This window comes from Dermacentor albipictus, chromosome 4, assembly GCF_038994185.2.
Source record: "Dermacentor albipictus isolate Rhodes 1998 colony chromosome 4, USDA_Dalb.pri_finalv2, whole genome shotgun sequence".
Taxonomy (NCBI): domain Eukaryota; kingdom Metazoa; phylum Arthropoda; class Arachnida; order Ixodida; family Ixodidae; genus Dermacentor; species Dermacentor albipictus.
The window spans coordinates 89,597,864-90,074,736 of NC_091824.1; the positions used below are offsets into that span (position 1 = coordinate 89,597,864).

A 476,873-nucleotide genomic window follows, 5' to 3' on the forward strand; every position below is an offset into this window, starting at 1 on the left:
AGCACAACCCCGCGACCCAGCAACCCTTTCTGGCACCGACGACACTGATATTGAAGACTGGCTTCAACAATATGAGCGGGTGAGCGCCTGCAACCACTGGGACCAGACCATCATGCTCGCGAATCTGATATTTTACCTCGTGGGCACGGTATGCGTCTGGTTTCAGACCCACGAGGAGGAACTTACCAGCTGGAACATCTGTAAACAGAAACTCAAAGATTTGTTTGGCAAGCCAGTTGGACGTCAGCGCGCCGCTCAAGAAGACCTCGCTTCACGTGTCCAGACGTGCAGAGAATCCTATCTCACTTGCATCCAGAACGTGCTCGCTCTGTGCCGCAAAGCGGATCCGAAGATGTCCGAACAAGATAAGGTTGCACATGTCATTAAGGGCATAGCAGATGATGCTTTCCATCTCCTTGTCTTCAAGAATTCTTCCACTGTGCAAGCCATCATTACCGAATGCCGGTGGTTTGAAGAAGCCAAGAGTCGCCGCATTGCCCAGCCATTTCCCCGCCTTCCCAACACGGCTGCTACGTCCACCTGCGAAGACCTCCGCAGTCCGCCCACACCTAATCGCTCTGATGACATGGCCCCGACAATCGCCAGGCGACCGTCTCTTTGATACAGTCCGTCGTGCGCCAAAATTTGGCCAACGTTGGCTTGACCGACGTCTGCTCAGTTGATCGGCCTGACTACACTCCGTCCAGCACTGTCATACGCACCCGCAGCCTGAATGCCTCAATGCGGTATCGCAAGCCGGCCGAATGGAGTACTCCAGGCGACAGGCCTATATGCTTCACTTGTGGCCGCAACAGCCATATTTCACGTCAGTGCCGGTCTTCGTGGAATTCAACCCCGTGGTCCTACCACCCATCCCACGGCCCTCGTGCTGCTCCCCGGTTCGCCCCGCGAACGCAGCCAGCAAATTCTGGCGACACTTCTCGTCCTACCCGCTCTAGCCGCCCTCTTTCGCCACGTCGCCGCTTCTCCCGATCGCCCCCATCTCGCCGATCACCGTCCCCTAGTTCCTTCTGGCGCACCCTTCCGGAAAACTAACGGGTGCAGCACCTGGAGGTGATGCTGCCAAAGCGACTCAGCGCAAAAAACCTCTTTTGACCTTGCCCACACATCCGAACCTCATTAAGGTGAACGTGGATAGTGTACCTGTTACGGCTTTGATTGACACTGGCGCGCACGTGTCTGTGATGAATGCTCAGCTTCGGAATCGTCTCAAGAAAGTCCTCACTCCTGCTCCTCACTCCACTCCTGCTTCGCCTGTGGTCCAAGTCGCCGACGGTGGAACACCAGCCATTATTGGCATGTGTCCGGCTTGCGTGAGTGTCGCCGGACATCATACTTTTGTTTTATTTTATGTACTAGAGCACTGCCCTCACGACCTCACCCTGGACCTTGACTTTCTGTCTGCAGATTCCGCTTTGATAGACTGTTCTGCTGGTGTTGTGCAACTCGCTCTACCTGCCGCTATTGACCCTCCCGATAGTGCTTCGATACGGCTATGTTCCACAGAGCATATTGGCCTCCCTCACCATGCCGTTATCTACAGAGGTGTCTCCCCCGTTCCACCTGTCCCAGACGGTGACTACATCGTGTCTCCTAAACCGGATGTCCTGCTCTCGCATAACGCCGCCTTCCCTCAGACCGTCGTTACCATTTCAGACAACACATCCTGCCTTCCGCTTGTGAACTTTGGACTCTGCACACAAGTACTCCCGCGCGGAATATCCCTGGCGCAAATAATGCCAGCCAGAGACTACCACATTTCGGCTTTAACTTGTGACAGCTCCTCGTGTTCAACGCTTGCTTCGCCCCTTGTCTCTTCAGATTTGAATGCCCTAACAAAAATGATTGCTCCCGATTTTCCTCCCCAGTGTGCTCAAGAACTACGTTGCCTCCTTGCCTCATACTGGGACATATTCGACCTTGGAGAACGCCCACTAGGACAAACATCTGTCGTAAAACATCGAATAAACATTGGTGATGCGAGCCCGATCCATCGGTGACTCTACCGCGTCTCGCCTACTGAGCGACATATCATCCAACACGAAGTTGACAACATGCTTTTACGAGACATCATCGAACCTTCTTGCAGCCCTTGGGCATCCTCTGCTGTACTATTTAAAAAGAAGGACAACAGTTGGCGATTTTGCGTCGATTATCGACACCTCAACTAGGTATCAAAGAAAGACGTCTATCCACTACCACGCATTGACGATGCCCTGGATTGCCTGCATGGAGCACAATATATTTCTTCCGTCGACCTTCGCTCCGGCTATTGACAAATTGCCGTCGATGACATGGACCGCGAGAAGACAGCTTTTATTACTCCCGATGGGCTGTATCAGTTCAAAGTGATGCCTTTCGGTTTATGGAATGCCCCGACCACATTTGAAAGAATGATGGACGCCCTCCTACACGGTTTCAAGTGGTCCATCTGCCTCTGTTACCTAGACGAAGTGATCGTTTTTTCTCTGACTTTTGCGACACACCTCGAGCGCCTGTCGACGATCGTATCTGTTTTCCTTCAGGCGGGGCTACAGTTAAATTTGTCCAAGTGCCACTTCGGTCGGTGTGAAATTTCTGTGCTTGGACATCTCGTTGATTCTTCTGGTGTGTGTTCTGATCACGATAAAATACGGGCAGTCAGACTTTCCCGTGCCAACATGTGCCATGGATGTTCGCAGCTTCTTGGGCCATTGCTCCTACTTCCGTCGGTTTGTCCAAACACTATATATGACAGGAAATTAAACACCCTTGTGACACAGAGATACTCGCTAATAGCCAGCTACACGTTATCTGGTTGAAGCATAATGTAGAGGTCCCGAAGGAGAGAATAACCAGAGGGTTCAATGAAATACGTAGTTGTCAGAACGAAATTTCTCAGTATACTTCACATGAGTAAACTCTTGCTATTCTTCCACATGCTGCGGTGTACATATGTCCAAGTGGAGATATGTCAATGATGATGATTTCTTTTCAAACTGCATGAGTATCAACACAAACGAAGCCCGTAATTTTTAATTTTTTTTTGAAACTCCAATCCTTAAGCAGTACTAACCTGACTTTTTTCAGTTTTCATTTTTCTGCAGCAATTCAAGGTTCGAAATCTGTAAACCCTATAAATATATCGGCAAGCGTCCGAGTGCCCCCCCTCCTGCAAAAGAAAAAACATTTAGCATTATACTTATTGAGCCCTACGAAGAAGTTTCGGCGTCAATTATCTAGAGGTGAATGCGTATTGACGTCATGATGCATTTGCTATCTCCGTTCTTCCAGCAGGTGGCGTCCAAAGGGTGGCGCCCGCCGCCTTTGTCTCTGAGTTACAGAAGCTAATTTCGAACGCCGTACTTTTGATAACTGCACGCGCCGGAAGCGATTGCGGAGCCAGAAACACGTCATAAACGTCTTGTTTTAAACATCATTTATTGTTGCATATGTCTGAAGCTAGCGCTGTCAGAAGAAAAACGCACATTACTCTAGCTTATTCCTTATAAGCGCCATGATACCTAGCCTTATTGCCAAATAGCATCAGGAAATTGGTTCTGTGTCATGACAATACGATAAGTTGATGACATCAGGTTCGAGATTCCGGGACCAACTTTAGTATCAAGTTAAACTTTCCTATATGTCTTCTCAACTTTCGTAATTGCCAAGCGTCCCGCACTTGAAGTCCAGAGTCTGACGAAATCTCGTCTGGCAGAAAAGAATCTCGGAGAGAACAAAACAGACGTAGTCTAAACTAAAGCATTCAATAAACACTTGACGTTTCGGCCTCCCACCCTGGTGCCTTAATCGTCAAGTTTTTTAAATACTTTCTTCACCTTGGTCGGCGTGTGTTTACTTTTCTTCTTGTCATACTGCTGGGTGCGCGAAACGTGCTGTAGAATTTCCACAATTTCCAACCTACGTCTAGTTGCTTGTGCATGACGTTGCATGCCTATTGGAAGTGGCAACTTGATCGGACGGGAGCGTGAGCGCGACCCCGTGAACAACAGGCGAAAGAGCAATGGCGCCCGCACAATGAAGCACGAAGCGCTCTTTTCGCCAATGAGGTGTTACAAGATCCTAGTGCTCTGCGGAATATGCCATGCCACTCATGCCAAGAGATGTCTTAACGACAGGTCGCGAGACCATCGCACGGGTGTTCAGGCACAGATAGCAGCAGGACATTTGAAAGATCATTGAGCCGCCGGTGTCTATATGTATTAGTATATAACACATTTCGTATCCATTAAAGGGAAGCTGAAGAGTTTTTAGAACTGGAAGAGTTACCGTGGTTTCGAAGGCTGCCACAGTATAATTCAACTCCTGAAGTTATTTCCTCGATTGTAAACGTAGCAGCGCTGCAATCGCCGTTTAAATTTTCGCTGAAGCTCCTCCCCCACCTCGCGCGCCAAGCGCAGCGGCAACAGACGGGGCGCGGGGATGCCGTCAATACAGGGGCCACTTGAGCGCTCTATTCGAATCACGCACCCCGCCGATACCTAAGATGACGTCACGATCGTCCTCGCCATCAGAGTCCGTCAAGAGACGCGCGGCGTCTCCCACAGACGCTGCGGCTTGTTTTTGCTAAATAAAGCGAGTAGGGGTAATTTCAGGCCTGTTAAACAATGATATTCGTATTCAGGGGGTGATAAATTGTAATACTTCAATGAAAGTTCACTTTTTTTAAGAAAAGTGTTCAGCTGTCATTTAACTCTAGCATTCACGAGCACACATGTACTGCGCAAGGAGAAAGACCAGGCGAGCAGAGTTCTGGAAGCCCGAGCTATCCACAATAAGCACGACAAATGTGTGAGTACAGCGTCAGCGGCTTCGAAACGAGATTGAGTATTTGAATAAGAGTTTCGCACGTATGCGGTGGTGTTGTTGCTTTTTTTCATATGTTTCAGTTCACCACATTAAAAATATAATTTGTTAGCACTGTTCAGCCTTCTGCGTAGACGAGCTCGCCTTTGATGAATGTTTACGCGTGCTAGCGTGTCTGTCAACTGCGCAATAAATTTACATTATATGAAGTTTGCCATTCCTATAGCCTGGAAAGTGGGCTATGAAGTTTGATTGAGAGCTAAGGTTTAATTCTGGCCATGCGGGGCGCTTTAACGTGCACCCAAGCGTACACAAAATTTTTTTTTAATTTTTGCCCCCTCTGCATGTGACCGCCGCGGCGGGAATTGAACCCACGACCTCCGGCTCGGCAAGAGAACTCCACAGACACTGCGTTACTGCGGCGGCTGGCCCGTGAGGACGCACAGTGGATTACGTGTCGCTGCAATCGTTTCGCACTATATAGGCGAGTCCGCGTCTTTCGTTCCGTCTTTCTCAGCAGAGGGCGACACCTGTGAGCTGTTGTCATTAAGTCAGCGCAAAGATGTGGTGCTTCCGCTGGACTATAGTGAGTACGGCAGCAAGGTGTGACTTATATTTAAAATTGAGGTTGACCAGCGCGAATAAAAAAAGGACGCGAGGAAACAAATACCACAAACAAGCGCTGACTGCCAACTGGAAGTTTACTTGAAGTTATCCAGCCATTTTATACCTTTTCCAGCATGTAGGCATGAGTAAACGAGTCTCAAATACATCTGGAAAATCAGCTACATCGTGATGTTTAATGCGAAAAAAGCTATTTCTTTTTCCGAGAAGGCTTTCCCGACATTCTCAACAAAAAATTGAGGATGTCGTTGCCGACATCCTCTATTCTAAATATGAACCAGCTAGCGCTCATCAAGATACTACTAGTGTAATTTATAAGCGTAAGGTGAAGGTGCTTCTTCCCACCGTTATGAGCAGTTAGGGAACGTCAATTTCCCACAGAGCAAGATCAGTGTAAGTCTACTACGAGCTGAATCGATGTAGTTAGATGAAAGCCACTCAATACCGATGTCGCAATCCGCTCTATACATGCTAAAACAATAACGCCAACGATAAAGGGCCAAAGGTAAGGTTAAGTTAGGTTAGCTGAAGGGCTAGCTCGACAAAGTTATAGGGCCACGCGAATCAGCCCATCCCCGGCAGCAACGAGTAACCAGTGCCAGAGCGATCGACGGCCAGCCATCTTCTATTCCGTTTAACGGGGCGGTCTCCGGCTATCCTGAAACATGTTAAGTTCTCTTTTTCGGCATAAGAACGCATCGCTACGAGTACACATCACTTTGACGTGGTAAGTTATCGCGGTTTTGTGACGTCGCGTGACAGACAGGCGAAGTGGGTACCGCCCGAAAACTTTCGGCGAATAGCGGAGGGCTAATGGTGAAAAAGGCGTGGAATCGGAAATAATTATTTATCTCTTGTTCGGTCTAGTGATGCATAAGCAGTATGTACATGCAATATCAGATGGAATCATGACGTCGCGTGAGAGACAACCGAAATGGGGGTGGCCCGAAAAATGTTTGACTAATCGTGGAGAGCTGATGGCAGAAATGAACTAATGGGTTAAGGAAGTTTCGAATAGCTTTACATTACAGTGTCCCGCGTTAAGCTTTCATTTACCAATGGCGAGAAGCGTTGCCGACATCGTACGCCTGTTGTTACCCTATTACAGGCACTGTGGAACTTGTGAGATATTGTAATTTTAGCATTAGCGCGCAAGCACTTCCACGGTTAGCAGAAAAAAAAAAGAAAAAAGGAATAACCATCTAAAAATCTTTGCCATCGTGTATTTAAAGGGAATTTCAACCATAAATATGCATTTTAACTTGTATTCTTGTCATGAAGAAAGGGTCAAGACTAAACATGTAAGGTCACTGTTTCTTTCTATATATGTATCTTTTTTTTTTCGTGGTCGGTCAGGAGAAACAGGTAGGTGCGAATTAAAATTACGCTTACGGAGGAAAAAAATGCTAAAGAAATGAAAGATTTAGTCCTATAGCGCGACTTCGAAACCACTAAGCAGCTTTCATTATGAAGCCGCATAGGCAAACAGCAGGCTTGTCCCCCGAAAGAACCACCTCGTTCAGTTTCGCAAGCTAACACGGAAGCCAAATGCCAAGCAGGTTGTCGATTTAAAGATGAAAGAAAAGAACTGAACAACTAAAGAGACATTTTATGTACGTGAGTACGTGAGGGCGACTTCCTCTTTACAAGTCGTGAATCGATCCTTGTTAAAACAGGAGTCACCTATGGTAATAGAAAAACTTCCGTGTCAATATTTAACCGAAACGAAGACTTATCCCGCTGAAGGCACCAACAAGACCTTGGTCAATAGGCTTCCGGCCCGACCTGTCTCCACTCGCTATTTCCTATAAGCGAAATCGTGATTTCTATCATTACACAAATTTTCTGCGAGAAACTTGGAACATACGCTACCCTTTTCGCTGACGCAGAGTTAAAACGTTAAATATTCGCGCTGGCCTATGACACCCGTGAATTATCCCGATCCGTAGTAAGAAACGTGCCTGTAAAGCACATCGCTGCAAACGGTGGTCGCTGCTGTGTTCACCTATTTATATGTTGAAACGAAAAATCCTGTACATATTATATCTGTTTTTCTAACACCACTTTTGCTGACGACATAATGGGAAACACGCACAAAAGCAACAGGAGATGCCGGTATGTGCCCAGGGTAGCCAACTCACAAAGGCAAATTACGAGGTGCCTCCGCCTTTAGCTTGTAAGGATAGTAGCGGCACCTGTTGAGAATCAAGTGAAGCAGATGCGAAGTGCCGTGTTATCATTCTTTTTTGAAGCCTTTGTGCCTAATGTGGTGTTTAACGGTTTTGTTTCAGTCAAGAACGCGACCTATTGGGCGAATTGCTGTCGAAGAATTTCGGGTGCGTTTCTAGGGTGTCAGAATAACTGTGGGTATTTTTTTTTATTCCTTCTAAAACAAGCAGTTGCCGCGTACGAGTACGAGGAAACGCAAGACTACGTCGTCCCTCAAAACCAACTGCGCGCTTTCGTAATTTTGCATCCCTGTGAACCCTTCCACATCTGCATTTTATTTTGACTGACCACGGTTCATTATTCTTTTCCTGGCCGCATTTGAAATAAACCTCGATCCTTGAGGGGTTGCGGCATTTGTGAGATACTACCAAATGCCAATAATCTAACATTGCGATAGTTCCGCTTTTTCTGCGGCTACGCAAACTACAACTATGTGCGCAGACTAAGTAGTAGGATTGGTTATGCAATATTTCGCAGATTTTCCAATAAAGTAGGTAGCCACGTGCACATAACTTCGCAATGAATTAAAACTTCCGTTTTAAACGAACACTGAAGAGAAATATTACATAGTTGTGGACAGCATCTACTCAGTCCTCCTCAATTTTTTATCGGCAAACATGGGCTACTTGAACATGATAGGTTTCTGTGACTTTTACTTATCCGGATTGGGACTACGGAAACATAGCTTGAAATCTGCGAGCTCGAATTGACATACCGGGGGTCTGGCTTCGTCGCAAAATACAAACAAGCGGAGCTTTGGCCTGTATGTTTCCTCTATAAAGCTACAACCCGGAAATTAAATAAAGAATTTCTAGAGAATACTTGATAATCTAAAAACTGATTCAGTTTTCTTTTTGTGCCTCTTAGACAATGTCAAAATAATGCAGTAGCTATTTACCCTATTACTCTGCTAAGCCGTGCAATATTGACAGGCGTACACTATACTGTTAACTTTCACTGGAGGACTACTAATATGCAAAAAACAAAAAAGTTAAGCACCTCTTTAAATAGATAGCGCAAACCTTACCTCCCAGAACTGTAGGTAACCATAATGAGAGTCATATAATTTTCATAGCTATTCTTGCACTTCCTAATAAATATGAAGTGTTGAAGTTGGCTGTTGGTCGACTTCTCTAGCCCGCGGGCACAAAGCCCCAACTATGGTACATAAGGAGCGCTCTATCACCTTTAAATGCCTTCATTCCCTTACCCCAGCAAAGGGTAGTCAGCCCTTTCTTTTCTTCTTTAGCTCGTCTTTCTTTCTGTCGTTATTTTATGTTGGTTTGCCGAAAGACAAACAAATTCTTCCTTGTAATATATTAGTACATGACGACGTCAAGAACTTCTCAATTAAATAAATTTTCTCTTCCATTTATGTATACAAATCGAAGTGCGTTGCATTTAAAAAGGCCCTAGCCAGCACAATGTACACCACACTTTTCAACACGTGCTCGTCATTAAGTCGCAATAATCTACACTTAAAATGTGCATGAATAACAAAAGCACACAAAAGAGAAATTTCCAAGTACGTGTGTGAACGAATTATTGACAGTCACGTGACCGTCACAACAGTCTCTGCGAATGGAAACAACTCTTTTGCCATGTCGCCGTGTCTATACTCTGGTTGCGCATAATCACATTGTGTCGCAGTGAGTAGCTGGGTTCATGGCCTTGCCCGCGCCGCACTCAAACGCCTGCGCAAACTCCGGCATGTTGAGCAACGGCACGTTGCAGCGAAGGCGAGGAGGGGAGTACCGGCCGGCGTTCTGCTTCTCCTCGGTGGCGCACCACTTGAAGCAGCTGCTCACAAAGAACAGCTGCTCGTCGCTGAACCGAGAGAGTCCCGGCGGCACCTTTCCACGCTCTTTGGCACTGGCCTTGTACGCTCTGTAGGCCTTGAGCATGCCGCCGCTGTCGGCGAAGTTTTCAGACAGCGCGTGCTCTCCAAAGTTGGCGCCTCCGGACCAGGGTATCTCGTTGTACAGGCGTCGCAGGCACCTCAGTTTGCGCTCGAACATCTCCTGCGAGGCGGGCGTCCACCAATTGTGCCGTAGGCCGTCGCGGCCGTACAGTCCCAGGTCCGGGTCAAACGCGTGAGTCATCTCGTGGCCCACGACATGGCCCAGGCTGCCGTAGTTGTAGGACGCCGGGTAGCCCGCGACATAGAACGGCGGGTACAGTATGGCAGCCGGGATGACCATCACGTGATACACGGGCAGGTAGAACGCGTTGACGAGCGTCAGCGGCACGCTAACTTCGTCGGACGCCGCTGCCACTGAGGATTCGTTGACGCGCAGGAATTTTTTCGCATGGCGCAACTCCGCCGAGCGCAGCGCGAGAGCCATGTTCAGGTACGAGCCGCTCAGTTCGGGCACGTACGGGTAGAGGGTCCGCAGGGAGTCTTCTCCGGACGCCCTCTCCAGGCTGCCCACGATGGCGCTCAGGGTGGCCAACTTGTCGAGCGCGCCGCGCTTCGTCTCGGCGTCCATCCAGGACAGCGAGGCCATGGTCAAGTTGGCCACGGCCCGGATGCTGTTCAGTACGCCCCTCGCGTCGCGAACGGAATCTGCGGGCAGCCAGCGCCGGTTGAAGACGTGCACGAATGCGAACGGCATCGCCGCGTCGGCGTCCATGTAGCAGCGGCCCATCATGTAACCTAGCGTGGACGCGTCGGCGCCGGGCACGTCGGCGAACTGGGCGCGTGACAGCGGATACGACGTCACGCTCGCGAGGTGCCGCGCCACGTGCCAGGTGACGTAGGCAAGCAGACTCCTGGTGTCCTCCACGTTGCCGACGAGGAGACCCAAGAGGCGCAGCAGCCGCCGGTTCATGACAAAAATCTCGTCGCGGGTACCCAGCTCCACGGGCAAATGCCTGTTTAGGACCTACATACACGTACGGAACACACGTTCTTATTCGTATTACTTGTTTTTCCTGTATCAGCAGAACCGAGAGGCTGCAGGCATCAGTGACTACCAATAAAATTCTTCAGCACAGGCAGCTATGCGAAATATGCTTCAGAAATAAATACGCACGAGATATAAATAGCCTGTGCAAAGCGATATGAGCATCTACGCCTTCAAGAAAAAAAAGTAGAGCTACATTCGCCATGAAAGAAGTAGGAAGCAATGAAAGCGAGACTATCCACCTGGTTCACTGATTTCCGCCATTCATGTATTTGAACAGTGAATCCAAACCTGGTGCAACCTTCTACACTTCTTATGTACGACATCGGTAACCATTACGCTGGGAGGTTATGAGCTCAAAAAAGAAAAAAAAGGAAAAGAAGTGGTTACGCATTTACCATAACATTCTACTCGATCCTTGGTTAAATTACTGCGGGGTCCACACTGTCCATAAGCGAGAATGACAATGAGCATGAGTAATCTGACTCATGGCTGCAGCAGGTCCGCAGCCTGCAAAGCGGAATGCAGGACAATGTTTACATTTCATGCCAGAGTTTCGCGGATGTTTTCAGGTTCGTTCAATCTATACATTTTAGCACAGTTATGGGTGCAGAAATGTAGTTTGCTTTGTCCTACGTGGCTAATACACTTAGACTTAAGATGATCTAGTCGTTGATGGTGACAAATAAAGTTTACTTTCTTGGCGACTTTTTACAGAAAGTAAACCTTATGATACTTACCACAAATGACACGAACATTGCATGTAATAGTCTTTAATAGGTAACGCGGTCAAACTCTCGTGTCAGATATTTCGATGTGGACTAGGCCGTCAAAACTAATGCCCATTCCACTACGGCTTCTCACATCGCAGTTGCAGTTTGAGCTCGCTATCGTGTACAACGAAAATAGTTACAGCCTCAAGTTCATGGGTGTTAGGGATTGGAGAAAAGCCCGGCACTTTTAAGAGTGTATAAATATTTCCTGTGCGGCGTTACCTCACAGACGAGCGCGAATCTCAGTGGAACGGTACTTACTAGCAGCCACTCATCAGTCGACAGGTAAGGCCCTGTGATATAGTCCAGCTGCTCCATAACGATGTACACTAGGTCGGTGTCAGGTCGCGGATCCACCAGAGATGGCACCATTGTCATGAGCACGTGGTTGTCCAGTTGGAGAACCTACGGATTAGTTTCGCGTGAGACATTCGGAGATGAACGGCACCTGCAGTACGAAACTCGCTCACAACTGGCTGCATACGCAACCAGAGCAGCCATCAAGAGGTGCAGAGTATGTTCCCGTGCCAAGGCCATCAGCCCTTTAAGTATGGTATACGTAGTAGATTCATAACTTGCGTTTAAAGGAAGACTACTCAACAAAAGAGATCTCTGAATCTGTAGGCCTCGGATACAAAGTGTGGCTGACTACGACCATCTATAGCACTACCACCCACTTTCGTCATTTTAGGTGAAAGCGAAGTGCATTGAGCCTCAGTCGCAGAAAAGCTTGAAAACGTTTAGTATAGGAGAATGGAGAATATGCTACTGTCATATTTTAAGCGTCATTGGCGAGACGGAATAGTTTTCTCTCATCTAAATCAATGGGGTAGAGCTGGCGTGTCCGGCTGCTGGAACAGGAGATGAGGGTGAATCGGCTGGCGAGTGTTAGGATTCGTTCTCCGGTGCACTTTCCCATCTGGGTTCAGCATGTGGACAGGTAACAATGTCCCCTCACAGATAAAGCTCCACGAACACTTCGCGCGATTTCATCCGGCAAAGTGCCCTTGGCGTGCTGAAATGCCGCAGATATTCAAAAGCAGTAGCAAAGGAGAGTAACCAACAGCTGTTTCCTCTCAACAGTTTGAGTATTTACGATAGGAGAAAGCTGGCACCACTTGTTAAGTGCACGAAACTACACAAATTCAGTGTAGTTTTCTTAGAAGCGAACCTTTACATAGCGATTGCATATTTTTGCATATTCGTTCTGCCAACTTTGTCTTTCGCGACACCTTTAAGTTTTGCGGGTTTTCGACATGTCGACAATGTTATTTATTGTCATATCTATCTATCTATCTATCTATCTATCTATCTATCTATCTATCTATCTATCTATCTATCTATCTATCTATCTATCTATCTATCTATCTATCTATCTATCTATCTATCTATCTATCTATCTATCTATCTATCTATCTATCTATCTATCTATCTATCTATCTATCTATCTATCTATCTATCTATCTATCTATCTATCTATCTATCTATCTATCTATCTATCTATCTATCTATCTATCTATCTATCTATCTATCTATCTATCTATCTATCTATCTATCTATCTATCTATCTATCTATCTATCTATCTATCTATCTATCTATCTATCTATCTCACATTATGTAGATAGTCTCCTTTGTCCTAATCTACCCTCGCTTCCTGTCCCTTTCCATACCCGTCAATCCCTCCCCGCTGGTAACCCCCGTCCAGGTGTAAGCAGATGTAGCTAGACAGTTACAGTGCGGTCGGCGGTAATTTCCCCCCTTCTCCTTTTCCTCAACTGAGTTACAAAATGGTCAGGCGATTATTGCTACTCCATGACTTACTCAATAATACATAATGAGGCGTCGTTTGCTATCGCATAAAACGCGCACGTGTGCACACCTACCTCTTCCACGGTGCTTTTTGACGCGCTTGTGCCGTTCAGGATGACCGAAAAGCGGTCGAAGTAAGCGAGAAGGATGCCCCTCTCCTGGAGCGCATTGCGTGCCATGAACCACTCGAGCATGTACGGGTTGCCGGCGAAGTGTAGAGTGCGGTACCCAGGACGCTTGAAGTACCGGTCTACGCTCAAGTGGAAGAACACCGGCACTCCCCAATCTAGGGACAGCGACACCATGACGTCGAGGGTGTCGAGCTTGGACCTGCAAGCCACAGCACGGAACTTTCTGAAAGTACTTGGATTGTTTTATGCTGCTTTGTGGTTAACTTGGCCACGACGCTTTTTGCATGAAAGGACATTTATCAATTTACTGTAGCCCCTTCGGTAATTGTGGTACACTGGTAGACTGCTATGCAAATTGCTGTTATGCAATGAAGAGACCCGAAACGAAAGTGAGACAGGAACCTATACACCTTCCCAACCTACCCTACCATACACGACCTACCTATGACACCATGCGTGATAAGAGCCAAGGAATGCTACACCGAAAACAAAATTTAAAAAAATAAAAGGAAGGCACGGGATTGTGAAGGTTAGAGGTGCATCGCAACCGTGAAGGGGCAACACGTGGTCTGTCTTCACGAGACCTCCACGCGCGGCATCCGTACTGGTCTGCTGAATGCGGGATGTGTACGCAGGTATGCGGGATATGTACCATATGATTGAGATACCCTATTCCGGGCTATGAAGTTACCTGCAAGCGGTGCTATATGAAAACGATTTAAATCCGTCCTCCTGTCGTCAACTTTCGAGAAAGGAAAGCCTTACAGGTTTACACAATTTTTCCTTTCCTGGGTATAAACGAACCGTATTCTCATTTACGTTATGGTAAAAACTGTTTTTCTTTGCTCAGCATCAACAGCAGCGAATGCGACAACTTTTGTTCCGTTGCAACGAAAACAGCTGAAGTCTGACGACTGTAGGAAGCAGTTTTAAATAACGCCATCAACATTACAGAAAAAGGTGCTTGAAAGTGGCGCATATATATATATATATATATATATATATATATATATATATATATATATATATATATATATATATATATATATATATATATATATATATATATATATATATATATATATTACTGATGTGTCAAGCTTACAAACCCGTAACTAAATGTATATCCCAATTCTGTGCCTGTTGAGGCACTGAAAGCGGATGAAATTAATGTCATACGCTGTTCTGTGTATACACGGATCAGTAGAACTCGCAAATTAAAAAAAACATATTCTGCGGTTTTACGTCCCAAAACCACGATCTGATTATAAGGCACACTGAAGTTTGGGACTCCGGGAGCTGGGGTTCATTAACGTGTACCCAATGCACGGTAGACGGGTGCTTCTGCATTTCGCCCTTATCGAAATCGCAGCCGAGATTTGACTCCGCGACTCGCAAACTCAGAAAAGATTTCCTGTCAAGTGTAAACTCACGCATCACATTTACCCGCTTTAGATGGTTTAATGATGATTCTTACAGAACTGCGATTTTTTTTTTTGCACTGAGATATGGATTTGTAAGCATTCTGTTTAAGTTTTGGTAAGCTGCTGATGTTGGGCACATTTTGTTACAGATTGAAGGTCTTAAATTAAAATTGTGCTTCCTGCAATTCCTTCACATTTTTTCTCCTCGATGCCACAAATTTCACTCAAATAGGTTAAGCGGTTACCGAGTAAAAAGAGTGCTGCTTTTCAAATGAATTTCAATATTGTGAAAGGGAGCTCACGCAGAGATAAAACCTGCCTGTTAGAAAACCTTTTCTCTGTGTTCTTGCTTTTGCATAGCTTCTTGTCGGATAGCTTCTTCGCGTCTCCAAGTATGTACATATATATATACGTCACCTCGACATCGGCTTAGGCCAGCTCAGGTTGAAGCGGTCGAGGAAGGCGCGCAGCTCGTCAATCCTGTTCTGCTCGTTGAAGGCTACCTGGGCGCAGCGCTGGAAGAGGCGCGCCACCTGGTGCGACGGGAGGTCACCCTCGGCTTCGTCCAGCACGAGGCTCATGATCGCCGCGGTGGCGACACGCTGCTGCAGACTCTAAAATGAAAATAATAATAATAATAAGAGGCTAGCAAGTAGCAATAAAGTTTGTACTCTGCCGCTCGTGTCTGCGGAAGCTTAAAACATGGCGGTTCAGACAGCGCGGGAACGACGTAGAGTAGGCTAGAGTATTCGAGTGGCACTCTAGAATGATGGCTAGTGCACGGATTTGCCTAAAGTTTGTCCTACCAGGTTCAAAGGGCTTCGTGACTTATTAGATTGGTCGCTTTAAACGAGATATAGCGTTATATATGTGCCACAACTGCCAATGATTATGCGTGTTTGCAGTGACTTTTCGCCTTTTGCGTTTAGCAAAATAGGTTCGGAACTTAGGTTAATTAAGCAGATGCAGCGTTGTAAATAGCGCCACAAGGGCGTCTGATGCCGCAAGCACGAAGATCAGCCATATGCATGTACCAGCCATGATTACCGTGGTAGCATTACCGTGGTAGCTAGCCAGAGTTGCCTCTAGTAATTTTAGTAGATATGAAACTCTAGAGCAATAAGATGTACCCGAGTCACATGGAGCATAACGTTGCAGCTGATTCTGTTGTCAAGCTGCAATCATCGTCGCCAGGTTGCTATCAATATACTTTAGAGCAGTGCTGTTACGTGATCGGCGCCTGACTGCAACGTGCTTTGTATAGACCCGACATTGTACTTCGTTCCTCGTCCACCGGGACAACTTTCCGGCTCGGTTGCTTCGTTTGTGTTGTCAGGCCGCTTATCTCAATTCGTTTCGCTTCCTTAAGGCCACTGCGTGAACGAACTGTGGTCATTAAAGATGGGTGGGAGAGACGGCAACCTGAAGCTGTTAACGTGTTTTGCTAAAGTGGCTTTTATTCTCCTACAACGATATCGTCGTAGATAACGAAGCTCGAACGAAAACGAGAGTCTCGGTGCTGGAAGTTCTGGGTGAATATTTCCTTCGGATTAATCGTATGCAGTGATGGCAACGGTGGTAAAATTAACACACTCCGGTAGTCAGAAACGTTTCGGGGTAGAATCTCCACACATCAAACTTTGACGCCAAAAGCTCGCTATGTGAACGTCACTGGCCTCCTGTAGCATATAGTGAACTTGCATAGCCCCGGAGTGTTGAGTGTCGAACTAAAAGGCACACCTTTAAGCTTCACTCTTGACCTAGTAGTGCGTTTGTTCATAATACCGGGAAAGTCAAGGCATTTGTACATTTTGTTTCATCTTAGACCACGTGACAGGTAGCGGAAAGTGAGCCACTAATGCGGCAGCCACATATAACGCATTTCGGTTTATGTCTTAGCTGCGATGTCGGGCGTGTACACTTGACACCGCGAAACACTAACTTTTTAGCCGTGGCTGAAATGTGCCCCATTTATTTCCTCATTTGCTCAGTAGTTGCATGAAATGCAATTAGCCAGCCCTGACTTTATTCCAAAGACTAGCGCAAAATAGCAGGGACAAAGACAGAGAAGACGACAGGACGAGCGCTCGTCCTATCGTCCTCTGTCTTTGTCCCTGCTATGTTGCGCTAGTCTGCAATAATGATGACACACCAACTAGCCCAGCTTTATGCCTTGACCAGCCCTGACTGACTACCTCGCAGTCGCCACACAACTTAAAGCGTTGCTTCTGAACCTCACTATCGAAGAATGCTACTTGAAATCATAAACAATGGTCACGCACGTTTCTCACTGTTGCAGTATGAAAGAGATTCAAAGGAGACAAGATGGCTCAAGACCAAGTAACAAATCAGGTCGAATCTTTTTTATTATCTTCTGACCATGAATATGCTCTAAATAATGCTTCAATTACGAATACTTTATGACCATCATTAAAATACCCCATAAACAGTTTCACATTCAATAGAACATGCTGGTTCTTGCCTCGAAATGCACAACACGTTGTCATAGCCCACAGCGTAATGCTGAAATGTTCGATCTCCCGCTAGGCTACCTGTGATGCTGGTGATACACGTGCGTTTCAACGCAGGCGTAGTACGCAAGAAGCGCCACAAAATGTCTACGGGGAGTATCATGAAAGTTTTACAGCTGAGCGTAAAGGTGTCAGTTTCCCTAACTAACTGTGCATGGTGTACTTCACCGGTGTCTCCTCGTCAGTGCCAGTGTGCTACGGCAGGTGAAGCCTTTGCACTGATGCTCCACTCGCCTGGCTCGAGCAAATGTGTACGGTGCAAACTGCACAAATTCTTTAGGCTACAGTTGAAAAGAAAGCTCCATGGAACACAACAATTCCATATTCCGTGGCCAAAGCTGATCCTATATTTCTAGGTAACTTGCTTCGGTGAAATGCCGTTCAAACCTACAGCAACGCAGAATTATCTTCTCTGTAGATAAGGAAATCGCGCCTGACTCACTCACTAAGAAACCTTCGTCAAAGCGACTAACAAATTCCGAGCTACAACTAACACTACGCCACACAGCGTATTAAGCGACGTTAGGCAGAAAGGCTATACTCCTGCTAGCTCCGTCAACTTGTGGGGGGAAATTTGCTTAAATGTGCTTAACCGAATTACCATTTCACATTCGTGTTATACATGCCCACTTCCTTCGAAAGAGATCAGCTTTCTATAGAGTGAGTGTTTTTCCCTTCGCGGCAGTCGCGAGAGTGTCGCGGAACACGGTTTCGGACCGACCTGGAAGTGGCTGGAGACCCCCGGGTTTTCCCTCTGCCATCCTCCACAGACGAACCCGTAGAAGTCGTCGCAAGGGTTTTCCTGGGCGTCGGCTATCGAGCGCTCGAGTGCCGCGCTGGGCTCCAGGCATCCGGGGTCCGTGCAGCTCAGTGCGAACGCGCGCACCATGGCCGGCGAGCCGTAGCCCACGGCCACCATGAGCAGACTCATGACCGACACGAACAGACCGTACCGGCAGCATAGAATCCTTGCTGTGCTGGCCTCTCCGAGGTCACTGCTGTCGTACGCGTCCTGGCCGTCGCCCTTTTCGTCAGGTGACCATGGTGACGTCAGCGTGGAGCCGAGGGCGTCACCGGTGGCTTTAGGTGACACGTCGCCCTGCGGCCTCGAAACCTGTGAGCCTGTGGCGCTGTCCACCGTCATGCCGGCTGTGAAGTAGAGGTCGTTATGGAACGTGACGGAGGGCGAAGAACGAATGATTTCTTCTTTTGGGCTCGTGCGATGTTGATGGTGATGTTGATGGTGGTGGTGCCCTTTATAACGGGTTGCGGCAGTCCGAGCGGCTTGGACAAAGGACGAAACAAAAGTAATGCAGATGACAATGACGTCGATGATGATCCGCGAACCTGACACGTACCTACAATAAGGTGGGATGATGAAGGAGATGGATGGATGGAATAATTTTACGGAAAGTCCTGCGAGCTGCGGGGGCGCAAGGCCCCATAGAGTTAGCTACTCCCAGAGTGAGGCTCTATCCCAGAGTGATAGAGGGCAAACAAAACAAATATTCGCACGTACCCACAACGGAGGAGAAGCGAAAGACAAGGCGCTGGGAATGGATGGATGGATGCAAAACTTTAAAGTCCTGAGGTACACGACTTAGCGCCCTGCGGGCCGCAGAAACGCTTTTAAAGTGAACGTGAAAACGATTCAAAAATGGGCATGAAGGAAAAAAGTAGAAAAAGAAAATATATGGCGCAATTAGGTGCTCAGACTAGTTGTATAGACAACTTTTAAATTAATTATTACTCATTCGACCTTCCTGATTTTATTTAACAGGTAATTCTGCGCTATTCAATGCTATTTCAATAGCTATTAGGAAACTTATGCTCTATAATAATTTCGAATAATCTACCCATTTCTTGGCCAATCCCCCATCGTGGGTAGGCGCCACACGCATCACAGGCAACAACAACAACAACTAACAGGGATTTGGAAGACAAAGAAGCTTCATTCAGTACTTGCGACCACAAAGAATTTGGAATAAAGATAATAGCGACAGTAAAAAAGTTAAGAAACTAACATAGATAATTATGGTTTTGCAGCGAAAATAAAACCCCACTAACTATCAAAAACATCCTTATGACTAAAACGTGCCAGTCGCTCACCCACGTTCTCGAACGCAGGCACTGCTAGAAGCGAGGGTGCCGACCGCCTGACGCGTCCAGCTCTCTCTTGGCGCGTGCGAACGGGAACGCATTGACATGTACACGGGAAGCGGAGCTGCGTTTTTTAGCCCTAATTGAAACATGATCGTTTATGGCTTCATCGAGCGGAACTTCGTCTCTGCTTAGCCATGATGCATAGCTCACATGCACTGCGGCGTGTATTTGAAGGACAGGTTGACCTTCGCTGACCCTGCGTTCATGAAAAGATTCCTATTCTGTCCTTCCCTTACCACCAACAACAACCAGTCTCTGTTACAACGTTATAGTGGGAGGCTACGTCAAGTGGCACTTAAGTGCGTCATTAAGAGTATGCCAGAGAAGTTGCCTCGCATCACTGGGAAAGCTGTTATATGTTATCCACAATGAGATTGGATTACTGCTGGCTGCTATGATATCATAAATATGTCCATTGAACGGATTCTGTGGTAATTTTATGAACACCGCCTGCGGGGTAAGAAATGGAGGCCATGGAATCGTATGTAGGCGCCTGCCCTAGAAAGCCAAGACGAGGCTGACAAAATGGCGCCGCCTGTAGTAGACATTCAAATGAAAGGAAGAGATTACTCGAAGCTATTCTTAACAAGATTGGATAACGATCAGGCATCCCGGTTATACTATCATTTGTTACTTCGACATGTTGCTTCTACATAACCGGAGATGCTTGTTGCACAGCGTTCGATTTTTTTACTGATATAAAAGAACTGTCGTGCTAATTTTACTTTGAAGCATTATTCCATTTTTCTGTTCACTATGCATATCCCTGAAATCTATTCTCAAATTCGTATTAACGTGGCCTTACTTTCCTGCTTGATTATTACCCCTTCCACAACTTTCTTTCAATTAGTCTGACTGCTCACTCGCATACTATTATCGCTTTGTCGGTTCTTCCTTTAGTTTTTTTCTTTATTCGTTTATACTCTTCGAATAAGAATCTTTCCTATAAAACCTCCTGCCACCCGATTCTTGGCATATGCCCCTCAGTGGTACATGCCATAAATGTGGATCATCATCATCATCATCGTCGTCGTCGTCGTCGTCGTCGTCGTCATCATCGTCGTCATCATGTAAAAGTACAGCAAGATATATTAAGCACGCATACACACGCTATGGGATAGGCCAAGAATCAGGCATCCGTAATAATAAAACATATAACTTTTGCAGGTCCAACGCACATGTTCTAATCTGCGTCATGCGAAGCTTCAGTGACGCGGTTAATCAAATCCCGTACAAGTAACGGTGGTGCGTCAAATTGTGTTTGCTTTCATCCTATGAGCCGTGCGGCCCCTTGGAACGTTTATGTTTATCCACGGAAAACGTCGCAACTTCATATTGTGCAAGTTTCATGTTCATGCGCTACTCAGCTCGCAAGCCATGCCGAAATGACAACACTAAACCAGGCGGCGGATGCACTGTTTAACACCAGCGCCTGTGTACACACTTTTTACGTGTACGTGAACGTGCTAGATTTAAGTGTGGTGCTTCAATATGGCGCACTGTGTGAGACGTCTGCGCTGCGATGTCATGAGGATGAAAGCGATGTACGACGCTTGTCGAAGTAAGAACGGTGGTGGCAGGTGTGTGCACAGAGAATTATGGCACATATAATTGCATGTAGTCAAGGATTCGACGAAAGTGCGTTCGGTCAGGTAACACGATGATGAAGAAATTGCGGTCACTGACCAAGTCAAGGTGAAAATAACACTGAGACGTTTCAGGACCCGTACGGGTTCCTTGATCCCAGCAAAAGTGGCCAAGAGCCGCAAGTCGCTTTCATGCCAAAGTGTGACGTAAAGAACGGGTGTAGTTGGCAGGCAGATTCATGACTGCCAACTACAATCTTTTTCCTTTTCTGCCTGCCAACTACACCCGTTCTCTATACACTGTAAAATAATTTACACCCTTAAAAGCGAAAAAGGGTGTAAATGTGTCTATAACTCACGCCCTTAGGATGTGATTTGTATAACCGACACCCTCAGGGTGTGAGTTATAGACACATATACACCCCTTTTCACTTTTAATGGTGTAAATTATTTTACAGCGTACGTCACATTTTGGCATAAGAACGACTTGGGGCTCTTGCCCGCATTTAGTGTGATCAAGGAACCCGTACGGGTCCTGAAATGTCTCTGTGTTATTTTCACCTTGACTTGGTCAGTGACCCCAATTTCTTCATCATATAATGGCATATTTAAGAATTTCTGTATTTGTGTCACAGTGGGGCAAACCCACTCTCAAGCACTGCGCTAAAGCGGGCAAGCGCCCAATCACGCATAGCAAATCCATAAATTAATGAAACTCAAGTAAACCAAAGAATCCATTAAATATAATGTGCCATTCGATTAACCGGCCGCTGGGCTTTAGACATACCTGTAAGCCGACTAAATTTGTTCTAGCATTATAGCAGACATTTATTTTGCTGTTAAGCAGAACAGAAGCGGCTGACGCGTGCAGATGGGCTGATGGGCCCGTCTAAACCCCGGCCCGTCTTGGTGGAAGGTTCTGTTGTGATTGCCCTTTGCGATTCGTCTTGGAATTTGCCCACGCCGGTTGATGCGATGTGAACGCAATTTCTTTGCTTAGAGTCATGCGGAGATGCGACTGCAGCAGACGCCGGCGGTAAGGGGGGAAAGGCTTCAGCAGCAACGTCTGAGTATGAGCGCCATACTGTGCCCCCAATGGTAGGGCGCCCCCAACGCAGACAATTACGGTCACATACTTCGCTTTCGTGAGCGCGGACGCCACAATGGTCGCAGAACGCTGCGGTGCACTGTGAACGGTAGTGGTCGCTGGAGCCGCACCGACGACATACGCGTTGTAAACCGCGGTAGTCGAACGTTACTCGGTGACCAGAGACTCTCAGGTAATCGGGGACAGGGTTTGTGGTGCTCATCTCCATCCGAACAAAGCGGGTGCCCGTGAGCGCGCTACGTCGTCCGCCCGTGAGACCAGCGTTGACAGACGGAACCTTTCCCTGTAGTGACAGATCCTGGACAAGGACTTCGTACGAAACGAAGGATGGCAAGAGGAAGCAGGTCACGTTGGTGACCTGGGGGCCAACGGGAACGACAGGACGGTGCTCACCACTGATGACAAGGCAGCGAGCATCGATGATTAGAGTCACGGAAGCGATGCTCAAGACAACTTGGAACTTGAGGCATCACATGTACTGAACGTAGTAGACCTCAAAGAGGCCAAATATTAAGGCCGTCGCATCGATGACGGTCTCGGGACTATTCCCTGTAGGGACAACAACGTCGAAGATTTCGGCCTTCGAAGGAGTCCACGACACTGCAGGCGCCACGGAGTGAAAGGTGTACGTCAGCAGAACCTGTCCAAAACGCCAAATATTTGTACGTGGTTGTGACGAATTAAGACCGAGTTTCATTGTTGGTGGAGCCAAACCGATGTAAGCGCTGCTCACATACCTTATATTGCGAAAGCTCTGTGCTAGCTCTGGCTAGCGCAGATATTTTGACTGGATATCTGATTAGCACTTTAGGCAACGATCAAACTAACATACAACAGTAAAATTGTTTAAGCTTCATTTATGTCCTTTTAGCAAACATATTCGAACGCAAGTAAATATACGCTGTGTTGTACAAACACCTGCAACTAATGTATAAAGAAACAACCCCAGTTGCTAATCAACAATAAGTTTAACATTTCTTGCTCAGCAGTGTTTGCACGCGCTCTCTGCATTATTGGCAGACTGAAAACAAACTTGAGAAGGAACAATATATTAAGGCGAAAGCATATCTCCTATGAGCCGAAAAGCGGGCGTTGCCCGCAACGAGTACTACCAAAAATTATTATCAGCGGCTCGATGAAGCAAGATTCTGCATCGTCTATATAGAGGATAGCAAATAGTATAATAACGTTAATAAGTAGTAATTATAGGTAAATAACATCAATTAAAGTGAACTAAAGTGAAGTAGAGTTAAGTGAAGTGCAATACAGTTGGAAAAAGTTAGAGTAAGGTGGCTCAAGGTGGATTAAAGTGAATTAAGCTGGAATAAAATCGATTAAGGCTGATTAAACTGGATTAAGGAGGGCTACAATTGGTACAAATTAGAGCAAGGTGCATTAAGGTAGTGTTGCGAAGGACACGTGACAAATGATGACGTCACATATCATGGAGGTAGCCAGTTAAATAGAGACGTCATACTGCTTTCTTCTTCAAATCACGTAAAGATGTATGCTCAAGAGACAGTAAATTCTTTTGCCAGACTGTGGTACTTCTCGGCAGATGCTGGAAGACGAAGTTAACTAAGAGAAAAAAATAATGGCAGATTTGAAGCATTGACAGGGATAGCAAGGTCTAGCGTGCGCGTCAACTCATCGGACGGTGTTCTAACTGTACGCAGGTAAGGCTATACGCAGATGTGACACAAGCCGGCACGCCAATAATTCTGGCACCCTGAAGGGGGCCCTGAACCACTTTTTATCGAAGCGGATAAATGAATTTAAATTTACAATAGGCTATTTCAGAAATACTTTGCCGCCAAAAGTACTTCAATGCGTTCAGAAGATGCGGAGTTTTTGGCAATCAAACATGCCTTTCGCAATAATTCCGCTCTTTCTCCGATGCCTTGCACTGCGAAGGCTACGGCGGAGCGGGGTGGGCCCATAACACTCTAACTGAACGTCATCGTGGCGCGCAGTTTAAGTTTGATTTCGGATGTCAACGCAGGATGTAAACGTTTGACGCCTGCGACGCGCCAAACGTTTATGCATAGAAGGAGGTATCTTCCGAAGCCCCCGCGCGACCTTCATTCTCAAGCCTTTTTTAGGCTTTGCCTGACACTTACAAGCATTTATTAAGAAATAAGCTCAGAAGACAAAGTGCCTTACAGCCTGAACCCAACAAGGCATTCAATTAATTTCGTACGACCAGTGGTAACACTGCAAAGTAGGCCTTGTTCATGTAATCTCATATGATTTTATACTGGCGCTTCCTGACTTTACGTTTTACGTTTCGAGCTCTACACTGATGCTTCTCTACCAGAGAAGTACCAGAGAAGTTCCAGAGAAGTTCGTTACCAGAGAAATTACAAAAAGCCAGCAGCCAGACAACAAGTAATAGGCTATTTTCGTACATCCTCTACGAATCTCCAAGTAAACTACAACATCACATATAAAGGGGCATTAGCGGTGGTCATGGCTTTAAAAAATTTTCGAAGATACATGGAAGACAAATGTTTTAAATTATTTGCTGACAACCAGGCCTCGACTCGTCTGCTCCATCTCGCACAACCAAAGGGTACAGTTGCAGGATGGAGGAGCGAGATCCAGAGGTTGCTCATCAGAATCAGAATCAGAATCGGTTTTTATTGAGATCATTAGAATGATTACAAGTTGTTAATATTCAGGAGGAGGTCCCGGAGTCAAAGACTGCAATGGGACCTCCTTTACAAAGTAAACGTAATAAAACAAAAGTACAGCAGTTTTCAACATATTGATAAAAAATTACAGGATTTAGTATGAATACCATGAATGAAGAATTACATATGCATAAATGTCATGAAAAAAAGCTCTGTAACACAATCTCGTTGACAACTGATGAAGTAACTGCGTAGATGACGTGACGAACACAGTAGAATTTGTTAACTCGAATGTATATGTGATACAAGAACAGAAACCTACCGGTATGGCAATGAAAATGAAATGAAGGGACCCTGAAAGAAATGTTATGAGTATGGACTAGGCATCAGTATTCGACATAATGTAATCTTTTAGTTGTTTCTTGAATTCGTGAATTTTAAGTGTTTTTATGTAAATTGGTAGTGTGTTCCAAAATGCGATAGATGAAAAATGGACGCTCTGTTTGCCATAATTAGTATGGATTTTAGGTAAAATGAAGTTCCTATTTATTGCAAACCTGGTAATATTAGTATTTAATAGAGAAGACTGTGGTAACAAGCTATCGCGTCGTGTGTAATTGATTTGGCGGAACAAAAAGGTACCTAGATTATATTTAACGCCCCTGGAAAAAGGGATGCTGAGGTTTGTCTCGGCTTGGTGAGGTTAGATCTTAAATTGTGATCCTTGCAAGAATCTTGGAATGAACAGAAAATTTATTGTTTACAAACGGTTAGGTACATGTGCCTAAAACAGTAGTGCCAACTAATCTAAGGCAGTCCAGAAACTGGAGGCTCTGATAGATTTTGTAGGACTTACAAAGCCTCATTTTTCGATTCACTTGGACAAACACAACGGCTGATGTCATTAAATAGATCAATGGGTGATAAAAGACAACCATGCGAAGTTTGCACGATGAGGGAAAAAATAGTAATGCCTCTATATTATGATGTCCCAATCTCTCGAGGAATTTACTTATTTATTTATTTACTTCAAGTACTGTCACTTTCAGCTAAGAGCTTAGTCGGTACGGGGGCAATTCAGTATGTTGCAAAGGGACTAAACGGAATTTTTCAAGCAAAGATAAGAAACATCTCGGTTTTACTCGAATCAAAAAGAGCGGTGATGGCGTGAGAAATCTCAAGTATTTTTTGGTTGCTGCAGACGAGGGCACGGGGTATGTGGCTGTGAAGTCGGGCCGTGAAGATGCCAAGTGAATGATGTCACTCCTAGGGCGAAGCATGTTCAACAATTTCAAGGTCATCGTTGCCGATAACGGACCACTCTTCGAAGTCAGAAACTTCTATGGCGGGCAGAAAAACAATAGCACCGAAAAAACCACGATATGCTTCTGATACACGCCGCAGTGGTGGACTCCGAATTCATTTTCACCACGTGGGATTCTTTAACATGCGACATAATCTAAGCACACGGTGGTTTTTGCATTCCGTTCACATCGAAATGCAGTCACCACGGCCGGTAGTCGAACCCACTACCTCGTGCTGAGGGGCGTAACGCCATGGCAACTAAGCTACCACCTTCGACACCTTTGCGGCATGAGCGGTTCTTTGAAAACTGGTCATACATATTTACATTGGGGCACCTATTGATACGCTGGCCAGCCTTTCTGAAGCACTTTCTCTCTACTTATACAACTGCTGTACTATGGTGTGCTACTCGGTCTGTCGGTCCCCTTCCTGATTTTGGATAGCCACAGCTTCTAAGCACTCTCGCCCTTTTGGCGGGGCTACCCACCATCGTAACCCATCAAGCTCTTTCTTTCTAGCGAAAACCCATGTCCCGTAAGGCAGAAAATCCGGCGTTGTCGGCAACAAGTTTTACCAAAAATCATCAAAGTGTTGATTATCATTATTCTGTCTCATCAAGGCACGCTCTGTACCACCAATACCGAAGTCACAATTTCGCCCGCAAGGAGAAGCATCGACTGCGACAGCAAATTAGTAGACATCAGTACGAAGTAAGGATTGAAGCTTTATCGGCTGTATAAACTAGTAAAGATGAGCTTACTACTTAAATGAACAAGCACTCTGTCGCACGCGTACAGACAAATATAAACACATCTCACTCGATGAGCGCGGACACTCGCTGTCAAAACGCCGGCGTGAGGAAGAGCGGCAGAAGCATCGAGTGAATTGACTTTCGTGCTGCCTAGCGCTTCAGCGCGAACTAAGCGTCGATAACACAGTGCACACGAAGCTATGAGTCCCCGGCGCACAATGATTCCGTACTCATCGCAGATCACTTTCAAGATAGGGCCCACGCGGCTGCGCCATAGGCCGCAGCCGCCGGAGTAGAAAGCCCCCAGATGCCTTGCGCGCGACGGAAGACTTCGTCCTCGCTTTCCTCCCATACGCGCACGAGATTGAGCCGTTAATGTCGGCTCACCCTCACACGCCTTCACTCACACATTCAGCATATGACGAGCGGTGGAGATGCTATCGCCCTCGGACTTTATACTGAGCATCACGGTGACGCCGACGGCGATGACAGAAATGCACCTGGGGTGTCCATACAATTGCTATCGCAACACAAACAATGAAGCACAATAAGTAATCATAGCAAGTCGAAATAAGCACGCTGTCGGTCCGAACCAAAACATATATAGTCGAGCAAGTAATGACGGTGTTCTAAAACACAAGTGAAATTAATGTCGAAGCAATGTCTTCAGATGTATTCGTATAGCGTTTTTTTCTCTCTTGCTTTCACATTCACTGACGATGAGATGGTGGTTCAGTGTGCAGTGTACATAGTGGTACAGATACTCGGATATTCTTTTGACTCTGGCGGGTAGTTTTCTGGCCAAGAGCCCTGATATTCACTGCAAGTTCAGAGACGAAGTGGACCACTGCTTTGCCAAAAATGTAAGAGACCTCTTTAATATTAGGTAGGTGCTAGCTTCTAAGCTAACTTGTGAAGGGACCTTAGCTGATTATGCAAGAAACATCAACCCTTTAACGCAGGTGTTCTAACACAACGTTTAGACCAATCGCTTGATATATAGAATAATCGTCATTGGGTAAATAATAAAAAAAAAAACCTTTGAAATGTCACCTTCTTCGAATAATTAACAATCATACATTGAGGCTGATATAATTAGATCACTACGGATAATAGCAACCTTGGCTATCGTGGGATATTTAAAAAAAAGCAAGCGCACATTAACCCTACATTTACGCATTCAGTTCAAGCCCTAATTCTTACACAAAAAAGTGCATCTTCGTGCATGAATACAAGAGCAATTAGTAAGCCGCATCAGCTGCCTTTACATTGAAGGTCTATTAGCTCCGTTCGTGTTGTCGGGTAACTCAAACAGAAACTAGGCGAAGTCGTCTGTAATCAGCATATTTAATGCCCATTGCAATATGAAGGCATCTCGCAGCGATCTTCAGTTGCATTTTTTTGCCTAAGCCGTTATTATTTTATGCCAGCAAATTTCTCATACGACAAAGTTGATGAAGAACTTTGTCATGATCAGAATAATAGCTTCAACAGAAACACATACTTGACAGCTAATTATAAACGGCAGAGATGCTAAATTGGCCCAGGCAACCCTGTCTTGTTCGTTTCTTGACTAGCATAAATAGGCTAGACAATATTTTGCCGCAGTCTCTTTCCCTGCTTGTGGACGTGCTTATTAGTGATCAATAACACCAACACATTTAACTCGCTTTCACTACCTAACTGTTAGCTAACTCAGAGGCTCCACTTACGAAGTACCAGTGCTTTTATTTTACTCTGTAAGCCACTTAAAACGAGACGTATATTAGGGATGCGAAAACGAAACTTACAAAATGTGCTAGTAAAGGGTCATCTTAGTTCGTCCTTTTTTGCCTTCTTGGGTATCCAAATCAAGTCTTTAAGGGCGCAACAACATAACGTACTTCATGCTGCGATATGCGAAGCCTTACAGATTAATCCCCCATTACAAGGTAAGTCAGCTTGCTTGGCTGCCATTGACAATATAAATTTCCCACGATGAAGATGTTCAATAATCCAGATTGAAATCTCCGCAGACGTCAAAGATTCCTGCTGTTCCGAAGTAATAATTATTTCTCTCCACTTCCCGGGTTTCCGAGAAACTATTACGTCAAACTCTTGCCTTTGTTTCGAGTTGACAAATTCGATTTCGCCCTGTCATCTGCTATAGGCGTCTGGTTAGGTAAGGTGGTAGAGCGGCTGCCCTGGAAAGGCGGTGGTCCCGGTCTCGAGTCCCGGACCAGGACGAATTTTTCTTCAACTGTGAGGCTTTTCTTTCGAGGAACCCGTATATATGGGTTTCCTTTGTAGCGATTGCTACGATTGGGTGGATGTCTCATATTCCCTTAATTACTTCTCTTTACCTTGCGGGTTACCGCAGAAGTATTACGTCAAGTTATAGCTCACTATAGAAGCCCTAACACGGGAAACTTCATACACCGAGACAATTAAAACTGAGGACTACGTTCTACTGACGCATGCAGTCTTAGCTGACGTAACATCGAACTCTAACTCGATGTGGGTGCTGCTGCTTATGTTAACTGCTGCTTGCAGTCCCATACGTGCGTTTCTGATGATACTGTTCCAGAAGAACAGTGCTGTGACTTCGAATCGTATCCTGCTTTTCAACGAAGCGACGCCATCACACTTCGCTAAGCAATCGCAGGCCGTTTTAAAGTTTTGTTGAGGAAAGCTTGCCGCTTAATTCATGTCCAAGGCCGTGGAATCTGATGAATGGTGGAAATTGTTTGCCGAACTTTTCTGCCTCTACTCCTAATTTACACATGCCTGCGACCAAGGTAACAGTGACCAAATTTGTTTGTTTTTGGTTCATCCCGATTTCTCAAACAGTATCGAAGAAGGCCAAGTGCATCGCATGTCCTATAAATTGAGGCGATGGATCAGACGAAGACTACAATGTGAAAACCCTCCATGTGGTGCTGCAAGGCACTGAATAACCATATCCCTCAGTTTTACTCAACTCTAACCGGCCGTGAGTCAGCACACAGAACCTCCAAACACGTTACAAAGTTCGTGATCAAATAACGTGCAATAGTCACGGAACTTCGAAACAGCTAGTTAAATGAAATTTGTTGCAGCGCGCGCCAAGCAAATGACTGCGAGATGCATTCCTCATTATGCTTCCTATAAGAGAGGAAATGGCGTGGTCATTACGTCAGCTGTGAGTTGGAACGTATGGCTGAAGTCGATCAGGGCTCCTGCTTGAATAGAACTCCGATGACCGTCAGGAAACGACAGCGTCGCGATAAGTGGAAAAATGCGCCTTTTTTGACGTCGAAGAAGGTAAACAAAATAGAATTCCAAAAATATAGATTTATTTTCTTCTGCGCATCAAACGGTTCGTGAGTTTTTCAATAATTTGATAATATCAGACTGTTACTATATATTTTTCTATTTTGTTTTTTTACTTGGCAGTGCTCTAACGCGCAATGCAGTTAAGAGAAATATCTCAGATTTATTCAGGGGTGAGCGAGTGTTCGACACTTCACAATAACGAATCAAATATTACCTAATTCGATTCAGACATCGGATAATATAGCCATTATTCATAAAATACAATTATTTCTCGAATAATTTCGATATATTCAAATCATCAACTCTGCGTGATCAAACTAAATTTAAGCGAAAGTGCGATAGATTTCATCCTGGCCGCCACATAGTAAGCTTAAAGCACGAGAAGTTGCGCAGTAGAGCGTGCTCAGGGAGTGCGATGTTTTCTGCTAGACCGCTCTGATTCGCGCTCATCGAATATTCCTGAGTACTTGAGCAGATGATTATTTGCTCCTAATGCTCTATTGATCACTTTAATATAAAAACGTTTTATAATGTGCATCTTAATCAAAAACGTTTGTTGATGTTGTGAATACACTGTAAACACTGCTTCATGTTAATGGTGCAAACGGCTGCTCATTACTCGAAAAGTATTTGATCCGCACTAGATTTGGTCTAAATAAAATGCTGTAGATACCCCCTTCAGATTTCTGAAACTTAGGTAAGTCGCTCGTGCTTATCAACAACGCTCTCATCCACGCAGCGCTGAGCATGCGGCTAAAGAAAAACGAAGTGACAAAGGCTCCCCACTTTCCACACTACCCGTACATGGAATGTACACTCTGGAATGTTGAAAAGGCAAAGGAATTTAATTTTTGCTGATGCGGAGAGGTGAAGGATGTGTGTAGCTGTAGAGTGGTTTCAAACACGAGTTGCATAGAAAAGTTTCGATGAATCTAAATACCATGAGAAAAGTGCACTGTTCGTCTGACGGTGAGTCACCTGGAGGGCGAACGCCTTTTAAAATGTTCTCAGAAATATGACAATTTTGAGAAAACAATTATTTTTGAATTCTCTCATATTTCTGCTATGAACCATAACTGATGAGCCAATGATGTTTCGCTCAAAGCCTATGCTTCGTTGCCACACGATGTCATCCAGAACATAAGTACCGTTGGGCACTCAATCCCGGTGCCGCGTTCCCAATTCAATCACCGGTTTAGACACAACGAACATAGCAAGAAAAAGAAGTTGCAGTGCGTTGTCGCAGCAGGACATACACGAAGGAAACACGATCGTGGTCACCCGAAAAACGTGGATGTTCATTGTTGTGGTTGTACGGCGTCACCTAAATAGACTGCAGTATTGGCGCGCGAAAATAACGGAAGGAAGAGAGAAATAATCCAAGCTACATTGTCCCGTGCACTTGACGTATGCATCAGCACTCCACCTATTGCGTTGAGTGACAAGGAAACTTCGTTGATGAAACCTAAACAAAAGCAGTAAGGCGGTGGTGGTTATAAAAGAGCAGGCGTGCTTCACGTGTTAGTTTCTTTTAGTTATTTGTCGACATCTGTTTAAACGCTCTGCCTTCCGAAAGTGAATAAAACAGTTGTTAGGTTGCACATCATCCCGTGTGTCTTGCGTTTTCTCCAAGTGTGTCCCGTTACAAATATGCTATGGTACTGCACATCCACGACAAAGAACGAACTGACCACTGATTTCGTTGAACGCGAAGCTTATTTCAAGCGAACGAATCGACAGCCGCAATATGAACACGAACACGTGACTCCGGTGTCACGATAGCCTGTATGAGTAGCTGACGCTACTCATAAGCGTGTCTCGATCTCAGCCAGCGTTCGGTCCTCCGTCTCGGGAATGATGGCGACCAGGACACCGCACAGCACCACCAGTGCCGCAGCGGCCACGATGGCCATGTGCCCTTTGCGCGCGAACGTCACCAGCTCCTGGCCGTAGTGGAGTACGATGAAAGCGAGGAGCCAGCGCACGGCCCACACCACCGGCGCGCCAACGTAGTGCAAACGTGCGGCACCCGGGAACAGCTCGGCGGTAAGCAGGGAGGGCAGGTGGCACAGGCCGACCGAGTAGCTCAGCACCATGAGATTCACTGAGTACACGGCCTTCCAACTGGTTTGGAATTGCACTCCCTGTAGCGACCACTGGCTGCGTGTAGCGAAAATGGATATGGTCAACCATGGCTTCTTCATAAAGTAATCCACGGGCATAGTTTTTCCCATAATTCATGCGGCATTCTGTTGTCTTCGCTTTCGTTTTTCGGGCTGTGTACACGCGACATCATGCCAGCAATGTTGATCATATTGTTTCTAGGAGACAAAGGTTACACTAAGGGGAGGGGGGGGGGGGGTGTAAGGCTAGTTTAAATTCTATTGGCAGTGACATTTCAATTAGCGTGGAAGAATGGGTAGTCAATACCTCGAATTCCTCCTTGGTTCGTCACTTCAACATACGCGTATTGCTTTCTACGTGTCGCCCTGTGCGATGCATTTCACATTCAGAACATCGAGCAAGGCGTGAAGCACCATGGCATTTAAAAGTAGATGGTGTTAGTTGGAAACGCCTATTGTTCTTTTTTTTTTACTTGTGTGGTTGGTGAATTTGCAGTGACATAAACACATGGCACTGCCACCACACGATTGCGAGACTGCGGCTATGAAACTGCACTTGCCTATGGTTATCTATTTATTAGCCCCGCGTATTTGGTGCGATAGTTATGCGTGACTACTTACAAGCGCCTTCTGTAATCGAGTCACGCCATGCTCCCTATGTCTATAACGCAGGCTGAACTGAGTTGCGCACACCTGTTTTACAGGTATGCGGGCCTACCTAGATGGGTATGTCGTCACGTATTCGGTAGTCACAATGGGTAGTCACGTTACTACCTCGGTCGCAATTCAGTGTTGCAGCCATACGACGCATGCATGACGCAGCAGGCGTCACCATTTGCTGCCACAAGCTGTATGTGCTGTGCATGAGATGCAGTCCATCGCAAATGCTTCGAGTCGGCAGTTGGTTTAGCGGCGAAAATTCGCAGTACGGTTACAAGTCTGTCATGCAAGTTATTAATTGCCAGCTGTGGTGTGAGCTAAGCGTTGTCGCTGCCAATGTCGAGCTCGCCGAATCGCTTGTGGGTATTATGCTCTGCTTCCTCCATGTTATTTCAGTGTAAAGGATGTTTTATAGCGCTCTCGAATAAACTAATACGCTCCGCTCGAGTGCTCGCCTGCTTTCTACGCATGTATCGGCGCAGCCGTGTGTGCAGCAGTGCGGCGATCGAGGCACTGTCGGTGGTGCTCCCAAGATTGTGAAGTCAGACACCATCTGGTTAACGCGACGCGGTGGTTAAAGCGATGCGGCTGCAAACACCCGCGTCCCCACTGACTCTTGTAGGGAAAAGCGAGGCATGAACACGACGCGGCGAAACTTCCACGATGCTGCGGGCGCAATCAGTCGGTTTCACCGCCCGTGATGCGTAAAGCCCCTTAAACTTCGTAAAGTACTGCCACGCTTTGAAGAATGCTGCTTCGTACTCGCGCACTCTGGCCGAGGTCGACGCCGCATCGCTATTGGCCTAATGGCATCACGTGGTCCCTCGCACCGTGCATCAGCGCCATTTTTGCTCGAGAAGCGTCTACGGAGTGGCAAGGAGCGCATGTTGGCGCCATTGCTACGCTCGAGCAAAGTAGGCGGCGCAGCGGTCAAGGAGGGAACGCGAGAGAGAGGAGAAACGAGGACGAGTGAAGGCGGAGGAGGAGAGTCGTTACTTTACGAAGTTTAAGGGGCTTTAGTGATGCGTGGAGGGCAACGCCATCTGGTGGTGTTACAGGGAACCATGCTTTGCTTTACGTCACCTAACACTCCTATCTCATTGGTAAAAGAAGGTCCTGGCGCCTTTGTCGGCTTGCTCGCTGAAGATGGCGCCAACGGCACGAAACAGAGCAACGAACTAAGAACGGCCAACGCTTCAAAATGTATCGACATATAAATCCTCTCTAGTGAACCGCAGAGTCGAATATAACTACGAGCAATAGCTTGAAAAAACTTCGAGGTACCCCAGAAGCTGTCTGTAGCCAATGAGAAGATTTTGGTAACAGAACGAACAGCAGTGATTTGGGGACTGCCTGTTCTTTTGGATTTTAGCTGGCCGGGACCTCCAAGGCATTATGCTTAAGCCGAAGCCACTACTTCCTACAGCATTCATATTCTCATGTTGTCCCACTGTCACCACGGAATCTAAGATGATGCTGTTCATTCGCTTCTTTCGAGATGGTTTGTGTGAATTCCTCTTGTATTGGTACGTGATCGCACACTCACATTTGTCTTTCGCAGCTATTCTTGCATTAGCCAGGGAAAAAGAAGCACAGCGACTAAAATAATTATCATTGCTTTTACAACACACTTACTGCGATACAACAAATATAGAAAGCCCGTTCTTCCCATTATTTCCACAATGTCGCAAAGATGTTGTGCAGGTGTGCACCCACGTTTTTTGCAAAGTGGTATTTAAATACCGGGGTTTTTACGTTCCAAAACAACGATCTGATTATGAGTCACGCCGTAGTGGGGTACTCCGGAATAATTTTAGACGCAAGAAGTTCTGTAACATACACCCAAATCTAAGTACACGAGCGTTCTTGCATATCTTTCGCACAGAAACATGGCCGACGGAGCTGGTATTGAACGCACGACCTCGAGTCAAACAGCGCAATGCCATATACACCGGGCTACCGCGGCCGATTTAAATATGTTGCGAGTCAAGAAAATCTTGGGGCTAACTTTCCCCCAACTATAATGTTTTTGTTCAATTCTATGATACTAATAATTCCATTTCCTTGATATTTAAAAAAAATTGGACGTTCTCTGCGCTATGTCTCGCACTTGGTGCTTCGTGTTACTTCATGTTTCGTAACTTCATGACAAACATATGTAACACGAGCTAAATTATAAGCAAGTCACACGCTTGCCAATGATGCCCTTTTTTGAGACAACTGAAAGGTTGGGTGCGCGCGATTCTGTCTTCAAGAAGCTTGTGCACTAAGGTACAGCTACCGTCAACCTACGGACAAGCCAACGCAAACCCATTTCCTGAACCATAGGTACCGTGTCGTAGCGAGTACCGTTCCGTCCTGCCACCTTCTATCAAATGACTCAAATGTACACAAAAAGAAAAACAGGACCACACTGTCCATAAAGGTCACGCTGACAGGACAGATGGACGTCCTGTCAATATGACCTTTTGTGAATGGGGCGATTTGTTTATGTTAACAGAGTATTGTTAACAGATATGTAGTAATTAGCCCACAAAAAGGTTCTTGCCAATTAGTCTGCGTGACGCTCACCACACAGCATCGCTGATCACCTGTACGTAGTACGCACCGGAATATCAAATGATCGAAGGGTTGGAAACCGCCAAAGCAGATGGCAATCAGCGCCGTGGAAACGAACAACAGGTGTCGGCGTCCCGTAATGCGCGTCAGGGAGGCGAATACGACGACGAAAACGGCCTGCATGCCCGTCATGAGCAAGGCAGCCAATGGCGCCGCTACCTCATCCACCACGCTCGCCATGGTCTGCATCCCGCGGCACAGGAAAAGCTGCATCAACGTCGCCCCCTGCAGCAGGTGCAGCGCCAGGCACGTGCATAGACGCCTGCGAGTGCACGGGAAAGGGTGTTGGATTAGACGACCTCCGTCTTGCATACGCGTGCAGCAGTGGTGTAGCCAGGAATTTCGTTCGAGAGGGGGGTGGGGGGTTGGGGGTGGGGGCTCGCATTGGAGCTTGGCCTCCGCACAGAATTTGTCGAGGGATCACATACATGTATAATAACTGCATTGCAATTGCCAAAGGTGCTGCAAACAAATTCTTGAACGCTACGCACTGTCAAGACAAGAAATACGTATTTTTTCATAAAAGAATATTTTATGTCCTAAAAATTCTGCCAAAAATAACTGATATCAATGCCTCCACGTTGTTTGTGTATGTATAAAGAAAGAAAATATTCCAGGAACTTTAGAACTATATCAGTGCGAAACCAGCAAAGCAGTGCATGCCGCTGATACGGTAAATGTAAAGGCCGTGAAATGAACAAGTTGAGGACAAATATGTTAATGATACTTTGCCATTCGAAAGCCTTGTTTACATTTTTGTACATATGCAACGGCCAGGGAAAAATCTCAGTGACACGGTCCTTCATTCCAATGTACTGCGGAGGAGCAGCTGTCACCAGTTGCGTATTGTAATTGCACAGAAATCGTAGTCGCAACAAAGATCACATATAAAAAGCAGCAGCTCTGCAAAATATACATTAGAAATTCGAAGTACAATGGAATACACAAATGCCAAGATAAAGATTGTTAAAAAGGAAAAAAAGTGTCTCTGGAAACAAAGTTCACTGCATGTCTCCACAAAACCTCGCAACAAGATATTTAAATAGACGTATAAGTAACCAATAAATCTACGTATCTAAGCAAAAATCACTTTATGCAGGGTATTTCAGCTAATTTTAGCAAGAGTTTAAAAATATGCTGATGCACTCTAACACGACGCGACCAAGTGCATGTTGCTCACTTTTGTACGTAGTGTGTCCCGCTATATTTTGTATTTTGCTTAATTAGATTTTTAGCCAAGATTAATAAACCAACTTCTGAAAAATGGCAAAAAATTCCATTTAGAAAATTGCAGAACGGTTTGCAATGCCTCCGAATAAACAGTTTCTATCTTTCCATATATATATTAGGTATTAGTGTATTTCAGATTACTGTTGATGCCCGCGAACTACAAAACTAGTGGCATGCCCGCTTGCACGTGATGATTGCACTGCTCCCCAAGGTTCATCGCACAAACAGCCATAGGCGCACTACCACTTAAAAGGCGACAGGGAACCACGTAGCCGTCGGATGTGCCGTTTACGCCAGCGATGTGCTCCCCTCCCAAAAGTTCGTTATAGCGATAAGCAGACGCAGCGGTTATCGCTTGTGCTGCCGGAAGCAACAGGTCCGTCATTTCGCGATAGCTGTAAGCAAATTGAACATCCCTAAATAAAAAAAAAACTCAGTTTTGAGAAGGTTGAAAATGGTGGAATAAGAGTAGCATTAATTACCAGACGCAGTCTTTCACTGAATTTACGTTTATTTTTCATGCGCTTTCACAGCAAGCACTCTAAGAGGTCAACTTCTGCAGCAATACAACACTGGGACCTTCTGAGAACGCTTGCTGTCGCTGCCTTGAGCACCGTCGGTGAAATGCTGTGGCAGACTTCAATTATCTTCTCCTGTAAGGCTTCTGGAGTCGTTGTTTCCGTCGTGTATACGTGATGCTTAATATAGCCCCATAAGAAAAAGTCAAGAGGGTTGAGGTCGGATGACATTGCCGGCAACAGCACAGGCCCGTTTCTCCCTATTTATTGCTCTGGGAAAGTAACATCAAGGCTTGCTCGTCCTTGACTGTCGTGCTTGACTGGCCCCGTCGTGCTGACACCACATTGCGTAAAGCTGGGCCAGTGGCATGTTGCAGCAGGAGTCTTCAACCTGCCGTTTGAGTAACTGACATACCTCTTGCCGGTCAGAGGGTTGTTAACAACATTGGGCCAATGACTTTTCCGTCTCTTTTGAAGACCCCTTGGCTCCAGGCATTGATGCAACTGCAGGTGATGAGGGTGCAGTCCAGCTGTTTTCAATATCATGCAGGCAGTTGAGTTCGACACGCCGAGCTGTGCGCTCACGCTGCGCATGCTAGTGTGTGCATTAGCTGCCATGAAAGACAAAACGTCGGAGCGTACCTCATTATTTATGACTCAAGCTCTCTGCCTCTTTCTTGTGAGGCTGCCGGTTTGCTTCAGCGACTCATAGGTGTTGAATATTATCATCGGGCTCAATTGCGTACCCGGGTGCCAGCTTCGAAATATTCTTGCAGCCTGCCGTCTCTGTCAGCTTGCAGCTACTAGGGCAAGGATCATGTCTGATTTTTCCTCGTTGGAAAAAGGCATCGCGAAATTGCTCGCGCTTTAGCGGCCGATGCACGATAGTCTGTTTATCACTCTCTGAAATTACCACCTACCACGTCCATCAGTCGCTTTACACAGCACAGGAGATTATGGGGTTTTACGTGCCAAAACCACTTTCTGATTATGAGGCACGCCGTAGTGGACGACTCCGGAAATTTCGACTACCTGGGGTTCTTTAACGTGCACCTAAGTCTAAGTGCACGAGTGTTTTCGCATTTCGCCCCCATCGAAATGCGGCCGCCGTGGCCGGGATTCGATGCCGCGACCTCGTGCTCAGTAGCCCAACACCATATCCACTGAGCAACCACGGCGGGTACAGCACAGGAGATAACGGTTGCTAGTTAAATTGAACAGCCAACGCTTGCGTCGCTGCTCTGTCGCTTCTTAAGTGGCAGCTAGTGCACCTATGGCTGTTTGTGCGCGGAAAGATTGGGAGCAGTGCAATCACGACACGCAAGCGGGCATGTCACGTTGTGTTTTTTTTTTGTATTTCGCGGGAATCCGCAGTGAGCTGAAAAACACTAAAAAGACAGAAACTGTTCATTCGGATGCTTTGCAAAGCGCTCTGAAACTTTCTAATTGGAATTTTTTCCTAGCTTCGTTGCTTCAGAAGTTAATTAATCTTGACTAATTATCTAAATAAACAAAATACAAATATAGCTGCACAATGCATACAAAAGTGAGCAACATGAATTTGGTCGCGTCGTCTTAGAAGTGCATAGGCACATTTTTAAGCTCTGGCTAAGGTTAGCTAAAGCACCCTGTATAATGGGTCAAACAAGGCAAATAAACATGTTGCGCAATCACAGATTCACAGATCACAGAATCCTAAGGCCCGCGCCCCCCTCCCTCCACTCCCCCGACGCATCGCGCGCGACGGAAGGCGGCGCGCTTCCTTCCCGCTTTTCTCCGTTGCGCATACAGACTGACCCACCATCATCGGCTCCCCCCCCCACCTCCCCCCGCTACGCTTTCACTCGCACATACAGCAAGCACATATCATCATCATCATCATCATCATCATCATCATCATCATCATCATCATCATCATCAGCCTGGTTACGCCCACTGCAGGGCAAAGGCCTCTCCCATACTTCTCCAACAACCCCGGTCATGTACTAATTGTGGCCATGCCGTCCCTGCAAACTCCTTAATCTCATCCGCCCACCTAACTTTCTGCCGCCCCCTGCTACGCTTCCCTTCCCTTGGGATCCAGTCCGTAACCCTTAATGACCATCGGTTATCCTCCCTCCTCATTACATGTCCTGCCCATGCCCATTTCTTTTTCTTGATTTCAACTAAGATGTCATTAACTCGCGTTTGTTCCCTCACCCAATCTGCTCTTTTCTTATCCCTTAACGTTACACCTATCAATCTTCTTTCCATAGCTCGTTGTGTCGTCCTCAATTTGAGTAGAACCCTTTTCGTAAGCCTCCAGGTTTCTGCCCCGTAGGTGAGTACTGGTAAGACACAACTATTATATACCTTTCTCTTGAGGGATAATGGCAACCTGCTGTTCATGATTTGGGAATGCCTGCCAAACGCACCCCAGCCCATTCTTATTCTTCTGATTATTTCCGTCTCATGATCCGGATCCGCCGTCACTACCTGCCCTAAGTAGATGTATTCCCTTACGACTTCCAGTGCCTCGCTGCCTATTGTAAATTGCTGTTCTTTCCCGAGACTGTTAAGCATTACTTTAGTTTTCTGCAGATTAACTTTTAGACCCACTCTTCTGCTTTGCCTCTCCAGGTCAGTGAGCATGCATTGCAATTGGTCTCCTGAGTTACTAAGCAAAGCAATATCATCAGCGAATCGCAAGTTACTAAGGTATTCTCCATTAACTTTTATCCCCAATTCTTCCCAATCCTGCGCGGCAACAATGTATTTTTGTGTGTGCGTGGGGGGGAGGGGGTGGGGGGGGGGCGGGGGGGCACCGAAATGAAGAAACGCAAAGGAAATCATCTTGGCCACAATCGAATGGCTACTTGGGGCACCTAATGTAGCTACCTAAGTAATATCCAAGAAAATGTGTGACGCTTGGTCCACAGAGAACCATATGCATGCTCCTCGTTATCCTACACTGGCAAGATAAGACTTTCCGTAGACGTTGCGATAACATCGAAACGATGGTGATGCCCTCAAGCGAACGCGTTGCAATCTGTCGAGTCCCCACAATGGTGACGGCGAGCGAGCATTGCTTCTTTTTCTCGTCTGCTAGCCAGAAAGCGTCCAAAACTCTCCAAGGCCAAAATCCGCTCGGCCAGAGAAAAAGGAACACGCACCGCAGTGCGCCGCGCGGTTGTCAGGGCAACACATGAAAAACGCATGACCTCTGGCTGGCTCTGGTAGCCCGCGGGTAGCGAGGACGAAAAATTGGAGAGGCTCAATGTGTCCTCGCGAATAAAATTCAAAGTAGAAAAAATGAATAAGAACGCAGTTACCTTTGCTGGCTTTTGTGTCTTGATATGCATGTATGCTTTGGCGCAGGTGAAAAAGATGTTGATATTGTTTTCTGTGACATGATGGCAATTATGAACCATCACAACTCTTCGTCTCATCGGACCTCGCTGCGTGCTTTGCCAACTTGTCTGATAGTGTATTGATTTGGCTTGTTTCGTTGTATGGTCCGATGTACAACTTTAGAAAAGTAAATGCAGCTTTGGCATCAAATGTTACTAAGAATAATAAACCCACAAAAATCCGGAAATGAAAATATAATGCATGATTTTGGAAATGTCAATGCACCTTTCGCATCACAACATTATGTGATCTTTATACCTCTAACGTTACTTATTGAAATCCATGCGCTCTGTAGATTCTGCGGCCTCTGCGAGATGCCGCGGCGGGCCCGCTCGCCATCAAAGCGCCCTTGAAACTTTGTGCTCGGATGGGGATACTTAAGTTATGTGACTCCAGGTGCACGGGTGTCGCCACGAAATTAATCTCGAGTTCACAATCTTCGCGCCGAAATGTTTTTTTGAGTGCGAAAAATACATTTTAAAGAAAATCCGGAATCATTTCCGGCGCCGTGGGTTGTTTTGGTTGGAGGTGCATCACAGCACGAAAAAAATTCGGGGGGGGGAGGGAGCTGAAGCCCCATGAGCTCCCCCCCCCCCTTCCCGGCTACGCCCATGGCGTGCAGGCATCTTTAAGACGACTAGCACAATGAAGACGACGGTGACACGAGAACTCACGAACACAGAACACTTCTATTCTCGTGTTCTCGTCACGTATGCGCTGGCATTCCGAAATGTCATAGCAACAAGCCCACATTGCAACGCTAGTGTGTTGAGGTGGTTGTTAGCGCGCAATAAATTTATCGAGAAACTTGAAAACTTCCTACCAACTGGCATAAATAGCTTCTTCCGCGAGACAGGACACGCTCTTACCCTTGAAAACGTTCACGCGCCAGGCTAGTAGGTCTTGTTTTTCAGGGGACTTGTCGCAAGGCTTATGCTGCAGAAACATTTTTAAAGGGGACATCAAATAAACGCACGTACACCTTTGCAATACAGGTACTGCAACACTGACTTCACCGCTTTGTTGCATATCCAGCTGTTATAGTCACCTGGAACATTAGGCTTGAGTTTTCGTGCCCTGACGCTGACCCTTTCACTTGTTTTCTGTAGGGACTCTGAATAAATTTGGAAATTTGGAATAACGAACAACCAAATAAAAGCACATTTCCAATACCTTTTTGAATACTCTAAACCCTCAAGCATACGCAATCCAACATAAAACTGGAGCAAAAGCACGATAAATTACATCTTGACGGCCATGGTAGACGCGAAATGCGAGAAGTTACGTAGGGAAACACGCTACACGTTATTCAGGGAAAGGCAGGAAGAGTTTTCCTTCTAAACCACCATCAATGCGAACAATTCCGCTTAGATAAACAGACTACCTATTGTTCTGAATGTTCCAGTCGGTCTTTTAATGACAACGTTTTTTAACTTCCAACGTTATGATTCTTATGAAAGAAACTTGCCAATACTGCGAATACTAGGATATTGTCATATTTTTGTAGTAACCGAGGAAAGAACATTTCCTCGTGGAAAACTATTCGAAAAGCATTCGATATTCGATTCAATTCCCTTTCTGGCGCATTCGACTCCCATTCTACGCAATCCAAAAAAAAATTACTGCGCGCACGGCCCTTGTTTTCAGAATGCGTATACTATACTAGCCTGGCTAACGCGCGGTTCGGCACGGGAGCCTTCGCGGCGTCGCCTACGTCGGCCTTGCTGCCGCGCCTGAGCTCCGGCGGCCGGACCATGCCGTAGAGGCGAGCGGCAGCGGCGTCCGACTCGTGGTGGCGGCCCCGGGCGCGAAGCCAGAGCGGGCTCTCGACCAGGAACCTCTCGACGCCCAACAGAGACAGGGACGCCGTGGCCCACAGCGCGGCCTGCACTCGCCACGACACGCCCTCCAGCATGTACGTCGTCGCGATGCCGAAACAGGTGGCCGCCTGGCGTGCAAAAGAGGTTTGAAACGGTCATTTGCACTTCCCGGTGGCTCGCGGCTAACGGCGCTTGGCTGCTACGCACGAGGTCGCGGGTTCGTATCGCTGCAGCGGCGCCGGCCACATTTAGAATGGGGCCAAAAGAAAATGCACGAAGGCTCGTCTACTGGGTGCACTGGGGAACACGATAACGAACCCCACATTGGCCCAACATTAATCCGGAGTGCCACACTACGACGTGCTCCGTAATTAGGTCGCGGTTGTTGCGCGTAAAGCCCGAGAATTAAGTTAGACAATTATTTGCTGTAAAAGTCATGCCTCCTCCAGTCACGAATTGGGACTGAATGTTCTTGAGGCCTGAGTATATATATATAGTTTTTTGGAAACATGGGCGCAGACAGTGCCACTAAAAAATGTGGACATGTAGAATGAATATTTAAGCCAAAACAAGCCAGTTTCTATATAACTACAAAAATTTGTTGATTACGGATCTGCCTCTTTTATAAAAGACGCCTTATTTACATATCAAAAATGACAAAAGTTTGTGACAAGTAGATGCCCTCTATGTTATAAAGTAGAAGGCTTTCTCACGCCGGAAAGAGTACTAACTAACAGCAGTATTACAAAGCAACACGCTGAAATTCTCGTCAATACCGTGGTTGCATCTTTTATGATATTGCTTTACATCACTCTCCGTACGAATGACACAGTTCTTGCCTAGCATGGGCGTTTACAGTAGCAGAATTGTTTACATTTAGCTCCATAGGTAAAAAAAAACTCTTTTATCTTGACTAGTTCGAGCACTAGAAAGTAAGTTGCGTCTCAGTATAAAGACGCCGTGACAGAAAGAGTAATAGAAATTTGGCTCAGTCAAAAAATTGGGTTTTGGCTTTGATGGAGGCTGTACACTAGAGGGACCCTGATTATTCTCCATGCCAATCCCAAACACTATTACGCATGAAACAAAATTAAAAATACGTGCTCCCATTTTCTTCTAGTGGAGGAGAGTGCTTTTGTAGAAAAGTAGGAAATAAAAATTGAGTAACAGCTAACAAGGATGGTAGCTATTTAGTATTTGGTGTGCTGAACTACCCGCTGCTCCAAACTCCCTCCAGAATACTAAATACAACTAGGGACTTTCTGGGGTTAAGTTTAACGAACATAGACGGCGCGTTACTGCGAAAGGAAAAACGAGATTTGTTTTGAAGTGAGTATGTACATGACAATTTCGACTTGACCTTTTTCTCTTTGAATGAAGGGTCAATTAAGATCTAAACTTTACAAAATATACTGCGAATGATCGGAGTACAGAGACGTGAAAGGCGTTATAAACTTAAAGAGCTCTTAGTAAAGAGCTGTTACTACAAGGTCGCCCTAACGACATGTATTTAAGCGTAAGACCTCACCCTTTACTGCGTTCCTGGTGTGAATATTATCGAAAATAAAACTTCTACTGCCACGGCACGTGGAACCAACGCGGAGACATGGTGTTTGTGCACAAGCCGTTTCAGTTCTGAAGTGCACTGCAGTACAACGCAGTGATGCTGCACTTCTATCACAGAGCCTATTCTATCACAGAGCCTGTTGAAATGTTCGCCTATATATGCAGCACATTCATTTACTGATGTCTTGACGTTTTGAAACTGTGTAATCCTTCTTTGTTCAGTGAACTAGCCCCGGGCTGAGAGTATCGAAAACTATTACGTCACAGGAAGCAGTGGTGCATTGCCACCCATATTTATTTAGTTCTGGTAACAAAGCACGAACACCTCGCTCAGCGGTCACCAATTATACGGGTCTGCTGCCCACTTCATGCCAAGTTCCATCAGACTACCTCAGCCGCCTTCTACTGCGTTTGCCCTTCACTTTTAAAAATAGCAGACCTACGGAAAAGCATGGCTCACGACTCCACTAGCGTACACTAATACTAGCAAGTACCACCTCCTCGGACAAACTACACTTAGCAAATGATTGGGCGAAAGCTTCCTAAGCTATTAAATAATGTGGTAATAAATGACATTGATCTAACTTCGTGCGCGACTTTCAAGACGCGCAATTTCTTTTTATTTTGACATTTGTAGTGTGCCTGGTCTGTATATTTCAATATGTTTTGTCCTTGAAAGGTTTTTCGTTATTTATTTGCTTCCGCTCTATGACCTTTTTTTTTATGATGTAAGCGTTTTAACTTCCGTGATTGTTGTGTTCACGCAAATTGTATTTTTGCGTCTGTCTGTCTGTCTATGGTAAGACTAATATATATTTGGTATTCCACAAGTGCAGTATTATAATCTAGCTCAAAATACTTCTTTTGTGAGTCTGACGGAAGTGGCGGTCAAGGAGTTTCGTTCACACCTCAGTGAGTCCCGTGTAGAAGGCCCGCTTCTTGACGGGTGCCACCTCGGCCACGTACAGGCTCACGCCGATGGTGATGATGCCGAGCCACAGCCCGCACGATACCCTCGCTAAGAACAGCACGAACAGGTTGAAGGACGCTGCCAGCACGATCCACGAAACGGACAGCCCCACGGCGCATGCCAGTATCGTCTTCCGGCTTCCCACGCTCCAGAGTGGAAATCCTGCATACCGAAGGCCGAGAGGAATCAGAGAAAACAAGAAAGCTGGATTTCTTCGATTAAATTCATCATCACCACCAGGCGATAACATACAGGAAGAAGCGGATTCAGAGGAAGAATCAGAAGACCAGTGGGAGGCTCTGCTGGTGACGCAAGACACCGACAACCAGCTACGGTTGGTGAACAGGGCTCAGGTGGCGGCAGCGAGCCATGGCTATGGTCTGAGGAGGCCACCCACCTTTGGGCTCAAGAAGCCTGGTCTAGCAATAAAGTTTATTTCTCTCTCTCTCTCTTCGATGAAATCAAATTCAAGTTCATTTTATGAAAGCGATGATTTTTTTGCGAACCCTTCCCGACTACCCTAAAAATATCTGGGGCTTTTAGGTGCCGAAACTACGATATGATTACGAGGCAAGTTGCAGTGTGGGACTCCGGATGAATTTTGACCTTCTGAGATTTTCGACGTGCACCAAAGGCGCGGTACGCGGGCTTATCTTGAATTTTGTCCCCTACGAAATGCGGACGCCGCGGCCCGAATTTGATCCCATGCCCTCGGGCCTTGAAGCTCAACGGCATATCGCCTAAGCCGCCGCGGTGGGCACGGGACGGGACTTCCACGACCGTGGCTTCTGGGTTCTGCTGCTGTGTAGCCGAATAGTTCATACCTAAAGAAGTTTGAATTAAATCGTTGATGGTGGGATCGAACCGCACCAACGCGATATTCTAACCATAATGCGTCATTCGTACGTAAACTTCTATTGTGCCAATGCCAACTAGCTCTATGGGATTATCTTTGAGTGAGTGTTTCCTTTAAACTAAAGACGGAGAAGTAACAGGGACAAAGTTATTGATTAAACGCTTTATCAAACGTTCACTTCACATAGATTCAAAGAGGTGATTTAGATTGACCCGCCGTGGTTGCTCAGTGGCTATGGTGTTAGGCTGCTGAGCACGAGGTCGCGGGATCGAATCCCGGCCACGGCGGCCGCATTTCGATGGGGGGAAATGTGGAAACACCCGTGTACTTAGATTTAGGTGCACGTTAAAGAACCCCAGGTGGTCAAAATTTCCGGAGTCCCCCACTACGGCGTGCCTCATAATCAGAAAGTGGTTTTGGCACGTAAAACCCCATATATTATTATTATATATGATTTAGATTGGCATATCTTTGTTTAACGCAAGGGGGAAGCTGCCGCATAAACGTTTACTGTATTGAGCAACTGAAGTCGTTTACATGACCCCCATGAGAACTCCTGTACATTGTATTGCACAATGCGTTCATTCCCATAGCAATTAACATTGCACAAAATAAAATACATGTGGAACTGTGTGCAAGTGGTTGAACCATGTTTTTACCCTCGGCTTTAGAGAAAATTGACACTAATTTTGCACAGGCCCTTGTGTCGTGAAAGACCCCATGAGCACCCGTGAAGTACGTTTCGAATAGTGTGAGATATGAAAATCACAGGTTGCAGCATCACCTCATCCAATGATGCGGGTTCATATCTGTTAGAGCAATGAAAATTGGGTTTTCAATATAACAAACACGTCTACGTTCCGCCATGTACTATTATGTAGTATACATGACAATGTTGCTTTCAACGTATGCTCTGGAACTCAAGTAATAATTTAGGTTTTTAACTTCGTAACACAATAACGTGTAACCAAAATCAACTTGAAAAATGATTCTGTCCCGCAGCTGCCTTCAGGTTTGCAACCTTGAAGGTGTTTTGTGTCGATAACTCACCCACTTACACTCCTAAAACAGGGTGCTTATATAAACTAATACATCCGTATGGAAGGGTGATTTGTTGGAATTGCACCCTTTCCCCCAATAAGTGTCCTTGCCGGAATGCACATTAAGCATCTTTACTGCGGTATACGTTATTGTATCAGTACCCTAGTGTTTGTATGCCCGCCGAAGTAATCCCGTAGTGACTTCCGAGAAAGGTATCTAAAAAGAAAGAAAATAAAAAATAAGCCATGCAGCAGCGCGGCCAAATTTCAACAATGGCACTCGACGTTGTCACTCGGAAGTAGCCCTTCTCGGACACTCCAGCGACGCTACTGCAGATAATAATGCAGTGTCTTTAGAGCGCTTGGGTGCCTCTAGCTGCTATCATAGCCCTGTCTCTCCTCTTCACCACAGGGGGCGCTATATATATGAAGTTGCAGCATATCTGTAGCCTACTTTTCTCATATGATGTGCTCGAGTAGCGAAATGAAGCAAACCACTGGAAACAAAGCCCGCAAGGTTTTTTGCTTTCTTGAAATGTTGAAGTGCCAGATCACCCTTAAATTCTGAAAGGTGCATGTTGCGCGAAAAACAGCGTTTTATCACGCTGAATAAGAGGATGCGCTAAGGGTATTCTTATAACACGCACACCCCTCGTAAAATGGTGCAAAAAGGGTGTTTAGATATCCAATCCACCCACTACGGTGTATTATGTTCTTTAGTGTGTAGGAAAAGATGGAAAATAATACTCATACAGCTAACTTGCACGCACACCATAGCATATGCACACATATCCTAATACAAAAATGTGTTTAAAAGTGGGTACAAGAATTGCCACATGGCACACATAAAAGCCAAAGTGATATCATCTCATATATAGTACCTGAGCTTACAGAACCAGCAACCGGCTACACGCTCATCCGCAAAAAGGCAAAAAGAACAAACCAAGAGGTATGAGAAGAAACGTGAAGCTAGACAACATGTTAACTTAAGATGAATGACGTACTCTAATGAAGAAATGGAGGAACAAAGATGGCCAAACTAGAGCTAGGACTGAAACCCGCAATCAGAAGTACATATTGTGCTTGCAACAGCCAAAGAAGCCAACAGGCATTGGAGCCAAGTAAAGCATACGGAAATTAAGTCTGTGGTTTAACTGTACTGCAAGTATAATAATGAAAAACGAAATGAGAGTGACAGAAAAGACATAGTGGGGGAAATCGGAGATCTTCGTTCTGAACAGAATGCGTTCCGTCACTGCAACGTCACGAAGTGGGCTGTCCGCAAAAGTTGTCAGAACGGGAGGGAGGGTAGCCATTCGACAAGCGATGAATTCTCCGGATAGTTTACATGCCTCATTTGTTGTCTGATTGGGGACACTATGCTGCGAAACAAAACTTTTCTGGCCTTCTAATGGATAAAATTTTACATGACAAAAAATGTATTTTTTCTTCTCAAACACGTTCTCAAGTAGGAATACTTCTAACTACTGCAATTTATTACTGTTAGTTTCTCTGCATGGTCGCTAGGTGACATCATGCACAGCGCAAGAAAAAAAATTTCACTGACGATTACGATACTCCCTAATACAAAATCTGGGCCCAGCTGTAGTCGTGTTTTCATTTCGCGAACCTATCTCCTGCGGCACATCGCAAACGGAGCGAAATCTGGCGCGATCTGCCCCGATAATCAGGAGATCGCGAGAGGCAGCGCGCGGGTGACGCGCGGGCGTGGCTCACAGCAGCCGCCGCAGACAGACCTCCGCTCATTCAGCGTTTTGTTTCCATATATGGTATCGGTGGACGCGCTTCTCGCATGCCATCGGTGAACAGACGACGGCACGCTACTCTGGCGTTATTTGTAGCGGCCGTCACCGCGGAGCCTATCTTGCTCGTCAATACGCTGTTCTTCTCACGTTTTCGCCATACCCTCCTCCTCCGCTTTCCGCCTCATGGTTCCGCTGCATCCTCCTCCTCCGTTTTCCTCATCGCGCTCTCTTCGCTATCGCCGTCTTTCATCTGTCGCTGTGCTCGTTCACTCGGTTACGCCGAGCAACAACGCCAAGGGACGCTGACGCTAAACGCAGGAACGGGTGCCGAAGAGCTGCGCTCTAAAGAAAAAAAAAACGAAGAGAACAGTGGCGCGCTTTTAAAGAGGCAACAACATGTCGCACCGCAATGTCCGACTGGGCCTCCGAGCCTTGGAGCGACAGAGGGAGCTGTTCAACGCACTGTCCGTTTCGAGAAATGAAAGTGACGCCGGAATTCGCCTTCTGCGATTTCTTCAAATGCGTTTCGCACCTACAATCACTCTACTTCCTCCTGGAGCAACGCCAACGCAACCAACAACTGAAGCCATCATTTCAAGCTCGACTTCCTCGAATTAGGCTGTGGATTGGATCCGAACGTACGATTTCGTAGCAGCAGCCGCCGTTTTGATCCAATCCAATCCACGAGACGTGCCATGCGCAGCCTGTACCGTAGCTAGCGCGTGATCGCTCGAACGGAACACCTATCATAGCGCTCTGCTCCTAGCAGACTATATGCTCGGTTTCTAAGTCATTGACAGTAGTGGGTCGTCACTTCGGCGTCACCAGAAACGTGGCCGCACACCACGGCTGATGACTTTCGTGCGACCTAGGCCAATCGCGTAAGGCAAAACTCAACGTGTGTTCCGAACAACGATCTCCGATCGCGTCCGTTGCTTCCCGTTGGAGCCGGACATACAACTTTTATATGACGGTCGATTACGGCATTTTACCGGTTATGCTGCGGTGGTGGTAGTCCCTCCCTTCAATTTCTTGTGTATTTGTGTCTATTTCTACTGTGTTATGTCGTCCTTTATTTCTTGTGTCTAGAGAGCGCTGTTTAGTAGTGTTTTGTACGAGCTTAACTGTTATCGAGAGATAACTGTCTAGGCATGACAATGCCCAATGTCTAAGCAGTTATCTTTCGCAAAATGCCAGTACATATATGATTTACGGGTTGGCGCCAGCTGCATTCCCGTGAGCTTGTGCTGATGAATAAATGATGCCTTCCTTTTTTTCTGCCACTACGCGACCTTTCAGTTGATAGTGAGCACTTGTGTTGTTGTCGTTCGATCATACTTGTGTCCCTACACTCTAAAAAATTTTACACCCTCAAGAGTGCTGGCTTGCCCCATGGGTAACACGCGAAATTGACAGCGATGCTTGGAAGGTCTATTTCACGCACTTTTCTTGTCGTATGTTGCAGCGATCACTATTTTCATTTGCCAGAAAAAGTCGGCAAACAGTATACATTCGTTAGTCCCCACCAACGATTCGATCTCACCTCTTAAGCGTGACGGTGTTAGCCATGAGGAAACCAAGTATCCTTTATACGCACATAAATGCGTAAATGTTTAGTGTTTGGCACATCTATTTCTCAGTAAAATAATTGCAATGCGGTCTTCCTTGACCTGCCGCACCCGTCTTATTGACGGGCTTCATCTTACCCGAGAAGAGGGCGCCACCGGCGGCGCCCAGCAGCAGGGAGTCGGCGAGCCAATGGTTGCCGGGCTCGCTGCCTGCCAGGTTGTACCAGGGCTCGCGCTCGATGGAAGACATGGCGACCGACGCGAAGCCCAGCGTCGTGCCGGCGACGCACGAGCCCAGGCAGGCGGTCAGCATGGCGCACACGTGCACCCCGTGCATCTGGCTCCTGTCGAGGTCGGTGACCGGAGAGCCGCCCTTGGCCGGCGGCTGCATGGTGCGCAGCGCTTCCATGGCCCGGTTGCTCGCATTCTCGGTCAGCTCGGAGACTCGGCCGCCCGTGGACGCCACCGACGCCGACGATCGCAACTCACTCTGAAACCTGCGGGAGTGCCGCTCGCGTTACTTAGAGGTGAGTGAACCCTTTCGGCCACGAATTGACGTGGACTGTAGGAAACTGTGCAAATTGACCTCGTTTTTTTTTCTAAGGTTCTTCACATTCTATTAGAGGAAAGCAGCGGCGGCAGAAATATTCTTTCCGCATTTTCTAGTGAGTCCTTCTAAATACAAAGTAAATAAATTTCTATATAGTGTACAGTAAGTAATGCCGAATTTTTTTTTTTTGAAAGGTCATGAATCAGCGGCGCGAATCATACGTATCGGTTAAATATTGTCAGCCGGCACCAAGGTGAATGAAAAGTTGCTACTTTACCCTTTCTCACAGCACCTAGCACTTCGATCCCGTCAAATATGGTACTGCGTTAACTTATCATGTGTAGCAATACTCCATAGTCTGAAGGGAACTGTATGTAACATTGGGCAAGCCGAGGGATCAATTGACGAGCACATCAGTTTCCGTGATGTTTTCGGTGCCACTAATGAACAGAATTGGCAAAATTATTTCCTGACTGAAAGGGCTAGGTGAAACGCGAGATATTGTTAGGCTGGTTGATTATTTGCGCAAGGTCGCGATAAAGCATTCATTATAAGAAGAAAGTGTGAATTCGCAACTTTTGCTGTTTTAATTACGCACGCCGATCGCGGTGACGTTGACGTCAGTGCATGGCCCGAAGTTCATGGTATTTTTAGGATACCCGCCGTAGTGGCTTTCGCGTTGCGCTACTAAGCCGGATGGCGCAGAACCGAACCCCGGCCGCGGCAGCTGTATTTCGGCGGGACCGAAATGCAAAAATTCTCGTGTACGGTGGGTCGGGTGCACGTTAAGGGAGCCCAGGTGGTCAGAATTAATCAGGGGTCCCTACTTGCGGCATGTGTCATAATCATATCGTGCTTTCGGAACGTAAAACACCATAATTTATTTTATTGATGGGATATTTGGATGGGGGAGACGTTACGAAGATGCGTTGTGACTACCGTCGGTTTCACTGCACGCGAAGCGAAATTTCAAGGAAGTGTTGCGACATAGGGCCACTACCTTTAAACCTTGTTTTAGGCGGGTAAGATTCGAAATCTTTTTAGAAGGTCTTTGTTCAACGTGGTAAAAACCGAAGAAAGTGGGCATCAATAGATTCGTCAGTTTTGCTCGCCTCCACGCCTGTTTTGGGAATCGCCATATTGTTAGTGCTGGGCAACGGTGCTAATCCCTTTTGCTCCGCTTTAAGATTACTACAAACGCCAGGCTAATTCTGAGCGCATACTGCGGTGTTTTGGGTGGGACGAGTAAGAAAAAAAAAACGAAGTGGAGAAACAGCTACCTTCTAGTAGGCCTACAAGAACGCTGTGGAGGAAACTTGTCAGTTATCGCTATTGGTTAAGAGCTTTGATGCTTGTGGGAGCTGTGACGCTGCAGCGCCTCCAGGATCTTGCCATGCTAAAACCACATTGCAACAGTGAAGTATAGTATAGTATAGTATAGTATAGTATAGTATAGTATAGTATAGTATAGTATAGTATAGTATACAGTCTGGTGCACTTGTATCAGGATTAGCCCACAAACGCACCACTTTAATTACACTGCTTCCCGTGTCGGCCCAGCTTTGATTACACTGTCTCCGCGATCGACACAGTTTGCTCGGCCGGACAGCCATTCAAGCAAACTAAGGGGAAGAACCAAAGAAAGCATCGCTTTAAAATGGAAAGGACAGAGGTACTTGCGTACGCGTTAGATTTCTTCCGAGGCGCCATGATTGCGGTGTAAGAGGCAGCCACCGTAAGAATGGGTTCTTCGTCTTCTTCTGTCGCGAGACCTCGCTACGCCTATCGCGCTTTTCAAATCTTCTTCTTCTTGCGTCATGTATCGGGGAAGTTTAATATACCTTAACACGCATTATCTTATTTGATTTATAATCCGTTTCTTTCGAATTTTGATTTGTTTCGGTTATAACGCAACCCGGTCTCTGGCGTATCCTCCACAGCCGGTTTGTGCCATTGATTAAGGAATCATGAACGTTTACAGTGGGCAAGATGATGAGAAAGCAAATTAAGCCTTTAGATGTTTAGATGGCTACCGTGAGCTATACAGCCAAAATCATTCTTAATCACACTGCTTTGTTGAAAGCATTATTACTACAGTTTTTTCTCAATTCAACTGGATAGTAAAACGCCGCAAAAACAGCCGAAAGGCGAAAACGTAAATGTTCTGTCTTTCGCACACATTTTACGCATGGTAAGCTGTTAATATGATAATGACAGGGAAAAAGAAAGAGAGCTATATGTTCCATTTGACAGTGATTACTCGACGCTAATCCAGCATGGACGTTGCGCATAAAGTATTAATTGATACGTTTGTGGTGAAGAGGAAGACGAAGAAGGCGCTCTTGTTGCGGCTGTGCGCGTGATCAGCGTTTGTCGACTGCCAGTGCTACCAGACTGTGCCTAGTGCCTCATAATAAATCATCTTCTTACATTTGGTGGAAGGTGCTCCACTCCCCGACCTCGCCCTGGAACTTCGCAGCCGAACTTTAACATCTGCTCCAGCCGCTACTATGACCGACGCTCCCACCAATCCACTTGGCGCATCTGCCGCTCCTCTGATGTGCGGCGCCATGCAACGGCAGCGGGACCCTCCTGTTTTTAGCGGATCAGGTGAGACTGACGTAGAAGACTGGCTCTCTACCTACGAGCGCGTCAGTGAACACAACAAGTGGGATGACCCGACGAAGCTCCGTAGCGTCATCTTCTATCTTGCTGACGTTGCGAACCTCTGGTTCCACAATCACGAACGGGAACTGCAAACCTGGTCCGCTTTCAAAACTGCATTCGCGGAAGTCTTCGGTCGCCCAGCCTTGCGAAAACTCCGTGCAGAACAACGCCTCCGCCAGCGCGCTCAACAGCCCGGCGAGACATATACAAGTTACATAGAGGATGTCGTTGATATTTGCGCCCGCGTCGATTCCACCATGACTGAAGAGGACAAGGTGAAGCACATCCTCAAGGGCATCGAGGACGACGCATTTCAAATGCTCCTGGCGCGGAACCCTACTTCTGTGGCAGCTGTCGTCACTCTTTGCCAGAGCTTCGATGAGCTGCGTCGACAAAGGGTCCTTGCGCGCAGCGCTCTCGCACCTGGCGACTCTCTCTCGGGCCTCACACTTCGCTCGAACACCACGCCAGCAGCATCGCTCTCTCTTGAGATTAAGGATTTCATTCGTGAGGAGGTGGCACGCCAATTGTCTATGCTGCCTCTCAATGATGGACCTCCCCAGCCTGACACATCTCTGGCTGCTCCCATTAGGCGGGCCATTCGCGAGGAACTTGCTGGGTCTTTACCTTTCGCCCACCCCTGCCCTCCCGTGGCTGCACCTCTGACCTATGCCGAAGTCGCCGCGCGACCTGCGCCGCCGACGTTCTCGTTTCCGGCGCCAATGCGACTTCAAGCTGCACCTCCTCCCGCGTCGCCTCCCGTTCCATCTCGACGCCCAGTTCAGACCCCTTGGCGCACACGCGACAACCGACCCATATGCTTCGCTTGCGGTGTCGCCGGCCACGTTGCGCGCTTCTGCCATCGTCGCATGCCACCTGGTAACGCTACTATCGCACCGCCTGGATATGCCTATTCCCATGACACCACCGGGCATGCGGTTCTTCCCGACCACGAGTTTTCGCCGCCTCCTCGACGCCCTGTCGGCACCCATCGTTCGCCATCACCACGTCGTCGCTCACTTTCCCCCTTACGTCGCCGCCAGTCACCTAGCGAGGGAAACTAGTTGCTGCAGTTCCGCAGGCACGAACTGCAAGCTTCGCGACTTCTACAAGGCCTGCACAGTCGTCACGCAATTTATTGGACGTTTTGGTCGAAGGAACCGCCGCGATTGCGCTTATTGATACTGGGGCTGCAGTTTCTGTTATCGACGAAAAGCTTTGTCGCAGCCTCCATAAGGTCACAACGCCGTTGTCTGGTATGCTTCTAAGCACCGCGACTGCGCAGCATGTAGCCCCGCTCGCTCAATGTACTGCCAGGGTGGTCATCGACGGCATTGTCTATGTTGTTGAATTTCTCGTGTTGTCATCATGTTCACATGATATTATCCTCGGCTGGGACTTCTTGTCTCATCATCGTGCCATCATCGACTGTGCCCGGGCCGAAGTAGCGCTTTTCCCGCTTGCCGATGCCCCGCTGCCTGACCCTTCTGAACAGAAAGCCTCCAAGCTCACTATTGTGTCCGATACGGACATACCACCCGACATGTGTGTGCTTGTGCCCGTCTCTTGCTCTACCGCGCCAGACGCTACAGTACTTTTTACACCGTCGCCGATTTTTCTACGTCGCAAGGCCCTACCACTCCCATTTGCCGTCCTCACCACTGCGTCTGGATTATCCTCAATGCTTGTGTGTAACCCGTCTCACTACCATGTGACGTTACTGCGCGGCGAATCACTCGGTCGTGTTCAGCCCCTTGACCCGCTTCACATTCTCGATGTTTCCGACGACACGGCCTGTTATGAACTCGACGCCCTCACTTCTCCCGTGCCATGCACGTCATCATCATCATCGTCGTCGTCATCGTCGTCAGACGTTCTTGAATCTGTCGTAGACGCCGATCTGCCGCCTCCATATCGCCAGCAAGTCTTCGCGCTTCTTCAGAATTTTCGCTCGTCGTTTGACTGTGACCAACTATCTCTGGGGCGTACGGCAACCGTCACTCACAGCGTACACACTGGTTCCCATCCACCTTTACGCCAGCGACCATACCGCGTGTCGGCAGCCGAGCGAAAGATCATTAACGAGCAGGTCGACGACATGCTGCACCGTGGCGTCATTCGCCCTTCCCACAGCCCTTGGGCGTCTCCTGTAGTATTAGTACGCAAGAAGGACGGGTCAATACGCTTCTGTGTGGATTACCGTCGACTGAATAAGATCACTCGTAAAGATGTCTATCCGCTGCCTCGGATTGATGACGCCCTCGACTCCTTGCAAGGCGCGGAGTACTTCTCATCTTTGGATCTTCGCTCCGGCTATTGGCAAGTGCCCATGGCAGATGATGACTGTGAGAAGACAGCTTTCATCACGCCCGATGGCTTGTACGAATTTACCGTAATGCCATTCGGGCTCTGCAACGCGCCCGCTACTTTCGAGCGCATGATGGACACCATCCTTCGCAACTTCAAGTGGAAAACATGTCTGTGCTACCTTGATGACATCGTGGTATTTTCGCCAGATTTCCCGACACACCTTGTTCGCTTGCGTGAGATACTGACCTGCCTCACCTCTGCTGGCCTCCAACTTAACATCAAAAAGTGCCGTTTTGCTGCTCGCAAGTTAACAATATTGGGTCACGTTGTATCGAAGGACGGCGTGCTTCCTGACCCAGCCAAGCTTCGCGCGGTCGCAGAGTTTCCGACGCCCACTACTCTTAAGGCACTCCGCAGCTTTATAGGGCTCTGCTCTTACTTTCGGCGTTTTGTGCGCAATTTCGCGACTATCATCGCACCACTGACCAATTTGCTTACCGCTACTAACGGCATCTCCGCGTGGTCAACTTCCTGTGACGAAGCCTTCCAGCAACTACGTCGCCTACTTACTTCGCCACCGATTCTTCGACACTACGATCCCACAGCGCCTACAGAGGTACATACGGACGCCAGCGGTATCGGACTTGGTGCAGTCCTCGCACAACGGCAAGACGGCTATGACGAGTACGTCGTCGCGTACGCGAGCCGCACCTTAAAGAAGGCAGAAGCCAACTACTCAGTAACAGAAAAGGAGTGCTTGGCCATTATTTGGGCGCTCGTCAAATTTCGTCCATACCTATATGGTCGCCCTTTTGACATTGTCACCGACCACCATTCACTTTGCTGGCTGTCCTCGTTAAAAGATCCGTCAGGTCGCCTAGGGCGATGGGCACTCCGCTTACAAGAATATGATATCCGCGTTGTCTACCGATCGGGCAGAAAGCACTCTGACGCCGATGCGCTTTCTCGATCGCCGCTACCTTGTGATGTGGCTTCAGTGTCTCCGCTCTTCGCATCCATATCAGCCTTCAACGTCGCTGATATGCCGGACGAGCAGCGTAAGGATCCCCTGCTTTCAACTATGCTGAATTTCCTCCACGATCCATCCGCCACACCCTCTTCTCGAACACTTCGTCGCCACGCCGCTCACTTTACTGTCCGCGACAACGTTCTTTACCGCAGAAATTATTTGCCTGATGGTCGCAAATGGCTCCTGGTGATACCACGACACATGCGTTCTGACATATGCGCTTATTTTCATGCTGCTCCTCATAATGGTCACGCCGGTGTTCTGAAAACGTATACTCGGCTAAGGCAGCGTTTCTACTGGCACGGCATGTATCACTTCGTGCGCCAGTACGTACGCGCTTGCACGGCGTGCCAACGGCGGAAAATTCCACAGCGCCCGCATGGTGAGCTACAGCCGCTGCCCTGCCCGGCTCGGCCCTTCGATCGCGTCGGCATAGACCTGTACGGGCCACTTCCCTGCAGTTCCTCGGGTAACCGATGGATAATTGTAGGTGTCGACCACTTGACGCGCTACGCCGAGACTGCCGCACTCCCGGCAGCCTCTGCGCGCGAAGTTGCGTTCTTCATCTTGCGGAACTTCGTTCTTCGACATGGCGCACCACGCGAACTGCTCAGCGACAGGGGACGTGTCTTTTTGTCCGAAGTCATCCAAGCCCTTCTCGCTGCATGCAGCATCGTTCACCGCAAGTCTACAGCCTACCACCCGCAAACGAACGGCTTGACAGAGAGGTTCAACCGCACACTCGGTGACCTGTTGACTATGTACGTCGCCTCGGATCACAGTAACTGGGACACTGTTTTGCCGTTCGTCACGTATGCCTATAATACGGCCACACAAGCTACCACTGGCTTTTCGCCTTTCTTTCTGCTGTATGGACGAGAGCCCTCGTGTACTATGGACACAATGCTCCCATACCGACCCGACGCTTCCGAATGCACGCCTGTGTCTGAAGCCGCCAAATACGCCGAGGACTGTAGGCAGCTCGCGCGAGCCCTTACGACCGCTGCTCAAGGTCGTCAAAAGCTGCGGCGTGACAGTGACGCGCTTACACCAGTTTTCCCGACTGGTTCCCTTGTTTGGTTGTGGGTCCCGCCTCACAGCCCTGGCCTTTCGACCAAACTCCTTGCACGCTATGATGGCCCCTACCGCGTCATAGACCGTACCTCCGCTGTCACCTATGTTATAGAACCTGTGACACCTTCACCCGACCATAGGCATCGCGGGCGTGACACGGTTCATGTCAACCGACTTAAGCCGTACTATGACCCCCTCATCCTACCTACGCCGTAAGTCGCCAGGATGGCTCCTCTTCTCTCCCGGGGGCAATTGTGGTGAAGAGGAAGACGAAGAAGGCGCTCTTGTTGCGGCTGTGCGCGTGATCAGCGTTTGTCGACTGCCAGTGCTACCAGACTGTGCCTAGTGCCTCATAATAAATCATCTTCTTACACGTTTACTAATTCCAAAGCCCGGTTTGACTACGACACTTACCGTGCTGTAGTACTTCGCATTAAATTTTACCACCCAGGGTTCTTGGCATACTCAGATGTTCACATTTTGCAGAAAGCTTTGCTGGCTGCGTTGGCCACGACCGTACGTCCGAATGATAGGCTGTTTAAAAGGGGTTCCGAAACACTTTTTATCGAAGTGGAGAAATGCATTTGAAATTTAAATATACTATTTTAGCAATACTTTGCAGCAAAATGTACTTCAATGCGTTTCAGCAGAAGCGGGGGTATTGGCAGTCAAAGAACGGCTTTGGTTACCTTAGCGTTGCCTCCGCTCCTATAATGCCTTACGCTGCGAAGGCTCCGGTGGAACGGTTACAGCCGATAATGCTTTGCCTACTAAAGGTCACCTTGGCACGTAGTTAAAATTTGATTTTGGACGTTCACATAGACGCTGGCACTTCAGATATTGGCGCCTACAACGCGCCGAACTTCACCAAGCGGACTCCTCGCGGCACCCCGTGGCGGCTGCCGTAACTACGTAACTATGCTAGAAACATGTAACCCTAGTGGGTTTACTATGCAGCACATAGCAAACAGATTGATCTAAACAAAAGTACACAGATTGCCGTAAATTGGGTACACTGCGGTATCTAAAAAAAGTTCTTAGTGCAGGCCACACCAAGGCGAAAGTAGGAAAATACGTTCTCACGCTTTGTGGCAGCATCAGAGACACGAAGAATCTGAGTCGATGGTCCACGGTACACAAAATTGAAGTTTTGGCATGTTCGTCGAACCACGTGTTCATCTAGTTTTGGAGGAATACAGAACAGCTGAGTAACACTCTCAAAACTGTAATCCAACTCCCGCTTTCACGTCTCTGAAGATGGCATCTATTCTTTCACGCACTTACGAACACCAAATATTTAAAGACTGATATCAGGTGAACAGTAGCAGGCTTTCAAAATTCTGGTAAAGTGACGCCGAGTTCATCGACTCGGTGAGCCTTGCATGCCTCGTGAATGAGGGATCCTCGGTGGCCACTACCAAGAAACGTGCAGAAATATATGCAAGCCGAAGGCCAATCTGTAAGCCCTACCCCTCTCCTCAAGATATTATTGAAAAATGAAAGAAAGGAAATATTACAGTGTTCTTTGAGCAGTCAACCGAATCATAGCCAGGATAATGTAAGGATTTTATTCCAGCTTTCCACTTTTCGTACTTCGTCAGTGGTGAAAGCGATGATCCGCCTGGGTTATCACCACGGCTTCGGGCGATCGTAAGCGGTGGACGATAAAAGTGAATTAGAATCGAGCAAAAGAAATCTTGGCATTTTACCATGCCCCTATTCTTAATTTTTCATTTTTCTTTCATTTGAGCAGAACGGATGCTTGTACAAAATAAAACATTCCAGTTTTCTTTCGTCTTTTGTGTACAACCTGAGTGTCCAGATTTGTCTATTTTTTTAAGCTTTACGTAGAGTATGGCAGTACTCAAAGTTTGAAGCGCCAGGTGTAATACTGACTAAGGCAATAAAATGTCGGTATTCCCAAATTAAACGATAAGTCTTGATGTTGCCGCTTACACGGAAGAAGGAACTGACTGTAAAATGTCAACGCAACTGAGGACGACCCATATTGCCGTGCAAGCCGACAAATGGGAACAGAGATGGTCCTGGAAATGGTAACAACAAGGTCTTCGTAAGTGTTACATATGTTGCCATGCTCAGATGGTCAGCTGCCTGAAACTTCCCTAGATTTGAGAGTTGGTCGAGTTGGTGCAGGTTATAAGCAGCGCTCCTGTCACTGTGCGTCACTTCATATCGAACACTCGTGATTTTCACGTGCTTAATTTCGCAAGGATACATGGCTGACCTGCCTGGACGGGTATTCACAGCGACATCTATTCAACTCCTCCTGGCCCCACATTCGATGCCCCTGGCTCACACCACTCCTGAGATGAGGTCATCTGAAACAAGCGAGGTCGCGTAGCGGCCCTTTGAGAAAGTTAAAGTGACTACTCACAATAATGTCGCCATCAAAACCGAATAGCCTACTGAAGCGAGGAATGTGGTCAACGAAAAGATTAGGACGAACTGCCGGGAAATGGTAACCGTTACGGGAATGCTGTGGACTGCCCAATATGCTTTGCAGTATAGAACAACATAGCACGAGCCGATTTCTACTGCACTGTAGATTTTCGTTATAGACGAGTTTACAGGAGCAAAATGTACTTAATGAAGAAGTGCAGCGGTCTTCTATGCATCACTGTGAAGATTTATTACAAGCGCGCGCTACTTGAGTAATTAGGTGCCTGCGAAATTTAGTGGCACAATAAAGCGATAGCTGAAATAAGTGCCACAGAACTGCCGAATTATTTATTGCAATACATAATTAATGCGACGGGTAAGCAAGCATCATCCGTAAATTGCAACCTTCGTCCCGGCCACTTCAACCTACATTCCATGCGCAAAAGTCTTTTGAGAACATCCGGTTGGCAACAGCCAAGTGAACAAATAACCAAGCGCGTCCTTTGGGAGGCTATCGTGCCTCCCGGGTTGTGACTTCTGGGCTGCCAGATCTTGGAGGCCTGAGCCGGTGCGGTTGTGCCTTTCACTAATACACTCAGACGGCGCCACAAGGCCGGCTGGCTGCGGCGCACTCGTTCTTATAAAGACAGCGAGTTCGCAAGTCATTTGCTTTCTTTTTAAGCAAGGATGCAGTGTTAAATGATAGAAAAGACTGAAGAAATCTTTATACTTCGCCTCTAAACGTCGTAAATCACACAAAAAAACAACTGTACATGTAGCTGTCGCAGTTAGCGATGCGCTTGTGCTTTTTAACATTTCATCATAGTTTGAGGAATCTTCGCTTCGAGTCAACTCAGAATTCCTGTGAAACACACGAATGGTCTCTTTAGGTAACTGGGAAGCCTGTGTAAAAGCAATTTGTCGGTGTAAAAAAAGTTATTGCGACTTTTATATGCCTACTTTTTTTAAAAGTCGAGGCGTTCCTTCCATTCTTTTCCTCTTCGCTTTTTTACTGCCAGAAATGTGCATGTAGCGCACTATCGTTGAGGCCCGATAAAACCTGCTTGGAACTCGATAATCGGCGCTGTTGTTGCGCGATAGCTCAGATGTTAGTGCGGCTAAGTAGCCAAATGACAATTTTCTGCAGAGACGTGGGCTAGACTGCCAGTGGTGGTGGTTCGGGACGATATTTCACTTATGCTCGCCATATGGCGGTGGTGAAGCTGGCGATGAAGAAAACCCCAAGTTTCTTTGGCTTGAATTCCCTTGGAATGCCTTGCCCCATTCCTTGCCCTATTCCCGACCAGCATGTCGATTTTTAAGTATTTAGGCCAAGCCTAAGTTTCTTTGAACAAGGAAGAAAATAGGGCACGGCCGGGCCCATGACAAGAACCCCCCCCCCCCCTTCCTCCCCAAAGACCTCTACTCTTTCCGCTTGAGCAGAGCGTACAGAGGAGTGGAGGTGAGTCCCTCTTCGGCCTTTGGTGTGCAAGCCCCAATAAACATAGATTTCTCGCTGGCAGTGAAAATAGACACCCAACAACACCAATTCAAAAGGAAGAACATAAACACCAATAAGTAACCCCCGAAATTGAAGAAGAATTAATACCGAAAACACGGAACGCTACAAATATTTAACCTTTTTTTGTGCTTGACTTAAAGCCCTAAAAATGAGGACACAAGAAAAAAAAACAGGACGAGCGCTCTAGTTTTTCTTCTTGTGTCCTCATTTATTGCGTTAAAGTAAAGTATAAATTCCTACAAACTCGCCAAACTTTCAGTACTTGCGGACATAATTATTTGCGCTGAGGGTCTTGGTAGCTTTCGGAATTCTCTTGTCACAGTAAAAAAAAAAAGTTGCTTTTTTGCTCACTTAGAAGGCCAGGTTCGCGTGTACTGTCCTGCAGCCTTTCAGAACGTAATTTAGCTTTTCGTATTGCGGATGCAATGAGAAAACTGTAGATAGCTTGGAGAAACCTTCGTCCTGCAGCGGACATGAAAATGGGCTGTTTCTGCGGCTGCTGCTGATGATAATGATGACGATTGCGGATGCAGTGTATTAGCTACGTGGTGAATTACATATGATGGGTTCACTGTAGCCCGAACAAAGGTGAAATATGCGGGCGCCTTTAGACGCGCGGAATGGAGAGCGAGGGACAGCCATAAGCAGACCGCCCGCCTGAAACAATTCACAATGGTAGTATTCTTTCACCATTATTTTTAATTCTTTTTGAGAAAGTTTTGGCAACTAATTGACAAAAAATGAAGAGCAGGCTAGCTTTCTTAACTTTACAACGACGAAGAGCAAGATCTATGGGCACTTTGCTGAGCTAAACGGCGATAGGCGAAAGCCTATCTGTGGCTGCCTCTGTTGCTGTTGTCTGAATTGTTCTGCGAACGGACGCCGCCGTGGCCGCGAGCATGGGATGCAATCACAGCCACCCCCACACCCATATCCGCGCTCTCCCACGCGCCCACTCGCACAGCGTCACTGGCACGGCGCCTCCTCTCCTTGCTCCCCTCGCCGGTGATCCCCGCTTTCCTGCGTCCACCACGGACTGCGCCCGGACACTCACGAGCCACTAAAGCCTTACGCCTTATTATACGGTACCAGAGGAAGACGACACGGACGGAACAAACACGGCTAACAACTATATCAACTTTAACAACTGCAGAGCGCCTTGGTATCTGTGTGGTCAGTGGAGGAAAAAACCAGGAAAAAAAGAGGTAAAGGAGACCGAGAAATAATTATGAAGCTATAAAACTACAATGAAAAAGTGTCCCCCCATAAGTAGAAACTGCCGGAAATTACAGGGAACAAAAGTTATCATTTCTGACGACTATTCGCATCAAGCGCTGGAAAAGAGGAGGCCCCTGTGCCAATCAGCGCGAAGTGAGAAGGACGAAAGAGCCAAATTCAAGCTTGTTCACGATAAGCTTCACGTAAATTAATGCCAATGTCTATACGTGGAATTCTATTTCCAAATTGAGAGAACAAATGCACAGTCACCTAAACACCGATTCCCGTCATATTGACCGACAGGACAGCAGCAAAGAAATTCCACTACGAAATGTGAGCGCCCGAAGCGTCGTAAACAAGTGTGAACAGCGGGAAGGTCTATCCCGACTCCATGGCGCGGACATTATTAGTATTACTGAAACATGCATGCATCAAGAAAATACAAATGACGAAATCTTTCGTGGCTCGTACTCTGCATTTAAGAGCGATAGATTGACAAGAGCAGGTGGCGTGGCGTTGTTAAGAAACCACTAAAGTAGGAATTTTCTATCAGTGGAAATGAATATGTGCGGTCTATGTTGTAGACCGGTTCAGTATCTTCAGGATGTCCATACTTATTTAGCGACCCTTGCCACTGACCGAACTAAAATCATATTCAACGGACATTTAAACTTACATGGTGCAGATAGACACTCGCGGATAGCGGGCCCAATGGACAAGCAGCCCAAAAGAGTAATGTTCGAAACAACGAGAAAACAGGGTATGATACACGTGGTTAACGAAGCCACCTGTTTACAGGGACCAGTCTGCGCTGTCCTCGATTTGTGGTTTGTGAGTGACGCAACATTTCCTTATAACGCTGATCTCGACAAAAGAATATCGGATGACAAAATAGTAGTAGCAAGTCTTGCTACTGCCATTTCTTGTTAACAAGAAATGCTTGGACAGACGTAAAGCCGCGCAAGTTTACAATATCAACCGAGCTGACGACGCTTCAATTCTTCATTGCCTAGAAATCACCTTAGACATGATACCGCAGGAGAACGACGTCGATAAGCATTGGAAACATTTCAGGGACACAGTACGTGACTGTTAATCAGAGTTTGTGCGCAAAAAAGATAAGTGCCGTGGAAAACGCAGCCCGTGGATAACCTGCGGCCTTACCCACTTAAAACGAAGGCCATGTCGCACGTTACAACGAAACTACAAATCACGCAGCGAGAACTGCTGCTTTCAGTGCGCAGGTGCGATGTAGATTGAAAGATTCTAGGACGCATTTCTTTTCTACTGTGCTGAGACCGACTGCATGAGTGATTTTCCTCCAAAATTTTGGAAGTACCTACAGTAATCGATGATGTTCTTCGCGGAATGATATGCAGTGAATCCGCGGTAACTGCTGCAGCGTTCAATGACGCCGTTGCCTGAATATGTTGTCCGAAATCAAGCAATGGTCTCTCTCTCTCTCTCTCTCTCTCTCTCTCTCTCTCTCTATATATATATATATATATATATATATATATATATATATATATATATATATATATATATATATATTTATATATATATATATAAAAGTGAGTCAGAGGAGTTAAGATGGCTGACCACAAACAACACGCAGCAGCCAGCTTCCCGCGATCTTCTTCCTCTCCTCTTATATCCCTCCGTAACAATATGTAGCCTGAATGTCTATACTAACATAGTCTTTTCATTTTTGTCTTTTCAAATTTCATTTTCTTGCATTGATTTCGACCTTTCATTTTTTCCCGCTTTTCATTCCCTGAAAAAGGAACAATAAAAAAACTGTTTTCTCCAAAAATTTCAGTTTTCTTTCCGCGCCCTCGCATTTATGGGCGCGGAGAGAGCAGCAAGAGCTTCACTTGTACGCGATCAATTTTTGAAGTTTGCAGAGAAGAAAATCAGAAGGCCAAGGGCATCACATCAGACGACTTCACATCGTAATCAAACCACGTCGCCTGGCATACCGATTACCGAAAGGTGCCGTGGAAACTCTTCGCACCTGCTGACGAGAAGGCAACAGGTACTATCATGTCTAAAGTACGCGCCGCATGAGCCAGTTTAACTGCTATTTCATTGCTCAAGGTCGCTGGTTCTGGCTGCTGTTTTTTTTCTCCATCGCGCATTCCCATATATACCATCGAATCGAAGAGTAGAAGCCGTACAATGCTGCATAGAATTGTACAAGAGTACAATTCTATGCAGCAGACACTCGTTTAACTGCTTGTCGTCTGCTGCAACGTGCACGCTCTGCATGAGAAATCGTACATGCTCTTGGTGCATGCACGTGCCGTTAGCTCTTTATTGGACGAATAATGGCTCGCAGTGCTTCCCTCTTGACGCATTCCCTTGTCAATGTCTTTTTCTCTTATCGCTTGGTGGGTCCTGCTATCGACAATGTTTATTTTTATTTATCAAGTCAGGTGGTGCTCATCGTACTCGTAGGAGCAACTACTTTATCAAACGTGCAAGTGCACGGATTTTAGCCAAGTCACTAGCACTTCACAGCAGCGACTGTTTTCTTTCCTTCTGACAGCCGATATCATCCCATGTTTTGTTGGACCTTGGCCGGCGTTTTCAACATCATATATTTGATGAGAGAGAGAGAGAGAGAGACAGACCTGTGCACCTGTTCATCTCAGATTGCGTCGCTGACTCTTGAGTTTTTGAAACTCGGCGTGCCCATCTATGCAGGGGCTCAGGGTGGCTCAACTTGTTCCCGACTTTTTTCTATACATGTTCGCGTGGCTCTAAAAAAGTATCATATAATTTTTTCGACCCTACAGCATTGTTTCATCTTATCTAAAAATATTTCATTGTTACCGTAAGAAAAAGTCGCCACCAATATAGGATGGCTGCGCCTCTTTGCATTATTTTAATTTAAATAACAAGAGGTAAATAAATAAACAAATCGAGCCATCAGTCAATCAATCATAAACACTGATAGGTTATTGGGCGGACAGACAATAGTTTGCATTAGCTTAGGAAGCTTTCGATTGAAGCTAGTGGAAGTCATCAAATAGCATGACGAGTTCCAATATGGACGAGCCCGTTGAGTACATTTCGTGTTCAAGATACCCTAGCATCCCAATGCACAAACCATAGGCAGGGAATAGATGCACCCTGAAGATTCGAAGATTCTACGTTTGAGCCTAAGTATCCTGCGTCTTCACAGAAGCATTCAGTTCAAAGTTCAGCGATGTCTCCGATGCTCGGCAACGTGGAGACAACGTTCTTGAGCGGCAATTCTAGTGTAACGTTTGCTTTATTTTAACGTCAACCTAATTTTAAAGAATCACTTATGGCACATAGTCCAAAATTAACTATTGAAATGGATCAATTGAAGTGGCTGACATTGGTTTTACTGGAAATCGAGATGCATAATTTACTAATCAGCACAATTGCACTAACAATCTTTTTCTACGAAAAACAATAACGGACATGACAATTGCAATACACGAACTAAAAAAAAATAATAATCGCGGGGTGCCAAAACAACGATATGATTGAGAGACACCTCGTAGCGTTGGACTCCGGATTAATTCCGACCACCTGGTGTCCTTTAACGTGCATCCAATGAAAGGTACACGGCTGCTTTTGCATTTCGCCCTCATAGAAATATGGCCACCGCGGCCGGGATTTTGTACCGCCTTTGGGCGGTACAAAATTAATTAAAGTTGATTAACTAAAGTTAATTAAAGTTAATTATATTGACAACGCAACGCGAAAGTCACTACGCACCTCGCCGTTTATATAGACGAACTGAGGCCAATAATTTCAAAAGGCGCATCCACTTAGAACGAAGTCTGAAACTAGCACCAGTTTTGAGGTAAGCGAAGCCAAACGAGCGGCAAAAATGCACTGTACCACTTACTTTTTTAACAAAACGCATTATGATACATTGAAGCACCAATTAATTTCGTATCAAGCTTTGGGGACGCAAATTTTGAAACTGGTGTTCTACCCTGAATTTGTTCTAAGCGAACATCACTTTCGAAGTCAGTTGCTACTATTCGTAAATTAAAAAACTTTTTCGTAATGTAATTAGTTTAAAGATTACTTAGCGATGAATGGTCAATAAGTCAAATAATCATTTTGATTTCTTGTGCAAATTACGTCTGCATTTTACACTAATCTAGCTCAAGAAGTATAATTGTGCGACATGCCTCATGTAATTAATAAAAATCAAAGCAACAAAACTCCATTATACATGTTGATTTTTTACACTATAAATAATTATTTAATGCCTTCCTTGGCAGATAGCACAATTCTAATCGTTGAACTCGATAACTCGAAGAGGTGAACGTTACTTCCACGAGACATCAACATGCGTAATTAAGTAATCAACAAAATTTCTGTTTCACTAATTATTTTGTGACACATTGCATATGACGCATTATATTGCCGGTGAGGTTGCAAAACATATCGAGTTAGAACGAATTCTAAAAATGGCATCAGTTTCTAAATATGCAGCTTCACACCTGCGGTAAATATGCATCGTTGTTCCAGTTACTTTTTAAAAATATGCAGTTGTGCGCATAGCAGCACAAAGGTACCTGGAGCACTAATGTATTTTATCTCGCACTTTGGAAATGAACGTCTTGAAACTGGCGTGATCCTGAGAATGTGTTTCGATTGTATACGTCTCGCAAACTCGTGGTCCACAAGCCGTAAACTGTAATATGTGCCGCAAACATAGTAGTTAAAGACAGAAATAGCACAATTTTGTTAATTAGTTGATCATGAACTTTCAGTTTTTGTACAACCAATGTCTGCCTGTTCGAGCAGTCCAGTTGAAGGACTACAAATGTGCTCTCTGTCACAAGCGACTTTAACAACTTTTGTATATTGAAAAAAAAAAGAAAAGAAACGGTGTGCTGGCAGGCCAGCCAAGGTGAACGTGGGAAATTTGCTCAGCAGCCTACTACGTTGCTTCTCGTGTGGTGAAAGGCAAGACCAGCTGGCTGGCCTGATTTCATGAGTGGTTGCGAAAAGCCCTGTTACAATGCGTCAGTGAACTTACTGCCCATTGGAAGTCGTCAGCTCTTCGAAGGCTCTATACTGTCGCTTCTATGTGCCGACCCAAGTACTTAATTGAAATGTTTATGCAGTAGTTCACCAGTTCAAAATGTGCGTTTTCTTTAGTTTTTTTTTAATCGATACTCTGCGCATTGCCCGTACATGTGCATGGGCCTGTGCATGGCTTTTGCATGTGCGCATACTGAGAAGGACATAAATGCGGAAGAAACGAAGAAGTTCTCAAGCGAGGGCACAGACTAAAGAGATACAGCAGGCGGTCCAAAATGACTGTGCGCCCTACACGGCGCAGCGTTCCTCAAGGTCTGAAGGGCAGCCTCGACACGTAACCCTCGATCAGTCGGACATCGCACGGTACGCAATTTACTGCGCGGTTGGCAGAGCTTTCTAAAGTGCTTTGGAAAACCTGTCAGTTCTCCGTGTTATCTAAGTTTTTTTTTTTCTAACCTTTAACTCGCACACAAAATGACAGCCTCCGCAAAAGAAAGAAAGAATCGCGAAATTCGTCCGAACTCTGGCAGTCTGTTCCAATGAAAAATGACTCGCTGTTTACACGCCGGGGCCCGCGGGCCAGCTCTCAATTCGCTATACGTGACGCGCGTCTTTGTGCTCCTGAGTGGCTGTGACCTCGTCACGTGGTGCCTCCATTATCTCGGTCAGCCCTCCTTCGGGCGCGCGCGCTCTTTCTTCTTTATCGAAGGACGAGTGCAGGAAAGAGGACTGTTTACGAGCCTAGACTCTGATCGTTTCGGTCGCTGTAGCTGGCCGCCCACCATGAGCGGCGTCTACACCAGAAAGCCATTGGACGAGATCGACACATCCAAAGGGGCGCTGCCCTTCAACCTGCAACGAGTCGCCGAAGACGAGCTCGGAGAAACTCCTGCGCGGAGAAAGGAATGCCTCGAAAAGCTACTGCAGTCGTTGTCAAGTAAGCAAGCCCGAAAAAAAGAAACATTTTTGAATGGGAAAGTGAGCTCCGCATAATAGCACTGTCCATGCTGTACAAGTTAACCAAGCTGTGCAAAATGATCTAGGCGTTTGAATGAAGTATATGAAGTTTTGTAGAAAACACGGAAGCGTGCAGTCGTGCGTCGTGCGTTGCAAACTGAATACAGAGGCATATTAGGTTCTGTATTCTGCTCCTTGGCCGTCAGCCATTGTTATTTGATGTTCAGTGCTGTCATGCATTTTTCGTGTCGGTGGCATTACAGTGCGTGAAATGCTCTTGCCTATTCTTCTGTTTACCAATATCGGGGCACTGGAGTGGAAAATCCCAAGTACTTCCTGGCACTATAAACAGAGAGGGAGAGCGAGAGAGAGATAAATGAGATGCGAAACTCAGGGAGGTTAACCGCTAGATATCCAGTTTGCTACCCTCTACTGGAGAAGGGGTAAGGGGAGACAGAACGATAAAGAAAACACACAGAGAGAAAGAGATGGAGATAGTGAGTGAATAAACTTTATTTAAGAAACCAAGCTGATGGTGGGCCGCAGGTGGGTGGCTACCCTACTCCAGGCAGCTGTGGTCCTGTTAAAATAGCTTAGCCCTGTGAACTAGCCGTAGCTGGCCCTCAAAACTTGGGGTTGTCATCTGGGCTTCCCATTGGTCTTCTGTTGGTGGTCGGATACGCGCGGGCCGTAGGTTATTGCTGCAACATTTACATGAGACGGAGATAAATAAAAATATGAACACACACAGAGTAGTGTGACGCAGAATACTGTCACAGTAATTGAATTAGGTCGCCTGACCGGAGTAACTTCAGTAGTGCCTTCGTCGTCTTCTGATGTACACTCCAAGATGGCGTGATCAGAAAGCAGGCGGTCATCGAGGCGTGCTAACGACGTCACGAACGACTGTCTCTGGGAACCGTAGCGAAGACACTGACAGAGGGAATTTCGATGATTTCCTCGCTGCCGCAACTGGGAGAGGCACCACTATCAGCCATTCCGATGCGGCTGGCAAATGCATTCGGCAGAGCTACTCCAAGCCACAGTCAGCAGAGGGCAGTTGTCTCGATTTGACAGAGTAGATGGAATGCGGAATTGGATAAATGGGCTTAGGTGGTGTGCACGAGTATGACGGAAACCTAGCACTAGAAAAAGTGCATTGGATTACACCTGTGACTGAGCTCACGACACTGCGATGTTGAGCGACAAGGGACAGCATCATGACGTGCATTCTTGTGATTGCACTCCTCGTAATTTCGCACTAATTAGCGCTTCCGTACCTTGCTCAGAGAAATTTGAAAATTACAACTGGAAAACCTGGAATGATGTGTAACCTTATATGACATTAGGCTGTGCGCTACACTGCCATAAACATGCCAGGCTTGTACACATTAAATAAAAAGATACGCTACTGATTACAATTACTTCAAAAATTATCATTGATTATAGTTACCAATTACTGTCCTATGAAAATAACTGAGCAATCACTAAAATGTACTCGGCTACTTAAACGCTACTTTCCCCTTTCATTTATTAACGTTGCACACATTCATTAAATAGAACGAGTGGGCCTGGTTGTTTCGATGCGTCCTCTGCAGCCCTTCACAATTTGTTTATCTTCTCTAAGAACTGCGTTTCAAAATTTTCATCTGTAATTTTCCATAATTTTCTTGTGAAGGCATCTGGCAGCGACACTGAAAACTCGCTAGATGTGCGCGCTGGTGAGAAGGGCATGTGCTGTAACGTACGGAATCCTTGCTCACAAGATTGTGGCTATTAAATATGCGCAAGCATTTCTGTGCTTACCCAACGAGAAAACCGTACCTCCGCCGCCAATACTGTCAAATGACCCCTTTCAAGATAGCGCCCACAGCAGCGAGCGAATTCACCTTTGCGCTGCCCCTATAGCTTCAACGCCAACGCAGTGGCGGGAACATACGGTCACAGAGCTCTCAGCACACGCCTCCCTCTGCCACTTTAGCAGATAACTTCCAAGATACGGGCCCACGCGTATCTCTTCAATACTAAGTATAGCGGTGAGAACATAGCGCGCGAAGCTATCGGCATCGCAGATGGCTTTCGAGGTGCGGCCAGCACGGCTGTGTCATTTAAGAGCTCGAAGCTGCGTCGCTTTTTAAAGCTTTCTCTGTAAAAAATGCAATTGGTTTTGTGTAATTGGTTACTAATAAATGTCACTGAATTACAGTGAGTGTTACAGAGTAAATTACAATATTACCGAAACAGACAATCGGTTACAAGTAATTCCTCACATGTAATTCGGTACGTACGAGTCGGCTACACACACAGCGCTGTTATGTAACTGTTGTAGCTTTTCTTATTGTAATAGCTATAGGGAGGTCATGAAGAAGAACTCGCCCTCTCAGTAACCAGGCTACGTTGCTCTTCTGTACGCTTGCGAACGGGCAGATGCATGCTAGTTTCGCAGCAAAGCAGAGCGCCTTTAAACCAAACCGCTACGTTGACATATTTCTTTTTAGGTAGCGGGTGTATTTACAACAGCTGTAATTCTTTTTTTTTCGTAGTATGTGACGTTCTGCGACGCCCAAGGACAGATTACAGAAGCGAATGTTTCACTCTTTGCTCGCCCATAGAGAATAACTGAAGATTTGCGCCGCTAACACCATCGCCTCTGCTATGCGCAGAAGAGGAAGACCTCCATCCGAGACAAGATGCCGCCTTCCTTCTGCGGTTCCTACGCGTGCGGAAGTACAACGTGGAGGCGGCGCTGCGTACCATCCGCAACTACTACCGGAACCGCAACGCGACTCGGACCATCTTCGAGGACTTAACGCCATCCAGCATATCGGAAGCAACTCGACGGATTACGATGATAATGCCGGGAAAGGATGTTTGCGGACGCCCGATCCTTCTTTTCAAGATCGGTGGGTAACGCCAACCACGAGTGACGTGTTGTTATTTGCATGGCCAATCGGAAGCTGTGAACTAACTAACTAACTAACTAACTAACTAACTAACTAACTAACTAACTAACTAACTAACTAACTAACTAACTAACTAACTAACTAACTAACTAACTAACTAACTAACTAACTAACTAACTAACTAACTAACTAACTAACTAACTAACTAACTAACTAACTAACTAACTAACTAACTAACTAACTAACTGAGTAACTAACTAACTAACTAACTAACTAACTAACTTACTTACTTACTTACTAACTAACTCATTAATTAAATTATTAACTGCCTAACAAACAATATTTTTGCATTAAACAGGATTTAGAATCTAGTGAGTCTTGGAAGCAAACTTTTTATGTAGACCGTGAGTATTCTGGTGAAAATAGCTGAAAATTATAAAATTTGAAAAGAAAGATCCTCTAGTACGAAGTTTACAACTCTCTGCCTAAACAATAAAAATGATATCAAAAGTCCGCAAAATGCACTTTAATACACTTCAAGCGAACAAGGTAAACGTATTCTACACCACTTGGAAATATACCACTTATTTGTGAGTAGGGGTTTTGCAAAACATTCGAAACGTTGTTAAAATTTTACGTACGCTGTAAATTCATATATCCGATCCGTCCGCTTTAGATACTGTAAGAGATACGGTTGACATGACCGCGTTATCTATTTTAAAGCCGAGTTACCGATTTGTGAACTTCCTGCACCGATTGTTTAGAGACGAGTTTTCGCTAATGTGGGTAAATCATTCTAGGCCCTAAGGGCATATGCTTCCTCGGGCCACAAGAATTTTACTTTGTCTCTCATGAAGCAAATTTCATTCAAAGCAGTCACACGCTTGTTTCATCCGACCATTTCTGAGGTTCTGCGTCTATTTGAATTGAGAAATTGGAGTTTGCCCGGAGCCAAAGCTTTCCCTCAAGGCCACGACATTTGAGAGGCAAAGATGAGGCGAGATAGCTTCATGCAGAGAACTCTGACTTCACTCCTTGCAGTACATTGTCGCTTTCCAGGCTCGTGGGACATCGTGGAATCTTCTTTCGTCGAAATGCACCGGGCCGTCATGCTCTGCCTTGAGCATTTAGCGAAAGATCCTACAACGCAAACATTGGGCATGGTCATGCTGTTCGACTACGCTAACCTGACGCCACAAAAAGTGCTCTCCATCAATGTGGGCTTGATACGAAGAGGCTTCGAGTACCTTCAGGTACGTGTGCAAGCGTTGCTTTATTTTAAAACACATTATGTTGGTGATGAAAACCGAGAAATATGGATTTGCCTTAATTAGCGTCTGGAGTCACCACGTTTTTTTTACAGTCTAGCACTGTAATTCAATTCAGGGGTTATGAGAAGCTCTGTATAGGTGCGTTTTGGATTTTTTTTTTACCATCTGGGTTTTTTTCAACGTCCACCCAAAGCGCGGTGCGTTTGTAATGTTGTATTCGTTGAGACGGGCTTCAGCGAAATCGAATGAAGCGGTTGTGAATAAATGCCGCTACAGACACAGGGCGGAGGGAGACGAGGACACACTAGGCCTACAACTTTGCCTTGCTAATCGAATGATGCCAGTTTGCATATTGGCCTCACACTCTACGGCATCTCATAATTCGAACAATAGCAGCTTTCAAAAGACAATATCTCTTTAGCAACGCCCCTGCTCTATTCTCCTTTTTCACGACCTTCGTGCTGTACTTATGATATGACATGCGTTGACAGAATACGTGCCTGCCAACAAAGTAAACAGATAGCATGTGCGCGAGGCTCGGCCACTGAAGTTTACATGTCAAAGCTACATCGTTGAGTGAGCCATGTCTGACAGTACGCGTCCCGGTCACTGAGAACATTATTGTAATGTCTATCTTACTACAGACTTATTCATCGGGCGAAGGAGAAAGAGCGCGCAGCGAGCGTTTCCTCCGCTCTGTCTTGTGCGAGCCTGGAGTGCCGCTGCTTGGATGTGTTGCCGTCGTGTGCTGCGGAACGATTTGGAGATGTTGTAGCTCGTTTTTCGGAAAATTTGCACGACGTCCATTCATACAATGCCGGCGGGAGGGGGATCGCGTAGTCTTCGGTGCAGCAGTGACCACAGTCTGCGAAGATTTCGCTTTGCTCCACAAAGATGAGACGTGGATCACGAGCCGCGTGGTGTGGCTCGTGTTGAATGAACTATTTTGGCTGCATGGCATCCCGCTCGACGAATAGAAGCGGGGCCTGTCGATTTTCAGAGTAGTGAATAGCAAGATAGTCTCGTTATCTCATTGCTTTGCATTGCTTTGCATCGTTTTCGGTCAAACCATGCAGCGCAAGCCCGAAACATTTAGGCGCCACGCATTAGAATATTTGCGTTAGTAACCGGCTTCGTTCTGCACACAACTATGCTATGACTAGGTTAGCGTCCTGTATGAGACCGATCATGTAGCTAAGTAAAGCGATAACTGCGGTTGGGGAACAAGCATGATACATCAGGTTTGTGCTGCTAGGCATTGTCTCTTTGCCCTTTAAACCACTGATATTCAAAGGCGATAGAATAAAAGGAATTCGCGGGCTATTTGAGACAACACAATTTCTGTAAAAGAGTTGAGTGAGTCGTAGGGGACGGGCTGAAGACCAAACAAAATAAAACTGATTTAATCTCTTTCAGGGTTATAAAATTTAAATCCCTCTTGAGTGATCAATCAACCAATTTTTCTTCGTGGAAAAAAAACGGTAAGCGCCAAATAACACCATGCGTGCTCATTCCGAATGATTGGCCCGTGCGCTATATAGAACAAACCGACATAGAACCCAGCAGCTGTCACTGCTTTGGACTATACCGCAGTCCGCAGCCGGCCACTGGAAAAGTGTGATTCGTACTGCACGATATGCTACTATTACTAACCAAAACTATATTATTCTTGAGGGGACACCGCATTCAAGAAACTAGGTAGCGACGCAGGACGTATACATCTGGCAATTTGAACGCGTGTCAAAGTATGTATAAACAGCCGAACTTATTCCGTGGTAGAACGGGTACTCACACTTTTACGATTGTCGCTTGTGTTTCATTGCTTCTAAACCACAGCTTAGAACTACAGCGAGAATGCTGCATCAAGAATATATCCGGGAAAAAAATTTCAAAGAATGCACATCCGATCTCCGAGGCTCATGTAGGCTTAAACACGGGTGCACCAATCGCACTGAATGCTCCGTCCACCTCACCGGCAGCAGAAACTCCGGCCATGCCAAGGTTAATGACTTCGCTACATCTCACATGTTCGTTCGCAGTGCAGAAGACACCACGTCATGCCAAGTGGACCTTCGAGAGAGGAAAAACCTCCTCAAGCAACTGGCGCGCTAAGGTAGCGTACGCCTGACATATAACGCATAGCGTTCGCCTTAGCCAGAAAGCACACAGATCCTAGATGGCGCCCCTGCTTACGCAGCACGGCGCCACCATAACAAAACAGCCTTATAGAATGCGTCTCCTCTGACGTAATTCAATCACCAGCATCAGTGCCATTTCCTACGCCCTAATACTTACCGCATAAAAGTTCGCTGCGTTTCGATTTTTTGCATGTGTGTGCCAAAAGGGTCTTTAATATTTGCGCAGTGATCCGTGGCCCGTTATTTTTTTTCTCTCCAGGATTGCATGCCTATGCGCATGAAGGCCATGTACGCCGTACGAGAGGGGCTTGCATTTGACATGGTCTACGCGCTGGTTAGGCCATTCCTCAAGAAGAAGCTTGCCGACAGGGTATGTATCTGCTCTCGAAGCGTTTTGCTCTCGAAGCTTATTTTGCTATCGAAGTGAGCAGTTTTTTTGTTTTGGAACTTATACAAGCGCAAACTATGCATTGCGGTATTGTAATGAGCTGAAAGTCAGCGGTATTAACCTTATGTAGTAGTGTTCTGAGCTGGACTAGTTGGTTTAAGTTCCATATGGCGAACTGAGAATGCAGACGACGGCAAGAAAAGTGTATCTGTTCTGCTCGTACGTCTGGTGTTCCATTGTCTGCGCTGTTTGTCATGTTTAACGCATTCAGAAGACCGCTAAAGAAATGCTATGCTGTGTTGGTGCAGCCGCGCGTGCTGAATCAGCGAAGCCACATGATCGTATTTCCAGTCTTCATGTAAGAGTTTTGACATTAACACTTTTGCAACAGAGGAAGTGTTTGTAGTGGGCGGAAGTATTTTTCTCTCTGTTTTCTAGCATAGTCTGATGTCCTCTTCTGATGATATGATTGATACCACACTTCCACGGTGCTTTCTCCCTGTTGTGCAGTTTCATCCGTACGGAGAAAATTTTGAAGAACTCCACAAGCACATAGACCCTCACGTCCTACCTAAAGAGTACGGTGGAGACGCACCTCCATTAGACTTTAATGAATTCTGGAGCAAGCTTGAGGTCAACTACGATGACTATAAGGAGGACAGGAAGTATGGATACGTCACGAATGACCGCAGTTTTGCCACAGATGCGGAAATCGAAAAAGAAGTCACGTTTTTGTAATAAAAACAAAACCAACAAGAGTAAGTAGCAAACGAAACCTATCTTATTTAATTTTTTTTCTAAATGTCGTCGTCGCTACGCAGCACGATCAAAAAGTTGGTGTTTGGAAACTAAATTTAGTGATGACGACACTGCCATGGTGCAAATATACTCAGGCAAGCGAACTTCATTTCCATTTTATTTTCCATGATTTTTCCTTTCCCTTTCCTGCCTCTTCCCTCTTTCTTTTTTCCCGCTCTCCTGATTTTTTTTGTGTAGTAGAATTTTTTTCTCCATGCCTAAGTTTCAGCGTCATTATACTATTCTTCATATACCTTTTCGAATGGCTTGAGCCCATAATATCAATGTCAGATGGATGTTAAATTTAATTTACCTTCGTGCTCACTTGGTCCGATAGAGACAGCTCGACGAAACTAAGGAATAAGAAAAGTCAAACACTCTGCAAAGGTGATACTTGCATAATGGCGAAAGCACTACTGCCTTGTCATCAGTTTGCATAATAGCGTGATTTCGGAAAGCATACCGCACAATTGGCTTTATTCAATGACTTACTATAGCAATAATAGTGGCCGTAACGTATGATAACATGACTATTCAGTGTAGCAACAAAATCCCAATAAAGAAGGGCGTCAGGCAAGGAGATACGATCTCTCCAATGCTATTCACAGCGTGTTTACAGGAGGTATTCAGACACCTGGATTGGGAAGAATTGGGGATAAGTGTTAATAGAGAATACCTTAGTAACTTGCGATTCGCTGATGATAATGTCTTGCTTAGACTCAGGGGACCAATTGCAATGCATTCTCACTGACCTGTACAAGCAAAGTAGAATTGTGGGTCTAAACATTAATCTGCAGAAAACAAAAGTAATGTTTAACAGTCTCGGAAGGGAACAGCAGTTTACGACAGGTAGCGAGGCACTGAAAGTGGTAAGGGAATACATCTACTTAAGGCAGGTGGTGACCGCGGATCCGGATTATGAGGCTGAAATTATCAGAATAAAAATGGGCTGAAGTGTATTTGGCAGGCATTCTCAGATCATCAACAGCAGGTTGCCATTATCCCTAAAGAGAAAAGTGTATAGCAGCTCTGTCTTACCAGTAGTCACGTACGGGGCAGAAACGTGGAAGCTCACGAAAAGGGTTCGACTTAAATTGAGGACGACGCAACGAGCTATGGAAAGCAGGATGATGGGTGTAAACTTAAGGGATAAGCAGAGAGTAGATTGAGTGAAGGAACAAACCGTGAGTTAATGACATCTCAGTTGAAATCAAGAAAAAGAAATGGGCATGGGCAGGGCATGCGATGAGGAGGGAAGACAACCGACAGTCATTAAGGGTTACGTACTAGATTCCAAGGGAAAGCGTAGCAGGAGGCGGCAGAAAGTTAGCTGGTGTTGCGGTCTCCAGGGTAGCGTACTCCACCGCTGCCGACAGTTGTTGCGATGCCTTTTGCTCGCAGCTCGAGTGCCGTTACTATAGGGTAGCGTGACGTTGTAGGCAGGCTACAGGCGTCTGGTAGACCATGGCGTTCAGGCAGGGACCAGGCGACTTCCAGTGCAAAACGTGCACTGTTTATTCAATGGTTGGTGAAAGATAAGAAGAAGACAATGAAGTGAAAAAGTACATTGCGGGGTCCTCTAAATAGGCCCACTAAAATCGTAGAAGGGATCTTGCTCACGTTAACGTCGCGTGACATGCATTGAGTCCCAGAGTGCTTGGCGGCGGGAACCACTTTCCCAGGGCGATGTTTTTCCAAGCTTGCCTCCGCTGGTGGCCACCAGCGGGTCCTGGGGATTGTAGGCAGCCGCTCCCTTCTCTTTCACGCGTCGTTGGTTCGCGGTAAGGGCATCTGGTTGTGGATGGGCGGCTGATCCATTTTCCCAGTTGACGTCTTCACAAGCGCCTCCGCTGGCGGCAGCCCGGTGCTCTTGTCTGGTTCGCGGAAAGCGTTTTCCCCTAGAGTTTGTGTGTTTGCGTGAGAACCCTTTCCGCGAACTGTCAAAGGGGCCTGTAAACACTGCGGGGCGTCCACCAGACCGACATCCACTCGAGGCAACCATAGCAAATTAGAAATCCACCCTCCATTTCGTTGAAGGTGGTAGAGCATCCTTTTTGCCCGGGGTGTTACACGCCAACCGTAACAGCTTTTCCGGCGGGGGAGGAAGATCTCGATGAGTAGGGGCCAGCAGCCACTGGACGCGGGATCGGCGTTTCAGTAGCAGAATTCCTCTCAGTAGTGACGAACCCTTGGTTCGTAACTGGTAGATTCCTGGGCGTCGTTCATCAGTCCTTGTGGCACTCTTGTGTCCTTTCTCCTTGGTCTTGTCCGGTGAACTGGACTTGCAAACCGGTCTCGCAACTTCTTGTCACCTGCTTGGGCAAGCAATCCCCCCAGAAAAGTGCCGAACCCGCAACCACAAAGCAACGAGAACAATGCCACCCTTCCCCAAGATACACGAATCTGTAGAAAAACAAAAAAAGAAAATCCGCTACTGCTTTCCCATTCCTTTCGCGCGTCCTCCCCCCCCCCCCCCTGAACACTAAAAACAGCCATTTCTCGAAAGCGTTAGGGCGTGGTTACAGTCAACTACAACTTCGCTATAATAAAATAAACGCTTAAAAAACCAACGTAAAAATGTCACGGAAACGCGAGTGAGCATGAGGCTTTCGTTACTCTAGGGGCAACGACTCAGACCGTCGGCATTGCGGTTAAGCTTACCCTTCTTGTAGCGAATATGGAAGGTGTACTGTTGAAGAGCCAAGCTCCAGCGCGAAAGACGACCGTTTTTCGTAGACATGGACTGCAGCCATGTGAGGGGACAGTGGTAAGTCTCTATGGTGAACCTTGAACTAGCAATATACAATGCTAGCGTCTGCACAGCCCATACTACGCACAGCCATCCCATACTACGCACAGCCCTTCCTTTTCTGATGCACTGTATGCGTCCTCACGAACGGAAGGCTTTCTGCTGGCGTACAGTACAGGGTGTTCGTTTTCATCATCTCTCTTTTGACAAAGCACCAACCCCCTAGCCCGGTCGCTGGCATCACACCGAAGAATGAATGGCTTAGAGTAGTCGGGCGCGTTCAACACTCGCTGACTCGTTAGTGATTTCTTTGGCATACTAAAGACCTTTTTTTGCGTCATACCACTTGACCGCCTGCGGTTCTGTTTTTCTGGGAGCATCTGTTAAAGAGCTCGCAATCTCGGAATAACGCGGGATTTATCTTTGGTACTACCCTGCCGAACCAACGAATGACCTGATGTGCCGCTTGGTGCGTGGTTGCGGGAAGTTGTCTATTGTGATCAGTTTAACCTTGGAAAGCCGACGATGGCCTTGCCCTATTACATGACCTAGATAAGCTACCCCCGCGCGCCCTAACTGACATTTGGGAGCCTTGACAGTTAAGTTGGCCTCTCGTAGACGACAGAACACGGTTCACAAGTTTTGCATATGGTCCGTCCATGATGAAGAAAAGATTGCTATGTCATCGAGACAGAATCCCTCAAATACTTTTACTGGTCATGAAACTCCCCGGAAAGTTTGATATAGGGACAAGAGTGGCCGCTAGGGGCGCCCTCGCCATTGAGGGGGCTTCGTAGTGAATCCGGCGCTGGCGCTCTGCGACCTACGACGGAACAGAAAAATGCGAATAAAGACATCTCCGGGGTGATACTACTGTGAGAAGGCTGTGCGTCTGGGCAGATGAAGGCACAGACAAAAATGAAACTGTTTACCCGCGCACTGGCGGCCGGCGAGCCCGGTAACACTCAGCAAACGCGCACGCAACCGACTGCGCAGCAAGCTAGCGGGCCTCGCTCGCGAAATACGAGTCCCTATTACAAAAAAAATAATAATAAGACAGGCGCTAGCATGGTATGTGCTGGCTAGTATTTAAGAGACAGATGACCAGCTGCCGGTCCGATGGAGCGGGGCTGGCGCGTTGGTTCGCCGTTAAAGGTACGAGGCGCAGAGCCCATACACGCACCTGCAATGGGCGCAGGCGTCCCTGGCTATGCCTGCTCGCGTGGAGACAGGTATATGTCTGGCGGCAGTGCTTGCACTACTTGAAGGAAATCTGGGTAAACTATGAATAATGGGACTTAGTATTAAATCTAGCTTTAGAACGAGAATGTCGATGGCAATATTAGCATGTTATTTATACTATGCAATATACAATGTTGACAAAACGTTTTTTTCCTTAAGTATTCAGTGCAAATTTCAGTAGCCGATCCACGGCCCTTTTAAGACTCGGACCGGCCCTAAGGCCTCCCGAAAGTGCAAGGATTACAACTCGCGACCACGCCTGTCCGCAATTTTCCACATAGACGCTTACTTGTAAACATTTATTTTCCATTTTATCCAATGTATTTTGTTCGTAACTACAATCAGTATGAATGAAGCAGTGATGAAGCAATGAAGCAGCTGTCACCCTGGCGAGCTTCAGTTGACAGCACTGAAATCGTTGCTCCAAGCAACGGATATGGGCCTTCAATTTTTTAAGCTGCGAGAAGCTGCATACAGCTGCCTTCGTTTGACAGGCGGCGTCTACACGTACGCTTCCGTTCCCCGCAATGCCTACGAAAAAGAAACAAGCAAATATTTCACTTATTGATATCCCGTGCGCCGTGCATGCAATCAGCAAGCAAGCAACAAGGCACACGCATGTCTACTTTCATTACCTGCGCCAGCCTCCCTTGCATCTGCGCCCGTCAAACTCGAGCACATCGTCGCTGCAGCGCCGGAGCTATCCAGGTCAGCTGACGGTTCCCGGCAAGCTTGGTGGCCTTAGGCTGTCGAGGCGAGTGAGTTCTGCACTTTTTCGGATTTTACAAATACGCAATGAGGCCTTCGAAAATGCTCGGCACGGCATCAGGAGAAAGTTCTGGCACATCGCACTGCGACGTCACGACCATGCCATCAACTACCCATTGATCCGCACGCACAATGTCACTCGCATCGAAGTGCTTTTCACAGATACGCACATGCGGGGATTCGAAACTGAAGCCAGGAGGTTCTCGGCGTGGTATGGCGCGCTTCCATTTTTCACGCCGGTCGCTGTCACTGGGCAGGCGGAACATCAACACTTTGTCTGCATTTTCCCTGTACCCGGAGCGGCATCCAGGCACCCAACAAGTGCGCGGTATCCTGACCCGGCTTTCAGGCACACCTAGGGCACATTTTCATGCGACACAGCACACGGAGAAGCCGAAAACTGTCAGCTCACAAGCCAGGCTACTTCGCACTGACAGCAGCTGCCACCTTAGTTCACGCCTCCGCGATGCCCGGATGGATGGATGTTATCACCGTCCCCTTCGGAACGGGCGGTGGGTTGCGCCACCAAGCTCTTGCTATTATACTGCCCCTCCGCTTCACGCAGCGCCACACTGCGGCCTCCGCTGGCAGTGCACAGAGATCTTCCATAGCTAGACGGCGAAGGTTCATGACCAGTAAAAGTATAGAGGGACTCTGATCGAGATAAGGAAGTGTAAAGTCCTCCATTCCTCGTAGCACCTGGTCCATAAAGCTAGAGAAACAATAGGGCACTTTCTTCACTCCAAAGCTCAGCACGTTCGGCCGAAAGGTTCCCATCGGGGAAATAAACGCCGCAAGCCTGCTTGCCCTCTCGGTCAACGGAACCTGCCAGTACCCTCTGACTAAATCGAGCCTGGAGATGATATCACCACTGCCAACTCTCTCAAGCCTTTTCTCGATATGCGGATTAGGGAAGGTCTGGTCCTTCGTGATTAAGTTGAACCTGCGATAGTCGATACACGGTCGCGGCTCCTTTCGTGTGACCTCAACTAAGACGAGAGGCGAGGTATAATCACTCTCTCCGTGTTCGATTACACCTAGCTCTAACATCTTGTTTATTTTAGTGGCCATGACTTGACGTTGACGAGGTGAAACGCAATAAGCTTTCGAACGAATTGGGTCCGATGAGGTTAACTCTATATCGTGAACGATTGCAGCGGTCCTGCCAGGTATGTCTGAAAATATGTCTTTCAATTCAAACACGAGCTCCCTTAGTTCTGCCCTAAGATTTCTGCGGGACACCCTACTCGCTCGAAGATAGACAAAAACGTGTTGACGATCTCCACTGAGCTTAGTTAACACGTGACGTAGACGCCACGTGTTAACAGTCTGGGCGCTATCAGAATGACAGCGTGATATGGCCACATCTCCCCTTTAATGATGGGATGGTCTAGAAGTTTCATCTGGCAACGGGTATCGACAGGGTTCCCGACGCAATCTTGTGCTCCTGCGTAACTGCTGTTGTCCAGGCCGGAGCTCGTCTTCTGAAAGCCCCTGCGAGGTTGATTCTGGGTCCGGTTGAGGTGCTGCCTCCCGCAGGTGCTCTCTTGTGCGACGGATTTCACGACCGTCTTCAGTCTTCACAATCGTAGATCTTGGTGTTGCGGCTGGCCTTAGAACAATAGCTGGAGACCAGGTTCTCTGGAGAATGTCGTACGTCGTTACGCGTTGTCCCAGCGTCAGTGGCGAAAGGTTCCTGGCGTTGTGGATCTTTTGCCGGCGCCGGATCGCCTGGAGACAGTCGTGGACATCCTTGCTGGGTATGGCCTCTGGCTCCAGGTGAGTTGGTACCGGCAGGAGGGTCCGGGTCTGCCGCCCCTTGAGCCTCTGCACAGGAGACTTCAAAACCGGGTCCCTGGGGGTATTACGCCACTCAAGCAGAGCAATTTCAAAATCTGGTGTGCGAAAAGAGCACTTTTTGAGCAGCTTCTTGGCCTCCTGAACAGCTCTTTCCGTCATGCCATTAGAACGCGGATGATATGGACTTAACGTGACATGAACAATGTCTAGTTTTCTTAAAAAAAATCCTTGAAATCCGAGCTACTGAAGGGGGGCTCATTGTCACTATACAGCTTCTGTGGCAGCTCATGCACTGAAAAAACTTGTGCACACCAAGTCTTCAGCTCATTAGACGTGGTGTGGCGAAATTCGCGGACTTCGAAGAAAAAGGAATAGAAGTCAAACATGACGGCGAACTCCGGACCGCCATAGTGAAACAGATCCACGCCTACGGACTCCCATGGCAGGGTCGGAACATCATGGCTCAAAAGGGGCATTTTCTGGTTTCATGGCTGGTGCATTTGGCATACCTTGCAGGTCTTGCAAAACTGTTTAATATCTGCGGACATCTTTGGCCAAAACATTACACTGCTGGCCCTGGCTTTCATCTTATCTGCTCCAGCATGCGCTGTGTGAAGGAGCTGCAAAATTTCTGCCCGTTTCAATTTCGGTATAATTACCTTGTTGCTTCGGAAAACTAGCCCATCTTGTGCGTGAACTTCTTCCCTGTAGGTCCAGTATGGCCTTCCCCGCTCTGGGACGGCATCCTTGTGGTTCGGCCACGCCGTCTCTATGTATTCACGGATGATAAGTGCAGGATCCTCGTTTGTAGCATCCCGCAAGGTTTTCAAGCGGTGTTCCGACGCTGAAACATAGTCAAGCACATTCACTTGAAACTGCTCCGTTTCTTCTTGCAGTGCCATCTTACTAGGAAACCGCGATACCGCGTCCGCTAGGAATAGCTCTTTACCCGGTTTGTATTGCAAAGTTATTGGGTAGCGCTGCAAGCTGAGGCGCATTCGCTGCAAACGAAGCGGGCACTGATGCAGGGGCTTGGTGAAGATCGGTATCAAAGGCCGGTGATCCGTTTCGACGATCACATCTGCTTTGCCGAAAATATAATCATGGAACTTCGTGCACCCATGTACTAACGCAAGCGTTTCTTTTTCAATCTGCGCATAACGCTGTTGTGCTTCTGTTAGAGATCTGGACGAGAAGGCTACGGGATGGCCGTCTTGCATCAAAACAGCCCCTACGCCCGACTGGCTAGCATCGACAGAAAGCGTGACTGCCTTCTTCGGGTCGAAGTAGGAAAGAATCGGCGCCGTTATCAGTGCCTGGCGCAGCGCTTCAAAACTGGCCTGTTGCTTTTCTGCCCAGACCCATGCGTTATCTTTTCGCAGTAGTTCTATTAACGGTTCCGTCAAGACAGACATGTTGGGAATGAAACGCCGTACATAGTTCATTGTGCCGAGAAAAATTTGCAGTTGCTTACTGGTCTTAGGCTCGGGTATTTCCAGAATGTCCTGAACACGCTCCGGGTCGATGCGCAGGCCTTGCGTAGTAAGCATGTGTCCCAAGTAGCGAACCTCCGCTTGCAGGAAGGTGCATTTTTTTTAGGTTAAGTCGCAGATTGTGCTCACGGCAGCGCGTCAGTACGCGTATCAGGTTGCAGTCATGCTCATCTTTTGTCTTGCCCCAGACTAGTATATCATCCATTACAACTGCGACACCGGGTAAACCGTCTAAAAAAGGATGCATTGCAGCTTGAAAAATTTCTGGGGTTGACGATATTCCAAAGGGCATTCGGAGGAATCGATAGCGCCCGTATGGCGTACTCATAGTGCAGATATTTGAACTTTCTTCCGTTAGCTTAATCTGCCAAAATCCCGATGCTACATCAAGCGTAGAAAAAAATCTTGCCCCGGACAGCCGCGGAACTATGTCTTCTAAAGTTGGCATGACGTAATATTCTCGAAGCAACTGTTTGTTCAGGGCTGTTGGATCGAGGCAAATACGCACTTTTTCTTTTTTCACCACGGTCACCATGTGGCTAGACCATTCGGTTGGTTCATTTACCTTAGTAATTACGCCCTGCTGCTTCATGCGCTGCAGTTCTGCAAGAACATTGTCTTGCAGGGCGACGGGGACCCTCCTAGCAGGCACGACGGTTCCCGCCCTTCCGGGTTTCAGCTTCATCGAGTACTCTACGCCTTTCAGTTGTCCTAGCCCACTGAAAACATCTGCGAAAGGTTGGGCTGGGGGATATAGTTTTTCACTGGCGACTTTCTGTATGCGGTATATAAACCCCAGGCGTTCTGCGACTGCCCCGCTGAGCGTGACTGGAACATCGTGCTCGACGACAAAAAATTGTTCTTCGCATTTTTTGTCGTTAGCGCAAAGCAGAAGCTTGATTTTTGCTTGTGCCGTAGTCCTGTGACCAAAGAACGCTGTTAGAGTCACCTTGCAGGCTTCCTTTGGCTTAGCAGGTAATCTTTCCAGCTCGTTTTTAGAGATAACACAACAGTTTGCTCCTGTGTCCAGTTTGCAGGTGAAAGGTTGGCCTTCGATGTAAACTGCTGCTGTCCATTTATCAACTTCAAGCGAGTTTATCGCTAGTCCCGCAAGAAAAAAAATTGTCTGTCTCGGCCTGTACTTCCCGCAGTTCTTTTCCTTGACGTCTGGCGTTAAGCGTGGCACCGACTGATTTGCAAGCCTGGGCAAAGTGGTTCTGTGCGCCGCACTTCCTGAAATTCTTTCCTCTCGCTGGACAATTTCCACCACGATGTATCTGGTAGCCACACCTACTGCACAGCTTCCTTTGTGTTGCAACCGAGTTCACTACCGTAGTGTGCTTTCCGCCCGTTGCTGCGCTTATCCCTTGAAAGTGCTGCTTTCCTTGCTCGTCAATGCGGCATATTTCTACCGTTTTTTGGTAAGAAGGGTTTTCCGCTAACAGTTTCTGCTGCAAACGCTTGTCTCGGACGCCTAGAACGATACGGCTGCGTAGCATGCGGTCTTCTAGAAGTCCAAATTCACAATTCTTGGCTAAATTTTTCAATTCGATCAACCAGTCATTAAATGGTTCGCCTTCTTTCTGGTCCCTAGAACCAAAGCGAAATTCGTGGAGGGTTGTTTGCTGGCTTATAGTAGTCCTCGAATTTCTTAATCAAAACTTTGTGGTCATTTCTGTCCTCGTCCGCATCAAACTTGAAAGTGCTGAATGCTTTCCTGCCTTCTTCGCCTATGCTCACGAGAAATGTTGGTGCCTGCACATCGGTTGGCTGCTTAGTCAATTGGGTAGCAGTGGCAAACAGTTCGAACTCACTCTTCCATGTTCTCCAACCAAGCCAGGCGTCCTCTGACGTATCCAGGGGTTTCGGCGTCGGTAGTAGAGTCGATGGAACTGGCAGCGTCGTAGGCGGTGTCGTCGACATCTCGACTGGGCTCCGCTGCCACCATGTAGGCAGGCCGGCTGTCCGGTAACGAAAGTGCTTTATTCATGGGAGGGAGCGATATATGTTCACTTGGAAAGGGGGTGACGTAGACGTCAGGTGTTAACAGTCTGGGCGCTATCAGAATGACAGCGTGATATGGCCACATTGAGGGACACCACATCTGGGAATTTCGTACAGTGAGAATATGCCGATGTCCAGACTGCGTTGCAGGAAGTGGTCCCACTGTGTCTAATATGAGCCGGTGAAACGGCTCCGTGATAATAGGAACAAGTTTCATTGGCGCTATAGCCTTATTACCGGGCTTGCCTATGCGTTGACATGTGTCGCAGTTTCTTACGAACGCTTCCACTTCTCTAAAGCAGCCGGGCCACTAAAATTCCTTCAGTAAGCGGTTTTTTGTTTTAGTAATGCTCATATGCCCTGTCCAAAAGCCCCTGTGGACCACGCGCAGGAGCTGTTCAAGATAGAGATGCGGCACCACGAGTTGGTCGAATTGCACTCCCTTTCGACTAGTGTACTTTCTATAGAGCGCGCCTGCCCTCTTGAGGAACTTTACGTTCTGTTTTGCTACACCTTCATTCGCGTGTGGCCTTAGGATACGCAGGGTGGAATCTTTTTCCGGTACAGCAAGCAATGTGACAGGGCTTACATTCAATAACTTTTTTCTGCATTCTGCCTCTCGAGACATTTCACGCTGTGGTGCTTTCCTGACCTCTTCATTAGCTAGTGTACGTTCCACAATATCCTCTATAGGACTGTCCTGTTTGATGCTGGTTGACGAATCCTCCGTCAGAACTGTTTCCTCCACCACTGGACATTCGTACACTGCCTTGGCCGCGAGCTCCCTTGCCTTGGAACGAGTTAGTGCTTGCACTATTCCCTCACTAAACCCGATTCCCTTGCGTCGAAGCAAATCCTCAGATTTGTTAGAAAACAAATATGGATACTGTGGCGGGAGATGTGCCGAGACGGCGGCTTCAGTGTCCAGCACTCCAAAAGGGCCTTCGATACGAATCTGCCGCAGGGTGACAAACACTGGAGGCCTCTACGGCTTGCCTTATCCAAGCACATTCTCCCCTTAACTGGCCTTTCTCCACGTACGACGGATGCACCACGTCCATTGTGGCTGCCGAGTCGCGAAGCACCCGACACGGTTTGCCGTTTACCACGAAGTCTCGAGTGTACGGTTCTAGCAATTTCAGATTTTTCTCGTTACTAGTTAGTGACATCGACACTAGTTTGCGATTTTTGCATCCCACGGAGATATGTCCCGTTTGCTGGCAGTTGTAGCAAACTACTGGTTTGTTTGCCTCAAAAGCTTTTTATTTTGCCTTTCTGCCCTATGTTCGGCTGGCTCCTCCTTTCCCTCGCTGTTCTCGTCACTAATTTTCACCAAATCTGACCTTTCCTTCGATTTATACTGACTAGAATTTGACCATTGCTCTTGCTTGCCGGGTCTGCATTTATTTATCTCCTTCTTAGGAGCTTCGTTGCCTTCGAATGCATGGCGAGTTACGTACTCCTCAGCGAGGTCGGCCACTCTCGTGATAGTGTCTACGCGTGGCTTATCCTGAAGCCAATACTTGATATTTATGGCAGCCGGTGGTAGAACTGTTGTAAAGCAACGCACTGCATTGTCTTTTCGGCGTCGCCGAGTGCGCCATCTTCTCTGAGCTATTCTTTCAGGTTTACCTCCAAGGTGTATGCGAAATCTGAATATGACTCACTTATGGTCTTCTCGACCTCCGCGAATTTTTGCCGGAATGCTTCTTCTGATAATCTATGCTTTTTAAACAGACTCGCCTTTACTTCATCGAAGTCCTCTGCTTCTTCTTTCCCCATGCGGGCAATGATATCAGCTACCTCACGTGGCAGTAACGTAAGCAAGCGTTGCGGCCGCGTGTTTCTCGCAAATTTTTCCTTTTGACACCTGCGCGCAAATTGCACCAGAAAAAGACTGATATCCCGTTCTACTGCGTAGGGTACCATCAAGTCTGTAATTCTGCTCTCACTTTCTCGTGCCTCTGTGCTAGGTCTTTCAATATTTCGAGCCTTCAGAAACTCAATCTCTAGGCGCCTCATTTCGAGGTCGCGCTTTTCTTTGGCCTCACGTGCTACCCGCTCGCGCTCTTTTCTTCTAGGCGGTTACGCTGTTGTTTTTCTTTTAGGCGCTTACGCTCTTCCTCCTTATCCGCAATGCTCTCTTGGCATTTGTTTAGTTCATCGTCGTTTGCCCCGGTCGCTTCGATTGTCTCTATGATCTCTGGCTTTCTCTTTGATCCGGAAATTTCGAGGTCCAACTCCCTGGCGAAGCTAAAGAATTCCGGCTTCTTTAGTGCCTTCAAGTACATGGCTGCCCTTAGTGCTGCTATCTCTTCACTCTATAACAACCTGGACGTACTCAAAACTTCCATCAACGGTTAAAGAAAAATCACTGCTCTGTGCCCCCCCCCCCCCCAAATAAAAAAAACAAAAAAAACAAGGAAAACCAAGTGATATCTTACTGAAGAAAAACCGTGCACTCACCATATGCAGTCATGAATCCTGACACCTTCCTTCCGAACGTTGTCACCAGGACGAAGGGGAGACGATCTCTTAGATGCCGTCCAAAGTTGGGGTCTCCAGGGTAGCGTACGCGGTCCCCGCCAACCAGTTGTAGCGTTCTCCATGGTAGCGTACCCCACCGCTGCTGACAGTTGTTGCGACGCCTGTTTCTCGCAGCTCGACCGCCGTTACTATTGGGTAGCGTGACGTTGTCGGCAGGTGTCCGGTAGACCATGGCGATCAGGCAGGGACAAGACGACTTCTAGTGCGAAACTTGCACTGTTTATTCAATGGTTGGTGAAAGAGAAGAAAAAGAGAACGAACTGAAAGTACAATGCGGGGCCCTTTGGATCGGCCCACTAAGAACGTAGGCGGGATCTTGCATACGTCGACGTCACGTGACATGCAGAGTCCCACGGTGCTTGGCGGCGGCATCCACTTTCCCAGGACGATGTTTTCCCGAGCCTGCCTTACACTGGTGGCAGCCCGCGGGTCCTCGGATCGTAGGCAGCTGATCCCTTCTCTTTCGCGCGTCGTTAGTTCGCGGAAAGGGCGTCTGGTTGTGAATTGGTGGCTGATGCATTCTCCCAGTTGATTTCTTCACGAGCGTGCCTCCGCTGGCGGCAGCCCGGGGGTCCTGTCTGGTCCACTGATAGCGTGCTCCCTTAGAGTTTGGCTGTTCGCGGAAAGGGGTTTTACGCACACACACACAGAGGCCTCTGAACACTGCGGGGCATTCGCCAGACCAGCATCCACTCGAGACAACCATAGCAAAGTAGGAATTCATTCTTCGTTTCGCTTAGGTATGCAAACACAAGAGGGGGCCTGCGAGTACTGCGGCGCACCTGCCAGACCGGTAGCCACTCGAGACAAACACAGCAAACTAGGAATCCACACTCCGTTTCGATGAGGCATGGTGGTTGAACATCCCTTTTGCCCGGGGTGTTACACGCCAACCGTAAGAGTGGGCGGATGAGATTAAGAAGTTTGCAGGGACAACATGGCCACAATTAGCACATGACCGGGGTAGTTGGAGAAGTATGGGAGAGGCCTTTGCCCTGCACTGGGCGGATCCAGGCTGCTGCTGCGGATGATTTAGTGACTTACTATAGCAGTAACTGTTCCCGTAACGTGCGATAACATGGTCTAGTAGGAGTCTCATGCAAGTTGTCGCGTTCGGTCTGATCACCCTTGAGCCGACTGCCTTCTCTGCTACTGAATTTGACACAAGTTCGCTGCATGCAATGTTTTCGTCTACCGATTGTAGAATGCACATCTTGCTCCGGAACGGCTTTAGTCCCGGGTTCGCGTCGCGCACCATGAGGAAGTTTTCTTCAACTTTGAGGCTTTCCTTTCGAGGAACTCGTATGGGTTTCCTTTGTAGCAATTGCTACGAATGGGTGGATGTCTGATTTTCTCTTTATATTTGCTTCTCCCCACCTTGCGGGTGGAGAGAAGTAACTATTCGTCAAACTCTTGCCTTTGTTTCGAGTTGTTGACAAATTCAATTTCGCTCTGCCACCTGCTAGCCGCCTGGTTAGCTCAGATGGTAGAGCGGCTGCCCCGGAATGGCGGTCGTCCCGGGTTCGAGTACAGGACCAGGACGAATTTTTCTTGAACTGTCAGGCTTTCCTTTCGAGGAACTCGTATGGGTTTCCTTTGAAGCAAGTGCGGCGAACGGGTGGATGTCTGATTTTCCCTTTATAATCGTGCCCATATGTGTTCCGGTGACCCGCCGAGGTGATCTATTAGCAATATGATATCATGCCGTTCAACACCTACGATTCAGAGGAAAATACTTTCTGACGAAGCAAAATGCGTATATTACACGATTGTTTGTTTCTGGACTCAGTCGCTAAACGCGCGCTTCGTGTAACGGCCAACAATGTCTCAAGAAAGCGCTAATACCTACAGGGAAATGACAAAGATGGAACAGTGCCCTCCCTATATAGTGTTTGACGTGCGTAGCCCAAATGCTAGCCTAATACAAATGTAAGGTTAAACTAATGATAAGCAAAACAAATAATATTTTTGCGATGCCGAAACAAGTCCAAGTGCTGTCCATGACCGCAGGCATGAATACAGACGGCTCAAGTCGACATCTTAGAACATAGCTACCGAAGCGTGGCAGCTAGAACACATACTGCATCCTAATAGCCTTTGGTTAGGCCCTCATAGTCATCTTCATAGCGATCACATAAACAAGGGCTACGCAGGGACAAATATGTTAGAAGTTTACCGCGGCAATTTGTCTTAATTTCTAATAATCATGGATTATACTTTAGTTTTTTATATAGGCCACTAGTCCTACGCAATAAAGCGCTCAAATGAGAAACCAACGTAGGCGAGGCTGAGGCATGCAACCTGGCATTAACATTGCTTCCACAGGCACTGTTTGACGTATTTTCCTTCGCAAGCGTTGCACGTGTATTTCCGCGTTAGCAAGCCGCTGAGAAATCTTTCCTCTAACGCTTTGCGGCTTACAGAAACGCCGCTTTCCCCGAGCACTGTCTGCGCAGTCGAAGAACTTATCGGCCAACGCGTCTGCCGGCTTGCCGAACCTTCTCGTTCGCCACTGCCCCCACAATGTCAGGAGTCTACACCAAGAAATGTGTTGACGACGTGTGGGATGTTTCGGAAGGGGCGCTTCCTTTCAAACTGCAGCGGATAGCTGAAGTTGAGTTGGGAGAGACTTCAGTGAAGAGAAAAGAAGCCCTGGAGAGGCTTTCTCAACTCTTAGAAGGTAAGCGACCAGTATACTTCTTGTAGCGCAGAGTGCGCGCGTGCTGCCAGAATCGAAATCACACAAAATTTTCCGTGAGCACATGACCACACTCTCCTACTTGCGCTTGGTGATGCTGAAGAGAATTTCTTGATCGTCCTGGACTCGCTACGCAGCAGCTGCCTTTGGTTGAGGCAATTCAGCGTAGATGTTTGTGTCTGAGCGACGTGAGCGGTATGGTGTTTTGGCGAGGCTGGATATTCAGGAGGCGGGCTTTTCGCGGCCCCTCCTGATGCTGCTGAGTGATTTGGAATGGTAACGTTTAGCAGACCCGTGTCGGGGCGTTGTGCAAGGGGGTGGGCGGGCCGGCACGGCTTCGTGTAGTTGATGGCCCACAAGCTCAGAGCTTGCGTCGTATTTCGCCTCACTGTGCGAGACGTCTTGCTCGCGTCCCACGCACTGCGCTTCTGAATGACGAAGCACGCGACGACATCTCTCTATAAATTTCAGGCTTCTTAAACTCTGCGGGAAGGTGGCGCTGGCAAGCAGCAAAAGTACAATATGACCCTGACAACACGGCCGCGAGAATCCCTTGAAGTCGCAATAGAGCTAATCAAACAGCTGGGTCCAAAGAGCAAGGCACTGTTTACTAATGCCCTAGAGCAAGTGATTAAAACGAGGAAAATTCCATGCGGATGGCTTGAAAGCAAATCAACCTCAACTACGAAAGCAAACGTGATAAGGGCAAGACGAGCTCGTTCAGGACAGTTACAGTAATGTTGGTGATATCTCGAATGTCAATGCAAGCCATAAAATTAGAACTGCCGAAATGGGTTGAGAGAAATGATATATTGAGGCAACTACAGGATTGTTTCATAGCAGCAAGCCGCTTACAGGATACGTTTATTCTAATGCAATGCGTAGATTTCAAGAGCTCATACTAAACTTTCACTGACAAAATTTTTGTATTTTATGGCAGCCTACGACAACGTTGACAGGGAATTGTTATGGGATATTTTCAAGCAAACAGGAATAGATGACGATTATCTCTAGCTGCCGAGGAAAATAAATAGGTACAACCACGAACAAATTGTATGGGAAGGCCAGAAATCCAATGATATGGGGTGAATATTTCCCAACGACGGAAGCAAGGGTCTCCTATCTCTCTGGTATTGTTCAAACTTTATGTTAAGGGCATTGAGAGACGACTGGAGCCCAGTGAATTACGGCTTGATTTATCCTAAGTTCATAATGAGCAAAAGGTGCAGCAGAAGATCGGACAATGCAAGAAATGTACAGGCACTTGCGTAAATGCGTGGTAACGAAGCGATGAATGATGCCTTAAGTCTAGCCTTAAGAAATCTATAATTATGATCGTTAGCGAAGAGACGAGTAATCAACAGCAAATCAGAGTCATACATAAGGAATATAATAACCTCGGCGTGTACGTAAGCAAAGAAAGAGTTACTTCGAACACCCGTCAATTACCGTGAAAGCAAAGGGGAAGCAAAATGCATAAACAAGGAAACAGCTGACACTTTGGGGCTACAATAAATTTGAGGTGGTGCGTGGAATCTGAAAATATGAAAAAGAAGTAATGGTGTCAGTGCTTAACGTTCGCAAATGCCATTCTGTGCATAAAATCGAATATCTGGTTAGGGTTGGAAAGTAATGAAAGATTGGTAGGCCGGTTGGGAGACAGTGCTGGGCGACACGGCTTCGGCCTCTTTTGAATTAAACATTTGCAACAAGTATAGGAAGGTGTCTGCTGCAGTGAAAATGTGAAGGACACTCAGCAAATTTTACTGCAATGCGAAGGCATTCACCCAGCGAGACTCGTAGGCAACGTGCACGTTCCCAAAGCGCTTGGATGCAAAGTGTATGGAAGCATCAAAGAGTCAGCTGTCGAGATAAACAAGAGACGTTGAGAGTATTGCTGAAAAAAAAAAGCATGGAAGGCACTCATACGACCAGATCCATTACAGGTATAGGCAGCGGTATAAGCTAGATAAAGAAATTGTAAGGAAGCGAGTGAAGGTTATTAAGAAGATGTATACAAAATGCCACAATGAAAAGCACATATACCATACGAGATTAACTCGAGCCCGCTAGGTGACTATTTGTCACTGCCCCTTTTCCAATAAATCAATAAAGGTATATATGCCATTAAATCGTCTCCATGATGATCGCAGGCAAGTCACGCAAGGCTAGATCCGCATGTAGTAAGGTACATCGTCCCCTTTGTGTTCGATCTTGCTGTACACGGTGCATGCAGCCCAGCATCTCTCCATTATCCGTAGATCCCTGACGGAACGTAAAATACACTCGCAGTTCGAGTTCTCAGTTCCCTAGCAAAGCACTTAGAGGTTTCCTTCTTTGTACGATCGCACGTACAAATATCTTCAAGTGAAAAAAAAAATTCTGACATCGCGTGTTAAAGCTTGTTCTGTAAAAATGTTCATTGGTTTCGTGTAATTGCTCAGTAATAAATGTAACTTAATTACAGTGAGCGCTACAGAATAAACCAGGTAATCTTTAAATTACAAAATAACCGAAACAGGTAATCGATTACAAGTAATTCCACACACGTAGTTCGATAAGTATGAGTCGGCTACAGGCACAGCGCTGTTATGTAACTGCTGTTGCCTTTCTGATTGTAAGAGCTAGGGACGTCACGAAGAACTCGCCTTCTCACTAATCAGGTCACGTTGCTCTTCTGTACGCTTGAGAACAGGCAGATACCTTTGCACGCCAGTTTAGCAGCAAAGCAGAGCGACCCTTAAACCAAACCGGTACGTTGACATTTTTCTTTTTAGGAAGCGGGTAGATTTACCAGAGCGGTAATTCTCTTTTTCGTAGTATGTGGGGTTCTGCAACGCCCAAGGACAGATTACAGAAGCGAATACTTCACTCTTTGCTCGCCCATAGAGAATAAGATTTGCGCCGCTAACACCATCGCCTCTGCTATGCGCAGAAGAGGAAGGCCTCCTTCCGAGACAAGATGCCGCCTTCCTTCTGCGGTTCCTACGCGTGCGGAAGTACAACGTGGAGGCGGCGCTGCGTACCATCCGCAACTACTACCGGAACCGCAACACGAGTCAGACCGTCTTCGAGGACTTAACGCCATCCAGCATATCGGAAGCAACACGCCGGATTATGATGATAATGCCGGGAAAGGATAGTTGCGGACGCCCCATCTTTCTTTTCAAGATCGGTGGGTAACGCCAACCACGAGTGATGTGTTGTTATCTGCATGGCCGATCGTAAGCTGTCTACTAACTAACTAACTAACTAACTAACTAACTAACTAACTAACTAACTAACTAACTAACTAACTAACTAACTAACTAACTAACTAACTAACTAACTAACTAACTAACTAACTAACTAACTAACTAACTAACTAACTAACTAACTAACTAACTAACTAACTAACTAACTAACTAACTAACTAACTAACTAACTAACTAACTAACTAACTAACTAACTAACAAGCTAACTAACTAACTAACTAACTAACCAACCAACCAACCAACCAACCAACCAACCAACCAACCAACCAGCTAGCTAACTACCTAAAGAACTGGCTAACTATCGAGATTTTTGCATTGTAAAGAAATTAGAATCTAGTGAATTTTGGAAGCAAATTTTTAGCTAGACCATGAGCATTCTTGCGAAAATTGCTGAAAATTGCAAAACTGAAAAAAAAGAAGCCTTAGGCATCAAGTTTATAACTCTGTGCCTAAACAATCAAAACGATATAAAAAATTCATAAACTGCACTTAATAACACACTTAAAGCGAACAAGATTGACATGTTCTATACCACTTGGAAATATACGAGTTATTTGTGAGTTGTTTTGCGAAACACACATAAACATTGTTACAATTTTACGTACTTTGTAGATTCATATATCAAATCTGTCCGCTTTAGATAATTTAACAAATTCTCTTAACATGATTGGGATATCTTTCCTAGTGCCGAATTACCGATTTGTGAACTTCGTGCGGCTATTTTTTAGATACTTACAAGTTTCCGAAAATATGGGTAAAATATTCGAGGCCCTAAAAGCATCTGCTTGCTTGCGCCTCTGGAATTTAAATTTCTCTCTCATGTGTAAATTTCTTTCAAATAAGTCCCGCTGTTGTTTCATCCGACCGTGTCTTCGTTTTACATGCATTTTAATTGAGAAATTAGATTTTGCCCCTATCCAAAGCTTTCTCTCAAGGTCACGGCATTCTAGAAGAAAAGATAAGGCGAGATAACATCATGCAGAGAACTCTCATTTCACCCCTTGTAGTACGTTGTCGCTTTGCAGGCTCGTGGGACATCGTGGAATCTTCTTACGTCGAAATGCACCGGGCCGTCATGCTCTGCCTTGAGCATTTAGCGAAAGATGCTACAACGCAAACACTGGGCATGGTCATGCTGTTCGACTACGCTAACCTGACGCCACAAAAAGTGCTCTCCATCAATGTGGGCTTGATTCGAAGAGGCTTCGAGTACCTTCAGGTACGTGTGCAAACGTTCTCTTTAAAAAAAAAAAACCAGAAAACTCGTGAAGTTTCTGCTTAAAACCGAGAAATATGCATTTGCCTTAAATAGGGTCAGGTGTCGCCACATTGCTTCGATTGATTAATGGAGTCTAGCACTGTAATGCAAATCAGGAAATCGGGCTTTTTTAACACGCAGGAAAGCGCGATGCGTTTGTATGTGTTGTATCAGTTGTAAAGGGCTTCAGTGAAATCGAACGTAGTCAGTTCGCATGTTCGACTCACACTCCGACAATTGCTAATTGGGACTCAAGCTGCTTCGAAAGCTTGTAGTACCACCTGCACCTCTAGCAACACCCCTCCTCCCTTCTCCTTTTTCTTCTCTTTTGTGCTGTACTTGTGATATCACACGCGTTGACACAATACGTGACTGCCAAATTAAAGAGCCAGCGTGCGCGCGAGGCCCGGCCACTTAAGTTTACATGCCAAAGCTGCAGCGTTGAGTGAGCAATGTCTGACGGCACGCGTACCGATGACTGAGAACATTATCGTAATGTCTATCTCACTACAGGCTTATTCATCTGGCGAAGAACAAAGGGCGCGCCGTGAGCGCTTCCTCCGCTCTGTCTTGTTCAAGCCTGGAGTGGCACTGCTTGGCTGGGTTGCCGTCGTGTGCTGCGGAACGATTTGGATATGTTTTGACGTGACAGCGTTAAGGAACTCGTGTCGCAGAAAAGCCGGTTTCATCGGCGTTGGCCATGAGCGATAAATCCCGGGAGGCACTTTATGAATAAAAATACAACTTGCAAGATGGGCTGGGTGGGGATCGAACCAGCGTCTCCGGAGTGTGAGACGGAGACGCTACCACTCTGCCACGAGTTCGATGCTTCAAAGCGGTACAAAAGCGCCTCTAGTGAATGCGGTGTTGCCTTAGAAATGAGCCGTAGAAAGTTATACAGCAGTGTATATCAGTAATTATGAACATGTAACTTACAGCAGTCGCAGTTACACGAGTTGCAAAGCGCGTTTCCGCTACATTTCTTTTAGCTCGTTTTTCGCAAAGTTTTAGATGACGTCGACTGATGCAAGGCCGGCGGGGAACTATTGTGTAGCCTTGGATGCAGCAGTGACCCCAGTATGCGGAGATTTCTCTTTGCTCTGCAAACATGCTACGTGAATCACGAGCCGCTGTATGTGCACGTGTTGTACAAACTATTATGGCCGCATCGCATTCCCCTCGGCGTATAGCAGCGGGGCCTGTAGATTGCCAGCGTGAATGGGAAAATAATCTCGCTCTCTGATTGCTCGCATGGGGAGATAAAATATAAGAAGGCTCGTTTTCAGCCAACTCGGCCCAACCCTGAAATACTTAAGTTCCAAGCATAAGAATATTTGCATCAGCGACCGGCTTCGTTCTGCATGCAACTATGCTATGCCAACGTTAGCCTCCTGAATGAGGCCGATGATGTATCGAAATAAAGCAATCACTGCGGATGATGAATAGGCATGACACGTAAGGTTTGTGATGATAGGCATTGTCTCTTTACCCTGTAAACCACTGATATCCAAAGGCGATAGAATGAAAAGGTCCAGCTGTGCCCGAAAGGTGAAGCACGGCTTGCGACAGCAAATTAGTCAACAGCTATACAATGTAAGGATAGTAACTTTATCGGCCTTGTAAATTTGTGTACATTAGCTTACTAACTAAATTGACAGTGATATAATTTGTAAAAGCGAGTGAACTAGGACGTAGAAACAGACACACGGATACAGCGCTGTCTCTATGTGTCTGTCTTTTTACGTCCTCGCACCGTCGCGCTTACGCCTTCTATTATAGATTTCAAACAACTAGTCCACAACCTCTTTTGTCTAAATAAACAAGCACGGTGCCATGCGTGCACAGGTAAACATGAACACATCTCGCTCTATGAGCGCGGAAACTCGCTGTCAAAATGCTAGAGTAAGGAATCGCGACGGCAGCAATGCTTTAATTGACGTTTATGCATATCTCGCTTCAACTCGAACGACACGTCGACAGCACAGCGCATACGAAGCTACCGGCACTACGCGCACTTTGCAAACATCACCGATAGCTTGGAAGAATTATTAAATTATGGGGTTTCACGTGCCGAAACCACTTTCTGATTATGAGCCACGCCGTAGTGGAGGACTCCGGAAATTTCGACCACATGGGGTTCTTTAACGTGCACCTAAACCTAAGTACACGAGTGTTTTCGCATTTCGCCCCCACCGAAATGCGGCCGCCGTGGCCAGGATTCGATCCCGCGACCTAGTGCTCAGCAGCCCAACACCATAGCCACCGAGCAACCACGGCGGGTGCTAGGAAGATGGGGCCACGTCGCAGATCATCCACGTGGCAGATCGCTTTGAAGATAAGGCACTCGCACCGCGCGCCGTAAGCAGCAGCCGGCGGAGAGCTCCCGCTTGCGTCCGTCGCCTCCCCCCCGTGCTTCCGCGCGCGACACGAGAGGGCGCGCTGACGGTATGGCTTCCTTGCCCGCACACGCTAGAACGAGCTGCGTTCGCGGGCTCAATCTCGCATGCTTTCCCTCGCACATAGACTACACGGCGCCCGGCGACAATTTGATCGGTCTTGAACTTTATACTATCCTCACGGTGACGCCGACGGCAGAAATGCACTTGTTGTTCGCAATAAAAGAAATGCACGGGTTATTTGCGAAGACACTATTTCCGCAAAGCAGGGGGGTTGGTCCTAGAAGACGCGCAGAAGAGCCAACAAAAAAATTGATTCCATTCCCTTGCGGGTTGTGATTGATGTTTAAATCCCGTATGAGTGATCAATCAGCGAATCTTTCTTCGCGAAAAAAAAACGCAAAATAAGAATGGGCTAACGCTGAATAAAAACATGCGTGTTAATGCCGTATATTTGCCACATGCGGTTTAGAACTGATATAGAATCCAGCAGCTTTCAGGGCTGTGTACTATCGCACTGTTTGCTCTAGGCCACTCCAAGGCCCCACAAGTGGGATGCATACTGTACGGTATGATATTATTACTAAACAAAACTGTTTTATTCGTGGGCGTAGACCGTAATTAGCAATAGAGGTAGCCGCGCAATGTATCTACAGACCACAGTTTGAACGCTTTTCAATGTAAACGGCAGAACTTATTCCGTCGTAGAACTGGTACACATGCTTTCACGAATGTTGCTTGTTTCCTAACTACTAATTGCTGCTAACCGACAGCTTCAAATTACAGCAAGAATGTTTCAGTAAGACTATATTCGTGAAACAAATCTTTAGAAATGCGCAACTGATATCCAATGCTGATGTAGGACAAAACGCCCGTGCACACATCGTAACTGAGTGTTCTGTCGGCTTCACTGGCAGCAAAAATTACGGCCATATCAAGTTAAATCACTGCAGTGCATCTCACATTTCCTTTTCATTGTAGAAGACACTACGTCACGCCAAGTAGACGTTCGCGAGTAGAAGAAAATGTCCTCAAGCAACTGCTGCTAAGCGCACACCTGGCATGCAACACATAGCGTTTGCCCAAACCAGCATGCATACAGCTAATTGACGGAGCCAGTGCTTACTCAGTACTGCGGATACCATAAAAAAAAAAAAACAGGTCTATAGAATGCTTCGCCTATGGTGTAATTCAATCACCAGCATCAGTAGCAATTCGTGCACCGTAATATTTACCACATAAGCGTTCGCCGCGTTTGAAATTTTTTCGTGCGTGTGCCAAAATTTTATATTTGCGTAGCGATCCGTGGCACGTTATTTCAGAGCAATAGCTCTACTCCGAAGAAGCGATAAAAGACGACAGGGACAGACTGGTCACGTACCACGACATGCTGACACACTACACGAAAGAAAGAGAAGCATACCCACAACCCCATCAACAACTCGGCAGGTCTCAAGAAACAGATTGGAAAAGGTTGCAAACCACAACGTTCTGAACCCAGTACACTTAAACAGAGTAAATTCAACACAGTACCCAGAGGCGAGCTGCAAGCTCTGCAAGCACTAACACGCAGGCATGGCACACATCTTATGGAAATGCGCAGAGATCAGATCAATATATGTAGAGGACAACATAGAACAGGACCTTCTTGAAAAGCGATGGCTAAGCGCTCTGACTAGATCGGAACTAGACGATCAACAATGGGCTATCCATTGGGCCCGGGCAGCTATGGAAAGGCTATGCCTCACAGAACATAATGCCCGGGTGGCCTGAGCCTGGGCTGGCAACCTCGGAGGTCCTTTTCCCATTAAAGTTTTTTCCATCCGTCCTCCAGGTACAAATCGCAAGGTCAAACTCGGCGCGCGTTTGACCTTCAGCAGCCGGCGCGCACGCATGGAGGTATGATGTCACGTCACGTGATCCGCTGCGAAGAGTCGTCGCCGCTGCGCTCGCTCGAGCCTCGCCGCTGTGTACCACGTGACTAGGGCAGCATTTACAGGACTAAATATAGCCTGAGGAAGGGTGAGCGAGTGCACACGTTGCGTCACGTTGGCGACAACAGCGTCTATGGTTTGACCAATGGTCTATGGTGCGACGCCCCGGCGCAGCCATCGCAACCGAACGTTGTCAACGCGCTCCGACGCGCCCGACGACGAGCGACGCTCGCCCGCGCGCTGATAACGTCGGACTGTAAACGCGCATTTAGCGGCCGCTTAGCCGGCGCTTGGTCGTTCAGTCTCGCCATGGGATAAGCAGGCGCCGGTTTTAGCGCGTCAGCTCTTCGCCGCAGGCGCCAGGCTTAGACCGAGCCCCCTGCCGATATAGCTCGCCGGGAAGAAGCACTGAAGAACCGTGCCTAACCATGCTTAAGAGAGCTTTCACTCGTATAACTAGATTCAAGCCACGTTGCACCCCAGCCAATTTTAACAGCGAAGCTGTCTATGGCTACGATCTGGAACAAAAAAAAAAATGTGTCCAAGATGCTGGCAAAAACATACCATCATGTGGGTCGATCCTGGTGCTGGTCCTCAAAAGGTCCAAGCTCAATGGCATATAACCCTGTGGGCTCACTACGCTGTGACGATGCGTGTCTAAACGTGAGTGTATAGCTATAAAGCAAAATAATAATAATAATAATAATAATAATAATAATAATAATAATAATAATAATAATAATAATAATAATAATAATAATAATAATAATAATAATGTATAAATACATTAAAAGTAAAAGATTAAAAAGTGAAAAACAGGAACAGGGAAAGAAATGACGTTGTTTTTCAAGCGCTAGTCTATGACGATACGTGACGAAACATCACGGCATATGCATAAAATAAAAAAAAGAAAGAAAGTTAAAAAGTAATAAGAAACACAGAAAATGAGAAAACAAATGTAAAGAAAAGATAAGAAGACGAAACAAACAACGAAGTTATGTGTTTGCACCCTTATTCAGTCAATCCTGCACAACCACAACGCAGAACTTAATATATCTATTGAGCAATAGTGCTTCGGTGGTCTACCAGTGGAAGGGCTCTGAAGCTTTTTTTTTCTGCAGGATTGCATGCCCATGCGCCTGAAGGCCCTGTACGCCGTACGTGAGGGGTTTGCATTCGACATGATCTACGCGTTGGTGCGGCCATTCCTCAAGAACAAGCTTACCGAAAGGGTAGGTGGGTGTTCTCGAAGCCTTCCGTGGGTACTGAATGAAAGTGAAGTAACTTATTTTGCTATCAAAGCGAATAGATCTATTTTAATTTTAGAACTTACACACAAGTAAAAGATTAATTGCGATATTGCAATGAACGAGTGATATTCCTGCAATGAGCAGAAAGCCAGTGGTATTAACCGCATGTAGTAGTTTTCTGAGCTGCACTAGTAGGTTTAAGTGCAACATGGTGAGCTGAGACGACGGCAAGAAAAGTGCATCTGTTCTGCTCCTACGTCTCCTGTTCCAGTGTCTGCGCTGTTTATCATTTTTAACACATTCAGAAGACCGCTAATGAAATGCTATGCTGTGTTCGAGCAGCCGCGCGTGCTGAATCAGCAAAGCCGCATGGTCGTATTTCCAGTCTTGATGCAAGAGTTTTGACATTAACACTTTTGCAACAGAGGGAGTGCTTGTAGTGGGCGGAAATAGTCATCTCTGTTTTCTAGCATATTCTGATGTCCTGTTGTGATGATATGGTTGATGTCACAATTCTACCGTGCTTTCTCTCTGCTGTGCAGTTTCATCCGTACGGAGAAAATTTTGAGGAACTCCACAACCAAATAGACCCTCACGTCCTACCTAAGGAGTACGGTGGAGACGCACCTCCATTAGACTTTACGGAATTCTGGAGCAGGCTTGAGAGCTAGCAGGACGAGTGTAAGGAGAACAGCAAGTGTGGCTACATCACTAATAACTGCAATTTTGTCACGGATGTGGAAATTCAAAATAAAGTCACGTTTCTGTAATAAAGATACAGCAAACAGGAGTATGGAGAAAACGAAAGACGTTTCTTTTCTTTTTTTGGATGCTGTCGTCACTAAGTAGCGCTATCAAGATATTCGTGTTTGGAAACTGCATTTAGTGATGACACTGTCACGGCGCAAAAATACCAAGGTAAGCGGACTCTATTTCCCTCTTGTGCAATTTTAAGGATAAAGCCGTGGGTGTTTATGTTGGCGGGTGACGTTGGCGGTACTGTGCCGTGACGGAAAAGGGCCGACGCCGCAAAGCGTAATAACACGCCAAAAAAAGGTTATTGTAAATATTGTACGCTATTGTAAAAAAAAGAAGGAAAAACAAACAAACACACAAAACAAAAAAAACAGAATTCGTGGCTTTGAAAACGAAAATGTAGTACATTTTCAGTCTGGGTGGGAATCAGATCCGGGCCTCTAGGGTGCGAGATAAGCACATATCCCTGCAGCCACAGCTGCTCTTTCGTTTTTTTTTTCTTGCAAGTTACTCCACGTTTCTGTCTTACTACATTAGTGCCTAGTGCGTGCGTGATTGCAGACGTCATGTCGCAACCACGCGTTTATTAGTCACAGGCGTTCGGGACTGATCGTTAGAACAGGGCACGGACTCCCAGCACCAGCAGCGTTTCCCGACCGAGAGCGCTGTAGAGAATGACCCAAACACACACACACACACACACACACACACACACACACACACACACACACACACACACACACACACACACACACACACACACACACACACACACGCACACGCACACGCACACGCACACACACACATGTATTATATATATATATATATATCATCAGCCTGGTTACGCCCACTGCAGGGCAAAGGCCTCTCCCATACTCCTCCAACTACTCCGGTCATGTACTAATTCTGGCCATGTCGTCCCTGCAAACTTCATAATCTCATCCGCCCACCTAACTTTCTGCCGCCCCCTGCTACGCTTCCCTTCGTTTGGAATTCAGTCCGTAACCCTTAATGACCATCGGTTATTTTCCCTCCTCATTACATGTCCTGCCCATTCCCATTTCTTTTTCTTGATTTCAGAGCGCAGGTTTTCATTCTTCTTTCCATAGCTCGTTGCGTCGTCCTCAATTTCAGTAGAAACCTTTTCGTAAGCCTCCAGGTTTTTGGCCCGTACGTGAGTACTGGTAAGACACAGCTATTATACACTTTTCTCTTGAGAGATAATGGCAACCTGCTGTTCATGATCTGAGAATGCCTTCCAAATGCACCCCAGCCCATCCTTATTCTTCTGATTATTTCAGTCTCATGATCCGGATCCGCGGTCACTACCTGCCCTAAGTAGATGTATTCCCTTACCCCTTCCAGTGCCGCGGTACCTATTGTAAATTGGTGTTCTCTTCCGAGACTGTTAAGCATTACTTTAGTTTTCTGCAGATTAATTTTTAGCCATAACCTTCTGCTTTGCCTCTCCAGGTCAGTAAGCATGCATTGCAATTGGTCTCCTGAGTTACTAAGCAAGGCAATATCATCAGCGAATCGCAAGTTACTAAGGTATTCTCCATTAACTCTTATCCTCAATTATTCCCAACACAGGGCCGCTATTTTGTAGCGATGCCTTATGCCTTATTCTATGCTATTATTAATTAATAAGGCATGCCATTATGTATATAGCATGACTTATCTATATTATATTATTAAGGCATGCTATTATTCCTTATTCTATGCTATCAACGGGCCACCTGACCCGTTGATAATGTGGGCAAACCGTCGCTCTGACCACTGACCAGGCGCTTAAAAGCCTGAAAAAGCATATGATCGGAAAAGGCATCGCTACAAGATACCGGCCCAGGTCACTGAATACCTCCTGTAAAGACGCTGTGAATAACATTGGAGAGATCGTATCTTGCTGCCTTACGCCTTTCTTTATTGGGATTTTGTTGCTTTCTTTATGGATCGGATCGGAAAACATTTATTGGGCTCTAGAAAAGAGATCTTCGCGGCTTCAGACGGCGTCTTCCATCTGCTGATGGATTCTTCTGTCTGCAATCACAGGGTTGGTGCCCTAGTCCAAGGCTCCACTGAGTATGGCCAACCCGCGAGCTCGCTCTACTAGGCGCTTTTGGCCGTTCAAGCTTACACTGGAAAGCATACTCTCCCACTGTTCCGCGCTCGGGTTTTTAATTTTATAGATAGTTGGGGACTCAATATTTTGGAGGACTATGGTGGCTGTGGAGCCGCTATAGATATCTTTCAGTATTTCTACATACGGCTCATCTACACCCTGATTCCGTAATGCCTCCATGACTGCTGAGGTTTCGACTGAATCAAACGCATTCTCGTAATCAATGAAAGCTATATATAAGGGTTGTTTATATTCCGCACATTTCTCTATCACCTGACTGATAGTGTGAATATGGTCTATCGTTGAGTAGCCTTTACCGAATCCTGCCTGGTCCTTTGGTTGACAAAAGTCTAAGGTGTTCCTGATTCTATTTGCGATTACCTTAGTAAATGCTTTGTAGGCAAGGGAGAGTAAGCTGATCGGTGTATAATTTTTCAAGTCTTTGGCGTCCCCTTTCTTATGGATAAGGATTACGTTAGCGTTCTTCCAAGATTCCGGTACGCTCGTGGCCATGAGGCATTGCGTATACAGGGTGGCCAGCTTTTATAGAACAATCTGCCCACCATCCTTTAACAAATCTGCTGTTACCTGATCCTCCCCAGCTGCCTTCCCCCTTTGCATAGCTTCCAAGGCTTTCTTGCCTTCTTCCGGCGGTACTTGTGGCATTCAAAGTTCCTCTAGACTATATATATATATATATATATATATATATATAGCGAGTTTAATGGGGAACCATAGGAAACGCGAAGTCATCATCATAAGAGAAATCATAAGCAGCCAACAAAGACACCAAGAAGCGCGTAGGGGACATTACTTGAACTTATTCGTATAATAAAGGAAATTTATTTATTTTTATTTGTTGATTTAACAGTACTGCCAACCCTCTTGCGAGGGTCCTTACAAAAAGGGTTATGAAGAAGTATAAAAGAAAAAAAACATGTGGAATAATCACAAACACAGAATACATCGGAATCAAGCGGCGCACTCGCACACATAGTCATCCAGAGTTAATTTGAATTGAGACAGATCAGTATGTTCCACCGCACACATCGGTGAATGAATTAATGGAAATTAAAGTGGATAAAAAACAACAACTGGACGCCAGGTGGTATACGAACTCACGTCTTCGCATTACGCATGCGATATTCTACCAAGTCAGCTACCGCGGCGCCGTTTTCGAATTCACTTACTGGGGTATTATTTCTGGGTATTAAAACAATAGGAAGTAACAACACATTCGAATGAGATAGACAAGTAATTTAACGAATGTCTTGTCAGAGCGCAGGTTTTCACCTTCATCTTAAGCGTATGCTAAAGTGACTGTGAACTTTTACTTTTTATGTTCTTGCCTTTTTCTTTTTTTCCCCACTCTACTTATTTTGTTCATGTAACGGTTGTTTTCTCTAAACTTGTGTTTCAGCGTCATTATATTGCTTTTCAAATATGATTTAACTGGCTTGAGCCAGTTATACTCATCTCACACGGACGTTAAATTTCATCTATTTTTGAGCTTTCTTTCGTCCTCTAGAGAAGAAAGAGAAAATTCGGCGAAACTACGGCAAAGGAGAATGGAAGCACTTCGCAGAGGTGACATTGGGCTAATGGCCAGAGCGTACAGTCTTGTCAGTGGTCTGCAGAACAGCGTGATTTCTGAAAGTGTACTGCACAAGTGACTGTATGTATATGACTGACTATAGCAAAAAAAAAAAATGGTTGTAACGTATGATAGCATGGTACAGTAGGAGTCTCACTGGAGATGTCGTATTTGATCCGACGACCACTGATCGACTTCCCTTATTCGCCACTGAATTTGACGAAAGTTCGCTGCACGCAATGTTTTCGTCTGTCGATTGTAGAATGCACATCGTAACCACGTGTGTGCCGGTGACCCGTCGAGGTGGCTTAACGGTTATATGACGTGATACTGCGGGGCATCAGATAATGCTATTGACCAGCAGTTTGATTCCTGTCGCGGTGGCCACATTCATGTGAAGTTTGAGTATGATTGCCCTCGATGATGTGGTTAGCCGCCCGCCTTGGTACGAGAATAAGCCTTGGTACGAAGATCCGAACAGACTGCCACTGCACACGTGGTTGCGGCTGCACCACCCACAGGTTGTGACCGTAAAACAGTCAGTTAGGTTCCTTTTATCTTGCGGCCACTAAATATCGACGAATAGACACGTAGGGAAAATCCTACACTTCGGCGGGAAATACTTGTACACGACGCACAGTGCCTTTGTTACATGCTTGGGTATTCGTGCGCTCAACCGCAAAAGCGCGCTCCACGTAACAGCCAACAATAAGTCTAAAGAAAACGCTAATTCCCAAGGGCAAACTCAAAAGCAGTAACACTGCACTCGCTACTGCTTCGCGTGCGCAACCAAAATGTTAGCTTAATGAAATGGTAAGGTCCAAATAATAATAAGCAAAATAAATGACATTGTTGCGAAGCGGAAACGAGCCCAAGTGCCGTTTATGAGCGCAGGCGCGAACACAGACGGCTCACGCCGGCAGCTTAAACCATGTTGTTGTTGTTGTCCTGACTGGCCGTGGCACATACCCACAGTGGGGGATTGGCCATGAATCGGGTGGGGAAATTAGGTGTATAAGAACAAGGGAGTTAACTATTTGAACGTTCGAGTTTAAAAAGTAAACATTTTGTGTGTGGAGAACAAATAAGAAGAAAACGGGGTATCAAAAAACAGGAAGAAAACAATAAACATTTTAGTAATAGATAAGAAATAAAAGAAAGCTAAGGTGGGGAGGGAGAACGATCAGTCTAACATGGTAATCGATTGGTTTCGATTAGGTAATTTTAGATTTCCAAGCGAACATTTCTGTGACTGAATCCAATAATGGAGGCTCCAAAAGATAGGATCACACGCACTGATAAATTTAGGCCAATGTTGCGAAACGGGATTTCGAGTAGTCGTTTTCTTATAACAGAAAAAAACGCCTGCAAGAGAACAAGAAATGGTCTTTTGTCTCCGCTTCGCCACAGAATGAGCATTATGGTGAGGGGACCAGACCAGACTTGTGGAGATAGAACTTCAACGCAGGTATACGGCAGCGCAGCCTCGTGATAGACACTTCAATTTTCCGCGTTTGGCAAAATCTCTGTGCCAACGGCATAGGAGATGTCGGTAATCCACAGAGTTGGTCATTGCGGAGCCTGATACTGCCTGCATAATGACACTCCTGCGAAATCTAGCAGCAGTATCATGAGCAGTCAAAGGGCAATGAGGAAGAATGAGGTCACTTATCGATTCCTTGGCTAGAGAGTCTGCAATTCAATTTCCTATTAGTCCTTTATGGCCAGGCACCCAAATCAAACGCCAGCTTCTCAAGTACCCGGCAGTGGCGTAGCCAGAAATTTTGTTCGGGGGGGGCTACGCCACTGGCCCTACGTGTGTACATATACACACACACATATATATATATATATATATATATATATATATATATATATATATATATATATATATATATATATATATATATATATATATATATATATATATATATATATATATGTACACATACATATATACGGGGCCAGTGGCGTAGCCAGAAATTTTGTTGTTGCATTTAAAAGTTTAATTCTAGTGACTACTGCTTTCAAATTTTTTATTTAGGTGGTCAATTATTTATTAAAAATTGGCCAAATCGAAAATTTTCAGAAAACGAAGCTATCAAGTTTAAAACTCCGTGACTCAACAATGAAAAATGATATCACAATTCTGTGAATTGCATCTAATAGTACATCTACAGCGGACAAAATGGATATGTTACACATGATTCTCAAAAAAATTTAATATTGTGGAAATACGGCTTGTGCAGAACCCTTGTACACAACGTAACCAATTCACGTAAAATACAAATTGACATAGCAAACTTGCCCCCTTTGACTGTTATAATAGATGCCGTTTACAGAACCACAGTGTCTGTTATTCATGCATAGCTATTAGTTTGTAAACGTCGTGCTTCTATATTTTCAAACTTTCGAATTTTTCAAAATATTTTAAACAACATTCAGGCCCTAAATCGAAGTTGTATTTCCAACAGAACTAGGATTTAACTTTCTCTCTCAAATGCAACGAATTTCAGTAAAAGCGATTAGCAGGATTATCTAAGAAAAGGGTTTCTGCGTTTTACAAGTATTTGAATAGGTCGCGTCGGATTGGGCCCGAGCTAAAGCTTCCTCTTAAACAATTTGTCAAGGGATCAAATACATGAATAACTGCATTGTCATTGCCAAAGATGCTGCAAACGAATTCTTGAACGCTACGCACAGTCAAAACAATAAAATGTGTATTTCTTCATAAAAGAATATACTCGTATGTGCCAAAAATATTGCCCAAAATAACTGATATCAATGCTTCCATATTTTTGTCTATTTAAGTAAAGAAAATATCACACGAACTTTAGAACTATATCAGTTCGAAACCAGGAAAGCAGTGCATGCCACTGATATGAAAAATTAAAAGGCAATGAACTGAACAAGTTGAGGACAAATATGTTAATGAAACTTTGTCATGCAAGAACCGTGCTTACATTCTTGTATATATGCAATGGCCAGTGAAAAATCTCAATGACGCTGTAATTTGTTTTAATGTATTACGCAGAAGCAGCTGTCACCGGTCGTGTATCGTGAGTAATTGCACCGAAATCAGTCGTAACAGAGGGCACGTATAAAAAGCAGGAATTCTGCAAGATATACGAGGGCAAGTCAAATAAATGTGAGCCAACAACGAGGTACTTCTTTTAAAAGTAGTCTTCATGAGAATTTAGACATTTGTCCCATTGACTAACGAGTCGCGTGATTCCCGTCTTATAAAACTCCTTGGGTTGCTGCTTCAAAAAGTCTGTATCTGGTTCCCTTGAGCTGTTTTTTCCATTGCCCCAAGATGTAGAAGTCGCAAGGTGACAGGTCTGAGCTGTATGGCGGATGCTGAAGCGTTTCCCACTTGAATTTTGCCAGTTTTGTATTAACCACATAAGCGACCTGGGGACAGCCATTGTCGTGGAACAAGATGACCCCATTCGTCAATTTTCCACGTTGTTCCTTCTTGATTGCGACACACTGCCGTTCTGGCGTTTCACAATATCGGAAACAATTGATAGCCTCTCAAGATTTAGCAAATTCTATCAGTAATGGACCCTGACGACCGAAAGAAAAGTCAACAACACCTTTCCAGCGGAAATGATGGCCTTTGCGTTCTTTGGGCGTGTAAATTCGAATGTTTCCACTGTAAGCTTTGCCGTCGTGTTTCAGGCTCGTAGTAGTGGCACCAAGGTTCGTCCCCGATCACAATTGCAAACATGAATTCATCATCCTCATTGTGATAACCGATCAGATGAGTCAAGGCAGCGCGAAAGTACTCCGTCTTCTCGCTATGGATCAAAATCTTGGGGATCCATTGCGCTCCAAAGAGCCGAGAACTGAGAAGCTCATGAATTAAGGCGTGAACCGAACCGTGACTGATGTTCAGACGGTCTGCCAGTTCATCGATGCTTATTCTCCGTTCTTGTTTCATCAGCTCATGAACCTTTGAAATTGTGTGGGGGGTGATTGCACGATGGTTATGGCCCGGCCTTGGAATGTCTTTACAACGTCCTTTGAACCGTTTGCTCCAACGCTTCACAGTGGTCAATGAAATGCCGTGTTCAACGTAAACGGCAGCCATACGGCGATTAATTTCTGTTTCGGAAACACCTTTAGCTGTCAAAAACTTCGCGACACCTAGCTGTTCAACTTTTGAAGTGCCCATTATGTGACGCAACCATATTCAACCCAGTGTATGAGAGCATTAAAGAACATTTATCTTCACACCTGTGTGTCACTTTTGTAAATGAGACATGCCGTTCTCCTACGCGCATGCCTCGCAGATAATGAACCGAACCATTATTGCGTGGTTAGGGTAGGCGCACTTTCATTTGACTCGCCCTCGTACATTGGAAATGCAAAGATACAATGGGATATACAAATGTGAAAATACGGCTTGATAAAGGACAAAAAAAGTGTCACTGGAAACATAGTTCACTGCATGTATACACAGAACATCGCAACAAGATATTTAAGTATACGTATAAGTCTCCGATGAGTCTATGTATGTAAGAAAAAGTAACTGTATGTAATGCGTCAAACAAGGCAAATAAACATGTTGCACAATCATAGATACACAGAATCCTGGATTCCGCCCCGATTCCATCCACTCCCCCCGATGTATTGCGTGCGACGGAAGGCGGCGCGCTTGCTCCCCGCTTTTCTCCTTTGCGCACACAAGACTAAGCCACCATCGTCGGCTCACCCATTCCACCTCCCCCCCTACGCTTTCATTCGCACATACAGCATGCAGCGCGTGGTCACGATTTTATCCCCCTTGGACTTTATACGAAACATGAGGGCGACGGCGACGGCAGGAATGCGCCTGGAGTGTCCTTATAATTGCTTTCGCAATAATATAATAAACGTATCCGGCAACTGAAGCGTCCCGTCGCCCATTACTTTCCGCAAAAGAAGTATCAAAATCGAACTTTCACCATGCGACAATTCGCTGCGCCGCAACAATGTATTTTTTTCTGTGAGGCGGAGGCACCGAAATGGAAAAAAAAAACGCATAGGAAAGTATGTTGGTCAGAATCGAATGCCTACATCGGGCACCTAATGGGGCTACAGAATTAATACCGAAGAAAACATGAGACGATTGGCCCACTGAGATCCATACGCATATTGCTCAGTATCATACACCGGCGAAACAAGACTTTCCGGAAAGGTTCCGCTCAAGGAACGCGGTGCAATCCTTCGAGTCCCCACAGTGATGGCGGCGAGCGACCATTGTTTTTTTCTCTCGTCTGCTAGCCAGAAAGCTTTCAAAACTCTGTCAGGTGAAAATCCGCTCGGCCAGAGCAAACCGAATGCCCACCGAAGTGCACCGCGCGGTGGTCGGGGCCGTACGAGAAAAACATATGCACTCTGGCTCGCTCTGGCAGCCCGCGGGTAGGGTAGCGAGAACAAAGAAATTGAAGAGGCTCAATGTGTTCTCGGCGAATAAAAGTCAAAGTAGAAAAAATAAATAAGAACGTAGTTACTTTGGCTGGCTTTAGTGTCTTGACATGGTTGTTCTGGCGTAGGTTAAAAAGTGTTGATACTTTTTTATGTGACATGACGGCACAAATGAACCACCCCAACACATCGTCTCATTGGACCTCGCTGCGTGCTTTGTCAACTCGTCTGCTAGTGTGTTGATTTGGCTTGTCCCGTTGTATGTTCCGATGTAAGACTTTAGAAAAGTCAATGGACCTTTGGCGTCAAATGTTTATAACAACATTAAACCAACAAAGTTCCGCAATTGAAAATTTAAAGCACAACTTTGGAAATGTCAATGCACGTTTCACATCAAGAGCTTATGAGATTTATACCCATAAAGTTCCGCAATTGATATCCATGCGCTCCATAGATTCCGTGGCCTCAGTGAGATGCCGTGGCGAGCCCGCTCACCATCAAAGCGCCCTTGAAACTTTGTGTTCGTATGGGACTGCTTGGCGTTATGTGACTGCCGGTGTATAGGCATTGCCACGAAATCCAGCCCGAGTTCGCAATCTTCGCGGTTAAATGTCTTTTCGAGCGTCAAAAAGACATTCTAGACAAAATCCAGAGTGATTTCCGGCGCCGGGGGTCGCTTTGGTCAGCGGTGCATGGACAGCACGAAAAAATTTCGGGGGGGGCTGAAGCCCCATAAGCCCCCCCCCCCCTGGCTACGCCCCTGGTACCCGGTACCAATGATTGAAACGTACTCATCACGCAAGAATAACGAGAAGCAGTAAGTGAGAGCACAAAAATAACGAATAAGTGATTATTACGGCTGACGTAATTGATGGTCCTAATTTGCGTAATGCCAGCACCACTGCCATAAATTCACCTATAAAAGTTCAGTATGAAATCTGGCAGCCGAAGAGAAAATGTCCTATCAAGAATGGGGAAAAATATTCCTACACTTGACTTTTCTTCACATTGTGAAGCATCTGTCGCAATTACCATGTTTGTTTGAAGGTTCTTCAGATGATCTTGTAATATACCGTCTAGAATACAATGTGGAAGTAATTTTTCATTATTAGAAAAATTTAATCGAATTCAATGTCCGTTGTAACAGCTCAGTCGGGAATAGGAAGTATATCGCATATGCGCACGCCCAAAGAGTCAAGTAATGTTTGCACAAATGTAATTTGCGGAGTATGCAGTCGCGGCCAGTTGAGACTGAAAATCAACGCAGGTTGTGAAATGATTGTTTGGGGATGTCAGGGGTGGGGGTGGGGGCAGTGGTGATTCATAAATCCTTAAGAACGTCTGCATTGTCAAAAACCGGAACCTGCACGAAAGTGGACGAACACGGGATTCTAGATTCTAGAACACGGGATTTGCAACAAATTGATGAAGACCTAAACACAGACGTAATGCTTCTCTTTCTAAGAGGATTAGAGGGCGGGACATGTAGGCTGGAGCTCCAGAGAAGATCACGCGACGAAATTCTAACACAGGGCTAATGTACATACGATATATCATTAGGTGTGTATATCGTCAATCTCCTTCGACCACCTCTCAGCCTACGCAATATGTCAATTGCATGGGTACCTTTTCCAGTCACATGATCTATGTGTGGGCGCCAGTTGAGAGAGGCGTTATAAATAATTCCGAGGCATTTAACAGATGCTACCTGTGGTATGTTTTGAAGGTGGTAAGACAATGAGATGTACACTGTGTCATGTGTCGGAAAAACGAAAATAGAACATTTCCTGAGATTAAGTATAGAGTGATTAACAACTCACCACCTCTCCAGAGCACAAAGGTAAGTTTGCAGTAATTGGTATAGCGTGTGGATGTCGTTTGCAGATGCGCAAAACGCAATATCGTCTGCATACACTTAAATAGTTACTTCTTGATGACAAAGTAATGTGTGAATGAGAATATTAAAAACAAGCGGGGAAAGGACTGACCCTTGCGGTATGCCTCTTGTTAGTTTGTACTTAGAAGAAGAAAAGTCGCTTTTGTAGCAATAGAATTCTCTTTCACCTTAAAATTACTGAATCCACGCTACTATTGGCGGCGAGGAGTTACAAAGTCGCCATCTAGCGGAAGCGCCTCGCTGGCGTAGTATGAGGGATCAGGCGGCGCGCTCTTCATAGGTTTTGCTGTCAGCGCTCACTGAAAGCACCACGCGCGAGCTCTCCCGGACATTTCTGTAAGTACTTTCGAAACGAGAGAAGTTTTTTACTGTCTAAATAATAATCTCTTTACCGAATACGTACAGTGAACGCCACTGCGCGCGGTCACCGCGATAGAGTCTCCCGAACCGGCTTCTTGAGTGAAAGGTAGGTAAACGCTGAGAGCAAGCTATGTGAAATATGTTCTTATAGTGTTTGTATAACTAAATGGAGCGTAATAGAACGAAGCCTCAATGCAGCGATCGCGCAGATTGCCAGCGACCGGCGCGTCTGGATGCTTGTCCGCGCACTGTTTCGCTTTCTACGCGCGCGCGTGTTTTTCACCGTGCCATGAGCTTTAGGCCGCAGAATATGAGCATTTGACAGTATACAAGCAACCATTGTTGCGTGGGTGTTATCAGAGCTGTTCAAAAATAACTTCATTGTAGAGACTTTGGCGCCTACGGGGACTGTGATGTGCCGTCGCGACGATTCAATCCTTTTTTTTCTTCTAAATTCTTTGACCTTTCAATATTATTTCTTTCTTTTCTTTATTTGTTTCCATTGCTAAAATACAATGACGAGGGCTAAGATAAAAGCCGCAATGAGGCAGCTTGAGGTGCCCTTAGCCCCCGTGTTACATGGTGGCAGTGAGTAGCGCAATCAACCGTACGCAAAGAACATTACATATAAATAATACTTACAATCATCAATCAAGAGACTTTTCTATGACGGAACAAACAAACAAGTAACAAAGAAATGGGATAATACAAATAAAAGCAATGCAGATAGTAGGCACCACCACATTACATACACTTGGCAATACATAAATAAAAGTTAAAATCGCGTACACTTGACGATGCATAATTAAAGGTGAAAAGAATCGATGGTCGATTATTATTGGAATTATTAAGTGAAAGAAAAGGACGAGCAAAAATTATGTCATTACAAACATTAACAAGACACACATGTGAATATAGGTGAGAAAGGAATTACGCTTGATTCATTATTTAGGAGAAGGTTCTGATAAGTAACGACAGTTCTGACCGTGTTATGTTAATGATGTCAATACCAGCGTCATGTAATGTATTAAGCAGTCTGGGTAATTTATTTTTCGTCATTTGCAAACCGTAGTTAGTTCTTGAAGGGGGTATAGACCAATATTCTCCGCGTCGGGTAATATAGGTAGCTGTATTTCTTTGCAGACAAGCAATTTCATTAAATACGCTGTTTTCAGAGTTTGAGTTTGTGTGCCATGTACGAAGGAGAGAGCGGTTGTATAGAGAGTAGATTGTAGGTATGTTGTATTGTTTAAAAAGGTGTTCACTGTGACTGTGATATGGCACATTTGCAATTATACGTACGATCTTTTTCTGTAGTAAGTGTATTTTCCTGAGGTTAGTTTCAGTTGTTGTGCCCCACACAAGGTGTGTGTAATTAATGTGTGATGCAAATAGTGAGTGATAAATTAATATTTTTACGGATGTTGGTAGACGATATCTGTTCTTGTTTAGCATTCCTGTGATACGGCTAAGCTTTTGTACTACAGAGTCTACTTGTCGATCCCAGTTTAGCGTACTAGAGAAGTATGTACCTAATACTTTAATTTCATTTACTATTTCTATGCTCCCTTTGTTCATCTCTAAAGTGTGTCTTTGTGGAATCTTTGTGCCTTTCGCATAAAAGATTACGGCTTTTGTCTTATTTGAATTTAATTTTAGATAATTTTCTATAGACCATGAGGATATGTTCTGGAGAAACTCGTTTGCGCTGTTTATTAAACTAGTATAAGATGCTCGAGTTGCGTCGCACTGTATGTTTATCGGTGTTCTCAGCGTGATAGTTCCCGCTGCTCCTTTTTTGTAATCCAGTGCATGCATTAATTCATAACACAAACATGACCATATGCCATGCTTTTTTAAATGTGCTTCTTACCGCTGCCTTTCCACTCCACTCAACTTGCCAGTATCTATAGCATCGACAAATTCATAGAACAAACCGTCATGACATTAGTCGGGCAGCGGACTGTGGCGAGCGTCTCAGTGCGCGTTTTCAGAGTATCGCAGACCGGGCGCCGTAGCAGAAATCTTCCTCGCGTCTGTGCTTGCTGCATACCCGAGTTGTAGCCGATGTTTGCCGGTTTTATGTTTCGCGAGCCAAACTTCACGCAGCTTGTCCTGCGGCCACGTGTGAATAAGGCTGACTGCGGGCTCCGTTGCGTACATCCGGCATTGTGGCACCGAGCAGCAGCCTACCATGTTGCGCGCCTTCAAAGGCAGCCACTACCTATTGTAGTGCTTTTAAGCGTTGTAAAGGAGACACTCGAAGCGGGAAAATTTCGCCACAAAATGAGTACCGCAGCGTACGAGGGAATTGAAACTCTCGTTTTCAGCTCGCTTCGGTGCTCCCAAAGCAGCCGACGCGGCCGCTATGTCCACGTGATCCCTCCTAGCACGTCACGCCGACGGTGGCGCCAGCTTTTCCAGTGGTGGAGCTCGAGGCCAATATGCCCATTAACACCACAGGATGTTAACCGATTTATCATTACAATGTGCTCCACAGTGTCGTATGCCGTATTTGAGTCGCATCTATGTTTATGTAGCGAGTGATTTACTGTGTGTGATTCAGTAACTGCTTGCCTTTGCACATCGCGAGTGACCTATGTTATGTGCCGCTGTATTTTGTACTTACATTCTTCAATTTCACTTAGCACCCTGCTTAGGTCCTGGAAACAGGTCCGCAGTATCAATAAATAAATAAATAAATAAATAAATAAATAAATAAATAAATAAATAAATAAATAAATAAATAAATAAATAAAAATGTTTGAGCAATATCGAGCGTCACTAAGGTAGCGTATTGCTTGTGACGTCGAGCGAGTTGTATACGGCTTTCTAAGACGACATGGGCATGCCAGATGGAGCAGCTGGCCCTGAAACCAATCTGACAGTGACTAAGAATGGAATTATCATTCATAAATTTTATGACACAAAGGTGAAGAAGCCTCTCAATGAATTTTACTACGGTTGATGCAAGCGCAATAAGCCTAATGTTCTCCAATACATACTTTCCTTCTTGTTTCTTAAACATCAATATTACTTTGGCAAGCTTCCATTGCAACGGAATCCAATATATTTAATTGAATAATTTACCAGGTCTAAAAAAGTTAGGCTATTCCTGTAACAATATTTTTAACATTGCATTTGTGACACCATCAGGGCCAGGGACTGTATTCGGCAAGCATAGTGCAGTCTCATTTAGCTTAGCTAAGGCAATTGGAGTAAAGCCATCCGAAGGATCTAATGTAGAATGAATAGCCGAAAGCCGGGCCGTAAACAGATTTTTTAAGCCTTTGGCAATCTCTTCTAGGGAGACGCTCAATTTTTGCTGGGTCAAAACGATTGAGCCTGATAATAAGAGTCTTGGTAGCCCCTTCCTAGCACGAAAAAATGCAAATAAAGCACGCTTACTTTTGGAATTTGATAGATAATCGAAATGTCTAATATCATATTCATCTTTGGCTTGATTAACAGTACGCTTAAATACACCAGCGTGAAACTGATAATTTTTCCAATTTGTCGGGCACTGACTATGCAGAAGCATTTTCCAAGCAGCTTTTCTTTTTCTATAGTTCCCCGTACACTCCTCATTCCACCAACGACAAGCGGCGCCTTTAGCCGAAGGGATGACAAATTCAGCTTGCTTCTGGAAATCCTCTAAAATTGAGCAATACGTTGAAGCGATTTTCTCATCTTTGGCATTAGCAAGTTTCGAAACGGCTGAACGCAAGTAAGTCTTAAATTTCGTATGATTCACAAATGTGCATGCCGGGTGTTCTAAAGATGTTATTGGACAAATGATTTCGAATGGCACAGGAAGATGATCACTGTTGGTTGCTGAGTCAACCACTACCCACGATGAAACCTTGATGCCAGTGCTACAAAATGTTAACTCTAACACCGAACGAAAAGGAGCTCTAGCAAACGTTACTTGTCCTGTGTTCGACATGAAAGGTGACTATAATTAGTCCACTCCCATAGTCGCTTACCACACAAATCTGTTTTTAGCCCCCACGACACGTGAAGCGAATTAAAATACCCTGCAAACAAAATTTCCTTTCTACAGGCAGGCACAGCCCTTTCAAGTTGACGCATACTTTGCACACCGGTGAGGAAATAAGCATATATAATTGAAAATGTACGGTACCCTGGGAGACAAATCTATAGCCAAAATTTCGCAGTCGTAATCCATGATTTGAAAAGAAATTTTTGCATTGTGAGAAATTTTACTGGCCACAATTAGTACATGACCGAGGTTGTTGGAGAAGTATGGGAGAGGCCTTTTCCCTGCAGTGGGCGTAACCAGGCTGCTGCCGCTGATGATGATGATCATAATGGTGATGAAATTTTACTGGAAACAAGTATCAGTAATCCTCCACTTCGCGAGTGTCGAACTAATTGTAAAGACCGAAAACCTTTTAAATGAAAATTTTTCTCTGGCGAAAGCCTAGTTTCTTGAAGAAGTAAGATATTTGGATTTAGTTGAATAGATAGGCAAGATAAATCTGTTAAAGCTGAAAATATAGAGCGACAATTTCACTGCAGTACTTTCAACTGCCCAATGGTGTTGAACCCACAGCGGCGGTAACTGCCGCCTTTAGAATACTTTCTGTAATCATAGGAGATGGCTGACTCTTCTTTTATTTTGGTTTCATAATTTTTGAAATTGGTGACCCCATGCATTTGGGAGCTCGAGTGTCAAGTTTCATATCTGTGACACTAAGAGTGTCTGAATAAGAGGGCGCATCCTAGCCTGGTTGGACTAGTGTAGTAGTGTCTGTGGAATGTTCTGCAAATGTAGAAGGCATCTCTACCTCGTTGCTAGGCATTCAAGGTTGGCGTTAGATACTGGGGACTGCATCGGTGTCTTAGTGGTCTGCATTATTTGCATCATCTGACTGGAAATGATTTGTGCCAAGCAATCAGAGAGACTGGATATCAATTTATCCATAGCTTTAGTCATTGATTTTTCCACAGCAGATTTAATTGCTTCCGAGAGATTAAGGTCCATGCTTGGAGTGGTTGCGCGTTGTAACACCAGAGTATCCGAATGCCCTGTCTTTAATAACTGCAATTGCATCTCTTCGGGAGCAGCGATAGTGGTCGACTATTTGAAGAATTTGTATTCGTTGAGCACGAGCTGAGCAGGTCGAATAGTCTGCTGGGTGTGTTCCCCCATAGAGGCAGCACCTTTGAGATTGTGCGCAGCATTCATTTGAACAATGACCGTCTCCACAGGTGCGGCCACGCAAGCTAGACTTACATCCTCCTGCGCTGTGTCCGAATCTCCAATGATTCTGATACTGGATTGGATGTGACGCGGGTGGTTTTACACGGGACACAAGAGGCCAGTACTTTATTTCTGACGGACATGATGTGCCCACAAACGTTGCAATTACAGATTCCGTTGGAATCCTGTCGTTATTTACCAGTCGATTACTATGGTAAATAGCAATGACGTCTGCTGCGGAGAGTTCGTTCAGGGTTTCAGTTGGACTTAATCAGGAGTCTACGCCCCGTACAAGACCCTTAGTGCAAGCAAAATGAGGCACAATAAAAGCCCTCACCGGGATGGAGGTCTTCAACACAGGTCCGGTTGGGTGAACGACACACTATACCAACCCGTCCGAACGCTCACACGTCAGTGATGGTCTGGAAGTGGTTGGACGTAGTCTTAAGTGCCTTCTGGACAGCACGTGGATTCGTGATGCGGATGGAACCACCATCGGTAGGCGCAAGCGCAATAGGAATGGTGCTAACGCCATTGCGAAAAAATAAATCTAGAGGCGATTCATTAGGTGGCAGTGATGCTGACCAGGCGGATCGCGCCTGGTCAGGTGAATTGGTCGACATCAGCCCAAGACGGCTGACGCAAGGAATACCAATCAGCCAGGGACTAAAATGAGGTTAGTGAGACATTTCAAACCACCCGATACTCAGCCAAAACACCACAACAAGTCAACGAAACGGTTGCTCTGTCGAGGCCAGCACGGAACTCACTTGCGTTTTAGGCTCCAAAGAACAGATATGGCGATGGGCCTCTGTTGACCGTAGCTCTAGGAGCAACAACACATACTTCGTCCTTATCATCTTTTGCTTTTCCCATCTTTGCCTTATTGACCGCGGTAATATAAGCAAGGGCTGCGCAGGGCCAAATATGCTAGAAGTTAACCACGGCTGCGTGACTTGATTTCTATTAATTATGGCCTATGCCTTAGTTCTTAATATAGGTTGCTATGGCTAGGCAGAGGAGCACTCAAGTGAGATAACCAACGCAGGCGAGGCTGAGATAAACAAACGTTTTGCATCTCTATGCAGGCGCATGCATACCGGCATTAACAGTGCGTCCACGCGCAGCGTTTGACGTACTTTCCTTCGCAAGCGGTTCGCGTGTGTTTACGCACTAGCAAGCCGCTGAGAAATTTTTCCTCTAAGGCTTTGCGGCTGCCAGAAACGCCGCTTTCCCGATCGCTGTCTTTGCAGTCGAAGCACTTATCGGACAACGCGTCTGCCGGCTTGCCGAACCTTTTCATTCACCACTGTCCCCACAATGTCAGGAGTGTACACCAAGAAATGTGTCGACGACGTGTGGGATGTTTCGGAAGGGGCGCTTCCATTCAAGCTGCAGCGGATAGCTGAAGTTGAGTTGGGAGAGACTTCAGCGAAGAGAAAAGAAGCCCTGGAGAGACTTTCTCAACTCTTGGAAGGTAAGCATCCAGTACACCTCTTCTTGCAGCACACAGTGAGCGCATGCTGCCAGCATCGAAATCACGCGAAATTTTCCGTGAACACATTACCGCACTCTCGTACTTGCGCTTGGGGATGCGCAACGCTATTTCTTTTGAGTATCCTGGACTCACTACGCAGCGACTACCTTTGGGTGAGGCAATTCAGCGCTGATGTTTGTGTGTGAGGCGACGTGAGCGATATGGTATTTTGGCCAGGCTGGACATTCAGGAGGCACGCTTCTCGCGGCCTCTCCTGATTCAGCTGAGTGATTTGGAATGGTAACGTTTCGCAGACCGGTTTCCGGAAAGTTGTGAGGGGGTGGGAGGGCCGGTGCGGCATCGTGCATGTGGATGGCGCACACGCTTCTGAACGATGATGCACACGACGACATGCCTCTATAAATTTCACACTTCTTAATCTCTGCGGGAGGGTGGTGCTGGCACTGAGCAATTGCAGAATGTGACTCTCACAACGTGGCCGAATGATCCGATGAAATCGCAATAGAGCTAATGAAACAGCTTGTTCCAAAGAGCAAGGCACTGGTTACTAATGCCTTAGAACAAGTGACTAGAATGAAGAAAATTTTCATTGGATGACGCGAAAGCAAGATCAACCTCATCTACGAAACCAAAAGTGACAAGGGCAGGACGAGCTCGTTCATGCCAGTTATAGTGAAGTCGGTGATATATAGAATGTGAATGCAAGCCATAAAATTACAACTGTCGAAGTGGGTGGGGAGAAATGATATAATGGGGCAACTACAGAGTGGTTTCATAGCAGCAAGGCGCTTGAAGGATATGTTTGTTCTAACGCAATGCATACATTTCAAAAGCTCACGATAGATTTTGACTGATAACATTTTAAATTTTATGGGGGTCTACTACAACGTAGAAAGGGAATTGGTTTGGAATATTATCAAGCACATAAGTATAGACGATGACTATCTATAACTGCTGACGGAAATACATAGGGTCAACCACACACAATTTGTAGGGGAAGGCCAGAAATGCAATGTTGTAGTGAATATTTCCCAGCGACAGGAGCAAGGGTGTCCTATCTCTCTGGTATTGTTCACGTGTTATGTTAAGGGCATAGAAAGACGACTGGAACACAGTGAATTACGGCTTGATTTATGTTAAATTCACAATGTGGAAAGGGAGCAACAGAATGTCCCTGGGCCGATGTATGCCGACGGCTTGCGCATAGTCGATCGTGTAGCGGACAATGCAAGAAATTTAGATGCGCTTGCGAATATGTGTGGTAACGGAGGGACCAATCTAGGCCTTAAGTTTAGCACAGTGAAATCGGGAATTATAATCATTAATGAAGAGGCGAGTAATCAACAGAGAGTCATAGTTATGGACAAGCCTTATAAAAAACTTGGCGTATACATAAACAAAGGAAAGACTTACTCCAAACACCCGTCAAGGTAATGTGAAATCAAAGGAGAAGCAGAATGCATAAATAAGGGAACACAGGGCACTTTGGGCCTACAATATATACGATAGGGTGCGTGGAATCTGGGTTGGAAGGTAATGAAAGATCGGTAGGCCGATTCGCTTTGGGACCCCACAGTAAAGCCGCATAGGAAGCAGTGCAGGGTGACATGGTTTGGGCCTCTTTTGAAGCAAGTGTTCGCATTAAGTTGAGGAATGTGTCCGCTGCAGGACACTCATCACATTTAAATTTGAAGGCCCTCACCACATTCTAATGGAATCCGAAGGTTTTCACCCAGCGAGACCCGTAGGCAACGCGCACATTCCCGTAGCGTTTGGAAGTAATGTGGATGGAAGCATCAACCGGTCAGCTGTCGATATAAGGAGGAGATGTCTAAGGTATAGGTGGAAAAAAAGCAGGGAAGGGACTCATACGACGGGATCCATTACACGCATAGGTAGCAGTAGAAGGTCGACATAGAAATTTTAAGGAAAACAATGAATGTTAAGAAGATGTATGCAAAATTCTAGAATGAAAAGCAAGTATACCCCGCGAGATTAAGTCCAGCCCGCTACCCTCTTAAGCAAAATTACACGGGTTTGCTACACAACAATAATCGTCATCTTTCTTGTCCGCATGTCCTTTTTTTAACGCTGCGAGCCCCGTACTTCCCAGTAACGAACGGCATGCGCGTTACCAGCTTGACATAGCATTCCCGACAGAAAAGTTGTGGGCGCGGCCTTTTCAAGAAAGGAAACGCAAGCAAGGCAGATGACGATTATTGTTTTGTGACAGAGATACGCCCCAAAGGGTGTAGCTTTGCCTAAAAGTGTAGGTGATTATTTGTCACCGCCCAGTTTCCAATAAATCAATAAAGGGTATGCTATTTAAGCATGCATCTCGCAAGGTTATATCCGCATGCAGCCAGGAACATTGTCCCCTTTGTGTTCGACCTTTCTGTACTCAGGCTGTGAGGCACAACATCCCTCCATTATCCGTAGATCCCTGACTGAATGGAAGCTACACTCGCAGTTCGCGTCTTCATTTCCCTGGCAAAGCTCTTAGAGGTTTCTCTGTTTCCACGACGCCCCGTACAAATATCATCAAGAGAAATAAAACGAAAATCCTGATACCCCTAGAGCCCTAATGGATCTGCATTACTGTTTTGCATGTGTTTGGCTTTTCTCTTCGTTTACGCTTAAAGCGTGATGCGCCATTGGCATAACGTACAGCATGCATCGACTGCTGACAGTACGAAACAGAGGGTGCCGCAATGTAGTATAACTGATATTGTAACATTCAGACTCCATCTTTTGAGAGTCGGCCGTTGTTCACCTTCTGTGCATCTGCAACATCCACGGTCCTTATGAAAACTTCGCATTCTGGTCAGCTGGCTCATGAAGTGCTTACTTGTGTGCAGTCGGATCTTTTGTTACGTTAAAGCTAGTACGGAACATTTAACAGTATCAGTGTTTCTTAATCTGTACCCAAATTATAACTGACTCATAGTAAGGATGCTGCAATGTAGGAATCGATGGACGAAATTAGGAAGTGCGAAGTGTGCAGCGTATCTAACTTATGCATTGCATGCACTCTTATGCACAGCACAAAACTAGAGCTAGCAAATTGAGAATCTAAAAGCAAAAATGAAGACAAATGTATCCACGTTTGCTAGATTTTGTTTCTTGAGTTATATTCTGTTTTATATTACGAACATCTATCCAAATTCTTTGTATGTACACCTTCCGCTAGCAGCGTGCTCTAAAATAGCAATATTTGTCTCGATACAGAAAGCTATGCTTTTAATGAAATTAGCAACCCTTTATGCAGTATTGGGTTGATATCTTCGCCAACCCGATTTCGAGTGATGTTCTAAGGGGGAGCTTTAGCTCGGGCCCTCCATAGGGCATAAGAACAAAGAAATTGTTCTTCTCAGGAACAACTGCACTGATTTTGATTAAGTTTCTTCCATTTGAAAGAAAAACCCAAAATATATTCACTGAAATAAGCAGATACATAATTGTAACCGTCACATGTTTTACAATAAGTGTTTAATGTTGAAGCATTGAAAAAGAATGATGCACCAGGTTTACAACTTTGTAATTCAGTAATAAATAATGGTATCCAAATTTTGTAAATTTCATGTAATAAGACACTTAAAGTGGACTAAGTTGTTGTAACACACACCCCTCTGAAGTGCACCCCTAACTTGTCACCACAATGTTGTAACAATTTTCCGTAAACTGTGAATTCGTATATCCAGTGTTTTAAAAAAGGTAGTTTATGGAACTTCGATGTATATTTTTCGTTTAACGAGACATATTGGGAAACATCTGGCTGAAAGTTTTTTGAAGCTTACCAACATACCAATATAGGCCCTAAATAAACTTTTTGCCCTCTATAGTCGCTAGAATTTAACTCCTTTTTCTCAAATGCAACAAATTTCATTCAAATCTCTCAAGCGGTTGTCTAAGAAATACATTTCTGCGCTTTACATGTATTTAAATAGGGCAATCGGAGTTGGCCCCGCTAAAATTTTCTCTTTTAAATTTCGAGGAGAGCTGCCTCCTAAGGCTTTTGTCTTGGTTTGCTTTTCATAGGAGTAAGGGCCATCACATATCTTTTCTTGACGATTTGACGTTTTTCTGCACATCTCTTTTACTTACAGTTGAAGTATATTTGGCACGCTCCACAGTCTATACACTCTCCACATGTTGATGAGAACGACACTGTGTTTGGCACCGGGCACCGGAAATCCAGGAGGCATCTGTCGCGACTCCCCCATATAGTTCTTAACTGATGTACCAATGATCGGTGTTGGTTGGCAAATTAATTTTAGGGCGTTGTGTCGAAAGGAGGGGGAAAGGGGGGGGGGGGTCAGCGTAGCGCGACATCATGCGCCAGATGGAGCACAGGCTGTGGGTTGGAGTCATGTTCGGGCTCACTGTGCCTGTCGTCTTGTTCGCCCCATCTCGTGCTTCCCTTGTGAAAGCGACAAAATTTCCTGGAAGGAGGTGCAAGGGCGGAGTGATTGCCGAAATCTCTTGCAATGGTAGCTGCACAGGCAGCCACCATCATCACCCTTGTCTGCATATAGCTATTTACTTGACGAGCAGTTGAGTACAAAAGACTAGAAAACGTTGCGTGTCACGTTGTTGGCAAGAACGTGTTAGACGAACTGAATTACTCCGATTTCGCAAAGTCCTCAGAACCACTTATCTGCGCTCACCGCCACTTGACGAGGATAGCCTGCGTTAAAATTTTAGTGACTTCTCGTGACTCATCTGCTTCTTCATACGTGCGCTGGTTCTTGCTATCGTTTATTTTCGTTAAGGATCATCGTGGCGGAACCACCTTGAGCACTGTTGGGCTTGAACTCTGCCTTCACAGCTTGCGCTGTAATATTGTCCAACTGTAAGTGTTCCAACTTTATACATAAAAGTGTTACTGTTTCCTCGCGTCATCATTTACAGCCGAGCCGGAAGTGAACGCTCAGAAAGACACCGCCTTCCTTCTGCGTTTCCTGCGGGTGCGAAAGTTTGACGTAGAGTCGGCCTTGCAAACCATTCGAAACTACTACAGGTGCCGAGAGGCCAGTGGGTCCTCTTACCAGGAATTACTTCCAAGCAAAGTGCCGGCGGTGGCTCGCAATCTGCTCATGGTTCTGCCTGAGACGGATGTCCATGGGAGGTTGATCCTACTCGTCAGGCCAGGTAAGTACGATGCTTCAGACAAGGCATAATTATTCATGTAATCGCAAGCACACGTGGTCATTTCTGAAGAGCCACACTCCCATTGAGCGGCAATACTAGCATCACATCCGATTAGGATTCCAGCAAATGAATCCGATACGGGACGACCAATATTTGACAAAGAAGGACCCCACGTATAAATATAATATGACTATAACATAGTTCACCTATGTGACTGAAACTCCGAAGCGCAGAGCAAAACTTGAACGCATATGGTACCTTTTAAGGAGTCATGTCAAAAACAATAAGCGTGTTCTTGAAGAGAAAAGGACAGCAGCGCGCTTTTCGAATGAAATGCGAGTATATGGAATTCTGTAGACTAGAGTAAGAAGGTGCAGTGCAATTTCGCCCTTTCCTGATCGCACATATTGTCACAAGCCACCTCCGTCGACTAATGAAGAAGGTCATGGTGGCCGGAATGTTGCGGGAACGACCAGCAGTTGCTACAGTAGCCAGCAACGTGCCTGACACGGCGGCAGTTAAAACAGATAGGTCGATCATCTTCAGTTGTCCAGTCACCAGGGTACCTAGATCGTGAAGCGAACCTTTGACAATGCGGACACGATGTTGGGGTTGCAGAAGTGGTCTTACGACTGTCCACATCACACGCAGCGTGAACCCCGAGATTCACTAGTTCGTTTCACACGATGGCTTGGACGAGCGAAACCGCTGAAGCGTTCGAGTCGCCGGTGTTAGAGTTGGCAAATAGGCTAGCTGGAGCCATCGCTTCGATATCGCGGCGGACTATCCTCGTCGTTTCAGCCGTAGGCTGTGAAATCTGAGATGGCGGCCGCTCTGCACACGAGACGTCGGGATGGTGTTGAAGGCGGGTGAATGGTCGTTCAATACGATGGCTCTTGGCCTGCTCGAAGCGCTGGATCACGGGATCAACGGTATCAACTTCTGCACATGAGAAGGTTGAATGCGTCGTCCGCTATCCCCTTCAGGACGTGGCCGACCTTGTCAGACTTTCGCATATTGTTGTCCGCTTTACGGCACAGCGCCAGCGCATCCAGTATGTACGACAGGTACGACTCCGTGGATGTTTGGGCTCGAATTGACAGCTCCTTCGTCACAGCGATTTTACGACTGGGGGCCTTAACGAACACATCGCGGAGTTTTTGCTTAAATGTATCCCAGCTCCGAGCTCGGCCTTATGATTTCATACCACAACTTCGCAATTTCACTAAGACAAAATACATCATAGGCCAGCATAACCGTAAGGTCCAAGTGATCGTGGTCGCTCACCCGTTCGTATTGTGTCAGCCACTCATGAACTTCGGTGTCATCGGTCACGTTGAACGTTCCAGGGTCTCGAGGGTGGGCTAAAGCAATCGTGGTCCACGGCGCAAAAGCAGATTGTGGCTGGTCTGCCATGGTGGTCGCACTGCAAACGCCGACCGCTTCGAAGCTCCGTTGCGTGGCGAGAGTATCCCGTAAGTTCACCAATGTGGGACGGGGCGTCAAATAGATGAAAGCGAAGCACAGTTATAAGCAGAGGCTATTTATAGGGATGGCCAAAATGGCTGCACGCGCGCAACGCATCGGCCATCTTGGTCTTCTTGGTTAGTTCCAAGGAGGTGGCCCATAACAATATGAATACATGAGAAATGTTTCATTTCTATCAAAATGTGAAAAACACATGAGGAATTAGCATATTGCGTGAAAAGAAAAAAAAATATTTTGTGGAAGCTTTTTTAGCAATAGCGGGAAACATCATGGAAGTGGAGTTCTCCACAATACGCCTATGAAATCATTTGGAATGTGTATTGCCTTCATATGGGAAGCATAGGTGTACATTGCATTTGCTCTACATTACTGTGTGACAGTACTGCAGCAGGAGATCTTGCATCAGTCTATCTAGCCTGAGCGTGCTTTCAGAAGAAAGCGAGTGGCGTGCCAAACGTTTTCTGCGTCATTCTGTGTTGCGGCTCTAAACAAACAAATGACGCTCGTGACCTGTCACTCAGCAGTGGCCGAAGACATTTAGTGAAAAACTTTGTATTGAATACCGAAACTCAACAAGAAAAAAAGAAACTTCTTTTGTGTACTTTGTTGGTAGGCAACACTCATCAATACAGCATAATAAGGCTTGTAATCTAAGTACTGTAAAACTGTTAATGAATTCTAAGAAGGAAATGGGCTCCCAGTGAAGGAAATCCTTGTAGAGGGCGGCACGAAACTCAGAGGCGTTAGGAGGGTGGAAATATGCTTTTGTAAAGCGCCTTACGCTGGCGCAAGGCAAGCATGATTGGGGATATTTGGGAGAGGCTTTTGTCTTGCAGTGTGATGGTAATCAAGTCTTGGACTGTCAATGAACAATCGCACCTAGTACTGTAAATTAACGAAATATGTTAACATTGGTTCTATCTGTCCATTTTTATAAACATTCTACGTCTCAATGGTATATAAGCCTGTGAAGAAACAATGCGAAGCCACTTGGTGAGCCTATGCTTGTTATGAGCGTTGGGAATAGCACAACCTCAGTAGCAACTACCTCAAAAAGGGAAGAAAATAGAAATAAAACTGGCATAATTTTGAGGTCAAGGCAAGATCACAATTGATAATGTAATGGCTACATATCGTGACAATCTTTCTTTTTCTCGTTCTTTTCAGGCATATGGAGGCCCGAAGAACTGCCATACGCGGATTTTCATCGAGCTTGCCTGCTCTGTTTGGAACATATGGCGCCGAATCCTGTTACACAGACGTCTGGAATTGTTCTCTTGGTTGATTATGCCGAGTTCACCGCCGACAAGATATTGTGGGTGAACGTAGGGCTTGTGAGAAAAGCTCTGGGATATGTACAGGTCTGAAATTCCAATTTCGATTTTTAGGTGGTGCCAGTTGCAAATTAGCGACTTTATTGCAAAAATAATCAGCAGGCTCCAGACTTAACCTCAGTGCTTTGATGCAGTCCTTCAGTGGGCTACAGACAACGGCGTGCGAATTAAGTTTTAATGTGCATAGGTTGTCGCTCTTGACTACTTCATAGACACAATGCCTTAACAGGTGAATAAACCGCTAATACCTGTGCCATACAAGCACACTAAATGGCATTAATTCTTCAATTTCTAAAGACTTAATGCCAATCGCGCGGCTCCACATTTATACATACTTAAAGACGGTAATGTTTTCTGCCGCTTACAGCTTAATACGTTCTCACAACTCATTCAGCCGTCGAATACCTACTCCCGCACCCAGTGCTAGCCGTTACGGCTGTAAATGAAAGATAGCTTTCCGAAGTAACCCAGAATAATTCGATGTGAAGTGGGTCTATTATAGTCTTTAGTGGCATTTCTTCAACTTGTGTCACTCAAGTAACGTTTCATGATTGTGTTACGATGGCCTGACTAATTCACTGCATTCACTGCAGCTATCGTCGTCACCCCTTTTATTATCATTAGATATGCATGTGTAGCTGCACCACCAGATATAATGGTACTAACGAACTTAAGGACCTAGACTCTCACTGGCATTAAACCAAGCCGTGTGGGAATGGCGTGCACGACACAAATGGGCAGCTCGGTTCAAGATTGTGACATCAGCTATACCGTGCGATAACTACAGCGTAAATTATTTTTACTTTACATAAACTTTTGCATAACGTTTTGCTAAAGCACGCGCTTAGCTCGGTAACAAAAGCGAATAGGTTGCGACAGTTTCACAGGCGCAGCAGTTTAATATATCCACACTACATTTTTTCAGCGAACGCATCTGTCAGGGCGCTTACATGAACCCGACGAACACGGGTAAAGTCAGCTTGTAGGGCTGAGATTTGCTCGTCGCGTTCACGTAAACGCTAGCAGGTCGTGCTGCATCCGATAGATTCCACAGGCTGGGTCGACTCAGCTCGACCCAACTGTTGCATTTGCGAACGAGTACGAGTCGGGTCGGAGATTCTTAGACAGCAGCCACGGACAAGACGCACTGTGTTCGTCGTCCCTTCACCACATACTGCCACAGAAACATGGAACTGTTGTACACGTACTCACGTAAACGCTATCTCCTCCGGCTCTCTGACGCCGACTTCTCACTCGGGCCACTCTGTTCGAGTTTAGGTAAAGGTAACCTTTATGAATCGCAATCTACTTTGTTGCTGGTCTTTCAGGAAGGCATGCCAATGCGACTAAAAGCAGTACATATCGTAAGACAGTCGTATGCTTTCGACATGATTTTCGCCCTCTTCAAGCCATTCATCAAGGCCAAGATGGCCGAACGGGTAAGTAAGCAGGCCAGACGACAAATTTTCTGTTCTATGCGATATTTAGTTTCTAAAGCTTATGCCGCAGGTCATGTTCTTGGTCATGATGATCAATTTGGTGTTTTGTGGCGCAATGCCCAAGTATGATCAAAGAGCACCAGACCACAGTCAATTAATTGACAATGGAGTAATCACGTACGAGAGTTAATTGTGACATGGCTCTAAAGAGGAGTGAAAAAAGTGGCTGTAAAATCCGTAAAATGTATACGTAATAAATTTATGGCAACGACCAACAAACGTACTATAAACACCAAAGGCACATAACGAAAGAATGACAATACTTCCTACAACATGTCAGGGGTAAAAAATTAGAAAGAAGCACTATAGTATTTCCAGACCCCTTGAAACGCGACAGGCTGGATGCATGTGCGATACAAAGCAACACTATCACAGCAACAGCCTCTTGCAAGAGCACGCGCTGAAAATCTCCAGTGCTTACCATTTCCCCGCCCCAAACTCGTTTAAAAAGCTTAAAACTGATTTACTATCAGATAGGCGTTCTGGTCCAAGGAACACTACCGGAGGGCGAGGAATATGCTCCCTCTAAGTTAAGTTCTTACGTAAAAGTCCTGCTTCCTGAAATTCAAGAACATGAAGGACGGTGAGCTTCTTATCCCGTATGCCCCAGTTGGAGGTTCGTCACCAGTCAGCAGAAAATCGTGGGAGCATATGCGCGCCCTATCCTGAGTAGAGAGAATAGGGCATCAATGTGTCGGGTTTGCATTGCAGAGGTAGAAATTAAAGATTATTATTATTATTATTATTATTATTATTATTATTATTATTATTATTATTATTATTATTATTATTATTATTATTGTAATGAAGAAAGGAGGAGAATGGCATACCGATCATCATCAAGAACAGAGGGCACGAGACCGGCGTTCGAAGACCACCATCTTGCTCTCCGCGCTCACTGTTCCGAGCTACCGCCCGTTTGTTGGACTCGCTCAATAAACATCCTTACATTTGGTGGAGGTGCTGGGTACGCACATCGTCGGCACCCTGGAACTCCGATCCCGCACGTTGCACTCGACCATGCAAGCTGACGCAGCCCAACAGCCGCCACCTCTCCCGGCCGCCGTTTGTCCCGGCCCCGTTCGCCAGCGAGACCCCCCGGTATTTTCGGGTACGGAAGACCAGGACGTCGAGGACTGGCTGTCGTCCTACGAAAAAGTTAGTGGACCCAACAAGTGGGATGACGCTACTAAGTTGAGTACCGCGAACTTTTACTTGGCTGGCGTGGCGAAGCTGTGGTATACGAACCACGAATCGGAATTTGAAAACTGGTCTGCTTTCAAGGAGGCAATATCTGCCGTTTTCGGTCGCCCTGCCGTGCGGAAGTTACGCGCCGAGCAACGGCTGCGCACACGGGCACAGGAACCGAATGAAACATTTGCCGCCTATATTGAGGACGTACTCGATCTCTGCAGGCGCGCCGATGCCTCAATGAGCGAAAGTGCCAAAATACAGCACATCATGAAGGGCGTCGACGACGATGTCTTTCAGATGCTTCTTGCGAAGTCTCCTGGCACAGTGTCTGAAGTGGTAACTCTGTGCCACAGCTACGACGAGTTGAGAAGGCAGCGGGCTCTCACCCGACGTTCATCTCAGACGTACAATCAACCGCTCGCTGCACTGGACATCATGCCTGCCCAGCCATACCTTATCGCACAAATGAAAGAATTTGTGCGTGAGGAGGTGGCCCGTCAGTTGTCTCTCCTGCCGTTTGCTCAGCGTCAGGAGCTCCCACAACAGCAGCAACTGCAGCGACCAATCCCGTTGGCTCCCGTGCTTCGACACGTCATTCAAGAGCAGATTTCCGAGGCCATGCCGGTGCCCATTCAGCAGCAACCTGTCGCCGCGCCTCTTAGTTACGCTGAGGTAGTAAAGCGGCAGCAGCTTCAACAGCCCTCACCACCCCATGGTGTGTCGTATTCTGCAGCCCCGATTCAGCCGTCCGTGACATGGTCTGCTCCCATCCCTGCAAATCCCTGGCGAACGCGCGACAACCGGCCGATCTGTTTTGCGTGCGGTGGCCCTGGTCATATCGCCCGATTCTGCCGCCGTCGCGCGCCAGGATATTCAGACGCCCGTTCACCGAACTACATAGATCGTCCCCGCTCTCGTTATGAAGATCCGGGTCCCCAACCAAGCACGTCTTCACGTGACTATCCGCAACCCACGTCTCGTCGCTCACCTTCACCCCGTCGCCGCTCCTTGTCGCCCATGCGTCGTCGACCAGCCCCTGAAAATGAGGGAAACTAGCCTCCGCAGTTCGTGAGGCAAGAACTGCGCTGTCGAAATGCTCAAGTCCTCGAACTTTGCCGTCGAATATTGTCGAAGTTTTCGTAGAAGGCATCCGTGCATATGCTCTTGTCGATACCGGTGCTGCCGTTTCTGTTATAGACGCCACACTTTGCCGCAAGCTTCGGAAGGTGACCACGCCTCTTGAGATGATGCCCTTACGTACAGCGAATGGAGACCCTGTTCGGCCTATAGCTGCCTGCACTGCTCGACTTATTATAGCTAAAGAACACTACATTGTCGAGCTTATCGTCCTTTCCTCTTGCTCGCACGACATTATACTTGGCTGGGACTTTCTATCGTATAATCACGCCGTTATTGATTGTGCCAGATCTGAACTTGAGCTCTTCCCCTTGTGTGACGAGTCCTACTACCCCGCTCATCAAGCCGCACACAAAATAGTCGTCACAGAAGACACAGAAATTCCGCCGACAGCAGCTGTTTTGCTCCCCGTATTCTGCAACAGCATATGTGATGAAGCTGCATTCTTTGAACCATCATGCCTTCTTCTAAATCGGAAGCCACTTCTTTTGCCTTATTCGACCCTCTCTATTTCGAATGGAACAAGCGCTCTCTGCCTCACAAATCCTCTTCCATATCCCATCAGACTGCTTAAAGGTGAATCCCTTGGATGCGTGCAACCCATTGATGTCGGCCAAATTTTTTCCGTGCAGCAAGATTCAGTTCGACGCGACCTCGACGTCATCAGTGCTCTTACCCCTTCTGATGTTCCAGCTGCTGACCTATTCGATTCGTCCATCGCAGACGGACTGTCCCCATTTGAACGCACTGCTCTTCTCCAGCTGCTCTACCAGTTCCGCGACTCCTTCGATGTTGCCCAACGTGCCCTTGGCCGAACTTCTACCATTGTTCACAACATCGACACCGGCTCCAACTCGCCAGTGCGACAACGCCCTTACCGCGTCTCCACCGCGGAACGTCAAGTTATTACCGACCAGGTTGACGATATGCTTAAACGCGACGTTATTCGCCCTTCACAAAGCCCGTGGGCATCCCCTGTGGTTCTCGTTAAAAAAAAGGATGGATCGATTCGCTTCTGCGTGGATTACCGGCGCCTAAACAAGGTCACTCGAAAAGACGTGTACCCTTTACCCAGAATTGACGATGCCCTTGATTGCCTACAAGGTGCCGAGTTTTTTTCGTCGTTAGATTTGCGTTCCGGGTATTGGCAGGTACCTTTAGCAGAGGCCGACCGTTCAAAGACAGCCTTCGTCACGCCTGACGGTCTATATGAATTCAATGTCATGCCCTTCGGCCTCTGCAATGCGCCTGCCACCTTCGAACGCATGATGGACTCGGTTCTGCGGGGTTTGAAGTGGCACATGTGTCTCTGCTATCTCGACGACATTGTTGTCTTTGCGCCAGATTTCGCAACCCATCTAGAACGCCTCAACCATGTCCTGACGTGTCTGAAAACCGCTCAGCTGCAACTAAATCTCAAGAAGTGCCGTTTTGCTGCGCGAAAACTTACAATTCTTGGTCACGTTGTATCAAAGGACGGTGTGCTTCCGGACCCAGCTAAATTACGTGCCGTGACTGACTTCCCCAAACCGACGACTCTAAAGCAGTTACGAAGCTTCATAGGGTTATGTTCCTACTTTCGTCGGTTTGTGCGCAACTTCGCCTCTATAATTGCGCCTTTGACCCAACTACTAAGCAGCGCCTCCAATATCTCGTCATGGTCTTCTGAGTGTGACCAAGCCTTCTCCACCCTTCGCCGTCTCCTGACGTCACCACCTATACTGCGCCACTACGATCCTACGGCCGCAACTGAGGTGCACACAGACGCCAGCGGTGTCGGCCTCGGTGCTGTTCTCGCGCAACGAAAGCCTGGGTTCGCAGAGTATGTCGTCGCATACGCCAGCAGAACGCTCACCAAGGCTGAATCAAACTATAGCGTCACCGAGAAAGAATGCTTGGCAATAGTCTGGGCGCTTGTCAAGTTCCGCCCTTACTTATATGGCCGCACGTTTGATGTAGTTACGGACCATCATGCATTATGTTGGTTGTCTTCGTTGAAGGATCCGTCAGGTCGCCTTGCCCGCTGGGCTCTTCGACTTCAAGAGTTTGACATCCGCGTTATATATCGTTCCGGACGCAAGCATGCCGATGCTGATGCACTGTCGCGGTCACCACTATCCACCGAAACTGCGTCCATACCCACTATAGACCTTCCATTGTCAGCTCTTGACGTCGCCACCGTCTCCTCTGCACAGCGCCTCGATCCCTGGATCGCTTCGCTTCTTGACATTTTATCCGGGGCACCCACCCTTTCGACCACTCGAACTCTGCGACGCCAAGCTTCGCACTTCAGCATCCGTGATGGCCTCTTGTACCGGCGCAACTACTCGCCAGATGGTAGGAAGTGGCTCCTAGTTATCCCTCGAACGCTTCGCTCTACAATCTGCGCTTCCTTTCACTCCGACCCGCAGTGTGCTCACGGTGGTGTCTTCAAGACCTATGAACGCTTACGAAAAAGGTACTACTGGCGCGGAATGTTTCGCTTTGTCCGCAAGTTCATTCGCGGCTGCCACGAGTGTCAGCGACGAAAAAAACCACCGCATCCTGCCGCAGGTTCATTGCAGCCCCTTCCATGCCCAGAACGCCCATTCGACCGCGTTGGAATTGACCTTTATGGACCTTTACCTTTGACCACGGCCGGAAACCGATGGGCTATCATTGCTGTCGACCACCTTACACGATACGCCGAAACCGCTGCTCTTCCCACGGCGACAGCACAGGACGTCGCCTCTTTCATCCTGAGGCGTTTTGTGCTTCGGCATGGTCCTCCTCGCGAACTCCTCAGTGACCGTGGCCGCGTATTTCTCTCCGACGCAATTCAAGCACTTCTCCACCAGTGCAAAATTGTACATCGGACGTGTACTGCCTACCACCCTCAGACGAACGGTCTCACTGAGCGGTTTAATCGGACTCTGGGCGACATGCTTGCGACACATGTTGCATCTGATCAATCAAACTGGGACCTGGTTCTCCCATTTGCGACATACGCGTATAACACCGCTACGCAAGTCACAACCGGGTTTTCCCCCTTCTTCCTTTTGTACGGTCGCCAGCCGACGCACACTATCGACACGTTGCTGCCATACGCACCAGATACCTCAGAGTGCACGCCCGTGTCAGCAGCGGCCCGTTACGCTGAAGATTGCCGACAACTAGCCAAGCGCTTTACTACAGCCGACCAACAACGCCAGAAAAACGCCCGCGATGATGATCACTCTCCGGCCGCAACATTCGCTCCTGGAGCACTTGTGTGGCTGCTTGTACCACCCTGCGCCCCTGGCTTGTCGTCCAAACTGCTCCCAAATTATCATGGTCCCTACCGCATCGTCGAGCGTACTTCCCCCGTAAACTATGTCATTGAGCCTCTTACGCTGCAAGGCGACCGTCGTCGACGTGGACGTGATGTTGTTCACGTAAACCGCCTCAAGCCGTACTTCGACCCTCTTGTACCCACCTGTTAGATCGCCAGGATGGCTCCACCTTTCTCGACGGGGGCAATTGTAATGAAGAAAGGAGGAGAATGGCATACCGATCATCATCAAGAACAGAGGGCACGAGACCGGCGTTCGAAGACCACCATCTTGCTCTCCGCGCTCACTGTTCCGAGCTACCGCCCGTTTGTTGGACTCGCTCAATAAACATCCTTACATTATTATTATTATTATTATTATTATTATTATTATTCGGTTCAGCATCACCCTCCCCCCCCCCCCCCCCCCCGAGCGGCACCAATGGTTTCTCAGTTTCGTTTGTAAGAAAGGTTCAAGATGTTCTTATTCAGTGCAAATGGGCCAGCTTTGGACTCACAATATGCCGAAAGGCAGGCTTCTGATCTAAAAGAATGCAAGAAAGAAAGGAAAAGAAGGCGAATAGAACCCCGCAAGTTTATGAGGGCAGGAATATAGAATTGTGCTTCGGGTAGGGCTCTAGAGGCCCAGATGCTGCAGTGAGATGCGCTGATTACATTATGCCTAGAAAGAGGTTAGGGGATGGCGAATATTTGAATATGAATCAAATATTATAGACTAACTATTCGTATTCATATATGAATAGAAAATATTCGGTATTTCTGAATACTCGAAACTAACCATTTCGAAAGAACCTACTGTTGAAGTCTTGCAACTGTTCCCTGTCTGCAAAACAAAGTATCGCAAGTTATCAGAAGTGGAACAACGAGAAACATCTTCAAAGCAATGTCGACGCAAAGGGAGTGTTGAAAGCTTTGTTTTTGGCTCCACGGCAGGAGCCTAGCTGACGACCATGACGTTTGCTTGTAGTCTGGCATTTAGTGTTTTTAGAGGGCTGCTCATGTGGCAGTGTTTTTTATGCGAAGCATACTAGCCGCACAACCACGCTCTTCCTTGCTGCGCCGCGCACGGCCGCGTAGCTACCATATGACGTCATAACAGCTGCAAAAGCGGAGGCTCAACTCGTGCGCTCGCTTGCGGCCGCGTAGCTACATAGCCGGGTCTCAGCTCGTGCGCTCGCCTGCGGTCGCACAGATGGTACTGCGGCCTAACTCCCGCTCCTCCCGCTAGGGCACTGACGTCACAACAGCTGCATGCCGGGCTCAACTCTTGCAAGATGGGCTGGGTGGGAATCGAACCAGAGTCTCCGGAGTGTGAGACGGAGACGCTACCACTGAGCCACGAGTACGATGCTTCAAAGCGGTACAAAAGCGCCTCTAGTGAATGCGGTGTTGCCTTAGAAACGAGCTGTTTCTAAGGCTCAGGCGTGCGTCGCTTGCTCAGGCGCACATTTCGTTGCCGCGCCGAACGCTGCGTTGCTCGACGCTCACCGCGTCCAATGCGGGGCGCGTAGTCGCTGCGCCGTAGCCCATTGTCTTACACCCCTTGGCGGGTCGACGGGAACGCTGTCGCGTTCCACTCTTGAAGGCGAAGCAGAGTAACGCATGAGTTGTTTCTTCATCTAGCCGAACCAAATATAGCCAAGCAACAGCAGTTCACCAGGCTAAACAGTGGTTCAACAACTAAAATAAAGGCTAGTATGCTTCGCATCCTGGGCTTAACCTTAGCTAAGCCACATCCATTTTTTTTTACGCAACATACAGTGATTATCTCGTTGCAACGAGCCCGTTTACCTGTGCTTATCATACGCAAGTCTTCTTTATTTTGCTCAATTTCCGCTAGATTTGGCAACAATTTATTTAACGTTTCTACAAAGCTAGCAATACAGCCCTCGTTCATTCTTGGAAAGTTGGTTTATAACCGGGCTATGAGTAGGGCCAAGAAGCAATTCGTACACGCTTTTTCAATGACGATGGCAGATCTTGTTTGCAGAACTGATCCTTTGTCTCTGATAGCTGTCTTCCTTGAACTAGTCCGCACAGGTGTAGTACTTTATTAGGCCCAAATAATTATTCCAGCTGCAACATATGCATCTGCGTTTGACTCTTGGATAATCATTTCCATATTCGATACTTTATATTGGTATTATATTCAAGGTGCTGTTTGTCTAACTCTTTTGGATGTTTTAATGAAAAGAATACAAAGAAAATATAGGCAGAATGCTAAACTGCAACAAAGGTATAGTAAAACCTGATCAGCCCAAGTACGCTAGGAGGTAATTTGTCGCCACTACATGCACACAGACAAAAAAAAAGGAGGGGACCTCAATAGCAGCCCCAAATCTTCGTCATCGTCATCATCATCGTCGCTGATGGAAACAGTGCCGGTTAAAAAGAAACTCGTTTGCCTACCGCGAGCTGGCCGCGTAGTTTCACGGGGGGAGGTGGGGGGCTGCATTTAAGCGTCATTCGCTTGCCCCAATGACCAATGAATTTCAGTTATCCACAAAACCGTACGATTACTTCATCGGGGTCAGGCAGCTGTTTGCCTACTTGTATAATCCGCTTCAATGGTTCCTGCATAATTCTTTTTCTCTTATTCTTTGCACAAGTACCGCTTCCACGGCGACAACTTCGAGAAGCTTCACGAGGAAATACCACCCAGCGTGCTACCCATAGAATACGGTGGTCAGAGAGAGCCACTCGACTTCGAAGCCTACTGGAAGGAGGTCGACGCGCAAGAGGAGTTTTTCGCGCGTGTAAACAGCTTTGGCTACTCTACAGAGTGCAAGGATGACATGCTCACTGAGACTGAGAAGCTGGGCGAACTCACTTCGCTTTGATGAGTAGAATGCGGCTGTGGAGTTCCCAAACCCTCGTTACTTTGTATTTTTGCTATGAAATGTGCGAAATAAAGATTTTCCTCTAACAAGATTCCCACGTGAATGGAATCGGCACTATGTAGTCAGCGACAAGTGAAGAATGCAGGCGAGGCTCCTCGCAAAAGAGGAAAGAAAAAAAGGAATTGCGATGCCCCTGCCACTTACCCTCGGCGCTTTAACAAATAGTTGAGTTTCATATGCCACCGGCGCACAGAGAAAACGCCTTAACTGTTCAGCGACAGTAAGCACGCCGTGGTCCCACACACGACGCACTAAAAGCCAAAATATACAAGCATGTGGATGAAGAAGACAGTTTATCGCACAAAGAGGTCGCTTGACAAGGGGGAGGGGGATTTCGCGGACATATCTTCAGAATATGTTACGTTTAGGAGACGCTGACACCTTTAGGTGGCGCTGGCTACTCTTTTTCGCATGAGACTGCAAATAATAAAAGACACGGGTATAATAAATGTACAAGAAATACACACGAAATTAAAATCAACTCATAAATAATTTAAGCACATATAACCTAAAGCCGCAGATATCACAAACACATGCAGTCTTAAAATCTAAACGCATAAATTATTTCCTGTTGTCAGGACCCTTGATGAACAGTTCCTGACCTTGCGCACAAATGTATATTTTGGCGCGCCGCTCTCGAGGCGTTTACAAGAAAAAGCTAAGTGGACAGACTGACACATTCACTGATATTTCATTTATATCTGACGCACAAAACACTCCTAAAGCAAGACGAAGAGTCTAGTGGCAAAGAAGCGCCTTAGGCAAGCGAAGGCGAGGTCATAGATACAATGGCTAATGAGGTGATTCACTGGCGCATATTACATGTTCCCTTCGGGAGAAACTTGCCGCAGCATTCTTGACTAGTAACTGACTGTACGCATGCTGAAAGTGTAGCTGCAGTCCAACGACATTTGGCCTGACTGCTATTTAAAATGAAAGCCTGAAGTAATGAGCGTACGGATAAACCTAATAACTTGATAAAACGCGTGTGTACCGAAGTGGGATGATTGTCGGTGGCACCGAGGTCGTCCGTTGGAACGCTGTACACTGACTGAAGTTCGTCACTTCCAAAGGTAGTTGAAAGCATTTTTGATTTTTCCTCGACGAAAGCAGCGGACGACCTTTTAAACGGTTAGCTGCTACAGCAAGGTCAAAGCTACCGATATAGAAGTCATGCGCTGTAGTTCAAGGACAGCCTAGAATGTAGGCGACAGCTGTATACAACCACGGCTACAGTTGCTGGGCTTGAAACGGCATGTGGGGCACTATGTCGACGTTGTACAAAGCCTCGCGAGGGGAAAGTCGTGTTAGACGCAGATAGGGTTTTGTTCAGTGATTGCTAAATACAAGTGTACCAGAGCACGGACAGACAGGCTTGATTGCAGAAACGCTTATACTGATGTTCTGGATTATTCTGATTTCCTCGCACTCCTCATGCCCTTCTCAGTAATCTGGAAAGTTGGGCTAGTTGGTGATTGATCATCATACCTTGCTGGTAAAGCAGCGCACTGACACGGACACAGAGAAGACACACAAGACGACACTCGCTGCACAAGACGACTGCAGCGAGTATAGTCTTGTGCGTCTCCTTTGTGTCCGTGTCAGTGCGCTGCTTCACCAGCAAGGTATGATGATCATGCCCTTCTGTTATTCCAATTAACAGTAGGCACTTAAATAAATCTACGGGGGAAGTCTAGGAGAATGTTTTACTCGTTTCTTATTTTTAAAAAGTGGGTTGATTCGTTTGGGAGTTGTTAATGGTTACATTATTCATCATATTGTAATGAGAACAAGTGCTCTGTAAATTATTCTTACCAATATATTTCTTTCATTCAATTCCTCATTCTTGCATGAGACCAGTGGCCGAATTCACAAGTCTTTTTGTTCCCAAGCGCTATTCGTGACAGGCTGATCGCCTTGGATAATGTGTTCAACATCACCGCTGGCAGGCATCTGTTCTGACAAACAGTTTAGGCGTAAGCACTTTTCTTGTCTACGTGAATACAGGCCCAGAGGTATGCATTACCCGCAGTGGTGGAGGGATTGGTAGAATGTTCTGTGCACGTCAATCATCTCTTCCTTTCTTTTTGTCTTCGGGGAAAAGCTTCGTTTCCATTGCGAGAACTACGCCAGACGGAATGAATAAATTTTGCCCAGCGTGCTTGCCAACGATATGGAGGTCAAGGACAACCACTCGATTACAAGGTCTTTTGAAGGCAGGCAGGCGCAGTTGAAGAGATATTCGCTGCTAGCAATTAGTACAGCTATATACAGGATGTGCCATTTTAGCCAGAGTTTAAAAATATGCAAATACCCCGTAGCTGGATAGAATAAGAGTAATGTTTGCAGTCGCTTAGACCTGCACAAAAGATCTTTTTTTTTCATTCCACATAATTGCTTAATTAGTCTCAATTAATTAATCGACTACTCAAATATTACAATTATATTAAAAGTGTCAATGAGAAAACGTAGAGCGACATGATCAACTCCCGATACAGTCTTCTGTTCCTCAATATCTGCTGCATAAAAATGTTTTTCCGAGCGTGAAAGAATCCCGTGAGCACACGCAAAGTGTCTCGAGCAGCCAGTCGCGCGGCAATTTTCTCATTGATACTTTTCGTGTAATTATAATACTTGAGAAACTGATTAATTAATTAAGAATATTTATCTAATAAGGTGGATTGAAAAAAAATTGTTTGAGTATCTCCAAGCGACAGCAAACAACATCACCTTTGTTCTGCCCAGCTACGTGACACTTGCATATTCTTAAACTCTGGCTAAAATGAGCTGGGACACAGAAAGTGATGAGTTGTATTTTGGTACATTGTAAAGGAAAGTTGGGCAAAGTCTACATTGATAATACACTCGCACACTCGAATACAAACATGTATCCTGTGATACACTTATCTGAAGTCCTAGAAGTACTGTGTCAAACGCTACTAAAATCAGTATCAAGAAATGTCAATTCATTTGCAAGAAGGAATTTTCCTCGGCAAAGTTTTTGATGGAAGAATGATCATGCAACTCGTAAAACCAGAGGACCTGCACTTCTACCAATTATTCTTATTAGTGGCAGCACGTTACACTATAAGGTCTAACGCAGAAACACGATCCTATTGCATGGTCTTCAGTGTGCTAATGCTGCTACATATATGTTGAATCCGCTGAGAATATATAGTCTGACTGTACACTGACATTGCCTAATAAAAAAAAATACCAAATCAATGTTTGTTCAACATCAAATGCACATTAGTACATTTAGTTTTGACGTCAAGCTGAAATTGTCAGCGTGACTAGAATTCGACTAACCATTCTTCAAAGCAGAAGATATTAGTATGCTAGAGCTTCATTTTATATGATCATATCAAAGACAATCACGATGATCGGTGGACAAAGAATAAAGAAAGGACTGGGTACAGAATTAAGCAAGAAAGTAATAAATGAGAATATTAATATGATTTTTTCATGATGCCAAGAAAGCGTCAATGAAGTTATCAAGTGTGGTGCCTTCTGGTCATGCATTTGCGGCCAGCATTTTGTTGAGTAGCCTGGAAGAGTCTATAGGATTACCTTCGCTTGCTCTATTTTGTTCGTGGGTATTGCATATGGCGCTTCTTCCTAGTATCCGCGTTGCGTGAAATATTGATATTTGTGTTAGCAACGCATGTCGTAATAGTGTTGGTTGGCTACCATGAAATGCATTTTGATATGTGTGAGAAATATGTTCGCAATTCGTACATGCCAAAAGAACGACTCGGTGCTCATTTGTAAATGCGGATTATAGATAGCCATTATAGCTATTTTTTGCAACTGGTGTATATATTACTGTCTTATTACTATAGGTAGTTGTTCGCAAGGCCTGGTGACGATAATTAGTATGATAAAAGAATAAGGTACTACAGATGGATAACTTTATAGGTAGTGGAACTCCATGTACTGAAACTGCCAGAAAGCCCCAAGAGCAGATGAGAACCTTCAAGTTATATGCCGAATGCAATGGTACCAGGACAATCTAATACAAAATATAACACAAAAGGAGACGAATACATTAACTGCCTGCGTTGATTTGTAATCATAAAGTATTCACCTGTCACCGTCAACTGGTTTGTTGTTTGCATGACAAAGAAAGAAAAACGCATTGATTTTAGAGACGTTAATTGGTAATCTATTCTTCTTGTGACATTTTCTGAAGTTCTATTACGACTTTTTGTTGACTAAAGTGCGGATCGTTCACGTGATTTTTCGTCCACTTGACAGATCAGGTGCACGAAAAATCAGGTGGAAAGATCAAGTGGAAAAAGCACTGCTTATTTCGACACGCCGCTTACGTTGGATTACGTACTATCGCAGCAGCGATAGCATGTGCCCGCTGAAGCCATATGCCTCTAGTTTGGGAATAACAGTTTGTGTGAAAGAGAGTCGAGGGCTTTATTGAAGTGAATAAACAAACTCAAAACAATACGTTTGTTTTCTATCGAATGCAAAATGAATTCGTTTTAGCTTATTATTGCTGGTTCTGTGGAACGTGAGGCAAGTATTTATACTGCGCATAAGTGATAATGCGGTGTTTAACTGCAATGACCAAAAGTTGGGTCAGAATTTTTTTTTCAAATTTCTTCCCAAGAACAGGGAGCGTGAGTATAGGGGGATAATTGCCAAGCTCGTTTTTATATCCTTCTTTGCATATCGGAATACCTTTCGCAAGCTGCGAACTACAGGGGAAGGGGGCTTTCACTAAGGCAAGAGAAAACGTAAAAATGAGAGCGCGCGCTATAGCCAGAAAAACGTGCTTTACTCGCCCCATCTATATATTGCCTGCGTCGCATGTTTACTTGTTCTTCAAGTTGCTAAACACATTTATCATTTCTCTGATAGTAACAGGGGAAATAAACTTACTGCAATTATTTCGGTCCTTGATGTGTTCGTAGTTATATGAGTGGTCATGTCAATAAAAATATTGACAAAATATTCGTTAAAGGCATTCTCGAGTGCAATATCACTGATTACTTCCTTATTCGGAATTAATGGGCAAGGAATCGCAAATGAACCACCTCGATCTATTGGCTTCCTTATAGCGTTCCATTTAGGATCCGTTTGCCCCTCATAGCAAGAGAAATTTATATAATATATCTTCGCCTTTTTAATTATTTCTGAAATTTGTTTGAGTTTGTTTTGGACTCATGCGGTGGGCTATTATTCATTATAGCAGTAAACTTGCAAACTGGTAATTTCTTTCTGAAATATTGCGAAGCCGTTTTTTAATGATCCATGGTTTCCTGTTTTGCTATTTCCGGCTTCATAACGGATAGGAAACATTTGGTTCATAGACCTTTGAACACGTGCATAAAGCAGCTGCAGGCATGCTCGGGATCAGCATTCGCATAAATACGGTGCCAGTCAGCGCCAGCAATCATTACGCGAACACGCTAAGGTTTGCGGCACTATTTAGCGCACTAAACGTTTATCGAAGTTATTGAATTTCATAGTTGGGTAGGATGTGTCTAAGAACATGAATCTGATTAGATGGTAGCTAATTCCCATGAAGATGGAGCCAGAAAAAGAGACAGCAGTTCGCAAGCGAGTTATTAAAAGATATTTGAGTTTCAGAATTTAATTTATTTCTACAGGCTTCACTTATGACATTTGCAAACCCATAAGTTGTGACAAAAAACTGCAGAGCTCGCGAGCTCGGTGTGTATGGAAGCATACGAACATTGAAATTCCCGCCTAGCACAACGTCACAGCGATTAGTGGCGACATAGCTAAACGAGATTTCCTGAAATAGTAGAAAAGCGGCCCAATTTCAACCAGGTGGTCGGTATATGGTGCTAATAATTAAATGCTTTGTTTTAACGGCAAGAACTTCATAATCATTGGAAATTATAGTGAAGTTAGCAATGAGCTCTCCTGTGATCTTTCTTGGTCTAATAACAGCAGAACCCCTCCACCGCGTCTTCAGGTTGTGTTTAAATAAATTATATAATATGAAAGAATATTTATACCGGATAGGTTCTGAATATAGCAGATTACTGTGAACATGACAGTAATGCGTTATCAGCACAGAACAGTTTACACCCTTTGAAGTGCCCCTTCTGATAACGCGCGTGCCGTTCATTACTGAAAAGTTCTGGGCTCGCAGCGTTAAAGAAAGGAAACGCATCAAGGCAGATGACGATCATCGTTGTGTGGCAGAAGGGGCACGCCAAAGGGTGTAAACTGTTCTTAGAGTGTATGTGTTGCGTCATAATTCTGTCATAATAGTTCTGAATCAGGAGTTCGCGAGGACTTGGGGAAGACTCAGAAAAAATTAGCTGATTTTTTTATTGGACAAACGGGAAAACTGATGGGACTAGGGCACTCAAGAGTGCTAACTATGCCAGGTTAAATTCACACTTAGAGGAAACGTGATGATATGGCGGACCTGCCCAGATATTCTAATTAAAGTAATTCATCTCTTAAAAAGAAGGTTGAAGGTGTGTAACGGCCCTAAGTACTTTTGGTGTCAGTATACGAACGCACTGGATTTGTGGCCAGTGCTGAAACCACTGGCGAGGAAGGCGGTAACTGCGCCCTTTAACTTCTCTAAGGAGGTATATGAAAGAATGTAAATGTGCTGTACCTGAACATCTTGAAGGGGCAGCGCAAAAAGACGATGACAGAAGGCAGGAAACACACAGGACAGCGCTGAACTCACAACTAACTTTATTAGAAGGCATACATACACTTATGTACACAACCCATAGCCACGTGCTCTCCCGTCCATGGCGTCATTATCAGTGCGCAGGCAAAAAGGTGTGCTGTACCTGGCACACCTTTCATGGTGACAAGCTTCGCACATCGGCGAGGCAGCGCGGCGTCGGACCGTGCTTATCCGATCCTTACCATTTGAAAGCCAATTCCTTGCAAACAGAGTAATACGAGATTTTAACACGTTCTTGGCTTGTTACAGCCACTTCAATGGCTGTTGAAAGTATGCGCTGGAAGCGGTTGTTTTGCATCACAATCGTTGTTAAACTGTAGATCTAGCAGGCAGCCTTCATTATGGAGCATTTGGAAGATATGTGTGGCTTGTAGCAGATAGGAATCTAAAGATTATAGACACGGGTAGTTCGCGGGGAAAGCCAATGTCTGCAGTGCAATGACAGAGCAATGAAGCCACCACGGTATGAAAATAAACTTTGACAAACAATATCGGCAGAACATACTGGATATAGCTTCAAAACATATGATTTTGATAACAAGAAACCTTGAATAAATGACTTCAATCTCCGACCTGTATCTGATCAGCACTGGAAGGCCACAACGGATCCTGAAAACACTTGATTATGAAGGATTGAGAGGCAAGAAGTAATAAGATTCCATTCGGAACGTTATTACATCCGTCTCCAGAAGGATGATGACAAAAGGCTGGGAGAATATAAGAATACAAAAAATCCATGGATGGTAGCGGCAGTAGACGAAAATGAAGCAGGTTGCCAATGCTGTCAAGGTAGGTAACAGGAGGAATACAGGAAAACGACATTTGAAATGGCCAGTGAGTAATGATAATAAATGCGAAAAGGTGGCCTGCTTTCGGGGACTTCTACAAAAGGCCTGTCGTCTCATTTCTTTAAAGCTGTCCGAGGGCCATGCCTCTTAACTTCGCATGATGGGCTGTTGCACAACGAGCGATTGAGAGTTTCTCGTGTGGCATATCTGTAGGAACAATTGGCGCTGCCCGCCACTCCAGTTCGGAATGAATAGGCGTTGGTAATATCGACGCCCACTCGCAGGTGGCAGAATGAGGTAGCTTCACGTCAAATAGGAGGAGGGAAGAACTGCCAATTTATGTGTGGGTCTATTGCGCCTACGTTCTGGGCAGTGAACTACAAATGACATTTTCTTAACGTGAAGCATGGGGAAGAACACTAGGGTATCACGCAGCGTCCATTCTGGCCCACAGATTCAAAGTTTTTTTCGGCCTCTCCGCATGCCCCAGACGAAACTTTTCTGGCACTTTCAGTGCCGATGATATCGCAGTGCCGACTGCGGCAAACGTGAAAATAGTACGCGTATGTTTTCGCGTTTGTCTACAGTATGATGGTAAGGCTAAACATAACTGTCACGGTGGTTTTCGCAAAGTTCCAAGCAGTACTAAAACACGAAAGGAGTGTAAAGTGAACAAATAAAAGAAATAAAACAAACGCTATAGTACCACCTTTTTTTATTTTATTTTCTTTTTGTCCATTGTGATTCCAATGAAGGGCACACAGCTGCTGTCCTTAGCATCACTGCCAAAACACGGAGGGGTGATCGCATACGTGTAGGGCAAATGAGAAACGTGGCATGACGTCGCTTTCCGTAAATTATAAAGTAGAGCTGTTTTTGTGCGCGCGTGCCTGATAGAGGTGTAGCTGTACAGCTGCTGTGAACCTGTGGCTTTACTGCCTGCAAGTAACGTTGTTCCAAGCTTCTGCTATGTTGGGTGTCTATAGAAAAGTATCCGTAAATGAAGAATTTGATAACTCCGAAGGGGCACTTCCATTCAGCCTGCAACACATCGCTGAAAAAGAGCTTGGAGAAACTCCTTCAAGGAGGAAAGGTGCTCTACAGAGACTCGCGCAGCTTGTCTCAGGTGATGTATTTGAGAGCCTTTTCAAACCTTCTGTGTCGTTATAAGAATTTAATTACAACTTAAGCAGATGGCGAAGAATGCTTGGCCCGCTAGAGAAATCGCATGCTTAAGTGGCTCATAAGGGCAATCAATGGCTAATGACAAATGTTCTTTCGATGCTAATCTGTCTTTCTTATTTTTGCGGAATTTAGTGAAACTGTTTGCATCACACTTTCCGTCTCAAGTGCCGTTCTACGTAGTGATCGGGGCCTACACTGGTAGCGCCGAGAACTGCGGCATTCAAGTACCCTGTCGAATGTGAAAGCCAGTTTCTGCGGCGAGATAGTTGCAGATAGTTACTTCAACTAACAAGAAACTCGGCTGCTGGCTTGTGGACCGCCTCAATATCGAGTCAGTCCACATGTCTGGGAATACATTTCACGGTGGGTGTGATGCGTTGCGTGAGCAGGTGCCTTGCAGTTTTCTTTGATTTGATGGGCTATGGTGCGTTGTAATGTTCATCTTGACAAGCATGTTGAAGCCTCCTCCGCATCTGTAAATATATTTAATGAACAGCAGCAAAAATGTTTTCACTATATGAAAGGGTGGTTTTCCGACTTCGGCGTGATTTTGTCGATATGTCGGAGCTTCCCTAATTCATCGACGAATTCGAAATCTTGCCAGAATGCGAATCCAAAGGCGTACCCTTCCCTTGCAACATTATCAAGCTGACAAACTACCGATTAACTGCTCTACGGGGGGTGTTTATTTTCCCCGGCAAGCCTTGAAGTGCCCTCACACCCATCTCCCACCGTTTCTAACTTCGGCACTATCTGTTGTTTCCCGCATTCGCTGATGGTTACTTCATTTGTAACCACGCTCTCGAATGGACACACACATCCTATTTGTAGAAAGCTTTAATCGACATACCAACAAGACCTCTCACTGCACTGCTTATTTCCCCTTCATTTTAACGTCAAGGTGGACTGCCCAAAGGAGTAGTTACAAAATTAATTGTATATAAATGAGTGCATAACCCTCAATCGCACAGGAACTCTAGAAAGGTTCCGTACTGACAGCCTTTTCTAATCCGCATGCTTTTATACCGCATCCAATTGGGCTCAAGCCAGCCATTATCAAAATTGGTATGTTGTCATGTGCTACACCTCACGAAAGATGTAGTGTTGGATTTAACTTGAGTAGCAGTGACCTTTGGTATATGAGCACAAGTTAACATTTAAAGTCTAGTTAGAACTATAGTCTTAACCCTACATTTTGTAAGTAAACCTTTTTTTACCACTTCCCGTTACTGCAAAAGTATTCTAAAATGTGCAACACATCGCCTCTAAATCTGCTCTAAACCCCCGAGTCGTTTGGCTTAAGCATATACGTGCCTCACGTGAGAAATTTCATTTCACACAGATGAACCGGAACTCAACTCTAGGAAAGACGATGACTTCCTTCTCCGTTTTCTTCGCGTGAGAAAGTACAATGTGGATGCTGCCATGCAGACCATTCGGAATTATTACAAGATTCGCACTGCTTGTGGCCCCGTCTACTGCGACTTTTTACCATCAAAGGTACCTTCGGCAGGACGAGCATTGTTCATGGTGATGCCAGAAAAAGACGTCCATGGTCGCCCGATTGTTTTCGTGAACATAGGCAAGTAGCTTTTTCAAAGTATCCTTATGCGCGAGAAGAAAATGTATTAGCATGTTTCTGTATGTACTTGCAAGGAAAGCCCCTTGATGGACATTTGAGTTGTCTACTATTTGTGTGTGTGCGTGTGTTTTACATAGAGATCACCACTCTGCCCTGCGTGCAACGTAGATGAATACAAACCGCTTTTAATTTGCTGTGCAGACAATTTCCATTAGAAAGTGATTAACACTACCCTAACGCTCGAAACCAATACGGATTGTCATGCCTGAAGCTGAGGCACGCACGTGGACCGTGGACTAACAAGTCGTGTGCGTCTCGCCAACCAAAAGCTATACATACATACATACATACATACATACATACATACATACATACATACATACATACATACATACATATATACATACATACATACATATATATATATATATATATATATATATATATATATATATATATATATATTGTTACGCGAACGAAGGATTGAGACTAGAGACTATTTACAAGGTATATTTGCAAGGGGTAACTCCAGCGCTGGCCAGTTCAGCCGACAGCTCGTGAGCCAGAGAGCGATCGTCGTCTTAGTCGGGGCGCCCGCGTGCATCGGCCACAAGAAACACGCAATATGTATGTATCATTACTGCCGGGGGCAGAAGCACCGTCCCGGGGCGTCTAAATATCGGTGATAACAGGAGAGTAATCTGGCTTGAGGCGTGCGACATGCACAACGTCAGTGGGATTTGGGGCAGATTAGGCACTGCTACTGACTGGGGCGATTTCGTAGGTAACTGCAGTCACGGCCCGCAGCACGCTTTATAGGCCTGTGTACCGAGACAGGAGTTTTTCCGGCAGGCCAACGTGACGACTCGGGGACCACAGGAGCACCAGACATCCAGGTGAAAAGTGGACGTCTCTGTGTTAGCGATCGTACAAGCGCCGTTGCTTCTCTTGATAGGTCAGGAGGCGAGCGCGCGCATTGTTGCGTGCTTGGGCTGCCCTGGTGATGGCGTCAAGTGCATACTCGCTGGTCTCTGCTGCGGTGGATGGAAAGGATGCGTCCAGCGGCAATGTGTATTCTCAACCGAAAAGTAAAAAAAAAATGGAAAATAATCATCAGTGTCGTGATGCGATGAATTATATGCAAAAGTGACTTAGGGCAGAGCGAGGTCCCAGTCGAGTTGAGTTGTATGGTCGCATGAGACGCACCTTGCAAGCGTGTATTTTAGGGTGCGATTAAGACGCTCAGTGAGACCAGTGAGACGCTCGGTAAGACGCAGTCAGCTTGTGCATGGTGGAGCAGGACTGCAGGATGTCGGCAATGACTTGAGTAAGAAATGTCTCACCACTGTCTGTGAGCAGTTGGCGTGGAGCACCATGCTGCAGAATCACGTGGTATAAAAGAAAATCGGCAACATCTGTGGCGCAGCTTGTTGGAAGCGCTATGGTGATGGCGTAATCTGTCGCCCCAGCGACCCACTTGTTGCCAGACGTGGATAGAGAAAAAGGGCCAAGTAATTCCAAGCCAACGCGTAAGAACGGCTGCGAAGGAATGTCGAGCGATTGAAGGCACCCGGCAGGGAGCTTAGATGGTGTTTCTCGGCGATGGCATTTTTTACACGCCGCAACATATTTCCGTACGGAGCGGGCCAGACCTGGCCAAAAGAAGCGTCGGCGAATCCGGTTGTAGGTGACAAAAAAGTGACAGTTTCAGAAACTAATCCCGAGACTGATTGGGATAAGGTGCCTTGTAAGAAAAGTACACCCGCATTTTAAAGCTCTTATTAGGCAAACGTTAAGTGGCACTTGAAGGCCTCTATGTTCTTGTAGGAAAAGTACTCCACTTTCGTCGTAAAACGTTTATAAACTTAGCAGGCGTTGCTAATCGTGGAAATTGTATTTTTTATTTGTGAGATTCAATTGTATTCTTTTGCTGTTCACTTTTTTGCTGTGGTTTATTAGTTTGGATGGATGGGTGGATGGATGTTATGAGCATCCCCTTTGGAACGGGGAGGTCGGTTGTGCCACCAAGCTCTAGCTATTACACTGCCTAATGTCCTACATAGGTTAAACAATGAAAAAAGAAAAAAACACAATGATCTACCACGCCCAAATTTTCTGATCCCCTATTGCGAACTGTGCTTTTGTACGTCTCTGTCTTTTGTCGTTTCCCTACTTTCCTTCCACCAATCCTCCAATCGCCTCATACTAATGCCTATTGCGGACATGTTTGCTTTACCACTGCTCTTGCTGAACCCAAGGGCTTCAAGGAGGCTAGTGGTGCCTAAATCGACCGCTGGGTAGACGTCTTCACATTCTAATAAAACATGCTCCGTTGTTTCCCTAGCTTTACCGCAGCAAGCACATGCTTCTTTCTACTTATATATCGCTTTATGGCGCGTGTTTTCAGGCATCCCGATCTCGCTTCAAAAAGTAATGAGCTTCCCTTTGAGTTATCATAAATGGTTTCTTTCCTGATTTAGTTTTTTCCTCTGAAGTAGTTACTCATGGCAGGTTTCTTTTCCATTGCCGCCACCCATGAGATTATTTCAGCCTCTCTGACTTTCTGCTTGACCTTCTTTGTTGCTGTGTTGCCCACCCTACAGGTCGCATACTTGCTGGTAAGCTTCCTAGTTCTTTTCCTCCACTGTGAATCAATGTTTTTCCTGTACAGATAGCTGAACACTCTCCCAGCCCATTTACCTTTACTTGAAGTTTCCTTGATTATTGACATTGCCACTAGTGAGTGCTATCGAAAGCTCAAAAGCAGTGTCATTTTCTAACAGGTACTGATTTAATTCATAACTTCAGCCCTGTATTATAGCCGCAAAAAGTAACCAGGCTTCATTGCTTACTAGTATATATGCTTCTGTATTCGTGTTAAATACGTGGCATTGGTTTTCTGACGCTTGAACATACCGTCTAGCGTTTATCTTGTCTCGTTTTCATTACTTCTTGCATTTCAGGACAGTGGATACCCTCCGAGCTGTCTGCCTCAGAATTTCAGAAGGCCTGGACAATCTGCATGGAGCACCTGGCTTCTGACCCGGTGACCCAGGTTTTAGGAGTTGTGCTTCTGATAGATTACAACGGCTTTACCATAGAAAAGCTGCTTAGCGTCAGCATCGGCCTAGTGAAGAAAGCTTTGGAATATGTTCAGGTAATTTGCTTAGTGGCAAGGTTTCTCTAAGTGACAAAGATTCTTGATCGGGCTGATTAGCTTTATTACCAAATTAGGTGAAAATTTCGCAGAGTGCTGAAAAACTATCATAAATAACTCGTCTACGATTACTATCCAAGCATGCAAATAATGCGAACGCGTCATTATGAGGCGTGTACTGCTGCTGGACTCCGATCTCGCGCATACCTCTCGACATGCTTCGCCCTCTGCCGGCGCCGCCGTGAAGTCCACGCCTACCCAGCGGCACATACACATTGACCCAAGTTGGTATCAAAGAGGCTCAAAAAGGCTCATTGAAGAAAAGCACATGCCCATTCGCACATCATCCTCATCATCCTCATTACCATCATCAGTTACTTTTTTATGTCCACTGCAGAAAAAGGCCTCTCCCAGAGATCTCCAATCACCTCTGTTTTACGCTAGCTGTTTCCAACTTGCTCCTGAAAATTTGCTAATTTCCTCGCCCCATCAAATTTTTTGCCATCTTCAACTGTGCTTACTTTCTCTTGGCACCAATCTTGTAACTCTAATGGTCCGCTAATTATCTGTCCTACACATTACGTGGGCTATCCAGCTACATCTTTTCTTCTAATGTCAAATAGAATATCGGCTACCTCGTTTGCTCTTTGATCAGACCCCACTCTCTGCCTGTCTTTTAACGTCATGACTAACATTTTTCGTTCCATCGCTTTTCGTGCGGTTCTCAACCTGTACTCGAGCTTTTTTGTTAACCTCTATGTTTCTGCCTCATATGTTACCACCGATAGAATGCACTGATTGTACATTTTTCTTTTAACAACAGTAGTAGGCTCCTAGGGAGGATTTGGTAACGCCTGCCGTATGCGCTCCAATCCATTTTTATTCTTCTGTAAATTTCCTTCTCGTGATCAGGGTCCCCTGTGAGTAATTGACCTAGATAAACGTACTACTGCACAGACTCTAGATGCAAGAATTCTTGTTCTTATTCTGCACGAATTCTTGTTCTTACATTTTCTCGGTTAAGTTCTTCAGTCAGTTTTTGTAATTCATTGATTCCATTCCGTCGCTTTTCATATTTTTTTCACGCTTTTATTTTTGTCATGATCTTCTTTCCGTCTTTACTACCCCTTTCCATTCCCCTAACACAGCGTAGCAAACCGGAGGTTTTAACTCTGGTTAACCTCCCTGCCCTTCTCTCATATTCACCTCTCTCTCTCTTTTGTTATTCATCGCCAGTGTTGCTGAACTCGACAATGTCATATGCAAACAGCAGGTTGTTAAGATATTCACCGTTGATCCTAACTCCTAAGCCTCCCCAGTTTAATAGCGGCACTTACGCAGTGGATATACCCAACAACCGCAGGAGAACGTACCCATGAAAACATACCCAAATTGGTGCTAAAATGTTCAGTGAACAGCGGCACGTGCCCTGTGGCACATACTCACGCGAACTGTTCAAAATTTAGGCTGCACAACCTTTAGAATAGGCACACATTTTTGGTGGGATAGCTAGATAGCGGGAAAGAAATCTGCTCTGACAATGGCAAGAATGCTACTCGCATTAAAACAAGCGACAATGATGCAATCATCTCCACTGCAGCTAATTAGAACTGGCAGCCTGAACATCTGCTGCATGGATTGTTTGTGAGTGGATCATATTCTTGTGCAGTGAGCTAGATCGGAAAATGGTACGCTTTAAGTAACAAGCTCACAGGGCGGTTACGAGGGTTTAACGCGAATTTTTAAGCGTTGGTATCTGATTAATCAATGGAAAATGAGACATCCATCTAATCGTAGCAATTGCTACAAAGGAAACCCATACGGGTTCTCCGAAAAAAAAAGAGCCTTACAGTTGAAGAGAAATTTGTCCAGGTTCGGGACTCAAACCAGGGACTACCGCCTCTCCGGGGCAGCAACTCTACCATCTGAGCTAACCAGGCGGCTAGCAGATAGCAGCGTGAAGTCGAATTTGCAAACAACTCGAAGCAAAGGCAAGGGTTTGATGCAATAGTTCTGCGGAAACACGCAAGGTTTCCGCAGAACTATACCACACAACTATTCCGCCAACATCGCACGAAGGGAATCGGCTCAAGGATGTATTTCAAGAACCTGTTTTTGCTTCAAGGGATGACCCAAAAGTGGTCTTTTTGCGTCAGACTCTCGACTGGCTGGACACCTGGAGAATCAAGGACCTTGAAATTGACACGCTCACCAAGGAAACCCATGCAGCTCTCCACCAAACGACATATGCGCTGCTAGAAATCGCCAGTTACTGCTTCAGTGAGCTGAGTCCCTCTTACGTACTTCTGGGGAAAACTTCAAACTGACAGCTTAGAAGGGCGCTTCGGGTCATACAGGAAGTTGGCTGGTTCTCAGTAACACATGTACAATCGACAGCTGTATGAAGGAGGAAATAAGTAAAGGCTACAAAGCTCATTGCCCGGGATCCCTACATCTCTCGGCGATGATAGTACATGGGATAACAAGAGGGAAGACTTCTACACTTAATCGAACACAACCTGGTCAAACAGTATTGTCGTAGTGACTGCCGACACGCTGTGGAAAATTTCAGACATTCCTGTCCTCGTATATGTGGCCGGCTATGCCATTTACGCAAAATTGAAACGACTAAACTGCTTGAAATGCAGTGCGCTGCCGACAATTGACAGGCCCATAATTGTTCCAGTCGCACAGAAACACTACGACCTGGTAAATGTACTAGACAGAGGCGACCTTGCGTTTCCCCCAATGTGTGTCGTGAATGCTGCTACCCTCTGCTACGCTGTTATACGGCAGCTGTCGCAGGAGACTGACTTTTTGAGGGTAGCAAATCAGCAACAACTTGCAACAGACGTATCTTTAGAGCTACTTGCCACTGAGGAGACTCCTGACTTCGACGAATGCGAACAAGGACTCAACAGTGAATTTATTATGAGATATGTGTTATGGTGCAGTGCTAACATTTTGTTGAATAAGTTTTATAGTCACATGAGCAAAAAACTGTTTGACGCCGACAATGAGCCAAGGCAAACAAAATAAGCTACTCTGAAAAAGAGGGAAAGATTGTGACTTTTAAACATAAGCCATGCTCCCTTCATTTTGTATGCGAAATCGGTTCTATACCCTAAGGTTGAACCATTTCATTTTTTATTGACAGGCTTTTTAATAAAGAAGGCTGTAAATAGTACTGCGTCAATAACATCACCTTGACCCCCTCTTTGCTGTGCGTGCCACTAATTGAACTATGCTCAAAGAAATGATTACTGCACTTCGTTTAAAGTTGCGCTTAAATGCACGATCCCTTCATTGAACGCGTATCTCCGAGCGCGCCACCGGCCTTCTCTCCGCGATGGCAATCGCAGAGCGCTCAGACATTTTCTAATGGTGAATTCTACTGGTCGGTCTGGAGTAGGTTTTCTTGCTCCGCTGCAAAGAAATTCAATTCCGCTGGTCGATCTAGAGCAAATATGCGTTTTCCCCTGGTCGATTGGGATCATGCGGCTCAACCATCGAGCAGAGACGGATTTCCCCGGAACTACAATGATGAGTTGGCGAAACTTTCGTATCGGTTGGGTGGCTTGGCTATTTTCAGCTCTTTCTGAGGCATTATTTAGTAACCCTGTGCAGTTGTTGACATTCTCGAAATGAGATCATTCAACTGTGTGGCAGTGCTTCATGCCTTGAGCGATTCTGACAGCAACTCTAGTTCCTAGGACAGTAGCAGCAGCGACGACAAGTAGTTGTACGTGCTTTACGAAATGGTATTTAAGGTGAAAATGATGAAATCCCGATATGTCTGGCGGATATGGCGGGTGCCCAACTTTCGCTGCGCTCCCTGCCGGTGCACGTTTATTTTTCGCTGGTCGATCTGGACTGGGTGGCCCCGTGCCGGATTTTGTTGACCTCTTGTGGATTGAACACCACGCTCTAGATCGACCAGTGGAATTCACCATAAGTCTAGGTGGTGTTGCCATAACACAGGCTTGCGAGAGCGACAGCGAAGGCGACATGGCATCGCAGCGATGCACTCTCCCCTCACGCAATGCCTCACGCACTACTGCAGTACCTGGTGTTCCATTTCGACCACTCTGCTTCGTTGAAGCGCGTTCGTGCCTGGCGTTGCGGCTCAATTGGTACGATTGCGTTGAAGGGGCCGGATGGGGCAAGAAAATCGGACAATTGTTTACTAAAGTTTAAGCATTTTTGCCGCAGGAGAGGTCATGGGTAGATACGCAGAAGCTAGGAAAAGCAAGTTAGCAAAGCTAAGCAAAAACGAACCCACAACCGAGCCAGACAATGCTTATGCAGAAGTAGACAATTCTTTGAATTTCTGCGGCCTTTTCGCCCGAAAGGCTATTTGATTTTTTCGTATGAAAAGCGTCACATGCTTCTTTTATACAATGATTGGTATCTAAATAAGAATGCATGGCTTAACGCATCAAAAATTTACTTGTTCGTAAACAGTTCAACATGTATCGTTTTCTTACTATAAGGGCATTCTATTTTTTCAGGACTGCATGCCCATGAGGCTGAAGGCGATTCACATACTGAACCAGTCGTATGCATTTGACGTGTTATATATGATAGTAAGACCCGTCATAAAATCCAAGCTTGCTGAGAGGGTAAGCAGACCTTTCTTTACCGTTACAGTTTTCACACATTACTGATGCACTCACCACCACCGCAATCATTAGGTAAAAAAAATATTTGTGTTACGTTTACTACACGACTACAGTGCGAAAATGTCTTGTAAATGCAATAACGTTACAAATATCAAAACTGGCTATTAGTATTGTGCACGGATTTCTAGCACGGGCATATCTCTGAGGCAGCGCAGAAACGAGGGCGGGTAGATTGTGATGCAAGTGGAACAATAGGTGTATTCGTAACGGTTTTGATGCAACAGCATTATGCTCATCGAAACGTGTCCTCCTGCTATATAAGAAGGTATGTCCCCGTCGGATCAAAGAGCAGGGTCAGAGCGACGGAGCAGGGCAAAAGGAGAAGCGAAGCATGCTACCGGAGGAGCCGTGGTCGTTCCGTGTGGGCGATGTGGGTGCGTTGAAGTGCACAGGGCTCGTCCTCAAAAACGTTTCGGCATGAACGTTGTTGTAATAGACACAGAGCTTTGGCCCACATGTACAAGTGCGTACGTGCGTATTTATATAGCTGTACGTAAGGTAGGTGTGATTGAATTGCAACAAATATTTGAGAACTTTCAGCGAGATAGTGCATAAGAGTGGGCCTGAAGATTAGTATGCATAGACAAAGGTAGTGTTCATTAGCCAGACAAAAGAACAAGATGTCATTATATCTAGCCAGCCTCTAGAGTCTGTGTAGGAGTACCTTCATCTATAGGTCGATTACTCAAAGGAGACTCTGATCATGTGAAAGCAATTTACAGAAAAACAAAAATTGCTTGCAGAGCATACGCCGAGCATTACCAAATCCTGGCTAAGAACTTATCGCGGTCACTAAAATGAAAAAAAAAGTGAAATCATTGTATTCTACCGGTGCTAGCATATAGGGCAGAAACTTGGAGATTAAGAAAGAAGCTCGAATCCAAGTTAAGGACCACTCAGAGAGCGATGGAACGCAATGTCTTAGGCGTAACGTTAGAAGACAGGAAGACAGCGATGTGAATCAAAGAGCAAACGGGGACAGCCAATATTCTAGTTAACATTGAGAGAGAAAAATGGAGCTGGGCAGGCCATGTAATCTGTAAGGAAGATAACCGGTGGACCATTAGAGTTATAGAGTGGGTGCCAAGGCAAAGGACGCGCAGTCAAACATGGCAGAAAACTAGGTGTGGTGATGAAATTCGGAAATCTGCAGGCGCAAGTTGGAATCAGCCAGCGCCGGACAGGGGTAACTGGAGCTAGCTGGAAGAGGCCTCTTCCTGCAGTGGACATAAATATAGGCTGGAAATGACGATGATGAAAGTCGGTGTGCCATATATCCAGATATTTGAAGCAGTTATGATCTCAAGAATGTCAAGGCGTCTGTGACTTGAGTTTTTAATAGGGGCATTCATAAAGTTGGACGGACAAGGCACTCATGCACTATGACCACCGAAATACGCACGGCAGGGCGCACACAGCCCACATATTCTGCTCTGGCAGGGGTTCCGAATTAGAAGGAACTGTGCTAGTGTCCAAGATTATGAATATTTGTAAAAAACTGTCATGTCTGGAGCTACGAGTCGCACTTGGACCATGGACTAACACTGTCTGTGCGTCTCACACAAATAAGACACTTTTACCCTTGATTAATGAAACTGGTCTCAATGAGGTAATTTGATTAGCTTCTATGTGGCGTGTTGTTGCATGTGCCGTGTATTGTTGTGTATCTGTCACGTGCGCTGTGCATATCATTTCATCGTATCCATCTGGAGTGTCACGTGCGGCCCACCGCCAGGCAGACCTCCCTACGATTATTTCAAGGGTTCTCTGTGTTCCTTTCATAATATGGTGAATCCTTGTTACCAAAATAATCTTCACCAAAGTACTTGCTGTATAGAATCCGCCAGTTATGCAAGTAGAACAAAAGTGTGCATTAAACTAGGCACAGAATGTGGTTATTAGAATGTGTTAAGCACGTGAATAATTCTCCTTGTTTCTCTCCTGCGCGAAAAGTTTCATCTCTACGGCGAGAACTATGACAAACTGCACGAAGAAATTTCGCCCAGCGTGCTGCCAAAAGAATATGGAGGTCAAGGACCACCACTCGATTACGAGGCATTTTGGAAGCGCGTAGACGCCGAAGAAGAGCTTTTCGCTGCTAACAATCAGTACGGCTACACCAGACCGACAGGCGAGGACGATTTCCCCACAGACGAAGAAGTATTGGAGCAACTAACTTTTATGTAATTGGAAAAACTCAATAAAACAACGATTATATAGGTTAAAGGACCAAGAAAACCGATTTTTACAACGCAAGTTTCACATTTCTGTGCTTCGAGTGCGCGAATTAAAGAACAAGCTAACAGTAGAGCCAGATGCTCGGACCTGTGGTGTCCCATGATAGGTCTGCGAGCTGGAACAATCACATTTAGGTGACAGCAAGCGTGGGTAACGCCACGCTGATATTTTGTCACAGCACGACCACAGGAAAGGCACACCCGCCGGTTTGCCGTCATGAGTACACGCGCCTAATTTTTCTTATATATAAGAGGCGCTTTCAGTTGCGCCAAGTAGCGCCAGGTAGCGCCAGGCGCCATTGCCTTGTTACAGCTCAAGTAAGCCAATGAAACCATAGAAATAAAAAAAGAAGGGGGGGGATGGGGGGGGGATTGTACTTTGCTGGAGAGGACTGTCAATAATACCGTTCCATTTTCTCTATTTAGTGTTAACTAACTATTGGGTGGACTCTCTTAAAATGTAACGTCGAGAGACTACCGAATTCAATTCCGTTTATTAGGAGTATTGTTCACCGAGAGAATGGAATCCAGGGGGAACAAGATGCTTTTTCGAGAGACGCATCTGCTTTATTGCCAACAGCAGATAATAGACGCAGCATATCTGATTACAAAACTGCTTCTTACAAAGGTTATAGTCACACGCAGCCGCTGAGTACAGCTACCAGCAGAAAACATAATAACACAAAAAAATTGTAAAAAATCATACCGTTTTGTTTGAAGCAAACACTCTCGAAGTCAGTGATAACACTGATATTCGTCTCCTGCGTGAGTGCATTGTGCGGGCGTTTCCGTGCCGTCCTCGAAAACGCTAAGCAAACTCACCGCACATTGACATTGCCAGCAAAACTCGACCTCAGCCAGATACGATTACTGCAGAGCCAGGCAATTCACGCCACCAACAAAAGCCAGCGAAAGCCGACTCAGCAGGGTGTCTTACTCTTGGAAACAACGTGGAGAAACGCCGAGAAAATCCGCCGTGAAATTCAGGAAAACCGCAACACTGCTGCGAATCCCTATGACATCGAGATTGACCACTCAGTTTCGTTTCATGTAATACCGTTATTTTCGTTTACCTGGAATTGAAAAAAAAAGAGTGTGATTCCGTTTAAGTAACTGTTCTTTATTTTGCCACAGCCCTAATGCAAAGCCAAGTATAGCCATATAGGTGTTGTTCCGTGTAACCGGCGTATCCGTTTAGAAGTGATTTCCGTCTACTAAGATTCTATTGTAGTCACCAATAGTGCGTTAATTTCATTCGCGTAACGCGTGCCCGTATTTTTCTTTTTTTAAGGTTGGGAACTAGTTAACAAGTGCCGTGTACAAGTAGGCTGCTTGTGTTAATATATGAAACATCGCACGCTTACAGCTCCTTATTTTGCCGTGTATAACTCGTCACGGTGTATAGCCCGCACCCTCGGTTACAACAGCCCGAAAACAAAAATATCCGCGCTATTGTTATCTCATTTTAGGGTTCGTGATTCGTCCTCGAGCGTCACTTACGAGGGTTGCTTGCCTACGCCGCGGGGCCCCCTGTAACGTGGCAGCCGGCCTGCGCTATACCGGGCCGTCGTACTAAACTGGTTAAGCGTAACCACGCCGTCGTCCGTGTCTATCGCAGAGAGTTGCCTGTTGGTGAGGAGATGAGGTTGGGCGGTTGAAGGAAATGAGGAACGAGTTTATCTTATATATTTACGCAAGTGCATGCAGATATGGGCTTCATGTCGGAGCGCTTTAAATGTGTGTGCTCACTACATGTCGGAGTGCACACGTATCAGCACTGACACTCTGCACCGTATAGGTGTCTGCTTTTAAAGCAGTCGTTTTCCATAGGTAAATCGACGAGGGAATCTGATGACTGCGTCTCGGCCAACCACAATGGTCCAACAGTTCGCAAAATCACACCCATAACGTCGCACCCTTCGGCCGGACTGCGCCTCCAATGTTGCGCGATAGACCCCGCATACGACGCAACTACTAGGCGATTGGAAGCCTAATGTCGACTCCGTCCTCACGGAAGACTTCAACGTTGGCCCTTTGCATCAATTAGTGGGCTCTCCGTGACGGTAAGCTTGCAACGACCTGAGAAGCCTGGCGTTCATGGCTGTGGCCGCTTCTAAAGAAGCTGGCGGTCGTTGTCACCTTTAAGGAAGCTTCTTTGTTGATACGTCAACAGCAAGCGCCGGGGCTGCGTCGTCGTCTAGACGGGCGCTGGTCAAGTGTTCATTTCGAGGGAAGCGTCAAAGGAATGCCTATTGCTGCTTTGAGATGTAACAGCGCGTATAACCCGCTATGATAACTCCATACAACAACGCTCAAACATTTGCAAAAACTGTCTCCATTCCCAGATACACGACTCGTACATGTGGTATCTTCGGCCGGTGCTCTCTCTGTTATCCCTCCCCACTTCGGCGATGCTGATCAAGCTGTATTCGCACGATGGACGCGATCGCGTACGAATAAGTAAGTCACTTAACACGTGGCATTTCGCAGCCAGCATTCACACGACATAGGATTACAGCGTGAGCGGAGCCGCCCTTGCATCGACAACGATGACAGAAGGAACGGGAGCGAACGGGACAGAGCCAAATCCCAACGGTTATGTGGCTATCCGCCGTATTATCGTGAACCATTTCGCACGAACCGAAGGAGCGCAGCGAGAACGGGCGGCGCATGAGTTTGGCTGCGCCGCGAGCATTTTAGCTAACAACTCAAGCGAAAACGTCAACCCGTAAGGAAGAAGAGAATGGGCAACCATGAGTGAGAGGAGGAGGGAACTTCAACACGCAGGTGATGGGCGAGGGTGCGGTCCCTTAGGAGATAACGAAACTATGAATAGCAGAGAGTTTTCGTTTAAAGTGTGGCTTCACGACGGCACTCCATTCTGTGCTGCCCTGAAGCCACATTTCAAGGCAAAATTGGCATATAATACGCACCCTGTATTTACTGTTACTACGTACCCTGTATTGATTAATTCTAATTAATTATGTATTACTTAACAGCTACTTTATTTCTTAATTTGGCCACTTATTTAGCATACCTTGAAAGTCTGAGAGTTCTACAGCAAGGAGTGGTAAATAAGAAATGTTTGTGCAGCAAAAAAGAAAAATAGAAACAAAAAGAAGAAAGAAGACCGATTAGAGCAAGTTAAGAAAACACCTGAACAAAAAGCTGTCGGTGTCGGTGATGGCGGCGATGGAAGCGGGAAGGTGGTTGCATTCGCTGCTAGTCTTCGGAATGAAAAATTCGCTGCAGGTAACAATCCGGCCGGATGCTACACCAGCTTTGTAGTTATGGTCTGAATGCGATGATACGCAGACGGAAGCGGAAAAAAAGAACAAGTTTTAGAATCTGGTAGTGAGAGATCTTGTGGAATAAAGAAGAAAACATTTGTGTCGAGAAGATAGTTCAGGTAAGGCAAACGTTTCTTTCATTGATGATGCAGTGGCTTGCCGAGAATAATTTGATAGAATGAAACGAGCTGCGCGTTTCTGGGCAAATTCAATAATTTCTGAGTGTGCAGAGCTTTTGTATTGCCACATACAGCTTGCGTAATTTATTTATTTATTTATTTTATATAGATTTAGCTTTACTGACGAAGGCGATCGGGAAAAATTACGTCCCAAGTAACCCAGCGTACGGTTTGCGTTGTAAGTAACAAAGTCAGCATGTATGCGCCAAGAAAGATCGCAATTTATGTGCATGCTGATGCGCTTGAAAAAGCTCACATGATCTAGTAGGATATCGTCACGAAAATGCGCGCTGCTAATTGTGTGGCCCCGTCGAGATATTCGCTTGCTTTCACACTTTTTGATGTCGATCCGCATCATGCATTTATTGCACCATGACGACAAATTGTCGAGATCTTGAAGTTTCTGCTGATCAGAGGATCGGGCTAGTTTCCGTAGAGGACGCAATCGTCGGTAAATAAACTTTATTGGTGAAAAAGTCACAGTGAGGGAGGTTGTTAACGTCAATAAGAAAGAGCAAGAGTCCCAACACAGCTCCTTGTGGGACACCGGATGAGACAGGACAAACAGTAGACGAACAGTTGTTGACAGTCACATACTGAGTGCGGTCAGAAATTCTTTAATCCAGTTGAATACCTTGGTGCGTATGTTAAGTTTGCTTAACGTAAAAAGTAAGTGATGCGCCACAGGGGCGTAGCATGGGGGGGGGGGGGAGGGGGGATAGGGTACTGGTTGAGCTTCAGCCCCCAACCCCGGAACATTTCGTGCTGTCATGCACTGCTGACCAAAACAGCGCCCGGTGCCGGAAATCATTGTGCATTTTGCTCAGAATGTCTTTTTTACGTAGCAAAACACATTTTGGGCGTGAACATAGCGAACTCGGGCCAGATTTCGCTGCAACGCCCATACACCTGGAGTCGCGTAACGCGAGCAGTCCCATTCGAGCACAAAGCTCCAAGGGCATTTCGACGGTGAGCGGGTCCGTCGCGGCACCTCGCGGAGGCCGCGGAATCTACGGATTGCATGGACTTCGATTCCGAAGCTTTATGAGTATAAAGTTCTGATAAACGTTCGATGCGAAAGGTGCAATGACATTTCCAAAGTCGACCTTTACAGTTTCGATTCCGGAATTTTGGGGACTTGATAATCTGACAAATACTTATCGCCAAAGGTGCACTCACTTTTCTAAAGTCGTACACCGGACCATACAACGAGACAAGCCAAATCAACACACTATCAGACAAGTTGACAAAGCACGCAGCGAGGTCCAAGAAGATGAAGCGTTGTGGTGGTTCATTTGCGTCATCTTGCCACAGAAAATAATATCAACATTTTTTAAGCTTCGCCAAAGCATCCATGTCAAGACACTAAAGCCAGAAAAGGTAACTACGTTCTTATTTATTTTTTATACTTCGACTTTTATTCTCGAAGATACAGTGAACCTCTTCAATTTTATTGTTTCGGTAGCCGCGGGCTGCCAGAGCCAGCCAGAGCGCATGCGTTTTTCTCGTGTTGTCCCTACCACCAGACGGCACACTTCAGTGCTCGTTCGTTTTTCTCTGGACCAGTGGATTTCGGCCTGGCAGAGTTTTGGACGCTTTCTGGCTAGCAGACGAGAAAAAGAAACAACGGACGCGCGCCACCATCACTGTGAGGACTTGGCGGTTGGCAACGCGTTCGTTTGAGGTTATCACCTTCACTTCAATGTTATCGCAGCCTCTCCGGAAAGTCTTTTGTCTCGCCAGTGTTAGATACGGAGCAGTATGCGTATGGTTATCTGTGGACAAAGCATTTCAAGCTTTCTTTGATATTCCTTCAGCTCTAGGTGCCCAAAGCAGGCATTCGATTGTGGCCACCATGCTTTCCTATGCGTTTTTTAACATTATTTTGTTGCCCCCGCTCCACAAAATAAAAGAAAGACATTGTTGCGGCGCGGTGAACTGTCGCATGGTGGAAGTTCCATTTTGTTACTTCTTTTGCGGAAAGAAATTGGCCATGGGCCTCTTCAGTTGTCCGATTCTCTTACCATATTTTTGCGATAACAATTATAGCGCTATTCTTGCTGTCGCTGTCATGTTCCGTGGAAGTCCAAGGGCGATATCACTATCATCGCGTGCTGAACGCTGTATGTGCGGGGGAAAGCGCAGGGGCAGGATGGGTGAGCCGACGATGGTGGGTCAGTCTTGTGTGCACAAGGGAGAAATGCGGGAAGGAAGCGCGCTGCCTTCAGTCGCGCAGGATGCTTCGGGGAAAGTGGAGGAAGGGGGGGGGGGGCATGCCTGAGAATACCGTGACCTGTGAATCTGTGATTGCGCATCATGCTTTTTCCCTTGTTCGACACATTATATACAGTGACGTTTGCTTAGATACGTAGATTTATTGGACACTTCTACACATATTTAAATATATTGTTGCGAGGTTTTGTGTATACGTGCAGTCAACTTTGTTTCCAGTGGCCCTTTATCAAGCTGTATCTTCGCATTTGTATATTCCATTGTATCTTCCCATTTGTAATGTATATTTGCTAGAACTCCTACTTTTTATAAGTTCTTTCTGTTGCGACTATAATTTGAGTGCAATTACTCACAATACACGACCGGCGACAGCTGCTCCTGCGCAATAAAATGGAACGAGAAACAGTATCCTTGCGATTTTTTCTTGGCCGTTCCATATGTACAAAAAATGTAAACAAGCTTCTTGAATGACAAAATTTCATTAAAATATTTGTCCTCAACTTGTTCATTTCATGGCTTCTATGTTTTTCATATCAGCGGAATGCATTGCCATTGATTTACAGGTTTCGAACTGATATAGTTATAAACTTCATGTGATATTTTCTTTACTGATTAAATATACAAGAAAACAGGGGAGCATTGATATTAGGTATTACTGGCACAATTTTTGGGACGGACGAGTATATTATTTCATGAAGAAATGCATATTTAACTTGTCTTGACAGCGCTTAGCCTTCAAGAATTCGTTTGCAGCATATTTGGTAATGACAATGCAGTTATTTTTCATGTATTTGATCCCTCGCCAAATTCTACAAGGAGAAGGCCGAGGACTAAAGTGCCCCCCCCCCCCCCCCCCCCGAACGAAGATTTCCGGCTACGCCACTGATGCGCCACCCCATCGAAAGCCTTAGCGAAATCCAAGAATATGAAATGAATGTCGGACACCATTATTGAAAAACAGATCATTAGTAAAAGATAGTAACCGCGTTTCACAGGAAAACATTTTACTGAAACCATGATGGAAGTTACTGAAGAAAAAATTGTCTTCTAGAAATTCGTTTAAATGAGAATAAACCTGCTCAAGAAGCCTACATGGGATGCCTGTAAGTAATATGGGTATGCAATGATGGAGAAGATGTACATTACCTGACTTATGGACGGGAACTACATTCGCTACCTTCACATCACCCGGATTTGTGGAACACTCTAAAAATTGGGCTAAAATATTGGACAGGATAACAGAGGAGTACACTTCCGTCATTTTCAGTATTTTTGACGTAATTAAGTCACAGCCACAATATTATGAAATATTAAGATTACTAAAATGTTAACTGATGCCTACAGAATCATTGATTACGCGAAAACTAGGAGGAAAGTTACGTTCGCGAAAGCATGGGGAAGAAACAGGTGCGATTTTACGATAAAAAAAAAGTGTCTTTGAACACTTAGCTTAAAAACGAAACTACGAACACTGAAACATGGAACCTCATTGAAACACTGAGGTTATATGCACTAAAATTCACTACCTCTAGCTAAGAGACCAGAAATGCGACATTAAATGCGTAAGCATTTCTAGGCCAACCCAGGGAAGAAACCCGTCCGTCCATCACCTAAGATGATCGCCTTCGATATAGGCCCCGCAGCAGCGAGGGAATTGACCTTCGTTTTGTTTCTCGCTTCCACGTGAACTAGGCGGTGAGAACACAGCGCCCGCGAAGCTATCAGCACGGAGAGCGATGTCTCGCAATCACAAATCGCTTTCAAGATGGCGCAAGTACGGCCACGTTATACGCAGCCACCGCCGGAGTACAGCTGATCGCAGTTGACAACGGTTTGCGTTGAAAGGAGGCAGTGTCATCAACCATGTCTACCTACGTACGAGGTCTAACAAACGTGACATTGTTCAATTGCGTTATGTACTATATCACGCATCGGCCAGTGCTCATGTTCCGCGAAACAGCGGCATCATCCAAGCGCAGCATCATACAATTTAAACAAAAAGAAGAAGCGCAACAAGAACAGCCGAACAAGAGACAGTGTACATAATAAATGTTGTATCCATTTGCTCCGTTTACAAAATCTCTCTAGTCATTTTATCCAACGTTCAAATCCTCTTCAATCTATAAAGTGAGTGAACATTGCTACTACTCGCCTCCTCTTGCTCGTCTCATGCTGGTCTCAGTTGACATTTCGGTGTTGCAACCACGCTGCTCCGTTTCACGATTCTTTCGCGGTGTTTCTCGCAATTATGCCACACACAGCAGCATACGACGACGAAACAAAAGGTGATAACTACCAAATACGCATCATTTAGATCACTCTCATAGGAGATTCTGCATGTAATTTTTTCTCTTGTTAATCTGTGTTCTAAAAATTCTAATTATAGAAAACTTGGAGGGTAGACCTCGTCGTCCCAAAATTCCGTGTTACTCAGTCAAGAGCAAAAACATTTTTAAAAAATATTAACTTTTAAGCACTTCATACCACTTAAGTGGTGTTTGAGAAGCACTGCGGTAGTTACCACCCATCGCGAAAGCTGGTGTTACTCTATAACTACATTGTACGTCGCTCGAGTAATTTGCAGCGAGTTACCCTCCGCGAGCGCTCAATAGCAAGCAAACAAACAAATGAATAAACAACAGAATATATTAGAGAATGTATGTTCCGGTCCACTACACGCGTTTCTTCGCATAAATGTCTGGAATATCAGGAGTGGTATTTACAGCTGCGATGCACGCACCAATAAACTAGAGATTGGCCAAATGCATGTCCGAAAAGAGAGGAAATTGAATGCAGCGGTCATATATTTGTTATTACTATTATTAAAAGAATCGAAATTGGGATCGAAGTAAGTCTCTTTAGCGATGACTTTCTCAAAATAAGACAGAAACCAAGAGGGAAAGGCTAGGAGGTTAATCAGGCCGAACACGGCCGGCTGCGCTGCGTTAGAGAATGAGAAAGGGCGCTGTAACATGGGTGGAATGAGAGAAGTTTCTAAAGTGCACGCACGTAAATTCACAAGCATTCTCACTCAGGCCATCAGAAGCAATCAGTAGGCTGTTGCATCTCAGGAACGCAACATCGCTTCGGTGGGTTTCATCGCAATCGCAATAGGCTATAATCTCAGGGCATTTTGCCTTGTGAGAGAAGGTCCCATACGAAGAGGAAAGTCTGCAGAGGAACGTCAGGTTAAGGGTAGAGAAACACCATGCCAACGCGGATGCGCCACTGCTATTCCACATTTTTCCACATAAGCTTGGCCGCATAGCAGGGACCAGTCAAAGGTCTAAGTGCAACGATGATCAATCAATCTGAGACAAAACGACAATGTGTTTGCCGTTAAGACAAGCATTGGCTCAGCTCCCATGGTTGTAAGTGGTTGTAAATTTGTAAAAATTAAAAAAAAATCACAGCACACGTAGACATTAGACAGTCATAGTTTAGCGTTTGCAACCGAACGTAAGAGAATTACGTACGTAAAGAAATAGCGTCGTCCTCACTGCGCATGCTTGCAACGTTATTGGGTTTCTGGGTTTACGTGCGCAATGATAACCTACGTTATTTGTCAAGTTTAACGTTCGTAAAGAAATAGCATTGTCGAACATGGTGGAACCCATGGCTCCCGCTTCAGCGTGAATTCTCGTGATGCCTGTTAGTGACTTTGCACCGCTGTCACCACATTTCGACTTTGAGGTGGTCCCGTAGCGCTCGTCACCCATTTCGTGATAGAGCGTTGGTAGCGAAGACTCCGAGTCAGGCGTCGGTGATAATAACAAAATGGACTTATATACAGGTCATTATACAGGACATGAACGGGTCGGCACTGGGGCCGAGAGCTCACAGCAAACGCGACTGTTCCCGCGCGGCGACGTCCGGCGAAAACGCGTGACACATCTCACTAAACTCGAGAGCGGCACTCTGCTTCCGGTGGGTCGGCGGATCCGGTTTTCCAAGCGGCCGCATCGCGGCTTTATAATCCCCGAGAAACCATTGTCACTCAAACGGCCCATTACAAAGCCAGCACTCGACGGTCGTACGAGAGGTCCAACCAGCGACCGCGCTGGCCACCCGGTTCAAAGTTCGCGCGCGCGGTGACCTCCAGGCAAAAAGGGGTGCGGCGCCGGGCTGTCTGCCACTCGATTGCACGTTTGGACATGTTGCCCGCCGATGCTTCTCCGCAGGACAACGCTGCCTGATGGCTCAGCATCTTGACTTGTCAAGGGAGAATTAGGGCGCTGTGCCTTTCGGCGCAGCCCCGGGTTTGTCCAAAGGGCGCTCGCAGGATAAATTCTGCATCTTGCAGATTCGGAATCCGGGCTTGTGGTAATGGCACAACATGCCTATGCTCTCACTCGCGTTGATTGCCAGTAACTATTGTAATGAGCTTTCGCTTTCTCTAAACTCACCTAAAAGATTAGTTATGAGCGCATAGTGCGTCCATTTTCTGAGATCGTGTGACGATTCTAGCGTCCGTAGGCCTTAATGAAACGCGTCCACATAGCAATAGCTGGATGGTTGCTGATGGATCGTCTTGGCTTGAATACGTTTGGCACGAGGCGCCAGACGGCGCCCTGTTTTATAACGCTTTCTTTAGTTTACCATAGGGAAACGCAAACGCAAAGGACTTGAAAGGACGCGCACCGTACGTCCCGCAAGGGTTCTTAGGTTTAACGTACGTAAGGTGACAAACGCTTTTATAAAAATGTCTACTCGCGTACCAGTCAGCTTCATAAATGAAAGAATTGTGGACGAGGCTAACATAAACGCTGTAAAGCCTGTTCTAGATCATATCTATGATAGCAACTCGCTGGAAATAGTGCGATGCAAAGACGACAGATCTAGCTTGAAGGGCATCAGTTTGGTATGATCTAGGATCTAGCATGATTGTCTCTTATCATGAACAGACATGAATCTTTAAGGATTGTTATATTGTAGAATCACCTGATTACACCTGATGAACAGGGCAAACTGGAAATTCTGTCGAGAAAACAGGAAGCACCACTGCCTGTTCAGAAGATGTTACGGCTAGGTTCCCGTAAGTCATAAGTGTAGCCACATAATCATCAACCCCAACTGCTATAGAAGTCGCGCTACAAACAAATAATATAGGAGTTCTATTCTAGTTCTATTTTGGACTCCTATTACACATTTGCGTACAACAGGCTGACATATGGGTTAGAAAATTCTTGACCTTGGTTCCGCAAAGTGAGAAACTATACTCTAAAAAACTTAGGAAAGGTTTTTCAATGTCAGTTTACTATATAATCACGTAATCGAAAAAAAAGCAAGGTCACGTGATCTATTTATTTGAAGTCTTAGGAACAGTCGCTCAAGCAACACTGAAAATCAATCTCGAAGAAAGGTTATGTCCCTTGGCCGGGTTTCTTATTTTATTTTTTTTGGTAGAAAAGCGAAGAGTAGGCAGGTAGGGTTAAATGGGGTTTAACTGCAGAGCTTGGAAGCAATACGGCTCCGGTTACTCACAGTTTAACTTGTATACAAAAAATAAGTTCGATATGAAATAGCAATAAATATCATAATCACCAAAGAATTGAAAGATCACTTTACGGAGCACAGACACTAACACTTACAAGATTCAACGAAAAGAACTAACAAAAAGTAACAACGAAAACGAGTCATTGCAAGGAATCAACCCTAGTATTTCGCGTGCATGTCTGTACATGCACACGGAATATAGTATCAAGGACGAAAGGCTATTTCGAAGTGTCAGACACTACTCTGGAAAAAGAAAAGGGAAACAGAGAATGACATGACCAGAAGAAATAATAAATAATAACGTATAAAACCAACAGCATGTGACTATCTTTTTTGTCGTTTTCTATTCTTTCGTTTTTTTTTTCTGACTGGCATGGAGCGAAAGCAGGTGCCGTCCTTGGAGTCACCGCAAAAACGCAGGCGTGATAAAAAACCAATAAGGCACATGACAGAATTGGCCCAACTGTTCCATTGTGGAAATTCTAAAGCCAGACGTGCGCGTGCTGCGAGCGTGCGGTATAGGCGTATCTGTACAGCCGTTGTGAAGTTGTAGCTCTAGTACCTGCGAGTGTTGCTGATAAGGGCTCCTGCTATGGTGGGCGTCTACTGAAAAGCGTTCACCGACGATTACCATACTCCCTTATGCGAAATTTGAGCGCAGCTGTATACGTGATTTAATTTCGCGATATATTGGCTGGCACGGAACATCTGTCTCTTGCAGCATGTTGCAAATGGAGTGAAGTGTAGCATGACTGCCTTCCTAATCGGGAGATCGCGAGAGGCAGCGCGTGAGTGACACGTGGGTGCGGTTCACAGGAGCCGTCGCCGGCAAATTCCGCTCATGCAGCGCTTTGTCTCCATGCAGACGAGGCGCGTTACGCTGGCGCCATCTGGTAGCCATCGTCACCGTGAAGCCCCTCGTGCACGGCACTACGCTTTCCTTCTCACGCTTTCGCCAGACCGTCCTCCTCCACTTTCCTCCTCGGGCTTCCTTCGCTAACGCCGCTTTTTCAACACGCCGCTGAGCACCGCCTTCGTTGTCATCTTTCGCTGTGTTCGTTCATTCGCTCACGAGGTAGGACGCCAACGCCATCGCCCGCCGCATGGACGGGCGCCTAAGGTATTCGCTCTAATATACCACGAACTGAGGACTGGTAACTCCGAAGAGGCGCTTCCAACCTGCCTACAAAGCAAAGCTGAAGGAAAGCTTGGAGAACCTCCTTCATGGAGGAAACATGCTTTGCACAAACTCGTGTGGATTGTGTCGCGTGAGGTATTTGAGGCGCGCTGTATGTTGTGCCTGCGAGAGAAACCATGCGAAGATGAGCCGGCGGTGTTGGTTTAGTCTCACTCGTGCAAGGGAGGAAAGCGTGGCGGAAGCGCGCCGTCTCCCTCGAGCGCATAGCACCGGGGGAAGTTGGTGGGGCGTTTAACTCCGGCCGCGCGCCCTAACTTGAAAGGGCCCTCTCTTGAAAGCGATCTGCGATGGAAAGAGTGCGCCTTCTGCTGATAGCGTCGTGTGCGCTACTGCGCTATCGCCGCTTCGTCCACGTGGAAGGGACAGGCAGCGCGAAGGCCAATTCGCTCGTTGCTGCTGCCGCACTTTCTCACTCCAGCGTTTTGACAGCGGGTGTGCACAGTTATCGAGCGAGATGTGTTGATGTTTACTTGTGTGCGCGTGACACCATGCTTGTTAATTTAGGTATATACACGTTTATGGGACCGACATAACTACAATCCTTACTTCGTCTACTAATTTGCCAGCGATGCTTCGCCTTTCGGAAGAAACTGCGACATATTTTACAGCGTAATGAATTCCAGCCAGTTCCACACAGAAGCGTGAAACTGTAACGCACCTCATGGCTTGGGCCTCACCGGTGGGCGAACATCAACTTAACGTCCTTACCAAGCAGCCATCTTGCTCGCTTCATGCTAGCCCGACGGTGAGGCGCAAGCAAAGTGCTAGCTGTCATGAGGAAAGAATGCGAGAACGCTCCCCTTGCCACAGTGCCACCATATAGTACGGAATGGTACTGCCATACCAGCGGTACCACCATACTGTCCCACGGCGCGGTTGCGTAGGCTTTAACTTGGAAGCAATCTGCTTTGGAGGCACAGCCTAGGTGGGCCGACGGCTCGTAGCTTTGCGTGCGCTGTATTCTCACCTCTCAGTCTGCGTGGAAGCAATAGACAGCACGGTAACTTCACTCGCTTCTTCTACCGCTATTCCTCACGCCAGCGTTTTGACAGCGAGTGTGGGCGGTCATCGAGTCATCGAGAATGAAGTGTTCATACTTGCCTGTGCGCGCTAACATCATGCTAGGTAATTTATATAATACAGAATGTTTGCAACGGCACCTTCTACTGCGGCGGCGGCTGCGTGTGCTGCGGCCGCGCGAGCCCCCGCTTAAATACGATTGGCGATGCAGACATAGTAGGCGCTTACGCGCACCGAGAGAAGATTTAGCGTCGTGTGCGCTACAGCACACATACGCTTGCGCGTCCCCCTTGTTCACGAAGTGAAACGTCACTAACTTTCCCGTACCGAGATTCAAGATAAGGCCGTCAGTACCAGTCGCTCAAAGTGATGCAGGACCTAGAACGCCACGCACGCGCGGCTCTGAAAATCTCGGAAGCGGCGGGCTGGAACTTGCATCATCTGCACTCAAACCGGGGGCAGCCGGCGTCTGCTTACGTGCTGTTTGCAATCTTCTAATAAGAAAGTAAGAGCCTTACCGGCTGTGCAGTTTTACCAAGATTGCTTGATAACACATATACTACTGGTTTAAAACCAATTTGGCCAAAGTGAGTTTTCTTAGCAGTGGACCTTTAAGTGCCATCGTCCTAGTATGCGTCCCAAGAGTCATGCTCCTGTGCCGTATGTGTATGGGATCAGTGACCAATTAGTGCACGTTCTACGCCCCTACCGCGTACAGGTAACGCATGTGACAACAGAAACGTTAAGGCACTCTAGAAAAACGTAAAAGACAGGTTACCAAGAGAAAATTTCCCGGGGGTTATCTACAGCGTCCTATGCGCAGAATGTGATCAAAGTTACTCGCGAGACGGGCAGTTTCCAGCAAAGACTAAAGCAGCAAATGTGCGGCCTAAGAAAGAACGTATCTTCGAATACTCCGTCCAAACACGCAGAAGCGACCTGCCATGAAATAAACTGGGACACCACAGTGATAATAGAAAAAAAGAAGAATTGGACTTATCGGCTATTTCTTCAATCCCTGATAATGCAGACCACCGAGCACGCACTTAATCGCAATGACGGCAATTTCTCCACATGAACGCGCGTTGCTTACGTCACATCTCGAGGCAAACAACTCTACATTTTCCGCCTTCAAGTTCATTGTGAACAAGGCTCCCGTGCGGGACCCGAAGCACCTTACTCATATAAACGTTCCTGGTAGGTGTCCTTTTCTATTGTCATGAGGTCTGTTTACAGAACATCTGACAAGGCATATTGCGGGTACGATAAGCATCACTATGCCGCGGAAACGCAACGTTTAAGTCACCTCACCATATGTAACGGGTGAATCGCATAGCAAAGCACGCTGACTCACTTTGTTAGAACAAACACGATTACCCACATTCTGCACGCTCTTGTGTCACCTGTAGGACCATGCTGTGCAGAACGGCCTCATTTACTCAGGCGTTCTGTCGCATGACACTCGCCCCGGTCACAACTTCCCTTATAATGTCAGGCCAATGCGGTTTACTTCGCACCACCAGTCTTGTAGACAATTCAAGCTGTTGAGAGCGAGAGAAAGAAAATAGAGGGAGCTGCAGGAAGGTGAGATCTGGCTGGCTGTTTCGTGCGGGGTAAGTGGGTGGAGGACAAAATGATTGTAGGAGACAGAAGATATATATTTAAGTCTGCAGAAAAACGCGATGCATGGCTTTGCAGCTCTTGAACGTCCATGGTTCTGTTCACACGTATGCATGAAGCGGAGAGACAACTGTTATGCCGTCTATGCTGAAGACAGTTGACATTAATTTCCAAGGATTCTTCCTTTCCACATTCAGTGATTATCCACCCTGTTCAGCACAACTGGTATGTTATGGTATGTTATGATGAACTTTATTCAGGTCCTGAAGATCAACCCTTAGGTTGACGCAGGCGGCTCCCACGCCGAAACAGTAAGGTTTAACTTTACCGCCGTATCCTGGGCCATCTGAACGGCCGCTATACTTGGTCTAAAAAGAACAGGACATTTCCAAAGCATATGATCTAGAGTAATGATGCCATTACAATTAATTGAATGGTACCTCTCTTTGTGGATATCGCTTGATAATAAAGTTTGGGCTCTGATAAGTTCTTGTCTGTAACAATATCAGAGTCACCTCTTGAGCTCTATTGAGCTTAGCGTGTGACACTGCGAATTCCCTTCTGTTCATGTCAATAATTCGTGACTTAATTGTATGTAAGTAATTGGTCCCTGTTCTCCTGTATATTATTATGGTCCTGGTCGCGTAGTGCAGGGATAGTAAGTCATCGTGCAGCTGCGTGAGCCATCTCGTTTAAGTTCTTCCGATATGGATTGACAGGCCCCATGTGTGCAGGAAACCAGCGGATTTCAATGCCTTAGCTGTCCATCTCATCGATCAGCTGGACAGCTCTTTTGGCTACAAGTCTTTGGTAAAGTGCCTAACAGCCATCCTAGAGTGAGCGTAAATTCGCGTCCACTTATTTTTTAAAGCCAATGATATCGCTTCTTGTTCCACGACTGTCGTGTCTTTAGTCATGATTGCAATAGCATCCCGCATGAGTCCATCTGCATCTTCTACTACTACCGTAATCGCCCATGCAGCATCTACAAAAACCGCATGTTCTCTGTCATGTTCTATCTCTTGCAGGAGAGCTTTGGCCCTTGCGTTTTTCTTTAGAGGTTGTGCACCGGGTGCATATTTCTGGGGAAAGAAGTCGTCTTGATTACCTCTTTTATGCTATCTTTTAGTTCTACGGTGCCCTGCCCTGAAATTTTGGATTCGGTGGGGCACCACTTTACCTCTTCGAGTATTGCTTTACCTGACCTTGTTCCGGAGAGCCTCTCTCTGTGGGCAGTTTGCTGTGTGGAGCCCCAGTTTTATTAATTTGTCATTCGGCGTGTTAACCCGTAACCCCCTTGTTGTTTTGACAAGCCTTTGAATTTATCCGTTCAACTTGTTTAGCTCTGTCTGTGTCCAACTGAGTTTCCCAGCTACATATGACTTTTTTTTTAGAATTCTACCGTGGGCATTAATGAAAAAGAGGCCTAATTCTCATTTAAAAATGCGATTAAAAAGCACAGGATAAGAAAACATTCAGCGCAATAGAGCCCGTTGCAATTGTGTTGCAATTGCATAGCATATGCCAAGTGTAGGACATCTTAATGTGTGTCAGTTACCTGTCACATTCCGCGGTGCATGAGTACATACATGCACAGGGAAGCCATCTCCAGCTGGGTAAACTGAGCGTGGTCGACTTTTAGTGAGGGAGCAGCAAGTGCCTCTCTACTAAAGCTGAAGTGACTATTGCAAACTATGCGTGTAGGGCTCTCTTAAGTGATCAAAGGCGACCACGCACTACAATATGCTAGGTGTGTACAGGAAAAAATCAGCAGACGACGTATTCGATACGTCAAAGGAAGCCCTTCCGTTGAGTCTGCAACGCGTTGCCATAGAAGAACTCGGAGAGACGCCTTCGAAGAGAAAAGAGGCGCTGGAGATACTCACTAAGCTCGTCTCAGGTGAGGTTCTGTTTATTTTATTAGGGCCTTGACTGGGCGGCCTACATGTGCAAACGAAGCGCTCTAAAATAGGAAAAGTGAAAGTCAGGAAATGAAGCCAAAGAACCGACCACTTACCCCGAATGACGTGGAACACAAGGAAAATAATGTAATCGTCAGTGTTCGAACAATAAGGGAAGTCATTGGAGCCAACGTTTCAACCAGAGGAGTTGTCAATGTTAGTTCGCGCTGACGAAGACAGGTCCCCTTGTTGAAGTGCTGGATCAAGCGAAATTCCTTGTTCAGCCGCTGTTAATGACCTCAAACCTTCATATTCCCGTGAACGCCTGTCTTTTGTAAAATGCAGTGATCATTTAGCCGGTAGACACTGACACGAAGCTTCACGTTGCTCTAACTTGCAATTTAGATATGTCACCTGGACTCTGCCATCTGAAACAACTTTATTAGAAAGTTTTAGCAGATCTGTGTTAGCGTACGAAATGTGCGGTATGTGGCTTCAGGTTGCTCCAACTTGTAATTTAGATATGTCACCTGGACTCTGCCATCTGAAACAACATTATTAGAAAGTATTATCAGATCCGTGTTAGCATACAGAAAGTGCGGTATATGGCACGTTATTACCGTTCCGCACTAACCTACCACGATGACCGAAGTCGTTTTAGCTGCAGATGCGTATGGTAACGTGATAATGATGACATTGACTAAAATTCAGGCCTTGCAGAATACAAGAAATATGTGCTGAGCGCGAAATATTCATTTTGTCGAATAATAGAAAGCTTTAACGTGTTCATACACACATCATTCTTGTTGGAAGGGCCAGATCAGGACTAACGTGGGCGCCAATGAGAAAGCCGACCGCAATATTTTACCACACTTTGTCATAAAACACGTGAAACCTTTTTTTGCTACATAGGTGTATTTGTATAAGCAATATATAAAAAGATTCTGCTTGTTGTAAATTACACCACTGTCGACACTTTACACCAGCAGATAAGTAGAATCTGGTTAGTTACCGAAAAAAAAACTCTGCGTCCTCTCTAAGTAAACTCTGCCTCACTCGATGGTGCCATCAACGGGAAGGTTTTTTTTATGCCATTTTGATTTTCTGTTTTTCTTTTAGCCGATTTTCGCTTTCTCATACTTTTTTCTCAGTCTACCTGAGTATATTACTGGCCTTTTACGAAGGGTATGGCCACAAGTTCGGTTCAGTTAAGCTCAAGTTTTCACTTCGGAGCAGAAGGGCTGTCATACTTGCTGCTTCGTCATCGTGTCACTAACGGGGAATTAAAGCTAACTCGGGCTTTGGTACTACCATGGTGAAAAACGCACGTGAGACGCGAACACGGTTAGGCTAGCAAAACAAGGTGCGAGCCCAGACGTACCGGCTCCTTGCCGTCTAGTAAGCTGTTCGGGAACTCTTTCTGCACGTAAAGTGCATTCATGTGCAGTCCTCGGTCGGTACGGTATTGCCGAACTTACCATACAGTAACTTCGCACTGCTAAAACTCTCTATTGCGTATCACGTGGTGTGTAGTCGCATTTACGAATACTTATTCATCATTAATAGGAATGACTAACAGTACGGCATAACAAGGGCAAGGACAACAAGGACAAGTCGGATAATAAGGACAAGTCTCTAAGAACCAGAAAGCTGTCTGTTAGCTTTATGTGGCTGCAACAGTATGGCGCACAATTTGTGCGGGTGCGACAAAACAATAGAGCACATTCTGTGTCACTTCCCTACCTTCGACGCTCGACGATATACCCTGAGAGGCAGACTAGGCCGATTAGATGACAAACCTCTCTTAGAGCAAAAGATGCTAGAACCATGACCGATGCAACCCTGCATGCACAACGCAACAAAAGCCCTATTGCATATCTTGAAGTCGACAGGGCTGATCGATCGCTTGTGACGGCTAGCTAACATTCCTTTGCGAGTTTGTTCAGAATGAATGCTTCATTATTTTTTATCTTTCCTTCTTAACTATTCTTTCCCCTTTCTCTGCTTCAACTGTAGGGTAGCCAGCCAGGCATGTCCTTGCCTAACCTCCCTACCTTTCCCTCCTTACTTTCTTGTCTTCATGTTGCTCGCTTTACATAGGCCTTTGCCTATGTAAGCCACAAGGAAGCACCACTGGATGTTCTAATATAAGAGGTAAATGAACAGAGATTCAAACAGGCGAGGTTTCACGAGTAGGGACGTTATTGTTTTGGTAGATAATGAACTGAATTGTGGTGCATCTACCTCTTTTCGACATCGGACATAGTTAATCTGGCTGCGTTTGCTAGTGCAAGTGCGTCCTTGATCCATAGCTTTTTACTCAATTTCTCTCCGGCAAGAAAGAGCTTGGGAAGACCTCTGCTCCAGCATATGCAAATGTTAGCCATAACTATTTTATAACAGATAGGCAGCTATACCCTAGGCCTACCACTTATCGAACTTCGCGAAAATACAAAGGAAATGTTTTTCTCACTCTTTATTTCAAAGCATTGTATGTCCCATTACGCGAAAATCCGTCGTAGTCGGCGGGACCGAAGTATGGTGGCAAAAATGGCGGACGGCGCAAACAATAACTTCACGTCAAAATATACTCGGACAGACGTCATCTTTCTCAGGGAGCTTCTTGTAAACAAAGTAAATTATAGCTTTTGAAAAGAAAATTTTGTAAATTTTGGCCTCGGTGCGGGACGAACGAGCAACCCCGACGTCACAGTGGCTCCATGGTTGGGGTTGACCAAAGGTGTGGCTAGTGTGTTCATCATTGCACAGGTTACGCCGCAGCCATCTGTCTGACTAAACGTGTGGCCTAGTGCGTGCCGTCCTTGTGCACGTGACGGTGAAGTCAGTGGGGAGTAGGTAGCGTAAGGTCATGAGCGTATAAAATGAACGTACAAAATAAACAGCATTCAAAAAAAGTAAATGAGCACGTTTCGATGTTGCCATAGCGTGGCGCAGAAGAAAAAAAAGTTTATTATAAAGGGAAGGGATCGATGTGCTTGGGGCTCTTAGTCAAGGGCCTCAATGACTGCCGCCACCGCTCGTGGTTGTCGAATCGGTACCACCGAGACCTGATTCTCAGAGCGACGAAAGATCGCTTCTCACAGCGCATATGCTGATTGGGGGCATTTTAGAATGAGTCTATCCATTGCTAGTTTTTGACATGCAGTCGTGATGTGGAACGTCGTGGGTGGTGCACCGCAACCTGGTCACTTGGTGGGGAATAAGGTTGGGGATAACTTGCTGAGGCCGAGGAGGTTGGGTTACGAATTTGGTTGAAGCCGTCTCAGGGAGGTGACTTCATTCCGGGAGAAGGATTTGGGTGGAGGATGATATCGCAAGCGCCTTGGTCCATGAAGGAAAGAAAGAAAACAGGAAAGGCCTTGACGTTACGTTCTTGAAGCCGAAAAGGCAGTAATCTTGGTGTTCCATGTCCCTTTGCGCCTCCAATCAGCTCGCCGGAGCAGATAGGCACGAGCTTTGAATTTCCATTGCTATGAACCACCGGAAGTGCATGCTCCTGACGCGCGTCAGGGCAAAGTCTAAAAAACCGCAGTAACATGTTTAGTCGAGCAGACGCGCTCCTGTGTTTTTCCATGGCCCGTTGAAGAAGACGACAAAGACATGCGCCGTGATTAATTGAGTGTCCCTGTTCCTGACTGACACTCACACTCATAAACCCTAAACACTACTTTAAAGCTTACAGACCACGCTCCAAATTCACCTTGCCTCGCGTGCAGAATGGGCTGTGAGAAAGACACGGGGTCGAAAAATATCTCACTTTTCAGAGGCCGAAAGTAGGCGTGAGAGTTTCAGGAGCGTGGTTGCTATGCCAATGTTGGCACTTGGGGTAGCAGTCCCAGTGCTCCTTTGCGAAAAACAACACGTGACTTCCTCCACACTTTCTCCAACATATCCGCGCAAGCCGGGGCTTCTCCTACGCTTTGCTTCCTCCATGGGTTTTGTCTATAAAAGTCTATAGAGTCATAGTATGCGTTTGGCAAATTGCGGAATGCTTGATTTGGGTAGCTTTACTGCCAAAGGCCCGACAGGTTAGCTCCCTCGGAGCTGCTTGAACGCGGTCACTGACCGAAAGTGAGATGCGACCATGTGTCCAAATCGGCCTGATGCGCGGTATTGAGTGATCTGGAGTTGCAGGGTGCTTGCGTGTGCTGGTGAGAGCACGAACAGTTTCCTGGGATATATGACCCCTGAGGTATTCTCGACATGCATCTTGCGAGTCTCTAATGATGATGGCGGCGTTTTTTAGTGATCTCTTCTTGTGAGTGATGATGCGATTCATGCGAGTGCTATACTACCGTATCATCCACCATTACCGACGCTTGTCTTTCTTTGTTCCTAGTCTCAAGCGTGTACTCGGTAGTGTCGATGTAATAGCCAGTGCCCTCCGGCTCGGCGGAGAGAACTTTTGGAATGTATTGCACGCGTGCATTCCGGCAACCATTGTGAAGTTCTGCATGGATATTGCACTTTATGGGTGCTATGGTTAGCAAGGTTCGGATGTTTGAGAGAATGGGGACTTGCTCTTGCATACAGGGTGAATGCTGTTTGTATCCCAGCCGTGATAGTAAATACAGTAAAAGCTCGTTAATTCGAACCGCAAGGGGAAGCCGCTTCAGTTCGAATTAACGAAAGTTCGAACTAACGAAAGTGAAGGAGGGCAACAGTACACTGCGATTTGGAAGCAGTAGGGCATGTCAGAAATTTTGCGTGTCAGAAAGTGATGGCGTGTGCCGCGGGCACACGCCATCTTCAAGTCGAAGCTCTGGGTCCGACTGTGCCACACCCCCAATGTCCACCGAAACGAACGTTAGCCGAGGCTTAACAACATCACAATGAATCGCGACGGCCGATACCTCCTAAGCTGAAAACAGAGGTGCACAACCGATGAAGACTGCCGAGACAAAGACGCTGAACATGTGAAGGTGGCGAAGGCCCTGATTCGTTGGTTCTTGATTGCAAGCGCAGCTGCGACGTACTTGATTCGCTGTGTTTTGGAGCTTGCCGTGCCATCTCCGCACAACATTAGCAGCTGTACAAGATTTGCAAAGCATCCGAGATTCGCAACGGGCAAGAAGTCTCTCAGGTTACGTAGAACGGAGAGGTGGCAGCCGCCGCTGCCCTCTGGCTGACCCCGCGTCGGTTAGATTTTTTTCCGATTTTGCCTTCTCTCGCCGTTCTCTCCGTTTCGGAGGCAATACAGCCTAGTGTGTAGGCAGTAAGCGCGCTTCTCTGGCCGTGTGCCAGGCGAGCGTAGTTCGAATTATCCGAGAGGGAACCTTCTCGCGTTCGAATTAACGGACTTTTTTATACATAGACTTCTGTGGAGCTTGGCCGGACCAAATCGTACAGTTCGAATTATCCATAAATTCGAATTATTGAAGTTCGAATTAACGAGCTTTCACTGTACCTGCTTGTGGGGGTCGGTCTTATTCTCTTGGGTTGCGCCATTCTGTGTGCTTCTATGTGTTCCTCGATTGTGTTGTGAGCCCCTAGAGCCAGTAGGCCGTTCCGTGGAAGCATAGAGAGGAACGTTTCCACTGTTGTGGAAGGCACCCGATCTCGCAGATGGGCTCGTTGACATAATCTACTGCGCGCTCAAGCTGCTCGTCGCTTAAATTGTGGAGCATAGGATTGGTTATCCCATCTTCCCCTGGTGCTGACTTTTTCTTAACGGCATGTGCGGCAGTAAAAAGCTCTGTCTTAGAGAAGCATCTGGCGCGTCCTTTTCTATGCGTGAGTTACCACGCGTGACATACTCGGAGTAATTTGTTCCGATGTATCACTTCCGAAGTTCCTGAATTAGGCGTTGCCTTGATATGTACCGCTTAGTCTTCTGAGGGTCGCGTAGTTGCGGCGTTCACGTTTTCTCGATCTAGCATACTTCTTAGAATGGCCCAGGTTATTGCTGTGAATAGGTTCCCCCAAGAGAATCAGCAAACTTCCATCTTCTTATGGGTCCTCGTGTGCAGTCCCACAAATGTAGCAGGTGCAGGTCGACCGCTGGGTTTTCCGTAGTTAATGTAATGTTTTTCTGGTAACAGCTTCGTAGGCCTCTGTGAGGCTCTGCGCCCATTGTTCTGCATTTGCCGGAGGGTTTATAGGAACTGGGTACTGGCGATATGGCGGCCAATCCGTCATAGACGCGGAACGAATGTCGAGGTTGTGTTTGGGAGTCGTGGTGGAGGAGCTGATTATAAAACGGTTGCTCCCCAGGTTTTCCTGAAAGTCTTCACAGGAACCGTGTCTAACTTTCAGCGAAAAAGTGAGGCCGGGTTCATTGTCGGCGCTTACGCTTGTTCCCTGTCCTAGTAGGCACCACGGGCAGCGTTTCCAACTGTAGGCATGCATTTTCTACGGCGTGCAGGAGTACTTTGCCCTTGGGTGTGTCTCTTCGGTATCCCCTGTTTGGGTGTGTAGCATTAAAGTCTCCCATGAGAACTAGTCTACCTTTCTTCTCCATGTTTCTCATGGCGTGGGCAATTATAGACTCGAAATTCGTGCTTCTTTCTTTAGGTGGGCTATAGACATTGATAATCAGCGTTTCGGCGCGTCCTTTGTTGGAAAGAGTTCCATTGTATGGTGTTGTGCTTGACTGTTAGGAGCGCACTTAACGTTTTGTAAGTGAGTGAGCTAATCTCTCTCTTTAGTAGTAGTAGTAGTAGTAGTAGTAGTAGTAGTAGTAGTAGTAGTAGTAGTAGTAGTAGTAGTAGTAGTAGTAGTAGTAGTAGTAGTAGTAGTAGTAGTAGTAGGAGGAGTAAGCTATAAGTATGCCTCGTCTTAAAAATAAACCAGCTGATAGTTTGAGCAGAGGTGTCACTTTTTCGCTTTGCGCAACAGCGTTAATTATGTAGAATAAGCTAGCCCACTGCGGAATTTTCATTTTCATTACATACAGAGCAACTTGATTCAAGACAACTATAACAAATCTAAGTACAATACCACTTATTTGTCACTGAAACACACTGTGCAACAATAAATAAATAAAAACTAAGCTATGTACTTGAAGTCTCAATTACACTTTACTACATATAATTACAAGGTGTCCTCGTATACGAACAATTAAACAAGTCAAATTCATATTTGTACGCAATGCTCCAATAAAGTATTGTGTCTGGCTCATTCGCCGTCGAACCTACAGTTCTCTGGGTTTCGAAAATAGCACATTATAGCTGAAAACGAAAGAAGAATGCAGACACTATTTTGAGTGTTTGCGCACTTTGAGGGACTAAAAAAAAATCGTAAGGAGTAATTTGGGACTATAAACAGATATCAGACACATAAATTCAAATCGAATGATATAAGAGAGGTGATTAAGGTTCATTATTACAAAAAATGTAAACAAAAATGAAAGATTGAGGAGAATTTACGTGGAACTGTAAGCTAACAACCCCGCACACAACGGGCTTAAACTGTGCATTATGCGGCGGCAATGAGAAAACAAGTGCCCAGTTCGCGCAGAGATCGAACGCGGGCCCGCTGCGCAGCAGTCAGCTACTTTAGCTACGCCAGTGTTTGCTAGCACATGGCGGAAAAATGCCCTGTACACGCGTCCTAGCGTGCGAGGGGACGCACGATTGCGCAGGATGTGACATGCGCGTCGTGTAGCATCGATATCTACAAAATTTTGGATTGCAGTTCTGCCATATTTCCCCAGGTTTCCAGACATGTAGCCGTTCCATATAGCAGTTGCATGCTGCATGTAACTGGACCTGGTTAACTGAAGCAGGCTAGGTGACTATTTGTCGCGACCCGGTTTTGAAGGGGACGCGAATAAACTATCATGATCATCAACAGCACCGCACCATGCCGTGGGTCGAGGGGTCTGACATGTGTGCCACGCAGTCTCTCGTGTTTACTCTTCGGCACACTTGATGGCGCCTCCTCGCAAGGTACGAATCACTGCAGAAGAAGCGAATCGTAAAGCTACGCGTGCTGCTACAACCAGGCAACGTCGGACTGAGCAGATCACTGTGCAGAGAACAGCACAAGCCGCAGCTCGCCAGGCGGACAGTCCATATCGTTCTCGTGAAAACGACGCAAGGGTATTTCTCCGCGATTACCATGTAGTGCGTGCTGCCGAAAATGTAGCTCCTATGGAGCCGCTGCTCCAGCTTACTTTTGTGACTGTGGTCCGTTTGCCACGCAGACCTGTTATTATTGTTGCAATACGACATGTATGGACAGTCCAGGCTCATTTCTGCCGTTGCCGTCGCCGTAAGGTTCCGTATGAGTGAAAGAGTGTAAAGGTGAGCCAGCGAACGCGGTTTAATCTGGCGCGAACGAGGAACGCGGCCCGCATGCGTGCCCTCTCCTGTGGCGCGCGAGGCCGAGGGGTGAGGCGACGCAGGAGGGGCGCTGTTCTCCGGCGACTGCTACGGTACCTCGTTGTGCTCCTCGCTCGCCGCTTCGTAAAGAGTGGAGACAACCGCGGTGTCTGCTACGAAGATGACCACGCGAATCGCGGACGCCGTAGCGACGCGTTGCCGGAGCTCGTGCGTCTTGAAAGCGATCTGCGACGTGGCCAAAGGGCGCGCCCACGAGGGCCTCATCTTCAAAGCAATCTACGATGTTTGCAGAGTGCGCGTAGTGCCTGTAGCTTCGTATGCGCTGTGCTTTTGACGTTTCGTTCACGTTCGAGTGAAGGATGCATGAAAGTCAATTCGCTTGCTGCTGCCGTGATTCCTCACTACAGAATTTTAACAGCGAGCTTCCGCTCTCATCAAGCGAGATTTGCTCATGTTTACCTGTGCGCGCGTGACACCGGGCTGGTTAATTTAGTTATAACACGTTGACGAGCCAGTTGGTTTGACACCATGATAGAATGTGTAAGCGCGACTGAACAAGTACGTAGAAAGAAGCAGATACACAAAGACAGCGCTGCCTCTGTGTGTGTTCCTTTCTACGTCCTCATTGAGTCACGCTTACACATTCTATAATTGTTAATTTCATTAGTAGGCGAATGTTTATAAGTTTATACTGGTGATAAAACTACTGTCCCTATTTCATACAGCTGTCTACTAATTTGATATCGCAATCGGTGTTCCGCCTTCTGGTCGGAACTGCTAATTTTTAAAATTTTCGGCACAGAAACTGCCTGAAAGATAACGACACCATTGATACTCGCCGAAAGTGACAGATAATCTCGAGCACACGGCTCTTCAGAATGACCTCCGAAATGAGGCGGCGCCCGCAGAGTGCTATGAAACTCGAAGGCGGCATGCTGACACGTTACTGTACTTGTCATTGTAAGCAGTCTGCTTAGGTGCTGTTTAAGGCTGCTAACAAGAAAACTACACAATTAACACCCCTGCATCTTTGCCAAGACTGCTTGAGTGGTTTATACCACTCATTTATGACAACTTTAGCCTAAGTGAAATTTCGTTTAACTCTACTGCTGACTGTACGTGTCGCCACTGATGGGATGCAGGTATGGCACAAGCAAATGAGTCAATTGGGGAGCGAGTAGGTGATTGGGTGAGTGACTGATTAAGTATCCGTTGATTGGGCGGGTGAGTGAGTGAGTGAGTGAGTGAGTGAGTGAGTGAGTGAGTGAGTGAGTGAGTGAGTGAGTGAGTGAGTGAGTGAGTGAGTGAGTGAGTGAGTGAGTGAGTGAGTGAGTGAGTGAGTGAGTGAGTGAGTGAGTGAGTGAGTGAGTGAGTGAGTGACTGAGCGAGCGAATTTATGTTTTTATAACTACGGACATGTAATCTTTGCAGAGGAACCGGGACTAAACTCTAGGAGGGACACAGACTTTCTTTTACGTTTCCTGCGTGTGAGGAAGTACAACGTGGAAGCGGCGCTGCAAAGTATCAAGAATTACTACAGGAACCGCGCAGCCTCAGATTCCGTGTACCGCGAATTCCTTCCATCGAAGGTACCTCTCGCGGCACGGAGGCTTTGTCTCGTTCTGCCGCAAAGGGACGTGCGTGGACGACCCATAGTCTTCTGTCATGTGGGTAAGCTTACTTTGCATATGTGTCTTTGAGAGCGAGTGGCTCCCGGGCACATTGATAAAGAAAAGGAAAACGCAGTTTCAATTCACATTTTGAAATCTGTGTGAAGTAAAAGTTTCGTGAAGCGGTTAATCGAATACACAAAGACTGGTCATGTTGCGCTACACGTTTTGCATCACGATGATTACATGCCTACCTGGCACAGGAGTAAGACTCGGAACACCTAATGACTGTGTCTAACGACTTGTAAAAACTGTTCTGAAAAACTGGTCCTTAACTACTTGTTATAGTACTATGAGGTAATTCTTTGTGACGAGTTTCTTTATCTCATGTTAGAGCAGAAGAATAGTCTACGAAGTGTAAACATTTCCGCTTATGTACATTTAATCAAACTGTATAAAAAGAAAACAAATATGATTGTGCTTAGCGTCGCCTGAGCCACCACTTGAGAGATATGGGCCTTTAGTATCCCCTCGAAAATGTGCGAGTCGAAAGTTGCGTAAATGAGAACTTAGCAACTGACCTCGTCAAGGGCGGAAATACACACGTGGGATGCGCATGCTCAAGTGCGGAACATTGACATGAGTGGACGGGATAGAAAGGGGCGGACAGGAAGGGACAATGTCAGCTGGAACTGCTAATATCTGATAATGATAAAAGCGTTTCTAGGATGTGCAAAAGATTCTGAACCTGCCAGGCGTCGCGTCCTATACTGGCCACATAATATCCATGGTGAGCTGCTCATCATTAGCCAGAAAGTATTTTTTTTTTACCGACATAATCCAATTCTTCTTTTTTTCCTATAGCTACGTTGTCATTAAAGGAGGATGCAAGTTTTTGCGGAACTTTCATTCTTGACGTGGGCTTCAAATTGGCATGTTAAACCGTTTACATCGCTGGCGCGGAACGCTGTTTAGTGAAACTTGCTCTCTTGGCAGAAAGTATAACGCAAATGCCGGTTCGGTTCCGAGTATGCTACCATTTCTTTGCGAACAACCTCGGTAATCTTGTCCTTCCAAATCTGTACGTACCAAATCTAGGTCACTGGAATCCTGAAGAGATCACATACACGACTCTGCAGCAAGCGTTAATCATGTGCCTGGAGCAAGTGATTTCCGACCCCGTGGCGCAGACAATTGGTATCGTCATGATGGTGGACTACCTCGGTTTCACGATGGACAAAGTCTTTTCTATGAGTCTCGGCCTCATCAGAAGACTGCTCGAGTACTTCCAGGTGCTTCCAGTACTTCCAAATTACGGTGCTACTTTCTTTTCTTGTGGCAAAATCGCTGCGGGAGTAGGATTCTGTACAGAATTGCTAGACGAAATAAAATGGACCTATGCGAGTGCAAATTTTGGAAAGCGCACGCTTTCGATTAAGATTTGTTAGCTTCTATACCGCTGTGTAAATGGCTGTCCTTGACTAGGAGGGTTCAGTTAGCTTCTGTTGGAATTAACCTGAAGTGATGGAAGGTGAAAGCGACATGGTTGATTGCTCCATAAAGCACTACGGTACTAGAATCTGAAAGGTTGTAACGTTCGGCTGCTTGACACGAGGTTACGGGTTCAATTGCCGGCTACAGTTCTCGTATTGCTAAAAAAAAACAAGAAAAAAACTATATGCAAGAGTGCACGCGTACTGGAACTTCTCTCAATATTGAAGGATGGTGGGTGGTAAACACCATTACCCAGACCTTCTGTATAGCGTCATTCAGTGCCAAGTCGTTTCATCACGAAGGGAAGTATCGGGTCTTATTAAGGCTCAGTCTGCATGCGTACGGTAAGACAGCTGCATGTGTATGTGGCGCTTGCCTTGACATGCTCAAAAGGTTCAGGCTCTATGGCACTATTAATCTGAATGAAAGCGAGCCTCTGCCGTACGCATAACAACCGCAAACGTTTTCTTCCTTCAAACTAGGACTGCATGCCAGCTCGGCTGAAAGCGGTGCATATCTTGAACCAACCATATGCTTTTGACGTGCTCTTCGGTGTGGTAAGAGTCTTCATCAAATCAAAGATGGCCGGAAGGGTAAGCGTAACACACGTGTAATCATAAATGACTGTACAGAATGCTTTAAAAAGCTTTTCCAGACCTCGGACAACGGCTTGCAATGTTGTTGAAAAGGAGAGAGAAACATACCAATTGGACAAAGTGCAGACCTTTTAGAGGCATGCATATAGCCGTCAAAGTGCCACATCGCACGCGGAGAGAGTATTGTGCAATACTGGCCCTTCTTTTCTCGAAAGAAAAAAGAAAAAGAAAACTTAAGATAACTGCTTAACTTCAGTTTGCCTGCTGGGAAACGAGTCAGTTTACATGTTATTAAATATTTTGATATTGCTTCATGAACGCTTGGAATACAAAGAAAGGTGAGGGGTTATGGAACCTTGCCATGGACCTGGGACTGTGCCTGATCACAGATCCGACTTTCCCCACCCGCTGTGGCACGTCCACGTGCAGGGACTCTACGCCCGACCTAACTTTTGTCAACAACTCTAAACAAGCTAGTTGGGAAAACTCGGGCACCGATCTAGGCAGCGACCACTATATCATACACATAGGTATAGGTATGCCGAAACAAGAGGCTAGAACCTTTCGGTGCACGGACTGGGACCTTTTTAGGAAAGTTAGAGCGAAGAGACTAGAATCGGAACCGATAGAAGCGGGCAGACAGTCCTTCCAGACCTGGGTCAACCAGCTCGAAGAGGACCTCAGGGAGGCCACTAAAGAAATTAAGACAGAAGAAAACATAGAGAGCATGGACAGTAGGCTCGCGCATCTGATCGAGGCCAAACAATCCATTCTGCAAAGATGGAAAACGCAAAGACTGAACCGAAAGCTCAGGAAAAAGATAGCGTTACTAAACAGACAGATCGAGGACCATTCGAGAACGCTCGTGAAACAGCAGTGGGACGAAGTTTGCCACTTGGCAGACGGCAGAATCAAACATGGAGGCAGTTGGAACATCCTCAAACATCTATTGAACGAGAGCGACACTAAGTCAAACAAGAGAACAGCAATTAAAAACTGGTACATCAAGTCAGCCAGTGCACGACTCAGGAGGTAGTCATGAGGCAGCTCGCGGACAAATATCTCCCGCTCGAACAACCGGGCGATAGCGACGAACCCGTGGAGTACATGGGAGGGCCGTGCGAGGAAATGGACCGCGATTTCACCGAGGCTGAGGTACGGGCCGCCCTCCATGGTCTCTCTAGTAGATCGGCAGCCGGACCCGACGGTATTACCAATAAACTCTTAATGAATCTAGACGATGAGGCGATCACTTTCCTGATGGATCATTTCACCGAGTTGTGGAGAAAGGGAGACTATCCGGAGGAATGGAAGATAGCTAACACCATCCTCATACCGAAACCGGGCAAACCACTCCATCTGGATAACCTACGTCCAATATCGCTTACATCGTGCATAGGTAAAGCTATGGAACACGTTATTCTTAACAGACTCACTAGATACGTCGAGCAAAATGACATACTCCCGTATAACATGATCGGTTTCCGCCCCGGACTACCGACTCAGGACGCCATGCTCCTGATCAAACACCAGCTCATACACGTTAGCCCGGTGCACGCGAGAGCGATTCTGGGACTAGACGTCGAAAAAGCTTTCGATCGCATACAGCACAAGGCCATCCTCGAGGTCCTGTCCGAGCTGGGGTTGGGCGAGAGGCTATACAGTGTAGTCAAGGCGTTTCTGGGCGGTAGGCAAGCGAGCCTCACGCTAGGTGAACTAAAATCAAAGGTGATGAACCTGGGAAACAGGGGCACCCCGCAAGGGGCCGTACTTTCGCCCATGCTATTTAATCTAGCAATGACCAGAGTCGCGAGGAAACTGGAGAGCATAGAAGGTATACACTTTGCAATATACGCCGATGATATAACCATATGGAGCGCCAACGGTAACGTAGGCCAAACGGAGACCAGACTGCAAGAGAGCATACACGCCGTGGAAAGCACGCTAGGCGAGATGGGACTCAACTGTTCGGCGGCAAAGTCGGATCTTTTGGTCCTAAAACATCGACGCAGAGGTCGAAGACCCAGGGGCTACGTCCCCGGGGAGGAACCCAAGATTATGTTACGCTGTCACGACGGATCCGCGATCAGGCAGGTGGAAAATATTAAAGTTTTAGGCTTCCACATAGCAGCGGGAGGTACCAACCTGAATGCCATTCAGCACATTTCCAACAAGACGGACCAAGTCATCAGATTACTAAGGAGAATCAGCAACAGACACAGAGGCCTGGGTGAGGACAGCGCTCTAAGGCTAGTGCATGCCTTCGCTCTATGTCACTTCACCTACGTGGCAGGTCTATTTAAATGGTCGCAGGCCGAGCTGAACAAGCTAAACACTCTGATCAGAAAGTTAGTGAAGGCTACCCTAGGTATACCCATCAGCACCTCGAACGTGAAGCTCATGAACCTAGGCGTGCACAATACGATAGAAGAGATGGCGGAAGCGCAACAGATGGCGCAGCAGGAAAGACTGACGAAAACGCGAGCGGGCAGGCTTATACTCAAAGCGATAGGGACAGACCCAAATAGATCAATGAACCCGAAGGAATCCGAGGTAGAATTGAGCGCGAAACTTAGAGACGCGATCAGAACCACCCCCCTCCCGAGAAATATGCACCCGGAACACAATGTTAGCAGGAGAAAAGCGAGAGCGAAAGCTTTGTTGAAAGAAATTGAACAGCTAGGACAACAGGCGGCCCTTGTAGACGCTGCCTGGGTCAAAGGCAAAGAGGCCTACACCGCCGTGGTGGTCGACAGCCGGGGCGAGGTACGGGACGCCATCACCATCTTCACTAAGGATTCCACGGTCGCGGAGCAAGCCGCGATTGCTCTAGCCATCAGGAACCGTAAATGGTCTTTCATCTATAGCGATTCCAAAGCAGCAATTAAGAGCTTTGACAAAGGCTATGTAGCTGGGACTGCGGCTAAAATTATCGACAAGGTCGAAACTATCAAAACTGAAATCCGATGGTTTCCTGCACATATGGGACAAGTGGACGAGACTCGGCCCAACCTCAACGAGGTGACAAACGACCTGGCACGAGGACTTTCTTGCCGTGCCGGTCAGAACCGAACCGACGCCCACTACCATTCCGGGGAACATAAAGATCACTTACTAACTTACAACGACATAACTAAATATTACTACTTGGGGCGTAGGCAATTCCCTCTGCCACACGTAAAATTGAACAGGGCTCAGGCAGTGACGCTACGTTTACTGCAAACCGGGACGTACCCCACTCCGTATTTCATAAATAAAATTCACCCAGAAAGAGAAATTAGGACAGAATGTAACGTGTGCGATGGCATCATTGACATCAGACACATGCTGGCGGGCTGTCCCGCGACTCTCACCGACCCCGAAGAAAAATGGCTTCACTGGCACAAGTTCATAACAAGCTCTTCATATCAAGATCAGCTACGGGCTGTCCAGAGGGTCCACGATGACGCCATAAGGCTCGGCCTGGCGGTGCCGACGTGGACGCGGCCCGCCTCGGTCTGAAAAGACCGGGCTTCAGGACGCTAATAAAGTTTTGTGAATGAATGAATGCTTCATGAACGCCATAATTTTGTGCTTAAGATTTTTGAGCCTTATTGCACAGTTTTCCTCTGTTATAGTTTGTCACCTGCCGCGGTAGATCAGTGGCTACGGCGTTCTCCTGCTCAAATCCAGGTATTGGATTCGAATCCCGGTACCGTCGGCCGTATTTCGACGGAGGCGAAATGAAAAAAAAAAACACGTTTGTTTATTTAGACTCAGATGCGTGTTAAAGAATCCCAGATCGCCAAAAGTAACCCGGAGGCCTCCATTACGACGTCTTTATAGTCCCAGGGGTGCTTTGGGACGCTACACCTAACAGAATAAATGAATCAGTCATGTTACAGCTACAATGCCGTAATATCTCATTACAGTTATTTAATTAAATGTTGTCTAAGCTTACCTAACCCACGGAATAGCTGCTTTTTTGCTGGCGCCACAATAAATGATGTAATCATGTGCGGCGCATGCGTCTTCATTATTTCATTACGTCACCAGCGGCGTGGTGACGTTTGCTAGACCTTGATTTCCGGTTTGCCAGGCTTCTAGCGCATTAGAAACAGCTCTCCTGGAAGCTAATAAGTCCCCGTTTAGACGTTTATGTCAACCAGTGGTGTTTGATGTTTTCCTACTTTTCTTTATTCTGGTTCCTTTTGTCACTCCCTCCCTTCCTCCTATATTTAAAGATGCAGATGCATGGTGAAAACTACGAGAGGTTTCACGAGGAAGTCTGCCCCAGTACGTTACCGAAAGAGTATGGTGGACATGGACCGCAGTTCGATTTCGATGCCTTTTGGAGACTCATGGACGCACAGGAAGAGACATTCGCATGGGGGAACCGCTTCGGCTACGTCATCCTGGATGACCCCGACATATATGAGAATGACCAGATGCCTTTGCAGCTTACAACTTTATGATTACACCATGCGAAAGCAGGCTTTCGCGATGATAACATCAGTGATCTAAAGGTGTACGTTTCATTTCACGGGATTTTCTTTTTTCTCTTGAAGCCTGAAAATAAACGTCGTTTTAGGTATCCTTCGATGGACTCACGTTTACGAGGGTCAAACTGCCACAATAAAAGACCAGGCATGCCGACTTGATTTCTGCACGCTTAGCACAGATCATTGCTCGCGGTTATTGATGCTCGCTAAACTGAATGCCGGCCTAGTCCTAATACACAAGTATCGCCGCATGCATCAAGTGAGTGTGCAAAATTGTATTCTTTCGCTAGCTCGTTGTGTATTCATAACTACGCAACATGGAACTAATTCAGTAATTTCCTTGTTCATTTAGTGAGCAAATCACACAGTTGAGTCTGGAAGCAAAATATGCGCGTCTGCAAAACTTATTTGCGAATAATGGCATCTGTTTTATTGTTAGGCCAGAATGTATTTGCCGAAATTTCAACTCTTTCATATATTCATGTTCCAAAAATGTATGTAATTCAACTTTTTCCCTTATGCTTCAGTCAAAATGCGCTACATTATTACAGGTATAAAGGCCGTCGGAATACGCAGCAGTGCCAGACAAGTCGTACGCAAAAGCATCCATGTCTACATCCATTTCAAGCCCTGACTCTCCGGAATAATTCCAGGAAACTCTGTCGCAGCACCTCTCGTAAGACTTTAAGGTTTAATACACTAACAACCATTGTAAAAAAAAAACCTGCCTAATCCATACCGAGTAGAACCAACTTAACTGCCTTGAGCCCAACAGGTCGTTCTCAGTTCCAGCAGGCCTTTTTTTCCCTTTCAACATTGAGCTGCTTTAGCAGCACACGTACCATATAGGGTATAAAGCTGCCATTTCGGTCAACTAGCATATTGTTGCAAAAGTTCCATTTGGCTGACGCTTTCGGCATCCACTTACATATTTCTCTGCTGCATGCATGTATTCAAAACGGCAGGAAATGTCATTTTGCGAATGATAGTTACGCTAACAGATATTGCTTGGACATGTATATTGTGAACTCATACAGCGAACACTTGACATGAAACAACAGACATGTGGCGGAACACACCTCGGGCATGTTAACAGAACATGCAAACTGCAACTGTACTTTTATGCACTATAATCACCAGAACTTCAGAAAAGCTGCTTGCTTTCATAATTACAGGTAACGGGCGCTTTCTTACATTTGATGATGGTAACAGCTCCGAGCTTTAATGTTTTCGTTGGTTTTCTGCCGCATCTTGTAATGAAGTAATGAAGAGAGAGAGAAAGAGAGAGAGATAAAAACTAAGTCATGACAGCGAGGTTAACCCGAGGATATCTCCGGTTTGCCACCCTGTACTTGCGACGAGGAAAAGGCGTACGGAAAATGAGAGAAAAAGAAAGCAAGAAAGAACAATATAAACATATCTGTATAGATGACGTCACGCAGCACGCATGAAGGCGCCAAATGGTCGTGTAGTGTCAATTCCCCACTGAGACACATAGTATCACGTAGTACACAGTCACAGTACGTCACACGATGCGGCGTCTTTTAGATAACGCAGCAGGCGCATATACAGCAGCTCACACTGACGTCCATGGAAGCTAGTGACGAAGAAGTTTGCGTTCAGTTAGTGACGCGCTTGTCCAGCTGGTCAGTGTGGAAGCGAGTGCTGCCCTTGGCTGGTTGAAAGGAGGGCACTTGCAAAGAAAGTGCGGCATCATTTAGTTGCGCCCGCAAATGTAACAAAGAGGACCGTTGGTCATTCCAATAACAGATGAGTGCGCATTGGACAAGTAAGCCATAGATGGGCTAGAAAGTTGCAGCCACGTCCCGAGGAGGCGGACGGAATACGAGGCAGTAAATTATGGTGGAGGGTATGAAGGCGTCGGCTTGTATATTCGAACGAGTTTCACTAATCCAGTGTGGGCCGATGTGCAAGCGCGGGAAAGTATTTTGCTGCGTCGGCTTTCGGATCAGGGAAGGCAACACAGTTAACGCCCTCACGAGCAAATTGGGCGGCTGAGTCAGAACGATCATTTCCATGGATGCCGCAGTGACTAGGCGACCAGTGAAATATTATCTACTGTCATTTGTAAACTGCGCGAGGATGGACTTGTCAGACATCTGCAGACGAACTTGTGGTGGCGTATCCGTGACGTATATGCGCAGAGTAAACTCCGAAAAGCTGCTTTGGAAGCAAATATTGACTATGGATGAAGTGGCTCTTAATGGAATGCAGAGCCGGACGGTAGACTACCAGTTCATCAGCTGTCGTTGACGTTATCTTTGACGTTTTGAATTGTATTTTGAGAGGTCTTGCTGGTATCACTACCACAGCAGCTGAACTTGTAGACGTGACTGAGCAATTGGTGTAAACATGTAGGCGGCAACTGTGCACTTCGTGTGAAGGTGCTAATCGAGGGTAAATAATGATTTCTTGGCTTTCTTCGTAATACGTACCTGGAACGGTGAGGTGCACTTCATGTCGGCGCAAGCACAATAAAGCAAGGACGGTAAGTCTCCATGCATGCATTACGATGGCAGTCACGCACGATTCTTAATCCATTGTACGACTGGATGTTTTTGTTGCCTTTTTGCGGATAAAGAGAAAAGATGCTGACAAGGTAGCCAAACAACGTGTCGAATAAGCGCCCTGGGAACATGAGTGTCTTCCACATAAAGATATCGCGTTTTTGCCGCTGTGAACCGACACTTCGGCAAATCGAGACACGCCATTATTTCGTGTAGTTCACGCACGTTTGTTTTGCGGCCTTTTTCCATCACATGCGTAGATTGCGAAACCAAGGAAGAAATAATTAAAGATCTGCATTTACCCCCATGACTCTCCGCCGAGAAACTTGGGGAGCGGTCTTAGCGTAGTGAACACCCTGTTTAGTTATGAAACGTGCTGGCTGGATGATAGGTCGCATTTGATATTTACTCCTTAAAAGCGGTGTTTCTGTTCGTTTGTAATTGCATTACCATGGAGATTTATTGTGTATAGGCTTCATAGCCTTGCGTGTGAATGCAGCAAGGCGGCATTCTACTGCAGGCAGCTCTAAATATTGTATACGTAGCTGTCTTTTGTAGCCTTTCACGTATCTAAAGCCGTCTCACAGGTCATTTTCCCGAGCACATATGCGATAAGTCGCGATTATGAAGTTGGAGATCACAATGTCCAACATCATCCTAAAGAGCTGCGATACCTTTAGTGCCCCCTTTTAACTAGGCTATTTACAACATCCTTTGATCAAGGTACACTGCCTTCTGTATGGAAATGCGCGAATGTTATACACATATATAGAAGCGGCAAAAGAACATTAACCTCCGACTATGGACACATTTCTCTGACAAGCGTGTGTTGTAAATCTTTACAGCAACCTTTTCACTCCAAAGCAACATGGTTGCAGAGCTGGATTTTCATGTGACACACAGCTAATAAATTTTACACATGACATTAGCTTTCCACTTAACTCTGGTAAGCAAGTAGATTGTACATTTTTGGATTTTCGTAGGGTGTTGGATCCGGTGTCGCACACATTGATGTTACAGAAGGTGTCTGTTCTTAACGTACCTGCTAAAGTTATGATCTGCATTGACGGTTATATACTTGATAGAAGACAGCGAGTGGTTCTTGATGGTGTACCGTCATCTTACGCGAATGTATTATCTGGCTTTCCGCGATGATCTGTTCTGGGCCCGCTTTTTTTTGGCGATCTTCATCAACGATCTTGCTAAAACTCTTTCTAGCCTAGTGAGACTATACGCTGATGATTACTGCATCTATCGTGACGTTGACTGTGAAGCTAATTACGACTTCTTGCAGGATCACCTAAACTCTCTTTTTTTTTTATTGACATGATATAAGGAGATGTTGGCGCGCAATTTAAGGCGCCGGCTACTCCTTATTTCTTGGGTGGTTCCGTCACACGCCATTCAGCGTTCACGGATACATATCAAATAATCTTTTCACACAAGCACCAGGACTTATAAAGCAATGTTTCCACAGGAAGACTATGACAAATGTCACCACACCTATGTAGTCGAAAGTCTCAAAAGTACAAACGATACTGTCGCCTAATAACACATTGTCTAGTCAGCGGGTGGTATATACATCGTGTAAATATATTAGCACATACAGTCACAACAGAGCAGTCAACATAACATAATCCCCAAACAGATGGATATATAGAGTGACATTGAAATGAACAGAACAATGAAAGCACTAATAACGTCCAACGATGCCGCTGTCTTCAAAGAAAGTCTTTAGTGCTTTTAAAGCGCTCTTCTGCAAGGCCATTGTTGGCGAAGGGCCCAAAAGTTTCCTTAAACTGAAAGGTCTGCGGTCTAATTTACTTAGCGCTGATTTAAGTCGGCATCTTGGTGTGTCGTGATGTGGGCAATCTAAAAGGAGGTGATATATATCTTCATCTACAAATCCACAATCACATTCGGGGGTTTCCGCTCGGCCAATTCTGTGTAAGAAATGCTTTGTGTATGCAGTGCCTAGCCTTAATCGATGAATAAGCGTTTCCATAGTTCTATCTAATGACAATGAAAATTTGAATTCAATAAATGGATCAATATGATATAAGTCTGAGCTCTTAGAATTCTGGTCAAACCAAGTGTTTCTAGACATGTTGGAAGACGTTGTCCTTATAATGCAGCGTAATTCATTCTTTGATATTGGGAGCGGAGCCGTATCATCTTTCAGGTGCGCTTGTCGTGCTGCTTCATCGGCTGCTGTGTTGCCAGGAAGGTTGCAATGCCCTGGTATCCACTGGAATGCTATTGCATGTTTCGCTTCGCTTGCCTTTGTGAGGTTTTTAAGTGTTTCATATATAATACTGTCGCTGAATGTTTTCCCCTTTGTGCTGCAGAGTGATGTTAGAGCCGCCTGTGAATCGCTGAAAATTACCCATTTTTGCGCTTCTCTTACTGACAATATAAATTTTACCACACATAGGATTGCGAACAGTTCAGCCGTTGTGGACGAAGTCGCACGAGATAACTTAAATGATTCTTGTTTGTTGAGGTGCGGTATAATGAATGATGAAGTTGAAGAGGTTGCTGTACTGGAGCCGTCTGTATAGACGTGTGTGTATCCTGAATACCGCATATATATCAGGTATAGTGCTAGTTGTTGAGCAGCTTGAATGAACATGTCTTTTTTGCTGAATATCCCTTCTACTGACAATTCGATTTTCGGAACTGTAAGCAGCCATGGAGGATATTCGATGTCCGAGTTCCAAAATTCATTTCCTGGCAATATGTGAAGATTTTTTGAATTTCTATATGAGCATAACTTCTATCTCGTTTCATTATGTCTAGAGCCAATGGGTGGTTTTTATGCTGGGTTTGAAGACGGAAATAATGCCAGCATGTTTCTGTAGTTCGCATAACTGGAAATGGTGATTGGCGAGCCTCAGCTATTACAAGAGAACTCGAAGTCGCTCGTGGCACTCCAAGACATAAGTGTAGTTTTCTAGCTAAAAGTCTTTGAAGTCTCTCTTCTGACATGTGGGAAAGCCCGTGTAAGTTGGGCGCGGAATATGCAATTTTTTGTCGTATTAATGCATTATAAACAGTCAGCATGGACGATACTGATCCACCCCATGATGTGCCTGCAAGTCTGCGAAGTACAGACACTATGGCATTGACGTCGTTTTCGAGTTTTTTTAAGTGGGGTGCCCAGTATAGCTGCCTATACGTATTATGCCAAGAAATCGATGCTCTATTGTGGTGCGGCAGGTGGATCATGACACTTAATATTTCAAAGTGCAAACTCATTAGGTTCACACAAAGAAACGGCCTTTCATGAAAGATTATCTCATCAATAACATTACCTTGTATGTCGTGACACAGGTTAAGTACCTGGACGTTATTTTTCTGAGCACGGTGTCCTGGAACGCTCATATAGATTAACATCAAAGGTGAGCAGGATGCTGAAATTTTGCGACGCAATTTCAGACATGCTCTGCCTGAGTTAAAACAAACCTTGCACATCGCGAATGTACTCCCGATCCTAGAGTATGGGTGCGGGGTATGGGACTTGGCAACAAAGAAGAATACAGATATACTGGAGCGTATACAGAAGCGTGCAGCTCGATTTGCGAGATGACACGATGACCTCTCGAACTGGTCATCTAATATTGTGAAACGTTTGGGGTGGCCCTTGCTCTCTGAGAGGCGTTAGTACTTGCGATTAACTTTGCTTTTTAACATTGTAGATAGTAAAACCGGAAATAATAGTGAAGCTTACTTAAAGAAACCCACCTACGCGTCCACCCGCGTGGACAATACTAAGAAAATACGAGAGAATAACTGCCAATGAAATATTTTTAAACTTTCGTTTTTCCCCCCGTACTATACACGATTGTAACTGTTTACCGGATCTAATTGTTACTGTGCCTCCTTTATCCTTTTTCACATTGTTAGTTGACCCCATTTTTATTTCTTGACATAACTGAACTGTGCATCATTTACCAGTTTTATTTTGGATGTTGTACTTGTGTATTGTGTTCTGTTCATTATTGTTCTATAATTGAACTGCTGCATTGTAGCTCATTTCCATCATGGAATCTGGTATATTGCACCGTATGTCTACAGCGCCTGTTTCATACGTTCCCCCTACACTAATGCCCAGAAGGGCGCTGTAGGAAACTGTATGAATAAATAAATAATAAATAAATTACCCAATAAAATGCGATAGTTACAACTGTAAGAGGTTTCATTAGATTTTTGGTGATGGCAAGATACGGTGACTGCAACGCTATGTAGACTATCTGTGGACAGAGATTAAATAGTTCCAGCATTTGATAATCGAACTTTTTCATGACGTATGGAGCACCAGTCGTCGGGCGCAGCTGATTATAATACATTATACGGACCACCCTCTCAACCGCAGTTTAAATGTAGCGAGCCGATTGCGCCTTCGAATACGGATACGGAGTCAGCGTTCCTACAAGAGAAATTGTCAAAGACTAGCACCTTAGTCGAAAGTTCCCTTCTGAAGTACGCTTGTCGAAACTATGGCGTGAGAGACAAGCCACTTTGTCGGAACGTTGGCTACACAGACATCTCTTGTTCGACCACTGTTGACACTCTCTGCACATGTACGTCTTCTGGCCCAAAGATCTAGTGTGAGAGCGCTGTGTAAAGGCAGGCGCATGTTACCAAGATATAGGTGACTACGTAAATGTTCCATGCCACCTGGCGCAACCCGTTCCCCTAAGCCTAGGTGTTGCTCGACGGTGCTCGATAAGTTTTGTGCCGACGAAATAAGAACGAGTGCGGAGCTAGTCCTAATGTAAGCTATATTTAAAAGCCTCAGCTAAAGAAATGAAAAGTCGCAAGTTTGTTTCATTTCAGCGTGACACAAGTGTGTGATGGCGCGGATATGCATTCCTGGGTGCACCGTACTGGAGTGAGAGCAACTGTGCACATGTGTTCAGCGTGAAAAAGGAAAACACAAAATGAAACAGACACAGTATTACACGCTTTTGCAATATAAATTTTAGAACTGACATGTGCTCAAGAGAACCATAAATGGCGGCTGTCATTGCCCTCTAACCTTTGAGGTACTTCAAAATACACAAGTGCAGGGGACACACTGCGGCAAATAAGACATAGCAAAACATGTTTTTTGTCTCGTTTGTGCGGGTTTCGTTCTTGACGCGCTGTAATTCTTCTTGTTTGCTCGTGCATGTACAACGCAACGGGCACGAGTGTGTGCCTTTTATTCCCGCATTTTTAAATTGCAGTTTTCTTTATTAGTTAACATGGAGCTCGGGTCACTCGTCAACCCCCCTACATCAAATTCATTCTAAAGAAGCACAGCAGGAACATAAGCACGACAGATAAAAATAAGCGTTGAGGACGCTGTACCCTGTTTCGTAGAACATTGGCCTTTATTTTCGATTTGTAGTACCTCAAAGAACCACGTGGCCAAATGCTGCAAAATGTTCATGCATAACATGATACTGAGTGGCTATCAATATAAAGCCGTAGGAGTACGAACTCCACAAAAGGCCTGCGTCTCAATTTGGATATGTATAACAAATAAACAAACAGGAAAAAAATAATTACATGCCCCTTTGGAAGCCTGTATCACGCCATGGTTGAGCGTTTCGGAGTGTTGGCACGGACAGACGCGGTTGGGTCAGCGACTGCAGCGCATTCCAGCATGCACTAATATGCGACAACAGCTGTACACCCCATTATATATAAAAACATTAATGGCTAACGCTAAGTGTTATTAAAACAACGTGTACGTTCAGCCCAACCATGTACTGAGCGTTCTGACAAATTAAGCTGCAGTGAAGGTCTTCGTTAATAAGATCCCTTCGTATCAATCAGGCATATCCGGTACTGTCCTATTTGAAAAATTCTCTAAGGAGAGCGTACTTGCAATCGAATAGGAGCCGTGCGCATGGATGAGCTCCATCACAATGCCGGCATGCTGGGTATCTACAGGAAGAAATCGCTGGACGATACTTTCGACAAGTCAGACGGGGCTCTTCCGTTCAAGCTACGACTTATCGCTGAAGATGAACTCGGGGAAACTGGTGCAAGAAAAAAAGAAGCACTGGAAAAGCTTGAGCGTCTGATATCAGGTAAGGTATCGGCGGATAGCCCAAATGTTGTGGGCTCAGTAACGTGCACATACTCGTACGTGCCATTACTATAAAAAAAATCATGAAGTATGCATTCATTTCGATGTCCCGCCCAACTTTAATGCTGGTTTCGCCCCTACATAATGTCGTGTTGGATGTAAAGCTGTCAGAGTGTTCATCTGAAAAGCTATAAGTTTAAGCTTTTATGAAATGTAACCCACCGCGAATCCGCCGTGGTTCCTCAGTGGCTACGGTGTTGGGCGGCTAAGCACGAGGTCGCGGGATCGAATCTCGGCCACGGCGGCCGCTTTTCGATGGTGGCGAAATGCGAAAACACCCGTGTGCTTAGATTTAGTTGCACGTCGAAAAACCACAGGTGGTCGAAATTTCCGGAGTTCGCCAACACGGCGTGCCTCATAATCAGAAAGTGGTTTTGGCAAGTAAAACTGCATAACTTAAAAAATTACCGACGATTACGTTACTTCCTAATGCGAAATTTGAGCGCAGCAAATAAGCTGTTTCACCTTTTCGATAGATTGAGGCAAAGAAATCGAGCAACACATGTATGCGCTATCACAGAATTTTTTTTTTATTTTTCACACGTATTCCTTTAACAAAGACTCCACTAACAGTTCTTGACAGTCATGAAGGAAGCTTTGTGGTCGGAGAAATAGACTGATATATGTTCGACTTGGTACACCAATGCTTGATTCTCAAAGACGAGATCTATACAAGTGCCTCGCGAGGTTGTCACAGCCGTGGGACGCGTTACGAGCGAGAGGAACGGGATGTTCTCCCGCATAAGTGTTAGGAAATTGCTGTTTGCCTTTATGTCAACATTAAAGTCCCCCACTACTAACATCGGTGTGGATCGATGGACGGTTAATGCGAGTTGCAGGAAGTGCACGACGTCTTTCGTGAGTGCGGTAGGGGCGAAGTAGGCAGCTACTACCAGCAAGCCGTTGGGCAACTTTGCGGCGCACAGTTCGCCAACTTCAAAGTTCGAGCCGGCGCTTTGACAACCGGAGACTCGCAGGAAGGGGTGGGAGGGGGGCGGCGTGTACACCCAGCGGCAAACGATGGGGGCAGAAGCGCGTGCAGCAAGCGGACAACACGATAAAGGGAGGAGGGAAGAGATAGCAGCGACTGACTGATGCCGCTGACGCCGATAGTGAGTCAACCCCAGCTGCGGAGTTGGTTTCAGGGACAACGCCGCCGATGCCGACACAAACAATATGATACCCTCGCTTCCGCAGCGCTAAGAACCAGGGGGGGGGGGGGGACCCTTTCCTCCTCTTTCTGCATGGCGGCGACGGTGTTCTATGCAGTCACGTTATCTTGACTCTCTAGCGGCGTCAGCGGCATCCAGCGGTATCAGTCGGTCGCTGCTAGCGCTGGGGGGATGAAAGGGGGGCGGAGCTGGTTACGAGGCCGACGACAACGCCGACGCGAAACCCAGGAACGGACGCCAAAGAGCTGCGCTCTAAAAAGCCACCACGGTAGCTCCATGGTTATGTCATTGCGCTAGCGCAATGTAGCGGGTTCGATCCTGGCCGCGGCGGCCACATTGCGATGGTGGCAGAATGGAAGCACGCTCACGCGCGGTACACTCATCATCATCATCATCATCATCATCATCATCATCCTGGTTACGCCCACTGCAGGGCAAAGGCCTCTCCCATACTTCTCCAACAAGCCCGGTCATGTACCAATTGTGGCGATGCCGTGCCTGAAAACTTCTTAATCTCATCCGCGCACCTAACTTTCTGCCGCCCCCTGCTACGCTTCCCTTCCCTTGGGATCCAGTCCGTAACCCTTAATGACCATCGGTTATCTTCCCTCCTCATTACATGTCCTGCCCATGCCCGGTACACTAGGTGGCCGTTAAAAAATCCCGTTAGACTAAACTAGTCCGGCATCCCCCCCTACGCCGCGTCTCACAATCATACCGCGGTTTCGACACGTAAGCCCACCAATTCAAACAACGTTTTTACTTGGAATGCTGCTACTTACGTATGCGATGAGGAAAATTGTTTCTTGTCTTCGGCAACAAAGCCGGGTCGCAAGAAAATAATTTATCGTGGCTGGTAAAATTTCGACTTAAAAATATTGTTACGAGGAGGACAGGTTTAAAACACAGTTACAGGATACTTACAACACGTCTACTGGCGTACAAGGTGTAAGGTTGTCCGCGCGATGCCAGCGAGCGTCGTCGTCTTCTGTAGTGTCCTCAGCTTCCTCTCTGGCAGTGCTTGGTAACATGACCCCCAGTGGCGAAGACGGCGGCCCGGGGCTTGATAGACAATCCGAGTGGCATTGCTCGACGCGGGTGACGAGGACGACATCGGTGGAAGGTGGAGATATGGTGGAATCGAGAGGCCGGACTTCAATGTGGTGTCGGTCACTTGGCGCAAGAGACGGTACGAGCCACAGTAAAGGGAAATCAACTTTTCGTAAAAGCCAATTCGCGGTGACGGTGACCAAATAAAAACCATATCACCAGGGTTGAAGTGGGCATCGTGGTGGTGGAATTCATAGAATTCATAGAAGTGTCATTGCTTTTCCTGCGAAGCAGTAAGGTGCAGGCGTGCAATCTGGCGCACTTCTACAGCACTGAAGAAGGTGCCATGGGCGTGTTCTGACAACGTGTAAAGAACGGTGGGAAGGAGTGTGTTAAATTGCTTCCGTACAAGGGATAAAACAAAGAAAAACGCGCAGAATCCCGTCGGGAGGAATTATAGGCAAATGTTACGGATGTGTCTTGTGTTATGGCAACGAAGGCATAACTGGGCACGTGCATGCACAACCACGAGCGCAGTGCCGCTACGAAGACGCATCTGATGCGGGATGCGGTCTGGTGTGACACCCTCGCGCAGCAAAAGACGTACTAGACGAGTCATTGAATCGGCATCCTCAATGTGCTCGGTCTTCCACCGATCGCTGATGACTTCCTTTTCCTCGCCATAGTCTCGGAAGGATCGTCGTATGGTCTTGAGTGTTGAGGAAGGAAAATAAGATTATGGAGTTGTATAATTCCTGATGTAAGGAAAAACGTGTGCGGTATACCTGAGTAATTGAAGCAGACCAGGTGACTCTTTTTCACTATCCCTTTTCAAAGGGAATCACCATCATCATCATCATTACCATCGTGATGTGCCATTTGACATGCGCGTCGCGTAGCGTGGGCACGTACAAACTTTGCATTGCACTTCTGTTATATTCCACAAGGTGTCCCGACATGCAGCAGTTGCATGTAACAGTTGCATGCTGCATGTACCTGACCCTGGATGTAGCAGGCCAGGTGACTATTTGTCACCATCCCGTTTCGAAGGGGATGCCATTATTATCATCGCCGTTATCAACAGCAACGTACCGTGCCAAGGGTCAAGGAACGGGATATGTGCGCCACGTAGTCTGGATATGCTTTCTTTTCATTAGACGTTATGGCGCCTCCTCGCAAGGAACGAACCTGAAGAAACGATTCGTAGAGGTACGCTACGCAGAGAGGAGCACAAGCCGCAGGTCGCCGTAAGGCGAAGATACTTCGCTGCAAATACCTGTAGTGCGTGGTACCGAAAATGGAGCTCCCGTGTAGCCACTCCTTAGGCTGTTGCTGTGACTGTGCCGCATGTGCCGCGCAGGTCTATGACATATTTTTACAGCTCCGCTGGTAGTCCACGTTCACAGAGTGGAATGGCTGCGATTTTCGTTCTCAAACGCTCTGTTTTCAACAGAAGCCAGCTACTTAGACTTTTCGGGATGCTCCATATCGTAATATAGCCGATTCCCATGCGCGGCGTCTGTTGACCAATAGCTGACATCAGTCAAGAAGTGTTTGAACCACTGCGATTATTTGTACTGTTACTTTGCGTATTTACTGTCGCAGTTTAATAAACAGGCTTCAGTAAGCAAAATATCTGGTTTCGAGTTTCGATAATAATTACAAACTTGCGGAAGCAGCCGACTATCATCTGCTCACGCTCGCCTGTGGCCGCCTGAGTAGGAAAAACTGCGGCCACCTTTCTTATCGGTATCGTGGCCGACGGGTCCCACTCATTTCGACTAGTTTTGAACTCTCAACTAGCCTCGAACTATGCGAAACCTATGGTCACACGACAAGCATGCTTGCCAGCGCACGCTCACTCCTGTCCGTTCCTGGTTAGGCGCCTTAGAATACTTCGCTCCGTATTGAGCTATTGATAGCGTTTCAAAATGCGCAAGTTGGATGTGGCTACTATCCGTCGGTTAATCTTGTTTAGGACAAAGCCGATCCGCACCGCGTAGCATGACGTGATTGGAGCACATGAGCGCGAGAGCGACCTCAAGTCCTGTTGTGCACAACAAACGCTGCGCATAAGCACTACAGTTGCATGTAGCTCCAGCCTGCTACGTTGCATAGAGAACGCGGCCGCCGCGGAGTGCTGTAACAAGCACGCTGACTGAGCGCATTGCGGCTCGCTGCGGACAACTGAGTGTGGCGCATCGTAGGCTGTAAGAGTTGGGGTCGGGCATGTCAAAAAGGGTTAGCCGGCCCATGCGGTGTTTCGACTTATCCACGCTAAAGAGCTTGTTGAAGGGAGGAACTTGTTCTCATCGAGAACGAGGAGTACGGGATTTATTTACAATATCTACATGAACGGTCAAGAACGTTACATTTCATCAGTCTAGCATGACTGAAAAGCGAAGCACACCAAGGAGCCGATAACGACTGCTCAAAACCCATCTGTCCTCCCTAGATCCCTAGGCCAGGAAAACTGCTGTCCAACCTCGTCCAGTCGGAGCGTCCAAAGTTCTCCAGTAACTTGCTTTGAGGGCGAGGGTTCACACACTCACTGCCACACCTTTGGTTCACTGAACACAAAGAAATGAGGGGGCTTCGTAGACAGGGACTGTCACGCTATACTCAAGCTTGCGCGTATTGGTTCCTGAGCTGACTCCATAGGTATCAGCAACGTCTGTGAAACGGCTATGGCGGTTACCGGAGTCCGTGAGAAAACGCCTTAGAACATGATTTTCCAGGAGTTTTCTTGCTTCCAATGGTCCATGAAGGCGACAGGAAACTAGGTACAATACTCGGTCCGCTAAACGTGTCTCGCCTTGGTGGCGCCGCATGCCTGTCCGACAGGGACGCATTGTTGGCCTCACGAAGTGATTCGTCGCAGCGGGACTGGAGTGGCTAGAAGGCCACTACCCCCGCTGGCCGATTGTAACAAGGCGCCAAAAGCGGTAGTGGTGGCTACGTGACTTTGATTGCCGATAACTCCGCTTCGGACGAACGCATCGAAGCATTTTTGTGGCAAAATGAACTTCAAATGCGTTTCTCCACTTCTATAGAGACTGTTTTAGGGCCCCTTTAACAACAGGAACATTTCAGACCTTTCATGGTTCATGCTGCAGCGTCCGTCGATGGTCGTACAGGTTTGCCGTCATGTACACTTTTATGAAGCTCTGGCGTATCTATTTGCAGAGGAGCCGGACCTCAACCCTAAGAGGGACAGAGATTTCTTGCTGCGGTTCTTGCGCGTGAAGAAATACAACATCGACGCTGCTATGAACGCCATAAGGAATTATTACAGCAACCGCGCAGCCTGTGATTCCGTCTACAGCGGCTTCCTTCCATCAAAGGTTCCACCATCGGTAAGAAAACTGGTCATGGCGTTTCCGGCAAAGGATGTCCATGGCCGCCTGGTCGTGTTTCTCAGACTGGGCAAGTTGCTTTTTCCGAGACACCAAAAGTGTAATTTCGCTTCGCAGACGCATTCTTCCGGATCTAGAATATACCGGGACAACAAACCTTAACAAACCAATTAACCAGGAGCCGTACTTCGCAAAAATGATTTTCCTGCGATCCTATTCATCAATTATAATCCGTCCTACTCAGTGCCCAATACCAGTGGTAGCGGAGGCACTGCTTAATGTGAGATAATGACAAATAGCAAAATAAATGTAAAATTTATGAAAATTGTACAATATGCGGCCCTATTTGAGTAGTCGATGGGGGGTGAGACCAATTTACTCGGCAAGCAGAAGTGATAGCAACACAGACAACCTTTACTGCATGGGATTTAAAGTACTTATTTGGTCATACCATGACTAGACTGCCTCGCCAGGTTGAACGTTTGTTTTAAACAAACGACGTAATCTGACCCTTCATGTACAGAGGGCCTTTCATATAACACCGCAAGATACAGTAAAATAACCTTGACTGTTTCATGAGCGAAACTGTCGCCACAGCGTCAATGAGGCTATTGCAGTTATTTCTACTTTGTATTCATTTGTAATGTTTCACAAACGTGACCCTCCTTTCGCTCTCAGAGTTTCATTTAAGTGACTATTTTGACTGTATGGGGTTACTCTGTCTTAAAAGATTGCAACCTATTATGAAGCTGTTCTTAAAATCAACTATAATTGACTCATGTAAACAGTGGAAAGAAATAAAGTGTTGCTCATATAGTTTGCTCTCTAATGGATGTGTTCTAGAATATCCCCGTTTCTTGTCATAATTGCTTTCAGGTGCATGGAAACCAGAAGAACTACCGCATGCAATACTTCAGCGGGCAGCCCTTATTGTTTGGGAGTACTTCGCGTCCGATCCCACAGCTCAGACGCTGGGCGTGTGTCTGTTCCTCGATTGTCATCAGTTCACCATGCAACACGTGTTGGCCCTTGAATGTTGGACTCGTAAAGAGAGCATTAGAGTACTTTCAGGTGAGAAAATGGTGGCTTAAGTTGGTCGGCAGTATCAAGCACACGCTCAAGGTTAACATTAAGTCATGCTTAACCAATGCCTCAAAATGTTTTCATTGTATCAGTTTCACCATAAACAGAGCCAGAAAATGACATCAGCATGGTGCATGATTGGCATAATCAGTGCTAAATTACACTACAATGCTACATTTTACATTAGGCACCCAACTGTGTGTGCTGACTTCAGTGTTGCTGTCTTCACCGCTCTTTTTATATGTACCACAATGTGTAGATTAAGCTTTCCATGATTTACTAGACTGTTTGCGAAAACTAAGTGTATTCTGCGTATAACTACAACAATTTTTCATTGCATGTACAGTCTATTACAACATAAAGATATTGAAGTTATGGAGAATGACTTTCTGAATGCAAACCACGTGCATATCATAAGTCTGCTGCTTTCCTCCATCCGGCTGCTACGCATTCCCTTACAACGTTTTCAAGGCACACAGAGTTTCACTTACAATATGAAAAAACTTCAGGCTATCGGCCTGAGAACCCATAGATAATATAGATGCATGAAGTCTACTTAGGACGCGAGGGAAGCCAGGTGTATGCAGAAGAAAATCGAGCATCAGATCGACAAGCTTCCAGATCAACGATAAAAGATCTTTCGAGAATCCCTGGATCCTTGCAAGCCATTATCTCTTGCGCTGAGAACTCGGCGTGGTCTTAGCTTATCTCCTCAACAACGTGGTACCATCACTGCGCTCTCTATACATAAAAGCTGTCGAGAGCTTTGTGTGGCTGGTAATTTTATGCTAAGGTGGCTGGCGACGTTGTTCCACTGACAGACTTCTCGCTGTATAGTCTTCCTGTTGCACTACACAAGAGAGTGGAAGTACCATTCTCTATGGAAGAACAACTTGCAGCTCTGGCTGCGTGTAGGCGCTTGTCATAGCCAGGTCCGGACGGAATAACTTATGCTGCTTTAGAGCACAGCGCTTCTTCTAGACCTCCTCAACTGGTCTTGGCACGACACATAGTTCGTAAACAATAGACGTGCAGTCCCCTGATTCTTTTGCTGAAGCCTGGAAAATTACATGGAAACTTACCTTACATGGCACGGCTGATTGTACTTGCCAGTTTCAATGGTAAATTAACGTAAAGAATGGTACTGACCCAGCTCGAGTGGTGCCTTGAACATGACCAAATATATCCTGACGCCCTGGCTAGCTACCGATGCGGGAATTCCTCATTTGAGAAATTTACTTGAAATTTACTTGAAAGAAAAGGCTCATTGGCATCGATAGACGTTAAATTTCATCACAGGTAAATCCCGAGGACTGTCAGTGCGCATTAGAGTAGGGACATCCAGAACGCTTTTTATTGGATTTGTGCTGTGCAGTCTTCCAGCCATATCCACCATGCGAAAGACGAACATCCGCGGACTACCGAGCACACAAGCCTGACCACTCCTAACATGCCTCGGCCACCCGCAACGTGCTTCGACAGCTGCAATTATTCTTATTGCACGGGACCACCCAGTCACCACATACATCACCGTAGAGACCCTTGCAGCTACCAAGCGTCATCTTTCATGCCTGCCATCGCACCAGTTGTTTGCTAGCACGAAGGCCGCATGCAACCTACTTCGCAGTAGTGGCCAGTCATCAAGACTCATTCCCATCTGTCTTCAATCCTGCCAAGCACCCAACATCTGCGTTGCAGTGTCTTGGCAATCTTAGTTCCTGAGATTGCCACGGAGCCAGATACGCCACCACAAGCCTTGAAAGGGAAGCTGAAAGGTTTTCCAGAAAAAATGAGTGAACATGTGTACTTAATGGTTTTAGACCCTCCGAATTTGAATATCGTATCGAAATTGAGCGAAAGAAAGCGCAAATATATTTTATTTCGACGAAAAGTGCAGCAGCGGACACGCCCAGCTCGCGCGTCTCGTTTCCGCCTGTGATTGGTCGGGCGACCCGTGACGTCAACTTTAGCGACCGACCGCTGCCGCTCCACATGAAGCGCGGTGCCAGGTAGTTTGGTGCCGTAATGGAAAATTAAGAGGTAATAGAAAATTTAGAGAGACTACGTTTTTCTGAAGAGTTCGGCGTTGCTCCCTACATGTACGAGCCGATTGCAAAGAGCCGGCCTCTCGAAGAAGCAAACGATGATGGTGCGAGCAGTGGTTTCGACGAGAACGAAAGCGAAAGCGAACGAAAGTCTTGGGATCTCCTCGTGTTGGAAATGCTCTTTGGTGAGTAAGTTTTTTGCAAAGCGATCTAGTGATCTCGCCGATCTTTCGCCGATCTAGTGAGCTCGTTTCCGGTCAAGCAACTGCAGTGTTGTGTTCCTGCATGCCTCCTCGTGGAACGTAAGCGGGGATGCGATCGTCGGCATTTGTGCGCTGTCCAAAGCTGTCGGCAACCTACAAAGACGGTTCAAACACGTGAAAAGCTTCCCGGTTCATGCAGTACGTGTAGTGACCTTCATCTGTGCGCCATCCGCACACTACTCGTAACCGGAGTCGTAAAGGCGGCGAATTCCGTCGGCTAGGTGAGACGGTCGGTTTCTCGCTGTGCGCGAGAGACGGGGGGAGCGTAGCGTCCTGGCGTGCGCCGGCTTTCCAGCACATGCAAACTCTACATTTGCACTGCGTTATGGTAGCTGCGTGCAGGCTGTTTTACACCACACGTGCAAATGGAAAATTCGCGGCGCTTTGCGACGAAACCTGCGTCGAGGGCGGGAAATAAACATGCACCTTCCGTTCAGCGTGCTAACATGAAGGAGCTCGCAGTAAATCAAAATCCAGGTTTGTGCGAGTTCGTGTATTTATAAGGCCTTCCAACACCAGTTATCATCAGTCAGTCCGCAACGTGCCGTCTTTGTTTTCGTTGCTCCGATCTTTTCGCGCTGCGTTTAGAAAGCCTGCTAGTCGAAATTCTGGTGATAATCGTCGTCACGGAAGTGGTTGGAGCACAGCAGTGTTGTTCTTGAGGGCTTGAAATTCTTTCGCTTTACAGCAGCCTACCACTTCCTTAAAAGCGTCTTGTCTTGTGGGAAGCAATGGAAGACAACATCGTCGCGGCCGCTGGTGTTCGTGCAACCGTAGGCTGCACAGAAAGACGGCATGATCGGCCCACCACATCAGTTGATGCTGCGCACGTTGGCCACCACTCTACATACACGCAGACGCACCAACAAAGAAATGCAGGGTCGATCGAAGCAGATTACGACGGCACGCACGCAGAAACAAGCACGGTCAGGCACGGTCGCGCAGGCTGCGAAGGAGCAAAACACTAAAGTTGACGTCACAACACCGCGGTTTCCGGTCTCCGCTCGCATCGTCAGCGTCAGCAGCAGCGCGCGGCATTCGACGGGGGGCGGAGCTACAGCGCAATTTCAACCGACGATTACGTCGCTCCTATTTGAAAAAAAAAACCTAAATTTGACCTACATGGTTTATAAGGTTCCCCTTATCCATATATGAACGTCTTATTGAATTCGACAGACTCTTCAGCTTCCCTTGAAGGGGTCGCATTTTTCTCATAAGTGAGTCATAGTTTGACTGCGCACAAATCTGCATGGACGGTTCTATCATTTCGAACCCTATTATCGAACCTGTAATTGTCTCATGGAGCGCTGTTCCTATACAGCTCAACCTTTCACATGTTGTGACATCGGTAGCGGTATATCTTCCGGCTCTTCAGGTTGATGTAGATGATGTGCTTCAACAAACACTCTATCAACAGGCATTCTTTTTCGATTAGAAAGCCACCCTAAATGCACTACAGTTTGCCTCTCGTCATGGCTCTCATGAGCAGATAGTAAATGAAATTAGAAATGCTCACCACAAAGAACTGCCATCACATTCCATTTCAGTGGTTGTCGAGCGACGACAGAATTACCTGCAATGACAAAGGAAAATGAAGCCGCGCGTTGGGCTCACCTGCAAGAATAATGTATATCAGCACCACTATCGAGAACCGATGTAGTGACACAACTTCACCTACTCGCTGAAAACCCGCGAATCTCAACTGAATATCTGAGTTCACCGGATTTCTTCAATTCGCGATGGCATTCGCTGAACCCTGAACTAAAGCTTCGCCTGCCACCCCCCCTCCCCCCCTTCCCCCAGGCTCTCCCATCGTGAAAAAACTTTACCCCGCCGCATGTGGTTGGCGTCACATTAATAAACGCTTATTCATTTTTCATTCGTATGGCCAGCAGCCCCGCAGGCCAATCTTGTAGATGTGATTAAACACAGAGCCCATTTTGTGGCACTTTCAATCCTTCGACTGTCAATGACATGTTCTGCATGCTAGTCGTAGCCCCTTCAAGATCAGTCTACTGCTGGTCTTGAACCTTGACCACAGATCTATAGTATACACAAGGCCATCAAAGCACCACTGTGTTCCTTGAAAAGAAGGGGAGTAGACAAATGCCTGTGACTGTACAAGTGAGTGAACATAAATTTTCGGCTCCGCGCACAATGATGCTTCCGTTCTCGTTCCCTCTTTCTTCCTTCTTACACCAGTGTTGTGCTGTCTCTTTCATTCGTGTTTGGGTCTCATTTTTTTGGCTGGTTTTCCTCAAGTATCCTTCTTATGCTTTTTTGCAATTTCCTTTTCATCACGTATAACGCAGCCAATTGGGCGCGACCTTAATTAACCTTCCTGCCTTTCCTTCCTATCTGTCTATCTCGTTCCAGCCTAACTTATGGTTATTAAGGCGCCCGGCAGTGTGATGCTCATGTATCGAATGCAGTTTCTGCCAACATTGAAGTTCCTGGTACGAACCAATTTTCAATTCTTTCAGGACTGCATGCCTATGAGGCTAAAGGCTTTTCACGTGGTGCGGCAGCGACAATCTTTTGACATGCTCTACAGCATCATGAAACCGTTCCTCAAAACGAAACTGGCAAGTAGGGTAAGGATGAATCGTATCATTAGATGTAAATCGTAAATTAGATGACAATTACAAAGTAGCCGCTATGTATACAAGGCCCGTTATTGTGACACGGTAACAATAAGAAAAAGGATTCGGTGTTTCTTTCAGTCAAAGGTTGTTTGATACTCTCCGGCTCAATGACTATATCAAACCCACTCACACCATACGAAAGGGTCGATTAATGTCACAGAAAGAATAGTCCCTTCTGCGTTCTGCCAGGCATGATTGAATGTCTAATGGTGTCTAATAGGCAGTGGCGAAACAAGATGTCTTTGTTTTTAAGTGAAATGCGATATTTTGCTGAGCTTAGTACATTAGGCTTGGCAGAGATGTAACTAATCAGTCGGGTTGTTCATGCGGGAACATTGCACAGATATCAGTGGAAAGGTGGGAGGGATTTATCTTTCTTTTTTTATCACACGTACACACACACAGGCACACACACACACACACATACGCACACGCACACGCACACGCACGCACACACACACACACACACACACACACACACACACACACACACACACACACACACACACACACACACACACACGATACGCAAAATCTGTATTTTCCAATAGCCAATGGCTAGTATGGGGCTCATTTCAATATATACTTATTCGGAACTGTTATAAAGTAATAATAGTAAAGAGTTTCAAATATATTAACAAAGAATAAAAGAATGCATCACTTTGCAATAAATAGAGAAATAATGAGTAATAGTAGTAGATGGATTGGCAACATTAAAACTCATTGTATGGCCATTATTATTAGTCTTTTCGAAAATGTAGCAAAGAGAACAGGAAAATTGCATCACTTCGCAATAAACACAAGAAAAACCTGACGAAATAATAGTTGTACATGGTTTCACAAAACGAGAACATAAGGATAAGTTCAAGAAGCAGAGAGAATAACTTCGAAATAATACTTTTTTGTTGCTATCAGCAAGTTCTGCGAGTACTTTATAATGCCATGCCATGTCTTCGCTCCAGCATGCCGTAGCAGTCGTTTGCCATAGGCGTTTTTGATTGGCGGCATGTCTAAGTTATCAAAAGTTTGATTTCTTGTGTGACGTTGTGGGGTGCAGAGTATAGAAAAAAAATGGCTCGTTGTACCGTATAACATTCTTAATACATGTGGCTAATCGTAATTCCTGTACGAAATCCAAAGACAACATTTTTACGATAGAAGATAGGGATTTGCTTGGTTCACAGTATCGCGAGAAAGATATAGTACGCATAGGTCGTTTTTGCAAACGTCGTATTGGTTCAAGGTAGGAGTTATATGTCAAACCCAACCAGGATTCTACACAATACAAGAGGTGGCAGTTCACTAAAGCAAAGTATAAAATGCGAAATATTGAAAGGTCAAAGTATTCGAGAGCTTGGACGAAGGCATAGCGATTTGAAGCTATGTTAGAGCAGAAAGTATCTAGCTGAAACTGCAAATTTAAGCAGCTTGTATAGAAGGAACCCAAGGTAAGAGAACGAAACAGTACGATCAAGGGGGCAATGATTGATACGTAGTAATAAATCATTCTTTGTAGTAGTATTATTTCGCGAATAGAACACCATGCATTTAATTTTATGAGGTATAATGGTAAGCTTGTTAGCAGTAAAACAATCAGCAATTTTGGCTAGTTTAGTAGTAACATTTTCTTCTATATCTGAAGTATTTCCCCGGTGGTGGCATCAGCATACATAATAAGGCCGGTGGCGTCAGCATACATGAGCAGTTAGGCAGTGATTAGTACTTGTGGTAAGTCATTTATGTGTAGCAAGTAAAGTAACTGACCTAATACCGAACGTTGTGGCACATCTGTTTGTATGGATTGAAGGGATGAAGTAATGTTGTTAATTATTACCATTTGTTGACGACCCTTAAGGTAACTCTCTAAGAAATGCGATATAGTTTGCCACTTTAGGCGTACGTCCTCTCCCATTGCTATCGCTTAGAAAAGGCTTGGAGTTTGGGCTAGGCTACGCTTGCCTAAATTAGTGTAGGCTAGGCAAGGCTAGGATAAGCTTCATCCTCCCGTATAGACTTTGCTGACTTGTCACGAAGTAAAATTATTGTTTTATTTATTTCTCGTTTCTCCCCAAGTTTCAGCTACATGGCTACAGATTTGAGGCCCTTCACAAGGCATTTTCCCGACTGGCCCTTCCAGAAGAATACGGGGGCACGGCTCCCCCACTTGACTACGATACATTCTGGGGTGAAATGGATAAATTGGAGGCGCTCTTCGAAGCCGACAACCACTATGGTTATTCAAAGAGATACGACGGCAACTTCGCTTCACAAGAGGAGATTGAACAAGCACTGGAATTTTTTTGAATTCACAGAATTACTATTTACAGACACAAAGAAATCAAATAAATTTAATTCATTACACTAACGTGATCTACACATGCCGTTCTTTTTGATAATTGTTGTCCCGAAGCTCTTATGGTGCCGTGTTTTGTCCGGCTTTCGTCTAATCTCGCATACTTTTCAGTTGAATACAGGTGCTTGCCATGCATTCCGTTATCGCCTCCTAAGTTACCGAGTAGGTGGCTTTCAATTGGCGTTCGCGCCTCGCCGAGCAGACGACCCTTTTTTTTTCTTTATTACCAGCTTGGCTACAAGCTTCAAAAGGGCTTGTGATCATAGATCACACTCGTTTTATAAGTGTTAAAGTATCAAACATTGAAACCGCAGCTACATCACAGTCAGTCGTCTTGTGCAGGTCACGTACTTTCACAACCATTTCCCCAAAATATTCATACACAGATCGACCTTTAGCATTGCAATGTCTATATGCCAACAGACTACGCCAGAGTGCGTGCAGTCCAAGTAAAAAGGTAACATCCATCTGTTAAAAATCACGTTCAGGTGGCAAAAAGCGAATGCCATGTGGACTGATGGGTAGATCTATCTTAAAAGTTCTCTGTAATATATCCCTAAAAATATGGCATTATTACAATCAATGAAAACATGTTCTATTGTTTCAGCTTTGTTGCACAGAAAGCATCTGCTTCCCCATGGCAGATAAATCCCTCTTTCCTCCAACCACGTTTTAACAGACAAGGTTTCCGTGTGAAGCTTGAAGAAAAATGTTTTACCGTTTGCCGGTATCCACATATTTTTAGCCCTTTTAAGTACGTCTTGACCAGGCCCTTCTTGAAACAATAACTGACACAATGGAACATGGAACACACTCTCAATCAGATCCTTCATAAGACGCTTTCTTTTTACATTGGAGAGTACTCAGACGACCCTTGACGAAAGCACGGCGCCGGGAACCACGAGAGCTCAAGTGAACGTTCGGAAAGTGAGATGCTTTTGCCATCTCGCCCCGGCTGCATTATTCTAGCTTGGTACCGGAAAGCATCGCCAGCAGCTGTAGTACCCTGCCGACGTAAGCACTCGACAAGCACTCCAAAGGAGCAAGTGATGGTAAAACGTTCCGCTTAAGTTCGAACAGTGGGTATATTTGAGGGTAACAGCGGTTCCCGCTTCTTCGCGCAGGCTGGAGGCACTCAGAATGGGCACGTGGCAGCATGTTTACAACAGATTGCAAATCACCCTGCATAACCAGCCACTTTTGCTATCAGGAGTCAGAACTAGGATCGAGAACACAGTAATATCAAGTCCTGTGGAAAATTAACACGGCGCGTGTATAACCCCGCCGTTAAAGAAAAAAAAATAACGCAGCATTTTTGAATATGATACATGGGACCCTTCTCAAACTTAACTCAATCTAAAGTTCGTTATGCATAGCAAGTGTTCTGTAGAATAGAGAGAAAAAAAACAGAGCGAAATGTCCCTCTCCCATACATCAACTATTTTAAGTAAAACACTTTCACTCCTCCATCCCCCTCCCCATTTGTAAGGCAGCAGACTAGACAAAGTCTGGTTAAACTTCCTGCCTTTCCTTCCTCGCTTTTCTCGCTCTCACACTGAGAAGAGTGTACTAGAATATTGTCTACTATGCTCTAGAATCGAGCAACTTCATTTTGACAGTGGCAGCGCCATCTGTATGTGTTTGTGAAAAGTGCACAAGAATTCAACTTTGCTTAGGGATTAATAGAGAGCACTGGTTTTCTTGATTCCTTCAATGGTGACTTTCAATACCTTACTCACCCACCATGGTTGCTTAGTGGCTTTGGCGGTGCGGTGCTAAGCACGAGGTCGCGGGATCAAATCCCGGCCACGGCACCCTATTTCGATGGGGGCGAGGGAGCCGAAATGCAAAAACACCCATGTATTTAGATTTAGGTGCACGTTAAAGAACCCCAGGTGGTCAAAATTATTCCGCACTCCCCCCTACGGCGTGCCTCATAATCAGATCCTGGTTTTGGAATGTAAAACCCCATAATTAAAAATAGAATACCTTACTTCTTCCCTGAGGAACACACTATGGTAATTGCGGATTGGAAGCTACACTTTGTCGGCTGCGAAAGTCTTCAGGACTCTCTAAATTATGGATGTGCACCACTGACGTCATCTAACCATTACCTAAATCCCTTGAGTCTCCTAGAGTAGCTCGGGTAGATAGTCGTACTGCACTATGCAATGCTGGTAATACTGTCAGCGCCCGCGTATTACGGAAACCTCATCCATGGAAACGCCGTTCTCCATGCTGTAAATACTGTCACGGCGATGCTGCGAGTACAGAAAGGTTGAATATTCAACATATATACAAGCAGAGTCAGTGTAGTTAAAAATGACTGACCAGTTACAACACACAGCCGCCAGCGTCTCGCGATCTTCTTCTTCCTTCCTCTTCTTTTATGCTTCCGTAACAGGACGCTCGGGTGCTGAAGCACTGTGTCGGCGCATGGTAGGCAAAATATTGTGAGCAAAGCATGGCTTCAGCCGCGAAACAAGCACGATGTCAACAGGCGTGGGACTTAAGGATGGATCAAGCTGTAACGGCGAAATCTGGTAATGGACGTTAGCTTGATGTAGGAATTCGTAAGGCCCTGTGTAGCGAGAGAGAAGCTTCGACGAGAGACCGACCCGACAACTTGGTGACCAAAAAAGCACCCAAGCCGCTGAGGCGAACTTAACGTCGCGATGGCACCGGTCATGACGCTCTTTTTGTATATGCTAAGAGGCTAATAAACGAAACCGGGCGACTTGACGCGCGATGTGGTCGCGATCGATGACTTCACGAGCGTACTCAGTTTCAGCACGTGGCACAAAAGGGAGGATGGTGTCAAATGGCAATGTGGGATCGCAACCATACAAAAGATAAAAGGGTTGAATATCCTGCGGTGTCATGTCGGGACGAATGTCACGTAGGCCAGCGTGGCGTACCAGTCGCGTTGATGGTTGGAGACGCACACTGTCACCCTTTATGAAAGGGCGGCTGACTATAGCGCTATCAATCGACAGGTAAAGAAAGCACATTCGCTTTTGCGTCATCTAGTAGCAAACACAATGACGGCCATGCTCACGTACCTTGCTCGATTTGTTGGCAGCAGACGACACGCTGCAGGCATCGCCCGTTGCGCGAGCGGAGAACGAGCGTGATTTAGCAGCGCTTGTCTACAGTTCATGACGCATTATTTTGTTTCCCAATAGATGCCGCCTAAAGAGGACGTGATTTCTTAAGCTGTCGATTGATAGCGCTGTAGGTAGCCGCTGCACAGCGCAGGCCACGCGCTCGCGTGTTCTCTTTCATAAAAGATAGCAGTACATCGACAGCATCTCTGTGAGTGTTCGGTTGAGACCTTCCGTAAAACCATTCGTTTGTGAGTGGTAGGCAGTGTACAGCTTGTGTTCAGTGGCACAAGAGCGGAGAAGGTATAGACTACTCGAGACAAGCACGAGCCGCCGCGGTCTGTAACTAACTGTCGAGGCGCACCGCGGTGAAGAATAACGTCGCGGAGGAGAAAATCGGCGACGTCTGTTGCGGAACTAGTGGGCAATGCCTTGCGGATCGCGTAGCATGTCGCGTAATCAGTAGCGACGGCGATCCAGTTATTCTCTGTAGTCGTCGTCATCGGAAAAGGGCCAAGCAGGTCAACGCCTACGCGAAAGAAGGTTCAGGTGGAACTTCAGTTGGATGGAGTTGACCGACAGGTGGCAGGGGAGATTTCTTTCGACGCTGACACAATTTCCAAGTTGCGGCATCACAACGCACAGAGCGGTGGAGACCCGAACAGAAGAACCGGCGCCGTACGCGGTCGTATGTATGCATAACTCTCGCGTCATCAGTGCATCGTGAAGTTGTTCGAGAGTGACGGATCGCACATGACGAGAAAGGACAAGGAGCAACTCAGCATCGTCAGGGTTGATATTGTGGTGGTAGAGGATGCCATCGTGCAGCACGAACATGCAGCACGTGCCGTCGGTGCAGACAGATCGTACTCCGGCGATGGCGGACTGTGAGGGTTCGTCGCGTCGTTGTTCACCGCGAATGTCGATCGTGTCAGTAAAAGCCATCACGCAGGTCACCGGATCATGTGCAGCAGGATCACGAGGATCCACAGGGTGACGAGAGAGGCAGTCAGCGTCCTTGTTTAGGCGTCCAGACTTGTAATTGACAATAAATGAAAATAGCTGGAGCCGCAAAGCCCAGCGTCCAAGCCGTCCTGTCGGGTCCCTAAGGGAAGACAGCCGGCAGAGGGCGTGGTGGTCTGCAACGACAGAAAACGCAAGGCCATACAAATATTGCCGGAACTTGACGATATCCCAAACTAAAGCCAAGCACATCCGCTCGGCAATGGAGTGATTTCTCTCGGCAGGTGACAGCAGGCGGCTGGCGTAAGCTATCACGCACTTCGTACCATTCTGTTGCTGGGCGAAAACAGCGCCGATACCATGGCCACTTGCGTCAGTGTGAACTTCGGTCAATGCATATGGATCAAAGTGGGCAAGTATGGGAGGAGTGGTCAGAAACCAGATGAGAGTGGCGAACGCGTGAGCCTGCTCCGGGCCCTATGAGAATGGCGTGTTCTTCTTTAGAAGATCTCTCAAAGGCCGAGCAACGTCGGCGAAGTTTTTGACGAAATGACGAAAGTACGAACACAGGCCGAAAAAGCAGCGCACGTCAGAAGCCGAACATGGCACAGGGAAACTTTTTCCGGATCTGCTTGTACATCAGGTGCATCAGCGAGGTGTCCTAACACGGTGATCTTAGGGTGCCCGACTTGACATTTCGTGGAGTTCAGTTGGAGGCTGACTTTTCGGAAGACCCTAAGAATGGCACCGAGTAGGGTAAGGTGGCTGTCTAACCTGGGAGAAAAACCATAACGTCGTCAAAGTAAGAAAGACAGGTGGTCGATTTGTAACCTCGCAGAAGAGAGGTTATCATACGTTCAAATGTCGCAGGAACATTGCATAGGCCAAAGGGCATGACTCTGAACTGATATAAACCATCCAGCGTGACGAAGGCCATATTCTCGCAGTCCACTTCATCAACTCAAATCTCCCAGTAAGCGGACCGAAGATGGATGGACGAGGAGTATCTAGCTCCGTGCAAGCAGTCGAAGGTGTCATCGATGCGTGGTAGTGGGTAGACGTCTTTTCGCGTGATCTTGTTTAAGTGGCGATAATCAACGCAATAGCGCCAGGAACCATCTTTTTTTTTTTCACGAGGACGACAAGCGAAGCGCAAGGGCTGGCTGATGATTCGATGACCCCTTTGCGTAGCATTTTGACCAATTCTCATTGGATGACTCGATGTTCAGCACGCGATACACATTGGGGACGCCGACGAATTGGATCCGTGTCTCCAGTGTTTATGCGGTGGTGAACCACAGATGTTTTGCCTAAAGGTCTGTCACCGAAATTAAAGATGTCACCATACGATTCGAGCAGGAGACGTATGTCTATGGCCTGTGCGGAGGTGAGGTCAGGTGCAACCATTTTCGCGAAGTCATCGGTTAAGGAACCACAGCTTTGAGCGACAGGTTGGCTATAGCACAGACAGAATGTAAACCAATGTTTTCAAGCTCCTGGCGAACGACGGCTTGTACGAGGGGAACTGAAAAATGGCTACGCGAACGGAAAGCTGCAGGCGGCATCGCATCCAGTTCACGTCGAACAGTTCGCACCATGTCCTCTTATGGCGACGCATGCTGCTGTGTGCGTTGATCTCCACACGTCGAAGTGGCGGCAGTATTGGGAAGTCTGGCGAATGGTTACAAAACACGTAGGCATTTGGCCTGCTTGGATTGTCGGCATTCTTTGACGATAGCATAAACTGTCGAGCGGCTTTTGCACATGAACAGTTTAAAGCCGTCATCCGCAATGCCTTTCAGCACATGCCCGACCTTCTCAGCTTCTGTCATGCCATGACTGGCTTTACGACAAAGTGCCAGCACGCCCTGGATAGACGAGATATAGGACTGCATGGGGGATTGGGCACAGGAGTCCAATTCCTGCTTTGTGGCAATTTTACGGCCAGGTGCTCTGCCAAACAACTCTGTCAACTTCTCTTTGCGTTGGTCCCAGCTGGTTAGCTCCTTTTCGTGGTTTTTGTACCACATCTTTGCCGTGCCTCTTAGTTAGAACAGCAGGTTAGCTAGCATAAGCGTAGGGTCCCCTCTGTTGATTCCACTCATGCGTTCGTACATCGCCACCCACTCCTCAACGTCGGTGACATTGGGCCCGCAGAAAGTTCCAGGATGCTTGCATTTCACAACTACAACCGAAGGGAAGAGCGACGTAGTTGGCGACGGTGACGGTGGAGGCGGCAACGACGTTGATAACGAGTGCTCACCGTCATTCATAATGGAGACGATGAGGCGACGTCCACTGTGGAGCTCCGTTTCCAGTCGCGGTACCCAGCACTTCCCACCAATATGTTACGGGGATGTTGTGAGTATAGAAAGGCTGTATTTGCAATATATACACAAGCGGAATCAGTGCAGTTTAAAATTGCTGACTAGCAACAACACGCAGCAGCCAGCGTCTCGCGATCTTCTTCTTCCTTCCTCTTATTTTATCCTTCCGTAGCAGTATAGTTGCCTATATAAATGAAAATCTATGCTGAAACTAAACAGAAACGCAGTTTTGTTGTTGCCAACAACGTTTCCAGGGTGCTGTTCAGTGACTATACGAGGATGAGTTTGAGATTGCGTAAGTGGCAAACAAACAAACAAACACAAAAGAAATAAGAAATAACTAAATAAATAAGTTAAACAGGCACACAGGCACAAATAGCACGTATGAAAATCAAGGAACATGGCTGAGCAAAACTTAATTTTTTCCAACGTCTACATCAACTGCTTCCGAATGCGCTATCTACTTTCTTAAAAACAATTCAAGCTTCAATTATCCGACCTTTACCCTATTTTTAGGATAACTAGAATTATATGACTTGCGTAAAATACGTGTTGATTCATTCCGTTGGTTGTCATTCATCTATATGGAAGACCAAATTTACCTTTAGAAGAGTAGAATATTCGGGTAGTTCCTGATGCTCATTTTACATCGTTGACTCTGCCCCGTCTATCACGCTTCACGGTAATCAATTTACCTCTACGATGAGCCGACAGTCAATCACGGCAGACAGTGATGTGGAGTGTTCACGTGACAGAGGCGACATAAATTTTCTACGCATTACTGAAACCGCATGGCCAGTGGAAGAGTTTGAGTGCTCGTGGCTAGAAATTGAAGAATGAACGTGAAATAAGCATTAAACGCGCATTTGCAGCACATGAAAACGGTAAAAGAGAAATAAATGGCGCAGCTATTCTAATGAGCCACGTACGTGTCACGTGTCTTGGGCGATACATAGGACATATCTGGGCCTGCTGGGATGTGTCCCCATTCTGTCTATTTAGAAACCTTCAATCTCAATCTCTTTTTCTGCTCTATTGCCTAAGCGTAGAGTTAACGTCAGGCGAATGAAGGGGGGGGGGGGGTATGCGACATTCCTGTGCGGCCTAGTGTGGTCGCGGCAAATAGATATAATTTGTTGCAATCTGGCTGTGCTAGTAGGAACCAGCTGCTACATTCCAAACATTTTTACAAAATGAACTGTCTATTTCGCTTGCGAAGCAGCTCTCGGGCAACCGAGTGTGACTAGTACAGCTGTACTTGAAAATCAAGACTCGTCATAGAGCTGCTATGCAGGGCACGTACACGAAGAGGTTGGCCAATGATGATGTGTACGACACATCGGAAGGATCACTTCCGTTTCATCTTCAGCGTATCGCAGAAGATGATCTCGGCGAAACGCCTACAAGGAGGAAGGTATCGTTGGAGAAGCTAGCCAAGCTTATATCAGGTGAGAAACACAGTGAGCACATAGAGTGTTCACTGAGTTCTTTATCAAGCTACTCGTTTGCTATAAATTGAACGGGATCAAAATGGATGAAATACTTCTTGAGACAACTTATATACTTTTACACTTGAACAATGCAAGATGCGGAAGGAGAGGAACAAAAGTGGAAAAGACCGGGCGGTTAGCCAGTTTGTAGGCCAGTTGGCTGGACTGTGCTTGGGCTAGGCGTTGATGAAAGTAAAGGAATAAACGAAAACAAGAAAAACTGACTGCAAATAAGGGAGATCTAGTGCATGACAATTGTCAATGTCTGTCACTGTGGCATCATGTCATTAAGGAGCACAGGAATGTGTTCAACGGCTTCTGTGCTGAGGACCGTCTGGAGGGCTAGTGTCCGAGGATTGTCCCTCCCGAAAAAAGACGATTGTCTTACCTATCTACTTTTATTTTGTTCTACCCGCACTGCAGTGAAGTTGAAAATCTCGAAGAGGGTCAGTGAATAGCGGTCACTTGAGCTAAATCTTATGCCACGAGAGTGCGGAAGTACCGCTAAATGAGACAGACAGGCAATAAAGGATTCATACTTCGCACTTGTAGCTTTGATAAGCCATTTCCATGTCTTCTGTAATGAAGGGACTGTTTCTGATCATACACTATATCTATGTGGATAACCGACACACGCAGAGGAGCCAGAGCTGAACGCGAGAACGGACGCCGAGTTTCTCATCCGTTTCCTGCGCGTGAGGAAGTACAACGTGGAGGCGGCCATGCAAACCATCAGAAACTACTACTACAACCGGTCCGCCTGCGACTCCATCTACCGCGAATTTTTGCCCTCGGCGGTGCCCCCCTCTGCGCGGAAACTGGCCATGGTACTGCCAGGCAACGATCGACGTGGACGTCCAGTCTTTCTGTGCAATGTAGGCGAGTATTTCTTTGCTGTTTCAGAGCTGCAGAATTTATTTGCGCTACACGGAGGGCATGCGTGGTTGGGTAATCGTGGTTCGGAATGATATTTACCGAAACGACGCTGGACCCCGGACGCCGACGCGGGATTTTCTGCGACACGGGGCCCTTAACGCTATCGCGTTAATATACAGCGTGTTTCTACGAAGCGTTGAAGCAAAAAATACCAATTTTCAATTAAAAAGACCCTTGAGACACATGCCGTCAGTGGTGGCGACCATGAGATGATAGTTGATACGGGCCGATAGCTCGCTAATTAAAGAACAACAAAGGCTGCAGAAATTCTGAGAATTGCCGACTAATGCATAAACACTGTTTAGCTCGGCTGCGACTTCGTTTCTGACTAGTTTAGCTTACTTGCTTTTCCTAGCTTGCGCGTGTCTACCCATTGTTAGATATGGAGCTGTTTCCTGCGATTACTTCGAGTTCCCCAAACCACTTCGAGTCGCAGCACAGCTAATTGAGGAATGCCGAAGCAGGAAAGCACATTCCAGAGGAGCGGCCGAGCAAACAAGTTTAAGGCAACAAGTTCACGTGCCAACAAGTTCGTGCGCCGCCGGGATTAGCAGGTGGGCCTCGGACAATGGAGCATGAGCAGCCCTCCCCTTCTCCTCGTTAGAAGTGCATTGCCAGTCTGCGAGGCAAGACCGCAGAGAGCCGCCAGGTGTGACACCGCGACACGGGCGCCTACCATTGGCTGAAGGTGGCGTCATCGGAGCGGACATCACGTCAAACATGACGTGACTTACAGTGCTCGAAGGGTTTATAAGAAGCCTTCCAGAGAGACCTGAGCATGCTGGGACATTCCCTGATTCCCTGAATGACCTCTCTCGAACTTCTTGCCGCGGGCCGCAGCGTCCGAGTTGCTGCCGGCCCGTAATGACTGTACGAATGTTACTTGTCGCTCACCTCTCTGTAAATAATGTAGAATAAATCCCTCCCAAGTTTGGGTTTTTCATCCCGGAGCCCGTACCTCAACCCCTACATCTGGTGGCAGCGGTGGGATCGCCTCCGAATGCATCAGCTGGTGGCAGCGCTACGGATCAACCTTCGTCGAGAAAGATCATAAGGAACCGGGAAGAACGAAGAAGAGAGAGCCTTCGTCGAAAGAGGTCCGAAGAAACTGGGAGTAGCGAAGAAGGAGCGAGCCTTCGACCCAGGGAGTCCGGAGGAACCGGGAACAGCGGACGAATGAACCGGATGGCAGGGTGCTGCAACCGTAAGTGAGCGCGTGGTTTTTTTTCCTTATGATTCGCCAGACTCAAAGGTTGTGTGTTCAATTTTGATAGTTCTGGGAATCGGGAGTTTGATGCATTGTGTGTTTGCACAAATTAATTAAGGAAAACAGTTTTAACCACCTGTCGGGGCAGCTGCCATGGACCTTAGAAGGTTCACGAGGTTAGACTTGTTGTTGGTGTGCGACGATTTGGGAGTTGAGGCGGACGAACGGATGGAAACGCCAGCTATCATAAAGGCGATTCAAGATAGTGGCAATGATGAGAAAAGCATTGAGCTTGCTTGGGAGGTGATACAGGAGCCACGGCAGCGGGAGCGTCGTGTACGTTTGCGAGAGCGTCGTGAACTTAAGAGTGAGAGTAGGCGTGAAAAACGCGAGAATGAACGGAAGCAGGAGCTTCAAGAACTTACTCTTAGGTGCGAGTGTCACGGACGTGAGAATGAACGCGAACTTGAGCGTGAACAAAAGTATGAGAGAGAGAAGGCAGCACTGATCAAAGAGATACAGCATTGTGATCAGTTATTGGCACAGAGACAACGGCTGTCTGAGAATTCTGTAGGTAGTACAGAGCGAAAGAATGAGGAAGTGTCTAGCGGACTTTCGCCAAAAGCCGACAAGAAGAGTAGTGCCTGTGAGATTGGCTGCAAATTCATAAGTGAAGGGAAAAGGCTAGCTGCTAACGATGCCTTAGTGGCAACAGAGGCCGTTAAAGGCCACAAGGAGAGCGACGAGGTGCTGTGCCAACAGATGACTGTGGAGACAGCTAGGCCAGCTGCGAACAAATTGGCACAGTTACCGCGTGTGTGCGTCGCTGGTACTGTTAGCGAGGTTGCTAGCGAAGGAAAGGGTACTGTTGACGCGACAGACGCGAGCACCCATGTCAGGTCATATCTCCGTGCAGAAGTGAAGTGCGAACTGAGCGATGCAGTTGAGAGTAGTTCTCGGGATGGCGAGCTCCGTAGTCCACGAGAGAACAACTGTATTGTTCAGGGATCGGTGCGGCTCTCCGCCAGTCTAGATAGCCTAGATAGGGATGGTTCAGTTATTAATCATTCGGACTGCGCGCGTGAGACAGCGATCGATACCGACGGGCTGTGTGCCGATGCACAGCGTGAGCTGGGCAATGTAGTAGAGGGCAGTTCGCAAGAGTGCGAGTTGTCTTACTCGAGTAAAGCCTGCTGCATTGTTCCAGAGTCGGTTGGGCTGTCCGCCAGTCGAGGCAGAGAGAGCGTTGATTTAAGTGAGAATCACTCAGACTGTGCGGGTAAGAGACCGATCCGGGCCGACGAAATGTGTACCGGCCAGCACGAGGCACGAGAAGGCGACATGAAGGCGAGTGCAAAGAGAAAGCGCCGTAAAAAGAAGCGCCGTAAAGACCGAAAGTCGGTAATTAATGTAGCGCCGCCTAAGATGGCCAGAAACCCAAAAGGGCAGGGCGCGAGGAAAAAGGTGCGGTCGTCAAGGACGATGTTGACGCATCCAGAATGGTCGAGCCACCGGTCAAAGGGGGACCGCGAAGAATGTTCTGCACGGACGCGGACAAAGGGCACGAGGCTGTTAAACTCCTCGTCGTTCCGTAGTTCTTTTCATAGCTCAGCGTGCAGTTCGAAGAAACGCAGGGTGGCAGGACGAGACCAGGTGGGGAGTAGCGACGCGGTCAATCGAGTTCGTGTTGAAAGCGGGGCGCGGGGACGCAAATTGGCAGTAGACCGTAACGTCTTGGGGGAGCTGATAGTTAGTCAGCCCTTTTGTTGTCTCTCGGCAGCCAGAGTAGCTTTCAAGCCGCGGCCACCGCGAGGACGGCTCAGAGTATGAGTCAGACATAAGCGTTTGGAAAGGGAGGCGAAGAGCCCTTCCGTAGAAATGGAGTGTCTTGTTTTTTTTATTTTGAGCATTGGAAAGTTTTTCGCGATTTGAGACTAGGATTTCTTTCAATGTGTAAGGTTTGAGCTTTGTTTGTGTTTTCGTTTGAGAAAGCTCCGAGATTTGAAAGATGCGTTTTAAGTAAACATGTAGTCTCGCGAGATGCTCATTGATAAGTAAATAGGCTTTCTTTTTGTGTGTGTGAGTAACCTGAGGGTCAAGGTTATTGTTGAGAGTCCTATCGTAACGCACGTTTGTGTTATTTAACCTTCCTTCTTTTTAAGTGTTGAATTTTCTAAGGTTAAGCGCGTAGATTTTCAGTGAGTGCATGATTTGCACGGAGAAGCGTTCTTAGTTCCATTAGCGCGTGTCCTGTGTGGACGGAAGGAAGCAGACTTTATGACTGGGTTGCTAGTGTGTGTGGAGGGCAGCCGTATTCTGACTTCTTTAGTGAACGTGCGTGGAAAGAGTTAGTAGAAGACGCATCATTTTAAGAGTTCTGCGGAGTGTGTAAGTCCCGCGAGTTTAATTGTTCGTTTACGTCACGTGTCCTGTAGGACTTTCAGGGAAGAAACGTGAGTAAGCGTAAGTGAAAAGTTTGCCTACAACGCAAGTACGCGTTTTGTTTAGTGACCACAAGGCTAGTGCGCTTGTGATTACGTACTTGTGAGGTTCACCAGATTGTTCAGTGGCACCATTACGTGCGATAAGTACGCCACTGCGATAGATTGGAAACATGCTGTTCGTGTAGTTAGGCCACTTAAGTTATGTTCGGCTGTTTTCATTTGTTGTCTGCATCGTCGACGACCCTTTTGTTTTGCAACAACAATAGTGCTCTGGTCTTGTCGGCATTCGAGGAGAAATGGATGGCTGTTTGGAAGGGTGGTTACAACTGTTTTGTCAAAATTGGGGAACTAAATGATCAGGGTTGATTTTGACTCAGTAATAGCCTGGCGAGTCAGGGGTGAAGAGCCTGCGCTTACGCGTGGTGCAGCGCTGTGTTGTTTGGTTTGTTTGACGTATGTTCTCCAGGGCCCAGGATCCCGAGGGTTGTCAAACGAGGCTCGACCCCAGTACCCTGCAGCTTCTTTCAGCGTTCCTCATGGCCAGCGAATTGAGTTCACCGGCCATTCAGAACAACCGGGGCGAGGACGAGCTGTTAGATATGGAGCTGTTTCCTGCGATTACTTCGAGTTCCCCAAACCACTTCGAGTCGCAGCACAGCTAATTGAGGAATGCCGAAGCAGGAAAGCACATTCCAGAGGAGCGGCCGAGCAAACAAGTTTAAGGCAACAAGTTCACGTGCCAACAAGTTCGTGCGCCGCCGGGATTAGCAGGTGGGCCTCGGACAATGGAGCATGAGCAGCCCTCCCCTTCTCCTCGTTAGAAGTGCATTGCCAGTCTGCGAGGCAAGACCGCAGAGAGCCGCCAGGTGTGACACCGCGACACGGGCGCCTACCATTGGCTGAAAGTGGCGTCATCGGAGCGGACTCTCCCATTGGTCAAACATGACGTGACTTACAGTGCTCGAAGGGTTTATAAGAGGACTTCCAGAGAGACCTGAGCATGCTGGGACATTCCCTGATTCCCTGAATGACCTCTCTCGAACTTCTTGCCGCGGGCCGCAGCGTCCGAGTTGCTGCCGGCCCGTAATGACTGTACGAATGTTACTTGTCGCTCACCTCTCTGTAAATAATGTAGAATAAATCCCTCCCAAGTTTGGGTTTTTCATCCCGGAGCCCGTACCTCAACCCCTACACCATGGCCTTTCCAGCGGCAAAATGCTTAGGAGTTCGTAGATATTTGTCAGCTTTTCTCGCCGCATCCGGACCCTTCGATGCCATCGTACCAATTAACCCAGAACCCTGGTCATGAGAGCGCCTCAACGTAGCCGAGTGGTCGAAAGGAAACACCAGGGGGGCGATCGGGGATCTTTCTACGAAACATGTTCTGTTTAGTAGCCGGAACGCCACAAAGTGGGCAGTATGCAAAATTTGTGAGAACAGGAGGGAGACAGTAACCAATCGGCAAGCGGTGAACTCTCTGGAAGGTGACGTGCGTTTTTTATCGTTTGCTTGCAGAAAATATACCACCAAACGACATCTTTCTTGTTTTCCAATGAATAAAATCTTTAAATAAAATTGTGTTTTTTTCTTCTAAAGCTTAAGCACGTATGACTACTACAATTGAAAACTATTAGTTTCTCTGCGTATTTGCAATGTGATATCGTGCACAGAGAAAAAAGTAGACACAGAAGAAGAAACGACGGGGAAAGTGGCGTGCTTTTCAAGAAGGAAGAACAACATTCAACTGGCGCGCTTGCGCCCGATGATGCACAACGAACGCACTGTTGATTTATAGAAACGAAAGGGACGCCGGAGTTCGCTTTCGCCCATTTCTTCACACATTTCGTGCCTCCAATCGCTCTGCTTCGTCCCCGCGCCTGGTTAACGCCACAACCGAAGCTCCTACTGCAACTGCCATTTTCTCGAATCAGACAGTGGATCGGATCCGAACGTGCCATTCCGTAGCGACAACCACCGTTTGGATCCAATCCAATTTACCAGACATGTCATGTGAAGGCGGTCTCGCAACGAGCGCACGACCGCTCGTACTTTACACCTCTAGTCGCGTTCTGCTCTTAGTGGACGACGTGCTCAACATGATTGACAGGAGCGTTAATTTTGACGTCACCAAAACCGTGTGCGCACCCCGTGGCTGACGACGTCAGCGCGGCCCCGGCCAATTGAGCGTGGCGAAAGCGAATACGCGCTCTGAACGATCTCCGATCGAGCCGCATCTGCTGTAGTAGCTTCTGAGGCGTTCCGTGAGGGAGACTGCATCACCGCGATGCCATATCACCATCGCTCTCGCTCCCGCAAGCCTGTATTATGCGCACGTTCCTTGTCCACGCAAGCTCTCTTCTGCGTTCTAACTGCGCCTCGGTACGGCCCAATGGAAACGCGCCAAGCATCTGAACGTGTTCAGTGGCCCGAAAAGTGTTCAACGTAACTCGAAGGACACTCAGTAGCATGCAATTGGACATTGGTCCACCCCAAAATCTCTAGCTGGCCCACACCCAAATTTCAAGTTGGCCCACCCCAATATTTAGGTGCGTTCAGCCCCAAATTTAAAGTTGGCCCAACTGCACCTTTCAATTGTGCCAACCCAAATTTCTACTTGGTGCACCCTCAAATTTGAGATGGTCCACTTCAAAATCTGAAGTTGGCGCGCCACCAAATTTCATTTGGCCCAATCCAAGATTTCAATGGGTTCCACTGTGAATTTTAGGTTGGCCCAACCCCAGATTCCAACTTGGCTCATCCCCAAATTCAAGTTTGCGCATCCCAAATTTCAGTTTACCCACCCCAAAATTTCAAGTTGGCCCACCCGCAAATTTCAATCGGCCAATGTACCAATTACAAGTTGGCCCGCCTCCAATTTAATGTGACGCACTTCCAAGCTGTGCTACCCTCAAATTTCATGTTGGCCCACTCCCTAATTTAAGTGGGCCAGCCCCCAAATTTTAGCTTGCCCACCCCCAGATTTCAACTTGGCCCAACCCCACATTTCAGTTGGTGCACCTGCAAATTTCAAGTTTACCCAACGTCAAAATTCAAGTTGACCCACCGCGAAATTTCAGTTGGCCTACCCGTACAACCTTCGCCGTGCATTGTCTAATGAGCCTATGTGTTACTAAGGGTATTCTCTTCTTACTTTCTGTTTCTTTTTGCTTTAAATTGTTCCCTTTCGCGTAAAACCTAACAATCACCTACATTTGCACTATAATAACGAGAAAATGACTTGCAAATTACGAAGATTCGTACAGATACAACGCATTGCACATTTCGCGTGACAGGGCTGGGGTGGTCGTGGTGGTAAACATTACTGAAAGGGGGAAGGGTAAAGAGGACGTGACTTAGGGATCGGGCTCAAGTAAGGCCCTGGGCCTGCTTGGCTTTCTTGGCCCAGTCCACCAGTTGAAGTTGTCGGTCAACGTACCCGAAAATGATCCAGGCTGTCCAGTCACTCTCGCTGCTGACGGGGGGATGAGAAAACGGGAGCGAGGTGCATTCCCATATTATGTGTGTGAGTGTCCCTGTTTGTGAACAGAGCCTACATTGGTTGCTTTCCATTGCCGCCTGTGAGCTCGCCCACGAATAATTGCGCATTAAGCATATTAACACAATAACTTTTAAACATTTATTTAAATGAGCTCTCTGTACAAGACATGCTAAGTTCTGCATCTGGGAAAACGCAATTACTTGTGGAACTGTGGCACGATGAATTTGAGCAATCAGAGCGCGTGATATCGAAGCTGGCAGACTGCAGCGAGTGCAACGCCGCAACCAACCCCTGCATTTTACATTTAAAGAAATCAATTAGCTCTACCAAAATCAGCATTGCCGTTTTCACCCCCGCGAAAGGGCTATCTAAAAGCGAGGAGTGCTGGCTTGTCCGCTTGTACACCAACACAGTACTGTGCCCCGCAGTACTCAAACTGTTTAATCTTGCATTTCATGGGGAGTGCCCGCATTGTGGGTTTTCGTTCACGGACGTTTACCACATGGTGTGGACCTGCCCTTCCAACCCTGCTTACCGCCCCCCCTTCCGTCACCCACCCTAGAGAGCTGGGAGGCTGCCCTTCTCGGCTGCTCTACCATACAGAGCCAAAGAGCTCTTGTGACTAGGGCCCGTGCTGCCGCGGAAGCCACAGGGGTGGTCCCAGACGAGGGACCCCTCCTAGACTTTGTTAGGGGTTGGCCCTTAAGGCCTTCCTCAACTCTCTATTGCACATATGGCCATTAAAAGTTTTCCAGCACCAGCAACACCACCACCACCACCACCACCCGTCGAGGCTACGTTCTGCTTATGTTACCCAGCAGCGGCCACAGGCTCCAGGTTCCTGGCTGTCGCAGCGCGCTCGCTGCCCTCTTCGTGTGTTAATGGTGTGCCTTCCTCGTATGAGACCGGTAACCGACATCGCTATGGCCTGCAACATTTTCTAGCCGCTGAATGTCCCACGTGTTGCCCCGTGTTTTCTGCAAGCATTTTTCATGCCTCCTCTGAATTTTCTGTATTTTGAGGGGTTTGGTTCAAAAGTCTAAAGCTGCGCTATACTTGGAGCTCTATATCCATTCTGCGTACAGCTTCACTATGCCCCATTCCATTCTCGCAGCGCTGCGTGAGCAACTGTGAAGTAGACTTGACCGCCGCTAAGTTTGTGGAAATTTAATTGAATAATTCGCGTTTTATGTGACAATAACGACATTCCTTTCTCTCCTCCTCATTACCCCTGGGCCAGCTTTGATCGAATCAACAAAAAAACACAGCCCGCATAAGCAGAGCTACTCGTCACTGCGGACTTCAATTTTATATGCGAGGCCGTCTTTTGGCTCGTTACAAGGTATACGCCGCGGAAACATTGTTGGGAAGACGCTGCTCCTGGTACCATCGGCTTCACGGGTGTTATGTACTCTCTCTCTCTTCCTTATTTTATTTTTCAATGTGTGCCAGATGAAGCTTGACGGTAGCTGTGGCGATGTGCGGAATCTTGCACGCTGTTTGATTTAACATTGTGCCGTTGCATTCAGGCATACCTCAGTGACGACAATCACTTTCACTACAGTTAGACCTCCCGACGTTTAAACACGTTGCGTCGTGCAGGAACTTGCACGCTGCCTTCGGAAGACGGACCAAACATGCGCGTAATTAACACGCTCTATAATTTCTAAATCTAGGCCATGGTCGAATTGATATTTTTTTTTCTTTTTTTGAGGAGCCGTCATCATTTAGCGCCAAATCCACCTAAGTTCACTTGCAGCGAATATAAATTTTTGCTTATGTAATGTTTTTCAGACCAAGAATATTTTCAATAGTATAATTCCGTCAATTTATTTTGACGACGAATAATGTTGCTATCTTGTCTTGTATTCAGTTAAGCGTTTAATAAATACGATGTATAAGATTTAATCAGTTAATATAAAGAAAATGTACCTGTTGGACAGAGCGTATCTATAACTGCGTATTTCTTTCAAGAATTTTTAAGATAAAATTTATTTCTGCTGCGCGAAATTTTCATATTCGTGAGCCATCGCTGGCTACAATTATCTTTGTTACTCGACAAAGTTATCGGGCTGTTTAGGAAGTCTCCTATGAGAGATCTTGCGCAGCATTTGTAAATCTGGAATATAATTATGTAAGCTTATGCTCATTACCCGAGCACTAGCTGAATAAGGGAAGTAAGCGCTTGCGGTATAATTTCCATAAACTTTGTTACCATGACTCGAGCAAAACAAATACGGAACTGTACGTTTCCATAACAGGTAAAATCGAAGCTTTGAAGGTCAGTAAAGTAGGCTCTTATAAAGTCATACAAGTAGCATTACCACTTCCATTCATTAGTCACTCTTTTAGGGTAAATTATTAGAGTAAAGGGCCTAGGTTAAATAAATATTCTCTATAACTTCATTGTGTGGTCGCCACAAGGCATATCAAAATATAAATTTATGTATTAGATCTTTTCGACCATACTCGTATATACTCAATAACTCGAAGAGCTCAGTGTTATTCCATGACAGTGGTTGTAACAGGAGCAATAGCGGTAACGCGGAGTAACAAGTTTAATTTGGCCAACAAAAAAGTAAGCCATATTGGAACAATCTGCTCATCTATATACGCCACCACGTTTTCTAATACTCGAAGATGACCCTGCTTGAAACGATGAGGTGTTGCTAATCAAAGAATGATATTTTCTCCTCTCGAATGACCTGAGAAAAGTCTTCAGCACCAGCATACTCAGCGAACCACTCACTTGCCGCCGCGCGTTTACAGTACAATTTGTGCGATCCTTATTATGCACTCCGCGATCTACTTATGAGCTAGGCATTACTGTTTACATGGAAGCCACGCCATTTAATGCAAGAATGTTGAGAATTATTATTACGGACCTGCTAAACGGAACAATTTTTCGTTAGACAATATTTTCGATCCATTGTCTCGCAAATAAGCGCCACAGAAAACCACAATATGTCTGCTATGATTTCCGAAGGAAACCAGTCTGAGAGACCATCTCTGACTGAGTGCTGAAAATTTTCATTACATCGGCACTCCAGTGCGCGTCTCTGTGGCCTTTCTTCCCTTCTCTCAATGTGGTCCTCACCTTTTACCCTTGCCCTAGTGCAAACCATCAGGTGCAGCCATGGTTAAACTCCCTGCATTTCATGTACAATTTTTAGCTTGTGTACATTCAATATCAGCGCTGAAATTTTGGTGATAAAAAACAACTTCGCTTGAAAATATTGAAGAGTGCCACAGGTGCCCGTGTTACAATCTTGTTAGAAGCTGTCCCCAGATTTACGGACGCAAGGTTTTTTTTTTCTTTTGGTGTCATATGAAGCGAGTAAATAACGTCCGTATAGCGTAACGTGCTGATAATCACAACAAGAATACGTATTTGTTCCTTCATGGACCTACTGTTGATTTGTAGGAGCGTTCAACCCGAAGGAGCTAACGCATGCCGTCTTTCAACGCGCCTGTCTCATGTGCTTGGAGTTGATGACATCACATCCGTCGGCACAGACCATCGGTATGGTTCTGATCATGGACTGCAAGGACTTCGCCGTAGAAAGCGCGCTGTCTCTTAAGCCTGGCCTCATCCAGAGGGGGCTGGAATACGTGCAGGTGAGAAATGCTGTTCGTGTGATCTACAATGCTATGTATATTAGGGAAATTTTCTTTCTCAGAAACATTTAGAGTACAACTAATTGTAACATTTAGAAAGCAAGTTAGGCGTGGTATACTCTTTTCTTTTTTAATTTTCAAATGGAGCTCTTATTTCAAGACATAGTGGCAGTGGGTACAGAAAATAGAATAATATGCGTAACGTTAGCAAACGCCACAAGAACAGCCGCACTACTTGGTTTACTACACACTATACAATGCAAGAGGATAAACCTGAAAAGGGCGACAGGAGATAAGATACGAAAATTAACTGCAAGATTTTTGAAATGGTGGGCTGTACAGCGGGTCATCTATTATTCCACAATTCTGCAGAAAACAGAATAAATAAAACTTAAAGTGATAAAAAAAATGGCAATGAGAACGAACAATATTATGTGTGTGGGGAAGGGAAGTTCGTGTTAATCGAGCGTGATAAACATTCAACGTCATAGGTGCTGCAACGTTTGTCAATGCCTGCACAGTCACGTAAATGTAAAATGTGAAAAGTCTTTCACAGGTGCGCCTGCGTTTTCCTGATTAAAAAGATAAGTCGCGAGTGTGTAAAAATGGGGAGGAATCGGGATCGTAACGGTGATAAACGAGCCTTTTTTTCTTTTTGTATGCGGGTAGTTGCAAGGCACTCAATATTCATGGTTATAAATTTTCTATCCCCTTTGTGAACTTGTATGCGCAATGAGGGGGCCATACTATAGACACCCATTTAATAATTAGGGGCCCAACAAGAAATTTTGGGGCGGTTACCTTACATTTTCTAGTAGAAGTCTTTAAAGTACGTCTTAGATAAACCCAACACTTAACGGGTACTTAAAACAGATCATGTTGACGCGTGTCTGCCATTTTAGATTAGTCGTGAACGCGGAGCCCAGGTACTTGAGTTGGCTGACATAGCGCAAATAACGCTTTAGCTTGCTTAGTAAATGTGAAATGCAAATATTCTTCCTGGTATAGTAAACGTCATGACTACTGTTTTATTGAAATTCATTTCTATGTGTCATGTTGTGCTCGAATAACAAAACATTAAAAACTCTTCATTTAATATTACTGGTCGTGAACATTAGAGACGCCGGTGTAGAGGACACCCGCGTCATCATACAGATGTTATTTCACAGACGTGTTAGCTATTCTTTCTACAGCATCACCAATACACATGCACGCACACGCACGCACGCACCCATGCGCGCGCGCACACACACACACACACACACACACACACACACGCACGCACACCTTTATTTAATAAAGAATAAAGTAGTTGTGTTTCCAAAGGCCATCAGTACAGAGCATCACCTGTGAATGAGGCCCGCCAGGTACTCCTGAAATTCCCGTGTGGTGGCTGGACTCAGCCACCCAGCATTCTGGGGTAGATACAAGTTGAAGTTTGGGAAGTTAGTGGCATGCAATGGGCCGCAGTCCCATAATATATGTGGTGTGTCAAGGCATCCTCCCCAGTATGTGCATTGTGCTGGGTGGGGAGGAGGGGGTGTCATTGGCAAAGGCGCCATATCAAGTGAAGTTCAGCCATCGTCGATAAACTCCTTTTTCTGTGCTCGTCTAATTAATGAGCCCTGTCTTTGATTTACTTGTTTCTGATCCTGTGAAAGGTCCTTCTACATTCTTGGCAAGTGCGTAAGTAGAGTCGCTTCAGTGGTGAGGTTGTCTGACTTGGGCCTATACAGCCTCTTTTCCTCTCAAGCTTTTCTGTATTCTTTTTTGGGACATTCATTATGAGGAACATTTCAGGATTGCATGCCATCCAGGTTGAAAGCTTTCCACGTCGTGCGACAGGCGCATGCTTTCGACATACTTTACTCTCTCATGAAGCCTTTCTTGAAGAGCAAGTTGACCAGAAGGGTAAGTGAATTTTGAATATGTTGCGCAGGGGCAAGCCGTCAACTTTACTTATTTATTCATTTATTGCTCAACATCCTCAGAAAGCTTGCACATGGCATATTCAGCAGATCGTTTTCGAGAGACCAGTAATGCGCTGATATTATGCTACGCATTCGATTAATTGAAAGTAGAACTCGAAAAGAATCTGCTTCCGAAAAAAATTACCCTACGGAATTCTGGGTGCTACTCATTTCTTCTATTTATTAACATCACTACATCGATGCAGTGTCACTGACAAAGTCTCGTGAGGATAACACTGCAGTGAGGTATACAAGACTGCAAGATAGACTGTGATAGTGACTTGTGTCGTCGCACAATGATGCTTGCCTATTTCTCTTCCCTACTCCTGTTTTGTTCCTTGTTATCTCTATAAATCTCGTTTCTGCTTCCCCGCTGTAGGGTAGCAAACAGTACTTTTGCTGGCTAACCTGTCGGAGGGTTGTTCTACACACACACACACACACACACACATATATATATATATATATATATATATATATATATATATATATATATATATATTAGTCATATAATGAGAAGCCAACAAACACTGACACCAAGTACAGCATAGGGGAAATTGCATGTGCTTAATAAACGAAATAAAGTAATGATAAATTAATGGAAATTAAAGTGGATGAAAAAACAACTTGCCGCAGGTGGGAACCGAACCCACAACCTTCGCATGTCGCGTGCGATGCTCTACCAATTGAGCTACCGCGGCGGCGTTTCCCCATCCACTTTCTTGGGTATTTAAGTGTACTAGTAGAACCCTGGGAGTGTTACTAGTACACATAAATACCCAAGAAAGTGGATGGGGAAACGCCGCCGCGGTAGCTCAATTGGTAGAGCATCGCACGCGACATGCGGAGGTTGTGGTTTCGGTTCCCACCTGCAGAAAGTTGTTTTTTCATCCACTTTAATTTCCTATAATTTATCATTACTTTATTTCATTTATTAAGCACATGCAATTTCCCCTATGTTGTACTTGGTGCCAGTGTTTGTTGGCTTCTCATTATATGACTAATAAATATCGGGTCCCTCAGTTAACCCCCTTTCTTCTCGTTTATATATATATATATATATATATATATATATATATATATATATATATATATATATATATATATATATATATATATATATATATATATATATAGTTCTTGAACTGGCCCGGCCTTATCTGTGGCTAGCTCTGCGGCACGGTGCTGCTGCCTGTTCAAGATGGCTGCTGTGCTTCACACGTAAATGGCGTACGAGCAACGAAGTGTGATTCGTGTTCCATGAAGCAAGGGGCGAACGCCCACCCAAATTCACAGGGAAATGCAGCCCACTAATGAGGAATGGTGTCTCGCTTTGAGAAGTGGGAAGTGCTGCTGTTGTGACTTCGCAAGAGGCTGTGAAGACATGGCCGTGATACGCCGTGAAGAGCGTTCAGGAAGGCCACGTGCGTCGCATTCTACCACAGAGGCATGTTAAATTTAGTGCCACGGTGGGATAGAAGTATTAACCTGTGTGGGGACTTTGTGTATATATAGGGCAAGGTACGTAAAATACTACGTATATTTGTAATTACTGTTATGTACCTTATTTTGGCTAATAAAACATAAGTGGAAAGACTTCAATTTGCCCTTGCGTATGCATATATATATAGCGACATAAGTGATGTCTAAGGCTACGTACTCACTGCGACAGTAGTTACTTCGCCGACTATTCTATTATCCTGTAATGCTCCCAAAATGTAGCAAATCTAATGCATACTACCCTAACTATGTGAGAGGTTGTGGTGATAACAATGACGGAGATGACGGCTTCTGGACTATGAAACACTTTGTTGGCTGGAATTCAAGACATTGAGGAGCTGTCGCTGACACAGCAACTCTAATACTGACTACTGCTTTGGGAACCGTACCATGAACGACCACACTGCATCGCGCACTAGTCAAGCTGCGTGAGCATACTGCTTGCTACTAGCCTTAAAATACATGCCCAGACATCACTAGTCCCAGTCAGCATCGCGTCACAGTCTGCGTCACACAGATCTGCTTCGAAAGCCAGTACTATTGCATCGAACAAGGAGAACATTTCTGATAATTCCTTGCAGATTGTACCCGCCATGGTGGCTTAGAGGCTGTGGTGTTGCATTGCTAATCACGTCGTCGGGGGATTGAACCCCGGCCGCGGTGACCGCATTTCGATGATAGCGAAATGCAATAACGACCGTGTCCGGTGTATTTGGGGCATGTTGATGATCAATCAAAATTAATCTGAAGTCACCCGCTACTGTGCGCCTCATAATCAAATCGTGGTTTTCGCACGTAAGACGCCAGAACTCATTAATTTTTGCGGATTGTAAAAAATGGCATCTCCTGTCAACGAACAGTGTCTTTATTCAAATCTCTATACTGCATATCTTTACATTTGCACCTTGTGCAACATTGTCGGCGTTCAGTGTCATACTAGCAGCTTTTTTCCGAGAAGCTCATTCAATCCTCACACTGTCATCATAAAACAGGCAGGTGTATAAGAATGTAAATGAATATTCCATTTGACCAGGGAGTGACAGGTAAGAAATAATATTGACCTCTTTGAAGCATTTTGCAACTACAAATGGTGAGATTAGTCTGGATTTTTTTTTCGGGTTTATCGCTGTGGATGACATGGTACTTGATCACGCACTCCTGACTCGTACCAACAAATTTACAGGTTACATCGGCACGGCCTTTTTTTCAAAGGCCGATCTGAGGTAAGGTAACGTGGAATAGCCATAGCACGTTGTAATTATTAGAAAGTGTTGCCAACCACTCCCCAACAAGCCCAATTGGGGAAGGTGAAAGGCGTTCCTGCTAGGCGAGTCCCACTAAAGCCATTTGTACCCTGCTGCAACCAAATATAGCATAATCAAGACTGGTTAGCTATATCGTAAGGCTAACCCTTGCCACACAGAAATTTGAAAGTGAGGATAGTTGAGAAAGAAGACAGGAAACAGAAATCAGTAAAAGAAAAATAAGAAGTTTGGTGAGGCGGACAGGAAAAGTCGGCTGCGGATTTCCCCCGGGTGAATAAGTTCGGCTTGAATTGTCTACGTGAAGTCGAGGACAAAAAGCTGTGTTGCCTCCGCCAAGGAGCCTTGAAATCCGAGCACTCAGCATCGGCTCAATCCCCCGGATCCCTTTTTTTCCCGGATACGTCCAAGTCGCGCATGGCTACACGTGCGAGGGTCTAATCCCCATGTGATCCAATCCATGGTGTTGCAACATACCAAACGCCGGCCGATGCAGACGCCTCTGCGGCGAGAAATTATATTAGCAACTTCACAAAGCCAGCAATATGTGGTACTAACACACTGTATAATATCGTTTCGTTCCCAAGTGTTTGTGATGACGTAAAAAGCTTGCCTAATGTTTTGTTTTATATCTTGTCCTCTTCCAAGTTTAAATTTCATGGGGAAAACTTCGAGAGCCTCCACGAAGAAATTGCACCAGAAGAACTTCCGGCACAGTTTGGCGGCCAGGCGCCACCCCTCGACTACGATGCATTCTGGAGCAAAATGGACGAGTTAGAAGGTTCGTTCGAAGCAGACAACCGCTACGGCTACTCCAAGAAGAACATCGGCGACTTTGCTACGCAGGAGGAAGTAGAAGAATCCTTGGGATTTCTCTGATGCAGAAGGCAATTTCAGTAAATGTATTAAACTAGCAACATGTAGAGAAGGTTTGGATCCATCCGTGTTCACCATATAAAACAAGCAAAATTAATTCGCCGGGGATTAGACATTGGCTGGGTAAAAATACATTGAAGTTTCTCTAACGTAGAAACCAAACTGATTAAATGCGTTCAACTGACATAAGTTCAAGATGGTTCGGGATCATCCACCGTCGTTAAAATAAAAAAAAATAAATGAATATGCTGTCAACTACAGGGTTTCATGTTGGCGTGTTGGTACGTCCTACTACCGAACATAGGTGTAGCGCGAACACCAGGATACAATAGCGACGCCGACATACCGACGATCATGACGCTACATGTGCTTTTTTTGTCACTCTTGTGTCCTGTGCTGCTCTATAAGCTAAAGATTACTTTTGCTCCCCCTAATTCTATTACTTTCTTATCGTCTACAGCTCACGAAATGATGGTCTTCATGGCATAGAAGATCGGGCATACTTTGGGCTACTGAAGAAACATGGAAAGGAGTAGAATTGAAAGAGAATGTTACATTGTTCCAGCCCTGTGGAATAATATATGTGGCTTGCGCCAATAATAAGCTCTGTAGCATAATGTTGCACTGAAAGTGTTGTCGTATTCATAAGTGACTCCACTCGTTTCTTTCAATTTAAGGCCGTGCATTCATTAAAACCAATAGTTTTAACTGAAGGTCTAACTTTAGCAATCATTGTATTTTGATACATGTATGTTTTAGCTACCCTGAAGAAAAAACGCTGCATCCCAATTGAATACCACTCAACTTGCATTCATACTTGAAGTCAGGGTTCACATTTGAAGCCAATGTTTGAAGATTATACCAAAGTCATTTCATTACGGTAAGCTAAAGATTGCTTTCAGTGAAGCAAATCAAATCAATGTTAGTTTCCAGTGCGGAGAAGCGTAGTAATTTTGGACTAAAAGCGACAGAAGGAGCAATAACGCGTGTTTTTAAAGCTATTTGGTACATGAGCTTGAAAGCATACAGCGCAAAGAAAGACAGTAAACAGGCACATAAGACAGAGGGCCGTCTTTGCGTCATAAGTATATTGACGCGTTCCAAAAAACTTAACACACCAACAATATAACAAACAGACGCGATGTGGACAGTTACAAGAGTGCAAGCAACAATAACATAAGACAAACAAACGGACACTGGAATTGCAGCAAATGTGACTGCAGATTAAAAACATAGAGCAAGACAGCTTTAAAGGTGTCTTAATTCAATAATAACACTACCCTCTCTCATTCTCGTGTTTCATGAATTTATATTCCAGCGCTAATTGCTAGTCTTTGATAATGCTCTAATTCGCTAGTTGTTACTCTAAGGAAGCTGCACTTGTAGCCTTGTTGCGATATGGTAATTTGAAAGCATTTCGGTTGTTTGCGTCGCCCGAAGAACAAACACCGGTCTGTCTTCACTCCGTCAAAACCATTATTAGGGAAGTTACAACTAAGGAAGAGAAAGCTGTTGCGTCTTGTTGTAGCATGATAAGTTATTCCTCGTGCGTCATTCCCTTGAAACACGCCTCGGTAATCCGGATATTTTTTTGTCTCTTTCCCTTTTCTTGCTGGAGATGACTTATGCGCTCACTGCGACCTGTCGACAGCAAAGAATACGTCGGCGAGTGGCTGTTAAACTAGCATTACCTTATTCAGGGCGGTAGCTAAAGCACCCACTTCGAACATTCATCTGCATGAAGTCCGAACAGATACAGCATTAGGCAAATGGATGACGTATTTGGCTACGGGCAAAAACTAAGTAATGATAGGAAAGAAAGTACACAAAACGAAAGCAAAATAAAAATTCTGATACACCAGGTAGAGAGTTGCACTACAACCGGTCAGTATTATAATGGTTAAAGAGAACAGTCTACCCAACAAAAGCACATTCCTTCCAATTCAGAACACAAGCAAGCAAGCCAGCAAGCAAGCAAGCAAGCAAGCAAATAAACAAACAAACAATGTGGCAAAGAAAATCAAAACAAGGCAAGGGAAAATCCATGCATTCGTTAATACTTCATGTACTGCCCATCGCTGTTTCACATTAAAAACTACATTTACTGAGCCCGTAACCTGATAATTTATTTGGTTGGAGAAAATAGTAAGCAGGCTTGCAAGACTTGCCAAACTGCTGCTGTTCTGAGGCGCCTGGAGGAAGCACTTTTGTGGTGATATTCGGGCTATCTTGAATGAGAAACTAGCTCGCAAGGACTGTCAAGAAGGCGTTCTTTCCTTTGTCCACATTCACATGGATAAATTCTTGTGATATATTATTGGTGGGCAGCAGTACCAATGCGGTATGTCCAGTTGTAGTAAAACACCTAATGAAATGAGGAATTCTGCATTGTCACTGTGATTTCTTTTTATAAATGCGGCTAAAGTAAAGTGTTGAACTATAGCTCTGCTATCCGTTTGTGCTATTTTCCTTGAACACGTGAAGTTCAGCTGTGTGATCTTTAGTATTAAACAAAAGTACTATTAGCTTACAGTCTAATTAGGTTAGTGTTTTTTTAAGAACCCACCGGGGTGGAATAGTGGCTTTCGCGTCGCTCTGCTAAACCTGAGGGCGCGGGAACAAATCCCGGCCGTGGAGGGCAGTCCATTGGGTGCACGTTAAAGAACTTCATGTGGTGAAAATTAATCCGGAGTCCACCACGGCATGTCTAATATATGCAAAAAATACTTTTTTTAAGCTTTGTTCTTGACACAAGAAAGCGGTGTGCACACATAATACGGCAAACGTAGGAGTCCTTTCCGCAGTACATAAATGTATTACTACAATACTATCAGTACGAGTCGGCTTACAAAGTTCCGCCCCGTAGATGCTACGGGAATCGTCAGCACGGTCTGTTTCACTTTAGTGTATATTCATTAAACAGGGAGTCCCAGCTAAATTTAGTGAGAGCTTAAAAATATGCGAATGCCACGTAGCTGGACAGAACCAAGGTAATGTTGTTTGCCATCTCTTGGAGATACTCAGATTATTTTTTGCATTCCGCCTAATTACATAATTTTTCTTAATTAATAATGTACTTCTGAAATATTATGATTAGATGAAAAATGCCAATGAGAAAAGTGTAGAGAAGCATGAAAAACTCTCGATACAGCTTTGTGTTGCTCAATACGGGCTACATAAAAGCGTTTTTTCGAGCGTGAAAGAAGCCCGCGAATACACGCAAAGTGCATCGAGCGGCCAGTCGCGCGACAATTTCGCGTGCATTCGCGCGTTTCCTTCACGCTCGGAAAAACATTCTTATGTAGCACATATTGTTCTACAGAAAGCTGTATCGGGCGTTTCTCATGTCGGTCTACAATTTTCTCATTGACACTTTTCATGTACTTGAGAAGCTGAATAATTAATTAAGACTGATTATTTATTTAGGCGAAATGAACAAAATAACTTGAGTATCTCCACGTGACGGCAATTAAAGAGTACCTTGGTTCCGTCCAGCTACGGATCATTCGCACATTTCTACACTCGGGCTAAAGTTAGCTGGAACATCCTATATAGGCAGTCAGCGAATAGCTTGTTTTTGTACATGCGTAACAGCGCACGACTGCTGACTAGCTGACGTCACGAGGGGAGGTTTCCCTTTCGGACCGAGGAAAACCTGTTTCTCGACGCGGCCGCCGCGCGGTCTTTATAAACCGACAGCTAATAGCGAGGACCATTCCGCTTAGCGGAAGGCGGCGCAGTCGGTTGAACTATCTGTCATTTGCCCGACATCGATATTTCGAGCCGCCGGGCAAAGCAAAAGTTGTAGGAGATATGGCAAGAAAGAGAAAGTTAGAGGAAAGAGAAGGGTTGGTAAGTGAGCGAAGTTTCGGCACTGGCGACTGCGTGGAGTGGAACATAACGGAGCCGGATGCGAAGAATCCCAGCGACGTCAGAACAGCCCTGAATGAACTGCGGCTCGCGCTCAAAGGTGAGTTTTGTTTTCCCGCCTACACATGCGGGATGAGGTAAGGTAAGGCATTAGAACTCGAAGTGTTGAGCATACTCTAAACGTCGTTCAGCATAAGTTCCTGGAAGTAAGTGGAATATCTTTTCCAAATATAATTCACTTCGTTGATCCCATCGGCGCAAGATTAGGATGTTCCAATAGGATGGAAGGTTAATTGGTATTGCATTCTCGGAAAAAGACCTAGGGCGCAGAAAATACGAGAAACTAAGAGGATGACATACAACACAAACGCTCTTACGCTGTCACACTTACTTATTCGAAGGTATGTTAACGTTATTAAGGGTAATCTACAGTAAGAGTGGTAATAAGAGCAGACACATAAATACATTTGTTTCACGTAGGTTCCACTTTGTGAGACAACATTTTTGCCAATATGTTCCTTAGTCACGCATATTCGGAACTAGATTAAGAGGGCGATATTCCTATGATATCAATTCCAACGCACTTCAGACATGGCGTCGCCTGGTATCGGAGCACCCATGTGGCGTTACACGGCCTGCCGTGCGGTTATAGTATGACCAGAACAGGAGCTGAAGGATTAACTTTTCAGTCTGCGATTGCATGGAACACATTTCAGCCGGCCTTATGGCGAGGCCATAGGAAAGCGTAAAATATGTACTGGGACGCTGGGCGTCGCCAAACCGAGTACAAGTCTTAAAAACCTTTTTTTTTAAATCGTCGCCTAATAGAGAGAAATAAGCGCTGTACTGTTCACAGCTGTGGCAAGTGTTGTTCCTCACGGCTGAGACGCGTGCCAAATGCTTACATCCTAGATCACGAGCTTGACTACAGCAGTTGGTTGTTCGCAAATCATATTAATAAGTTATCCCGCGTTTCAAAACCGTGATGGCTGCAGAAAACAAACTGCTTACGGCGGCACTCTGGCACTGCTTGCCCACCTCGAGTCCTGACGGCCGCGCGGTTTGGCTCGATGAAGTGGCTTACTCAATAATAGTTTCCCGTTGTGCACTTGGAGACACTAATTCGGGAATTCCTAGTTGGGACAGAGAATAAAAAAGAACCTTGTAGCTTTCTCTGTGGTCTGAAATTCACGGTCACTCTGTGTGACGTTCAGGTACCAGTATTACGAGTGCTCTTTTAAATTTCAGATTGTATGGTGGGCCAGAGTCGTACAATACGTGCTTGGCGAATTATTTAAATATTTTCTTGCAGTGAACATGGTCATCTAACGTTTGTTTCTGACGTATTTGTAATGACTTTAGTGCAGCTTACTCAGCGGTAATTACTTCTTGGTAATTCCAACACAATCGTTGGCGTATCCGTCCCAACGATGAAACCCGACTAAGTACACCTCTAATACCGTCGTACTGACCTATCTTTAATCCAGACCATTGAACTAGATAGATAACCTGCTCCACAAAAACCAATCCTGTGGTGCATGCTGCTCGCTGGAGTGGTTTGCCGCTCAAGCTTGTGCGTTCAACAATTTAGCACGGAAATATCGCATATGCAGGCATGATTCCAGAAAATTCACGCTTTCTGCTTCTTCAGAAGGACAGATAACCTTTAGAAAATGTCGGTTTTTCTACATAAACTAAGCCTTAAGCCGGCGAATTCATCAGAACGTCCAGGCGACTGTAACAATTTCGCGACGATACATTGTAGGTACCACTTGTTTGGCCATGACAGAGTCACCTCCAATCTGTCCACATTCACAGCACCTGTCTGTGTAGCCATCTGCAACGCCTAGTTGCATTTAGACCAAAAAATGTACAGGTTTTATATTCTCACAATGCACTATTGTGATCTGTCATCGGGGCCACATGGGTGGATACAACATGGTATGTTTGCAGAAGAATTCATTGCATGGCAAATTCTAGGTTCATAAAACCTTTTTTTAACGAATACGCGCTTTCTTACTATATTCTATCTTATCTCACATGCTCTGGTAACTGAACCGCTAAAGTTCACAAGGCTCCAACTTGCATATGACTGAAACTTCTTTTTTTTTTTCCGAGCCCTGTTTAACATTGGATAAGAAAAACAAACCTGTGAAAAGGACTTGTTTGCTTCAGTTTCATTTTCTTTCTCTCTTTCTTATGGCAGACGATGCTCGTTTGAGTGAAAGGAGGGACACCGTCTTCTTACTACCCTTTCTAAGATTCACGAAATTTGACGTTGAAGCCGCGCTAGCAAAGACCAGAATGTACTATAGACGCAGGAGCTCGTGTCCTAAAATTCTCAAAGACTTGAAGGCATCCGAAGAAATAAAATCTCAAGCGCGGGGCCTGGTTGCTGCTCTTCCCGGAAAAGACACTCACGGACGACCAGTTTTGCTGTTAAAGCTCGGTAAGTGTTCTAAAAAACGTTCCGATGCCTGCCCCTGTATGCAGGTAACATTAAAACTCATGCGAACCGTAAACTACACGTACTCGCTCATCAAACCTTATAAACTTAGTAAAAAGTTAACATCTTGGCAAATTGAAAGTTTATATTGCAGATGCAACAAATTAGTTAATAGATCATGGGAAGGTTCTTTAAAACTCCTGGGCAGACTGGGTGTGAAGTAGCCGAGCACGATCAACAAGCTGTGGTTTTCGGGTGCCTGTGCGCTCACATATTTCATGGAGTCGAGTCAATTATTGCATGTTTTCAAAGTTTTCTGAGCAGTCCTGGGCCTAAGTGGCATGACTTGCTTATTCTGAATATTTTGCCCACGGAGTCATGTCATATTGGTGCTTCACTTCAGACTATGCTGTTGTAATAAACTAACACTTTACGAGTCTCCACTTTCGAGTGAGACATTTTCAATATAGGAGCTTCGTTGCCATCACTACAACATAATCTTAGAATCTTGTTTTCGAAATTGTACAAAACAACAGCAGTTCGTTAAGAGAGACAGAAATATGAGATGAAAGAGCGGGACGTACATTTTTCATTGCTTCCGTTTCACTAGGTGCCTGGGATCCCTCATCGCTTCCACAGTTTCGGATTCAGCGAGCGGTCAACTTATGGCTGGAGCAGCTCACCCGTGACCCTGCATCTCAAGATGCCGGCATCTGTTTCATTCTAGACTTCGGTGGCTGGTCATTCTCCAAGATTCGGGCGTGTGAAATAGGCCTCGCCAGGAAAGCTATTCGGCTTTTGCAGGTAAACGCGACGAATTTCGAGAGCGAAAGTTTGACGTGGAGTGGACCGATGTACAGTTACTGATTACTTATACGCTGGAAGTACAGTCGTGTGCCTCTACTGTCTCTACAACGAACGACTTGACAAGGAAATGAGCTTTAAAAACGAAGGAATAATTCTGTCCTGCTGCTATTATGAGCTGTGCGGTGCGCGGCCGTTACAACGAATTGACCTGTATAACTAATGATTTTGGATGTCCCAAGTACTTCGTTTTAAAGGCGTTGGATTGTAATTGCGCAGAAGCAGCTGCATGACACGCAACTTAGGCAGCGTAACCAAGCAGTAATGTAAGCGAGGTCAATGATTGGTCCTTTGTTGGACCAACGTAGTAATTAAACCTATGGGTAATGTGATCCAAAGTTTGGGTATTCAGGACCCAGCTCTCCGCTTTGTGTGGATTATTTTAGCGTATCCTCACACGGCTATGGTACATCAGTTAAGAACTGCATTACCCCGCGCTCCAATTACGATAGAACTAGGCTACACGTGACTACTGCTCAAAAAGATTGCTCAAAGCGAAAACTTTTGCCATGACAGTAGCATGGTTATTGCGAAGCGTAATATAAATCAGCTCCCACGGAAGAATTTCGCTCCATGTTGGGACTGCTTAACTTATGCTTTGGACAAGACTACAGCCATTACTCATTTTTACATCTTACTAGCAGTGAACACCAGTTGGTTGTGATCGCACAAGGCCAGTACGTGTCTCTAGCTGACTAAAAGTTACTTGAGGGAATGGGAGACACAATAGTAAACTGCGAATACACGTAAGCATCCTTAACGACTTAACAGAAATACACAGTGAAAATTATCCACAATCGTTCTGAAGTGTGTTTCCTAACCTACTATACTGAAGAAGGTGAATGCAAAGGAAAACATTGGTTGAAGAGCACATTTTCTGTAGGGCATTTCGCGGGCCATATAATAAGCCGAAACGTGCATCCGGAGCCTAACCAACAGCGCCTTCTTTTTTTTTTTTCGATCCTTCACTTAATCACCGGCACCTGTATAGTTAAAACCCCGGCATACACAAAGCGTAGAAGCTTATTTGCAATAATGAAAGCGCCTAATTCATTGCCATGCTCAGGACGGCCTACCACTGGAAATTACAAGAGCGCATGTGTTGAGACAGCCAAGGACTTTCAGCATATTTTTCTCACTGCTGAAACCATTCATCAGCAAGGACGAAATATCCAGGGTGAGCTGGTTTGCTTTCACGATATTCTGATGGGAAAATCAAGCTCCAGATTGCCGAAAATTCAAGCGCATTTTTTTTTACGGATTAACGTTTGCATTATTCAGTAAAACGAAACGTACTTGTATGGACTCAAAATAAGCAAACAAAAGAAAGACTGCCTGAAGGCTGTGCTCCGCTTCAGACATACGGGTAGTAACAGGTGCACAGTGCATTTTTCACCCCCGATAGAAGATAACGGTGCCCTTTCGTGCTGTCTTAGAACTGGCTAGCCCCCATAAAACTGAATGATGTCCGGCTTTCAATTTCGGTTATGAATGTAGTCCCATGGCACCACGATTGAGAAATTTTCCATTTTCTTTGTTTTCCGTTTCGACCTGATGTTTCTAAAGCAACTTTATCTTTCTTTTTAACCTCCTCCTCCTTGGAATCTTCAGTTCCACCTACACGGCGAAGACTTCGGAAACCTGCACGCTGAAGTTCCAAAGAATATACTTCCCAAGGAATACGGAGGTACAGCTGTATTTGACTTCGAGGGTCTCTGGGAACATCTGCGGGGGCAAGACAGCTGAGAAACTAGATTACAACCAAAACTGCACCCGACAAACCCAGGTTCCTGCATCTGCCTTTTGCTGTGTGCTGTAAAGATGTCACATACATCGACCTCGGGTTTCGATCTGTGAAACATGTGAGCGGTACGCTAGTCAGTATAACCACAAATTGCGATTTCCATGTATTTGTACGCATGTAAAGAAATAAGCAAATGTGTCACCTTTCTTTTTTTCGTTCGATGTTTTCCGGATGACTGTCAGCACAGCAAAGAAATAAAAAAACAGCAAAGCAAACAAGAACCTACTACGTCATTTCCTCCACACTTTTCGCCTAGCGCGTGGAGGGGGTAGGGCCTCTCCTCAGTTTCCTTCCCTCCATGTTCAGAACTAAGTTGCCAAAAAGCCGCTACATGTTGTGGGAGAAGAAACTCAGAAGCAGGGAGCACCTGAAGGGACGGATCATTTAACTAACGGGCTTTAGAAAATGATTTTAATCTACCTGCAATGTAACTTCAAAGTAAGTGATCGATATGCATTGCCTCCAGCTAGTTCTACGTAGCTTAATACCAGCATAACGTGATCAACCGGAGCTGCAAGACAGGAGGCGCCATCTGTTGACCGAAAATCCACTCGACATCGTTGTCGGTTGTCTTCGTGCCGGCAGTCGGCACAAGCTGGCCAGATTTTAGAAGCACTAACTTTGTACAGGAAACTCACACATGTGCCGTCGTGTAGGCCACCGTGGTGGCGAGGAGGCTCAGGGTCTGCAATGTTCTGACGGCGCCTATTCGATGTTTGGCCATGGTGGCAGCACTGTGGAGGAGTCAGAATGCAGAAACCACTGAGCTGAAAAACAACGCATGTCAAAATCAATCATTAGCCGAGCCGCTCGCCGCCCCCTCGTTACCACATGCTTATACGTTGGAGCATCAAACTGTCCAAGTAACTACCATCTAAATAAACTTAACTAACTCACTCAGTCCATTAATCCACCAATGAAAGATAAGAAAGCCAGTTGGAAGAAAGAAGCAAGACGTCTGCTGGGTGTAATTGTAGTACAATGGCAAGACACAATCAATTTGCAAAGCGCAATGATCATGTGCTATATTTCATTGGGCTGATGTATCTCGAGATGAGATTGAGAGCTGATATCACTCTAAGACCTACGTTACTGATAGTAAGAACAGATACTGAAGGGAGTAGAAGGATAAAGATAGCGGGCGAAATGCAAAAACATCCATGTGCTTAGGTTTAGGTGCTGTTTTGAACAACCCCAGAGGATCCAAATTTCCGGAGTCCCCCACTACGGTGAGGCTCATAATCAGATTGTAGTTTTGGCACGTAAAAACCGCATAATTTAATTTTAATTTATGATAAAGATAGTGAGTTTCACTATTTGTACCTGCTAAGACTTCTTTGCAAGGAAGATGCTTCTAACACCCCGTTACGTGTCCATGTTATTCAAGGATACAGAAGGTTGTTATTAAATGCGTAAAAGACGTTCTGCGTAATAGCGTAAAAGACGTTCTGACATAAGCTGAAGGAATAAAGGACCTTGGAGTGTGCTTCGACATGTCTTCGAGTTTCTCGCTCCACGCTCAAGAAACGAAGCAGCGTGTACTTAACACGCTCGGCATAGTATGTCGGGTGACTAGGGACTTGAAACAACCTGGGCCATTTGTCACTTTATATAAGAGAGTATGCCTTCCAGTTCTTGAGCACGCCTCCGTCCTTTGGGGCGGCACCTGTAGATCAAATTGTGAACTCCTAGAAAACGTGCAAGAAGAAGTTCACATCTATGCTTAAACATCGAGTCTGTCAAAAGTTTCCATCTCCATAGAGTTAACACAGAAGCCCATATTACCTGCACTCACCTGTAGACGCAACAAATTGGATGTTCTTTTTCTCCGCAAATTAACAGATGGAAAAATTTGCTGCTCACACTTGCTTTCTAATATGCGCTTTTACATTCCGCAAAAAAGGCACAAGGAAACAGCGCGCCTTTCAGCCTTTAGATTCTTATGGCCCTCTATTTAGTGCCTGGATATCTTCATGCCTAATTTTATTATATTTTTTAGTAGTGTTGCAGAGGAATTTCAAAACTGAACAAATAAACTTTCATATCTGTTGTTTGTTGCGTCAATCTGTAATCCTCTTTCTGTTTCTCCGCTTTTGCTTTGTATTGTCAGCGTGGACGCATTTTATGTTCTGCTAAAATCTGTATTCGCGAAATTATTACGTTTCTTTTTTCGTGTGTGTGTGCGCGTGTGTATGCGTGAGCTTGCACTGTTTTTTCTGCGTATTGTTTTGCCGAGTGCGACAGCACCAATAATAATAATAATAATAATAATAATAATAATAATAATAATAATAATAATAATAATAATAATAATAATAATAATAATAATAATAATAATAATAATAATAATAATAATAATAATAATAACAATTAATATTAGCAGTAGTAGAAGTAGTAGCAGTAGTAGTAGTATTAGGTGGATATACTCGAGCCTATTAAGTTCCATACATATTCAATGCTCTTCACTGGGAAATTACTTCTTGTGAATCTATACGCGATATTCGCCAAAACCTAAACGAACTACACGTGGAATGATTATGGGCCTCATAGTTTCTTGTTTAGGTCATTATAAAACGTTTTCTTTTTTATTTTCCACCTGTTTTTGTACCTTGTATTTTGTCGTCCGCAAATAGCTTTCAGTGTCACCCTTATTTCTTTTTCTAAAATGGTCAGTTCTTGTACCTGAGTTGATGTCGCTGAAATGAAATTATAATTTATTTTCGATTCGTTATGACATATAGTGTTTGCTAGTCAATCTATGCACATCGTGCTCGTTAGAAGACCAGGCAGCAGTTGGTACTGAGTTCAATAGAGGTACGAGGCATTTTACAATTGGTGTTAAAAACATTATACAACTTCAAGGAAAATGTTCTAACACACAAAGAATAAGCACTACTTTTTCCAGTCACACAAGAATACAAATAGAAATCACATGTTACAATAAACAGTGGAATACCACATCCTCACTTGCTTCATAATTTTACATTGTGAATTAATATCAGTGTTTCATCATGTTCGTTAAAAATATCGGCGCCATAATAATTTCTTGTTTTCTTTCCATAGTTTGTTAACACTCGTGGCTTAAAATATATCTGTTTTTTATAGCGCGACATCTTTTTTACCTATACTTTACAAGCATTTGAATAATAATTGTGTGTTACAAATCCGCACTTAAATAGCTCCTGTGCTGGAGCTATTTATGTTTGTGGTTCCTAGAATTTTATACTTTTCTTGTCTGTCTGTGCTCGTCCGGCTCCATAAGTTATGCTATTGACAATTCGTTTAACTACGCGAATAACAGCTTGCTTTCTATGGTCAGAACCTGTACCATATAACGTAATACCAAATGCCATTACTAATTGCGCTAATACCTTATATATAGTAACTTTTAGGTTGATAGACGTTTGCCCACACAGGCTACACATCATTGCCACAACAGCTCTTAGCTTTACACAAACGCCTATCACATGGTTATTCCAGGTAACGTGTATCTCATATAAAATTCCTAAATACTTAACCACAAGCTGAAACTGTAATGGTTGACAAATGCATGCGTTGCAATTCTTCGGCGTGCCATTTTTCTAATGGATGTCACGCGAGAAAGTTCACTTTCTTACGCTGAGTAGTTATCATGTAGGCGTCAGCTTGTGTTGGCCCAGACATGCCATGCTATAGCAGCGAACCTAGACGGTGGACTTGAACGAACACCGACAGTCTGCGCTAACGCTAAAGATCTCCCGTTGCCGAATTGGGGCCTTCCAACTTCCGTAGCAACCATTCAACCGTTTTTAATAGGTATGTAAATGGGGCTTCTGCATACTCAGTATACAGTGACCCGCTTTTTTCTTTTTGCTGCGCACCAGCCGGAGCTGGAGGAAATTATAAATGCGACAGACACTCCAATGGCATTCGAGAGTGCTATGTCTGGAAAGTGTTCCCTCTTACAGGGCTGCGCTAACCACTCAGGGCCTCAAAACCCGCAGTTGGAATGTTCGTTAGCGCACAGCTGTCGTTAATGAGGTGGTTAACTTACCGCGCTATCAAAGAGTGGAGTGGAGCAAGAGTGCGCGATGCGGTAGTGCATCAGTGTGACGGCCTTCAATAATACCTGCTTCAATGTTGCCGCAGGTCTATTGCTAGGGCTAAGTGTGCTATGTCTTTGGCTCTTGACTGCGAGCGTATAAACAGAAAGCAACAAAAGCACCCCCAAAAAAGGAAGAAAAAGATTTCTCTCCGATCCACGCTGTCAAGGTAGTTGGACAGCGAAGCTGTAAACGACAACTAGAACGATTACCCATTGCCGTGTAGCTTGAAATTATTCACGTGGCGACTTGTACATGCAGTTTACCTTATTATTCGCCTCAAACATTTCAACGGGTCTGCAACTTGGTTTCCGCCACTACTTCGTGCACCTACCAAGAGTGGACCAAAGAGAAAGAGCCACGCCTCGTACGAACGCTGCTCCTCAGGAGTACTCACTATACGTGACGTGGACTTCCCATAGCACTGTCACAACACCAGTCAGTTGCTAGGCGGATTCTTCTTTTACATACGAAAGTGTAGTCCCTGCTTCGTATACTACAGTTACCGCTTCCTCGAAATTGCAGCTTATGCAACCATAATCCTTACCGGGAAACGCTTGCAGCGAACGCTATGCGCGAAGGCGAGCTTTCTTGTTCTTCTTTTTCTTATCTCCGCACGGTCGACGCCGTTGCCATCGCGGATGCGCGGAAGCGAGCGTCATCTACTGGTACTGCAAAAAACCAAGCGGCACGCGCCTCCAGAGTGTTTGCTCACGGAGACGACAGACCCATTGGGAGGTAGAGCCATAGAGCTTCGTGGTAAAAAGTGCCTAAGTATAAAACATCAAAGTTATCTACAAGTACATTTCATTATGTACTAACTTTTATACCACGGCAGTACATCGGAGTGCATGGGGAGTAACGACTGCCGTTCTTCCTCCCTTTGCTTTCTTTCCGACCAGGGACTGGAGACATGCTCTCCGAAATTTGGACATGACACACACACTTCTGCTCTTAGTCCTTTGAGGGATGAAGGCGCCCATTTTAGGACTAACAGTCGAGTTGCTCCTGTTTCCTACGGTATTCTTTAAGCATATAACCTCACTTCCGAAAAGACGAAATACATACGAACAATAGCACTGTTCGAAAAAGAAAGCGAAAAAATCAAAGCCAATGGAAGGCGCCCTCGCATTACACTACATTGCGCGGTCGCAAGATAGTGTCGTTGGGACCCGCCACGAGCTGGTGAAAGATAACTTCCGCGTTTTTCAGTGAGGCCTTATTTCTCGCCATTAATACTCAAAATTGTTTATTTATTGCTTTTGGTAATGAACATAGAAACTTCGCTCACTTTCACTGAGCTCTTCACGGGCGGAAGCATCATTTCGGAACGCTCTACCAAGCAGGGAAGAAGCGTTATTGAGGTTATAAAAGAAGCGACCTCTCATTTCCATTCATCGCCATTGAAATAGTTCCTGAAATGAAATTACGAACCATCATATAATACGCTCGCATTTCCTATGGGTTTATGGTGTGGTAAATGGAACTGCAACGGTTCATTAAAATGCTTCAGTTTTGCTCCAGGCCGATCTATTTGTGGAAATGGCGCTGAAAAGGAGCTAATTGTCCCCATTCATACCAGACCAAGTTTTTAATGAACCCGCTATATTGCGGAAAGAGGGGCTCAAATACATTAAAAAGCGAGCCTTGGGTTGAGAGTCTACATAGTTTTCGTTTTATATTTATTATTTCGCAAACGTGCTGCCTTACCAGGAAGAAATTGTCAAAAAGAGGCTACATTAACGTTTCAGTTGATACCTTCGCTTCGTTGTGTAACTGGCAACGAAAGAGCAGATGGCTTTGCCAGTGAAACGCTTTGAAGTCAGCCATTCGCGGGAGCTCCCGTGAATTACCAACACCCTAGAGAGACAATTCCTTGCTACTTTAGCTCACTTTGGAGACCAACGCACTATACCTGTGTTGTAAAGAGACTCAGCCGCATGAAAGACGTCCTCCGATATATAGAGGTAGAACAGGATCGGCCTGCGCTCTTGCTTGGGTGTTCAAAATCAACGATGCTGCTTCGCCAACTTGCGCTCAGTTTAATGAAGTGGACGATATAGATCACTTCATCTACTGCTTCAAGTGCGTCTGTCCTGAAAGGGGAATGCTTCCGGATAGCATGACAAGAAGAGGGTTCGCTCACGAATGCGTAGAACAGTTAGTCGTTCCAGAAGCACCGAGGATAGTATGCTAGGTAGTGTCGCGGATTCGTCCAACATTTTTGTGAGAGACGGCACTGAGCGACTCGTGGTGACATATTTCTCACGGAAAGAGACACTCAAGCGGAAAACCTTCCACGCTAACCGCACGTGTAAGACCCCCTTCCCCCCCCCCCTCCGCGCTTACAACAGCAACAACAACAACAACAACAACAACAACAACAACAACAACAACAACAACAACAACAAGTAATCGGTCGTAAACGAGAGAAGCAAGAACGTACATGCAATGACAATATTTGATCCCTGACCCTTTATCATTTGTTTTACTCGTGCAAGCATGAGAGTTGCCACTGCTACTCATTAGAAAATTACGAGACTGGCAAGGAAGGATTAATGCCTGCAACATTCGGACCAACTCGACCATCTTCAAACCAACGATGCATTCACACATGTGGCTCCCGCCGGTAGCCTTAGATACCATGCCTTATGACCGTACGCTGTGGACGTATGAGCTAAGAACAAAGCAAAACATTCAAGTTGCCTCGAATTGTTCAACAATGGTTCGCAGCGGGGCATCGAGAAGCCGTAATGGAGCCCAAATTATTGTGCTGAAGTTGAGATGCCGACGATGCCGACGTAACCCTGTAATTGAAGTAATGTTCCTCATCCGCGGCCGTGGTTGCGAGTGCCTCCAGTTAACACTTAAGGTTAACGCATGCAAAAGGTTTCAATTTATAGTACGTAAACAAACACCCAACAAAACGGACAAGCTGCCACCTTAGCTCAATTATAGAGCTTCCCACACGTCATGCGACAGTCGTGGTTACGGCTCCCACCTGCATCAAGTTACCATCGCCCTTTTCTTTTATTAAGAATATCAAGATTGCGGCAAATTTATTCCTTTTTCATAAGTTCTCCTTATACTTCAGTTTTGAAAAAAAAAAAGAGGCACATTTTACTTTCCGTGGCTTCATTGTCGGTTGGCTTCAACTTGACACTCGAGGTTCTTGAAGCTGTCGCAGAGTTCTTCTCAGCTACGACATTACACTAACATCAACAGTGTTCATGCGCTATCTGTGTGTGAGATGATACGTTCGGCTGTGCCTTTCCATTCCTATTGAAAGTAGGCGCGGTGTCCCTTTCAGGACACCCAATCGCTAGCCTATTTTTTTCTTCTCTCTGTGTGGGGTTTGTTTCCGTGATTAATAACAGTGGCTCCGAGAGCCATACGCTACGCTCCAGAGAAAGAAAAAATCCCAAGCAACGCCATCCGCGCTTCCAACTGCACCGATACCAAAGAGCCTTGGAGAATACGACGCCTGATGAAGAACCTGTCCTTCGGGCCTCCCTTTTATTCCGTAGTTCGCTGCGTCCGCCTTGTATGAGACGTGGGAGGTGAAACGACCGTGTATAGGTTAAAGAAGAAAGACACAGCTGCGCACGAAAGCGGTGGCTTCATATCGGGATTATTGATCAATGACAGCGCCTGCCAGTCCTGTTTTATTCGGTTCCGTCTCTTTTCCTTTTGGTGATGTTATTCGTCTTCGTTTATCGTACCTGATTCGTTGCCTTTTCCGCGAATGTTTCTCGACAAGCCGGGAGATTATTTTTACCCCCCTCTCCCCCATCCTCGAATCTTGTAACTCGGAGTGTCGGCCGTTTCATTATGCTAAGGGGACTTGATTTATACGTGGTGAAATAACATTATAGTGCCACCTAATAAGGCATTAAGAGGCACGTTTTCCGATAGAGAAGCTCTGAAATCTTTACCTTTACCTTATGAAACGGAAAACAGAGAAACGCCGACCAAAAATGAAATGATTTAAAAAACTTCAAGATTTCGAAACGTTAAAAACCTTCTTACCCGTACTTCTGAGTCGAGTTCCACGCGACTGCCATTGGGAAATATGGCATGGGCACAGTGGTTAGAAGTACAAAAATTTGGGCCAGTTAGTAGGCGTTCATTAAGTATTTCGATTGTTTAATACTCTAGGCCTAAACGCAGGGTACTTGCAGTTTGTTTCAGAAAAAAAAAAATAGAAGACGCACAAAAGAACGGGAAGAAAATACATATAACTTCAAGAATTAAACTGATACTGTAGTGAGAGAGAGAGAGAGAGAGAGATCTTATTGAAATCAAAGACAGAGAGGTCGACCTGGGCTAGTGCCCTCTAATGCGCAATGAGAAGGAGCGAAGGGGAGTACAAGTATTGCGATGGATGATGATAATGAGAATTTATACCAATAAATACTGTACTGTAGAGATATTATACTAATTTTGTAAGCGAATGTATCAGATATGAAAATTATTACTCGCAGTGCTAAACAAACATTGAAAATGAATCATGGGACTCATACTAGGAACGTCAAGACGTCTGATCAGAGGAAAGCTGCGAAATCACATTAAAAAAAATACAAACAAATACACGAAAGCAAAATCGGCCATTCAAAATATCCATAAATACACTTATGCGAAAATAAGAAGTCCCTAAATTCACGTCACCGATTCAATGTTATCATGTAGCACCTGTTAGGAACTCTCACATGTGGATATAATAATACTAATAATAATAATAATAATAATAATAATAATAATAATAATAATAATAATAATAATAATAATAATAATAATAATAATAACATGAGCCTATCAAACCGCATAGAAAGAAATGTGACTTGAACTATAGTTTCTTTTTGCGTCTGATATTGTGCAATACATGACACTGGAGAAAATAGGAAACGCGGATACGAAGACACGCTGAACAGAAACGCCAAGTCTCAGCACCAGCTTCAAAAAAAAGTTGTTAGATTGTGTAGCGACACACGGAAGTACGAAGTAAGAACAAATACACTGTTGTTTCTTCAAAAGCAGAACTTCTTTTTCATGAAACGCACGTGATGGATGGCTGATATATTTATCTTGCCCTTGCGTATGCTCCCAATCTCAAATGACCTCCCGTGTTCTCTGGTCATGACGCTGGGGGCAAACTCGACCCTGATGGAGCAGTGATGCACAGACACATTTTTTTTACATATTCAAACCAAGCGTGGCAGGTTCTTATATTCACAAAAGTAATCTCGCAGTTCTTCCTTCACTTCATCAAGTTGAGCACAGCAGCTCGCCCCGAGTGAAGAAGATGCTACACTTCTCGCGAATTGCCGTGGAATTTCATTGAAGCGCGGTGCCCACTTCTTTCGTGTATTGAGTGGTAGGACGTTCTTGAATGCGGGAGTGAGGGTTGCGGCACCTGGTCGACTCATGCTCCCCTAACCTTACATTAAACGAGAGCTACCACGAAAGTTCGGGCTGCGTAAGAACCTACTTTCACCTAGCGTATAAATAGAGCGACCTCCGTGCAGAATATTACGTTTTATATAAGAGTAGATGAGCCATAGAAAGGCCACGAAATTGAAACTTTTTTATTGCCAAAATTAAAAAAAAATGGACACCGTTTTCATTGCTCCTCGCCAAAAGTGATTCCCGACCCAAATCATTGAGAACCAGCTCGGCCCCTCGGCAGGAAGTGTGAGAATAGGTGGTGCTTGCAATTGCCTGATGCGCACTTAGTGATCGCGGAGGTGACCTACCTGTTCAGGAAGCATCACTTTCAACAGTGCCTTTCCTTATAGACGTACTCATGGGCGCGCACTGTGTAAATAGATAGGTAGGCGAGCTGGTGACCCCGACGGAATGCCATATTTGCGTGGAGCGTGCAAAAATTACGTATATCGACAGCAACGACGCGGAATACACATTTACAGGATCCTCGCAGTGTACGTTAAAGTTTTTCCGCAATATTTTATGAAAAGCTTGGTTAGTCAACTTGTAAATACTAGTTGTGTTTTCTCATGGGCCGCTATGTCCTGATTGCTCTGTGATTCTTTACGAAAGCGAAATCGTAGTTTCCATTATTTTGAGGTCCATTCCAAAAGCCTCGAAGCTAAACATTTTCCTTCCTATATGTTGGATGTATGGCAAACAGACTCTATTAATATTCTATTTGTCTTTTCTACTCCCACTTTCCCACTTTAGCACTTTATTATACACCATTCATACTAAATAAAAGATATGAAAAAGAAAAAGTTATATTGAGTACATTTTTCGAAGTAAAATTTCCACATAATATCTTACCTTCTGATATTGAAATATATTGTTCATTCAGTTTAAACGCCCCAGAACGTATTCATTATTGATACGTTAGAAGATGCTGACTAGGTAGCTTAAGATACATGCGAATTAAACACAACATCCGAGGAAAGTGTTCATTCAGCAACGCCTGTGCAATATCGACAGTCCTTAATGACCGAAGCCATCAATCATTGCATGGTGAAAGGAATGTCGATATTTCTAAACTGCAAGAACACATTCACTGACTGGCGTCATCAGAGCGTCGTTAAGGGCCTGCGTCTTTTGACGTTGCTACTGTCTGTTCTCACGGTCTGCTTTAGATCGTTTTTGGGCGTCCGCGCAGTTCATTAGTTTTGTTTGCCCAACGTGCCGCGAAACCAGTCATGGATACCTTGACGATTCTTTGGATCGCCAGTATAAGAACAAAAAAGGCAAAATAACAATAATCATCAAGCGGCACAAAGTTTATGTCTCAGCCTGCAAGCAGCATTTTGGAGCCGTTTGGGTCATCACTTTCGATCCATCTATGCGGCGTCGTAAATAAGGTAGTGATGGGAGGAACGTTACAGATTGCATGAAACAATGAAGTCACTGAAACATGCGGACGTTCTCAGATTATTGTGCCTGTGCGCTGCGCAACATGGCCTTTCAACGGTGGGCATACGGCACGCGTCAGTGGTTAAGTACATTAAGTACAGGATGTTTATTTTCCAACAAATTGTGGATTGGAGTCTGGATAACGAAGATGTGTAGTTGTAACGAATTCTGTTGGTAATGGTTTGTATGGACGCCATCGTCAACGCCTTCGCAGGCTCATATCTTCTGTAGGCGTTGTCAGGGTTGGGAAAGAATTGTCATGTAACATGTTATTGTGCATGCATGGGGCTTTTATTTTTCAGCTCGCGGCAAATGAGATCCAATTTGTACGCATAGGAAATACTTGGCATAGAGACAGTAGCCTTCCACGATGGTCGCTTGCCTTTAGTGCACCCGGAAATATCAAGCTTTATTTTATTCATTGCTGTTTAGGCAAAAACAAATCAGATAAACTAGTGAAAGAGCACATGTATGATCTATATATATATATAATGCCTGATATTGGTGGGCATCAAATGCAGTAGCAGTCATTTCGAAGCCTTTCTACTCTCGTTTTCTTTAATACTGAGCCTGTTCTGCCCAACGCGCCATGATGAATCACCCAGTGATGATGGCTTCTGGACTCTACCCTCTCTAAAAAAACGCAAAAATAGCAATGCCCACTCTGCTGCACAGCCGTAGACAAGAGCGCTTTTTACACGACCTAACACTTATCCTTAAACGAGGCCTATGAGTAAGACCTTGAAAATAATAAGTGGTCTGATGTCATCGACAAACTTAAGTAGGAGAGATGAGATTAAGAAATGTTCAGATATAGGCTTATACGGGAAAGACAGAGGCCACTTTTCACGTGGAGAGTTTTAACCTGTCGGCATGTCTACTCCGTGCTACTCACGAATGATGCGATGAAATGAAATATCAGGCAGAGTGCAGGCCACAGATACATCAAATACACAACACACCCCAAGCCGCACGAGACTCACACAAAGTATTTCATTAAGACCACTCTCTTTTTAAAAGAGCACTCGCTGCACGAGGCCGCCAGCCAGCGTTGCTCTATGAGGCAAGTACTTGTCGTATGCCAAGGCATGACAGTATTTAATGAATATTCAATGCAAACATTACAGCTGCTCCTAGGACAGAGCTGGTATATCGACGCCTGCTTTCACAAGAGGATGTAAAATAATATGATTACGCTGATGAGATGTGTCTGCGAGAGCAGCTGCACATTCTATCGAGCTGGTAGGCATGATTGCCTTTGCGGTATACGCCGTCACCGTAAAGCTAATCATATTTCTGAAAGCCTCGGGCTGTTAATGTACTATTGATTTCTTTTTTGCATAACTTTGTTCTTTTATGAACCTCAGCAGCACTCTCGAGTTCGTCAGTTGGTGCCCTCATGTTCATTTCCAATGCAAGAGTTTACCAAAAAGAGCCCTTTAGGAAATTCCTTGCTTCAGCCAGCTAAGCTAACTGACTGCTAATTGAAGCGTTGACGTCTCCTAATTATGTTGAGTTCATAATTAGGAGACAATTATTGGAGCTCAGGGGTTTGCTAATCACTTGAATGATTAGGCTGTCCTCTGTCTCTCCCGTCTAAGCCTATATCTGAACATTTCTTAATCTCATCTCCCCTACTTAAGTTCGTCGACGACATCAGACCGCTTATTATTTTCAAAGTCTTACGCCAGGGGGAGTGTCGCTCCCGCACCCCAATCTTCGACATCACCTCAACTAGCTCTCTCCGAACTTTGTGCCTTTACCACTGTATCCCTGAAAGCGTACAGGTACTGCACGTGCATACTGACTCCACACGCATACTCTTGAGACTTAATAATGAAAAGGCCCGCCTCATTTCCAAGGCATACCTAATCAGCAAATGCGGTGCAGGTGCGTCAGCCAGGCATAACTTCCGCTACACAACAAAGAAAAAAAAGCTTGCTGGATGTGTTTAACCGTAAAAAAATCCGACTGTCCCGTGTTACCGGTCTTCCGTTTCGTTTCCCTTCTTTGGTTGCGGAGCAGAAATGATGTGCGGCTGGAAGCATTGGCGAGTTTCCTATTTATATTGTGTTTTCCAGCAATAAACTTTGAGTCATAAGTCAACACTGGTGTTACGTCTTTCTTCCTTGTCCCTGTTGTTTCGTTCGCGCTGTAAGTAATAATTATTCCTAAAAGACTGCGAAATGCTCTCGTAAGGAAGTGCACCAGTAAAAAAAAATTTGAAGGAAATGACACTTTTATTGGAATTTTACTAACTCAATTTTGTCAGATTTTGTTTTTTTGTTTCATTATATGAGAAAGAAAAGTTATCATATGAGAACACTCATGTCTGTACACTCATATAAGTATACCTCATGCCTGTGGCACGAGTTGCTAACATGTGAAATGCCGTTACGTCAATGAACAAACAAACAAACAAACAAACAAACAAACAAACAAACAAACAAACAAACAAACAAATTAGTTAATCAAAAAATTACATTTGCCCATGTGAGTGCGTGCATTTGAGATCAGATTTCTGCATCACGTGCAATGACAGAGGACTGCGTTTTTCGAAGCTGGCTGCTTCGAAGCCCCCCGGGAGGCATCGCAAAAGTTCGATTTTATTGCGCGACTAAGCGAAAAGTTTTATTAGGCGACTGAGCCTACTGCAGTACAAATAATGAAAACTTACTACATAGCATACTTGATTGCACATTTTTAAAATACCAACAGCATGTCTTACACGACTTTATAACGCCACCAGAACTCTCCGTAAAAGGTACCATGAATGACAGCTTATTTTGAGGTAAGGTGACCTTGGTGACATCACACATGCTGTGCATATTTAGAGTGATTGACAAGTGTTCACGCAGATTATCTGGGATGATTCTTAATCCAGTAAAATGTACATTCGCAGATAACACAATAGTTGGTTTATACTGCACTACGAACCGAAAATTCATGGAGTGTCGGGGAAAGCCTTGCCGGTCTGCTGAGACCTGGGGACAAATTTCTTGGTGGGCGGGCACTCTATACACGGTGGCTTCGTGCATGATTCCGTTGCTTAGCAACCTCGCCACGTACGACAGTCACGTTTGCACTGCAGCGGCGAATTGACAAATGAGAGTGCCAGCGACACGGCTTGTGTTCAGCATGTGTGTTGGTTAAGGAAGGGGAAGGGAGGTGGGCGAAGGGAAGTGAGGTAGCAAGGTCAGACATTTGTTGGCGTTCGTGCTCACGACTTTAGGTGAAGGGGTCATAGAGAAAGGCACGGGAGCGCGCGCGTGGCATGAATACGCGATGCGTGCGGTAACAATTCATCGGCGTCCCCAGGCTCGCAGGGCTTTGTCATTTATTTATTTTTTAACACGTTGCCTAGACGCCCTAGCTCACGAAATGCCGAGGACTCTAGTCCAAAGAGAACACTTCACGCTAAAAAGTATGTTCTTCAGGAAGCTAGGGCACTGATCTTTGAGTCATAATATCGTTTTTTGTACATTTCTTCACCCATTTTCATCGTGCCGTCATGGGAAACGGTACAATAAAGGAAAACAGGCGGCGAAAGGCGTCGTAGTGCTACGACCATGTCGTATCTCTTTTATGTTAAGTTATGCTTCAGTCATAGTACAGTGTACGAAATGTGTGCATGACCGTTCGTTGTGCACACACTTCCGCAAGGCGAGCACAAGCTTTTCCGCCTGCACTGAATAGCCAAATGCAGGTAATGACGTGTAACCGATACCTACCTTCTCCACGCCGACGTGGCTGAGGGGGTGGCACTGGCCCTAGTAGTAGCGCACGCGACGACCGATTCTTTCATCACAGAAGTCGGCACCAATTCTCAATGTGCATACTGCTACTTCCTGCAAGGCATAGGAACAAACGCGGTTGCACACACTTTACGAGTCATTCCTTCACTGCCCTGTCCGGTTAACCTTACGTAGGTGCCTGGGCATGAGTGTTTCCCTGGGAACGAGCCCGTTAATCTGCAAGTCTTAGGTCTTTCCTTCATGACCCCGGCAGGCTACTCAACCAACCTTATGGAGCAACCAGGAAAGGGGCTTTATACCTATCACTAGATTACCACCCCTTATAGGGACAGGAGACGACACTTACCTCCCTCTCACCGCTCCTTTACCCCCTTCAGCCCTCGGAAAGGCACCAGATCGAAAGCTGGACACTTTTTCTCCTATGTGGCACATCTATTCTCTCCCGGTCTGCTCTTAGCCATTGCACCACCTGCCAGACGCAGATCTCTTTCCTTGTTTGGGGACCTGCTCGAGCTCCTGGCCGTAGAACTAATTCCCAACCCTTCGCTTTCCTCATGGGAGGCGCTCTTCGGGCCACCGGCCTGGATGACCAGCTCTGAGTGGCAGACCGGGCCCCTCTGGAGAGGGGCCCAGTCTATCAGGGGTCCCGAACATCTAGCGGCCAACCCACATTCAAATAAGCTAAATAAAGCTTCTGCATCATTTTACCCAATCCCACTCAAGTGCGACTGACATACTCGAGCAATTTCCCTTTCTGTAGCCAGCAAAATGAAACGGGGAATATTTAGTGGTACTGCAAGTTCTTTTTTTACGCTGATAATCAATCAGCAGGTGAGCGATAACTCAGCCATTTTCAACATTTCTGTTCATGCGTGGCAAATACATTTTAATCTGCACAGTATGTAATCTAAAAACCACTGCCCAAGTTACATGATGAGCGCTGGCGGGAAGAATGACATGGGCGGAACGTGGTCGGAGTAGGTCGTCGCAAACAGGCATTTTCTGCGAGCATACACACTTATTCCAGAGCAAAGTTGTTGCACACACAGTTAACGACGATAGTAGGTGCACGGCCTTAACAGCGGTAGAAATTACTGCTCTAGAGACTGCAATATAAAAGGTAAAAAGCAACCATCAGGATGCTGAATCCGAGAGCTGGTGGCGTGGTCAGTATCAAATGTTAATTGGTGATCGCAATGCAACCAGCGCGGGATCCCCCAAAGCGGTCGTATGACTATGGTGTCGGTCAGCAGTTACTAAGGACAGGAAGGGTGTGCGAACTCGCTCACACAATTTCGCTTTCCTTCATGCATCGGTTGCTCAAATTAGCATATATCTGCGAGTGTTTTAGAGCACAAATTTTAAGCTCAACGCAGTTCCTGAGCTGAGCGCCGGCGTACTTCGGCGTCGTCGGTGTAACCTAGCGAACGAGCAGAGCGAAAGATGGAGAAACGAGCGCGTAGCGCAGCGGGCAGGAAAAAAGTAACCTTTCCCCCGCGAAAACTCTATTCGCTCTCGCGGGGGCGAGAGCAAAGACAACTTGAGGACGACAGCAGAGGAGGATGCTACAGTGAAAGCATGACACGTAAAGCGGAAGACAAGGGAAGGGAGACAGTGTGCGCAAATGCTGAGTTTCTGGCGGTCACGGCTTCCGCAGCCGCATGGGTCTTCTCATCTGCGCTTCAGATGGGGGTCCAGGGTCACCTGCGGTAGGGAGGGTTATGCTCGTCCGTGGCGGCAGCTGCTGAGGTCAGTCTGCAGTACCAGCCTGTGTGACGGGTTTCACTGCTCCTGCAAGGGGCAATGACGAGCTGCTACGAGTAAGGCTCACTGTGGCGCTCCCTTGGATGTTGTCACCGCTGACACTGGTGGCATGACTTCACGACTTCCCCGCGACGAATGGCCGCTCTCGTCATTGGTGGAACGAAAGCGTGAGAAGAAGAGTACAGTGCCGCGCAAGATGGGCTGTGCGGTGACAATGGCTACGATATGGCGCCAGAGTTACGCGCATCGTATGTATGTAAACAAAGCACTGCATGAGCGGCGGTCCGTTTGCGGCAGCTGCGGTGAATACCTACCACGCGTCACCCACGCGCTGCCTCTGGCGGTTTCCCGATTAGAGAGGTAGTTGCGCCACACTTTGCTTCGTTTGGAACCTGCTGCCCGAGACAGATTGTCCGAGCCAGCAGCGGTACTCACAGCGTACTCTTCGTAATATAAACCATGTACCTATATAATCAGAATACTAAATATTGACACGCGAAATGAAAACGTGTATAGAGCTGGGCTCAAATGTTGCGTGTCGTAATCGTCGGTGAATTATTTTGTTTCCGTGGTCGTCATTGTTACGACACCGACAGATTTCGATGCGTCGATGCTTCTTGCGACACCTTTTCCTGGCCGTATTTATTGGCAGTCAGGCTCTGTCTTTACAAAGTCGTTCGTGCGCAGGCTGACTTATTCAATAGAGGCTCTGCCGTATCATGACAGCAAAAAATAACATTAGGAAAGGCGGCCAGCTAATTAAAAGTGATTGTGCCCTCAACATTCGTTTCTTTTTTTAAATCTCCAAGTTCTTCTTCATTATTGTTTGAAGTGAACAGTGTTTTTCTTTTCTTTCTTTGCCTGAAATATTAACTAAGGATGTTCAAATAGTGAAATGTTCGTATCGGAATCGTAATGAATGTTTATTCAAAATAAGCCACCACCGTATACGGAACTGAATGTGTAATATTTTCTCATTCATGAAGCAACATGAACTACGAATTTTGCGTAGAGTACATTGGTTGAAAAAAATAAATCAGGCATATATGCATTGACATTTGTATGTAATATAATTGCCATTCACAATTATATGTGTGAATAACTAAAAAGCTTGAAACAATAAACAACTATTTTCAATTGTCGGGGGTACCATGGTAATGGCCGTAATGAAACAAGAAAACATGATGTTAGCCTGGTGTTAGCAGGGTGTTAGCAGGGTGTTATCAGGGTGTTAGCAGGGTGTTAGCAGGGTGTTAGCAGGGTGTTAGCAGGGTGTTAGCAGGGTGTTAGCAGGGTGTTAGCAGTGTTTTGTTCGCTGACGGGGATAAGTTTACTACAGAACCATACATAGCTTTAAAGAGATGCAAAAATGGCCAGGCGGGCCAACAGACAAACATAACACATTCACATAATAAGCTTTCTCAAAGCAGCCGATTCTTATTGAACGGCTCAAATTTATTGAGCAAAAGTTATCTGCCACGTGCGCTCGCTTCATACAGTTGTGACTGCGCATTTGCTGCTCGTTTTTATATTGCGTCTGAAGTGTTTTAATAAAACGAGTTGGATGGTAGACAGTTGAATGGTTGTTCTTGGATTCCATATCACGTCTTGTAGCGGATTCATTTCTTTCATGTTCTTTTTTTTTACAATGTGCATGACTGGCATATTCTTTAACTAGCTAGGTAGGTGCTTTCCAAATCTGCCAGACGCAAAATAGCTACTTTCGGATACCTCACGTTCCTGCAGAGATTTCCCGCACGTTTAACACATTTTGTAAATTTGACATAACTCATTGATGTATTGAAAATCCTTAATTAATTCTACAGCTGTAGCCTTATTATGATTCAGAAGCTGCACGATACGTCGTGAAACAACACTTCTAATGAACATAGTGAATTTGTGCCTGAAAGATATATTGAAACGAACATCTTGCTTTCAATGTGTAATTAGCGGTTAGTGAGCGTGCCGCACATGGCGTACAATAATAGGAGCAGATAAATCGCATTCGTATTGCATTATACATTCTATTAGACTTCCTGCCGATTGCTTTTATTGAAACCTCAATTTGAGAAAACGCGCTTGGCCCGGTTCTTTTGGGCTATTCTTATCAACTCGAATGCTCGCTTGATTTCCTTACGCCAAGAGTACGAATGCACTGGACAATCCGTAAAGAACGAAATTCAACTAAAACAGCATCCAGAAAGAGTTCGAGATGCGACTGCGTCGTGAGCACTGAGGGCCAACACAAAATCAATAATGAAGTCTGATCGCATGATGTCCCAGGGTGCTCAGATGCTTCTTGTTTGTCCTTGTGGACCAGTTCCTGTTATCGTAATCCGGCTTCTATTGCGGAAAATAAAGAACTAGACGCCCAATAGGCAAGAAGCGTATACAATAGAATTTCCCCTTTTTTTATAGGGGAGGTGCATTAACTTACTTTTCTTTGCTATATATTGTAGTGCTTGAGCAGGCCATTGAGTTCCTTTGGGAGAAAGAAGCTGCTTCCCAGATATGAAAAACAAAAGAAGAGCACTCTACTTACGGTTGGAGGAAAGACAGACGAAAAAGTCGGGTGCAGCAGTAAACAAAACGAAGAAACTGCACAAAAGTGACAAACGTTGCAAAAAGGAATAGGTCTAGAGGAGAAGCGAAACTTCGCCGAGGTAGGAAGCTGATAAATGAACGAGATAAGTAGCACGAGTATTTTTTTATATACCATGTTTGACTTCTCTTCTAACGCTTCAGAATCTTTAGACAACCGATGAAGGGATGCAAAATAATGAATTGCAGAACGAAACACATTTCCTTTCATTTATCACAGGGAGGAGAAGATGGCGAAGAAGTAGTGGGTGGAATTTCATTGCCAAATGAGTTTCTTCTCTCGGTGGGATTCAAGAGACAGCCAAGCACGCATGCTAGAAAACGCAATTGCTTGACTTTTTGTGCAAACAGTAGCACTTAGGCAAAGCCTCGTAGGTCAAGCTCACCATATATGAAAAGCATTTGTTTGTTCCAATGCTCATATGATCTTGGTGTCCATTTTGGAAGCCCTTGTTGATGTTTTTGTAAGTGGGCATTATGCTGCGCTTTCCGGATGATGCGCCTCCTTTTTCGAGTCAGAAAAAACAAGTAGTCAGGCAGTTCACTGCTAAGGCTTCTACTTGCTATATTTGTTCAAGTGCGGTGAGATAATACGGTTTTATGGCATGCTGGGACCGCTTCAAGTGTGTACAGACGCGTATTTGTCCTCTTTTGTAGTAAGGGCACTCACTACAGAATAATTTTTTTCTGGTGTCTTTTTTCTTTTCCATTCCTTACAATATCTTCCCCGATTTTCTCCGAGAGCCATGTTTTTTTTTATTAATGTTTTTTTTGTGCTCAGGCAGCTGTCACCACTGGTTGCATAGCTGGTTCAAAGTAAGCACGCAGAGCACGTTTGTCATTAATTCCGGTAGATACGGACAAGCCACACCTGTAAAACGAATATTTATAACTAAAGAAATTAGGCGGCACACATCATGATGACTATGCAGGGCCTCCAAGAGGCATGGTTTGCCGGTGCGTACGTAACGCTGAGAAACGCGTAATGCAGCAGCCGCGTTCCCCTTTCGCGCTTCTTTTCCGACATGCGGCGTCACCTAGTCGTGCTGCTGAGATGTCCACGCATGGCATCAGGGACAAGAAGCGTGCCGCGCCGGTGTGCCCGAACACTGAGGATTGTTGCCTCTGTTTCAGCGCACCCAGTTGCACATACTAAGTGCATAGGTTATAGGTTCATTGGAGAGCGGCATATCTCCAGTGCATTATTGACGAAGCTCGCTAAACTTTCGGGTGGCTGTCCTTGAGGAACTCGTGCGACGTGGATTTGATTCCGCCCAACACTGACACCGAATTTAACCGACCTTCTTGGTTATTTAAATTTGGTGTCAATCTGCAGCATGTCCTGTGGGGCTGCGCTTCTGCCGGTTCCCCTTTCACCTAAGAGGAAATGATCCTTAGGGCTCATTAGCTCTTTAGGGCCGAGGATAAGAGCTCTCAAATTCTGGCAGTCCAGTGTCTCGCGAGAGGGCTGTCAGGTTTCACCGGATGGTTCCCGAGTGGGCTTAGCCAGGTGACGTTGAGTTTACTCGCATCTATTGTGGACCAAATAATGTTGTTTCACTCACTCGCTCATTCACCTTCTTGGTCGTTGTAGGGCAGGCCACATGTAATGGCACTTACTCAGTGACTCACGTTGGCACCAAAGAAGCTCACTAAAGAGTAGGAAAGACCGATTCGGGCACATACCCAGTGCACTAAGTCGGCGGCAGAAAGCTTCATTGAAGATCGGTACATACACAGTGCCGCATCTTTGCAGTGACTCACGACGGCGTGAAGCCACATACCTAGTCACTAAGCACACGGGAACACTGAGGGGTCCGCCACCCAGTGGCAACAGACTGACACCCGCTACCTCCCTGAACCATTCCAGCCGAGTGTTAATCACTAAAGGTGAAATGTTCGAACCCTGTCTCCTCAACGCCCCCCCCCCCCTTCCCTCACTACACTAACGCTTCGATCATGAACCATACAGTGACCCAGGTAGGCGGGGGTATTGAAGATACAAACATACATATCTCTTGGAAAGTACGTGAACTACCCTAAGAAGGCTGACACATTAAAACAAACATCAAACAAAACAACTCTAAACAAAAAATGCCCACGCGGTTAGAACACTCAAGCTATACAAAAATAATGAGCCATTCCACTATGTGAAAGTGGATTACCAGCGAAAATGTTTAGCACACGACACAGAGGTTACACAGAATTTTGAACAAAGTTACGAGCAGATGTGTGGTCTTGATCGGTGGTCATCGTGATGAAAGGTACGTACACACAATTATTTATGTACGTTAGCTGGACGATAAATATATATATCCTCTGCATTACGAGAGGGAGGACCCATTGCATTTGTTGCTTGTCTAGGAGGGTATGAGTCATTGCAGATGATAGTTTTTGTTGACATAGAGCAAGAATTCGTGGAAGCCTAGCCATAAGAAGCTTCTATTTAAAAATCCGCTTCAATTCCGCCCCGTGAAAGTGGATGTACAGCGAAGCTGTTACCGATGTTACACACCACCACCACAAGCGACGTACCTTTAGGTGGTGGAGCCGTTAGCGCAGCACATATCCCTTCTTTCTCTGCCCAGCGCAAGCGTAATATGAAGCTAATTGAATTTCTCAAGGCAAAGTGGGTCAGAGAATTTGTAAAATAGGACTTAGGCACAACTAGCAGACATGATAGCATTAGACGTTCATTCGAATATATGAAAAACATAATTGTGTAACGCAAAAACTCAAAACACCAAGCCTTCCAGCTGCAGTTTGTATTTGTGCGAGCAAAACGTCGCACGCAGACACGAAAAATCCCTACCAACTAGAGGCTAACAACTTCGCTGTAAAAGTTAGGGAAGAAACTCCCCACTGGGCAAATGTGATACAGCACGTAGCATTTATTATATTCATTACTGTAGCTTTGAAACCAAGGCTGCCGTAGTTTAAGAGACAAGCAATTGCAATATGTACCATGAAGACTATGACGATATCCCTAGTAAACTGATTTTTAGCACCAATCTCGTGTTTGGTAAACGAAAGTAACGTTGATGTAGTGCTTTGTTTCTCGCATAGTCTGCCCCCCGACACGCTCGCCTTCGTTCCAACGTGTCCTCTTAAGAAGCTCCTCCCTGTTGTTGCAGACGTATTCTCTGGTCGCCAACGCTATCCGCGCGTTCCTCGTCCGCGCAAACGCTCGACTGCTTGCTAACTGCGCCTCGGTAAGGTCAAATTAAAACGCGCAAAACGCCTCAACGCGCTCGGCTGCCCGCGAGAAATTCATAAGGGTGTTCTATACCGCTTGTCCATGCATGCATCCATGGCGTAATGTTTCAATATTGGGCTTCAGTACCAGACGTCGTGTGGCCGAATCCTGCCCTCGGAAAATTTTAATGTTGTCTATTTATATCAATTGTAAATCAATACTTTGTTTAAAATGATGCGTTTACAAAGCGAGGAAACCGTCAGAAGGACAATGTTTAGGTACATGTCTGCATTAACCATCATCACCATAATTACTGTCAAAATATCGCTTCGGAGGCTCGTGCGCCAGCAAGTAGGTGGCGGTAAGCGTACATACGTTTGTGTATTCCCATAAGCCTTGATGGTCTTACAGGTTTTTCGGGACACGAAACAGTAGGACGAAGGGAACTAAGCAGAAAACGACCTCAGGCACCTAGCCAAAGAGTGCTATGTATGCAGGTCTACGCTGAAATGATGTCATAATTATTGACGTTGCACCTCACTCGTAGCGGGGTCTCAGTAGTCGCCATGGTTGTCAGGTGGCGGTTGTTGCGTAGGACGGAGCCAAATAGATAGTCGTAGCATAGAACGGGGCTTGATGTGTGAGTTACGACCACTGCGCAGGATGGGGGCTCGTTAGTGGCGACTGCTGACGGCTGGGCTAGCCTCCGTGGTACAAGACGGGACCGGAACTGCCGCGGGAACCTGTTGAGGTACTGCGATGCACAGTCGCAGCACTCTAGGGGCATGGTCGGCCGGTGTGTCGCACGTTGGTCCCCTCTCAGGATCCGGTCCTCTGTGCCACCCACTGCGGTCTCCAGAGCGTGGCTAGAGACACGTCCGCACTATACACAGGCCACATGACCCCCTGATTTTCAACTTCGGTTCTTTTACAGTGGAGCTGTTAGAACCTCGCTGGGTTTCCCTTGACGTCCGTAGCTTCGCCGACCTGGAGGAGAGAGGTTTGAGAGAGATTGAAAGGAGAGTACGAAAATAGCGTACCTCAGCATAGCGACGCGGCGAGGATGGGTGGAGCCTAGCGGGGAAGAAGGAGCGGTGCTGTGGGACACAGGTTGAGTGACGCCATTGCTCTCCAATAAAACCCCGCGCGCTCGCATTGGCGATCCTCATTTTTTGCATTGGAAAAAAATTATGCATGGCTCTGCTATCGCAGACACCTCAGACCAGCGGAGCTGGGGGAAGCCCAGCAAAAGTTAGACTAACCACAGTATCAGAAATGCATCATAACTAGACATGCATCTTAACTATTATCAGCAGTCGGTCCGGAATGCGACACTGCATAATCTTTGTCCGCCAACCTTGAATTAGCGAGAGGTGGCTTCCATTATGGCAAAGAAGGCCACACCGCGGAATCATTCTTCTACATTATGTATGCCACGTCTGTAGATGGATGATATATTTGATGGTTCACACACGTCTTTGCAGGTTGTTCAGGTAGTACAGGCCACCTTTTGTCTGTTGCTGTTCTGTCCCTAGGCGTCTGCCGCCGCTTTCTCGACGGCGTACTGCGGTTGCGGCCTCCCTGTGAGTAGTCTGGTTTCTAACCATTTTTTTAAAACATTGTTTGTACAGTTAACATTTCGGGACCTTTCCTTGACGTTACCTCATGGAGTCCTTTACAGTTCGGGCACCTTATTATACTCACGGCATAATTAAATGTTTCATGGTCGTCACCACACCAAAGATATGATGCCTTGTTTGTACAAACAACACTCACGTGCGCCTCAACTTTTCATATTTGTGGTATTCCAACGGCCGAGGAATGTACAGACGAACATGTTGTTTTATGTGACGTACTTTCACAGGCGTTGGTACTTTGTCTCTTTCGAAGACGAGCTTTACGCGTTTTGATCGTCCGAACCGATGAATGCCCGTAATTACGACAATTAATGGCAATAGAGCTGGATAGATGTCTTTTATACCTGTGTTCACATCATATATAACAGCAGCCATTTTGTTGCTGCCATGCGCGATAAATTACCCCACTTGTATATTTCATAAAGACGACATGTTCTTGAGAGTTTCTGGAATGGTTTCTGAGGAAACATCAACAGTTAGGAAGTGGGGGAGGGAGGAGTATGTTTCATTATTGTTGATTTGGACTTCTCTGGCTTGCCCAGATGCTATCTGGGGCAGGTAGGCTGTCAAAGGCAAGAAAGTGCAATGAAATTTCACTTTGCCTGGACTTGTTAAGGCAGTAGTATAAACCACTGAACCAATCTTGGCAAAGCCGCAGATCAGGCAATTTTATAGCTTTTTGCTGACCCTTGTCCCTAAGCACGTGATAAGTGTAAATTTCTTCTGTGGCCATCACATAAGTGCAAGCTCACCACGTCCGAGATTTTTCCGATCGCCGCGGGTAGCCGTGGGCTTCTTACGCTCGGGCTCGCTCGTGCTGGTACGCATAGCCACGCCTGGAGAACCGCAGAGACCAATCAGAGCACATGGTAGTCTGAGTGTCTTACACGGGGAGAGGGCTCGTCGCGGCACGCCGTAGATGCCGCCGTATCTACGCTACGCAGCAGCGTGGCCTGTGAGTTGCAGAGATCCAGTCAAGGCGCCGCACGTTGTAGGTCGTGCGTCACTTCCAGCGAACTGCAATGACGGTGTCATTTGTTGTTTCCTTTTTCGATTTCCATATCAAGAACGGCCTTTTACGAGCTTTTCGCGACGCTCAGGCTCGTATTTCTAGCATCAAATTTTGCACGGAGGCTCCTCTGTATCTACATTGGCTTAAACTAGGCTCTTTACGTAGTACGTAATTTCGTTGCAGTTGGCCTTTAAAGGGGCCCTGAACCACTTTCTATCAAAGTGGAGAAAGGCATTTGAAACACAAATGGGCTATTTCAGAAATACTTTGTCGCTAAAACGACTTCAATTCGTTCAGCAGAAGCGTAGTTATTGGCTATCATCAAGGGCCTCCACTGTGCTCCCGTTCCTTCTTCATTGCCATGCACTGCAAAGGCTATGGCGCAGTGGGGCGTGCCCACAACGCTCCGCCATCTAAATGTCACAGTGGCGCACAGTTGAAATTTCATTAGAGAGTTTTAGTGCAGGGGACGCAAGGCGTTGGGGCCCCTAGTGCTTGGGTGCGTTTGCGTTTGCGTACGCAAGCAGAAACATGTTATAGGTTAGCGGCCCCAAACGCAAGCCGCAGTGAGGTCGCATGCGCTCGCAGCGCCATCAACGTCTGATCTTTGATGCGTTATCATTTTTTAAAACATGAAATCAAGCATATGAAGTAAAGCACATAAAACTATTCCTATTAAAAGCAGTTAATAGAGAGGTGTACAGCGTCCGGTAATCGGGTAAACGCAGGCTGGGGCGTTGGGGCGGAGCCATGAACTAGAGCGTCCTGCATGGTGCTGCCACCTGGTGGCGCAAAGCTCAAACAGACAAAAACAGCTAATATAGCAGTAACCAAGTGTATTTTACTTTGCTGCGGGTATAAATATTTGGCAGCAACACAATTACGCCAGTGCCGAAAATTTACACCAGCAGCGAACTAGAATAGACTTGGTTACAGCAATATTAGCTGCTTTTGTTAATTTGAGCTTTGCGCTGCCAGGTGGATGCACCATGCAGGACGCTCCCGTTTATGGCTCCGCCCCAACACCGCAACTGCGTTTATCCGAATACCAGACACGCTAAACCTCTCTAATGCATATAAAAACGACGTCTGTCGACACTTGGCGAAAGATTTATTAGATTATCTACCCGCTAGCTACTCTTAAGTTCTCCTACACCGCAAGAGTCACGTGGGTAACGTGACCGCTTAGGGGCAGCGATGTTTTCGGCCGGCCAAACAACCCAAGGACGCAAGTTGACGTAGCGGTCTGCGCATGCGCAGTACCGTCGCCCCTAGTTCTTGCGTACGCAAGCCGCTTGCGTTAACTATACTAAAACTCTCTATTTTGGATGTTTACGTAGACGCCGCGACTTCCTCCTTTGGTACCTACGACGCCCTAAACATAAGCCAAACGCGGTTGTCCTCAGCAAGCCGCAGTGCGTTTAGCCAGTGGACACGTGGCGGCACCCCGTGGCGGCACCCCGTGGCGGCCGCGGTATCTACGCCATGTAGCCGACCGCAGCTTGAGGTCAGCTCTCAGCCAATAGCAGCCGTCTAAGGGAATGACAAAATAAAGCGTCCGATGACGAAATAAAGTGCCCAGAAGACAGTGAGGGCAGGTCTTTCTGTTGAAAAGAGCGTTTTAGAGAAACGTTACTACGCGATCCACTTGCGAGCTCCACGCGCAACGCACGACATCAAAACTTGGCTTAGACGTTCACAGCAGCGTATGCTATCCGCGGACTGTGTTATTTCGCCAAGCCCAAGTGGTGGTTCAGGGCCCCTTTAATGTTTGCCTGTTGATGTTCTTGTTGACGCCCCTATCCACAACTGGCACGTAGACCAGGGCGTACGTTTGCCGATTGAGTCGCTCATTGAAGATAAGCTCACCTGTAAACGAAGTCCTGCGGCACTTCCTCTTCAATTGCCGATTAGTAGCCTCTGTGTATGCATCATCGGGAGCCCGTGTCATTAACTTCAGTGGCGCTACACGAGATCGGCCATTCAGTGCCCAGATGCTGGGATGCGATTGGCCGGCATGACGTTAGATGATGACCGCCCATGCTTGACAGTACAGTCGGAATGTTGTCACCCATCGTTCCGGCAGCACGCCGCGTGCCATGACTATGACTTGAAGTGAAATCCTAGAAAGCCAGGCACTCACACAATCTGTCACTTCGAATTCGACATCTCTACATGCTCTTCGTCCTGGCAGCAACAACTGAGTGATATAAATCAGCTTTCGCTCTGTCTCATGTAACTTTTAGGAAAATTTATTACTGATGTTTTGTTGCTGAAACGTGCTGTGTGTTCTGAAGTTGCTAGGCCCAATGGAAGACGCCACTGTTGACGCGAAAGCTCTTTGATTTCTATCTACGAGGTGGCAAGACAGCATTTCGCGTTGGACACGGGCTGTTGATGTGAAGCGCAATTATTGTTATTGTTATTATTCAGATTGTTTTTGTTATTGTTATTGTTATTGTTGCTGTTGTTTGATATTAAAATGCGTCTACACTGGACAAAAATGTAAATGAGGGAGGGAGCAGGCAGGCAACTACCACCGAAAGGGGGTGCCCCACCTGCATATTCATTAGGAAGGAGAGGACAGAAACAGAGGTGGAAGATTCAGGAAGAAAGGTAGAAATGCGGAAAGAAAAAATAATGTGGCAGATCAACAAATGCTAAAGTACGACCACGACAAAGAATACATTGAGGCTGCTCGAGAACGTGCCTGCAGCGCTGTCGTGGCTTTCTCCCATGCACTCAAGTAAACGGATGAACAAAATCGTATTCTTTGCAAGAGCCGCTTTTATCTGATATATGTGCTCACTCATATCAAGCCACGTCGGCACTAATGGACTAAACTGCGAACGCAGGACGACATCAAACTCGCAGCAGCGCCGCTCTGACAAGCGGAAATCGCGACGTACTATCGACCGGCGGGAACAGAGACCCAGTTCTGGCCGAGTCGGCCGGCACTTTGTCGCCCGGCCCATTACTTGCACGCAGCGCTCAGCGGGCGCAGATGTCAGGCTATTTCGCCTCGCCTGAAGCCGACTCGTGATTAGTCAGCGCATGTGCAGGCAGAGCGCGACGCACTGAACAGCCAAGAATCGATAACTGCTACACACCGTGATTATTCGTGCCGGTACTCCGAGGCATCGAATTCATTTCTGTAGCTGCTATTTGCGATTCAGTTTTACGTTATTGTGTAGTGTGCAAAAGGGAAGAACAGCCCTCCTAGCCTCCAGCATCATCCGATGAAAGCAATGAGAGAGTGGCTGAGGAAAAGCGGTGTGCGCATGCTCACATGTATTGCATGGCAAATTTCTCACATCGAGGCCGACTTCGAAACTGTTTCAGTTTCCTTTTTCGTTTACTCTTTTGCGAGTTCGCAGGAAGAATGAATCACCAATAAGAAAAATACGAAATAGTAAATTAAATTCGGCGGATTCACGTGCCAAACCAACGATCTATAGTTATGAGGCACGTCGTAGTGGGCCTCATAACTATAAGTTAATTTCGGCAACCTGGGGCTCTTTAACGGGCACCCAATGCGCAGTCACTAAGCAAGCAAGATGCATGCTCTTTTAAGGCGTTCCTCGTTATACGGGGTAATCAGTTTTATGCTTTCCGGAATTTTTATAATCGCCTGCGGCAGATAACGTGATTCTTGACCTTCAGCAGGTTTATTCGGAGAGGCGGAGAATAAATAGATGCTACAGGGGACGTCAATTTGCACATTTATTGGAGTCTCCCTAAGTTGTGTAGAGTCATGGCTTCGCTGTGACACACGCACACGTGCACTCACCCCCTTCTTTTATCTTCCCCTCAACATCTACACCGATCCATGCATGCACGCTAAGGAATGAGGGAATAGGAAAGACAGAAAGCTTACCTACTTGGTAAGGATTCATAATGCAAAAAAGAGTAAGCTGTGCAGACACGAACACAAGGGGACAACACGAACGCCGTCCGCACAAGACCGTTCGTGCTCACTTCTCTTGTACCCGTGTCTGCACGCCTTACCCTTTTTTTGCAATAGGAAAGCTCTGCTCTGTAGCGTGACCTTTTATTATACCTCTGTTATCTTAGTTTTTCTCGCCATGGAAAAGAATCAGTATTGCGTCACTCTAAAAACGGTTGGACCCTTTGGAGTGTATATCTGCTACACAACGATAATCGTCATCTGCCTTGCCCGCGTTACCTTTCTTTACCGCGGCGAGCCCGGTACTTCCAATTAACGGCATGCGCGTTATCAGCACGACAGAGAATTCTCAACAGGAAAGTAGTGAGGGCAGCGCTTTCAAGAAAGCAAACGCAAGCAAGACAGAGGATGATTATAGTTGTGTGGCAGATATACACCCGAGAGGGTGCAACTACTTTCAGAGTATTCGCGTCAATTTCGTCGCGTATGACAATTTTAGGCGTATTCTAGCCGACATCGCTGAGCAGCTATACTTCTCTAAGTCCTACGTTCATTGTCACTACGTTCATTGTAAAGACAACGCGATGAAAAAAAAAAAAACTATGAGATAGGAATCTTTCCGAGGTACTGTTTGCTTTCGAGATGTAATTTTGTTATAAAATTTCTAGATTTGCCCTTTGGTGCTGTCTTTGGTGCTAAGTGGGTGGCAAGCGATAAAAAATTATAGGCAACATTTTATTAAGTGAGCTGTAGCCGAGCGTTTATTGCTGTTCAAGAAGCACTTAGTGATACACGGTCCACGCAAGACCACTGGCATGATGCGCAGCCATAGAATTCTTCGAGCGACCTCACAAAACCACAGAAAAACAGAAGGTTTTAGTGTAAGACGTACTTTCAGCAAAAATTCACATGCTATAAATTACGAAATTGCTCCATCGTTCACTTTGTAGGTTCACTAGCATTAGTAACGGGGCGTAATTCAGCCTCAGAAACGCGCGTTTGAGGATATACCACGTTTAGAAACAAACATGAGAGTGATTAAACATCGTACTTCCATATAATTACACGAAACATGTGTTTTAATACGAGAGTGCCAATAGACAGAAAGAGAGAGGATATGTGACCTAGTCCTATTGTAAACTTCGGGATACCGAACAGCAATTGCAAAACCAACGTTGGAAGTAGGCAACCGGCTATATATGCGGGAGACTGCACGTTTATCGGTCATTTTGTCCACGCGACTCAGGTGCATACATATTATAGGCACACCCTTCGGATGCGGCATCGATCAGCTACAAAACGACGCATTTGCAAGCACAAGTAAGCGTTTAAGGTTAAATAGAGCACCAGCTTGGCCAGGGGCATTTAGGCACTAAAGACAGTGTTAACGCAAAATAGTTGTCAGGTACGTGAAGCAAAAGAAGACGAATACAAGATTTAAAAGACGCTTTACGAATGAGAACATAGAATATAATGGCACGGGACGCTTTAGCTGGACGTATAATGGCAGATGTAAGGTTTCCTCCACAAAGATCAGCAGCCTAAGATAAACAAAGGTGACCGAAACACAGCGTTTCGGAAAAATAGCCTACTGTTATGGTGGGGTGGGGAGGAAAGGTGTGGGAACAGTAGCGCGACTAGTAATTAAGGTTCTCTAGGGCTCGTTGTAGCCGCGGGTGTTTACCTCCATACATGTAAATGAGCAAGACCATAGCGGAATATATATGGCGAAATGTATTGAGACCATTAACCGAGAACAGCCGGGACTGATATGTATTGGTCTGCCACGGGCAATTTACGCTTCGGAAGCTTCGCTAGCACTGCTTTAGGTATGCAGGACTCTTTCTGGTCTTTCCAACTTTGCCCGTTACCTGCTTCACCGAAATGAAGCTCGTTTGTCTTGTGATCATGGGGGGATGCCATGTTGCCGTCCGTACGTAGCGCCGAGGTCAAAGCGGGTCTTGATAATTAGACAATAAATCACAGCTAATTGCGTTGGGCTTGCGCCCCCCCGCCCCCCTGTATACACCTAGCGAAATTAAAGAAAGCGGTAGGTTAAATGTCAGAAATTTATCTTTGGCATATGCGAAGGAAGAGAGCGCACAAGTCGGGGATGCGCAAAAGTAAGGTGCTGCAGCTAGATATCGCTTTGTTAGAACTCATATTCTACTTGCTTTCAGTGATTCATCACCATCAAGGCTTTCTAAATTCATACCTATGACGCATTCATGAACTTCACCCAATTTTAGGGCAATCTCCCTTGTAGGTGACATATTCTCTAAGGCCACCACCACCGCTATCATCATCATCATCTGTTCCGGAGCTTCCTCTTGGAACTAGGAACAGGAGATGGTAAAAAATTGAATTATGGGGCTTTATGTGCTAAAACCACTTTCTGATTATGAGGCACGCCGTGTTGGAGGACTCCGGAAATTTTAACTACCTGGGGTTCTTTTACGTGCACCTAAATCTATATACATGGGAACAGGAGATGGTAGCGAATATCTTGCGCAATTAGAAGTATTATTGTAAGCAGCCTGACATCAGTAGGGTGAATGTAGTCGCAACATAAATTATACTTACTTGAAAAGTGGACATGTCGACTTAAACACATGCTAGTCAGTCGTGAATTGGGATGGGGTCTGGTGGCTTATATTGTAGGTGACTTTATAACCGGGTTTATTATTACGGTGCTATTGCATCTAAAGCAAAATGCGCATCACTAAGTTCAAGGCTTGCTGGTAGTAATGCGGGCTATATAGTTAGCGAAGGCAGCTGGACCATGGTGAATACGGTATTTATGAAAGAGTAGCTTTGTGATCTCAGCTCCTGTATTGTCGACACATAGGTGTGCTGTACCCACGATTTCTGGCATTTATGTTTGAATGACATGAACAAATGAATTTTCCCAACCGGAAAACACATCTACATTACTTGATGGAACACACACTCCGGCCATGTTGCGTTTTTTGGAGCTTTGCTTCGTACATATCCATGAGCGACGATCAATTTTGCGTAAAGACCCAGCGTAAAGCGCTTCATTACGAGTGAGAAAAAATGCTCTTGTGTTCACGGTAGCTATGGCGGTTATATGAATAACAATGAGAAAAATACAACAATTTGTAATATGCTTTCAACTTTGCTTGCGAGAAACAATGATTCTTCAGAATGAAAGAGCGAGAAATCGAGAAAGTGGTCATTTGTTTGAAATTTAGACAGGAGACGTGCCTTCACAAAATACGAGAAGAATGAGTAATTATTTCAGCTCATAAACAATTGATGGAGCCTGCGAAAGCATACAATAAAAATATGGCGCTATAGCCGGTGACAGCCTAGGAATTACAAGGTAATATATACGCTATCCAAACCAAACACAATTTATATACATGAGGCCAGCCTTTTAAGTTCGCTTTTTGCCTGACGTTAAGCTAATTTGTGCGCGTAATGCAACTGCTTCCTCCGTGTATACAGATCGCTCTGTGTGTCACTAGTTTTCAGATCTGAACATCTAGGAACCTGAACATCTAGGAAAAAATTTATGGGTGGTCTCTATATCACTGCTCAGCCATAGCTAACCTTTTGAGCTCGAAACAAATAGCTTTTATTTTGCGATGAGTCCAGCATTTGCATGAACATAGCAAAGTCACTAAGCTGTGATCGAACTCCAGCAGGTTCGGCCATCTTTCAGAGAGCGAGGGCAGTTCCACTGCGTTATTGTTGAAGGAGCTTGTTTCAAATTCTTATGCTGTCACTGGCTATAGCTCCTGTAAACGTGGGTACCTTGGACAACGAAACTGCTGTACAAAAAAAGCTAGAATCGAGGAACAAGCAAACATTTCCCGTGAATTTGCACACAAATTTCTGAAGACGAAAGCTGGCACAAAAGATGGCGCGATTGTAACAGTGCGCCCGTAACACTAAGGAAGCCTTTTCACGCTTCAGATACACAGGAACAAAAGAGCGAGCGCGTGTTTTATACAAACAGAGAAATGAGAACCCTAGGAAACGTGCAGCGGTCACGCGCTTGCAGCGTGGGACAGGGAAGGGAAAGGAAGGAGTGAGCGATGGTGATGCCGGCTACGCTGAAACACATGCTTTCCAGTTCGTTTGGCAGACTCGCTTCAAGGAATGCTTGCTTTCTGGAACAAATACCTTTCGCACAACTGTTTACTCTTACATTATTACATATAATTATAACATATCCACACTTTGAAACGCAGCGAGGGAAGCTTTTACATAACTTATATAACTTACAAATACCGTTACACCCTGCCCTATTACTGGCTGATGACCCGCTAGTGCCATTTACCAACCTCTTCCACTTTTTAGAGACAACTGGTTATTTACACGAACTATAATGCAATGTAGGCTTGCCTGCTGTAACGTTGCGTATCCTTTTGTCTTGCGACTGGCGCAGCATGGCCTTAGTTGCCTTTGTGCCATTAAACCCCAACTAACCAACCAACCAACCTTTCGCACCACTGCGCAGCGGGAGCTGTCAAAGCACGGCAAGGCAGCACCCAAACTCCAAGTAGCATAACCTTCATCCGAGGTCTTGGAAAGGGAGCAACGAGGCGTAATAAGTCAGTGGATGGTAATAAGACACGATTTCAATGGTGTATTCACACTGTGTTCCCATTTATTTTACAGTTGCTTTTATTTTTAGGGATAAAAATACACGCATTTTACTTATACTTTTTGGAATCTATGTGAAAAGAAGCCTTCGTAAGGAGTGAAATAAATGATTTAGGAGTAACGGAGGGTGCACACAGTTTTGTTTACTTTCATCCTGTGCAACCTGTAATGTCATGGAATGTTTATGTTTACCCACTACAATGCTCACAGCTTTATTGCTGTATAACTTCTTATGTTTGCGCAGTGCATCGTTCACAAGCTATGCCGAAATGCAAACTCTAAATGAGGTGGCTGAACAGTGTGAACCGTATGTCCCAAAGACGAAGGCAATCTATCATACTTATTGTTGAGTGAACAAGGGCGATGAGAAGTGTAGGCACACGAAAGTAGGACATGCATCAATCAACATTTGTGTCGCAGTAGGGCGTGCTCCTTCTGAAGTGTTGCCCAAGAACGATCAGACCCCCCCGTGGCACTAACCACATGGCTGAATCATAGAATATAAATTAAATGAAATAATCTGCGAAATATAATTCCCTATTCCAATAACATATCGGCGCTCTTTAGGGATATATGTGAGCCGACATTATATGTTGAGTTTTTATGGAGAAAGCGTACAGGAAGATACCCATTCTGGAGGATTGGCCAATAACGGGCTCCCACCAAGGGGCACATAATTACTTGCCAAATAAAATAAATAAAGTAACCGAAAGAATCCGTTAAATATAATTTACCATTTCATTACCACACCCGCGGATTTTGGAGTTGCCGGTGAGCCGCCTATATATGTTCAGGTTTTAAGTAGGAACTCATTTTCGTTTTATGCACAACAGAAGTACCTGGTCAACATAAATGGTTATATAGGCCACTTCGCGGATACTTTTTTACAACCTTAGTATACATATCCACAAATATCTACACAGTTCTTACTTTGGGACCTCCTTCTTTATCACATTTAATTTGTAAGAAAAAATTGCATAATATTCTTTTCAATAAATTTCAATAAACTTCAAACTTGATATGTATCCACCCAGACAGCGACCGACCCAGCAGCCGGGAAGCGACACAAGAACCCGGGAAAGTAGGCAAAGAAAGCTTCGCCTTAAAACGAACGCCAAGTTCTTTTCTGTGAATTTCACGCCCGAACGGCACTGTCATTATTGTCGGTGTAGAGCAGTCACGTTATCTCTTCTGCGTCTTATCAGAAGCTTTTGAAGCAGTTGCAGACAGATTTTACAGCCGACGTTCTAGTATTGCTATTGCGACGCAACACCTGAACGAGGTAACACTATTTCACTGGATTCTGAGAAGAAAAAATAGCAGGTAATGAACAGAAAATATAAATACCGGACCATGCTGGTAGAACCTAGTATCAAGTACATATAATATAGTGCATCTGTAGAAAAAGAAAAGACAACGTGCTAACAAACACGGCATTTCTGACTTCCGGACCATCATGACTGTTTTGTGCCGCGTAACCACCACTGACTGACTCGTGCCAGTCCGGTAGACAGTCTGAAGTAAAAAATAAAAAAAGAAGACCCTGCTTAACTCAAGCGCAGAATGGTCTGCGTAGAAAGGAAGCCTGGTTGCGACCAATGTTAAGTGCGATGGAGAGCCGAGAGTGCTAACTCACTTTGGGCATGAGCTGAAACGCTGCCTTCCCTCCTTGCTTGCTTTGATTCGATTCACGGCCTACAGGCGCCAAATTGAGATTTAGTGACGAGAAGAAAGCCAAATCTGAGCTCCGATCTCGTCCGAAAGGCACCACGATCTATGGTGACTGACTCTTCTTGGAAGACGCGGTGGTCCCCTGTGGGCCATCGCAGAGGAAGCAATCGTGGAAAGAGACGTCGCGAACGAAGAGCTCACGGGGGAGCAATCCACCCACGGCGCTAGCGCCCTAAATGGTCACCGTAAAGCCGTTGGGTCATCGATCAGTCAATTACTGTCGGAGGGAAAAAGCAACAGAGAAACACATCAAAGAAGCCCGAAACCAGCTTGACAACGATTGAGATTCAGCAGTTTTATCATTGGTCTTTCTATGTTTTGGCCTATGAGGAGTTTGCAAGTAGAGAGAGAGAATCAAGAGGAAATACAGGGAAGTTAACCAGACATGAGTCTCCGGTTTGCTTCCCTGCACTGGGGATGAGGGATAGGGGTCAGAATGTAACTAGCATTCTGCTTATTGTTAATGGGACTCCGCTTTTCTCTTTGCTTAAGCAAACATGACTCAGCAGTTTCTACCTCAACAGATAACAGCCTTAATCCCAACAAGGCGTAGACGGGCGCTTGTGGCTCAATGGACGCTTGATCCAGATTACATAGCTGCGTGAAGCGGATGGCAGGTGTGTGTTAAGAGGCGATGTCAGTACTGGCCACAGTACCTCATTGGCCGCGGTGTTCCAACAGGAGTAACAAAAGGGGATTAGAGGAGTAAACACAGGCATAGAAGCACGGCAAATTGACTCTGGTTGTGCGGAAGAATTCAAGTTCTCCGATGCTGCGCCCCTGATATACCACAGCGGTGTAGTGATGACGAGAGCCCATAGGCGGCACACATGCAAGATTAGCGCAGAAGGTCTGAACCACGGTGAGCTTCAGAAAGGGGGTGGTTGTCCTCTCGTACGATTAGCGAATCAAGAAAGAGCGGAATTGGAAGAAGAAATAAAGTGAAAGAGCACACGCACCTTGCAGTTTCACTGCTCCCCGTTGCTTTTTGATAGGCGGCCAACGATGTTCGGTCTTGGTTTGCGGCTCTGAAACGTGCTGCCGCCAGTTATGAGTGGGAGCACACGAACGTGCGCCAGATAGCCAAACTGCGCCGCTCTGTCCGTGTCGTATATGCGGCGGTGAACACCGCGTGTCTCGGCAACTTGGCTTCGAGAATAACTGGTGGCACTCTCGCCGCTCTTGCGTCAGACGCATGCGTATAGCATCAGTAGCATCTCGCAGTATCGCTATCGTTCAAACCATCTTAAACCTCACTGCACTTCCCCCTTTCCGCCCAAGTTCGCACTTGCATGGTCAGAGGTTGTAAGTAGTGGCCGCTTTTCCATCGGCGATTCGTAGCAAAAAAGTTGACATTCTCACCAGCATCTGGAATACCTGAAGCATTATCACATCCATCAGCTGACGAGACGGTTCGGCAGTGTTTAAGCTCAAGGACTAAAGTGCCTATGGTTAATCAACTGCGTCTTCCTTTTTACTTCGCTTTCGTCGATGACTTCCGCGCATAACCTGCCAATATATTGAACGCCGGCGTGCTCATCAACTGGCGCGCCAACAGACTCTTTTGCGTGCGCCATGAGGCAAAAGGAGCAATGGTGCTACGAGCTCTTCCCTTTTACTTTGTAGCAGTGAATTTTACGCTTCAACATCAGAGAACGCGTGCCTGTTACAAGACATGGCGGCCTGGCCTAGCGTAGCTAGGAGCCGCTTGCATAAGCGCCCCTTCTGCAGCGTCTTGGGATAAGAAACTTAAGTTCGTTAGAATTTAATCAGTTTGAATCCGCACTGTAATGCTCTATGTGGCTTAGAAGGTCCAGTACATTGTCTTGAGCGCTTAGACGCTGCCGAAACCCAGTCATGCACGATGGTAGTTTTCGACCCTCCTCGACATACCAAGTGAGTCTTGTGCACGCCATCTTCTCCATTAGCTTCGCTGCACACGAGGTCAGTGATACCGGTCTGTATGAGTCCAGAGCTGCAGGATTCTGTCGACACTTGCTGTTTTCATGGATGTTTCTAAGGCTTACGACTACGTGTCTCAAAGAGCCATCATCAGCCAGTTGCAAGTTATAGGCGTCACGGGTCATCTCTTGCACTTCATACATACGTTCCTCAATGATCGTCGCATCAGAGTTCGTCTTGGCGACACGTTGAGCGATGAAATACGTATATTTCGTGGTGTGCCACAGGGGAGTGTTTTATCTCCCTTATTATTTAACATTGCCATGAGTAGCCTCCCAACAGTACTAAACCATCGAACACCAGTGAAGATATCTATATATGCCGATGATATCTGCATTTGGGTCTCCGGCTACCAGCATCGCCGCCTTGCACGAATAGCCCAGGGAGCAGTAAAAGCCATTCAGGGCCACTTGGCAACGATTGGATTATCACTATCAGCAGAAAAATCATCATTCGTACTATTTCCTGGAGTGAAAAGAAAATCTACACGTTTGACGCTGAAGTTGGACGGATACCAGATTCGACAAGTCACCAACGTCCGATTTCTGGGCGTTACCTTAGACCACAGGCTACTCTGGCGCCGCGGTGTTGACCACGTTGTGGCGTCATCGTCACCCAGGCTACATGTGCTCAAGCGAGTCGCTGGCATACGCTGGGGCAACCACCCGACGTCCATGCTACGGCTACATACAGCGTTGGTTACAAGTCGAATCCTGTATCAGCTACCTCTGATGTCACCCTCAGACAGCCAATACGAGCGCTTAGAAGCCATCCACAGAAAAGGTATCCGACTTTGCCTTGGAGTCCCTCAGCCAGCGTCAAACAAGAAAGTGCTCTACGAAGCTGAGTCACGCCCTCTACGACTTCAGGCTTCCCAGGCTCTGATGATCCAGCTCCTACGATTGAGTGAGTCTACGCCCGGTAGAGCGCTCTTACGACGTATAGGTAACAGGCCGCGCTCACATTTTTATGCAGCATTGAACACGCTTCGCGTATTAGGATTGCGCTGCTCGAGACAAAGGGAAAGGATAGAACCACCCTGGACATTCGAGGACATCATATGCAACTTAAGTGTACCACGATTGCAATCAAAGAGCTGCATTCCATCTGCAGAAGCCAAGTCATTAGTCCTGGAACACCTGAACACGATTTACCCGAGTCACCTACAAGTATACACAGATGGCTCTGTCAAAGCAGACGAAGACCGCTGTGCAGCTGCATTCTATATTCCCTCTCTAAGATATACGTGGTCTGGGCCGTCTGGACTGTATAGCCTCGTCGACAGTTGTGGAAGGCGCAGCAATAGCTTCTGCTCTGCGCAAATTAAAGACTTTGCCTCCGCAGAATGTGGTTGTCCTTACGGACTCAAAGGCCGCATTACAACAAATATACCGTGGTTTGCCATCCCTCAAGTTCCCACGCAAATCACTAGCCATCGTGAAAGAGCTCAACAACAAAGGCTTCACAGTAAAGTTTCAATGGATTCCTTCCCACATTGGTATCTCAGGAAACGAAAAAGCTGATGCGTTTGCATACGCCGCGCTCTATCATCCTCCCAAAATCAAGGCCCCAAAGAGTAATCAAGTGCAAAAATCTGACATTCGAAATCACTTTGCGTCGCTTTGGGTTCCACCGCATATGCCCTGCGTAACCAAGCGATTGCACCGAGAGGAAGCCACACTTCTATATCGAATAAGGACAGGATCTGCAAATACACCGGCCTGGTTATTTAAAACGGGGCGAATCAATTCTCCGAACTGTTCGGCATGCAACGAGACAGGAGACATTGAGCACTTTTTGTGGTCCTGCCAGCAATTCCAAGATGAAAGAGACACTCTCCTGAAGAATCTGCAAAGCAAGAACCTTCCGCATGCGCGCCTGCAACACCTTATATTTCCCGCGGGATCAGTTATAGCCCGAAAAGAAACTTCACGTCTCCTCATCGAGTTTTTAAGAGAGACTGGTTTGAAGGACACATGGTGAAACCCTTCAGCGGTATTGTGCGAGACGCTCGGGCGGAGCAATTGCCGGCCTTGTTCGCCAGGCTAAACCCGCCTGTTGCTAGAATTCACCACCACCACCACCACATCAGTTTGAATTGTGCCGATATTTTGTATATTGCATTTGCATGGTTTTAGGTTTGTGACGCATACGTAGCAAGAGTTGATTGACGATAACTCGCCTTTCCTTTGTTCCCTTTTCTCTTTCAGCCCGTTGCGAATAGCATACATATATTTGTGCAGGCTTCTATAAACATGTCGTTGGCAGTCAGAGCTAGTCCCGTGCTCTTCCTTGGCCCTGTGTTTTCTGGCGCTGTTTAACATGAATATCGTATACAACTTGAGTTAATCCCTCTCTCTCTCACTCTCTCTTCACGTTTACGAAAAACAAGCTGGTGTAACTAACATCTAAAAGAGTATTCTATTACATATAGACTGTGTGATAAAAGCAGCTGTAGCATAAGCAATGAGGCTGTAATCGGATTAACGTCGTACATGGCGCTAGAATCCTGAGCGCCCGTTAAATAACGTAGCTGCCCTTAAGCGTACGCCCTTCGCAAAAGCAAATGAAACCAAAAGGGTGCATAATCTTCTCGAACCAAATGAGGCTTCACGAAGGAACAAAGTTTTAGCTTAGCCAGCGGTATCTTTCCTTTTTCTTTCCTTTCTAAAACACAATAGCCTTTTCGCAAAGCACTTCCGAATAATGCCTCCGACAGGTGCGAGTCGGGCGGAATACGCAAATCACGACTTTCAGCTTCCCAAAATGCATTTGTCGCGTATCGCACACTGTCGAGTGCGCATAATCCTTTAAACCAGTACCATTTATCTGGATAAGTCGCAGACCACGTTGCTTGTTCCAGCCTGCCAGCTACTCACGCAGAATGCATTTAAGTGAAATCCATGAAGCCGACGTCCTTTTAGGCAGACTGGGCGTAAGCACTTCAGCTGCATGCGCCAACCAAAACGGCATTGGGCGGGTTTCGGCAGTCTGCTGGAATCGAAAGACAAAAAGGAAAGAGAAACTCAAGCTTACATTTTGTCTGGCACTTTTTCTAAAACGTGCACATGAATGACTGAATCTAATTTGGCGCTTTTAGTGAACCATGTGAGAACAGAAGCGACAGAAAGCGCTGCGCGAACAGACTTTACTGCCAAATTATGCCAGGATCGCTTTCCCGGCGAGGTTTCTTAGTGGCTTTGGCCTTACGCTGCATAACACGAGGTTTCAGGATCAAATCCTGGCTGCGGCGGCCGCATTTCGATGGGGGTGGAATGCAAAGACGCCAGCGTACCGTGCGTTGGGCTCATGTTAAACAACCCCAGGTGGTCGAAATTGATCCGAAGTTAACCACCATGGGGCGCCACATCATCAAATCGTGGTTTTGGCACGTAAAACCCCCAGATTTTTTTCGTTTTATGGAAACTAGTTAAAGGCCGCAAAGGCAGGCAATGTTCACATGTTATGGGACGAAGGAACTGCGACTTGAAAATCACAGTGGCGAATAGCGGAAGCATTGGCGGTCAAACAGAATACGGCGTGCTTTGCTCCGTCTCGTGTACTTTGATTAGTCCGAGGTGCCTTGCGCTAACTAGTAAATAGTAGTAAATAGGGGAGCCGAAATGATTCAGAGCATATCAACGGGGATGGACGCGATTTTTGCTACAACCAAGCGTAGCCGATGCGCACGCAAGTAAGTGCGACTAATCTCCGAATAGCTTGTGCGGGTTCCCAGTTCTCCAGTCCGTGACAAAAGCAACGACGGGCACGGAAAAGTCGGATTGCGGAAGGGAGGCCAGTCTGAAACCTGGAAAACACGGTACAGACTCACCTCGAACATCGAGTTGGCTGGCCACTGTATTTAGGTGTCCGAGCGGCACCGCGTTCGAGCACACTCAGGTCTAATCGTTTTGCATGCCACACGCTGGATAAGGTTTGAGGAACATGCCACGTCAGTTGAGTTCCACCATCTTGAAGCACGACACGTGGTCCGGGAACGTAGTCAAGCTGCTTTCCTTGCACGAGTGTGTGGTATAAACGGAATACGAACATAGTGGCAATTAAGAATGGTAATCAGCCACATCGATAACATCTATGTCAGCACGCAAGCCCCCTTACGGAATGGAACAACGCAACACCTGTTTGTAAATACACTTCTTGACAGTCACGATAAACATCCGTTCAGTATACAAATAAAAAATTGGCAGTGAGTTAGCTCGGCTATGCCAGGATATACATGGCGAAAGCAAAGGCATAGCATGGTTAGCCTTGGTTAATCTTGATTGCAAGTCCAGGTTAGTCTGGTTGTGTGGCTATGTTGTGGCGCTTAGCCAGTCGTTCGGCGCGCTGTTCGTCTGCTTCCGGGGTGATTCGTTTTCTCTTCATCTCCTTCCGATGTCGATTACAGGCCTCTTCCTGCTTATCAGAATTGTCGACGTCCATACTGCCGCCTCAACTCTGGTTGCGGCGCACGCGAGCTCACATTTCAATCCTCCGACCTAATATCCGGCATGCGACGCAGCTGGTGAAGCGAGCAGAGGCGAGCGCAATAACGAGGTACGCTATGTGACGTCATACCAAACGGTGGTCGCGGAAAGGCGCAGCGCTGCGCAGCGGTGTAACACCTGTGGCTCGGTGCTACTAGTGGCGGGTGCGCAGTAGTGACTAGGGAGCAAGAGAGAGAGAGGAATATAGAGAGACGTCATGTGCCTCCTCGGAGCACCGCCACAGCGAAATGGCAAGTTCATGGCCAGTGTAAAGTTTTCGCTTTCAAAAAACGACGGACTCACTACCCCAACGTAAATATATAGGATCTAATTCACGTAGCTTTTTGTTAGTGATGAGTTTTCGCAATTGGCAGTCTGCTTGCACTAATAACAATATGTTCAATATCACAATTGACTGGAATCTGCTCTTAGAGTGGTTCAAGCGTGACATTTTCTCTTCGCATGTGAGTAAGGGTTTTAATCGTTGACAAACAGACAAGCTTCATTCAGACGGAATAAAGATTATGGGATTGAGCGTGGTAAATTCGTTTATGGAACGCTTTCAAACAACTGAGAAGAAAAGTACCAAAATAAATTAAAGCTTATCGCATTGCAACATACTATTTTAGACTAGAGAATGTAAAATTAAATGGACGTTTATATGCTCACTCTTTAATCGGATTTATGGGGCGTAATTTCGTTGATTATATGCTGATCCCTTTCAAGTCCTGTAAGCAGGTACAGTGGTAGACGTTGCTGTGCCTAAAACAATAGTCGACATTATGCAATTGCTTTTAACGTTCTGCAGGATGCGGAATAAAGAAAGTTGGAAGGTGATTCAGCCTTTAATCAAAGACAATAAAGAGCAACGCCTTCCTGAGTGAGTTGGCGGTGAAAATTTGGGGGCTTCAATGGGCGCACGCAATTTTATTTCGTATCCTTTTTTTATCTAATATTTACTGCCCTACCTTCGGGATCGGCCCAGCTTTAACAGTGCACTACATACGAGATCGGGCCACATTTTTAGACTGCAGATCCTTCGCAATCGGGCCGCGAGAAAGGCTGGAAACCCTGACAGCCAATACATAAAAGCAGGCGTTACTCGCTGAAGAAGACATTATCTTCAAAGAGAGTGAAGAAACAGCTTAAATACGTTATATATCAACAAGTCAGCGCCACCGAATAACAGTTATACTAAAAAAAAAAGAAGAAACGAGCGCTGCAACACTCTTATTCGTCGCGAAACTAGCACACTACACCGTAAGCTGAATTAGCACATATAATTTTCCAATTATATGCCCACTAAACTAATCTGGTTAGCAGTAAAGTTAAGCTCAAGTAGGAGGCGTGAGTACGACGATGTCGGTAGGCTTATCCAGGCGCCTGCTGACAGCGTTAGCTCACTCATTAATTTTTTAAACTGTGCTAATCATGGTCCTTATTGTTTCGGTAACCATGCCTACATCCTATGAGCAGTTGGAGAATAGTTAGGGAAGCTTTTAACATTCCTGCAAGCTATCTGGTGGACACAGCTATACCTTTGTGCCTCCTAAATCTCCTCGTGCAATCTTCGTGAACGTGGTGCTAAATCAATTAAACGAAATTAAATGGTGACCTTTTTGCCTTCTTTTCTGGGACGTGCCTGTAAATATACCTTGCTTGCGAAATAGGGCTTACATCTGAAATGGTTCACTTAGGCGTGAATGTTGGGGCTACTATATTCATGAAAAATTAAAGGGCGGCAAAGAGCTCCAAGCATTCGTTTCGAGTTAGATCTGCGTTTTATTGTTATAACAATTATCATGACACTCCACGCGAATCTTCCCCGTCGGCGTTATCGTGACGTTCCGTATGCTTGAGATAGATTCTGTAATATTCAAATGCCAAAGTTGCTCTGGCCAGGTTTTTTGAACTTGACTGCATTATTCCATAGAATTAGACAATTCCAGCGTTCAAAGAAGAAGTCGCAAAACGTTGTCGGCGATTAGGCCACCCAAGCGCGTCTCTTTGAGGCATCAGGACAAACATGCCAGAGAGTTATACACAGCAGGAACAGGTTGCGAGGTACAAACGCCAGCAAGACAGACTAATGTGATAATGTGGTGAAAAGGTTCAAGGTTACCATTCCACCGAGTTCACCACGTACACACTGAGCATACCGTACTTCATCAAGCAATGTGTGGCGTTGAGCAAGTAATATTCAATACTTCTGCTTGCTGAATCGATCGGTTTTTTCAAGAAACTTTAGGAGAAGGCGAAATACATTTCGACTGAAAATTGAGTGTCCCCACGAGAAGGATAAATCGTGCACAATTGCACACGACATCACTAAAGTTTCAGTCCGTCGAGATAAGTGCCTACGAAGCAATGCTATAGACTTCGGAGGACTGGAAAAACTTTCCCGGACCAATCGCCTCCATACAAGACATACCTCGTTTTCATGAATCATTAGATAGCATTATACGAGTATGACCAGGGATTTTCATATGCAACGGAGAACTTCATGCATGACATCATTAGCTAATATTGTATGACCAGGAATTTCAATTGTTATTTCTATACTATCGATCCCCTCTGTAATGCCCTTACACCTTGAAGGTATTAATTAATGAAATAAGTGAAATGAGACAGGAGGAGTGGTGGTTGGCTTTGTTTGAAATAGCTCTATTTTAGGTGGTCTTTTATGCAAAGTAGCGGGAATAAATGCGGGAGAGGCTTAGTTACTGAAAAAATTTCCGGCATGACACATTTAAGATCGTAAAGCTCGTCGTATTACCGAGCATGAGTAGACTTCGCCGCACTGCAGCGAATATTGAAATGAATGGAAATGCGCTCATGTAGTTAAGTTTATTGAGCGATATGCGGGGGTAATGTTTACTCGGTAACATCGCGTGCCAGCATTCGCGAGAGTGTTCGGTGTTACTTTACGACGAGTCCTGATATCGCCTTCAGTTATGCAAAATCACAAGGTTGAGAGACAAACCCATTCTATCAGGGAGGGCTACATGATTGCGCTCGCAGGATGCGTAGCGTGGCACATGGTGCGATGAGTATTTACTAATGAGTAGACTCGTGCTGTGCGGGAAGTTTCCTGTACACCTTGCTTCGCGACAAGTCGCCCCCGTAATTATAGGCCCCTCGTTTAAGTCTAACGTACTATAATGTACTATGTACATTATACTACATTACATACATTATACTATGTACTATATTGCTGCACAGTCCAGTCATTTCGCTGCTGCTAACAAAAGCGCTCTGCCTAAAAAAAAACTCTGAGAAACCAAATGATTCAACATAATATCTCTGGGAAGGCCCTCACTGAGTTAATGCGGATGATTGTAAGAGAACACGTTCACTCATCGCTACCTCTTCTGAGGTTTTCAACGTTAGTTATATGTTCAGCACCGTCATTAAGCGACGATTAATTGCAATGCGTATACTCGCAGTAATTGTTCGTGAAGAGCCACTACACCATTTCGGGCCATGCATTAGCCAAACCTGCTCTCACTAAGTGCTGTTCTGCACTTCTGAAGTCGGCAATCTACGTCGGGTGCACTATTTGGGTCGTTCGCGTCCTAATTAGGTACTAAGCTCACACTGGCAACGCAGACACGAGTGCTCTGGTCGCGATAATCACGGGCATGAAATGTGCCCTGAAAGCTGCAACTCAAAGAATCAAGTGGTGATTGCGACGCATCTAGCTACTTTTATTCTATCATTCCATTGGTCAAGCACCATATGAGGTGTCCTTAAAAAGGGAGATAAAGGTGACTGGAAAGTGGATTGCATACACCAATAGTCGTAGTTACGCCTACGCCGTCATGAATGCAGGGGATGCGAACTCATCATTAATTAATTCGATTGATGCTTAAAGTGTACAGGAAGTTCAATGCTCTGTTATTATTATTATTATTATTATTATTATTATTATTATTATTATTATTATTATTATCATTATTATTATTATTCACTGAAAGGAGATGTTGGCATTATTATTGGCCCCTGCTACTCAGTTTCGCAGGGCAAGCAAAACAAAATCGAAAACAAAAAGCGATGTGCACTGGTGGCAGTCAAATAGTATTAATATTTGCAAAGACCTACCCACAGAAGAAAGTAAAAGGGCACTAAGGGATATACACAGCTCCACAAACGAGTGAAGGGCCACAACATAGTCTGAAAGAATGCACATAAGGATAGTGTATCTACAGAACAACACACATAAAAACATAACAACCCTAGACGTGCGCAACACACATACAACATGCTATACAACCACTGAAATTAAAGAAAATGCAATAGTGGGGTTGAGCACAGTACGTTTACTAAGAACTTCATATATTAATTTTTTTCAACAAGTTTTTCAAAGTAACAAGAGCTTTTTCCTCCAGCTTTGTTATTGGCCATAATCCAAATATTATTTTAATAGTGAAAGGTCTGCGGTCCAGCAACATTAAATCGCCCTGCAGCCTTCGCCTCGCGGTATCGTGTCGTAGTCACTCGAAAAGAAGGTAAGAGAAGAAGGTAATTTGTGCGTCTTCGTCAGCGTGAAACACGTAGGCACTGCGGACTAGTAACGCGTCGAATCCGGTGTAAAAACTTGACGCGTGAATACTGTTCCGAGCCACAGATGGTGCAATACTATTGCAAAGCTTCTACTGTGGCTCAACTTTGATGTCCACGAATTCTTTTCACTAATTTAAAGTTCACCCTTCAGAACTCGCACCGGTTCAGTTCGAAGTGATTAGCTTAAGGAGAATGCATAGAACAAATGCGTCGCTTTTTTTTTACCGATGTTTCATGACGGCAAAATATCTTCATGAATTCAAGTAGAGCAATACGTTTCAGCAATGCGCTTTTCGAAACAACGACAGTGATGGTTGCTATGAACACACAATGCTTCCGCACCGAGACAAAAAAAAATGTGTTTTTTTTTTCAACGTTGTCTACGTTGGCATCTGATTGATGCCAGAATTTAAATGACAAGAAAGCTCTATGCTAGGGCTCTGAGGATTATGGCTGAAGGGTCTCGTGGGTCGAAATTCAATTGTACAGTAATTGAATGACTCATAAAGCAAATGCCTTTCTGCAGCCAATTATGGTCCAGTTGGTTCGCAGAGGCGTACCTTTTTTCACTTTCACTGCCCTCCTTGAGCCGTTGAAGCGACGAACGCCTATGAAAGGGCAACTGCAGTGCCTGTCGTTGAGCCTGTTTTCCTTTGCTCTAACTTGACCCGCTATACAGTCAGGGCTCATGCGCGGATATGGCGTTCACTGTACTTTTCTCTGGCATGACCTTCATTAAAACGTGAAGGAAAGTACTAGAGTTATGCGCATATTTCGTAGAGCATAAGGAAAAGTGACGGCTGACATACTTTCATCCTCTGACGTTCAGCGTTCACTAGGACGCACGCGAACATTCTTTGCGTGATACTGCTGCGCCCTCCAGTAACACTACTAGCGGACGCGTTGTGCGAAAAAGAGGGATAGTTCCGTGGCTAAGCCTCCTGCATTTATTATTACTTATCGATTACCCTGGGGCTCCTCCGTAAATAACGCGCGCTGAATAAAGAATGTCCGTGAGGCATAACCATTCCGTATACGCTCTAACGATTGCTAGGGGGATCGCAATCGCGTCAGACGTAAGTTATGCGTAGGGTGACAGTTTTCCCCAACTTCTTGTGTTTACCAGTGAGCGCTATGTGTGGCGATCTAAATAGATAAGTATTGTGGTGTAATCCCTCGTGTAACCACTGCGGTCTTGTTATAGGAAAACATATGCAAGGGGCCTTACTGTACAAGCCAGACAGGGGCTCACTAACAGAACTGTAATAACGCACTATGATACTAAGCTGCATGCCAAAGTTATAACCTCGGACAGCTGCCACACGCATTTCTATGGCCATAAGAACCGATCACACGCAACGACGCTGTTCAAACGACCGACACTCAAATAAGGACTACGTATTTGTGGCGCTAAATTAACTCTAACGAACTTACAGGAGTGCGTTTACCTAGGTCAATTACTCACAGGGGATTCTGATCATGAGAAAGAAATTCACAAAAGAATAAAAAACGGGTTGGTGTGCATACGGCAGACATTGTCAGATCCTAACCGGAAGCTTACCGCTGTCATTGAAAAGAAAGGTATACAATCAATGCATTCCATGTGTGCTGACATATGGAGCAGACACTTCGAGACTGGAAAAGAAGCGGGAGAGCAAGTTAAAGACCACGTAAAGAGCAATGGAACGAAAGGTGTTTGTTAGATGTGACCTTAAGAAACAGGAAGAAAGTGGTGTGGATCAGAGCACAAACGGGGATAGTCGATATTCTAGTACACATTAGGAGAAAAAGTTGGAGCTGGGCGTGCCTTGTAATACGTAGGGTAGCTAACCGATGACCATTATAGTTCCAGAATGGATGCAAAGGGAAAAAAGCGCCGTCGAGAATGGCAGAAAATTAGGTGGGGTGATGAAATTAAGACATTTGCAGGCGCAAGTTGGAATCGGCTAGCGCAAGAGAGGGGTAACTTGATATCGCAGGGAGAGGCCTTCGTCCTGCAGTGGGCATAAAATAGGCTGCTGCTGATGATGATGACGAACTCTAACGATTGTATGTTGTACTCGATGTAATTTTACGCGGTTGCTTGTGAGTTTCATAACTGCGATGACTTTCCTTTACGAAGCGCTGTTACACAAAACAGAAATCCTGTAACCTGCCGCTTAACCCAGGCCCCCATATTTCTGGATATCAGTATAATTAAGAAGACAAGATAATGTAGGCACTAATGTTCAACAATTTGGATGATATAGTAAAAGCAGCCGAAAAATTCTATAGTGACCTGTGCAGTGCCAAGAGCAGCAACGCAACTTTTTATATTTATTTGTTCAAAATAAACTTACCGGCCCTATGGCAGGGCAAGAAGCAAGGGTGGGATTTCAAACGGTAAAGACATAAGAAAGTACAAATTTCCAGCAGGAACAATGCTATAAAAAGATCGTCGTATTATACAATATTCAAGGCACAGGGAATACAAAGCAATATCTCACATCTATTACCATTAACAGAGCAAAAAGAATACAGTTTATGAATATAATATACAACATCGCAAAAATGCGCGATAAAGTACACTAGACTGCGCATTCGTGAACGATATTAAATGGGTAAAGCGTGAGTAACTGACCGCGGAACGTGTCGGGGTTAGATATGGAGGCTATGTTATCAGGGAGGCCATCCAGAGGTGAATGGCACGAGGTGGTGCGGATGAATTAAATGCATTTGTTTTACCGTATATGCGCATGAAACTGGACTCGTTATGTAATTTGCGTGAAGAAGAGTGGGGTATTTGTAGTTTTAACCGGGTTCATTTATTAGTGTAAATATATTTGTGCAATAAGCACAAAAGAGTGATGTTGCGGTGGCTATCTAATGGCCGCAGTTGAAGGTCTAACTTAATTTGTGTAATGCTTGAGTTTATACCGTAGTTACGAGATATCGACCGGGCTGCTCTATTTTGTATTTGTATTTTGTATTTTTGTTGTTAGGAGTAGGGATGGACAAGATACAAATGTTCCTTCTATAACTAGTGACGAAGTAACAACGGTGTTGCAAGAAATGTCTCGGGGAAAAACAGCAGGAAAAAATAGAATAACAGTAGATTTAATAAAAATGGACGAGTTATGCTTGAACCGCTTGCAGCCCTTTATACACAATGCCTGCCGACTTCGAGTGTACCAGAAAGCTGGAAGAATACCAACATTACATTAATTCATAAGAAGGGAGAAGTTAAAGAATTGATGAACTATAGGCCCATTAGCTTGCTTCCATTATTGTATAGATATTCACCAAGATAACTTCCAATAAAACCAGCTTCGATCAAGCAAGAGCAGAGGCTGGCTTTATGAATGTATATGAATCACGATGGATCACGTCCATGTCATCAATCAGGTAATTGAGAAATCGGGGCTGTACACTCGACCTCTTTATATCGCTTTCATAAATTATGAAAATACATTTGAGTCAGCAGACATACCAGCCATCATGGAGGCATTGCCTGATCAAGGAGCACAGGAGGCATACCTGCATATCTTGGAAAATATGGGCAACGATTCGACAGCCACACTGCTTCTCTACAAGAAATTTAGAAAATTACCTACCAAGAAAAGCTCCAGGCAACGAAACACAACCTTTTCAATGCCATTCACTGCATTGTTAGAAATAGTGTTCAAACTAATAGTCTGGGAAAGCTTATGAGCAAGGATCAACGACGAATATCTCAACAGCCCTCAGTTTGCAAATGGCATTGTCCTGTTCAATAACACTGGGGATGAACAAGAAATTATTGAAGACCTTAATGTGGAAAGTGTAAAGATATGGTTAAAAATTAGATAATATAATATAAAATAATATAAAATAGATAATTAGACAAAGATAATGTTCAATAGCCTGGCAAGGGAACAAGAATTCACGATCACCAGTCAGCCTCTGAAGTTTGTGCAGGAATAAGTCTATCTAGATTTACCCACAAGGGACCCTGATCATCGGGAGGAAATCTACAGCATAATAAAAATGGTTTGGAGTGAATACGACAAGCATTACCAAATCCTGCCTCGAAGCTTACCATTATCACTAAAAGGGAAGGTGCACAATCAATGCATTCTACCAGTGCTAACATCTGGAGCCAAAACTTGGAGGTTAACAAAGAAGCTCGAGAACAAGTTAAGGACGGTGCAAAGAGCAATGGAACGAAAGAACTTTGGGCGTAATGTACGGAGAAAGGAAGTCAACGATGTGAATCGGAAAGAAAACTCGATAGCCGATATTTTAGTTCGTATTAAGGAAAAAAAGTGGAGCCGGGCAGGCCATGCAGTGCGTAATGAAGGCAACCGTTACTCTTACAGAATTGGTGCCAAGGCAAATGAAGCGCAGTTGAGGATGAGAGACAATTACGTGGGGTGATGAAATTAGGAAATTTGCAGGCACAAATCGGAATCATCTAGCGCAAGGCAGGAGTAATTGGAGATCACTGGGAAAGGCTTTCGTCCTGCAACAAGCATAAAAAAATAGGCTGATGATGATGATATCCACCAGAACTTGCGACTTCGCTTAGCCCCCGGACTCTCCCATCTCGAACCAACTTGATTGTGTCGCATATGGTTGGGCGTAGCATTTACAAAAGCCTTTTCATGCTTAATAGGAATGGCCAGGAGTACTGCGTGTATTTTGGTCGGGTGCGACGAGACAATAGTGCACGTTCCGTGCCATTGCCCATCCTTCGATGCCTAACGATGTGATCTGCAAGAAAAACTCAGCCACTTCGATAATGGAGCGCTCTTGAAAGAAAAGATAATATGGCCATGTCCCCTGAATCATTGCATGCACAAGGCCACAAATGCGCTTCTGCACTTCTTGAAGACGACTGGAGTATATGAACGCCTGCAACCGTGGACATGACTGTGCGAATGTGTTCACAATGACAGACGCTTTTTTATTTCTCTCGTCCTTTCTTCCTATCTATTCTTTCCACTTTCTAACTCCTCGAATTGTAGGGTAGCCAACCAGGCATGTCCTTAGCTTTCCTTACCACCCTACATATCCCTACACGGTGCTTCACTGCACGCACAGCCATCACTTCCTTCCTCTCTTCTTTCTTTTCCTCCTTTCCCTCACCCCAGTGTAGGGTAGCAAACCGGACGCTCATCTGGTTGGTCTCCCTGCCTTTCCTCTCTTTGCTATCTCTCTCTCTCTCTTTCCTACAAAGCCCTCTTCGTTCCTCTCTCATGAAAGTAATGTTCCAAGTACTTGCGAAAGAGACGCAAAAAACAGGACCGAAACGACCACAAAGAAAGGGAAGCGGAAAAAGCATCCGCTACTGTATACTTCATTATTTTGCCAAAATTTCTACAACTGAAACATAATTACACCGAGGATGGGCGGGGGAGAAAGCGGCGCGTATGTGGCTCCTGTGGCAGATTCCTTTCTTCACAAGAAAGGACGAAGATAATGAGAGCAGAGGGAGGCGTAAATGGCCGGTTTCCTCATTAACGAAGATTGCCGGTGTTACTTCAGGCCGTCTCTCATATTCAAGGAGCTCCCGTTGTTTCCATCCGCTAATCGGCCACAAAGAGGAATAAAGCAGCAAACGACCATAGCATAAAAATAATACAGAAAGGAATAAAAGTACAAGCGAATGAAGGTAAAAGATAACGCTAAAGGCTCTCAAGCGGCCTCCCTGGTAAAAGAAGAAAAAAAATGTTTTTGTATGATTGACGAGCGTGGACTGCCTTGGCGAAAATTCCTTGCGGTCTGATTCTTTCAAAGACAAGCGTTTCCATTGAAGTATTGATGGCATTCTTATATATTTTCACTAATCTCGATATTATTGGATATTATAGACATTATTTCATCAGCTAAGCGATCTCTTGGATTCTTGATGCGCCTCTTGCGCCGCGCACCTATACATCTAAAGCTGCTTGCATAAAACACGCCTGTCAGATCAAAACTAGAATATGCATTCGCAGTATTGAACACCCGTCAGTCATACCTCGTCAATGAACTTGAATCTATTGAAAATCGTGCTACCAAATAGATTCGATCATCATACTCTTCCGAGATCCCCTTTCGTCACTTAAAGTGCAGTGCATCACTTTCCTTCCTTCGTTGCCATGTAAACTTGTTATTTCACATTATTTCTTTATGCTACGCTTCGCACCTTATACTTTTCGCGCATGTCTCGTTGCATCGGTCACTCCCAGTAGTTGTCTGGTCCACGTGCCCTTACCATAACTTTTATTGCTTTATTTTTCTTTCCCGAAAAGATACAGATTTTAACAGCCTTTCCCACAACGCTGCCGATGGTACCTGCCCTGATTCGCTTGATAATTCTATTCGCACTTCATTGCAGTCCCTAACTATTTGTTCCTATTCAGTATGCAGTAAAGTATGTATGTGCCCGTATATATATGTATACGCTTACAATTTATGTACGTGTATTTTCATATATTGTACATATTTCGTAACTACAAGTCTTTTATTATTGTGTTGTTTCCTATGCCTGCTTACGCATGTCCGCCCCTTATCTCATATTCCCATTGAGGTGTGTTTAATGTAATAAAATTATATAAACTATTTGCGTCTGCAGGAATCCTACCAAGAAATCCTTATTTTTCAGTGCGAGAAAAGCACCGACATTAATTTTACTCTCATGATTGACGCTGACGGCTAACGTGGTCGATAATTCGTCTGTAAGTGATGACCATAAGTACCTGATGAAAAAAAAGATACGTAGTACCGATGCCGGTTACACGAAAATTTTGAACGTTCGGACAAACAAAAATGTTTAGAGAAGACGGTGAAGTGAAAATATATCATGATTTAAATAGAATTTTCTTACGGCGTGGCGCAAGGTGTTAAAGCAGTGAATAATATTCGTCGTATTTTTGTTCCGGTTGGTATGTATAAATATTTCACCTAGTTGTAAAATTTGAATATGCGGCGAGCAGCGAAGAAGGTTGAGGTTGCGTTTCCTGCTTGTGAAAGAGGAAGCTCTCTGAATGGGACGACAGTGGTATTTCTCACAGCGTCGACTTTCGACATGAGTGTCAACTTGTGCGCAAACATGAAAAATTTGCTTGGCATTGCCTACCTCCGTACAACTCTCAGTTATGCTAAGTACATGGTTCAGTATCACTTTAGGTTATTCATTTGCACACCAACGAAAATTTGAAATGAGACAACTGAGAGATGTTGATTCCTGACTTGGTAGTTCAACTTTATAGTAGATTTGTTTTTACGACTGAGAGAAAATGGCGAGGTGTGGCAGGCTGCGTGCCAGAAAAAGATGTTGCGCTGACGTGGCCATATTTTCTCCATAGCAGTCAAATTAGTGCAGCTGCCGCTGCAGTGGCCAATCTTTCTGTAGAAAAAAAGTGGCAGCCGTATTAAATTTCACTATGAGGGATATTTTTCTTTACTTCTTTTATCCTGAAGCCCGCTGACTTGTCTAACTTAAAAGCTTATCTCGAAATATCCTGAGTGCAACGACAGAAGGGGAAACTAATATGCAGGGACTTAACCCCTCATTTTCTTCATCTGAAATTCATTACGTGGGCTAACTTTCGCCTACGCATCCTGACGTTGAAAGCTAATTGTCCCTACGTTGAAGTTGTTAAGGCGAAAGTGTTGCGAACGCGACGAGATCGTCAGCGAAAATTATCATGCCAACGTTGTCAGCGCCGGCCATTCCACCTCGCGTTTGGCGTGGAGCGGCGGAAAGCAAACCAACAAGAAAGCTGAGAGCAGCGTAAAGGCTTACGCAAAATTGCGTGGATCAGAAAGCGGTGAACACAAATTAGGAGTTCTCATTAATAGAGAAAAGTAAAATATACAGACATTACTTGAAGAGAATGTATAGAGCGTGAAAGAAAAGGCAACGGACACGTAGACGACAGTATTGACAACTAGGCACACGGCGTGCCTGTCTTCATTTTTATTTTTTATTCTTTGCTTTATTCTTGGCTCACTGTGAACGCGCTCTGACATTTGAATTGAGGCGGGCACTACACAGGAAATCCCAGATAGAGCTCAAGCGTAAAGTGCATGCGAAGCAAACCCTCTTGTGAATGCAACCAAAGGTCGGCCGCTAAGAAAACTCTGCGCTGGAGATGCATATGGGTGATGGTTGTCAGGTAAGCCGCTTGAGGCGGTCTATAGAGATTGTTTTCTCGCGTCCATGCTGAGCAGTGACAAGCGTCTTGTAGGAATTTGCGCAGAGCGGGTATGGCGAACGCGAAGGGCCCGTGTTCGAAAATGTATTGTGTGGCTGACCTAAGTTGAACGGGTTGAAGTAGACATTACAGGAAACGTTCCCCGAGCAGAGCGTCGTGAGTGCTGACGTCGTGCTCGCCCAATAGCTGCCACATCCGCATCTGAGAAAGGCGTCTGTCACTGCGCTCTTCAATGGTGAAAAGCTGCTTTAGGTGGGGGCATTCCGAAGGCACAGTATGCGCACTAGAATCTTTTCCTTGAGTCGCCAATAAGGGTTTTTGCCCAAAAGATGGGTAACGACTTCGGTGACCTCCACCTCAGGTGATAGGGGCGACATTACCTTGTATTACTGGGTCGTCTGTGAGGTGATCAGCTGAGTGCAGGTTGAATTGTGCTTCGGCCTGCACAAACGAAATGTGAAGGTTTTACGTCCGAAAGAGCGGCAGCTGAAATAGCACCTCGGCAACATCGGGGTGACGAGAGCTTGAAGTGCTTGAATATTGAGAATTGCTGCTCGGCTTCGTCATGTTCTAGTTCTAGGTCACCACAAAATAGCACGCAAGAAAAGATAACCAACACGAAGTATACAGAACTAATAACTAAGGCACACGCGCACTGTCTGTTTTTGTTTTTCTTCTTTCTTGACTAGCTCGTAAGCGCTACCTGGCCTCCAAGCCGAGGCGTGTGCCACAGGGCCCCCTGGCTATAGCACAAGCGGCTCTTCAACGCAATGACACTCGTATTTGTCGCGCGCCCCTAGCTCCAACATAACTGTTGACTAGTGCAGGCACTAGTGCACGAAAACAAACATTTTCCTCGCTTTGCTTTGACATATACCAGGCTCATGAGCCTAAGCAAACGGCTTAGCCTTACTTTGGCTTATTTTTTTGCGCACTGACAAGGATTTCTAAAGAGGCAACTGAAAGACGCTGGTTCCCGACATAGAAATTCTTGTATTGTTGTGGGCATGCTTTCTACAACGCATAAAATGGCGAAGAGCAACAGGCTGCACGCCGGAAGGGATGTTGCACTGACTTTTCAATCTTTTCTCAATCGCATGTCAAATTAAGCATGCTTAACGCGGCTGCTTGCCAAGCTCTTAGTGGAATAACGGTTGCGCATCTAACCCATTTCCCTGTTGAACACGTTTTTCCTTCAATTACGTTGTCCTGAACTGCGCTCACTGAGGACGTATTCTCGGACGATCACTTTCGGTGATAATATCGCCTTCGCGTGACGCAGTGTTCGACCAGCCAATCAGCTCATCCAGTTTCGCTCAACCAGCCAATCATCGCGCGCCTGTTGGCCAAAGCGATAGTATCGCCGAAAGTGATTGTCCCAGAATGCGTCTTCTGGTCTAACTTAAAATCATGCCTAAATATATCCCGCTTGTAACGAGAGAAGGCGAAAATAATAGGGTCGAATCACAGGCTGTCGCAGTGCCTAACCGCTCATTTTCGTTAGGAAACATTCCTTAAACTTCCTGATGCTGTAAATTCATTCCTGCTGCTTAGGAATTGCAAAAGCGACAAATATTGCGAATGCGACGAGGCTGTCAGTGACAATTACCTCGCCTACGGAGTCAGCGCCAGCCATTTCATCTGGCTTTTTGGCGTGTCGCAGAGGAAAAAAAAAGCGGCAGAAAATTTACAACGGCGTAATGGCGAACAGGAAACTGCGCAGAACAGAGGGTGGCCAAAGTGCATTAGGAGATCTCGTCAAAGCAGAAAATGAAAACAGGTAGACATTAGATGGAGAAGAGAAGGGGTTTGACGGAATAGGAAAAATAAAGAAAACCCGGAAGGTAATGTAACGTTTGGGCGGCACTATTGTCCATTGGCCAGAATTTTTTCTCCTCTTTGTAGAAGACACACACAGACACACAAAAATTTAGTAACCCTCCGATGATGCTTAGTGGTTATGGTGTTGGGCTGCTAAGCACGAGGTCTCGGGATCGAATCATTGCCACGGCGGCTGCATTTCGAGGGGGATGAAATGCGAAAACGCCCGTGTACTAAGATTTAGGTGCACGGTAAAGAACCTCAGGTGGTACACATTTCCGGAGTCCTCCACTACGGCAGGCCCCATAATCAGATCGTGGGTTTGGCAGGTGAAGCCCCATAATTCTTTTTTTAAAATTTGTATTCAATGCTAGTCTTTTTGTAGTGTGTAGCCTCGACGCTACCAACTGTCCTTTTTAAAGCTTGATGGTAAAACTGCACACAATAACGTAAGGCAGGCGAGCAAAGATGAGAATGAATGTCGAATCTGCAATGGCGAAGAGGTCGAGAGAGATAGAGAGATAAATAAAGAAAGAAAAGGCAGGGATGTTAACCAGGCGCACGTGTGCTTTGCTCAAAACACCCGCAAAAATAAATGGGCTGAGTGCAAGCGAAGGGAATAGGGACAAACTACGATCAGGCAGAATGACGTGGTGAATCTACACTGGAGCGACTTCAGTGGTAGGGAAGGTAAGAAAATGTTCCTCCATCGAAAGAATGAGATGGTTTCATTGAGGTGTATGCCGTTATTAATTTTGTTACTGTTTTCCGCTGCTTGCTCAGCTAAATATTTTTATCCATCTTTTTCACCGAGATAGATGATTGCAAGCACTTTTCTAAGCTATCAGGACGCCCACGCCTTTTTCATATTAGAGGCAGTGATGTATCAGTATTAAACTCAAATGACCATGATTCCGAGTTTTACAATGAAGCATCCACAAATTTGCAGCAAATTAATTGTAATCTTATACCCTCTTCAAAGACTTTGTCGACGCTTACCAGCAAAACGGATGTCGGCAATCCATTAGTTAAGATTACTTTTGTGAATGAGGAGGCTTAGGCGTCAGTGCCTTCTTGTAGTGGTATTTTGAAATATCAACCAAAGAAAAAAAAAAAGAAAGATGCGCCTCATATATCCTACTTTTGGGAACTTGTGTGTTCTATACAATTAATATGCGTTCGAAAGGACAGCAGTGTTTTCACAATTTCTCAGTCGTTCAAGAGAACTGAATTAATTGAGGCCGGAACTTAGGAACAGTAATTTCCTCTGCGCCGACCTACTGCACTAGAATATATCTGCCACTACGCAAGAAAAGAAAAAAAAACAAATAAACTCAGCAGAATCAATACGAGAATGCCAAAAATAGTTTTTTTTTGTACTTCTCTATTTTCTTCCTTTGCCTGTAACGCTGGTAAGTCGTGTTCAGAAGCGCATGATTAGTGCAGAAGGCTCATTACGTTTCATACACATTTACATTAGCCCCTTCTGTTTTCAACACAAAATTCGTGGCGTATCTCTCTTTCTTAGTGTCTTACAAAGCAGGCGAATTAAGTTACGTAAGCAACAGAGGGTGTCTAAGAAAAAGGAACACAATGGAACAAAAAGATGCAGAGCAGTACGTCCGTCCGTTTTCATGCGACTGAAACAGTAGGCAGTAGTCACGCTCACGGGTTCCCAGTATCAGTCCGGGACATTGCCGGCCTAGCAATGGTTACGGAGGAGGAGAATTACCCGCGAAGTGTGGAGGCAACTAGTCGTGGTGCTTCACTTGGAACAGTGGTATCCTGCTGCCTTACGCTGGGGCCGATGCTTAGCGGTGAGATTGACTGTACGGCAACCGAAAGAGGAACCACAGAGCAAGCCGATGTGGTGGCGAAATGAGTGCCTTGCTAGACTTTTGCTTTGCTGCTTTTCGCGAAGCTGATATTGCCGACATCCAGCTAGTAGACACGCGTACGCCGTCCTGACATGAGCGCATGCAGCATTTGCGAGTGAGTACTCGCGCTTGATTTCGCGACCTTCCAGTTCTGTGTGCTCCTTTTTCCTGGATGAATTCCTTCCAGCTCTCTTATCTTTATGACAGCACTTGGAGTGCGTGTGAGTGTGTTTGAGAGAAAAGTGGAAGGAGGTTCGACGTGCTACGTTATCGACACCCGGAAACCGGTATGACTGAGAAAGGAATCGACGCTATCCTGAGAAACCAATATGCGGACCTTCTGAATCGTATCATAGTAAGCCCACTCGACGAGAAGTCGATATATACAGCTTTTCTGGGTCATGATCGGCGCGGCCTATGATTCTTTGGCTTTGCTTGTTGCTAAAGCTGTTCCTTTGATGTAAGCCTTTGATCTTGTGCTCCCATTCCACCAGTTTTCGACGCCACAGAGTTGACTTTGCATGACCTGTGGACAAACAGCGTCGACGTTATAATAGCCGCAATAATTCTCGTCCGCAGTTCTCTTGTAGCGTATGATGCTATGCTACGATTTTCCACTGAGGATGAAGACTTTTTTTTTCCACTTGGATGAAGACGACGAAGTGTCTTCTTGTCGGAACGCTTGTTTCTGTGCTCTCTGATTTTTTGGTGAAATCTTCGCCTCTCGAGGTGCCTCCCCTCCCCGTCTTGCGGCCATGGACGCGGAGAATGCCAGAGGCCCACCTGGCCAGAAGTCATCACGGCTGTCAACCGCAAGGAAGCGAGTTGGCTCCACCAGCGACACCGAGGACACCGAGCTGTACTCTATGTCGGAAGACGACTCATCCGACGACGGCTTCATACCCGTTCGGAGTAAGAGGGCGAAGAGAAAGACCGCCAACACAGCGCCGTCAACTCCTGCGAGCACTACGACTATGAAGTCAAGGCCTGCGCGCTGGCCACACGTCATCATCTTTATGCCGGAAGAACCGTCAAGCAACCTACGGTTGCTGAACAGGCAAGCCCTATCCATTTTTCTGGAACGTGCGGTGCCGAATCAAATTAAAGACATCAGAATAAACCCACGCAAGAATATACTCGCCATAGACGTGCACAACGCGAGTGCGCTTGGAACACTTCAAGAAATCACGGAGCTAGGCGGAATCAAAATGCGCCCCTTCATCCCGATCGACGACACATCGATAGCTGGTGTAATTTACGACATTGACACTGCCATTCCCAATGATGATTTACCTAGCCTCATCAAGCCGGCAAACGAGGGCACGATCATTACGCAAGTGCGCCGTCTTGGGAATACGCGCTGCGTAAAAGTAATTTTCAAGGGGGATTGCATACCATCCCACGTTAAAGTCGGACATTTTCGACATCCGGTTCGACCATTCATCCAGAAGCCGCTTCAATGCCATCAGTGCTTCAGGCTGGGACACGTCAAGGGCGTGTGTCCCAACTCGCTACTGTGTCCCCGTTGCGCTGAACCTCATGCAGAAGAGACCTGTGGTGCCACAGTTCTGAAGTGCGCCAACTGTGGCGGCCCTCACGTAGCCTCGTCGAAGGACTGTCCCCGCATCAAGAGGGAGCGCGCGGTTCTTAAGCAAATGGGCAGAGACAATTCCGCCCACAGGGAGGCAGCCGAAGTAGTTCGGCGTCGGCGTCGACGTCGACACCATCGTACGTCTTCAAAGAAGGCGCATGCGCGAATCGATAGTACCCGCTCCACTACGGTACCACTTACTCGCGCCGCGAAAGGGCCTACCACTTCCACGAGAGAATCAGATAAGACTCTTTCTTTAGAGGAATGGCCTGCGCTACCGAGCCGCTCCCTTGCTAGGGAACCTCAGAAGGTCACGGCCCCACCGGAGCCTTCTCCGGCCATTGATGATTCGCCTAAACCAGATGGTCAAGTCATCTCGGTGCTACGTTCCCTCATGGAGGCTATTCGAACGATTTTAGTTGAGATGGGGACACCGTCTGCTCGAAGCGCACTCAAAGTGCTGGACGCCTTAAGCCCAGTGCTTGAATCCCTCAACTAGAAAGATGGCTACCCATACCCCATCCTTCCGAAAAGAAGTCAAGGCAGCGTCCGTCATGCAGTGGAACGCCCGAGGGCTAAAATCACGAATTTCAGATTTCCGTCAGTATGTGTACACCAATGTGTTTCCACTCATTGTCATTTGTGAGCCCAACTTGTCGAAACCAATCCGACTGTCAGGGTACGAATGTTTCGTGTCCTCAAAAAATAGTGCATGCAGCAAAATCATCGTTTTTGTTCGTCGTGAACTCACCTATGTTTTGCAACCAATTGCGCCCCACGACGACAATCAGTACATTTGCATCACAGTTAAAAAGAACAAACTCTTGTTTACTCTCATAGGCGTGTATATATCGCCTTCCAGCAATTTCGACACTAGAAGATTAGCGGATATCTTGAGTGTTTGCCCCACCCCATGGATCATCATGGGAGATTTCAATGCACACCATCCAGCATGGGGGAGTACAAAGACAAATGCAAAAGGACGAAGATTATCAAACATCGCATACAACTATGGCCTTACTCTCTTGAACGATGGTAGCCCCACCTTTCTTCGAGGCGTGTCATACGGCAGCTGCCTCGACCTTGCTTTCGTTTCCGACTCTCTCGCCAGATGTGTGAAGTGGTTTCCAGATATTGAGACACATGGGAGTGATCACATTCCCACCTATCTGAACATCAAAGGGTTGTCGTCTAGATCTGGCCCACGGAATACCATTCGGACGATTCAATGGGCCAAGTTCAAATCTGATATGGAAGATGCCTGCAGCGAGGGCCTACCCTCTGGGTTAGAACAAACAATTAAAAATACGATGCGAAACACCACTCGCATGCTGACGATCTCTCACACGCGGAATGACTTCGACATAGAATTAGAGCGACTTCGCGCACTTCGTCGCCGGGCGGAACGTCGATATCGGCGTACAAAATCAATCCATGACCTTAGGGCAGCCAGGAGGATACAAAAGAAGATTCAGCGTCGAATGGATAGATTAGCGTCAGAACGTTGGGCAACGTTTTGCAAGACACTCGACCCCCGCAAGCCACTATCTCATATTTGGAAAACGGTGCAAGGTCTGCGTTGCCTTCCGGAACAGCGTTTTCCCTTCAAGGCGCTCGCGCTTTTCCAAGGGCGGCAAGACGTCGATGTCGCAGAAGACTTTTGTGCGCGGATGGCAGACCAAGCGACACGTCCAGACCCTCCAGCCCGAGATGACGTCCCCCGTTCCCGTGATTGCCGCATGGACCTTCCTTTCTCAATGGAGGAGCTCGAGGCAGCACTAGCTCTCTGCAGGCGCTCATCATCTCCGGGCCCAGATGGTATATCATACCGAGCCTTGTGCTATCTCGGAGAATCCGCACGGATAGCACTATTGAGTCTCTACAACACCTCATGGCAGGAGGGAAATGTTCCTGACGAATGGAAAGTGAGCCGCCTGGTGCCAATCTTGAAGCAGGGCAAATCCCCGCTAGAGCTCGCCTCTTACCGCCCCATAGCGTTGGCCAGCTGTGTAGGAAAGATTATGGAACGGATGATCCTTGGCCGCCTGGAATGGTACCTTGAATACTACAAGATTTATCCGAATTCCATGGCTGGTTTCCGACGTGACCGCTCTTCCATCGACAATGTAGTTGATCTCGTATCATATGTCCAGCACGAAAGGTCCCGTAAACGTTTATCTGCAGCTTTATTCTTAGATGTGAAAGGGGCATACGATAAAGTATTACATGAGGCAATTCTCGACGCTCTTGTGACGGTTGGCCTAGGTGGTCGAGTATTTTTGTGGATCGCAAGTTACCTTTCTGCAAGATCATTCTATGTGTTAACCGACGATGGCCCAACTACGCGACGCTATACCAGCAGGGGCGTTCCTCAAGGCGGTGCTCTTAGCCCGACGCTATTCAACCTCGCTCTTATTGGGCTTGCTGAACACTTGCCAACTACCACCAAAATTTCAATATACGCAGATGACATTTGTGTCTGGACTTCGGCAGTCACACGTCCTCAGGTACGTGCACGGCTTCAAAGAGCGGCTACTTTGACATCGAGCTACTTGTGTGAACAAGGTCTGAGCATATCGCCAGAAAAATGCGCCCTAGTAGCATTTACTCGCAAACCAATGACGCCTTATGTCATCTCAATCAATGGGCGGACCATATCCTATGTCAGAACCCACATATTTCTTGGCGTAATTATCGACCGAGACCTCAGTTGGAGCCCACACGTGGCCTACATGAAACGGCGCCTGACAGCAACCTCCCAGTTGTTTAAATACTTGACAGGAAAGACGTGGGGGATGTCAGTAGACGCAATGCTGAGACTCTACAGAGCTCTCTTTCTCGGTTTCTTAAGATACAGTCTACCTGTACTGACCAACACCTGCAAGACAAATATTCGTGTTCTGCAGGCAGCACAAGCTCAAGCACTCAGAGTTTGTCTTGGTTTGCCCAGATGCACGTCAACTGAGGCAACTATTGCGATTGCTCGGGACCATCCAATGCAAACTCACATCATGGTGGAAGCCCTGAGAACGCATATCAGACATTTTGCACGTGCCCCCTATCACCACCTTGCAACACTACCTTCAGACAGGCACCAAGCATCATTCTCGAAAACTATCGTCAAGTACAACGACAAACTTCCCTCGGGCTTCACCGCTCCATCTAAGCCACCGATACCCCCTTGGTGCCTTGTCAGCCCCACAGTCCATCTCAGCGTACCAGGAATCGGGAAAAAGTCTGAGCTGTCGTCGCCTGTGCTCAAACAACTGTCTCTGCTTCTTCTGCACGAGAGGTACGCGGAGAGCGCACATATTTATACAGATGGTTCCGCAAACATCCAGTGTTCGTCCGGTGCTGTGGTCGTCCCAGCAAGAGGTATTACCATCAGCTTTAGGACTGACCACCCAACGACATCTACATCTGCGGAACTAGCTGCTCTTCGCGCTGCTCTTAGTTTCGTCAATCGGGAACCACCTCGACAATGGTCAATTTTCAGTGACTCAAAGGCAGCCCTCCAATCTGTGCTATCAGCTCTGCGTCGCGGGCCATTCGAACAGCTCGTGCTCGATATTCGATGCCTGCTTCATACATCACATGAGAAAGGACATCACGTGACGTTTCAGTGGCTGCCAAGTCACTGCGGCGTCATAGGAAATGAAGACGCTGATAAAGCCGCTCGGACAGCTCTTGAAGACACACAGGAAGAGGCCATACCACATTCGCGGTCCGACGCAGCCAGCAGACTTCAAGTGCTTGCACGGGAGATCACGCTCTCTCTATGGTGCACACCAAGCAGCCCGACCAACCGCAGCAATCATCAACACGACCTGCCCTCATTGATGCGTCTCTGTATGCCAACTGGACTCCGCCGAAGTGAGGCCACCCTGCTTTATCGCTTATGGCTAGGGGTGGCCTTCACGAAATCCTACTCGTTTCGCATTGGAATGGCCGATAACGCTCTCTGCAATGCCTGTCTTTGCGAGGAGACGCTGGAACACATTCTGTGCGACTGTCCTGAATATAATGTTCAGAGACAGTCCATGGCATCTGTTCTAGCGCACCTGGACAATAGACCATTGTCAGTTGCAACCATTTTCACACATCGCCGACAGAAGACATCGCAGCTGAAGGCGACGAAGGGACTACTTCGGTTTATGAAGGATACGGGCTTGGACAAGCGGCTGTGACAGTGATATCGCGTACTGCGCAAGAGTGACGGACTGTAACTGACGATGTGTTCGCTGTGTTATGTGCTCTCTCTCTCTCTCTCTCCTCCCATCTTTCATCTCCCCCATCCCGCTCCCATGTGTAGGGTAGCAAACCGGTTAAGCGAAACTGGTTAACCTCCCTGCCTTCCTTCCTTCACTTTTTCCTTCCTTCCTTCCACTGAGGGATTCGTAGTTGCCTGTATTCAGCTTTATATAGAGGAGATGAAAGTAAGGTCCAGTGAGAGCACTGTCGATGGGACAATATCTTACGAACTATTCTATAATGAACAACATGGTGCGTTTTTGTTGGAAGCAAGAAAAAGCCGTCTCTTCGTAAACGTGGATGGTAGATTGATAAAGTGCTGCAAAGAAAATATTGATGAAATCCAAAATGGAGCAACTTGTAAATCTTTAATAGCATGAGAGAAAATTCAAGTTTACTTTTCTGGAGGCTTCTCGTAAAAGATATGACGAACCATAAACTTGATCAGGACGCTTTAATAGGCGTCACGAAAGCTGTAAGATGTATCCTTGAGGGTCCTCACATTGAAAACGTTCCAAATTTTACGCCACGCGTTCTTTAGATATTGTCTTTTTTGTGTGTGTGCATGAGGAATAAGTCGGCGGCATACCACGCCTTTAAAGATGCAGAAACAAAATAGCGTGTGTGAGCCAGGTGAAAATGTTTTAAGATGAGTTTCAACTTTCATCGCTTGGCATAATGCCGCACTGCGTTTATAACTAAGCTTTTCTTGAGGCGTATCAGTGACATGGCATGAAATAATCAAGAGAAACAACTACCCGTCATGATTTCCAGGCCAAACAGGAATGTAATTTCCGCTCCTGTCGCCACAAACAACTCCACGATTAATTTACAAATGACTCTCTCTACTAGGATATTCACTTCGCATGAGGCAGGTGAAAGAAAGAGATCACACTTCTTGCGACCGTAAAGTCAGAGAAGAGAGTCCATGACGAAATTGTCAAAATTTAAGATGTCTATTAATAAACTGAGCACTAGCATGTAATCAGTTCAGATTGTTCTATGTCAATTCAAGATATTTCGAAGCATTTGTTTTATTTTGAGAAATGATTAAGACATAAAGTGAAAGTGGTCGTTGAACATTCTTCAGTAACTCAAAGCGTCACGAATAATAGAGTGACATACTTCGAAATCCTAGACTGCGTCTTTCATCTAGGAGGTCATACTTCACCGGGAACTACCACCTGTTTTTAATAAGGGGCCGCACAAAAATAAAACAAAAGTAAAAACAGCAGCCCGTTCTCGCAAGCATTGTTGAGAGGGCAGCACGAAGAGGACACATTAGTGAGTTTCCCAATAAGAAAATCTAGTGCAATTAGCACAGCTGTCCTTTGTTTATTGCTGAAATCTAGCGCAGCTTTTTTTTTTTCAATGAGACTTTACATGAAAATGTTTTCGATGATTCCGTCCGGCGGCGACCGCCAGTGGCAGCAACTTGTGGCGGCATGATCTGATTAGGCGCCTAAAACATGGCGTCTGTGATGTGTTCCCTGCTTCTGAATCGCTTCCTGCGCAAGCAGCCACCAAAAGCATAGCCTTCAAGATTTGTTTCGGTTTCCCAGAGAGAGCCGTAGCTGAGGCATAGATATGAAGTAAATTTTAACCCCACCTATCGAGGAGCTATAGGAGCATTGTACAGACCGGAGGCGGCGCAGTAGAACTGGCGCAGCATACGGGAACACGAGCCGGATGTAGCGGATATTATAAATGTAATAAGCTGGCATATATTAAAGCGCTTAAAAAAGACTTGCGTATAGCAAGGGAATTGCACTGGTTTTTATCAATACTACAGTAGAATTTACAAATTAGCTGGTGGGATAATATAGGTGAATAGAGAAGGAATGAGCCAAAGGAAGACTTCCGAGTTTACCGAAACATGGAAGTTCGATGTATTCAAGAGTGGTCGAGCCAGGAATTGTCTCTAGGAGTTCCGACAAAGGGAGACGCGTTCAGGCAGCAACTCTGGTGAGAGTTGCTGTCACGGCGAAGACAAGTTTCCTTGTCGAAATGTCTGCTCCAGAGACATTGCGTGGTTGGTCCACTGTTGAGCAGACGTGGTATGGTATTTGCACAGTGGTGGCGTCAAGCTTGCGTTAAGTTCACATTATTCGCTCGCTTAAAAAGCTACCTTCTTTTGCAATTTGGACATTTTTGATCAATACTGTTGGTTGATATACGAGATTTGTGTGGCGTTGCGTGCCTTTAAGGCGGAGGCCATTGTTCCTTGCTATATTGTGTCCCTGTTGCTCTGAAGGAGAGGATATTTGCGCATTCATTTTCCCTAGCTGCTCGCGCAATATTCGCAAAAGTGTGGTCATCAGCGCTAAAAATATCCCCTCTTACAGCAAAGCCAATTTCACGGCCACGGTGCCAGCTGCGGCTAGGTTGTTCCGTCAGTTGGCAGTCTGTAATCGTGTGCTGGTTTGTTGCGTATCATGTTCAGTTGGCGTAGTTTCTTAGGATAATTTGTTAGACCACGTAGCATGTCATTTACTGGTTTATACTAAAACATCGGTGCTCAGCGCCGCTGTGCTGTAGCCTTTGACGGGGTGCCACGCTCACTAATCTTCAAATTCAATCTAGGACACCACCCCCGCACGACTCGTCGTTGCAGCAGCGTACATAAGTGAGCACCACATCAAGTGTTCAGGTAGCGTTCGTCTAATCACACAACTTTGGTTGTTGTATGACTTCATTATTCACCTATATTGTTTGCATAGTGAGCCACCGATGTTTCTAGCGGCACAACCATCCACTGCCAAGCACGCATCCACGAGATTTTACGCGACAAAAGCACGAGCTGACCCACGTGCTCACACGGACGTGCGCTACCTCCACCCATCAACACGGGACCCAATCGCCAAACCAGGTCACGCGTGACCACGCGTGCTGCAGCTCCGTGTCCCAACGGTCGCTCACGGCGCGCACCCACTTGACACGGCAGCGAACGGGAGCATAAACATAACGATCGAGCGACGTTATGGTGCGCCGAGCTCGTTGCAGCCGACGCCCGTATTGCAGGTAGGACTAGCGACGCGCAACTCCGTGCCTGGCACGTTGCCTCCGTCGACGCGGCTGCTGCTGAGTCTACCCAGGGATTTTACAGCGGTGAAGTCCTCGATCACCGCACGCAGGCACGCGGCCAAAGCACGTAGCAGATGGCAGTGGGACGGCGGTTTAGGCCCGTGGCTGCTTTGACTTCGCGCACGAGCACTAGCCGCTCGGGCGCTGGAGCACCGAGTGGAATGATTGGACAGTCAGACTTTTCTAGAGTGGTTCTGGCCTGCGTGCCCGATATAGTGCTAGTGAAACATCTTTAGGAGCATTCAAATATCTAGTAACTGTGATATCAACTTAATTTTGCTGATGTGAATTATCTTTCTGCGATGAAAGAAAGAAGGAAGTAGTAGTGGAAATTCACGTCCAGAAGGACCACTAAAATTCAACATGGCCGCATTTGGACGTGACAAGAATCACGAAAGAAAAAAAAATGTGCTAATAAGGCTCTTGAACGCTATTGCGCTGCATTGGCATTGAAGTTTGTTAAATTTAGAACTTGCCTGCGAAAAAACCTTAACACACGACTTTGGATACATTCGGAGAATGCAACTTGAATCATTTGCGGTTTTATAAATTGCTGTTGCTGAAGCTAATAGTGAAGCTTGTAGTGAAGTGAAGCTTATATTTTTATTGGCAGCAGACGCCCAGCGGGCACAGAGTTGTTCTACTGAATACTAAATAGTAATTTTTGTCTTATATGCGGCGGGGATCATGTTCTCCGCACGATTAAAGGTATGACACTGCGTCGTACTTGAGGACAACTTTCAAGCTTTGCAGAGATGAAATCATATTTTTATGTTGTTTAATCTCTAATGCGTAAACACAGATGTGGGCACATACGTTGAAAGAGTATGTACACCAAGAAATTTTCCTCTGTATAATTTTCTCAACCGCTATGAGTAGATACGATAATTACGCACTTCCTGTCACACGAAAGGAATGAGCACAGCCGCCTACAGACAGACGAATAACATGTCAGTACGGTGCCAAGAGAGAAAAAAAATATTTTTTTTATTCTTTTTGCACTCATGGACCAAACTGGTTGCATTCGAAATGAGAGATCGAAAACTTTTTTGTTTGCTGCGTACTGGTGTTCACGCATTCACATTACAAATCGGTTTATTTGTGTAGGCACTGTCAGCAATCCAGGAATGAGGCAGGGGAGTGCAATAACCACACCAACGAGTAAAGAGGGAGGTCACGAGAGCCCCTGGCGCCGTGTTTGCTGTCACTTTATATGCGCTTTTCTACAACCAACCGTCCACCGCTCCGTGTAGGCACCCTGTGCTTGATTTGCATTTGCCTTGAATTGATCAGTGGGTCTCTTTCTGCAGCCTATTTAATGCAAGCACTGGAGTAACTACAGCCTATTTCCGTTGCGGTTTTGACGCGCAGTATTTATTTTAAGGCCCTAAAGCAATACGGAATATTTTTAGCTTTGTTTTATTCATTTCACGGGGAAAAGTGTTTGAATGCAGATGTCAGACCTGTTCTTATCTGTTTCCGCTGCACTACACACACTCTTCAGATTAACCTCCTTAATTTGGCACGAATATATTCGATCCTTTAGTTTAATATACCAAGGTACACTGAAAACTCTTCTATAACAACATTAACTGACTACTGTATAAAAGTTTAATGCAAATTAAAAAAAAGCAATTAAAAAGCAAATTTTAATGCAAGCATGGTGAACGCTTGGAATAAAAGCATTCTAAACTCAGTAGTGAATGCAATAAACGTGAGGGCTTTTTTATTAGAACCGCAGGCCTTCGAACAGAAAAGGTGGCATGTCATCAAGTATTTATTCTAATGTTCTCAGCTTGCGTTTAAGTTTGGTTTGGTGTGGCACACACGCTGGCACTGCTCACTGTATTCTCTGCAATCTCCTCCTTGCTTGTAACATTGCCACTAATTCGCCTACACTTGGACGGCGCTTGTCTTGGCAATATGAACCACTCACCTCCCATCGACAGCCCTTAGCTCGACAAAATTTTATGGTACGTCTGATGCAGTCTCCAATAGTCGTTAAAAGAGGTTTCTTCTCCTCAATCTCAACAGATGAGTCGCTGCCTCTTGTTTCATGAATCCTCTTACAGAAGCACGACTGTTCATTAGGTAATGCAGCACTAAGAGCTACGTCTGATGATAGCTTTGCCGAAGTAAAACTTTAATGTTATATGACATACCCTTCTCCAAGTCTTTTTTTATTCTAATACAGGAAGCAGTTTCCTTTTACCGAAAGGAGGAGGAAAATGAGATTAAAATGACACTTATACTACTGTTTTGGAAGACGATTTTGAGACACTGTTGCACTTAGCTTTCATGAGCAGCCGTATGGCTGAAAGGCGAACTTTCGAAGACGTCGCTTTCGAGTAACGCTTATCAACCCGAACGCGTTTTACAGCGCTTGACCAAAGAAATGGGAAGTGACGCTCAAATCTAACAAGAGAAACAGCCTCCTCTAGAATGCTCGTGCTTTCCACAAAAGAAAAAGATACGTGAAGTAGCGGGGCTTTATGTCCAGTTTCTTCAAATCCCATTGTTGTTTTGTCTATGAAAGCGTATCTACTGTAGCTACAACTTCACTTCTGCAAACTCTTTATTATTGGAAACTTTTTTTTTTACTTGACCTCCACAATGTGCTTTGGATAAGTGCGTGAGTGATTCAGCGAAATGGCGTACCCTGTTAGTTTCCGGTATCCCAAAGTGCCCTATAGAGATGCTTAAAATACCCCAATTATGTGTAAAAAGCCTTCGTAAGTTTGTTTCGTAAGTTGATCATGCACCAAAGAAAAAAATAAGAAAAAAATACCAATTATGCGTTGAAGACAAGAATCTAGAAGAAGATCGCGCGTTTTATGCGCCTTTTACATTGTTGTTCTCATGAACGGTGAATGACCAGACATATTTTATTAAAAAATGTTCTCGAAACGCAACGGTTATTTAAACGTACCTTTAAAGCTTTCTCACGCAACTTAATATATATGGCACATTATTCGTGCTGTTGGTAAATTATAATGGCCTAGTGTATTCTGCGAAACTGCACTCATTTCTGATTAGTTTCACATTTGTGACTGCGGCGTTTTATTCAAGCGTCTCGTTCGCATTATGAGTTTTATATTATTTATCGATTACGTCATGATTTTGTAGCATATGCATAGAGGCTACTCAGCGCTTATAAATTTTAACCTACATATTATGTGCCGGCCTCTCTTGTGTTTTATGAAAATCACTTGGGTTGAAACGTTCTCCGCTGTGCCATTTCAAACTGCCATGCAAGCGTTGCAATTTAGTTTGGCTATGTTTATACGATGTAAGAGGTAATACATGCATTATTTCTAAAAGCTTTTTCTGCATATCTGCGGGATCTGTTATTATCTTAGACTCCATATAAATGTGCTGCTTCTATTCTTCATTAATGTGTTCATCTATCGAAAACAAAACAAATTTTAATAGTATCCAAGCAAAATGTAAAAAAGGCAGCAATTTTAAATATTTTGGATGCAGTTGTTCGGCTGCCTTATCTCCGTGTAGCTTGATAATTTATATGAGCACTAGAACTGTAATGAACACACTTTCTTTCTTTCTTTCTTTCTTTCTTTCTTTCTTTCTTTCTTTCTTTCTTTCTTTCTTTCTTTCTTTCTTTCTTTCTTTCTTTCTTTCTTTCTTTCTTTCTTTCTTTCTTTCTTTCTTTCTTTCTTTCTTTCTTACTTTCTTACTTTCTTCCTTTCTTTCTTTCTTTCTTTCTTTCTTTCTTTCTTTCTTTCTTTCTTTCTTTCTTCTGTGTCTTCTTCGGGAAGAATGGTGCCTCAGAGTCTTCGTCGGTTGCGCGATAGTGCTTCAGGCGATTGATTGCTGCCACTAGAATGCTTCAACGAAGGTGCACAAGGGAGAGAGAAAGATAGACACAAAAAGATAGGAAAGAAAGGGAGGTTAGCCAGTGTGGGTGCCGGCTGGCTACTCTGCGCCGGGGACAGGGGTATGGGGAATAAATGATTCGCAAAGCTCCCCATTATTTATGAAACCTGATAAAGCCTTAGTATACACGATGGCTGCAGTAATGAAAGAAAGGGCGGCATTTCGATGGGGGCGAAATGCGAAAACACCCGTGTACTTAGATTTAGGTGAACTTCAATGAACGCCAGGTGGTCTGCCCAGAGACTGTCCAGAGACTCATTCAGTCACTTCACTGCAGTACCTTGAGTAGGTTTTTGCAGAATTTGTTCCATGTTATAACATCAACAATCACCTTTACTGTGACTTTCTACGAAATAATATTATTTGTCAGTACCTCTGCACTTGTTCCATTAAAGTTTGCCCCCAATTGTCCAAAGCATCGGTTGTTCAAATCTGAAATCTGGCATCAAGTTTGTGCATTATAAGGATCACTTTTATTCTAAGTACTACAATCTAGGAGTATATTGCTAAGACTAGGCATATTAATGCCTCTCTTTAGGGAAAGACAGGCATTCTTTTGCTTAATTACAGTAACACCATCTTCTTGCTGGGTGGTCGTCATATTCTTCCTCAAGAAAGAAAGAGGCACCTATTTTTCCCATGACATTCCTCCTATTACCATGACATTCCTCCTTTTTGCTTTAACTGTCACCTAGCTCAAATTTAATGAAGTGCCGTCGGTTATCTGTTGCTGTATTGCTTATAATCCTGATTATAGTAATTCAATTTCATATGCAAACTGAAACATCATCTCACTTAAGCAGACCCTGCAGTTGGAACCCAATGCGTGATGGACTGTGCAGCAATCCTTACCTAGTCACTGGAATGATTGTCCTACTACAAAACAGGCGTGGTCAGCGTAAAGAAAGTTCAATACTTAAAATAATGTTGCCCTAAACATACACATGCCGTGAGCACATACAGGAAGAAAATTGAAGAAACAAAAACAAACGAGCACAATGCATGCGTTTGCGAGGTGCACACGCGTTGCATCGCTAACGCAGGAAGCATCACGTTGATCACTTGAAACGAAAGCAACGAGCCAACAGCCGCAGAAGGGAAAAAAAAGAAGGCTGTTATATAGGACGAGGTAAAAGCACGCGAGTGCTTCATTGGTATTCGTAGCAACGCAGTCGTAATTCAGCAGAAGCTGCAGTGCTCCATATCTGTTCATTGCTATTTTATTTTCTATCGAGAGTCGCTTTTGTTTGTGCTCGCTGAGAAACATTCACATCTATTCGGAAGGCGGGAGGACCGCGTAAAATTCACCACTCAGCACAGTAAAGATCTGAATAATGCAACTGACGACGGATGCGTAGGGAAAATATTTTCTTTCACAAAAACGTTTGGGTTGGAAAACGTTTTTGGTCTCGGTATACTCTCTATTTGCTCGTCCCTGATGCTTGAAAGCCTAATGCACCCTCTTTGCTTTTTATTACTCGTGTAGTTGATGGCATATCGTGGATTCACGAAGAAATATGCATAATTTTTTTTCTGTTTAGGCGTCATATACGCGGTGTTTTGAGTAAACAACGCTATGTCTGTTGAATAAACGTTGGGGTGAGCCGGTGTTAGTTGGAGAGGGAAATTCGATTGAATACGCCAAATTTTCGCCATTCTCTCTATTGTTGGTTTTACTGATCGTCGCTAACATCGGGGTCCATTACGTGACGTTTTCTTTCATCTCGCCTTTGCTAAGGCGCTGTCACCGGATCGTTTTTCGTCGTCATTTAATTCTATCCTTGTGTAGCATCAGAGACGCATTATTCTTGCAAGCATTAGGCAATTTCTTTCCAATTCAATTGTGCTCTTTCTCCAGTGTGTCTATGCGTCCGCATGTTTTCCTCCGCGGGGGAGATTTACATAGCGTGTAAACAATTTCGCGTAAGTAAACGCAACTGGTGTGATTTACTTTGAAGCATAACTTGTGCTCACGGTGATTTTTGTCCATATCTGGCCTTTGCACCATAAAACCCCCTATTGCGTCACCCTCATCGTAACTTCGGCTAGCCTAACAAAAAACGGCAAAATGCTCATAGGTATTTGCCTTCAATGACAGGAAACGCTTTATTAATTAGCCTTGCAATAACGTCTACACTTGCTCGCATTGGTTGCGGTGACTCGGTGGCTGCAGCATTCCGCTGCTCTGAATTGAAGAGGAGTCGATTACCAGTTAAGACACACCCAGTCCGATGGCAGTGAAACGCAATGACACTTGTGTGATTGCATTTAGGTGACGTTAGAAAACTCTACGTTGTGAACATCTGTATCGAGCCTTTTTCCTACTACACGTGTAATAACTTGCAACGTAACCCTGCGATGTCAATTCCTAAGAGCCATACAAAATGTCCACTGACATTCTTTATGCTTACCAACCGCTTCAGAGTTGCATGATGATTCGCGAAATAGAGCAGTGTATTCGAGGACATGATGCGTCAGTGTTTGCGAGAGTTTCAGATGAGTACCGGACTTACCAGAAAGAATAACGCCGAGAAGAAGGTGTGACCTGAGGATTGAAGGAGGAGCTGAAATCCTCTGGCGACATTGGCTGCGTATCACCACATGAATAGCGCAGCAATGTGCTGAGTAGCGGCCTCCATATTCTGGTGTCTGGTCATGTGACACGAACGTGAGTTATACAAACTGGAAGAACACAGACCGAAGCCGCTTGTATACGGTGCACTAGAATAACAAGCACTGCGCATGATCGTTATGACTGGGTCTAGTAGTCTCTATAGAGTACCTTTTGTAGCTGTGGAACAGTAAAAGCTGTTGATTCGGAAAACCTTAACTTCGCTGCCGCAATACCACTGAGCAATAAATATCACCCGTGGCCCAAACTCTTAATGCCAGTGCCGTTTTATATTTATGCAAACAGCAGCTGTGCCCTACATTACAATTTTCACGAGCTATCGATCATCTACGTCGCTTTACTGTATGCTGCCGGGCGCATCCATGTTTTTAATGTTCTTATCTTTATCAGTTTCTTACCCTTCCATTCTTAAAAGCTATTGCATATTTTCCTTATTTATGCGTCTTCCTTTCTTTATTTTCATTTATGAATTTATAACTTATTCTTTCACCAAAATCAAACAGAGAAGCAACTCCACTTATTTAGATTGACTATCGTCTGCGACTGCCATTAATGTCTCCAATTCCCCTTCTACGTCAGAGTTACGGCACAATATACCAGCAAGCACACTTTTCACAGTGGTCAGAAGATTTTACTAACACGTGGAAAGAACGAAACTACAAATCGTAAATCCCTAGCTGAAATGAAAAGGAAAGAAAAGGAATGTATTGGGAAAAGATGCGAGAGACTTTTGGAAGAGCAGGCACCAACTTCGTGCAATGGCCATTTTTAGAAACCGGTGTATCGGAACTCCACTGGGATTACTATGCTTTCGCTTGTATGCGCATAGTGTACTGAACGCATTATCTCGAAGTAAGTCCTCTTTTTGCTCTGCAAACAGTAAGACGACGAGAGAGCTCGGAACCACTCCTGAAAGAGGGACCCAAGTTTTTGGTATGTGGTAGACCAGCCTTAGGAGAAGTGAAAGAAAAATCAAGAGCAACCGAAGATCGTATAAAAAAAATGTTCATGTGTCACTCGTGCTAAAATTTTGAGTGCCCCACTTTTGTAAGGTTATTTTTGAACGGAAACATGCTTCCAGACCGAGCAGAGCCCGAAGCAAGGGGATGCGAAGCAGAAATGAATTAGTCTTGCGTGTTTACATTACCATGTGCTGAATCACTCTAAAGAAAGAAAGAAAGAAAGAAAGAAAGAAAGGAAGAAAGACAGAAAGAAAGAAAGAAAGGAATGAATGAATGAATGAATGAATGAATGAATGAATGAATGAATGAATGAATGAATGAATGAACAATGTACACATGAAAGAATAAAGCAACGAAAAGAAGGCGTTGTATCAGGAGAACTGGCTGTTTGACAATCGCTTTTTTTACAGCGAAACAATTAAGTACTAGTTTCCACAGGACAGTGTCTGTGTGTATATGCAAAACTCCCCATACGTGGGCTGATCTCGAAGATAGTGCAATACCGGGTCGACCGGCGGCGGAGGTGAGGCAGGTGTTAAGCCCTCCCCATACGTGCGCCTAGCCCGAAGTCAGTGCGATGCCGGGCCTATCCGCGGCGGAGGTGTAGTCCGTCATTAAGCGGCTCACATACACAACTTCGCTGGTCATCCTTCTTCACAGTGTGGAAGGGCACTAAGTTTTTGTTCTTTATTTTTGCTACCATCCCAGCGATTATCCCACGCAGTTGGCCCGTTGCGCAGTATGCCCGTAAAAACAACAGCTGATAAATGCTTGGGCTGTCAGGCAAGGAATTGCTGAATGTTGAGTCCATTTATAGCAGCTTCCACTTACGGTTGGAGACGCCACTTTTTTTGCAAGCAAATGCGCAAAAACGCCAGCTTTCGTAAGCTTGATGCCTTCAGCGCCTCCTCAATGAAGGTGACATAACAAAATTTTCGGCTCAGCCAGATGAAGAAGATATATATAGGGCAGTGAACTGATACTCTGACTCGAGGTGAAGTTACGCATCTTGTGCTTTTAACTGAGAATCGATGCTGTAAGTGCTTTAATGAGGCGTATTTTGTATTACCCGTAGTTGGTTTGGCATCGTAACACTGCTGCGCAGTCATTCAGCCATAATCAGTAGTGAGTTTTATTTATGTTACTTACGACGTTACAGTTGCGCAGATAAGCCCCGTCACAAAACCTGGCAATTGCTGCATAGAGTCCGTTAAGCAAGATTTCTTTTGTTAGGGTAGCCTGTGGTTCGAAAAAGGAACAAAAAATACGAGTAGGCTTAGAGTTCTTTCCTAAAGTTGGATTCAATTACCAGTACGCCTAGTTGACTGCGTGTACCTCAAGTACACAATTACCTTGTAGTTCATCCGCTCTGAAGCCTGTATAGGACGCTACGTCTTAGGCAAGTGATCGTTCATATCACTGCTATTTTGTAGGTCTGCTTTCCTTCTATTTGTTTTGTTTATTTTGTTTCTTCCTAAATTCCGCAGTCTCTAAAGTGCCTTTTTCAAAATTTGGATGCCCGGCACATTGGTGGACTGATTTAAGATCTAATTATTTAAACAACAATAACAGTAAAGACGACGTAGAAACAACAGTAAGGCATATAGTCCAGTATGCTCATTCCTTCAAGATATTTTCTGCCCGTACCTCATTCACGAGCGCAGAGTAGCCATCCGGAGGGTCAATCTGGTTGGACTCTCTGACCTTCACCTTTTACTTTCTAGCTCTCTCTCGTTCAAGACATCATCTTATTTTACAAATCCTCGCCTATATATATCAACAGTATCATCTTTGCCTAACGTGCCCCATACCAGGATCCTATATATTGTCTTGCCTTATTTGTTTTCTTTCCCTGCCTTCCCCTTTCTAAAGCCTTTCTGTCCCGGTGCCCCAACCCCCTACAGAGCAGCTAAAAAAAGACATTAGGCTATTTGGTTATCTACAGATATTAGTTTAGCCTTGGTATGTGATTTGTAATGCAATTCCATTCTTAGAGTACCTCACGAACTTTCCAGTATCCATCCATCCATTATCCCATCCATCCATCCATCCATCCATCCATCCATCCATCCATCCATCCATCCATCCATCCCTCCGTCCATCCGTCAGTCCGTCCGTCCGTCCAATGTGCCGCCTACTTCGAGTCACTGTGTCATCTTATGTTTTTTTTTGTATTTGGTCCTGCTGCCTTTCAATTTTATCTGTCAAAGCCATCTTATATGTTCTCCTTTTTCTCTTCTCTACGATCACCGTCTAAATTTTCCTCACAATTTTGGCTTCGACATTATATTATTGTGTACATGCACTGAGAAGAAGATTCCGTTCTCAGCAGCTGTCCTATATAATGCACCACCCTTAAATTTCAACTAGATTACATATGCCTAGACGCAGTCTGACCGTTTGCATGGTGTATCACGCGAAATGCTATCTCCATATTACTGTACTTTTATTCCTGTCCCTTTGAAGTATGGTCGAGGTTTCCTCTATCGAGAGAAAGTTAAAGTGCTGTACGGGCCCTTTAATCTCCCAACAAGATTCTCAACTTAATTGCCTCACTGATAGCCTTCGTTACCAAGCAGCAAACTTCAACAGTGTGGTTTGCAAGTTTAAGTTCCCTTTTTAGAATTCCACGAAGTATAGCAAACTTTTACGGTAGTTACAGTGACACTGCAGTCAAGACTGGACCTTTTGCGCTAAAGCACCGGTACTTCCATCTCTATGGTTCGTCAACGGGAAGCCCACATGCGAAGGTTCAGCACAGCACGAACGCCTTCCAAACAAACAACAATGCAGTGTTTCGAGCGCGAACTTGGCAAGCACCATTAATGGCATCTGATATTCAGCCTACCCTGCAGCAATCCGCGCTATGGTACGATTTAAGCATAATTATTCTATTCTGAAACAGACAGTTTGCGAATTCTCAGTTATTCTCAATCAATGGCAAAACAGATAAACCTCCTTCTTTTCCCTTGAGAAATTTTCGTAAGAAAGTTGGCTAAATATTTCACACAGCTACCGATTGTTCAGAATCAAACTGTGGTATTTAATGTGAGTAAGCTGCGCAGTGGGTTAAAGAACCACCAGGAGTTCATTAACGTGGACATAAATGTAAGTACAACAGAAGCTTTTAGCATTTGGCACACGTAGAAACGCTGCCGCCGCGGCCTGAGATCATATTGGCCATTTTAGCTTCTTCAAGGCGATGTAGCTTAGAGCGAAAATGTTTGTCACCTCCGGTTGCCAGTGGAGTAAAGGATTAAGAGAAATAATATATTTAATGCACGCAATTCCTAACGGTCTAAATTGTCACCATTCTGTTGAAATAGAAGGAACGTTTTCTAGGCTTGCTTTGAAAAGCAGCCATGCTAAGGTATAACTCAGGCTGTATGAAAAATGCACGCGCATCATATATCTTCGATGTCGGCAACCATAGTGAAGAAAGGTGCAAACATCTTCGTCTCCACATAAAAATACGATGGGGCTTGGCTTAAGCGCGGTAAAAGTTTCTGTGCAATTTTCTGTGTCCAAACAATAAAAAAAAACGTTTTCTTTTATGTTGCCAAGCACTCAAAGGCTTCTTGCGTTGCCTCTTTCGTCTCGACAAATGTGTTGAGCGAGGTATAGGAGAGGAAAGGGAGCGCAGCCGGAGCGCTAAACTTCCCGCCATTTATTTTTCTATTGGGGAAGCGCTGCATGGTTCTGGTACGTCAGCCTGAATTTCATTGGTCTAGTTCGGCTATCGACACATTACCAAGAAAAGAAGTACTACGACAACAATATATAGCGCACACAATGCGTATCTTCTTTTCGTGTGCTTTTATCCTGTTCTAATCGCGCTTCTAGTGCGTGCTATCCTTTATTCAAAGATTGATCTATTTGCTCAAGCTGGTCATTTGTTCCTTTTTAACTTTAATAAAGACAAGTTTACCCCTTGTCAGGCCTGTATTTTTGTCTGTTTTTTGTTCCCTGCCTCAAGCATTCTCATTTTGTCGCTTTCACGCTGTGCACTTGACGCTGATCACCACCGGTGCCATTAGGCGACCGAAAGAAGAAAAGCGCACAAGGTCCCGAAAACAAGTGTTTTACGACCAGGGTCATGTAAACATTTTTCTCCATTTTGTCGAAAATTCCTTGATTAGAATGTCTTTTTGTTCGGTGTTTGTTTCGTTGGTCATTTACGGGAATGTAAAATCCCAGTCTCCTTGAACTAAAGCAGCTAAAGTAGAGCCCCAATTAAAATTAGATGTGTCGTTAGGAGTTTGGGAATATGTGTGCCTTGAGTCGGAGTTGCACACTCACCCACCTCTTTCCGTTAAGCCCCTCAAGATGTATTTTCTTGTTTATTGCATTTTGGACCGTGAGGGATAAAAATAAGAGAATTAAGTGAGTAGGAAACACATACTGACTTAAAGCAGGTTTGCCAAAGTTGAAGACTGAATTCCGAGAGTTTCTAGTCTCTTGTTGAGATGGTACGGACGAAAGAGTCGAGCAAAAGAAAAATGACATTTTAGTCCCAACGACGAAACATATTGAATGCTTTATCAAGGTTAGCGTTGCGTTAAACTACATGGACGCTGTTCAGCGACGCGCAGGGACGACATGCTGGCGCGACGCACACGCGCGATATATTACTGTTGCGAAGCATGAACAGCGCCCTGCGTCTAAGAAAGACGCTGGCATGACGATGAACGCAGGCATCACGCCTGGATAGTGCACGAGGTGAGACTGTCCGCTTTGTGTCGGTACCCAACGAAAGATAGCTCTGGCAAAGTGCTTCACTATTGCCTTCACTGCGCATTCCACTCAGACCGATGTATGCGGCTCAGTTTTATGCGCACAAAGAGGCGCAGCAGGAAATGCGTCTACACACAACATCCATACAAGCAGAGGAAGGTATAAAGCCCCCAACGGCACGAAACAAATTTTTCTGCGGATTTTCTGCTTCGGCCGACGTCTTTAAGGACAATGCTCGCTCGACCGACGCTGAAACCTGTCCACACGGGATCACAGTGCCGTCACCCGAAGTGGCGAGCAAAGCACGGAAGCTATAGCCGACGACGCGGGTCTACCGCAGGCCTACGCAGAATCGTAGAGAAACCTACGGAGAAACGTATCGACTTGCGCGAATCAATTCACCGCCGCTCGGCTCTCCTGTAGTTTGCGATGTCGTGTTTACGGAGGCGTCAGCTCTGCACTCGCGGTCAGGTTTGGGAAGATGCAAGAACGAATGCGACTCTGAAGACATCGTCCTTGCTTTCTCAGGCGGAGCGCGAAATAATCGACCCTCAGGGCTTCCGAGAAAACTTCTTTCATTGTAACAAACGTCATTGTCAACCTGGTGACAAGGTGACGAGAGTAAGATGTCAACGAACTTCTTTCGAATCCGCTTCGATTCGGGCTGTTAACATGGCTTACAGCGCAGAAAGCACGGTATCAACTCTCCGTGCACGAAGCTGTTCTCTAATTACGCCCTAAAACGTAGACAATGCGCTATTGTACTCGCAAAAAAAAGAAAGGAACAAAGAAATGCTATGCTTATGCTGCTACAAAGGATACGATGGGCATGTTGCGTAAATATCCTCACAATATTGGCAAAGATGCTTGCAGTCGCTTGGACCACATCACAAGGAGCCGCGTGCGTGTTCCGTGCTATTATGATGGTGGTAGGGGTGGTGGTGGTAAAGGGGATGAGCCTAAGGGCAGCGGTTCATGACCACTAAGCGAAATGACCTACAAAATTGGATGCCGTTCATAAATGCAATATAGTCGGTATAACTTCTAGCAAAACAAAAGTCCAATGAATAATATATGAAAGTTAGAAGAGTACTAAACGTACCGCGTAAGTGAGCAGTCAGGCGGATCCCGGAACCAAGTGTTGCAGCCGTGATCTTTTTTCTTCTGATATTATCTTACACCTTAGAAGACGGTGCGCCTTATTATGTGTACATACGTTTCCGTACTATATTACCTAAAGACACCTGCATAGAAGTTATACGTTTTCTCCAATATCTAGATACAGGCTCACGCACTTTTGAGTGCAGCTTCCACGCCCCACCATCCATTATGCAAATGCTCATAGGCGTGCCATCCTCTAGTTCAGGGGTCTGAAAACGTTTTGACCGGGGGGCCGGATTGGCGACCATTGGCGTTGTTAGTCCAGTAGGCCAATGAATACTGTTCATAAATAACACAACGTAAGATATAGAAATTCAGGTTGCATGGTTGACAACAGAAAAAAAGGTTTGTTCTTCAAACGCGTAGTCGCCTCATATTTCTCAGTCTCATTTGAATTATACTCATACGCTTTAATTTAAACGACCTGTCTTTTCTGACAACTCCTAAAATGTCAACATTCCCAAGCATGAAATAGCCGGACAATAAGCGCAATAAAGCGCTAAATAAAAGTTAGCAAAAGTTATTTCGTAAACATATATGCTGGTATTGTTCGTAACTAAGAACTTTATTCCGAATAATCGACGTGATTTCTTCAAATGACTCTTTATTTCAATTAGTTGCAACGACCTGCTCGCATAACGTCCACAAAAGGAGCGAAATCACTATTCAAAATTTAAATTTCGCTTTTACCGGAAAACCTTCGGTATACACTCATTTCAAATATTACGTATATTTGTGGGGGCAAATAAACAGGTTTAAATTTTCTGGTAGCACGCAGTAGTATTTCTGGCTCACAGTCATTGTATCTGCAGCAAGCAGATATCTATGAGTCGTTGAGCTGGAAAGTATCACCATTCTTTACAACGGTCCCGTTGGTTTTGCTGGTGTTGGGTTACGGCAACGCCAATATTTGTAAGATCCTGTGTTGACTTTTATGCGCACTGTTTACACATAAGTAGTGTAGAAGCGTAGTCCATTTGGTGTGCCATGTCAAGTGTAAAATAGCTCACGAGGAAGGACAGAGGAGCTAGCGTTGTTTTGTCTTGCTCTCTGTCTTGTGTATTGCGGTGTTATCCCTGAGAATGTTTACGCTTCAATAGATGTCAGGAAACACGACTCGTGTAAGTTAGAGCATATGTAAGTTACAGTATAAGTGTTCGAAAAGTAAGGTGACCATGCGTTTAAAAAACAGCCGTGTTTTGCATTCTTAGACATGCAACTCTAATTACTATATTTTTCGGTGTGTTATTCATAAACAATAATCATGAGCGTACTGGATACTTCAAGAGATATCTTCAGATGTGAACCCGCTTTCTTTAATGGTCCCCATGGCCAATTTTCTTCCTTGGTTAAACCAATTAACATGGCTAAAAAACTAACCGCGATTGATGCAGTAATAAATTACTAATACTTATTCAACCAATTCGCCAAGCCTCAGAAAGTAAGCCTTACAAGGCATGTTTTGAAGCGGGGTGAAAAAAACAACCTGAGGTAGGTGATTAGAATTGATTTATGCGGAAATTCTCTATTTACATATTAACCACATCGCATGGTTGTAACTCAGAACACACATTAGTCATAAATAATGGCCTTCTAGAGCGCGTAGGAAGATCACAATAATTACAGAGAACAGGAGAGATCGAAATGACCCTTACGGCATTGGCAGCGTGCGACATTACTGAAACAAGGCACGAAGTCAAATATGAATGAGGACAGAATATGGATATAACAAAACTGCGAAGGCATTAAATGTTGAAGTGAGAATGATGGTGGCCGCCTGACTGCAGCATACACTACTTGAAACACCGTGCTATATGAATGGCACCGATCAAAACGGCTACAAATTGCAACAAATTAAGGCCAAAGCATCTTATTAACAAAAATATCAAAGGTGATGATCATGATAATAACGAAATGTGAGGTGTACCCCTCGCTATAAAATTCAGGAGGGGAGGAAATATTACCGTATTTAAATTCACATATTTACACGTTTGGATAATATATGTACAGTGCTCAGCCCTTCAAAACGTGATACCCGTGATTGCCCGCACTTTTTGCACCAGTGGAGGGCAGTGGGCACACCGAGATGATACATTTTTGTATGATATGGAAGCGAGAGTTTTTGTTCGATGCACTGTGACTGAATTCAGCCCATCATCGATCACCAGCGATCACGCTTGGAGAAAAAAAGCACCGGCCCCCATGCGGTCTAAGTACCGCGTTTCAGTTGCTGAGCACTGTATAAATAAGAAAGAATGTGATAACATTGACTTTCCGCGCAAGGCACTAAGCACAATGTGCTTAGGATGCTTAGAATGCGCGTGAATTTTGTCCCGTCGACAAGACGTCAGACAGGGCGATATTAGAATACATTATGGGGTTTTACGTGTCAAAATCACGATAATGAGGCACACCATACTGAGGGACTAATTTTAACCACCTGGCCGGGTCAATTATATAGAGCGTTAATATTTCAGTGAACTGTGACGAAAATCCTTATTAGCCAATAATAAACTGAGAACTCAGTGCTTGTCAAGTAAATTACCTTGTATGCAGATTTTCAATGTTTCATTCTGGAGAAAGTTTACTTACAAAAGTAGGTAGCGTCAGTAATCAACACAGACTTGCGCGCAAATTGCAGTGAGTTTGGAAACTGTTCAGAGCCTACTAAATTATAGAAATTGATACTGTTTTCATCTTTGCACTTGTACTTCAAGACATATTTTAAGATTAGTTCGATTACTTCTAATTGGAAGGAACCTCGCAGTGCTTCCTCATTGAAGGTAAATGGATTGTGGGACATTTGTAGTTCCTTCTTCCTGGCATCAATCTCAGAGAATAACTTAAATCTTAGGTATCGATCACTGAAGATTCGTGTCACAAATAGAGAAGCAAACACAATATTAGTTCCTGTGACCTTCGATTTTGCATCTGCTTCTCAAAACTGCAGTTTTACCCTGAAGCCTTTTATGTCCATATATTTGTGATGAATAAGGCGCGTGTCTTCTAGCTGCTTCACACTGAGCTTAATATTACAATAATGCTTATATGCACAAACTATAGGTGCATTTCTGCCGTCGTGGCCACCGTCATCCACGATGTCGATGAGATCGACGAAGAAAAAAGTGACAGCGTCGAAGAATAAAGGCAGTTGAAAGGTATAGCGGGCTGTCAGTGTTTCTCACTACGCCCTTGTGTTGAATTTTGTGCAGTGCATTTATTTCCTCGCAATCTCGCTAATCGGGGTGATAGGCAACCTCTAGTGATACCGTATACGTCTTCTCCACAAATTCAGATTCTGTCGGCTTCAGAAATTTATGAAATTGGCTTTGATTAGGTCTATCCATGGGACCTCGTAGAACTTCAAGCTGAAACAGGTTTCAGAGCGCAGGACTTGTTCATGTATTTTTAACACGGGACTTGCTCATGAATCAAGCATTGCAAAAAATTTCACTCTGAGAATCCACCTAATTCAGCAGCTTTTATTATTTTTCCACACAAGCCTGTTTTTAACACTGGACGTTGTGTTTGCCCCATCAATTCTGACAGATTTTAGTGCGTTCCGCTAAAAGTTGTGCGCAGACACTGTCTTTTCCAACGCTTCAAAGACGTTCTCCCATATTAATGTACTATGTATGCAACTATGCACTGGGAATCTGCAGCACGATGTGCACTGAGGAAAGAAGATTTATATACATCAGATAGCATTTATATGCTGTAGTTTTGCGGAAAAAGAGCAGGCGAAAGCTCTGCGGGCCCAGCGCGCCTGGACGAAGTGGAGAAAGCTTTAGACGTGGTGGCTGGAACCGACCAATCGGACCGTCAGGCACTCCTTATTCAGTGTCGCGTGGGGGCTCCTGATTCGTCGGCTCTTCATCGATCAAGGTGACGTCGTGGTGTAATCTTGCAACATCCGTGAAGCCGGTTCTCAGTATGAAGAGCGATAGCGTAAGCTTTTGTGGAGAAACCCCACTCGTAGGTGGAGGCGCAGCGGAGGCTTTGTTGTTTGATGTATAGTAGTACAAACCATACAATAAAGGAAAATGTGGAAGCTTCGTGGGGTAAGACGGCCCACCTGCTGGTGGGCCGTCATCAGATGGACTGCCGCTTGGACGGACCGATTGGATGGCCTGCGCAAGCCGTATCCGGCCAGGGTCCCGTAGTATATAGACCCCTCTATAGCCGACAGTAGCCTTTCTGATTCTGGTATAAACATTGGAAAGCAAAAACAATTGCTTAATTTCGACACCCCTGTTTTGGATAATTTGATAGCTGGAGAGATTATTCGGAGAAACGCACTGTGTAAAGAATACATAAGAGTATTCTCACGGCGTAATGATGTGGCAGCATTAAAAAGGCACGGTGTTAGAACAGCGTTAGCATGCAAGCGCGTGCACTGCCATTCGTGGCTTAAAATATTTTTTCGTACGTCGCGTTGTACTCTCCTGCACCCTAAATTAGTTTCACTGATCTTAAACTAAAGATATAAGTACAAATGCCTTGAAACTACACAGCGGAATACGATGCATCGACGCCTGTGTGAAGGCCTCCGCATTCATTCCGACCCATGGGGCTCCTTCGCGTGCATCAGTTGCACTCTACAGAAGTTTTTTTAGCAATCCACCCTTATTCGAATGCAGCTGTCACTTGCCAGGAATTGAAAAACACTAAACCTTGTGCTACGCAGCAAGATGCCGTAGCTGCAAACATGCAAAGCCAAATAGAGCATAGAAAAATTAAACAAGCTACTGCCTGCAGTTTCTTCTCGCGGCTTTTTATCGTAGTATTCAACACATACTGTCATAAAAAGAGGAAAAGTATAAGCAAACACTAAATGGTTTTTTGTACTAAAACTATTCAGCGCACACTACTAAAATGAAATTTTTTTTAACTGGCTTGCTGTCTTTAGCAAGTGCCTCCGAGTCTACGTTAGCTACATAACGTTGCTAAATTTCCTACATGAAGTGGTGTCGCTCCCACATGCGATTTGTTTTTTCAGTTTTTTTTTTGAGGTCATCGTGACAGGTGCCTTCAATGCGAATAAAAAAAGAATGTCTTCTATTATTGGGAGAAATATAAAGCTATGTGGATGCAATTAATTTGTACTATAAAGCTTTAAAAAACAAATTTCCGTTTCCGAAATGTTTCAGGAAATCCAGGAATGAAGGAAACGGAGAAGGAGCGGCGGCAGTGAATTTGTCAGGTGGTTCGCAGCTTAATCGCCGAATCACTCATATGCTACGCAACTCTTTCACCAGGAGCAGGCGGTCTGCTGCCATCTCTTTCGTAATGTAAGGAAGTTCGCTCACAACTTTCCTTCCAGCGCTAAAGAAGTACACAGAGACATAGCCGTAGGCATCTTGGCGAACAATGCAGCGGATAAATTAATTTCAGCGCGGTGCGCTTTTGGAAGCACGGGTCCGATGGAGAGTAGGCTGAATTCGCAGGCCCCGCGGTTCTTGTGATGCACCTTCCAAGTAGCGACGAAGTTGGACGCGTACGCGTGGAGTGGAAGTTGCAGGCCTGCCAAGGTATAGGCCGCAAATAAGGAGGACTGAAGCTCAGAGGCACTGAGCTACTCCACCGCAAAGCCTGCACTCGGAATTAGCCGCTGCAGAGCGAGAAGCAGGGAATTCTGATGATTCCCTCTCAGTAAGAAAAAAAGCGATTTGCCGCGAGAGCTTCCCAGCGGACATTCCCTGTTTTGCGAGGTGATGATGTGCGTTTGGCGGTGTGCCACTTGGGATTCTGCTCACGCTGCAAAGAACTAGAACTCGTGCGAACTCAGATCTGAGATTGAGCAAGACGTCTTAGGGTCTACGTGTCTACACAGTGGTAACTTAATTGCGCGATCGCTCCTTCGGAATGGACAAGAAGAGGAAAAGCAAAAACGAAAAAAGAAAAACTGGAAAACGAGAAGATTTAATATTTTAGGTCAAGACGATCTTGGTACGAATTTTAAACTCCAGGCAAGAGGGATAAACTAGTGATGCTTTTATTATTTATTCTTCCTAATAAACATTGAAGTTTATCAGAATAATCAAATAATTGTTTGAGGTAGAACACCGGAAAGAATATAAAGAGGATTCTTGAGAGAAGCTGCTTCATAGAAAAAGTCGTTATTGAAAAAGCTAGTTAAATTTCGACTATATTTGTTGTTCTTTTGGTAAAAAAGAAATGTATCCGTGTTGAAAAACATTTCAAAAAATTATGGGGTTTTACGCGCCAAAACCACTTTGTGATTATGAGGCACGCCGTAGTGAGGGACTCCGGAAATTTAGACCACCAGGGGTTCTTTAACGTGCACCTAAATCTAAGTACACGGGTGTTTTCGCATTTCGCCCCCACCGAAATGCGGCCGCAGTGGCCAGGATTCGATCCCGCGACCTGGTGCTCAGCAGCTCAACACCATAGCCATTGAGCAACCACGGCGGGTTTGAAAAATATAAAGTAAAAGTGAAACATTCATTGAGTATTCAATTTGTAATTGGGTCGTATTGTGTCGTCCATTTAGGCTTATAGCTAACCTAATTTTCTCGAAGTAACTGATTGAAAACCATGTAGGCATACCACTAACCTGAAAATACCAGCGTCTACGAATACTTTCGTATATTCGGCCTGCCGCTTGCCTTTCCTTGCACAGTTTCCATTAAGAACTAGCTCAAAATAACAAGCAGATAAGCACACAAATTACATGCGAAGTACGAAGTACAGCACGATTGATTTCAAGTACAAATTACAGGCTGCACCGACAAAGAGAAGTCCTCTTGTCGAAACGTTGCATCCTGCGACGTCCCTTGTTTGAACATTACTCATTTCGAACCTGCATCTTCCCGTAAACTTTTCCCTTGTTTCGAATGCAAATAAGAGCCACTCCAGAAAAAAAAACGCAGGAACGAGACGATAAACTTCAAAGGCTGACGCACGCATTCTTTCAATTTTCCACGACCTTCCGGTGCTGCTGCGCTTTAGTCTTTCCTTCGCCCTTGTAACGGTCGCACGCAGTATGGCATCCCCCTAAATAAATAAAAAAAATACAGAAAACGTCCTTCCTAATCCCTTGTGCAGCCGAAGTGCTTGGCAGCAATCTCCCACCACTCCTGTAGCAGTTGACAAAGTCGGCACTGTTTGCATTCGAGATGAGATTGCGGCCATTTCTGTCGACAAGCGCACTGCACTCCTAGTCGTTTAGTCTACTCTCATGATTTTATGTATGTGCCCGCCATTTCCTTAATGCCTTCGTGTAGCTTCGGGATTAGTTTTTTCTGCCCCTGCGTTTTCGGAAGTCACTGTGAGCCCTGAATAGGCACGCAATTTAACGCTGGAGTAGCTTTAATGTATTTTGCTGCAGTGCTTGTCTGCACACGACTATGGGGAGTCTGGGCTGACTGTTTGTTCACCGCATACGCCTGATATTATTTTTTATATGCTGCGGCCGAGTTCTTCCTCTACATTGCGGGAGAAAAAAAGTGTTTCTGTGCGTTCTTAGGAGCCACGAGGCTCAATGCGGCTTTCGAATTGAATTGAATTGTGGGGTTTTACGTGCCAAAACCACGATTTGGTTATGAGGAACGCCGTAGTGGGAGACTCTGGGCTAATTTTGGCCGCCAGAGAGTGATTAACCTGCCCCCAATGCACGGGATACGGGTGTTTTTGCATTTCGCCCCCAACGAAGTACGGCCGGCACGGCTGCGGTTTCACCCCGCGACCTCGTGCTTAGCAGCGACACACCATAACCGCTAAGCCACCGGGGTGGGTAATGCGGCTTTGTAATCGGTCTTTCGTATTTTCAAGTGTTTTTCGCACGTTGAGCGTGCGAATTCGGGTAATGTATGCAACCTCACATTTCGTAAATCTTTTTTTTTTCTGCGGAGCAGCATGGCGGGCCTGCTGCCATGGTAGTGATTTCTTTCTAGCTCGTTTTCAGCCGAAGTGATCGTTGCTATCTGCTGCTGTTACCCTGTCAACTGAGTATGAAGTGTATTTTTGCTTTTACCGTTTTATTTGCATTCAACCCTCGAAAAATAAAACGTCAAAAAGGAACGCCAACAGAGCGTTCAATACTGTCATTACAATGCATGCGGCCTTGTTCTTCACGGGAAATTAAGCCCGGCCACATGGGCACAGGTGCTCAAATAACGACGGAGAGATCTAGCTCTGCATGTCGCTATATGTCACTGTGGGAAAAAAAGCTGCCTTTCCTGCGGTATACAAGCGACCAACTTGGTTGCCTCGCGCATCAGCAACGCTGACCCGCTTTCTTTCCGGCGCGGCAGACGAAATATGTCCAATGATCCGGATTCCCCGGGGTATTATCTCTCTCGTGGGCTCGCGAAAGGCCTGCAATGTGGTCTTAAGTCGCATGCCCGCATAACAAGGCATCTCCTTCTGAGGAATCATCTGTTCAGCAGCTTCAACCATGTTTTGCCTGTTCGACAAACTTGGGCTGGCTTCTCTCTTAAGCCTATTTTTTTTTCGTCACTCTGTCTCCTACGCTTCCTGATATGGCACCGGTAATAGCAGGTTTATCTTGGTGCTCTTGCAGGGCCTCGATCACGTTTAAGTGAGCTTTTCTGGTATATAATATTGAGATCCCTTTTCACATATATTTGAGCGAAACAATAAATTGAATCGGCCAATGTGGGATATTGCCGATACTTTAGCCACCTCAAGTAGTATAGTAATATAGATTGCGGTAAGGTAGAAAGGGCTATATCAATCGTGTTGTGTACAGACCACGAGTGCATAAACTAGATCGTACACAGAGAGGTCTCAGGAATGCACACATGGCATAGAAGAAAAATAGTCAGTTTATATGCAGGATGTTAGCGGTATCCCTATGCATGAAGTCATGTAGTCATAAAGTCAACGCATAGTCGCAATTCGGCACATTGATTCCTATGGTGTGACTGCGGCAAATGTATTCGTGAACTCTTGTGCTGGCGGTCTTGACGTGAGATATGTCAGGTCCGGTTTAAGCGGAAGTGCCCGTGGCTGCCTTAAATGGCAAATTCTGGGACAGTTGCTGCAAGCCTGATGCGAGATCAAAGGGCGGCTGTTGGGAGAATAACGGGTGCCGGAGCCCTTTTCTTGTTTATTCGCGACTCATCAGTATTCTTGCGCTTTCACGTTGCAGGGCGTCTGAAAGCAAGTCTTTTTCACTTGAGCGTTAAGTAGACGATTCCCCTCGGACAAGTTCAGTGCTACACGAACAGAGAAGGCGTTCTGTGCTACTTTCTCCAAAGTAGCAGTATACACAACCTCAACCTTCAAAGCCTGCAATCAAAACTACTTAAGTAGGTGGCTTGTGTGGAAGCATTATGAATTTTAAATCTGCATAACTAGCTATTGCCATACTTAAAGCGAGAACCATGGCAGTTTCCCCAGCACTTTTACACCTCTACGTGACCAATTGTTGGCCGTGACTAGAGTCATGTTAGATGGAAATTGCCTGAATATATATATATATATATGTATATATATATATATATAGATATATATATATATATATATATATATATATATATATATATATATATATATATATATATATATGTATACATGTATGTATATATGTATATATGTATATATATGTATATATATATATATGTATAAAATGCCAAATAGCTTTCGTAGCGCCATTGAATCACCGTAAGCGGTTGAAGTGTACAACCATTTGCTGTGACACACGTGACAAGCAGTTACAAGCTGTGACATTTGAAAAAGAATTCCGAGAAGCACACGCATGTAAAAAACAAGTAAAAAACAAGCTGGAGTTTACTATTGGGCATACATCTTCAATGATTCAATGCAGATTAGCATTCCATTTGATAGAATAGGGCGTTTCAGTGATGAACTCAATGCTTTAACTCCTATATCCTCGTCGACAGGAGACGCTTTCGGGGAGTACGGGAAGTCACGAGAGTGCGAGTATTTCGTGCGGAAAATTTACGTAGAATCGTAGAGAACCCTATGGAGAAACGTATCGACTTGCGCGAATCGATTCACCGCCGCTCGGCTCCCCTGTAGTTTGCGATGTCGTGTTTACGGAGGCGTCAGCTCTACACTCGCGGTCAGGTTTGGCAAGATGCAAGAACAAATGCGACTCTGAAGACATCGCCCTTGCTTTCTCAGGCGGAGCGCGAAATAATCGACCCTCCGGGCTTTCGAGAAAAACTTCTTTCATTGTAACAAACGTCATTGTCACCCTGGTGACAAGGTGACGAGAGTAAGATGTAAACGAACTTCTTTCAAATCCGTTTCGATTCGGGCTGTTAACATGGCTTACAGCGCAGAAAGCACGTGATCAACTCTCCGCACACGAAGCTGTTCTCGAATTAGACCCTAAAATGCAGACAATGCTCTATTGTACTCGCAAAAAAATTAAGAAAGGAACAAAGAAATGCTACGCCTATGCTGCTATAAAGGATACGATGGGTATGTTGCATAAGTATCCTCACAATATTGGCAAAGATGCTTGCAGTCGCGTGGACCGCATGACAAGGAGCTGCGTGCCTGTTCCGTGCTATTATGGTGGTGGTAGGGGTGGTGGTGGTAAAGGTGATAAGCCTAAGGGCAGCGGCTCATGACCACGAAGCGAAATGATCTACGAAATCGGATGCTGTTCATAAATGCAATATAGTCGGTATAACGTCTAGCAAAACCAAACATCAATGAATAATATATGAAATTTAGAAGAGTACTAAACGTACCACCACGTAAGTGAGCAGTCAGACGGATCTTGGAACCAAGTGTTGCCGCCGTTAGAAGACGGCGCGCCCTATTATGTGTACATACGTTTCCGTACTATATGACGTAAAGACACCTGCATAGAAGAAGTGATACGTTTTCTCCAGTATCTAGATACAGGCTCACACACTTTTCAGTGCAGCTTGCACGCCCATCATCCATTATGCAAGTGCAAGTTTTGACTGGAGGGCCGAATTGGCGACCATTGGCATTTTTAGTCCAGTACGCCAATGAATATTGTTCATAAATAACACAACGTAAGATATAGGACTTCAGGTTGCCTGGTTGAGAACAGAAAAAAAAAGGGTTGTTCCTCAAACGCGTAGTCGCCGCACATTTCTCAGTCTCATTTGAATAATAATCATATGCTCCAGTTTAACTGACCTGTCTTTTCTGGCATCTCCTAAAGCGTAAACATTCTCAAGTATGAAACAGCCGGACAATAAAGTGCTAAATAAATTCTAGCAAAATTTATTTCGTAAACATATATGCTGGTACTGTTCGTAGCTAAGAACTTTATTCCGAATAATCGACGTGCTTTCTTTAAATGACTCCTTATTTTGATTAGTTTCAATGACTAGCTCGCATAACGTCCACGAAAGGAGCGAAATAACTATTTACAATTTGAATTTCGCTTTTACTGGAAAACCTTCAGGGCGCACTCATTTTAAATAATACACATATTTGTGGGGGCAAATCAACATGTTTAAATTTTCTGGTAGCACCCAGTAGTTTTACCGGTTCGCAGTCATTGTATCTGCAGCAAGCAGATATCTATCCGTCGTAGATATGGAAAGTATCACCATTCTTTACAACGGTCCCGTTGGTTTCGCTGGTGTTGGCTTACTGCAACTCCAACATTTATAATATCGTGTCTTGACTTTTGTGCGCAGTGTTTACACATAAGTAGTGTGGAAGCGCCGGCCATTTGGTGTATCATGTCAATTGTAAAATAGCTCACGACGTAGGACAAAGAACTTGGCGTTGTTTTGTCTCGCTCTCTGTCTTGTGTATTGCGGTGTCATCCTTGAGAATACTTGCGCTTCAATAGATGTCAGGAAAGACGACTTGCGTACAGAGAGAGAGATACAGGGGGAGGGGGAACGGGGACATGAAGGTGTGAGGATGGATGATGATGACATAGCAAGACGGATGCGCAAAGGTGAAAGCAAGTTCAACACTCTGATGATAAACATTCACATATGTCATCCATAAAGCCACTATCAGGTTTCGTATCCAGTCTGTAGTCATCGATTCAAGTGAACTTAAAAATAAAGTGCTAGGACGAAGCTGGTGTGTTGGACTCCCCAGCGTGAACAGCACAAGCGCCAAACAAAAGCTTTATAGCATATAAAGATCTGCGATAAGCGGATCCAGCATGGCGCGCACTTGTAGGGCACTATTGGCAGCCGGATTCTCGAGGCTACTGAAAATCACGCGCATTGACTCTAAGGTGCTTCGGCATTTTTTGTACGCTCTCCTCATTGTGTTCATCTCCTTGCTTGGCCGTAGTGTCACTGGTTTTATTGGCCCTATAATTCTTGGCTTCATCGCGCAGAGGACCCACTAGGTAAGTTAGAGTATAAGTCTTCGAAATGTAAGGCGACCATACGCTTAAGAAACAGCCGTTTTTTCTATTCTCAAACATGCAACCTTAATTACTATATTTGTCGGTGTGTTATTCAGAAACAATAATCATCAGCCTGCTGGATACTTCAAAAGATATCTTCAGATGTGCACGTGCTTTCTTTAATTTCCCCTATGGCCGAATTTCTTCCGTGGATAAACCAATGAGTGTGGCTAAAAAACTAACCGCGATGGCGGCAGTAACAAATTACTAATATTTATTCAACCAATTCGTCAAGCCTCAGAAAGTAAGCCTTACACGGCACGTTTTGAAGAGGGGTTAAAAAACAAATAGAGGCCCGTGATTAGAATTGATTTATGCGGAAATTCTCTATTTACATATTAACCACATCGCATGGTTGTAACGCAGAACACACATCAGTTATAATTAATGGCCTTCTAGAGCACGTAGGAACATCACAATAATTACAGAGGACAGGAAAGACCGAAATGACCCATAGGGGTAATGGCAGTGTGCGACATTACTGAAACAAGGCACGAAGTCAAAATGAATGAGGACAGAATAAAGATATAACAAAATTGCGAAGGCAATAAATGTTGAAGTGAGAACGACGGCGGCCGCCTGATTGTAGCATGCACTACTTGAAACACCGTGCTATACGAATGGCACCAATCGGAACGGCTACAAATTGCAACAAATTAAGGCCAAAGCATCTTATTAACAAAAATATCAAAGTTGATGATCATCATAATAACGAAACGTGAGGTGTACCCCTCGCGATAAAATTCAGGAGGGGAGGAAATATTGGCATATTTAAATTAACATATTACATGTTTCGATAATATATATACAGTGCTCAGCCCATCAAAACATGATACCCGTGATTGCCGGCACTTTTTGCACCAGTAGAGGGCAGTGGGGACACCGAGATGATGCATTTTTGTATGATATGGAAGCGAGAGTCTTTGTTCGATGCACTGTGACTGAATTCAGCCTATCGTCGATCACCAGCGATCACGCATGGGGAAAAAAGCACCGGCCCCAATGCGGTCCAAGTACCGCGTTTCAGTTGCTGAGCACTGTATAAATAAGAAAGCATGTGATAACATTAACGTTCCGCGCAAGGCACAAAGCACAGTGTGCGATATTTGAATGCGCGTAAATTTTGCCCCCCCCCCCCCCCCCCATCGCCAAGACGTGAGGCAGGTTAAGATTAGAATACATCATGGGGTTTTACGGGAAGAAACCACGATCATGAGGCACACCATACTGTGGGACTCCGGGTTAGTTTTAACCCCCTGACCGGGGTAATTATATAGAGCGTTGATATTCCAGTTAACTTTGACGAAAATCCTTATTAGCCAATAATAAGCAGAGAACTACTACAGGTAAATTACCCTGTGTGCAGATTTCCAATTTTTCATTCTGGATAAAGTTTTCTACAAAGGTAGGTAGCGTCATTAATCAACACAGACTTGCGGGTAAATTGCTTTGAGTTTTGGAACTGTTCAGAGCCTAGTAAATTATAGAAATTGATACTGTCTTCATCTTTGCACTTGTACTTCAAGACATATTTTAAGATTAGTTCTATTACTTCTAATTGGAAAGAACCTCGCAGTGCTTCCCCATCGAAGGAAAATGGATTTCGGGACATTTGTAATTCCTTCTTCCTGGCATCAATCTCATAGAATCACTTAAATATTAGGTACAGATCACTGAAGATTCGTGTCACAAATAGGGAAGCAAATGCGATATCACTTCCTGCGACCTTCGATTTTGCATCTACTTCTTAAAACTGCAGTTTTGCCCTGAAGCCTTTTTATGTCCATATATTTGTGATGAGTAAGGCGTGTGTCTTCTTGCTGCTTTACACTGAACTTATTATTGCAATAACGTTTATATGGACAAACTATAGGTGCATTTCCGCCGTCATCACCACCGTCATCCACGATGTCGATGACATCGACGAAGAACAAAGTGACAGCGTCGAAGAATAAAGGCAGTTGAAAGCTATAGCGGGCTGCCAGTGTCTCTTGCTACGTCCTTGTGTTGAATCTTGTGCAGTGCACTTATTTCCTCGCAAGCTCGCTAGTCCGGGCGTTTGGCAACCTCTAGTGATACCATATACATCTTCTCCACAAATTCAGACTCTGTCGGCTTCAGAAGTTGATGAAATTGGCGTTGATTGGGTTCATCCATGGGACCTCGTAGAACTTAACGCTGAAACAGGTTTCAGAACGCAGGACTTGTTCACGTATTTTTCCACACGGGACTTGCTCATGAATCAAGCAGTGCAAAAAATTTCACTCTGAGAGTCCACTAAATTCAGCAGCTTTTATTATTTTTCCTTACAAGTCTATTTTTAACGCTGGACGTTGTGTTTGCCTCATCATTTCTGACAGATTTTAGTGCGTTCCGCTAAAAATTGTGCGCAGAGACTGTCTTTCCCAAGTCTTTAAAGACGTTCTCCCATATTAATGAACTATGCATGCTATGCACTGAGAACCTGCAGCATGAAGTAGACTGAGGAAAGATTTATATACATCAGACCATATTTAGATGCTGTATAGTTTTGCGGGCAAAAAGCTGGTGAAGGCTCTGCGGGCCCAGCGCGCCCGGGCGAAGTCGAGAAAATTCTAGACGAGGAGGCTGGAACCGACCAGTCGGAGCGTCAGGCACTGCTCATTCGATTGTCATGTGGGGCTCCTGATTCGCCAGCTTTGCCTCGGACAAGGTGCCGACGTGGCATAAGCTTGCAACAACAGTGAAGCCGGACTTAAGAAGAAAAGCCCCACTTGTAGATGGAGGCGCATTGAGGGCTTTCTTGTTTGATGTAGTAGAACAAAATAGGCAACAAAGAAAAAAAAGTGGAGGCTTTGGGGAGAAAAATGACCCATCTGCTTGACGGCCGTCATGAAATGAACAACCATAGGGACGGACCGGTCGGGAAGCCTGCGCAGGCCGTATCCAGCCAGGGGCCTTTAGTATGTAGGCCCATCTCTAGCCGACAGTAGCGTATCTGATTCTGCTATGAATATTGGAAAGCAAAAAGAATTGTTTTATTTCGACACCCCTGTTTGTGATAATTTTATAGCTGGAGAGAGTAATCACTGAAACGCACTGTGTAAAGAATAGATACGAGTATTCTCACGACACAATGACGTGGCAGCATTAAAAAGGCTCGGTGTTAGAACAGCGTTAGCATTCAAGCGCGTGCACTGCCATGCGTGGCTTAAAATAATTTTTTTATACGTGGCGTTGTACTCTCCAGCGTCTTCAAATAGTTCGACTGATTTTAAAATAACGATCTCAGTACAAATGCCTTGAAACTACACATTGGAATACGAGGGATCGACGCCTGTGTGAATGCCTCCGCATTCATTTCGACCCTCTGGGGCTCATTCGCGTGCATCACTTGCACTCTACAGAAGCGGTTTTCGCAATCCACCCTTATTCCAATGCAGCTGTCACTACCATGAATTGAACATTGAACCTTGTGCTACGCAGCAAGACGCCGTAGCTGCAACGTACAAAACCAAATTGAGCATAGAAAAATAAAACATGCTACTGCCTGCAGCTTCTCGTCGCGGCTTCTTATCGTAGTATTCAACATATGCTCTCATAAAAAGAGGAACAGTATAAGCAAACACTAAATGGTTTTGTTGTACTAATACTATTCAGCACACACTATAAAACAAACCTTTTTTTTTTAAACTGGCCTGTTGTCTTTAGCAAGTGCCTTCGAGTCGACGTTAGCTACATAACGTTGCTAAATTTCCTGCATGATGTGGTGTCGCTCCCACACGCAATTTGTTTTTTTTTCTTTTTTTTCAGGTCCTCGTGACAGGTGCCTTCAATACGAATAAAAAAAAGAATGTCTTCTATTACTGGGGGGGAAATAAAGCTATGTGAATGCAATTATTTGTACTATAAAGCTTTAAAAAACGAATTTCATTTCCAGAAATGTTTCAGGAAGTTCAGGAATGAAGGAAACGGAGAAGGAGCGGCGGCAGTAAATTGTTCAGGTGGCTCGCAGCTTAATCACCGAATCACTCATATGCTACGCAACTCTTTCACCAGGAGCAGGTGGTCTGCTGCCATCTCTTTCGTAATGTAAGGAAATTCGCTCCCAACTTTCCTTCCAGCGCTAAGGAAGTACACAGAAGCATAGCCGTAGGCGATCTTGGCGAACGATGCAGCGGATAAATCAATTTCAGCGCGTAGCGGTTTTGGAAGCACGGGTCCGATGGAGAGTAGGCTGAATTCGCAGGCCCCGCGGTTCTTGTGATGCACCTTCCAAGCAGCGGCGAAGTCGGACTCGTACGCGTGGAGTGGAAGTTGCAGGCCTGCCAAGGTATAGGCCGCAAATAAGGAGGACTGAAGCTCAGAGACACTGAGCTGCTCCGCCGCAAAGACTGCCCTCGAAAGTAGCCGCTGCAAAGAGAGAAGCAGGAAATTCGGATGATTCCCTTCCAGCCAATAAAAAAAACGATTTGCCGCGAATGATTCCCAGCGGACCTTCCCTGCTTTGAGAGGTGATGATGTCCATTTGTCGCGGCGTCACATGGGATTCCGCTAACGCTGGAGAGAACTAGAACTCATACGTACTCAGAACTCAGATTGAGCAAGACGTCTTAGGGTCTATGTGTCTACACAGTGGTAACTGAATTGCGCAGTGGCTCCTTCGGAATGGACAAGACGAGCAAAAGAGAAAACGAAAAAAGAACTGGAAAGCGAGAACATTTAATATTTGAGGTCAAGACGATCTCGGTACGAATTTTAAACTCCAGGCAAGAGGGTGAAACTAATGATGCTCTTATTCTTTATTCTTCTTAATAAACATTGAAGTTTATCAGACTAATCAAATAATTGTTTGAGGTAGAATAATGGAAAGGAAAGAAAGAGGATTCTTGAGAAAAGCTGCTTCATAAAGAAAGTCGTTATTGAAAAAAACTAGTTAAATTTCGAATGTACTTGCTGTCCTTCTGTGAAAAAGGAAATGCATTGGTTCTCAAAAATATAAAATGAAAGCGATACTTTCATTGAGTATTCAATTTTAATTGTGTCGTATTATGTCGTCCATTTATGTGCATAGCTGAGCTAACTTTCTCGAAGTAACGGATTGCGGGCAGTGTAGGTATACCACCAACCTGGAAACGCTAGCGTCCGCGAACACTTTCGAATGGTTGGCTTGCCGCTTGCCTTTCCTTACACAGTTTCCAGTAAGAACTTGCGCCAAATGACAAGCAGATAAGCACACAAATGACATGTGAAGCACGAAGTACGGTACGATTGATTTCAAGTACAAATTACAGGCTGCAGCGACAAAGAGAAGTCCTCTTGTTGAAACGTTGCATCCTGCGACGTCCCTGGTTTGAACAATACTCAATTCGAACCTGCATCTTCCCGTAAACTTTTTCGTTGTTTTGAATGCAAATAAGAGCCACTCCCCAAAAAGAACGCAGGAACACGAAGATAAACTTCAACGGGTGACGCACGCATTCTTTCAATTTTCCACGACCTTCTGGTACTGCCGCGTTTTAGTCTTTCCTTCGCCTTTGTAAGAGTCGCACGCAGTATGGTATCCCCCTAAATAAACAAAAAAAAAGATAGAAAACGTCCTTCCTAATCCCTTGTGCAGCAGAAGTGCTTGGCAGTAATCTCCCACCACTCCTGTAGCAGTTGACAAAGTCGGCACTGTTTGCATTCGAGATGAGATTGCGGCCGTTTCTGTCGACAAGCGCACTGCACTCCTAGTCGTTTAGTCTACTCTCATGATTTTATGTATGTGCCCGCCATTTTCTTAATGCCTTCGTGTAGCTTCGGGATTAGTCTTTTCTACCCCTGCGTTTTCGGAAGCCACTGTGAGCTCTGAATATGCACGCAATTTAACGCTGGAGTAACTTTAATGGATATTGCTGCAGTTCTTGTCTGCACACGACTCTGGGGAGTCTGGGTTGACTGTTCGTTCTCCGCATACGCCTGATATTCTTTTTTATATGCTGCGGCCGTGTTCTTCCTCTACATTGCGGGAGAAAAAAAGTGTTTCTTGTGCGTTCTTAGGAGCCACGAGGCTCAATGCGGCTTTCGAATCGAATTGAATTGTGGGGGTTTACGTGCCAAAACCGCGATTTGGTTATGAGGCACGCCGTAGTGGGAGACTCCGGGCTAATTTTGGCCACCAGAGAATGATTAATCTGCCCCCCAATGCACGGGATACGGGTGTTTTTGCATTTCGCACCCATCGAAATGCGGCCGGCACGGCTGCGGTTTCACCCCTCGACCTCGTGCTTAGCAGCGACACACCATAATCGCTATGCCACCGTGGCGGGTAATGCGGCTTTGTTATCGGCCTTTCGTATTTTGAAGTGTTTTTCGCACATTGAGCGTGCGAATTCGGGTAATGCATGCAACCTCACATTTCGTAATTTTTTTTTTCTGCTGAGCAGCATGGCGGGCCTGCTGCCATGATAGTGCTTTCTTTCTAGCTCGCTTTCAGCCGAAGTGATCGTTGTTATCTGCTGCTGTTACCCTGTCAACTGAGTATGAAGTGTATTTTTGCTTTTACCGTTTTATTTGCATTCAACCCTCGAAAAATAAAACGTCAAAAAGGAATGCCAACAGAGCGTTCAATACTGTCATTACAATGCATGCGGCCTTGTTCTTCACGGGAAATTAAGCCCGGCCACATGGGCACAGGTGCTCAAATAACGACGGAGAGATCTAGCTCTGCATGTCGCTATATGTCACTGTGGGAAAAAAAGCTGCCTTTCCTGCGGTATACAAGCGACCAACTTGGTTGCCTCGCGCATCAGCAACGCTAACCCGCTTTCTTTCCGGCGCGGCAGACGAAATATGTCCAATGATCCGGATTCCCCGGGGTATTATCTCTCGCGTGGGCTCGCGAAAGGCCTGCAATGTGGTCTTAAGTCGCATGCCCGCATAACAAGGCATCTCCTTCTGAGGAATCATCTGTTCAGCAGCTTCAACCATGTTTTGCCTGTTCGACAAACTTGGGCTGGCTTCTCTCTTAAGCCTATTTTTTTTTCGTCACTCTGTCTCCTACGCTTCCGGATATGGCACCGGTAATAGCAGGTTTATCTTGGTGCTCTTGCAGGGCCTCGATCACGTTTAAGTGAGCTTTTCTGGTATATAATATTGAGATCCCTTTTCACATATATTTGAGCGAAACAATAAATTGAATCGGCCAATGTGGGATATTGCCGATACTTTAGCCACCTCAAGTAGTATAGTAATATAGATTGCGGTAAGGTAGAAAGGGCTATATCAATCGTGTTGTGTACAGACCACGAGTGCATAAACTAGATCGTACACAGAGAGGTCTCAGGAATGCACACATGGCATAGAAGAAAAATAGTCAGTTTATATGCAGGATGTTAGCGGTATCCCTATGCATGAAGTCATGTAGTCATAAAGTCAACGCATAGTCGCAATTCGGCACATTGATTCCTATGGTGTGACTGCGGCAAATGTATTCGTGAACTCTTGTGCTGGTGGTCTTGACGTGAGATACGTCAGGTCCGGTTTATGTGGAAGTGCCCGTGGCTGCCTTAAATGGCAAATTCTGGGACAGTTGCTGCAAGCCTGATGCGAGATCAAAGGGCGGCTGTTGGGAGAATAACGGGTGCCGGAGCCCTTTTCTTGTTTATTCGTGACTCATCAGTATTCTTGCGCTTTCACGTTGCAGGGCGTCTGAAAGCAGGTCTTTTTCACTTTAGCATTAAGTCGACGACTCCCCTCAGACAAGTTCAGTGCTATACGAACAGAGAAGGCGTTCTGTGCTACTTTCTCCAAAGTAACAGTGTACGCAACCTCAACCTTCAAAGCCTGCAATCAAAACTGCTTTAGTAGGTTGCTTGTGTGGAAGGACTATGAATTTTAAATCTGCATAACTAGCTATTGCCATACTTAAGGCGAGCACCATGGAAGTTTCCACAGCACCTTTACACCTTTACGTGACTAATTGTTAGCCGTGATTAGAGTCATGGTAGATGGAAATCGCCTGGATATATATATATATATATATATATATATATACATATATATATATATATATGTATATATATATATATATATATATCGGCGGACAACACTGTGCAGTCACAGTCGCAAAAAAGCACCATAAAACTGTGCCATTCACTCCGTCTTTCGTTCATCTCTCCATTCATCTGTTTTCTTTCCACTTTCGTGTTTTCCTCCCTGAATTCCCCTCCCTCAGTTCCTTTTTTTTTTCGACAGGCGAACTTGATCATTGTCTTCCAAACGAATGAATGGAAACGTTTATCTTTTTTAGTACGTTATATTCTGATGTTGGTGCCTTTAGGCGGTGCCTGCTATTCTTTTTCACACAGAACAAATGTATAGTAAATGACCTAACAACCCGGCATTAAACAAAGTAAAATGTAATAAGATAAAGAAAGTTGAATAGTCAGGTGACGTATATAAGTACACTAAATATAGTGCACAGAAGAAATACTGATGATCTCATTGTCTAACCGACCGGCTGCCTTGGTCATTAACTCGCTGTTTACGCAGATGCAATTACTTTTGACATGTACTGCAAGATCTACTTCCATAGAAAGAAAACGCACGATGTTGATTATTACGCAATGCAGGGTCACACAAAATTAATGCACAGAGTTTTTGCTGCATGACTTGCGAACCAAAAGTTAGTTTGACGTCGGGCCTCGACCACACGTAAAATAGTCTCTCGGTGCCAGCAAAAGGCCACGTTATGCACATATTACGTGTCCGATAAGCACGCGTGAATGCACACGCAGGTGAGGCGTGTATGGAAAAAGCAAAAGCACGAAGAAAAATCAAGCAACCGAGATGCACACCGAGTGGCTGTTTTTGGCGATGATGGAGTGGTAAACATAAGAAATAACTGGAACTGGAAGTTGGGTGGTGCTTTTTCCAGTGATGTTCCTTTATGGTTACCATTTCTAGATATTGAGGAAATTTATGACAATGTGCACAGGGAATTGCTACCCGTTGTCTTCAAGCACGAGGGCATAGATGATGATTTCGTTGAGATGATGAGGGAGGCATGTGGGGACCACCCAGTACAAGTTGTTTGGGCAGGCCGGCAATGCAAAGAACTGCGGTTATTCACCGAAGACTGAAGGAAGAATGCCCCCTGTCTCCATTCCTGTTCACTTATTATGTTAAGAGTGTAGACAGACGAAGGGAAAATAGTGAATTAGGTTTTGATTTATTCTAGATCCGTAATGGGCAAATAGTGCAGTAGAATTTCCCTGGGCTGGTGTATGCAAACGGTATAATTGTAATAGCGGATAACGCAAGATATTTACAGATACTTGCGAATATATGTGTTAATGCAGCGACAAAACTTGGTGTTACGTTTAGCAAGATAAATCTGGTATCGTGATTTTTAATAACGAGAAGAGTATTGACACGTTATCAATGCATCACCAGTCATGCTTATTGCCAAGCAATATAAAAACTTGGGAGTATACACAGACGAGCAAAAGGCCCTATACTCAAGTATCCACCAAGATAATTACAAGCGAAGGAGAACCAGTACACATAGAACACTTTGGAGCTATATTAAGCAGGATGTGGTGCGAGAAATTTGGAAAGGAGTAATGGTACCAGAGCTAACGTTCGCAAATGGCAATCTATGCTTAAAATCAGATATTTTTTCGGATTTGGAAGCTGACCAATGATCGGTAAGCCGGTAGGCTTTGGGGGCCCACGGTAAAACCACAAATTAGGCAGTTCAGCATGATATGCGTTTGACATCTTTTGAAGTAAGAGAAACGCAAAGCAATTAGTTGTGAAGATAGACTAAGACAAATTAACGAAAACAAATGGGTGAGTAAAGTCTACATATATATTTGTACCTGAAAAGAGTGGACACAGAATGAAGAAAGAGGTCAAGAAACTTGGCAACCAAGCACAGGGTACCTGAAAGTTGAAATAAACACCCAAGAGCCATGAAAAATAAAGCGAGAGAAACCGAGACAGTATATTAGACGCGAAGGACGCAAACGAAAAATAATATAGATATTTACGAGAATTGCTAGAAAGAAATGCAAAGGAAAATCTGCACAATAACACAAAGGGCAGTAGTACCTTGCTACTTGAGGCCTGAGGTGGCTGCATCGGGACAAAAACCGGAGCAAATATGTATTCGCAGCAGGATGACCCATGTGTATGCTGCAGCAAAAATACGATACAACTGAGCCCATCCAAATAGAATACAGATGTGGTCCCCAGCGAGACTGGTAGGTAACATCCACATTCGAGAGGTGCTAAGATTCGAAGCGGATGGAAGCATAAAGCGGTCAGCAGTCGAGACAAGCAGACTTTTAGGGTATTGGTGAAAAAAATTTAAAAAGTAGGAAGCGATTGATGGGAACGGATCCATTATAGACATAGCTAATTTTGCAAGGTAATTATAGAGGTTTTAAGAAAGAGAGAAAAAGTTCAGGAGATGTAGGCAAAGTACTAGGCTGATAAGCATGTGCAGATTACCTGATTAACGCTAACAGGTTTCGTGGCTATTTGTCATCACCGCGTTTCAATGTTAAAACCAATAAATTAATTATTAGCCGTATCTTCATCATCATCATCATGATCATCATCGTTGCTGCGCATAGTTATCTTTCTTTTATTGCTTTTAAAGCTAGTGCTGGTGGGCACATACCATGACCCGCGCTGCTGCTGATGATGATGACCTTAAAATTTTTGGCACATACCCGCTTACGGCGAATGGCCAGTAGTTGTGCAGCTTTTACGTATCTCTTAATTGAATAAATTTAGAAATTCATAATCTTGATAAATATTTAAAACGAGTAAAATCCAAGACTATTCAGTAAACTGGCACAATACACAGAAAAGGGAGAAAAATCTGTGTATATATTTATAAATCAGGCAATAAGGGAACAATGAAATACATAATACGATTAACAATTAAACGTTATTGTTTCAACAATGAATATCTCTATGGCGATGAATGCATTCATGAGTGAGTGTTCAAGCACAGAAGCTCCGAAAGACAAGAAAGAAGCACCGGAGAGTTCAAAGATAGGCCGAGCTGTCACAATGTAATTTGCAATGTCTTTTTCTCAGGGAGGAGATACGCTGGCAGTCTAGTAAGTTTTTAACAATTGTTTCATATGTGTCGCAGAAATGGCACAGAGTAGAAATCGCCGGACCAGCTCTGTGCATGTATAAATTTAGATGTTGGACCCGACATGGCAGTCTCTTTAATAGCACTTCTGCTGTCTGTTTTGTTTTGCAAAATTTCCTCTTTCAAGGAAATTGTAAGTGTTGCAGTTCAGTGGATAACGCTAGATTTAATTTTGATGTCTAAAGGGCGTATCTTCAAAACCTGGCTGACGTGATAAAACTGGTCGTTTGAATAACTGAAAACACTGGGTGGAAGCCTTGGCCAAACTATTTGCCACGTCATTCATAAATATACCTATGTGTCGAGGTACTCATACTAAACGTAAACTCCGCAAGTGACTTGGAACCAGTGAAAGTTCTTAATATATGTGACTCGCTGGGAGCCGTGAGTGAGTTGCATAACAGTAAAGAGTTTGTCATTATTACCGCTGTTGTCGTAGCTAGGAGAACAGCTAGGAATTTCGTCAGGAATATTGGAGTGATGTCTAGGAGCCGAACTGAAAGAGTCCAATTGAATGACGATGAAAAAATTCCAACTTCGGCCTTTCCCTCAAACTGCGAAGCACCCGTTTCTACAATTGCGTTTGGTGGAGCTGGTTCAAGTGATCCTGGAACAAGCAGTTAAGAATATGACTGTGATATCAGGCGTTACAGCAGACTAACCAACTGGCAAGCTTTTCGATACCGCCTAACGGATCAAATTAACCAACATGCAACAGTGGAAAAATTTACAGAATTTTTGCAGGATAATATGAACATATGCACAAAGAAGGTCCCAATACCAAAAGACTATGCTGCAGTTGACGGAGAATATGAACACCTAAGAGCCATCCGACGCCGATCCGAAAGAGCTTACCGACGGAGCGGAAGTTTAGAAGCATACAGAAACGCTCAGAAAATACACAATGTAATGCGCAGACGAATGGAAAGCTTAGGCAAACGGCGCTGGCGCGATTTCTGCGGCACGCTGTCTCCTCACACGGCTGTCCCACGAATTTTTCTAGTAATTCGTTCTTTAAGCGGACCTGTAACACAAAGCTTCCTATTTCGTGCTCTCGCTGTAGCCCGGGACACGTGTGAAATAATAGTTGCAGATGAATTTTGTGAGCTAATTTCCAGATCTGCCTTTTCATCACAATGTGCAGAATTTGATATTTCAGTAGAGTTGGCTAAGCGAAAAATTACTGCTTGCTACTGGGCCCAACATCCTCAATTAGATCACACTTTCACATTAAACGAGCTCCAATGTGCAATTGCATCATGTCGCCAAAAGTCCGCTGCTGGGCCGGACGGCATTGCGTACAATATGCTAAGAAACCTCGGACCGACAGGTACAAATGCGCTTTTAGACATCTATAATAACTTATGGATAGAGGAAACTGTACCTGACTCTTGGAAAGTCGCTCGAATCATACCAATTTTAAAACCTGGTAAGACGCCCTTGTGCCTTGAATCCTTCCGCGCCGTTAGTTTGACAAGTTGTTTATGCAAAGTAATGGAGAAAATGATTGACGCGCGACTTCAATGGTGGTGTAATGAAACGAAGGTGTTGTCCAACTACTTAGTAGGTTTTAGAAAACATAGATGCACAATGGATGCAATATTAGATATAGTAACCTGTGTGGAGCACGAGCGTGCACGTGGAAACATGACGATAGCAGTATTCCTAGACATCAAGAGGGCATTTGACACCGTTAGTCACGTTCATGTTCTGCTAAGCATGTTGGAACTTGGTCTGTCTGGCAGGTCCTTGCGATGGATTTCTGAATTTTTATCAGGTCGCAAAATATTTGTTCAGACGGGTGAAGGAAAGAGTGCTGAACATATTGTCAAACAGGGAGTACCACAGGGAAGCGTACTCAGCCCCTTCCTTTTTAACTGCGTCATGGCTGATTTAACGCGAAGACTGCCATCACAGTTAAAGTTTTCACTGTATGCAGATGATGTGTGTATTTGGACATCTGGGTCTAAAGCTCAACTACTCCAGATGGCATTGCAAGACGGCATAAATATCATCAACCAATTTTTGAGAGAAAGAGGAATGGTACTATCACATGCAAAGACTGCTGTATTGCCCTTCACTCGGAGGGTGTCAAAAAATTTCACTCTTAATCTGGAAGGACACCCTCTAATGATTGTCACACAGCATCGATTTCTTGGCATAATACTTGATAGGCAGCTATCCTGGGCACCCCACTTAAAAAAACTCGAAAACGAGGTCAATGCCATAGTGACTGTACTTCGCAGACTTGCAGGCACATCATGGGGCGGATCAGTATCGTCCATGCTGACTGTTTACAATGCATTAATACGACAAAAAATTGCATATTCCGCGCCCATCTTACACGGACTTTCCCACACGTCAGAAGAGAGACTTCAAAGACTTTTAGCTAGAGGACTACGCCTATGTCTAGGAGTTCCACGAGCGACTTCGAGTTCTCTTGTAATAGCTAAGGCTCGCCAATCACCATTTCCAGTTATGCGAACTACAGAAACATGCCGGCATTATTTCCGCCTTCAAACCCAGCATAAAAACCACCCATTGGCTCTAGACATAATGAAACGTGATAGAAGTTATGTTCATATAGAAATTCAAAAAAATCTTCACATATTGCCAGAAAATGAATTTTGGAGCTCAGACATCGAATATCCTCCATGGCTGCTTACAGTTCCAAAAATTGAATTGTCAGTAGAAGGGATATTCAGCAAAAGAGACATATTCATTCAAGCTGCTCAACAACTAGCACTATACCAGATATATATGCGGTATTCAGGATACACACACGTCTATACAGACGGCTCCAGTACAGCAACGTCTTCAACTTCATCATTCATTATACCTCCCCTAAACAAACAAGAATCATTTAGGTTATCTCGTGCGACTTCGTCCACAACGGCTGAACTGTTCGCAATCCTATGTGCGGTAAAATTTATATTGTCAGCAACAGAAGCGCAAAAATGGGTAATTTTCAGCGATTCATAGGCGGCTCTAACATCACTCTGCAGCACAAAGGGGAAAACATTCAGCGATAGTGTAATATATGAAACACTTAAATACCTCACAAAGGCAAGCGAAGCAAAACATGCAATAGCATTCCAGTGGATACCAGGGCATTGCAACATTCCTGGCAACACAGCAGCCGATGAAGCAGCACGACAAGCGCACCTGAAAGATGATACGGTTCCGCTCCCAATATCAAAGAATGAATTACGCTGCATTATAAGGACAACGTCTTTCAACATGTCTAGAAACACTTGGTTTGACCAGAATTCTAAGAGCTCTGACTTATATCATATTGATCCATTTATTGAATTCAAATTTTCATTGTCATTAGATAGAACTATGGCAACGCTTATTCATCGATTAAGGCTAGGCACTGCCTACACAAAGCATTTCTTACACAGAATTGGCCGAGCGGAAACCCCCGAATGTGATTGCGGATTTGTAGATGAAGATATATATCACCTCCTTCTAGATTGCCCACATCACGACACACCAAGATGCCGACTTAAATCAGCGCTAAGTAAATTAGACCGCAGACCTTTCAGTTTAAGGAAACTTTTGGGCCCTTGGCCAACAACGGCCTTGCAGAAGAGCGCTTTAAAAGCACTAAAGACTTTCTTTGAAGACAGCGGCATCGCTGGACGCTATTAGTGCTTTCATTGTTCTGTCCATTTCAATGTGACCCTATATATCCATCTGTTTGGGAATTATGTTATGTTGACTGCTTTGTTGTGACTGTATGTGCTAATATATTTACACGATGTACATACCACCCGCTGACTAGACAATGTGTTATTAGGCAACAGTATCGTTTGTGCTTTTGAGACTTTCGACTACATAAGTGTGAAGACATTTGCCATGTATATTGTATGTACCCGCTGACCCGCTGACTAGAAAATGTGTTATTAGGCGACAGTATCGTTTCTACTTTTGAGACTTTCGACTACATAGGTGTGGAGACATTTGCAATAGTCTGCCTGTGGAAACGTTGCTTTATAAGTCCTGGTGCTTGTGTGAAATGACTATTTGATATGTAACCGTGAACCCTGAATGATGTATGACGGAACCACCCAAGAGATAAGGAGTAGCCGGCGCCTTAAATTGCGTGCCAACATCTACTTATATCATATCAATAAAAAAAAAGAATATACCAGGGAAGCTCTTTTGCATTGTTGGGGTATATGTCATCACATCATAAGCAATAACCAATGAATAACCCGGGCTGCTTCTCAGACGATGTCAGCAGCTTTGTTGTCTACATAATAGAGGTAACGTAAGCGCGGGAGTGATTCAATGCATTGGTATCACTATCTGACTTACTCCAATCCTGATATCGTGCACAAGCATCAATATTGCTATCGTGCACTACAGTCGCTGAGACTCCTTGAATCCCAATTTTACCACTCGAAGATGAGGCAAGTTCAAGTACTACAAGAAATACTGAAGTACTAAATACTAAGGTATAAGAAATACTGCGCCCTTTTATATAGTTGTAAACTTAACAATGACTAAGGTGACTTACAGAAATAACTTTTTAATGGAATGATGCATAATATTATTCGGTTTTATTTTATATTCAATGGGTCGTCTGAGTTTCCTAAATTTCTTACTCTTGGGCTGCCCCATTTCCGAATCAACGGGTATGTGCCTATAGGCATGTGCCCATCCTATGCCATCTGTGCCATCTTTCATGCCATGTGCCATCTTTCAGCATGGGCAGGCGCCATTGAGACAGAAACAATATAGTATGCCTAATTGTACGTAGGTCTCTTATTTCACTGTGCACACACCTTCCATTAAGCTTCCCTCGACAAGCATCCTACATTGGCTTAGTTCCCGTGACATCGTCGCGTCGCCCTCTCACACTCTGCATTCACCTGTACGGCTGTTTGCACTCCAGCACAGCTTGAGAACAACGTACTGCGCAAGCATAAACGTAATAAATTGGGTAAAACTGACGTTGTTGCCTGTGTGGCCCAACACTGCGACGTTTCTTTTTATCACCGCAGCGACACAAATCGGTCTCAGTGCCCTCACCTCGACGTCATATTATCGTCCCCATCGCAGCCACACCTGTCTGAATTGGTCATGCGAGTCCAAGCGTAACAGCACGATGTCCCACGCACTACCGCGACCGAATGATATGCACAGAGATCAATGGTGGTGGAGAAGAAACGCCACCCAGCGCCACCACCAACGGCAGCACCTAAAACTTCAGGTGCCACAAAGCGTCACCTGAAGAGCACGTGACGTCACGCGACATCACGTGCTCTCAGTAGAGAAGTCCATTCGCCGACCACGAAAAGGAGGGAATAAACGAAAAAAAGCTATTCGCTTTAAAAGATTTCGTCGTTCAAAGCTGAGTTAATCTTTAACGTTCGTCCATGCACAAATGCAGGAACACCGGTGACATCACTTTACCGCACACGGAATGTCGCCGAAACCAATAGAAAGGAAATGTGTAGGGTGGAATATAAGAATAAAAGAATAACATGTATGAAAGCTGATCGTCCCTATTGCTATACTGGCACCACGGTATTGACGTGGCCCCTCACAGAATTTGTGCGTACCGCTACCCTTTGCGCAGAAGATAACGCTGCGCTCAGCGCCGCTGATGTTTAATGACCCTTGTCTGGGCTCATTTAACCGCTCCTATGTTGGGCGCTCGTCTTTCAGCAAACTCCGTCTTCAAGGTGGATGTTATAAAGGCATGGTGCGCGTTTTCGACTTTCCTTGAACCCGTCCGGTCCTGTTATGTTTGTTCGAAACCATCGATTGCTGGGTTCATTAACCACTGTGAAAAAAAAAAAAAAAACTGCCTTTTGTCATCAGGAGGAGCGAACTTTCACTAACACACACAATCGATTTACAATATTGTCCGCAACTTGGACGGAACACTAAATTATACTTAAATGAAGATTTGCTTTCTTCTCTCATGCGTTTTAGTGAAAAAAATGAGAGAAAAACAAATCGGAACCACAGGCAAGAGAGAGAGAGAGAGATAGCAAATGATAAAGGAAAGGTTAACACAGGCAAGTGTTAACCATATGCACATAGAGTTTGCTACCCCTCACTGGAAATTCGGATTAAAGGGGCGAAATTAGTTACAAGGGGGGATGGGGATAGGAAAGGAAGGAGGGCTATTTGTGCGCGCGCGTGAAGTTTATGAAGTGAACTAACTATTGAACGAAAATTTCCTGCACTCTGTCTCCGGTAGACGAGTAGATTAAACAAAGAAACGGGTCAATATGGCAGTCTTCATAGATTACACGCATTGTAATCAGTAACCGAATACAAGTACAAAAACATCTTTCTCCATGCCCAAGTGGAGGGTAGCTAACCACGCACGTCCTAGGTTAACCTCCGTACTTTTCCCTATTCCCCCCTCTCTGTCTCTCTATCTCGCTCTTTCAAACCTGATATTGATTATGGTTCCTAATTACTGTCACAAGAAAGTAACTGAGCAATTACTAAAATTTAATCAATTACTTTAACCTTACATTCGTCCCTACATTTATTAACATTGCACAAATAAAGCAAACAGATCGAGCTCGCCTGGCTCGTTCAATGCGTCCTTTCCAGCCGCTCAGATGCTCTTTATCGTCACCCAGTAATAGTTTTCAAAATTTTGGCTGGTAATGTTCCCTCCTTTTCTTTTGAAGACAGGACTGTGTAGTAACGTACGAACACTTTGCTCAAAAGGTTTTGGTTACTTCATGCCATGATACTCGGATATGGGTTCTTAATGAAGAGCAGCACTTCATTGCCACTGGGGCTAGCAGGAGGATCTCCCGATTGGGCCAGAGAAAAAGGTAAAAACCGTATTACGTGATTTCCTGGCACTGACGTCCAAAGCGCTCATCGCTATCGAAACATACAAACGGCATTTCAATTTGTTGAGCATCTGGTGGACCTCCTCTCGGTGCCCTTCACTAGATAGCCACGTAGACTGAAACGACTGACTCAAATGGACGCCACTAAACGTTCACGCTGCTTGAAAAGCTGTCCAAATCATTCACATAATTTAATATAATGCTGGTTATAACTGAGCCCTGTTCCTCTTCGTGTGTTATTACCTCCAAAAGAGAGGGAAGATACGGTAGAAGCGGGAGATGGAAATTCCAGTGGATGAGCAAAACGACAACAAGGTGAAAGCAGGAGCCAAATTTTCTACAAGTGGAGTCGTCTTTGTAGCGTATGTCGCCTTGTCACCTATGTCGCCTATCTATGTCGCCTTGAAGAAGGCAAATCTACTTGTGAAAACGTTGGCTCGTGCACCTTGTTCTCGTTTTGCTCATAATCGCAAAAACAGGTGTACATGAGTCGCGTGATATCAAACAGATAGGAACCTTTGAGTTACACGGTCAGAAATATCTGTTTGTGTTAGAGAGGTCACATACTGCACTAAGCGAAGAAAAAATGAGCAGCAGCCCTTATCGCCAATGAATGCCGCGTACAAGAGTAAGAGATTGCGGTATAAACTTTCTACGTTAAGCGCGTGGGGCAGTGCCCCTTGAAAGACCATGCCGCTGCCTTTCATTCACCCCACACATTGCACCGCAGACTCCCCGTCGCCACCTTAACTATTTCAAAATTACTCGACCTATTGCTTTACCGGCCGTTCTAATGCCTCAAAAACATGCCGCCAACGACTCCCCCGGATTACCTCCTAACCGTTCGCATCCCCAACACGCTCCCAAGCCCCCATATTTCTTAAAGATTTCATTTTTCTCTTTCTTTTTCTTTCACTCCCCCCCCCCTTTGTTGTGTCTTGGTACGGCCCTGGCACCCCCCTGCTTTTTTTTCCCCCTTTTTTCTGCTTCTATTTCTTTTCTTTCCTCCCCGCGTGCCCACTCTCACGCTCTTGTCCCTTCGTCTTGAGAATGAGGCTCACAGACGTCGGACGACAGCGCCTGTTCCCTCTTGTAATCTCTCTCTTTAAAACCAGCCGCCAGCAACAACACCCGCACGTGACGTCACTGCACTAACCCTTTAAAACTAACACGCCGAGGATGACGAGGCCGCCTTTGACGAAGATAGGTCCACCTATCGAAACGTTGGCCAGCCTGTCTGAGGCACTTCAACCCTGTTTTAAAAAAGTTTATACCACAGTGTGCCATTCCATCTGCCAGCCCCTTTCTTGTTTTAAGAGTAAGAGATTGAAATTTATAATAGGAAAAATGCGTTAGAGGTCGGATTTCAAAGAGAAGTGTGCAAATGTGCAAGCCTGCTATGATCGGGTGGTCCAGACGTAACTGTACGACCTTGATTGCGACATGGACGTACCCTATGTGCATGTTCTCATCCCTTTGGACTCCGCGGTTCCCGCCAGATTTGAGTACTCAATGCTGCATCGCGTGTAAGAGTTTCTTCTTTTTCGTCAAAAATGTAACTGGTTACATGTAATTGGTTACAAAAGCAGTAATTGAATTTCACTGATCGTTACCGAGGAAACAGCGTAATTATTAAATTACAAAAATACCAAAAACGCAGTTGTTTATAAATAATTATTTACATGCACTTCGTTACGTACAATTCTGGTGTTATACTAATCAGGTCTTCCCTGTAACTTCAATGACACTTTGCGTGACATTTTATTTTATCTATCTGTTGACAGTGTACCACTTTGTAGACAACATTTTCTGGATCTATTGAGACTGCGCCGTGCTAAGAAGTCCATGGAGTCGAGAAAGCCTTCGGAGCCTTACGCCGTCCCCATGACAACTGGGAGCGGTATTGTTCTCCTGCGGTATAGCACATGCATAATTACCCAACCACGGCTCCCCCACACGCAGATATCTTTCGCGCGCACGGTCGATACGAGCCAGAAGGCGGACTACAAGTGCTCCGGACCGAGGCGTTTCCTGAAACACCAAAGCACACTTCGCCGGTTCCCCTATGCACTGGAACGTTGCCTCGTGCAAATGTATACCACACGGAATCAATTAGGACAGGCGGTTTTCCGCGAAGGCGGGGAGAAAAATGCGGCACCGCTACATTTTGGAGCATGCTATACCACTCACCAAATGGATGCCTCGACGTTACCAACATAGTTATATTCCTGAAGTCGACGTTCTTGCTTGAAGACATGGCACCCTCGATGAGGAAAAAAAAAAGAATGACTAAAGTTTCCTTCTCGAACCCGCATACGGACCATGTGGTGCTATGCGAACGTCATTGTAGCGAAAAAATTAATTGACGGTTTCACCGGAAGGGTGAAGCACTGTCTACGGCAGCAAGGTTCAGCGTTGCGCCAGAACTTCTCGGACGATGCTCTAAGTACACGCGGGTGCGGCTAACGCGGACGGGACGTACGCGGGTCTTTAAAATCTTTAACGTGCCGTGCAGGGCCTGTAATGACATGGCACAGGCGCCACTCCACTGTCCGCAAGGAGCCGCTCCAGTTATGCTTCATGACTTTCAGGTTTCAGCCCTCGTACATTCAACAATCCGAGAAGATTTAACGCAAAAAAGGCATGCGCTCTGAACTTCATACTTTGACGACATTTGTTTATGAGCTGCCGTGCTAAAAAAGTTTGAGGAATCATTTAGACAAGAGCGTCAGACCTCGCTTCAGAAACTTTGATGGTCGAATAGCACAGCAATTTACCTTACATGTATGGCATGCAATTATCATTGTTACATTGTAAGATAATTATGTGAATGCCCTTCCTGTCATGATACGTGATAGGATTAACAGTATAGATAAATAAATAAATAAATAAATAAATAAATAAATAAACATTTACCATACATATAACTGAAGACCAGATGAGAAGTACCGTGGCAACGGTAACAACGACAGCGAAAATTCCCCCAGAGTGTTCACATATAATTGCTATCGCAATAAAAGAGCGCGTCACAGGGCGCATGTAGACGATTTGTGTAGTGTCCGCGTTGCACAAAGCGACGCGGACGGAAAACCTTTGGCTTTTTGTCGATTTTTACAATAGTCCCCGCCGTGTGGCGTGGTTGCTGTGGTGTTCTTCAGCTGAATGAGAGATCTCGCGGGCTTGACTCACGGATACTGCGACTGCATTTCAATGGGAGCTTAATGAAAAAAAAAAAAACAGAGGCTCGTATACATAGATTTATGTGCATGTCGTAGAAAAACCAAGGTGGTCTAAATCAATCCGAAGTTCTTAACTTCGGACGCATCCGTTATAGTCCAATTATTACATTTCGACGTTGAATCCTTTGAAGAAAATCAAATCAATTCGTTTTAGAGCACCGCATGCAGTGCTTATTTGACCGCATGCGGAAAGGGGCGAATGACGTAGTCGTAACTATTAACGATGTATGCACAGGTGCACTTGCTTGAATGACAGTTCTTGAATAATAATAATAATAATAATAATAATAATAATAATAATAATAATAATAATAATAATAATAATAATAATAATAATTTTCTTATTATAATCATTACTTTTATTATTGTAGTTGTTACACCCAGAAACGCCAACCTCTTCAAGTTAGGTCAGTCAAAAAAAGAAAGAAACAAAAAAGAAAGAAAGGCAGGTTCCGCTAGCTTTGGAGTCTCCACGCTCTCAGCTTTCATGTTTTGATCATCACTACTGTTCGCAGTTAACAAGAGAGAATGCTCTTTATTGAAAAGCAGCGGTTTCTTCAGTCATATCTCTAACAGCCTATGTGCTACGCTGCGTGGGAAATGGAATGGGGGACGGAAAGGAAACTGCTAGAAAGAGAGAGAGAGAGAGAGAGAAAATAAGAACGGTAGCAAAAAAAATACAGTGAAGCTAGGCTTTTTGGAGTGGTGGCATGACAGTGTCAATGCTTTACTGATAGAAAAATTTTAAACGGGAGGTTTACAACGGAGAGGACAGCTTGGTTGAACCATCGTCCACGATTCGCTCACTTTCACCGTCACTTTATGCTCCTTTCTGATGACAATGCTCTGGCCGCAGATACTCTTCTTTCTCTACTTTATTGCTTCTTTTCTATTTCAACATCACCACGCGAGACATATATACAGATGTCCCCTTTTTTCATGCGGAGAAAAGGCATCGCGAATCTTCGGCGTGGTATTTTGAACATCTTTATCGTTCGCCATCCCATCGTCGCCATTTGCTCCGTGGACACTTTTTCCGATCCCATCGTTCAACGGGAAGCTCTTCCGCTCTGCTACCCTTGTCACGATAATGCAAAAGCGAGATTGAGCAGCCTTGTATGTCTGTGTATATAATTTTTTTGTCTATGTCAACCAGAAAAAGAGTGAAAATGTCAAGACTGGTGCGAAGCGTTCGTCTTTCTCTTTTCATGACACTTTGTATCGGGCACGGCTCTTGATTTTCTGTTGCCGTCCTGCATGCTCGCCTTCTTTTTTCGCGGAAACAGCGCCTAATGCGTTTTTGGCTTTCGCGTTTCGGTCTTCGCCATCACGATGTTCGTGCCTATATAGCACCGTTTATTTTGTCCGGAGCGACACGTTGAGAGGAAATGTGCGATGGCGCCCAGAACGCTCAGCCATTCAGAGTAACGCTTGCAGTTCGCCGAAATCCATCACCGACTGGCTTGAACGAGCGAAGGAATAAGAAAAGCTGAACAGGCTTCTAGGGGGGCATCTGGAAAACCAATATGAGTTCCTTAATCGCCGATATTTAAAGACAGGAATATTTTGGATGCTGTGGTGCTGTAGAAAGAAGAATTGAAACTTTATTAATTTCAACTCCGGGTCCTGTATTTCCAAGGATGTCGTAATGTGTGTTATGGTAGTGTCCTTTTGAAGTTTATCTTTGTATATCGTCTGCTACAGCTGCAAAGTTGAGTATTGCGACGAGTTAGATGACCGCCGTAACGGTCTCGGCTGGCAAGTCCACCAGCCACTCTTAGTGCGTTCGTTATTGAATGTTGTGTTTCTTAAAGATTTCTGTTACTTTACCTTCACTATATTGACAATCCTAGAGTTTATGCTGGGCGTCCTGGTTAGCCTCGTATTTGTCGCGTGCGAGCAGTCCTGTACTATGTTTGCGGTGCATGTATTGGTGGGTAGGTCGTTGGCAGGGCTGTGCCTGTCTCGAAATCATGCCTTGGTGCCCTCCTTCCTACCTTGAGTCTCACAAAGGCTGCCACTTACAGGAACCACTCGGGAGAATATATATATATATATATATATATATATATATATATATATATATATATATATATATGTATGTAAGGGCGGACAACACGGTGCAGTCGTTCTAATTTCGTGCTCTCCTCCCTAAATTCCCCTCCTTCAGCTTTTCGCGCTTCAGTGCTGAGAACGATGCTCCACCCAGGTTAAATAAGTAACCGGTAGTTTCTGCTAGTGCCACCATTTCTTCATTCACCATTGTCAACACAAACAAAGCCCAGGCTATTATAGTTAACCCGTACTACGGTGTCCCTTATAACACACAGTGCAATTTTAGGGCATTGTATGCCGCAATTTTTGTTCTTCTTGGTCATGTGGTTCTATGTGACAAAAGAAAGAGAAAGAAAAGAAAAAAACAGAGCGCTTTCTTTTTTATTTTTTTAAACGCTACTTTTCACAGTGTTTCAAATAAGTACAGTGGCACTTGGGAGTCCTTCTCAGTGCATGCATTTCTATAACGGCTACGCGGACCTAATGTTGTAAGTTCCTATTAATTGATTCGTTATTAAAAATTGCAAACATGGGGCGTGTTCATTAGCCATTCAGCTAAAACCATGAATCGCAAGTACCTTAATTCTTCCCGTGTGAAAGTCTATAGTCCCCGGCGAGTACATTGATTTTGACATATTCCATTTTTTTTCTTTCTTTGCTTTTCACGACGAGGGAACTCAAAAGAAGGGCGGGAGAGGCAAGCCACATGTTCTGGAAAATCACAAATTGTGAAACAAAACGTAGATCACTAAAGCGGGAAGCGTTCTAATCACGTTGGCGGATTCCTTTGTTCCAGTGACTTGCGCACGGCACACGTTAACGAGCTCATTACTGCGGCCACTATGACCCGGAAAACATGGAGACCCAGTGTGTTCCGACACCTGCAATAAGAACCTCCCGCCGAGGTCTGCAGGGTATTCATGTCTCTTTTGTGCACGAGTCATTGTTAACGTGGCACCCTATCAAACGGGTCCCCAACTTGCCTGCTTACAAATCTTTTTCAGTTCACTGCCAATTAGGTTGGACAATTGAAACGCCAGCCCAACCTTCGCGTTACAGGGAAAGAAGAAAAATGCAAGACCGGCTCGCCTGGGTCTTTATTCGCAACATCTTTGTTATCTCAGGGCTGTCCGTGATTGAACATTGCAGCAGAGATCGCATCGCTGCTACGCTGTTACTTACCAGCCGTAGCATGCCGCGGAAGTCGCGGGCCGCTGGCGTTGAACAAAGCACAGGCAACCCTGTTTCAGCTCCAAAATATGACATTTAAGTGTATAGTGCCCTGTACCTGCCCTTTTAACGTCGCTATTGGAAATGACAAATAATACTTCAGAGTACTAGAAGTCACTGCTTCAGTGATGTTGTGAATAAACATGAGAAAGAACTCAGAAACATTCTGTTTTGTAACTTGTTTTGGCGGTAACTAGCGCATGTAATGCAGTCCTGTGTAAAGCGTTGGGGGCCGTATTTAAGTTTTGGCTGGTTGCCCGGACGATCTCGTTTTGTTCTCGCAGCGGTTCGCGCATGTTCTCATTCCATTAGTGTCTTGAGTGCCCGGATCACGGCTCAGCATTTTGGCTCAAGGTCTCTTGAAGGTCGCTGACAAAGGGAGCTAAGAGCATTTCATGGCTAGTAAAACACCCCGTATATAGAAATCAACAGCAGACAAACAGCGATGTCAGTCCTTTGTGTACGGCCTCTCTTGGATGTCTACAACTTGATGTTTGGCTGTGCAACAGGGTTGGACGTGGTCAGCGGGAATTAGGTGAAATGTTTAAGCTCAGGCATTGCAGATGCTCAGGCATTGAGCTAATGCTGCTGCCTACAGGCGAGGCAAGCCATCAACGGCATTACCAGAAACGGCGGTGCGGGTGACTTCCTGACAAAGGACTAGCGGCTATGAACACCCACAATACAAAAGGTCCTGCACCACCCTAATTGAGCGGTTGCCCTAGCCGCGCCGCAACGGTTACGTTGTGGTATCGCGAATGACCTTTAACTTTTTCTTGCGCTATGTATTAACTGATGGGGATAGACAAAAACACAGACAAATTAACGTCGCGCAAATTTACAACTTGTTTATTAGTGTCAGATTGCCTATATATGAAAGGTAAAGACAGAATTGAAATGGAAGCATAAGGAAAGAAAAAGAAGAACGAAAATCAAACAAGAGTATATGAAGATATCTGATGCTTACACAAGCTAGACAGACACGTTACCGGTTTTCATCCATTCAGATTAAAGGTTTTGTTTTTCGTCTTTTTTTATTGTAGACGAAAGCAATTTACGCTTCAGTTGGCTGTATACTGTTGACCTGCTGACACATTCTTTTTCTTCCCGCCATAGTAGGAAGCATTCCATTAGTCTCTCTGAGATACTTGCTACCATGCAGCACGCGCGAGAATCTCAGTCTTACCGAGTAGTGGTGCGCATGAGCATCTCTTCCACTCCGCAGCAAGGTGACCTGCTCTGTAATTGTTCACAGCACACAGATGTTCACTCTTTCTCTCTGTCCCCTTGCCGCTCTCATTCTGTTTTTATCCCCCTACTCCTTCCCCCCATGCAGGGTAGCCAATCGGAACTACCTCTGTTTAACCTTCCTGCATTTGAATGCATAATTTCGCTGTCTCTCTCTCTCAATGTTCACACGACAACGGCGTCTATGTGGGATTTCGAAAAATAAACCATTGGCATCAATTGGCACAAACCTAGTCGCAGGACAGTCATTAAAAAAATGGCTGTGGCTTAGGCAAGGTTAAGCCCAGGATGCGAAGCATACTAGCCTTTATTTTAGTTGTTGAACCACTGTTTAGCTTGGTGAAATGCTGTTGCTTGGCTATATTTGGTTCGGCTAGACGAAGAAACAACTCATGCGTTACTCTGCTTCGCCTTGGACGCCCCTCATTGGACGCGGTGAGCGTCGAGCAACGCAGCGTTCGGCGCGGCAACGAAATGTGTGCCTGAGCAAGCGACGCACGCCTGAGCCTTAGAAACATCTCGTTTCTAAGGCAACACCGCATTCACTAGAGGCGCTTTTGTACCGCTTTGAAGCATCGTACTCGTGGCTCAGTGGTAGCGTCTCCGTCTCACACTCCGGAGACCCTGGTTCGATTCCCACCCAGCCCATCTTGCAAGAGTTGAGCCAAAGCCACTTCTCCTCTGTCGTGACGTCACGGTGTCAGGTGGTTTCAAGGCGACACCGCCGCGCCTGAGGAGCTGGGTTGAGCTCTCGTAATATGCTTCGCATAAAAATCCTATCGCGGCGTTGAAGTTGCGGATACGGTAGGACTCTCATCTCGTGTGCCATCGAGGTAGGACTCCTGTAACGCCGCTAGAATACTCCTCATGACACCGCCGTTTTGATGCACCTTCAGCACAACGCTAAGCCTTGCTACCGCTTTCGGTACTTCACATTCAGGCGAAACTGACACATTTGGTTGCGATAACGATCAGATGGACGCGCCAGGCGAATTTCCGCCATTGTCGTCACCCTCGGTATCGGTGTCGGCGTCGCTGTGATGTTCTGCGTAAAGTTCAAGTGGGATAAGGTCGCTCTCCGCTCGCCGTGTCTGTTGGGACCAGGAAAATCGTTCGAGGGTGAGCTGAGAAGGATGCTGGCTTGGTGTGCGCTGCTTTCCTGCGCGCCCGGTGTTGGAAGTCATGTGAACAAGCGCGCGCTACCCTAACGCGCGCGCACGGCGTGGTTCAGTGCATACGCGGATCACGCGCCCTATTTTCAAGGTAATCTGTGGCAAGCGCAAACGCTAGGCGAGCCAAGATGGTTGGTAACTTCATGTGCTATGAATTCCGATGCGCCTACTGTTGGAGGTCGCGTAATCTCAAGATTTGGAGGCACCTTGAAACGACAAGTAGCACGAAGCATTCGGGACCCGCTTCCCACGCTCTTTATCACGCCAGGTGTTGTGAAGAGTGTTCGCGGCTTTCGAGTGACATCTTTTCAAGCTTGCTTGCGCAAGCGTAATGCCATCCTTGACAATTTAGTAAGGTCTTGATGAGGGCTTTAGCTTGCTTGCGCAAGCGTAATGCCATCCTTGACAATTTAGTAAGGTCTTGATGAGGGCTAGTTGGCTCATATTTAGAACTGAGGTATAACAGCGCGAATTAAACAAGGACACGAGGAAACAAATACCACAGACAAGGACTTGTCTGTGGTATTTGTTTTCTCATGTCCTTGTTTTATTCGTGCTGTACAACCTCAGTTGATAATTTAATTTGTAAGTAAATGTCTACTGTAATTTATATGGACGGCAAAAATAAAACTTTGTTTGTCTAGTTGTTTAATACTTCGCTATCACTCTCAATGCTTTCTCTTCCGGATTTGTCTGCTTTCTTTATTGTCGTTTTTAATCAATTAGAGCCCTCTCAATTTTCTAACTTTATTCTTTACCTGATGTAAGTTACACCTCTACTTAACGCCTCTTGTTTCAAGCTACATTATAGAAATTCCACGCGTGATAAAAGCATCTGCCTCCCTTTTGTCAAATTCTTCTGGCAATGTTTTGCACAATCACAGGTATATCTGGGCCACTCGATAAGAAAATTGCTCTGAGCTGATGTCTTTTAACGTAGGTTTCACTTTTAAACAAGCGAATAGTTGGTTTGGCGTGCATCAGTCCTCGAGAGACTTCGGCGCAGAGCAGAGTGAGACGTGAACGCGCAGAAAGGGTAGCGCCAATTGATTTCATAGATCGCAATAAAATTAGATTGTTTTTTTTTATAAAATACTGCGCACAAGTCCAAGCAGGATGAGCAGAATACACAAGATTATTTACGCGGAAGAATAGAATAAAACAAGTGTGTAACACATTTCTTCACACAAATACTTTGGTCCCAAGGTACATGATTAAGAAAAATTTAACTTGACTATAATACAACTATAATTAATACACGAAATAACAACATTATTCACACAAATGCTATGTCACGGGCGCTGGGGATATGCTTCAGTTAGTTTATTTCAGTAAGCTATTGTTTGAGCAAAAGAAGAGCACCGAAAAGTCTTTGCAAATTTGGTGTTAGAAGATGAGGGTAGTCGTGTCTAGTGGGTCTGCTCATCAAGGGTGATACATATTTTGCGGTGTCTAAGGCTAGCCTATGATTAGTTAAATTTGTAAGAAACTCTAGCCGATTTTAGTTTCTTCGAATTTGGAATAGTTCAATGCCATTTGCGGTTAGTAATACAGTAGGAGAATCAGTAGCCTTAAATTTACTGTAGATAAATAATACTGATTTTCTTTGACTTTATTCTACGTCGTTAATGTTAATTTTTGTGTGAGGGTCCCAAACTATGGAAGCGTACTCAAGTATTGGCCTAAATAAGGAAAAGTAAGATAGTAGTTTAACAGCGTAGGTGGAGCAGTCTTGAGTTGGCTGCGTAGAAGGCATAATTTCTGAAAAGTGGCAGAGCAGATGGTACTTATGAGGAAGTTCCACGATACATCACTCGTTAATGTTAGACATCTGTTTCATAGCAGGCTAGTAGTAAAGGTGCTGCAGCTAAAGTGTATGCGTAGTCTAAAGGGACTTTTGCATGTTATGGGGAGATAGACACACTTAGTTGCATTAAGCAGCATTCCGCCATTGCTCACAGCATTTTAACACATTTCCCAAATTAGAGATAAGGTCACATTGGTCACTAATGCAAGTAACTTCTCTAAACAAAACACAATCGTTAGCAAATAGACGAATTTGGGCTACGGTGTTAACCATATTAACAATATAATTAATACATGGCAAAGAAACTAGAGGGCCAAGTACTCTCCCCTTCGGAAAGCTAGAAGTTACCCTAAGGCAGCCAGAGTGTTGTTCTTCCACCTGAACATACTGGTTGCGGTTGTTCAAATAGGTTGAAATCGAGGAAATGAATAGTTGTGCTATGCCAATCAACCGAAGCTTTGTAATTAGTTTATCGAGTGGATTAACGCTTAACGGCTGGATTAAAGCTGAAGGCTTAACCGGCTGGAACCACGACTTGATAATTAGGCACGTCGTAGTATGGGACCACAGGATATTTTTGTTCACCTGTAGTTCTCTAACGTGCACCCAGTGAGCGGCATACATGATTGTTTTTTTGCATTCCAATCCCACGAAAATGTCGCCTCCGCCGCCGGGATCGAATCCACGACCTCTTAGTGAGTAGCGCAAGTGGTTCGCAACTGCTGTCTCCTGCGCATTAGAAAAGCTCATAGAGTCTATATCCGGTGATAAAAAGCGATTCGTGCTCGCAGCTTGCATAACGCAAACTTATAAAACCCCGTGGTTGCCGCGCATTATTTCGATGGCAACTACACGGACGCTCGAGGTGCGCTTTCGCTGACGCCGCCGTGCTGTCACGCTATCGAGGACAGCGTGCGGAAAGCGAGACGTTTACCAGAGACGCAACAGGTGCGCAGTGAGTTTGGCTGCGAAAACGATGAAGCCAGATTGACGCAGCGTGGCCCTCTGGTGGTTAGTTTTTCCATCGATCTGAGCCACGGCAGCATTCCATCTTCTGCTGCTGGCATCAGCGCTAAGCACACAAAAAGTAGCGTTTCTGCTGATGAGCTCTGTGCCTAGAGTGGTTTAAGCGCAACAGACCGTAAATTTCCATTGCTACAAGCAACAGTTATCTTTATGCAGCCTCATCTCGTGCACTATGGAGGAGCCACGCCTGCTGTTGTGTTCGCGGCACTCCTCATACCACAAGCGTTCTGAGGTACCTGGTAGCTGCCAGGCTACTATGATGGTGATGACAAAATGTATTTATTAAGGGATGGCGCGAAGGCCTATAATGGGGAATAGGAAGAGGAGGGGGAGGCGTATTCAGAGCCGTCCTAGAAGCTGCGCGTCCTTGGCGAAAGCCAAGAGCGAGTCCAGAATGGCCCTGTCGGAATCCATCGAGCCAGTTGCCGGTCTAATCCACTCCTCGTAGGACGACACTCGCACCGCCCTCAGGTGGTGGTCCCGCTGTTGAGCGTGTCGCTGGCACTCCCAAAACAGATGGGCTGCGGATGGCCCCGTGGCCATGTCGCAGTCAGGGCACCTGTGTGGCGTCTGGAGCGCTTCTTGGTCCGCGGAGGCTGTGGGATGGCCGCGTTCCTGCGATGGAAGGGAGTTGGGAGACGGAGATGGAGGGCGTCTTTCCCGGCGTGGCCGGTACTGTCGCCACCGCTCCAGCACATCCGGTGTGAGGACGAAGCCGGAGCGGAGCATATGCAGCAGCACCTGCCCGACCTGGGAAGACCCGCTGGAAGTGGGTCTGGGTCTGAGGGCACACTCGCACGGAGTTCCCTCTTGCGTCGGTTGGCTGCTGCTGTCAGAGCTCTGTCTGGGTCATACGGGCTCCATTTGTCGTGTTGCTTGTGCTGGTTGTGAGGGTTTCTGAAGGATCCCGGGAGACGATGCAGTTGGAAACAAGGGCGCGCGCCGCCTCATGGGCTCTCTCATTTCCCTCGATGCCCTGGTGACCAGGGAACCAATGAAGTGTTGCAGTGACCTCGTGGGCCTCCGCACGCCTGAAGGCCTGCTTGACGAGGAGTACTACCGATGATGCTGTGTGGCGCGACTTGCAGGCATGCAGCGCATACTGAGAGTCGGTGTATATATCGATGTGTTTTGCTTGCGTGGTGCTTGAAACTCTATCTAATACCCAGACTATTGCGCGGAGTTGAAGTTCCGCTGGGTCGTCAGCATCAGCAGTTGTAAAGGTAGAATGTGTCTCACAAGAACCCACTACGTGGTACTCGACTGCTCCTTCGCTGGTGCGTGGGTCGAAGGGTACTCTAAAGTTTTACTAACCGCGTCGAGCCGAGTTTCGCCGTTGCCAGCAGTTTGACATTCTTATGACCTCAGCTGCGCCGTAGCCTTTGAAACGCATCACGTGACTCTTCGCACCGAACTCCGCGCAGCCGCCGGCTTGGCTCATGCGCTCTCCGCAGCTGGGTCACTGCCTGACAACGTGACTCGCCGCGCGCGTCGCTTAAGAGGGACGCCGCGCTAGCCTAGTCAGTGCGAGCTTGGCCATGGACACGTCATGAATGAGAGCGAGGCTGGGCCGTCTTCTCTGAGTGTTGCGCGGGAGCGGGAGGCTTGGAGCCGTCGTTGCCAAGCGGCGTCTGACCACCCCACGGATATGGTCCAGTGACTGGCTTCATTGGATATGGTCCGGAATGCAACATGCGTTGCAGAGTCGCGATAAATGTAGCGACCGCGTTCACGCCATGTCCGTTTGTGCTTCGACGCTGCGCATGTTCGCGGCGTCTATTTGCATGTTTAGAAGTTGCGCTTTCCCTGTGGCACAACAGGCGTCGCACCATCGAACAATGAGTGTCTACCCAAGCCTAATCACAGTCATGTCTAGCCACTAACTTAGCCACAGCCGTCATACCTAACTGAACGATTATTGTATATCTAAGTATAATAACTACAGCTAAACCAAAGCTTAACCAAGTGAAACCAAGGCTAAACCAAGCTTTCGCATTACATATTCAGGGTTAGCTGAGCTAAGCCGCAGCCAATTTTGCTTCACAGCAGAGGCTGCCCGCCAAAAGCCATGTGAGGAGAATCAGTGCAACCGAAACCTTGCTTTCACGCTGTCACTTTTTTGTCTTTCGCCCTTATGGCCAAACCGCCCACTTTTACATCGAAGTTGTACGTGACTCGGATCCCGAGATTCCTTCATCTCCGTCGACAGAACAGTCGACAGAAAGCCATTCCAAGAATTGAAGTGAAAAGTGCCCATCTACACTGAATTACGCATGCAAGACACACTTCGGTATCCGTTTCACTGAAGAAACGCACAAAACGAGTGTCAAAACCACAGGATAGATGATAAGGCACGTTAGAACATTGCGAAGCACGTAGGGTTTGCTGCATACGTTTCCCGGTAAAGACTGCGTTTGCATAAGCTGCAGTTGCCAGAAAGCGGCCACGGTAGCATACGAAGTGAAGAATGACATCACTAAACTTTCATTTGTAAAACAAGAACCCGCCTAGTAACTGATTTAATTTGTGTCGTGATTGCCCTATGGGAACGCCAATGATAGGATACCCGAAGAGCAGCATAAAGACGAGTACGTCGTGCATATTTACTTCCCTTGCAAGGGAAGTGGTTGAAACCCATGGGTGAAACTTGATCCTGTTACGTCGATGATCATTGCCGGAAACTTTAATGTGGTCATTTCAAAACCAGAGCAGAAATCGTTTATCCAGTTCATGATGGAAGATTTTGGTCACATGTGCTTCACCAATCCAAGTCAGCCAACCACTGTGTACAGGCCATGTATAGATTTAACTTTAGCTAAAGAACCCCTCTAAAGTAGGAACGGAAAGCGTGAGTGCTTAACTCAGCGACTATAAAGCAGTTATCAATTTATTTCAAAGGAATAAAGTTTTCGTATACTGAATATAATTGCCTTGATGTCAATAATTTCAGGTAGTGCATTACTCAATCCTTCAAATTACGTTACATTGGTCTATCGGATCAGGTGATACCGCAGCTTCGCTGGCCAACCACCTTCCTAGAGTGTATTGGAGTCCAATCTTATTTCTTTCTTTGTTTTTACTTTTTACCCTTCTGTTTAAACATGATCCTTAGTCTTTATATATACGTGATCTGATGCTAATAAACGAGTTGTAAGATCGACCACTGTGCTTTTGTCCATGTTTTTCAGTTCCAGTCCTTTCGTACAAAGGTAAAGGAACGTACGGAGATCCACCAACTAACTGCTTTAGGCTTACTTTTGTACCGGACGAACACGATCATTTGGAGGGCTGCAGTGGGTGAAACGGGATGAAGAAAGAATGGCCCTCTTTCAGGTTTTGATCGTGCATTTTCGTCAGGAGTTTCACCTCACTATCTAGTTAGTGCTGTTGCAGCAGTTACTTGGCAATCGCGTGAATTTCACTGGTAGTATCATTCCGCAACTGCACCAAATGTCTAATTTTACATGAGAAAACCCCTTCATCCCGTGCTCATTGTGATGCTCGTTCGCTTGAACCACTGTCGACGTCTAGGCAAGTAATTATTTGTGTGGTACTAACATTCATTTAAGAATGCCTTTCGAAACCACCAGAGAAGTTGAGCAGGCGACTAGCTGTGCGTTGGTCCTGGCCGAAAGCAATCAAGCGCACGCAAAAAAAAAATTCTGCAACCAAATACGTCCACAAATTATCAGCATAGTAAAGGCTACATAAACCCTCAATTTTACGCCACGGCTAACGTGCTAAAGCGGCTTACCATCGAAGTCCTCTTTCGGTTGCCTGTTATTGGAGGCGTATAAAGAGAACACAGAATGGGAGATTAGAAACAGCGCTTATCAAGTTCATAACTGCTTCGCTGACCGTCAGACCCATTTGTTTTACGGCGTACGCATTAACGCCATTCTGTAGCTCATAAAGGTATCGCAAATGATACGCACTGCAGCAGCAAAGAGGTGCCCCTGCAGAACATACATGGCAGCCGGGTACTCAATACAGAGACCGTAAAAACGTGACCTGGCAAATGGTCGAAGAGATTGCGGTACGCCCGTGTTGCTTTCGGGCGTATGCCTCAAGCGAAAGAGCGAACAAGCCCTTTGGGTGACTCGAGTTGCAGCGCTATGGAATTACGTACATCGGCAAATGCCAAAAAGACAAGGTAAAAAAATGGCTTCCGTAAATGAGCTGGTCTGCAATGCAGGCTAACGGCAGTGTGTGTTTATTGCAGTTGCGCGGGAATATAATGGCATGTGACCTATGACGAAAACAACACGGGACGGCTCAGCATTCGGAAATCATTTCGAGGTGCCATAAAATGTGCTGGCATGCGCTGCATGTTCCATGCGACAGAATGTGTCAGTACACTACAATTTTGCTTTCAAAGAATTCTGTTCGAAGAGCAACTACTGCATACCTAGTCAGCAGATTTGATCAGCACCTGAACTGCTGCGATCCATGACAACCTGGCTATATTGGTTCAGTAATACCCTAGTTACACGGGCAGCTTATGCGCGGTTAAATTTAACCGTGGTTAACTCGCTCAACCGTGGTTAGCGCGAACTGTAGTCAGCTAGAGTTACACGGCCTATTCCGACCATGGTTAATGGTCTGATGACGCGTCACGTGATATCTTGCGTATAGGCTTCAGTTTGAATAATTTGTCTTCGACATTTGATTTAAGTGGTATAAATATGTTATTTTTCAGCAAAACAATTGTCATATTTGAGAGTTTTAACGTGTAAGACTACGTTTTGGTGTAGGTTATTTATTTTCGGTACTTTCGATACGCTGTGGTTTTTCTCGAGGTCTCTCGCAGACATCTGCTACGCGGGAACTACGTCATCGCCCCACATGACCAAACAAACGACAGCACACATATATGAAATCGCGCCTTTGTTGTCTTGCATTCCCACTCAACGGGGCATGCGCGCACGCACGCGGAGAGATCAACAATTTTTAGACCATAATGTGCCTTATTTTATTTAGAAACTGCTGTTTCAGCAAGTAGCCTAAGCGGCACCTTCTCAGGGTAGGTGGTTATAAGTCTGATAGGTATTATTTTCTCTGGCACTCGCCAGCGGCCATAATCTGCGCAGCCACTTCTTGTTTTTCTTATCAACTCCAATAGGACGTCTTTGAACAAACATATACGCATCGCTTAACAGCACCTTTTTTTTCTTCCACCTATTTTGTTCCCTCTTTACCGCGCGCGATACACTTTTGCAAGCTTGCGCATAAATTACCGACTCGTTCAAGAAGTTCGCACTCTCTTAGTGAGTCTCTTCATTTATTGCCTCTACTTTGCTGCAACTTACAAGTTCATGTATTCAGTACATTGCCGCAGAGCGGTGGCCGACGGTCGCCTTAATCTAACTTATCATCCTTACTCAGGCACCTGAAGTTCCAACAGGCGGCAAAGCATCGCCGAGGAACACAAGACGCCGCAGGCAACCCTGTGGATAATCAAAAGCGGATTACCGCATTGTCCCCACGGTGTATAACTGAACCATGGTATCTCCGAAAGGCACGCCTACCCAGAAGGACGAGGGTTAATGGACAGGCCTAATCCTGTGGGAAAGCCGTGACTCTGTCCGCAACCCCATTTCGGCCTGACAGGCGTCCGCGCTTGTGAGGAGTGTTCTCAAATCTAATCCGCAGAGTTTCCCTGAACTTCACAGAAACCTTGTTGGAATCCTCCGGCAGATGCTTCCTTCCGTTGTAGTTTAGACGTCATAAAGCCTCATCAAATAAGGCATTATCGCACTAGGTCTGCAGACATTGCTTTTTGATCTTAACTTGCGTCAGCCTACCCGCTTTACGAGCGAACCTTGCCGCCAGGTTAGAAAAAATATTTCAGAGGTACATAAATGGACGCAACGAAATGAACGAAAATTCAACCTGAACTAAAGCATGTGTACCTTGTAGCTACTTCGCGCCGAAAGGAAAGGAGGATTGCATAACGACAAAATACTAAGGGTACAGCGCCGTTATAAAGCACAATGCAATGATTATCCGGACTGCTTACAGCCGTTTTTTTATATCTGCGTCAAGAATTTATTAGAGTAACCAAGGATCTCGAGATGAAACTAGTGCATAACAAACAGCCATAGAAAGGAAAGTGACTAGAGCAACGTCAAGAAGCAAGTGACTTAGCGCACAAATGGGAGTAGCTAAAATTCTATTCGACATCACAAACAAAAGAAGAGGTTCGGTAGGGAATGTTACAAGTAAAATATATAAATGGATGTGTCATAGAGTTAGAATATGATTGTTAAGATAAGAGGAACAAGTCGAGGATGCGGATGGTTAGATAGCTTAATGAGATAGAGAAAATTTTTCAGGAGCCGCTTGACAGGATACACGGTTGATTGGAGATTGCTGGCGTTTGTCCTGTAGTGGAGATAAAAAAATTATCATTATTCTAACTGCAGATGGCTTGGCATGTTGCATCTTCTTTAGAAGAACAAAAGAAACAACAACGACGTCTACGCTGACAACAAAATCTTCGTGTAATGTCTTGTTGCAATGTCACCCTTAGGTGGCAGCCAACATTTGCCTTTCGCGATGTATCCCTTGAAGTTGGTGAAATTTCTTTCTTAGCAATAAAAATGAAAAAAATTCTGTCAATATGCTTACCATTACGAAAGTAATCGAAACCGATGTTTACTTCTGTCTGAGAAGTGCTTTTCAGCAAGGCTCGCAAGATTGCTTTCCTTCTCGTAATAAGAAATCGCACACACCATGCGACGTAAGGCAGTCGGCTATAGTTAAAACATCTTGCTTATTCCCTGGCCCCGCGCAGTAACTGGGTTTCGTTGACGCAGGACTTTTCTTTTTCTTATGTGTGAGTGTGCGGGTTGTGGAGCACACAAGACGCCACTACTTTCTTCCAAGCAAGTCGTTTGGAATGCAAGCGAACGAGCAGTTGGCATGAATTTTGCAGTGAATCGAACACATAGGAGCAAACGCACTGCCTTTCCGCTTCTTTGCGGATTCGTCACACCTTCAGAGGTGCGTTGCGGAAGGCGCATTACCTTTTTTTTTTTCACTTTGCTCCGCCATACCCAACCGTTAGGTTGGTTATCTTGGTGTTTGCCATAGTGCTGCATAGATTGAACGCGTGAACTTTAGCGAGATTTCGGAGGTAGCGTTTTGCAAAAAAAAAAAAAAAAAGAAACGAAATCGCGATACCTGGCATAGGACTTCTATTTACTCTTTCATGCACGATATTTTTCTCAATTATAGATGCTCAATGTTACTGAAGAAAGGAGGCTAACAGAAACTATAAATGCAGCGTTTAGCATTCAGAATAAGGTTTTCTGAGGGGAAACAAAATGACTACAGGTGATCAACACATGCAGCTACTAAATAGGAGTTCCTTGAATTTTCCGTGGAATGCAGCGAAACTGCTTTAACTTTTCAGTTTCTTTAAATAAAAAGAAACATAGCATCTTCGACATGTTTGTGCTGATTTTCATTAACCCTCTATTTTGCTTCCTTTGCATCTTTAGCATGACTTTGGGATTAAAATGGAGACTAAGACTCATTGCTGTTGTCAAGCTAGTAAAAGAAAATGCTTACCACAAACGTCAAGTGGAACCTGCAGAGTACCCTCTCATCGTAAGATCAATAAGGTAAATTATAGCGTGCATCCTATATATAAAAGACGCTATAAATAATGAAATGGGGTTTATTAGGGGTTACCACCACCATTTGGGGTTACCACAAATGAAAAATATGCAGCAGCACAGATCGTAAATTACATTAACGGCAACACCATGTGAGGTGACAACACATTTTCCTTATTATCAACAAATTACACCTGCATCTCGCCCTAGAAGCCCGAGTGCCAACTTCGCGGTTAGGCGAAAACACAACGAAGGAAAACAGAGTAAAGTTTCAAGCAGAAATGCGCGTCTAGGAAGTGATTAGGTGCACGAAACTAGCATCATTCGGTATGAGGTCATAGCCATACTGCATTAATAAGTGTTGCCTAAGGCACTCAAGGTAGAGGTTATCAAGACGTGCTCACTATTTCGTTCTTTCTCATAACTACGTTCCATACATAGAAGTCAAGGCTGTGGAAGCTATGCAAGAAGTTCGGTCAAGAAAAGTTATCATTCTACGCGTTCCGTCCACGCTTCGCTGCGCGCCAACAGCATTCGCTCGCGCGAGCATGCACCTGAAGCGCCTCCCGACGGGTTCCAAATGAAAAAAAAAAACGAAACGAACAACAAAAATAAAACTGACCTTTGACTACGCATTACCAGCCGTATATCACAGTGTGCTTGTTTTTAAGAATGAAAACTTGTTTGTTTCAATAATGAGCCTATATAAAAAACAGTTGCGCACAATTGCAGTAAAAAAACATCGAACAATATCAAAGTGCGAACAAAGCAGGTGCAAGAAGTCACGCTAGCCTTCACAGCGTTGACTGCTGTATATGGAATGGAGTTAGCGCGTGCACTAACTTATTTAGGCTAAGCTTGCCATAAAACTTTCACAGATTCCACTTATAATCCATGAAAGCCAGGTTAAAGGTAGTGCAGATTCCGAAAGCAAAGCAATAGAGTCGCATTTGATAACTTCCAATATATCTTGCCGACTACCCCTGTAAATTTCTCATGCTCATTATACGTCACCCGGCTACGATGGCAGAGCCTAGACTTGATCAAGATGTTTTGACTCCATGCTTACAGAAATTTCATTATAGTCACAGATGGTCGCACAAGCCCGTCGTCCTTAAGTAGCACAAAAGTGCTTTCACCGCTTTATGGGCAGACGGGCGATGGGGGCGCTGTTCCAACAGCACCTGCACAGAAAGCGGCCGATTGTTCAGTTTTTGAAAGGCTTTGGCAAGTTCTTGTCTCTCAAGGGTGTATCGTGGATAGTGGCACAGCAGGTGGTCGATGTTTTCTTCGGTGCCACAGACCTCGCATGCTGCGCTGTCACTCATTCCAATTAATGCAGAGTATGCCTTTGTGAAGGCAACTCCTAGCCAAAGGCGACAGAGAAGCGTAGCTTCACGTCGAGGAAGTCTGAGTGGAGGTCGGAGTTGCAGGGAGGGGTTTAGTCGATGCAGTCGTGTAAGTCGCAAGTTTGGCGAGTTCCACTCGGTCAGTGTGAGACTGCGTGCCAGGTGTCGAAGCTGCATTGCGGCGTCTGTCCTCGAAAGCGGAATTGGAACGCTTTCGAGGACAGACAATCATGATGTGCTGTGCGAGCAGCGCCATCGGCGCAATCATTGCCACTGATTCCACAATGGCCAGGTACCCATTGAAAAACGACCTCGTGACCTTTTTGTTGGACATGATGGTAAAGTTTCGCGATGTCATATGTCAATTGGTCATGGCATCCGTGTCGGAGAACTGACTGCGTGCACTATAATGCCGGTTTTGAATCACAGAACACAGCCCATTTTCTAGCTCTTTCACATTCGATGAATTCCAGTGCCCACACACGTCAGCGAACTCACCGCAATTTCCTTCTTTCCTTCCCTCCTCTCTTTCCCTGTTATCTTTGTTATCCCCTTTCCCATTCCCCCGGTGTAGGGTAGCAAACCGGACGTTATTCTGGTTAACCTCCCTGCCTTCTCCTTATCTCTTTCCTCCTCCTTGACTCCATGCCCAAGTGGTGCGAATGTCCTCATAGAGCTGCATGTGCAGCAGATGTGAACGTAAAATTACATAATAGCATTTTCGATAATCATATGGCGAATCAAAATTTTTTATAAGAGAAGGGAAAGGGTAAGTGCTTTTTGTTATTCTTTGCTCACTAAATTCTCAGTCTGTGAGTAACAGCACTGACGGAGTAAATATAATACTACTTTAAGGTTTTCATGTGTTATTTGTCATTTTATCAATCCTTAAGACCAAAAGTTTTCGTCTCTAGATATTATGATTTCATTGCTAAGTATAGAAAACAAACATGCTCCTAGTGCGAAAAATGATGTACTTCAGAATGTACAGCTACCTTTCAGCATAAAATAGCTTTGTTATAGACAAACAGTGGGATTTCTAGATCTCATACTTTGATTTTGGCGATATATACAGATAGCGCCAAATCAGTTACGTAAGAAGTCATTTATGTTGGAAGAAAATGCTTATTTCTATTCAATGCCGAAGGTAAATGTGTTCAGGATGAGCGTATTGCCAAGCATACATGTGATATTCGGGTGGAATAATTTGAGAGTAGCAAAATACTCTTACAGAAGTTATGATGCAGTTTCTGATTTCTGTCAGCAAACTTTGACGTATGCATTCAAGCCCATAATTCTTTCTCGTAGACTGTACATCCGTACCCCTTAAGATATATCGATGTCATACAAGTCTAAGAAAAGAAGAGAAGACCGTGCTAGATACTCTGGTAACAGCAAAAGGACGTTTTTGTATACAATCACAACAAAAGAGAAGCTGGCTGAGCGAAGTGAGCGCAATTTATAAAAATCTACGCAGCAAGAACCATCAAGCTACGTTATCACGGCTCATTAGAAGGCAGCGAATGCAGCAATCTTTCAAGTTGTCGGATGGCTTGTTTAGATCTCTTGTTCATTGTTCTTGTAACAATCTTGACTGGCACATAAATCAACGTGCCCACTGTGTAAGTGTAGGCTTGTTGCAACGTTGGGAAAGTGAAGAAGGCAGTAACATTCTTGTCTTCTTTTCTTTTTCGCGTTTCTTTTGGCGATGGTGGGGAAGGATGGATGTATATTTCTGCAGTTACTTTTACAGCAGTTTTTGCTGGAGGATATATTGAAGACCAAGTGACTTTAGCAGAAAGTTGTTGTCAATGGTGTTGTGCAGTATAGCCCTTTCTGTAGTCAGAATGCTTCGATTTCACTTTAGCCGTACTGTTGACGTTTAGCCGCGACGGCACAATCTCCGCTTTACAATTAATAGCGATTTGATTTACATTCGACTCTACACTCCCCTGTCATTTGAAGACTTATTTTTACACTGCGCCACAACCTATTTACTGCATTTTAGTACATTTATTTTGTCCGTAATTTGCACAAAGATGAGCTTGTATCCAAGATTACATTGCTGCGCTGCGCTTTCGAGAAAAAAATGCGGAGTCATCAAAGTTACTTTACGAATCTTAAATTGGAGAAATCCGCCACAGATAAACTTGTGAAAGGCTAGCATTTTAACTGCCTTCAACATCTGAAAATCTTGATCTACAATGCTGTGCGCATCAAAGGAACCGACATTCTGATGCGCGATCGCTGCCTGAATCATCAGTGTTCTAGGGGGCAAAAAAAGACGCCATTGAAATTGAGTTTTTAAGTGCTTGAACACTGTGATGCAGGGCGCTGGAAGATGCATGTTTGATGCCAAGCTAGACATGGTGGTCTAATCTGTTGGAGGCTTATTCCTTGTCTATATAGTGTGAGTGAACCGAAACTTCTGAGAACAGCCCAAGAGTACTTGTAAGTAGGTGGTGGTGGCCGTGGTCGTGGCGTTGCAGCAGGCGGGGTTAGCCTGGCATACATAGCCGGCAGTTGTTCCGCCTGAGCTGTGAGTGTTACTATGTGCGTCACCAAGTGTCGAAGAGCCCCGTGTCTCGCATGAAGGTAAACAGCAGTTGTTGCACTCTCTTCCTGAAAGCCGCGGGTCATTCAGGAAAAAAGACGTCTTCAAAGATCCTGTGCGAAAGACAATTTCTCTGCAGGATGTCAACTATCGCTTTTCTTTCTGCGTCGAACTGCGGGCATAGCCAAATGAAATGTTTGACGGGGCGGATATCCCCACGGGAGGCACAGATAGGGGAAGCGCATCGTCCAGTTTTCAATAACCAAGCTGGGGTGTACGCTGAGTCGGTTCGGATACGATACAGCAGCATTGCTTCCTCCCGAGTAAGTGCATAGGTCAGACGGCTACGTACTCTGACTACCACCGCAAGCATTTTGTATCTGGAGACTCTATTTTACAATCACGCTTCAAGCACAAAGTCCTAATAATTAAGTTTGTGACGCGCAAACTGCAAAGCAGTGACCGGGATAGCTAGCACAGTATGATGCGCCATACGGAGTGAATGGCTAAGAAACGCCGAAAAAAAAAAGAAAAGAAGCACCAGAAATGCGCATGAGTAGTGGGCATGGTGGTTCCGTGGGACGGTAAAAGGAGTGACATTGACCGAACCAATAATAATAAAAGATTGGTAGCGCTGGAAAACGCGAACGCCTACATCTTTACCACTGTAAAAGGCTCGAACTTGATCGTCCTAACCGTACAGTCGCCCAAATCTTTAACTGGTGTGCGGGAGCGGCGACTTTTCCGTGCGTCAGCGCCGTTTGACGGGGCGAGGCTGGAAACAGTCTGAGGCTAAGCGCATGCGGACAAAGCGCGCTCAGCTGGGCCCATCGTCTACTAGGCTGTTTCCAGCCTCGCCGCGTCATACGGCGCTGACGCCCGGAAAAGTCGCCGCTCCCGCACACCAGTTAAAGATTTGGGCGACTGTACGTGCCCTCCTTGCTTTACGTGGTGCAGATGACACACACACGCACACACGCACACGCACACACACGCGCACGTACGCACACAATTTTATCTCAATGTGCTCTATTCCGTCAATATTCCCAGACAAACAACAAACGGGTGGGGCACAGCAGACCACGAGCTATACTAACTGCAGACTAAACCCCGGCCTTGTTCTGCACGATTGTCAGACTCTCTAGAAGAGTGGAGCCCGATCCATATCAAACGTGGTCTCTGAAGCAGAAAGTCGAAGTCAGGTGGGTTGATAGCAAGAACGAAAAACGTAAGTAATGTGGAAAATTCCATGTTCTCTGCTGCTTGTTGTCGCATTCGTGTGCGAGCTTGTGTGTTTTCGCCGCATTTATGTCAATTGGAACTCGGCTCCAAACAAAGAAACTAAAAGAAAGACGCACTCAGTGTACAGATACTTCTTGGCCAGCGCGTGCTTCGATCGCTGTGCACCCGCGTACAGAAAATAGAGGGAGAAAGAGAGAAATACAGGGATCCATGAAAGTTTGCGCAGAACCCCATTTTATGTTCCGCAATAAGAAAGAGGACTTGGAAAGCTTGCGCAACAACAAGACGGCGTAGGAAAACTGGTTCGCCTGAATCTCTTGCATAAGAAATACATTCAAATTAGTGGAAACGACATATCGAACACGTGATCGGATGATTGAGGCAAGACAAATAAGCTCATTAGATAGGAGGTCACTATTCATGCTTATTCACCTAAATTGAACCACCGATCTTAAATTGGTGAGTAACCGCAGCTGGGTGAAGCCAACGACATATGGTTTGCCGTCATGTGGCGCCCCTCAAAATATTTCATACGTTCTGCTGAATTATTTAATTAACTCAGATCAAATATTTAAAATTTCTAATATTCACTTTAGGGCCAAGTGCCTTTCGTTACGCTGTAGAGGGGGCTCAGAACCAAGCAATCCAATATTTTGCGTCAACATACATGCTGCGTAGTGATATTTTTCGACATTCAAAGAAAGCCCGCTAAATATGAAAGAAAACCATGTGACTGCACTCATGCGCTATTGTTTTGCAACGCTCTCAACCGTGCTTTGAGCCTGTCGCTTATCAGGGAAGGCGGTGAATCCTTTCCGCGTGCCACCGTCAAATATGCTAACGAACTGTGAAGCGCATGCCTAACGCCACGGCCGCTCACTTCGCCACGGTCCACGCGCACAGTTCTTCCGCTCAGAGCAAGGTTTGAGAGCGCTGCAATACTATAGCGCATGAGCGCAATCACTAAATTTTATTTCCTATTTCGCGGGCTTTATTTAAACGCCGAAAGAAAGAAAAACACCACGCAACATCTACATTGCCACAAAAAATTCGATTGGTCGTTTCCTAATTCTCTCAACAACGTAATGAAAGGCACTTGGGCCTTAAGTGAAATTTACAAAAAAATCCTAATTGATGTTAATGAAATAAGTAATTAAATGGTATATAAAAATACTCTATACAGAGCAGCCTATGACTGAAAACCATGCGTCGCTGTTTTCATTCAGCTGCGGTTAGTCAGATTTTTTAAATCCTTGGTTCAAGTCACGTGAAACACCCGGTACACTAGAATGACTTTGAACGCATCTCATTACGTATCAAAATGGCTAAACGAACAAAGCTGAATTCCTGCTAAAGCGTTCCGGGAAGTCTCACAACAAACTTAACATAGGCCTTAAAAGCATATGCGACTCTGCTTTCTTCCATTCATTATTCCTGCTCTTCCTTTTCGAATTACCTGTCTTCCTAAATCGCTTCCGATATTTTTTTTTCTGCCTATCGTCTTTCATTTATTTCCTCCTCCATTCCTTCTTTTTTCTTATTATCTACTTTCTGTTTCCATGTTTCTATTATTTCCAGACTTCCTGGTTCGAATTTCGTCTACCCTTATTTCTTTTGCGACCTGAGAAGAGCCCTTGGGAGCAAGAACGTGGAAAGCAGGCGCGACTCTTCCGGAAGGCTCGCTTCACGTACCTCCGTTCCTGGGCCAACAGAGGATCTTCTATAGCGCAGGCGCCAAGTGAGCAGGAGGCGATCGCGCTCTTCACACGAACTGGCGCCGTCCCACGTCGCGCCATCAATAATGCGCTGCGTCTCAGCGCTCACAGTGAACCTTGCGGACAGGCAATCTCGAAGAGCGTCAGAGAAGAGCAGAATGCATGGCCGTTAGATAGAGGTGCACGTACTTTGCTTCGCTTTATAAGGCAAAAATGTACGACAGAACGGTATAAGCGAACTTAGGTGACAAGGAGGAGGCAAAGGAGAGGAAAGACAGGGAGGTTAGCCAGTGTAAGTACCGGCTGGCTACCCTGTGCCGGGGAAAGGGGTAAAGGGAATAAAAAGAGAAAGAAGAAGAAAAGGAAAAAAATAAAAAGAAAAAAATTCACACAGTAACGCGAAACTACGCTCTACAACGTTCAAAGGCGGTCGCACAATTCACATGTCCTTAAAAACTTCAACAAAGCCCTTAAGGCCTTGAATGCCGAAGCCCGTCTGGACCAATGTCCTAGAGCTTTTTCCTCTGTAAAGGGGCGATTGTCCAGTTTTGCGAGAGCGGTCACGAGCACTGTTCTTCGCACTGCGTAACGGGGACAGTCACAAAGGAGGTGTTCAATCGTCTCCTCGCAGCCGCAGGTGTCACAAGTAGGGCTGTCGGCCATTCCAATGCGGAATGAATATGAGTTCGTGAATGCCACGCCGAGCCACCGGCGGCACAGAAGTGTTGCTTCCGCTCGTGGCAACCCTGGTGGTAGGCGGAGTTGCAGACGTGGATCCAATTTGTGGAGACGTGCGTTCGTGAATTCACTGGTGTTCCACAGATTCTGTGTAAGCTCACGGGCGAGGGAGCGAAGAGTTGTTGCTGCATCTGTTCTTGACAGCGGTATGGGTATAATCTGGGCGCCATCATGAGCCGACCGGGCAGCGTCATCCGCACTGTCATTTCCTGAAATTCCACAGTGACCCGGTATCCACTGGTAGATGATGTTGTGTCCCTTGTTGATTGCGTGATGGTGGAGTAGTCGGATGTCTGCGACTAGTTGCTCATTTGGTCCATGGTTGAAAGGGGACATCAGACATTGAAGAGCTGCCTTTGAGTCACATAAGATGGACCATGAATGTGATGATTTCTGAGCAATGAACTCCAGAGCAGCACGGATAGCTGCGAGTTCTGCAGCCGTCGATGATGTAATGTGAGATGTCCTGAACTTGAGGGTGACGCACTCTGTGGGAATCACCACTGCTCCAGCTGAACTATTAGAGGATACAGAACCGTCTGTGTAAACATGGATGCGTCCTCTGTGCTGTTCATGTAGCATTGAAAGCACGGTTTGTCTGAGGGCAAAAGTTGACATCTCTGTTTTCCTTTTGATACCGGGAATAACAAGAAGAGCCTGGAGTGGATGGAGGCACCACAGCGGTTGAGATGGTCGTGCTGCAGGCGTGAAGTTTGATGGTAAAATTCCATGGTTGGCAGCAATAATCTTGCTAAGCGCTGAACGAGGTCGAGCGGCAGGAAGGGAGGCGAGATGATGCGATGGAAGTCGGGCGAAGTGCCTGATATGCATCCTTAAAGTGTCGACTTGAAGATACGTGTTGATGGGGTGGTCATGCGCGACGGCTATTGTTGCTGCCGTGGACGCACATCTGGGAAGACCAAGGCAAATTCGCAGAGCTTGAGCTTGTACAGATTGGAGGGCACGGAGGTTGGTCTTGCCGGTCCCACCCAGTACAGGTAAGCTATAGCGCAGGAGACCTAGGAACAGTGCGTTATAGAGTTGGAGCATCGCACTCACAGACGCACCCCATGACTTTCCCGCAAGAAATCTGAGCACGTGGGTTATCATGACTAATTTCCTTTTTAGGTAGGAGATATGAGGACTCCAGGAAAGGTCTCGGTCCATTATCACTCCTAGAAAGCGGTGCGTCTTCTCGTAGGCAATTGGCTGTCCATTAATTCTGATAACGTATGGTTTCATTGCTTTACGCGTGAAAGCGACAATAGAGCACTTCTCGCAGGACAGCTCCAGACCTCGTGCTCGAAGATAACCTGATGTTAGTGTGGCCGCTTTTTGAAGTCTGGCGCGCACCTGAGGACGCGTCGCTCCTGATGACCAAATGCATATATCGTCTGCATAGATCGACACATGGACGGATTCCGGAAGGGTATGAACCAGGTCGATGAGCACCAGGTTAAATAGAGTGGGGCTCAAGACTCCGCCTTGTGGTACGCCTCGGTAGGTGTTGCGTTGTGATGACGCACCGTCCTCTGTTTGCATAAAGAATGACCTGTCCTTCAAGAAGCTGGATATCCACCGAAAAACAAGGCCGCCCAGGCCGACATCACCCAAGGCGTCCAGGATGGCTTGATGGGTTACGTTGTCATATGCGCCTTTAACATCTAGGAACATCGCCGCTGACAGTCTCCTGAGGCTTTTTTCGTGCTGAACAGACGAGACAAGATCTATGACGTTGTCTATAGAAGAGCGTCCGCGTCGAAAGCCTGCCATAGCGTCAGGATATAACTTGTAGTGTTCTAGATACCACTCTAGACGCGTCAGCACCATCCTCTCCATCACCTTTCCTAGACAACTGGCCAGAGCAATGGGACGATAAGACGCCACGTCTAGGGGTGATTTACCTGGCTTGAGCAAAGGCACAAGGCGGCTGGACTTCCATGCAGCTGGAACGTCGCCTTCACGCCATGAATTATTGTACACGTCTAGAAGTGCATGCCGGGCTGTGTGACCAAGGTTTCCAAGAGCTGCGTATGTCACCCCGTCAGGCCCAGGCGATGAGGAACGTCTGCACGCTGCCAACGCCGCCTGCAACTCCTCGAGGGAAAACAGATTTTCCATACGAGAATCCCGCGAGATTGGAACATCACGGGGATCGCGTGTAGCGAACGATGGCGGTAGACCAGCAACTTTGAAACAGAAGTCGTCCGCTACGTCGATCTCCCTGCGACCTTGGTAGAGAGCCAGGCACTTGAAAGGGTGGCGTTGTTGCGGTGATGTTCGAAGACCACGCACTGTTCTCCATATATGTGACAGGGGTTTATGCGGATCAAGGGTATCACAGAAGGTTTTCCATCTTAGAGACTGCAGGGAGTTGATCCGACGCTGGATCTTCTTCTGTATGCGTCTCGCCTCCCTTAGGTCGTAGATGGACTTGGTGCGCCTGTACCTTCTTTCCGCGCGACGGCGGATTGCTCGAAGCCGCTGCAATTCTGCTTCGAATTCAGAAAATTTAGGAATAGGCCTAAAAGATCTTGTGGCTTCTTGAGCAGCGGCGTTAATTAGCTTCTCGATGTTGCCAGGCAGACAGTCCCGGATCTCTTGGCAATTCTTCTCCATGAGCGACGTGTATTTAGGCCAGTCGATGTGATGAAGAACTGTAGTAGAGTGTGACTTGCGTATGCCGTCGATTTTAACATACGTTGGAACGTGGTCACTACCATGCGTTTCGTTGTCCGTGAATCATTTCACACTGGCACTGAGGCATCTTGAAACAAAAGTCAAGTCCAGGCAGCTGCTGTATGTCAATCCCCGCAGAAAGGTGGGACTGCCATCATTTAGGCAGCAGAGCTCATGGTCCGACGCGAAGGATAGTACACGTCTTCCTCGACAGTCCATCTTTAAGCTTCCCCATAGCGGATGATGCGCATTGAAGTCGCCGGTAATAACCCATGGTCCAGGTGTCGCTGTTAAAATTCCATCTAGTCTTGAGCTGTCAAATCGACTCGAAGGTGAAATGTAGGCACCTATGAGCGTGAATGCGACGTTCTTGCATTTTATAGTCAAACACACATATTGATTGTTGTCATCAGGTGCCACTGGGTGTAAAACATATGTGAAATCGCATCTGATATAAACGATGACTTTGCTGCGGTCGGTACAGGTGGCAGACATGAAAGCTTCATATCCTGACAGGCGGATGGCGCTCTCAACGTTTGGCTCACAAATGACAATTATTGGAAATTTGTTCTTAAAAACAAACGGACGAAAGTCCGAAATGCGCGATTTAATGCCTCTGACATTCCATTGGAAGATAGACGCTTCTTTGACCTCTTTAAGGAACGAATGTAGAGGAGCAGCCATGGTACTTCTCAAGACCGGAAAGTACCGGATACAGGGCATCCAGTATTTGAAGTGCGCCTCGAGCTGCCGGAGTGTGTATGGCAGTCAGTAGTGCTCGTAGCGTGTTCATAAGGGCCCTTATCATGGTGACAACTTGTTTGTCGTTGTCTTGGTTGCCAGAAGGTGAAGCATGATTCGGCGAGCGTGCTACATCTTGTCGCTCCGCTGGTGGATCTAGCCGTGGCAATGGCGGCCACTCGTCGCTTGAGGCAATGATATTGGAGACTTTCTGCTGAGGAATGTCATTGCTGCTATTGCTAGTTGTATGCGGAAGTTTCTGGACTGTCAGTGGACGCGGTGCATCCTTAGCAATATCAGTGGGTTTCCTAGATCTCCGGCGACGTGAACGTCGACGTCGCACCTTAGCGGCAGCCTCCCTGTGCGAGGAACCATCCCTGACCATTTGCCTCAAGACTTTCGCCTCATTTTTCACATGTGGGCAATTCTTCGAAGTTGCATCGTGAGAGCCCTGACAATTGGCGCACTTTTTGTTTTCTGCACGACACGCGTCGGAGCTGTGCGACTCAGAGCACCGGGAGCACACGGCAGCGTTTGTGCAAACCGCACTAACGTGCCCTATCCTTTGACATTTCCTGCACTGAAGCGGCTTTGGCACAAAAGGCCGTACAATGTGTGGGAAGTGACCGACCTTGACGTGGGACGGTAGGCTGTCTCCTTTGAAAGTTAACTTGACACACTGCGAGCGTCCCAGGCGACGAGCTTGCAATATGGCAATTCCCTCTGTCGCCGGCTTGATGAGTATATGCAGGTCAGCATCGCTTATGGAATTATCTACGTCATACACAACGCCGGCCGTAGAGTCATGATGGTCTTGTTTATAGCAGCGTACGTTGATGCTATCCAGCACCTTAACGTTGCTTAGAATGTCTAGCGCGCTGCGGTTTGTGACATCTATAGCGAGGATGTTCTTACGGGCGTTGATCCTTATATCTTTGATCTGACCCGGAACGAGTGCCTCGAGCGATACAGATGTGGCTTGGCGGTTGATCCGGTTTAGATTGTCGCTAGCAGCCACAGGCACATATAAAATGGTGAGGTCTGATGGCTTTCGCGTCGGGATCACAGTTGCCTTACTTGTGGAAGGGGACGTCCTGACGAGTCTTCTCTTTGCTTTGTGCTTCGCTACGGGCACGAAATCGCTGTCATCCGAGGTTTCATCACTGGTCCCTGAGTAGATCACAGTGTCCTCGCTGTCGGTGTCACTCGGGCGACTAGACCGCTTTCGCGGTGCGGTCGCTGTTGATGTAGACGGACCAGGAACCTCTCCAGGCGACTCCACGTCCATCGCCGTAGTTAAGGGAGTGGCGTCTCCCACAAAGTAGCTTCAATTTCTCAGAGACGAAAAGGCAGCGTTCCACACAGGACACTTCGTCGTCGTCGACGACGATGCTCCTTAGGTGACAAATTCGTCTACATAATGAATCGGAAAAGTAGCTACCGGCTAAAACTTCCGGTTGGCCGGCTGTTTTGTGAGGGCTCTAAATTATAGATGACCACACGCGAGTGCAGGCTCTAGCGTCAGCGCGACGTTGCTTCTTTCATTAATCTGGTTTGAAGAGGTCTTACTTTTATTCATTCGCCACCGAAGGGCAAAAGTAAAGGGTCAATACACATTCCGCAAAATACCTAATCGCGCAAATAACGGAAACAGGCGCTTTTTGTATTAAAGAAGGTAGAAGCAAATAGAGTTTTGCTTGCGTACTATATGCATGAAGCTTTCTTTTTCTTTTAATGCTTACGTAGACAGAAACGTGTCTGCCTGCTACTCCGTTTTAGCTGCCCTTTTACTCAGCAAAGCCTCGTTGCAAACATTTCGCAGCACTCATATTTGTAATTTACAGTGCTCCCAAAACTGTTTGGACAAAACTTTGTAGACGTGTAGGGTACAGCTACAGTAAAACATTCACGAACAATTTTAGTGAAGTGTCCCATATTAAGAGGGCTACGGAGGATTACAAGTCACCCTCCTGCCTACGCATGCTTTCTTCTCCTCAACTCGTTTGCCGAGAGATCGGGGCAAAGCTCCGCATGCACTGGCCCTGCATCATGAAGTGAGGTCGTGTCGTCTACTTCCGGTCTTGGAGCCAGCCCGCGAAGTCTTTCCAACCTCTCAGGAAGCCGCCTCAGTAATGCGGTGCGAGTGTTCTGTCCCAGCGCCGAATGTGTCCGGCATTCCGTAAGCGCCGGCGAGCTGGGCGTTTCGGCGGATGGGCGGAGGTGTAGACTAAAGCCCCTACATACTACTACCACTGTGATGAAGAGGCTTTAGCGTAAACGTGAGCGGCCTGAGCGGCCTGCGTGGTGCATGCACTTGGTCACGCAGAGCTCAACGAGCCAAACAAAGAGCCAACGGGGCTGTAGCCAAGTCTAACATATTCTGTCCATTAAAAAAAATTGTGAGCGATTCCATTCTGTTAAGATGGATGGTCAGCGAAGCTGTGCGGCACACGACAAAGAGGTGACACATCACCTAGAACAAAGCTAAGAACACGTTTGCTGTCTTGATCAGCGGTCATCGCGACGAAATGTACGCACACACATTCGTCCTGCAGTGGACATAAGTATAGGTTGTTGATGATGATGTCATTTTCATGTTTCGGAAGTACCGCATAGGCTCGTGTAAGCGCCGCCCTTATTTTCCCAATTTTGATAAGGTGCGGCCCTTACACAGGACCGAACTGTGTGTTCAAAATTGTGCACATCCCGGACCGCCGGATGTGTCATTGCATAAGAGGTCAACACGCAGCGCTCGCTATCTAGCAGCGACGCGCGGAAGTACTCAGAGCGTGCAAATTGGCCTATGCGAGCGGGCGGCATCGGGGCACCGGAGGTGATTACTTCTCCTTTGGAAATTTATTTCCCAAGTTCGGCACTGCCAAGTTGGGTGTATGGCCCTGACACGGATGCGGCCCTTACGCGAGTCTATACGGCATAGTTAAATGCGCCATGCAAAAAAAAAAAAAAAAACGAAAGTCTCCAGCGTTCGAAGGGTCCAGTTCCGCAAATTGAAAATGAAGTGACTTCTTGATCTTTCTATTCGCGGCCTCTTTACCTCATACGTAGTGCGGTGTAGCCAAACGGTAGTCTTCTATGTTTAACCTACCTATCCTTCCTTGATATTTATATCTCTCTATGAAGGGACCAAGAGCGGGATGTGTTCCAAGAAGACTTTGTTGCTTTGTTAGGTTTTGTGTAATAAAAGAAAGGACAACTGAACATTCTATTATAATAAGAAGGGGCTTTAGACTTTGAATGGAAAAAAGCTGCTTTTAGGCAGCTTGATGAGGTCTGCAGTTCCTGAATTCAGTGCCTGGCAGCGGCACAATGTCTTACATACAAAGGTAAAAGTTAAAAGAAACAAGAACAATCAAGACAAAATGTTCTGAAGAACTATCAAGGGGATCCCTGTCACACAACTGTCGCTACCAACAAAACGAATAAACATTGGTCGAAAATACCCTTACTCCGTTCTGCATCTATAACGGCAGCGCAGGTCCGTAGCGGAGTCTGGGTTGTGCCCCAACGGTGCGTTCCCTAAACGTGCTCTCTCGCTTTCGCGTGCCTAATCGATCGGCTAATCGGCTCGAACATTAACGTTTCATCTTTCTCCGTCCCATCGATGGTCGCCTGCCGCAGACAACTTCCTGCAATCTCGTCCTTCTGGTCGCGCACCTGGTGGTGCATACGTTCTTCTCTTCTTTTGTTTTTTGCCTTCGTAGCTAAGCACTGAAGGAGGCAGAATGTGCAATGGTCGCCCACTCGTACATGTCCGGAACTAATGCGTAGCGCAGATGCTTGGCGAGGCCCCTTGGTTAAGCCGGCTACTACGAGGCTATATAACCTGTGCCTTAAGCCAGTAATAGTGTGCCCCCTTCCTTCTTTTTTTTTAATGCGACCCCATTATGGGCAAACTCCACCCACGTTGGGGGCATCTGACAGAAATTGCGAGCCGATCCCGGAGAGAGTGCCCTATCCCGAAGTGGAACTGTAGTTTAACACAGCGACTCGAAGTGCTAGCTGTGACGAGAGAAGAATGCGAGAACCTGGCACGTGATGCATGCGCCAGAGGCTTCAAATAGCGACTTTGGCACTGGAGAAGCATGCTTGTGATCGTCGGCTAATGGTTATAGCAATGAGCTGCTGTGCTAGAAGACAGAGGTTTGATACCAGCATCGCTCACGCGTTTCTTCATAGCATTATGGGTGGACTTCACCCACCTTGGAGGTACCGAACAGAAAAGTCGAGGTGTGTTGTGCGTACGTGAGCGGCATAAAAGTGTGCAGAAAACAGCGACGATCTAACGCATACGAGTTCTAGACACGCCACTTTCATAAATGAGAGCGTGCAAGGTCGCCCGTGACACACGCGCAACAAGCTGTCGAGACTCCACAGTCATCACAATCTAAGCATGCTATCATATGACCTAGTAAGTTAGTGATGGTAAGCTCTGGCCTAGTTTTAAAACGGTGCTTTCTTTTCCTCTTCGTTCGGCCTCTGTGCTGCTGCTGTCTTGCACGCCGCGCTGGTGGGTGGTTCAGAGCGTGTATACAAATGACAGGAGCGTGGCAGAGAGGAAAATTGACTTGAAAAACTCGTTTGGATCCTTTCCATCGCGTCGTATGTGCAAAATGCGCTCTGGAGCTCCCTGGGTGTCGACAAATTAGGCTCCTGACAGCTGTAATAATCCGTTACCCACTCAAAAGCACTACAGAAATTGCAGTGCTTACCTTTCAACCAACGTGCAAGTCCAAAGGGGGCGTAGATAGAACTGAAAAGAGGAGAGGAGACAAAGAATGGGTAGAACAGATGCAGTCGCAAAACAAGTGAATAACAGCCTTTCCAATCTCACAGTTCACATACATGAGGAGAGGGCGGGAGAGGGGAAAGATGGTGTGACGAGGCAAAGAAACAGCGGTTGCGGACAAACTGAAGGTGCGGCACGGCACGCTTCTGCTATTTATGAAAAATAAAACTATCCATATATGTCTAGCGCACAACTTACGCAGGGCGCGCAGAAACAGAGCCCCATTAATTAAAGCGTACGGCAGGGTCTGGGCGACAAATTGTAAGCGGTAGCACGTCAAATCAACACCTCTGTACCCACCGCGGTAGCTTTGAGGCTATGGCATTGCTCGAAGTCGCGGATTTTATCCTGACCGAGACAACCACATTTCGATGGGCGCGAAATGAAAACGCTCGTGCCCTTAGATGAAGGGACAGGTTAAAGAACACCATGGTGTCAAAATTAATCCAGAGTCCGTCACTACGGCCTGCTACCTAATCCGCTATTGGTTTTGGCACGTACAGCCCCAAAATCCAATTCAAGTTTAACGCTCCTGCTACTATGCGATCTGCCATGTGAGGCAATGACAATGATCAACGCTCTCAGAGGTTATGAAATATGGCACACAGCAGCGCCTGAAGGAAACACCTCTCCCTTTGTATTCCGTGTACTACGCAGACAGCAGTGGCGCACGCAAGGTAACGTTTAACATCAATTCACCACTCTCGTGTTGGAATAAACAGCGAAAAAATTAAACACTCGTCACCATCATCACCGCTAATTATCGACAATCAAAGCAAACAGCACAGAAAGCTTCGCTTACATGAATTTACACAGTGCGTGGGATCTGCATAAAATCTGCCTCTAATGTTTTTTTTCCAGACTCCTGGAAGCACCTCCCGGCTTTCTGTTAACTGTACTTTTTTCATTTTCTGAATCGGGTATCTCGGTTCACTATAGCCATTGCTGCAAGCCTATTTCTGTCTACTATTAGCAGGAAAAAATGACGTGTGGTCAGAAACACCTGCAATAATAAATCAAAAAATTGGAGGACGCTTAAGCTTCGCCTTCAAGAGTGGAACGCGATAGCGTTCCCGTCGACCCGCCAATGGGTGTAAGACAATGGGCTACAGGGCAGCCATCACTTACGAGGCGCCCCGCATCAGACGCGGTGAGCGTCGAGCCATATGGTCGAGCAACGCGGCGTTCGGCGCAGCAACGAAACGTGCGCCTGAGCAAGCGGAGCGAACCAAAGAACTCGGTATCCCGGAGGGGGAAATGATGCACGCCAGCCAAAAGCCGTGATCGGCACGGGCAGAGAGATAGAGAGATAGTGATCTAAAGAAAGGAAGGACGCTTGATTCTACAGAGGGAGCGAGCCGCGACAGCTCCAATGCGCGCGTGGCGCGCCATCTGTCGGGGCAGCGCCGTACATGGAGCGGAGGGGGTCTTCTGTGTTTGCCGCAAGATGGCTCTCCGTGTGCGGAAAGCGCAGAAGAAATGCAACGAAACGCACTTCGCTACTCGTGTAATTGCGACTTTTGTAAGTTACATGTTCATAATTACCGATATACACCACAGTATAACTTTCCACGGCTCGTTTCGAAGGCAACACCGCATTCACTAGAGGCGCGTTTGTACCTTATGGAAGCATCGAAATCGTGGCTGAGTGGTAGCGTCTCCGTCTCACACTCCGGAGACCCTGGTTCGATTCCCACCCAGCCCATCTTGGAAGTTGCTTTTTATTTATGGAGTGCATGCCGTGATTTATCGCTCACGGTCAACGCCGCAAAACGCTGACACCGACGCCGACACCGACACCGACGCCGACGACACCGGCTTTTCTGCGACACGAGCTCCTTAACGCTATCGCGTTAAAAGCATTATTTGCATTACCTTCGCCTCCCTTTTTATGTTCAACTAGTCAGGCTACTTAAATTTTTTTTTACTTCGCCTACTATTTCGTATGTGTTTTTCTTTCCGTAATATGGGCTTCCAAGTTGTATTCTTTAGGTTGCTTTTGTTGTTTTTGTGAGTTAAGCTATGTTCACACTACGGTCGTAACACGCGTAACAGCTCTTTCGGCGTATTGAACGTAACGGCTGTAAAAAAACGTTACGGCAGTTAAGCCGGCACCTTTGTTCCTATTTACTGCTGCGTAAATTACGGCTTTTCCAACAGGCCAATCAAATTTGGAGCCGCAGAATCGACGTCACCAGAGGTCCAATATGGCTCATGTCAACATGCGAGCGCTGGCCGAGATCGAAGAAATTCACGTTCAAAACAAACTTATAGTCACGTATTCAATAGCCCAAAGACGACGAAGGCGACGCAGAAGGGTTTGGGTGCGGCAAGTATTTCTCGACAGAGCCGTGGACGGCGATTTTCACAACCTTTTCGCCAAGCTCCGAGTTGGTGACGCTGCGATGTTTCATAACTTCATGTGCATGTCGCCCCAGCAGTTCCGCTTCCTTCAAAGCCTAGTGAGACCACTCATCGAAATTTGGAGCACGCATCTGCGGCCATCGATTTCCTCGGCAGATAAACCACATGAACTGAAAACAGTCTCGCAAGGCGCACTGCACAAATTTTCACGAACACAGCCAACCTAATCGTGCGCACGGAATGGCGGAATGGCACTTCCCGCACCCGGAGCTGTCATGCAGACGGGAGGACGGAAGTGTCGTCACCGGTTGTTGAAAACCGAAAGCTTATCGGTCATTGGCTGTGTCGCAATGGTCGTAATATCACAGTCCTAAATGTTGCTGACCCTTTAACACTCTCACCCGCGATTTTCGCGCGAATTGAGCACGGTAGTAACTTTACGTTCGCAGTCTGAACTACGCTTAGGCTTGTTGCGCTTCCGCTAACGCATGTTACGAAAAATCGGCGCCTTATGAACGTAGTCTGAACTAGCAGTACGCTCGATGAAATGTCATGTCTGCAGGCTTGTCTTAGTGTAGGTGGTAGCGTAAGGGTAAAAACGCTAATTAGGCCATACCGGGAGACGCTTTGCCCAGTAATTACGTTTCGCAGCACCACTGCAACATAAAAGGAATACAACAACCAACGATGTCTTTTGCCACCCTCCTACATTGAGAAGTTTGGCTAGTAATCACACTATTGTCATTTATGGCAAATCAGTTCAGGTGAAGCTCGCAAGGCGGAGGAAGCTTCATAAAAGCGAAACTTCTCATCCCTCCGACTGTACCAGGAAGGTACAAGAAAGCCAACGTGAGTTTGGTCGAAAGAAAGCGTCGCAGTTGAAGAAATGTGTAGCTCTAGTCACCACTACTTTTTCGTATCGGGTATGTTGCTAGCCTCTTGGGCGCTGTGATGTTCCGCATATACATATACTTATATATATATATATATATATATATATATATATATATATATATATAAATATATATATATATATATATATATATATATATATATATATATATATATATATATATATGTATATATATATATATATATATATATATATATATATATATATATATATATATATAAGTATACAATTTACCCACGAATAAAGAAAGTCCGACGGCAAGATTCGCCCAGAGGACCCATAGCACAGCACCCTGATGCTCTAACCGACGGGCGTCTTTTTTCTTTACTGGAATGGTATCCAGATTTTTTTTACTGCTATTTCATATGCAACAGAGGGAGAGAGAAAAGGATCTACGCAGCCTTTTCTCTCTCTCTCTCTCTTCACGAAAACAGACTCTCTAAAGTACTCTGTAGCAGGACGAGCATCAAGTTCCGCTTGGCGAACTAACAGCTATGCATGACGTCTAAATACCATGTGGAGCCAATAACATCTTAATATCATATAGAAAGGCCATCATCGTTATCAGCCATTAGGCACCTTCTTCCCTGCACGCCCGAATGAAAATCCTTCTCTAAGGTGCTCTGCAGGACATCCCAGAAGTGCATGCCAACCGAGCATTCCAGGAATACCTGCTCAATCGCTTTTGGTTGGCTGCGTAAAACACATTGCTCGCTCCACGGAACGAAGAATCGCTGCTTGGACAGCCATGTATTAGCTGTAAAAACACGTGCATGAAATATGAAGAAGAAAGTTTTCACCTCAGCGCGCACCGCATGCCTGCATGCTCTTACATGTATCAGCACTCTTCGGCATGTTCACTAAGAAAACGGAGTCCGCAACAATGCAACTGGGAGAATAACATTGCGTAAATACTTATACAATATTTACAGTACATTGTGCTGAAATATTCAATTGAAAATCGACTCAACAATCGCTTTAATGCAACATTGTAGTCGACCTTCCATGTTATTGGAAAAGATGAGAAACTAGGGCAAAACAATGGCCAGTTGTACTTGGCAAACAGTGCGCAGCAAAGCATCCTGAACATCTTGAAGTTAGGAAAACGATTTACAAGCTGTCTCAGAAATAAATTCGATAAACTCAAGCCGCCATCGCGGACACGCTGAAATATGTTCATCCGGCTTGTTCGTTCCCAAGCCGATCCTCATATAAACACGGAAACAAAATTGATGAACTCTGCACGTTCGTTCGAGGACAGTATGGCACTTGCAGCACGTAGCCCAATTTACTAATGAACAACAATTTGCAAGCTATAGCACGAGCAAATATAGACAAATATTTGCCCTTCCATGTTTCAGCTCCTCGGATTTCATCTGTCGGCCTCCGGCAGTAAGGATCGCTGCCGGTTTAATATTTAAAGGGTACGCCTAAATACTTCATCGGTGTTACCCACTGCACATTTAGGAAAAACTATGACATAATATCCCAATCTCTATGCCAAAAACCAAGACATTTTCTCTAATTGACTGCACTTCCGCTTACCTCACAAAAGCGTTTTACTATGTCCGTAGCGCCCGCAATGATTTCGAGATTTAAACAAAAAGCAGCTATGTCGTCACAATAGGCCAGAACGCGTACTTCACGGGCATGAAGCCTCAACGCACTCATTGTGCTGTGGTTTATCATACTTAGGTAAAAGGTTTCAATAAACAAGCAAAAACAGAGAAGAGAATTAGGACATCCTTGACTGACTGCCACCCTTGAAGACTTCTCATCTCTTTGTTAACAGCCAGCCGAGTGCTAAAATCACTGTACGTCATACGAACAGTTTCTGTTATTATTGTACCAACATTCGCATGTTTTAAGAACGTTATAAGAATGTCATGAGGTGCACGGTCAAAAGCCTTCTCAATATCAATCTGAAGTATCGCAACTTCACTCTTCATGACACTGTAACACCGTAATACACACCTCCTTTGAGAATGTTGGTAATGATGCTTCTAACCTTTATTCCACATGTTTGAAGCGGGCCCATTATTTCTTTAATTATGCTCTACAGCCCTCTAGCCTTTACTTTCATTAAAATGTTGTAATTATGTTTGTTAGGCTGATTGGCCGATAGGCAGATACCTGCCGAAGTTATCATAGAATCGTTCGTTTTAGGAATAACAATAGCATGCAAACAGGGAAACGATGGAGATAGAGATTTAAACTCAAAGGCTTCGTTGAGTAAGCGCACCAATATTGGGGACATTTCTTGCTTGAAGGTTTTATACAAAGCCGTGCTTATGCTGTCAGGACAAGGTTTTCCGAGAATTAGGACATCGATCGCTTTCTCTACCCCCCTAATGAGATTGAAATTCCTGATCTATCTTTTGTTTAGTCATTTACTTGTGACATGAAGGACAAAAATTTACTTTTGAAATGGTCACTATCTACAGAGCCTACCGAAAACAGAGCACTCATGAGAGGCTTGCCCAGTCTCGTCTTTCGCGCTTGTCACTGCTCCATTGTATACGATTTCTGTTATTAAATCATGTTGTGCATAACTTTTTTCCGTCCTTAGTGCGGGCTTTGTAGGTCTTTCGAACATTACTGTTTTCTCTACTCTCGCTCTTAAAATTTTTCTCTGAACTCTTTCTATGTCTGGAAACTCGAAATTTTGTTTCACCGCACGGATATCTACATTAAATCTTCCATGCGTTGGGCACTCTTCCCCGACAAGAGTTCGCAAGTTTGTACGTAAAAGTTTTTCACGAAATTGGTATTCGTACTTAAGGGTGCTGCTTCTTTCTGTAGCTTTCATTTTGACTTTTTTGTTTAAACGTTTATCACTTGCACCCAACTTCTTAGTTATTGTCGCGGTGCAGTGTTGTATGCCCTCAAGTATCAGAGTTTTGAAAGAATCGTCAACAACAATTGAAGTATTATTTTCCACGAATCCTAGCTAAATGTTCCTTTTCTTTCTTTTTTTACTGAAAATGCTAAGCACGACGAGGCAATGGCCAATGAAAGAGAGAGTAGTTACAGAATAATCCTCACACAGAGGGACATTATCCAACGACACATATGCGCGCTCAAAGCGTGCGTGACTATAACCTTGAAAATGTGGGAATTGGACATCATGCCCACTGTTAATACTCTCCCACGTCTTCAAGAGCGAATCCTTGCTAGTATTCATTAACTTTACCGTGCCAGTCTCATGATGCGGCGTATAGCACTCGTTTTCTATCGTGATAAGCATACAGAATTACAATCATCGAGAGTTATACGATCATTGTTTGAATGCTGACTAATATAGCAGAAGAATTCTAGGCACTCTACGATGTCAGTTGGAACATACAGAAAGACCACAGGCCATTCATTGCCGGCAAAAACAAAGTCACAGACTGCAACGTGGCCCGATGGACAGCTTGTAACCGAGTGTATAACAACCCCTAAGCAACTACGTAGAAATAGAAGACGCTGTCGTGAAGTCCCAACAGCGTGACTGACACGCACATTATAATTCGTCGGGAACGGGCGCAACATTTTGTTGGTCTGGTCCTCGAATTCAACTTTCTTTTCCTGCACTGCGATTACATTGAATTCCTGTTCCGTCGCAATAGGATACAAGTGAATTTGTCTTCTTCTAGTCGCTAATACACGTGCGCTAACTGTTCCTACGCGCAGGAACCTCTTCAACAACACACTTTTCCTGCAGGATGAGATGGACGGCAAGCAGTAGTAGCGACTGAAATTTAGCCTCTTGGCCACCCCTTGTCAGGACGACTCGCGCATCCGTTTGTTTTTATTTTTATTTTTGTTCACCACATTCGCTTCCACCGAAGCTTCAATCTGCTTGAGGCGCTGCTCTTTCCACACGACCACCACATCATCATGGCTACGCTTTGTCGGGGTTGTCTTCGCCTCCAATTTGTACATGAAAAACACTACACTGTGCGCATAAAAACCTACAAATGAAGTACAGTTGTTCTTCTATAACAGTAAATGCAGATGACAATTTAGCGTATCATAAAAATTTACTTGCCTTCACAAACGTCGTCATCGCAGTCTCTTATATGTTGTTTCCTAGAATTGGGAATTACTTTCTGAGGGTAATTTACGGGAACGATTGATACTTTGGAAACACAGAGAAGCCCTGATATGCTTAGTTTTGCTCTCCGAGTGCCCGAGAATAAAATACTCCTGGAACTCCAAAAAACACAGTTTCCGCACGCACTACTTGAATGCCATGTATATGATGTCACTGTCAGCAATAATCTTTTTCTTTCTTCCTTTTTTTGTATTCCTAGGATTGAAAGCGGGTCTCAAGGAAACTATCCTGTCACTATCAGTTGTCTTCACTGTATAAAATTTAATAGCACTTGTATTTTAGTGCATGATAATCCCTGGAGCTATGGGCTTTATGCCGGAAATTATCTGTCACCTCGTCGAAGTGGGCAACGAAAGAAAAACTGAACATTAACTCTCCGCAAATGAAATGAGCTATAAGCGATGAAATATTGTACGAGCCCGTACAGCAGGTTGAAAATTAGTTCAGATTACCCTATATTCAGAAACTATTTCAAGTACCGCAAGATCCACGTGTTCCTGGAGGACTCGGTTCCTTACTGCGCATGCATGGTAGTTATTTCCGCTCCACAGATAACACGTGTGTCTTAACGACGACCTATGCGGGTAGCCAAACTTACTTCCCGACAACGTAATCTCTGAAACTCGACGACCTCTTTCTACGCGTTGGCTCCGGCCAACTGAACTAAAGAGCGAACGATCCTTCAATTGGTTTCGGACGTCAGAGCTCCCCCTTTCGAAAGACAACAGTGCCCGTTTAATGGAAGTCTGCGCCCATCAAAGCAAGCCCCTTCCCTGCCACTCTTTGCCCAACTCTAAGAAATTAAGTTATTGGTTTGCACAAAACCGCTTGAGCCCTTGCTTGCATAATCAGTCTAGTGCAACAGTGAACTGAGGACAGAAAGTGAAGCGAAAACTGCACACTTAACCCCATCGAGACCGGTTGCCGGAAGGCGAAGAGCTCAAATAAAACACTGCATAGCAAAGGAATTCCTTTTTTTTTTTTGCACAGCAAGAGTACGAAGGCAAACCATGAATCAAGCGAAAAGTCGCATTTGCTCGGACGACTCCCTTGCTTTTTGAGTGCACAGGCACTTCTGGAATTATAAGAGCCACAAGCGCTCTTGCAACCTTACTCAATTGGAAAGAGAAGAAAAGGAGGGAGAGGGATTGCATAATAAACGTCCTAAGACACCACTGGTGACGCCCGCAACTTCCTCCGAAATGTGCACTTGGTGCTGTTTCCGCTACGCTTTGTAACGGCTTTGTTCGCTCCGTCTGCTGCAGGAGGCGCCACCATTCACTCAACCCAGACACTGAGTGGATGCGGGAGGCCCTTGCATGTGTCGTTTCTTTGTCCCCTAAGTAACGCAGCAGCACAGTCGAATAAACTTGGGTCAGCGGGCTTTTGTCTGGCGTTGACACACGCGCCGCTTGACAGATAGCTTGGCTGGCCCGCTTCCGTCGAAGCTGGCACCGTGATGCTTCATTCTTTACGCGACCTACGCGAGTTTCTAAGAAAGGAACACAAACGTTCAAGGTTACCGATATCTTACTTCTTTTCTTTTTCAAATTTTGCGGTAAAGGTAACGTCGGGCGTCACAGAAGAGCGAGTGCGTGTTACTAAAATGAACATTAAATGTACCCTTTTCCTAGTGCTCTTCACCTACAAGGAGGATCACGGAAACACGCTAAGTACATTAGCGATAGGTGGAAGTATACGGGTGTCTGCAACGCGTCAGTACTGGCGTTATGCATTTTTCCTGTATTTTTGTTTGTATAAAGCGCCTCTATTTCCTGTTTCCCGCGCGCATGCAAGTCTATTGGATTGTGTCTCATAATTTTGCCACCGACCAACAATAACTAAGAAAATATTCGTCAATCGTGTCACAATCTGCATTTTTACCATTTGTTGGGCTAATTAGTTCCGATGCGTAAATTGGAGATGATTGCATGAGAGTTGACGCTCTTAGTTTGCCTGAGCTTGCAAATTCACTGCTGGTCTACGTGCATTAAAAACAGTTCGCGCGTTGAACGTTATTGCTCAATACTCATCTTTCTTTAAAGATTAGCCATTGCTGACATATTTACTCAAAAAATTGGTAGGAAATGAGCAAAAGAGTTGATCAGTCGTTTCTGAATCCCCTCCAAAATATAACGAAACGCACTTGAACCTAAAATAAATAAAAATTTTGCCTTTTTTGATCATAGTTATTTAAATAGTTACGCGGAAAATAAAAGATACTCTAAATAGCGCCACATAATGGCTAACCATGTGACTTGGCTTCATTCATCTGCGGTCAACCAGCTTTTTTAAATCCCTGGTTCAAGTTACGTAAACTTTTAAAGAAAAAAAAACAGCAAAAAACACACAGGACAAGAGGAGGCAGTGAAGGCAATCTTTTTGCTGCTTTACGTAAAACACCCTGTGCATTTCGATGAGCAAAACGTGAACAAGGTGAATGCAGGAGCCAACGTTTCGACAACTGGACTTGTCTTCTTCAAGGCGCCATATTGTGCATTTCGGGAAGATCTTAAATGATTCAGTGTGTGCTAAATATTTTAAATGGTGACATAAATTATATATGAAAGTCGTTGCGCCGCAAATAAAATTCTGCATTGTTTGGTGCGAATAAAACAGACAAAACGGTATTAAATTTGGGTGACCTACAAATTTAGAACCGAAAACAGTGCTGCAGGAAGACGTCGTGTAACTAACTGCTTCTGGTTATCATCTCTTTGTTTTCTTTTGTTACGCAGCAATCTTTTGCTCTTAGAGCTGTCGCTGATATCTGTTCCACGCTCTTCCGCCCCGCCGAACAAATAGCAGTCCCAGGGTCCCAGGACGATTTACTCGCCCACTCCTTTGTAGCGCTGTCACCTCGCTCACAGCGAAGGCAATCTTTTTTGCGGCTCTCTCATTTTCCTGTCTCCTGTATACAACACGGGGTCTGAATTCAGTGCAGCTACGGTGCTTCGTGTTTCCTTTATTTATGCTTATCTCCTGAATGCCGTCGTATATTACGTAGACGAGCGCGATCGAGGCCATGCCGAAGTGACCCAGTTCTGCAGTCGCTACAACATGGCCTGCAGTGGAAACTAAGGGAGGAGGGGAGCAGTTCGGGGTACAATCGGTCGAGATGGCGAAGGCGTTGATTAGAAGGGCGGCTGTCGTATTCTGGAGATGGCTGCGCATCTATCACAACCTTCGGGAAATAAGACAGGAAGCGACCTAGCAGACATGCCATCCCGCATTTGTAGCCTTGCGGGTAGCCTATCTTCAGGCATTGCTAAGGCTTAAGAAAATGCAAATGGAGGCACTGTAGGTAATACACATGGCTGTAACGTGCGTTTCTCCTAAAGGAGCACCCAGACCACTGTGTTGCAAACAGCTGGTTCCCTCACTGTGTGTGTGGTCATGGCTTGCCTCGTAGCGCTACAGCACCGTTAGGGAAATTAAGAGTTGGCTCTCCGTTGGTGCGCAAACGCCTGTGTCGTCAAGGACGTGTGGACAGTCCGTCGTGTAGGTCCTGTGGCTCCTTTGAGACACCTGAACATCTTATGTTGGATTGTTTCGCATTCGTAACAGATAGCGCACTGCTAATTAAGGAATATGGAGTTACTGGACTCAAGTGTACGACCCTTGATGATTGCCCGTTTCCGAAAGGGAGTGCTGCTCAACGCGATCAGGCCCATAGAGCCTCGCTAACCTTCAGGCAGAAAACTGATTTGGCCTCCCGTTTACAGACATGCTTTCCGTGTTCGTACTTTATTTTGTCCGTGTCTCTGCCATTTGTTTATTTCCTATGTTCTCCTCTCGGTGGCAGTCGTCAGCTTGCTCCCTCCCTGTTTCCTTTGTGTGCTTGTGTTTCCGTAAATAATAATAATAATAATAATAATAATAATAATAATAATAATAATAATAATAATAATAATAATAATAATAATAATAATAATAATAATAATAATAATAATAATAATAATAATAATAATAATATAATTGTTACCCTCTTACCCCCTTTTGTTTGTTCGTTCTATGCACTGAAGCGCAGTATGTTTTAACTAGCATGCATGCGCGTCCTATTTTTCGCCCAGCTTCATTGAAAGAATTTTGCGAATTTTATCACTTGCTATTACGCGAACATTTACAGTAGCATCTTCTGCAGCCACTTGTTAGAAACGTTGCTTCATTTAAATGTGCTCAAATTGAGGTAGGGACGCTTCAAGGTTCGGTAAAAAAAAGACACTTCTTCATTACGAGAGGCAGGCCATGGACATTTTACTGCGGCAAGTGAAGGGAATAAAACTGGCTGTGGCTTAGCTAAGGTTAAGCCCAGGATGCGAAGCATACTAGCCTTTATTTTTAACGCGACAGCGTTAAGGAGCTCGTGTCGCAGAAAAGCCGGTGTCGTCGGCGTCGGCTCAGGCGTGCGGCGCTTGCTCAGGCGCACATTTCGTTGTCGCGCCGAACGCTGCGTTGCTCGACGCTCACCGCGTCCGATGAGGGGCGCGTAGTCGCTGCGCCGTAGCAAAGCCACCTAGAAACAGTCTCTGTAGCACGCCGCAACCTTCGCTTCTCATTCCAACGAGCAGCTCTGTCTCCAGGAGGCATCTCACCTCGTGAGTGTCTAGCAGAGGCAAGCGCAGCTGCTTATATACCGCCGCGACGCCGCGAGCGACGGCGCGAGTTGGAGCCCCGTTTCTCCTCTGTCGTGACGTCACGGTGTCACGTGGTATTGAAGGCGACACCGCCGCGCCTGAGGAGCTGGGTTGAGCTCTAGTAATATGCTTCGCATAAAACAAAGAGACCTTTCGATCTTCATGTGGTAAAGAACAAAATCTCTCTCTCTTCCTCACGTGCGCAAGACGATCGAGAAATGTGGTGGCAGCATTTTCTTTTGACCTATTCTATGCGTTTATCTGCCGTCTATACCTGATAATAGCCAACAGTGCTTTTATGACTACAGTGACACAGACACTACGTGCCTCTACAGACACGTTGACTAAGTAGTAACATTAAGCTTCGCGCTGCAGTGTACGCATTCATGCTCAACGTAAACTTTTCTTTACCTTAGTGGGACCGCTTCCTTCTCATTTGGTAATCACGTTCATCTCACGCTTCATCTCTCGCCGGAGATTGTCCACGTTGCGAGAAATAATGCAGCGAGGTTCGTGAGAAGCTGTTAATCTTCGTAACACGCGCTGCGAGTGGGTGATCTTGCAGTGTCTTGGGTAGAACGCAAATATCGCTGCTGAGAATTTTTGTTTCCCGGCTTGCCCAATAGCGGATAATTTTTTGTGCTTCTCTCTGGGGGATAGGGCTAACTTACGAATGGTATTCAGCACCACGCGGACAGTTTAGTGGAATACAAGACGGGGGTGCCCCTTTACTTTTGAGGGACTGCGGGAGTGCAGTCGTATTCTGAACATTTATTCCTTCACATTTTATGCGGGTGACTTGCGTCTGCCGTTCTAGGCAACATTGCCGGGGGAAGGAATAAAAAGAAGTACGAGGCATAATTCTGCGAAGGCCATACAATACGATACAAACTCGATGAAGAGGCACAGCCTGAGGCATCTACGTCTTTCGTGTAGTAAAAGCGATCGCAGCTTTCTGACAAAAACTCTGAATCTCTTCGTGAAATCGTAATCACTGCACACACCAAGGGCTGCTCCTTTCAGGACGCGTTATAAATTATCAGTGTTTGATTTATTGGTAGTGTATCATACGGCGCAAGAGCATTCTAGTACGGGACGAATGCTTGTTGCGAGTATACACAATTTCCCTCAGTATTACATGTGCGCTCTAGAAATATTTTCGCATCAAGTTAAGTGCTCTGCTCGCCTTTTAAATTAACTGCCACAGCGTGGGAATTCCAAGACAAACTGTTAGTAAGGACCACTTCTAAATATATGAATTAGGTTACAAAAGACATAATCAAGCCACCCATGCTATAGTCATTGAGCGAATGATCTTGTTTTTTTATTAATGAACCTAAAGATGTTGCAGTTTGAGAAATTAAGCTTCATGATTCCATCACCCCGACCACGAAACTCAAGTGTTTATATATCTTTGTAAATGTTTTGAATCAGTTGTAGACTTAAATTATCTACATATGTAGCAGTTCTCACCGTATGTATCAATCATGAAGTCTCACTTTTATGATACCCCGTAAAGAATGTTATGTCGTGAACATGTTAATAACTGTTTCTACTTTCTGTGAGAGAGCCAGCACATTCGCAACGGTGTACTATTGTTTCATAACACAACGTTTTTTAGCTGCTACGTTTAATTCTTTCTTTCGATCTTTGAAATTCAGACTTTACTGGATAAAAAACCATTATTAGCCGGCAACAGAAAAGCGAAATGAAAAAAAAAGGAAAAATAAAAAGACCACCCTACTCGAAATGGCTTAAGGGAAACGGGAATACCTGGCTGACTTGTTAATGAACGCAACGCCTGGGCTGTGTCTGGAGAAAGGCTCATTCGCGACAAGCGAAAGCGGCATTTCGATGTTGAAGAATCGCCGACGATTTGTGAATATTGCAGCATGCATTTCACGAATTACTCATGTGGCACCAGTTGGCGAAAGAAAGAAAAGTAATAAAGGAAGTACACAGCCCCAGAGAAAAAGAAAATAATAATGAATTGCTGGCGAAAGCAATAGAGGCAAAGCATTGGCAAAAACTTTAATGGGAGTTACTGAGAAAGAAAGAAAGAGAGAGAAAGAAAAGGAAAGAAAGAAAGAAAGAAAAGAAAGAAAGAAAGAAAGAAAGAAAGAAAGAAAGAAAGAAAGAAAGAAAGAAAGAAAGAAAGAAAGAAAGAAAGAAAGAAAGAAAGAAAGTACAGTGCATGAGAGGATCAGACTATTAACCGAACAAGAAAGGCATGCTTAATAAAGGCGAGTGCTATCTTTGCTGGCTTTCATCGATCGGCAGGTCTCTCTGGCGCGACCGCTTTTGTTTCCTGTGCTTGGTCTGTAATGTGTGCAGTTTATATGCTGTCAGAAGTTCGACTCGGTTGGCTGTATGCTCTTTCACGTCCAGGACTGTTACTGTCCAAACAACTTTTTGTTTGGGCTGTTCTTTTTCCTGCAAGAAGATGGCAGAGTGGGAGTCTCTGTCAAAGTTTGTCCCCGTTACGACAGTTGGCTTTTCTGGCTCAGTGAAGCTGCTAGCTTATTGTAGAAAAACAAAACTCATATGGGATGAGGAGAACACCGTTCGAGCACCTCATACTCGTTAGTGACAGCCTTGTTAATGCATAATTGGCTTGGATTTTCTTTTTTTCGCACATGCTTTACGTTGTGCTTTTCTTTTGTTATTGTTGCATTTACTTTATTTTGTGTGACCATAGTGGGCGTATTGTTGCCGCAAATTTCCGTTGGCGACGCAAGAGAAGTAACGAGATCTGAGTCCCCCCCCGCCCTTGATTCTGAATTTCGAGATTTCAAGCTGGTGAAAATGGATAAAAAGACTATACAACCACATGGCTGAATAAATGGCACTGGCACAACCTTCTTTGACAGGTGAATTCTGCGGACAGCAACTGCTGCGGAGCTCTCTCATCTAATCCTTAATATTTTCTTTTCTATGTGACCATGCGCTGTCAAACACAATAGATATGACATTCGGTTGGTGAGCGCGAGGTTCTCGGTTATATTCTCGATCGTGTTTCCGGCATACCATTGGGAAACTACGTAAGCACGCTTATGTAGAAGCGCTTATGTAATCGCGTAAAAACGCTTGTGTGCCCTGCTATGGATTCACGTTAATCAACAAGTAAACCAACGCGCTGGAATTTAATCCAGGACCCTCGTCTACGGCGACACCATGAAATTATTCTCAACATTATGCATTAGCATTATCAAACAAAAGAACAAATATGTAGCTGGGAGACAATATGGACAACTCACGCAGTTTATGGGAAACAGCAGACACTTTTTTTTGTAATAAAAGCTGTAAGCCATGAGAGCAATGACAGCCCTTGCACCAGAGTCGCAACTAAAGTTGGACGTAGTTGCTCCCGTACATGCATTGTACTGGCTGTTGCTCGTGCGCCTCTAATCAGGACAAGCTGTAAGCCAACCAAGCATAGGTTACTCGCAGAGAGCGGTTGACGGTTGGGTGTAGAGAAGCGCACATAAAGTGAGAGCAAACACGGTGCCAGTGGGCTCTCGTGACCTCCCTCTTTACTAGTTCTCGTGGTTTGTGTACTCTCCTGTCTGGTCCCCGGACTGTTTACCGTGCTTGCGCAAACAGACTGATTTCTAACATGAATGCGCGAACGCCAGTGGCAGCAAACAAAAGAGTTTTCGATCCCTCGCCGCGACTGCAACCACTTTGGTCCTCGAGTACAAATGAAATCAAACGAATTACGCAATGCTGTTTTCTGTTTCTTGGTGTGTAGCGTTTCATTATTGTTGCTGAAATAACCACTACGTAGGTTTCAAAATTATTCATGTCCAATTCTTCATCTCACACAAGAATTTGAAAATATTTATACAGCTGATCGAAAAAAAAAGAACCGCTAAATAAACCACAGCTTTACTGAAAATGGATGTGATACTGCAAGATTTGTCGATTTTGAAAGAAAAAAATAAATTATGGGTTTTTATGCCAAAGCCATGATCTGATTATGAGTCACGCCGTAGGGAGGCATTGGGGATTAGTTTTGACCCCCTGGTGTTCTTTAACGTGCACCTAAAGCTAAGGACACTGGTGTTCTTGCATTTCTCCCCCATTTAAATGTGGTCACCATGGCCGGGATTTGATCCTGCGAACTCGTTCTTAGCAGCGCTACACCAAAGAGAGAGATAGAGAAATAGAAGAGCGGGAATGCAGGGATGTTAACCAGACGCACGTCAGGTTTGCTACCCAGGACTTGGGGAAGTGGAACACCAAAGCCACTAAGCAACCACGGTGGGTTGAGGCCTGTCGAGTTCGTAGACTTTTGTTAACGCGACAGCATTCTTGGCCTGGCGCAATATACCACTCTTTGCAGTGCCGCAATATACGTGACTTGGAAGTCAGTGTTAGGTCGCACAGTTTGGTGCTTTAAAGAAATAGGTTATGAACAAATAGAAGCGCTAGCAAAGTTTCGGAACTTTCATTGTGAGATCACGTGTTCTTGTTGCCTCAAAGAAAAAAGAAAGGAAAGAAAGAAAGAAATAGTAACAATAGAAGTGAACAACGGGCTCAGATGCTAAGAAGATTAAATTATGGGGTTTTACGTGCCAGAACCGCTTTCCGATTATGAGTAATGGAGGACTCCGGAAATTTCGACCACCTGGGGTTGTTCAACGTGCACCCAAATCTAAGTACCACGCGTGTTTTCGCATTTCGCCCCCATCGAGATGCGGCCGCCGTGGCCGGGGTTCGATCCCGCGACCTCGTGCTCAGCAGCCCAACACCATAGCCACTGAGCAACCACGGCGGGTACGCTCAGATGTTGAGGAGGAAGGACTGACTACCCGCTGGACCAAAGAGCAGCACTTGCGAGAAGCACCGGAGGATCCCCTCGGCCCGCCCAAAAGTAGTCACCCTTACTTTCTCCGACCCCGCTTTCACGAAAAGAGAGGGCGCTCGAAGCAGCGTCGGGCGCGTCGGCGCGCTGGCAGCGCCGCCCCCTACAGAGCCCGATCCCTTCACTCGGTGTTCGGACGTCCGTGTGGCGAGTGCTCGCGCGCCGCGTCCAAGCGCCCGCGGATCGAAACCGCCGTCCCGCGGCCGCCTGTTTCGGGCTTTGGCCCACTGTCGGCGTGCGCTCAACGAGGGAATCGCATTTCCGCCGTCATCAAAGGCGGCTTCACTGAGTGGACTCGGCGGGCAGCCGCGTCCATGGAGGCAACGTGCCGGCCATGGAGTTGTGCGCCGCGAGCCCCACCGGTGCTACGACCATCGGACGTAACCAGCGCGGTGTGCGACAACGTCGCTGGGTCGTCCTGTTTCTACTTCTGGCCGCTGCCGTGTCAGGTGGGTGCGCGCAGCGTGACCCACCGCCGTGACGCGGAGCAGCAGCGCGCGCGGTCACGCGCGGCCCGTGTTGCTGCGTTGGTCCCGTGTTCATTTTGGGTGGAGGTGGAGCACGCTCGGCCGCGCGCGTGCCTGCGTTCCCTGAACTGTCGCGGATTTGTGCCACCGCTTGCCGAACGCCGGCAGTCCGGCTGGTAAATGGCGCAGTTACACAATGAGGTTGGTCGACGTCCTTAAAAAGTGCGGAAAACGAGCGATTCTTTCCCGCTAGCTGTAGTGTTTTAGATTTACACAGTGCGGCCGCGAGGAACCATATGGGGCGCAACGTTCGAGGTGTAAATTTATTTTTTTTTTACTATTTCGCATGCAGAAGGGCCCATACAAAGATTGAAAATATTTAGTACCTTTCGACATCTCTCCTGGAGAGACACATAGTGACGAAGTGATGAACACGTATATATAAGCGGAATGTCTGTGATTCCCGATATTGCAGGGAAATTAAAAAAAAAATATCTGAACCAAGCGTTGCTTTTATATGGGTGCTTAGCTTTGAGTGACGGACAACAGCGGTGTTTAAATGAAAAAAAAATAAGCTGTGAAAGCACTCGAATGCGTCTTCTTTTTTTCCTTTTAGCAAGCAGTTTGACAGGGAATGTAGAAATCGGCGCTCATTTGAGGGAGTAATTTTAGCAACCTTAAAAACGCCGGATCTCAGATGGGTATCGAATCATAACCAAGCACCCGCCCTTGCGAGGTCATAATATGGGCGTAATTGAGAATCGATTCGACAAAAGTGTATTCAAGCATGCCAATGGGACATTCCCTCTGATATATGTTATGTCGTTATATGTGTGCTTGGGGCGAGGTGTCACCTCTGCGCTGAGTTCGGTGTTTACAGATTTATTCCAGTTTTGCGTGACCAAGCATGAAGTACATGGGCGTAGCGAGCAAACCTAATTTCCATCGTAACCTGGCTTCTGCGGCCGGTAATTATTGCGAAATCTTGTACACGCCAGCCACTCACGTTGCCCACTAAGATATCGCGGCTGGAACCTTCCAAGAGGTCATGCCGCTGTGCGTCCACGCAGAATGATGGTCTCCACCTTTATGGGACACTGACATAAAACAACAATGATAACTCAAAGTGATTACTCAGAGAGAGAAAAGGATGCATAGAAAGGCAGGGAGGTTAAGCAAATGATTACTGAGTGCTCTCACATTCCCAAAGGACTAAAGAACAGAACTTTCTTAAGCGACAAATTAGGGCGATTTTAGCAAAGGATTGACGCTTCCTCTGTGAAACTTGGTATAATGTGTAATGTCCAGCCTGCGATTTCTAAGTTGCACTAAGTGATTGATGAAATTGTCGTTAAATTCCCTACGACGCGGTACTAAATTGCCGCAGTAACCACCACTTCGTTTGCGCCATGATGACCGCGGACAGCGCCCTGCATCCTAACCAAAGGTTACGGCCCATCGAATCAACACTGGCGTACCAGAAACGCTGGCGCAAAAAGAACAAAGTAGCCATTGTTATTTTTTCTTCCAACTGTTAGCTCATAGTACGCGACCACCATTGCAAACCCGAATAATCTTCCTCGTCTTCTTTCTTCGTCATCACGGCGCGGACTGTAGCATGGCAATACGCCGAGAAGTTAACCGAGTCGCGTTGCAAGAAAATAAGGTCAGAAAATTTTACTGGATTTACATCCCGAGGAGCTCACCTAAATGGCTTTTTCCACGACCCTATTGACAATATTTGGTAAAGCGTATTTTCTTTTATGTTGCACCAATTTATTCAAAGCAGATCGTAGCCCCTCTAATAGCGCAGATGCAAGGTAAACTTACTTCGTATGCAATCCCGTTTGTCGCGTGCTCTTTGATTTGAGCCGCTCGCCCAGCCACCACCTTTACTGTCCATTTTAGCCGCTTTTTAGCATAAACACATGAGATTCTTCGGAACTCGCAATCTGATGCTCCAAATTAATTCTAAGTTTTGCATTCACCCTCTCTTACGAAGATTAAGCGCTGCCGGTCGACTGCACGAACAGCGTGTGTCATGCCTAAAGCTGCGCTGTCAAAAAAGAAAAATAGCAAAAAAAAGACAAAGCAGTGGCTTGTGTTGTTCTTACCTGCTTTATGCCAAGTAGGAATTCCTGCATAGAACTTTACGCGCATTTCTCAAGTTGCAATTGTGATGGCGTTAGTGTGCACATTAGCAGTAACTAGAGACGGGTTTGGGGGCCTGTCAATAATAGTATTCAGTTGCTTCTAAGCGTCCCTTGCCATGCCACAGAAATGCGTCAGCAAAAGCTCTAAAACCCAACACAACACTACGCCAAAGAATGTATACTGCAACACAAATAAAAACCTTTGAGCTGAGTTTCAGAGGTCTCGCCTTCCTCGCCTTCCTTCCCCTACTCCACCGCCCTCCACATTTTACATCCTTACAAGCGTGCTTCGCCACCTGGTTACAATTCCTGCGGGAAAGCATCTATTCAAGAGCCCCGTAGCAACAATTTTTTCAGCAACTCCGCAGTGATAGCCATGGTGGATACATTTTCTAATTTTAGAGTAGGCTCTCGCAGACGTCGTCATAATGTTTGCTGCCGTCATATTTTGTGGTAAAAGAAACATGAAGAAACAGAAATTTTCAATTTAGCCCACGCGGTGTTCGCGAATAGAAAGCCAATAACGCTGCTTCTGCCGGGTTAGTGAAACTTTATTGCTAGCGCTTTATCAGCGACACATCAATGAACCATTCAAGTTTATAAAGGCGGCTTCTTGGGGCATCTGACAACATGCCGAAAATACATTTTGCAGCGTATTCTCGCGGCCACAAAGCTTCAATTGAAACCGCTTTCATCTTCGCAATATTGAAGTTGAATACATGCAGATTGACTCCAGTGACTTCCGTATTCAAAAATCACAGCACAGGATCATACGCTACATCAGAATAGCGAATGAGAATTCTCGCGATTGCTATATTGATACATATCTACGCCGACGCAGCCGTCGACAGCATATGCAGAGTCAACGCCCTCGTCTCAGACTCATAGAACGGGAACACGAGCTCTGAAGATTACATCAAAGGAACAGGCTTAGCAGCATACAAGAATATAGAATCATACACTGCGTACACAGTGACCCGGAAAAGCTGGGTATCTCTACTTCTTGCCGAGCGGACAAAGTTTCACGATTTTGAAGACCCGCATATTGGTTTCTCGCCATAGCGTCGATTGCCTTCTGTGTGGAGCTCTTGACACCTAGCTCGTGACCTCCCTCCCCACTCTCCTTCCCCCCCCCCCCATCTCTTCTCCCTGGCAAATATTGTCAGAAAATGTAAAAGATTTATGAGTCATGGCTCTGTAAACCGAAACAGGTCAAACTGCAAGCTCGCCGATTCAAGTGCAAGTATGTTTTCGTGCAGGTTGCGTGCGCTGATTCTAGGATGACGCGCGCGTTTCCAGGTAACGGGCATCGACAATGTCCGCGTCGAGCGAAAAGCAGATGTTCATTAAGAGGCTCATTGTGAAATCAAGAGTTTGGTTAAATCTCGTCTGGTCGGGAAGCAGCGGCATAGTAGGAATAAAAACAAAACGCCGACCAAAATTGGGTTGTCTAAAAATTCTTAAGAACGTTTCGGCTTCCACACGGGAGCCTTGTTGCCTGAGCTGAGAGGCACAATACCGTCAGATGAAATCCGTGTCAGTAATCGTTTTAAGCATCTTGCGTATGTTGGCGGGAGATTGCCATCTTTTCGATTAAGCGTGTGTGCGGTTGTTTGGATAGTCAAGAATTTCCAGATAATGTCGCTTCGTCCAGATATTTTCTTAGGCAATGACTTAAGCTTGACTCCAATTGACTCCAGTTTTGGGTGAAGAGAAGCTTTGTGAACATATGGCAATTGAGATGCAGTACCTCGCATGTTTACTGGAGTATTGCTTGAAGAATACTTCTATTTCCGCGGTGTCACTTACAAGCAAATGTACGATACCCCTATAGGTGCGTCGATGTCTGTAACCGCTGCAAATATAGCTTTGGTTACCATGGAAAACAGGGCTTCGGCTTCCTTTTATCCTCCTTCGAAAGTTTTCTTCCGCTACGTTCACGATTGCATTTGCATCATAAAACAGACACCATGATTGCCTTCACGGATCGCCTAAAATAGTATTGAGGAAGCCATAAATTTAACCGTCGAACAGGAGGATTCCGGACGGCTAGATTTTTTTAGGCGTGGTGGTAGAACGGGAGAGACAGCGGTTATCTTTCAAAGTTCACTGGAAGGACACGCACACATGCGCGGTAGCTTCACTTCCCTTCTGTAAAACCTCTGTCCCACAAGCGGTACGTGGCTTTCTCATTAATACAGAGAGCCCAAAGGACATGTAGCAAGCCAGAATACTTGTTTTCTGATTTGGTCTTCATTCGACGTGAGCTCGTCCCATGCAGCTACCCAAAAAGCTTTATTGCGTCTTCAGGAAAAAGAGCCCCGCGCCCACGTAACCACGTGATGCCTCCGACCAACGTCACGCCGCCGTGGCGTATCTTCGGGGCATCAGCGTTGCTTTGGCACGTGCCCTGCGTAAATGTAACGTGCAAGTCGCCCATGTTCCCAGCCGCAAGTTACGTAACGAGCTTCTCAGCATCAAGGAAAAACTAAGAAAAGAAAGGTTTCTTGGCGTTGTATATAAGATACTGCGCGCCGACTGCAATTATGTCTACATTGGTGAAAGTGACAGTTTTTAGCGGCGCCTAAAGGGGCACATGAAAGATGTGAAAAAGAAAAAAGTCACACCCAGATCACTCACTGAACACGCAGAATCCAAGCAATACGATTTAATTGGGAGCCAAGCTTCAGCCATCGCCCAAGAACTGGACGAAGTGACACTATCTGGAATCCCTGACTATCCAAACACACGCACACACGCTTAATAGAAACGATGACAATTTCCCGCCAACATACGCAAGACGCTTCAAGCGAATACTGAGGCGGATTTAAGCTGAAGGCTTTATACCCCTCAGTTCAGTGACCAACGCTTCCGTGTGAAAACGTAAATGCTTAAGAATTTTTAGACAACCCTATTTTGGTCGGTGTTCTGTTTCTATTCATATTATGCAGAGGTTGATTTTACACCAAGCAATACATCGGCTTTCTCGATGGCATCTGCTTCTGTTGCAGATGCCGTCGGTTGCAGAAGCCTTGGCGCTGGCATAATACTGGAAGGATGCTGCTATTCCAAGCCGGTAGTACAGCGACAAGTGCTCTCGAATAATTAGTGCCAATTCCATTCCTGTGCCATCATCGCTCGGCCAACACCTTCTTCACGCCGATATTGGGAATCCCCGCCGCTTCCACCCCCGGCTCCTTTCTTTACACATATTATCTCACAGCTGCTGCTTTTTTATTCCCAATTCCCCCAGATCAAACTCAAGCCTAAGCGTGCCTTTTATTTAGTTCCTTCATTTCGTCTGCCTTCAGCAGACTTTATTGTCGACATTACTGACACCTCGCGGTATTACAAGCACTTTCTAGGAGAGAGAGGCAAGAAATTGAGTGTTGCAAACAAAAATCGCTAGTATAATAATACTGTATGAAAAGTAATCATGACAATGTAAATGAGACGCATCGACAAATAGAATTGCTGAGCACAACTCAACAGCGCTATCGGACAAAAATGAAAAGTAAACGAAATGAAAATGCAACCCAATTCGGTAATTCAATACGCAGTCCTTTTCGGTGTGTCGCACACTTTTGGCGGTGTACTGGCGCGATGGATCTAAACCTAACTTACTATTGCTCCTATCATTAGACCAATGAATTGAAGCGTTTCGATTGGCTCTGCCACGGCGGCAATAATGCCCTTTCCAACGTAAATTTTGAAGCAGGAAATACAAAGGTGCATGATAGCGGTAAACTGAAACAACGTGTTACTTGTGGTGCGAATTGAAATGAAACTGCAAGGTTACGTGCTCGCACAAATCTCTTCAATCCCAGAAGTCACCATTTAAAGCGATGAGCTACCAATGGTTTCGGCATTTTTGAGCATTGCCGGATTATCTCGGACGGATATAATGTGCGAGAAAAGTTTTTATTCAGATTGTCAAAAATTCAGCGCAAATGTCCGACACCCCCATCACAAACTGGCTTCATATTACTTGTAAGGAATGACTGCTCTATGAATGAAAACAGGAAAAAAAGAGAGTCAAAACATACATACAGGCACGCACGCACGCACGCGCACACATACACACGACGGACGCAGATGCAACAACACCAACTAGCCCAAATTTCTTCGTTAATTAGCCGTCAACGCATCACGGTTTCAGAGGCAGCATGCGCCTACGTACGTAGCGCAATTCGAATCCATTCTATCCACAACAAGCGTTTACTTAGGATGCGTGAAGGCGCGCTTTCTGGTTCTGTTTGTTCACCTTCCTCCACATGGCCGGCGCCACCGCTGCCGCGAAGACGCGGAGACGAGAGGCATCTGGTGGTGACACAAGGAACCCAGCGGAGGTGACGCGCACCTCCTCAGCTATGATTGGTTGGCCTATTTGCGACAGAACAGCCACGCAGCTCCCACAGCCACGAAAGCCCGACGATGTTCGCAAAGAAAAACTGCGCTTTTAAAAATATATTGTAATCATTCATCAACAAGACAAGAAAAAAAATGGTAGCACGGCTATTGACAGGAAACAGCAAGGAAATTTCCAATGGCATAGGTCTTATCGAAACCATATAGTTGTTCACGTGACGACGTTTTTACTCGTTTTACTTGCCACCGAAGTCCCTGCGGTGTGCTTTTCCCACTTTATTTTACTTGCACGAAGCCCGTTGCCTGTGTCTGCTCTTGCTCTCAGCCCATTTTTCTGTGTGCGTTAATCTGTTCTGCGTTGCAGATGCGCCGTTCACATGCTTGTTTGCTTGCTCACGGTTTGCGGTTACGCGCAGTGTTTTCATCGAGCCTTGTAGAGCCCAGCGCGTGGCTTTGAGGCTGTACGCAAAGCGCGAGAGATAAGGAAGCCTCGCATTTACAACGCAACTTTCGGGCCTTCTACGTGGAAGAAGAATAAAATGCCGCCCCTAAAACAGAAAATCGGGCCACCCTAAGGCTACTTTATCTATTTGTTTAACTCTCATATTCCTATTTTATTAGATCCCTTCCCTTTTTGGTCTAATGTCTGCGTCCACTCTTGCTTTACTCCTTTCATGCGAAGTCCTAATGCGCTTTCAACACCTTTTTGGCTTCGTAATTTCCTATTCGTCTTTAAGCTGCTGACTATTTTCCCGTCGCTTCGCCTTCCGCCGCGACCAGACCAAATGCGAGATGGAATTTCCGCCGTCTAAAACGTGTGCGAGGCAATTGTTGCTGACGGCGTTGTTGCATTCACGAGTTGAGTTCAGTTGAGTTGAGTGGTTGTAGGCTACTGGTGGGATTAGTCTTGCAGTTGCTGCCGGCAATTGCCCCACCGTAGCAACACTTAACATAAATAAATCACATAAATCAGTCACAGACCTCTAAATTATAAATAGTCACTCCTAAAGTCATCATGTGGAAGCCAAATCCGTGCCCTGCAGGTAATTGAAAAGAATACGAGAAACCTCCTTCTTACACAACTGGTTTCCGCGCGGCAAAACAATGTCCTGAAGATAACTGTGAGGAACTGCTGTCTTCTTGAGGGACCCGAATATACAGTACAAACGGTAATGTTCTATGTCACCGCACACACCATACGTTGAACGTAATGGAGACAACGATGTCTGTCACCTTACCCACTGCAACGTAGAGAGCGTGAACTTGTATCGTTATGAAGTAGTGCAAAAAGGGTAACTTCCCGTAGGAAATGATAACCGAAAGAAATTATGGTTCGGGCACAGGGACAGCTCATCGGAGATGAAAACCTGTTAGTCTTATTTCCACGTTCGACATTCAGTGTTTTGGTACATAGAATTTTAACTTAGTCCAGTCAGCAGGATTCAGAGTAACGGATGCAGACAAAAATGCTCTCTAGAGGGAAACGTTATATGCATGCCACCTTCACCACAGCGAAACTGATCGCAGCAGCTGTCTCGGCACCAATTCGACCACTTTAGATAAAAAAAAGCGGCAAGGTCAGCGCAACATCTTTACCGATGCTCGGCCTGTCACACTTCGCCTTTTATACGAAGCATATTACGAGAGCTCAACCCAGCTCCCCAGGCGCGGCGGTGTCGCCTTGAAACCACGTGACACCGTGATGTCACGACAGAGGAGAAGTGGCTTTGGCTCAACTCTTGCAAGATGGGCTGGGTGGGAATCGAACCAGGGTCTCTGGAGTGTGAGACGGAGACGCTACCACTGAGCCACGAGTACGATGCTTCAAAGCGGTACAAAAGCGCCTCTAGTGAATGCGGTGTTGCCTTAGAAACGAGCTGTTTCTAAGGCTCAGGCGTGCGTCGCTTGCTCAGGCACACATTTCGTTGCCGCGCCGAACGCTGCGTTGCTCGACGCTCACCGCGTCCAATGCGGGGCGTCCAAGGCGAAGCAGAGTAACGCATGAGTTGTTTCTTCGTCTAGCCGAACCAAATATAGCCAAGCAACAGCAGTTCACCAAGCTAAACAGTGGTTCAACAACTAAAATAAAGGCTAGTATGCTTCGCATCCTGGGCTTAACCTTACCTAAGCCATAGCCATTTTTTCTGGGTCGCAGATCTGTAAGCTCAGAACTGTCGGTAAAGTCGGCAATCGGCGTCTCTCAGTTGCCTAATTCTAAACACCTGTCACTCTATGAAATGAATGACTCTTTGACCGAGGTGCCTTTATTACTAATTCGAGCTGAAGAAATGAAAGCAAGGCTATACTGCGTATGTCAACCCAAGTGAGGCTCCTTGGGTTAACGTTTACACAACCAAGAATCTTTTTTGTGTTTGTGTAGAGGCAGGAGTGCTATGTCTGGGTTTGAAAATGGCTGAACAGTATGAGCATCGTCATTTTTCGAATGTGTTCCAGTTATTTAAGCTCATACCTACGTCATTGCTCGTATCATTTTCAAACCGCTTGCAGACGCAAGGGCAAATTCAAATGGTCTCGTCGGTGCAAGCAATATGGCGAAACCAGCTAAATGAAGTAGCTTTCTGACTGAGACTGCAAGCAATTGTTATTCCTATCATAAAATATTTTCAACTCCACATATTTTTGGCCGTTTCTTTTTTTCTCTCGAAATATCCACAATGCTACTATAGAAGAAATAGCTGTTATTGTTTCTTTTTAATAATAATAATATTTGGGGTTTTACGTGCCAAAACCACTTTCTGATTATGAGGCAGGCCGTAGTGGAGGACTCCGGAAATTTTGACCACCTGGGGTTCTTTAACGTGCACCTAAATCTAAGCACACGGGTGTTTTCGCATTTCGCCCCCATCGAAATGCGGCCGCCGTGGCCGGGATTCGATCCCGCGACCTCGTGCTCAGCAGCCCAACACCATAGCCACTGTTATTGTTTCTTTTTGTTTTTGTACTTATCGTAAACTTGTCTTTATAAGCTCTACAACAAAGTTAACGACATTGACCGCCAGCATCAGTAATAAAAAAAAATTAAAAAATAAAGTAAGTCTGTACTTTTTTAGGCATTGGTAAGGCATAATTGCTTTCTAACCTACCAGTAGACGTGCATTTATAAGCTTGTTACCACATCATCGGGAGCACCAGTTGCCAAGGCAGCGTGTACTGATCAATCAAACAATATTTCTGCTTTTGTGGTTGAAAGAAAGACAGCTCGACAGTTTTTTCCTATTATCTTTTGATTTCACTGTCTTATGGCTCTCTATGACTTAGTTTTATGTTACGGAATTTTTTTCCCTTCTTTTTCCATGATTGACAGACCAGCACAACGAGAGCTTCTCAGAAAATGTAATAGAACATAAAGTAACGCTTAGCTTTCTAGTTAACGAGAGAACGAAGCATTTTCCCCTTTGTCCGCTCGCATTATTTCCGGCGTTTCTTCTGAAAGTAAGAATCTGACGCTGGGGCATCATACGCACAGCTTCATCCCGCGCCAATCCTCGGTGTAATTATCCTCGTATGTTTTTAAATTTTGCCAAAACTACAAAATATACGGAAGAAAACTCTTGTAGGCCGACAAAGACTTGTAGGCCTGTAGACTTGTAGATTTGTAGGCCGACAAAGAAGCTTCGAAACATGTTAAGGACCACGCAAAGAGCGATGGAACGAAGAATGTTAGGCTTAACGTTAAGAGCCAGAACGAGGGTGGTTTGGATCAGAGAGCAAATGGGCGCAGTCGGTATTCTAATCGACATTAAGAGAACAAATGGAGCTGGGCATGTCATGTAATGCGTAGTTTAGATAACCATTGGACTATCAGGGTTACATAATGAGTACCAAGAGAAGGAAAGCGCAGTCGACGATGGCAGAAGACTAGGTGGGGCGATGAAATTAGGAAATTTGTGGGTGCTAGTTGGAATCGGTTGGCGCAGGACAGAGGTAATTGGATATCGCAGGGAGAGGCCTTCGTCCTGCAGTGAACATAAAATAGACTGCTGCTGATGATTATAATGATGAATGTACACTGCTTATTTTACCAGATTAACTATTTCACTTTTCACAAAATTGTTGCATTGGGCGAGCGGGTTTACATGGTCCCACGACGATATTCGCACTTCCATACTGTACAAACGGGGAACAGCACAACACCAGAGCTCACTTACGATTTCGAGAGGAAGACGGGGTTGTCTGCGAGCCAGGACCCTATTTCTCCAGCTTAGCTGTTCTCTCGTGATTACTGCGTAAATCTTTGGAGAGCCGCCATGCTTCTTGGAGGGGATGCAAGTTGACGTCTTCGTGCCTCTGCCGGGGGTGGCGACTTTCGCGGCGACTGTGTCCAGGACGCGGACAGGCCTCCAGAGCGACACCGACGGCGACGACACCAGTGTCTACTTGCTCAGCAGTGAGGTGCTCTCCAATGAAGCCTTCGAGCTTGTGGGGAGCCGCAAGGCGAAACTGAGACACACCACCCAGGCGCCCCTGTCTTCTAGCACGCCAACGGCAGGGCCAACTCGGAATGCCGCAGCCAGTACGATTCTGTTTGCACCAGAGCTCGCTACCGACAACCTTAGGTGACTCAACAGACAGTCGGTTTCGGTGCACCTTGAAATTGTGGCGTCAAACAAGTCACAGAGATTAGAGGCGACCCACGAGAAAATGCGTTGGCTATAGACGTTGCATATGAGACTGCGCTGAGCATTTTGTGTAAACTTACAGAACTTACTGGCATAAAGCTCCATACTTATATGCACATGGACATTGCTTCCGCTACTGGTGTCATCTACCATGTGGACATCTCCATCTCCAGCGCTGACTTGCCGATTCTAGTGAAGCCAGCCATTGATGTCGTCATGACGACATCAACGGCTGGCTTCACTAGAATCGGCAAGTCTCGGCACATCTCGCTATGTGAAAATAATTTTCAAGGGCGAGTCTTTCCTTTCGCACGTCAAAGTCAGCCACCTGAGGCACCATGTGCGGCCATTTATCTCAAGGCCCCTCCAATGCCGCAATTGTACGAGCCTGGGAAACGTGAACGCCCTGCGCGAGAACACGAGACTTTGTTCACGCTGCAGCGAGCCCCGTGCTGCAGGCCCCTCTGCAGCCACGGTTCTCAAATGAACCGATTGCGTGAGTCCCATGATGCTTCCCCGAAGGACTGCCCCAAAATGAAGAAGGAAAAGGTGGTCTTGAAGCAGATGACGAGACACCATTCGCCTCGTTGGGAAGCTATTGCGGCTGTCACAAAGCGACGCCCCCGACGCCATCGGGCTTCAAACAACGCCGATGCATCTTTGAAGAGTACGTCACATCCGAGCACAGCTTCTGCTCTGTCCCCTTGGCATAGTGGAATCCAATCTAAATCTCATAAGGTCATGGCGGAGAACTAGGCACGCAATACTAAAGCCACACCGAAAACCAGAGCCACAGCGCAAGTGACAACCGAAGTCACAACCGAAGTCACAAGCGAAGTAACAACCAAAGCCACAGCCGATGCCACAGCTGAAGCCGGCGACACTTCAAGTGATACAGCACATCGCTGTAGTGTGCACAAAGCGGGTTCCGCACAATTTGCCCAAAGATGACCGGTAAGTGCTTATGATGCTCCGGTCTCTGAAGAATACTTTTCGAATGCTCTTGAATAGCCTACATACTCCGCCAGCGCAAAGTACAGTGCAAGTGCTGGATGATCTTGATTCATAGCTTGCAAGTCTTCAGGAAGCATCATGGCTCATCCGCAACGTTCTATTCGCACTAAAGTAAAAAAAGGCTGCGGTTTATTTTATCCATATACTGCCACGCACTGCAACTTAATGCTAACGACCACTGACCCCTGGATCTTCCCAGGCGACTTCACCGCGCATCACCAGCTGTGGCAAACACCAATATTAGCTTCAGACAGCAGAACGATGGCAGCCGAATGTATAGGTGGGGCACTTCATTGGACTTGACTGATTTTGAGACGCTTTGTTGCATGCACACATAGTGTTCACTCTCTCCCACTTTCTTCTTTCTATTCCCTCGTTCCCTTCCCCAGTGTCGGGTAGCATCCGCACACTTGTCTGGTGGACCTTCCTGCCGTTATTCTCCTTGTTCTCTCTCTCATAGTGTCCACGCTATTCTGAAAATCTTCTTTACGCTGAAAGTTTAAATTATCTAGGAATCGGTAAAAAAGCAGTTTACAGCATTGCAGTCATTATAACGGCGCTTAGTAAAGATGACTGATGGTACTCATAAGGCTGGCCGACAACAAGTTGTATAGGCGCCGTGATAACAACACCCGAACATTACAGCGCAAACAGCGCCATAAATAATAGTCCTTACTCGTATGTGCTATCTTCTGCGCAGCAGCCTGTTGTGTGTACCCGGCGTGGTGGCGTAGTGGATTTAGTGTTGCGCTCTTAAGCTAGACGGCGTGGAATCGCATCCCGCCCGCGGTGTCTGCATTTCGATGGCGGCGAAATTAAAAAAAAAAGAAAACCGCCTGTGTCCCGGGAATTCAGTGCCCGTTAAGAACTCCACGTGGTCAAAATTAACCCGGAATCCACCACTAAGGCGTAAATCATAATCATATCGTTGTTCTGGCACATAGAATTTCCCGATTATGTTTTTGTGCGTGTGTTCTGCGGGTATGACAGCAGGATTGCAGATCGCCGGTGTCATTCCCTACAACGCTACTACAAAACCAAAAATTGCAGCGCACTGTGACAGTTGTCTGATCGAACTCCTTACTTGCTTGTATACATCCGGAATTGTCATGTATTTCTGTTGTAACACCCTGCTGCACCTGTCTTCCTAAAATAAAACTGTAGTGGCTGCGCAAAGTAAATACATTATGCTACGTACACGTTTGCACCGCCATTTAAAGTGATTTGTGCCGAACTAGAAGCATTGGTAGGACTGTAACAGCACCAGTAACTCACGTGTCACATGCGTTTAATACTAGCCCCCTCTTCCCCTCGCCCTCCTCATGAATCATTAAAGCGTACGCTTCACAGTTCTGTGTTACATTAGGCCTGTAGTCAAGGCGCTTTATGGCAGACGTGCGGTAATAAATGAAGGACGCCTGTACACGTGAATTACACCTCCGTTTAGCACATTGCGTCCATTGCTGGTGTCCCTAGAGGGCACTACAGTATCGCACAGTGACGGTCGCTGTTTTGATTCTATGGGATACCCTCAGGACTCTAATAGTTTCTTTCACGTTATGATTAAGGCCATACGAGAGAAATATTTGCGGTGAGGACACATGCCCTTGTGAGCGCTGTCGGCATAGCGGGTCAAGTTAGAGCAATGGCGCTGGCATTCATGTTTTTAATAAGTCCACGCTGCAAACATGAATGCTAGTTCCAGCAACCAGCTAGCCCGCCTCTCCGCATTGATTGGTTAGAGCAGTGGATCGTCATCCCCATGGCAGGCGCCAAACTTACCAGTTCATAGACACTCTTCGTTCCAACACCGTAAGGAGACCCGTGAAATTGATGAAAGGCACGCCTAGTGACCCACCAGGTGCTTAATGGCTGCAGAAAGGCCCTTTTGCATTCATAAATCATTCAATTACCCTTCCAGGAGAAAAAAAAATAATTTCCACTCACGAGAATCTTCCGGCGCAGCCCTCGAGACCGAAGACGGCACTTCTTGAAACCTGCTTATGTTTTTTATTTTATTTCTTTCTAATTGCATTTTTCACGTGCCCAAAGGCAGCCCCCATTGGTAGAGCAATCTTCTTCTGCGCGCGAGCACTGTAAAGTCGTAGCGGCCACCATTATTGCCCGAAGCTTCGCACAGTGCATGTTTCAAACTTATTGCTCTACTAGCACACAAAGGGCGTCATCAAGCGGCGAAAAAAAAAATTGAGTGCATGTTTTATGCGTACTCCGCGTATTCCAGTTCAGATAAAAATCAGCGGACTATACAAATAAACTGTTGTAAGGTATGCGACCCGTCTAGTTGTTGTCGATCCATGAGGCTTGACAGTATGAACTTAACTAGGATTTTAATGATTGCATTTTTTTTAAATTGAAATCAATCGGAGGTCAGCGATTGCCTTCATTTGTCGCCTCTTTAGGCGTCCCTCGTCTAAGTTCGCGCTGTCAAACATCATGATACCAATGAAAGCAGCAAAATAAATGAAAAGGAAGTTAATTAACATATTTCGTGTACACTAAAGGAGATCCATAGGAATTGCCTTTTTTTTTCTGCGCTGGAGCATAAAAGGAAAGCATTATTGGCGGGTCGGCATGCTCCGCTTTGATGATGGCGACGGTGTAGCCGAAACCGTTGTTGAAATGTCTACTGCACGACCGCTTTCACTTCCCTTTTTAGGACATCTCACCCGGCGCTAGCTGAGTAAGTGATTGAATGAATACCACCAGGTGCTTCGTAATCTCCACTTGATGACCAGACTTGCAGCTTTGGCGCTTCAGTTTATAAGCGTGTGATTATCGCGACGACGACGACGACTCTGTGATTAACGCCCGACACTGTTTTTTTTTTCCAGTGCGAGTGTCATAGCGTCTAGTTAGCATGCGTACAATCCAAATGAAGCTCTGGAGGTAGACTGCCAATTACAAAACTATAGAAAGACACTTGATGAGAAAATGTTCGGAAAGTGAGGCAGAGGCGTATGCACTGTTTGAAACGAGGTCGCCGCTCTTAATTAGTCACTACTGCTTCTCAATTAGTCGTTGTTATGTTAGTGAAGGCTTAACTGACAGTGAAAAACGTCAGGATAGAAAGCGGTCACTGAATACGCGCTTTTCCCATTTTCCATGATAACACTGTAAGTGCCTTGTCAAAGTTAATATATTTAATCCCTCGCTATTCGGGAAGACAGTTTGGCAGAGCGCTCACGGAAGCGATCAGAAAAGTATTACGACGGCGCAACACAACAAAACAATAGCATGTTAGGCGTAAGTAAGAGGCCGTTATTGTGGCTTGTGTTTAGCACGAAGGCCGACTTTAAGGTTTCAAATGAATTTCTTTAGGCACAGAATCTTATCAACAAACAACGGTCCTCTAGGACAATAGAAGTTTAAATTGATTCTTGCGACCTTGACGAGAAGCGCCCGTAAAATTCGATTCTGGGTGTGATTTGTTGCGAAGTAAGATGTGCATAAACTTCCCATACAGCGTGAGTTTACTGATCAGTACAGATTCGTCGTAATGTTTGCGCCACCGAACAGCATGCAAGTGCAATCACAGGAGGCATTTACAATGAAACCAGTTTGTTTCTCCACGTTGCCATTTTGCACATTTATAATTCCATGTCGGTGCTCGTCCGAGAGAAGACTGAATGCTTAGCAAACACTCCGGAGAACGCTCTGGTCACGCAAGTCGCTCAATGAAATTGAATAGCCGCGCTCATTCTTATTCATTTGAATATTCTCTGCGTGGCCGTTATGTTGGCCTGTGTTTAGCACGAAGGCCGACTTTAAGGTTTCAAATGAGTCTCTCTAAGCACAGAATCTTATCAGAAAAAGTAAGGCCCTCTATGACAACAGAAGTTTAAATTGATTCTTGCGACCTTGCCGAGAAGCGCCCGTAAAACTCGATGCTCTCAAACTACGCGATGCGCCAATCCGTACGCCGCATTTTACGCAGCGCCCCTCGGTACGCACACTGTGATGCTCCTTCTTGAAGCGTGGCTTCTGTAAAAACATCCTCGGAGTGGGTTTGATCACAGAGAAAAGGCGCCGTCGGCGCTTTTGTGGAAATCATTTTCATCGGCAAAGAAAGAGAGAGAGAGAGAGAGAGAGAGAGAGGTGGGAAGTTAATCAGAGATTACCTCCGGTTGGCTACACTGTACTGGGGGAGGGGCAAAGGGATGCGATAGGTGAGAGAGAGAAAATGATAAAAAATGAAAAGGAATGAAAAGAAAATCCAAAACACACACACACACACACAAACACACACACACAGACACACACACACAGACACACATACACACACACACACACACACACACACACACACACACACACACCAACTGTTTCTGTGGGAACTGTCACGCAGCCTGCAAAGGCGTTCCGAGTGTTACGCAGTATCACCGTGCAATCCTACGTCCCACAGTGTACAGTCACAATTTGTCAGAAAGTCCTGTGTCTTTCTGACACAGGACTTTCTGTGTCAGAAAGACACAGAAAGTCCTTCATAGCGGATAGCACTGTTCTTCGCGTAGGCCAGTTTCCAAGGGTATTGTTTTCTGTCATTGGGCGCTTGTCCAGTTTGTATAGGGTGGCTGTGAGGACTGCTTTTTGCGGGTTGAACTGAGGGCACTCACAAAGAAGGTGCGCGATTGTTTTATTGCACCCGCAGAAGTCACAAAGTTTCATCGGCAAAGCTCACTGCGATTGCCACCGGGGCTCATTCAGGCACTCCTAATAGACTCCGCCTCTGCGGTAACCACATGGACGTTCGCTCCCCAAACCTTAAGACTCCTCTTCAGGGAACCTCCCCCCCGCTCATCGGCGCAGCGGCGAGCGAGGTATGTCACGATCGATCTCGCTTTCCCGATAGCGGTATTCTGTCCAGCGGGGCTTTGACCTCGCAAGCATCCGCATACCGCGCCCTATTACAGTGCGGCAGCTTTCTTTCGGCGTAGCGTAGCTTGAATAGCTATCGCGTATAGCATGTACTCTCGCCATCTTCACGTCTACATTGTTTGCATTGAACCCCCGGTCGTCCATATGGGTCCTTCTTTCACTCGCCTTCCTTGCGGTCCTTCAAAGCTTGCCTTCAACGTTCTTTTTGGAAGCTTGTAGAGTCAGCCTGCGAGCCATGTCTCGTGACCCGAGCGAGGTGCACCAGTAGCACTTGCTGCGCGTTTGGGCCAACGGCAGGATGTTTTTTCAGGGCCATGATTTTGATTTTTCGTGTTTGTTCATTTTGTAGCATCCGTAGTAATATAGCAGAGGCGAGTTATGTGGAACAAAATTTCCAAGTCCCAATATTAATTATTGCTATTATGTTTCGTCATGTCCAAAAGCGCCTTTAACATTGAACAATTGGTGACCGATCGAGCACGATTGCGTCCCTGGCTTCTGTAGCCTTAAATGAGATTGCAGGAATGGAAGCGTACCGTGAATGTTATTCATGTTGACACCATAAACATTTGTCGGCTGACTGACAGCGGCATTCTGAAGGACAAACCGCACATTCAACTTTAGAATCTAGCTCCTGCTGCACGTTCCATAGTCCTTTTATATACTCGGCCTTATAGTATTGCATCACTTCTAATTCTGGATATAAGAAAGATAGGTGAAGCAAGGGGGATGGGGCAATGTGTGAGAAAGAGGGAGAAGATAAGCGCCTCGCTTTCTTAGCTACCTCATCAAGCCTGGATATATTTTAATCATCACATTTTTAGCATTCCTGAAATAATGACAGAAGCGTACTGAATTATCCCTTTGTTGGAATGCCTAAAACAGTGGACTCTGACAAAAGTTGACAGAATTTTAAAGGCATATTTCAGGTCTCAACGTTATAGGTATAGACGCTAGGCTTTACTAGAACAAAATTCGACAGGGACACTTAGGACTGCTTACGTGCGATAATGTGAAAGCATTATACTCCCTTTGCTGAAATGATTTTTCCGCGTGTTTCTTGTTCGCGCAAGCTCTCGCCTATACTCTAATTGCGCCTCGGCAAGATCAAATCAAAATGCTCCAAGCCTGTCAACGCACTCCTTTGCCCGCGAGGAGTTCAAAACCAAAAGGACTGGTCAGCCCCGTTCAATTGGACATTAATGCATTTATTTTATACGCTCATTTTATATACTCATGACGTGGCGCCACCTCCTCTCCATTAACTGCGCCGTAACGCGTGCAATGACCTACGCACTAAGCACACCTTGAGTAAACCACAACCGTGGAGCCGCCATGGAGTCAGGGAAACGTGGTCGTCTCACACCCCGGAGGCCTGGGTTCGATTCCCACCGAGACCAAAATTTATCAGACTTTCAAAGCCAATACCTTACTTTGTTTACAGCAACCTCGTAGAGGAATTTCTCGTCAATCCGAGCATTTACGTGTTTCTGCTCTTGCCGGAAATCGCGGAAATCCGTCGATTACCGTCGATTACGCGTCGATTCCACGATTACGCGTCGGAAATCCGTCGATTACGCGGAAATCCGTCGATGCCGACGGATTTCCGCGTAATGTGGCTTATAATGATTCCGCACTAAAACGTAACATAGCAAAAGATGATAAGCCTAGGTTAAGGCTATCCCGTTATTCTATGTAATATTGAAGGGTAAACGTATGCTCAGCAATCTTCATGAAGAATGTCGTAATGCGCGTTGGAAGTTAGAGCTCTGGCGTGACAAGCATGCTACGAAGACTGTTATATGTGGTCTTATAGCGAACGCTGTTGTGTGGCCATTCCGAGTGTTGTGTGGTCACATACCGAGAAGACGCCACACATCGTGTAAGCAGCTTCATGTCACAGTTTAATGTGCGCGTGCGGCTCAAACGACCTAGAATAAGCACTTACGCGTCTATGGCTCCCCAAGCACCGATGTCGTCTAAAAACGATGGCCTACGTCGGTGCAGGCGAAGGCCACCTGCCTGGCAGGTGATTCAGTCCACTCTGTGCATTCTTAACGAAGCTTCCGCTCCTACAAAATTCTAACGAGCGGGAAAATGTTGTCTTAATGTCAGAGTTGTAATGGGTGCTCGTATCACGCCAGCCAGCTGTAAACGTGGCCGTAACTATAATTAATGCCGCTGAGAATAGCTCTAGTGGGCGCAGTTGGGCTAGGTACTGGCTGTACTAGAATATTGATTATGAATGCTGCACGCGGTACAGCCAAACGACCGTTCTCATCTCTGTCTGCAGAATATATAGTACAGCGTAATACATTCGAGTTAGCATCTTTGAGAAAGCTTTGTGTGTGTCGCTAACAATGAGGCGCCTTAAGGCGTGTGTAACGGGCGAGAGTGATCAAACCAACAGATCGAGAGTGAATCATTCATTCCCGTGACAACATCGGATGTCAAATGCGAATTCTATAAAGCATACTCTCAAAGTATACTCCCATGTTGCATACTCTCAGTGGCACCTAAATAAAATAGGTGTAGCTAGGAGCCAACGAACGGCTGCTTTTATTTTATGCTGCTATTTCTGCTGCTCTGCAATTAATACTATTAAATCCGTATATGGTAATTATATGACTACTGTCGCTTATTGCAATGCAAGAATCCTGCCGATAGGAAACATTGGTTTTTGTGGCGCAAACGAAGCTATAATATTATAGAGTGAAAATCCAGGGAAGGTATTGAATACCTTAATCAGGAATCAGAAACCGAAAGGTAGCTTTTTTGCAAAATCGTTGGTTGTACGTTCTGCGAGAAGCAGCATAATTTTGGCACTAAGGTTCGAGTACCATTTATACAAACCTTTCCGCAAGCTTAATGGCCACGCTAAAAAATTCTGCTTTAGCTCACCGATAACGCTCATCAATGGCACCTATCAAATCAGTAACACTCAAATCAGTAAGAAGCAAACCGGGCCACGGAACGCAGGATTGCAGCTTTGCTGGGAACTCTCGTGCATTCACTCAAAATCGAGCTTTCGGCTGCAGAGTCATTGCCGAGATTGCTTAGGTTTTGCAGTGCTATGACAATGAATGAATGAATGAATGATGGGGTGAACCCCTGGGTGCTGGCATGTGATCATTCTCTAGCCAATGGGAACAAGATACTTGTGAGCGATGGCAGCAGGTATTGCGTTGTTTATGCGTCGTACATTATTCGCATGTTTTCACAGCGCCCTCGTAATGTTAAGACGGGGATGTCTGGAAGGTCACAAGTACGCCTGACAAGAATGCACAGAATAGAACGATCCGTTGACGTTGCTCGATGTCCGCTGAAAAATCCGACAACCCCAAGGTCCTTTACGGCAGTTCTCAGGCGCTCGCATAACCAACCACTCAACCCTTTCCTATCATCAGTAGAAGTGGACCTGGGCTGACGTTTATGAGAGCACAGATATATAGAATGGTGTCTCTATAGTCCCCATAAACGCAGTGTCAGCCGGCAGAACAAGCTTCCTTTATGACGCACTTACACTAAGAGCTCCAGCGCCAATCTGGGGGCGCGGTGTAGCCATCTGATGCCTCAGGTCGACATACACGGCTCACAGAGGAATAAAGTAGGGAGGCAGGAAGCGTAATAGGCAGAAGCTTGCCTAACATGATACCTTTATCTTTTGCTGAAAAAAGGTTGAAAAAAAAAAACAGTTTAGAAGGGGCTTACTGAGGCGGAAAAAGGGGTCCATAACGGGGTTTGTAATCTGAGTGTTCCACAGCCCATACGTATACCGCTGCATAAATTATTACAATACGCATCGGGACGGCGAATGGCCAGCAAAATTTCGCTTTGAGGTCGTGCAAGCTTTTCATCCTCTACTCGTTAGGAAGTCACGCGACGGATTGCCCGAACCAATGATTAATGTCTTCGTGACCACCCGATAAGAAGCGTAAATTTGCATCTATATAAACACAGCATATCACGAAGTGGCGGAGGAACATAGTACTTGCGGGATAGGTTAGCATGTCACCGGATCCTCATCTACTCACGTGGCATGGTGAAGCGTACATTGCGATCGACTAATTAAGTAAACCTTTCGTGAAGGCTAATGGACATTCAAACGGGAAAGACTAAAGAGGGCTTATACTAATTACTCGAAGGGAATAATAATTAAACGCACATTTACAATGGGCACGTTACACTGTGCGGCGAGCATAATTGTAGTAGGTAGGCTTGAGACGAGGCTTCTGAGACCACCCGAATGGCTGCGCTGATCGGCAATAAAAAAAAAAAAGAAATCAAACTCCATTAAGTTAAAATGCCGCACTTTTTCACAAATTACATTTCCATTCTTCTCCAGTTGATCTTGAAATTTTTTAGGAATGAAAGAGAAAAACCGAAAGAAGAAGCATAGGAGGGGCGACAAAGATAACAAACGACAGCAACGTGCTTAAACTACGTGTTGCTGCAGGTGCCACGTTCACGCTGCTACTGCTGAAAAGTTACAAACCAATAAGATCAAAATAAATGCCATCAAAAGGAAAAGTTTGTATTTATCGCGACCCCGTTTCAACCTAAGTAGTGTATCAGGGCTTACCCAGGCTCTAAAACGAACGCAGAATGAAGTTATATCACCAGACACTCAAGAAAGTGCGATCGACGGAGAGTTTCAACGAAATAGTTTTCTTTACTTTTGTTCTCCTTCCACTCTTCCCGTGTTTTCTCTCTTTCGTCGATCCGGCCAGGAAGTTGAGAGGCATGTTTTCAGTGCTATAGAAATTTCTTCCTTTCACAGAAGCACGTGAGATCTCGAAGATTAGGTTCCCGTAGCGTACGCTGGTGTGCGAGCGCATGATTTGGGGTTGCTTTGATTGTTTCCTTTGTAGTTCGAAGTAAAGATAACTTCTTCTCGTAATGGAACCTCGCACTTGGTTAAGAAACGTTGGGAAAAACTCGCTGAATCAGCCAGCCTAAGAGCTACCCAGTGCATGTGAACTGCTGACAGTAGTCCAAGTGAACAAAGGCAGAAATTCATAAGCCGCAGAAAAGTATGAGGACACAAAAGCAGCTACCTATAAAGAACGGCCCGCTCTAATTGACATTACAAGTTTCTAATATACACATTTGAAATGTTAGCAGAACCAGTTTTTTATTGATCAAAAGACTACAATGGCAGTGCTCGCAGTATTTTTGGGCCTGTTACGCAGAGAATAATGCGTTTGGCTTGCCGATATTTATCTCATGAACGATATTTTTCGGGCAAAACACCGCGAACCTCATGTATAACATTTCGAGTAAAGCAATTGAGTTTCTATGGCAATAAGGCAGAAAAAATAAAATAAACATGCGTTATATCTGTGCAAGAATTACAGGATTCATAGGGAATGAAAGCTTTCCGTGAGAATTTGAAACATGATAGCGTTTATAGTAATCCTTTATCAAAAAAATACAGCCTGTTCTTATGACAAATAAAGAACCTTTCAAGCGGGAAAAACCCGATATATTTTTTATATAAAAAAACCAAACAAGCGCCCTTCGCCATAGAACGCAGCCGTATTAAGGGCGTAATCCACATCATGTTAACATAACACAATTTCAAAGAATAGCTTGCCCTGTCCACGTGCCCTGCTTAATCCTCACGAAATTGTTTCGCTTAGGGAAACACATCGGCTCACGAAAAGCGCTTTGGAACGGAGGGAAATACGCAGCGGCATCAGAGGCTGCCAATGAGAGACGGTGCGCAATAGCGGGCCTGGGAACTCTTAACCCACCGGCCACTCTTCGAAGCGTGACAGCCAAGGGGAGTTTTCCAAACTTGAACTTCAGGATGCTTCAGTGCACATGAAATGGATCCCTCGTTCACTTATGCGCTCGTACCCTGGCATTGCTTCCTTCTATCTTTTTGAGGTCTCGCGTCCCGATATGGCTGCCATTTGGTTGCCGTTTGCCAGAGCGTGAAAGTTCTTGAACTCCTAGAAAGTGCGTCGAGCGATAAGTCAGGCCGGAACAATTATGCGCCAGAACAAAAGCAAGTACAGTGAATCACGTAATTGCATTTCAGTGGATACCCGCGCACTGCGATATTCCTGGTAATATTGCAGCGGACGCAGTTGCGAATCGGGGCTTGCACTTGGTCGGCGGGATCAAGCGGGTTGTACCCTTCGCCTCCGAAGTGTTGGCTTCTCCACAATGGGGCTGTTGGAACTCGGTAGTGGAACCACGTGGTGGAACTCGCTGAACAGCGGCGTTATAAAATATCACTGGAGGTGGTGCGAGCGGCGTGCAGAAAACAGTAGTGGAATCCTGACTCCCATATAGCCACATAGAGTAATTATAACCGGAGCCACATGGAGTAACTCTAACCGGAGCCATTTGGAGTAACTGTAACCGGAGCCATTTGCAGTAACTCTAACCATAGCCATATAGGAGTAACTCTAACCGGAGCCATAAATAGTAACCCTAACTGGAGCGGGCAGCAATAGCGCTCTACAGGACCATGAACCGCAGTGTACGCACTTCAGCGAGGACATGTCAGCCGATTTTGGTGGCTAGCTTCTGTAAAGAGCAGCCGACCTTGTGTCGATGGCGCCCGAGTACGAACTAGCGCATGCGTTCGCATACTCGTGCGTGCATTTGCCGTTCGCAGATGATACACGACCATTCGTTATTGCGTCAATTAAAGAGCGGCAGCTCTTGAGCCTCGGTCTCATTCAAACAGCATGGTGACAAATTCATAGCGTCAGAAAACAAATGAACACGGGGTTACACAGAAACAGCAATGGACCTTTCCTATAGACATTCACTTTTCGAAGAGTGTTATTGGATCAAAATTAAAATTCTTTGGTTCCGGAATAGGCAGTATCAAGCACCTACCGATCTTGTAAAGCAGTAGAGGTCGAGCGTTAACATCGTTTGTTGGACAGGAAGAGGAATTTCTTCACTTACCTACGAACATTGCTTTCTTGTAATCGCGTTGGTAATCCAGGTCAGATAACGTAACTAGTTCCCTCTGTGAGTATAAGGTTTAAAAGCCGCTAGAGATTTCAGTGCAACGTATTATGTACTATGCAGCCTGGTTTATCATACTGCAATGGCTCAGAGATTCCAAATTCTCGCTTTCCACTCCATGGTGCCACGTAACAGAATAAAAAGAACTGTAAACCTGTTTAAAACCATAATAATAAACTGCAAAATTTTCAGCTTCATATGCACTCGGGGAGAAGTATGGCCACTTAGCGCAGATCGACATATAAATAAGGGGAGGAAGGGACTTAGATACGGAGCACAGTTCCTTGTGGTTCGTAATTCAGTACGAACCGACTATTGCCGCAACGCGTATTACTTAGGGAAGAGACGGGGATTCCTTATGGTCTCTGCGTTGTTATACCCTCATTTATCTCTGCTATGAACGCGACAGAACAACTGAAATGTGATGTAGTGGCTAATAATAGTTTTAGTGATGCCAACGCTAACTCTACAGAGAAAGAACATCCTCGGAAGTACTTAAAGAAGCTTTGTGTTTCTACCCCTTCCCCCTGCGCAGCGTAGCCAACGGGAACTACCTCTGGTTAACGTCCCTGCCTTTCTCTGCATTATTCTCTCTCTCTCTCTCTCTCTCTCTCTCTCTCGTGTTTCTAGTGAAGGTACTATATTCACCTAGAAAGAGAAATGCTAGGTAAAAATACTGCAATCAAAATATCTGACGGTTTCATCGCGGGGATTTACCGCACTTGTCCGTGTCCTAAGTACACATGACAAGAACACAAGCAGCTTAAAATAACCGTATTTCTACTTCGCTAACATCATGGTGGCGGACACTGGAGGCTATATGTTTATTCTACTCATTTCCTTACTTGCGTTTGTATGTGCATATATCTTTATGTTAGATCCAGTGTTTATATCCGATAAACCGTAGCTGACTAAGGCATGTTTACGATTGACAGAACAACACATTTCCTAGTCTAATTTGTATGAACTAGCCACTTCGGAGCTTCGATTTAATCAAGCGACTGTAATCTTCGTATGAGCATATAAGATTAATTGATAGTTCAGTTTGTTTCCTCTTCCAAAGTCACATGCTCTGCAAAAACTTACTCTTTCTACTTACCTTACTTCACTTTTCTATTTCAGCCTTCTCTTCATACTAAGTGCTGCACCGAACAAGAAACTCATTCTGAAGCGCTTTTGCGTTCAGAACATTCCAGCCACCTGGAGGCTGCATATAAAGCACAAGTGACGCGAAGAACCTCAAAATAATGAAAACGCACACAGAAACTCGCGAAAAATACGAAATATGCACAGCAGTCAACTGTGCCAGGAGGGTTCCGCTAAAATTATGGTCCCAAGAGTAACTCCCTAATTACATCTACTTCGCCACGTTGCTGCAAGTTTAGGGCGTCGCCCCGGCCACGCAGAAACTAAACACAGCAAACGCGAGCTAACCATTCTCCCTTGGTTCGTAAATAGTGTTACCGCTGTTTGCGAAATAAACTTGGGCATTTCACACTCCGCCGAGCTGTTGTCGTAATTCCCCATTTTCCTTCTCGAATTCCGCGGAGAAAGCGCATCTGAAGCGCTGAGAGAAAAACAAGAGTAAGTTTACATACAAAAGCACGGGTCCTTGTCGAAAAAGCGTGTTGATGTCCATAGCAGCGCGTACGAATGAAAGAGAATGGGAAAGAAAGAACAAAAATGAGAAAGAGCAAGGCTGGCAGACGATGGTGCTTTGAAACTTTTACTTTTTTTTTTCATTTCTCTGTTATTCACTCTAAGTGCTTTATTGACTTCTCTCGTGGGTTGGAGTCGTTTTCCTTTTCTCTTTTCAGTCTCGAGTGAAAAAGCATGTGTAAGGCCAGGCGAAGAAACGGGCAGTTTTTGTTCCGTCGCCTAAGCAAAAGGAAAACTCTTTACAGCCACGCGAGCTATTACAGGCAGTGAAATCTTAACTTAAGATATAGAGCTACACGTGTCAGGCCTTCTTAGCAGCTAAACAGGATACGAATGTTGGAAACTTCTACATTCTCTTAGCCCTTATATAGTGTAGTGAGGAAATTAAAGAAATGCCGCGAGGCACATTTTTTTCTTCTTCTGGCGACCTTCGGTGTGACGCATGCGTTCTAAAAGTGGGAATCTGCATCGCTTCCGAGTCCTCGCGATTTTTGGATGTCGTAATACGTGGCCCGTTTCTTGCCTTTTTCATAATCTTCCTTTTTTTTCTTTTTTGTGTTGGAGCACTTGTCGAGTGCCTTGACTTCATGCTCTTCACGAAGGAAAAGACCGATTTTCGTCTATAGTTGATGAGGAGTACCTGGTTTATAATATTGATATGTGTAATCTTTATACTCTCGTACTTTTTTCTCTGTACTACCAACAACTTACGATATATATGTGCCTTAAATAAAAGTAAACTTGCATATTTTTGCAAAGAAACTGCATGTCGCCTTGTATGACATCGCCCGGCAGTGAAAAGGTGTTCTATTCATTTTTAGCTTCTACATTGTGACAATAACTGGCCTCATGTTTAACAAATTCGCGTTTGCCGAAACATTTGCTCCATCTTTCCTTTCTTCTGGGGTGGACAGGACGTAGGTACGCTTACATTAAGCAGAGCAGCACGATTTTCTAGGTGTGCATACGCTGTCAACACTTGTTGTGGTGATCACCTTTGATACGTACGTCATCCATAACGCCATTTGTATTTCATCATTGCCGAACTTGTCGCTGAGGCCATCTTTACTGTCTGTATTAAACCCATAATGAGTGCTCTTACTGACAGCGCCATGAGAATGCACGGAGACGATCTGTTGAGCTGTCACAGAGTTGCACCTAGGGCTCCTTTGTCAACTAATGTGTCGGGAGTATTGACGAGCGAAGAGTTTTCTTTAGTTGCCATGACAACATGCGAGGTACATAATTTGTTGGACATCAAGTAACGTAATTACAGGCAATGTAACGTCAATCCTACAACTCCGTCCCCAAATTCAATTTTTCTTCCACCAGTATTTATCGGTGCACACCTAGGGCGATTGATTTGTCAGTAAAGTTGCAAATGCCAGCAGTGTCTATCAGTGCCCTTTCCGACTTAAGAATGAAATTGACAGTGCATATACTGTTGGTGAGATGGACTAAGGATACATAGTAAACGTGCTGCATAAAAGACATCGTGTCTGACATGCTCGACGCAGGTGTGCTGGGCATCGTGGTCACCGAGGTGCGGCTCCTGTCGGACAGCAACAAGACGCAGTACGTGCTTCAGGGCGAGGGCGCCACGCTGCTCTGCTTCTTCGTGCTTTCACCGGGGGAGGACCTGCGGCGCGTCCTCTGGTTCAAGGACGGCGCCGAGGTCTACGTGTGGCGCAAGGGCCGCCGTCCGCTGGCGCGCAACCTGTTCGACAAGCGGGTCGACCTGAGCAACCGCTCCCCTTCCTTCATCACCATCCTCAACGCCGACATGTCCATGCAGGGAAACTACACGTGCAGGGTGGAGACGGACGCGGGCGTGTCACAGAACGACCTCTTCCTCACAGTTATCGTCGGTGAGCCTTCAGTGGGAAGCTTCCAGTTACTTGGTTCACTTGACGCGTTTACTTTAACATTGCTTACTCTAACAACGACAACATAACTGCAGTGATGGGAGCGAGTGCGTAGTCACCACCCTGTACTGGTGGAGAGGGCGTAACGGAAACACAAGTACAATATGTTCGAAAAGTCCGTGGAAAACCTTAGTGTTTTAATTTCAGAGTGTAATAAATGGCATTGCTCGAAGGGGTGCCTAATTGCGCTCATTGTAGACACAAGCAAGCTTTAACATGCCTTGAAGTGCGGCAGACGAAATCTAATTTTTTCGTGCCCTGCTCACTCGCATAATTAAACATTCTGAATCTGGCATATGTCTCAAAGGGCGATATTGTCCCGTGGTAGTGACGGTGAAGAAAGCAGAAAAACTGTGAATGGCAAAACTAATGTTTTATTGGGCGAACCTGTGCCCTCAAAAACAGGCTACACTTAAAGCACAAGAATGGTGGCGAATACAGTCGGCGATCGTCGAAAATCTGGTCAGTGAGTCAAGCGCATCGGCTTTTATACATCACTCATCCAAGGTTCCAGGGTAATCGCTGGTGCCTGCGCTCTTCCAGAAAGTTCTACACCATTCGCATCGCGCATTCATGAAATCAGATTACACAAGGTTCGGCGGTTTCGGCGGCAACCGACAGTAGATAGAACCATCGATAACACTAGAGAAATTTCCGATACAAGCGGTGAAACGTGGTCACCCGATAAATGTAAAAAATTACACGTGTCAACATTATGTGAAGACGGCACTATTTTGTGGGCCCTGCCACAGAATCTCACGTCACTACATAGCCGAATAGAGTGTCAGTTTCCCACGCGCAGACATATAAATCACGCAATGCACTGAGTCACCCAATGTCACGCAGTCACAATTATGTGTCCAAATAAATAGTCGCCTTAAAACAAACGTCTCCTTGATTCTTGAGTCAGTCGCCTAGAATAGTATCCTATGGCGCTATAACGTAAAACTATTCCAAACTTTTATATTCCGATTCTGCAATTTGCCCCCGGCGATTGGTCAAAAACTTTTTTTGGGCCACCCCCACTTGACCTGTTACGCAACGTCATAAAAACCGCGATAGCTCCCTATTTGATGTGGTGTGTACACACTGATTATGCATGATTTGACCGAACGAAAGAAAAATAGTTATTTCTGATTCGACGCCTATTCGCGATTAGCCATCGGCTATTGGTGAAAAGTTTTCTAGCTGCATGCGCTTCACCTTCCTGGCACGCTACGTCACAAAACCGCGAATACTCCTCGCGTCAAAGTGACGTGTACGCATTAAAGATGCATTAATATGCCGAACAGAACTGAATTTTCTTCTGAACAGCCGCAGGCTGCCTTGTTCCGAAAGGAATAAAAGATGGCTGCCGCCGATCGCTCAGGCACTGGCTACTCGCACCAGCCGGAAAGCATGGGTTTATTTGCGCATTATGATACTTTTTGCGTGGCCATGTAACGTTTTAGAGCACTTTCGGCACCTTTACGACCTCGTTCTTCTAACTCTTCTTTGCTGAGGATCCGTTTTACCGTCATTCTTTAGCTTCCGTTGCATGCCGCCGCGATTTTCGACCAGCCACCGCAAACTAAGTCAGGGAAAGTGGACCGATCCTAGACGCCGGCGCCACCCTCTTCACCCGGTTATCGATTTTAAGTGCACTGGCTCGGCCCCATGGAATCCCTCTTCACTTGAGCGTTCTCCTCTCCTTGCCTATTGTCAGCCAATTAGATACGACAATCCGCATCAGTGTAGGCGTTTTTATTCGTTATTGAAGCAAACAAAAGTGACTTCCTATGAACGAGGAGAGCGCATGATTGGTCTGTTGAGACCACCACCCTGCAGGTAATCGACTGCCCGATGCTTGCGTCGGCGGTTACGCAAATATTACGTCAGGAGATTGGAATAAAAACACATTGGAATAGTATTACGTTAGAGAGCACTTACTGTGCGCTAAGACTTACTCCATTTTCGTTCATTAAATAATTTCTATGGTTTTACTCGCTAAAACTATGATATGATCACGAAGCACGCCATAGTCGGGGTGTCGGAATTAACTTTGACCACTTTCGGGGCTTTACCGATCACTCAATGCACGGTACATAGTTGATCTTCCATTTCGCTCCCACCAAAAATGCTGCCGCCGCGGCCGGGATTTGATCCCGCGTGCTTAGGCATGTCAGCGCAACGCCAAAGTGACTACACCACCACTGCGGGTGGTTGAGTTATTGTTTACTTTCAAAACACATTGCTGAAATCTACCGTGCTGAATGCAAGTCTTTTCATTATTATTTTTCTGTATGCATCTTACTTAAGTGTCAAAAATCTAAGGGCCATACTCGCAAAGTTTCTACAGTTCATGCTGTTCTTCACTGAGCGAACACCTTCAATAATATATCAGGCAGCACAACGGGTGCTTATGCTTTTGCGTATACTTCAACAGAGTAAGCGTACCCTTATGAATGCTATACCTGATCATCAATATGCAGTCCTGACACGTCGTTTATATTTGTACCCCGATGAAGTCCGTATCTCGACTTTCACAATGTCTTCTTAAGATCATGTGTTGTGAGATAATATATATTCTTTAGACGCACATACACACATACGCACATGGTTATTCCTGGTGTTCTCCACACCTTGCTTATACCGCAGACTCCTGCAAGGAAGACAGCTGGACTACGTTCTCGGACCGCGTGTCGTGCACCGAGACTGTGGAACTGGACTGCGGTGGCATGTTTCCCAAGCCTTCCCCAGCGTGCGGTGTCTACAATGATCAGACCGGAGTGTACTTGAACACAATGCCGTTCGACCGCCTAAAGACAGCGGCCAACTCGACGTACGAAGTGCGACTGCATCGCGTGTTTCATGTGCAAGACTGGCTCGCCTTCCGTAACCTGACCTTCCGTTGCCACGTCATTGTGCTTGGGACAGACTGGCGAACTGGAATCTCGCATAAACTATTCGGAGGTTAGTTGCGCTTGCCTGGAGGTGCATCGCTTATTTTTTACTGCAACAGAAAATGATTTGGTGCAGAAATTCCCTGAGTACTCTGGCTCTCTTGTTTACTTTCGAACATGTAATTAATCATTACGTATGTGTGCTTCGGGTTTGTTGCAGGACCCAGGACAACTTGCGAAGCACGTTGGATAGAGTTCTACATATGCGCTGCACATTATAATATGTGTTCGATTCTTGTTACCATTCTCAGCCACAAAGTCCTTGCTGCGTTCGCTATAGAGCCGCGAACATGCTTTCTAACGCACTAGGATGTTAATTTTCTCCTATACGCAGATTCAGGGTGCTCGACTGACCCTCCGGAGATCGTGAACGGCTACTACAATGTCAGCGGCGAGGAGACTTGCTGGCGCACGCCGGCCGAGGGATCGGTGACGCGTTACTACTGCCTCGAAGGATTCGAATTGCGGGGACCTCGGGAGCTGGTCTGCCACAATGGCGCCTGGGTGGTTCCGGCGCCGCTGTTTACCTATTCAAGGAGGCAGCCGACTACAGCAGCTGGAAGGCCCTTAAAGAACATCATCTGCGGTAGGTTCCTCCACTATAGTAACACGTCTCGGATGCATACAGTAGCGCTCAGACTAACGTGTAACCTGTGCTCAGGCCACCCGTGTTATAGGCTCGCGTTCATCGAGAGACGAGGTAGGTGGTGCCATGTGGTCGACATAAAAATCGACATGGCTGGATGAAAGTCGACAATAGAGAGAGGAGGTTGCCTGCAGTGTTAAATTTATTTTGGACTGCGCAGATGGCAAGACATTGCACCGGACATCAACAATTACAGATCAAGTTACGTGTGTAACTTGCGTGTGTCGCTTCGCGCTGCCGAACGTGCATTATGCTTAGGGACGGTCTGAATGCAGATAGCAAATAAGCCAAATGCACATGCATCCGAGGTCACACGCGTACTAAAGCTGCCTACATTGTGCCTCTCCGAAAATGACCATCCACCTCAGAATAATGGTATTCCTAGTGACCTTTGAGGAGGCTTGTATAATATAGCTCATGTGCAGTTGAGCTAAATATATGAAGCTATGTGAAATATATGCAGGCCGTAGCAGACCCCACCATAAGCACCGGCGTGCTCTAGATCGAGCAATATATAAGCTGCCAAGCTTTGACAATCCCTAAGCGCTGCTTTTTTCCCTGCCCTCGGGAACGTGATTTCGACGGGACAATTGGCTCCTATTTGGCAAATGAGCAATCTGTCAACGTCTCCCTGTACAAAGAGCTCATAAAAATAGATTTCTCAAGAACAAACATACTAGACAGCATATCTTTTGTTGGTTTGTTTTCTTGCATATGTTTAATGTGCACAAACAAAAATTTAGTTCATTTCCGATCCCTCCTTTTCTTTCTTTCCCACAGAGATGAGCTGCCAAGCCACCGTTGCATTCAACCGCTTTTTCACTGCCTTGATGACAACACTGCCCGTGCTACTGTCCCTCCACCTTATCCCGTCTTCGGCATAGAGCCACTCCTTTCGATCCTGCCCAGGACATGCTGGATGGAGGCAGACAGAACAGGTGGGACATCAAAGCTAGGTTTCTTGCAAATCGAAGCCACTTATGAGTGAAGCGCGAAGTTTCGTTTGTACCGATTCTAATAAGTGCTATCTTTTCAATTATGACCACGTCACTGATCTTAGCTCCTTACGAGCACTTTGTGGTTTGTTTTATTGAATATGCATCCTTTGTATTCGGTGCTGTTGTTCTGTGGAGGATGCATATTGCTACAAATAAGTATGTTTGCCTTTTTTTTTTAATCATCTCACGACAGTTTGCTTTGTGAAAGTTCTCCGCCGTATTTTTGTTATGTCATTTACCATTCCTGCTTTTGGCTGGCAAGATGCAGCTGGCAGTATAGTCAAATAAGGAAGTAAATAAGTGAATGAATAAATAAATGCATAAACAAATAAACCGATTAAATAAATGAAATTTCATGTTAGCTTGTAATGAGTGATGAAATCTGACCAAGAGCGGTGCACGTTTGTTTTCATTTCTCTCCTGCTCTTTTTACATTCCATTTATCATTCCTTCATACGATTGTATATATTCCTGTATTTAACCATTGAAAAATAACTGGTAATCTAACCCTGGTGAAATGCTTTTTGTTTCTTTTAGAGCATATAGAATAAGTAAAATTGATTAATTGACTCTTTCTTTTTGTTTGATGAAACCTTTCACTTTCTTCATTATTTTTTGAGAACCAGCGAGCAATATCGCTCCTGTTTATCATTACTCCTGCAATAATTACTGCACTTGATAAAAAAATTGTCTCCGGTTAATTGAGTTCTCAGCCGCATATGTGGCGTTCGTTTCTAGATGCGCGTATTTCCACCAAAGTATCCCGCGAAGTCGAGTGCTTATGGTCGATGTTCAGAAAAGTTCAAGCAGCTGCGCCATTCTTTTTTTTTTCAGTCACCTGGTATCCGCTCGTGCCTTAGTTTACGTTTGGCCATCAGTTCACCCCGGGAGCCGCCTGGTTATATGCTGGCCCATCCGCAAATCTTTATTGTGGCCTCCGACGCTGTTGTCAGCAAGGTGGGTGATTTCAGTTTAGCTTCTCGGATCGTTCATGAAACGTGCCCGTCGCAGTGCGAGTTGTCAGTGTGGTTGACTTCTTTGCTCTCTGCTGTCAGTGACATTACCTATCAGTGGCTGTTCTGAGACTATAATGTTGTTACTACTTTATTATGGTGAGGACATCCATTGAGAAAGTTATCTTACCTCTCTTCTCTTCTCTTATTTTCAGATGGTGGTGCAAGTGTTAAGGAGCTTTATTTAGACATCTGTGGAATTCATGACATTGTAGACTTCGTCTGTAAGGCGCTTTCAGCTGACTGTGAGCGCCCTCGTGTGCATACTGGGTACGAATGCACAAAATCTGATTGCAGCAACTTACATGGCATTATGTGAAACTGCAGCGTGGAGTTGAAGCATTATGCAATGTCACCTGCGCTGCCTACGGAGAATAAAAACAATCACTTCAGTAGAACAGAGCGTCATTCTTCAAGGCCGTGTTTTTTTTTATGTCGTCGTAACATTTTTGCAAGAGTTGCGTGTAGCTACAATGACCCAACGTCCTTCTTCTAGAGAACACATTCAGGCAGGAAGGTGCAGTCTGACACCGCCCCTTCTGGCCGCTGACCTTCTCCTACTACTCCGAAAGTGTCCATCGCAAACATGACCTGCACGAAGCCAAATCCTTTATAACCCCCCCCCCCCTCCCCCACATACGTAATGATAACTGCACTAGGAGTGCACAGTACGCGGGGCCTCTGCCGATACGAGGACGTTGCGATTCGGTGAATCTGCGCGAGTGTTGCAACAAAACTGGCTTGCAACATTTTCACGACCATGGAAACGCCTAACTACATGCCTTGATTTGTCTCTCGTCACCTCGTCCAGCTGCCTTGGAATACGTTCAACACCATTCTGTCATGTTGCCGCGTACTTCACCGCAAATATGGATTTCTGTGAGAGCTGCAATATCCCGAATGTCATCGATGATTTAAGAATCTCACTGTGGACACTTCCAGAAATTTATTCATGCAAAGCAGTAGCATGTGTACATAGTGTTTTACGATCTAAAGCATACGATATGAGGACATAGGTTAGGCCATTAAATGCGAAGCAACTTCAATGTGCTAGATGAGGTATCCTTTGCTGTAGAACTCTGGTTTCGCTCAGTAGGGGCATGTAGTCGCGGGAGTGCAGGCCAAGCGTCCTGATAGTTAGTCCTCCTGATAAATTGTCAGACCAGGATCAACAAGTTGTTGTCATGATAAGCTCTCTGATGAGTGCTATTCGTGTTCTTCTGGACAAGCTACAGACCCCAACAGCTCGAAGTGCGTTGCAAGTGCTGGATGCCATCAATCCGGTTCTTGAGAGCCTTCAGAAGTCCAGTGCTTAAGGGCTTCTACAGCAGAACCATGGCTCATCGACAGCAACAGCGATCGTTCCGGGATGATGTCAGAAGTGCCTCCATATTCCAATGGAATGCGAGAGGCCTGAGGTCACGTATTTCGGAGTTGCGGCAGTTCGTGTTTGACAACCACTTTCCTATACTGGTTATCTGCGAACCGAACTTATCAGCCTCCATAAGACTATCAGGATATGAACCTTTTGTTTCAACCACGTGTGTCCGTAGTAGTAAGGTTTTGGTTTACATCCGCAAAGACCTTACGTATTTTTCCCAACCCGTAGCGCCACACGACGGTAACCAATACGTCTGTGTTACTGTGAAAAAGAAGAGGCTGTCTTTTACTCTTATTGGCGTCTACCTATCCCCAACCAGTCAGTTTAATAGCAAACGACTAGAAGATATTATGACTGCTACTCCCGGTCCTTGGATACTAACAGGGGATTTCAACGCCCACCACCATATATGGGGAAGCTCCAGGATAAACTCGAGGGGCAGGTCACTAATATCATTTGTATCAGGCCACAACCTATGTCTTCTAAACGACGGAAGCCCGACATTTCTGCGAGGAACAACGTACAGCAGCTGCCTTGATTTGACTTTTGTGTCACGTTGCCTGACTTCGAGCGTGCAGTGGTTCACCGATATTGAAACCCATGGAAGTGATCACATTCCGACCTATGTGAGAATTGATGGACTAAACGCCGCATTACCGGTTGTATCTCGCCAAATCGACTGGTCAGTCTTTCAAGATCGAGTAGAAGACACCTGCAAGAAACATATCGCACGCAGATTGGAAGACGTAATTGCAGACGCAATGCAAGATTGCACGCGTTGCTTCACACATTCGAAAAAGCGTACAGAGAATGACATTGAGTTGGAAAGGCTTCGTGCACTTCGTCGCCGAGCGGAAAGGAGGTACAGGCGCACGAAGTCAATTCATGACCTCAGAGAAGCTCGGCGTATGCAAAAGAAGATAAAGCGGCGAATGGATAAGCTAGCGGATCAAAGATGGAAATGCTTTTGCGAGTCACTGGACCCCCGCAAGCCATTATCCCGCGTGTGGCGTACCCTACGGGGCCTTAGCTCAAGCCCCCAGCAACGACACCCTTTCAACGCCCTTGCTCTCTATGAAAACCGCCGTGAGGTAGAAATTGCGGAGGAATTTTGTGCGAAAGTCGCCGGCGGCACAGTTTTAGCCTTTGACATGACTTCAGGTGACATCCCCGGTCCACGAGATACAAGTATGGACGCTCCATTCTCTATGGAAGAGTTAGAAGCTGCTATGGCGCTCTGTAGGAGTTCATCTTCACCAGGGCCCGATGGGATAACATATAGTGCTTTGCGCCACCTAGGTAAAGAAGCACGAAGACACCTCCTCAGCCTTTTTAACAGCTCATGGCGAGATGGTGTCGTCCCACAGGAATGGAAACGAAGCCGCCTGGTACCACTACTAAAAACAGGAAAGTCACCGCTCGAACTGGCATCGTATCGGCCGATAGCACTTGCCAGCTGCGTCGGGAAACTCATGGAACGTATGATCCTCATGCGTCTCGAATGGTACCTCGAACACAACAAAATTTACCCTGACTCAATGGCGGGATTTCGACGAGGCCGTTCGTCGATTGATAGTGTCATCGATCTGGTATCTTCTGTAGAACAACAAAAATCTCGGAAGCGATTATCAGCCGCACTCTTTCTTGACGTCAAAGGTGCTTACGATAATGTTTCCCATCAAACCATTCTCGACGCACTTCTCACAGTTGAACTAGGAGGGCGAGTATATCGATGGATCAGAAACTACTCGACACAAAGGTCCTTGTTCGTGCGTACGGAAGATGGTCCGACTACCGACCACTATACGTGCCGAGGCGTTCCCCAAGGCGGTGTTCTAAGCCCTGTTCTTTTCAACCTCGCGCTTCTGGGGCTGGCTGAATCCCTCCCGGAAACAGTGAGTGTTTCAATATACGCCGACGACATCTGCATCTGGACATCAGCGGTCACTCGCCTGCAGGTTCGCGCAAGGCTACAGCAAGCAGCAACACAGGCATCTGACTATCTTCAGACACAAGGCCTTACCATCTCAACAGAAAAATGTGCGTTAGTCGCTTTTACGCGGAAAGCAATATCTGGTTACCCAGTATATATCAATGGCCAGCCTATCAGCTACAAGAAAAATCATCGGTTTTTGGGTGTCATTGTTGACCGGGACCTCTCTTGGAGACCTCAGGTTGCCCACTTGAAGAAGAGGCTCACATCTATTGTTCACATCTTCAAGTTCATCGCCGGCAAAACATGGGGATCGTCAATAGGCTCCATGCCACAGTTATATCGAGCACTTTTTATCGGATTTCTACGTTATAGTTCTCCCGTGCTTGCTAAGATATGCAAGTCCAATCTTAGAGAACTTCAGAGCGTGCAAGCACAGGCACTACGTGTTTGCCTAGGCCTTCCGCGGAGCGCTTCAACAGCAGGAACCATTATAATGGCTCAAGACCATCCGATCACGACTTACATCAGCACCGACTCGCTCAGGGCCCATGTTTGTCATATTTCACGGATTCAATCAAGCTTTCTTGCCTGTCTGCCAGAACGACGACCACAGGCATCCTTCTCCAATGAGGTCAGCAAGTACCGTGCCTCCCTACCATCGGGGTTTACACCATCAGCACGTTCAACCTCAGCTTTGTGGTGTTTAAAACAACCTCAAGTGCGTCTTACGGTTCCAGGAATAAGAAAGAAGACCGACCTATCTACCTTGGCCTTGAAGCAAGCAGCTCTGGATTGTTTGCACACTTCCTACTTTGACCGAGTCCACATATATACGGATGGCTCTTCCACCCAGACCAGCTCCACCGGGGCAGTGGTTATACCATCACGATCACTAAGCATTCGATACCAGATTTCTCACATGACAACATCGACCGGTTCGGAGCTTGTTGCCCTCCGAGGTGCCATTGATTATATTAGCAACCAACCGGCTAATCGGTGGGCAATATTCTGTGATTCAAAGGCGGCCTTACAATGTCTTCTGTCATCTCTTCGTCGCGGGTCCTGTGAACAACTCGTATCGGAGATACGAGAACTTCACCATCACATGATTGCTAAAGGGCACGACGTCGTGTTTCAGTGGCTGCCTGGCCATTGCGGTATCTCCGGCAACGACCTCGCTGACGACGCTGCTAAGAAAGCACACGAAGGAGCAACCCTTGTTTCTATACCTTTATCGCGTACTGACGCAGCCCAACACTTAGGCGAGCTAGCGCATCGTATGACATTGGAGAAGTGGCACACACCTGATTTCACTCAACATCGATTGCATTCCCTCGATCCATCTATGCAACTGCGGCTGTTACCAGGGCTTCCGCGTAATGAGGAAACAATGTTGTGTCGCTTACGCTTGGGCGTCGCATTCACGAATGCATATACGTTTTTGATTGGCATGGCAGATAGCGCTGAGTGCAATGCCTGCGGTGTCGAAGAAACTATCGACCATCTACTGTGCTGCTGCCCATCATTTGAAAATGAAAGACAAGATCTCTGCACAGCTCTCAACAAGTTAGATAGCAAACCGTTCACCTTGAACAAGATCTTGGGACCATGGCCTCGTATATCGCAGCTACAAAAGGCCACAAAAGCGCTGCTGCGATATTTGAAAGATACAGGATTGAGTGAGCGTCTGTAATCCGGACTGAGTGACTGAACGTTATCCTTTCTCTTCTTTCTTTAATCTTTCCGTCCCCATTTCCCTTTCCCCAGTGTAGGGTAGCCAACCGGGCTCAGTCCTGGTTAACCTCCCTAGCTTTCATTTATCATTTGCTCTCTCTCTCTCTCAATGTGCTAGGAAATTGTTCTCAAGCAAGCCACTGAGGTTTTGCCTAGTGTCCCATTGGTGTGCATATGCATGGGGTGACTATAAACAACTACGTTGTGTGGTGATTATCAGAGCTGCCACGTTCTCTTTTGTTCTGTTATACACGGGGTAGAGAGTACCTCAGCAGGATTGAGGTAGAGAGTACCTCAGCTGCTCCAATTCTAAATTGTATATTGGAATAACTAAAGAAAAGGAAGTAATACTAAAATATAAAAATCAATGAAGGATAGGTGGGAATAAACAAATAAAGATAACAACGCCTCAGCGCAGAGCTCACTTCACGTCTGTCCACGACGCTAACTGAATGATAAACAGACTTTTTATCCTAATCCATTGGTGAAAGAGTGCCCTACGTACCAAACGTACGGTCCAAATACCCAAAAGTAGAGTTTACAGTAAAAGCATTAGAGTTTATCTGCTTGCATAACGGTACAGGGCAACTTAATACAAGTTCGGATCTAACCTTATGTCAACTTTTTAAATGGAGACTTTTAAAATTTTGTTCGCATTCTGCTGCGCCCTAAATTTTTTGCTCACCACGATCAAAGTATTTTTCTGTATTTTAAAGGGGTGATTTGAGGTTGAACCATGTACAATGCTTGTGTAGTTGATTATCAACACTTTGACTGCTTGACTTCGGCGGGAAAGTAATAGGGTGAATTGATTTTTTGAATGTAACTAAGTGAACACGAACGCTGTGGCTAGGGAGAGCTAAAGAAGCAACGAAAGAAACCATAAAGAGGCACTCGAGGACACAGAATCGGGTGAATTGGGTTACGTTCATGACGTAGCAGTGTAAAGAACGGGTACAGACAAGAAGAGACGAGACAGTGCGACTGTGTTGTCTTCTGCTCTGCTATTTATGATGAGGGTTGTGCCAGACGCATGCGCTCGCTATGATCTTAGTGGGCACGACAGGCGCGTTCGCAGCGTTCCTTGTTTGTTTCGTAGGTCATCGGCCCGATGACCTACGAAACAAACAAGGAACTACCTACCGGTGCTACCGGTGCTACCTAACTCGGTCCGTTCAGCTAGTTGAGGTTGATGCAGCGTTTTGTCACGACAGGTCCATTGCGGGGTTGTCGTGAAGTGCCGCTGAATTAGGTGTGTCGCTGCGGCTTAAAAATTAGGAATCTAAACTGAAACTCTAAGGTTTCTCTATATCCCCCTCATGATCAGTGCGGATCGCCGAAAATGGATTTAGAATTAGGGAAAATATTGTGAATGCGATCTGATGCGTTTGTACGTTCCTGAATGCCGGTGATCGCTTCAGTAGTTTCTAGACGTGAGCTGCGCGAGAAAAGGGGAGCCGGATGAGTCAGAAGTTCTCATGATTTTCCTGTCTGCATCCTCACGCGTTTTTCAGTAGTACTGACTCGTCGCCTAGTATTGGCTTATATATGCCACACGACTGAAGCACCATAACAAATAAGTGTACACTTGATGCGTGTCTAAGTCTCATAATGCACAGTCTATCAGTCTTCAGGAAGATTTCTAAAACGAGGGACATTTGTTTTTATGTCCTAGCTTATATAGCATGTATTGAAATTAAGCCTTCTACCTATTTGTGCACTTCTGCAAGTCAGTGGCTGTTTCGACCATTCCGAGGCGTGAGCCACCATCAACGATGACGAGCACATGCTCGGGTACGCTGCCTGAATCAACCCCAATCCAAGCCCGTAATGTGGCAAGCCACCATTGTACTCGTGCTACCACTGACATGGCCTTATTTCTCGATGTAAAAAACCAATCTCAAGAACACCACTGTGATGACGTCCGAATTTTGCTGTTGAGGTGAGATGAACGGCAGCGAAGTCCTACAACATCATTAATTCCCGAGTTGGAAAATGGCTTCCAAATATTTATAACAGGGGCATGCAACAGTTGTAAAATGTGAATGTCATCTTCTTTCGCTAGAAAATTGGCAGGAGAAAGAAAAAAAAGATGAAGGGCTCAGAGTTTAACTAGACTGACTGAATTTCAGGTTGGCTTCTCTGCAGAAGAGGATGGGAAAAGGTGACGAAAGATGAGGAGGCAAGGAGAGAAGACATAAAGGAAACATGTCCGCAGAAACACAGCTAAGCTAACTGGCCGCAGATTTTGTTTTACAATCAGTTTCAATGCTTTCGAGAAACTCTGTAGCTCTTTTTTAGCTACTCTGGCTGGTGTCAGCTGCCACCAGGGCCCAAGGACTCTGTTTTTCTTATGGGGATGGCTATCAAGCTTCTCGAGTGTTGTGCAGAGGACCATTCTATCTGCACTAAAACGTGGACAATCGCACAAAAGCTGCTAGGTCGTCTCATTGCACCTACAAGCTTCACATTCTCGTGAAAAATTGCCGTCGTTTCTACAGCAGCCCCTAGGCCAACTTCTTAATTTATCCTTCAAATTTGTTATTAAATACTAATACTACACGAGTGGAAATATTCAAGGTACTAGCATAAATGCTATGTGATTCACAGGTACATATCTGGCTGGTGATGGTAATATTTGGCACGCTATCAAAAATGTTTAAATGCCGAAAACCAAAGGCAACTTTCGCTTCGCAGTTTACCGTTCACACTAGACAAAAGTGTGTGGGTCCATAGAACGGCTTAACTGTCATTCATTCAGGCACAGGCAGTTAACCAAATGAAGTAACTACATCTAGACATAAAATTGCAATTCCAGAAAACAACAAAAGATTCGCTCATAAGATTCTTGCGTAAGCTACAGCAGTTCTTTGTGTGCTTTCGGTGGCTCTTGTTCCACATCTTGCGTAACGAAGTTTCAGGTAAAGCTCACATTTTAGACTGTCGACTAGACAAAAATGCAAGCTTGCGTGTATGCGTTCTTTTTTTTAGTTGTTGCAGATAGTATGAACTGCCCTCCTACCAAATTGTAGGAGTGCCAGCTGAGGCGGTCGGATTCAGACAGACACGTCGATAAAGGCGTTCCTCTCAAGGGATGCGGTGAAATGCATTCTATCTGAGTAGCTGGGACGAGCAACGCGGCATGAGGCTTATCCGGATTACTGGACTGGTTTAAAGGATTAAGCGCTACAGCGGGTTCGATACGAGACAAATGCGTTTCGGGAAACCGAAGAGCCTTATGCGCGCACTACGCTAGTCCTCCAAGTGTTGAAAACTGCATTCGAAAGCGGTTTACGAAAAAGTCATTCACGTCTAAAAAAGAAAAAAAAAACGGAATAACACCACCGCGGAGCTTAGGCGTTCCTTCAGCTGGCGAGGATTATCCGCCGTTTTATTGCTTTCTTATTTTTTCTCTTTATGGAGGATTTACGCTTAAAGACACCTACTTAATTTTACTCGAGCCTCTGAAGCACACCGAACTTCGCTACCTTAATCCAATTACAGCTTCGATGGCTTTACTTTAAGTGCTTTTGTCACAGCTTGCTTTTTTGTAATAATAACTTTAAACAAAAAAGAACTCTCACATGTTAATTGCATTGCCTTGTTTCGGAAAATGAGAAACACACACTAGAATAGAATGCATTGCACTAGGCCGCCGCCCCTCGCTGCAGTTGCGTGCTCTCTGCTGTAAAGCGTACTCAGCAGCAAAATAAACATGCAAGTACTGAGCGTACTGAACGCATGAGTAACCACCGCGTTACTGCAGGGCCTGTGGTGCTCTGCTCCTGAGCCCGAAGGTCGCATGTTCGATTTGCGGCCACGGTTGCTGCATTTCTTAGGGTCATTTCGCCATGGTGAAATGCGAAACACGCTCGTGCAGCGCGATTTCGGTGTACGTTGAGGAACCGAAGCTGGTCCAGGTGAATTCGACGCGCTCCACTGCCTAGTGTTGCTTTGAGACGTTAAACCCCCGAATCAATCAACCTGATCCCGACGCATGACTTGCAAAACACTGGGCCACCGGCTGGCGAGCCCGCCTGTTTACGGCGTACTGCGGTAAGGGTAACGCAGTCATTGCCTCTATGGCGTAGTCTACAAGCAGCATAATGCTTTCGCCTTTCCACACGTAAGCAGTCATAAGTGTTCCTGGCGAATTTTTTTCGTTTCCTTGCAACTGTTTTGAGCAATGGGCGCGAGCGAACACAAGGCAGTGTGGTGGGTAGGTTCGGACCAAACTTGGAGTGATACGGAGCAGACTTCTACCGAAAAACCTTGCCGAGTGGAAATCATGGCTAAACCGCGCACTGCCGCCGGCTCTTGCGTTTCGTCAATGCCGCAAGCAACTGCTGCAGACGGAAGTGATAGCGCTTCCACGTGTTCCAATGACTGGCAACAATCTCAACTATTGCCGCAGGCATGGGAGCAGTGAAAATGGGCATTGCTATGCCAATGAAGAGTGCGGTCTTTGAAGCAAAGGGGAAGGTAGGGGATTGGTTTGATGTAGATTTCACAGCGGTGGCGTTATCGTGGTCATCCGACCACGAAGAGCTGCCCGGGACACATTAGTGGCGGAAGTGCCTCTCTTTGAGCTGAACTGCCGCATATCTCGCCGAGTTGGGTTTGAGGCTATCGGGAACATGGCACTGTGGTTCTTCTGATAAATCAAGGCAGCGCTTTTTAGAGCTTCAAACCGGGACCGAACAATCTTCGGCCCAGTTCGCCCATCATGAACGGCGAGGATCCCACAAACATCAAGCTATTGTTGCCCTCTATTTTTTATGCACGCCGCTCTTTCCTGCTTCGTTAATCAATGACAGAAGTCTGTCATTAGCGTTCTTAACCCCATTGCAGTTTCGGCGCTTAGCCCAAGCCTCCATTTTCTTTAAGTAGAGGTTTAGCTACAATTTACCTTCTTTCAGCACGAATTTTATAATGATGCTTCCGGGCAATGCAATTGTTCCAGCCTCTCGTTTACTTATTGCAGGCGAACGAAAACACGTGGAAAAGTAGTCTATATGTTGACATCCTTGAAAACATCGTGCAAGCTAAAGCATTAAAAAAAAGAAGCCAAATGATTGAAAGTGTCTGCTGGCACCAAATCCTTGTCCGGGAGGTTTCGGTGTTCTACGGCGTGATTTCTTTCCTGTTTTACCCTCCGACACTAAATGACTGAACAGTGACACGAGAGCTTTACGGTGGCCATTTAGAGTGCTGCGTGGGTAGATTGCTCCCCCACGCGTTCGTCCTGGTTCACGTCGTCTCTCTTTCCGTGATTGCTTCCTACGCGAAGGCCCACAGCGGATCGCCTCATTTTCCAAGAAGCATCGGTCACCTACCAAAGCTCGCGATGTCTTTCAGGCGGGATCGGAACTTCGTGTAGTGAAGAGACCTGGTTGCACTCTTGTCACTAAATCTCAATTTGTCGCTGGCAGGCCGTGAATCGGATCAATGCAAGCAGGAATAAAGAACAGGTTTAGCTCACGGACAAACTAGGTTAGCGCATTCGGCTGTCAGTCGTAGGTTAGTTTGGTCGCCACTGGACCTTTCTCCCGCGAAGACAAGTTGGCGCGGGAGCTAGTGGTGTCATTTTTTTCTTCTAGCTTTTGGCTTGGACATTCTATCCGAACGTCAGCGAGTCGGCCCTCGTTTGCGCTGCAGAATACAGAGATGGTGTTTCGCAAGTCACGATAGTGCATTTCAGAGTCTGTTTTTTATTATGTTTCTGCAGACTTTCGAGTATCCGAGTATTCCGAGCATCTAATACATTTTACACGCCCTTAATATTTTCGTGTGCTCTGTTCGTAGTGGGGATACCGTCGTCAGTTTAATATATTTACGTACTGTACCTCGCTACCGCGAAAACTTCGGCAAGGATGGGGCACCAAAGAAAACGCTTGACAATCATGCGGCATGTTTCTCTGCATTCCCACTCTGTTTTCGTCGTCCAGATCACCGATAGAAGAACAGACGCATATTCTAAAGTTCCATCTGTCTGCCCGACGCCTTTACGTAAAAGCGTAGTAAAGGCTGCAGGCGCACGGGGATTTCACCGAAAGCCTTTTGTCGTTTAATTGGTGCGTCACTATCTTCTTCTTGGGATCGTAACGTCTTCATGTTAATTTACTACAGCAGCGCCTATGTTCTCAAGAATTTAAATTCAATCGTCAGTATTGTAGAGAAATGCTTTTTGATTACTATTTCCGTGGTTGGGCTACCATCGTTTCTTTTTCAGTTTTTTTTAGGTCTTTCGTGTGCACACCTTGGACAGTGTTATAATGTAGTAGTGAGTCTTTCTTGATGCGTAAAGGTGCTTTATTTTGTAAATAACTTTACTTTCGCAACATTGTTATTTATTATAAGACAGGAACAATGTTCTAATTGATGATGCTTTTTCATAACTTTGTTATAGCATTTTTGTTTGTTCACACAAATAGACAGGTTGCCTGTGCCATTTCTGATTGCACCATCAACTAGCTTTTGTGTATTGGTCGGACGTATAGTGGCATTTCTGTCACTGTAGATTGACGAAATAAAATTTAGTGATTAAGCAAACTGCTTGCGCACGAAGTTACGATACTAAATATCATGTGGCGTCGCACTAAAACTTCTGACCTGCACCACAATGCAGTCAAATTTGTGACGTCACAGTGACGACATCGGCGCTATACAAAATTCAAGTCTGGCTTTATTTCCTCCTGTAACAGTCACCAAATTTCAGCCAGAGAAACGCGAATACAGTGTCGTGTTATTGCCAGTCTTAATTATGTCGTTATGGTCTCGTAAAAATTTGTAATATAGAATTTATTTTTTGGCATTTGCGAGTGACTATGACCTCCTTGTATCGAACCCTCTGTGCAGTGGTGCGAAAGGCACGCGTGTTCTGGAAAGCAAGCATTTCTTGAAGCGCATTTGCAAACGAAGTGGAAAAGTACATGTTTCGGCGTCGCCGAATCGCGTGGTTCTTTGCCTTCAATTTTCTGCCCCAGATGGCAAACACGTGACCGGTGTTCGCTTACTCGGGTTGGGATTTCTTCGTTAACATGAAACAAGCGCTCTCTCTTTCTTGTTCCTCTCTACTGAAGCGAAAATGGGTTCCCCTTGTGTTGCTGGAGCGCAAAAGCAATGACGCCATTTTTCACGTCTGTTTTCTTCCCCAGATCATTGAGTGCCCGCATGCAGAAAGTTTGCTTATTCCGCGGTAAGATCCTTTGTTGTATAGCCAATATGGGTTTTCGAATGCGTAATTATATACAGGATCTCATGCTTGATTATCATTCTGAGCTTTCGCAGGCTGCATGTGCAGGAGTAATCAATCATTCGTTTTTTTTTTTTTTCAAATGTGCTCATGCCAGCTAAATTTTAAACAGTGTGGCTGCTTTCCCGACACCTCGAGCTTTGTTTCCGTAGAGTCATTGCTTCTCGCAAGTAAATCCGCAAGCGCAAGATAAATTATTTCTGTTCTCCTTTCGTTCTTCAGATAATAATTTTATAGTTGCTGTAAGGCAAGTCCAATTATTTGCCAAATGTGGGATCGTGCCATCTCTTTTACTCAGAATTTGTCGCCATCCACGAACACTTATGAAGGAAACGTTAGAGAAAATAGAAACATGGCATGACCAAAGCGTAGGTATATTAACGGTTTGTCTTCCTACATAACTAATGAAAGTTGGGAATTGCGGATTCATTGCGTCTCGTTAACTTATACATATATATATATATATAATCAGGATTCCAAGTAGATCGGGCCTCTTTCGGTGCTACCATTGTTTCAATGTTTTCCCTAATATTTCCACTTACGGCAAAACAATAGTTAACCGCTACTATTTCTCTTTCCCAGCGGCCTCTCCGAGTAGAAACGAATGGTTGCTTGCTACAGTGTCTTTCTTTTTCTTTCGCATGCAAATTACCGCGCTACGCCAAAGCCTATTTTTTAAGAGGTTTAACCTACAGCTGCTAATTTCGCAGTTTGTATAGAGGATGAGCTCAATGCAATTACCCGTGATTTATGGTCTAATTACCGAGACCTGCTTTGAACTCGGGGCAGCGTATGGCAGCAAGGCATTGAACCAGGACCATAAGAGAAACGAGCTTCATCGAAATGAAGCCATTAACAGGAAAATATAGAGAAATGCGTGGTACAGTCTTGCATATATAGCTGAAGCTGTTTTATTAGAGCTTCCGAAGCGTAAATGGCTGGTAGCAGAGCAATAATAATCATGCTCGACCGTTAGAGGTTAACGGTTTCAGTATAGTGTCATGTATCTCCTGCTGAGCCTCTTGCACATTTTGTAGGTGGATACTTTGTCGATGGATACTCGCAGCTATAAAGACACTTGGACAGCCTTAATTGGGAACTGCGCTACTTGTCTCTCCCATTTCCTCTTCGCTGTAGAAGTACTTAACGCTGCGGATAGGTCACTTTCGTTTATATTGTGATGCCAACATCGGTACAGGAGGAGGAGGAGGAGGAGGAAATAAAGAGAGATGACAGGAATGTTACGCATAACAGTAGTAAGGGCTCATTCATGCTGACGAGAACTAGAGGTCGCGCGACAGCGTTGGTCTCAATTGGTCGCTTTTCTCGAAAGCGACTGTTTTGGGTCAGCCGCTCGCTGTTCGATGTTTAAAAAAGCTATATAACCAATCAACGTTGCAGGAGCAGGACACGCTGACGATTATTTTACGCGGCAGTGATGGCGGAAGGCAGATGTGAACGGCATTATCGCTGTACATTTCGGTGTGCCAATGGCCAAGCCGCGTTTGCCGGTGTGAACATCGGTCGCCGCAAGCGGATCCTTGGTCTCCTGTTGCGGTCGGTCTCTTCAATCGCCGTTGTGAATGCGCCTTCAAAGTGAAAGCAGGGAAATTATTCAGATGGAAATGGTTTTTTGCTGTTTACACATACAATTCACCCACAACTGGTCCACATTAAATCAATTCAGTGTTCAGAAATGCAAGTACGAAAAATCGCTACAACTTGGGGCCATCGATAGTTCGCAGTTTTTTGCTTTCGTTATGTGTGCACATGCGCTAACTTATCGAGGATGGGCAGCAGGCTACACGTAATAGCTGCAGCCCTTCGCCCGTTGGGTGCGGCGTGCAAATAATGGACCGAGCGACAAAGTGCCGGCGTTCGCCGCTTGAACTGCGTCTGTGTTCTCACCGGTCGATAATGTGTCGCGATTTTCCTTTGCCAGAACGGAGCTCCTGAATGTTTGATGTCGTCCTGCATTTGCAGTTTCGTCCATTTGTATAGACATAACTTTTGCTGACTTAGCAACGTGCTGCAATGCAGCTATGGTAGAGCTTTACATGCGTGTTCTTCGCAAGACTTAGTAGTGCGCTTCGCGCCGCCAGCGCATGGCCAATGCGGGATGCTGTGGCGCCACCTCGTAGATAGAAATAGAAGCGGTCTCATGGCATCTGGGGTGTCTTTGTCAGGCTTAGCGATGTGGAAACATGCAAATGATGTCAGCAACACCACGAAAACTTCGCTACCATTTTGTCGACAAAGTTGGATGACTAGTCTACGCGAGGGCTACCTTTACAATTTATTTCTGCTTGTTGATACGAAGAGTCGTGACGAAGACTCAGTAAGTAGCAAGGCGAATTTGGGTCAAGGCGTTCCTGGGCACCGCCGTTTTATAATAATTACGCATTCCACGCAAATCCCGCAAAGCTCAATCTGAACTCGACGTGTGTGGGCAAACGAAAAAGCCCTTCATAGATATGCTCAACTTTAACTATTTATTATTTCTTTATATGTTTTTTACAGCGTACACTATACTAAATCGCTAAAATCACGGGTTTTTTTTTTTGTGCCAAAAGCACAAAAAAAGCACAAAGCACGCCGTTAATGGGGGACTCCGGAATAATTTGAACTACCTGGGATTATTTAACATGCACATAAATCTAAGTACGCGGGTGTTCTTGCAATTTTTCCAGCTGCATATGTGCGTTATAAACTTTGTTGTGTCGCGTGAGTGTCATGGTCCAATTAAAACCATAGGTGAACTGCATGTTCACAATTATGTGGCTATTAGGGCTTTACACCAGCCGTTGAGCAGAATGTAGCAGGTCACTTCCACATTCTGTTAACTCTCTAGTTAACCTCTGCGTCACAAGATGTCGCTATAGCATTTTGTCTGCCGTACACCTCTCCAAAAAACCGGAACGATATCCGACGCACATCTCGTCTGACTTCAGAAAGCGGTGGTGCGCAGCAAAAATCGGAGCACTGACCTGCAATAGGTAACAATGGATGAACGTTGGGTAAAACCATCAGGTAGCATTGGGTAATAGGTAGACATTAGGGTAATAACACCAGGTAACAAGAGGTAGCATCAGGTAACAATACGGTAACGTTGGGTAATACCATCAGGTAACATTAGGTAATAGGTAGACAATAGGGTAATAGGTACGTAGGTTAAGAAGATGGTTCAATTTAAGCGGAGCTCCATGGTTTCCTCCTTGTCACTACTTGACAGAATCGGCAAAAACAAATCGCGAACGCAAATGGGTACGCCGAGAATGAAGGAGATCAAAGGGTTCTGTGCTCTAAGCAGCCCTTGAAACAGAAAAAAAAAATAATCGCTAACTTTCTCAAGTCTTGCAGAACTCATTTGCGTATAATATATTTCTCATTATTGCCATGCATTAAGTCATGGGAAAGTACAGCCTTGTGCAGCCATCTGCCAGCACGCTGGTTGGTTCTAATGGTATGTGGTACCTGTCTTGGAAAGACGCTGGTCGCAGAAAAGGTCTACAAAGTCTGCTATACAAGTATATGCTGAAAGGCCTGCTTTTTATAATACTGAGGCGGAAGCCTGAACACAATGACATTGTACCAATGTCTCCAAAAATGTGAATTACTTAATGGCACTGGCTTGGACGAACAAATGGGCACCTAAAAGTGGCAGAAAGAGGAAAAAGGCGAGAAAAAAAAAACTCCGTCGACAGAGGAAACTGAACAAAGATATCATGACGGCACCAAAAAGATGCCACTGGAAAGAGGATAACCATTTGGATGTATGCGCATTAACTCGACGGGAGAACAGATAAGTTTTTGTGAATTCTTGAAGCATCACCAGTGCTGAGTTATCTAAGCCGACAGAAATAAATATTAGCATCTTCACACCGCCTTGGAACGAATTCATAACTTGTTTTTATCGATAGAGAAAGAAAGCAAGAATAATTGTAGGAACGCAGGAAGTTCTAGGAAATTTATTCTCAAGGGCTTTAAAGTGCACATCAAGATTCCATATGAGCGCAGAAACAAAGAGAGACTTGTTATATACGATGAGCTCGGCCTACGAGGCTTTTCCAAAGCGCTGTAGCTTGCACAAATAGCCAAACAAACGCGCTTGTAGCCTGTGCACTTGGCAGAGCGCTTGAATCCCGGGAAAAGACGAAACTCATTTCACAATTGAATTCCACCCGGACTTCTTCGGCCATCCTCTCCTTCCTCTAGCATGTGTTGTTCTTCGTTTTATCTTTTTACATCCCTTCATCGGAGGCCTAAGGACTGTAACGTATCGGATGAGAAGTTTAGACCTGGTATAAAGGATCCTCGTGCTACTTACCTCGTTCATTTATCGGTTCCCTACTTTGCCGGAATTTCGCTTCTCCGTTTATCTGTTCCTTTCTACAACGTCCGCCGGTTTTGCGCTTTTCATTCATTCGTTTCCTCTGCTACTGCGCGCAATGTTTTTTGTCTGTCTTTCCTCCAGCTGGAAGTGCGGTGACTCCTTTGCTCTTGATCTTCTTCAAGAAGCTCCTTGCTCCCTGAGGAACTCAATGGTGAGCTTGAGCCCCACGGACTGATAAGGACGGTATTCAGAAGATAAAAAGAATAAAAACGTGGCCTCCCTCTCAGAAAAGTACTGTATACGCATTTTGTCTATTTTCTTTTTAGTTCTTCCTTCCGGGAAATGTAAGCCGGATAAGAATAAGGGAAACTGGGGCACCAAGGCAAACAGGAAGTACGTAAGTATTTGAGTGCGCTGAGATATCACGCGATTAGACTTATATATCGATTTCGTGTGAACGCTCAGTCTTGGCGGCATCGTATCTCGACCTCTTCTTGGTTATTGTTTTCTTGTAATTTCGCTCTTTATCGACTGTCTGGCACAGTCGTACTCTTAGCATTGATAGATCAAGCCGGCATTCAGTTAGGTGTTAGTGAGTCAGAAAGAAAAAAAAAACTGGGCCAAGTGCACTTGTTCAGCTAGAAGTATTCGTAAAAGCAATCGGCAGCAAATCTAATGAAACGTATAATACGACACGGACTACATATACAACTGTCAGTCTCATTACGACAAGGGCGCCCACTAGTATAAAGCGCGGATACCAAACTCATCAGGCTTCTTTTTTCATCCCTTCTGGCTCATTATTCAATATTTAGAAGGAATTTTAAAGCAGGAATCGGCAAATAAAGGTATTCTTTCTATACACTAAGGAGAATTTCCGACAGCATCGTTACACCGTTTCGGAAAATAATTTGTCATTAATAATTTACAAGCATGTTGAAAAGCAATTTACAGAACCTGCGCCAGCAAAGAAAAGAATGCAACGCACTCAAAGCAATCGTAAGGTGACACAGAAAACAACCATAAGGTGAAGCTAGACTTGTATTTCTTGACAATTTATTATTACTCACCGTGGTTGCTCAGTGCCTATGGTGTTGGGCTGCTCAGCACAAGGTCGCGGCATCGAATCCCGGCCACGGTGGTGGCATTGCGTTAAGGGCCAAATGCGAAAACACCCGTGTACTTAGATTCAGTTGCACGTTAAAAAAACCCAGTTGGTCGAAATTTCCGGAGTCCTCCACGCGTGCCTCATTATCAGAAAGTGGTTTTGACAACTAAAACCCTATAATTTAACAATTTATTGTTGAAGGCATGTTGTTCAGCTCGTTTCTTCACTCTACACAGACTTCCTTCGCGAATGTTAACGAAGCTATTGCGACATGGCGACATACCTTCCCATTAGGCATTCGCTCGAACGCCTTTGTAAATACAGCCTCTCTCTGCCATAACAAACACTCTAGGAAAAAAAAATATTTGTTACCTGAAGCTCACTAACAGTGAAGCGTGCACATATTTTAGCATCTCAGTCACTATGATGGCCACATGAAGAGACGCTTACAGAGAAGTTGCCGCCTGTCGAGGTGCATCGCGAAGAAAGGTGCGAGGCGACGGGTTGTTGTGCGCACAGTAAAAACAGCCCTAGAAAGAAAGACGCGTATTAAAGCTGACAAGTTGCACATTTATGGATGTTAAAATTCTGTTATCTCGTCAATTAAAGAAAAAAAAAACATCTTATATTTACCAACTCGCCCAGCACTCCATCCTTAATAATTGTATGTACTTCTTCGGCACGTGATCTGTGTAAGTGCAGGGAAGTGATATACTTATGTTGAGACAGTAATAAAATTAGAGATACAGACGTTTTAGAAACACGAAGCATTTATGAACATATTTTTTCGTGTAATTTCGCGTAGGTGATAATCTTGTGCAGCTTACCCGAGGCAGTCCAAAAAATAAAAATAAAATCACCACCGAAACACTCCGTGCTTGGGCGGTGATTCCGTTCACCAGCGAAGCTAAAACGTGTGGCCCCGGTGTTTATCACTGGATTACTCCCGACGGTGCCTTAAAGTCTCTCTTGTTTATTAGTTAGATCTTCACACACGTTTGGCTGTGACGGAGAGAACGACGTCAGTGATTGTATGCCCGCAGTCCGCCATTGTGGCTTGCGTTCGATGTCTCGAGTTTGCTTGGCGGTGAGGTTAGCAGCATCCGCTCGCCATTGAGGCTGGCGATTCTTCAAAGCTAAATTGCTTAAAAATTAAGTCTGTCCATCCATCCATCCATCCCGTTGGACAACGAATGGTTCATACCTCCTTGAGCAATGGCGCATACCCACGTAAACGCTGCCTCCCCATTACGACAACGGAAGACAAGTGAAATTCTACGCTGCAATGATGAGCGGCAACTGAGCCATCTGTGGAAGAAGACGATGACGCTCGAGCCATTACTGATGGTGGTAGTTTTCTGTACACCAGCGTGGACAGATGGATTTTCCTTTCGCCTAGCCACATAAAACCCCGCTTTAATAAAATAGGCAAGAAAACATTGCTTTTCGGATAAGCAAAAGTATGGCGCCATAACTAAAGCCCTCAGGTCCCGAAGAGCAAAGTTGCAGCCTTAAAGGGGGCAGGTGTATTCTGCCAGCAAGGGCATCAGAAGGCGACGTCATCGAGAAAAACGACAAAGCTTGTCCAGTCTGAGGATGCCGGTGAAATGTCAGCATCGGCATCTTGTTTCCATGCCACGCTTGCGCCCGGCCCTTTTTGTTTGACCTGGTCACCCAAAGCCATGAGGACGAACACCAACAAAGAGCTGACCTTGCTTCCACATTGCCCCCCCCCCCCCTCCCCTCCTTCCACTCTCTTCCTTAACCGCGACATATGCCGAGCACAAGCATTATCGCTGGCGCTTTCATTTGTGAATTGACCGTTGCTGTCGCAAACGTGACTGTCGTACGCGGCAAAACACGGTTGCTTAGCAACGGAACCGGGAGCAATGCAACTCTGTATACACACCCGCCAGCATTATCTCTGGAGACACGAACGCTTTCCCCGACGTTTCCTGAATTTTCTGCATTGTACGATCCGAATATAGGACAGTATTTAACCTCCGAGTGTTGTTTCTTTAGTGAAAAAGATCCCAGATTAGCTCTTTTACGCATAGAGGTTAGTAGTTTTATGACTTTTTTCTCTGCCCTACAGTCATATTTTGCTACCTTTCAGTAGTTATTGTTGTTGTCAAGGCTTATCACATTTTTGGGAGAGAGAGAGAGACAGTGTTCCTTCTTCGTCCACCATCGTTTTAGCGCCTTCACTTCAGATCATGATTAACCAACACGACCAACTATCCATCCTAATGAAGTGCTCAGCCATTCTAAATGTCATACTAGAGTACAATTAAAAAATGCGGCCGCTAACCACCTAAGGAGCAAGAATATTTCGAAGAGCAATCAACATGTAGCTTGAAATTAGGTGCACTTTTTTTATAAAAAGACATTCGAATATGCTATGACTTAAAGTATGAAGGCCATGACTGCGTCACTATAGTAAACTTTTTGGCGTGCTGCCCAGAAGAGATCTTCTGTGCACTTTTCAGCACATATATGAACAACATTGTTGGTACAAAAATGAGTGTTGTGCGGCCACCTTCCCTTATCTCTATGTGTAAAAGCATTATTTACTTGTCATTCAAGGCATCAGGCATGACTTTTTCGCTGGGAAACTCAGTACCTAAATAAAGAACAACTAGTCTTCGCCTTAATTTTTTATGCTAACAAGACATGGGAAATTCCCAACATAGAAACGGTTTGTCATTGCTTGTGGCCATTGTTGTAATATACGGCTATGAACAAGAACGTTTTAAAGAGAGTTTGATAGTGTTAAAATGGGCCTATGTTTAAGCAAGCAACAGGGTTTTTGTGCATCTATAACATTTGTGCTTAGCATTTTTTTCAGGGAGGGTAGCAACAATATGCGGTGCTCCATTTCTTGCGTCAATATGCCTATGAAAAGCGGAAATGGGCATTTCTGTACCAAAATCTTTATGTATTACGGTATTCATTTATTTGCAAGCATGAAGAACTCAAGTAGCAGTATTACGTGAGCAAAGCGACCTTATACCATATACAAGTGTTATACAGTTATAAATCAACAATATCTGCGCAGGCACTAGAAAAATATCTTGGTATACGCATTGAAACAAGGTGAAATAACATAGCAGATATTGAGGGCAATATAGTAACAAGCAGCAAACAAAATAGACGCGTACGCCACCTAAAATTTTGTATACACCTTGAAACACCGCAAGGTCCTGCAGTAGTTAGCGAGAGGTAAGTACGTGTTAAACAAGCAACATATAAAGACGATAAATCTGAACATGGCAGGTAATTTATGTCGAAAAATAACGGGATCGCGAATTTTAGCGACACTATCAGGAAGACCATTCCTTAGTAGAAGGGCGTGTGGTATGGCTGGTGAATAAAAGCATTTGTGCGTCTGAAAACGCATGTGAAGCTACGATGATTGGGAAAATGGAGGAATGTAAGTAGCGGCGAGGAGAGGAAAAGAATACAAACCCAGGTTTTCTTCTTACATGAGTCATGCCCTAGGGTCGCTTCTGTATTGCAAGTCGGCAGGCACTAAGCCTCATATTTGGCATATTTACTTGGTTCCGAGCGAAAAGAGAAACAGTGACAAAAAAAAATCACACTATGAAGCGAAACGTTCAAAAAAGAAAGTTTACATGTGGGTGTCATTCGGTATGATAAATCTGTGACACTGATCTTCGCCATTAAGGCCTTTCAGGCTGCAACACTTTCCAGAGTTCGGTACTTTTAGCATTGCTGAGCATAACGCTCAGCTTGACGGTTCATCTGCAAGGCAGCATCAGGCTGCTACTCGAGTTGTGCATGGCTTGCCCCTTGAAGCCCCATCTACCCCTTGAAGCCCCATCTACCCCTTTGGTTACTGAAAAAAGAACAGATGCTCCTCAGCCTACATGCAGAGGAGCGATAGCTGCAGCACATCGGTCTACGTCAGCGAGAACCGGGAGGACAATCTCTGCTTGCCAGCCGCATACACCGTCCTTTGTCTCGCATTGGGTAAATGCCGGTCACCTTTCCTAGCATTATTTATCACCATGATTCGTCTGGTACAGTAGCTAAGAGCGCAAGTACAGTCGGTCTCCTCATACGCCTCAACGTTCCTGCTATACAAAAAAGAAAAAGAAGAACGCGATTTCATATTGCTTCAGAAGATATCTACATATCACAGAGAGTGAAAAATACAAATTTTCATTATATGCTGGAGATACATGCCACATAGTTTCCGTTTCAGTCGATAACCTCACGGTATATAGAAATTACAGCGGGGTCACCACTCAGTGCAAAATGTATTAGCCGACACTCAACTAAATCATGGCACTGAAATTGTGTCCGAAAGAAGTTCTATGTTTCGCGTGATTGCGCTGGGTAATATTCTCGCTTCGACGCCAGTACAAACAACGCCGAAAGTGCGCCTCAAATACGCTCAGTGTGGTTGCCTCTCTCGAGAGTAGTTTGTTGCAGAATGAACATAGCTGTCTGGCACAGAAAAGAAATGAGTGATGTCGGTCGAAACATGTCGTTTGGAAACGAGCGCAGATGGAATTGTATAACGCCACCTCCTGGCATCCTGGCGGTAACGAGCGTGCTTGTCGGCGTGCTCTCTTTCGATCCGCTGCGTGGCCGATCCTGTAGCCAGGAGGGAGAGAGGGGGGTAGGGGGGGGAGAGGCGCTAGCTGCTGCGACCGAGTGGATGTCGACGACAATGTTCTGAACGGTCTTGCCCATTTCCTCCATCTCTTTTGACTGTAGTGTACGCTTTCACCGTTCGATGGGTATACAGTCATTTCTCAAAACACGCTGGAGGACATACACTTCGGCCGTGTTCTTTATTTACAGATGCGGCGACATTCTGGTCGATGCATTCTTGGAGTGAGCATCTGCAGAAAAATAATGCTGTTTGAAAGGAAAGAAGTCTGATTGTCAGTCTGTCTGTTGACTTAACAACAACAATAAAAAAAAGCCAACCCGAAAGTAAGAAATGATAAAAATCCTCCAGATCCCACTCACCGTGAGAATCGATGTAAGCGACGCTTCCTGTGCTGTTTACTTCGATTGAAAATAATTAAGGGGGATATTCATGGCGACTGTTTAATTTTTCCAGCGTTTAGTCGAATACAAGTGTGGTGAGTTGATAGTAAACGTCACCTAACGTGTACCACTCCTGTTTGTCTGCGTAGTACACTGAACATAGAGCGAGACGTGTTTGCTTGAGGCGTTGTTGTGCGCCATTGTCCGTAACCTCCGAGAAGGTTAGCATTGTGATTAACTCACACGGCACCTCGCATTGTGGCAGAAATGGTAATCGTTAAGTGAATTATGGGGCTGCAGGTGCCGAAACCACAATCGGATTATCAATCATGCCGCAGTGGTGTAACCCACGATCTCTAGCAACGCCATAGCCGCAAAGGTACCGTGGCGACGAGAGGAGGGTTTATTTGGCGTGCAGCCGCTTCCGTAGTGCCCCCTAGACGCTATGGTGCTTTTTGCGGCTTTGCGTCGGTACGAACAGCGTCAGTTCCCTCCTTGACAAAGTTGGACGGTGTTATTTTCAGAAATAGGAGAAACATGCCCGATGGTTCAATGAACGTAAGTTTATCCAGTTTATCCACAGCCGCTTTCAATCTATTAGTAGCACTTCTTTGCCTGCTTAAGTCTCTTTTCCCCTCTTACACTTTCCCCTACATATGGGAGGTGCGAGTGAAGAGTAGCAAGGGTTTTATTCACTCGTTTCGTGACTGCGTCAGTTCTACCCCTTCTCTGCCTCCTCTCCCTGTCTACCTCTCTGCCCTTCTATCTACCTTCCATCTGGACTGTTGCCCGTTAATACGAAGGTAAAAAAAATAAATTATGGGGGTTTACGTGCCAAAACCACTTTCTGATTATGAGGCACGCCGTAGTGGAGGACTCCTGAAATTTTGACTACCTGGGGTTCTGTAACGTGCACCTAAATCTAAGTACACGGGTGTTTTCGCATTTCGCCCCCATCGAAATGCGGCCGCCATGGCCGGGATTCGATCCCGCGACCTCGTGCTCAGCAGCCCAACACCATAGCCACTGAGCAACCACGGCGGGTAATACGGAGGTAAGCGCTGCAGTTTCTGCAATGATTTTGTGGGGCGTCAGGGATAGTTACAGCCATCAAGAGGCTCTTTTGGTGACACCCAGGGAGCTCCAGAGGGCGTTGTGCACATGCGACGGGATTGAAAGGGCCAACCAAGTTTCTCGCGTTGCCTTTCCTCTCTGTCACGCTCCTTCCCATGTGTATACACGCTCTGAACCACCTCCTGACGTGGCATTCTAGATAGCCACAACAGCATCAGTGAAGAAAAAGAAGAAAGAGGCAAAGAAAGCTTTGCTTTAAGAGCAGGAAAGTCGTCTGGAGCTGAAGAAGGCTGCACAAACGCAATCGCTGAATAATTGATTGCGTGTAAGCTAATAAAATATTAGCACTGACCTCGGCGTTTTGATTCAGCTCCACGCGCTAAGCCAAAATGAAAATGAAAAATAAAAAGCTATTTTACGATAAAGCGACAAGTACTTGTTGCCAAGCCAAGTCATCAGATCTGCTTTTTTATTTTTGCAGTTGTATTTGCGAAATTTCTGCGTCAATTATATGACGCGGTCCCTTTACTTACTCTTTCGTCTGGCTGATTTCCAGTTTCGGCCTCGTAGTTCCGGTAGAGAGCGACGGATTTCCACTTGCGGTTGGATTCATTGTTCGCATCGATCCATACTTGGTTCGCTTCGACCGCTACGCTCTCAATCAATGTGGCAAAGCTTCTAAAGGCGCGTTTCGCGCTTCGCGCTGCGTTATTTGGGTAACCACAGCAAAAAAAGAGTTGTACTTCCATCCGTTGCAGTTTCGCTTCACACATGCACGCACACTTGCGGACTTGCCCAACGCTGGTTGTATTTTGCTTTTGTAGCCGTTTGTCTACGCAAACCGAGCTAGGCGGCCATACGTACCGTAAAACTGTAAACGTCTGGCTGAGCATACCCACAGCCTGTTACGTCACACCAGCAAGCGGCCTATGCTTACAGGGCCACTTGCCTTCAGAGATCGTCGAGCAAGCTTTGTAGTGGAATTGAATGTGGACATTCCATGACTGCCCGAGGCATTGAGATTTAGGGATGCAAGCGGAAACAGAAAAACACATTGAAGGGAATATTGCACACACCGTGCCTAATGCATGAGCATTTTTTGAAGGTTCCACTGCTCCCTACTACAAACCACGAGTCGAGATGTTCTGCGCAAGCCGCAGCACCAACGCAGAAAGAAAGCGAGCTTGGTGGCCGGTGCCATTAATCTGTTTCAAAATGGATGCTGATTATAGCCATCCATATGCATGCCTCTATGTGAGCCTCAAATATTAGACTGAATAATTCTTAACCCCCCCCCCCCCCCCCCGGCCGCGGAGACCCAAACACTAATGTAGATCATTTGTGCGGCCAATAAAATGGAAGAATCCACAATGACCTAATTCCTACCTGTTACCGATATTCCAGCTGGTTTTTGTGACGTCCTGTTGAATAGTACGTTTCTGGAAATGTGAGCACTTCATGCTTCACACGCCCAATCATAAGCCTCGGCAAGTCAAAATGCGCCACTGCGTAGAAAACTCAGTACTCTGCCCCATGGCTCTTGCCTTAAAAGCACGCTCCGGCCCCTAGAAGGCTGCCGCAGTACTGGCACATTAGAGAGAATTTAAACAGGCCGCACCAGCAAACAAGCTACTGAACCTTAGTTTCTCTGGCGAAAACATTATTCATTTAGCTGTCCTTCCAACCAATGATCAATTAACTCGCCCACTGAACCAGTTACCTACCCATTAAGATGTGCAATTTTCGCCAAGGAAATAGACAAGTGTTCGTCTAGGTTTCTTTCTGGACCATGGTTGCAATTTTGAGTCTGAAATGTTCAGTTTCAGAAGTTCGGATTCAGAGAACTGAGCGTTGTCTAACTAAGGCGTGAACGCAAGCTGTCATATGAGCCTGAGTCGTATATTAAGAGTGAATGTTATTAAAGGAAAAAAAAGTGTTGATTTATTCGCCTCATCAGTGAAAGCATGCGTCGTCAAGTAACAGGGGAAGTAAGAACCTGTCGTCTCTACAGAAGAAGCCTGCATTAGATGTTTAAGTAATGAAATTATTGCAAATAAATTAGTTACATCACTTCACAACAAAGAATAGTCTAAATAAATTTTACATATTTCCAAGTTAGTAATGCCGCAGCACCCCGCACAACATTGCAATCGCCAAAGCTGCGCATAGCGTAGAGGTTGTCGTGTTGTCGTGGCCGGCTTTCAACAGCACATTCCCGCAGGCGCGAGAGTTTGATGCCCAGGGATAGTAATCCGCAGAACTTCGGCTTTCGGTACTATATGGCGAGGGTGAAGTTGAGGGTGTACCCTGATGACGATGGTGTGATGGAAATAATGGACATAGCCAAACTTGTTCAGTTTTTTTGAATTGCCGTAAAGAAGATCGAAGTTCTTCAACGTAGAAAACGCCATCCGCCCCCACTTTCGGACGCTCCGCAATAAAAACACATCAATCGTTTGTGGTCAAGAGACTTATGCGCGAACTTGTTGTCGTTCTCTGTCGCATTTAAACCGTTCAAACAGGCATGGTTATTAGAGACTGAAGAATACACATCACCACTCTGTGGCACTTAGATTTTGGGACAATTTAAAGAACATCACGGTGTCAAAGTTAATACGGAGTCCGCCGCTACGGCGTGCCTCATAATCCGAGTGTGGTTTTGGAACGTACAGCCCCGTAATCCAATTCAAGTTTAACACTTCTGCCACAATGCGATGTGCCATGTGAGGAAATGACAACGCTCAACCCTCTCAGAGGTTATAAAATGTGGCACACAACGTCTGAAGCACACACCTCTCCCTGTGTGTTCTGTGTACTGCGCTGACAAACCGCAGTGGCGCACACAAGACAACGTTTAACATCAACTCACCGCTCTCGTATTAGCCTAAATCTTGAAGAAATTAAGCGTTAGCCGTCAGCATCCCCCATGAATATCGTCAATCAAAGCATCCACCACGGAAAGCTTCGTTAGCATCGATTCCCACAGTGCGTGGGATCTGCATAATTTTTCTGTATAACGCTTCTGCCTTTACTCTGTGGACTCACTCTTTCTTTCTGCTGTGAACTGAACGTGTTTTGGGGGTCGTCATATTCGTCCTACGTTATGCTCAAGCTCTAAAATACGCTTGATATAAATATATTTGATGTTTTGTGCTATGTAGTATACAATGATGCCTTTTATTGGCAAAGAATTGCTCAATGTGCAATATTTTTAATTATTTCTATCTACATTTTTCTCTCCGGTGTTCTTTTGCCGGCGATTTAGGAATAGCTGGCTCTCGAGCAGCAAGACTTTGCATTTTGTAGAAGTTAATCGTTAACAACGGAGCAGATACAAAGTAATGAGAATCTCTGTACAAGTGATTGATGGTTGAAGTTTAATGGCGCAAGGGCATCAAGGCTCTGTACAAGTGGATGCAGACGCTCGGGGTAGACAAGCGCTGACGTTCCGTTTTGCTGGCATGGCATTGCAACTGCTGCTTAGCGCTAGTCTTGCGTCGTTCATATGTGATGTCATCACCACTTAGCGCCCGTCACAATCAGCGAAAGTCGCAAGATGAGAAAATTCGTAGGTATCAGGCGCGCACAGGGGTTGAAGATCTGCTCTTATTGCTGTGCATTTACCGCTGGCGATGCAGTGAGATTAGTCCGGCTGATGCTGGTAATGACGATCCTGACGAGAAGCTAGAAGCAATGGCCTCAATGTTTTACATTAAATGACCATTCTACCGCAATGTGTTGCTGTACAACGAATTTCAGATGGTAGTGACTTTCAAGGAGGTTTTAGTATAAAGATGGGCGAGGCCACTCTAAATTCAAAGAACGAAGCTTAGAGAAATTTTGCTGAAAATGACGAGTTTGCAAAGTCACAAAGCTGTTTGAAGCCAGAAGAACGAAATTTAGGCAAATCCATGCACTTACAACTCTCATGCTGGCTGAATCGATCTGGTTTCAGCTCCAGCCGACACTGGCGCCGCAGTTCTTAAAGTAATTATTGCATCAAACTATGTTTTAAACAGTAAAATTGTAAATTAGTTCATTGCACCGTTCCTAGAAGGTGCCATAATACCGTTAAACGCGTTCGACGTTATACGTCAGATACGTACGCAAAAAAAGAATGCTACAGAAATTCTGAGAATTGCATGCCTACAAATGCGTAGGCGTTCTTTGGCTCGGCTGGTACTTAGCTTTTGCTTACATGCTTTCCTAGTTTTTGCATGTCTACCCATCGTTTTTCAGGTGCCAAAGAATGCTTACGCATTAGTAGACAATTCTTGCAATTCGCATCACCAGGCATGGAACTAAAGTACTAAAACGCCAAACAGACGACACAAGAAGAGACACGGACGAGCGCTTACTAACTGATGCTTTATTGACGGAAACACACAATATATATACGCAAATCTGGCGGCGCAACTCACATGTTGTCGAAAATACCTTGGTAACCAGGCAAAAAGCGATAAAACGATTGTAAAAGATGACGTTCCTGACAATGACACGTGGTGTATAGGGCCAAATGACTTTATATGGTAATGGTTACGCGATACACAAAACAACGCCGTAAGGGACTACTCCATTAAAAACTAAATGATTAAGATTTTTCACCAAGCGCAGGCGGCGCAGCAACATGCTCAGTTGTAACTACACTCTAAAAACTGTTTGCACCCTTTGGGGTGTATATTTGTCCCACAACAATAATCGTCATCTGCCTTGCTTGCGTTTCCTTTCTTGAAAACTCGGCGCTCGCTACTTTCCTGTCGAGAATGCTGCGTCACACTGATAACGCGCATGCCGTTCGTGACTGGGAAGTATCGGGCTCACAGCGTTAAAGAAAGGAAACGCGGGCAAGACAGATGGCGATTATCGTTGTGGGACAAATATACACCCCAAAGGGCGCAACTGTTTTTAGAGTGTAAGGGCTTCTAAAAGGGACATTTCATTTTTATACAGAATGGATGGTTCGCTGACTTATTCAAGGCCCTTCCTTTTAATGTAGAAGGCTTCCTTCAGCTCACGGCCAACGCTGTCTCGACTTCTGACCAGAACAATGGTATAGCTTAGACGAGGCTTGCACCCGCACTCTTTGCAATGGATGGCCATATTGGAACCAGTTCCTTTTTTGTGTCGTCTGTTTGGCGCTTTAGCACTTCAGTAACATGCACTAACTAGCCCAACAAAAAGTTCCAGCAGGTATGGGGAAGCACCAAGATTGGCTTCAGACAGCAGAATGACGGCAGCCTAATGTATTGGCGGGGCACTAGATTGGACTTGACTGACTATACGGTGCTTTGCTGCGTGTAATCACAGTGTTCCCTCTATCCTGCTTTCCTCTTTCTGTTACCCTTTCCCTTCCCCAGTGTAGAGTAGCAAACAGGATCTTTGTCTGGTTGACCTCCCTGATTTTCCTCTCTTTCCTCTCTCTCTCTCTCTCTCCCTCAAAATTTCTGTAGCATTTTTGTTGCTTATCATGTATATCTTGCTTAGACCATATCACAGCGTTCCAAACACTATTCCATTCCATACATTTATGGGATTACAATCTTCGTTGGATTACGGGATTACAATCTTCGATTACAATGTCTCGCTGTTCCTGTGTCGCCGCAGCTGCTTGTTGTTCATGTCCGTCATCTTCTTTCTTTCTCTTCTATGCTGGTTCAAGTACACAGGATTTCATTTTTATTTATTTTATATTTTCACTTTTTATGTTACTATGTGAGACCCAGGTGACGTCATCATTCTTTTCTCCTTTTTTAAGTTACCAATCATCTGCTGTTACGCTACTATCACATCTGCCAATAAGCTATTCCATCATTTCTTACACTACGCGATCTCAAAGTAGGCTTCTCTGCACACAAGAAAAGTAATGCGAAAAAGTAAGCTTTCAAGGGGCATGACGAGAAAAGTTCTTTTTTCTCTTATATAATTATTTTTATTTATTTTACCTTCCTTCCTTATCAATTCTAAAGCTTCCAATGATCTATATTTACACATCTATAACGGTCAAATGTCCTAACTTCACCAATTATGCATTTATTTTGCCGAGAAAGGGGGCTTATATATAAAGAATGCTTACGCATCAAAACTGCCTCGATCTCGGCAAGAAAGCTCCGCTGTAAAGAGATTCCAAGCACATTAATAATCGATGTCAGCGAATAATTTAGCTGCTAGCGTGCTGTCTAGCATTGTTTGGGGTTTTCAGAAGCCTTACAAGATGGACCAACATGTTTGTACAAAGCACGCAAATGGGTGTCTTAAGCGAGTTAGTGAAGGACGACAGCAGAAGTACGATGGCACGATAGCGATGGCATGACCATGCATACGTGCGTCGGCGACCGCTGGTTTATGCTACTTAAGTTAAAAAGCGCTACAACCTGTCTCGTTACGACCGAGGCTGATCCAAAACGCGGTATAATAATGGGCGTACCTGGCGCGCGGTCGCATGTATAAGCGACTTGTTTCTAGGCAACGTGACCAAATGCAAATGACAGTGGTAAAATCTGCAATTATTTGCTCAGTGCCGCGCGCGCACATGCTCTCGCTCTCCTAAGGAAATTCTTGCTCCACATGACCCACACGTCAATCATCTCAAGGCGCTATTGTTGACGTTGTCACTGAACGCTGTGCATGCGTCTCTGGCTTAATAATAATAATAATAATAATAAATGACTATGTATGTGGCATAATGAGTAGAGCATCTCGCTATTGCGCTGGGGAATACGGGTTGGAAATTCCCAATCGGAACGGTAAGGTTGTATTGATTAAGAAGGTCCGAAACGAAGAGAGATAGAAACCTACCTAGCTATCGTAATGAAGCTCGCGGACGACAAAGAATGCCTTACTTTAAAGGAAAAGGTTGAAATGAAACACGTACACCAGTCTCTCAGAAACGCTGGCGCCTGCTGCCCTCCCGTCTCTCTAAGGAGCCTGAACATTTATGCATGCAAACACCTTCTTTTCAGAGTGTGTGTGCATGAATATGGGATGTAAAGTCCAGCGCCCCGAATCGCATTTTAAGAGAAGGAAGCGCGGGCAACGGACGCTTGATGTTGCGCACGCGTGAGAGATGTCCAAGAAGTCACTGTCGCTTAACCAAACTTAGGGAAACGCAATCCACAGGGCTTACAGAAAA

General features: G+C 45.6%; 8 protein-coding genes and 1 long non-coding RNA gene across 18 annotated transcripts; 6 read left to right on the plus strand and 3 right to left on the minus strand.

Annotated features, from left to right (window-relative positions):
• Positions 1-9,023: 9,023 nt before the first annotated feature.
• Positions 9,024-18,477, minus strand: LOC135917656 (endothelin-converting enzyme homolog). The gene is made up of 5 exons (XM_065451228.1): positions 17,977-18,477; positions 15,142-15,338; positions 13,244-13,499; positions 11,621-11,764; positions 9,024-10,565 (listed from the first exon to the last, which is right to left on the minus strand). Exons 1-5 carry the CDS (start codon positions 18,397-18,399, stop codon positions 9,315-9,317), a joined length of 2,271 nt encoding a protein of 756 aa, XP_065307300.1. The 5' UTR covers positions 18,400-18,477; the 3' UTR covers positions 9,024-9,314.
• A 13,315-nt stretch (positions 18,478-31,792) lies between these two features.
• LOC135917657 (uncharacterized) lies at positions 31,793-285,647 on the minus strand. Of its 2 annotated transcripts, XM_070537226.1 has the most exons (7): positions 285,507-285,647; positions 249,975-250,103; positions 50,360-50,718; positions 44,930-45,153; positions 42,303-42,583; positions 35,487-35,759; positions 31,793-32,255 (listed from the first exon to the last, which is right to left on the minus strand). In XM_070537226.1, exons 2-7 carry the CDS (start codon positions 250,058-250,060, stop codon positions 31,901-31,903), a joined length of 1,578 nt encoding a protein of 525 aa, XP_070393327.1. In that variant the 5' UTR covers positions 250,061-250,103; positions 285,507-285,647; the 3' UTR covers positions 31,793-31,900. The 2 variants fall into 2 exon arrangements, with proteins under 2 accessions (XP_070393327.1, XP_065307301.1); XM_065451229.1 differs by lacking the exons at positions 249,975-250,103; positions 285,507-285,647 and adding an exon at positions 52,456-52,533.
• Positions 50,628-102,652, plus strand: LOC135917658 (retinaldehyde-binding protein 1-like). 6 transcript variants are annotated; one of them, XM_070537230.1, is made up of 8 exons: positions 50,628-50,748; positions 68,806-68,972; positions 71,656-71,895; positions 72,955-73,148; positions 75,211-75,279; positions 75,564-75,674; positions 76,203-76,450; positions 94,727-94,817. In XM_070537230.1, the coding sequence occupies exons 2-7, from the start codon at positions 68,819-68,821 to the stop codon at positions 76,428-76,430; spliced, it is 996 nt and encodes a 331-aa protein (XP_070393331.1). In that variant the 5' UTR covers positions 50,628-50,748; positions 68,806-68,818; the 3' UTR covers positions 76,431-76,450; positions 94,727-94,817. The 6 variants fall into 6 exon arrangements, with proteins under 6 accessions (XP_070393331.1, XP_070393328.1, XP_070393329.1 ...); XM_070537227.1 differs by lacking the exon at positions 50,628-50,748 and having other exon boundaries at positions 68,756-68,972; XM_070537228.1 differs by lacking the exons at positions 50,628-50,748; positions 94,727-94,817 and adding an exon at positions 91,517-91,636 and having other exon boundaries at positions 68,756-68,972.
• LOC135917665 (uncharacterized) lies at positions 80,766-86,673 on the minus strand. 2 transcript variants are annotated; one of them, XR_010569370.2, is made up of 3 exons: positions 86,357-86,673; positions 81,117-81,246; positions 80,766-81,012 (listed from the first exon to the last, which is right to left on the minus strand). It is a non-coding gene; the product is annotated as an uncharacterized lncRNA (long non-coding RNA). The 2 variants fall into 2 exon arrangements; XR_010569369.1 differs by lacking the exon at positions 86,357-86,673 and having other exon boundaries at positions 81,117-82,920.
• On the plus strand, positions 117,631-138,721 carry LOC139059665 (alpha-tocopherol transfer protein-like). 2 transcript variants are annotated; one of them, XM_070538092.1, is made up of 6 exons: positions 117,631-117,754; positions 120,508-120,731; positions 125,664-125,903; positions 128,559-128,752; positions 130,054-130,164; positions 138,475-138,721. In XM_070538092.1, the coding sequence occupies exons 1-6, from the start codon at positions 117,651-117,653 to the stop codon at positions 138,703-138,705; spliced, it is 1,104 nt and encodes a 367-aa protein (XP_070394193.1). In that variant the 5' UTR covers positions 117,631-117,650; the 3' UTR covers positions 138,706-138,721. The 2 variants fall into 2 exon arrangements, with proteins under 2 accessions (XP_070394193.1, XP_070394194.1); XM_070538093.1 differs by lacking the exon at positions 117,631-117,754 and having other exon boundaries at positions 120,322-120,731.
• On the plus strand, positions 147,131-159,067 carry LOC135917672 (alpha-tocopherol transfer protein-like). Of its 2 annotated transcripts, XM_065451240.2 has the most exons (5): positions 147,131-147,379; positions 148,781-149,020; positions 151,984-152,177; positions 156,689-156,799; positions 158,813-159,067. In XM_065451240.2, the coding sequence occupies exons 1-5, from the start codon at positions 147,223-147,225 to the stop codon at positions 159,044-159,046; spliced, it is 936 nt and encodes a 311-aa protein (XP_065307312.1). In that variant the 5' UTR covers positions 147,131-147,222; the 3' UTR covers positions 159,047-159,067. The 2 variants fall into 2 exon arrangements, with proteins under 2 accessions (XP_065307312.1, XP_065307313.1); XM_065451241.2 differs by lacking the exon at positions 156,689-156,799.
• Positions 183,834-192,613, plus strand: LOC135917673 (alpha-tocopherol transfer protein-like). Its single transcript, XM_065451242.2, has 5 exons — positions 183,834-183,942; positions 185,770-186,009; positions 187,047-187,240; positions 187,925-188,035; positions 192,262-192,613. Exons 1-5 carry the CDS (start codon positions 183,834-183,836, stop codon positions 192,490-192,492), a joined length of 885 nt encoding a protein of 294 aa, XP_065307314.2. The 3' UTR covers positions 192,493-192,613.
• LOC135917681 (retinaldehyde-binding protein 1-like) lies at positions 222,839-240,855 on the plus strand. The gene is made up of 6 exons (XM_065451253.2): positions 222,839-222,998; positions 223,680-223,919; positions 234,551-234,744; positions 236,545-236,655; positions 240,125-240,257; positions 240,813-240,855. The coding sequence occupies exons 1-6, from the start codon at positions 222,839-222,841 to the stop codon at positions 240,839-240,841; spliced, it is 867 nt and encodes a 288-aa protein (XP_065307325.2). The 3' UTR covers positions 240,842-240,855.
• A 126,680-nt stretch (positions 285,648-412,327) lies between the features above and the next one.
• LOC135917668 (uncharacterized) lies at positions 412,328-446,265 on the plus strand. Its single transcript, XM_065451239.2, has 7 exons — positions 412,328-412,633; positions 439,892-440,242; positions 442,937-443,251; positions 443,576-443,827; positions 444,668-444,825; positions 445,720-445,842; positions 446,054-446,265. Exons 1-5 carry the CDS (start codon positions 412,519-412,521, stop codon positions 444,769-444,771), a joined length of 1,137 nt encoding a protein of 378 aa, XP_065307311.1. The 5' UTR covers positions 412,328-412,518; the 3' UTR covers positions 444,772-444,825; positions 445,720-445,842; positions 446,054-446,265.
• The last annotated feature ends 30,608 nt before the right edge of the window (positions 446,266-476,873 follow it).

What these genes read in the sequence shown, in the direction of transcription:
- LOC135917656 (XM_065451228.1), bottom strand. Translation starts at nt 18,399, where the DNA reads ATGACGGTGGACAGCGCCACAGGCTCACAGGTTTCGAGGCCGCAGGGC. An exon ending in TGGCCTAAGCCGATGTCGAG is followed by an intron (nt 13,500 to 15,141) that starts GTGACGTATATA and finishes TGTGGCTTGCAG; the next exon opens with GTCCAAGCTCGACACCCTCG. An exon ending in CGACTGATGAGTGGCTGCTA is followed by an intron (nt 10,566 to 11,620) that starts GTAAGTACCGTT and finishes ACGTGTATGTAG; the next exon opens with GTCCTAAACAGGCATTTGCC.
- LOC135917672 (XM_065451240.2), top strand. Translation starts at nt 147,223, where the DNA reads ATGTTGGGTGTCTATAGAAAAGTATCCGTAAATGAAGAATTTGATAAC. An exon ending in AAGCTTTGGAATATGTTCAG is followed by an intron (nt 152,178 to 156,688) that starts GTAATTTGCTTA and finishes CTATTTTTTCAG; the next exon opens with GACTGCATGCCCATGAGGCT. An exon ending in AATCCAAGCTTGCTGAGAGG is followed by an intron (nt 156,800 to 158,812) that starts GTAAGCAGACCT and finishes CTGCGCGAAAAG; the next exon opens with TTTCATCTCTACGGCGAGAA.
- LOC135917681 (XM_065451253.2), top strand. Translation starts at nt 222,839, where the DNA reads ATGCAGGGCACGTACACGAAGAGGTTGGCCAATGATGATGTGTACGAC. An exon ending in AGTCTTTCTGTGCAATGTAG is followed by an intron (nt 223,920 to 234,550) that starts GCGAGTATTTCT and finishes GTTGATTTGTAG; the next exon opens with GAGCGTTCAACCCGAAGGAG. An exon ending in GGGGGCTGGAATACGTGCAG is followed by an intron (nt 234,745 to 236,544) that starts GTGAGAAATGCT and finishes GGAACATTTCAG; the next exon opens with GATTGCATGCCATCCAGGTT.
- LOC135917657 (XM_070537226.1), bottom strand. Translation starts at nt 250,060, where the DNA reads ATGGCCAAACATCGAATAGGCGCCGTCAGAACATTGCAGACCCTGAGC. An exon ending in GCCTACACGACGGCACATGT is followed by an intron (nt 50,719 to 249,974) that starts GTGAGTTTCCTG and finishes GCACTCCCGCAG; the next exon opens with GTTTCAGAGTGAGTTGCGAT. An exon ending in CGGTGGCGCCCTCTTCTCGG is followed by an intron (nt 45,154 to 50,359) that starts GTAAGATGAAGC and finishes TTCGGTATGCAG; the next exon opens with GATTTCCACTCTGGAGCGTG.
- LOC139059665 (XM_070538092.1), top strand. Translation starts at nt 117,651, where the DNA reads ATGACAAATTCAGCTTGCTTCTGGAAATCCTCTAAAATTGAGCAATAC. An exon ending in ACTTTCTCAACTCTTGGAAG is followed by an intron (nt 120,732 to 125,663) that starts GTAAGCATCCAG and finishes CATCATTTACAG; the next exon opens with CCGAGCCGGAAGTGAACGCT. An exon ending in AGGCCAAGATGGCCGAACGG is followed by an intron (nt 130,165 to 138,474) that starts GTAAGTAAGCAG and finishes TCTTTGCACAAG; the next exon opens with TACCGCTTCCACGGCGACAA.
- LOC135917668 (XM_065451239.2), top strand. Translation starts at nt 412,519, where the DNA reads ATGGAGTTGTGCGCCGCGAGCCCCACCGGTGCTACGACCATCGGACGT. An exon ending in TCTGGCCGCTGCCGTGTCAG is followed by an intron (nt 412,634 to 439,891) that starts GTGGGTGCGCGC and finishes TGCTCGACGCAG; the next exon opens with GTGTGCTGGGCATCGTGGTC. An exon ending in CTTCCTCACAGTTATCGTCG is followed by an intron (nt 440,243 to 442,936) that starts GTGAGCCTTCAG and finishes CTTATACCGCAG; the next exon opens with ACTCCTGCAAGGAAGACAGC.
- LOC135917658 (XM_070537230.1), top strand. Translation starts at nt 68,819, where the DNA reads ATGAGCGGCGTCTACACCAGAAAGCCATTGGACGAGATCGACACATCC. An exon ending in GAGGCTTCGAGTACCTTCAG is followed by an intron (nt 73,149 to 75,210) that starts GTACGTGTGCAA and finishes TTCGCAGTGCAG; the next exon opens with AAGACACCACGTCATGCCAA. An exon ending in AGAAGAAGCTTGCCGACAGG is followed by an intron (nt 75,675 to 76,202) that starts GTATGTATCTGC and finishes CCTGTTGTGCAG; the next exon opens with TTTCATCCGTACGGAGAAAA.
- LOC135917673 (XM_065451242.2), top strand. Translation starts at nt 183,834, where the DNA reads ATGATCATCAACAGCACCGCACCATGCCGTGGGTCGAGGGGTCTGACA. An exon ending in CATAGTCTTCTGTCATGTGG is followed by an intron (nt 186,010 to 187,046) that starts GTAAGCTTACTT and finishes TACCAAATCTAG; the next exon opens with GTCACTGGAATCCTGAAGAG. An exon ending in GACTGCTCGAGTACTTCCAG is followed by an intron (nt 187,241 to 187,924) that starts GTGCTTCCAGTA and finishes CCTTCAAACTAG; the next exon opens with GACTGCATGCCAGCTCGGCT.